Consider the following 572,186-nt stretch of genomic DNA (forward strand, 5'->3'; position numbering starts at 1 on the left):
TGTGCAGGGAAATGCTGGGGAGAGCAGATCTCCTGGGCTTTACACTCTGTGGCAAGCAAAGCACATTGCTTGCCTGCAGCAAGGCTTTGTTTCATTCTCACAACAATATTGTTACTGTGAGTACTAGGGAGCATGGCAATGCCAGCATATTCACTTTGCCTCTTCCTTAACTCATCTTGATTCGTGCCCATGGACGCAGGCCAGAGCCAGGCACTCACCGGGAGCCAGGCTCAAGCCTTCCTTGGCGTGCCCACCCCTGCTGTTTCAGAGAGGGTACAGGCTGTACAATACATCATCTGATATGCAGTGATACCCAGTGCCTGATTCCTGTTTGCATCGCAGTGGCAGGAATGTATGACACCTCCTTCCCTTCCCTTCCCTTCACCCCATTCATCCCCACCACTCTGTTTACTACCAAATCCCTGTACAGTCAAGAGTGCCTTGGTACATAGCAAACAGATCATAAGCATTACAGTATTTTGGCAAGGGGAGCTGGCATGCTGGGCAGCCTGTTCTTAAGAGAGGAGGTTTTATTTGGTCTTCTTTCAGTTCTGCCACCAGTCTCATGGAAATAATTGCACTTACATCAGGTTTGAAAGTGCCTAGCCATTCTCTTTATCAACTTTGGTTAATTTACATTTAAAATAAAATAAAAAGTGTGAGAAATATCACCGAAAGAGTTTATCATCCCATGAGAAACAAAAAATTCTTTACCAGCTAAGTAGCAAAGGAAGACCAAGATAAAATCCCTGGATTAGCATCTCCTGAAGCGCCAAAGAAATCTGTACCTAGTTCTGACCTTAGAGGTGATACCCATCTCCAAACACAGAAGGGAAAGTGCCTCAGCTGCTTTATTAGAAGTGAACAGCAAGTCAAGAGTATTCAGCTAGGAAGCAAATAATTCGCTGTCCCATCAAAGCAACAGGTAGAAATTCCAGCAAATCCTGTCTGTTGCATTCCAAAGAGATTTCCTAGTATCTATGCTTGGAGACAATGAAACCTAGATAGAATATTAGCTGTCATTAGAAAGTAAACAAAGGCAGTGGGAATTAATTCTCCCACTCCCAGTTCAGATAGATTTTGGCATTCAGCATTATCAGTAAATCCCAGCAGCAATCAGCAGGTAATCTGTTCAGTGTAACCAGATAGTCCCATCACATATAAGGATTTAACAAGTGTATCACCCCAGAGAGATACCAATTACAAGATAATCAACTTCCTCCTTCCTTTACTCGGGGGAAAACTTTAATAAAATTGCAATCCAATCCTTGCCATACCACGCCTTAGAGAATGGCTTTCCTTACCGCTTGAACTTAACAGAAAGATGTGAATTAGGTGTTGGTGAGAAAACAACTGTTTTACAAAATAAACAAACAAAAGAAAAAGCATAAATATTTGACTATGGAAGATCTGGTCATTTCACTATTTTTGTAAGGAAAAAAATACTGTCTCATAGATAACAGCCAAGTGACTATCATGCTCCTTTGAATAGCTCAAAGAACAAGGCTTAAGATTCCATGAGTTTAGAGGAATACTGACTTAAACCAGCATCTCAGCTGAAAGCTATTGGCAACTCAAGAAAAAATACTTCTATTCTCGCAGAAGAAGCTGTCCTGGACCACAGAAACCTACCACAAAAATTCATCAAAGTTGTCAAGATTTTCCCATCACGAGAATATTTTTTGGTACAAACCTAAGTCCTCCCAGCACATACTTCACTGTAACTGCAGGAGCACAGAGACTGATTAGCTGTTTGGGCAAGTACTTTGAGGTTACAGGCTTGGCTGAAGGTGCCTGCACCTGCCCTTCAGCATGGTTAATTAATCCATGCTATCAAAAAAGAACTCTGAGATACCCAGGAGCCAGAAGAAGTCAAATATCCATCACAAATGTACTAAAAAAAAAAAAAAAACTGAACACACCCCACACACACAAACACACCCCAAACCTAGTGGTTTAGAAGAAGAACTAATAGTGACTTTAATAGAACTGTACATGATTGTAATACATCCGTGCCTGCAGCACCCCTCTCTGATGTTGCTGGGCCCTGGGTGAAAAGCTCCTGCATTCCCTCTCTTCCTTCCCAGCCACTTGCTTCCTTCTAACAAGCTGCCAGGTACTTGTCAAGGTCCCTCTTGGCCCCAAGATCTGTACATCCAGCATCCATTAACAAGGAGAGGGACCAAAAATACATTTCCCCTCTCTTCTCCCTCTCTCCGTTTGCCTCCTTGCTATATTTAAGCAGGGAAGTTGAAGGCATAGCAGCTGATACACTGAATGACAGCCACACAGGCATGGTCCTAGAACAATATAGTGAGTACAGGAGTTGTGTTCATCCCTCGCATCCTGCAACTTCTCTGTCAGCTGCTCTTGGTGCTTTACAATTTCCTGCTCTCACTCCCCCTTTTTCTCTTCCTTCTTTTTTCCCTTTTCCTCTCTTCCTTGACTTTGATCTTCATGGTTGAGGGAGCGTATTCTTTCTTCTTCCCCAAATGCACTCTACTCCTTTATCAAATCTCTTACACACACTCAACATTAGAATCAACTCTCCTCATTCTTATTACACAAGCTGCTCTGCTTCTTTATGTCTCGCTCACACTGCATCTCTCTATTTTACAGAGCATTTATGACACTGTGCACATAATCCATAAGCAAGCATTTCAGCATGGAAGCAATTGCTTCTTACACTGAAGTAAAACTGGAATTGACAGTTCTAAAATGCTTATAACTGCAGGACCGTCTTTCATAGACTCACAGATTTTAAGGCCAGATGGGACCATTAGATCATCTAGTCTGAGCTCATCTGAAAACCTGCTCTGGTTCTTCCCTAATAATGGGTGTCCATGCGATGCCATCAGGACCTACCAGCACAGCATCCCAGGATCCGTATTTCAGTTGTCACTATGCACAGTGCAGCCAGCGTATCAGCTGCATGAAGCATCCTTCCAAGCGCCGAGGCACACAGCAACCTTTCTCCAACAATCCTACTTGCACAAATGAAGCAGGTGGGTAAGAAAGGAAATAGAAGGGAAGTCAGCTTTTTTTAGGAAAGAGTCCCCAAGGCAGTCCTCAGAAAAATCATATGTACTTATTGCAACACAGCCTAAATTTAAAGTACAAACATAAATCAAAATCACAAACAGATCCTGCACAAAGCTGCTAACTGAAATACAAAAAAAGTGCATGTGCTATATCGCCTGTGTTGCGCTCCATAATCCCCACTAATATCTTGCCATATTTTTATATTTCCTTACAATCCTTCTCCTACTTTTATTTTTCACCTTTTAATACTTATTAGTGTTATGTTTTTCCATTATCATGTAACTCTGAAAACCTAAATAATTATATTTACATGAAGATCTCTATTTATATTTAAAAAGCTGGCAAAAATTCTTGCATTTGGATAACTCAGGTATATAAATAGGGTTTTGTCTTCAATAAATCCTTGTGCCTTGCATGTATAAAACAAAGCATATAGGAGAAGTCAAATATCAACCAAAAAAGCAGAATCTACATTGAATTAGAAATTATGAAAGAAATTACCAGAAATAATGGGAACTTACGAGTCATTTATCTGTATGTCCCCATAATTTCAGAATCCCAAGAAGATGTAGCAATTTTCTTGTTTGCTTCCAATCCACAGGTTTCTGTGTGTAGGTGTGTTTTAATACCTTTTCCCCATTTCTGGTGTGCGTATCTGCATGAGAATATGTGTAATTATCACCTTTAAAAGGCTAACTTAAGCAACTGAGTTTTAAATGGAGTTCTCAAAGGGATAGCTAATTTATACTTCATTCTTTGGCTGTTAACTGGATTGGGAAAGTAGAAGTAAAACCAAATTATTTTTGCCAACTGATTGCTTTCAGAAAATCTTACACTAGCCAATATGCAAATTTCTTAATGAAAACCATCCCGGGAATTTATTAAACTGTTCATACTGAAGAAAATTACTTTCATTTACATTGGAAAGTGAAATACTCTATCCTGACCTATATATGTGCTTGCCAAGATTCTATCTCCATGATACTCGGCATCTTTACCATGCTATCACCATGAAGAAGAGCAGTTTCTCCTTTTTTTTTTTCTTTTTTTTTTTTTTTTTTTTTAATATAAAGGCAAATAATAGGCACTGCCAATAGCCATTGTTGACCTAAGTCAAAAGTGTTTGAAATTAATTTATCTGCTTTGGATGGTGTATAAATTTCTCATTACGAGTGTCAGTGATGGACAAGAAACCATTCCAAAAAATGTATTGGGTATCATGCCAAACTCTGTAATCAAGGTCTCTTGCAGAGACTCTGGAGTATACAAAGGGTTTCACACAGTCAGGAGCGTTAGCTATGCATGCTTTCCCGTTGCCCGGGCTCAGCCAAATACTCTGTGAGAACAACACGTATATACACTTTGTTTTATTATGCCTTGCAGATGCTTTTTGTTTTATATTTCAGGCTTTGTCAGGTCTAATGTTTGTTCCTTCTTCAGTCTTCAGCCCTCACTCTTCCCCCATGTACCACACCATCAGCCCCCAAATTTCAGAACAACTTCCTAGACAGACCTTGTATCGATTACATAAACTGACTTTCTTGGAAAGTGAAAGGAAAGTGTGGGGGGGTGGAATTGGAATTTCTTCTACTTACAACCGAAAATGGCAGCCATTGAACAGATCTGGTCAATGACAGTAAGAGAATAAGCCCAGCAGAAAGTGGTAATATATTGTGTTACACTTATGCCAACTTGCCAAGTCAAGTTCTTTTTCTCAAGCACATGTACAGTTTGTTCTTGCTATCCTCAGTTAACTCTGCTTTCTGAATAGAGGAGATGGGAACCGCTCAAAGGCCACAATAGCATGTTCTACTTAAGGTTTCCTCTCCACACTGACCATTGTGGACAGCACTCTTTACAGTCAAGCGCTCTTGAATAAGAATGCTCTCATTAAGGATATGAAGCTACGTTTTCATTACCTTGCAAGAATTCTGTAAAATGAGATTTTCCTCATTACAGGCAAAGTACCTGATGCTAAAAAGCAGAACAAAGTTGGCTCGATTTCCTCAAACAAATTTGAGGCTGCCTTCAAAACTAGCAGCAAAAGAGCATCAAAAAGACAATATTGTACGAGAAATGCATCAGGAATGGCTGATTAATCTAAGTTTCTATGGGAACGTAAGAAATGACATATATGTTCAGATGAGTGGCCTGTTTAGTTCAAGATATTCTGACAGCTAATATCATATACTGAGGCAAGAAAAGGCTTAGTGCCCCATAATTAACAACTCTCAACAAAAACCTAGAAAACATAGGTAGGGCAGTTCAGCTTCAGAGCAAAGATCAGTTGATGCTCTGAAGCAGGTGGGCTGAGATGTGTTTTGTAGCTGTGATATGAGTGGGTAAAAAAATTGCAGACAACGTTGCTAGTGCAAATTCCATTTTATTATTATTTTTTCCATCACTCAACCTTGATAGCACTCCCTTTCTCAAGCTGAGTTTTCCAGGCAGGGGAATCTGCCAAAGGGTGGGTGGCTTAATCTCAAAATTTCATACAAATTTTTATAGGGTTTTTGAGGGCGTTTTAATAAGGAATATAAAAAGCACACACATTCTTCAATATTATCTATTAGAGTTATCATGATGAAGCCTTATGTAGCAGGTATTTTTTTTTCTCTACAAAAGACTGCTTCAAATACAGATGTGCATAAAATTATTATTATAACCCAAGGAAGGACAAGGATAGATCTTTGATTCAAAGTGGAGAGCAACAAATTCTGTCAGTGCAGTATATTTATTGCACAGCTATTTCCAAATTGAATCAAATCGAAAGCCAGCAACAAAATACAGGTAATAAACCATCATGTAACACAGTTAAATAATAGAGTAAGCTAAAATTATAGTAATAATAATATTGTCCACAGATAAATGTGACTGAGTTGCTGCTAGTGTCATCCACTGTGATAGCATGAGAAAAAACAATCACAATTAGCACATTTTCCTACCAAATTTTAGCTTTTTCCTCCTGTGAGTCTTCTTCTCAAATGAATTTATTCCTAAAAACTGCACACCACAAGAGTCCATTCCCATGTGTTTCTGTGCCAGGAAGAAGAGAAATTATTTGCTGCCATGTCAATCACCAGGTTTGAGTGTTTACTCTTGAGTTCAGTCTTTCAATACAATTTTTTTGTTGTTTGTAAAAGTGATAGAAATTAAACACAGTATTGCAAAATGCATGAAAAAAATGAACAAGAAAAATCTTTTCCTAATGAAAAATATATAACATTTTTACTTCAAGATGTCTGTGGTCAATTCTTACTGCTACGTATGTCTTCAGCAGCCCTTCTGTTTTTGTTCATCTACAGAAGTGAAAAAATAAGCCAGAAAATTCTATTAAAAATGCTTTTAAGTTTTTTATTGAAACTCCACAGATAAAGACTGAGACTGGAAGTTATTTTCAGCAGCAACCTTAACCTCTGCAGAGACAATCTTTTAATTACACCACCATATACCATAAGAAGGCATATTAAACAGCACTAAGCATTAGGAATAACATAGAATAATGATAATGAAGTGGCTGGCACAGTTTGCCCATCCACATTTGCAATTAAATTAACTTTCTAGTTAAGCTAATTGTTTCTGGCATGACAATATGGAGCAGTCAGTTAAGACACAATTTCTTTAATCACACTCTTGAACAAGAAACTGGTAGAATTTAAGGCTGTATTCCGTGCAATGTGGCATTTTGTGTTGGCACCAGCACAGCAGTGCTTGCTGTGGTTCTCCATCGCGTCCAAAAGCTCTGACTACCCTGGTTTAAGCCCCTCTGCTCTCCACCCAGAAACACAGGAAAATAGGATGATTTCCTGGGGTGCCCTTGGTAAGTAAGATTCCTTTTTATTATAACAAGCCTGAAAGCTGGGGAAGGCAGGAAGGAGATGGACAAGACACAGGAAAGCAAGAATTTATAATCCAACACTTTTTTCCCTCAAACTTGAACTTTCAGAACTCTCGCTGCTGGCACACAGTCACAGCCATTATTCTCTACTGTGTTCCTGGAGCTTCTGAAAAAGCTCAAATCAGCATCCTCATCTCATCCCACGTGTCTGGTCCTCCCCGGCACACCTAGCATCCATACCAATTACATACCTCACTTTTATTATTATTATAGTACCAACACAGTAACTCAGTAGATTAGTCATTTCTAACCCTAAGGTAATCCTTGTCCATAAGGTGAATTTGATTAGGTATTAAAACACAGGTTAACGACTAGATTTACTCAGCTAAACATAACGATGATAACATTAAACCTTTCACTTTAGTCAAGAAGAAAGTGGCACCTATGCAAAACTGCATTGACCACCCACCATGCAGCATCTCCAAATCTGTTCTACAGATAGTGAGACCCCATCTCCAGTTACCTGTGTGAGGGGCTGGTGCAGTTACACAATGGTCAGATCCCATACAGAAACAGCAACACTGAACAGTGCCTCGTGTCACATTCATCTATTTCTATAAGCATCTTCGAGAGTTCAGATTTCAGCAATTTTGGTAGAACTAAAATACTCACATTTATTTGCTGAGGAGTTTGACTTCAGGGTTGTCCTAAGACATGGGAACAATGGCCTGATTTGAAACAAAGATTTTCTCCAAAATTTTTTGGCATAAATTATGTATTAAATCCATTTCATCCACACCTGTTCAATGTCAAAGAAAATGGAAGAAAGAATCTTAAAGTTTTCCTAAACCAATGCTTTTTAATAAGAGTGTCAGAAAACTAAATCTCTTCTCCAGTCTATGAATTATTTACAGGGAAAAAAAAGGAATAGAAACCAAACACAACAAACAAAAACAAAAAAACACACAAAAAAACCCCACCAAACCAAACTAACAAACAATCTAACAAAACCCACACACCACCAAAAAAAACAAAAACAAAAAACAACACCACAAACCACGCTCTAAGTTTTGCATTTAGGAAATAATGTTCGCCAACCAAATATCGCTATGAGACTACAAGTCCTTTGGATAACCAGCAACTAGAGGACCACTTGAGTTCAGACACATTGATCCAAGACTTCATCATAAACACTGTTCGGCCACCCACCTCTCCCTGCACTGTGTGTATGCACCTCAGTAGCCTTCATCCATAGTGCAGTAAGAAAGCATCATAGTGGGATTGATGAGAACTTGCTGAAATCATTGAGCGGAAGAACTGTTTTTTTCATTTGTACAAATAAACATCAAGCTCATTTATGAAGCAAAATAACCAAAACAATTGGACAACAATGAAAGCATAAATACATGGGACATCTGGAACGAAAATAAGCCCTGGAGCCTAAATGGTTAGGACCTTGATTGGTAACACAACAATTGTTTTGGATGTTTGTGGGAGAATCTCCAATCAAAAGCCAAAGGGAAGCATCAAAAAGAGCCACAAAAGCATCAACAACAGGACCTTGAGATAAACCTTAAGAAAGCTCTTGAGGCAAGTGCTCACTTAAAGAGATTGGGCATTGCAAGCAAGGGAATTATCTTGTTTGATTCTACCTGCAGATACAGAAATCAGGACTTTGTAAATAAACAGGATTGCATCAAAGATAAGTGACTCAATCATCAATTGCTTTTCTTAACATGAACTCTTGGGCTTCCTATATCAGTGTTAAGGAAAGAAAACCCACATGTTCTAGTTTCCAAGAACAAAACCTGTGAGCTGGTATTTGTCCTGTATCAGGGTAGATCAAAAGGCAGTACACAGTTCAAACATGTAGAGCACAAGAGGAATTAAAACAGCACCTGAAAACTTACTGGTAAAGATGAACTCTTATTAGAAAACCAATGGCAAAATGCCCAAAGAGACTAGGAGATGCAGCTGCAACAGTTGTGGTTTGATATAACATTGGAAAGGGCCACAAAAGCTTTGACCAACCTGGAAGTTGCTATCTGATAAACTGCAGAAAGGGCTCAGGGAATTGTATCCTAGAGAGACAAAATGAACCAGTATCAACAAATGTGACATTCTGAAAAGGAAGGGACAGGAGAAGGAGACACAGGAGAAAAAAAGGGAAAAAAAGGGGAAAAAAAAAAAAAAAAAAAAAAAAAAGAAAAATAGTACACCACCACTACATTTGAGTTGGGCAGAAGCAAACCCTTTTCCTAGTATTCTCAAATATCAGTGAGGACCTCAAGGGCAATCAGTTTGCAGACACTCAGGTAAGAGTCAGAAATAAAGGTCAGCAAAAGACAAAAAGGTATTGTACTGACTGCAGAATTTACTATGGATCCTGAACTTTTTTCACAGCTGCATATGATGAAAGGAAACAGCTGCTGCAAACAGAAGAAGAAGCCAGCAATTTGCCAAGATCTCTAAAGAGCAGTTCTCTTTCTCAAATTCATCTCAGCAATTCTAATATGGTTCATGCCATCATTATGCTTTGTGGAAGAAGTGAGGACAAATCTAAGTTTATGAAGCAAGAGAAATTGTCAACAATGGCAAAAGCAAAGGAATGCAGTTAAGCTCCTTATTGATCCTGGAGGAAAAGGTGCTTTTAAAGGAGAATGGTTATAAATACAGAGCTAGTGAGAAAAGGGTGTGCATGTTCCAAACCAGAGCCCCGACACCAAAATGCAGGAGAAGAGCACCAAGCTGAACAAAATCAGGAGGCTCGCACACTAGTTTGTATTTTCTGTAGGGACCTTAACAGTTAATTGAGAAAAAAAAACAAAACAAAACAAAACAGTGCTCTTTAGCGTGTAATAATAAGAAATTACATGAAGTGCACAAGAATCATGATCTCTGAGTCAGACTTTGGTTACAACACCAGAAAGGAAGGGGAATAGGTGATTCAACATGCAGATCTCTTTTGCAGTGCTGAAATCCCACCTTTAGGGGCAGAAACAACACTAGAAGTTACAGACAGTGACAGTTTTCCAGCAAATAAAGGATGAGGAGTGTTTGAAACTTGCTTTGGGAACCCTGATCTCTGGGGACCTTTAGGTGCTGAAGTTCTGGATCTGAAACAACAGTAAATGTCTGTCCATTTTCTCAATGCTTCTGACAACAGTCTGAAGGAGATGGGGAAAGAGTGACTGTGGTGGCAAAATGTGGGTCTGGTAAATTAACATAAACCATAGGAAGACTGGGGAGAATGTATTGGGTTTTTATCTGGCACCCTACCAAGCATTCAAAGAGAAACAAGAAAATGGTTTTGAGACTAGAAAAATTATTCTCTGACAAACACATAAGTTGTACTTTATTACTTCAACACAAGAATAATCCTACCTACACAAGAATAATCCTTCTCAGTAGCAGTAAAGAAACCTTATAAGTCATTGAAGAAACATGTCAGGAAGACAGAACAAACCCTTCAGACAGATCTCAGAATGAGTCCAGTTAAGGAAAAAAAAAGGTGACAGCATCAGATTATAGAAAACAACACAAAGTCATTTAGCATGTGCTTCTCTATTGCCGTAAACAGTATTCTAGATGCTGGTGGAAGCTTGGTGTGGTTTACTACCCTGAATCTCAAAAGTGGCTATTGGCAAGTGGAAGTGGATCCAGGGGGATAGGCGGAAGAAAAAAAAAAACATGCTTTCACAGTAGGACAAGGACTGTGGCAATTTAAAATGATGGCTTTTGGCTAGTGCAATGCATCAGCTACATTTAAAAGTCTAAGGAAGTGGGTATTACATGGCATGCCTCTCTCAGCCTGTTTGTTGTACCTAGATGATATCCTGGTGCATGTTAAAATGTTGGAACAAGAACTGATACATTTACAAATGGCCTGTAATGAGCTTAAGGCTGTTGGTCTGAAACTGTCTCAAAAGAAATGCTAGGAGTTCATTTCAAAAAGAGGTAATTTACCTTGGGCAAAGCCAACAAGAAAGGGAGTGAGATTTCCTTGGACGATGAGAAGCTGCCCAGAGCTTGCCAGCTGCCCCCATGCAGAAAGAGGCACCAGCTGTGGGAGGACCCTGCTGCTTTTTTCCAGGACTGTCAGCATATTTTTCAGCACTGTAAAACCACTGAGTTGGTTAGGGAAACCATCCCAGTAGTCAGCCAGTATAAAGTTAACATTTCCAGACTTGAAGAGGGTTTTTGCGATTTCTCCTGTCTTGGCTACCTGCACTCTGAGGCATCTTCATACTGTCCACTCATTTTTAGTTCTTGGAGGCAAGTACAACTGCATACAAAACTTGGAAAGAAAGTGGATTACTGAATAAAAGTGCAAATTTCTTGAATGCACCTATTCCCCCCTCCAAAAGAAGATCTCTCAATAAATATTTTCCCTATTCTGGGTCTGTGAGGAAGTTTATGGTTAGCATAGAATATGTTTTTCAAAATGGCTCACATTGTGGGAATCCTGGGATGACTGAAAATCAGCAATGTCTGGTTTCATGACCACACTGGTTATGAAACTGATCTTCTGGTGCCTGGTCCAGTGCATCATTAAGGTTAATAACCAATGGGGAAACACTGTCATCTCCCCTTTTCCCACAATTTGCAGAAGCATAAACACTCCTCCTTCATCCACTGAAAGATAACTTGTCAGCTTCCCAAGAAGATTTGAGTACTTACAGCATAACACATGACATAAACCTAATTTGGTAAGTGTAGCCCTCAGGAGAGAAATCCCTCGAAATACACCTCTGAGCCAGAAGATGAACTATAGTACAGACAATGGAAAAGCAAGTAGGATAAAATGGCCAGCACAAAATCAACAAATCTGGTGTGCTTTTTTCTGCAGTGGTGGCCATAATTGGATGCTGAAGGCAAGGAAGAATGTAACAGTCCTCTTCATGCTATTTGCCACTCAAATCCACTCAGCTTCCAACTATATTCAGCTCCAAAAGTTCCTGACCCATCCATGGTTTACATGCCATTTGTAATACTCAATAATTTTGTCTTTCATGAATTTAGATGTGTAAACATGTCACATGCACAAGGCTATTTGCCAGTGAGCTCCACTGGTCTACCACCCACTTTGTGAAGTCATTCAGTACTTCAGAACATCCTTCCTTGTCCTCCTTCAAATTTTTTTTCCTGTCCTACAAAAGCATTCAGAAGTGAAAGGTCCAAAACACGAGTGCATTCAAGGTGAACCTTGATATTCTTTCTGTTGTCCTCAATGCTTTCCGTGGTAACTATTAACATTTTTTTCTAATCATTGTGAAGCACTGAAGATTTCACAGAGCCATCACATTATCTGCACTTTGCTCCTTCCGATGTCAAAGGTGCTGAATACTGTGCAGATGTATGACAATGTTCTAAGAGAAAACATTGATCTCATATCCTTAAACAAAGATAAAGCTGCTAACCAATATTTCCAGCTGGTTATCAGCCGCCTTCTTTTTTGCTGGTTTTGTTCGTTTTGCTTGGTTGTTTTTGTTTGGGTTTTTTTGGGTTTTGTTGTTGTTGTGGTTTTTTGGTCTTGTGTTTTGGTTGGGTTGTTGTTTTTTTTTGGGGGGGGGGGGGAGGCAGGGGATCGGGGTATCTTTGTGCTGCTGTTTGGTTTTTTCCTTCTTCAAATCAATCTCAGTGTACTCACCTCTCTCCCAGCTATTTATTTGTTTTGGAGCTCTCCCTATATCACTTGTTTCTTATTTGCTGCCTTCCAGCTGCCCAGTTTAATTTCCAGACCAAGTTTTTCCCCAGTCCTACTCCATTTCTAGCTCCCTCATACTCTTTCACTCTGATTTACTCCACACTTCTGTTTGCCAAGCATCTGCATTGGGTGGCTTCTCTTTCAGCAGGACACTGAAGGAAAAGCCAAATTGTCCTCTCCTCTCCGGCATTTGGTACCAACCTGTCTCAGACCATCTGTGATCAGTGTGGGTTGGTATGACTTTGCTTTTGCAACTTTGATCTCAAGAGTCTCACAGTGAGACCACAGGAGATAACCACTCAAAAGCTTACAAAAAAGGACAGACATTCATCAGGATAAAAATAAGGCCTGAAACAGGGGAGATCCTTCCTCTTTGGGGAATAAATAACTACTGGCCCAAATTCAGCTCCAAGCTAAACACACATTGGTAACACAGACTTAGTCAGGAAAAGTTGTGTTTTTCTATGCAAAAGCACACCTGCTTTTCTCAAGCTTAAAACAACCTCACTTTCTGTGTTGTGATACTTGGGACATATTTAACAGCTTCAGTGCTCTTTAGGTTGGCAGTTATTTATTGGGGGGGAAAACCCAAACAAAACGACAACTGTATATTACAAACTGCAGAACTGAGCCAGAGCTTAGAAGAGAGACTTAACCAATGCCACAGCAGACATTGATAACAAAGATGAGAACAGAATCTGAATTTTCCAAGCATCAATCAAAATGCACCATATATCCCAGGAACAGTGCCATTGCTGACACATAAACAACGCTGAACAGTGAGCAATGCTGGATACTCAGTGCACCTGCCAGTGTATGTGAGTCTTGAAACACAGAATGAGCAAATCAGTATACTCAGAGTTTAAAATGTAGCAAGAGAATAATACGAATTAAGGGAAGTGAATTCTAATTAACTCATGATAAACTGGAATGCAATAATACAGTGTGCACATAAGAACACTTTCACAAGCTCTGCTGAAAAGACCACATACTGTAATATTAATAAACTAATGCTCTGCTTTCTCACAGCAGGAAAAAATGTTAGGGAAAAAAAAGCATCCTCCTAAAATCTAATTACTTGGGTTTTCTCCCTCAAGTGTGATCATGCTCCTTTTGATAAACTCTGGCCATAAGTAGCACTACACACAGCAAACAAGAAAGCTTTTCAAAATCCAGACCCTGCCTGAATGTTGTGCTTCAGTCAGAGGTGTAAAAACACCCAAGGACATAATTTAACTAATGCAAGCACTTCAGGACTCCCAGTGAAACTGCTTGGAGTGGTGTATTCAGTTGTTTAAGGCTTGCTTTCTCTCTTTTTTTTTTTTTTTTTTTTTTTTTTTTGTCACAGGCAAGATATATGTTTACATGGCAGACTTAATTGCTGTTTTCAGAGGACTAATGCTGTGTAAAATCATAGTCATCAATACAGCCATTTATTTTGACTATAATTAACAAATCAAGTCACAGCACGTTTTACTTATTTGCCAATCTGTTGAATATTCACACTGGCCCCAAGTCGCCTATTCATTTAGCAGTAAACATGTAGCCTAGCAACTGACTGTCAATATCAACAGTAGTTGATGAAGTTGTTAATCTCTGGAAGACTGACAGGTTAAGCCAAATTCTCCTATGCAAAACTCTTATTGTCCAAGCTTTACACTAGCCCACAAGGATATCTACGTTCAAAAGATACCACATCTCCTTCTACTATTAAAATTAAATGAAGTGTGCTAGAGGCAGGAAAAGGCTATGTGCCCTGCCTGCCACGCATGTTTTGCATGCACCACGGCTTCCAGCATTGTGTTCGCAGGATGTATTGACCATTGCTAATTTCCAGAGACAATTGAAGACACTTTTGCATCTGTTCATCATCCCGGAATAAACTATCATATAAGTGCATGCTGTGCACCAGAATATTGATGAGGTCAGGAGAAACACAAATATCTCCTTTGCTATGCAAATCTGCACTGGAACTGCAAAACAGAAAGCACATAGGTGTGGATAAAGAGCTTTAATCTGGGGGTATTGAGAACCAAAATCAGAGTGAAGGAATTTGAAAGGAGTACGAGCAGCTTGATTAGGATAGCAAGTAAAAATGTGATTTAGCCCCCAGTAAAACTTGCTACATCAGGATTCAACCCAACAGTTTTCTAATCATTTAGTTGTACAGCTCAGAAGTTCCACTGACACAGTAGCTGAAATACACAGACAGGCAGACTGATTATCTGCAAATATACAGTGAGGAGTTTCAGAGCAGCAGGAAAAACTTATTGCTTTTTGCCATCTGTTACAGGCCTTAGCTGGATCAAGCTGCCCATGGAAAGTTCTTTCTATCTCATTTTGATATTGACAGCCATGTCAGTCATTAGCAGAAATTCTTGAGTGTAAAGTCATAGAATAGCAATGCCACAATTATTTCAACCCTCCTTAAGTATTTACAGAAGATGGATGGTTATTGTTAGCAGAGGAACTGTGGAACTGTAGAAAGTAGGATGAAAAAGGACAGGGCGGACCATCTGCAGGATGTCTTGCTCCAAGCAGAGTCAGCTATTGGCTGTGTCATTCCTGTTCTTAAAGATCTCCAGCTACAGAGGTGACAGGCTATTCCAGGACTTCACTGCATTAATTATCAGAAAACTGTTTTTTCTCTCCTAATGTCTAATTCTTTAGAACAGATCAGTCCCATTTCCATTTACATAAAATAAAACCTTTTTTCTTCATCTCTATGCCGTCCTTTTGCATATTTGAAGACTACTAGTAGGACCCCACAACAGTCTTCACAAGCTAGACTAAATAGCATCCATCCATGTAATCTCTCCGTGACAAACATAGCATCTTGATGGCACGTATATGGTGACCATGTCCATCGTTCTTCTCTAGTTTGTCTCCAAGTGGCCAACATCTTTCTAGAAGCTCAAGGATACCCTCAAAGTGGACACTGTTTTGGAAAGATACTCGCAGTTCTAGGTATAGTGAAGGAGTTACTTCACACATCCTTCAGATTATATCATCTTTTATGGACTCCATGATCACGCAACAGCACGATCTTGCACCATGCTCTGTTTGTAACCCAATGTAATCCCTGGAGATTTTTCTGAAGAACTACTGCTTGAACAGTTGTTATCCATCTTGTATTCCTGCAGTTTGTTATTTCTGCTGAACTATGATCCCTCCGTATTTTATTTTTTTTACAGAGTTTCTGACTGTTCTTCCAGATGCTTTTCCCCATTTCTGAAGGCCATTCTGAACTCAGAAAACTTTGCAGTTGCTTTCACTTTAAGTCTTCTGTAAATTTTACATGTACAATCCATATTGCATCACTCAGGTCATGGTCTAGTGAGAGCCCAGCACCACTCTGCAGAACTACTCAATACATCCTCCCATTTTAAGACTGTTTCATCCTCCTGAAGATTGTCCTCCAACCCTGTTTCTCCCACCTAGTTTTGCCCCTACCTACCAGCATTTTCATCTGGACCAGGTTTCCCTTGATTCAGAGAATGTCGTGTAAGACAGCTTTAAAGACCTCACTATACTCAAGAGAAATGACGTCAACTGTTTCCTCCCTTTTCATGAAGTCTGTTACCCTGCTGCACAAGGAAATTCAAGTGGTTTGACAATTCGTTCTTGACAAATCTGTGCTGGCAGCTATTCATTTTCTTGTTATCCTTCAGCTGCTTTCAAATGTTTGGTTTGATTTTTTTTTTTGTTCCAGAATCTTTCTGTGGACTGAAGTTAACACTGATTGGTCTGTAATTCAGTGGCTTCTCTTTTTAACCCCTTTTTTCAAAACATAAAATGCAATGTTTTCTCTTTTTCCAGCCTCTGGTACCCCATCTGTCTCACATGAGCTCCCAAAGACAACACTAATGGCTCTGAGACGGCTTTAGGCAAACCCTTAAATATCCTAGCATGAAGTCCATCACAACCAGTCAATTTGGAAACATTCATCCATAACTCCCTAACTTGGTCTTTTCTATTTTTGGCTAGGATTTTATCCCTTTTCTGTTGGTTTTATTACTACTACTAATATGAAAACAATCAACATATTTAATGAAGGCTCAAAAAGAAAAAAAGGAAAGGAAAAGAAAGAACTCTTCAGTATCTTCTATCAGCAGCTTGCTTTCTCCTGCAAGTAAAGCAGCAATCCCCATCTAGATTGTCCTCTAGTTAATATATATTGAGAATGATTCCTCTTCGCTTTGACATCTCTGACTAGTTGCATCCCAACTGGTGCCTGGACCTCCCTGATTTTATTCCTACACTCTTCTGCCATTTTTGTGTACTCATTACTCTGATGTTTCCTTCTTGTCACCCATGCAGAGCCAATTCTTTAGCCAAGTTAATCTTTGAATTGGGTTTGTCTGTGTTTGTACCATAATATCACATCTTTGGGGATCTGACAGCTAATTCACCTTTACTTTCAACTATTAAATTTGCCTCTGGACACATCTTAGCTATCGTTCCCTAAAGTCCATTTTTGTCACATTGTTGTTCCTCCTATGTCTCTTCATAAAGATTGTGAAATCTCATTTCATGCTCAATTTCACCCAACTTGCCTATTGCCTTTGTACTCTCAGCTGTTTCCCCTTCATTGTCTAAAATCTAAAAGATAAAAAAGCCTTTCCTCTGTGTTCATTTCTTCATTCTGCAAAACAAATGTACAAGGAAGTCAAGACTAAAACTCAATACCCTACCAGAACTTGTTGAATTATCCTTTTCACATTATGTTTTTTCCACCGAGTGATATCTGCAAGTGGTTAAGGTTTCAGATTAACATGAAGTTATCATTAATTTCAGAAAAATCCTAACCAACCTGACCTTCCTGGCTTGGTGGTTTGCAATCGATCAGTGTTTCTTTCTCACCCTCCACAGTCTGGGTCTCAGGCTATGTCCTCACCTTTCCTTTATATTCTCTATTAAATGATTTTTGTCAATCATGTTTCTTCATAACCCCTCATTAGGCTACAACATATTTAAGACACTTGGTCAACTCCTGCAAGCTTTAAACTTTCATTCACTCTCATGTAGCAGGACTTTCTCACCTGCCCTCCCTGGCCCCAGTGACCAGAGAGGTTAAGAAGCAGGTCACCCTCCGTATCACTGCCTGCAAAACTGCCCCAATCTGGAATCCAGCAAGTCTCCAGCTTGTACACAGGGGACAAACTACGATCCTTGTCAGGGCAGACTCAAAGATTTGTCATCACCTTGGTCCAAGCCTAAAATCCAACTCATTTAGCTGGGTCAGGCTCCTGCCAGCATTTTCAGATTTATGCTCCAAACATCCTCTGAGACATAACTGGAGCATCTGAACTAGGTAGTGGAGGAAATATAAAGGTTGGTGTCATTTTTGCACCTAGCGCATCCCACACCGTGTTCCTCAGTAATCCCCTGCCAACATAATGTGTGTCAGTGGAGCAGCTTGGAGCCTCACAGGACCCCATGTGAGTGAACCTCTAGGAATGAAAGCAGTTGCCTAAGGTTACCCTGGATATTTCCTTAAAGACATTTTAACTGAAACCACCAAAGTATATTCCATTCCCCAGCCAGATGAGGGGCAGTCCACCCCACAGCTCTTCCACGGCATTACTGCATGCTCTGCCTGGAGCTCAGTGTACAACAGGGCAGTGTTTACATCTTCCTTTTATTGCATCCCTATATCAGCCACAAAAAAATGTCCAAGCTACAGAAACCTGCCCAAGTTTTTATTTTCCTTTTTATTTCAACTTAAAAGCATGCATAGCCTCCCTGTTTTGAAAGTTTTCCAGACAGTAGCCAACGAAACAGTTCTATCAGATTTTTATTCATATAAGGATTTAGCATTTTATTAAGTATTCATTTACTCATTTAAAAGCTGTTCCATTTAAAAATTATATCTTACCAATATCATCACTACCTGCATTTATTCCTTTTATATAGGTTATTCTTCTATGAAACGTTCATTCAAGTGGGTGCTGCTATATTTAGAATGTAGAGAAGTATTATATGCACGTAGTTCCTTTTGTATTCTTGCTATACCGGCAATATAAAAAATTTCAGCAAACTGCACTCCCATTGTGCTTCAGTACTAAACCACATATTTTGTGTGAGGTTCAGACAAGATTAGATGTTTTGTTTCTGACTAAATGGCTTCTACAGAAGCTGCCTTTAAAGTTCAGATTCCCAGCTATCAGTATGTTTTTAATTATATGGACAGGTGTTTTCCAATTTCTTTTTGGATTTTAAATTTGATGTTAAAATTGTTTTAACTACTTATCTAAGAAAAAAAGGCCTGCCATTTTTTCCTTATAAATCTCATCCTCTTCAGTTGAGTCTTTGGTAACCTTACCCAATTTTACTCTTCCTGTAGTTCTTTCTATGGTGCACAAATTATACCACCTTCAAGCACCTGGTATCTTTCTAGCAGAGTCACTTCGAGCTGCTAATAAATTCTTAACATAACTTTTTAGCCATGTGAAGAGGTCACAGCTGAACCACTACTTGACTCACTTCGTAGATGATTAAAAAAACTTTGTAGGAGAAGTATGGGCAGTAAAAAGCTTAAGTAAACACAAGATCAATATTTTATTTAATAAACAAATTATTTGAGGATGACTGAATGTCCTGAGGTTGTAAAGTGTTTCTGTACTCATGTGCACTTCAGAGAATGATAAGTATAAGCTTTGTAAAGTCTTTTATTACTTTGAATTGTGTTACTCTCTTGAACGACAGGTAAGAAAAAGCTATCTTCAAAAAAAAAGAAACATGCCGCATCCCCATATATGTAACTGGAAGGGAAATAAACCAACATTTTCATAAAATGGTAACATTTTTCTTCACAGACTACCAAGTACTCCCAAATACCATGAAGTTAAAGATGGTGATAATGAAGCAACAGATGAGAAGTAGAAATCATAATAGCTACATGAAGACAACACAGAAACTAGAGATGAAGGACACCTTGTTTACCACCTTCGTCTCATGGTAACTTGGAATTTGTCTTCTGAACTCTTATTCTGCATTTTCACCAAAAATCTCAGTGCATTGGAACAGCCCCTGGAGCTTTCTGCTTCCAAAAGGTGTAACTATTTGGAAAATAGACTTCAGAATTAAAAAAAATGCTAACTCTATTTGACTGTAGGATTACAAAAAGGAAATTCACTTAAGGTACAAATTTATGGTATAAAAAAGCCTACAAAAGCCTGATTTTTATCCTAAAATTACAAAAATTTAAGACAAACAGGCGAGGTAGGAATAAAGGCAGAAGAGCATTCAACAGCATGACAGAAGGAACAACTCCAACACTTCTGGGAAATTAGTTCATTTTAAAAGTCAGAAAGAACAGGAATTAAAAAGATCTTATTTACTGGTTTCCCAAACTGGGATTTCTGGGCCAGAAAGAAAAGCAACAAGAAAAAGAAATGTTTACAAACTGCTACACTCATGGTGCTTTCTTTATCTTTCCATGGCTTAGACACCAAAACTGCAAAGCCCAAATTCCTGTCATTCTCTGTGGCCTTTTCTTCTAGAGTTGATTCTAAATACATGCACAATCAAAATCTCTCAGGAACTGAAAATAAGAATGGCATTTGACACAGGTAATGCATTCCCCCACTTCACTGAGAAAGACCTAGGATGCCCCTGGCACACAGAGCTTTAAAGGTGCTGAACTTTGCACTGGCTGCCTAAATACTGCTATTCATAAAGCACATTTTATTGAGAATATTATGCATCTTACAACAGAGCAATAATTAAACTGACATCAGTAATATCAGGGCTTTTCCACTGGTTTAAGAAAACAAATACAAATCTTACATGGAGAGCTAGTTAAAAAGGGAGAAATTGGATTATACAGTATGAACTATAAACAGAGGTATGGATCTGTCTGTAATATCTGCTATTCAGTACTCACTGGCTGAGCACCCAAGTCCGGCTCATGAAAGCTAATACCTGCTCTCCCAGTCTCCCACCACATATCTTGGGGAGAATCATTCGAAGTTTTTAGATCCCCACTCCTCCACCGCTTTAAGACTGTCATTTTCACTTAACTTCTCAGTTCATCTGGGGATTGACTTGATAATCCCTAGACTTTGAAAAAGCAGCTGCATTGGATTAGAAAACCTGATATGGAGTCCAATGAAGTAAGCTGAGCTTTCCTGCAGATAGTGAGAAATCATAGTTATGGTAAACAGCAGTAACCCCACCTGGAATACTGCACCCAGCTCTGTACAGGAAAGCCATGGACCTGTTGGAGAGGGGCCAGATGAGGCCACCAAAATGATCAGAGGGATGGAACAGCTCTGCTGTGAGGACAGACTGAGAGAGTTGGGGTTGTTCAGCCTGGAGAAGAGAAAGCTCCAGGGAGATGTTATTGCAGCCTTTCAGTACTTTAAAGGGGCCTGTATGAAAGATGGGGAGAGACCTTTTAGCAGGGCTTGTTATGACAGGACAAAGAGTAATGGTTTTAAACTAGAAGAAGGGAGATTCAGGTAAGACATAAGGAAGACATTTTTTACAACAAGAGTAGTAAAATACTGGCACCGGTTGCCCAGAGAGGTGGTGAATGCCCCATCCCTGGTAACATTCAAGTCCAGGCTGGATGGGGCTCTGAGCAACCTGATCTAGTTAAAGAAGTCTCTGCTTATTGCAGGAGGGTTGGACTAGATGAGCTTTGAAGGTCCCTTCCAACCCAAACTATTCTATGATTGTATGACTCTAAGGTATATGGTGGCCTTATAAGCAGAAGTCTGTATAAGTATCACAGAATACCTCATGGTTAGGGTTTTCTTTTAATATATAGACATATACCGTATCTATTTGGTTAATGTTACCCATAACTCCTGAAATTAGGGGCTAGATATTGTGTTATCTCTACAGTTTTGTACTATGTGATAATAGCAAGTTTTACAAGAGATCTTGAAAGACGTTAATAAGAGGTCAGCTCAAAATGAAATCAGTGTCTCATCCAGCAAAACCAAAGCAATTCAAGATTAATTGCATTACAACATGAACTCAGACAGGTCTTTCCAATGAGACTTATGCATGAACAAAGTCTTAGCCATCAAAAGTTCAAGGTCAATCTTTATCAAAGTCCAGTGGATATGTTCTCAAAAAAAAAAAAAAAAAAAATTAACATGTCAAAACTGTACTGTCTTTTATTCCAGAGAATCCAGCTTAATCACATATTAAACCACACCAGCCAATGCAACAGGATTTAACAAACAGGTGAAGAGCATCAAAGAGCTTGGAGAGAAGAAATCTGCTGTGCTGGAAAGGAAATTAAATACTTCTAGTGCATTTTCAAGTGTATATCCCATCTGTTTTAACATTCAAAGTGACAGGACTCTACAACATCTGTTGTAAGACAAATTGCAGCCTAATGGCCTCACTGCCATAATGGTTTGGTCTTCTGGAATTCAAACCCAAGTTCACCTTTTTTTTCTAGAAGGAAAAGCTGTTATTTATCATAAAGAGCATCTCTTTCTGAAGGCAGGAGAACCTATTCATTTGAACAAGGAATAAATATCGAGCAAAGACAATCTTGTACATTTGTTTCATGGGCTCTCTTTGCAAACTGTTGAATCAGACTCTGAATATGTGGGATTTTCCCCAAGTTTAGACTGTGTTTGGATATGAGCCCTCCAACAAAACAAAACAAACAAACCAAAAAAGCATCAGATTGTTGCAAAGGTAATTTGGTCAGAGTGAATTTTTCTTACTGCATGAACATCGAGCCATTATCCAGGAAGGTGTCGGGTTGAACATTATCTCATTACATGCTGCCTCTCAGGCAATGGTCATTTAGGGAAATAATGGTCATTTAAGGTAAGCGGTATCACCAGAAAAATCTATAACTGTAACACAAACTGCATAAGTTGGTCCCAGCGTGAACCAAGAGGTTTGGCCAAACTCTGCTTCCGGCAATTACTGTATCAGTCTAATAACTCTTCTGCTCCTCCTGCCCAGCCCCTGCAGCTTCAAAGAAACAGAATTTTCCTCTTCATGTCAGTGGCATCGAACTGATCTTTACTACAGGTTTGCTGCCTGAAACTGCAAAGGGATCCTGCAGGACTGCAGCCCTGGTCCCTGCAGCTGTGGCCCCTCCAGGTGACATGCAGACCTGCATTCTCCACCCCAACATGCTAACAAGGGAGGAAACACCCCCCCCTTTAGCACCCAAGTGAACCCATATCTGCATACTGAGCGAGCAAGGAGTTGTGACATAAATTAGAATAACCAATAGTCCTTGTGTTCTGCAGTACTTTCCAAGAAATCATTTACATTACCAGCTTGCGCAAATGATTTTTTTTGCCTTTAAATGATGCAAAGACAGCTGTACTCATCAGATAAGGTAAGGCACATGCTTCATGTCTAAGGTGCAAAAGAGGTCAAAGCCTTGCTCACCACCCCATGAATAAGAACACAAAAGGGCATTGTAAATTCCAAGGCAGAGAACAAAACAAGGAAGGGAGTCAGGTGAAACCCTAGAAATATTACAGGTATTAAGTTTAATACCCAGATGAGAATTAGGTTACTACACTGCCTTTCAGAAACTGCTAGTTTTTTATGTTGCAAATACTTCTCCATGATAGATGCAAATAAATTAATGCTGTCATTAATCTTTCCATTTATATCTTTCTCACTCCTTATGTCTGCTTTCATCGTTGCACTTACCGTACTTAAGTATATGTTAAAGAGACTGTCATTTTCCCTCCTGTATCTACTATTTCTTCAAAGAGGCACTACTGGATTCTAAAGCAGAAACATTGATTTCTGAAGATTATTTTTTGCTCCTCATATAAATTGGAGAATATTTTGTGTGAAGCTATCCCATTGAAATCCTTTGATAAGTTAAGAATATTAAATAAACACGTAATCGGGTCCTCTTTAAAAATGCTTTTGGTTTTACATTATTAAGCAAGAGAACAGAAGCAGTCTGTGTAAAAACTATTCCAATAGAAATTTTATTCGTTAAATCTCTAACACTGAAATCTCTCAAATCCAATCAGTCACACTGGCAAATTTTAGAGTACTTGTATGACTAAGGACGACTCAGATGAGCAAAGGTTACAGGGCTGGGATCTTATTCTATTGAGAAAGCCTGCACTGAAGAGATAAGCAGACTTATTTCAAGGAATAACTCATTCACCCAAAATCTAAAAAGCACAAAAACACAAGGTAGGAGATATTTCAGATATTCTTCAGCCCTTCAGCACAGTACAGACTGCTCAAGAAAAGGAATTCCTGCGCCATCCTCCACACCTTCCTGCGTGTAATCACAGTGCACAGACACTGCAGCCCCATACTGCCAGCAAGTCAGCAACACACAAACAGGCTACAGCTGTGCATGGCATCAAAAAAGCATCACAGAACACCAAGGAAAAAAAAGTACAGAGTTGAATCCTAAATGCAAAGTTTTTCTTCAAGTTTGGAATGGTCCAGTTTCCTATTTCACATTTCTTACATAATTATGCATGTTTTACGAACAGTCTAAGTAGCTCAATGAACAAAATTAGGATTGTTTCCAGATTTGTCATTTAGTCACTCTTCAGGCTCAATCTGACTGCTTTAACTGAAGTTTTCCGAAAGGGATTCTGCTACTGGAGGGGTAGACGTGCTTCTAACGAAAGCTGGTGACATCACTGATGGTTGTCATCTAAAATTCCCACAGTCTTGTTAGATGCCAAAGGAAGTTAAATACCTCAGATTCACACAATATCAGCAAGCATCTCCTTTTTGTTTTCCTTTCAAAGTCACCAGTCCCTAGAGAATGATGAGTGCCCAATATTTCTCGTAGGATGAGGGAAATATAACTGCAATGAAGGATGATACTGGGGTCTTCACCCCTCTGTGCCTTTCACTTCCAGCACCTACAACTCCTGTGCAGCACTTCAGCATGGAAGATGAAAAGCAGCACAAACTTCATCATCTATATTGAAACATTTGTGATTTATGACTGCATTTCCAAGGTAAAATCTACACTGTTACCTAAACCCCATCCCCAAACACACAGCCTATGCCACATGAAAAATTAAAAAGAAATTTATGTAAAATAATATCTCAGAAGAACTTTTACATGCAGAGTGCTTTGGGATCCTCTTGACACACTCCATTCTCTTCCCAGGGTTACACTACCTTTCGGATTATCCATTTAAAGAACATATTTCAGAACCCTTTGAGTGAGTTTTAGTATCCACAAACTAATGCACTGTACAATACATTCATACCCAATAGATTACAACTGTTCTTGATTTCTAACAAGTTTATAACCCCTTGAAGTTCAGAAATGACAGCAAGTTTATTCAACAACTTTTTACCAGAGTCTGACATAACTGGGTTCTCATGTAACCCCCTCTTAGACATTAAAGAAAGAGGCATTACAGCAAATGGGGGATGCAGAAGGTGACTGCTCAAAGCAAACCTCTAAGATACAGCATCAGGAAGAGGTTCTGACAAGACCCTTCTGATTAAGAGTAGTGGAGAACCTACAGCACTGCTGCCACTTCACCCTCGTGGTAGTGCACTGAGTGGAGTTACATACATCATGATGCGTACATCAGATACTCAAATAGTTCTGCAAAACTGATTTACTGTTTGCTTCTCTGAATAGTATTTTTTTACACTCAAATTTGGCCCTGCTTACAGAGGTAGAAATGTACTTTTCTTTCCAGTGTTCAGTGCACTGATTTCTTGCCATGCCACCCCAAAGAACAAAATAAATTTCAGGTCTTGTTAAAACAAGCTTTTGGGTAGACAAAGTAAACGAAGGTGGCACAAACATAGGAAGGAAGGAAGGATTAGTTGCATAAAAAGCAAGACAAAAAGTTAATTGCCCTTTCACGTCATTACCCATATTGGCAAAACAAAGTCTCATTTTTCATTCAAATATCACGTGCAAGCAAGTCTTCAGAAATATACATTAACTAGCTCCCTAAAACAACGGATAAAGATAAGGTTTATGCAGACACGTTTGCCAGATCTGGGGAAAGGAACTAAAACTTTCAGTGTACGGTCAGTAAAATTTTTGAAATCTGGGTCCATATTTTCAGCTGCAGCCTGTGGTTGTATGCTGACAGAGGGGAAAAAAAACAACACATTCATATGCACAAATGCAAATTCGGCACGAACACAGCTGGGCCCATGAATAAAATTTGCATGCACAAATTTAGAAGCGAGTTTGAGTCCAGATGAATGATTTGATCATAAGAGCTTTAAATAAGCATTTATGTAAGCAAAGATTGGAGCGGGCAATATTAGAGAAGTGTATTAGCTGAAAGAAATTAGCAGAGAAAACAGAGCTCTCTTGGATAGCACAGGCAACCCTTCTGCTTTCCCAGCCAGTTTTTGCAAACATGTTTGAAGTGTTGATGGGGGTTTGCAAGGATCTCTCGCACAAAGCCAGAGCCCGAGCACTGCAGCGGTCCTGAGGGAGGGAGGAAGCAGCATCTCGGAGTCCCAGCACCGCTCGGGATACAAAAACTTTCCGACATCTCAGTCCGGACAGAAGGACGGGTGCTCACTCCTGCTCTATACTGTGCCAAAATGAACAGATCAACTTATGTGCTGACATTTTTTCACAAGAACAAATTTGCATCACAGCAGCGTGCGATGGGGTGAGAAGCATGCCCGCTCTGCACCCATAGGTACGTGCCTCATGACGTGAAGTCACAGCAAAGTGCCTCACTGACATCACACAGGAAACACAAGTGTGTGCGGCATTTGCATTCAAGCATATTTCAGCCATCAGCCTGGAAGGATGGGGGCAACTGAAACCTGTAGGACCTTTAGGACCAACAAATCCAAAGCTGATTCCCTTGCCAGCTCTTTAGAAGTATATTAGCTATTCCTAGGTATAACTTAAATATGCAGTTTCTTTAAAAACATGTCACGAGGAAAGCACAGAGTTTGTGGACTTTGTGAAGGGACACTGACTTTGGTCAGTTGCATCTCAAGTGACAGGATAAAATGCTTTTCTGTTACTGAATTTTCTTTTTTCTTCTGAGTAATACAGTCATACATCACTAAATTCCCCTACATACCCCAAAACTAATCTAAGAGATATTTGGCTACAACAGCAGTATTAAGTGTTGCAGTGGGGGCATCAAGATCGACCAAGGAGGCTGTCAAAGCCCTGGAAAACCTGGAGAAAGGTCCTACTACAAGGAGCAGTCTGGAGCACCCTAGATAAGGGAGGTTTTCCAGCACAAACCCTGCTCAGCCCTGCAGCCCCAGGCAGGTCAGGCCTGCTACCCGCAGCAGGTTGCAGAGCTTTAAGGCAGCTTCCTATGGTGCCTTTCCCCATGGGCAACCTGGTCAGGGCAAGAGTAAGTGGGAAACCCAGCAGACATGCTCTGCTCGGGAAGTAATAGTTTTGGCTGTGGACACTGTGACTGCAAAAGTTGACCATGGCATCCTTGCCAAAGCTGTGTATCAACTACGAAAGTATTAATAGCTTCAAGAAGAAATGGGTCCTGGTAGCCACAACGAGACTGCACATCCCATTCAGTAGGTCGGATTCTCGTACGCTCTGCACCAGCCACTGCCTCCCCTCCTAGCACCTCCGCTCAGAGTTATACCCAGACACACATCCCGCTCCACCGCGAATATTTCTCTTCTCCCCTAGGAGCAAAGCTCCTTCAACATGTGCCGTCTGCTGTGCCAGCGAGACCTGGCATAGCAGCAGGATACAAAAGAACATCCCTGACATTCTATGAATATTCATGATTTATGAATATTCATTAAATTAGCATCTTTATGACTGGGCCACCAGATTCACAACTGGCGTCTCTGGAAAGGGGTTATTGTATTTTAATTAAATACCAGACAATTACTAAACAGTTATATTCGCTGGGATTTAACTGATATGAAAGGGATAGGTACAGAGCTACAAATGTTAAGAGCGACTCCCTCCAACACACATTTAATGCTAATGAAAGTCATGTGTAAGCATTGAAAAGGAAAAAAAAACTCTATATGAGAAACCAAAATAGCTTCAGATTATCTTTTTAATAGATTCATACTGTGTGGGAACCTTCAGCATTTCCCTGGTGCCTAAGCAGACCGGAATAGCAAAGTAGTTATTATATCTGTCTTCAGTGAAGAGGCCACATGTTCACAGATATTTGTACAGCACCTAGTGCAACAGGGGTCTGATCCGTGCATCTGGCACTGCTGTAGTATTTAAATAGCAATAACAACAATATAAAGCAATCTTTGTCGATATCATGAGAGAACAATCTAATCTAGTTATCAGATTATAGCTCATTAAATGTCACACAGAAAAGGCTATCAACACCTCTACACATTTACTGGCCTAAGAAGAATTTTAAGCCATTAATTGCTTCCATAACGTGGGGTGAATTTTCAGCATGGTGCCTGGAAAATTAGGCACGCAGGCGGTGTAATTGTTAATGGGGAATTGTGACCCAATTTTCACGCCTGGCACTGAAAGTTTGCCCCTTGCAAAATATTTACATAATTTGCTAGTAGATTTGCCATATCTTTTGCATGTTAATTTTACTATAGTGACAATTCCTTTGAAAAGTACCACCACCAGTGTATTAAGAGTAACTTTGACATTTATATAGTACTTCCTCTGAGTTATCTCAGGCTACAACTTGCAAATCATACCACACTGAATCTTCAAGGATATGCTGTTAACTAGTATATTCACTACAGGGCACAGCCCTTGCCTGTCAGGGAAGGGAATTGATGACCACTCAGTCAGCTCTTTTCCATTTGGGCTCTAATTCTGCAGCACAGTAGGATGCTTTGTAGCTCTTACGTCTGACCCTAGTGCTTTTAACATCAACCGATTCGCTGCCAGTTGCCACATTTGATGTTTCTTCAGAGCAGAATATGCTAACTTTTCTTCCCTATAATGCACACAAGAGTCTGAATTTTACACTTCCAGACCCTCAGCATCTCTCCAAGCTGCCACAAAGTGTCTGTGGCAGGGAGGTGGGATCATGCTAAAGGTTCACAATTTCACACAGCTGCGTCTTTGCCTGGGAGCATGGTGATATTTCGCAGGCAGCTCAAGCTTTCAAGTACCAGCATCTGTCTCCTTAGCAGCTCTTGCCAGTTGTTTGGGTGGCCAGGAGACTATCCATGCTGCAGGGAAAGATAGGGACATTTTGTCTTGTCCTCCCCTTCCAGACAAACATCCTTTCTTTTGCTCCAGAGGAAAAGTAGCAGCATGCAGAAGCACATCAAGCCATTCTCAGCTGCTCTGTAGCACTGACACCAGCACGGCTATGAAACAGCAATGAGCTGGAAAAGCATTCTGGGTATAGAGATGCAAATGAGCACACTAAGCCCTTTCCCAAAGGACACTACACAGGGACCTTTCATAACATAAGGTTTCACTTGAACACTTAGGGCCCCATTTCAAAGGTCTTGTTCAGGTAAAGCTCCCATATGCATGAGTGCAAGAGACACACATGGTCTCAAATCACACCTGCAGAGCATGTGGTTCCTGCTCTCGACACAGACAACAAGGCACCCTGTGCGGTTTTTTTTGTTTGTTTTTGGGTTTTGTTTTTCCACAATTTGAATATAGTAAATCCATGCTTTAAATCAGCAGATTTAAGAGTGAAGTTGCAAGCAGCCATTATTCCTCATTCGGAACAGCAAAGGCAGGCACAAAGGCAGAGCCAGGACAGGACCTAACCTTCGGCCAAAACTGACAGCGGTGCTCATGCAACATGGCTGAGGGGTCTTCCCAATACAGACCCCCTTCTGCTGTGGCTCTTCCACCTCCTGCAATACTGCACTTTGCCCCAGCAAAGAGTAAACGCCACAGGTGCCTACAGTAACATGAAGCAGTGCAGAGCCACCTGGAGCATGAATCATTTACATGATTTTTCTACTCAAACAAGTAGAAGTTTTCTCCAAACAACTTGGCCTGCTTACTGTTTGCAGCTCCTATAAGTACTTATCCATCTAGTGTGTTCATGTACACATCGGACATACTGGTGAACACTACGTGATTCAGAGCATTATCTTGAAAAAGCTAAAAATGTATACTTATTTGATATTACCAGGACTCTACCTGAATGAAATAAGAGCGTGGATCATGCAACAGAAATGCAGTTCATGCACAGGCTTGGGTGTGCACATGTCTAAGTTGGAAAGTAATATGTATCCTTGGGAAAAGATTCAGTTTCCCTAAACAGACCATCTACAGCTAACGATCATATTTTCCTAGTGTTACCCACACAAGAGGAAGATGCTGCCAACTAGGAACCTGGTTTCCAAACTGGTGGGTAGGGGAGAAAAAAGGAAGTGCTACTGTCTGCTAAGCCAAGCCTGGGTAACGTGGCTCCTAAGACAAAGCAGTAAAGCAGGACACTTGCTGGAAGCAGTTGCCAAGCTGGGAATTGACTGGAAGTTTTTGCAGCTAATAGTACCAAAACAGATCTGCTTGACTCAAGCAGAGCACAATTCAGTCGAGCTATAGACATTTTTCTATCATGTATATTATTTCCTATCAGGCATTCTTTGCAGATAGTCTTTTCACATGTCTTAGGAGTCTAAAGTTCCTTCTTAAACTTGATCTAAACTTTTAGGAGCATGCATTGCATTGCTTTCCAATGACATTTAAACTCCTAAGGGTGCCTAAATGACTCAAAAATTAGGTTATAGCACCTCTGAAAATACTGTTCTCTGTTCAGAGATGAATTAGTGGTTCAGCCTGGGCCTGAGAAAGAGAGGGTTTTTTTAATTATGATGTTCCTTCTGTGGCCTTGGGAAAATCATTAGTCTCCCTGCCTCGGTTTCTTCATCAGTGAAACAATTATGCATGAATTCCACAAGCTGTTCTCAGGATTTGACAGTATTCATTAGACTGAATAAAAATGAATGCCCTGAAGTGTCAACCTGTTTTATTTAGTCAACAGATAAAATCAAGAGACTGCACTAGGGTCTTTATTACACTGCATCCCAGCTCCTAAGAGACCCTCCAGTCCTTCAGCCATTGCCTTGTCCTCCCATCGCAAGGTCCCTCTGCCACCCTTGGGCTCAACCTCTTGCTGCCCTTAATCTGCAACATGGAAAATCCTTGTTTTTCCTCCCCCATCAAAATTCCCTTCAAGAAAGGTGCCTTTTTTTTTTCCCTTCCAGATCTTTTCTCTGCTCAAGACTCCTCCTCATACATGGTTGTCCTGGGTCTTGTCTTATTTCACTCGCAAGCTGCTCAGGGCAGGAAATGGGCCTTACCTACAGTCTGTATCACACACGATATTCCCTTTGGACTCAGTGTAAAGTTAAACATACGCGCTATAAGCCTTTGTTGGATCAGGGCCTATGCTTGTAAAGTGCTGCGTAAGCCTGTGTTGCCACAGCACAGAACTGTTGAGCAAATAAAATATTATAATTTTTTTTTTTTTTTAAAATGGACCTGCCGCTCCATTCACGCTGCTCCTCCGAGTTTCATGCAACAGCAATATTAGATACAAAGCTTCCCGATAGAAGGACTGCAATGGGAAAAATGCTAGCAATTATTCAAAGCAAATGTAATTTTCACACTGCCGCTATTTAAAACACTTAGAGGAGAAAACAGTTCATCACACTTGGAAAAAAAAAAAAAAAAAAAAGAAAAAAGCGCAATATCTTTTTTCCGCCTCCTCCCCCGCACCTCACACCCCCCCTTTTAACTTTTACTTGAAGTGTTTGAGGATCAAGAGATCTTCTCTGCTCATCGCGAAATAAATCTGACATCACACCCAAAGCTTTTCAGCACTTATCCTGATTAGCCAGATAGTAAGATGTTCTGCAATGGGATCTGGCTGGGATTAGCCATTTTCCTGTTCTCCCGGTGTGCTACATGCTGTCCCATGGCGCCTTTTGTTGCTCAGAGATACCAAGAACAGTGCTACTACATCCCCAATATTGAGGGTTTGCCACATTAAGTTATCAAGGTTGTTTTCCCTGGCAGAGAGTGTAGGGACTCATTCATTATATATTAAACCTTTAATTTCCACGACAAGATTAAATACTAAACAGACTAAAGTTGGATGCAAAATATGTTTTAGTAGTAACCAGTGAATTCCTAGGGGCCTTAGTGAACTGCTACATGATAAACCTGTCTAGTAGGTGGGGACATATACAGTGTGAAAAACATTCAGATTGTTTAAATCAGATTCAGCCAGATTGCTCAGTGGGAACCAGCTCTGCCATGTAGGGTGCTGACCCTAACTGAGGATGTGGCCCACAGACCTACAGTATACCTTGACTATAAACATCCCTGCAGCCCAGTGACATACATCCAACACATGGATGCAAGTCAAAGAGGTCTGAGAGAAAAAATAAATAAAGATAAGGGGGAAAAAAATACACAACTAATTCCACTCATTCCTGGGGCATAAGAACACATACATTTAGCCTTATATGAAAGTTTTCAGGGCCTTATGTATTTGTTCAAGCCAGACCTCAAAGGAAGTGTAAACAGAAGAAAAGCACTATTCCAAGGCTCAGTCCATACATAATGCTTCTTTCAAATCCATCCCAAAACCTGGAATTTACCTTCCCTGCCACACACACCTGCCTCTTCCCAAACTCAGGAAAACTGTTTCAAGTCACACTGCTTTTTATGTCAAGCACAAGTCATTCCCATTTCATCTTCCTTCAGACAACAAATAAGCACAGCACCCATAAACAGATTAAATATACATTTTAGGAAGTTGTGTTGTTTTCTTTCTAGAGAAAGAGGAAGGAAAGTTGCATAAAACATAGCAGCCACACTTCCCGGTGAGTGTCTGGAAGTATTCTGGATGCTGCGCTGACAAAGGGAAATGAGGATTGAACCTAGAGACAAAGAGGAGCAAAGGGACTGAAACATCTGAAACTATTTTCAAACATACATTCATAACAAATGCCAAGAGGTTGAAAAGAGTTTGCACATACAGGAAAACACACATTCTCTTGTCAGCGTATCATCTTCCCACACCAGCTCTGCCAGGGGCAAGGAATCTTTCCGCTGGTCAGCCTGTGCGATTCGCAGCAATGCCGAGCTTGGTCCTACCATCCTGCCTTGTTCCTTCCCCGTCTTCAAGCAAAGGACTTCAAGTAGCACAGAGATCGTCTCAAGACACTAGTTTAAAACACCAGGAATTAGGACAAGCCAACTAGCAAGGCAGCTTCTCACTCTCAATACTGAGATCAAGTTTAAGCATGTTTCCGAAACATATGTTCTTGTTCATCTATTGAACGAGATGCAATCCCATGGTCTTCATGTACAAGAAGCCAGAATACACTGTGAGTCACCTTTTATAATCTCAAAATCGCTGAACTTTAAAACATAGGCTGTCCCCTGCTAGAGATGCACAACCACCTTTGATCCATGAAGACTGGGAAAAGAATTTGAGAAGGATAGTGGGAAGACAGGGAAAATAGCTGTGCTTCTCTTCCAAAAAAAACACCCAAATCCGTTTAGCCTTCATCTCTTTTTGAACATATCGCTTGAAGAAGTGGTTCAAGATATCTCAGTTGGGACACTTAGTAACTAGCTCCCTTTGAAGAATCCTGACTTGTATTAACACATTTCTAATTCAGCAGTTTCTAGAATAAGTAACTGCAGTTACTGTGCTTACATACAGTAAGGTTTTCTACATACATTTGAAAATAGATACCTAGCACCATATTCATGCATGTGATCAAATGATTAGTTAGTTGATTGATTTATTCATGCTCAGTTGCTACTCCTACAGGCCTCAGAAATGGGTCTGAATGGATTTTTTTTTCTTCCTGCTAAAAGAGGTGCCAGGGAATCTGGGATAGAGTAAGTAAGACAATGAGATACAAAGTCAAAGGATGAAAGATCTGGATTTTTGGAAGATTTAGAAGCTCTAACAAGTTGAGGACTGCAGATAATACCTTTTATGAGGGCACAAAATTATTAAAATCAGCCACAAACTGCTAAAAAAAATCTGAAAGTTTAAAATACATCAGAAATAGAAGAAAACCTGAGGAACAATGTAGTTGTGCCACTGTTGCAGCTCTTTAGAGACAGCATTTTTTAAAGAAGTTTATTTAGTCTCTCCACTGACTTGTCTCCAGGGTTTAGGAGTTTGCTTAGTGCTAGGTCGATGTTTGGTCAGGCTATAACGCTTCATGGTTCTTGACACAGCTCTGAAATAGAAGCTTTTACTCTGGAGACAGCAAACAGCATGGAAGAGAGAAGTGGCAAGAATTTGTATTTCTGTACTGCAGGTATTCATTTCTCTATAATGCTCTGTTTCGCAAATAGTTCAAGATATCGAAGCTTCAAGAGCTGAGTGCCTGAGGGTGAGGAAAGAGATGCACATATGCAGATTTTCATTCTGAAGCTAATTTGATCTCTAATATTTTAATCTCCTCATATTTGCACCAACCCGAAGTTCTGTTTGCAGAGTGTGTATTAAAATACAAGTTTAACTTGAAAGCAAAATGCGTCACTTCCCAGAAACATTCATCTGCTTGCTTATACCCTACAGCTGAATATCCCACGGAAGTTTCAGAACAATATTGTTGGGCATTTTTGAGTCATATAAGATGCCAAAACACTCTTTTTCATGCTTTACTCTTTTAGGTATTTTGTCATTCAGCTTTGTAAAATTTGGGCGGTGCAACCCATCATTACAGGAAGAAGGGACTGAGCCTCCCATGCATTGGTGGGCATTGTTGCCAGCATCAAAGGGACACAGAAGGACTGCTGGCATCCACGAAAGCAGGAAAAAGGGAAGAAAATGTAGGTTATGGTTCAGAAATTATTCCAATTCTTTGAGCAAGAGACATCAAAAAATAACACTGAACCATTACCTCTGCCAGTGGATCAAGGAGAGGTTTGGGAAACATGAGAGAGAGATGGGCCTGATTGCCAAATGCTACAGAAGGTTCCTGCAGCCTCCATCTCCATCACCTGAGCGACAGACTAGCAGAGATAGCCAGGACTATTTTTAGCTAACAAGAAAGAGTGAAGCTGATAATGTGTTAATCACAGCACAAATCACAGATGCATATACCAGTTCCAAGGTGTCACATATATGACGAATGCAAGCACAGGGGGAAGTGGAAGGAATCCGTAGACTGCTGTGAGGAGCCTCAATAATAAATGAGAGGAATCGGAAATGCCTGTGAATGCCAGTTTTGAAATATCAGTGTAAAAATGCTATGTAGCCACCTTGCTTAATTACAGTAGTACTTGTCGCTTGTCCTTCCTGGGTGCTGAGGGCCTTCTCTTCCACTTACACTGCAGCTCATCGTACACCAGCGAATGACTTCACTCTTAGGGCAACCAGAAGTATTTTATTACACACGTAACTATTGATGCCTTCATAGGCTACCATCAGGCATTCTGTGTATGGCAGCTGGTGAGCCACTAATTTAATTGCTATCAGGTGTATATATATCACAGATTAAACACATGACCTCTTCCATTTAAATGTGCTTTTAACAGTCTTACCCAGAAATGGGGGGGTGGTGAAGCTCCAGATGTGTTATTCTGTGCAACAGATAAAAGACTGAGCCTTAAGAGACAGGGTTATTAAAAACTGCACCCTTCACCTAGGAATCCAATAGGATTGATTGTACAATCAGAATGCCTGTCCAGTTACAGTGGGACTACCCATATATAATATCTGAGGGAAAAACATATCTTTCACGCTTCCTGTCTCCAGTGTCCCAGCTTTAATATAGCATTAAAATCTGTCAAGATTCTCCTTCAGCATATTGCATCCCCTGTGAGGGAGTGCTCGCTTTGGGTTTCCTTAAGGTCTTTGTTCTCCAGAAGGCAAGATACATTTAAGATGATCATTTTATTAAATACGTATTAAATAAGATTTTTTTTTTTTTTTTTTTTTTTTTAAGTGGTCATCAATTTCAAAAGACATATCCAGCCAAAAGTGATCTTTTTCCTGACTTGTAGAAGAACGCTCACCTTATCCGCACTGGGATGGAGTAGCTAAAAGAGAATTTCCTCTCTGGACACAGAAATGTTGCCTCTTTCCAAGTTCCATTTTCTCAGTTGTTGAGTGATTATCAATTATGTAACAGTGACATTTTGTAAAGTGTCATCTGTGGGTGGTAGTGAATTGGAAGTAAGAGAATATCTTCCACAGAAATGAACTTGTTAAGGCTGGTCATTAGCTGGGTTTTGGGGCCATGGGAAATGCAGCAGTAACGATAACAATACTTTTCACTTTTTTTTTTTTTTTTTGCCCCCTCTAGAAAATGGACCAGAGGAGATTACGTAAAAGCCTCCGAACCCATTATTAAGATATTCTAAAACACACTACAAAACAAAATTGTCTTTGCTAATATACCATCAAGTCACTCAGCAAATGATTCTATATGTTTTTCTGAAATACACAGTGAACAGTTCAATTCTGTACCAGAATGCTCCAAGTAACCCATAGCCTGAAGCTTAGGGTGTCAGTGAAAATATAGAGTTTCAAATTCCCGTACTGACTCTTACCCATAAGGGAATTTATCAAAGTACCTTAAATCTGGAGTCCATGCCCTAGTCACTGGGCTGTTTGGTCTTCACAGGCACTGGGAGCAAGAAGGAAAGATGTGATTCTACCCTGGTTTTATTCCTTCCCCAACCTCTTACCCTCCATAAATTCCTGAATATTAGTATTTTCAACTTTTCATTGACATGCAAAGCCACTTCAAAAACTTCCACATCTCTTGCCCTGTAAGTGCCAGAACATTCTCAGAAAGCAGTGCCGGATTTAAACCACTAGAACGGCTTAGAATTGCAATAGCTCATATTTCTCTGAAAGATGTCCTCCAATATTACCACAACTCCTTCACTGGTACCAGTAGCATACTAGTCAAACGACGAATATAATTATTACAGTGACACCTGACAGCTTGCATCATGTCGAAATTCAAATTAACTGATCACCCTTTCCTGAGAAGGACTTTGCAGATGTGATATTCATGACTAAATGAACAGAATTATTTCCTGTTGTATGAAGCAATTACATGGATTTAGCAGAATGTTTGACTATATGATCCTGATAGACACAAAGCATCTATTAATACTGCATGAACCTGTTGCTAGAACAAATTAAGCTTTCAAGGAGGTAAAGCACCTTCAGATAACACTCTCATAACACAGCAAACAAAGTATGTCTTAAAATAAGCTCTTATGTTTCAGTTCTGCATCTATTCAAATGACTTGATCATAAGCTCTAGCATGTAATTCTTCTTCAGTTAAAACTCTCTTTATCTTTGCAAGACATGGAGCATTCAATAAGAAAAAAATTATAAAAAAGAGTTACACTGTGATGTCAAATTGAGTCCTGGATTCACCAAAAAAAAAAAAAAAGAAATCCAGTCTGTTTGTCTTTAAGTAACAAGCAGCTGTTTCTCCATTGTCACCAAGGTGGACACTTGACCATTTCCTACAAGAGTGTCCCCATTCCCATTATTTTATCTCTTGTAATTGCTCATCCGTTTCTGCTTTGTATGCTCCTGGTTCGATACAATATCCCAGCTACCTACAATTCCTTATACTCAAGTAATCTTTCCCTGTGAAGATTTTGCATAAGAAATCCCTACACAGCATTTTATGTACCTTGAAAAGTTCTATTCACATTTCCAACACCAGAGATTGCTCTTCAGTTAAAATCTATTATTGTCACTTTATAAGCCTCTAACATTCGAGAGCTCAGAACACTCTAAAATGAATTCCCCTGCTACATAAGGAAGTATTAAGGTTTTTCCCTCCATCTGTGCGAAGAGGGTATCTTCACCATCGCCCTGCTCATCCAATGAGCTCCATTTGAATAGGAGCCTCTGTTAGAGTTGGAACAGCACAGAAGCAGTGTTTGTTCAGAGGATTACCCATAAAGCACCTATTTCAGGATCAAGGCCAGTGTCTTTTTCAAAAACTTTCCCATGGTGATATATCAAATCAGAGGCAGGATACGAAACAGAACTAGCATCTCCTGACCCCTGCTGCTGAGCTCTAAATGCAGGAGACTACCTTTCCTCTTTTGCAGCAATCCATCACTTCTGCAATGTGATTCCAGTGTAAGGCTGGTGTTACATAGCAAACTCAAATAATAAAGGTAAATTGTCATTGTGTAACTCTTATAGAAGATTTTCATTTTGGGTTCATGTTTTAAAATAATGTAAATTATCTTGCCCCAAGCTTTCTCCATTTTCTAATAAATAAGTTTGGCAACAATGGTAGAACTGCTGAACAAAAATAAAGAATGCATTCCTTAAGCTGATTACATTTCTGGGAAAGTATTTGTGCCAGGCAATTAAAGAACTTGAGTGTTCAGTTTATACAACATTGGCTCATCTCTACCATCTTTGTCAAAGACATCTATGATTTATAGCTTACCACAGGTTACCCAGCTGGTTCAATTTGTTTTGTCTTTTATTAAAAAAAAAAGGCCACCTCTGAACTTTAACACTCCTGTGTGTTTTAGCTGTGAGTCCTAAATGGAGTCTCCCATGAATAATTCAAGTTCCTTAGTTTCTTATTTTAGCAGTAAAATTCTAGAGCTATGTGAATAAAGGAAGTCTAGCCAAGACCTTATGGAGCTCTAAGTCAATCTGAAAATGAGATTACAGATAGGTATTTCTATGACAGCAATTAATGAAAATATTGTTATACAGATTGTTCCAGCAATCTTAAAATCTATTGCTTTACCTAAAAACAGAAGGGAAAAGAAAAAAGGAAAAAAAAGCCAGTGTTAACCTATAATTAAGTAGGTAAAACTATGAGGAGGGCTTTAGCCAATTTTGGAATGCTACTTATTTGGAAGAGCTCCAATATCAGCAATGGTGAAAGGATATAAAAGGTGATGACTATATTTGTATTACGTAGCAATGATTTTTTTCAAGAACAGTATCAAGACACAGACAACAGGTTTTTTCCTTATTACATCATTCTCCAGATTGTACCCGTTTAGCAAGTTTAGTCTGAGGAGGAAATGATTCAGATTTCATCACTGCAGCCTAATTCAGCTTTTGTTACTTGTTTCAAAGAAAAAGAAAAGCATTCATACAATTTCTAACCACATCAATTGAGTTAAAAGGTGACTAATAAAAGGTCTTGAACCTGTTGCTCTTTATGACTGAAGGAAATTTTGCCTCAGCTTTACTGGTGGAAGAATAAATCCCTGTACAATTTGGATTACATATGTATTTTTAATTTACTTAGGAACTCCTGGTCCAGTAGAATACAAAAATATTTTAAGTGATATTTCTAGCTAAAGAAAATAAACAGGATTCTAAGCAACAAATATAGCGCACACACAAAAACAAAACACAAAAACAACAACACAAACAAACAAAACACAAAACAAAAAAACACCACCAACAACAACATGATACAAGCCTTCCACAAGCAAGTATTGTGTTTCACCTCAGTAGGTATTAGGAGAAAACTCAGTTTTGTTCTGCAGAATCTCCTTTAAGATTTGGGTGCAAAGCAGAAAAATTGCAGAGAACTCTATGTGTAAACATTGCTGCTCACCTTCCCCACCTCAGCACTTGACTTAAGAATGTACTCACCACATTTGCATCAGCTAGGAAATGCTTCTACCTCCCCCCTTACCCAACACACATTGCAGACCACTAGCGTGTTAAGTAACACAGGAACTAAATCAAACTTGAGAAACCTTTCTTCTACTGCTTAGCCATGATGAAATAAGGTCTCAAACACAATTCTTTGCTTTCTCTCTCCTAGCTGACCTTGAAGCCAAGAAAATAATATACGTGTTGTCTGAAACATGTTTTAAAGTATTTTTCACAGTACCTAAAAAGGATTTTATTCACTTTTAAGGCAGAGTTTTGGCTTAACTACTCCAGTTAATTGGTAAAGTTTTCAACTATTCTTGCATCACTATGACATTCTCCCTATTTTGCCTTTATATACTGAAGGTAATTCAAAAGAGTTCTGTTCTTGTTCAGTTATTGTCACTTTGACTAAACTTCTGTGTTTCCCATAAAACTGAGTGAACAGATATGTAGGTTCAGTGAGATGTGCTGCTTTAAAAACCACACATATATAATGTCAAGAAGCTGCTTCCATAAACTAAATCCTCATGCAGTTTTACATACTCTGTACAGCAGCAGATAAAATATCCTACTGTTCAACTATACTGGACCAACTGTGTTGGATTTTGTAGCCTTACTTTATCTAGTAGGTGCCCAGCAAATAAGAAAGCAAGCCTATATGCAAAGGTCTCAGTTACAATTTTGTTCATATACAATCCATAGAGTTTTCTGTCAAAAGCTTGCCTCTTATTAAACTTTGTGGAGGACCATCAAGAGCAACTTTGCTTCCCAACCTCTCTAGCCATGACTGGTTTTTACTTACTTTAACTTAACCTCACATGCCATTGACTTTACATAACGTATTGCCACATCCCTTTTCCCCCTTAATTCAATTACAATTTGTATCCCACCCTCTATTGTACTTCTTTGCTTTACCAGCATCTTCAGCAGATGTCTTCGATTTGTGAGTTCCTTATTTTCCATCAGTTTCTCAAGATTAATTATTACTCTGAAAGACTTTTTTCTGTATGCCATGAAGTATGGTTCCGTTTTGATTGATGTATCACCCATCACTCCTGCAATGTTCTCCCTTCCTCAAGATGTCTAAATATGCCTAACTAAGCTTAACCTTCTCTGTTCTAACACGAAAATTTAGCTACACTTTGGAGAACCTCAGGTTACCTTGGCCTCCCTGCACCACGTAACATTGGAGAACATCCAGAGAAAACTACCAGAGAGGCCTTCTGTTGAAGCATTCAGAACTCCCTGAAAAACTCTCCCTCCACTAGTTGACAACATATACAATGTCCAAAGGTTTCTTCTCAGCTCTTATCAATTACTTTTTACCCAACTAAGAATTACCAAGAGGTTTTGAATTCATCCCATGCCCAACCATAACTATACAGCTGATGATCAAATCTCCCATTTCCTTGTAATTACAATCTCTGCAATGACCTTCATACCACATAATATTTCTTCTAACCAGATGACTCCCTTCACTCATCCTTTTACAGCCATCCAGGATAAAGGAGATAAGCAGAGAAGAGGGCCTATGCAATTGTGTTTCCTTTTACTCTCTCTCAATCTCTGATTACGGAAAAGCTTTAAAAAGCAACTGCACAAATGGCTGAGGAGTGAAGCCTTGGCTGCACAGGACACCAAAATAGGATGGTGTGGTGAACCTATCACAACAATTGCTGAAAGGGTTACGATTGCTCTTTATAGATGGATCACAGGGGAAAAGCATCACAGAGGAAGAAGTGTTAATTAGTCAAATGACAAAGCTGGCAAATGACAACTGGGTGTGAACTTGTCCTAAATTAATGTAAACTCAGAGTTGAAGCAAGGTCTCTATCCACCAGGTGTGATGGTCCATCAGTACAAAGCATGAGGAAAAGGAAGGGCTTTTCACTTTAAGTATGATAATTAGAGATATGGGTACCAATAAAATAGGAAACTGAATTCAGAGATGAAATCAATATCTCTTCCAGTCCTTCAAAGACTTATTCTTTTAAAGATAAATGAAGAAACCGTTAGTATATTACAAAACACACCTTAGTGAACACACATCACCTTAATGATCACCTAGTCTATACACTGAGTATGTTTTATCCCCATCAGTCTTTCTAGAGTGCTTACACCATCTAGCATAGCTACTGCTCCTTTCTTTGCACCTGAGTGCATTAAATGGCTAAGAGTTTAAATTCAGTCACATTGAGGTTTATTATATTTGAGCCCCTCTAGAAAGTGTAGTTCAGAGGGCTTGTTCAAGTAACTGATCCTCCAAAGTTAATCAGAGAATTCCAATGCAAGGAACAAGTTCGAGAGTAATGTTTTCCAACAGACAAGAAATAAATATCTAGGCTGTGAAGTCACTGAGACAATTGAAGCACTTCAGTAAAACACACTTTTAAATGCTTTTCTTTTTTGAACCTGCAACTACTGGATGCCACATAGAGATATCTGTATTTTGTTTGATTCTGTTTTTTAAAAAAGAAACAAAGCTTTTTTTCCTTTAAAAGGTTAGGCTAAGATCAAGCTTAACAGACCACAGACCATATATCAAAGATTTCAGTATACTTTTGAAGTGGAATCAAATCATATTTCTCAAGTTAAGTGTAGCTCATCATAAGAGTTGAAGTCATCTCAGACACCAGAGATCTGCAGACTACTGAACTCCTGTTATTAAATATTTTTTTCCATTTCAGCTGACTAGTGCCTAAAGGCTGATTGCACAGAATAGTTATAACTTGTTGGGGGAAGAAGGGGTGAACCTGGTCTTCTCTTGAGCTGGATTAATGAACCCATTGTATTTTACATATTTATGGGCATCATCTAAGGGTTGGATCATAGAAAACATACCCATCTAAAAGTGACCAGTATGAAACTCTCGAAAATTTGAAGATATGTGAGTCAAGAAAAAAAAGTTTGAATTTGTTCCCATATTTTTAATATTTTACTTATATTTTTACATAAAACATTAACAGCTTTTCCGTTACACAAATCTGTCCTGAATAGGTACAGCCCCCAAAAAACATAGTAAGGCAGAATAGCACATGACAAAAAAAAAAAAATCCAAGCTTTCATCCAATAAAAAATAATTACAGTTTTCATATTTGGCTTTCTAATGTAATTAACAGTCAAGTTTAAAGCTGGATACTCTGATTTCCTTTTGTTGTGTTTTTACATTGCAATCTGAATCTCACGTAATTAATTTTAAAGGAACAATTAGGGTCTAACCAGCTTGCAATAATTCTTCTTTTATATACTACAAGTGCAAATCTAACAGTTAAACTGATATTTGGGGATAGCAACTGATCACTTGTCCTAGGCAGTATCTAGCAAGTTCAATTTTATACACCTAATAGTCAAACACAAAAGGTGGTAGGAAACAAGAAACTGTGTAAAAAAGGACTATATAGTTACTGCTGTCAGATTGGTAAGGAACGCAGTGAAACAAAGTGAATATGTTTTCATTCAAACAGTCTTTAAATGATGCCCCGCTAGAAGCATTACATAACCAGTCACAAAGTTCTTGCCTTTAGATCACACTTAAAGTGTCTCATCAAAATTGCATCTTGAAGGAAAGAAAATCACGACTTATTAAATATAAATATATGATGTTAAAACCTGCTTTTAGTGTGGTTATGTAATATTTATTGTTCTGTGGCTAAGGTCATATAAAGATCATATGTGACAGGTGATGTATTTTTATTACTCTTTTTATGTTAAATGCCTTTCTACTAAGCTAGTTTAAGTGTTCTTGTCTCCTTGTTCTGGAATTTATTTAGATCATGAAGTTCATAGGAACTGTTATACTCCAAATAATTCAAGAGCCAAAACAGAAGTATTTCAGAAGTTACCTTTTAGAGATACCAGGGTTTGGGTTCAGGTGGCAGAATTACATTCTCATTTCATGTGCCAGACCATTGCAAAACTACTACATTTACCCAGCTCTAGCAGGTCCCAGCACGATTTCGACACTTAGTCTGAGACCACCAAAACTACTATTTCCAAGGCTCTATTTACCCACTACAGAAAGTCAGTGCCCAGTCTGGTACAACTCCCAGAACATTACTTAAGATAGAGCAGGGCTGCACAGTAGGTCGGGACATGGTACAGCTCCACTTTACCTGCTCGTGGCTCTACCTGGCCATGTGTGACCCTCTCATTTGAAGCCTTGGCATTTGTCACTGGGCTTAATTACTCAACACCCAAGTAGAGTGCTGTTCATTCACAGAGCAGGTAGGACAGAAACACGCTGTGAAAGTACAGGAAACCTCATACCCTGGCACAACTGATGACCTCCAACCTTGACCTAAAAGCAGCAGCTAGGTCTGTACAGCTGAGGTCTCTCTTGGACAGCCATAGCAAACTACCATTTGTAACCTAAATGTGGTCCAGAGTACTTTTATGAATTCTTCTGTGAATTGGAGAGATATGGATTTAATGGGTGGACTGTTGAGTAGATGAGGAACCGGCTGGATGGTTGCATCCAAAGGGTAGTGGTCAATAGCTTGATGTCTGGATGGACACCAGCGGTAAGTGGTGTTCCTCAGGGATCTGTACTGAGACCAGTACTATTTAATATCTACATTGACATAGACAATGTGATCGAGTGCATCCTCTACAAGTCTGCAGATAACAACAAGGTGAATGCTGCAGTTGACACACCTGAGGGATGGGATGCCATCCAGAGGGACCTGGAGAAGCTTGACACTTGGGCCTGTGTGAACCTCATTGCAGCCTTTCAGTGCTTAAAAGGGGCCTATAACAAAGATGAGGACAGACTTTTTAGTAGAGCCTATTGTGATGCAACAGGTGGTAATAGGTTTAAACTAGAAGAGAAGACAACTCAGACTAGACACAAGGAAGAAATTTTTTTACAGTGAGGGTGGTAAAACACCGAAACAGATTGCCCAGAGAGGTGGGAGATGCCCCTTCCCTGGAGACATTCATGGCCAGACTGGATGGGGCTCTGAGCAACCTGAGCTGGTTGAAAATATCCCTGCTCATTGCAGGGGGGTTGGACTACATGACCTTTGAAGGTCTCAACCAACCCAAACTACTCTATGATTCTATGATCTTCCTTTCTTTGAAGTTGTGGTTAACTTCCAAGTTACTTCAAAAGGGGAGAAGTTTGGGTACTTGCTCAGAGTTAACAAAGGTGTAACAGTGGAATTTGGCTTAAGGTATAGGAAAACATTCCCATTAATTAGCAAGATATGAATAAGCCATGCTCAACTCAAAACCACCCGCTACTTTTGAAAGAAAACAAAGTTAGCCTAACCCCATTGATGTATTTGCTAGCAGTAGAAGAGTTCCACAGCCCTACATCAAAGTTGAAGGCTGTAATTCTACAAGGTCAAAGCTTTTTCTACTGAGATAGACTAATGTGGCTTTTCGTACTCTTTCATAAGTGCTCAAGGTACCATTTATTTATATGCATCAATAATTATTGCATTGTACAGTATCACACACTGAAAGTGCAGTCAAAAAATGTAAATGGACTGTAAGTGTCAATGCAAATTCTCCCATTCTGAGAATGTGCAATATGCAAGCATGGGTTATTTATTAATTTTTGTCATCACTGATTGATATCTTGATTAATTGCCAGAAGGCATTGGACCAGGTGTTAACTATGTGCAGATTGGATGCAGTGTTCTGTGAACTTCACGCTGTATTAAAGGCACAGACATGCCCAGTTGGAGCAATAAGCCTTTGTTTGCTTTGGCAGGGCTTGCAGCTCCCCGGGGCCAACGCCATAAAGAGGTTTCTGTTAGAAGCCGCAGTGCTCATTGTAGAAAAATTGCCCCTCAAAAAATTAGCATGGTACAATGAAGGATGCATAATGTTACGCAAATGACAGCTGCTTAGCTGAAACAATAGCTAGGAGATGGCATTTGCCAGGGTGCACATCTCATGTAAATTAACTTACTAACTGTTTCAGGAAAAATAAAAGAAGTGAAGCCTGAACCTGTACAGCCACTTCACGGATCCATCCTGGGGGCACAGAAGAACGGCAAACTCCCACTGAAACCAAAGAAAGTTGGACTGGGCCCCCAGCTTCTGCCCCTCAGATGATGCCAGGAGCCAAGCAGGCACGGGCTGCCAAAGTTCACCTTGTCAGGGCAGAACAAAGCCCTGGAATCTGATTTACAGGTGGAAATCCAAAGTTATTTCCCCCAAAGAAGCAAATCCGCAGCTGCTGAGCCAGCACCAAAGGGAGACCACCAGAGCCCCCATCCACAGCAAAGAGCAGAGCCCATGGTGGAGGTGTACACGTCTTCGTCCTGCACCACCTTGGGGAGCTCAAGCTCCCCTATGGCTGCAGCTCTAAATCTCTAACCATTCTCACTCAAATGGGAGGAATTTTCCCTGATTTACAGCCACAGCAGAAAGGGCCCAGCAGAGCCAAAATGCTGTGTGGGTGATCAGAATCAGTGCCTGGGCCTTTGTGTCCTCTGCGCAGCAGAAGGGACATTGTCCTTGTTCAACCGATTAGAAATACTAATCATTGACATCAAAATCTAACCTTGGAGTGCAGGCTGAACCAGAAAAGGCTATGCAGCACAAAAAAAAAAACAAAACAAAACACACAACACACAACAACAAAAACAACACACAAAAAATCCCATTCTGCTCTGGCTTGAGTTGCATTTTTTTGCATCTTCTAATCTAGAAATGCCTTGGTTTATTCTGAGCATCTTGGTGGAAAATAAATTCAAAATATGTATGGTACAGTATGAGGGAATAGAAACTAAATTTTCACATTAATGCATAATTTAATTTATTTTTAATATATTGTGGGGTGAATATCAAACAAACATGTCAACAAAGATTCAACCCCAGAATCCATGGCTGTAAAAGAAAATATATGGAAAGCTGAGAGTAAAGCAACCCATCATTTGTCATTTCTAAGGGAAGAAAACAATCACTTAATATAGAGGAGCTGGAGAGGGGAAAGAGGAGAGCATGGGCCACTGGTTTGATTTACATAGGAGTTTCCCTTCACAGTACAAGGATTAACACAGCCCCTACTGAAAAGCCGGGTGAGCTCTAAAAGGCAAACAAGGTGGTGGTAGAAGGTTTTTTGGTTTTGTTTTTTTCTTCTCCTTCAGAGAAGGCCCCGTGATATTGCAACTGTTGCTCATCGCATTAGCAGTGTGGGAACAGGAAAAAACCCATTGCCATGAAGCGGGGGAGAGGGGTGGAGGGCTGGGGACGTGGGGGAGGGGGCCATCACTTGACAGCAAAGAGAAGCAATTAAAACCTAAAATAAGAGGTGGTTGTGAAACGGTCTTTGCATCAGGACACAGCCAACAAAAATGTTTACTTTGTAACAGAACTACCATGGTCTGAATAATAAATCAAGACCAAGTAATTACTCATCACCTATTTGGGGATGGAAAAACGCCGTGACGCCAGGGAGGGAGGGCTCAGCCCGGCCCAGCCCCAACGGCCGCGCTGGGAATTATCGCGGCTGCTGCTGCTGGAATTGGGGAATCGCCTTTGTATAATGCAGATCCGCTGGTCTTGCCCAAAACCTCCAAATCATGGCCAGTTGGGAGTAACGGGAAGCTCTATTGGTGTCATAAAACTTATTTCATGGGCCACATCTGGGATTCTGGGCTCCAAATTATCAGGTGAGTCTTGTAAATAACACTGATGTTGGAGGACAGCGGATTTGCTGTGGAGCTGCTCTAGAACAGCCCGTAGACCACACTGGTACAAAATAAAAGTCTAATTCAACTTGTTAAACCATCACAGAAGCTATGATTAAGCACAAAGCAGATGTTTTATGTTCTTTGAAAATAAGATCATCCAGTAAAAATGTTGCACCTTGGGGACCAAAACATTTTGAAACAAACAAACAACCACAAACCTCTTGAATTTGTTGGCACAGTGAAATTTAGCAGCAAGTGTCAATAGATATGGAAACAAAGATCTAAGAACACCCCTTTTGGACAATTTCAGCCATAGGTTGCCATACCAATCAGCTTAGAACAACAGAACTGATGTAACTCCATTGTGGATTTCAGCCTGCTAGTATGTACCAGCCTACAACATGAGCTTGTGGGGTTTTGTTGTTTGGTTGGTTGTTTTCTTAAGAAGAAGTTTTTCAAATCTTAATTTAAATTCACCTACATCTTAGCCTGTATTTACAGATCTGTGCCTTATTTAATGCACTTCCAAACCAAGACAATTTTTGGTTTTGTGTTTTAGACAATTAGTTTTATGCAACTTCGGCTATTATTCTAGTCAATGGACATTCAGCTGTACTTTATAGTAATAAAACATTGGTAAAGGATATGTTTCTACAGTCATAACTGCAACAAGCAATTCTTTTAGAGTATGCTGGGGCTACACCTGAAAGGAGGCTGTGGACTAGTTTCATGGTAGAAGCATAACAGCGGCTTTGAGCATAGGAATGGCAGGAACATCCAATGTAAGCCTTCACAACTGGACAATTGTGACATGAAATCTTGCTCACAGACTTGTCTTACTGCATCTTGAAAACTGGCTGTCTTTGTTGTACTTTCAGAAAAGTTTTCCAGAACTTCACAGTTTTGTTGATGATTAAGAAATCTTTGATTTCCATCTCAACTGTATTCACGACCAACTTCATGTTTTGCTTTGCTACCAACAACTGTTCTTTGGATTAATGTTCTTCCCCACATGTTTTGTTTATAGACAGCAATTATGCCCCTTCTCTACCTTCATTTTACTGAAAGAGCCAAGCTTTTTTCAGCTCCACTCATAAAACAGACTCTCCATTTTCCCAGTCCTCTATGCTAACCTTTCTTTGAAGCTGCTCCAGTAAACCATTCTCTGTTCAATATGGGTGACTAAAAGTTACATCTTATTTTGTGTATACAAAGCCTTATTTACAAGCATTAAGAGCTCACACATCTACTGTAAACAATTGCCTGCACTCTGTTTGCCTTTTTCGTGGTCAGATCACAAGGTAGCTCACAATGATCCTCTGTTCAACTGCTATGCCCTGCAGTTGTTGTTGTATACCCTGACAGCACAACTATTACTACTTCTCTTACTCAGTTTCTGGTTGATAAGCTCACAGTTTACAACAAGAACTGATGCTCATGTTCCCAGAGTCATGACCTCACCCTTTGTAACACACAATATTAAATTCCTGGCCATTCAAAACCTAGGCTGTCCCAGGTATTACAATGCTTCATGCATCTCTGCCTCCAACATTGTTGACAGCAACCTATCTCATTGGCACACTGACTTTGTTTTTCCCCTGTGATGCTTGAAATTGTCTGCTATTCATCTCCCTGGAACCAACAATGATGTTTTCTTCCCTTCATTAGTTTCCTGCCTGCTTTACAATGCTAAACCCTACCTTCTCAGCTAATACTTTCCTACATAGTGCTGCACTAAATGCTTCCCTGAAAAACAAATATATGTTAGATCTAGCAGAATTGGCTTGCCTAAAAGATCAGTTATCACATCAAGGAACACTGCAGGATTAGCCTTGCATTTTCATCTTTGGTTAGAACTACACTACATTTTTATCACATTCTCCACTTACTGTCTTGTCTAATAATAGTTTCCCTCATAATTTGTTCCAAAGAGTTACATACTTCTTCGGCTAGACTAACAAGTTTGTAGTTGCCTGGATAATTTTTCCACGTTTCCTTATGTCTGTGGATAATACATTTGCTATTCCACAGTCACAACATCAGCTTGACAAATGCATTAAACATCCTGCTGGTGGAATTCCACTGTACACTGCCAGATTTTTCAACTTTTTTTGGAATGCAGACTATCTGCTACCTGCATCTTGAGTTCATTAAATTCTTCAGTCGTGCTTCCACCTCAGGTGTGCCAGTTTTCACTCTATACATTCACTCTCGTTAGACATCTTGGTTTCAACTTCACACTTCAAATTATCTTTAACTAAAAACTAGAGGCAGAGTATCAACTTAATTATTAGGAGACTACAAAGTTTGATTGCATCACTGCTGATCAACCTCTCTTCCTCGTTCCTTGTTCCCTTTTATTTGTATGACTAAAGAAAGTTTTACTATTTAACTTCCTTTGTGAAGACATGGTCAGTTTGACCTCTGACAATTCTGAAAGTAGTACAGAAGATCAAGAAAGTTTTCAGCAATCTGTTTTATTCATTTATATGTTGACTGAGCTGCAGGCCTTTCAGATTTGGCAGGACATGAGGAAGAAAAACAGATTCATAATACACTGCAAAATCAAAATAACTGCCAGCTCTCAAAATTGTTCATTTAGTCTGTAGAATAAAGATGACAAATTAGTCATCTAAAAGGGCATTAAAAAAATATGAGAATCAGGTATAAAAAACTATTCACTACTGAAATAATCTGAGTGCAGCCAAAACCCAAATTATCATTAGAACCTTATTTTCTCTCTTGAAATCATGCTTTGACAGCATGCACATATGCTCACAAGCACTGTGAGCTTCCAGAAAGCAAAGTCATCTGTGAGGGAGGTAGCTTAAGGTCGGCTCCCTTAATGTACAACAATATTATAGCATTGCCCAGGGAAATACGAGGTAAATCTATACCCCTGAATGCAGAGGGAGACTTCCGAGGGTAAGGGTGATAGGTTTTACTCCATCCCATCCACCCCTTTTCCACCTCCAGTGACTGTCATTTGAAACAACCAAACCTCAGTTTTGTTGTGTCACTGAACAAATTCCCTGAATTATAGGGGAAATTATTTTGTAGAATTTGTAGTAATACTATTTGATTACTAAAACAAGCCATACCAATTTCTTGTCTTATTTTAGAGCACACTATCAAGTTTTAAAATATACAGCAGCATCCTACATCTTCTGGGAAAGTGCTGAATGGATAATTTGTCTTGCTTTAGCCCAACCAGGGTAAAGTCTTGGAGCAAAGATCCTTCATAAGGGTTGAACCTGAGATTTAGCCTGAGATTTCTGAAAGAAGTTTTATCTGTGTGCTTCTTATTAGCATCTTTGTTCTGTGCTACCTGAGCAGGGTACAAGCAAACATAGGACTATAAAGTAATGCTACAGTCTGGCAGGAGATATCAACACAAGGTTCAATTTTATCAGATTCATTGTGAGATGACATAAGAGACAAGTTCTCCTATTTTAGGGAAACAGGAAAGTTTGATCCCAGTATCATTAATAACAGCAAGCCTGCAGGTTGCATGTCTTTCTGAAACCACCCAGAATTGTTGAGAGTGTGTAGCATTTGGAACAGGAGCAGGGAAGAAGAAAGCAGCTGTTCCCACTACCTTCCCACTCCCAAAGCAGAAAAGTGAATTGCTGTACTCCAGCCTCAAGAATCATAATTATGAATCAAGATCTTTGATGGTGATATCCCATTTTCAGACTCAACATTTAATCAGCAACTTGGACACAGTCCAGTTCTTCTAATTGAAGAAGGCAACATCTGCAGTCACCACATCCAGGTCATTCCTTGCAGGGTCATTGACACAGGTGCACTAACAAACATGTGGGACTGCCCCTCACATATTTACTCTCAGCTCCTCTCTCACCTTAGGTGAAGTCTTCAGGTTGAGAGCCCCAACTGAGACAACCCAGCTTCCTGCAGACTTGGGACTGTGCCACACCACTGCAGAAACTACTAAATGCTGAGTAGGGGGAGCCTTGCGAGAACTCCATTTTGATTGAACAACAGCATGGTCATTTCAGTGAACATCCAACTTCTGTAGACTTTCCTTCCCCTCCAGCATCCTGGCTGTGCATCTTGGCCTGGTATGCCAAATATGAGCATGTTCGTCTGAACATGTTAAGGAATATGTGACAGCCTCAATTGGATCACAACATTACTGGAGAATGAGGAACCTCAACATGAAAATACGATGAGGGTGAGATCACCTCCTCAGTCAGTTCAGCATGGGTCATGCCAAGTTGTGCCAGGCAGCTGTGAAAACCCCAGGAGTTTTATGTAAAAAGTGGCTACTGAATGTGCCCACATGCTGACAATATTTAGGTCTTACCTACCCACAAATTAGAACAGATAATGCTAATTATAGGAGGGTTGTGCCCAGGCACCCAGCTACAACATCAACGTCCTGGTTCATCTGTGCTGAGTTGCTCATACAGACATCTCAAATTTGATATAACAACTGTTACAAATCAAGTGAAAGTTGTGAGAATAAAACATATTAATTGCTTTTGCTGTAATGTGATCTCAGGCACAGTTAAATTTGCACCATACTGGAAAAGTTAAACCAAGATACCAGGTAAGCTTGCAAGTGACTCGCTGTGACCAAGTGCCTCTGCACAGCTGCAGCTACGCTTTAGACAGCACCTTACATGGTGACTCAAAGCATCAGACTGGACATATTGTACTGTATCTAAAAATACTGTCTTACTTTTAATTCAGAAAACCCTTCAGAATGGCCTTTATATCAGCACACCAGGATTTCCATCTTACGTGATGGTTGTGAAGTATGGTCAGACTTCCCTTTAAATACTACTTTCCCACTCCAAAATGTAAATTTATCCAGAAAGCCTGTGGAAGAACTGTTCAGCTGTTTTGAGAGTTATGCGAGAGCAATGAAAATGTTTTCCTCTTCCCCCCGCCCCGCTTTTTCTCTCTCTCTCTAAAGGTTAAAGCTTATTTTCTCACCAATAATGAAAAAGATCAGAATAGAGAGAAAAACCCTCCAAACTCACCGTGTATCTCCATTGCCAAAAGAAAACTCTCAGGCTTGGGAGGAAAAAAAAAAAAAAAACAAAAACACACCAACAAACACCAAAAACAAACACCACGTACACAACACAAAAACAACCCAGCACAATACACGCACAAAACACAGAGTGTGTAAGAAGTTGCAGGGGAAAAGTCACTTGAATAACCTGAGCAAATCATATCCTGAGCACAACAGGTATCAGGAGTGCTGCCTTTCCAGCCCTGGAGAAGCAGCTGAGAATATGCATGAAAGAGATTGCAATACCATTGAAATCTGCACAGTCCCAACCTGCAAATGCCAGAAGCAGGTTTTTTCCTCACATCAACAACACAGAAGTACTGTTGAAGTTCTCAAGAAAAGGGGGATTCCACAATTTGAGATTCTGTGCATTTGTTATGCCTCTGTACACTGCAATTGTCCAATAGCTTACAATAAATGAACAGTGCAAGTACAGTTACTACTACCATATGGGTGAGAGTTGCAAAATCAAGAGTTAATAGAAGAAAATACATTAATGGTCTTAGGGAAAGAAAAAAATTACACATGCTATGCTAAAAGGGCTGATAACTAAGCGTTAGACAGACGTTTCATTCCCTATCAAAGAATTTGAAATACAGAAAAACAATGTATGTGAAATGGAGAATATTTTTCAGGGAAGGGACTTATCCGCACATCATTTTAGACATGAGTAGAATCTTAGGTGTCAAATGTCTGAGCTTAGGGTTGATGAACAGGGGTCATTAGCTGGCTTTAAGTTAAGCCCATTTCTCCCTTCAAAGTGTGAAAAATAAAACAAGATATATTGCAAATAACCAGGACTTTGCAATAATTACTGCGGCACTACTGCATCTGGAGATATCTGATTAATATATCTCTTCATTACCAAAAGGTAACTGCTTCTTCATTTTGACTAATATAATTTTAAAAACCATCATACCAGGTGCCTTATATTTGGAAAATCTTGAAAGCTTTTAGATGTACAAACAACCTTCCCACCGCTCTTGGCTTATCTTTTATTTACCCTACTGGGTATACAACAATTGATGCTTCTTCAAAGCACGGACTTCCCAGCTGATTAGCTGTGCTGAGCTGGCTAAGCTTATTAAAGGTGATTAATGCATTCAAGTATTTCCCCCCCCCCCAGCTCGTTAGTTCAATTTCTTTCTCATTATGCTACTGGTCTTTTTATATTAAAACAGACCACCTGGATAGCAGAGAACTTCATAATCTTGGTCCAACAAGATCAACACCTGTTGTACATGTAATTAATCATAAGGCACTGCATGGCTGTATTCAGTTAGAAAGCTAAGATTATCTAAGAACAGAAGCAATACACCGTGTTAGCAATCAGCTTTTGAATACTTAAAATGCAGTTAAAAAAAAAAAAATCAGAAGTGAGTCAGTACAAAGGGGCTCATAATTATTCTCTCTCCATATTTAGGAGTCCATATGGCATTCATGACGTATAAAAGTCAGCATACAATTTTCTGATGAAAATTTCAGTTCTAAAAAAATTCACGTTCTCATCGAGGCTGAGAAAAATCTAATGGTCTTTCTGTCAATAACATTTTCACTCTACATGAAGAAATCAAAGAGAGTTTTTGGATATTACATTACAAAAAGAACCCAGAGGTTCAATCTACTTCACTAGTCTGAACATGGATTGGGAACCACAAAGTCCAATCATGTCTCTGTCTTTAACTCACTGTGTGGTTTGGCAAGTAGCTTAACTGCTTTGACTGTGTTTCTTCATCTGTACGATGTGGGAAAAAATACTAACTTGATTGGAATTTTGCGGGATTAAATAGATATAAAATGCTTCCAAATACTAAAGCCTCATATGAGTATTATCAGCTTACTTATGGTGCATTAAAGTGGAAAAGACCTGTTAATTTTAACAGTGAAAGGAAAAAAGATCTCTCTGATCCACAAGGAAGAGATTTGCTGTAAAAGATAAGACCAGAAAAAATGATAATTGTTTGTATGTTTTAAAGAACTACAACAGTACAATACATAAAGGAAAAACAGAAGCCCTATAAATACCAGCAAATGAATAGAGCACCTTGTGCAATTACACACACACACAAAGAGGCATCACTAATCCTAAAGCTCAGGCCACCAGCATAATACATTTATAAATGTATCTGCCTGAATTTTCATGCTGGGAGCTTCAACACAGTCTTAAGGCAAAATGAAGGAAGAACAACAAAAGGCAAATTAGAAACCTAGATCTTATTAGCACTGTAAAGGTGTTTAAGACTGGCCAAAACCATATTGACTCTGTAAAATCTATAGTTAGATGTGGGTGCTAGATGGTCAATTAAGCTAACTGTAAAGATAATGCATGCCTTATATGGTAGTAGTAATGTATGTTTCCTAGAGAGCTACAGTCCCTTCAGGGATCAGTAGTATTGCGGTTTTTATCACATCATGACTTCAACTGAGCAGGTGCAGAGGGATTCGTACCAAGGTTACTGGCTCCTTTCTAGCTAACAGCACACAGGTCTAACCACCTGCATGATTTAAGTTCATAAATCTGTCCTGTTGAACATGCAGCCCACACTGCCAAGTTTAACAACCCTAACTGAAAATTCATTCAAACTTACTCAGACCATATGAAATTTAGTGCAGGGTAGAAAAGTCCCAAGGCAAAGATACTCTGCCTGTCCTTGTTTGGTTGTTCCATCCCCATCCTGCCCATTTTCTGATCTCCAAAGTTCTTTACTCTTTTTTAGTCACTTTTCAGCCACAGTAGGTTTTGATCAAGATTTTGTTTTGCCACCATGAGATGAGAAGAAATGGACACAAATTATCTTCTAAACACCACATAATACCTGTATGGATCTGCTGTGAACTTCTTTGCTTCCTTTCTCTTTCATGTTATGTCTGTATTTTCTGTTCAGGGAAGCTAAAGATTCACAACCTCATGCTTGTCTAAAAGCAAGTAGCTGACTACATAGCTGATTTCAAATGGCTCGATTCCTCTCCTCCAGACTGGGAGAAAGCCTTTAGGTCATATAATAGTATAGGACATATATCATACAAGCTGAGGCAGGCAGAAGGTCCCACCCATTCTTCCTGAACAATCCTCATTGTTATCACCTGCTCAGAACTGAGCTGCAACAGCTCATTACCACCTCTGCCAAGAGCTAGGGAAGCAAAGGAACCACTGAACACAGGTCCAATGAGAAGACGATTAGAGATACAAGTATCAACCAAGCTTCAGCAATACTGCAACCCACATCATTTTCATAACCTTCCACCTTGAATGCAGGGAAGGGACTGAGGAACTTGCAGTCAGTCTTCAGAATTTACACATGGCAAGACTAAACTCCATCCTTACCATATCCTCCTGTTAAAATTAGGTGGGGGGGAGAGGGAGACGGGGAAAACACACACAAAAAAAACGCACTCAAACCACACATTTAATTAATGACATCAGCAAAGACCCTAGAGCAGATGGAGTGAAGACGGCTTCTGAGGATCATGCTGTGCCAGACACTCACAGCAAAGATCTCATGTGCAGACACACTCCCAAACGTCCACTGATGCAAAAAGTGTCTGGGAATCTAGACAATTCGCATCAGTTTCTGCAGATGTCTCACTTGTTATCTTAAACAAAACCATATCAAAAACCTTGGTGTGCTTAATTTGCAGTTACCAGTTTCAGCTTTGTCATTCTCAGCAAGTTATGGCTACACTTCCAGTGCTGTCTCCTTAATTCAGTCTACTACCAGTTCAGCATAAACTCACCCTTCTGCGGTTGTAAGAAATATCAACCATACATAACATGAAAATGCTCATATTTCCATACTCCTCTGGCCTGCCTAGAGTTTTTACAGCCCTGAAGAATTAACAATAATATTAACATCCAACTCCCCCATTCCAATTTTTTTTTTTTTTTTTTTTTAATGTACAGTGTCAGTCCATGGCTACTTTTCTATTCCTCCTGGATATCGTCTCTCTTACCTACACAGTATTTCCATCTCAAATGGACTTCAGCCCTCCGGTCACCTTTGATGGTGAGCACTGGCAAGCATGCCAGAAAGTGTGGGTGGACCATACACAGATAACACTCAGTTCTGGAAAGGGACACATAAGCAATTCACACACAGTGACGAATAAATTGCTCAAAATCCTTCTGGTGAAGCCAAAAATTTCGTTTGTGATACACACTATATTTTCAAAATATTATTGTAACATTACATATATATATATATATATAAAATAAGCATGATGATGCAGGAGAGGGATATACCATTTGAAGTGCTTGAGAGAGACACTGTTTCCTTCTACAGATGGAACAAAAATTGTTTAGTATTTCTCTGCATCTTTTCCCAGAAGACTTTCTCTGTTACTGGTAATCAAGGTGGCAAACAAGGGGAAAAGACGGAAGATTTTACATCTTCTGCAGAAGTTCTATTTAGAAAGTTTCCAGCAGAGAGTTTATAGCATTATGCTAGATCTAATTCAAAGAAAAAGAGAAAGAAAAAAAACAAAACCACACACACCACAAAACTCTTTGCTTTAAGAGAGGACTTTTTGGAAGAATAACTACTTGATCATACTGCCCAAACCACACTGTTGTATTTACTCTCTACCTCTGGATGGCTCATTCCCACCCTTTGCTTTCAAATTTGATATGGTATTTGCCTTCATTTCCTAAACTGCACTAAAACAGAAAATAAAATCCACAGAAATTTTCCTGCCTCTGTTAACTAACCTGAAGACTGTCACCCTATTACCATCTCATCTAACCTTCCCACTGAACAGCTCCCACCTGCCACTCACAAAATACGCAAGCACCTACTTTCACACACCTGAAGCTACGAGAATCTTCTCCCAAGCTGCAGATTGAATGCCAGACAAAATGATGTGGTTGTAATGATGCAATTGCCATCACCAATGGGTGTCAGAGGGGAATGGTGAAGAGGTAAATCACCTGACACCTGGGGAGCATGGCTCCAAAACAGACTCGCCTTGCAGCACCTACAATTCCACTATGCATGAGATGATTGCTCGGCGTGGGTCAGAGGTGAGTGCAGTGCTGCCAGCCCAGCTGACTTGGTCATTGCTGTGCGAGCCACCAGTCACCAGAGTTGCCATTACAGCCTGGAGATTCAGCAAAAACATCAAGGACTGAGCTACTCCTTCGATTTACAGATGGTTCATTAACTGGGTGGAAGCACATGAGAGCACTTGGAGAGCAATAGGAAGAGGCAAGGGGCAGGAGAATTAGACTAAAGTTGTTTGGCAGCAGCTTCCAGATGAACTAAAAATCACACACAGCAAAAATAGCAAGGGTGTATTTGCCAGCTGAGAGTGGCCACATGCCAAGTTTGAGGTCTTAAAAATTAACTGCTTTTGAACTATACAAGAAAAACAAAGATCTCTTATTTAAGCTTGGATTTTTCATGCCTATCTAAGCTACTAATGATAATAAAAGAAGGAAAGAAAGACAATATCTTCAGGCTGAGAATCAGAAGAGTCAACCCCTAAGCAATATGTTTGATTATATATTAATATTAGGGGCTTAATTACACTAAACAAGAATGAAGCATCCATCTCAACTTCCCTGATAAATAATTCACATACATATACACATAAATACAGCAACCTAAGGAGTTCTCACAATTCGAACAATTGCTCAAAAGCAGTTTTTAGGCAGATCCCTTCAAGTTCAAAAATACCAAGTATCAATGAGAATGTTCCTCCAACAACGATATCGAGCAACCCTCTTGGAAATGAGCCCTCACAAAACTTCACATTTGCCAATTTTTGTGTACTGCTTATTACACATTTTTATTTAAAGCCAAGAAAGTACCCATACAATATTCAGTGCCTTGCTTCTGAAGACTAAAGGGCTTAAAAGCTGAGACTTCTTTTCAGTGTAAGAACTTGTAAAGAGTCACACAGGAATTCCAAAACAGCATAAGAACCAAGAGCTGGGGTTTTTGCCCCATGCCACTCTTTTTCCTTTTTTTTTTAAAAAAAAAAAAAAGAAAAAGCTCTACACATTACTTCTCTGTGTCTTTATATTTATATCATAGAATCACTACATTATGTATATGTATGCGCCCTTCAAAAGCCTGAACTTCAGATAATGGATAATATAAATGCTCAATTTAAGGCAGCAGTATGGCTTGAAATATGGAAAACTACTGAAAGTTTTCATCATGAGATTTTTTTTTTCCCTATACCCACACATACATATGCATGCATCTATTATATATAAATACAAGAATTCAACATCTTGAATTCCTGACCCAATACGAGAATTACTAGCAGCTTCTGTTATAAAGGACATTACAGAGCCCTTTACATTTCTACTTTCAGTAAATTTTTCAAGCATTCAAGACAACATTTTGGATGCTCAGCTGTGATTACTTTGCTAAAATGTAATGCTACATACATTAACGAGTTTAATTCTTGGAATGCGAAAATGATTTCTCTTTCTTTTTAGCCATAATTTGACAGTGAGAATTGTGAATTTACCTCCGTGCCAAAATAAGTTTACCTCCTAACCAAACAGGGTATTTCTTCCACAGAAAACCATGAACGACTAAACTATGAAAATGAAAGTTGGCAGGTAGCCTTTCTGAACTTATGTGCTTCCCAAACCTGCCGGAGAGAGTTAAGCTGCGTCAATATGCAAGTGGGAGAGGAAGGAAAGGATGGGGTGCTTCCAGAAGTGCAGTCTCCTTTCCCCACAACCAGCAGCAAAGCAGTGCTCCTGCAACACGTTTTTGAAGATCAGTGTTGGAGCTGTTTGCAATAGTCAAATATTTCATTTTTCACTTTCATGAGCCCAGAGATGCAAGCACGGATGCCCAAGCCAGCTTCCACTCTGCCTGGATTTCTCTAGCACGTAGTCAATATTCTGCTCAAAAATGACGTGCATTCTGCAACTGCACGACCTACCCCAGCACTGGCTGCATTTCAAAACTAAGTAACAGGAGCTATCTCAAAAACCCAGTAATGTGAAGCTTCAGTAGTCCTTGACAACTTTCAAATGCAAGGCTCCTGGTCATGATCTGGAGAAGAGAGTGGATGAACTCTGGAAGTAAAACTTTTCCTTTCCTCTAACCTCCTCCCCTTGTTACAGCATGCTCAGGACATCTTCTCCCTTAGTATTTAAATTGAGATTTCTATCCCTTGAATATCTACTTAACAAACATGCATGGCTTTTCAGCACATCCTTGCCTCCCCCAGCTCTGACACCCACTTCATCACAAGCATGACACAGAAGTTTAAGGCAAGAGTACATGGGCGTGGTGGGGATGAGAGGCACACCCTGAATCTGGCAAGCAGGATGGAGACCTGCTCCTGTCATCTGTTTTCCCCTCAACTGTGAAGGACTTAATCCCAGGGAGATTTCAGAGCCTTTCAGAAATGGAATAGGGCTGCCCAGCACCTGGAAGTCAAAGGAACATTTTGATTTCCCAGATAATTGACTTGACTCATGCTGCCCACAATCAGACTTTGTCACTTGATTTGGTTGTCTTTTTTAAATTATGTATTTGCTGTGGAAAAGGAAAACAAATCTTTGTTCTCACATATCTCTGGTCCTATCACACCAGAGCACTTATCTCTTACCCTGTGCTTACCTAAGCTGCAAGCTATACATTCAGAAGACTGTTTTGTTCAGGATTGTACCTCAAGAGCTCAGTGTCTTCTGACCATATAAACATCTACTGAAATTAATGAGACGGGGTTTGGAAGTCACCTGTGAGAAAGCTAAAGTCTCACCAATTAAAACTTGCTGAACTGGGACTGTGGTGAGTTATGACCAATGCAGAAACTGCCACTACTTGCAATGCAACCTTCTTTCATTAATGTAAATGCATACATTTGAACCGTAGGTTTTATTACCAGGAACAATTGCGTAAGCAGAATATTTCACTCTTCCTCAGTGCCTCAACTGAAACTGCCTAAAGAAGCGAGAAATCTTTTCCAGCAGGTCAGCACCTAAGGAAGCACCATACCCTTGTCATATAATAAAATACAAGCTAGGGGAGAAGAATTAAGTAACATGTAAAGCTGGGTCTCTTTAGTTTGGAGAAGAGGAGACTGAGGGGTGACCTTATTAATGTTTATAAATATACAAAGGGTGAGTGCCATGAGGATGGAGCCAGGCTCTTCTCGGTGGCAAACAATGATAGGACAAGGGGTAATGGGATCAAGCTGGAACACAAGAGGTTCCACTTAAATTTGAGAAAAAGCTTCTTCTCAGTGAGGGTGACAGACACTGGAACAGGCTGCCCAGGGAGGTTGTGGAGTCTCCTTCCCTGGAGACATTCAAAACCCACCTGGACATGTTCCTGTGTGACCTCACCTAGGCATTCCTGCTCCAGCAGGGGGATTGGACTAGATGATCTTTTGAGGTCCCTTCCAATCCCAAACATACTGTGATACTGTGATCATTTATAGAATAGGATTATAAACTGCTCTCTACTAGTCTCTCAAAAAGTGTTTCTGTATATCTACTAGCCATGGACCTCAAAATACTGTAGTAACTCAAAGGTCAACATCCCCAAGGCGTGACCACCTCAAACAGAAATTTAACCTTCTGAAAAGCACTTCTTTTGTTTTAACCAAGTCCCTGGAAAGCCATCCTTGTTATAACAACTACCTAGAACAACCCTGGCTAAACAATGTTGTGAACGAAACTTGAGACAAGTTTCCCCGATATCTCACCCCCAAGTCCGTTCCTGAGTAGCATGAAAGACATACACATTTATCAACTTAAACTTCATTGTGCAAACACAGTGACTCTTTCCACTGTGGCTCCCTGAGTTGTTTTGTGTGATAAGAAGTTTGGAGGGTTTCCCCTTCTTCACAAACACTTCTCACACAAATATTCTGAGGAGATCTACCACTGAGACAGAGGATTAGCCACCCAAAAGGGACATATAGCAAGTAACATTGCCTGGATGAGAGGACAACAAGAAGGGTCACACCACAACACTTACATACAACTTTGTGGACACCCTGGATGGCAGCAGGGGAATCTCACAAGGCTGCCACTATTCTAAGTGGTAGCAATCTCTGAAAACATCCCAGCAACCACCTGATGAAGAAATGTTCATGTCTCTAGTATGTAGCTGGCCCTCTGTCACTGCCTAAATGCACTTGTCCAAGCATCAAGCCAATGACCACTTCACTTTCTGCTTTAAGAGAAGGAAACTAATTAATATGCTTCCCAGGTATCATAGGAGTTTTCTGGTATATCCTCAAGTTTTTCAATTGTCTTTTTCAATACTTCTTTCTCTTAACCAAATAACATCCATTTGTTGGAAACTGTTTCATTGTTAGATACAACAACTCAGAGCGAGTTTCAGTCCGTTGTGAATTGTCCATAGTCACATTTGTGGTTTTCTTCAAAGTCACTCAGAAAATTCTTTACATGAAAAAGAATCATGCCTGTAGGCAGCATGTGCACAGATTGTTCAGGAACTGATACTGAAGTCTTGTTGGTCAGTTTGAGCAGACCCACTTTTGCCTTTTTTTTAAGGAAATGTTTCTCAAAAAACAGATTAAAGGGGAATCATGCATATTCACAAGTTCACAGTTTGTTCATAATGAATATTTTATTTTAAAAAATGCACTCCAACCATTCATCTAAACTTCATGATAAAACAAGCCTTTCTTTGAAAGAATAGACAAGAGCATTTTCCAAGAGCAGGTGAGAATTAAAACATCAGGTCAATTATATGGCAAAGGTAGATTTATTCTGAAAACCAGAAGAAGCCTAACTTCCAGAGGAACTTCAGTTTCTTCTGGACAACCTCATTTTATTTATCAACTTGCAGCTACAAGGTTAGACCAAAGAGATGCAGTCAGATTTTGAGATCAATTTGAAAGCTTGTTTTACTTTCCCAACTCCACTTTTCATTCCAGTTCCCACCTCAAATATGTAAGTGTTCTCCTATATGTTCCCCTTATGCTCCGCATTCCAATTCTATAAAGAAGGTATTTCAGTTGTGGATGAAGTGATAATACTACATGATCATTCATGTAGAGTATGCACATACAAAAAATATTATGTTGCTCATTTATCAGCAGTTACTTTAGTCTGTAAAATATGAGGCAATCCCTTAAGGCTCCAGGAAAGTTCTGCTGCACTCTGGTATGGCAACATAATGTTTTTGTTCTATGCTGGTAGACAGGGAAGATGTTTCATTGACAGCAAAAGGCTCATAGTGGTTACACCTTTCAGCCAAAGGCTGATCAGAATGGAGTATCTGCTCTTATCTGGAAACATCAGTTGTAAAGATTTCAAGTATACATGTAATTTTTATGCAAGTTGAGCCTTAGCTTGTAGCTGGTTTAGCATTGAAAAAAACGTCCTCTTAAGTGGATTATTTTCAAAGTGGCAGCTGACAAGAAAGCTAGGTGCATCCTACAAAAACAAACAACAAAAAATAGGGGCAAGTAGTTCCCACCAAAGGTCAGCTTTCTGACCACATGAATTAGATACCCCATTGCAGTGCAATTCCTATTGCATAAGTCAGTTTTAAGAAGATCGCTTCACTGTTGTCAGGGGATGTGCGACAGATTCACAATTTTCTGCGCTTGACAGCCAGAGTACTTGTCACTTAGTTCCATCTGGTAGAGAGATAACATTTCATTAATGTTCATGCTTAACCTTAAAGCTCAGAGCTTTGACTCTGCAAAGTCCTGAGCATCTCTGAAAAGGTGCTGAACACTCAGCACCAGACTAATTCGGCACATTTCAGCTGCCTGCAGGATTGAACCCTGACTTGCCTTGAGAAAGATACAGTATTTCCTCCCCCTGGCTCACTGCTGGATTTTTTTCTATTTTAAAACTCTCTCACAGAATAAACTTAAAAATCCACTGTAATTGTCCAGGTTGCCATTTTCAATACAGATGGTGCAAAATAACTTTATGAAAATATGACTTGCTGAGCCAACTGGACAGGAGATGTCAGTGGATATGAAACAAATGCTTACAGGTCTCTTGGGCATCAGGTTATATAATTCTGTGGCTTCAGCAAATCAAACCCTTCAGTCCTGTCACCGCATTCAGTATGGATTATCCTAGGCCTGGACATTTGGAAATAAATTAAGAAAACAGAGCCAGGATTCCCCAGTTCCTTCCCTGCTCTGCCACAGGCTTTGGCTCTGCCTCCATGCACAGACTCCAGGTTGTCACAGAGACCTGACACAGGACCAGCTGATCCACCCATGTACAAATCATCCCCCAAACAGGCTTCCCTCACAGGAATAAGGTCTGATCCTGACCTTGGTCAAGTCACTTAACCTCTGCTAATCCACCTGTGAAATGGAACTAATGAAATACAGGGGTATTGTCAGGCTTAATTATTTAATACTCTTTCAGGTACCTAGAGATCCTTGTGGGAGAGACAGTGTACAGCTGCACAGCATTATTATTTTATTAAATGAAGTACCTATCAGTATTTCACCCTCGGTAGAATGACTGCTGAGACTGAATTGCCTCTTCACATTAGTTGTACGCATTGATGAACAAAAATGCATTAAGAAGTGGTGCTGAGGGAAATGAACTTATGCTTCACCCAGCACTTCTGCAAAATGATGTCACTGAATATTTGAAATGAAGCTTATTTGAGTTCCTGGGGAAGGTGCTGCAGTTAACCACCAATTTGGGGGGTACAGCCTGGGTAGGAGAGGATCACTGTTTCCTGTAAGAGAACAGCAGATGAGCAGGGAAGAGTTTCTGGTAGCGCTTTGGCTGTGTTTAAGTTTGCCAGTCTGATAGTCATCTAAATATACTCCTGGTCCATTAAAAAAAAAGAGGATATACACAGTCTAAAACTCAAATATCATTAATGCACAGCATTCAAGAAAACAAAGACTTCTTGGACAATAAGTTACCCAAATTATAGCCACACATGCTGCAAGGGGAAGGACAGATGGTACAAGAACTGGAGATACAAGAAACAGATTTGTGACCACAAGGAAGAAGAATCAGAAGATGCTTCTACCCAGCTAGAAGTATTCAATATTTAGCAAACCAAATACCAAGAAATCCTTCTCAGGGGGAACAGTAGAGAAAAAAAAAAGACTGAGGGGTCAGAGAAAATAGATCTCTTTATGATAGAAATTAAGCAGCTATGATATAAGGCCTTTTCAACTTTCCTAAAAGGGCAAGTAATCCTCAAGAGATCCACAGAAGGAAACATGGAAAGAAAATTCAGCAACGTGCACAAGGACAACAGGCTGGTATGCTCCCTCCCCAAAACACAACCGTGAGACAGAGGCAAAACTGAGTGGGAGGATGAAGTCACCTGGCAAGTCTCCACTGGTGATGATACCTTTGGAATAAGTGACACAGCATCTTGTTGTACTACAAGGCTTATATAAGACTTCAGGGAAATGTAAAAGCCCAGGTGGGGGAATATTAGTCTATGTTTGGTTTAGACCACCAAATCACATCAGGGAGAAGGATGATTTAATCCTTGAATGCTTGTTTAACATACAGAAATAAAAACTGCATTACACATTACTTCAGTTTGTTGGAAGACCCCACAGTCTTAATGAGACATTTTTGAAGATTAGATAGCTTTTAACACAATGCTTGTACATAAAACCTCTAGATGAGGAATGTCTATATTGTACTCAATGTGTTTTTGAGGGTTCAGAGTGAACTAGTTACTGAATTGCATTTCAGCAGGCACCAAAGGGATTCTCTTGCCCCAAACCCGCTCAGCATCCGTGCAGGCAGCTCTGCAGCCAATAGTACTAGTAAAGTTTTACTTCAAAAGACAAGGATAATGCTGAGCAGGAAGAAAGAGCTACATGCAAAGGGTATAAGGAAAGTTTGAGATTCTTTGTGAGGAGCTGATTAGGAGGCCATAAAGCTAATGTTTCTTCCTAAAAACAAGTCAGAACCACTTCTGCTGTTTCTACACGTTACTGACAATTTTACCATCTCCCTGTAGCAACCAAGCTATAATATTCCTACAGTTTGTTCTTAGGTACCTGAACGACACAGGCAAACTGCTTGCCATTAGTAATTAAGATTTTCAGTTTGTTCTATTAGAAGAAAATATTTTTCATTAAAAACTGTTAAACAATGTTTGTTAGTAAACAGGTTCAGATAACTTGTAACTAAAAATACTAAAGATAGCTACCTGAAAAATATGCATCTTAATGTTCTTTTGTTATTACCTTGTAAAGATTGGAACATCAGACTGGTTCCAGAAGATCCCAAAGATAAGTACATAAAGAAATAAATATTGCAGTAGGGTAGCCAATGAACCTGTTAAGTATTCAAAGTAACATAGGCTGAGTGAAATAAAAAGCCCAGTAAACCTGATAGAGGTTCAGCTAATAAAAAAAAAAAATCAGATTATTATTTAAATCAGCAGCTGTCAATATGTTTTGATTGACAACAATTATGTGTAAACATATATGAATACAAACTTTTCTGTATACATACACCTATATGCAAAGTATACAAATTATTTACAAGGGTGACAATATCAATATAGCTACTTGCAGAAAAGTAGTTTTTGCAGTATTTGGTCTGCTGTGACATTTTGACACTAGAAAGTTGTAACAGTATAGCTATCAGTAGCACACACTTCTCAACTAGTGTATAATTAGCTGTGGTACAGAAAATCACAGAAAGGAGTTCTGAGCAGTTCCCTGCATCTCAATACATATCCAGCATTGAAACTTTCATGGACATAAGATTATGATGTACAAGATAAACCACCATGAAATGTGTGAGAGACTCCTGACAGGAATGACAGACAGTAAATAACAGCAAATACAAGTTGGTTTTACAAAATAATTTGCATCAGTTGCTAACCTGGACTCATTCAAATGGTACATTTAAGCACAAATATGTAAAACTATACGAACAAGGAACTCCTACAGAAAAGAGAAACCGGAGTTTCCACACCTCTAAAAGTTGATGTTAGAGAAGTCATCCACAAGCAAAAAAATTATGCTGTTCTTGGGGTTTTGGAGCAGTTTTGCATCTGTAATATTATGGTGTGTCAAGTTAAAATATGTAGACAAAGGGAATTGAGATAGGATAAGATTTTTGGATGGTGTCAGCATAACACTGCTACATCAGCTGAAGACACAGTCCTTAAAGTCTATGAAGGCCTTTGAGCCACTTGAACAGGCAATGGCATACAAATGCAAAGTGAGGTATTCCTGCATATTGGTGATGAATCACTGCCTTGTTTCTCTTAAGAAGATAAACAAAGCGAAGGACGTGAGTCAATACCGATGCAAGACAAAATACATGCAGATATAGTTATGTCCCAATAAAATATATTCAAATGGTTCATTTTTCTGCTTCCCTTTCTCTTACTTGCAAGCAAAGTTTCTCTCTTGTCCCAGAAGTCCGCAATACTGATGTTCATCTTGCTTGCAGCGGAAGGGAAGCCTGCTGAAATCACGCACTTAGACACTGTTGCACAAGGCGGCAAAATCAGTCAGCAGTTATTTGCTTGGTTGTTCCTTTCAGCAAATCAAGAGTGCCATAAATGCAGAAACATTTTCAAGCTTTATCGAGTATAATCTGACAACCCCCTCCGGTAAAACCACAGATATAAATAAGCATATTCTTCACACGCGTTAGTCTGCTACTGATGACACAGGGGTGACCTACAGGCCACGAGATCCACATATTCTTTCTCCTTGAGCCATCTCAAGGCTTTCATTACCCCAGAAGTTACACTTTCCTTCTCTTTTATCCATATCCAACTTCTTTGGGGAAAACACTGTAACATTGCGTACCCTGAAGACTTCCCTTAGTCCATATATGGTGTTTTCTGGCTTACTTAATTGGTTTTGCCCATGCAAAAGAGTCTGTTATTAAACAACTCCCAAATAATGATATTCCACCCCCCAGTAATACTTCTCCAAGATAGGAAAGAATCCATTCCTTCACTGTATATCAAGGGTAAGTCACATAGGTTATACCTATGTGTTAAAGGAAGCCAGGGACCAAGCTGAAGCACAAGCATCCCACTTGTCCACCGTACGCAATTGCTAGTTCAATCTGTTCCAGGCCACCTTTACTGCTTCCAAGTCAATCCTAGAAAGATGGGACAAGCTTTACAGCCAAAGGGAATCAGGCAGTGTTAGTTCAGTGGTACAGACAGAAAGACAGCAACCAACCCAAATCCATGCAGGAGCCCAACAGAAAGGTCTGCCATCACACTCAGAGACCTTGCACCCCACTAAGAACAAGAACCACAAGCTCAAATACTTCATTTTTTCCATCAAGTTAAGTAATACAAAGGACCAGGGAAGAGGGGAAAGGGAAAGTCAATGAAATCTCTATTCTGCTACCAGCCCAGTCATACTATTCACTTTTTGGATTGCCTGAATGAAAGCACTCCCAAACCCAAAGATTCCATGACTTTAATACAAATTATCAAATGAGGCAGTTTAAGTGTGTGTTGCACCATTTTTCCTCTGTGCTCAAAAAGTTTAAGCCACTCACTCAAAAAGAGTACAGACTGACTGCAGCAGCCAGTCAAGCACAGCATGAACAAATACCAGCTAGTTACAGAGCAGAGGCCTCATGAGCAACTCATCGGCTGAAAATTGTTCAGAAGCAATTTGGCAAACACTAACAAGTTGCAAATAGAAGGGCCAGATTATGAAGGATTAACAGTGAGGGGGGGAAACCTAGATTTTGACATAAATTATTTGATCACCTCTAGCAATATGTGAAAGGATTTATCCATTTTGATGGGTGTTTACTCTTCTATTGTTCCAGAAAAGACATCTACATGTTGCTACATGGTATTCAGTAACAGCATTACTGCTGTCTTAACGCATGTTTTTCAGCAAAACTGTACCTTAATTAAGTTATGTTATCTAATCGCAACAGCTGATGAGTTACCTGACATATTTTATACCCTCTGGTACTGAATCTGACAGGATAGGATCTATTATCCTACAAACTCTGAAACTAAAATTTAAACTTTCCATTGTCCTGAAAAAAATTTCCCTGCATTTATTGCTTGGAACTCCATGGAAAATGGTAACTTGAAGCAGTGCTCATTTTGGGACAGGAACCACCAGGAACAGATAAACAGCCGAGCACGCACTAACCCATACACATCCCAGCAGCACTAAAGCAGTCAGTAGGACAAAAAAACAGCTTTCTTTTGTGGATGCAAGTGTTTGAAATTATTTTCCCTCTATGGCTACATGGGCAACAGAACATATATTCCTGTTCTACTGGTATTTGAGTTTTCACCTACAAAAGTCCAGGGCTGAAGGTGCATAAGCTACTGTATGTGAGGCTCTCTTCCATCCAGTAGTAAATTTGCATTACTTGGAAAACTCCCCTTCTGCAGAGCAAATAGTTATCTGCAATATCTGAAGTGCTCAGGTACTATGATGAGAGGAGAGCTGGGGGGAAGGGGACACAATCTACATGGCTGCCACTACGAATAGATCTTGAAGTATACAGATAACATATCTTTCCTTCTCCCAAAAGGCTGAAAGACACTCCACTGCTTGTGATAACACATTTTCACAGGCTACTTTAACCCCTCAAGGAGGTACTTCGTTAAGTAGAATAATACAATAACTGGTCTTCTGCTGGAATCTCAGTCTCCAGATGCTAATAGAAAGCCTGGTTTCTCATAGCCCCTTGACTTTGGCAGGATTTCTCAATGCACTGAAAAGAAAGAACAGCAGAAACCCAAATGTATGCCCAGACCCAGGCTTAGTTGTGTTTACTCTGAACATCTCTGTTATCAACTGTGAGTTACCACAGGAGCCGAGTATATTGCATTACCAGCCCCACTTTACAACAGTAAAGCTTAAGCACAGAGCAGTTAATGGATTTGCCCACAGTCCCGCATGTGACCCGACCCACCCCCCTCAGTGAGTCCTGCAGCACTGACCTTGCATTCCCCTTCATTCCCTCATCACAGAGGCATTTCTGCACCATCTCCCACACCTTCTCTCATGCTTAGAACAGCTTTCCAAGCTCTAGTCAGCACACATCAGCCCCTCACCTCATTCAAACTGCTCCTGAGAAATCCCTTTGCCTACAAACATCAAAGAGCAGGCCCTGAGCTGAGCTCGTCGTTCACACGGTATGAGAATCTGTCCTCCTGTGTTGGTATAAACAGAGAACTCAATAAAATATAGGCGCATCTAAACTCGGAAACCACGAATCCACAAGCTGTAATATCCTGCTCCATCCTTTTCTGATGTCTGTTATATCCTCATTTATCATGTCCATCATTTAAACCAGTAAGCAATTCATGAAAAGGACCCCATCCTGTGGCTGTTTCCCAAGGTGTACCTAGAGCAAACACAGGAATTATACAGTAAGAGAGTCCCAAGTTTCCTGCTGTAACAGCACAGTTAGTTTCAGACAGACTGACTAAAATGTTGTGAATGCATGAAAGCAAATGGAAACATTCTGTTTTGAAAATGTGATGTCTGGGCACTTTCCCGTGGTTGAACTTATTTTTCTAAAGAGTGTTTGTCTCAAGAGATGCTAAGCCTGCTGAACTTTTTCCAAGACTAAAGAAAGCATATCAGTCCTGACGCCAGTTGTCCCAGTGAACATTTTTCCTCCCTCTGTCCCCAGGCTGTCTGACCTCTCCCCTCAACCCGCAGAGCCATCCTGGGCTGAATATGTTCCAGCACTCTGGTCTGTAGAGGTCAGAGGTACCACACGATCAAAGCTGCTATCATAAACACCTCTATGGGATTACAGCATACCAAGAAACTGGGGGCAAGCTTCCAGGTACTTTCAGATTTGCTACATATGCAAGGAATAACACAAAGTCTTTCTCTTTCATTGCCCTTGTAACATGCCACATAGCACAACAATCCTTCACTCCTGCTTACCTTGCACAAAGATAAGTGAAGCTAACAGCACAGGTTAATCTCAGGTGTCATTCACTAAAATAACTAACAGCTTGGGGGATTTGTCTCTTTATTGAGGGGAGAGAAAGGAAGCAGCACCTCCTCATTTGCAGATGTGACCCCAAGCTCTCCCAAACCAAGATGTGCCTTAACTTATCTCCAGCTGTGTCCCACCTTCTCTCCAGCTCAGCCAGCACCCATCCATTGACACTGCTCAAGCAAATGCTTTTGGCTAGCATATCTCACCTGGACTGAAGTAGGTCTGGGAGCAACTACTCTGAGTGGTCACTCTGACACAGAGCTGGGACTTGAGGCTGACCTCCTGGGTCACAGATCTGCTTTAATCACAAGGTGGCTCTTCCTTGTCCCAGGGAGAACAGGGCAGGTTTCCAGGGCTCCTGCCACCTGAGGAGCTGCATTCAGCTCACCAACAGAGCTGACAGAATCCATGCTGCTTCTGGTATGATTTCAGTGCAAAGGTCACTACTTGCAGACACAAATCACCTGATTTGTATCTCTAAAACATAGCTGTAAGAATACTTTTGACAATTATCACAGGGTGAAAGGAATCATTTTGGCAGGGCTGATGAAAAATGTGATCTCTTTTTCCACGGGCACCTTTGCTGCCAGGCCATCTCTGCCCAGCCCTAACCTGGAGGGCTGAATTTCTTGCAGCAGATGAGAGCAGAAGTTCAGTGCCTGCAGCTCCAAGCTCTGCCAAGTCCCACAGCGGTGAGTTTGGTTTGCATCATGGTGCCACAGTGGACGTTCCTGCAGAAAAAGCAGCCACCAGGCTCCTGTTGACTTAACTCACTTTTCTACAGCTACTACCTAGCCTGGGTTAGATTCACACTGACAAAAAGATCTGAAGTTTAATCTGCCATCCCATGAGGATTCCAGTCCAATAACCATCAGAGTTTGGGGAGAAACCTCTGGAAGGACACAAACATCAAGCAAGCTCCAACATTTTGGAGCTCACCTAAGCACAGTTCACAATGTTGTACTTGCTGCATCAGCCAGCATCTCCACCTCTCTCCACTTTCAGAGGTGGATTTAATTAACTGTAGTAATTAATCAGGCATCTCAACTCCACCCAACCTCAAATGTCACCTCACAGCACCTGCTTCACTCTAAAATTATCTCCATAATAGTGATTATTCTAGGACCTCACAGGACTTTTGGCAAACATGCCCCCAAGTGGACCATCCCGTGGGAAATGCAAAATCATCACATCCACAGAATAAGCCTCTCCCACTGCAGCTCAGGAAAGGCACTTGCTCTCCAGGTGTATCGACCAACACTGGCAGACTGCAGAAATACAGTTATTTGGAAACTAATGCACTACTATTGAGTGTCAGGTATCCCTCTGCTAGCTTCTCCTTGGATCTCAGCAGGCAGGACTGTGTCGTCTAAGGAGGACAGCCAGGCACGATAAAGCTATATTACTGTTACCTTCAGGTATCACACGTAGAGGTTCTTCCAAAATCAGGAAGCACAGACCATAGTAGGTTAAAACTAAAGGTTTCTTCTTACTGACAAGAAGGAAGCACCACTGTAAACCTTGTCTTGTAGGGTTAAGTTATTATAAGGACTTATCTTCCTGAAAATAATATGGAAAAGCAACTGAAATGTAGGTTTACCATAAAAGCTGTTTGGGTGCCCAGATCCAGCCCTGGCTGGTGCTCTCTTCCCAAGTCCTTGTTTGCTACACTTAGATGCAAAAGAATTAGTCTGAAAAGTCTTAAAGTGCACAGAAAGGTTATGAACAGTCAGTAAGGGAGCAGAGATTAGATCCCAGGGGCTGTTAGGAGCTAGTAGAGTGCATTTGCCCAAGGCTATTCTGTGTAGGAAAGGCTGTGTTGTGCATGACATTTTACTAGTTGGGCAGGAACACATAACAGAATATTTGACAGGCGTATGACAGCAGGGTCTTTATATGGCTCAACAATCTTCACATGGATCAATGAAGCAGCACCAGTTTTGTGGCACTTTCAATCTGAGTTAAAGAAACAATTACAAGGGTGGGGTATTTTAACCTCCCCCCCCTTTTTTTTGTTAAGAGTTTTTAAATCAACAAGCAGCTACATGCTCTACCTATTTTCAAACTCCACCATGGCCCTTGAGACTGATATTTCAAATGCAAAGTATCACACCTAGAGTCTTACCTGTACTTATCCAGTAGGAAGGATAAGCACAACCTGATCCCTCCTGAACCCAGGGACCAACAGCTCATGGATTGTTGGAGAAGTGTGATCTGGTGGGTGAAGGAGAAAGAGAGACAGATGCCTCTAAGCTGGCTGCCCCACAGATCAGCCCTGCTAGTCAGTCATGAGCAGCTTTCTTCACAGCAAGCAGCAGAGAGTGCTGATGTACCTAGATTGTATCACCAGCTCCCCTCTGAAATTTTTGCAGCAAAAGGGACTGCACTAGCAAAATATTCATTATTCTGCAGGTGACTACAGGCACCACTGGGGTTTTCAAATTCAGTTTCCAAAGACAATTGCACTTGCTCAGCCAAGACCAGAGCTCAATAAACCATTTGCTCTACAATTTGGCAAATACCATTTTTTTTTGTTGTTTGAACTAGCTAAGCACTTGGCCATTGGGCTTTCCTTTTGCACTGTTTAACTTCACATCTGAAACCACAAGGCATAGTCTACATGGCCTAATAGAGAAATAGAACCACTTATGCCACAGTGCAAGTCTTGAAGATAAAACAGTACAGAGATACAAGAGGTCCTGCCACTCACTCAGATATTTCTTCAAATATAGGCAGTAGGACTCAAAGACACCAAAACTGAGCACATCTGCTGGGTCTTTGCTCTGGCTGCATGTTGTAAAAATACACAAGAGCACTCCTCCCACCTGGTCTCCCTGGGAAGGGCTATGGGTGTGCTTGTGGCATCACCACAAGAGTCCCTGGTCTAGAGGATCAGATCATCCACCCACTATTGTCTCCAAACACAATACAAGGTCCAGGGAGTAAGGTGAGCTGCAGGAGCACAGAAGCAAATACTGCCAATTAAATGAAATTCTGTTGGCCCACTTTACCCTCTCATTGGGGAAAGAAAAGTAAGCATCCTTGAAAATTTGTTTTCTTAAGTTAGTTAAAAGTAATGGCAGCATTTTTATTATTCAAACACAAGAAAACATAGTGTTACACAATCCAGTGATCTTGCAACTCTTTTCTTTTGGCCTAGGCTTCCAGAGCTGATGATGTTGGTCTTCAAGATGTCAGCCCTCATTTTTAAGGCTTAAACCTGTTACAATATGGAGAAATCCTAAAAATAAGAACGGAATGCAGCTGGCACTCAGAAGTCTACATGAGGAAGGCTTGGCAACATTCCTGACAACTATTTTATTTATCAATTTATTTCAGATCAACAGGGTTTGATATTGCATGTCAAACTTGGATCTGTATATTGAAAGAATTGAGAACAAAAACTTCTACAAGTCAAACTGCTTCCCTCAGGCTTCTAAAAAACTTCCAGGCTCAGGTGGGGGATGGAGTTAAATTAAAAAATGGCTTTTAATTTGAATGTTCCTTTTCTACTTCAATAAAAATGAAAGGCTCAGATAACAAGAACTGAAAGACACAAGACTGGCCATAAACAACAACCGCTTGTGACAATTTTTTATTAAAAAAAAGAATTAAGTCCATTTCAATTGACCCAAAGCAATCTTACTGGGAAACACTGAATGGAGAAGTCACAAGGTCTGTGGCTGCTGCATTTAAATTGTCAGCATTGCTACCTATTTTGTTTCCTATCTGAATAAAAATAGAAAAAATAAAATAATAAAATTAGAATAGAGAAGTGACTGAGCAAAGCCAGACAGTCACTGAGAACACCAGCAGAGGCTGGCTGGACACAGCCTGGGGCCAAGCTTCACTGCAGCAAGCAGAGAGCCACAAACCCCACCAGCAACCAAAGCCTGTCCCAGTTCTCTCTTCTGCACCACTTTAGTCACATCTCCCAGACACCCATAGCCATACTCCTGCAAGACACAACTGCTGGAAGAGTTTGGAGCCCACCACCAGCAGTGCCTTTCCAGGGACCATTGGGCACACCGGTGTCACGAAACTGGCCAACTCTGAGAGCCCGGGGAGCAAGCACAACCACGTCTCACAATCTCTCCTCAGGAAGGTGTGAAATCTGGTAGCAGAGCCCTATACTTAAAGACCATACACTTTGCGCAACAGAAACCATCTTACTCCATCACTACTCTCCAGCAGAGGCCAGCTTCTGCTATCTATGGTTACACCCCTCATCTTGCCCAAGAGCAGCTGCTCCATTTCTCTGCTACAGAGAGCAGTGGTTTATTTTGGCACGTTATTCTTATTTTGTAAGAAGTATTTTGTATTTGTATAACCATATAATTTTGTAGCTGGAACTTTCCCTTCCTTACTTAACAGGTGATGTTGTATGAGGGTAAGTGGTAGTCATTGGTTTGACATGTTTGGGCTCATCATTTCTTTGCTGTGGAACAGTCTTCATTTCAAGGTCTAGACCAGAGAAAGACCCTTGCGGCAACATTAACTCAAGCCTCAATAAACAAGGCAGGGAAAAAACCCCCCCGATTTTCTGTGAGTTACAATTGTATCTCAGGTACCTGCTTAGCCTCTGGGTTCTTTCAGGGTCAGGGGCATGAGGCTAACTCTTTCTGCTTCCCTCTGCTCTAAATAAAAAAAGCTGTATTCACAGGTACCTTGCAGCACACAGTAACACTGAGACTACTTCAGCTGATAAAAAGTCTTTGAATGCCTGGACACAGGGGTGGGCAAGAAAGTGGCAGATATCTGCGGGGAAGGCATGAAGGTGAGGAAATAGTTATGAGATCTAGAGCCACATGCAAAGAAGAAAAAAAAAAAATCAACCCATAAACAAACCCTAAAATATCCTGCAATCCCAATGGGGACAACCACCAGCAAGAGATGTCTGTTCAGATAAATCAGGAGAAAATGTTCTGTTCTTTACAGGTCTCTGGCTCTACTCACCCAAGACATGGTTCAGTCTCTTCTTGGGAGAGGCCATAGACACAGATCTCTGATTTTGCAAGCAACAGAAAGGCATATGAACTTGGCGCTGTGACTCAGCCCATGCCAGCAAGAGTCCTGAGTTACGCCACCCTCACCCTCACCTGACCTTGCCCAGGAGTCAGCAGCACCGGAGCCAGTTAAGGCACAGCAGATTCACTCTGCTTCCAGTTTCTCCAAGTAAGAGGACAGTTTCGATAAAATCAAATAAGCCCGTGCCTGATGCTAGTTTCTTTCATCACAGCTTTCAAACAATGCACAGTTCAAATCAGTCTCATTTGTACTTGTTGCATAAAGCCACACATTTTACCTACATGTCATTGGGCTGTGGTGAAGATATGGCGCACCCAAGACACATCCAAGAATCTCAGTTTCTGTCCAGCACACAGATGTTGGAGACTAAGCAGACATTATCACTGCAAAAACACATTAGATCAGTTGACAAAGGAATGACTTAAATCACTCAAAGACCAAGGGGGAGAGTGACAGTCTCTCTTGAATTTACATTTTTTACTCTTTAGCAAGAAACGAAACAAAATCTACATTAAGGATGCGATTGAGATTTACAAAGTGTAAGCACTTGGAGTTACAAACTGCCAGAATTTCAGATGTCAGTGTAATCTCAGTTCAACACTCTTGTGAATGCGCACTAAGAGACAGGTTTAACTTATTCGTATCACCCACCAATGAATGCAGGCACCTCAGGAGTGGAAAGCAGAGCTGCATTACCATAACACATCGACAGAAGTTTAGGAAGGGGAGAGGGTAGAAGAAGGGCGGGGGGGTGGAGGGGGGAAAACACACACCACACATACTGAAAATAAACTGGGTAACATAATACTGGATAGAAACAAACTGAAAATGCCTAAGGAGTTACTAGCACAATAGCCCACACCAGATAGATACAGTTAAAAGCTACAGCTCTGTGTCCTACAAAGTGATATTTTAGTAGTCAAAAGCAGAGTGGACCTTTGACACTTTCAGCGGGATTTTCGGTGGGATTTTTTTAAACAAGCAAAAAAAAACCCACAAGATTTTCAGCATGGTTTCCCCATTAACCTCAAGGAACATTATTTCTGAGCATGTACTTCAAAGGAAATTACCGTACAGATAAAGAACAGTATGCAAAACTGAGCAAAAATGTAAGTAGCCCACAAGTATCTCCTATACAACCACTTATCTTCATTTCTATCTTCAACATTGATGCAGATTTGTTGGGAAGTAAAAAAAAGGTCATGCTGTGTATTTCTGAAGCACCAGACAAGACAAAACCACATTCAATTATTTAAAATACCATCCAGCTAGTGTGGCATTACTTCTTACCTCTAGTATTGAGAAACAGAACTTTTTCCCTAATTAAAAGTACAGCTTGGTTTAAATTTGAAAGCCACTCGTAGTCAACCTTCTGAAACAGTCAAGAAAATGGTTGGTCTCAGGTTTGAATTGCTATAGCCATAGCTGAAGGAAAAATCCTGAACAGCATAAAAAAAATAAAGTACAGTTCAAGGGAATAAGGAACACGTAAATTAAACACAAATGCAGAAACACCATTTCAAGATTTTTTTATTACATATTTTCTCTGTATCTGAAAAGAAAAACCCTACAAGATGCAGAAGTAAAATAGATTCTGTGGAGTTGCCCAGAAATACACTCTCATTAAATGTCATTTTAAGTAGTGCTAGCATTGCCAGCTCAAAGCGTTTAAGCACCATCATGACTTTTCAAGCCCCAAGAATCTTGTTATTTGCCTTATGGCTTTTTCACACATTAAATTCACTCAGATCACAATTTAAGCTTGACTCCATAACCATCTCAGTAATATTGATACTTCATATCATTTCAGTACAATCTCAAAAGTCAAAATAGACAAAAGCAAAGGATTTTAATGTCACTATGATTTGATGGACTACAGGGTGTGAGCACAAAATATTGCTATATAATAATTAAAATCACAGGAGCTGGAAGTCCTTTGGCAACCTCAAGAAACATATTTTCTAGCACATATTCAATGATACTCACATGCCTCCAAGGGCAGGGGTATCACAATTTTCATCAAGGGGTGTTGCTGCTGTCAACTTTATCATCAAGATTTTATTTTAGGTCTATTTCTTTCCCACAATTTGAGCTCAGACATCTTTTTGTTTACTTCCCTCCTCCTGCATTGCAGTATTCAGATATTCAAAGAGGGGGCTTCCTAACTTGCACTCCCTCTGCTGACTCTCCAGTACTGCAGTGGATTTTATTTTCTTTTAATTTTATTTTTAATGGGCTATACAAAACACTCTTCATTCTAAAAGCATTCTAGCACTCTTACACATCATCTTCAAACTGAAAAAGAGAATCCAACCCACTGATCTTTAAAAGGTTCAAGTCCGGTGGGTTTGTGGAATTTTTTTTTTTTTGGTGTCTTGATGCAACTGGACTGTGTCACTGATTTGCCTGTGTGTTTAATTATGTGTTCTGAGCAAAACAGAGACCATTCACCGTTCCTGTAGTATCAGCACAATGTACAAAAGCAGACAGCTGCTTGTTCTTCCCAGAGACCTTGATATCATCAGTAGCTCTGGATTGCACACACCATAGCCTTGTTATATATACATAATGTTGCATAGTGCTTGACCTAATATTATACTGATGAGCTCACTCTGTACCTAAAAGATGCTGCAGAGAAGAGGATGAGATGAGTTTAGTTTCTGTGCCTAAAACACTTGCAGAGTTGTGAGGTTTGCAGACCCCAAGTTTAAGTAAGGAAGATGACCATGAGGTCATCTACTCTATCTTCCTTTGCATGGTATGTGTGCATACATATATACACCAAAACCAAAGTGCACGCACATGTTTAGCCTTCAGCAAGATCCTTTGTTTTTACCAGTTTACCACTGCACATCACACCATCTTAGGTGGCTGTACCAGGGTCTTAAATGAATTGCAGCATCTGGAGCTTTTCTTTTTTGCTTTTCACTCCAAACCATGATTCTATGGTCTGACACCTCTTCTATGCCACACTGATCCCAGCCTTTGCACTTGGTAACCAGCCTTGTGCCCCTCTCACCAACTTGTGGCCACAGTTTTAGCCTCTCCTGAAATCTTCCATCCATTCTTCATTTAACCTTTCCAAATTACTGTATTCTTGTTTCCAACCTTCCTCCCACACCTTAGTCCATTTACATTTGACATTGCACCATAAATTCAGCAATTTGGTGAACAAAGGAATCACCCAGTACTTTACAAATGCACACAGGCCCACTCCTTAGTGCTACACAATTCTGATTCAGTACGTGCTGTCAAGAGGATTTTACAAGAAGCTGAGCCAATATCAGGGAAAGAAAATAGTTTGGGTTGTTGATTTTTTTTTTTCTTAGTAACATACCATGAACATTTGTTAGAATTGAAAGGCAAATTTCTGATTAACCAGATTTATGACCTCTTTAACGTTCAAACATTTGCAAAAAGTGAGTGCAAAGTTCTGCGCTCATGAATATTCTCCTACCCCACATGAGCAAACTGTCGCCCAAGGTAAATTCCAAATTGTTTGTGTTTGTAAAATGGGGAATGCTAATTAGTTATATAAGTCACAATGTATTGTTTCTGTTCCTTAACTTGATGACAAAACTACTTAACACATCTTAAATTGCTAAGTGTGAAAATTACCGATATACAATTTATCACTCATTTTGGATTGGTTAATTACACAAGTTCCCACACAGATTGCCTATGGCATATTTGTCTAATGATCTAATTATTCCCTGAAGAAATTAGTGAATAACTTTACATGACAAACCTGACAATTTCACAATCTGCTCCTGGACAATTTGTAAATAGATAAGTTTGATGATATTTTGATTTTTATCTATTGGTGAACTAGTCAATCAGAATTGCGAGTCTTCATCACCTCCAGAAAAAAAAAATAAATTGGTTTTTTAAATTAAAAAAACTATTTCTCCCACAGGCAAACTGGGTCTGCCCCAAGCATTACACATTTGTCTGTTTGCTAAATGGTTTGAGAATATGATTAAAGTAAATGGAAAAATAGCCTAAATCAAGTGCACTTTATTCAGCCAGTGCCTATGGTTTCTCTTCATATAAAACTGAGCAGCATGTGCAAAAGTAACATATATAGAGGCTCATGAGGACTGTACAGAGGTCACCTGGAGTGTTTCTGCCTGGAAACTCAGTTCACTACAACTTCACCTAATTTTTAGGTCCCAGACCAGCAAAGAATTAAGTATCAGTGTAACTTGCAAACTGTGAAATACCTGAATCCTTACACTGCCAGAACCCAGCCACACCAAGGATGATGGTGTCTTGGGCCATATTCAGCACCTGTGCTCACAAAATGATGCAGATGGAACACTACGATGCTCACTGTGGCTTCAGAACACCAGACTCTGAACAAAGGGGTCCTGTAAAACCCTCCAAAAACCAATGCCTCCCCTTTAGATAGACTGGGCAGTGATGGCCAATGTTACTCCCACCAGGTCTGCCTGGACCTACCGGCACAAAACAGCCTTGCTCCCACATTCAGCTTACTAAACCCTTCTTGATACTAGATAAGGGTTTAAAGACACTTTTCTTACAGTGCTACAGATCAATATTTTAAGAGGGACTTACAAAACCAGTGACAATTCAAAAGTCTTCAGGAAGGGCAAGAGCTATTTTATACCGGCCACAAACAAAACAAAACAAGAAATTAAAACCCAGTAAGAGAACCACAGAGGCATTCTTTGTAGGACAAAAAAAACAAAACCAAAAACACACCAGACCACATCAACTACAAAAGGACATGAAAATCATCTGGCCTTTTGGAGCAAAGCAAGCCTGTTTTTTTTTTTTGCTACAGCTAGAAAGTGGTTTTCCCTGAGCTAGCCTCGTTTTGAGATACTGAGGCATTGACTTTGCATCTAAAACCTATTTTTACCCAATATTGTACCCTTCACATAATAAAGTCTGACAACAGGCTATTTCAGTGGCTAGGGGCATAAACAGCTTGCAATAGAGCACACATCTAGACATGTAATCACTAGTCTACATTATCTTCCCTCTGCCAGATATACAAAAAGTGATGAAAAAAGGTGTCAAAATACTAAAGGTCACCCTGAAACAAATCAGGGAAGGCATATTCTGATCCATACATAGCCCTGCTCAGTCACAAAACAGATCCTGGCACCCACCACCACTGTGCGGAAGTTGTGCATCTCGAGAGTGGACAGCAAGGACCACACCTGTGTCCCAAGAGGCTGCGCTCCCTTACCTACTGCTTCATGGGACCTTGTGAGAAGGTGGCCTTTAAATTACAAGGAAGAGAAATAGCTGATAATCTTACTAGTGAAAGATCACAGAAAAGCTATGGTGACAGCAGGGTAACCTCATGGAGCTCTTGGTTGTAAAGAGAAAAGGAGTGAAGTAGTTATGCCACTGTCTGATCACTGTAGTGCTGCTAACCACGAAATAGCAGAAAGCAACTCAAAGGCTAACTCCAGCCTGGCAGTGAGGTTAAATATTTTGCTGGGTGTAAGTGCTTGTCAATTTTTTAACTAAATTTTGGCTTGGAAAGAAAAACATGCTATCAGAACCTGCATCTTTAAGGACTGAAACCCCGGGGGAGGAGAAGGCTGGAAAGCCTTGTTGTTATGCACTGCCAGTTGGAACCAGACCCAGATTAAAGCAGATTTCTCACAAGAATGTGAAGCATTGAGTGATGGCTGAATACCACATGTATCGCACCTTCACCACCAGATCCCTGCTTCTGTCAGTACCTCCATGGGCTACCACGCTGCAGTCCCCACTGCAACCAGCACCATTAGAAACCGAAAGGGAAAAAAAAAAAAAAAGAAAGAAATCACTCAAACACACCAGACAAGCCACTCAGCTGTGCTTACCACTTGCTTATGCAAAGTCCCTCTCTCCCTTCAAATTTCAACCACACTTCATATTTCAAACCGAAAACACAGTCCAAGCCCGAACGTTTCTGTACGTACAACACCTACTACTTTTTCCGCGCTATCAAACCCGCTTGACAGATCAATCACAAAAGACATATTCTATTCTTCATCTCAGCACTCCCCTCTGATCACACTAACAGGTAGCACTCAGGCAGCAGCAGATTTCTCAAAGTGCATCCAGCTGTGCATCATGTAGCTCTGTTTTTATAAGGAGGATCAGATAAAACAGGAGAAAAAAAAAAGATGACATTATAAGGCACAAGCAAGCTAACAAAAGGATGTGCTCACTTATATCAACAGAAGATGAGGATAAGGTGCTAACAGGGCCTGACAAGAAACACCCTGGGTGGCAGGAAGGCCATTTCCGATGTACATGAGGACACCGCTGTCTCTGCTTCCAGCCCTTCATCTGACACAGTCATCCAGAGTGATGAACCAGGAGGTTAAATGGGACAATTCCTTTGAAGACCAGATTTTTAATGTTTGCATCTGTAGCCTTGCTGTAATGAAAGCCTTCATGGCTATGGCAGGCAGAGCAGGTTGCTTGCACAGTGCACAGGTGTACTGTGAAAGATGGAGTCACCTTCACCTGAGAAACAGCTTACCCCAGGAGACCAGGTAGACAACTGCTTCCAATATTTATAGTCCAAGAGAAAATAGAAAATTATATGAAACTAGGACACATACCCATCCTAAGTGAGTTTGACTTAATTTGTCTAAAGGGTTATAATAAAGACAGGATTTGGGAATTATAGATTTATTACTGGTATTAAAAATCATGCATAATACAAATAGCCATAATTTTCCCAGACTAAAAAAAAATAATCTACAACTTTACTTTCTCATATAATAGCGCTGGAAGCATATCCGCAGGCCAGAAAACATGAACAGAGTTAAAAGAAAGCATTAATGTAGCACACAGTTAACCAGTGGAACATTCTGCCACAAAGCATTATCTTCCAATTGTTGGCTATGATTGAAAGAAAGGTTTTAAAATGGAAGCTAATTGCTGGGGCTACAAAGACCCAACTGGTTTGTGTATTATCAGTTTTCTTCCACTTTCCTCAGAGGCATTTTTGAATTGGGTGTGTCCTCAAATGGGATGTTGCAACAAGTGGACCTCTAGTTTCAGCCAATGCAGCAGCCTGCAGATTGCAGAGTTTGCACTACTCTGCATTGAAATAGTATCTTCAGGAAAAAAAAAAAGTGCATTAAAAAAAGTGGGGGAGAAATCTTGGAATAAGATCTCAAGGCAAATGTCTTCGTCTCTTTCTAGCTAATTCAAGAGTTACCTATAGCATATACAAGTAGTTCTAACCACACAGTTATTTTCATAATTGCAAAGGTTGGAAGTTTAATTAGACAATCAGAAGGAAGCCCTCAAGCCAGCCCATTTTCTTAAACAGCTTTACCTAGGCAATGGGAGCAGCATTGTGTAACGCAGTTATTTACTCTGAATAGCATAATGTTCCCTTATCTTTTTTCCTGATTAATTTCCTGACTGAAGTAGCACATAAAACCAAGCTGGTTAGACAACATGTGTCAGGAGCCACGTGTCCTGTTCAAATTTGAAACTGAGAGGCAGAACTGAAAGAGATTGGATCTCTCCCCTTTTCCTTGCACATCTGTCCCAGGTGCATTGTGTTTCTGCCATGACACCACCAAGACCATCTTCAGACAACAGTTCCTGCAACCACTAACTATGTGGGATGGATTTTTTTTTTTTTTTTTTTTTTTTTAAGGTTTACAGTGCTCATGGATACAGGGGAAGGCCTGAAAACAGAAATGCAGTGGAATCAGGGTTTGTGATACAATTCCACAAAGCCTTGACGGCCTCACGAGAGCCACTGGTGCAAGCAGGAGACCATCCCCTGGGGTGCCTTCCTTCACCACCACTTCTCAGTTTCAGTTGCCTCCCTCCCCAAACACACCTGCATGCACGTGCATGCTCACCTCCTTTTCAGGAACTTTACTATTGTTTTTGAGACAGAAAAGAGGGGAAAAAAAAAAATAAAAATATAAAGTGAATCTGAACTCTGCCAGGGCCTCCAGAGCACAGCAAGGAGGGATGAGGGCTGAACTGCTGAGGATGAGGGTGAGCAGCCAGTTGCAAGTGAAATGAAGCCCATGGTCAAGCAGCGTGGTCTGACCATGGACAAGGGAGAACAAACAGACTTGGTGGGAAGGCTCTGGACTGCCTCCGGTCCCTGCCAGCTTCCCTGCGGACACCAGCCCCCAGCTGACTTTCGGCAAGACACAGTCACTCGGTACGTCTGCTTCCCTCCCGCAGAGCATAAACAGAAGCAGCTGGGCCCAGCTCTGCTCCGTCCCACATCTCGCCTTGCCATTTGCACCCACGCGCAGTGAGCGGTACCCAGCTACGACAGCGGCAATGTTTTCCACACACGTGACCGAGGTGCAAACGACAACCCGAGGCGCTGGCACATCCACCGCCTGCCAGGCTGGGCCCCGCTCACTCCACCTCCTCCTCCTCCAGCCCCTCTCCTCCACAGGCTTCTGCTCCTCTCCCCACCTGGTCCCTGTGGAGGAAAATAAAATGCCTTTCAGGGGCCTTGTTTTCTCCTAAGCAGCAAGCAATCGTGTGTGTCCATCCCCACCCCCCCCAACCATCTTGGGAGCAGAGCTTGCTTTCTGCCCTCATTACCCATTTTGCTCTTTCTGGAGTCCCCCATTTCCCAGGGAGTTTTCAGCAGCAACATTTAACCTCAACATTTAAAATTCCCGGTGGCAAAATGTGACATTCAATGCACAACCAGAACTTTGCTTGACCTCAGCCCTATGCATCAGGCTCCCCAGCAGCACAGTGTGTCTAATTAGTCATACCCATTGGGGTCCCTGCCCTGGGCAGTTCCCATGGGAGATTCAGGACTGAATTCAGTGGGATTTCACATCTTTGTCTTTTGCAGAGGTGATACTACTTTGCCAGCTACACTTTTATACCATATGCAACACCAACACGCTGGCAGTTAACGAGCTACAACAGAGAACCACTTGGCAACACAGAGAAAATGGGCAGAAAATCCCTAAGCAAGAAAAAAAAAATGTAATGAATTGACAGTATTAAGCATGCAAGAGAGGCTGTCAGAGAGCAGAGGCACTCTCCCAGGCCTGAGCACAACACCAAGGAGAGGGTCCCCACCAAGGAACAGAGCCACTGCTTAACTATCAGATAGATGAGGCACCTGAATAGTTTCCAGAGGACAATAGAGGGAACACACAGGACTGACTTTCATGCCACTTCTCCTATTGAATTCAACTGATGCAGCTGCCACCCATAGCTAGGGATTTGGGAGCCCACAAGGGGCCACCCTGTCCTGTGGGAACTTTTTGTTTGACTGTGCCAGATGTTAGCTGTGGCACAGACAATATCCATTCATAGAAATCGTGGTGTAACTATCAAAAATGGCTGCTGTGGGCAGCAATGCACTGGCAGGCAGGAGCTCAGGCAGCCTGGCTCTGCCCCAGGGCACTGGTACGAGTGGCTGATGGAGAAGAGCTCAGGCAGTGGTGGATTTGAGGTGGCGGAAACAGAGTTTTGTTCCTGCTGCAGGAACAAAGTTTGGAGCTGTCTTCACTTGTAACACCACATAATTCTAGGTGGCTGCAGATTTATTACTGTATTTTCCCAAGTTTGGAATGCTTCCACTCTTGACCACATAAAAGAAAGATTTTCCTTTTCTCAGTATGACCTCCATTTTCTATTCTGAGATAAAATCCATTATAGCAGTGCCTGGAAAAGCAAAATATCTAATCATTTTCCCTGAGTATTCCTTTGAATTCTGCAATGGATTTAGCTTGGCCAGAGTATTCCTCCCTCTCACCTCTAGCAAGAGAAACTCTTACAATATTCTTGATTTTTGAAAGCTAATGAAGGCTCAGTGTTCACTGTAGTGATTTCTCATGTTATCACTTTGATTTGCAATCACAGCTGAAGGCCTATACCATGAATTACTTAGCAATTAATCAGTGCTTGCATGGAGGCTGTGTATTTTACACCTTGACAGCTATTACAGTCAGAAGCTAACTGGAGCTTTGACTTAAATGGGAATTATCAAACACCAAACAGTCTGAAGCAGCGACACATGCTGACTTGGACGGAAGACATAACAGAGATAAATTTGCTGCTAACATTTTACCTTTGGTGGGAGTAACAGCGGGAAAGACAAAGTCAAAATAACTGTATCTTCCTTGCTCTTTAACGGTTGACTTTTTAATCCTCCCTGAAGACACCCATAAAAAAATTATTTATGTCGTGGAACAAGTACTCAGCAAGATAGCTGCCCTCTGCTACGACTAATATGATTAATATCCTTGCATCATCATTTTTTTTTCTTGGGGAGGGAGTGATCTCATTACTGCAACCACATTGCATTATTAGATACCTTTGTAATAGAAAAATATGTATAAAAATACGAAAAATGAGATTTTATTATTTATTCCAGATTTTGCCTCAAATACTTTGCAGCTCAGAATCCCTAGAGCATCCCATGGGTCCTGTCCACAGCCACATTCAGGACCCAAGAAGTTCTTCACCCCAGCAGAGACAGAGCAGTTGGACTATTTGTTTTGCTGCAGTTCAACCCTTTAACAAGCATATTGTTGCACTCAGCCAAGCACTGAGAAGTGTTTCGTTTTTCACTTGTTTCAAAAGTATAGTAGAATAAGTCTTTAAAACATTTACTAGAGATTCCCTTTGCCTGCTCCATTTATTTCAGACATAACATATGCAAATTTAGTTACTTTATCAGCAACATAATGCCTATTATCTATTCAATTTCAAGTCTGAGGTAACTCCCAGCAACCCAACACATGATTTAATAATAATTCTGTCATCAAGTGAAATCTTTCCCCAAGATAGATAATGAAAACAGCCTGCCCACATAGCAAGAAATAGCAAGATACCTATTCTTTCTTGGAGGCTTTTGAACAGAGTCAGACCTGTGAAAGTGGCTACCACAGTCCTTTTATTTCACCTGAAGTTTTGAGCAAAATTGATCATAGCAGAGGACTATGTCCGGCTTCCTATTTTGGTCGTGGTCTTGCTCTACAATGTTTCACAATCCCACAGTCTCTCTGTAATCGCTATCTACACAACAACATGAAAATATCAGCTTTTTCTGAAATGCATACCAGGAGCTGTTGACCAGATGATAAAGATTTTAATATTCATAAAACCAGAATGTCAATGAAGAACATCTTGTATGAGAATTAATGCTTCCAAGTTGTAACCATCATTCCAAAAATGCATTAAAAACTACCACTAGGAAAAGTCTTGCTTTCCCCTCCCTCCAACATGTGGAAGTTTAATTAAGCACCCAAAGACTGGGAATTATCTGCTGGAATTGTTCAGCTGTTCTATTTTTTTATTATTCTTGTCTGTGCTGGCCAGCAAGACAAACTAGTTTTGATTTCCATATCTTTTATTTTTACATTGTTCAGTCAGGCACAGGCCCATTCCACATTAAAAATAAATACACTATGTCACCATAAACTGCATTGGCCAAAACCATAACGTGTTGCTGATTAAGGCTGTGCAAATAGAGGATCCCCTAAAGCAAGAAGAATGGGCACCTGCACTCATGAGAACTGAGAGAGCAGCCATAGTCTGGCACCTCAACAGCTCTGATGACCCCGCAGAGAATTATCAGCCCTGAAGTTTACAGTGGAAAGATCTGAGCCTCCATGGCCCACAGCAAAAGGAAGGGAGGAGAGGAAAGGAAAAAATGACAATGAAACTCACTTGTTTATAGACCAGCGATCTGTAAGGTATTGGAAGCTCAGTTCTCCGAAGTATTACAATATGAATACTTTACCACTAACCTTCTGCACTCTAATGGCTAGAAAGAATCTCTTCTTGGCTCCCCATCCCCACAGTTCTTACAGTAGGATATTCTGTGACAAAGATAAAAATTAATACCAACCTATGCTACTGTGCTCTGCATCTGCCACCATTTCACTGACTTTCTATTCTGTAAGCAGTGGGCTCATGCTATGTGCACTCTATTGGAGGTCCATAAATCTCAGTTCAGATTCCATTTTAACATACATCTTTTGTTTATAGCTAAAAGCTGCATTAATTTAACTTAAAAGTAATTTTTAAACTCTGGCAAGAATCTTTGTACAGATGCATATTTCTACTTAGGCTAAGCTTTTTCAGGTGCAGTTCAAACTTGAACTTTAAATAAACCTGATTTACACTGCAGTAGATTGCATTTGCAGATTTAACATCTGAATCCATTTGATTCATATTGAATCTATTTAATCTACATTTTTAGTCTCCAGTCTCTGCTTTCTGTGACCATTTAAGTGTTAAGCTCTGTCCTATTCATGTGAAGAAATGCACATATACATGCTAAAATGAGAAAGGCAGGTTGAGCTTTTACAGTCAAATTCCACCGTGAAATAAATAGTTAAAAATGAGACATGTTGAACTGTTTCCTTTACTACTGAAATTACTACTGTTTCTCAACAACGTCTTCCAATATACTTTGTAATCCCTACAAAAATTCTGTGTAAAATCCAGGAGAAGAAAAGAAAACACCAAATATTTATTTTAGTCAAAAGTTGTTTTCTGCTTTAGCTCAATCTCTTCCTCCTTTCCTTACATGCTGGCCACCTCCACCACATGTTTTTCCAAAGGCAGACTGTCCACATCTCTGTGACTAGGATTTTAGTTTTCATCTCCATACTTGCTCTCTTGCTTTGTCATTTCCTCTAGGCCAAGCTTTGCTCCTCCAGGGTAAATGAACTTCCCAGAATTTCAGACCTTTTCTGGAAGTTTCTGACACTCCTTCAACCTCCCCCTCCACACATTTCTTTCCATACAGCAGCAGCAATTGTTTTCCCCAAAAAACAGAACAAGATGCAGTGTGGTTTCATAATTTTGCAACCCCCTCCCCTTCCCCTCTGTTGGCCTGAAAGGTAGAAGTCTGAGTCTTGGAACACCTTTTCTATGGAAACATGAAATTCAGTTTTACCATCCTTAGTCTTGAGCAGTCATCAGCAACTGAATAAAAAGATCCACATTTCTCTTCTTGAAGTCTTGTTCTCCCATCAGTCCCCATGACACTGGTCCTCTTCATCCACTTTCACTGCCTCTTCTTGCTGCAGGGGCTAGCAGGGTAACTTCCCAAGCAGCCCATTTGCTGCATCAAGCAAAAGTCTCAGCCTGTGGCTGACTTGTGTTTCTGGCTAAGGAAGCTCAGCATGGGTAGAAACCACCCTTTCAGCCTTCTCTGAAACTGTCCTTGCCATCGCTCTTACCAGTCATTTTGGGCCATCCTTCCCTATGATCCATGGGCCTTTAACCAGACCTTAACTTCATCGTTCTAAGTCCTCCTATTCACACTAGGTGGTAGTACTTGCAGATTCTTCCCAAAAAAACCTAAGATACATCTCTCCCTGAAACTCTATGCAAGTGTAACATGACCCTCCTATAATGTCAGTAGTATACGTATGTATCATTATTGTATGTGTCATTATTTTATATATGCAGCTTTGGTCCACTGGTCCCCTACAGAATTCTGCTTCAAAGATCATTAACCACATTTTGTTCATCAACTCTTTAGGAAACAACCATATTTTGTTGTCTGCCTGTGTAGTGCCTAGAGCAATAAGGTCCCTTCACACCATAGCAGTGTCGATAATATATACTTCCAACTGTACTAGGTGCTATACATACATACAGTGACACACAGTAGACTGGCATTACCACTTCTTTCTTTGTTGTGTGCTAGCCTAGGTAACAGATGATTACAAGACAGAAGAAAAAATGACCCTGCATTATATGATTTCATGTCCAAAACAGTTAAAACCAACACATATTCGTAGGCAATTTGATTGGAGAAAACATGAGACACTATCAACGGAGCTAAACTGAATGACAATAGAAAGCAATATCAAATGAATATCTAGAGTAATTTGTAATGTTTTCCAATAAAACACTTTTTTGTTAACTTGTATACTGTAGGCACCAAGATGTGGTACAACACCCAAGATACAGACAAAAAAGAAATGCTTTTCACTAGGGCTGGTAACCGCAACAGTAGCAGTCAGGCAACACAAAATATTTGGACCTCCAGTTTGTCATCGGCTGGGGTATCTGCTCATACCTAGTCTCTCTCCATGGGCCTTTCCACAATGAGCTGTGGAAAAAGCAGAAATATTCCTCTCTCCTGTATTAGGTAACAATTAGGCTGCTTTAGTTTTGCTGTGAAATAAACATTAGTAAATTCTATAATCAGAAGTGCCATCCCAGCAGCATAGTTGTGTACCCACAAGTTAGTGCCACCTTCTCAGTGACAGCATCCCATCCAGGGGTCAGAGACAACCAAACCCCAGCCCTCTTCCAGTTTCTTCTAACACAGTGCTTACAGAGCACATATCAGTCTGCAGAGAGGCTCAGAGCTGTGCTTACCACAGTACCCAGAGCCTATAAGAGACTGGAATCACTCCTGCCATGCCAGTATCACCTGCTGGAGTGACTGGCCAGAACTGCCTGGAGTACAGCTGAGTAGCACGTACTCACTCTTAAACTCCTCCCAAGCATGAGATCAACCTATTCTTACCCAATGCCTAGATGTTTGCCAGAGATTAAAATAAACATTGCTGTGGTTTCTGTTAGCATCAGACCAAGAGGACTGTCAGGTGCTAACACTTAACATGGAAGCCCCATCTGCAGGCTACCTCTCCTCCCAGTCAGTCTTCATATCAGCATATTCTTTTTAGGGTTCTTCATATTTTTGTGCTGCTGTTCTTTCCAAAAGCATTACATTGAAGTCAAAGAAGCAGCACCAATAAAACCCTCTATTCAGTAGTTCCTGTGCTGCAGGGCAGAGGTTAAAAGCAAACCCTCCTGGTACCCAACCCTTCTTAACTGGCTATGTGAGACCTCTTGAGCTATGCAGCAAAAGCAGATCTGGGGTTGTCACCAGGGTTACCACAGTTTTATTACATTTCCCCCTTCCATTCCTGGAGGCAGGAGCATGAAGGTCTCACACACTAGCAAGTCTCGCTCCCCATCTCCAGCAGCCCGCAGCAGAGGGTGTGACAGCACATCTCTGCTATCATCAGTTCTTGAGGAACAGACCCCTGGGAAAGGCACCTGAGGAAATGGAATTCTGTATTTAATGGCCTAACCACGGAAAGAAAGCTTTTTCCCGTCTTCACAGCACACTGGCTTTCCACTATATGAGAAAATGCCAATTCCAGGCTGCTGCTTTCCTCAAAATAGTCTCATGTACACCTTTTTTAGGCAGAGATGTTTCACAAACATACACAGACCTGTTCATGAACCCATCATATCAATGTTAAAGAGGAATCACCCCAGCAGAGGCAAAACCAGCATAAACCAAGCACAAGTGGGATAAGAAACACAGCATTTTAGTCTCTGTGTAGCCCTTTTTCCTCCCTTACATAAGCCTCAACACTTCAAGTGAAGGCAAATGCTTGCAATATTTCTATGTTATCCTCAGTAATGTGACAAGAGTAATTACAGAGTCCAGGGAAGCTAAGTCACACTGCTAAAAACAGTGGGTGGTCTAATGGCTTGAATAGCTCCTGTGCACTAATGCTGTAGTGGGTGTCCCCAGACCCCCACTTTGTACCCTAGGTAATTCAACCATGCTCTGCAACACTGGCCTTTTTGTCCAGGACATCCTGGCACCAGCATTGCTTAACTGACTTGAGAAATATCCAAGTTCTTTCAGGTGGTCTGCAAAGTTAACTCACCCTTAAAAAGTTTGTCATTGGTACCAACCAGATCTCCTTCACTCTCTGTTTCAGTCAAAAGCTCTAGGTGGAAGCATACTGAACATTTTGGAAGGAAAATCTGCTCAGAGGCAGCTATTCCAGGTGCACAGGCTTTTGCTGAGTACAGCATTATTTGGGGTATTCTCTGGAAAAAAAAAAAAAAAAAAGAATTGTACCTTCACAGTAAAATAGCCATTTGCCATATGCAATGTGCTGGAATACTTTGCCACAGCAAAGTCTGGTCTAAACATGTTGTTGGCCAATAAAAGGGGGGAAACACGCTGCCAGTAAACATTTGCGTGGTATGTCTTTGAAGGCTTCAAGGCAGACTAAATGGAATAATTGTGAAGACATATTATTTATAATACAACAAATCTTCCCCACAAGATATAGGTCTCCATTAATCTAGTACCCAACTGCTTTTAAGTTCATTTTTTAATGTGTTTACCCTGCTAAAGGAGTTATGTTTTATTATCTTCATTTTGCATTTGGGGAATTGAGGTACTGGGAGATTAATAGATTTGCTTGAGGTTACATAGCAAATCTCCAGCAAAGCACAAATGCAGACCAAGTGTCCCAGATTGTTCTTCTGCACTGGATGTATCCATCGATATGCCAGGACACATTAAGGCATCAAAGGTCTCTTGTGATGTGACTTTTTCCTCTATTAAAAAAAAAAAAAAATCCATTTCATGCAAGCAAGAAACATTGTGTTGGAGTCAACAGAAATTTATCTATTTACATGAAAGTTGAAGCAAGGTTTGTAGCTAGAAAAATGAAGATATTCCAGCAGCAATTACCTAGTGCATTCAACCCAAATTCACAAATACATTTTCACTGACAAAACCTGCTGCATCTGGAAAACAAACTCTTCACTGACAAGGATTCACTGATACAGTCTTACCATTCACATACTACCATCTGAGGTCAGATATTGCTTCATGTCTCCCTCAAGCTTAGTAGAACCGAAGAGGGTTTCAGCTTTTGAAACCCTGCCCACATGCTGAAGCTGCTAAATGTGGATTTGGGATCCTTTCTATGGCACAGTGGTTTTCTGGATTGGTTGGTCTTATGTGTAAAAGTGGTGTGAAATAACACTTGAATATTTCACAGTACCCTACAGCAGCAAGGCTTTTGGGTGAATGGTTTTATGGGATTCATCAGGGAAAAACTTCTCTCCCTATATCCCCTTCACCAGCTCTCCCCTAAGTCAGCCTCCCTGGAGATGGGACCTGTACTGCTCTGTAGTCCATGGTAGAGTTTGGGGAACTGGAAACACTCCCCTAGTTCCCACATGCCAGCTCAGTCCCCTCACCCAGTCCTCCTTGGGAGGAAAAGAGCCCAGTCAGAGTAACTAGAACACTGAAGCTTTCAAGAGGATGATGTTTCCATTAATTTCAAAGCCCCAGTTTAAACCCAAATACAAATGGAATTTGAGCAAGTAATAGGGCAGATAGCAAAATTAGCAGGATACCTTGTGCCTGCAAATACCCACGCATGGCCTTGTCAGCATGTGAAAGAGGATACCATAAAACCTCCACAAAAATAAAATGTCCTACCACAAAAATAAAATTTAAAAAATAACTAAAGGCTTTGCCTAAAGCATCTTGCCTGTGGAGGGTAGTCACGGGAGCTCAGATTGCTCATTTCTAAGACTAGAAACTCCCTTTGGTGCAGCAAAGCAAGTTGTACCAATGGAGTTCTATGGAGAACATGCGAGACTCATTACCTGTTTCTCATCAGCATCAGACCGTGGGCCCACTATAGCTCACAAGAAAAAAAAAATCATCAGGGGCAGAGCTCAGTAAGTTTGCTCTGCGAGTCATCACATCTAAGTCAGTCTCATGACTACAGCAAGTAAGGTTTAGTCCTCACTACAAAGCTGCCATCAAAGCAGGTTTCATTTAGAGAGCAGGCAGCACTTTCTCACAGCAAGAGTAGATTTTGTTTTCCATTTAAGACCAGGGATATGCACAGGAAAACAGCAGCAATGCACCTTCAGGCTGCTTACTTTGAATAAACCTACCCCAGAGAGGGGAGGTGGTTTTGAGGTGAAATACAAGACTGAGGAACTCAGATATTCTTATCCTGCTTCACCAAGGTAAGCCCCACATGCAGAACACGATACTCTGCCTCCAGCACAGAGTCTGGGCTGCTCAAGACATGTTCAACATTCCCCCCCGACACTTGAAGATTATCCAGTATCAAATGTTCACCAGTGTTTAGCTGCTCAAAACAATGAATTTTCCCGCTGCCTCTCCTGCTAATGACGAGCGGAATAGAGAATCCCCTAGGGAATTTCCCTTCATCTGCTCACGAGTGCCACTTTGCTAGTCGCATTTATCTGACAAATCTTACAGATGGCTTGGCTCAAGCTTGCAACAAGCACACCATCTTTGGAGCTGGGATAGGCCACCCAAGCCATGCAATGCTTTCTGTGGCAAACTGGGCAAGCCTGTGGGAGAGCCCCAGACCAGCAATCACTACTGGAGAAATACCCCAAGCAAACTGAAAGCTTCATCCAGCATTGCTTTAGCAGAAGACACCAGTGAAGGTGATGGCATTTCCAACACTGCAGCCGCTCCATGAGGAACAGAGTCTCTTGGCACAGAGGAACTTGTGCTTTGACCCAGACAGAAAGATATCCTGGAAAACAACTTCCCTTGAGTCATTTTCCTGCTGTTATTGTGCTTAATGCCTTTCTGTTAAAGATGAATTTTCCCCATTGAAATAATGGGGAAAAGAATATAAAGACCCATCTGCAGACCACATTTTCAGAGGGGTTTTTGTTTGTTTTCCAACGTTGTCTGTGAAATGCTGGTTGAGTCTTTCGAGCTCTTTCCAGATGTCTACTCTCCTCATGTTATGTACCCAGCTCTAATTCCACTTTGAAAGCTGTTTGACTCAGGCAAATGAACAGCAGGATTTTAAAACAGAGACAAATAGTAAAACTAGGGTTTTGTACAATCCCATAGGTACTATAGATGGGACTGTCCAAACACAGACCCTTCTAATCCACCAAGAAAACACCCTTAAGACCTGTTCAGAGCCAGGCTTAAACCTATAAAATCCAGGAAATTCAGAGATAAGCCTGGATATCTGGACTGATATTCTGTCCTCAGTTCACCTTACTGGGTAAATGTTAATGAATGCATTTGTTTATTCCCTATAGTTCTATACAGGGAATATCAACAATCTGATATTATGAGAGTAGGTGAAATTCTTCTTCTGTACGTGTGTGTGTAGGAGTTGCTCAATATAATTTATTCTCTTTCACAATAAGACTTTACAGCTCCTTGATCCTTTCAGGGCTCTGAAGCTATGCACAGTCTGTCTTGTAAAGCTTCGGAGAAGAGGCCTCAAAGGAAAATCAGTTATTACAGGAAACAGGGCTGATTTTCAGTACACAGCCTCTCCCCTCCATTTATTTTAAGCTGGTATTCCAGCACAAAACATCATCCGCATGCATTTCACTGTGGATCTGAAGCCAGACCTTCACAAGCAACATAAGACCAAGTTCCCCAGTTGATACCAGAGGAGAACTGGACCACAAAACACCTCTGGAGCAGTGGCTCGTGTCCATCTGCTGCAAGAGCCTGCATAGCAGAGTTGCTACATCAAGTACAAGCAGAAAAATGGCCATACTAGTATATCTAGACCAGCATTGAGTGTCCTGTAGCAGTCAGACAGAAAACACTAGAAACAAGACAATCAGTTATGCTATTAATGTTTCCCTCACATTTCTGCTAGCCTCCAGCTATCTTCAGATAAAGGTATTTCCTAAGCCAGATGCAGCTTCTAGCTTCTAAATAATCCTCCATGCATTTCTTTACACAAACTTGTCCAGTCATCCTTTCAATCGTAACAAGCTTTTAGCCTTCATATCCACCTCCGGCAGCAAATTCTTTCTGTCCACTACCAGTTGCACAGAGAACATCTCCTTTTGTTTGCTTCGAGCCTGGGTTCTTCTAGTTCATTTAATGACCTTAACTGATATATTGCCACAGAACAAGCAACCCCTGCCTGCCTTCCGACTGATATTGCTGCCTTGCAGAATTCATGCCTACCCCACCATCATCTCTTCCCCAGGCCAAGAAGTTTCAGCCTAATTCATTGTTCCTCACATAGAAGCCATTCAGCTCAGCATTTTTTAGCTTTCAACTGTTCCAAGTTCCACTATGCTTGAGACGAACGGTTCAGAATGGCTTATGCTATAAAATGTAGTGACAAAGGCATAAACCATTTCTTTTCCTTTCCTTCTGAGCTCCTAGTATGGCCATTTCTGTTCAAACTCAGGAAATACTGTATTTCTTAAGTTAGAGGCAGTACAAAGTAGCTAAAAGGCTCATCCTTCATTCTATAGGAAATCTGCAGAGCAGCAGAGAAGTAGACAAAAATCTCCATGGCCTATTCCAATGCTGGGAAGTCCAGGGATGCTTTCCAATGTTGAGCCTTAGCCCTGGTGACATGGCAAACTCCAGTTCAGACTGAGCTCACTTATGATTTTTAATTTTATGAAGCAGTTTTAAATCCAGTTATAAAATTATGTGCAGTGCTACTCTTTCACCCCAATGATGGATACCACGACTAATACATAATTCAGGTCCTGCTACATTCAGGAACATGTGTCTGACCTTCCAGATGTGCCCTGAGCAACACAAGTCCCAGGGTCCCAACACTTTCAGTCTCAATGCTACAACTGTAAAATCAGCTTCCCACAGAAAGGTTAAACAAAACCCATAGCTACAGCCATCTTCACTCACCTAAAGAACATCATACATCTTTGCTACCATCAGCTGTTCTTCTCTCCCTGTCCCCAAAATACACAGTGCAAATAAGTTTAGCCTGAGCAAAGATTTCTGCAGCATGAGAAGGCAGATGTGAAGTCCGTGAAGCCTGCTAAACATTTCACTATTGCCAGCTAACTTCATGTGAAAGATATGCAGATACCATCGTGATGGACAACCTACAAGCCCATAGCATAGATAAAACTTTCATTTGTCACAAAATTAATCTCTGTTAAAAATGGCACTATTCCATTGAAATCAATAAGGTTGCACCTGTGACTGCCAGCTGTGAATTGAGTCTATGGTTCCCAAATGATGTGAAGTGCTTCAGGAGGAAAGATGCTATATTTAGGTGCCATATTATTGCTATGTAGACATTTTCATAACCCCTAATTATGGGGCTTTTTTTGCAAGCTCTGTAGTATTAACTGGATTGGATAAATATATAATTAGAGAGTGTTTCAACATGCACACTCTTGATGCTGGAAGCTTTATCAGCTCTTTCTTTCCTTCATGATCTGTTTTGCTTTTCTTTTAGAGTTGTTTCTATCAATTATGGCAAGATTTACTCAGAGCCCCAATAAAAGGTCACTGCAGACGTCCCAACAGAGCAGAGCTACATCTAAGTTCCAGAACTCTTCTGTTTTCCAGAAAGACATCTCTGGGTTGTCATTGTATAAAAACATTGCCAGAAGCCAAGTGGATTGGGGCGGGGGGGGGGGGGGGGGGCGGTATGGGGAAGGCGGAAGTAATTAAAATATATATATAAAATAAAAAACACACCCCACCCAACAGCAACAAAGAGCTCTGCAGATGCTCCCTGACCCCAAATTGTTGATAGGCTAAGGGTTTTTACTCCAACAGCTTCAACAGAAGATCTGCTGCCCAACTATGTGCTGCATCCTGCTCCTCTCTTCTGCTATTGGACAGAAAGTAAGATCCAAAGAAGTTCTTTATTTTCTGCATGGTTCCAGAGATGCACAAATGGCTTCAAAGATCTCTAGTTAGAAGGTAGATAAAGTCCTGCTTAAAAGAACAACCACCGTAACAATTTACTAAAATGGTTGACAGGAAAAACGTAAGTTACCTTTTTTTTCAGCATCCTGCTTTATCAAATTGAAAGATACCATTAACATTTAAAACCAGCTAGTCCTACAGGAGTGAAAAATAAAAGTAGCACCACCATTTTCCTTTCTAGCTGTTAATGGAACCTGTATTATTGTTTATTGGTGATAATAATAATTTTTTTTAAAGCCTTAAAACAAATACACTTCTCACTTTTCTGATCAGGCATGGTCAATACATTATTTGTTAGATTCTTTCAGATATGTTCACAAGCCTCTTATTCTTACTCCAGCTTCCACCCAGTGAGAACCTGAAAAGCTAAAATACAAGTATAAACACTTCAAAACAGAAATTAATAATAGAAAGAATTAAGAACATTGCTAGAGTGACACAATACGGATGCTGTATTATTAAACAAATGGCTCACAATGGTATTATGACATGAGTCATAATGCCTGATGCCATGAACATATTGCAGAAAAGAACAATAGCTGAAGAAAAAAAAATATCACTGGCTACGGAGATACATAGAGCACAACACTAGGAGCCCAAGCGCTGACTGATTTAAAGGAAAGGTTTTTTTTTCTACAAGCCAATAGGATAAATTCACACCTGGTACAAACAGGTGCAACAGAACAGAAGCTCATGGAGTTGAAGCATCTTCAGCTAGGCTCTGATATTGCACCAAAAGTACAATGGGCTTTGCTCTGTGCAGTCTTGCAGCTTGTTTATGACTGCAATTCACTGGGGAATTTTGATCTGGTAGATTTTGAATCTGCTTTGCACAGGTGTGAATAACTGAATCTGGCCCTACATTAACACTGACAGATTTGTAAGGCCAGCAAGTCACAGAGCACATCTGAATTGTTGTAACATTCAACATCATCACAAGAAAGTCTACCAGAGACAGAAAACTGGAAGCCATCAACACATGAACTGGTTTGCCATTCCTTTTGTTGTTATATCGGGTAACTGTGGGCTGTAACTGGTGATACTGAAGAAAAAAAAATCACTGTAAGAGCTGTTCCATTCATAAGCTTGACCAACAAAGTATGGAATCATATCTTAGGGTGCACTTACAGCATGTGCTTCCTGTAATTAAAACTCTACTCTGGCACACAGAGTAGAAAAAGCTTTCATTTGGGGTAAAAGTTAAACATAAATTCACTTTCCCTGCTCGATGCAATAACTCAGTTCAAGGGAATATGGTCTGGAAGCAATGTTCTTTGAGATTCATATGTCTACAATTGTCAGGGTGGTGGGGAAGAAAATAAGAACAAAGTAAGGGGAACCCACCCACAAAATGAAATATAGTGCTTGATTCACTGTCATGCACTGTTAACATGGCGATTTGGTCACTGTGGTGTGCAGCTAACACAAATAGAGCCAGCTTAAATCCTAAAGTCTCTGTGCCTATCGTGTAGTTAATAAGAAACACTCAGCACAGAGACTTAGGTAGGCTCCACTCTGCCCAAGTGCTGCCCAGCAGCTCCCAGTATATGAAGTGTGGCCCAACAGAGGATGAATGACCAGGGTAGTAAGATATTCTGGCTCTTTTTCAGGTTTTACGGCAGCACTGGGGACCCCTGGCAGCTGTCCTAAAGGCAGCCTCAGTGTTGCTCTGAACTATGTTAAAGATGAAACCAGCTTCTGAACAATTTCAAAACATGAGCTGAGCAAAAGTGGTTTGCTGTGCTCTCTTGGATGTGGAGCTGACTGGAGCACAGCCACATCTGAGCACAGGCTGCCTTCTCTTCAGCCATCACAAGGGCACCTGCATACCTCATGCTTAATGCAAGACAACATATTTAGGCTGAGGTACCCCAAAGCCAAGAAATCTACTCAAAACAGGGAGTAGCTACACTGCATTCCCTCCAATCTATCATCAAGATCCCTCAAAATGTATTCTATTACAGAGGCATTAGCATAGAAGAAATCGATCTGCTTAGAGAAAGCCTTGTGTTTCTTGTCTGTGTGTGTTTACACATAAAACACATGCTCACCCATACAAACATGCTACTCTGATCAAGTCAAACATACACAATGCTTACAAGACATAAATAAATATTTATGAGTCACCGATAACCACCTATAAATTATATGGTCTTACAAAGTATCACTGCTAAAGATAATTCATACAATTAGATACAAAATACACATATATGACTCTCATTAAGACAGATAAGAGTTGTTTGTTTCCTTTCACAAGAGCCCAAGGCCTTAATTTGCAAAGTCCCAAGTTATTTTCTTAAGGTTGGAGCCCCACAGTTGTGGGTCAGCTCCAAAACTTGACCCAAAAACAAGCTATAAGATAGTAAAACCGATTACACAAAACGTAGTGAATAGCAGACAGGACAGGGGAGTCCAAAAGTCCAGAAACACAGTTTGCTCCAGATCACAGGAGCCACATTTGGTAGCATTTATAACCCTTAATTCTCAAAGGGATGTCACTTCAGCATCGACCTCTCCTACCTCACTCCTGCTGTGCTGCCCAGGACCAGCTCTCCCATCACCCAAGCGAGGAGCTGAGCTCTGGCCACAGGAAAGCACGACCACTGCAGCTCTTCCACAGCTTATGACAAGTCCTTCCGCAGGATCACATAGAAGCCACTCCATCCAACAAAGCAAAGACGGACAAGATCAGCCCCACAGCCTCCACTTGGGCAAAACATAAATGCCACTTTGGTGCCACTTGACTGACACAGCCCAAACACGGCGTGTTTGTTTTGCTGACACATCGGTTTAAGTTTGTTCCCCAGCCGCATCTTCTTTCCCCTCAGATACAATAGTCATCTTCGTAGCACTTATTATAACATATTGCAGCAATAACGTACAATTATCCTCAAAAACAAAGCAAAAAGCTCAAGATAAAAATAACAGGCACTGAGCACACTTACCAGCTGGAGGAAGGCAGTGAAGCAGCACTAGATGCAGCCTGCTACAGTACAGCCATTTTAGGGCTGCAGCTGCCTCTCCCGGCCTGATTTTGAAGGCTGGCCTGCTGCAGGACATACCAGGAGGCAAACCCTCTCCAGAAGCAGGTCCAAAGCGAGAAAGAACAAACAGCAGCCAGGCTCTGCTTTATCTGCTATGCCTTGGCTGTGTGAAGCTGTTGTTAGGTAGAGATGTGCCACACCTGGGGGTCTCTGTACTTCACAGCTGGGTTCAATGATTGTGTACTGGCCAGGCCGGAGCTTGAAACGCTCAGCACCTGGTAGGGTTGATCTTTTCATTAGGAGAGATCCATCAGGTGCTCAGCAGTCACAGCTCTCAACCTGGGTCACCCTTGAAGATGATGTCTCACCTGGGAAATCAACATACCTCTAGGATATGCTTCTTGCTTTTTTTTTTTCTGGATATGCTTGTTTTGACCTTTCCAACGACAAATTCCTACACTGACCCCTCTATTTCCAAGGTTTCACAACAGTGTACCCGGAAGTAAATTATAGTGAGGGGAAAATAAGGTTTCAAGGCCCAAAAAGAGGGAGCCTATGAATTTAATAAAAGTATCATCTTAAAATTCTGAGCAGCAGATCACAAAGATGGTTAATCTGATCAAATATAAGGAAGCTGTTTGCATACCTCAGGTCTGTGATGGCTTCAGAGATCTCTCAAATTAAATGATGTGTGTGTAAAAACTTGACATCTCTGCTTTGTACAAGGAAGACTGGTTAGAGCTGCACACATTCAAGGAGAGCCTCTGTTGAACAGAATTGGCCAAATCAGATTAAAAACCCAGTATCTATGATGAAGGTTGCAAGCTGCCTGCTCATAGAGGTTCCACTGATGTGAACCAGAAGTTCCTTGCATGTGGTCAGGCCCTAAATTTGATACTGGAATTTAAAAACAAATTAAGATTCCCATGTAATATTGACTTCATTTTTAAGTTCCAGAGTAAAAGATTTTACAGCATGGAATGCTATACGCAGTGGTTACATGAGTCCAAGTAATTGTACCAATTATATAATTTGATATAATTGCACTAATTACATAAACACATAATAATGAAGTATAAGTTATTCCAAGAGCTAAACTGGAAGAACATTAAAGAACCTAAATCTGCTCCCACTTATTCTAGTACAAATCAGAAACAATTCTCCTGAAATCAATGAAGTTACCCAAATAAAACTGGCCCCTACCATTACAAGCAGCCAGGTAAATGCAGCTTTTGGTTCAAGGGTACTGACTGGGAGAGCAAATGAAAACTACTGAGGTATTTTGTACCAATGGAGACTGCTAATTTCTGGCCAAATTCCAGTGTATGCAAGGAGATTCTCCAAGTGTTGAAGACCTGGTTAGGTGTCTTCTCCTTTTGTTCTGATCTATCATGCAACATCTGTGGACTTTGCTAAATCTTTTAGCTGCTGTTCCTAAAGGGGAAAAGAAGTATCTTTAGAAATACTGAGAATGAGCTGGACCAAATCAGAATTTCAAGAAAACCAGATTCAGTTTTTTCTAGTTATATTGGTGCTAGCCTGAATTACATCTGCAGACTTCAGGTGAGGTACTGCAGGCTGACACCAGTATTAGCAGAAACAGAGTCTCTTCTTAGACAAAAACTTGTATATCTGATCCATTTTGCAAAGTGTTCTTCAATTCTTCACAGCAGAAACCACACCAAACAAAAATTATTCTTAAGAAGGATTTATTCAGTGAGGGGTTCCCCTCTTCTCCCATGGCAGGTCGAGTGCAGCAATTAATTTCAGCTGCTGACTTCATCTCTCACAAGTAACAAAGCAAAGAAGGTGAGAGTTGGCAATTTTGGAGCAGGTGTCTATTATGTGTGGAAATAGGTGATGTATGCAGAGTTAATTCACCAAGTGCTCTGTTGCACCACATCGTGACATTCACCCTGTTCACACCACCCTCATTAACACCCGTGGGAGGTCCAGGACCAGGGATGGGGGTTTTGCTTCTGTGACAAAGATTTTCCAGCTGCAGAGATTGATTCTACTACATGATAGACTACAATGATTTATCACCTACAGGACCAAATTCAAAGACTATCTGACAAAAGAGAGAGACACCTAGTCACTTCAGGGGATATCGACCTGATCCAGATGGCTTTGTAGGTACAGTACTAACTTAGCATAAGGCAATGAAACTGGACGCTGAGTTTTATGAGGATGGGCATGACAGATGGGAAAATAAAAATCAATGTTTTCAAAATCAGCCATCTCACTTTTCTTTTTGCCCAATTCCAAGAACACAGGAGGTGAAAGCTGCAGAAAGTGATGTTCTTGCAGCTGCCTGCAAAAAGCTGGCATGAGGAGTAGCCTTGCCACACCTCTGAAAAATCAAGCCCAAACTATATCAGATTGGTACCTCAAAATTAAGGGCTTTTTAAATTTTATTTCATTTTAACCTTAGAAATCTGTGTGACATGATGTTGTCAGCACCAGCTCTCAGGAACACCTCGGTTTCTGCAGCATGCCTGGAGCAGTGAGTGATGCCACACCACAAAAAAAATTAAAGCATGTTCTGTTCAGATCCATTTCCAGAGACTGTTTCATACAAAATAAAATTACTTGTGAACTGGACTGTGATCCAGCTCTTCCCACTCCCAGATGATGCTCACACAGCACTGATTTGCACTCTTCTTTGTGTTTTTCTTTTTGCCCCATGGATGTCAAGGCCACAGCTGCAGATGGGGGAGAAGGAAAGGCAGAAGAAGAAAGCTGTGAAAGCTTTTTACCAAGAAAAGGGCTGTTCTTTGCTGGCCTCTGGGAAAGAGTTCAGGATCCTGGCCTCCCAGTGGGTTTGCAGTGGGACGCAAAGCACAGCCCACTCCTCACTCCTGGCCAGCCCAAGCTCATGGCATCCTGGCTACCAGCAGCTCCCTGCTCCTCAGGGATGTGGGTCCAAATCCCACACTGGTACACCCTGCTCCCCTCCTGGGAGAACACAGGAGTTCCAGTGTCTGATGCAGGGCTTGGCTTCAGCCCCAGAAATCAACCACTTTCAATTAAAACTAAACCTAACTAGACCCAGCCTCCAGGGCCTTGCATTTCAATGGGCAAGATTTCTTAATATATCTAATTTTTAAAAGTGCAGCCCAGTCTTACTAATGAAGACTGTGTCATATCAGGTCAAATGTGCCCTCAGAGTGAAGTGACACGTATTTGCCACTGATTTCAAGAGGAATTTATTGAACTCACCAGTAACAGGGCTGACCCAATGAACAAAGACAGAGAAGAAGGCTGCTAAGAGATGGGGCAGGAGCAGCGAGTGATGGCTTTGACAACAAAGGTGCAGTTCAAAGTGGTGAGAAAGCTATGGAATATTCAAAATATTTGGTCTGGGGGACAAAGTTCTGTGCAGTAGGTTGTTGACACAGCTACAGCAAATTGCTCCTAGGGGTGTCCCAAAACAAAGCTGTTTAACCCCAGTGCCTAGCTTTGGGGAGGGGTGGGCAGAGCTAAGCTTGAATACGAATTGCGACTAGAACCCATTATTAGTTGCATGAACTTGCATCTTCAACAGTTTCCAAATCTCAGGGTCAGATCTAACGTTTGCTAAGTCAACAGAGGTTTTTCTGTCAGCCTTGGCTGGCATTTGCTCAGGTCTCCAGGAGGAAGAATTTCTCTGTGAAGATCAATGAAATCAATATCTGGATATAAGCATAGCTGACAAGAATTTCTATGAATATTTGTTGACATTTGGGGTTTTTTATTAGCAAAGGGGATGTATTTTACTCAAAAAAACCCCAAACACCTCTCCTTGGTTCCAGCTATTTTGTTTTTTAAAGTTAATCAAACTTAGTATTGATCTTTTTCCTGGAAGTGCTTTCCGTACTATTTTTTTACTTCATGTAAACGATCAGGGAGTGACCTAAACAAGAAGTTACATTCTTACACAGCAGGTGAACCAGGAACTTGCTGTAAATGACCTGCAGGTATGCGGAACAGCGCCGTTCCTGCGCCCAGAGACCCTGCACTGATGCAGATAGAAAGAAGCAGATGCTTACATGTATAGATGGCAATAAAACTAGAATGTAACATTTTTAGGATCGCAGCTGAGCTCTCATACAAGGCTTTCTGCAATGACTAATACGACTACGGTCTAATGCGACAGTTCACTGGCTGCAGCCACATTCAGCCCAGAAAATAAGCAAGTTTATTCAGATGTTACACACTGGAAAAAGAAAAAATAAATAAATAAAATGAAAAAACCAACAACACATTCAGTTTTCAATCTTCTTTTATTTATTTAAACTGTACACAAATGTAAAATACTTCAACAGCAAATCTAAGTGAAAATTGTTTGGTTTAAATTATTATGGAACAGAACCTAAAAGGAACTTTATTAAATAGACATAAAAATTGGATTTAAAGGATGCACATATTGTAATGTATTCTACAATAGTCATTTTTTTCACTCTACATTCCATGTGCGTATGGTATAGAAAAGACACTGAATAGAACAAACAGAATCCATTTTGTACCCTGAAACAATTCGTAGGCCTCGTGAGGGATTGCTCAGTATGACTACATGATATATGATGGCTTTGCCATCTCATAAAAATTATAACTAATATGTTGGCCTCTTTGGTTCCAAAATTTACGTATAATACATTTAACTGTATTCATTTTTTGCTGCTATAAAAATAACATTTTTTTCAAATGGCAGTTTTTTGACTAATCATGCAACTAAATCAGTGCAAACATTAAAAGCAATCATTCGCTTTAAAAAAGAAGCAAAAGATTTAATTTCAAGTATAAAAAAATATAAAAAAGTCATATCATAAGTCCAGTTTTGTCTAGTATGGGTCAACACTTTAAATTGCATAGCTCATGCGGCACCTGTTTACCTAGATAGTGAGCAAAGATAAGTGCACTATCAAGTACCACTTTTCAAGGCATTGAAATTTGCAAGTGCTATTATACGTGCATTCAAGCAGTTTGCAAGTGCTATGCTGTATCATTATTTTCTGATCTTTATGGCCATCCTCAACACCTCCTGGTAAGGAAATTGAAAGCATTCTCCTCTATCCTGCTTTCCAAGACTTGTCAAAATGTTCCTCGCCTTCTTATTAAATGCATTGCATTTTTCAGAATGTCCCCACTCTGTTACTGTCACTCCTCTTTAGGGTTCATTGGTTTAGCCGTGGTAGCAGTTGCTTGTTTGCTTGCCCCCCACGTAACATGTCCTTGCTGAGTCCCCCGTTGAAGAACACAGACTGCAACTTTGACTTGTTGTTCTCTGAACAGTGAGAGATGCCAACAGTCAACACAGCCCAGATATGGTATCAGATCCTCTTTTCCAAAACACGGTGGGTGTAGCCATCCATGGGTTGCTACTGGGCAGTTAAAGCATCGGATCACACCAACCCAGCTTGTGACTTTGCAACGGTCAGATGTTAGAAATACAGCAGTTGCCTACACATCTGCCCCTTTTCTCTCTCCCCGATGGTGCCATTCAATTCCTTACTGGAAGTGCTGTAGGAAGATGCAGGTATCTGTGATGTTTACATTTAGATCATTTTAAATTAAGAGGAAGTGATCACCTCCCAAGGCAGGTGTCCTGCAGCTTCCCATTAGACCTCAGAGGTGACAATCGACTTTTTCTTCTTTTTTTTATTTTCTAAGTTTGGTCATTTTGACACCTGCATGCAAGAATACGTCATGTTCTCGCAGTCTGTGCTTTTGCCTGAGCAAAGGGAGCTCATTTCTGTGTGACTCCACCAGCAGGCGGGGAAACAGCTGCTCAGCCGTTCACTTGTACTGGCAGGCATTTGGGTCCGTCGTCACTGGTCACTGACTTTCTGTGCTCATGTCCCTTTTCTGAGCTGCCTTGTGTGTGTGTCTGTGTCTGTGTGTGTGTATGAGCGCGTGTTTGTGTGCGTGCCCACGTTTCGTGTGTGTGTGTTTCTTTAAGATATTTCATAGCATTAACTTATAAGTGGTAGAATACATAAGTGTCCAAGATCCACAAACTGCCACTGTCCTGACACCAAAGTGAAATGATTTTTTTTTCTTTTTTTTTTCTTTTCTTTTTTTTTTTTTCTTTTTTGTCAAACTTTTCCACAGTGACTTGCCAACACTGATGCCTGGATACACAGTGAAACTTCCTCCAACACCATCTTGTACAGGAATGTTTCTCTCTTTCTCTCTCGTCCTCTCTCTCTCTCTCTCTCCCCCCCAAAAAACACACCTTAAATCAAGCACAACCACATTCTTCCACAATCATATTGGGAACGTCCCTTTTCACAATGTTGTATTCATCATCAAAGTACAGCATTGACATTGTGCTAAGTTTGGTTGGAATGCAACAGGAGTTCACGGTGCCCGGGTTCAGCCCCCGCATTCGGTACTGATTCACGACAGCGGTGTGAAAGGAGGAAGCCGACCCCGGGACGCCGGCCAAGTAGGCCGGGCAGCTCCCTTCACAGTAATTCCCATAGTAACCTGATGGTGCTATGATCCAGTCATTCCACCCAATGAGTCTAAAGTCAATGTAAAACTGTTGCCTGCAACATAGATTGGTCCTGCCATCGCACTCCAGGCCTCTTTTCCGGATCCTGTGTTTGTTATCGGCGAGGCGGGCTTGCACCACTAAAAAAGGCCGGTGGGATTCCTCCCCAGGGTCCACATAAATTGGCAGCACTGAATACTCTTCACAGCCCTCGCATTGAACATCCAAGTTCAGTCTCCTTTCTCCTCTCTCAAACAGAGCCTGGATCGCCTCTGTCATGGGAAAAGTGTGCCAACCACTTCTTTTGAGATCGACTTTCTTTTCAACCACATTCCACTTGTTGCTAGTGTCCGGGTCTTGGAAATAGACTTTGACTCTTACTTTTCGCCTGCTGCCTTTCTCTAAGACATATGGAAGCAGCTTCAAGTAAAGCCACAGGCTGGCTTGAACGACAAACAAGTTCTGGTTCCCTTCATTCGAGATGAAGAAATAGAGTCGGACTCTAGATGAGGCCAGATCGTCTGCAAGATAAGGAGAGATCAGCAAGATTAAGTAAAAAAAAAAAAAGAAAAAGTTATCTTGTGTGCCATTCTGGATTCAGGGACAACGCTAAAACACAGCGGACCAAGAGTGACAGTGGGGCTGTGCTGGCCAGAAGGCATGCACTGAATCAGATATCCCCAATTTGCAATCAAAACGCTTTGAAAAGGGACTTTCCACAGCAGCCTTCATCATCGGCCTGTAGTCGGATGTGTCAGATCCGCAGACACCAGGAACAGCTCTCCAGAATATGGGTTTTTTCCTGCCAGCCAGCTTTAAAGACGGTACAGCAAGGCGTTGAAAACATCGGCACTCGGACTCTGCTGTCTTGTTGGTTTACAAATAGTTTTAATTTTCAGCTACCTGCCAGTTCTCACAGGGAGAGCCCTTTCAGTAACCGCTGAAATGCCAATGCCAAACCAGGGATTTTGTTTCGATTTTCACATATTCTCATCACGGTTTAACAGAGAGGATTCACAAGATGGAGAGGAAAATATTTGATTAATGTGCCTGCGTGTTCAACAGATCAAGCTAACCCCTACTTTGGTAGAATATCTGCTATTATTAATCATTTCAATCTCTGCCTTTTTCCCCCCGAAATGATAAACTCCCATACGAGGCAAGGCAATGAAGTGGTTGCCCTTGCTGTAACACCATTACTGACTGTTCTCAATACGCTTTTCTATAACACCAGAATTAAAGGAGCAAAATTGTCATGGAGAACTAAGTGTCACCAAATGTCTGACATAACCCCTTATTTGTAAATAAAAGAGCCTAATGCATGAAATGTTTCAAAAATACTGGCTACAATTTTGTACTCTAAGTCCTAACCAAATTTGACATAGGTGATAAATGTGCAGGCTGGCCTTTGCGGCGGAGACTGTAATTCTGGTCCTTGAATCAAAGCCCCTCAATCACTCCTTAAAATTATTGCTGGAAAGGCATTTTCTCCTCTGCCTTTATCTGTTTCACTTCGTTCTATGCAGAGCCAAATGTACATTTTTTTCTTCCATTCCTTTTCCTAAGGATCTTTATTATTTTTGTCAATCTCTGAATGAGATTTTTTGCGTAGTCGGTGTCTCCATTTGTCACCCCAGATGCCTTTCAAATGTGCCTCCAGGGCCCATTCAGTACCTTGTAATGTTTCAGAGACAAAAATTTTCACTGTGTTTGTCTACGTTCTACATAAAGACAATTTTGGAAGTGTTACAAAAGCCAGCAAATGATTGATTACTAAATGGAAGTACAAGCCCACCCCAGATCTCCCAGCAACAGCCTATTAAAAAAAATAATAGACCCAAAAATGTACAGTAAAAAAATCTTTCACATGTTAGTAAATACACAACTTCTTTATAAACTGTGGTGACAGTGACAGAAAAAGAACAGTACGGTGTTGCTGCACCGATCCACATCACTTGTGTTGTGTGAGATTGTGTGTGCCCATAAATCTTGTATGTGAATATAACAAGCATATGTATAATGCAACAGATCCCATAGATACTGTTAATGTATATATGCCTTTGGTAAGTGGGAGGGTAGATAAAGAAGATGAGTGGGATGTATACAGGATAGAAAGCAATTTATTTTGTGGACAAATGATATATAGATGCCACAGGAAGATATATAGAGGGAAAAAAATGAACGGAGCGATAGAGCGATGAAGGAACAAGAGATGAGCAGACAGAAAGGAGAGAGATAATTTGCAGAGTGATGGTGTTAGGACCAGATGTGCAAAGTTCACAGGCACAGTGGTTGCCTGGATAAACTACTGGAAAGCTATGCTGGAGCGATTCAGTTACACATAACTGCAATGGCTGGACAGGACCGAGATGGCTGGTACCATAGGGATGGATAGCATAGTTACTAAACAGACTGAGGGGCAGAGTGAACGTGGACACACTTGCTAGGTGCCTGCACACAGTGGACAAACAGACTAGGCCAACACTACAAATGAAAGCTAAATAAATGGGAAATGAACGGAAAGGGAAGATGGGTGAATTCAAACCTCAATGGACAGATACATGCAGTGAAACAGATGAATGTGCAGGGCAGACAGATGAGGCAAGAGATGCAAGAGATGAAGTGGGCAGAGAAGGGACAGTGGGACACAGAGGGACAGAGGCAAGCCATGGTGCAGTTGGAAGGACCGCTGGAGGGAAGCTGGGAGCAGAGAGGCTGCAGAGGAGTGGAGTGACAGAGCGACGGGAGTTGCAGGTCACAACGCAAGGAGAAGGTTGGGCACAGGGGCACACGCAGGGTGGATGGGAAGGAGCAGACTGGGCCAGGACGAGATGGAGCGGGGCAGACGGGACAGCAGATGAGGCAGAGGGCATAACGGTGAGCCTGGCAGCCAGGTGCCTGCAGCAGGCAGGAGGACAGGCAGGGCAAACGGGAGGACAGGCAGCAAGGCCGAGCAAGGGCGGTCAGCGGACCTGACAGAGGTCAAGCAGGGGCACTGAGAGGGTGAGCAGGAGGACAGGCAGGGCGAGCGGGAGAACTGACAGGGGTCGAGCCGGGAGACTGGCAGGGGAAAGGCAGGACAGGCAGGGACAGCGGCAGGGCAGGGGACCGAGACAGTCCGAGCAGGGAAAAGCGAGAGGCGGGGGCGCGGGGCCGGGCGGCGCCCACCTGTCTCGGCGAAGCTGATGATCTCGGAGACGGGGTCGTGGGCCGGTGGCCCGGCGCTCGCCTGCCCGTCCAGGCTGGGGATCTCCACTCGGCCGTCCTCCCGCACCTTGCCGGCGTGCAGCTTGCGCAGCGCCGTGACCATGGCCGCCTTGGGCACGGCGTGCGTGATGTTGGGCCGGTCCCGCATCTGCAGCCGGCTCAAGATGTGCCTCTTCACCGCCTCCAGGAAATCCCCGTCCACCTTTCCCGGCTCCTCAGGCCGCCGGAAGCCGCAGGAGGTGCATGTGTCCTGCGGGGAGCCGCCGGCGGGGGCCGGCGGGGTCGGGGTGGCCGCGGCGCCCAGCAGGAGCAGCCCGCAGGCGAGTAGTGCGGCCAGTACCCCCCGGCGAGCCGCCCCGTCCATGGCGGAGGAGCGGGGGGCCGAGCTGGGGGCCGCCCCGAAGCGCCGCAGGGAGCCCGTCTGCAGGCAGCGCCTCTCCGTGCGCTCCGCGGAGCGGAGGGGGCGGTGGCAGCCAAGCTGGGGGGGACGCAACCGCTCCGCGCAGGGAGGGAGCCGCGGCGGAGGGAGGGGGCGCCCGGGGAAGCGGCGTGTGCCGCCGGGGAGGCGGAGGGGGGAGGCTGCACACGCAGGCACCGAGGGCGAAGTTGGAGGTGGGGGGGTGGGGGGGGGGGCAGCAGGCTTGGCGTGCACGGAGAGCCCGGCTCCACGGGGGAGGGGGACGGCAGCAGGTGAGGGGGTGGCTGCGGAGCCCAGGGAGGGGGAGCGGGGAGAGAGCCGGAGGTGTGAGGGGAGCCGGGGAGCGAGTCGGAGGTGTGAGGGGAGCCGTGGGGAGGCGGCGCTGCGCTGCCCCGGTGGCCCGCGCCGCTTCAGAGGGGCGTCCGCGGGCGCAGCCGCTCCTGGTCCATCGCTCGCTTCGGCAAGTCCGGGCGGGCCGTGGAGAGGAGCTCTTTAGTCCAGCGTCATTGAGGGGGGTCAGGGAGATAGACGAAGCAGATTTATATACAATCCAATTTATAGCCTGGGGGGGAGGGGGGGGGGAGAAATGCCACTTGTACCCCCCCCGCCCACTCCGCCCCCGCAAGACAACAATCCACAGGCCGTGGGTGAAGGTCTCTCAGCAGGTCGGCTCCGCGCTGTGCCGCTCGGTTGTCCCCCTTCAGTGCCTGCTGCTTCTCAACGTGCCATCAAAGTTGACCCGGAGCATAGCTGGGGAGGGGGCCGGGGCGGCGGGGAGGGGGTACGCGGCTGGCAGCTCCACAGTTGCGAGTCTTCTCCCCTCACCGCCCCGCTTATTATTTGCGAGATGCTTTATTTTCAAAGCAGCGTGGAGGGTCCGGAGTCCGGCGAAGATGCTGTGGTGGCGCCCGGCGCGGCCCCCGCCGCGGGCAGTGGAAGCGCACGCTGCGCGGCCGCGGAGCGGGGAATCGGCTCGATCCCGGCGATCCCAGGAGAAGCTGCACGGATCCAGTCGGTCAGAACAGCTCTTCAGCTCGCTCCCTCGCTCGCTCTTTTTAAACAATATCTCCCTTGTTGGTGGTTTGGGTTTTATTATTATTATTGTTATTATTTTAAATGTGATTTTTGTTGTTGTTGCTCCTGCTGCTGCTCCAGTTAATCTGTCTCACTCTCTCTCCGCGTCTTTTTGATCTTTCGCTTGCCTTGTGCTGGCTTGAACGCTGTGTTTTGTTGATTTTTTTTTTTTTTTTTTTAACGCGTCTGATGTTCCCTCTCGGATCCGCAGTGAAAGGTCTCGGGGAAGCGGCTCGCTCCTCGCTTATCTTCCTCTGATCTCCTCCTGCTAATTTCCCCCCCCTGCAAAATCACGACATTGTAGCACTTTCTACTGAAACTTTTATACAGGAGTTAAAACCACGTGGGAACTCCAACCTATAACAGAGACGCCATGGGTTCCTCACTATTTAGGAGATTAAGTTAAGTCTTTTGCCCCCTGGGCTATTACAGTAACTTCCTGATGTGGAAATATTAACTATGCTGTTTCTTTAACTCCCCCCTCCCTCCCTCCCGGTTCCTGCAAACACACCCACCACACAACAACTCGCGTCCCCGTCCTGTCCCACGACAGGACGGACGGACGGACGGACCCCGAGCGACAGTAGACCCGGCCCTCCCTCTTCCCCGGCCGGGAGATGGATGCCCCCGCCGTCCCTCCCCCCCCCCTGCAGTGTTCCTTGCCTTTTAAGCACTTGAAAGAAGAAGAAGTCATTAGAAAGTTTACCGTCGGGTTGGCTTTGTGACGGGGCGGGTTTTTGTTTGTTTGTTTGAATGGGCCGGGTAATCGGGGCGGGTGCCGGGGATTGTGTGTGTTTTCCGTGGGGCAGGAGGGACGCGGGCGCGGAGCCTCGCGGACACAGAGCCGGGGTGGGGAGTGGGCTCGGGGCGGCGGCCGAGGGGAGCCGGGAGGGGAGATAACGGGCACACGGCGCTCCCTCAGCCGTGGCGGGGAGCCGGCAGGAGAGCTGGCGCTGATCGTGCCCTGAGAACGGATTTTCTTCCGCGGGGCAGCCCAGAAGGTCCCCAAAGCGAAGAGGGGGGGGTCTGTGACCGGGGGATCAGGAAACGTTCGCACCTGGCTCCCCCCAACAGTCTAGCCCGGGGGCGGGGGGCGCCCGCCGCGCCTCCGCGGCACCGCGGGCTGATAGCGAGCCACGCTGCGCCCCTCGCTCCGCGGCGCTCCGCAGCACGCAGCCCCACGCACCCCTCCTCCCGCCGCGCGGGCACGCCCGGGGCCGGGCACCCGCGGTGGGACAGCGGCAGCGGCGCAGCTCACCTGCGCGGTCCCCAGCCCGGGGCGGCCCCGTGCGGACGCTGAGCCCGGCAGCCGCTGCGCGCTGCCCCGCGGCCCTGCGCGCCGCCGCCGCGGGGAAGCCTGGGCAGAGGGCGCCCCCTCTGGGCCGCGCGAGGAAGTGGGCGGCGGTGCCGAGGGGGGGGGGGGGGGGGTCACCGGGGCGGCGGAGGGGGCAGAGCGGCCCGCTGGGCCCCCGCTGGAGCTCCTCTCTGAATTAACGGGCGCGGACCGGGCCGAAGGTGCCCCGGGCGGTGGGTGGCGCCGCCGCTCCTTTGCCCCTCGGGCGCACGGGGGAACCGGCGGTCGCAGGCAGGGGCGGAGGTTTCTGCTAGTTGGGTCACAGTGCCCGGTCCCGCAGAGGTGGAGGTTTGAGGCTAGGAAACGGGAGATGCGCACCGAAGCCTGTGCCCTGAACAGGGTGAAGGAACACCTGGGGCTGAGCCTCCTGCAGCTTCGGAGTGGGCCCAGGCAGCAGAGCTGCGGGCTATTTTAATTAATCTTTTATTTTCTTTCTTTCTTTCTATTTTTTTTTTTTTTTTAAGCAAAGAAAAATTTAACTTCAAGAATGAAAGCAAATCTCAAGACCTTCATCTTTTTCACTGAGCCAAATGCTGGTTTTCAAGGGCAGCAGAAGCAGGACACACGAATTCCAAGCACAACAGCAAATAAGTCCCTTCTGTGCATTTCACTTTTTAAAAGAAGAATAAAACTTGTTATGTATGCCTGGACTGCACACACATGAGCTGTTAGCTGTCAGTAATACAAGCAACACAGGAGCATAAAGAAGGTCAGCTGGAGGATCAGCTCGTTACTGTGATTTAAGAATGGAAGGCACAAATGCTATTCTCATCATAAATATTTTCTTTTTTGTTCAGTACTGCAAAAGGAAAGACACTTAAAGCTGTGCTTTAAAAATCACATTGCAATCCCAATCTAATTGCTCATGTTGGTTTTAATATAAACACTGTCTAATTGCATACCCAGCATTGTAAATCAAATCCTCAGTATCACTGGACCTACCCTGATGGGAGATCAGAATTAGATACAGTATTTCCTCCCTGCCAGTAACAGGTTTTGAATGGAAAGCCTGGAATGTAAAAAAAGAAATAATGCTAAAAATCCAATCACTCTGACATCCTGTGAGCTAATAAGAGCACGTGAATGCAACAAGCTTAGTACTTCACAGTAATTAATTTGACAGCAAAGAGCTAACAAGAAAACAACAGGCAGAGCAGTGATGACTGGTTCATAGAGGTCACTGTCAAACAAGAAATAGGTGCAAACACAGTCCCTCTCCCTTTGAAAACAACTATTTCATTGCCCCAGTGAGAAAGAAATGCCAAAGAGGGAAAATATCGTATCTTTGGTGGGATAACGAATCTGGGAAGGTATTTGTAGTAGGAAAACCAGGTAGAGGTTTTCTTTTTTACCTACAGTGATTTTTAATCATCCCAGTTACTCACTGCAGTGGTGTGTTCTGGCTTTTTTTTTCCCTCTTTTTTTTTTTTTTGCTTATCCAAAGCCATTTTGCATATTCAAATATTGGGAAGACCTATCTTTAGCAATTGCTAACAAAACTAATACACTAATAACCTTTCTCTTATTATTTAAAGTGTGTCCAACAGCATTCTGGAGACAGCTCTCAGACAATGGACTTTCTCTGCCTTCTTCCTGGAGAAGGACCTAATCAAACCTTAGATGTTTTCAGGCAGAAGAGCCTACAGGGAGAGCAAACAGGGTTAACAGAAAGAAATGTGACATTTGATTTCTAATCTTACTCAGGGAGCGCAGCCTATTGATTGAGCCATAAAGCTCTGTTAATTTTAAGATCTCCTCAGCTTTCAGTTCTTTCCCTTGGGCATAAACTTGTTGCTTACCACTTACTGGCTGAACTATCAGGGAAAGGGTGGCTTCACACTCCCCCCACTCCGCTCTCCTCCCCTCTATTTTGTTTGTTCTGAGCTCATCTGCGTGAGGATACATTTTCACACACACCTTCTCAAACCGGCTGCTATTCCTCTGATTCAGGGTCATGCTTTTCCATACATTAAATGCAGGAGAAAACTGGAAGGGAAATGGCTGGGATTTGTGCTTAGTGGGTGAGCACACGGTTAGGCAGGAAGACCTGCTGTGAGAAGGTACAACATTGAAGGGTATTTTCTGTAGAAACATCGAATCTCATGACTGGAATCTGATGCTTATTAAAGCTACTAATACAATGAAATCCATATAAACTGAGGTCCTCAGCCAGTGTAAATCAGCACGTTTCCAAGGCATCAAATTGCCACAACGGTTCCTCTGTAACCTAGATATTTGCTTATGCACATTTTTCTCAGGGGCTGGCAGATGCAGAGTCATGTTTTTGGAGAGGCCAGTCTGTGCAGCTCTGCACCTTCCAGAGTCGGTGGGAAGCTCTAGAAACTGAACAGACAACGATGGCACAAGGCGGCTTCCTCATGGCTCTGTTTCCATGACGCCCTCAGTGGGACCATAGCAATTCACGCTAGCAAAGGATCTGACCCCACACGTATTGCTAAAGCACCTTTTATGCTCTTAAACCAGTAATAATATCTATTAGGTAACCTTACTAATCCCTTTGAGGAAGGATTTTCTTTACTGTACTGATGGCTGAACTGAATAATGCTTCATATATAAGAGGCCTGGTTTGCACTAGAATTGCTTGTCCTTTGATAACCAGCAAATACAAGTTTTACTAGCACATCTTTTTCTGCAAGCATTTCCCAAATAAAATAGGCTATACCAGCAAAGGGGTTTTTGTGGGTGTTTTTTTTTTTTTGCTCATATAGCTGCATCTATATGGGCGATTTTTGCACGTAGTGGAATGCAATCTGTTTTAAATGGCACTTCAGAAGAGCATTGCTATCCCACGAAAGTTTCAAGGCTAGACCTTGAAGTAACATACTTCTTCATTGTATCTTGAAAGAGCTTTTTACAAGGTGGCCATTGTCTTCTTGCTGGAAATACAGAGAATCTAAGATACACAGTTACAGGGGCAGGCTGGGAGCACTGTGCTCTATCTGGAATTGGTATTCTTGCCATTCTTTTGCTTCAGATGAAATTATGTATCCATAATCAGACTGATTCCTCGCTATGCACAATTACTTTTTAAGCAACTGCAACGACAACAGTGGATGCTTCAAAAGCACCGTAATTCTTTAGAAGGGAAAGTCCTATTGAAATCAAGTGAGTAAATGCCATTCTGAATGTCCCAGACATTTTCTGAACTGGTAAATGCTGACCTAACTCATAAAAAAAAAAAAAAAAAAAAAAAAAAAAAAAAACACCACTAAGAGGTTAATCTGGCTTCTTTGCTCCTGACCATGCTCCTTTAACTGAAAACTGCCCATTAACAGAGATTTGCTCTCTCTAAAAAAAATAATCTTATTCTGAATATCATTGGAAAAATGGGATATAGCAGGCAGAAGCCAAGGACCTGACCACAGTGGGAACTCCTCATCTAAAGCAGGTACAACAAGAATCTGGAAGATGAGTCACAGAGAAATGAAGCAGAGCCCTCAACAGGTTTTGGAGAGCACCTACGGAACACTAGCTCCTCACACAAGTATCAGGCAAGACGGGGATGTGGGGGAGGCAGCAGTACAGGGTTGCAGCGGTATAATCACAGCTTCAGCCTCCCACTGCCACTGTACCTGCTTTAACATGGCTGTATTCCCTCTCCCTTCAGCCCAGATACCTGGCAATGCCTCACGGGCAACATGTTGGCCAATCGGTCCTCTTCAACCACCTCTTTGCACTCTGGACAGGTTTGCATCCGAGCTCCTGGGTCCACTGTGAGGAATGAAGTGCAGGTGGATCTCTCACACCGTGAGCAACGCAGTCAGGTACCTCGCCTCAGGCAAGTCTCTGCACAAAGCAGCGTGCCCTTCAGAAGCGGGACAGAGTTCAGTGATCTGCTTCAATTTCTGGAGTAAAAAGAACAAATACCATCAGGTGGATACCCTGTGTGATATTCAAAACCCATCCGCTGCTTGTTGGTGGCCCAAAAGCACTCTTGTTTTCCTCGCACAGTCTGTCCTCTGCAGTCCAAAGCCGTAGCCTTATAACCAGGCAGTGACTTCCTCTGAAGTTGCTTGTATTGACCTAAATAGTTTGGGGCGGGTGAGGACACACAGGCAACATGAAAAAGCTGTGCTGGTTGCCCAACAAAGAAGTGTCTACTTTGTGGTGAGTACTTTTAACATACTGTTAAAGAACATGATTTTCATGTTTGTTTAAGTTCACACCAGCAGCCTTGCAAAGTAGCAAAGAGAATAAAAATAAAATCTGCATTTAAGTGGTAAACAAAATAGTTAAAACTTGACTTCTTGTAATTTGAACTCTACTTACCAAGGCAATGCATTTAGAAATCAACTGGTACGTTTCTTATATACATCCAGTTGTGACTGATACATTTAGTAGATCAGGAAAATGAACAGTAGGATGGAGCAACGTTAAAATCAGCTATCCTTAGAAAAATCAGTGATTATCAGGGAGTGGTGATAGAGAGGTTTCCTTCCAATTTCAGATTGAGCTCAGTAGCAAAAAATAGCTGGTATAATACCTTTGTAATACCATGGGAGAAATAGAGTACAGAAGCTTGAGTCATCTCACAACAAATAAACAGTAGCACTTGAAGAGTATCTGAATATCAGCCATCTTCTCTTTTCCACAAGCAAGCAGCAAAATATAAAGAAATAATCTATACCTACTGTCTGTGGGACAGGCTGGAGCCCAAAGACCTGTGCTCAGGCCTGAATTTTTTCCTCTTTACCCCATTTTGATTAGCTGTGAGTTGAAGAGGACAGAATTCAACCCTCTGTAAGTTGTCTTGAAATTAAGCAGAGAAAAGCAGCATACAGGAATTAATCTTCTTCATGGAGCCTGACACTAACAGTATGACCTTGGTGGTATATGTAAAAAGTAATTTTCGGTCTCTTCATACATAAATTGCCCAGTTTTGTTTCCATGAGTCTTCTGTTATATCAAACCAAATCTATTGTGCAGTTTGGCTGTTTGCACAAGAGCATCAGAGTGGGTTTCTAAAGGTGATTGTGACATGGCTAACTGAAGCACCCACTGCTGGGCCCAGGAGTAAGGGTCTCCTGTAACAGCACCAAAGTGCCCCATTTCAAGCAAGGAGAATCTTACACTGGGGCAGAGCAGCAGCACTGTCCCGGTTAGGGGAGCTCTATCAATTTGTCTCAGCTGAGAGTTGGCCTATATGATTTGCAGTCATTTGCCCCATGCTAGATACCTATTGCATGTCTCTAGTAGGTATGTTCAGGCTGCCTTACTCTCCACCTTTGCTACACTGACATTAGATACAAGTAAGGTTCTCTGCTACCACCCATCACTGGTGTTCCAGTACTACTAAATCACATGAGAGGGTTATTTACAAAAATTTCTGAATCACCTCTGCCCTGCTCAGTGTTGATAATTTCTAAGCCAGCTCTGGCTGTCTCCTTATGAAGGAATAGCTTTAATATACTATGAGATTAGAACAAAATGGATTGCAATCTCTATGTGATTTGGGTGCTAACACCTGCCATTTCTTCCAAAACACCTGGAAAAGCACATACAATGTGACAGCTCAGGCTGTCCCCTTGACTGAGATGTCCTCCCAAAGGGATTTTAAGATTGGAGGAGTTTTTCACTGCCCAGGTTACAAGCAGGTCTTCTTTTGTCATTTCCCTGCCATGATCTCCTCAGAAGTGGGGCAGCTTGTTAACAAAGAATAACCCTAAAATTTCTCCACACTCCTTTGCCGTTTCTGAGTGATAGCTTCACCCCCTGCCATTTGTTGCTGTGGTTTAGATCCTTACTGAGAGCATTTTTAAGAATGAATCTTAGTATGTGGAAATACTACTATGAAATACACTGATACTATTATACAATGATAAGAAAACAAACCACCACTCTGGATAGAGCAAGAACAGGAGCACATGGATCACATTAAGCAGACACGGGGTCTATCAAACCTACACAGGTACTGAAGCGTTAGGAGGGTGCAGAGCTACAACAGGAAAGTGTGTTATTCTACGTTTTTTGCTTAAAAGATGAGAGGGGCTGGGGAGGGAACGCATGAAAAAGGATAAACTTTTTTTTTTTTTGGCTACTCCAGATGGGGTTTTCCTCTGTTTAAATGCTGAAGGACAAAAAGATTTTAAATTAAAATCTTAATAAATATAGCCCTGAGGCTAGTAACATTATTACATCCAAGATGATTACAGCAACCAAGCCACAAAAGAAATATATATATATATATTTATTTGAAGCATAATAAGCCTCAGTATTTAGTTAGATGAAGGCTAGGCAGCTAACTGACTTCTAAACTACTGAATTTTACATTCCACTCTGCTGAAAGGATAAACCAACATAGCACAGTTTGCAGGGCTGGGTTTCATTTCTGTACAAGATAGTACTATTATTGCTTATACTTTACATATATATGTATATGAATTACTAAAAAAATACAACTGTTTAGATCATGTGCATGAGAGTTAGCAGGAAATAACCCCAAGTTTGCAATATGCAATAGGACATATGGATAATCAGTGAGCTTCATTGTGAAAAAGAAATCTAGGTCCCCCAGCCTGCTTGGGTAAGGCACGTTCTCCTTGAGACATCTGCCTTTTCCAGTTGATCCTAGTCTGAAGACAAGGTACTGCACTTTATTTCTTTGTGTAGAGTTTTGGTGTTTGTTTTAATTATGGGAATATTTTAATAAAGGATACAAGGAAAATACAGGGATACAAAGAATAGGATACAAGCTGATAAAGATGATTAAATCATTGAGCGACTGCAGAGTGGGTCATGAAGTGTTATAATCCCCAACTCCCCTCTGCTTTCTGCCTCAATGTGTTAATGCATCACACTTTAGTACAGTGACACTTTCAGCCCTAGGTGGAAATTCACACATGATGAAGAGGTGGAGGAGGATTTCCAGATGGTCAGACCTCAGGGAGTGCGAAAAGGTGGGGGGAGGAAGGGAGAAACTGCTGAAGGGAATCGGACTTTGGTCACATCAGTAATTTCCAGCTGAAAATGGAATATTAAAAAAAAAAAAAAAAAAAAAAAAAATCACCAATGATCCCATACCAGAGCCAGGTGCATTCAGGTTTGGACCTTATGTGTGACAAATCCATCTCTAATGCTGGTTGTGAAAGATCCCTTGGAAATATTGGTTTATTTGTGTGCAACAGTGAAAGGTGTGAGCTTCCTTTCCTTGGCCAAATTTCAGCATGGGTACTAAAGCATCCTGATGCAGATGTATTCTCCACAGCTCTTCTTTACTAGAGGTTATTGTAAAGTGGTACTTGCTCTGAATCATGCATGGGTTCTCCCTCCAGCAGAGACTGTTTTTGGCTGCTGCACATCCTTTGGGACTCTCTTCTGCAGGGCCACCTCTGCAAGAGCAGCAAAGGGCACTGAAATAGAGAAAAAGCAAGGTTTGCAGCTAGTTGGTCCCATCGCACCCCAAAACAGGCCCTACTTCCCCTTTAGGGGAGCATAAGGCAGCAGCTGCCATCACACAGCTGGACTTCTCTAAGAAGACCTCATTTACTGTGGCCTTTTGGGGGGAAGGGGAAGGTAACCATGGGAAGGTAATCTGGTCCTTCAGGGTGAGGTTCTAGGGCTGTATAAAAAATTGGTGAGAGATAGTATTTTTTACAGCCACAGCTCTTTCCAGATGTCAGGGTTAGGGGAAATTTAAGATAGTTGATTATTTAGGCACTGCTGGGTTGGGGGGCAAGACAGACTCCTTCTTATGACATAAAAAGCAAGCATTAGGTATCATGGCTCACACAGAATTTCTATGGACTCGCTCTTCATTTCCTTAAGTGTTCCTTGGGTCAGAGCATTTCCCCTACCACAAAATGGACAGTAGAGATGCCACTGGTGTGCAGTCACAATGGAAAGGAATATTTTCTTTAATATCACCAGTATGATTGCATACTACTTACCTGTATTTCCTGGATGGCAACAAATTGACAACAGCAGGATGAAATACTTGGACAAATCCCAGAAGAAATGAGGCAGTTGCACAAAGTTTCCACTTTGAGAAAACGTGTGTTGTACGTCCACTCCCTGTCACTCCCAGTACAAAACCTGTTGTGCACACAGGTCAGGAAAAAGCTCAAGGAGACAGAATACACTGCTTTGACTTATTCAACTTCTGCTAGTGCAACTTTGATGTTGTAAAATCCATGGTTTTAACTGATGTCGAATTTCTCCTCCCATTAATTGACTTTATATGTTAAAATTATTTATGTCATATAGCAAAATGTGACAAAAACTTGGGCACCTGATGGCTTAGTGACTTCCACAATGGTATGTTCAAGATACCCAGGTGCCTGTCACTGGCTTTAATGGCAAATCAAAAGCCTCTGAGCCTTGTAAATCCTGTAGCACCCATCCTGGACTTCAGTCCTTTAAAATGACTAGCTGAACATCTCTGACTTTCTTTCCTAAGGACTCAGTGCAGCAGGTGTTTTCAGTCTGCCCACCTTCCAGATCAGGTGTCCAAAAATGCAGCAATAAATATGTTTTTTTTTTCTTTCCTTTTTCTAGAAGAGCACAAGGTGGGTGGAAGGGATGGGTGTAGGCTATTTTTACTCATACCTTAATTTAGTCAGTAGTCCAATGGTTCATGGAAGAAGAGTTGGGCTCAGTCCGCTTCCCTGCCTGACAGGAGTCCTGGGGAGCATGAAAGGCAGGTCAGGTCATTTCAGAAAAAGCCGGGTATGGGGTGGTGCTGGGACAGGGGCACTTTCCAAGCCTCCAGTTGAGTCAGTGCGTGACTGAAGAGAACGTGATCCCACAGCGTTCTAGGTAGATAGTTCAGAGAGCCACAAGACCAGGCCTCTCTGCTTCCCATCCTGCAAGCCAAAACATCTTAAACTACCCAATTCCCATGAGCCCAGCTTTAAAAGGACAGAGGCAGCCCCTCCCTGGCACAGAGCATGCCCTTGTGAGCACACTCAGCTGGAGAGGACTCATACACACTCCTGGGGCAGGACAGAATTGAGCTATGTGAAATTCCCCATGTTCAGCACCAGCCTTTTAAGCACTCAGTGTGGTGTACACAAAACACCACCACACTGCCAACCACCCTGCCTTTCCCTTGCAAGAACGGACCCATGCTCTGCTCCTGGAAGAGTGTCAAGAGACAGCCTAAAGTGTGAAGCCCCAGAGACCAGCAGCCCCCAGGCAAGGTAGATTTAAGAGACTGTGTTTGTTCCCCATCATTTTCTCAGGCAGCGAAGCGGACACTTGATTTCGGTGGCTGCCAATTTGGGGTGATGCACAGCACAGGAAGCTTTGCTCCAAAGGCAAATAGCTGGAGTTCGTGGTGGCTGCCAAGAACAGGCACTGCAACACTCCAGTGTTCGGGGTATCGTGATGCTCAGGACCTTTTGTGAGTTTGCTTTCCCCAAACCGAAACATCGCTGCCGTTGTCATGCTAGCAGTCCATAAAGCAACAGCAGATGGAGCTTCTGCAGAGTCCAAACCCCTGTGCAACAAACACCATACAGATCCAGGTCTGCCCACAGAGTGGGCAGTACAGGAGAGCAGAGAGATCACGAGTTAAAGTTGCCAAGTGACTCTTCCCCCTCTGTAAGTGGTGAGGCACAAACAGATTTACAGGATTGAGCCTGTTGCAAAATTGGTCCTGCTGGGACTTACATTCTCTCCAGGTAACAGGGCTGAATTTGTCTAGCAGTAGCTGTTAAAGAACAAATACAGGTGTAAGTAAGAATAGATTTAGAGAAGGCAAACACTTAACTACTTGTATTGAGACTTGAAAGTAAACAAGTGATTGACAGCAGTCAATGGATACTGTTCCTCTAGTAGAAATGGAAGGGCTGAATGAATAGAAAAGCAAATGGATAAAGGCAGAGTACTTGCCCTTAACCTGGCTGCTGCTGTGAACTATTGCAGGCATGCAACAAGGAAGGAGTAAACAGGCCCCCATCCCCATGGCTGGGACATTTTGTTATTCAACAGAGAAAACTCCATCAACTCACTGTGGACTTCCAGGCTTTAGAAGTTATACTCTGGTTTGGGGCTTCTGACAGAAAAATATATGCAAAAGTCAGGAAATGCCTAGCACCTTTAACCGGGAATCCAAATTACCAGTCTTGCTAAGACACCTTTCCTACACTCACCCCTTGTATTAGCTCCCAAAACAAGAGGAACCACGAAGGAGTGGGTGATGACTGAAATGGAGACTCTGTCACAGCAGAGGGACACAGGGGTTGCTCCATCCCTGCATCACCCGCTGCAGCAGGAAAGGGTTACCGGAGAGGTGGGGCTGCTTGGAAACGGGCCTGGATGCTGCAGAGCTTTTCACCTTTCATTTCCTTAACTTCTCGGCAGCTGAGAGCAGGCTGCAAGCCCATTCCAATTTCTACATTCAGGATCAGTCTTCACTGACTTGTGTAATTCTAAGTCCTGGAGGTTTTTTTTTTTTAGGAAGAAAGAGAACAAAGTAAAGCATGCATCCTTTTGTCATACTCACATTTCAAATACCTCAAACATATTTCATGCCTTAGACTTTATGCAATTTTTGTTTCATGGGGAAGACTGTTCCCCTGGAACCTATATCCCCATTTCTTTCCAAAAAAAAAAAGAACAAAAGATAAGTTTTAACTTGGTGTTGATGCAATATTCACCCCACCCAGAACAGCATAACCAACTTTGAAAGCTCATGTAAAAAACATGAAGAGTAATTTTTACTTAGCTCTTGTTATGAACAATTCAGAGATAAGAAACAAGGCAAGACACGTCTCAGCTACAAGTGTGAACATGATCTCAACACTGCAACATTTTCGTTGCCTGGCTAGAGATGGGTTGGCAGCATGAGGTATATGAAGGTAGGTTACAGGTGACAAGAATGTAAAAGGCCTATTATTAAACTAGGTGTAAGCAGCCTTGAAACTTCATTAGGGCCAAGGAATTCATCCACGGACATTGCACCTGCTTGATTATTCACTAGAAATTAACATTAAACAAATGCTGTAAACTTGGAAAGGATTCAGATGTAGCTCTTCCTGCCCTCTGACTGGGCAGCAGACAGTCCGTATTATTGACAAAGTCCAGTGCATTCCTCTTTCAGAAGAGAAGGGAAGTCTTCATCACAAGTTTTCACCCGGTGCAGAGTACATGTAATTTGCTGTCCTCCAACTGCAACAAGAGGAGCGAACTGCAGAACTGCAGTGTGTTAAAGGTGCATTTGAGCACTGACCTATTTTTGTTCATCTGCCATGGGAGAGACATGTGGAAACATTGTGGTTTGATGGATTTGATTAAAAATATGCTAATGAATAAAGAAAATTAAGTGTATCCCTTGGGCTCCTGGCAAGCTGCCAAGACAGACACTGGGACCACCAACAGGGGGTCCTTATGCTTCAGGTTTTACAATCCTTCAGATTCCTACTGCAGACGATGGTGACCCAGTGGAAACAGGGCTTAAAGTTGAGTGCTTTGTGTGTCCTGCCTCCGCTCTTCTCCAAATGCCACAATATTTGAAAATTTATGCCCCAGGGGCTGGAATCGGCAAACATAAGAACATATTCATTTCCATTGAAAAAAAAGTACTTCTCCCATCATTGTTGAAGAAAGAAAGTTTGCAAACGTGAAGCCAGTGCACTCGGAAGGCCTGGAAACAAAAAGACTGTGAAAGAGAACTTCATTTTCTAAAGCATCTCATTATCTCTAATCAAAATGTTGTTTTGGAGGCCTGACTTACAGTTTTCAAGCTCCTGAGGCAAAGCTGCAAACGTGGACCTTATTCCCACACAGGAGAAGCTCTGCCTGCCCTCCTCCCTCCACAGTGCTCAGGGAGGGGAAGAGGTGGGGAGTTGAGGGGGGAAGGCAAATCAAAACAACTCAGAACAGGCACGGTATTACCCTCTGCTCCAAAAGTGTTTGCTACGCTACCATCATCGCTCAAATAGATTTACTCAAGGTACCACATGAAAAAGTTCTAACCCAGCTGCAGGAAAGGGTGAGTCACCTACTCTGCTGCTGCTTCTCAGGTAGGACGCAGTTCTCAGGAGCAAATTCTGAAGTGTCCAGCTCTCCTAATGCTTATAATCCTTCTGTGGATGATTGTTCTTCCCATAGTCTGATTGACTCTGTTGTCCTTCAGAGCTGGAACAGGGCAGCTGACTGTAGCTGGGTACATGAGTGCCTGTCATGAAGGGAGGGAAGGGAAGAAAAGGACGGAAGGGAGGGAAGGGCTCACGGTTAGTTAAGCTGTCTGAACCTAAGGAGAACTAGTAAGATTTGAAATCCTAGGGGTAAAGATGGACACACCCAAGGACAAAGAACAAAGCAGGCCCAGGAAGAAGTGAAAACAGAGACCCCAGAGGGAAAGAGGTTCTTCCACACTTGTGACAATAGCACTAACTAGAAGAATAGCTATATTTCTAACTAAATATTTAGTCCACCCTGCAGCCATTTGTTCAGCAGCCTGGCAGGTTTTGGCTTTCATAGCTCTTCCTCCCAAGCAGGAAACCAACTTTTAACTTCTGATTTCTGAATCCTGTCATTCTGGGCAAGGATCCTTCTATTAGGGAAGTCTGTATCTGACCAGGACCATCTCTCTCAGGTTCTCATTAGCCTTCCTAAAACTGGAGAGTCAGACAAACCTTTGGAAGCAAAACTGCATGCTATCTTGGGCAACGTTGCCATGATGGTTTTCATTCAGAAGCAAAAAAATAATTTGGCTGTTTTTCAGATAATTACTCCTTCCTCCAGTCCACAGTTGTTTTTCTTGTTTACACATATAGAAGTGTAATGCCATCAATTTGTGGGCAAGGCAATCATATTACAGAGCACTTTTACAGACCACAGGTTGAGAAACACTCATCCGAACAGCAAGTTCAGTTTGTTGTCTGAGTTTTCCTTTTAAAACAAAAACAGAGCACTATTAAACAGTAGGCAGTAAAATTTCCTTGTCTCTCAATGCTACATGTACACACAAGTTTGTCCTTGAATTCTGGTATTTGGCCTATGAAGCCAACACGCATAAAGCCTCCGATACCCCGAACACTAGACTTTAAAAACAAACTCTATAAACTCTGATTATATCAAAAACATGATTCTGCCTCAAAGCCAAATAACAGAGCTCATTGAAAGGAACTTACTGTAAACTCTGGAGATTAATCAACTTTATCAGGAAGGCAACTGCAGAGCATATGGTCCCAGGCTCACCTCAGCATTTTGCCTCCAACCCCTTTGGAGTTACAAGGCTTAAGGGGCCATTTGTTGGTATTTCTCTTGCATTCCTACAACAGACACTAAGTAGTTTTGGGGGAGGAGAGACTGAGGGGTGTGGAAAAAAGATTTTTTTAAATAGGATATTCCCCCACCCCTATTAAGGCTTTAAATTGCAAAGAAAAACCAGCATCTTTAGTCGCCCTTAGAAACAAAGTGTTTCGTGAAGCACTGCACAGTGCTGTGAAACAATAAGTATTCTTTCTGGCATGCAAATCAGTGCTCAGTGAGCAGAACAAACTTACACTTGCAATGCAAACCGGTTTAGTGCCATAGAAATCATAAAGCCACCATCCTCATGAGAAATTGGGTGTTCTGCTGCACACCAGAATGTTTAGGCAAGAATTAACATTAGCATTTGCATGCAAAAGGAAAATTTTAATTTAGAACAAGGTCTCCTACTACATGAGAGAACCGTAAGGCGGAGCACTGAGAAAAGAATCTAGTTAGCATGGATTTCTGTGTGTAGAAGATTAATAGCAGCAACTTGTGTGCTGGTCTGAGCACGCTGAACAGCCCCTCTCCATGGTGGAGCTTCTGACTCCTGAAGCCACAAGATGGAGCCAAGAGTTCTCAGGAAGAGGCGCCTGTACCAGCCCCAGAACCCGCAGAGCTTTTAGCACCCACAACCACATTAGTGAGGTGTTCTGGTTGGGGCAGAGCACAGGCAAAGGCAGAAGTCAAGTTCTATATGTGCAATCATTCTCCAGTTCCATCCTGCTGCAATTTAAGGTCTGTTCCTCACAAACATCCACAGAGTATCTGAAGAAAAATGTGCCATTCTGGGCTTTGGGTACCTCAGAACCCTCTCCTGCCTCCTACACAATACTTTTCATACTACCATTTGCTACAAAAATATTTAAAAAATTACTTCACTAGGAAGCAGAACTATATAAACCACTGTGACAATCTGGAACTCAGAGCAAACACCATGTAAACAAGCTGATGTAAATTGCTGTAATCCTTGGCCAGGAGTCATCAGCAAGAGGATGTTCTGCTTCCAGCTTGTATGACAGCGGCAGCAGAAACTGCACCCAAAGTTCACTGTGAACCCCATTCCATTCCTCTGCCACTCTGAATTCAGTGGCATAACAGCGCAGTGAGTCTGTCCCAAACCATCTCTCCTCAGAGACCCCTCAGCTTCTCTGCTGCACTTTGTTCAACCCAGAGAATCAACTCTGGCACACTCAGACAACTTAAGGATCAATATTTCCACATAATGTTGCTTATTCTGTTATTTATGCCACAAGACTGACTGAAGAAAGAGGAAAGTAACTCCCTTATTTACATAGTTGATGCATGCTGTCTGAATAAATTAGTTTATGGAAAAGTAACTATGAACGAATCAAACTACAGTATCACTTCAGTCCTGAAACCTGCAGACCATTTCAGGCAAACCAATGATTGGGTCCTCAGTCACCTCCTGCCCCCCTCCCTTCCCACAGTCTGCAATACAATCATGCTACAGATTCGACACAAAGGTTACTCCCAGACACTGAAAGTCAGCAATTGCCTGGTTCAAGAAGTTGGGGCATTGGAAGTGCTTTTAGAATGCTGTAAAAATCAATAACAAACAAATATTATGCCTGTTTTTCTTTTTATTATCAATAGTAATAAAAATCAGTTGTATTAGAGCATGATAATGAAAAGTGACCAGTTTTATAGACATTAAAAATGTTTGTGCATGTTAGGAGACAAAGCTCTGAAGCTATGCAAGAAAAGATTACATTGTATAGTATAACATACATAGTTTAGAGGCAGTTTTAATAAATCTTTCAATCACAATCATTTCCTCTATGCTAAACCTCTTCTGTGGTGTTTGAGATAACACCTTCCCTCCCAAGAGGAACACCTGCCATTCCCATGAAGTGTGGAGATTACAGTGAAAAATCAGAGCTGCTTTGCTCCTCTTCCCTCCTTCTCCCAACAGTCAACAGGAGGCGAGTATTGCAACATATGCTTATAGCAATTAAAGAAAGCTTCTGTCTATATAAGCTCTGATTTGAACTGATAAACAGTATCCTCTTTTTGAGCAAGAACTGATAAACCTGTCAGCCCCAAGTACTGGGTTAATCCTTTGGAAAGCTTTAAAAATATATATATTTCTGAGAATTTAGTGAGATGTATTTCCCCGCCACCTCTTAATATATTCCAGATTGTAGCTTTGTACCTTAGATGTAAAGTATTCTTAAGCATTATATTAGAAAGGATTCAACTGGAACTTGAGATGGCTATCAACATTTTACTCGAGTTTAATGCCCAGTAAATGCATGCATAAATCTTTCTTTTCATCATGCCAACTGTTGGCCTAGAAGCTACAGTAAAGGCTTATTAGTCTATATAGAACACACACAGTACATGTCACTGAAGATGTACTTATGTACTTCATGCTGCATCTCTACTCTCATCTGGAAAGTGCTTCTCTGAAAGAGTCAAGCCTGCCTTCACATTCCCAGAGTTTAACCTGTTTTTCTGAAGTGTAATTTCATATGACGACTCAGCCCCTCTTAGAATGGGTCTTGTCTCATATGTTAGCTCAAACCAGAAGGCAGACTGGAGCACTGGATACCCACAGCTAAGCCACACATGGAACATGGCACACTACAGTAAACAGCTCCCAGAATACATTAAGTCATTACACAAGAATAATATTTGAATGCTTAAGTGCAAGTGCATAGTCAAGTCTTGCATGACCTCCAGCTTCAAATATCCAGTTACTTGCTTACAGCCATACTCCAGAAATAATTAAGAGCACATTATACTGATGAAGTCTTGATCTTACAATGGCCTAACATGTCAACGCTGCTAAAATATCTCAGCTTCAGTACAGCCTGCAGTTGCCTCAGCTACACAGCACAGCTAGCAAGCAGCCACACACACCCGCTCTTGTCAGTCCTCCTTGTTTGATGTACCTGGTCTGCAAATACTCACTTAGATAAGTAGCCAAAGCTCCCTTTACTCCACTCACAGGAAACCCTCCAAGTCCAAAAGAAGCTCTTATCTGTGCCATTTTTTATTCACTCAACCCACCTGATGCAGATGTCCACTGAAGCACACTTGGAAGTTATTGAAGGACCCTCAGATTGTACTGTCTCTATTCACTGGGACATGCATTCAGGCACCTCCACCATGAGATGGAGGCAATGATTCCGGTCCGGAGGAGCAGTTTTACTGCCTTCCTGGTTCAGGTCAGAACACTTGCTGCCCACTGTTCTGAAGTAACCAAGGTAGCTGCCTCATGGTGTTTTCAGCTGTAGAAAGTTAAACTGAAGTTTGTCAAAAGTACAGAAGAGGAATACTGAAAAGCTGCTGTACTTAGTCCCCAGGCCTAGTCTTTCTGAAAAAGGTGAACAAGCACAGAACACTGAAGAGATGCCATATCAAGCACCTTCTTTCAAGCAAGTCCACCTCAGCAGCAGAGTTTCACCAGTTAAAAAAAGTAACCTGAGTGAGAACAGCACATGGACTGTTAGAACACCAGTGGCAGACTCAGTGTTCTGAGTAGAAATTCATCTGTCCTATCAAATACTGTCAGGTATTTTAAGATTAAAGAGATCAAAGGTCAATGCATGCAAGTCTCTTGAGCCAATATAGCTGAGCTGCTAATTGTGAGCTTTGTCGAGTTCATTATTCATATAGCAAGGAAAGCTTATTCAGTTTTGTTAGACACATTTTACAATCCGCCTCAGAGGGGCTTGACCTAGATAAGCTTGTAATGTGAACTTCACTGTTGTTGATCCTATAGGTTAATTAAGGACTTAACCTTTAGGACTCAACTAAAACCAAACCTAAGCGAGTTGCATTCCTCCAGAAGCAGACATTCATTTGCTGTATGCACAATGTGCACTCAAAAATTGACTTCATCCATGGATGTTCAAGAGGAATCTTTGTTAGCAAAGTATTACAGCTCCAAGTGCCCCATTAGGTGCTTAGGCTTTTGATATAGGTGATACAGCTCCAATGACAAGTTCCATAAGCCAAGAGGCTCCCAGTCTCTGCTTCAAAACCATCCTGTCAAGTTGGCTTTGTAATACCAATTACACTGTACAAAGAGGAATATTTCCAGAATTGGTTACCCATTCTGACTGCCCATACAAGGTAACAATGAAGGAATTTAACTTGACAAGAATGAAGATTACAGCACCTTTTATTTAGTACAGTTTCCCCAATCCAATGAGTTGCCTGACAAGTTGAACTAGTTATGGAAGACAATGAGTTTGCAATAAGTCCCTGTGAAACCTCAGACCAACAGAGGTTCTGATATCTAACACATCTTTTTTCAAAGTTCAGAAGTGGAATGCACAAGAGCAATCTAGTACATGTTAAAAAGTGGTTTTTTCAACCTCAAATTACAATACTAAGTACTGAACAGTATTCACTACTACTTCACCTCAAAAAGAAACAGCATTTGTTAATTTAGTGCTGTAACATGCTTCATTGAACAATCGCATCAAGTATTCCTTTCACCAAGTAGCTGTGTTTCAAGCATCCAGTTAACAAGCAAGATATAGTCACTACTTTGAGCCTCGCTACTCTTCCAGATAACCATAATTCATTGAGAGACTCCACAACTGGAAGAGACGGTTACTTTCCACAGTGCCAGAAGTGTTGTGTTTTGGGTTTTTTTCTGTATCTGCACCAGAAAGCTCCATTCAGTCAGCTGACAACAGGATCTGCTCAGTACTGGCTTTTGTTCCATTCCTAGGCTGGTTTTGTTGATCAGTACATGACCACCATTGCATAAACGACAACAAAACCCAACATGCATCTCCATGTGCTAGGTTGCTGTGCATCAGAAACAGTGCATATAAAATTGACAGTGAGTAACAGACATGGTAACTGCTTAACTTAATTTGCTTTTTGACACCATACAACTCACTAGCCAGCTAATCATTGAGAGGTAGCATGTATGCCTCACCTATTACTAGTCATGATTGTGTGACGTGACCCATTCTTACTCAAAGTTTTCATTTTCAGCAAGACGAAGAGACAGTTGCAGATGCTCCCACTTTACCAATGTGGTCACAATTGTTCCAACAGAAACAAAACCAATTAAATCAACACTTTGATGTTCACTACTCCAGTACCAGGGAGGGGAAGGATCATGTATGTAGAGTGAGTAGAACTGAGTCTAGCCACAATACATGGAAGAATCCCAGGACAGAATTTCAAGGACATGGTGAAGATATTATTCCTTTCGAATAAAGGCATACAGTCATTTTCTCACCCCATACCACTAATTTAAGGATGAGAAGACAGACCAGTGGGGAACACATCTAACCAGTAATTAAATATCAATTTTCGCATTGCCAAAATAAGCCTGAAGTGAGTCCATAGGATTGATTCATGAATGCTGTATTGACTAAATTGAATATGGAAGAAAGTTTGGTTTGAGTTGACTCTCAAGTGTCAGTTGCTATTTCTTACATAGTGTGGGGAGGAAGCCAGCAGATTTCAGTGTAAGAAATATCAGTGACAACTAATAGAAGATGGAGACCCAAACCCTCAACCAGATGTCATCTAGTTTTCTGCAGTTTGCAACATTAAGGAGGGCAGCAACAGTGGAAAAAACAAAAACCATCAAAAAACAAAACAAAAACCACCACCACCACAACCCAACTGTCTGAACCTGAACAGCTGTGCTTGTTAAGGCCAGTAGAGGTTCAAGAGAAACATATATTCAGAGAAACATTAGCATAAACTAGGAAGTTAATATGAAAGTACTTTGTATAACCAAGCAGAAGGATTGTAGTTCTGAAACTGTTTCTAGTTTTGAAAGACACTGGGAATACTGAGCCCATTTCAGTTTGAGCAGGCATAGGTTTTGTTGGATACCAGAACTGGTTTCAGAGTTCTGTTTTCACATTTTGAAGGTGTGATATGCAAAACAAAATGTAAGGGAGCCAATACAGTGTTCCTTTAATGAGTTCAGCCCTATATCCTTAGTGGTGTCTCATCCATGCCACCTGCAGATATTTACAGTTCCCAAGCATCACAGTAAGCAACATCTTTCTTTAAAGCTTTTCTTGTTTTTGCCACTTTTCTTGCCATTCTTGTCTTTGTTTTCTGACATTTTCTTTGCTCTGATTTCTCTCATTAAATCAAAGAATACCTAGGAGGGAAAAATAAAGAAAGATTAAACAAGAACTGCCACCAGGAAGCAGGTACAAACTACCGTGTTCAGCAGCAAATAAAGATGTAGAACCACACTGTACCTACCACAGCAGAAATAAGTCTAGACACAGATCGCAGTGACAAAAATCAATATTAGAATTAGGTAGCATGTCGAGCAGGAGCAAGAAGTAGCACAAACTCACCTGCTACCAAATCATTCAACAGCCCCATTTTAAGAGCTTTTTATTGAATATCAGTCTTGCACAAAAGCAGCATTCAGAGTTCAGAACATTTGTCTGTGCCTAGCAAACATTTCCAGGCAAATCACCCTTGTTAACCATGCAAAGTATTTAGTATAGTCCTTTCCAGGTAGTTACAAGCACTCTCTGCTGGGTGATATTCTGCCTGTTTTATAATTTAAAAGCTGCAGTATTCAAGTGACAATGTTGATGGTGTCAGGCACAGAAAATTCTCAGACTATGTTGTAAAAGAGACTCCGATAAAGTCATTACTCTCTTTTCTCCAAAATTCGAGCTGATTTCACTCCATACACCTGATATCTAGCTACATACCACTTCAGATGCAACAGCTGTTTTACTGTAGAGAGTTATTGGGAAAAATTATTTTTAGTATTACAGAACAAGAACTTAATGTCACTCTATAGAGCTAGGCTTTTTTTATGGGGATCTACATAGGCCTTTGATATTTGGAAACAATATCATGCTACTGATCAGAAATAGTTTATCATTCAAAATTCTTATTCTTTTGCAGGGATGTCAAACTCATTTTCATCTGGGGCCACATCAGCCTTGCAGTTGCCTTCAAAGGGCCAAATGTAAAATTAGGACTGTATAAATGTAACTACAGCCCTGTGCTAGTGTCAATGCACAATCATCACAATGGCTGATAACTTGTCTTGATATACAAAAACCAGTTCTTATATAGCAGATAACCAGCATGTCACACAAGCTAGCTAGAGAAGATCTATAAGAGCAAGTCCAGAACAACAGGCTAGCACACTCCAGACACACAGTTACATTGCTGCTAATCTCAGCTGATCAGAAAGATAGTCTGAGTATACAGCAGGCTACACATTTTCTAGTCACACAAGACAGCTCATAGGCAAAAGCAAGTCTAGGTATTCGTGTTTTACTATATCATCCAGTTTATATATTTGATAGTCTGACTTTCTAGTAAAATTCCACAAGTCAGAATAGTTCTTCACCTAATCTAAATTATGCTATGTAATTTATAACCAAAAGGTCTCCATTCAAGAGTTTCATATGCATTGCTTTAACCAAGAATGAGAGTAATAGAGTTCTGACAAGGTAACTTATGCACCAACAGCATTTCCATTAGTAAACTAATACAGACCAGAAGAACAGAAATCTGTCTACAAGAACCTGGAGTACAGCTAGCTGCAAATATCCTGTGGTCAAAGAGAAAACTGCTTATAATTTGTAATCTTTAAACAAATGCAGATTTCTAAGCCACACCTTTTGAGTCCTTAGGGAGACCAACAGTAATTTCAGACAGTCTTCTGTAGATTGGTGAAATAAAAAGGCACCTTCTTCTTCAAGTAAACCCCTACTACACACAGAATGAATTGGGGGCTCGAAACTCATTTTTCCCTATGAGAAAACACTCCATAGTCATAACTCATCTCTCTTCCACAATAACCCACCACCTTCACTGTTAACGCAAGAAGCCAGCAGCAGAAACATGCTGACAATGGACTGTCTAGACCAGCATGGACTAGTCAGAACAGGACAGGGACATAGCAAGAGGAGTTCTTTTCACAACTCAAAGCAGTCTTGGAAGAAAACAAGAATGAAATCTTTAACACTAGCCACACCACATGCAGCTTTGTAGGGAAGGAGGGGAAAAAGAACTGTCTATCACTTGCTGTTTATTGCTGTTATATTAATAGAGCACAACCTATAAACAAAATAACGTGCTCCAGGGAATCCGTAAACCCATTTACCTAAAGTACTATTGGAAAGCTATTGGTTCAGGTACAAACAGTTAAGACAAAAGCATTAACTTGTACCAGGTCTCTTGCTCCTCTAAGCTAGGTATTTGCTTAAGAGTACACTTTCCAGTAAGTTAATTATTTTTTGACACTCTAGGCTTTCATAAGCCCAATGGCAGATTTACTTTTGTCCCAGTAAGAGTCAAGAATTAGTCATTCAGGTACTGAACACATAGTAACTATCTAATTGTGCAGATGCCATTTGTCTTACCTTATCTACATTTGCTCTGGTTTTGGCAGAGGTTTCTACGTACTGCACACCCCACTCCTCTGCCTTACTTCTCGCCTCTTCTACAGGCACTTGTCTGCGCTCTTCCAAGTCAGATTTGTTTCCCACTACTAGTAAAGGGATTTTATCCTCTTCAGCCTTCACACGCAGGATCTGTTCCCTAATGCATCAGGTATTCAAAATAAAGATATCTGTGTTAGTAGTAGCAACAAAAACCTGCAGCCTTATCAGGAGTGGATCCAGTGGTCTACAGATTAGTGTTTACAACAGTACTTAACAGTACATTTCCCAACAGTTGAGCACACACTTAAAAGCCATCCCAAGTTTAACATACTAATGCTATGGGCTTTACACTAAAAAAAGCCTCACACTTCCAGGAATGCAGTTTTATCATTTTGTTAGCAAATTCACTACCCAGGCTCTAATAAAGAAGAACGGTATGGCAGAAGAGCAACTCACAACTAGCATTCACATCTGAATGATGAAAATAGCACAGTACCAGGTTTGCAAAGTTTCACCTCAGCATTCAGTCACCACCTTCCATTTCCAGTCTACATCCCACCTTGATATAGGTCTGGGCAATACTGAGGCTTTGCCAAGGCAGTAGGTTGGAAACAGCTTAAGTAGCTGGCAGAGATCATTCTTAGTGGCTACCTACATGAAGAAAGTTAGTATACTAAACAGTGCTGAACTAAAATGCTAGCAACCTTCCTCCTTCAAAGACTCCACGAACCACCAGCGTTAACCTAACTATCCTTTGTCATTCTAAAAGCACCTAACAGCATCTGGGAAATGAGACAGTGATGCTGCATGCCAGTCTCAAAGTCTGTGCTATTACTGTAGTAAAACAGGGGTTGAAATCAGACTGACACATGCTGCTGTCCATCTAGGACTCTGGAATAAATATACCAGTCTACAAGTATTTTTAGATTGCTTCATTTTGTTAGGAACGAGAGCCCAACTAGGCATGAGCATGATGCTACATCCCCTCACCCCACTCAGCTGCCACACTACTTCAGACACCTGCCCTTTCCATCCACGAAATAACTAAATGTACGTAGAGTACATGAGAAGCTAAAATAGCGTTAACACTGAAGCAGACAAGCTGCTGTTACATTGAACTATACCTTCACAGATTTTCAGATTACAGAGGCACTGAAAGCAAACAAATGCATAGCATCTGCAGAAGAGCTATTATAGTATTTTGAGACAAGCCCATAGTTCATTTAGTATTCAACTCTTTTGTAGTTTAAGAATTCTGGAAATCAGAGGATCAATAATACCAATCTGCAGTTTAGCCTGTGACGCTGGCAACTCATACTGACCATTCCCCCTTCCTTCCTGGGGAAGTGTTTTCCAAGGAACAGGTTCTTGCATGTCAGCCTAAACATTTCCTTTAATTTTGTAATTTGTTTACTTCTGAACCATTGAAAAGTAGGAGATTCTGCATCTCAAAGCTTTTAGGTCCTCTTGCTCATCTTTAAGGGCTAGCATTGCTTTTTCACTGTTTTGTTGTGCTGGAGTCTTGAACCAACACATTGTTAACCCAGTTACACCAGTCTGACAAAAAACACAAACTGCCAAGATAAATACTCCTACTCCTTTTAATCCAAAACCTTGGGTTTAACCTTATATTTCACTTAGGCACACAAGTCAAAACGCAAGCTGGGTGCTTCCAAGTGTTTTAATTTCTTCCTTTTTTTTTTTTTTTTGAACGGTATCCAGCTTTTTCCTCCATCTCATACTAGGAACAGTCCAAGCACCCCGCTTTGCAATCCTACAACAGTTCAACTGTTTTAGCTCCTTTAAATGCTATGGTTAGAGCAAACTGAGTAGAACAGCTCTGTTTGTGGGCACCATGACCATCAGCCTTCTGAAGCTTAGCAAAGTCACAGAAATATTTGACACAAGAACAATATTTTATACCTCTTAAAAAAATGATGCAGTCTCTTACTACAGTTGGAACACTGTAATACATCAAGAACCTGGACCAAAGTCTTAGAGTGCAAGAGGAGTTTGCCACAGGTTTAAGAAAACCCTAGAAATAGGTCTCTACCTTACTTGGCATCAGCACTTGCACTTCCAATTAATCTCTGTTACAATTGTACCACTGAAGCAAAGTAAACATAAGCCAGACTGATAAAAGAGCTTTTATTCTGGCAAAAAAAAGGAATCCCTAACACTTTCCCTATGGTTTGGCAAGTTTTACTACAAGTTGTACAGCTGTCCTAGGGATTCTCTGGATTACTTTCTACAAAGGAGAGACAGCTATTATCAAATAGAAGTTAGAACACTTGCCCTGAAGAACCTGGCTACACGAGTTCCGAGACCAGAACAATGGATTAAACCCCTTGTTTTTCTTTTACACTACATAAGCAGTTTCTGTGCTCCATCTGGTGCTGATTTTTACATTAGAACTGATAATCCCAAAAACAAAATAACCTGAAGCATTTACTACTACTGTGTGTGTCTTTCTAGGAATATATCTGCCTATAATAGTACTGCTTAGCTGCCAACCCTTGTTTGGCACCAATCCATACCTGAGAGTGGAGGCTAATCCTCTCTTTCCTTAGAGCACCTGCTTCTAGCAGTAAGCAATACAGTGTCTGAAACCTGGCCAAAAGGCAGACCTCATTCCAGAAGTACTGCTCTAAGATAATTAAACTTCACATCCACGAAGACTGAAAACTGGCTTGAATATGTTTGTTTTCGGAGTCCAAGTATCTGCTACTTGCCTCAAGTCGCTCCTGGCATAATGTACTCATAAGTTGAAGGCATGAAGACAACTAGAGCGAGAGGCTGGATATCATGGTTTAAGTTACCAATTGCTGAGAGCAAAATGGCTGGGTTACCATTTTGTCAATGAAAGTGGCAGTGGACACAAAAGCTACAGCTCTTTCCCTTAAGAAGAGTTGTCAAGGCAACACAGGAAGCAGATATTTCCCCCTGCCTGGGAGAGAAACTACTTACCGAAACTCTGCTGTTGCTGTAAAGGATTCATGCTCTGTTATTGAGAAGACTAGAAGAAAACCTTCCCCGCTGCGGAAATAGTTATCTCTGATAGCTGCATAATCCTCCTGTCCTGCTGTGTCCAGGATGTCGATCTGAACTTCTTCACCATCCAGAACTACTTTCTTTCTGTAGCTGTCAGCCTTGGTAGGTTCATAGTCTTCTACAAACTGAAGACAGGGATTAGTGTTTCGACTTATTGTCAAATGGTCTCAGTATTTGAACAAATCCATTCTCTTTCACTTATATTTAAATTCCTGAAAACCTTCTCATAATTCAGTGAGCTAAAAAGTTCCACCACTTTTTTTTTTTAGTTTTACTATTAAAAGGAAGTTATTTAAGCACTTAATACATCAAAGAGTCAGTCTGCCTAGCGAAAAGAAACAGCCTTGCTACATGAAACACTGTTCTGCAATTTCAGCACAATTTAAGGGACAGAGTATAATGCCACCAGGTGCTGGTAGTTTATCTAGATTTCCCACTTCAAGAAAAAACATTTGAGTGTACTTCAGGTACAGCTATCTGAAGCTTCAACAGGTATAGATGACAGCATCGAGCTGCTGAATATGAAAACCTGCTCCATAATTGCACAGGCACATACTTTAGACCATTCAATATTGATCAGACCCGCAAAGCCACTGTCAGTTCAACTCCTAGTTCTGTGCTGACAGCACATGTCCAACACAGGCTCCTTAACTTTCCACCTCCTTTCTCTCAGCCTCATAGTAGAACAAAAGGCTGGACCATGAGCCTGGTTAACCTGACTGGCCTATGCCACCTGCTCAGACATTCACATCATTACAGTATCTGTGGATAGTCTATAGATAAATACTAACTTCTGAACTACATGATCATGTATTGCTTCACCTACTCGTCTGGATTGTCTGATCTAGCTTCCTGTACACCAGTGAGGAAGAATTCATGCTACGAACATGCCCCCATCATCCAGCTCAGAATGAAGCAGAATGCTTACTTCCATCTTCAACCTGAACTGGCCTAAAATGAAACCGCAACAAAAGTAAAGTTAAATGCCAACCAGTAACAGCCTCTCAACACCCAGATAAGCACATTCACATCCTACATATCTTTTGAAGACTGTTCTTTTACTAATAAGCTTTAATGTTGTCACCCTTAGGGTACACTTCACAGATTCCCACATTCCTCTCCTCCCAGTCACGTCATCAGGTCTTTTGCTACTTACAATTAGTTTCCCTGTCCCACTAAAAAAGGTTTAGTAACCTGCACCTGTTGGTGCTTTAGAGAAGCTGAACCAAAAGCTACTTACCTCATCATACATAAATTGAAGAGTGAGTGCAGATTTGCCCACACCTCCACTGCCAACCATTATTACTTTATGGAGGGCCAAGGAACTCAGGTTCTTGCTCTTGCTGGCAGCCATTGTCCTGCTTGCCACAGATGAAGTGCCAGGCAACCAATGAGATCTGCAGAAAAAAGAAACAGTCACCATCCATGACACTGGTGACACCATGACAGGCATGCAGGCAAAGCCTCTCACCAGTGCTGAAAGATCAGATTAAAGCCCTGCCCCACAAGGCTGAAGAATGGGCCATTTCAATGCACTGGCAAGCAAACCGTGTCACTGATGTCTAAAGCACGAGTAGGAATGAGGCATTAGAACCAATGCCTTCTATTTGTGACAACAGTACCATTAATAAACATGCTAAAGTTTTCTCAAAGCAGCTACAGTTGAACAAGCTGTTCTTATTTGTAAATCCATCCTACATGACTTATCTAGAGCAGTTTCTAAAGAAAAAAAGACACACTCTCAAACAACATGAAATTAACTAGTTTTTATTGTTCTTGTGATAAGCCTTTAAACCTTTCTAAAATATCTCTCTAATGTTGATGCAGCTTAGTTTCAACCTGGAAACAGAGCTATACCTTAGATCTGCTTATATGCAGAAAGACAACTTTTGATCTCCTCTCTACGTAGGCTAAGAAAAAAGCTGAGATACATAGTAAATTCTGGCAAGAACAAGCTGCAAAAGCTTCCAGCAGAAAGTCTTATGACATGGCATTAGCATTTATTTTATGTTCTTCCTGCCTTTTGATACTGCAAATCTAATTTGCTTTGGGAAAAAAAAATCCTGCTTTACTGCAAGAAATTATCAGTTCCTATTCTTCCCCTAATGTTGCGAAGTCATAAAAGAGTAAGTGTCAATAAACAACTACTAGTTAGCAAGCCTTTGTTTGTGTGTCATGTAAATCAAGTAATTATATGCTAGAGGCCTCTTAAAAAATACTGCTTTTTTAAGAGTAGCTGGACACAGTAGTTGTGACAGAAACACCAACATCAGCTGCCACACTCCGATTACCACAGATCAGCAGCTCTAAGAACAGCGCACCGGGGACTAAAGCAGAAGTAACCGATACAATAAGATGTGTCAACACCCAGCATTCCTACACTGCTGAGAAAACAACAACAAAACAAAAACACCACAAAAAAAACCAAAACACCACCACCACAAACAAAACACAAAACAAACAACACACACAAAAAACCCCAAAACACCAAAATAGATATGTACTCAAAGACACATGATAGCTAAAGGGAGATGCTAGGATAACACCACTTGTGTCCTCACAAGGGCCAGAGCTGTTAATGGACAGGCAGAGTTCTGCAAGAACAGCAGAGGGCTCAGGAAACACCACTGTGAAAGGTGGCTCTACCAGCCTTGATTTATAGCAGCACTCATTATTCCAGAAGCACAGAAGCAACAGGCCTACCAGGAATCTCAAATTTGCATGGACATGATTACTCCAGAAAGATATGGAACTGCCACACCTCAAGTTCTACTGGACAGAAATACAAGGCCTACAGTAGAAGTTATAGAGCACTGTATTGGGAAAAACTTCAGGATAACTAGCTGCCCTCACAAAATTAACTAGGGACTAAGGGACTGTCAATCTAAAAACACACCATAGCATTATTTAGCCTGGAAAAGATATTCAGACGTTGTCCAGTCCAAACCTCTCCCTTAAAGCAGTTTGCTCCAAGCAATCCAGTTTATGTGCCCCGCATTTTGAGGTTGACATTTCCATATCCATGCCCAGTCTGGGCAGCCTGCCCTGGGGTACACAGACTGAAATTTTTCCCCATTGTCACAACCTGATGTTTTGAAAAGCAAACAACCAAACTAAGTTGACACTGACAACTGCATACAAGAACAAACATGCCAACAATTAAGAAGCGCCCTCAGGACAGCCTTTTCAAACATCTGAGCAGTAGTATTTTTCCATTAAAATTATTTCACTCACACCTGCTTGCTACAAACACTTGGTACAGTAATGCAAATTAATCACCTTTAAGCATTCTTTCTGGGATAAACACTGGTAACTGATGACAGATATTTTCCTCCGTTAACCTTCTATATTATAAATCAGCTCCCTCATCCAGGACACTCCTTAGTACAGGAACGGGATGTGGTAACTCCTACTTCTCAGAGATTCTCCCTGTACACCACACACATTTGTGTTGGGGACACTGAATTCAGCCATTACCCCAGAGATTCTACACCAGGAGAGGACTGCAAGATTGATTTTTAGTTCTTTAGTCAGAGAGGCAAGAGGGGAAGAGAACAGAGCTCCTTGCCAGGGGAGTGTGAAAAGACACTAACAGCCTCTGAACTCCAAAAGTTGTTGCTGAAAGGCTTTCTTTGCTGATTGTTCACAAGCTCTACAAATGATAAACTAGAATTCAGCTTGCTGGGGAATAGAAACCCAAAGCATAAGAGCTACAGACTGACTACACAATGAGACAGCTTAGGGACCTTAAGTGTTCCAATAACAACACAGCTTGCTCTTAAGTTGTAGAGAAGTTTATTTTGTCCTAGTTCAAGAGCACTTTGGCTTTGATAACAGTAGATAAGCTGCTTTCTGAGGAAGCCAAGTGACCCTCAGCAACTTTTGAGTATAATTATGATTGGTTTTAACCTCTGAATATTCTTTTAACAAGCATCATAAGGCTGTTCTGCTTTGTGTTACCTAACGCAAAACTTTCAAGGTAAACATTTTGCTGGCAACACAAACTTAGTGCTACTGCCTACAAGATTGCGCTAAGTTCACTGTGCTATGCAACTGCAATAAAAAGATTTACTAACAGCCAAGAGAGACAATAGCAACTTTCTCCCTCCTGTCAATACAGATACCACATCTTTACCTGGTCATATTACAGGAATAGCTGCCTTTCAGGTAGAACACTGACCACCTTGACTCAGTATGAGCTCATCGCAGAGGTAAGTGGAGAGAATATTTAGATCCGTCTTTCTTGCTCCAACCTCAACACCAGCCACTAAAAACTACAAGGTCAGCCTTCATACACAGTATTACATGACTCATAACCAAAACACAACATTAAACAAAAACCATCCAACAGCACACAAACTTACAAACTGATTGCATCTGAAGCAGGCCCAGCTCTTAATGGCCAAGGTACTTGACTTTCCCTGTAGAGCTGTTACAAGTACCACTTGAATCTTCTACCACAGGGGTGTCAAACTCATTTTGACCAGGGGACACATCAGCCTCACGGTTGCTTTCAAAGGTCCAAATGTAATTTTAGGACTGTAGAAATATAACTATATATAAATATGTGACTACTCCTACACTTATACAGTCCTAAAATTACATTCTAGAGTATTCACACTATATGAACCCTCTGAAGGCAGCAGGCACCTCACAACACAACCCCTATGCTGTATGCCCTCAGTGAAATCCCAGAAGCTTCGCACAAGGCACCTCTTCTTTAGTGGCAACAGAGGGAGCACAGCCCACTCCAGCCCCAGCATGCAAGGCTGAGGCAGCACGGCACAGGATTGACACAGGCAGTATCAGTGCAGAAGAACCAATGTTTACAAAACATGCTCATAGCATATCACTGGTTCAGAAAAGGGCACAGTTATATTTTAATAGGAACACTCTAATAAAAACAAGAGAAATTATTGGGGCTAAGTGTTTACTTGCATTTCCACCTCCGCAGCCCAAGAAACCGTTTACACACTGTGATTCAAAGCTCACATTTCATAGTTCCTTGAGGTTAAAAAGAAAATAAAAAAAAAAAAAATCATAGAACACAAGTGGAAGCTCTGTCCTCAGTCATTTCTGAGTAGGCAAGGAGTTTTCACCCCATTCTGTAGATTAAGTATCCTTGAGGCAGTCAAGACACTGACATTAACTCATCTGTTCCTTACAGAAAAGGAAGTCTTGGGAAATCAACCATCTCATTAAAAAAAAGTAGTGGTGTCTAGAAGAACCTGTGACGACTGCAGTTGCTTTTAAAACACTATTAAATTCTCTTCAGTTTAAGGGAATGGAAACTTAAACAGATGTATTAAGATTCTTGGCCTTAAGAGCCTGCTCTGAATAAGTGCCCAGATAAGTCACTTGATTCTGTGATAAGTATATCTGCCTCTCCCATATTGTTCTTTACTTACTGGAAAGTAAACTGTACCAAAACAACAAGATTTACCATCCTCTGTATGGAAATGATCCAGTCAATGGCAATCAGTCAATCCATTTAATTTGTCATTCTACCCTCAGGTTTAATGACACCATGTTGAACATTGTGTGGTGTCAAACTGCCAAAAAAAAAAAATCTTTCAGAAGGGTTTTTTGAAGTTTCTTCCAGATACCGTTCATTCAGTTTTAAAATAAAGTGCTAGAGAAAGCCCAGGTCAGAGCACAAACCTTTCTAAGCAGCCTTTCATCTTTCAGAAATTAGAAAATTATTAGCTTCATCTGCTTTAAAAGATATGGATTGAACTATTGACTACTCTTTTTTTTAATAACAGGTTATACAAAACCATACACACAACAGGAGCTTTGACTAGTGAAAGATCACAATCATTTAGGTCAGAAAAGAACTTTAAGATCATCAAGTTCAGTAGTTAATGCTCTTCAAACCAAGAAACAAAGGTTACACCGGAGAGAAGATGGCCACACGAAGCACAAAGATCTACAAATCAAACCGCGGTGGTTACTGAAAAGCCGTTTTGATTTAGACTCCTGAAGATCTGCACTCAGCCACAGAACTAATCCAATCATGCCACCCTCAATATAAGAAATATGACCCCTAAACTCACCAGCTATTTGACTTCCCTTGTTTTACCTGTCTAGATTATAACTTCTCCAGGTTAACCACGGCCTCCTGCCGTAGAGAAATCTGCACAGTGTTGTGTCATTCTTAGCTGGGTCCTTGAAACAGAGCACTTCAAGCCATTTGTTTATAAACAGCTCCATAAACTCTAAATTTAAGCATCAATTTTCTAGTTTCTCCACCTGCTCCTCAGCCTAAACAGTTAAACTGTTCAGAATATTATTAACAGGATTAGTTTACTTAATGCCACAATTCAGATACTATTACTGAATAACTACACATTTCAAACTAGATTGCACTCTTACATCCCTTTTTACCTCACCTGCATTAAGAGTCCACAGTTGTACAATCTCTTAAAGGAAAGAGCACTTGTCACTTTACAAGGAACACATTTTGCTACAGCTCATGCAAATACACAGAAAAAAACACTTTAGAAACTTCATTAAGTCTTCCCATTTTCCAATAAATACTCTGTTACTATAATTTTTTTTTTAAAGAGACTCCTCCAAAGGCTTTAATTGGAATTGCTTATAGTTCTTCCAAATCAGTTTGAGATTTAAAACTGAAATAAAGCTGTAAGCTCAAAAATAGCTGAGATCAGCCCTTGTTCTTTCACTGTGCAGCTGATATCTTTGGACATTTCTTTTCATTGCTATCCTGCCACTGAAAGCAGCCATTCTTTGGATGTTAAAATGGGATTCTAGAAACCTTTAGCCAAACAGCTTGACAGAGAAGCTTTGTTAAACCTTCCAGATACCTACTTCTAAAGGAAAATCTGTGTATTCAACTTAAAGATTAAAATATGATGTCATGAACAGCAAGCACAGAAAGGATAAGGTTTTGCAACAGTATTTCAGTGATCCCCACTTATCAGAATACAAATTAGAGGCTTTGAGGTGTTTGGTTCTATGATATGCCCACAAGAATGCAGTCACAAATTCCCTGGATCACAAAACTAATTAACAATCTCACTGAGCTATGAACAGTAAGAGCTCCTCTGCTGTTCTGAGGTTATCCAGAAAATATTTAAGTACTGAAATTCCATTAGCTTTCAATGGACTGTAAATGCTCCAACTGGTATTTCAAATATATTTAAAAAAAAGAGTTCATTTGAGATTAAGTAGCATATTTAATGCTACTGAATTTTAGGATGTGCAGGCTAAAAATAAAAATGACAGTATCTTCTTTTGCTGTTCTAATACCTTACCTCTTGGCATGTCTCCAGTTACTTTTTTTTCCTTCCAGCTAAACAGAGATTATTATGTGTTTAGCAGAAAATTCCTGCTTGGGATATCCTTGTATCCTTCCCCAGGTACAATTTCTCAGTTGTGACTAAAGATTTTTCTGGACCATGCTGGATCAGATCAGGCAATGATCAATAAGAAGTAGTTATCAATCCCACCCAAAAACCAGAATTATATCTACACTTAGAGATGCTGCCTGTCAGAGCTACACGCACACTAGAAGTAAGGCATTGACAAGTAAATTCAAAATGTTGCAGCATCTTAAGGTTAAACCAGAATCTAAAGCTAGACCACGATTATTTCCTACCTCTTATAAAGCTGGGGAAAGGACAAGCACAGGTTGAAGAACAGTTTTAGTTCAGGAATTGTATTTTATCAAATTAATGTGTTAGCTTCCAAAAGAAGAAATACTACAGCCTGTATGATGAACTTATAATGCAGGAGAGTCTTTAAGACTTGCTCATCTGGAGCAGACCATATGCAGTATAAAAGCAGTATTTTTAATTTACTTGTGATCAGGAGTCTTCCCTACATGCATGAGGAAGCAAGCATTCCACACTAGGACCCAGAAATCACACTAAAATATTCTAATACTATCAACAGCATCAGACATCCAGCCACTGGACGTCAAGCAGTTAAAATTAAGAATTCCTACTAGATCCTAAGATTTAATACTATACCTTACTTTTCACTATTCCACACATTGCATGCAAAGCCATCTTCAGCTCTCCTCTTGGGTTAAAACTGTCTCATAAGATCAAGTGATCTTTAGAAGTGTGGACTTACTATACAAAGACCTCCAGTACTTTTCTGACACATGCAGTTATATAGAATAAGACCATGAAGAACAGGAGACTCCCAGATGCATTGCTACTGACTCAAGCAACCTACAAAGTCTGGCACTGTTCTTTGCAAGAGGTTATAGCTAGACTTGGACAACCTCAACTTTTAAGCCGATCTTCAGATTTGGGTCACCAGAGCAGTGATCTATTTTAACTATGAAATACCTGTATATATGCAGCACATTGTCCCTCTACCATCCTTGCCAAGCACAGCCCAACTTTGCTTATGAGTTTGAAGAGATACATCATTATAGCTTCAAAAGCAAATCTGACAGCTGCAGACTTCTTAAATAAATGCCCTCTCATGATTCAGTAGAGGACAATTCTAGATTATTCATTACAAATGAATATATAAAATCTTACATGTCAGCAGTAATTTCAAGGTAATATCCTTGCTTTGAATAATCTTGATGTCCAAGGAAAACTGGAACTAAATCCTATCCAAGCCTGCAGCAAGGCTGCATATTTGAACACAGCCTTCAAAGATTTAATCACAGGAAGGACTCAGTCTGGTCAGTTTGAACATCAGAAGAGTAGCAGTCTAATGCAATCCCTCACACTGAAGTCACATCTTATACTGAACTGAAATACAGACAAATGGAAACACACCCCTGTTCCTGAGGAACTTATATATTTGGAGGTTTTTTTTAGAATTCCCTCAAAGTGCAAGAAAAATAGCTGAGTAACTTGTCTCTGATCAGTACCTAAGCAAAGAGAAAGGACTGCCCTTAAATAGTACTTCTATCTATGTTTGACTAAATAAGGTTGCAAAGGTCATCATATAAAGCTAACAGTCTTAACAGCCAGGTAATGACGGTATCAAGAGATTACACAAACATCCCACCACAGTGCTGTTCTGCAATACTGCACTCACATGCAGTCCATAAAACTTAACAAGACATCTTAACTAGAGCTTGAATACAGACAGGAGAATCTAAGCTTTATTTCTGCTGCTTCATTTTAGTCTTGGGTCATCTTTACACAGATCTGTATAAAATGCCTACTTCATTACAATTGTTCTACTCTTTGTCACAGACACAGAGTGTTTACGTAGGCATCTCTCTTTCCCAGCTTGATAAAGCAGTGCCTGTTCTCCCCCTTAGTTTTTATAAATACAAAGACCATTCAACCAAAGGGAGGAATCATGGAAGGCAGCATTAAAGAGACTGTTAGAATAAGAGGACAGAGTTACACAAAGGCCTTTCCAATTTACTACCAAGCTAAGACTATGCTATGACACCAAGTCAATTCCTGCTTAAAGAAAACATACAAACAGCTCATCTCAAAGCTGAACCCAATAAGTGGAAATGCAGCTACTTGGTTGTGCATTTGTACAACTGCAATCTGCTCATCACCTGCATAAGTGGTTCTAAGTGGACAGATGACACTACTTCAAGTATGTTTGTCCTAAATTCATGTATACGGAATACATACAAAGCATTGCAAATACCTGCAAGAACAAAAGCTAATGGTTGTCTCCACTGCTGTTCCACTTTATCTGCTGAACCATACTATTCACAAGGTGAATTCCCCTAGGATATGATGCATTTAAATAGTCTACAGAGTACTGTACCCCTACAGTCATTAGGTGAGTCATCACTACCCAGACTTCCTCATGGAGGAAGGAGATAAACTGGCAGTTTCCCCTACAGGATTCCTTATAGATCCAAATGGGGAACAGAAAAAGCAGAGTCAATGTAATGGTGGGAAAACTGCCAATACTCCAGCATGCATCTACTTCCCAGGAAGAGTACCATAAAAATCTGTGTTAACAAGTCAACTGTGATATTGCTCAGTTTGCATTCAGGCTGCTACAACGTCAGAAAATGCAACTCATTATTCTACCAAGGCACACAGACCTAATATGATACTGTGCCCCTGTGTCTTCAGGAGATAATCACTATTTGGAAGCTTGAATTTCTGTCCTGGATGCAGCATCAGCTCCAGTGAGACTAACCAACACATGAGGAAGAGATGACAGCAACAAGGCAGAGAGATCTAGAAATACCTCTCCTGTTAAGTACCTGAGCAGTTCGGTCCCTGCAACACTGCTGATGAGAACAGTCATCCTTTAAGAGCAGTAAGGGACTTGCACAACAGGCATCTTGGATGATTGGCTGCCACACTTCAGAAGCTATGCAGCAAATGAGGTCATGTTCAGTAGGTTTCTTACCTGTTCTGGTCTTCAAAGGCTTCTGACATGATTTTCTACAGATGTTGTGCACCTTTGATATTAACAGCATGGTAGAATTGCAGGTTTAAGGTCATACCTGTCCTCTTAGATTCTAATAGCAGCCTTGCATCTGATTGCTCCATTTGGCGCAACCCACCAGCTCTGCCATGTTACTGTAGCATTCTGTCACACAGGTGTCTGTCCCATGTCAGTGATGAACTAGTTAAGTGCAAAAGACACTGTCTCCCTTCCCTAACTTAGCAGCATCACTTTTCTTCACCAGAAGAGGCAGTGGGTGCATCAGGCTCACATGCATTACACACCCCCATGATGGGGGCATGCAGCACCACCTTAAAGTGAAGTATCTCCTGAGAGGTGAGGTCCCAGTCCACCACAGTTACCCTAAACTCTTACACAAAAGGTTTAGTATTTAGATAAGGGTAGTTACAGGTCAATGCAATACTGTTATTAATACTTAAATTGTCTTGCTGTTTCACAGATGGCACACAGAAGCATCATAGCTATGGCAGGGCAGGAGAGAATAAGAAACCACCATCCCACAGACACTATGATCTTGAGGGTCTTTTCCAACCAAAATGATTCTATGACTCCATGACTTTACACATTACTCAGTGCTGAGCAACTAGCAGATTGAAATGTAGAGTATATTCTCCTTGGTGCTACATGCAACAAGATAGTGTTACCTGAAGTCATAAGAAACCAGTGCCATTAGAGTTGAAAACACTTATTTAGGAAGACACCCCACCAGACCTCCCCAAATACTTTAAAGAAGCCTCTGGTTCTGGTGTTAATGCCCAGAAGATGCACTGCAGACAGACTATAGAAGAAAACGATCTACCGCACTGCTCTTATCCGAGCAAGAACTTACTAGGAAACCTGACAGAAATCTTCTACAAGCACAAAGACTGAGTTAATACCATTAATCAGTATTACTCTGCTAAGAGAGTGTCACTGCAGTGGTAACCATCTAGTTGCCTAATTACTCAGAGTGAATTATGACACTGTTTCTCACACTTGTCATTCAGGCTCATACCAAAAAATCACACTCAGGCAGAGCTGTACAACACCCTCAATTCCATTAAGTTGTAAAGTGTGTTTCAACTATGCTTTCTTTGAAAGCTCTTCCTTGCAGGAAGATGCTCATCTTCAATACACAGCATATACCAAGTCCACCAGACCACCACTAAGAGATAATGACATGCTTCAAATGGTTAAACTAATACAAATTTTTAAATCAGATCTCTGGGAGCATAACACATACAACAGACAAGTCAAGTATATCATCTTACACAGTGTCTTAAGTGGCAAGCTAGACTTCAATATAACCCAAGATTCAAATCCTACATCAGTACGACATGGTTTCAGTTCTTACTTCAGTGGACAACCTGCAGCTGTATAATCCACAGGGAAGTTGCCACTAAAATTGATCCAGCATATCTCAGATACCAGTTCAGCCATAAACATGATACAGAGTTGCAGGATTTAATTCTTCAGTTGTCACAAAAATCTTACCCAGCCAAGTTTCCTCCCCTCATCCTCCCAACCTGATCCTTGAGCTATCAGAGATAGTCCATCAGTATTGCAAAGATGGCACATCACACTGCAAAGACAGGCACAAGCCACCACCACTGCTGCTTCAGCAGGTGGATCATGCTGTCTTCAGTTTCCCCAGTGAAGCAGATGCCTGGAATAAATGAGAAGCCAAATCACTACTTCATTTGGATTAGTTACTACCAGCAGAAGCAACTGTCTCTGCCCATACAATTTCACTCCTCGCTCCTAAACTAAAGTTACTGTTTTATGTTCACATCCCCATTTGGGGAAATGTTGGCCACTGTTTTGCTCACATTCGATGGAGGCGAGTAATATACCCTTACTCTGAGCTTACTCTTAATCATGAAGTCACACCTCCCCAGAGATACTGTGGAATCATCTGTAGCCTCTGAAAGTATTATACTTCAACTATTTTAAGCACTTAAGGGTTCACAGATGCACATCATGAGTCACTGAGCTCCCTCAATCAGGCACACCACACAAGTGCCAAGCACTGAACCTTTTCCCCATCTTTCAATCAATGCATTTGCATCACACAAAACAACAATAGCAATTATCTGAAGTGCTAAATGTCACTAGTTATCCATAATGCAGCCGCTATGTTAAGTTGCTTTTAAACAGATTTCTTCACTCCAGTTTCCCAGACCAGAAAGAGTGAATACCACACCAAGGTATTCAGTACACATGAGCAGCTACCTCTCTACTGGACTAAGAACAGATGTTTTAAAAAACAAAAAGGCATGTAGTGTCCCAGTCTACTGTATTCACATACTTTATCCCAAAGCCAAAAGCAGAACTTATTCCAGTTTCTATTTAAAGGCAGATTACACCAGTAAAGGGGTCACATGCAATTTCAATACATCTACTCTAAGTGTAAAGTTAATAAAACTAAAAAGCTGTAGAGAATTTCTACATGGGAGAAGTGTTATCCTTGGTCTCCCTCACAGAGAATGCTCTCTGCCTACCACTGTAAAACTGTTTACAGCCAAAATGGTGCTCTACAACCACGGAGCCTCCAGAGTGCTGTAGAGCTTGTTGATTCTATGACAACTCTGGTTTCGGGTGGCAGACTTAACTCAGAACCACTTGACTTCAACACAGAAATTAGGACACATTTACTTCAGGACACTTCCCTTTATGACCATGCAAGTGACGAGTCACATGAAGATGCAGAATATAAACTACACATTTATCCTTGTGCTCTCTTTCAAGAGATTTCCTCTCTCCACAGAGCACATTACCAGAATAATTAAAAAACTACTATTCTGATACACAGCCATTTCATCTCCTAGTTTCCATGCTTTTCTTGGGAAATCAGCACAACAGGATGCTTCTGAACCCTAATGTGTGCAGCACAGGGAACAAAAAGCAGATATTAGGGCTCTCTGTGTAGCTGCAGGGACCATATCCCAGCTCATCCCTGATCCCAGCGAGGTTAGCTCTCACGGTTAGAATGCTGCTGTGGATGGCTACAGGCCCCTTAGGACAGACAGACCCAAAGGCAAAGCAGGAGAGTTGCCTTTCCCATGAAAAAAAGCAGGAGCGCACAAAGTTCTGCACAGGGATGGATGATGAGCCAGTTTATGGGTCAGGATTGGTGCAGTCAGGAGGAGGGCTGGATGGGACAGTCTCCAGATGCATCTTCCAGCCTCAGCAACTCTACTATTCCAACCTATGCCCCAGCTGTGGAATTGCTACAAATCTTATTTATGGTGAGTCTTTGGAAGTGGAAGGCCTATTTGACAACAAGTATTACAACAGAGCTTAAAAAACTTACAGCAAGTCCTTCATTACTAACACTGAATTAGAAACCTTAACTAATATTTACTTACAAAAGTATAATAGGAGGCAGGGTCACCACATGATAGCTACTATAAGACAACAGTTGTGAATACTTAAGGAAAGTGAGTAGGACAAGATCACTGCTTGATCTCTGTTTTACAAACTAAATTAAGATAAACATGTACAGTATCACCAGTCAGCCTACTTATGTCTAGGAATTTTTTGAATTGGTTTCCTTCCATTATAGTTTCAGAATACATTAACCCCTAAAGCCTACTTTGATTTTAGTTTACCTTGTAAGACAAACTTAAAGGTAAATTCTCAATGAGCTTGCAGAATTCTTTAAAAATTAAATTGCTTCCTAAAATGTTTTGAAAATGAGAGAGAGTAGAATGAGAAATACCACTAGTTTCAAGCACACATTCCTGTCTCTGAAAGACCATTTCCTTAAGTGGCTTAGCTAGTCTATTTTATGATACAGCAGATAAAACCAGAAGGCTGCCATAAAAGTCAGTCAATAAGACTTCTTGGTGACTACATTAATGAGAATTCCTTACCTACCCAAAATGGGATCTCAACATAAGCCAAGAACACTAAATAGCAGAAGAGTATCATCCCAGGGAGGAATTTCTTACTGCAGCAGCAACTTAGCAGAAAGGCTGTATCAGACATCACTACATAGTTTAGAATTAGCTCCTTCCAATCAGGGAGCAGCTTTCCCAATTAGCAAAACCACCTCTTTTCTGGAAAGCTCAGGCAACTGGCATGTAGCTTGATCTAAAATACTTAACTCGTTAAATACCTGCTTTAGAGTGGTGCCCAAGACAGTGCCCCACTGAGCAGGGTAGCACTAACCAACTACCCGACTAACTAAACCAACTCTTTAAAAAGAAAAACACACCATCACACACACCAAAAAACAAACATACAACACACACTTCAGTGTTCCGCAACATGGAGCCCAGAGTTTAGGTAGCTCCCACAATTAAACATTTAATGTGCTTTGTCATGTTTTAATTATCAGCCTGTAAATACAATACTCTATAATAATCTTATCTGTTAGGTAGGATTTTTGTTTTAACCTGTGACTTAAGCCACCAATATGCAAAAAAAAACTGTCATCAATATTAAATCTAAATGGGAAACATTATCTAACATAGCCATCTACAGGAACAAAACCATGGCCAAAACTGGGGCTAAATCTAGGTCTCCAGTACTCTTCCAAAGAATGATATTTTTCACTACAGGTAAAGATACAAACAGAAAGAACTAGAAACCAGAGAAATCACAACACCTGCTTAACTGAGCATGTTCTCAGCTTTCCAGTTCTATGCTTTGATTTCAGATTAGTTCTGCCACATGCCAAGTTTAAGAAGAACATTAAAAACTCCAGTTTCATTGCACTTTTAGTTGTCCAAAATATTTCATACTAATCACATCAACTGACAGCAACACTAATTCACAAAGTAACAGTTGACAGGATTAAGGCTTTAACAAATGCTTATAATGCCAGGACTGATTTTTCAGTCTTTTGACTTGTGATCCTGCAAAAATTCCTAGTAAGGCCTGCACTTCCATTAAGTCTCATATTCCTGTAATCAACCACTATTTGCTCCTTTTTCAAGCGCTTTGGCAAACATTAGGACAGCTGTGGGATCAAGATCCCATATCACGCAGTTGAAAGTGACTGCTCTAAGCAAGCGCTTGGTCACCGTGAAGTTCCAAGTAACTACTTGCACAGTGGTATAAATAACATTTTCACATTACATGACTTCATGATTCTCATTTTGACAGGTTTTGAAAAACACATTTGCACACCTCAAGCACAAGAGACAAAACAGATCCTCTAATATTACTATTAAAGCATTTGGAAGAACACTAAGAGACAAAGCATGAGTTTCATAGACTTATCTTACTTAAATGACAGGGTGACTTGATATTCCTGAGGCAGACATGGATAAAAGTTGCTTAGTCCTGTTTAATGGGCTAAGAGGCACTATCAACAACATGATTGCTCTTTGGCAGCTATTAACAAGTACTTCTAAAATATTGGCTCCATAACCTCTTATCAAGAGGCAGGTATCAATTTGTCATAGGACACAAGCCACAAAATTGATTATTACTAGTAGGAGACTGAAACAGCTAAGATTGCTGACCTTGCCGCTTCGCACGATAGCAGGTAACAAGCAATGGAACCTTACCACCTCCGCTTGAGAGTGGTGCAGAATAGTTTCCAGAGAGTGGGAGGTAGATGGTGGATAACAAGAACGCCTAAAGAACTGAAGGTTTTTATCAGCAGGATAGTACTTCCAAATCAAGACAGAGTTTGAGAATACAGTTGCTATCTAACCCAGCTGATAATTAGGATCAGCACCTTTCACACGTCAATCACATAAAGTTGCTTTGAAATTAGGCTCACAGGGTGCAAAAAGCAGCAAGGGCACAACCCCCCTATTCATCTACTTCTGTTGCCTCCCCAGCCACCGTCTTTCACTCAAAACCCTAGAGGCCACTACTCCCATCCCAAGCTGGTTGCTCCATGCACAAGACACCTACTGACCTTATGCACTGTTTGTATTGATACCACTATGCACTTGCATTCCCACAAGTGCTTACTGCCTGCACAGCTGTCATGAGAAACAGGCTCCTTCAGTATCTCTGATAAGAGAGGCCATTAATTCAGATGATTCATCATGTAATAGAAAGCAGTTCATTTAATCAGTCACATGGAGCCTGAATCTAGTTAATAAGAAATTATCAAGTTAAAGTACCCACTCCATGAAGAGCAAACAGTTTATAAAGCAATAGACAAATTCCCAAATGATATCAGGGTTTGTTCTCCTATTTCACTCAGCCACTTCTCTGTTCACAGGACAGTTCTGTTGCTCGTGAAGCCTGGTGACCAATACTTCCCAGAGAAGCAAGCCATTTTATCCAGCATTTGGTCAAAAACCAACGGGTTAACGGGTTAAGTTGCAGCTGAAAAAATGTAAAGCTTGAAAAAGGCATTAGATCACAGAATCTACACATCATCCAGGATTTCAGTGTACTCATACAAATTGTCGAGGCAGCGTCCCATCAGTACTGCCTTGATCAAAATGTCTTAACTACTCTTCTATCCAGATATCCAGTACCACTGTACTGACAATTAGAGACAAGTTTGAGAGTTTTAAAGGGTGACCGAGAAAGAGTATTGTCTGGTCAAATTAAGATTGCAGTTAAGAGTTTTTGTAAAGCATTCCAGCTAAGTCTCTAAACTACACATTCCTCTGCAGTATATACATAACACCAGCGAAAATAGGTCAGCTTCACTTTTCTTCAGCCTTCAGAATCAAGTTGGCCTATTCCAAAAGATGTGTACAACAAACAATTCACTACTATAAACTGAATATAGCAAACTTATCTACAGGATTAATCCAAAAGCTTCTCTAGCCCTTAAAAATAACATTTAATACAGAAAGTAAATGCAAAAACTTTTACCATGGTTGATCTAAACTAATCATAAGCAAAAACCTAAGTTCAGTATACGGGTGCCAGAAGTTATTAAAGCAGCAGATAAAACTTTTAATAAGTCTGCTATAAGTGAATGAGCTATAAAAATGCTATTGCCAAATAAGATTGAGCTGTTGCTATCAAATTCTCTACAATAAGGTTATTTTCAGCCTTCAAGCAAATCACTGGCAAGAACCACAAGTCTGGTTCCAGTTGTTAATTCCTTCTCTCAGCTCTGATAACCTCAGTTGGGGTAGTGGGGTGAAAAGGGGGGAGTTTAAGGCATCTAAAAAACCACTGCTTTTCCTGAAAAGCATGGTAGTGAGGATGCCCTTGAACAGGCTGGCACTCCCATCCCCCTCACAAAAGAAACAAGAATCTCAGAACTATAGAAGTAATGTTTGAACAGTTCAACAAACAAAAAAGCTATCCAGATTGCAAGGCTTAAGCTTTGAAGAAGGCTGGTCCTAGTGCTGATATGGTCTCCCTGCTCCTTTTCTCTTATAAAAATACCCTGAGGTAGTCAAGACGAAGTCTCCTGTTCAAGGATCAGAACTGATTCAACAGGACTCCAGCAGAAAAATCGAGTCTGGCCTCCACTCGCTGTTTGGGAAGCATGACTGGACTGCTTTGGCTCACCTCTCACCCTGCCCTTCTCCAGGTAAGGTCATGCTCAGGCACCACCTTTCTCCTCCTACAAGATCTACACCAGTAAGGCTGCAGGGAGAAGAAAGAGCAGCACAGAGAGAACCTGCCCAGAAAAAAACAAGATCCCTGAGAAACTTCTGGTTCAGCTGAGACCAACAGCATTTCAAACCTTCTGTTTATCCGGCACAGATAAAGCATTTTCACTGATTCCAGAGCAGCCCGCACAGAAGTCGCCAGAGAAACTAACACTCAAGGCCACCTTCTCCTCGCCCTTTCCCTCCCCCGAGTTTCACTTGTATTTAGAAGTCACAACAACCACCCAGCCCCGATGCCTCCCACTCAGCCCCAACGCCGCGGGGACACCACACAAGTGCCCAAACCCACGAGAGAGCGGCTGCAGAGCAGCCGAACCTCTCCCCCGGCTCCCTCGCAGGCCCCAGGGGCACAGGCTCCACACGAGGCACTGTCCACCCTCCTCAACCACCTCCCCGAAACCTCCCGACAGCCCAAGAGTCACGTCCCGGGGCAGGAGAAGCCGCGGGGCTGCCCCCGCCCCACACACCCGGGAGGAAAGGGGCTGCCAAGCGCCCCCGGGCGACACCTCCCCTTCCTCCCCACAGAAAGAGGCGGGGATGGGAACAAGGGGGCTCAGCCACATCCCCCAGTGCCAGCCGGCACAGCCCCACTGAGGCCGCGGCCGGGACCTGGCGGCTCCCGACTCCCCTTGCTAAAGGAGCAGGGCCGGGACAGCCGAGCTCCCCGCAACCCGGAAGAGGGTCCGGGGGGTCGCTCCGAGGTACCCACCCGCTCCTCCCTCTCACCTGGGGGCTAAGACCCGGCTCGGCACTGAGGCTCCAGCCCGGCACCCGGCTCCGCTTTAACCGCCGGCCCCCACGCTCTCATTGGGGTGCCGCCGCCCGCGCGCCCCCGCCGCGCACTTCCGCCCTCGTCGGCGCCGCTCCCGCCGGCCCCGGCTCCCCGCGAGCGCGCGCCCGACCGTCCTGCCGGCGGTCACGTGGTGCTGACTGGCCAATGGGCTCGGGAGGCGGGGCGGTGGGGGCTGAGGTGGAGGGGCTCTGCGCTGCTGGGCGGCTGCGGTCCTGCAAGGGGAGCGGCAGCAGAGGGGTGCTCGCTCCACGGCTGTGGGGGGACGAGGCTGGTTGTTGGCTGTTCCCCTCAGAGTCCTGTAAAAAAGCCGCTGGAAAAGCGAGCCCGTAAACGCTACGGGCTCTGCTTTCACTCAAAAGAAGTTGGGAAGGGCTTTCTTAAATACCTCACATGTTTTAGTGCAAGTCCTACTGGTGGCTGCATAAATTAATAATTGTGAGATCAGAAAGCAAAGGAATGGAAGCATCCCTGCCTCTCAACAGTGCTGAGCGTTTTAGTAAGTCCTTGTCCTGCGATACTGTCATGTATGTGTGCAGCACAGAGCGGTTTTAACTGCTCAGGAAAAAAAAAATAAATAATGGCAATTGCTGTATTTACTGCAATTCTTTCTTCAAATCTTTATCAGTCCCCAAATCAAAATTTCCTCTGGCCAATTCTAATGTTACCAATCACATAATCACATGTAACTGCCTTGTCAGTTACAAAGGATAACATACCTGTGCTCTCTGCTTTAATTAATTTGGTTAATTTTTCTAGCTTTAAATGTTTGCCTATTTAAATGCCACACACTGGAGTTAGAGTGAATATGTTTGGTAAAATTCTTCCTTCTAGAAAAAACAGCCATATGCTCGATAACACCAACTTTGGGAAATGGTGGAAATCATTATTACCACTGATCTCTGGGGGCTCATATCCTCTGGGACAGAAGTAATATTAATAGGTTAAGTAGTGGTGCTAACTCCTGCTTTCACATCGAGCCTCTTTGCAGCCTTTTACTGAAGAGAAAGAATTAATGGCCTTCTATCCATTGATGGTAGGTGAAATTGTATTTGGCTGTTGAAGAGCATAAAAAAGGCCTGCCACTTAATATACATGGAAAAAAAAAGAAGCAATCCAGCTTTATAAAAGTGATAGGCCTATTGCCAAAACAAAATAAAATGGTAGAGATGGGAGAACTGGAAAGAGATTTACTATAATCTGTAATTTCAGGGTGGGCAAAAATGCCAGGAATTGGAAAAAATAAATTACAGAGGCAGCAAAAAGTAGGTGTGTGGCTCTGAGAACAGCTGAGTACTTCAGGACTGTATAAAAAGGAAATATCATTTGAATTTCTCCCCTCTTGAAGGAAACCAAGTTTTCTCCGTTGTTTGTAAGTAAACAGGATTGACATCATCCTTGCATCATCATCAGTTTCTCCTCCTAACTCAAACAACTGCCAAACACCAGATTTTAGTTAACAACTTAAGTGGAAAAGTGACTTTCTCTTTTCAGGTTTGTTTGTTGGAAAAGGTCCTGATTCTAGTAATTCTTCCCCTCCGCATTATATACTGTGTCAGATTAAGAATCACATCAATATTCATCCTGCATCAGAAGCTGGCAGACTGAGAGCTATTTACTATTGATGCCATCCATGCAGAGAAGGAATAAGCAGAGAAAGCGATATTGCCAAATGTGAAGGAATGTTCTTGTATCACTAACACTTAAATTACCCAAATTTTGGTACTTCTGGGGTTACGCCCGAATTGTTTTTAAGATAGATTTTGTGCATCTGTATGTAGTCCTGAAAACAAACAAAAGCAACTACAACAAAAAACCCCACAACGGCAAGTAAAAATTAATTAGAACTGTTTCCTATTTATTCTGTAACTATATGTCTCCATGGCTATCATGTTGTGCAGGCAATGTGGAATGACTAGTTGCTCTGATGTGACGATTCACCAAAGATAAATATTTTCAGCAAATCATATCTATAAGTTGAAACTACCAAGAACCTGGGAAGCTGGGTCTTTTCAAACTGAACACAGTATCAGTCTGCTGCCTGTACCACAGCACTGGCTGTTCCCCTTTCCCCTTGCATAAAGCACAGTTGGGTAATTAACCACATCTATCCTGCTTCTGCAAATTGTTTAGGGGAAACCTACTTCTTTGTAGTAATCCAGTCATGACAAAGAACATTTGTCTGATGCCACATTCTGCATCATTACGCATGTTGCCTGGTGTAATCTCCATGGTTACCATAGGTGTTACAGATATATTTTTGCTTCAGTACTTTAGGAAGAAAAATTATTTAGAACAATTGAGGAGAGAAATCTTTTAATCATCATTTATATTGCATTTACTTTATTCTGAGCACTTTGCAGACAATAAATATTCACTTTATAAACAAGATTTCAGTAGAAATGGAAAAAATTTATCTCCAGCTGTTGCTTTATCACATCCTAATATGTTTTAAACTGCAAATTCTTAGAGATAAGGACGGTATTTTTGATGTATACATTTAGTTTCTAGCCCACTAAGAAGGTAACAGGGCACTCTGTATCACTGCTAGAGTCCTGAACAACAGTAAGTGTGGGGGGATGACTGAGCACCACAGATATTTTTCTTTGCAGAGAGCAGGACTTCCTTTCTGAGCAGTTCTACTTTATAAGTAGAAATATATTCTAGAAAGATGGTTAACTGAAACAAGAATTAGCTGAAATTAGTTCTAGAAACTAGTGATTTTTCAATCTTTTTTTTTTTTTTTTTTTTCTTTTTACCATGGCAGTAATTGTCAAAATCAAGGAGATGTATATAAGGAATTAAATAGAAAAGATGGTGATAGACCCATTCCTCATAAGATGGGTAGTAGACCACGAAACCTAGCTCGGATGCTGCAGGGAAGAGGTGAGCTGTGTGAACTTTGTGATCTCTTGATCAGAACCCAAGGATTACCATATCCACCACTGCTGGGGGTAGAGAGGCGAACATTTATCTTGCTGATAAATTCATGCTAGATGGGACTGGCAGTTGCCACGGCCTCCATGTTGGTCATTATGTCTGTACAGTGTTTGTGTAAAACCACCACCTGCATACCCAGTGCTCCTTTGACAGTGTTTTGTAGCATTTCTGGCCTGTTTTTTTTGCACCAGTGACTACAGGAGGAAAAAGGTAAGGAGCCAGTTTAGGAAAAAAAGTACTTTAGGAACTATGAGGCCTAGGAGGCTGCAAATGATGGACAGAAAGAATTCCCCGTTCCTGCAGGGAGCAGGTAATACTAGTCTCAAGGGTAAAAGAAAAGGTATATAAACTGATGAGGAACCTGAAGGGAGAATCTTGAATTGCGAATCTTGAATTGTGAGTGAATTACTGCTACCTAGGAAGTCAGTCTTTGCAGATTTAGTGATGTCATTTGCAATCTTTGTCAATAACAGAACAAAGAGGCAATTTACATCTGAACGCTGAAGAGGGACAGCAGGATGGACTAGACGAACTTTGAAGGTCTCTTCCTACCCAAACAGTTCTATGATTCTATGAAAGGCATTTGATTCACAACTTAAAACCCCGCCTCAGTTACGGGAGACTGAGACAGGAACTGTTGCTCATAATCACCACAAAGAAGTCAGGGATCAGCAGAGAAAGAAGTGGTCCTGCCACATCTCCAGTGCTGAGGCTGAGCCAGTAACATAAGAACAAGTTAAAGCAGCAGGCAGGTTTTGTCCCTCTCTGAGGTAATTTTTAGTTACACACGGCCAGTCTCTTGTAGCACCTGTGCAGCACAAAGCAATGGTTCAGTGAAGGTAAACACACCCGCAAGTTTTTATTGATTTATTAAATCCAAAGCCACTGTATTATTTTTTATCCTACTTTTAAAAACATTTTTCAAGTTAAATGAATGTTAGCATAAAACTGGGGAGAACAGAAGAAAGCTAACTGGGGAAAACAGAAGAAAAACTATTGGATTATCTAGAATGCTGTGATGTCCTTTTTGTTCTCAAAGTACAACACTTTTTGTATGTGCAGAGTTCCACTGCCCGTGTTAATCTGGGCACAGATAACTTGTCAGAAGAGGTACCTGTACCTAGTGTGCCCTCAAACAGAGTTTGTTCTAAAATAAAAATAACTTAGTCAAAGGTGATTTTCTCTTTGGGCATAGATAGTCTCACAAAAACTGCATTATACAGATTATTTGTATACTTAAGAGAATGAAGCTGACCTTGCTATGATTTATGAATTTCACCATTCAAAAACCATAAAGCAGTAAATTAAAATAGATCAGAATCAAACAACAGTAAATGAAATATGACTGGTTTTAGCCTTGTAGGAGTTTACGGTAGTTCGCTGTATCATGCACTTTATTTTTGTTACAGACAGCAGGAACTCACCACACTAAAATAAAGTTCACTATCAAATCCCCTTTCCATTTCAGCTACAGCTGAGATTTGCCAGGATCAAATCACAAGGTCATTTTTAAGGAGATTCTCACTGACATTTTGTGAGGTAAGGGATTTCACATTCCAATTTTATAAGTGTTACACTTCTGATCATTTTGATTATCAACAGCATGGCAGATTTAGGGCCTGATTTTGCAGCCTTTACACAATGAGTTAAGTTTATGGTAAATATCTCGAGAGCCAAGAATCAAAAGAAAATAAAAGCTGTAGGGAGAGTCATAAGAGATCAGGTAGTCCTATTGAACGATCCAAAGGCAAGATCAGTTATACATACATAAATTTTAGCACATAATTTTTTTAATACAATTAAGACTGTGGTATCATCGTAACAGTTTATTTAAAATGTTGGATTATTTTATCATAAGAAAAAAATAAACATTTACCTTAAATGCCACTTACTGCAGTTTAAGCATGTTAATGAGTCGCATACTGGACGTAGCAGTTGGATTATTTTTCTTTTTGCATCAATCTGCTAACTATTCCAAAATCATTATTTTTTCACTCCTCAGAATTATTTTCTTCCTTCAAATAACACTTGTTTTTTCAGTTGTTTTTTATAGGTCTTGTCTCCTAATTGCCAGTCACTCTCCTTCTTCTTTGGACTCCCTCCAGCTGGCCCATGTGTCCTGAAGTGCACTGCTGCAGCAGATACATTAACACTAACGCTTTACCACTTATATAGAGAGTAGGAAGCATACTTTAGTGTCTTACAGATCAAGTTGAATGTGATTACCATTATGACACCAAAGCCAGGTGTGTAAAAACTGGAATTATTCCAGAAATAGATAAGGAAAGGGATTTTTCCAGAATAATAAGGCAGCTAACATCATTGAGAATTTAGCTCAACTGAGTTGAACAGTGATACCTCTTTGAATAGCTACTGTTGGAGAAGGATTTGAGCATCCTTGAAAAAATTTCATGTTAGCAGAACTTGTGTCCCTTTTAATCAAATTTTCCAGATGAAATTATTGACAAAGGTATTAAATTAGTAATGAAAATTACTGACTTTGATAGCAACCAGCATTCTAGCAGGATGAGATCAATACTCCAGAAAGATCTGTCAATTATATAATCTCTAAGTACCTACTTCTCTCTGCAGTCTCTAATTAAGTTGAGGAAACTCAGAATAATGTTAAAATGTCCTTCGGCAAATTTAAACAGAGCATTTTTATGCAAACATATTCTTACACCATAAAAGCCCTTCATAGTCTGCTATCTTCTTTGTTAACAATGCTATTTTCTCTCTTCAATGTTTAATTGCAACATCTGTTGCAAACATTTGGGAGCTGTGATGCCACTTTACCAGTTAAGTTGCAATAGAATTTTTTTTTCCCAAGCATCTCACAATTCATAAGAGGGAACTTGGGACCTGAATTTTGTAATATAGTTAGTCATTGTTATGATAGTACTTTACCTCTTCATCAGTGGAACACCTTGAATTAACTCTGCTATGTCTCAGTGGCTAAAAAAATTTGACTTTCCTTGCACATACAGCATAACTTTATGCTGTCAGGCTGGCAAATGTGAAATTAAAGAATGTCTGAACATGCACTTGAATGGAAAATCTTTTCTGGAAATCCAAGTTCTGTATGAAGTGGTTTAGATGGTGAAACACATGGCTATGAATTTTGTCTACCAAAATTCCTCTTCAGTTGCACTTTGCTACAGATCCTTTACTCCCTAAACTTACACAATATAACACTTCATTGTTTTTCAGTTGCTGTATTTTGACCCAGAGGTGAAACCTCAAAAAGTCAGTAAAGTGGATATTGTAGGAAACCTGTAGGAACTTGTTCCACCAGGGAAGTTTAAGAGGAAGTTTGTGTGTCTATGAATACACTAATGTAAGTATCCCATTGTTATGACATTACTTTCAGTTACAGAGCTTGCTAAGAACACCATAGTCATATGATAATATTGCTGCATTTGAGAACATTGTGACTATTGAGCTGAAGGTTCATGTTAGTTTATACAACCTTCTTTTCTAGAAAAGGCATGTTACTTGTGGTTGATAACCTAATACAGTCTACAAACAGCCTCTCCTTTTTCTTTTCCTGTTAAATCGATAAGAGTACAATATGCTTTACATTAGAAGATTAAGAAAAGTAGTTTCAAAATAAGCAGACGTATCCTATGTCATTCTGGCTTCTGTATTGTATTTAATCTTTTCAGTGAACAGTAGCACATACTTAGGATCTGTCAAGAGTCAGAGATTAACTTTTTGGAAAAGACTATTTGCTAGAAGCTACTTATGTCAGTAGTTGCAATTTATTATTCAACATATTAATAGCTTAATTAATATTCATCCTGCTAACTCATTAGTAAATAAATTCCAACTCAAAAAAAAACATATTTTGTCTTCTGATGTAATTTACATTAAGACTCCTATTCCTTTGAAAAAGCTTGGGAGGAGCTGGACTGGTTTGTGGGGCCTCAGTCTGCAAAAGTGATGTGCCTTGGCCAAAGTGTATATGTGGGACTCCATCAGACACTGCCAAGCTTCTCTTCAATCCTCAAGTTTTGTGATTTCATTATGATTTACTTACGGAAAAACATAAAAATAAAATAGAAGCGCTGCATTAAAATAACAACTGAAATAATTACCAAGAGCCAGGAAGTTTTGAGTTGAGTTGGCACTTCTGATACTGGGGGTAATGTAAGCAAGCAAAGGTGCAATATCAGGAGAAAAGAACCTTTGAGTGGATATATACATGCATATATATGTGTGTGCATATATATTTTTAGTTTAAAAGTTGAAGCCACTGTGATTAGACACAACTGAAGTCATGCTTAAGAGTCAAAAAAGCTGTTTTTTCCCAAATTTCATTTGACCTACACTGATTGACAGCACAAGAAGAGTGCATTATGTACTTATAAGCAAATTCACCCAACCTTCTACCTAAAGTGATCTCCTCCCCAAAATATATAACTGAAATTTGGAATTGATCTGATAGTTACAGCCTAAAATAAATTGTTTTCTGGACAGCAGTCAACATTTGCTTTAATTTGGTCTTGTCTTTTCCGTTTCATTGCAGGGGCATGTTTTAAGATCTTACAAGCTGTGTTACAGGTTTTCTGGCCTACAGCAGAGTGGCCAAAGAGTGGCTTTTTTTGGACATTTTTTATCAACTATATCTATTGAATACTGTTATATCTTGGCTTTCTCAAATCTTATTTATTTGGTTTGACATTGTCATAGATGAGAGCAGAATATGTGTATATAATATACTGCAAATGTGCACCTGTACTACTGCTGGATCACGTGTGTCTGTAATGCAAAAGAACAAATTAAGAAGTTCTACCTATTCTTCTAAGAATCCTTCAGAACTATGATTGCCCTTAATCACACAAATCACCTTTGTGTAACTTTGATATATTTAGTAAGCAGCTTTACACAACCTTTCAGAGAACAATAAATCAAACTTTGACTTTTCAAAATTGCTTTTCTGCATTCAGGCATGAATTTCATCCTCAAGCTGGATTTCTTGAAGGGCAACAACAGACCTTTGGCTTCATTTTTTTCTGATCAGACTTTCAGTAGCAGAAAATGAATTGGTTCGATCTGGCTCACATAGCTATATTTATTCCATTTATAACCCTTGTCCTTTGTTATGGATTTATTTTTCTAGGCAATAGTTATATAACATTTTAAATGGAATTACAACCAGGTCAGAAGACACACAAAGGCTGCTTTTTCCCTACCTTTTTCTTCCATATGGAATCCTGCCTGTGAATACATCTGCAAAATACTAAATAGCAACTGATACATATTTCAATCACTACAGAAATTATTGGATAAGGGAGAAGGTGGCCCCTAATATTATCTTTCCGTTCTTTGGAAGCAGTGCACAACATATCAAAATTAATGTGGATTCTTTGAAAACAGAAAATATAGAATTAGCCGAGAAACTAGTGGTCATATTGTATGCAGCACCATCTGAGACATTCCTATGTTTGAGCACTGGATTTTATAGTGATTTTCTTCATGCTGTTTTCCGTGTCACTTGATTATTTGCCCTTTGCTCTTAGCTTTGACAGTAACAACTATGTTAGTGGAATTAGAGAAGGGATGAAAACTGATTAGTTAGGGAGACTATTCGGAAAACATTTAGTGCCAGTTGAGAAATCTGACTTGCCTTAAGTGAGGTGTTTGGTGGTGCCAAATTAATTGTCTCAAGACAGTTCGTATATTGTAAAAATCAACTTAATATTGAAGCATTGTTATCAACATTATTTCAGTTGAACAGAAAAAGGAATTAAAGTCTCTTCAAGAACTGTTTTCTGCAGATAACAAGTGGTATCTGCATATACACATAAAAAAAAAAAAAATAAAAATCAGGTTTTCCCTTCTGCAGATCAATAGAAGACTTCAATCTGCAAACCTCAAGCTTAAACTCTTATGTGGGTCACTGTAAAATAATTGAAAAGGTTAAAAACTAGCATTGGTCATTTATATTGTCCATAAGCATGCCTGATTCATAGCGATAGATGGATGATGCCAAGCAGATAATGTAAGCCTGTCCCTGGAATCTAGGACTGTCAAGGCACAGACGTAGTCAACATAAGTTGTGACACCTTTATGACAGCGGGGACTGTTCAGTGTGTGCTGAAACCGCTAGATAAGGTAGATCCCTCTTGCTTGTACTGTCTCTGGTTTAGAGAATAGTATTCCATGCAAAATGGATCAGCTTCAACAAGGACTAAATACACCCCTTGCCTAGCAGAGGATAGTTTTCAGCTTGCTATTTGGGGCATATTCCTCCTAGATATAGGCTCAAATCACCTCAGAAGAGGAGGAAGTTGATGTCTGTTTTAAAGAGATGCTGTATCCCCTAAGATCTTGCACAGAAAGGATGCATGCATCTTCTTCCTGTGATTTGAAGAAAAGGCTGCTACTCCTTCCTTCCCTCTTCCAGTTTATGCAGAAGGGCAGGATTTACAAGATACCCTCTTCCTAAGTCATTTTCTATCAGCTGCCCACTGGACTTCTTGGCTTGCATGGACTACATTCAGAGAAGGGTCTGAGAGAGTTTCTGAATCTCACTGTAATGGCTTAGGATGCTACTTTCCCCAAAGTCTGACCAGCCCTTTTGTCAAAAGTCTTAAGAGAGTGGTAGATTTTAATATCTGTGATCTTAGTTCTTCCATTTAACGGTAATAATTAATTCAGGATGCAAGACACTTAGGACAGTTTAGAGGCAGGTAGACAGCTGGGAACAGGCAAAGTAAATGGAAGATCGAAAATGTTTAATGATTTATCTTTTCTTGACAAATGTTTTAATCAAACAACTTACTTCCTTGTAAATTTAGAAAAGATCTTTATATAGAGAAAGCCTGAGATATTATTATATTCTTGTGGCAGCTGCCACTTCCATCCAAGAAAGAGTAGTCTTTCATGCTCTTTGAAAGGCAAAAATGCAAACCTACTGTGGATTTGGCTATTGTGGCTGAAGATATCCATCATGTCAACTGCAAAATGCAATAGTCACATCACATCCCTGTCAGCATCAGCTTGATGTAGTTCTGCATTCTCAGTTTCTTTTTACAGACCTTAAGCAATGTGGACACCCGCTGAATCTCTCTTTTGATTAGCGTGTAAAGAATCCTTTGTTTGGATCAGCTGGGCTGGTTTGAGTTCTCAGTGCTGAAGGCTCAGTAACAGTTTCCTTGTGGATTTTCTTGAACCTCTCAAGGGTTTTGTGGGGATAATTTGGGAAACTTCCAATTCAGGAAAAGATGGTAAAACTCAGTTCCTTTTCCACTTGGCTGATTTGTACTTTCTTACTTTGTTGTATGATATTAAGGGAGATAGGTCGGTCTAAGCTGCCATTGCTAAATACAGTCTGAATCATGGCAGAAAGCGTTGCAGTGCTACTTGGCCTGTAGAGTTCAAATTTCCTTAAACTTTGGGGCTCATCTTTAATAATTGTCTAAAAATGAGCTCATCTTTACCATCATTTCTGCAATTCCTGGCCCAGAGAGAGCTGTGATTATTACAAAAATTTTCATTACACTAAGCCATAACTAGCTTTTTTGTCATTAAGGTTCTATGTATGTCCATGGAAGTTTTGTTTCTCAGTTGTTATGCAAACAATGCACTTTAAAAGTAGAAGCAGGTGAAGATTGCAGTGTGAAAGAAATTCAGAACCTCTGATGGGGCACAGTTTTGCAAATACAAGTAAAAGGTTCACCTAGGACTCTTATCAGTGTTAGAACGTATTATCTGCATTAAAAGAGAGGAATCACTGTAATATGATTCCAGAGGGCCTTAAGAGACCTCAGATACATTAGTTTGTTCTAGTTAAAAGAAAATGAGATTTATTCAATGGCTGTGGGAAACTCACTGGCCCATCCCCAGAACTTTCCAGCTTGTCCTTATGGGATGACTCCACACACAATTTCATTCTGCCTTGTAGTTTAATTGTTGGATTTTGACATAGCTTTTGTATGACACAGGTGAGCTACCTGATAATTATCAGGTCTTGCTTTTCAGAAATAGTTATAAATCAATAGTCATCTTTCCTGTCAGTTCCCAAAAGCTGCAAGTGTAAAAATAAGCAGGTGTGATTGTCATAAGTTGTCCTCAGTTGCTGCAACTACAGCATCAATTTCACCAGCAACTTTCATGTTCTCCCTTTTAAAAGCTTATAACAAAAGGGCTGGTCCCTTGCCATGTTAGTTGTAATAAATCTGTAGCTGCCATAAAGGAGGATCCTGCATGATTTTATAGATCTCAGGGTCACAAATCAGAAATGAAAAAGGCTGTGGAATTTATTTTTCAAAAAGTATGGTTTCCATGTCCATCAGGCTAAATACATGTTCTTTTTGACTATGGAATAAATAGGGCTTTTAGGCTGTTCTGGCCAGCTAATGGAGGACCATGCTCAGCTCTCCCTGTTAGAGACTTCATTCAGTACAAAGCCATAATTAACAGAAAGACCAGCCTGTAAAGCTGACGAAAAGAATGTCTGTCAGCTTTTTTCAATGCACATTCCTACTTTATCCAGCAAATTTCCAACAACCAGACTTGCTCTGTCACAGGTTTGGATCATGATGAGACTCCTGAGTAGCTGCTAGAAGAGATATGAAAACATTATAGTCTGAATGAGGAATTGCTGACCAGCTCACAGAGCTACAATATATTAGATGGAACCACACTTGTGGTTTCTCCTGGTCTTATTTTAGATCCATACCACGCAGCTACTTACTATTTGTATTTTAGTACATGTGCACTGTTAGCTCCCTGAGAAGTGTACCTTGTGTTCCAGCATGAGACTCTGAGTCAATTTTTATTCTTATTGACCAACATTAATTCCAGCTCCATTTTTGTTAGATTCCAAATTTTCAACTATTAATTTGTCAGTAGGGTGTCAACAACTTGTTGCTCGAGGACATAACTCATTAGTACTCTCAGTTACCACAGCAGCCTTTTTCACCTTGCCAGAGACACAGCTCCAGTCAGTTAGGCAGCTGGAGCTTTCATTCAGATTCTAGTTCTTGAGCTTAAGCTTTATCTCCTTACTGCCTGATGATTTCCAAACCTACCACACTAGTTTTCTGGCAGCCTTACTTTAGTCATATAAAAAATGTTTTATTTCCAGTCCTTATTCTGTTCCACGTACAAACATTTCATTCTAATTCTGCCAAAACTTTGCCATTCTTGTTCTAGCTCCTGTTAATAAAATGCGTAGCTTCCTGTTCTGCATCCTGGTAGTGCTGACACAGGCTCCTAATATCCAGTGGAGATTCATCCCCCCAAGGACAGGAAATGTTCTGTTCACTGATTCAAATCTGACCAGAAATAATGTGGACTAAGGAAGTTTTAAGAGGGAAAGTTTAGCTAAGAACATGAGAGTTAAGGATGTAACAGCCAGAGGTAAACACAAAGGGAAGAAATACCAGAACTGGCTTGCAAGTCCTTGATAAATGGTAACAGCAATAGTAACGAAGAATAGCCTGAGAATGTAGCCTAACATCAGCATTCTTCGTTGTATGTTTTTCCTTTCTAAGGCTGGTTGGTGGTGGTGTTTTGGTTTGGTTTGGTTTTTAATGTATTCTTCTCTGTATGACTTGTTATTTGCATTGGTTTGAGTATATACAAATTTCAATTTAAATTACTTAACAAGGATTTTACAGGTGTTTTTGCAATTCAATGTTGCCGATCATAACTTGTATGTGGAGTGACCTCATGAGGATGACAGCTCTAAATCTGTCGTTTGAGCTGCCATTTTTGTCAGTTTGAATGCTGTCAGACATCCAAATCCACTAAAAAGCAGTTTAAACAATAGATTATGTGGTTAACAGTGGTTGGTTCTTGAAAATATTAATATTACAAAAACTGCCTGTGGAACTGGCAATTTCTAGACAAGAAGCAAAGGACTACTAGGGCACAAGAGACTGAACTCTGGTGTCCCTTTCCAGGTCAGAATTGAATTGCCTTGGTTTAGGGGATATGGCAGTTCTGTGTATGAAGACAGAACATTGCTTTACAAACTCTGCTACTTAGTCACACTAAATATATTTGAAGTTCACAAAGTAACAAATGGTATGGAGTGCTTGTGCAGCTGAAAGAATGGAAGTTCTCAGCTGAAGATTTTAATGGGACATAGCATATATATTTAAGTCAAGGCATAGCATAAAAAGGTAAGAACTGACCAAATGTGCTTGACAAAGGGAAACAAAACAAAGACAGGTAAGTCCTCAGGTTCTTAATTTTACAGCTCCTTTGAGCAAATTAGGAAGTCACAGTATAGGAGAGTGAAGTTCAAAGGGTGCTCTGCACACTCACGTACGAAATCGTGGCTTCTCTTTCCTAGCCAAATCTGAATATCCTTCTTCTTAAACAAGGGTGGGTAAGGGCTTTGCTGTGCTAATAATGACTCTTTAGCTGATTTAGCATGACTAGGCAGGATGTTTTCCTTCCTCTGAGCTTGCCAATGAGTATCAGGAAGTATTCCCTTCCTTCCCAGCTCCCAGCTTGCTGCCTCTACAACATCCTATTCCTTTACTGGCAGGGCTTCCTTGCTGGATCACAACACAAATATGCAGACACTGCTTTAAAAAAATAAAAAAAGAAGGTTCAGCTGTTTCTGATGGATATAATAATGTTGTTTGTTTCTTCTCATCTGTTGTATATCATGCAAATAACTGCCACATTTTACTTAGTGGTCAGTGTAATTTGGTAGTGAAGGACTGATCTGTAATTAGCTTTGTTATGATAATTATTATAGTAACACAATATTTTGGACATATAGATTAATTACAGTTTTGGAAAGCAATGTTGTTAACACCTTTGGACTTGAAATATGCTATATCATCAGATTCTAATGTGTCCCCAGTTGTAGGGGTTTTGTCAGTTCTAGATGTCATGTTCACATGTTTCACCTCTGTAATAATGGACTTTGGCCACTGAAAACTTAAGAGAGAGTAGTATCTCCACCCAGTCTTCCACAGAGTAAAACACAGCAGTTCCCCAAATTTTTCACTGCAAAAATTGCTATTGTAGAGCAAGAGTTTAATGCAAACCCAAATGCTAGCATAAATTTGTGATAAAATTTAATTTCTTGTAGCTTGTGACCTTGTTTGAAACTGTTATGACCTCACTAGTTACAATAGTGCCTGGTTAGGCAACCACTACTTTATACACTGTTAAATAGCAGATGTGCGCTTCTGAATTGTAGTAGCAGCCTATAGCACGAGGCAGCATAGAGTCAGCATGCCCTGAAGAGACAATTAGAGTTATTTAACATTCACATAGTCTAAGATAATGGGAATTAATCTATTAGATGCAGCATTACTGGCCTTCTCTCCCCTTCAGTCCTTGTGTATTGAGAGCTGTGACCATGTTCCATTATAGTGACTTCAGCACCAAATCTGGATTTACACTGGGATGACAGAGTAAAATTTGACTGCTATTCAAGGCAGAGCTAATTTGTATTGTAAAATTACTTCTTGTTTCCTTCTTGATCTTCACTAATTTGCATAAAGTTACAGATATGTATGATGCCTTAAAGGTGCATAAAGACAAACACTCCTTCCCTGCAGAGATTACAATCAACAATAAGAAATAAAAACACAATATAAAGTACTACTGCCAGGAGGCAATAGATTTCTTCTGTGGACTAAGCTTTTCTATGGGACATAGATGCCCTTAGTAATTCTTATTCTACAATCAGTCCAGGTTAAGTACTTTGTTCCTTTTCAGGATGTAAATAGCAACGCCTAGTGGATTAGCATAGAAACACTTTATGGAAGAAATGCATCCTAGGAAGGATTTGAATGAAGATAGCATTGTGATTTCTTCCGAAAGACTTATCAGAAAAGAATTTACAGCAGAGAAGAATAGCTCCTGCCTTTTCATCTGAAAAACAAGTATTGAAGAGAGATAAGGAAACTTTCTTGTAGACCATTCCTATTATCAAATAGCAACTTCACTCCACCCTTCCCTTGTATTTGGCTTCTTACAGAGTGCCTGGAGCTGCAGTTTTATTCCAAAATTACCCTCAGAAAAATCCCCTGCCATTATCAGACATGCTAACAAAAGAAAGAAATGTATACTTCTTCCAGAGAGGAAAAATGTAATTAACTGCCATCTATCAAAATCAGGAGAGATACCCTTTTAGCTTTACTGAAAGTTAATGTGTCTTTCCCCTGTACTGAAACTGGCTGCATGTGCTGAAACCAAGCCATGGACACATCCAGTAGCACTTTTCTTCAAGCAGAAGTGTCAGCTCAGATTTACATCCATTTCAATTACTTAGAGAGTCTCCCGGAAGATAAAGTAATTGTTTCAACTTGTATTTAAGTGAGAGCTCTCAGGTTTGGTAATTTTTACTTGGATTATGTTAAAATTAAGATGATATTGTAATTCTTTCCCTTGGCTTCTAAGCTTGATATAAGCTCAAAATGATGCCTGTTCCCACTAGCAAAAGAGCTTTGCTATCAACTCCAAGGACAGCAACTTCTTTTCAGTCCCCATCAGTCCCCTGTACTGGAGGAAGACAGGACCCAGAACCTGCTGAATGTGTTCACTTGAATAAAAAGCCCGCAAGATTAACCCATAGGTCCTGTGTCCTTGTATGGATATAGAATTCATGCTTACTGAAATTATTTCCATGATTACAAGAAACTCATAATTCCTGCAGTTGTGCAGAGAAATTGAATCATGCATCGCATGCAGATGGCCAAAGAAAGGAGAGGCACAAATGCATTTCAAAGAATATAAATGCAAAGAAACATAATGTCATAGATTCCTTCTAGGTGAGTGATATCTACAGCAACAGTAAGTGGATTAGTGGGATAGCCAAGCCCCAGAGGCTGCATGAGTCAGTTCCCAGTTTAAGGACAGGCCATGAAGATGACAATCAATAGCAGCTTGGGAGTGTGTTTTCATCCCTCCTACCATTCACACACATAACTCGACAGAGAAGCAGGTGCTGGGGGGAGGCTGGGTGGAGCAATGGGCTGCAGGGGAACACCATTGTCCCCTGCTCCCTACCACCCCCACCTGCAAAACAAGCAGCAAATGAGAATGGCAGTGGTGGAGGAGTACTGCTGTTCTTACCTGCCCAACAAAGAGATAAGGCACCAGGCTATGCAGGAGTCTTTTCTTTCACACATCTAAGCACTGTGCTGTATGTTCAGCCAATTGTAAGAGCTTTTGGAAATCACCATCTATATCTGGACATAAAGACTTCTTACTCTATCCTTAGTCTTTCTGCAAACCTTCCCTTTGCGTTAGGACACATTCTGCTCTTAGCAGGGCTACACAATCCTATCTTATAATTGTGACACTGGGCAACATTATAAAGGAAATTGTCATCACCCAAGAACTTAACGCACAACCTATGGCTTTTGGAGCTATCAGTCCTTGCTAGAAAAAAAGAGACCTGTATGAACAAGCTGAAGAATTATATTGAACTCATAATCCTGACAACTGTAGCCAGTTTTATTTTTCCTTGGTTACCTCATTTGCTGTCACATCTCTCCATTCTGGAGCAGAAACCCAATGGATAAAGCATGGGATTAAGAATTTAGTAATTCACCTGCAGCCTCAGCGCTAGTTCCTATGTACTGTGGCAATGTGGTGATAGTTGCACCATGAAGGGAAGAGTTCTGCATCACAGTGCTGAAGTGGGAAAAGTATCATTCATGATTGCATTTGATACTAAGTTGCTACAGCGTAGTTTTAGTAAGAAAAATGCCTTAACCTAAATGTTTCTGTCGGTTGGGAATACACCTTATTATAAGTATTGTACTCTTGTAAGACTAAAAGAGTAGAAGAAATGTCCATCAGTCAAGTTTAAAAAGTGCATTTTGAGTAAAAACAGGGTCTTGGCTGACTGAGACTGGGGAAACTAGGACTGAAGGAGGTGGTATTTAAATCACAGTAGTATCAAAACTAGATGACAAAGCAGAGCTTTAAAAAGTCTTTCCGATGGAAAAGTTTGGGCCGGAAAGGGAGAGGAACAGAGGGTGCTGCTTACTGAGGGGAGGAGAGAGGAAACAATGATGCTATTGTGGCAGTGGAGCTGATGAAGGTCAGAAAAGATAAGCTCTAATTTGCATGCTTTCGAAACACTCATGCAAAGTTTGTGATTTTTTTAGTGAAAGATTAGGGCCAAGGGACACTGTGGCCAGGGAGTTTCCTATATTTGTATGAATTGTAATCTAAAGTGCTTTAGTTTTTTTTAAGTGAAAAACAATGCCTTCAGCAACTTTATGCAAAGGATATCTGCTTTGCATTAGACTTGCCATATGCCTCCTGAAGAATTAGCTATAAACGATCTGCACTTTACAGGAAGCTCTGGGATGGGTCTGTCTAAGCTGTGGTACCTGGAGAAGTCCGTGCTGGACACGGAACAGGCAGCAAGGCTGTCCAGTCTGACTTTATCTAAGAGATACTAAGCAGAATATTTCCACCTTGAATACAAGCTTTGGTCACTCCCAGTCGAAGAACTGTGCCCAGTCTTTAACCAGACAGGAGAGACAAGAGTCCCAAGGACATGGGACCATAGCTGGGTCTTGTGAAACAGATGGGGGGAGCCCTACAAGGGAACTGTGTTCAGTTTCTTCTACAAACCTGTCTCCTAGGAAACAGTATTTGTCTGCATTAACATTCTTTACCTAGTACTAGATGTATAGAATGTGCCTAGGTTCACTGCTGTTTAGATTTGCCTCCTTTAGCATTCCTACAGCTTGCCAGAATGTCTGCTTCTGCAGAAACAAAGGTTAATTAAACACATCCGCCCATTAGAGCAAGGAGTGAACATTACAATCTGGCCCAGAGCTACCTTCTTCAGCTGTCAGCACTGAAAGACACTTGGAACCACAAATTAGTCCTCAAGCAAAACTAGTTTCAGCAGAAACTGCTTGTTTTATTGAACAGAGAAGTCTTTCCCCGTATTTACAGTTTCAGCTTGTACTTGCCTTGCTGTGCCTAGTTCCAGCAAGAAACATTCTAGTGGTATTTTGCAAGTTGCATGATCCAAGTTTTTTTGGATCTTTACAGTGCCATGATTAACACATAACAAGGAATGCTGGAAAAAATGTAACTTGCCTGCATTGTTGACTCCACCTTTTATAATTAATATAATTTAAGGTAACTGATACTGGATTTTTTTTGTTACTTGTGGCATTCTTTACCTTTTTACTTTTCACTGTGCTTGCATAATGGAACTGAACTGGCCAACTCCCTCATTATGCATTTCTTTTCACTTTTCCATTTCATTTTCTGGCTCTAATGTATAAGCACCATATTACCACAAATGCTTTCTCAATTCTGTGAATCAAATCTACATAATAATATAGTCATTATATTAACTCTTCAAACTAGCACTATGGCTGTATCTCAGTTTGCTTCTCACTGTTGTATGGGGAATGAAGGCAGACAGCGTATACCTTTCACAAACAGTACTTGTTACCATGCCTATAATCCCAACTGCTTGAAGAATTGACATTCCTAAAATGTTTTCTTTCCGTGCTGAATCAACACGACCAGGCTGCAATAGAGCTACTAAAGAGCAGCGATTAGTAATGAGATTACTAAGGTAGGCAGGACACAATGAGGTTTCTGCTCTAAGTAGGATCTGAAATAAAATTATGTAAAATGGCATGATGTCTATTTAATCATAAAGAAAGGCTGGCTTGTTTTCTCTTCAGTAATAGAAGAAGCAAGTATAACTCTCTCTACATCCAAAATTCAAGGCCCATATTTTGTCAGAGCCCTTCTCAAACGTGATACTGTACTATGCGTTCTCCATTCTCATTCAGGTTATCCACAAACAATTTCTGATTTTCTCAAGCTGGCTCATTCTTCAAACCTATTAGCTGAATTGTTGCTGAAAAGGATTCTCTGCCCATGAACTGTATTTCTACTGGTTTGGTTAGTTTTGATCAGATACGCAGTTCACAAAGTCTTCTTTCTATTCCCAACAAACCCCTCTGAAAGGGAGCATCTCTAAGCCCCGATAGATGGGCACAGACACAACGCTGTCCTGCAAACTGCTCAGCACTTGGCATCAGGCCATTTTCTAAAGTCTGTGAGAAAAACACCTTACTTCCTAACAGCAACTGAAAGTGACGCTGGAGCAGTACTCGGAACAATATTGGACAGCTGATCACTGATGACAGAGCCCTGTCACTAGTGACAAACTGTAAAACATGCTCATAATTAACTTTTTAAAGAGAAGATTAACCCGAAAAGGAAAGCAACATGGTAACTTAGAAGTATTGACCATGGAGAGTAAACAGAGTGGCCTTCTTGGAACATCCCTGGTTGGCTTGTTATTTGGAACCTTCTGTCCAGCTCCCAGTTCAGCTGGCAAGATGTGACTCTTCTTTACAAGTACAACATATTAAATTACTTTTGAGTTTTTTCCATAAATATGGCATGCCAACGCTTACTGACTGATTTTACCACCTAGGAGTTTTATTTGTATTCAGTAATGAAGCAGGTGAATTTTTAAGGTATTTTGTTGTTAAATTGCAATTAAGTTGGAAGGCTGCTTCCACAGCAATGCCCTGTTCATTACATATGGCAAAAGTCTTATAAAAATCTTAGATCTGACCACAGCCCTGTGCTGTTTGTCTCACACACACCACAAGTACTGTACGATATAAAGCATTGTATAACCCTGCATAACAAACAGCGGTGTCTACACCCAGCTTTAACAGGGAGCAAGCCATGGTAATATCATTTCTTCATTCCCTCTCCTGAGCCTCTTTCTATCTTATGTCTACGTACATATTTTCTGGGCCATTTATTCTTTCCTATACTGAAGAACACTATCAAACAGGTAAGATAGTGAGGATTAGAAAAATTTATATATGTCCTATAGCATGAGCAAATATGTGGACGATACTCCAAAAAGCTATAAAGCTGCTGGAGCATACTATTAGCCTGAGCACGCGTACTATTCATTTAAACATGTTTTCAAGGATCACACCTCTTTATATATCAGTTTATTCAGAGATGACACAGCATGTAGTTCAGAACTGCACTTCTAAGCAGATATTTCTTAAGATGCAATTGCTGTTTTGTGCTTCAGGCTACATTTTCATTTAGTCATGACAGCGTAACCAGCAGTCTATCTTTTGCTTTCTATGGGGCAATAACTTTGCTATGCTCCATTAATTAAAGCTATGGCTATTATTAAGTGGAACTGGTGTTGAGAGTATGAAAAAGAGTATTGCTACGTTGACAGCAAGGAAACAGCTGTGAGTTTTAAGCGTGTTCCTTATTTTTTGTGGATATCTGTTTGAGTGTATGTTTTAAAGTTCAGGTTTACTGTAAGCAAAACATATTCAGCTGATATCTGAAGCAATAGTTGAACAAGAAAGACAAAAAAAGTCCTAAGCAAGGAAAACTTTTGCAAGTACTTCAGCTGCTTAGGTGATTAAAATATAATACTCCAACATCAAATTGAAAACAATTATTTTAATCAGTTAAGGAGTTCCTTCAACTTTAGACTTAAGTCTGGTTTGATGATTAAAATACAGGGCAAGGAACCAGAAGGCATAAACTCTATTTTCAGTGTTAGCAGTGACTCACTGTGCGATATTAAACAAGTAATTTAATTTAACTGTCTCACCTGTAAAATAAGGGAACACACCTCACAAGTTCTTTGCGAGATTAATTAATGAAACATTAGCTGCACACCTAACATTTCTTGGATGTAAGATGGTGGAAAATTTATTATTAAACACATATAAACAGGATACAACAACAGAGATGGGTGGTTTCTATAAAGGAAACTCACATTTCTTTCATTTTTGAGTATTTAGTCATGACAACAAAATAATTAACTATAGGAAAAACTGTGAGTGAAGCCCTTGAAAGGAGTGTATAAATTGAAAAAAGCACAGCCACAAACTAGACAGATCCAACTATAACTAAGAATAAAAATACATTATCCAGCAACTTTTAACTGAAGACGAGTTTTTCCCCCACTCTGCAGTTCAGCAGATAATAAAAAGCAATGATTTTTACTAACATTGTGCTGTGACCCTATGAATGACCTGATCAAAACCACAGTGAGCAAAGAAAAAATGGGTAGTGTGATCAAGAACATATTCAAGAGTTATGTTTCCTATACAGTTGCTTGCCTCACCAAAGACTGTTTGGGGAAAGGACACAACTTACTTGCACTTTTCTGAAGTCAGTTATTGTTATCTTAAGTCTTCACAAAAATATCACTACTTCTTTCTCTTGGTGCCATTCAAAACAGAGTGAGGCCCTCACATAAAGCATAATCATCAGTCTTTTACAGCTTTGGAATTAAGTCGTTTCAGGGCAACATGGATAGGAAAACTCAGATTTTTCTATCCGTTTACGAGCAACTTTCTAGGTTAATAAATAACTTCTACAGTATCATCTGGTAGATCTAAATGCAAGCTGATTATTTACTTTCATTGTAACATTTTTTACGCTCTGAGTTCCAGATCATGCTAAGTTATTTGTATACTATAAATGTAACCATAGACATATTTAAACTTATAGTTAGCAAGTTTCTAAATTGACACTGCAGAGACATCTAGACAAAACCTCAGGCACTTCACCAAGAACAGCAGAACTTTAGCTTGGCACTACAGAGGTAAAGGACCGAGATGGAGAAGTGCAGAAATAACACCACCACCACCACCGTCTATGTAACCATACTAAAAAGAATCACTGACTCACTGTTACTTGGCCTGTATGCTTCAGGGATGAGTGGAGATTAGTACAGAAACTAGTTCTTTTATTCCCCTTTTCTTTTGCTTATTACTAGCTAGTATTACTGCATTCATTAATTCAAGCAAGATTCAGAATCAACAAGAGGTACTTGTCATCCAACATTAGTACAATGCCATGTGCTCACTCACAGCTGCTTGTGTAAATACATTTTAGCAGCTGGTTTTCCCTGTCTGTCCACAGCACACGGGTATGTTGCCTCACACAGCACATGTACCTTGGCCCTTTCCCACACCTTTAATCCAGCCCCTGCACCTTGAGATCCTCCCATGTTACTGCTGTCCCTTACCGCACCCTGGCTGGGCCAGGAGTTGCCTTTCTCTTCTCACTTCAGTGACGGAAAATAACAGCGAGTTCTTTTTTCATTTCTATTTGTGTCCCTAACTGCAGGCACATGTAAACACATAGAGAAGTCATCCTTCTCTGATGCAACTTCACAAGTTGGATGAATTGTTCGCTTTCTTAGCTGATACTCACTGTGCTTAAAGGGTCGTTAGTCCTAGAGCAGCAATTTCTGAAGGGGTATAAATAAGGCAGCAGGAAGACGATGGCAACAGCAGCTCCACTACAGTTTTACAGACCAGTTCACACAGTGACTGTAGCTGGACTCCTCCTAGTGCCTCGGAGAGCTGCAAGAAAAGGGAAGGGCTCAGGATATGATATCATGCGCTCATTCTAAAAACAAGGAAACTGTTGCAGATGATTGAAAAGTAAGTTTCAAAATTCCTGAATGGCCAATAACAAAGAACTAATTCTCTGCTTCACCTTCCCTACCTTCTCCAGTGAAAAGTTTCAATAAATACAAATGGCAAACTTAGAAAACAATATTTACATCACTACTAGGACTAGCCTGGGAGATGTATTACAGCCAAGCCACCTCATGGTTTCGTGGTGTCTGTACTTCTGTCAGATCTTAAGCGTTGAGCCTGTTGCCAGGTCTGTCCAGGCACACACACCAGTCCCCAGCAGAGCTGGCTCTGCGGCCACAGTTGCCTGCACGTAAGCCCCGAGGACCCACATGTATCCACTCCTTGGCACTACCCTGACTTGTTTATTGCCTTTTTCACCAGAAGTAAAATCTTCTAAAATTCCTCAGTGAATTAGGAATCCAATTAGTATTTTCTAAAGTAATGTAAGCAAACAGGCTTGTGAATCTCATGGAAAGTCAATGTGATTCTGTGCAGATTTGCTGGGCTAAGTTTTACTCCTCAGATCCCTTTCTAATTGCAAGCCTGCTTTAGAAAAAACCAATCCATTTACAGGGCTGTGTTAGTATGAATTTATTTCCCAGGTCATCATTTAGAACCTTTAAAAAAGAAAATAATAAACATTTGAAGCAAAGCGGGTGTCCTTACTTGCCACAATTGTTCTCAACTTGGATGTAGCTTTGAAGTTTCCTGTTTCTATTTCAGATCCAAAGAAGCACCTGCATGCTTGGCAGTTTGTCTGTTCTTTCCAGCTTTATCAATTGGTCTGATAAGTCACTCATTTTTCTCTGAAGCTGTCAGGATATTTTTGTTTCTCTTATAATCCTATAAACCACTCTCAGAAGAAAATTTAGCACAGCCTTCAAGCACACAACATTTTAATGTGGTGTTTGGAACTGCTAAATGTTATGGCAGTCATTGTACTTGCCTTTCAGATTTCTTTTTCATGTTAAAAATTTCCTGTGATTTTTTTTCATGTAATTCATCCCAGATTCAGCATTAAGACCACCCATGAGTGAGATATTATAGTTTACCATCATTTTCAAGCTCCTGTATGTTTTTTTGGTTTAGTGGCTTGGATTTGGGGGAACTTTATCATATTGAAGTAGTTTAGTGATTGTGCATTTTATGTTTCTGTATTTGTCAGTACTCTTCTACTGAGCAGTACAACAGGGTGTTGCTCTTTCAGCTCTATTGTTTAAGCAGAAATATTTTGCTGCCAGATTTCTTGTTCTATTTGTGCCCTTTGTCAGAGGAATTTCAGTTTCAGGAACTGGCTCTATTTAAGAGGATAGCAGAAGAACAATACTTTATAATATAATATTTATTAAACAGATGCTGGTATTATTAATGTTTGTTTATCCAGTGGTGATGTGTCTCCTAACTAAACCAGCAGTAATAGTAAAATAAACAGGAACACAGAACGATTTTCTTCATAAAGATTTTAGGTATTTTAATAATTACTTGTATTTCTGAAGCAAGGATAAATCATCTTTAGTTGTTCTGTGCAGTAAAGGGTAGTGACACCTCAAATCAGGCAAACATCAACTGTGATGCTGAGGAATGTGAATTAAGATCACTAATACATTCACTTTTGTAGAATTTTGGAAGTCCCTTCTCAAAACTGGGATGCAGTTTATATTTCTGTTTCTCTGCTTTCAGCCTGATTTTTAGTAGTACCATAAAACCTATATAGGTTGAATTTGAGATGTCCAACAAGAGCAAAGAATTGTCACAGCTCTGGGATTGATTTGGACATTTCTTGTATTCACACACTGGAACACAAACTGTACTCATAAACGTTCCAAGGGTGAGGCAGCTGGAACTGCTGCTTGCAATGAAGGCAGCCGGGTACCCCGATCTGTTCCTGCTTCTCTCCAGCCACCCAACAAGGTTACTCTACAGCGCACATCTGGCTGCAGCGCCAGCATCGTTGCTCAGAGGAGGTGGGTACTGCTTGTGTCGTGCTCCTCATCTCAGTCTGCAGGAAATAAAACAGATGGTACCTTGGACTATTCCGTCTGAGGAAATTCTGAAAACAACACACGCGTTAGTAACCAAGCCTTGGGTCCAGACAGATGAAACAAGCCCAGACTAACCACAGGCATGTTGGTGTTGATTCTCTTCTTGGTTCTCTACCCATTTTAACATCCATTTGACTTCATCCTGAATTACTGCAGTGCAAGCAAGATGAAAAGCAGATGAATTGTGCACAGCTTTGGTTTGTTTTGTTGTATTCCTTTTTCTTCTTACCATCTTTATCCTAGATGCTTTGCTTCCTTCAAGATTTAGTTAGAACTATGGAATAATGAAATAATTTTTATTAGAAGGATTGACCGGAGATCATCTGGTCCTTTACCCAGTCAAAACAGGGTTATCTTCAAAATTAGGTCAGGTTACTTAGTGCCTTGCCTTGTCCAGGTGTGAATGGCTCCAAAAGTGGACATTCTAGTCTCACTGGGCACCCTGTTTAAGGGTTTGAACACCTTCACTGTGAAGGTCCCTATGAAGTGTAACTCACATTCCTCTGTGCACATATAGGGCTGGGATGTTTCCCCACATTAAAATACAGCATCTGCTAGTAAACCTGGATGCGGAAGTGGTTTGGAGCTTGGGAAAGAGGTGGGAGGGAACTACAATACAGGGAAATGAGGAAAATCCCAGATTTGAGTTTTATAGAAGGCAGTAGGAGAAACGGTGGTGAGTGGGAGTAAAAGGGATCATGGCAGGGATGGAGAAAAAAAAGGGCTGTTTCACAGGCCAGGCAAGGTTGTGTGTGAGATGATGAGAAGGCAGCAGGACCATAACTAAAATGGTCACCACTTCCAGATTTGGGTACCTCTCATGTCCCTAAATAAATCTTCAACAGTGTGCCATAGCTAAAAATACCTTGCCAGTTCTGGCATGAAGTTCATTACAGGAGCTTGCAGACCATTTGGCTTTCTTAGGTTCCCTGTGCAATTTCAGTTGGATGATAACTTTACGTTTAAGACAGTGCAGGTCTTGTGGTCTGCTACTGTTCTATTTCAGAGAAAGCTGGCTTTTTGTAGAAAGAGGTACAGATCCTGCAGCATACAAACATAGACAACACATGATATTATACTGGAGTTTGTTTATAGATAACTCCAGTTTTGATCACAATTAATTCCTCAGAGATCTGTGGACTAAGAAATGCTTTATAAATATATGGAAAGATTGTTCCTTATGACAATACCAAGGAGTTGGAACAATGAGAAATTTTAGTTGTGAGCACTATAGGCTATAAAACATTTTCCAACATTAACAGAAAGGAAAAGTAGAAATTGGGGAAGAATACTTTTCCTTCACTGATTATTTAATTGCTCAGGAAAATTCAGTGTGACTGTTAAAATTGCTCTCAGGTGTCCAAGACCAACGTCAGCAGCAATTGCATTTTGCAGTAGCAGAAAGCAAAGAGGAATCTGTATGTATGAAAAGAGAGAAAATATCTTCAAGAAGGGTGAGATGTTTCTGTTCCTAAGAACTAAACTTCAGGTGATTTAGAATAAGAAATCATATTTAGTGATGTAAACATATTAATGGATGAGTCCTCACAATACTGTTGTGAAGTAGGGAAAAATTACACCTTGTTTTGACTGATGGAAAAACGCAGACAGAAAAGGCTAAGTTCTTACCAGGATCCTTGCCAGCTTCTTTCAAAGTAATTTCCAAGGAAGATCTTTCCCTGCAGAAAGCTTGTAGCTACAGACACGTCTCCAGGTTTCCCTCTGTTACTGTGGGAGAACAGAGGTGGTCACAGTTGTTGAAGCTACTGGCCTGGCCTTTTTTGGAGCTCTGATTGGATTATAATCTGAACAGAGAACAAGCAGAAACAACCTTTTCTATATGATGACTCACCTTGTCAGAGAAAGATTAATCAATGGAAATTTATATCTGCCTGTACTAGTTAGTAAATATGTACCCATCTCTGCGTAAGGCCAGGGGCAAAGCACTGGGGCAGCAGGAGTGGAAGCCTGAGTTGAGTAGTCATGGATTTCTTGCTGCTGGCACTCCACCATCAACGGAAGCAAGAGCAGAGGAGTCCTAGGCTGATTTCCAGCATTGTAACACACTTTACGCTTGAAAAATGCCAGGTGCTGAGTCTCGGCTCTCCCATTTACCCTTTCTGTTCACAGTCTTTGCAAGGAATACTCCAGTCTTTCTCCACCACAGACACTTTTCACCTAATCTTGAGTCAGTACAGGCCTGCTAATTTTTCCCAGATCTTTCTACAAGGGAAATTATTCAGTCCAAACCTCACGTAAGTTTAGATTAATTTTGTACTGCCCTGTTAATCAGTAAAGTGGTAATGCGGTAATCAGAACCTTGTAGTGGCAGAGGTAACTAGAGATTTAAGAAGTCATTAACTTCTCATTCAATAAACATTTGTTAAAATGCCTGCCCGCTTCTTTCTCTTCATTCTCTAGTTTACCACACTTGCATCAGAGAACTTCATATGTCAGGTGCACCTTGGCTTTACCATTCTTTCCCAGAAATGTTTGAAATAGACTTGATTATTCGGCACCTAAAAGAAATTCAGCTCATTTTTCCCTAATACTGGTGAATGCAGTTTGAATGTTGTCAGCAATAGGGTTTTGGTATACCTGTGTTCACATCCTACATATAGCCTTTGCAACAAGTCCAAACAGAAAAATCCTTTGGAACCTCTCTTCATTGGAACTTCTCTCTACAATGAACTATTGTTGAAACAAACTTGGAGATAAATGAGAGCTCCAACGTAACTTTGAGCCTGCTAGTGCACGTAAAACTTCAGGAGCTAAAAAACCTGAAAACTCTATCACATAAATAAAGGCTGCTAACACTTCTCTCTAAAGAAATCCTTTCATTAATCTTAATGATCCAGGGACTATCATATACTCAGTGTGTTCGCTTCTCATTAATCACAGGACACTTATAAAGTCCCTGCTTCCAGTGTACCTTGATGAATCAAGAAACCCTGTAAATTCAAGCCTCCAACAACACCAGCCTGAACCACCAGACCCAATCCCTGTGTCCCAAGCTCCTAATGCAATCTGAGCAATGTTTAAATATCTGTTCCTATATCATTTTAATGGCACATACACAGGTTGAGAATTTCTCTCTGAACCTTAGCATAGGATATGGACTTGGAACCCGTGTGTCAGAATAGGACAACTCTTCGCTTCCTTATTCATTATTTTCTTAATTTCACCAAGGCCTACAAGCTTCCAGTTTGGCCTGTTCAGAGGAGAAAAGGAAAATAAAATCCACTTGTTTAGCAAAGGATTTTCTTTATCCACTTTTTACCCTTAAAGAAATCTCCTGAGATAAACATCTTTGCAAAATAACAAGTGGTTTGTCTTTTCTCAGTTTGATCTCACTTCTTTGGCTTCCAGGTTTTATCAGCTCTCAGGTAAGAGATGAGCAGTTGCTCTCTCCAGATTATTTGTCTTAATATTTGGCAATGATTTGCTCTCCTTTGCAGAGAAGCCACCCTCTTGATATGTAGGCTGCCTGCCTTAGTTACATGCTCCAGACAAAATACTCCAGCTCCATCTGCGTAAATTCAATTAGTTGTTCCGTGGGGTTAGGATAGGAGTGAGACAGTCAGACATGACAGCCCTTGACTGCACGACATTGGTTTCTCAATTTTAGTTATTCCAGGAGGGGTCAAGCGCTGTCCCTGATCTAAGCAGCGTAACAGACTGACATACTCCATCTGGACTTTCTGTATGGACTAGAAAAAGACAGAATGGCAGACCTAATACAAACACAGGCTCACAATACAAAGCCAGTTTACAATTCGATGCTTGTACAACGTGCATCTTGTCTTTTGTAATAAAAGCTACCGGGATGCCATGTAGTTATTGGTTAGGATAAGAACAAAGGAGAGTGGAAAACATGACTCAGAGTGGGTTACTTGTTAAAGAAACTCATTATTTTAGTATTAAAATAGGAAACACATTGCAGAGAAATGAAAGATCTCCATTTAACTGCTCTTCACAGTTATTCTTAGTCATTTTAAGTTATCAAGTGTCACCTGGTCTAATTAATCAAATCTTGAATTACTATGCATAAAATAAATGTGCTTATTTGGGGGAAGAAAAAATATATAGGGTTGTGTTGTGTGATTTGTCCCTGTTTCTTATCCATCTATCCTGTACACCAACTTCTAATGAAAGAGTATGTTATATTGTCCTGAAAATAGATAACAAATACATTTTAACCTGCGTAAGTTTCAAAGTCAACTCATTTCTTCACAAAAAGATAAAAACACAAAAATACTATTAATCACAGATTATTTGACTCAGGTAAAGTAATTTCATATATTCAAATTACATTTCAATGATTGAGGTCTTTAATTTAGCCTAGTGTTCACTGAATTGTCTACTTTGCGCAACAAAGTACTTTTTTTAAGCAGAACACCTTCATTTGCTTGATTCCATTGAGCCACTAGATGTCCCTCATTCCTACAGAAAGCTCCAGATATGAGACAATCCATCATTAAGCAGCAGGTCTAAGCCGGAACTCCAGCAGTGCCGAAACATGTTTGTGTTCATAGCATGCATGGCTTTCCTGTAATATATGCAGGTCCTTTGAATCATGCCATTGGATGTGATTCTATAAATCGTTGCAATTTCAAATGCTGATGTGCCAAACACACAACAAACCAAATTGTGTTTGGACAAAGTGTATATATGGCAGATAAAGAAAGTCAGGAGAGGCTGAAGACATGAAGATGACATTGAGCAAAATAGGCTGCAAATCAATGTATCACAGAGTAAACTGGCTCATTCCATTCACAACTATCCACAGAATCACAGAATGTAAGTGACCTCAAAAGATCATCTAGTCCAATCCCCCTGCCGGAGCAGGAACACCCAGATGAGGTTCATTGACAACAGCATTTTCCACATACATGTGTTATTACAGAATTTTTTTGCTATCATGAAGTAAAATGGCACAGCCTTTCTTGGCAGTCAGACTAGATCTTATTTATTTAAAGTATAGATTTGACTGTAGTGTAGTTGGGGCAGGGGTGGACCATGCTACTGTGTGGATTTAGATAATTACAGACTAGCTGGGGAACAGCCACTTCAGTATCAGAGTGTGAATGCTGCGCCATGTAAAACAGACACAATACCAATAAAGGCATTTGACTTCCACTGGTGATGGGGAAAGCAAAGTCAAACATGCTCTATGGGAAACAAAACGTTTCACGAAGTAAATAGTGTCAGGAAGCTGCTTGCAACTGCCTACAAGCTGTACAACTCCCTTTTCCCTTCCTGCACCCTATCTGCCTTCAGCAAGTTTCCTCTGTGCACACAGACCTGACCCCCATTAGTTAATTTGTACCATCAGCACTTCGCAAGACCCTGCCACAGAAGTGCTGCATCTCTAGTTCTGTTTTGGAAGCTTCCTCAGATTAGGACTCACTTCCTTGGTATTTTAAATTCATGGACTGGAAAGGGAAAGGTCACATCTAAAGAAAAACTCAAGAAACCCTTCCTCTAGATTAGTTTTGCTTTTAAGTCACGTGAGTGGTGGCAAATTACATCTGTATAAGAAACAGCACCACAATGGCCTTTTGGCCTTTTTGCCTCACCAATATGTTTAAGGCAGAAGGTCACAGCATTTTTTTTCCCAGTTGTATTTGAGATTGGTCCTGAAAAATAAGGGTGCTGTCATTTTTCAGTAAGGATACATACAGAGGGTTCTGCCACTTCGGTGTTACTTGTCTCCTAATCTTAATGGCACTGACTGAATGATATGGATTTTCATCGGTGGTTAAATATCAGATCATGGTGCATGCTCTCAATGTTATTTATGCCTTTAATGCCTGATGATTTCAGAGGGACCATATGCATCTAAATGTCTTTATGAGTCTTGGTCGTAGCTTAAAAGATGAATGGAAATTATAATAATACAGTTCTCAAGAACGTATTTGTTTGTCCAAGGCATTGTCAAAGCACAGAGAACTGCGAATGTAAGAACTAAAACCACCACATGCTTATGGTCTTCTCTACTCGAGGCTTTTGAACTCTTCTTCTGGTTCTCCCTCCCAGGCGTCCTCAGATTGACTCTGCTGGAGTGAGCGATGGTTGAAGAGATGGTGTGTACAGCACCAACCGTTTCTGACCCTTCAATTACTGCATTGTCTAGAGCTGCTCAGATGATGGTTAACGACAATCTTGCAATTAACATACTGTGCACTGGTGGCCAGCTTCCACTAGGCCATTTACCAGCGATACCAGAGAGGGTCTAATCCAAAGCCCAGTGACCATCAATGTGAGATTTGCTTTGTTTTGAGTGGGAATTGTATCAGACCGTTATTTCCACTGATGAAAGATAAACCATCTTGGGGCTAATAAATCTTACAGTTCCATATAATCCCTGGTGTTCTTCCCAATACTTAACAGAGCTCTGCTCTCACCAGTTATTTAAATTAGTCTGAAGCTAAATGGATTTTTTCATAGGCTAATATGTACATTACACAGAATCTCCTTTCCCCTCCTGCTTACTCTCATTGTTGGCCATCTTTTTAATAGGAAACTGAGAACTAAAAAATGGAGAGAACAGAATGACCTATTGAACCAATTTCACTCCACAGCATAGCTGACAGGAAAACGGCTGCCTCAGCTCAGGGTTCCAGGAATGGAAAACCAGATGTTTCTTAGCTACATTTAACAGATGTTATTCCAGTTTGAAACAACATTTTAAAATGCAGATCCCAAGAGTTCATGTATTTCCAAAGTATTTGAAGAATGGGAAAGTGGAAACTTCTTGCAAGTCTTCAAGTAGTGCCAAGCATGCCTTTTCTTTCTTTTCCCCCACCCCCTCTTTTATTTTCCCAAATGAATTTCTCCACTTCAGCATTCCTGTGGCTGATACATACACCAGAACATGTATGGGTGCCTACATGCTTCAGACAATCAGATTGGGTAGATTAACATTGCCACAAACTTAGCATGTGACCTTGGGCAAATCACTTGATTTCCCTGGATCTCAGTTCTCCACTTGGGCTACCTAGAACTTGTAAGTTCTCCACTACAGTGTCTTTCTCAGCTACCAGTATCTACAATGGCTAGCGCAAAGAAACCATAAATAAGAACATAGGTCCGAACTATTACCATAAAGTAGATTTTTTTAATTAACTACCAGCTGTTTGGTAAATGGCAATGGAACATAAAAGAAAGCAGGGGAAGACACAGGTTCTTTACAGGATAATTGCAGACCATCCTTGTCAACTGCAAATGCTGTAAGTTCCAGCATAAAGTCAAGGGATGGAAGGGCAAAAGTGTGAGAAGACATTTACCATGAGTCTGCCAGGTTTGCCTTTGAGAACATTTAGCATGCATACTAGAACTCTTCTGTCAACAATCATGGAATTAGTGTGATATTATTCTCATGATACAAATAGAGAAAATGACAGTATGCAAGTGATAAATGAAAATACAAGTTAAAAAACCAAAGTCTGTGGTATTGCATCCCGAAGAATAAGCTTTAGCCCATATTTACACAATTTCCTTCTTCCAGTTATGCCAAATAAATCACAAGAGCTGGCTGTGATAAAACACTCTAAGCACTTCCTTCCCTGGCTGAAACCAGAGATACGCTACCAGCCCCAAAGCAGAAAATGCCTCAGAATAAACTGATTACTATGACTAGCTCTCTTGTTGGCTTTGGTGGAAGTGAAGTTGGAGAAGATGACTTTGCTGAACGAGTTCTTGAACTTATCCGACTTCCCTGATATTCAGAGCACTGTACAGCTTTGGAGTTGGGGGAACTGAAGCTCTTCATGAGGCAGAGGGTTATCACCATTTGTACCAACAAAAAAGGAGCAGAAGCACCAATTTCATGAAGATTTTTCCCTGATGTTGAAATATATTTGCAGAAGTTTCCTGGTATTCTTCCATACCCTGCACTCATACATAACACAGGTACATTAATAAAGATAACATGTTTGGCTTAATGTCAAGAGTTACTGTGGATACGATTCTGTTTCACTAGAGAGCTGACAATCACAACTTTTTACAAAGTAAATGTAGTCTAAAATTGACTTCTTTTCAGAAAACTAAATACTTTATGAAAAAAAAAAATCTCAACTTTCACGCAATGATTGATCTATGTGAAAATAAGTGAGACATTTTTCAAATATTACAAAATAAAAGCATAATACTTAGGATTAGAAATTATTGAAACATTCTCCAAACATTTGAAATACCTAGACTGGAAACTTTAAGACAAAGAATTCAGATGTTGACTTGTGGAATGAAGATAGCTTCTTGTTTTACAGCCAGCCATGAAAGGTTTTTCTTGTATCTTCATAGAATAGTCTGTATAATACAGCAGCCTTAAGGATAAAAACACTGGCACGTAAAGGCATTAAGGTCAATTAGAATTTGGTCTAGCCTGTAACAACACAGAAGAACTGGAGCTGAGTGCTCTTTTTCTTTCACAGCCACAGTCATTATGCCTGTTCTTTGTATTTAAGTTTCATAAATAGTTCAAAACTTTTATCAATAGAATTAATAGCCAAAATATTGCTTCTCAACATCTGGTTTGTATTCTTCTCGCAGTTATGCTGGTGCAACTCTAAATGAAGCTGAATGCCTTATGTGAAGCCACTCCAGATTTATGACGGTATAAAGAAGGAGTGAACTTGGTTCTTTTTCCGTAAAAGACGTCTGTATTTGCAACCAAATCAAACCGGGCACAGTCACATCCTCTGTGGCACAGGAGTGCCATCCAGCGGTCACTCCCAAGCCTGTATCTGCCGGAGCCAGCCCCGCAGAGGTGACTGCAGCCGTACACCTTGTGCCCGCCGGCCTGAGAGCTGCGAATCCAGACTCCCCAGGAGCTATTGCTAGGCTGAGAGAACATTGCCATTAAAGATTAATACCTTTTTTTAAAAACAAAACAGTTTTTCATATTGAAGTAGTTGAGTTAATGACTGTAGGTCGTCACTTGCCTGAAAGCAGGAGTGTGCTGAAGTGGGAGGCTCCTGGGCTGCCAGCCTGGGAAGCTGTACATACCACCGTCCTAACCTGCATTGCATCTCAGCTAATCAGCTCTCCTACTTTGCAGCATTACCCAGTTCTGATAGGAACACGGCAATGCTAATTTGAGCATCCCTGCACAGAGCTTCACCAACCGCTCTACATGTGTCCCGTGCAGGGTCGCAAATGGGAGTGATCGAGTTTTGAAGCTGGTTTCAGGTGAATACTCATGCACCCAGACATCAGTCTGACTATTGATACCTCTGATGTGCAAAGCACAAGCCCTGAACTCAGACCTTCTACTTCCTAGATAAATGCTTTTCCTGCTCTAGTGTATCACAAAAATGTATTTTAGAGGAAATGGGTACGGTTGCAGTTCTGAAGACCCAGTCCCACTGGCATCCATTAGAGGAGTTTGAAGATCACCTCTTGAACGGAGCTGCTCGGGGGACATGTATGAAGTAACACATAGTTTTCAGTTCCTGATTGAGTTGAGATATGAATGAGTGCCAGGCTGCTTAGCCCTGATGAACTGGTGTAGATCTGGGCACTTACAGAGAGGCTCTACACAGCGGAGTAGCTTGCATAAAAACACAGAAGGTGGTTTGGGAATTTAGGCCTGATGCAAGGTCAGTCACAGCTCACTGCAGTTTTTCACAGTCTACGTTTTAGTTTAGGAGCTCAAATTCTACCCTAAACCCTTATTTCTTAGATTTGTCCTGTAGACAATGAAACAAATTCTGGTTAAAACCCCATGTATTAAATGCAGATTTTACTAACCTACCTTATTCCCAATCACACCCTCCCCCCATCTGTAATGTTTTCTTTTGTAGTTAACTGTATCTCTTGAAATGCAGATGTGTATGAATGATTATGAATGATTTGTGGATTTGTTTGGCCTGATTGCCCACAGATTAAATCACTTTGTACAATGTTTCTGTTAACTTTCTACACTCATCTTACTTCTAAACAGAAATTAAATTATCTGGTGTTGTGGGGTCACCATTGCAGATAATACTTGCAAAGCACACACTGGCACGGCAGAGAACTCATCCCAAAGAGCAGCCATTGCTGCAATGGTCTCTTCAGGAGATGTAGAAACAGGAGAAAGGGTACTTTTATTTCTAGGTAAAATTCCAATTTGATGCATTTCTTGACATGTATGATGACATGTATGACATGTAAGATGAGATACCAAAGATCCAGCTTGCTCCTACGAGCAATGCAGCAGTGGAGTTTCTGCTTCTCTGTAAGAGACCACTGAAGAAACTGACAATTTTCCATTATTTATATGGTCTTCCAGTTCTTCTGCTTCACATTTCACTCTGTTCAGGAATTATCGGGTATACACTAAAATGGTACCAATAAACTGCGTTACCTAGAACTGGCCTAGCCTAAGCAGTCATATCTGTTATCTGAAACACTAAGGAACATGGCAAAGAAATTCTACACAAACATTCTCCACTGACAAATATTTGGATGCTGAAACTGATACTTATATTTCAGGAGTAAAATTAATATAATTTGACCTATTAATTCAGTGTGGCACAATTGCTTTCAAAGTAAGAGACCAGTAAATTAGGTCTTCGTATGTTCTGTAGCAATCCTCATATTATAGACATGCAGTACCATGAAGCAAAGGGTCATTTATGTTTCTTAGTTCCATAGTAGATAAGCCAGAAAAATATATCCTCAGACATTTTCAAACAAGACTGATTCCTTTCCTGCTAATGAAACCCACACTGCAATCCGTAATTCATTAAAACTTCAAGAAAAACACTTCAAGCTCCTCACATCAAAACAAAGCAAAACCCAAAAAGCTTATTACCAGTCATATAGATATCATTTGGTATCATTGGGATTTATACCGTTTTCTTGCATTTTTTCCTGTAAAACAGGACAAATCTTTTGCCAGTCTTTTCTCAAGTGAATTGCCTTCTCCTTACAGAGGATTTTTATTGCAGGCTCCTGTGCAGTTAGTGGTACCTTATCTGCTTGGAACGTGAGTGCTCAGTCATTGCAAAAGGCTGCAATGGGCACTTGTTTTTCAAGCGAAGCTTTGGAGCAAAGGTAGGATACAGAGAAAAATCACAATTTACATTTTCTGAAACCTTTTTCCAGGCTTGCCATTTAGGAAATAAAAAATATTGAGGGGCGGTGTGTCTAAATTTAGTGAAGCCTTGATACTTTTCACATTGATTGGACTAGAAATGAAAGGACAATTGGCACAATCGCATCCATCCAGGGTGCAGACCTCAAAGGATGAGCCAAAACAAAGTGCTCCCTGCAGATACATGAGGATCTGCCACCTCCTGTTTCTGGTGTGGACAACATAACAACGGAAATAATTCATCTTTTGTTTAAATAAAGCATTTGGGGAAAAGGCTAAAAATAAACACTGATTCATTCCTTGTCAGGGAAGTTTCTCCTGTCAATTATCACATTGTTACTGCTGTTTTTAATCTAGTCAGATGGCGAGATTGGCAATCCCTTCTGCAGGGGCTTCTGGGTGTTATTTTGTAGAGAATCTTGCTTGAAGGACTGATCACTGCTTTTATGGGAGCCAGTGGGAGTTTGGCCACAGTCCTTCATGCATGTTAATTTGAGGGACTTCCAAATGTTAGCTAATGATCTCAGAGTTCTTTTTATGAAAAACGTGTGGGTTTGTTTTGGGGTTTGAGTTTGTTTTTTTGATGGTTTTGGGTTTTGTGTGTGGGGGGGTTTTTTGGTTTGTTTGTTGTTTTTTTTTTTTCTTTATTCCTAGCAGGAGGCAATTATGAGGGTCTGGGGAAAGTTCTGCACTGTAGTTCTGGACTGGCCTAAAGTCCTATCAAGAAGACTTCAGAAGCATGTATTGATACCATATTCAGCTATATTATATAATATACATTATAACTGAAGGTATTAATATTATTCACATTTATTATTGCATTACTATGGGCTGGGTGTATTTATTGGCCTCTGCAATGATAACTTGAAAAAACAATTACACCCTTTCTTTTTTAGGAGCAATACTAAGGAAAAAGTAGTAGCCTCCACCCCAAAGCAGGAAAACACGTCAACATGTAAAATAGAGGCATGTGTGGGTGGGGGAGTTTAATTCCTGACTGTTTTGTGAAGCCTTATGTAGCTGTAAAGGAGAAACACAGAGAAAAAAAGCAAACCCCGTGGAAGCTGAAGCAGGTGAGCAGAAAGCCAAGGACACAAGCCCAAGCAAGCACTGGGGCTGTGGCTCTGAGAGCACACAGAGAGGCATCCTTGGGCTAAACGCTGACTTTAAAAGGCTTGGAACTGAGCGCAGAAACAAACAACCACTCTCTGTGCTCCCCCTTCCCACCGCCAACAACAACAACAACAAAAAAAAAAAAAGAAAAAAAGAGGAAAAAAACAAGAAAAAAGTTAGTTTGTGTTTCCCCGTGACTACCAGGCACTGCCGCAGCGGCAAACGCGCCGCCCGGCGCTGCGCACACTCGCAGGACCCGCACCGCCCAGCGTGGCCTCGGGCACCACCCGCTTCCCCCGGGGGACCCGCCGGCGGGCGCGTCCGGTCCTGCCCCCGCTCCCGGCGGGCACCCCCGGCTTCTCCCGGAACCGGTCCCCGGCCGACGGACGAGCCGCGGCGGTGCGGGCAGCGCTGCCTGCGCAGGCTCGGGGCGGGGGCCGCGCCTCCCACCCTGGGGCCCAGCGAGGTGAGAGGGAGCCCGGGGAGAGGGCGGCGGCGCCCGGCTGCTGGCCCAGGGAGAGGGGCTCGGTTCCGGTGGCCGGGCGGGACAGGCATGCATGCCCCTGGGCTCGCCTGCCGCAGCGCCCGGCGGCCTCCGGGCGGAGGGGTCCCGCTCCCGGCTGAGCGCTGGCGGCCCGGGCATCCCTCCCTCCCTCCTCCTGCAGGGTTGGGGTGGGTGCGTGAGCCCGTTTGGTGACAGGGGTGCGCAGGGCACGGTGTCCCCCTGCGAGGGCAAACCTGAGGGGAGGCAGCGGGCACAGCTCCTGGCCAAATGCCGGCTCATGCGACTCTCGTTTTCCTCTCTTTTTTCATGCTCTGTCAGGACCAAACCCCAGCTGAGGTGGTGAGCAGCAGCACCTGGAGAGGAGAGGGAGATGCGGAGGTGAGAGCTGCCCAGGGCAGGGGGGCCCCATAAGGTGGTGAGGGCACTGACCAGCTGTAACACACACACACAGCATCACGGGGAACACTGAGCCAGCCTCTCGGCACACACAGTTGTACACTCACACAGCTGTGTGCAGTTGTCCACAAATATGTTTTCATCCAAATGTACAAAAGGAAACAAAGCGCAGGAAAGGACGGAAGCGGCGTCAGCGCTTTGCAGCCAGGAGAGCGCTGGGGAAAGGGGACCTGTGACTTCCGTGGTGCTGTGCAGGAGGTCTGTGCTAGGGCCAGCCAGAGCTCTTGGTTTCTTGCCTCTGATTTAGGAGATTCACCACCCTCCTTCTGCTTGTTCCTTTTTCACAATCAAAGAGCGTAAAGCAACAAAATGCCTTCTACCGAGCAAAAGACAAACAAAGAAATGCAACCATCCAAAACCCAAGCCAAAGTGCATCTGGCTTGGGATGAATACTGGACCACGTTAGCTGGGAGTGACGATTTTTCAGAAAGCCAGTCTCCAGTCAAAAATGGACCCTGTCATTCGCAGTCTGAATATGAGAACAGCTTGCAAAACATTTTTTCAGGCTTCTAACAAAAGAGTTGGTCCTTCTTTTGCTCTGGTATCTAGGCTACATTGTGCAGGCTCATGCGTATCACTGGTTTTATTCACATGAGTAATTCCATTTGAATTTGGAGCGACAACGTGTATGTGTAAAGTTACTCTTATGCTTTCTGTCTCCTTTATATATTGAAATTATGTGGGTTTGGTTTTTCTCCATTTTTTGGTGCAGCCCAGTAACTGTTGGCATCAAGGTTATTGTGAACCATCATGGTTATTATTACTGTTTGCCTGCCTGACACCTTTGTTTTCCTTGCCAGACTAAAATCCAGCTATTCCTCTCTATGCAATCTATTCCAGCTCTGCAATTGTATCATCTCGTTTTGTGCAACTGTTTTTCACCTGACTTTGTAAATTCATCTTCCCTATAAAAGATCCTTTTTGTAGTCAGTTTTAACTTCAGTCTTTCCAGTTGTGCCATCTGATTCTTTCTCGTGCAGAGTCTCTCATGATTTCTCCCATAATGTATAGTTAAATTCATACTGATTCTAACATGATATCTGGGTGTTTTAGTATTTGCCAGCTGGAACATTTTATTATTCTCATTGCCAAATGCCCTCCCTTTCCTCCCTCATATTTCTTCAAGCTACAGCTTCTGCTATTCTCATAACCTTATATGTCTCCTCTATCCCATTGCTCCATGTTCATCTAAGGGCAAAATGTCTTGGAGACAAGAAAAACACATTGTTTATCTTCCATAAGTGTGGCATTAAGCTGTAAGTGTGGCTGAGTGTTTTATTAGATGTTCCTTTTCCTCAGTCAGGGAATATAAAAAACAAAGAGGTAAAATTCAGTGCGCACTTGTTTCCTATGGAAGATAATGGCTTTTCTCTGGTATACTCTCAAGTATATACTATAGTACTCTCACTCGAACCTGAGGAGAGAAAGCAGACTGGGCAGCCACTGACTCCTTTGTCAACCAGAGTCTTTCTTCCTAACCTAGAAAATTTTGTGAATTAGCACAAGAGGAGTGTCCCTTAGGAAATAAAGTATTTTGAAGTTGTTTCAACAGCAGGTCATGAGCTGTCAAGAAGATGCATTCAGTCACATCTAAGTACAGATTTATGACATTGACTCTCCAGGGCATCTGCCTACTCTATCTTGAAAGAGTCCAACTAGTAAGTTTTTCTGAAATCCCCAAATGATGCCTTTTAGGAACACTGAAAACTGCTATTTCCAGGGGGAAGGAGTGATGTCTTATGTATTGGAGTGACCTGTTTCCAGTGGTGACAGTACAAATTGCTTCCAAGGAAAGGGTAAAAGGCCAAATACATCTTAGACTGCCCTGTGAAGATGGTGGGAGTTTCTCATTTCTTTTATCTTGAAGTGTGAAGACCAGGAACTGTATTTCCTCCCTCTGCCATATCTAGAATTTGAAAAATTACCCGTTTAGCTGACATCCAAAGGGCCATCTTGCCGCAGTGACACTTCAGAGTCAGGGTGAATGTCCCAGTTATTGCACATGGTGAGGCCACAACAGAGAATGAGCTCTTGACACGCCTGTGGATGGAGTCAGCAACATAAGGTTTGAAAATCAGATTAGATTTATGTAGTATTAAGGACCAAAAAAACCTGCCCAAACCAAGCAAAAAAACCCCACGCACACTCACACTGATTATCAGCATAAACTTTTGATCAGGCATGGCTGGTACACTGGATTTATATGTCCATAATGTGCTGTCCTTGTGCCACCTACATATGTGTATTTCAGGAAGCTCTTTTTCAGAAACTGCATTCAAAATTGGGTTGCAGTCAATGATTAAGTGCAGTCCTGGAAGTCATAATTAACAGATTACCTTGGGAGATCTACTCCTCAAAACAATATATTATTATTTTAATAAAAAGTCCCTGGTCTTCTTAAAAAAAACCAAACAACTCAAAACTGAAATTTTCATTTACCAAGGAAAATAAGCCATGGAAGCTAATATAGATGTATTTATTTTTTGTCTGTATTGTAAGACGTCTTTCAATGTAGTGGCAAAGGAGATTTCCTGATTCATATATTAGAGCTGTATATAAAGATGTAACAATCTCAGATATATTTTAAGCACTGCATTATTTTCTTCCAAAAATCAGCAGCAGCACCATTTATGGGAAACAGATTAAATATTTACTGTGTTATCCCAAACCAAGTTGTATTTGTTTACTTAAAAATGAGAAATACACCAAGCACCTAGAAAATACAACTGGATATATTAATACTTCTTTATTTAATAAATTCTTCTATTTATTGCTATTTAGGAACTTACTTTTTAATAGAGATCAAGTAGTGCTACGCAGTAATGAACAGAAGGATTTATCTTCTGAGTGAAAGATTCTAGAAAAAAACCCACAAAGAATAATATATTAGTAATGTCAATTTGAAAAATTTAATTTTGCAATTATATGCAAGCATTTTAATTTATTATGAAATTGCAAAATTAGAGGTTTAATATTAATGCGATTGGAATTAAAAAAGCACGGTAGCTCACCTGCAGAGCTCCAGGGCCGGGCAGAGCTGCTCACAAGGAGAGACTCGTGATGCTCTCATCTGCTGTGCCATCAGGGTGCCAGTGTCCTCCAGAAGTAGTACTTACATATATAAGTTTACAGTATATAGAAACTATAATTATGCAAGACTGTTTCAGAAGACTTACATCCTTTGAAACACCTGTTCGGAAAGCATTCTGAAGCACTGAAATGAAACAATGGTAAATTTTAAGAATACTACCCTTAACTTGTTAAAATTAAATTAAGTTATTTAATATAAAAGGCTTTCATATTTTCTGTAAATGTTTAGTATGTCCACTCTAAGCTTTATGGAGAGGACAGAGGTGTTATTGTTTTACTTGAAAGTACCTGTCATTTCTCTGAACCCTACAGTCAGAAGCTGTGTCCCTTGTGTTAATCTGTCACTTTACAAATCCTCTTTCTGTCCTTCAGCTCCCCCTGCAAGAACAAACACCGTTTTCCATCTCCTTCCCTTCGTCTTGATTCCTTCAGTTGTGCCCTCAGTCACACAGTAACTGCATGTTTTACAACACATAGCAAAATGACGCCCTTATTTCAATTCAGAATTATAATAATGCAGAAATATTACACGTATTTTATATTCCCAAAGCCATTCTGGACTTTAAGGTTGAAATTCTGAAGCTGAGCATCTCTGAAAATCAATTACTGTGTTTTGAAAACAAACAACTACTCTAGAAACAGTAATACTCTAGAAACATAATAACTTGAATTTAGGAAATAATAAAATAGCAAACCTGAGGGTACTAAAAATCTATCACAAATATTATAGTAAAGCATTGAAAGTAAATGTGATGCACTGAAAAAAAGCTCTGCCCTCTAAACTATTCTAAACAAAGTGGTTTTGTTTTTTAAATCTAGTAATTCGTAAGTGTCTTGCAAGTCTATGGTCAACGTTTTCTCCGTATCCATGCAGGCAGTCCTGTGGGAACACACACGACGATAAAACCACCACAAAAAGCAGGGTTTGTAAGAGAAGAAGAATTGGGAATATCTGTTGTTATTTTTGAAGAGCAATAAAATATCAAGTTGCCTAGTAAGAAAATACAGTGTTCTGCACATACAGGTTCAAGAGTTGAGCTCAGAAGACTGGGTCGCTAATAGAACAAACAAAGATTTCCTACCTTTTTCCCCCAACATGAGTGGCTTCATATCTCATTATATTTCAAAAGGCTCAGTCCTCTTAAATCTGGAACTTTTCTGAGTATATTGAAAACAGATGGAAATGAAATTGGGGGACCAAGGTAGAAAAAAAGCTTTAATATGATATATTTAAGTAATAAATAAATAAATCATTTGTCTGGGAAACCACATCTAATAGAAATATAAAGAATTATATAACGAACACATAAACTACATTTCCTGAAGTAATTCTTGTCTTTCTACATTTCCTGAATTACGAAACACTAGTGTGGCACCATTAATTGATAAGCGCTCTGCTGTAGTTACCAGGCTAATTGCAGCTCTTTAGGTCCTTGTCTCACAGCTCCGCCGGCCCTTTCACAATTGGGATTGATTGCACAGGAGCCATTTTTAGAATTAAATGGCAGAAGAGTTTGGAGCGCAGCAGCCATTTTTTGTGTGTGCTACAGCTGCTTTGGAAAAAGAAAAAAAGTTGGTTAAAAATGTTCTGAGTTGCCTTTTTGGGTATTTTTTTTTGAAATTCTGCTGAAGTTAGAGCTTCCTCTTGGATAATTGGTCTTGCTTGTACCAAGCTGAATGTGAGGTCAGTGTTGCACGATGCAGAGGGTGACATCGTTCTCAGAAGAGCAGCGGTTTTTCTTTGGACTCTTCAGGTAGATGGTAGCTGATCTTTGTCGAGTCTGGTTCTGTAGAAAGGCAACCCAAGACTCAAGTCTGGAATTTAAAATACCAGTGATGAAAGGCAAGATGCAAGATTAACTTTGAAGGTGTTTGGTGTTGTTTCTTTGTTGTTGTTTTCCTCAACTCTGAAATTAATCAGTTTGTTAACTAATCTGTTTCAGTGATTGTAGGTGCGCCTCAAAGAATGCTTTACACTGGGCGAGTGAATGGCTGTGATTGGCAAGGGCCAGTTGATGCCCAGAAGGTGTAACTGGGAGGAGATACCCATTCAGTTAATCCCAGACTGGGTGTTTGTTATCCCATCCTGCTCGCCGGCCCTACACAGAGTTCAGCTGGGGCAGATAAACAAGCGGACAGGGTTTTGTTGCTAATCTGCTGTAGGAAATCAGGTCTGCCCTCTTCTCTGAATGTTTGCATAACAGGAGGCAAAGTTTGTAGGGAGAATAACAAACACAAATATGTAGGAAAAGGAGTGTCCAGTTTTATAGCTAGAAAAAAAAACAAAACTCAAGGGGACAATCCTACTTTACCTTTGCAAAGCACTAATAGGAGAGACCTATAACCTTTTTCACATTAAATTATAACAACAGTAGTAATATCTTGGACCTCTCACACAGCACCGCATCAGCAAATTTAAAGTGTTTTACTAAGGAGGTGTCTTTGTCCCCATTTACCTGTGGAAGTAAACAGATAAATTGGCTTCGGTTACACAGGGGCTGGGCAGAGTTAGGGAAAGAATCTGTGTTTCGTGACTTCAGCTGCTCAACCCTTTTCAGTGAGGTGCCATAAAGTATTAGGGATTTACTTACAGACCTGTAATGTATCACTGCTTCATAGCTGCCAATTCCCCTAGAAAAAAAGAGATTCACACCTTTTTAAGTGCCGCCAATCTTGTATTCTTCGCTTTTCAGAAAATGGCAACTTTTCATTGAGATCTAGATACTTTGTACTCTCTATACCTACCCCTTGTCCTGTAACCAGATAAACACAGGGTGAACTGGGCTTATTTTGACATTCACTAACCTATATATGACTAAATAGAGTTTTCCATAATGAACTTCAAGGCACAGTTCATATGTCGTTAAGTTCTACTGTGGCAATGCGTATACTAGGAAAAATATTAGGATATTAGGAAAAAATTCTTCAAGAGTTGTCAGGCATTGGAACAGGCTGCCCAGGGAAGTGGTAGAGTCACCATCCCTGGAGGGGCTTAAAAGGCACGTACACAAGGATTTTAGTGACACGGTTTAATGCCAGGGTTAGGTTAGGTTATGGTTGGACTCGATGATCCTGAGGGATCTTTTCCAACTAAAATGATTCTGTGATTCTACAGTAAAAATACTTGAGTGAAGATCTAAGCAAGAGGCCTTCACTCCATCTGAACTGGCCATTGCTGTATTTATAAGCAACTGCTCTGGCCCAAAGAAAGTTTAAATTACCATTTGTGGGAAACAATTTACATTTCAAACTTTACCTGGAAGAGGTTTCTGGTCTGACAGCAGCATCGCTGATTTTATGCAGCATCCTTGTGAATTAACCTGGGAAATGGAAACTTTTAATATAAGACTTCTCTTGAATTTGGCCTAATGCTGATTTTGTGTGTGCGCTTCATAAAATAATCACTGGCCATTATATATTTTAAAGAGGATTAATAGAAGAATGTTGTCCCTGGTACTTGTCTTCACAGAACACAGTGACATCTTGTGGCAAGTGAAGGGATAGTGTCATTTTTTTCCAGATGCATCCTAATTTCAGCTGGTTTACAGATTAAAATCTAACGAAATTCTGGACAACTGTTATTGCATTACTTTAATCTGTAATATTCACTCTTTTTGAATTTTGGTTTAAGTATAGTTTGGTTTAAGTACTTTTTCATCCTGAAAAAAGACCGAGCTTTGGTTTCTACCACGCTGCAGATGTAGGGTATTGCAGTTCATCACTCCAGCTTGCCGATGCTCTTTGGAAACTCTCAGCCCCAGGGATGTTCCTGTCCCAGCCTCACTGATTCGAGACCCTGTGAGCCAGCACTGCAAATGCCTTACTTCATTTAGTGTATTATCGCCAATGGCCAAAATTGTTCAGGTTGCTTTTGACAGGAATGAAAACATAGTCAACTTTTAATCGTAAAGCGGAGACTTTTCTGTATTTTCATCTTTTTTTTTTTTTTTCTTTTTGTAACCTGAAACTATTCTTTTGTCTTTGTACAGATGAGACAGGGTTTAAGCCCTGTCCCTGGTGTTTGGGGACCCTGCCCTGACATGGCTGTCCTTTGCAAGTTGATACTTGGGTAAGGACCTAGTTGACAGCATGAAAGGGAGCACTGCACACTGTGATGGGAAGTCTGCACCCCAAAAGCAGCCCTGTCCCTGCGATCGATATAAACACGCTTGCATTATTTGCAGAGGATTTCTTTATCTCTATGGAGGGCGCAACACCACCAGCCTTAGGGATTTTTGGCGATACAACATAGGTAAGTTTGCCCCTTCACACGTATGTCAGGATTAATGAGATTCTGCATCCAGCCATCATGAAATCAGGGATATTCAGTATAAACAGATTATGCCCATTTAAAGAGCCTCCATCAAAATAATGGATAAACTGCATTTTGTTCATTAGGCACAAAGTGTGTGTTTGTTCCTGTTGCAGGTGTCCCAGAAAGTTTAGATTTCAGTTCAGTTCATCCCATCCTTTTTTTGTCCATAAATACTGAGTAATTTAAAATATCCTCGTTCTAGCAAGGGATATCAAAAACAGCTTTATTGACTCTTTAACATAAGAAATGTTTATGCATGTGAAAGTGCACAATATCTTGTAAGACTGTATTAATAACGTACTATGAAATATTACATTTTCTATTTTTTTTTTTACTTAGTGTATGCTGTTCCCTGTTCAATTGTTGTTACTGGAATAAGGCACAGAATTGTGCTGCGGTTCATGCGCATGGAATAGTTGGGGTTTGATGTAGCTTAACAGCATTAGCATTAAAATAAAAGCAGTAACAAGATCAATTTCTATTACGTTTAAGTTTGCTAAATAGAAAAATGCATATATGTAATTTTGGGGAAAGCGCATCAGTCTTCTGAACTAACGGAGAGGAAAGATGACAAAATGCTTCAATGTTCCCCCAGTGACTGGCAGTGCAGCCAAATTCAAAGCCGATTTTTCACCTTTCCCCTGATGTTTATGTGCTGAGTTATCGCTGTCTTAACTTCAGCTTTGGTTTATAGTGAAAAATGAATGGGAAATGCTGGACTGCTCAAGAGATGGCCCAGAAGAACTGGAAGAACATTCAATGGTGGCTTATAAGGTAGCAGACCAAGATTTATATTGTCCATATACTAACTTTTTTTTCATATTCTACAATGAAATAAAATATCATAGATCATTACACACTGATATAACTGTACCCAGGGAATGCTTTTATGTCAGTGCAATTCTAGATGTAGCTGTACCAATGTTCTGGAATGTTTTTGAATAAAGCGTCAGTATTTTAGCTTTGCAGCAGTGTGCAGTTCCCCCATTTCCTCAGTCACATAATCGTAATACAAAATAAAGACCTTGGCAGCACATTCTTTGACTTAGTTGTGTAGTTGTAACAGTTGCTCTGAATTAATTTGCATGATAAGCTACAGCATAAAAACATTCCCTTAAGAACTTGCATAGAAGAGGGACGGGGGAGTGAAGGCAAGGAAAAATTACAGCTTTGCGTGTGAGGGGCAAACAGAGTTTAGGGTATCAGGAACTGCAGTGCAATGAGATATTTCTATAAACATGCATAATGTGATATTACCTGAGCAAAGCCTGAGAGCTCCAGATCCGCATCCCCCGCACTGTCCCAGGCTGACGAGGCAGCGAGTGGTTCTGGGACCTTAAAACTGCAGAACGTTCAGCGGGGTTTCCTACGGGGAGAAGGTAAAGACATGATTAAAGACATGATTCTTATGATTGCCTCTTGAGTTGTTAATAGATCATCATGTGCATTATTCTCAATGATATTTCGGTGAACAAGGCTTTTACATTTTAGAATTGTTTTAAAAATTATTTTTATGCTATAATATATGCCTACCCGTGAGTGACAAATATTTTTACATCTCTCAGGGCATCCTGTGTATTTTTGGTGGGATGGTGGATTCTGCTTTCACGCAAGCTAAAATTCCTCTCTGGATATATGACACTGGTATGATACACAATATCCAGTCTCTTCCATGGGACATTCCAAGTCCATAGGTACTAGTAAATAATAAGAACCAAACTGTTTTCTGATGCTTGTAACATCACCTTCCTGAGGCTTTACAAGAAGTAATGTACATAAAACTGTGTGCATATTTCCCCCTTAAAATTAGACTGCTAAGCTATCAAAAAGTCAGCTCTTCAATTAGAAAGAATTTTATGGGAAAGCTTTATGTATTTTATAGTCTCAGAATTTCTATTCCTCCTTTACTATTTGATCATAATTGTTACACATAATATTCAAAATGTTATAATTATACTATGTAATTTTTAAAAAACAAGCTCTTTGTTTTATTATTGAAGGAAATAGATCAGTAAAGTATATCTCATTCTGTGTTTTTACTGAAGAAAGATGTTAGCTGGCAACAGCAATGATGGAACAGGAAAAAAACGTGTAATTAAGTGAGAAGGTGGGAAATTAATATCAGTTTTTCATAACACAGGCGTTTTTTATCTGAAGAACAAACATTTGTGATCTCTTCTAATAAAAGCAGTACAACAATTGAATGTAATAGCGATGTCGTACACTATATATTCTCGCTTTGGAAAACTGTGTATAGTAATGGCTGCTTATTTTAATGTCAGATGAAGGAGAGAGGCAGAGATTGATTTCTTTCTGAGCTGTTAGATCTTGTGGCAAGACCAAAATTCAAGTTTCCTGGCCTTTTCTGCTGCTTGACTGTGACCTTAAGTCACTGGCCATTTTTTTTATTCCTTCCTTTGTTTTCCACCATTTGTCTGAAATACCTGCTGAAAGAACAGACATCCTCAGACAGAATATATCTCATAGGAGAAAGCATCTTATTACTCACAGCACTTACCAGTGGAAGCTGGGAATGAGTGATTCAAACTTTGTTGTGGCCTGTTTTTTCATGGTCATTATTTAAAATCTTTCCTGGCAAGTGAAGCTTTTACTAATGTAAACTTGTGCTGCTTTCTCATTCCACTTCTGATGGTGGGTATCTCAGATTTGCACTCCTTCGTGGTGATCTCAGATCAGGGGGTTTTGCCTGTTACTTGAGGACTACTTTTAATGGATTTGTGAAAGGGAACAAGAACAAGGCTGAAGGCATAAGGTTTACATAATAAGCAGAAGCCATACATCCGTCGGTAAATCCGAGCGTTATGCAAGTTCAGAAAATGCTGAAAACCACACATGATTTTTGCATCGTGAAATTTAGCCTTACGAAACAGGAAATACAGCGGGGTGTCTCCATGATTTGATATCCGAGAAGGATACAGCAAAACCACTTAAATAATGTCTCCTGTAAGTCCCTTGGCACTGCTCTCTCAGTGGGAAGGGGGTTTCTTCATGCTTGTCAGTGGAAAACACCAGGATGAGACTGAGTTGAAAATTAAATCTGTAATTTGAAAAATTAATATTGGAGGAGTGTCCTCTTGTGGTCTGCGATATAAACTGCGCTTTATTAAAACAATCCCCTAGATTCTGCGAGATGGACAGAGTGCCGTACCGTACCAGCAGAGACTGAGGTAAGGAGCCAGGAACTGGTGAATGTGTGAATCAAATGCCTGTTGCTTTGTTGATTAAACAGATTGCTTTGAAATATGTTCCCCCAACCAGTTCCAATCTCACCTCTTCAGAGATGTGGCTGTGCTTTATTTCTTTGCACTTTCAATAACTAAGGCTTTTTCCTTCTTTAAAACAGCATTTTAAAATATTGCTTTTAAATTTTAAGTGTTATTAAGAAGTCATTTTCTCTGCTCCCACTTCTGTTTTTCTGAAATCCTTATCAAGAAAACATTGTAAATGGTGAATTGCACCCACACATGTAGTCTGTGCTTTTAAAAGTAGGGTAGTGAAAACAGATTGACAGTCACACTAATACATTTTGAAATGTGAAATGCGGCAGCATTTTTCATTTCTTTGGTCTGAACACGTGAACTCACCAAGATACGGCCACTTCTAAATGAAACCTCAGTGGAAGCATTTACGTCTTGGCCTTATGAGCCTGGTTTTGTATCACTGCATGTAAAGAACGACTCACTTTTTGCTATTGAAACTTCCTCCTCACAATGTTTCTACACTATGAAATTGCACCCAAAAATTGTTAAGATTTGGCACAGTTACTACTGTGGTTGCCTGTGTTTGGTGGAGGAGACAAGAGAAGGCTTGGGACTGCAGGGTCATTTGGGGGTGGAGGCAGGTATTATACCATTGATGAGGATTGTTTTATGTACAACAGATACAATGGAATTATGTATCAACTCCTTACGTATAGAAGTAAATGGTTTCTTGTAATTATCCTAAACTGAATATAGAGAACATGGCTCCCCCCATAAACGGGCTTGATGACTTGACCTGTTAACAGTTTTTTGTTTCATTATCAAACTGTTTTAGAGCTCGGCACCAGCCAACAGGAAAGGTCACAGTGCAGTCGTGTACCAGTCCAGCATGTACATCTACGGGGGATACTTTGGCATCAGGGGCATTTCACAGGAGTTTTGGACTTTCCATTTTGGTGAGTTAAAAGCACGGGAAGGTTTTGATGCGCAGCTGCGGCAGGGAAGCATGGCTTGCTCTGTTGAGAAAATTCTTATCAGTAAAACTGTTCTAAGTTAGTTTTGGCTTCTCTTTGGCAGCATTTAATGCTGAATTCTGTCAATTACATTAATTCCCAACTGAAATTAATTAGATGGTATTATACTGGAAGAAGTTTTGCAGTATTTGCCAGTTTCAGAACTAAAAAATGTTTTATTCACTATTGGCTAAACTCTTCAAGGATTACTGAAAACTTCCAAATGCAGAGGAGACCCTGACTTGAGCCTCTTCATGTCATTTTCTGAATCTCAAATCTTGAACTGACTATGGAGAGCCAAACCTGACAGGAGATGGTTTCATTAGCATATTCATTGCTAATCTGGTGTTTGCAAACCAGATGATTCCCAGAGACTCCCTAAATGGACGGCTTTTGTTATCTGGTGGCCATTCAGTCGCGATTTTGAAATGAATGATGGATTTATCTCATCCCTCGCTCCCTCACAGGGAGAATAAGCACAGACATTAATGAAGGATTGTTTTTGTTGACTGATTTTTCTCTCTCATGGCCAGGAAATCATCTTTCCGTGTCAGAGTTAATGAATTAACAAAGCCGTAGGAAAAGCTGCTCTGTAAATAAAATTTCCATGGCATCTGTCATACAGCATCTGACATTTTCATTAAAACTTTATTTCAAAACACTTTTTCAGTGTCAGAATTTAAGCTGTTTTATAATAAGCTTAGAGCAGAAACCCTTCTTCTACAACCGAATAGTTACTTGATGCTTGAAATAAATTCTTTCTCAAATACTAGGGTAAATCTAGTGCATCTATAAATTAATATTTTGCTTTTAGACACAAGAAGATGGGAGTGTGTTTCCAGCCCATCTCGCAGTCCTGGCCCAGGACCTCGGCACGGCCACTCGGCGGTGGTTTATCGCACGGGCATGTACCTCTTCGGAGGGCTGATGGGGCTGAGCGAACAGAAGGACTTTTGGAGGTGGGACTTTGTGAGCAGCAGCTGGTCCAGCCTCAGAACAAGGTAAACGATACTATTTGTTACACTCGACACAGAAAGAGAGAATTAGCCTCACCGTTTGATGCAGCGTGCGGGCAGACAGGGAGATGTCGCCCTTCCGGCGATGGTGGAATTGTTCGGATCACGACGTGGTGCTGCTGCCGTCCCTGGCTCTGTGTGGAAGAGCTGTTGGCAGCACGTTGACGCAGCTGTCAGCAGTGCAGCTGTGACGTCCCAGCGCAGCTGTTCGGCCGTCATTTCTATTGAGGCGAAGCAAAAAGAGAGGCTAAAATCAGTGTTAGTTTCTTGTTGGTCTCCCCTTAACTGCTGCTTTCTCTTACATTTAGCCAAGGACCTCCTCCAGTGGTAGGTCATGCTTCGATAGTCTTCAAAGACTCTCTGCTGATTTTTGGTGGAGGCATTTCAAATTCCAGTCCTCTGGGTGACCTCTGGAAGTATCATTTCCCTACGCAGACATGGAAGAAGCTTAGTAGTACTCTGAAGGCAAACTTACCTCCTAAAATGTATCACTGCATCTTAGGAATTGGTGCTGATTTCCAAACTACCTCAGATTTCACCGATCCGTTCCCCAGCCATTGGAGAAGGCAGCAGCAGGGCCATCAGCAGCCGGTGGCCATCCCGACACACACGCGCTTGTGCAGCCTCTTCCGCCAGCAGCCCGCGCACCGAGCGTCCCGCGGCGAGGAAAGCGACGCCATGGAGATGAAAACCTTCAGCTCGCCGCTGGAGCCGGGGGGTTTCTGTGCGTTTCAAACCACTTCAGAGGCAGAACTAGGCCCAAACAGAGCAACAGGCCTTTTGTCAAAGGACAAGTCTCTCCGTCTGTTCGTCTCTTCAGAAAAAGAGACTTCTGATGCTGCTCAGACTGTGGGAGGAGAGGAGGGAACCGACTGTCAGCATGCAGCTGCAGTGGATGAAGTTTGTAGTGGTACCAACGTGCTGCTGCTCCTCGGGGGTAAACCTTTATCCAGCTTCTCCGAGATCTCTTTCTGGCAAACAGCGTTTGAGAGCTTGTGACCACTTTGATTGCAAAGTGAAAGAATAAATTTCCACCAAGGTGCCAGTAGGTGGTAAACCAGCCAACTGCTTGCAGCTCTCCGCAGTTTCCTATCAGCACACCGGGGAAAAAAAATTAAACCTTCTCATACTTGCTGTAAAAAGATTTTTTACAATGTGAACAAAACCTGACGTATTTTTAAGTCACAACTCGCTCATAGGTTACAATTTCTGAGAGGAGCTTGTTGGAATACTGCTCTGTTACTTTTTTCTTCTGGTCAGTTAATATCCTTTCAGACTGCAGTGGCTGATGCAGCCTTGAAAATCAGAACTACAAGTATCCCTACAAGTATCCCTACAAATACTACAAGTATTCTGGCTCCGTAACTGCCATTTCAGGTGCAAATCTTGCTCATTTTGCACTCACGTAAGAAATAAATATGTACCCATAAAACTATATTTAAATCAAGTCTGTGTGGGTTATGGTCACGTTTGAAGGGTTTGATAAATCTTAATGGTAACATTTTCTAAGAGTCTTCAGATTGTTTTCTTGAAAGAGGGTTCTTTGCACAATATATTTGCAACATGAGATGGCCTACAACAAAGAAGAAACTTCACAGACAAATTGGCCAAGGATTGCACCCAACCCCGAGGAACCAAACCTGCAAAGTCTCTCTGGAAAAATCACATGCAGCATCAGAGCGGAGGAAGAGCATCACACCGGGAAGAACAAAATAGTTGTGCAGTGCACGTGAGGTGTCGTGGCTGAGAGCAGGATACAAAGGGTTTGATTTCCTGTTGGGGGGAAGATAGAAAAAAAAGAGGCAGGCTGGACAGGAGTGGCACAAACCAGAACCTGTTCTGCTGGTAACTCAGATTTTAGCCACAAAGGGGTTTCTGCTTCCCCAGCTCCATCTCTCTCTGTTTGGTCAACATACGCAGTATTTGTTACAAATTTCCCCTCTATACCAGTAAATCCTGAGTTCACATGCTGTTTTGTTTGTTGAAAGGAAAAAGTGCTTTTCTATGAAAGGAAATATTGCCCAGTGTTCCGAGCATTTATTTCCACAGAAGTTATGAAGATACTGGCCTTCTGGCTGAACTTCAGCTTCTCTAAGAAGAGATGCTGATGTTTGAAATTAGTGGAAAGTGTAATTGAATACTTCTGAATATTTGAAAAATATCACTTTTCAAAAGTTTCATAGGAATAATGAATTTTAAGTGAGAGTATTTCCAGATACTTCATCATCTCTTCACAAGTACCTGTCACATGGATCCAATAGGAAAATGATAGATGAGTTTGCAAAAAGCTACTTAAGAGTTATTTGGACCTTCTGTGACCTCTGTAAACAGGATTGTGTGCTGCCATGTAAATAAAGCCTGCTGCATTTCATATCAGCGTGCGCTCGTTTTCTCAGCTTTCATGACTTTAAAATATTTACATTTTCAAAATGAACAAAGAACTTACGTTTCTGCAGAAGGAACACACTCCCGCAAGCCCCAGTTATCTCATGGCACTTCAGCCAGACGGAGGGCTGCCCCGGCTTTTAATTTCTCCTCCAAGAACAGGGAATTGCCCACTTAGAGGCAGAATGTTCGAAATGGACTCCAATACGGTGATTGGGCTGAAAACTGAAAACTTAAATCAGCAGCGGGTTTTTCTTTTGCTGGCTGACACGTCTGTTTTGGCGTTATCCAGAGAGTGCTGCTGTAACGTATGGACTTTTACCTGGGATTGACGAGGGAAGGAAACTGAACTGGGAAGGGCAATGATAAACCAGTGGTGTTCCAAGTGGCCTCCTGGCAGGTACAGGTATCCCAGGGCTGTGAACAGCCCCAGGAAAATATCACCCAGGCTCTCCCACTCCTTTCTTCCTCACTCCAACTCTCTTCCCTTTGGCAGCCCTTCAAGGGGTTTAACATTTACCTGGAGCCAGCGCAGGCAGGACAGGAGCCAGCCCAAAGGCCACGGCTTGGCACGGGGAGGAACAAGCAGCTTGCGGCAGGCGCCCATCTCCCTCGCTCCTGCCCTGGCCTCTGGCACAGCGCCAGCTCCTGCGCCCTGGACATCCTGAGCCTCCCACAAGGACACGATGCTGCGGGGGCCCCGCCGGTCCCCAGCCCCTGTGCAGGGGCTCCAGGAGGGGCTGTGGCTGAAGGGAGGGGGCTCAGGGCTCGCCCGCAGGAGGCCGAGCTGCAGAGAAGCCCCCATAATGCTACAGAAGAGAAAGGAGCCCCAACCTGACAGCAGGACTCTGCTCCAGCAGACTCACTGGAGCCACTGGAGGCTGTTTCTCCCTTTGATGGCTGGTTCCCAGGTCTTTAAAAAAACAGGAGTGAGCTCAGGCTGGAAGGGATGGAGTTTGAGATGCAAAGGAACTGTGTCCCACAGCCACCCAGCAGCAGGAGTGCTCCTCTGCCTGGCACCTCGGTCCCTTCCAGGCACACATGGTTCATACTTCAGATTCTGTCCTAAAGACGGTACCCAAGACCTCCGCACACAGCCCTTGCTTGCTCCACTGTATCACATCTCCTGGGTCATCTTCCCTTTCAGAGCTCAACCGGTGCTGTCAACTACACTTCACAGGGTTCTCGGAAAACCTCGAGTGGTTTCAGTCCTGTTTTCCTGGTTCATTTTTATCCAGCGCAGTCACCTTTTCACAGAGGAAGCTTCTTTGTGGATGCGGTTGTGATATTTCTCCATAACTGTAGCAGTTACTGAGAATTCATCCTGGGCTCCAGTGAGTGACTAAAAGCTGCTGCCATCTGAAAGCTCGGTGGTGGCCTGCATGAAATAATGAATGGAATTACTCCAGCTAATGGCAGCTATTTAGGAAGAAAACAAACCACCTCATTTTTGGCTGGGCACAGACATTTTTGGCTGGTGCTGCCACTGAAGCGAGCTGCTTTAAAATGTCTCCGAAAACAAGGGAAGCTTGCAGGTGTTTGATATGCCCACAGTCCAATGCAATCCATAGAATAAAGGCAAAAGGATGCAGCATTCTTTGGTGATCTCATCTCAGACATGAGATGCACTGTTGTATCATAAATGCACAAGAGAATGAATCAATCAAGCCTTAACTATCTCAACAAACCCATTGTCTTTAATCACCATTTGGTTTCTGAACATTAAAATGCACAAATGGCAGAGGGATCTTCTTTAAAATGAAAACATTTAAAGAAGGGTTTTTAAAGTAATAATAAAATGTAAACTAAACCTGTTGCATTGTTTTGAGTTATAAATGGACTTGAAGAACACTTCAGTGACTTAGCACAGGAATCATAGTTTGACCTACACAACAAAAAATGCCACAAGAGGAACTACTTTCTGTGAGCTTAGTCAATGGGATGGAATTATTTCCCTTCCTTTTGATACTTTCCCAAGTTTATTAGTGGTTGAGAAATGAAGATGATCAAATTGTTTGGCTGCCCTTTGCTGCCGCCTTAAGCATTTCACCAAAATTGAGGGTTGGAAATAACCAGTTTCTTTTAAACAATCACCAGCACCACTGTACCTCAAAACAGAAGGATCCTGTGAGCACTGGAGATAACAAGCAGGATTGCTCAGCTGACCGGCACTCACTTCTGGCTGCGTGTTGTGGAACCACACTTGGAAGTTCAAACTTCCTTTTGGCCACACACCTCCATAGTATGATTTTCAAAACCACTGAACACCTGCCTGTCTTCCTGGAAAACCTCAGCTCTTTCAGAAATAAGGCATTTAATTCTCTAGCATCTATCTGCAAGCTTTGATGCCACCTGATGTTACACTTTAATCAAAAATACATTAAGTTTACAACGTGGCCTGCAGTTTTGACAGCCCAAATAAGTTCACAAACGTCTCTCCAACTCAGGTACCTTCTTAGCATAGACAGAAAATCACAGTCCCACAGAGCGTTAACGCGCTGCCAGAGACCCCATCACTCACCTCCCCAGGCCCAACCAACCCGCCCTGTTGCTGCCCCACCAGCCTGACACAGCCGCGCTTAAAGATGACTCTGCAAGACTTTTGCACTGATGTGGTGTATTTAAGACAAAACTACAGTACAAACATTTCAAGATTGTATTCGGTGGACACAAATCACAGTTTCTTGTTCCCATACACAGTTTCAGTTTCAATACAGACCTCAGTGCAGTGCCTACAACAGTTCATATATCGCTATTGCTGTGAAACAGAAGCAAGAGGGTGCACTTTGTTTTATAAAAAAAACAACAAATAAATTATACATTGAGAGCTATTGCCAAGCTTTACATATAAAAGGTAAAAATACAGTAGTTAGTGTGGCTTTAACAAACAAACAAACAAAAAAACTATCTAAAAAAATATTCTTACATACTTTAAAAATCAGTTTGTCCAGTTATAGGTGTGGGGGTGTGTGTGTTCATGAAGCAGAGTGCTCAAGCCAAGCAGTACAAAGGAGGGGAATTTTGTCAGGAAACCTCACACACACGTGCAGGGCCACAAAACAGACCCTGGTGCTCCCCAGGCTCTGCGCATCGCTGAGATCCGCCCCGAACACTGTGACAGGTCCGTGCAGCACTGAGTGTCGTGGCACCAGCGCAGCGCTGAGGGACACGGCACCAATGCTGCCGCCACCCCCGCGGCTGGGAAGGGCCCTGGGCTCCTGTCTGCGGTGCTGCCGCTTGAACCAAACACACCCAGGTTACACCTGCATCACTGAAAGGCCACCAGCATGAATTATTTTTATTTTTGGTATAAAAGTTACGATTGTCCAGCTGCATTTGAAAGCTGTGACGTTACCGTATCTAACAGCTACATAATTTACTACAACTTTTTAGAGTAACAAACACTCTACGTGCCCAGAAAGAGCTTTAAACGCTCGCTGGCCATGACACAGAGCTGCTGTTAACACTTCATCTGCAGATTCGGGTTGTACCAGAAAATGTTCACAACGTGAACAACACATCCAGTGCTGTCTGTGCAGGGGATGCTGATCCCAACAGTGCAGCTTTGCTTCACGAAACAAGAAGGGGCAAGGGGCAGAAAAAGGGGCCACGGTGAGGGGCTGAATATAGTTTGTGGAAAGGGACCCGAACGTATCTCTTCACCTGAGCTCCTTTTCTGGTGCTGTAAATGTTCTTGCCAAAGTTGTGTCCAAACAATTGTCCAAAACCTGGCTTTTACACCACTGTATTCAACAAAGTATACATGGAATTTAAGTTTAAAATCAAATACATTCAAGCTAGTTCATTAACCACGACTGATTACCAGGTTAAGTAGTTATGTCATATGACTTCCCAGTATTAGATCCCATTACCACTGAAGTAGGGATTCCCTTAATTCAAGCACATGAGGCCCTGAACTCTCACATTCTCATGCCGATTTAAAAATCTTCTAAGACCATCACCACGTGCTCAGCACACGCGTTCTCTGGTCTCATCCTGTTACAGCCCATAGGTGAAACTGAAACGCTGTTCTAAGATTCATCAGTTTGAGATACAGGGTGGGGCTTTTTGTTATTATAAATGTTAAGATTTCCATAAAATCTTTTACTCCAGTCACTTATGGAATGTGACTGGAGAAAAATCACTTTTATTTTTAGAACCACCCACTTTCGGTTTTAGTTCAGCATTTTTTAATTACAGAGTTTAAAAGCCTCCATCTCTGATCTGCACTGCTTGTGCACACAGCAGACAGCTATGAGGCCGTTACTGAAGACGGGCTGGGACAGGCGTTAGTAAGTCAAGGGGGGATAACTCTGTTAGGAACAAAAATTGAACTACTTTTTGTTCTTAAACCAGGGAGCTGACTTTTTCCAAATGACTGCAAGAGAACAGGCATTTATTCATTCCTGTCAACTCTTAAAGTGTTCAAGTGGTTGGCAGATCTGCCAACATCCCAGCACCAGATTCACATAGAAATTTTTAAATCTCTTTAAATAAATACCAAAAAATAAACTCTGAGAGGATAATTGGACCTTACAGCCAATCAATCAATGGTCTAGCAATGGTAAGAGAATCCCTTTTTCTCAGTGGCACACAGGCATTAATACATTATAACACCAGCTGTAGGAACTATTATACCTATTTGCGTTTGATAAAATGCAGGTGATGAATAAGGCTACACTACCTGTTAGCCAGTCATGACACAAAGTGACACCTGTAGTTTTAAAGTAAAACGGTGATGCCAAACTCCAGGATGTTCGGATACCCACTGTTGGGATCACATAACTGAGGCACCTGAGTCTCACCAGGCTCCATATCTGAACACTGATTTGGAATAGCTAAATAAGCTACACTAAGTTAAATGGAGTGGGTATTTGCTTGAACTATCAAATATCACTGGAAAGAGTTGGGTTTGCAGTCCCAAATCTAACAGAAAACATAAGTCCCCAATTTAGCAGTTGAAAATGTGAAATTTCAAAGTTTCAAGTCCTCTGAAAATGGAGGAAAACCGTGCCCCTTTGAAATTTTTGTGTGTGGCACATGTGTGTAAATATAACATACCCCTCCAATCGCCACCACCCCAGCTGTGCTAAATTAACAGCTGGCTACCTGGAACTGTTTAGATTTTAAGAGGACCCACTCGCCACACGTTATTTACTTGTTATTTGATGCACATGAGTGCTCAGGGGGAATCGAAGGATGGTATTCAACACGCAATACTGAAAAACTTCTGTGATTCTACTTTTGCGAGGGATTCAAGCTAACAGATCACAGACCTCCTGAACTTAATGGGAAGAGTCAAATATCAAACATGCCTCACAGAAAATGCTCCTGCATTCTGTCTATTTACAAACCCAACACATGGAGCTGGCGAACGCCAGCTTGGCTGCTGAGCAAACACATCAGCAACACGTGCCAAGTTTCCCCGCGCAGCCCCAGCTTTGTACTAGCGGGAAGCCAGAGCTTCCCTTTTGCTGCAGGAACTTTGCTGGCAACTGTGTTAGTAATCCAAACTAAGACATTTGGTATTTGAATCGGGAACCTTCTATGTTTTAATATGCAATAAGGCTCAGACTTAAAAGTATTAAAAAAAAAAAAGCCAATACTCAACTGGAATTGCCAACAACAGAGCTGTACGGCTGGTGAGCAAACACCTTGCCTGGTCACAGACAGCAGCCCCCAGGGCTGGCAGCGGGAGGAGCGGGAACGTGCCCGCCCGGGGCTTCAGGCGCCAGCCAGAGCAGGGGAAGTGCCCGACACCAATTCTGACTCCTGATTCTTGAGGCAATGGCTGCAACTCACTGACTGCAGAGTCGCTCTGGTATGTCTGCCCAAAGAGTTTCCCATGGTTTTTGTGTTTCTCTATTAAGGCCTCGGGGGATTTGAGGAGCGGTAGTTGGCCATCTAAATGCCACGTGGCTTCTTCCTCAACACTGTCATTCAGCGTCCTGCAAACAAGAGCACAGGAGCAGCACAGAGAACGCCCCAGTCTGACAGACACACCCTGGTCTGAAAGAAGAGCCCAGTCAGGCACCAACTCACTTGCACAACCCACAGTGGTTTGGTCCAAATCTCTGTCAACACCGACAGACATGCACACAGCCAGTGTGCAACAAAGAAGTTGTGCATACAGGTTTCAGAATGGACTTTCACATTTAAAATTGTTTCTAAGAACCAGGTGTATAGAAATATTTACAAACAGAAGCACTATCCAGAAAACATCCTCCAACCCCAGTCGTATGTACAAACCTCTTCCTAAGAAAGACTGATCCAAATTGTTTCATCTGTGCTTCCCTGCTTGGACATGCAGGGTCATCGTTGGGCTTCTATGTTTCTTGTCCCTCTGATTCTGCACTGACCTTATTCTCAGGCTGCATACCCACATGCTCACCTCTGCATGTCTACATGAGGATCCTGCTGCCCAGGACCCAAATGATCTCTTATAACAGAAATTGTATCCTGTACTTCACCTGAGCACCAGCTGGCCTTCACAGGCTCCATGGAGCATGCTCTTGCAAGAGCTCCTACCTTCCTTCTGCAAAGAAGTGAACTGCTTACAGGAACTTTTCATACTCTTTTCCCTGTTTTCACATTATTCTATTCTTTGTTCTACGTATGACTATTAGATGACAATTAGAACAGGATCTGAGGTGGTGTTAAGAAGTGAGCTAGTTGTACCCTCATGCTGCTAACATACCCAATAAGTATTCCCAAAGCACGGCATCTGGAAACGACAACCAGAAACAGTACAAACAGAAACAAGAACATTATTTTCCTTCCTAGCCCTGTATGACAACAAAACTAACAAATAAGCAGCTCCTGAAGTAAGCTGTACTCACACCTTCACTACTTCAGCATTTAAAACGTACATATATCTAACCTAAAATGCATGTACTTCAGTTGTACAGGAAATGAAATAATCAGTTGCAAAATGTGGGACCTCTGCCGTAGTGAGCTAATGCTGTGAGCTGTTTGGCAGGTTAATTTTCCTTTTCCTAGTTACAATGAGCAGCTCAAATCCAGTCCCCGTAGTTGGTCACGGATTAACTAGATTTTCATTTTTTCCAGGTACTCTAACAGGAGGTGCAAGGATTATTAAGGGGTTTAAGGCCAAAAAGGAGAGTATGTGTTGGTAAAACAAAGGAAAGAGAGGGAACAATCACATAGAAGCAAATGTGCTTGGCCGTATGAAACAGTCACCACTGTGAGCCCCCATCCACAGTGTGGCCACGAGGTGGCCCTACGAGTCCTCCTCATGGTTCCAGTGTTCACCTACACAGGTCAGGGACAGGATGCTCAGACTCTGAACAGCCAATGTCACAGTGAACACTTCTCGTTACCACTCGAGAGGCAGCACAGGGTACGTAAAACTAAACCCAGTGTGAGTGGAACACAACTAGATTATTTTCTTCATGTTCAGAACCAGCTCCAGTGTGGGATTTCCCTCCTCTTGAGGGAGAAGATCAAACCTGCATGTGGTTTTATATCCCAGTTTAGGCTGTAATTCCAGTTAGATTGCAATAAACGTAGAAGTCTCTTAACAAACCAGCTGGCTGTTTGATTCCCATTCAGCACGAGTTTGATCCCAAGCAAGTCTTTTGGAAGGATCCCTTGAAGATATGTTAGAAGATTTGAGTTTTTACAAGGTGGGAAGGTGCAGAAACTCCTCCTTCTAGAGTTCAGTGGTGAGTAAACATTTTGTTCTTCCTGTAGCATCCTCAGTAACTGGGCTAAAAGGGAAAAAAAAAATGAGGCCCTGTAAATACACTCCACCAAGAAGAAGATCTGTCATGAGGGTTTAAGAGAGATGAGTATTGTTGCACAAAGCATTAACAGCTGTTCCCCTTGTAATTTAATAAGACCAATGGACTAGAGCAGAAGAGCAAACTGAATCCATTTCAGAGGGTGCAGCAGCAGCATCATTGCCATGTGCATCTGCATTGTACAAGGTTCCCTGGAAGGCCTGATCATCGCAGTCATTGTTCTGCCTCACTGGCACAGCAGAACAGAATAGCAAGATGGAAAGTTTCTACAGATGCTGTTCACTGACTTCCTTACAGCTTGGAAACAACTGGGGGACATCCCCAACACCCCTGCCAATCCCTTTGCAGGTACTAGAACACTGTAAAAAGATTTCTCAGAAAATTCATCTGTACCATAATTTTACTCCAGTACTAAAACATGTTACCATATACAGAAAGAAACTGAAGTGAAATGATAATTAAAATCCATTAATTGATTTTATAGCACTTATAATAACATCAGGTTTGCCTCCAACTCCAGCCAAATTTGTATGCTTTGTTCCTTTACTTACTTGAATTAAAAAATGTTTTCTTACCCTTCAAACAACGTTATGTAAAAATGTACACACATCAGCTGCTGTGTCTATTTATAAGACTTCAAACGCTACAAAGTGAGACAGAACGATAGTTTATAAGCCCAGCAAAACAAGGCACTGTGTCTAAATAACAACTCTTAGCAATTTAAGTGGAAGTAGTTAAGAGCACATACTGCCCTTGCACTCCACGGACACTTTTCAAGTGAGTGCTGAGGAGCCCTTACCTCGCAGGGACATCAGCCGTCTGCTGGGATGGTGGCAAACCCGCTGCCGCCAACAGAACCTCCGTGCTGCCTCTCTCTGCCTTCAGGGCCAAGGCAACGTCATTTCCCAAAGGCCCATTGGAAATCAGTCCAGTCTGAATTGCAGAGAACATAAAAGGAAACTGAAATAAAAAACTGTCATGGCAAGACAAGCTAATTTTTCAATGTGATTTACTTATAACAGTAAAAACTAAGATTCATCAAGTTCCAGGGTGGGTTTTGGTAAGCACAAGGTTCTTGAACTTTACGGCATTTAGTCAGAATGTAACACAGCAAAAAAAAAGTTTAAGTATTAACAGGATATTTATGTTGCTTGATTTACTCCAGCTGAATTAATTTGCCTTATTTTTGGTCTTGTACATTATTTTCTGGGCCTTCAAATTATTACAAATTATTATATTTTACTCGAGCTCCTGTTTCTTAACCATGACAAGAGCTTTCTTTTTTATTTTCTTTCATTGTTAAGGAACAGTCAGATAACTCACTGGCACTAACCACCTCGGTGTAATCATGGGCTGGGAAGACACCTACAAAAAGCAAACAAACGCTCATTAGAAAAGGTTAGAAGTAGCTGAGAACATTCTTGAAACAATATTGCCTCCCAAACTGATCCTGGGTATTTGTCCATTGCCAGTGTTCGAACCACTGCAGACGATGTGATCTCACACCAAAAGGCAAATGGCCCCGCACAGCCCGCAGCTCCCACCCGCTCCCTCACCGACACGCACTGTTGCAGGTTCAGCACGGTGCTCCCTTCCAAAAGGCAAGTGAACCCACTTTTTTTTTCTGCTTTGTGGATGAAGTTAACCAAGGGTGCACTTCTGTGAACAGGTTAAAGGTCCTACTCCTCCCCCCGTTTTTTGATGCATGCAACTTAACTCCTTTTTTGCTGGCACAGATTACAAGAGATTTTTTTTATCTATATAAAAGGGTTGATTTGTATTAGAAATTTATTTTCAAGTATTTATTATATATATATATAAATATATATGTCTGTGTGTGTATATACACATTTACATATAATTTCCGAAGTAGTATATATACCCAAAAGCCTGAGAAGCAGGCTGACACTTGCGGGTATACTAAAATAAGACCACAGGCCCTTGCGGCACAGATACAAGTCAACTCTTCAGGTTCCTTCACTTCCATGACAAAACAGCAGGATCTACAGCCCTACGCCAGCCACCCTTCATGGAGGGGACATCTACGCAGGGATCCACGACAATCACCACGTCACTTTACTGCGGGAGATCCAAGCCTGGTGGACAAATACTAAAGCCAGAGGAGAGTTTGTGTAAAAACCACTGTACGTGTGTGAAGGAAGAAGTTTGGTTTTTAAATACATTTACCCGAGGTGTGGCTTCTGTAAAGTCAATTAGATTCTCTGTCAATGATGTAAAGGAAACGTCCTGGTCATCTGGAGTGCTCTATGGAATAAATCAGTTTTGAATTGAATTGCCAGTAGTAACCAGATAGGTCTCCTGAATACTCTAGAGGCTTCCCAAATTACAGAGCAGTATCCTTAATGAACACCACTGTTTATCAGGTCTGTTTTCACAAACCTTCCCATGAGACCTTTTTTAATAGCCTTTTCATTTCACTTATTCTCATTAGCGTACTGGAAACAAAGTCACTGCAACGTGAGCTGTGAAACTGTCCCACTCCCCTGTGTGAAGACGGGGCACCGCGCCATCCAACAAGGTGGTCGGCACGGTCTGGGAGCTGAGTATTTCAACTCAGAAGATGAGACTGATAATTATTCAGTGGGATCAACTACATAATGCTGGTTTAGAGGGACAAAAGCTAAAGGCCATGGTGCTTTAGTGATCCAGAATAACCCCTGAGTCTGCTGCAGCAACAGCAGAGTCCAGTGTTAGACTCCTCTTTTATTTTGGAGGGGGCAAAGGAGAGCTGACCCCGAATTACTATGTGCATTTCATGAAGTCCAGTTAAAAATTATCTGATCCTTAAGGCAACCAGAATACAACCAATAAACATTTCACTTTAAACTTTCCCCTCTGGAGTTCTTTTGATAGGAATTGCCTATGTCAGAATTTCACGCCTGTCACCTCTTTCCTCATTGGGATGGCAGGAGATCCCCACTGGTGTGAGAACTATCAATTTTGAAAAATAAGTGTCCGGCAAAGAACCTGGAAGGACACCCAGAAACGGCCTCTGGAGAGATCTGCACAGTGTCCCAGCCTGCTCCAGAAAGCGCTCTCTGGCATTCAGCAATGACGGGTATTCACTGAGTTATGGGAGGCACGTAGCAAGGTGTGCTCTGCTTGCCTGGAGGCACCAGTAGCTCAGAACGTGACACACAGAAACCTTCCAAGCTGGCAGGTGGCGATACCTTTGAAACAGCAGCTTCCTCAGCTGGAGCCAGATTAGCTGGAATCAGCAGGTCCTCATGGTTAGAGGCAGCCTTGTCCTCATTTAATGCATTCCTGAAAGGAGAAAACATTCTCATCAACACACTGCCTGAAACACAGTGCTGCTTCCCTGAAAGCTCAACCCAAAAACTCGACACCAGTTCCATGTGAGGCAGACAGAAGACAAATGTTTGTGTGTTTGTCGAAGTAAATGCCTTCCAACCTCTGCAGATTACTGCTCCCTTTCCTAGTTTCAGCTACAGCTATGTAGAGACCTGACCGTATCAGTATCTTCTGTCTCAAAGGATCTTCAGCCCTTGTTTCTAATTCGCCTGAAGCCTTCCCTGCCATCCTCTTATCTTCCTCTTCAGAGACAGCGGCAGCAAGACATCAGATATTTCAGCTGTTTCAGAAGATGAGAGAGATTTGCTTGCTGCTTGCTAGGATCCTCACCCTGAGGCCCGGCCTATGCTGATTACCTCCTGCAACAGTAATTAAAGATGCATCGGTAAACCTGCTCAGTTAGATGTAGCCTAACTGCTCAGCAACTGTTCCTCAACTTTTCAGACATGCTCATGATAATCTCCACATGGTTCCCTTACCCCAGAAACACGTTTTTCCTGAATCACTTACAGAACAAAGGTGTTTGAGGCAGGGATTGCTTTCAGCAGCTCTCTCGGGTCTTGAAATACTGGACTGGTTGCTGGGGAACTACTCTGTGTTTTCCCTAATGGGAGAATGTTCCTGGCACAAAACAACAAAAATAACACAAAATAATAAACAGGTACAATATTCCACAGAAAGCTCTCAGTGAGTCAGTTGTTACAGCGTATTTTGGAGATTGCTAGATGTACATTTTATTCAATATCCCCATGTGCTCTTTGAGGTCTGATACATGCTCATATTCACGAATGGTCGAGAGATTACATGCCGTAACCCATTAACTTTTCCAATGCCTGAAATCCCACTGGTATTAGCACTCATTTGAAATTCAGTAGTTCTTAAGAAATCAACTGTCAGTGTCAGGTTTTTGTATACAAATTTTTTTCTCCACTAGAAAACAGCTTCTGTAAGCAGACCCAACCCCTCTCCCCACAATGAAGTTGTTTGTGGGTCAGAAATAACTGCAGTGATTGAAGCTGCTGTTAGAACAATGTCTATCAAATTAAAGTATGGGAGAATACAGAGTATCTGGATTACCTTGTATATAACAAAACTTAGCAACTGTGCTGCTTGCTGGTTTTCATTTTAAAGACACTTCACACTCACCAGGTCAAGCTACGCTATCACAAGGTAAAATGCAATGATCACCAAGCCACTGAAAGGCCACACTGAACTGTACAGCACTCAGTGCTGTACTTGGGTAACAAGATCACATGTTTCTTCCAAAACTGTTCAGTACCTGGCAGCAGCATCCTGAATATTGGAATTCTTGACACCTGTCAGGCTGTCTTCTCTTATGACCTGAGAGGAAAAAATGAATGAAGATATACATTTCTGACACCTGTTTCCATCTTGTGTCAGTTCTGAGATCCACAGAAGAGCTGAGTGGCTCCCTCCCAGCATGAAAGTGTGTTGTTCATCTACTGCTCAGGGACTCGAAAAATCAATCCTATGTGAAAACTTCAGTGCAAAAATAATTCACAAACATAGCCAAATAAAAACCATTATTTGCTATAAAATTTAGTAGAACATTCTAGAAGCATAGCCTTAGTCACAGAATAATTTCTTGGTTAGAAGGCAACCCCTGGAGGTTATCTGGCTCAGTCACCACTCAAACCAGGCCTTATTAAGGGCCTTGTTCAGCTCCATGTTCAGTATCATCAAGGATGGAGATTCCTCCTAGGACAACCATTCCAGTACTGGATGACTATTATCATGAAGGAAGGCTGAAAGGCTCTTTCATTCTACTCTGGACTTTGGCTCTTGGAGAACCTGTACCTGCAAGGCACCTTCTCCAACACCAGGCAACTGAAGGGAAATAAAAACATTCAAGAAATGTCACAACCACTCTCAGCTGAGCATTCACCTTGTGCCCTGCTTCTGCCTGGGCCTTCAGGATATTGCTTTTCATATCTGCTGGAAGCCACGTTGCTGCTGCGACTGGGCTCTCAATTGCATTCTTAAGACATTTATCTGTCAACTTTACCACTTCATCCTAGACATGGAAAAAATCTTCATTAGCAGCAGTTCCCACATGGAAAAGTCTGGGCTGAAGTTTATTAACATCTCTAAATAACAACAAGGCTCTGAAAGTCAGCAGATTTACAGTGAAATGAAAAGGCTATTTCTTCCTTTGTTTTGAAATGCAGTTGTAAAGTCACAACAAAACATAAAGTAAAAAAAAGCACGATGCTTACAAGTGGAGATGCAAAGCACCGCGCTGAAAATCCAGCATGCAACAAGTAAAACAGACCCTAAATTTGCAGCCTGGTTTACTGATAGATCAATATAGCAACCAGCGTATTATATCAGTATAGCATAACTATAAGTTGATAATTTACTCTCAAATGCAAAGTTGAGATTATTTTGATCTTAGAATGCACTTATAAATTAGAACAACAGTTTAATGTGCTGTTAGCTACCTCCCCCATAGCTGACTCTATCAGAGCAAACTGGCAACCAGATACGTAAAACAATTAAAAATACGAAACCTTTCACTACAGTATATTGCATTATGTGAGCTGCATTTCTTAATGATAAAAAATGTTAATTAAGCATTCAATCTAATAATTGCTATTTGACTAGTGACAGAATTTAATTAACTGAGTGGAAACTAAACCTGGTGACCTTTCTTCTCAGGGTAGAGCTCAGCAGAGGGAGACAGAGCCTCGCAGTCCTTGCCATCCGCCACCCGGGCTGCCCCCTCAGGCTCTGCCTTCCGCAGCAGGGACAACCCCACTGCACCCTGAGTGCAGGGACTGCGGCAGGGCCAGAGGAGCGATGCCCAGTGCATGGACAGACAGAGGGGGGCAGAAGTTCAAAACAAGGTGCACACCTATGCCCGCACCAGCTCTCCTTTAGCTTTTTCTTTATTCACAGAATTTATTAACTGGAAATATTAGTGAAAACTTTCAGGTTATTAGGTCTTCAGGGAGGTAAAAAACATTTTCTTGTCTCCCTCTGAATCATGTTTTGAGGCATCTGCATGGGAACTTAGAAGACTACCTAAAGAACCCATTTTAAAATCTTGACCCCAGTCAGCACTGAATACAGAATTTTGCAAAATCTTCAGGGGTCACTGTCAACACAAAAAGGTATGAGGAACAACCACCAGTGTTACTAATGACTACTGCTACCAGACACTAGGAGATGCAAATTAACATAATTCATGAAGACTAACAAAACAATAAAGTATTAAACATTTAAGTGGTTGTATTTTCAAGAAGCTCCTGGAATTGCCAAAAGTCTGGAGTTAAAACTGAAATAATAATAATCATCATCATCACAGTACCCAACTGTGACAATCTCTAAATCCTCACGCTGGACCTCACTGAACAGGATGCTGTACATTTGGCTATTTTAACTGAGCACGTGAGTACACTGGTGCTTTAAGCACCATTTTGTGGCTTAACTTCCCTCTCATCTTCCTTCACTCGAACAACCAGTTAGACTAGGTCACTCTAGTCTATTAGCAATTATATTCCAAACTTTTCAAAAGATTAGTACTATTAAGAAATATTTTAATGCAAGCAAGTGTAAGTTCTACACCACCAAGAAAATATTTCCATCAATATTAAAGACATTTTTTCTCAATACTTTCTATTTTGTGATTGAAAAAAACAGTGGTGTTTTTATTTTATGGAAAAAGCATATAGCTAGAGGGGAAAGCATCTGGCACCTGATAACGCCTCAAGATGTCTAACTTATAAGACACTTCAGTTGTTCACATAAAACAGTAAAGCTGCTGGGATTTGTCCGTATTTTAGCTCATTATGAATGTTTATTGTTTCCATGTACTAGACAACCTGTATTTGTACTTTACTCTTCAATGAAAACACGGAGCTAGGCAGCGATGCGGGATGGGAAGGAAAGATGAACGGCAGCAGCGGGGCGTGCGATCCCCAAGCTTTGTGCTTCTGAGCAGCGTTCCTGGCGCCACTGGAAATCACTTTGTGCAGGGAGATGGAGTCTAACACAGGCACATTTTGGAGCAACTTCTATTTGTTCACAGATCACAACGAATTCAGAAAAAGAAAACCCTCACATCCTTGCATTTCTGACTCTGGAGCAGATTTGGACATGGCAAAGGGTGAACTTTTTATCGTTCATTTCACTTCAAAAGCTGATGAAAGGCAAGCACCGGTGTATTTAAGAGCTATTTGTTCTCTTTGTCAGATCTGGTCACTGCACTAGTGAAAGCTGGGAAAGGACAAAGTCGCATTCTTCCATCCCAGCAGATTTTGGCAGGGAGCAGTGGTGAAGAATGAAGCCATTCATTCCCCCTTCCCAGTTCTCATTCTGTAAAGATTTCTCCTTTTCTCTAAAAGAACAGAGATGGCAAGATAAATATTTCCCTAGCAAAGAAATCAATCAAGACTGATTGATTGGAAGTACAGAATTATGTAATGATGATGCTAGCTGGCAATCTCTGACCCTCACAGAAAACAGTTGAAAATATTTAATTAACAAAGCTGAAGTGAGCAGTCCATTGGCATTTGACAGCGTCACTTACAAACCTCAGGATGCAGATCTGCCTTCATAAGCAGCAAACTAATGCTTTTCCCCCAGGCTTTTTACCAAACCTTTTGTGTGCTATAACTGCTTCTACATAGGTAGGTATCTCATGCACTGGTAAAACTTCAGGGAGATGAGACATGCTGAAATTTGCTATCACACAGTTTCAGATAGGTCACTGGAACTCTGTGTTCATCTCAAGTATTGTAAAGGCAAGCTCCAGGATCCAAGCTCATTGCAAGGTTTTAGTGTATACACTGCAGTTCCATTTGGTTCAGTCAGAACCAGATGCCACAAATGCCTCTTTTACAAGTAGATTAAGAGCAGAACTAAGTGCAGGAGGAGAGCCAATAGGTACTTTTTATAACAAAGTGCTTCAAAAGCAGGAAATAAAGTGTTTTTTTCTTAGGTCACTCTTTTCAGGACTCATTTCCAAACCATTAATCTTCATCTTTTACCACAACTGGGGGTACTCATTTCATGCTACTGTTATCTACATGTCTTTGCAATTTGAGGCATACAGAATTCATAATATACAGTCCCTAATCTTTGTCCAGCTTTTTAAACAAACACTCTCAAGTAATTTCTTGGTAAGCTACATCATAGACTGAAAAGCTTTATTCCGTCTTTTCTATCTGAGGAAAACCACTGACGATCTACTCTTACATTTTTGCAATACAGTTTGCACATCCTTCTTGGAAGCTGAAGTCTGTTTTACTCAAAGAATCACATTGACACACGATCCACACATCATGTATTTCTCAGTTATGTAGATGTTCTTTCTCTCTAATCAAGTTATTATCACCCCAGTATCTGTAACCTCTAATATCCAAAGTTACTCAGCACCTCACAAGACAGCAGCTGGACAGCTGACTGTACTGCATTGGCAGCTGCTGTTAGATTAGCTCATTACAGAAATCTTATCTCGCTTACTATGCATCAGACACAACTCAAAAACCACTAAGACACTTTCGCTCCATTCTCTCCATCGAACCAATTCAATGTTTTGGTTTTTTTCCCCTCTCTTCTGAACTAAAGCAGAGCTCAACAGGCAAAAATATTCTGAAATAAGCTGTGTTCATTTGCTTTAGTTTATACAGAGGCAGCGTTTCAGCACAGCAGGACCTACAGGCTACTGACTAATCTTCTTAGAGACTTGGTAATCTTGGTAACGCACTCACCAAGCAGAGGTACTGCACAAGGCATCCCTGACAACAGACCTTAAAGGGGACAGGAGCAGAACAGCATGCAGCACCCAGGGTACCCAAGCAGCAGCCCTCCCTCACACAGAGCAGGGGAACACACGCTCAGCAATGGGCTTAGCCCAAACATATACTGCTAAACACCTCTCTTGGCACCTGGTTCATTTTACTATTGAGGGAGAAAGAAAAATCACAGCTGCTTCACTGGAATTCGGATAAATCCTCAGGCCTCTCTGCAAAGGATGGTTGTAGAGAGAGAACACTGCCAGGTGTTTCTCTGCTTCTTCAAAATGCAATCAAGCACCCAAATTCCTAACACAAAGGAAGCAGAGTAAGTTGTCTTTTTGTCTTTTTTTTCATTTATAAACATATGATTTATTTACAGGCAAACTTGGAGGCAAACCTAAATTCCAATTTTTTTGAAGCTCATTAAAAAAAGGATATCCTGCATGGGTGCAGTTGTCTGATAACCAGTGAATCTCTGAAAGTTCATTGCTGTTGTATGGGAAGATCCTGTCCTTTCCACCCCTGCTAGCAACACTACTTATTTCACTACAGCTCTGGCGTTTATTTGACCCCCTCCATGAGCTTATTCAACAACTTCAAAAAAAAGTTCAAAGTAATTTTTTTTGTTTGTTTGTAATTTTGTAGATTACAATGGTTCACCGAAACATGCAATGATTCCTGGAGGTGACAGGAGAGAGGGAAGGAAGAGCAAAGAGGAGTGAGAGGCAAGAGAGCCCTGGCCCTGCTCAAGGCACTGAAGCTTACTCTCTGGCTCAGCTGCCCATGGAAATGCAGCCTGATTTGCTCAAAAGGGTTTCTGAGAGCACTAAATCAAATCACATCACACCTCTTCGTGTAAACACACGCAGCACTAACACCTGCTTTAGAGAGTCGGTAAAAACTGGTGACTTAATGGGAGGGATGGATCACAAGCAAACTTTTCTCAAAACAAAACATCAAAACAACATTCTGTGAGGGTTACTGAAGGCAACTCAACCCCTCAAAAAAGAGGGAGAACTATAAACCACTGTAACCTACAGATAAAGACCACAGAGGCACATTTCAAGCATTTATGCCTTTTGCTCCCATTGACCCCAGAAAATGTCACCAGGCTGCAGTCTGCATACACGCACATGGACCTCTGCCCCTCAACCTTACCTCGCTGCCCCATCACACACAAGTTTCTACATTACAAAGCATTTGTATTTTCTTTACTGTCCCCTTTACTCACTCATATTCTTAAAAAATCCTGCAAACAGACCAAGGCAAGCAGAAGACTCTTCAGACTGATCTGAAGAGCACTCAGTGGCTCTGCCAGGAGGGATGAAGCCCAAGTACCTGCATGTTTATGTTTATGTTGGGACGCTCAGCTGGCACCGGGCTGTTGCGCTCTGTCTCCAGCTGCTGTCTCAGCTTTAGGAATGTGTCTTCGAATGCTGAAAAAGACAGAAAATATATCATCTTGCTAATGTCACGGTGGAATTATTTGACTTGTAACTTGCATTCTTCCTGAACGTGAATTATATGATTTTAAAGTTGTGGGGAAAGGCACTAGGATGGAGGGAAGCCTCTTGCTCCGCTCTATGTACTGAATCACAACACTCTGCACTCCTGCAAGTTCATTTACCAGCCACCCTCGCAGTGAGAGAAGCAGGAAGAGGTAATCGCTCAGATGGTTGCACTTCAGTCTTTGTGGCTGAAGTCAGATCCCATAAAAACCTGTGACTTTTCCCTTGTACCTTTGTCCTTGGTAATAAACTGCCTCCAGCTGAAATGGGGAGAGCTGACTTACATTGTTGTCTCAAACTGCATGACTCAAAGTCATGACGACATCTTATAGAGTTCTTGAAAAACTGGTGGCAAATTACGGTAATACAGTAAAATAAAATAAAAAGGCAGCTCTTGGAAGCAGTTAAGGACAGTTCAGTAGATACACTGACAGCAATATTAGAAATTTCACAGATGGAAGACTGATTGTGAAACAGACTCTCCTTGAAAACGATTTGTTAACATTTTGGTGGAAACCTTACACTGAATTCCTAAATGCACTAATTCATAATACTGCAGTGGTGGGGGTAAAACTACCATTCTGCATGTAATCTAAGGGAGCTCTCTAAAATACATCTGGGTTTTTGTAAGAAAACAACCTCATAACAATGTAATCAGTCAACTTTGACCTCACATGTCATGATTATAGGGAAAAATCTCTAAGTTTGCTTACGATCAGAGTCTGCTTTTTCAGCAGCAGCTTCCTTTGTGCCAGGATGAGGGCAACTAACAGCCTCTTCCGAATCTCCCGTTGCCAAGCCAACGACTGGACGGCCCGCGGCATCATCAACACAAGTTTCTGGCAGCTCTGTGCTGTCTAGCAGATCAACAAGGGGTACACTGCCGGGGCAGAAAGATGGGCAGAGATACGCAGAAGCATGTTACCATTCTTTCTGTAACACAAAAAAAGCTTTAACACATGCAATGTCCTTCTTCAAGCTATCTTCTGGTGATCAGACACATTCTGTTAAAATTGCTTCAGGTAACGAATACACATTGGCTTTTTGTGAGTTTAAAAAAAAAATTAAAAAAGAATATTTCATGTCTGTAGAAGAACTGATTACATCACAGAGCAGGTCCACATTGTATGCTGCTTTATCACATAGCATTGGAAAAAGTGAAGGGAGAAGGAGGGAAGATTTTACTCATTAAATTTGCTTTTTGGAATGAACATCTGAAATTTTTCTAACAAACTTAAGGTACGTGTTATGATTTTTACAGGTGGGAAAGAAGAGTAGAAAGAGTGAAGTTGATACTGTTCACAAAAGGCTATTTGTACAGCACTTCATCCAACACTTGTGAGCAGGAGGGTGCACCACACTGACACTATGTTATGGTTACGCATACATATCACTACTTTCAGTTTTATTAACTTGGGCAGAGATATGAATGAAACCTGAGCAGTCACATTTTAAGTGAACCACAGCATATATTCTGTACACTGCTAGGATCGCTTGTTTCACCTCCTTTGCTTTCTAATGTTTCCATTAAACATCTCCTCTTTATTGTGTCCTACTGTTTGTATTTACAATGAAAATAGAAAAAAAAAATTACAAAACCAGAAGTTATATTATGGTGCTTATATTGTGCAAAGTCAGGAATCTCACCCGTCTCTTCAAAGTTCAGGAGCAATTAAAGCTATCCCAGCAGCAAACGAACGAACAGGGAAAGAACTGCTGCTGCAGAGCACGACAGTGAACCAGACACCCCGTGCACAAAACTGTACTTGGATTGTCACCCGTTTCAATCAACAATCACACATTGTTTGGTTGCAATATTTGTTTAAGAAGAAGAAACTATCACTTTTGAATGTCCTCTCCCAAAAGCGAGAACAAGGATACCAAGCAAGTTATTCATCACAATAGACTTCACCCTTTCACACACATAGACAATTCCTACTTGACAGTTCAGACCAGCTTCTCCCTTATCACTGCTGGGTTTGTGCCCCTTAACTCCCCCCCCAGCCCCTGGAATTTGGAAGCAGCCCTGTGTCACCACTACAGGCTCCAGGAAAAAACTCCTCCTTCTCACTCAAGCACCCAAAAGAATCTTTCCAATGTTAAATATATACCTCTGAAACAGATTACAGGATATCATCGTTTTAGTGCTAATAATGTACAAATCATCTTAAGACAATTAATTGTTGTGAGGCAAACTGAGGTCACTTGCTTGATTCTCTTAAGCGCTGGAAAAAGAAGGTGCTAGCAAATGAAATAACAGGAAATTTTCAACCTATTGCACAGCCTCTGTGTGGACCACTAATTGGAAATGGCAAGCAGCAGACTGCTCTGCAAAGGGGGATTGATGGATACAGAGAACTTCAATTATTAGAAATAATAGGCAAGAATAGATGCTCTTCCACTTAAGAGCAACAAAGAAAAGAGGCTGAATCCCATACCTTATCATCAGAGGATGCCTATGCACATCAGAGAAAATGTTTTACAATCTTCACATGAAGCTTCACTTCACTTCTTTCTATTTTCTGACAGTTTTCTGTAAATAGCCTCCCAAATGTTTAACATGACAACCAGCACAGGAAGTTCAGACTTTGCCTGCAGTACAGAGATGCTGATGGAACCAGATATAAGCTCCTATGAACTCCACATAAGGCAGGTGATCTAAAGCACTTGTAGCACTTCTTTGCACAGTAATCTTCTAATGCTTTTCTTAGCATTGCAGCACAGCGAAGAGAAAATCGGTGAAAAATGAAATTTATCTTCATTAGAAAATTGCTAGGGTAATTACCCTAGCTGTCCCCCCGCCATGACAACTGCAGCAACATTTACTAGACAGACACGAGAGCTGATTCAAAAACCTGCCCACTAGAGTTAAGGGCAGTCCTGAAATCTGGTGGCATATTCAAATGGCATACTCAATGTCTAGTGTTGCTCCAAAAGCAGCGTACTACTTACATTAAGGTGAGGAAAGTTTATAGAAAATCTTATTGCCATCTGTGCCATGGGATGGAGGACTGGCTGAGGCAGCAAGTTCAACGGGAGGCAGCCCCCGCAGCTTCAGCCCTGCATCACAGCAGGGCCTCAGGGAGACCAAAGGAATTTTAGGCAAACTCTAGAGAAGCCTCCTAAGCCAAGATTCACATAGGAATTGACCCCATTTTGCCTTTAGACCCACTGAAACACCTACTCGGCCTCCCTGAGATAGGCAGTCACAAGAAGAAAGTCATACTAGGGAGACTGGACTTTGCAGGCACAAAAGACGAGCTCCTCAAAGAACAGAAAATTGTTTGAGGCCACCCAGATTCTTCACCCTCTTCAAAGCATCAGTGGGAAGTCTCCCACGCGAGCTTCATAAACAGCCAGACTATGGAAAGTAGAAAGCACAAGATATTATTTTCATCACTGCACAGAATTTCTGACTTCTCTTATAATAAAACACTGATGAAGTGTCATGCCAATCACAACAGAAATAATCAAAGGCTTCCCAGGAAAAGGAAGGCTTCTAGGACAGTCCGTGTGCGGTGCTCAAGAATGAAACAGGCATTAGCTTTCCACATTTCTGTACTCAGTCACATACAAAGGGATACTTGAACTTTTCATAATAGGAAGTACCAGGCTTTATGTCTTCAGAATCAACTTCTACGAGCACATTTTAAGAAATATTCTGATGGAAAAGCTGATGAATGATACCAGGAGTTCAAGCCGTACAAATAATTAAGAATAAAGGAACAATCAAGGGTTTTTACTGCATGGAAAGATTTGTCATCCCACTAATAAATCACACAAAGGTTGTTACATGCTCAGGGAACTCCCACAGTTAAGGGAGTTAGCTACTGTCTTATTTCTTCTTTTTGCCTGACAAATATATTGATATTAGTAGGTACCATACAGCATATGCATAAAGTGACTGACAAAGCTGTCACTTACAAAGGGTAGGATTTTTTTTTTTTAAATTTCCTAGTTGAAAAGCAAAACAAGACTTCATTCTAGTTTGTGGAATACAATCTGCAAAATACAGTAACTATCCAAGCCTGCTGCAACTTTTGCAAGTAATCTAACTTTAAACAGCATGGAGCACTCACTTATTGTTTTCAAACTGGCAGTGACACAGAACAGTTTCTCACACTGACTCCACAAGGAAGTAAAATAGTATTAAATTCTTTGTTAATTTCCTTTATTTTGGGGCATTCAATGCTGTATCTCAAGGTAAGAAAAGTAACAAATTTAAGCCTGTCAGCTTTTCAGATTTTTTTCCTAAACCAAAAAGGCAAAATATTCAGAAACAAACAAACAAACAACGTCCTTCTCCTTTTAAAGTGAGGACTTCTTCTGTCCCCCATTTGTTCAAAGGTAATTCCGAATACGGACATGGCCTAATGTAGGCAAGTCAACAACTACAGGAAAAGAAAAAAAACACCCTTAGGAAAAGGTTCTGGCTGCAGAACCTGGGTGGATGTTAAGCAAAGATATATCACCACCACACTGTTTGGAAACACATCCATGTGTTTCCTCGGCGCCATTCCTAGAGCTCATGCCCTGTCCCTGTAAAAGTGCAGCTGGGTGTTGTTGGCATGAGTGTGGTAGAATTTCTCCATCTGCTATTGAGAGCTGTTGTTTGCCCTAGTGGAATTCAGGATAATAATTCTCAGCAAAGGGCCATAAAGACAATAAAGGGTCTGGAGCATCTGACATAGGAGGGGAGGCTGGGAGAGCTGGGACTGCTCAGCCTGGAGAAGAGAAAGCTCAGGAGGATCTCACCAATATGTATAAAAACCTGCCTGGGGGAGAAAAGGCAACACCCAGACTCTTCTCAAGCGAGCCCAGAGACAGGACAAGCAGCAATGGGCACAAACTGAAATACAGGAGATTCCACTTAAACACAATAAAAAAACCCCACCTTTTTGGCTGTGAGGATGGTCAAACACCAGAACAGGTTGCTCAGAGAGGGTGTGAAGTCTCCGTCCTTGGAGATACTCAAAACCTGGCTGGCATTGTCCTGAGCAACCTGCTCTACTAAACCTTGCCTTGAGCATGGGGATGGACACAGTGATCTCCAGACATGTCTTCCAAACTCAATTATTCATGAATTCTATGACAGCTACACAAAACTTCTGATACCCAAGGAGCAGCCACTACCTACATGAGCACATCTGAAGTTAAAACTCTGCAATAAAAGACTGACTTGTTATTGCAACAATGTTCTTGCATTTTAAATACAAGACTATTCCAAATTCCTCCACTCAAATTAGTGGCTTCTTCTCCCTCACCTACACAGAAATTACATGAAATTTTGAAGTTAAAACACCTGTTTTTCCTTTGCATATTTCTACACAACTTTACAAATAATAAAGAAACAAAGAGGTTTTCTTTGCTCCAGAGGTTTAACATCCACCTTGTACATTCTAAAAATAAAAAAAAAGGACAACAGATTGCTCTAATCACGGCTGTAGATCCCACAGATCTTCAATACGTAGCTTTCAAATCTTTCCTTTCTTTTACACAGACTTGTAAAATAGAGGCTCATACCACATCAGCAATCTCTTTCCCCCTGTCAGAGGCAAAGGTGAGAACAAAACAACTCAGGCAATACCAAGTTATGTCCGGACTGAAACTGACTTTCTTGGTTCTTCAGGGCTGGATATCTGAAAACAATGCTTTTGAATTTCTGGGTTCTGTGGCAATTTGAAAATTATTCAAACAATTTGAAAATCATTCAAACACTTTATCTTAAAATCCAAATACAAGTTAATTTTATCCCTCCTCCCCCCACCTTTTTTTTTTAATAGGAAACAAATATTGCAACTTAAAAGCAGCTAACTTCAGAAAACACGTGAAAACACAGTGCGTTCCAGGGTAAAGGTAGTTCTTCATGTTGTTAAAGGGCGCCAAGAACACCAGTGAGCCAAGAAGCTGGAGTCTTAACCTCTGACTTAACAATTAACCTCATGAATCATATGGTAGGTCTGGTGCTTGTGATGAAATATTTCTGTTTCATTTCAACTGGAGCACAGCAGCAAAAAAAAGAAGGAAAATTATCTAGAAAGTGAAAAAAAAAATACCCTTTGCCTTTTCAGGAATTCTGATAATTTTATTCTTAAAAAATTAAAATAATTCTATTCCATTTCCAAACAATATTTTTCAGAAGATGACTTGTTAAAAAAAAAAAGATAGTTTTCAAATCAACCATCTATTTTAGATATTTTTAAATAATCATGGTTCAAAAAGGGGGGAAGATACACCCTCTGTTTCCCTAAGATATTTGAAAGCACATTATAACCCACTGGTTGCATGTGCAGCTTTATTACAAATTGGACTTCATGCATGGCTCTCTCAAAGTCAAACCCAGATTAAAAACCAACCAAACAAAAAAACCCCACAAACTTTCAGTCATTAAGAAAAAACCTTAAAACAATTAAAAAGATATATATATATACTCTTTTTAATGTAAGAGTGACAGATGGCTTCTGGCCTGTATGTTATATTTTCTTTAAAGACTAAATACCAACAGTATGATATGCAGAGCCTTCGTAATAAAAGCTTTTTTCCCCTTCTATAGTCAGCTTTGGGTCCATTGTTCTTGTCTCAGGGACAGCTCAAAACGTAATTTTCCAGCCTGTGCTAGAAAGCAGCCTGGAGCTCCAGACCAGCCCAGGTCTCAGAGACTGGTCATGGTGGTTTGCACAGCGTAGGTACCAGCACCGCTATGCATTCCCGCGTTCTTCACATTGCGCTCATGGACAAACGCGGCGTTCTGTCTGTCCGCAGCGCGGGTCCTCGGCGGGGCCCACGCATCCCACGGGTTTCCACCTCGGTGACAGCGGTCCGCAGCATCAAAGGGCCTGGATCATCGGGGAGCGGGAGGGGGCACAATTAGTACACAGGTGTGGATGAGGAAGAGGGTGGAAAAGTAGAGCAAAGGTGAATATGAGAAGGTTGGTGCAAAAAGGCAAGGGAAAAGGGCATTGCTGGAAGGTACATGCTGAAGGAAAGAAGCATGCAAGTATCCGTGCACATGGCAACACTGTCAAATAAACCCCTTTTCTGCTCAGTATAATGCACATTTTTGCAGAAGTCTGAAACGACAGGTTAAGCTGTCCCATGTATGCATTGCTTACGCTTGCAAAAGGAAAAGCACTTCATATTTCAAAGCGCTTCACAAAACTGAGCAGGAACCACATGTGTTTTACAGATAGGAAAAAGTAACGTGATGGAGGCACGGAGCTCCCAAGGACACCGCGCATTTTATTTGCGGGAAGCTGAAGGGGTTTAAGTGGCAGCTCTGAATGCACACCCGAAACAAGCATCTATAAGCAACACTGGTTTTCAAACTCACTGGAAAATGCAGATTGTAATGCAAGATATAAAATGGGAGAAGGAAACAGAAGCTCAGAAAAATGAGCATCACTTAGCAGGAGCAAACAAAGTACACACAAGTCATTCGCAATTTAGTTGACTAAGGGGCTAAACACTACTGAAGAAGGTGATTGTAGTTACACTTGATTAACATAAACTTAGTTGGAAAAAGAACCGTTTTAAAACGTGTCACAACACAAACTAAGAACCTGCTTTATAATTTTGCATAAGAAGGCATAATGGTTCATAAATTTTAGATTTTGAATTCTTAATATCAAAAGCACAGAAATGCTGGGCACCAAGAGGAGCAGGGGAGAACACTCACCACTTTAAACAGCGTTTTGAAAAATATTTTTATGCAGGAGTCCTTAAGCTAGAAAACTGTAAGGCTTTAGGCACAAGCATTTTCAAAGCAGCAGGGGTAAGTAAGTAATTAAAACAGTTGAATTTTAAAAGACTTTTAAAAATGGACAATGGTCTGTTAATTGCTGTCTGTCTTGTACTAGGATCCTTCACTGAGGTGTTTTGGGAGAGGCTGATGCAAGGTCCAGTCAGGTATCAAAAATGTGCTTGGAAAAAAAGCACTCTCTCATAAAAGTACTCAAGCAAGGAAATTCCTATAACAAATGGATTCTACCTTCTCACGTGCCAGAAAGGCCGGTTTCAGAACAGCCAAGCAGCCAGTGCATGCGCGGGAAGGTGACAGGAATTAAGGCAGGGAAGCAGAAAAGCATGCAGGAGTCATGACAGCGGCAAATGATTAACACTCGGGAATAGTCCTCCTTTAGAAGAGAGAGGAGATTTATAGAAAGGTCACCCATGGGTAAATTTGGAGCTTTGGTGTTTTTTCATGAAACATGCTGAGGAAGTGACCCACAAATACTGAAGTATCCAATCCTCAACAGTTGGTTACATTATTTTCCCATTTCTCTAATTTAAATGGTTAAGTGAAAGCTACATTCACCGGCAAGAAAAAAAATGCCCCATTTATTCCACAAAGGAAAAGAAATTATTAAACCTTTGTTTCTTGTTCTGTTTTAGCATAGAACCAGCTTCTCGAGGAAAGACTACATTTAGAAAAGCACGGACTGTGTTTTAGGCTTCCCAGCCTTGCAGCTGACACTCCAGACTGTTTTCAGACCATGCAGACCAGCACAATTTTCCTGTACTGACAATTTTACAGGAATAGAGCAAAGAAAAAAAAATAAAAATACTAAAATCCCTCCTATCTGGCAAAGCACTTTGTAGAATCTGGCACAATTGCTGTTGGCAGCTGCAGCATTAACATTTTAAATTAAAGGAAACATCGATGTTAGGAAGGGATCTAAGCTGCGAGGCAGCCAATACAGGCATCTGCCAAGCGGAGTACAAAAACTCATGAGGTCAGGACCTGACTTCTAAACCCCTCCAATCTAACCATCTACAAAATCCCCAGTGCAAAAGATTTTGGTGTTCTCAACAATCCTTGGCAATCTCTCTTTAAAAGAAGACTATTTTTCTGACAGAAAGTAAAGATAATTCATGCAGAAACAGGCCAATTAAAGACAGTAGCAGTTGGACAGAGATCTTGTTAGCAGCATTGAGACACCAAGACCTGAAGGCGCAACAGCCAAATCACAGCCCCCACAATAAATACATATGTTCTGGCAATTATATTAACCTAACCCCACTACCCATCTAGGAAATCAAAATGTAGCTCAGTCACTGACTCCGCTCCAAACTGTCGTCTTCTTCCTACAGCTGGATTTGCCCTTTATAACAGGCAGTATTACAATACTTCCAGTGACCACATTATAATCTCTTGGACAGGATATAAGTGCCTTCAATAATAATGATACATCTCTACGAAACGTAACATATAAACTGTATCAATTGCCAAGAAGCTTATTTTCTTTATGGCATATTGTTTTGGGTTACATGGAGGTATTTTTTATATCCACTCACACTCTTCTATAGAAAGGCTCCATACTGTGGCAGCTGGGATATAAGCTTAGATTCCTTGACAGTGTTAAAACAGACAGGCTGAAAGGTCTTAATCCTAAAACAGGTGTACCAAGACCAAAACTGAAAGACTGGCTAAAGAGCCTTCTCTGCTTCTGAACAAAAGCAGTGGAATTTCAATATGCAGCAGAAACATTGCAAATACCAGCAAGAACGCTAGCACGAATCAGATACCCAAGAAGAGCTGTTTGGAGCAAGAATCAAACACTTCCACCAAAGGAAATACCGGTTTCTAGCACGCACCTTGCAATGAGACCAAAATAATACAAATAAAACCACATTGAGAATGCTGAAGAATAAAGAAACCACCACCTTTCACCCACCACCATGGGAAGGAATCGAGCGATCAACAGGATCTCACCATAGACAAGCACAGATTTCAGATACTAGACAAATCAAGGGCAAAAGAAAGAAAAACAGCATTGATCACGTGTTCTGATTGAAACTTCAACAAAATGCAACACATAAAGCAGAATTACCATCCCCATTATAATCCAAAATCCATAGTATTAAAAGTCTTTAATCAATAAGATTTATGAAATTAGAGTTCATTTGTCATTACAATGTTAGAAACAGTTATCGTCTACTTTTAAGAGATACTGAAGTAAAGTAGGTTCATAAGCCCAACAATTGGAAAAGGACCTTCCCTCTTGAGGGCTGAAATTGCTTTGGATAAGAGCTTTTGTGTCATGCTGTTCCATCACTTCTGCTCCTGGAGAGCCTCAGAGAAACCAGAATTACCTTTCTAGGATAAGCCACGCTGCCTCTGAATGCACAAGAAGCTGAAAAAATTAAGACCACGTGTGCACAAGTACTGCATTGATATATGTCAGTATTGGTTTTGAAATAGCTTTGCAATATAGAATTAAGAAAAGATAAATGATACGTACATTTATCTTCAAATAATCCTTGCTTTGAAATACATCCAATCCATAAACCAAATACTCTGATTACACGAAACCAAAGCTCTTATCTTCAGCTTCTGTTATTTTCCTCAAGTTCCCATTCTACCCAAGATAATAAAAAAAAAAAAATCACTTTGCCCATTTCAGAAGGTTCAAAAGATGATTCACAAGGATACTGGTTTACAAGGTTCTGCGTTTTGTTAAGGATCAAGGTAAGTCCTTGGACCCCATGATACCAAGCAAAGGGTTACAAGTATTATGGCAAATGAGAAGGACTTGGCTCTCTCTAAGACTTGCAAATGCTGTTCCTGATTTAATAATTTCTTCAGCTCCTTTGGTTGGTAGTGACTAAGGCTGCTGTCCTCACCTCCTTACACTACATTAACAGCAACAAATCAGCTGCATCATCACTAACTTGACTGTCAACTTACTCTAAAGATACAAAGACAGGAGCCTATTTAAGTGAAGATAAAGAAACAGCCACCTGAATCATGCATAAGCAAGCAAAATTCATTTCCCAGCAAAGCAGAACATACCACTTCTTGTCTTGCTGGCTGGTTCCTGGGCTCCTTGGGAGGTTTTCTATTTCTACTAAGACCGGGGCAGTAGGAACCGCTGTTAGAACAGGTAGGTTTGGCTTTGCATTCCAGACCTTTGGAGACAGAATATAAACCAAGTTACTATACACACATTCATGAAGCAATGACACATTACACATAGCAAAACATATCAACATTCTCCTTAAGCACAAAGCTAAAGCAGGGCTGTTTTCTTCCATTACTTCCACAGCACTGGATACCTGTGCCCAGTCTTTTCTAGTACTGGGATCATAATGAACACAAGGCTGCCCAAAGATTTCAGTAAAAAGCTATGGCCTGCTGTGTCCTTTTCAAATTCACACAATTATGCTTTCCTTCTGTAGGTAACTTTGCAGTAACGAGTGGCACCTTTGGGTTGCAGCCCTTTGGACTGCCATTTGAAACATAACTGCTCCCCCAAAAAACCTCGTTTTGCACAGAAGGCAAAAGGCTGATCAGAGCAGCAATCTATCCGTCTATCAGCAGAGACTGAGCACTTTAATGTTAAAACAAACCATAATCCTGTTTCCACCAATTTGTGACCCCTCCTGTTGCACTCAGCACCTGAAATGCTCCAGAAAGTGCGACAGGGTCTTTCCAAACTCCAAATCCTGTTTTTTTGATACTCAGGAGAGTTACTTCACACTAAGGTTCCTTTTCAGTGACACAGGGTATTCTGGGTACAAGTATTGAAGGGACAAGTCTCTGATTCCCTTCCTGAACTCAGAAAACACTGTGGGTTTTTTTGCTAACAATGTATTCTTTAATTTGCAGATGCATTCCCATCTTTCAGAGAAAATAATACTGTAACCAGGAGTCAACATAGGTGCTGATGAGTTGCACCCTTTTTTTCTTTAATGTTACTTAGCATATAGAATTAATTCACTTTGGATGACAAAAACTCTCATACAAAGGTACTTTTGTGTACCTATGAAAATCTGTATCTATAAACAGTACCGTTTATATAGCACTGAGGCATGAGGTATCTTCCTTACTCCAGTTAAATTAACCAATTATCCTGCTTGTGAATTAGTAACCATTTTTGGCATGCTATTCAGTAGTTAACTGTTTGCAACTTTCAATAACTGGATTTTAATAATGAATAATGAAATCTTCTAATCTGTTGAAATACACAAAAACTGCCTTTAGAAAGAATGAGAGTCCTCACCTGTGAGCCATTAGTTTGGCTGACAACAGCATTGTTCGCAGTACTAAAAGACAAAAAGAATGTAAATCAGAATCAGATCAGCAAAGTACTTTTGCAGGCTGGCAGAACCACAAGGATTTTCAGAAAGAAACACAAAGTCTAACAAAATCTTTCCAAAGTACTTAATTGTTCTTAAAAGAAAGTTTAAAAACTTATGGTTTAGGTCAGCGGCCTCGTTCTAGGTAACTAAGAGTATCACTTTTTGTTATTATTTGTTCAAGCTGCAATTTATCTGTAATTCACCTGATTTTTCCTAAAACAGTTCAGTTTAGAAAGTCTTCCTGATTCAGCAGTAAGGAGGGGCATTTTAAAAGCAAAAATTACATAGTTTTAGTTATACACCCAGCAAAATGTGACATTGTAGAAGCCTCACCTACATGCTATAGATATTATGTTTGTTCCATAACTAGGACTACTCTGATTTGAAGTTTCACATTACAAAAGTTCACCAGAAAACCTCATGAGTTTCTTCTGCATACACCCCCTAATGGACTGCATTACTGCTTCAGAGTCTTAAAAGCAGCCATTCAAAATTACATGCACAGCATCTTAGCACAGGATTAATAACAATTTTATATTATTAAATATTTAATATAGTTAATAAATTAAATAAGTCCCATATCCCTGTTCCTGATGATTTCTGAATCTACAAGAGACATTTCACATTTTCACATTTTTGAGAGACTTAAAAGCATTAACACCCTTCACAATAATGATGCATTATGATGCATTATAAATCTCAAGCCAACTTTTTTTCCAGACTTCTGATTCTTAAAAGAAAAAGGTTCCAGTCTATGTCCCTTTAGGCTTGTGATTTATGGTCTGGACAATAACCATCCAACCTGGCAAGCTGACAATTCAAACAGATTTCCATATCTACTTCAGCAATTCTTTAGAATTGTTTTACTTCCATACTGTCAAGACCAAACAAGCTGCTCCTTGCCTGTTCCCCAACTTTGTACCTTCTCTACTGAGCAAATACAGAGGTTACCACAAAACAGCGCACATTTAAGAGAAATATTACGGGATGCGTTCTGGGCAGCAGATTCACCTGTGCCGAGTTAACACAAAAGAATGGAACAACATACATCTTTCATGATGCATTTCAATTAGCAACGCTTGAGTGTAAAGTTTCAGGAAAGGTGACTAACAGAGCAGTGCCACACCTCGGTGCAGGGCAGCAAACCGTCCTTTTATCAGGAGAAACTGCAAACGAAGTTTCTCTTCCCACTCTCAGAATGACCTAAGCAGCGTGAAACTGAGAGAAGGGCATGACAACACAGCATGACAAGAGTACTAATTAATCAGATGGTCAAATTTTGCATGCAGAGGATCTTTAAGCAGTTAAATAACTCCCAGTTTTGAAGAGTGCTTTCCCGCTTTATAAAGAGAAAAGACAATACAGGTCACAAAGAGACCTTCACCACAGTAACTGCAGCCTTGTCCCCACACCACCTGGATTTCTCCGCCTCTCATGCATGAATCAACCCTGCTGCTACAAACTGAAAATGTATGGCTGTATTAAGCCTGTTGTTTTGAAATCTTATTTTGACATTCCTTACCTAGCTTCTGAGTGTCATGATGCTTAACAGCTACATGTATCTGCTTTTTAAAAATAATTTTGTTGCAAGTCATCATTGCAATGTCCACAAGTTGTTAGGGCAAAGGACAGAAACCAGAACTGAGTGACTTATTTCCTTCGCTACCGGGTAATTATTTTTATCCTCGTTTCCTCTCTTCCCTTAAGGAAGGTTATGAAAACTGTATGATTCAGATTCATGAGCATTTTACATTGTAACAGCAAGTATGAACCTACACAAACAGAAAGAATCTAGGTATAGAAATAAAGAACCAAAAGGCCTCCCTCTCTATATTGATTATGAATAATTCAGTACAAATATATAAAAATAAACACAAGTACAAATATAAAATCAACATATTTAAAATATTTATTTTACTTTAATATTTATTATGGATTTCAGTCACATAGCCAGGGTAGGCAGGTCTCGGAAAGAAGACACCCTCACACACTTTGAGCTGATCTCCTTACGCAGCAGCACACAGAACCGCAGCTCAGAGCCGGCAAGAACCAGGGCTGGTCATAAACAAACCTCTTGGCCTCCCAGTGAGCAAGTCTGGCAAAATCTACTACGTGACACCAACGCAGGAGCTTTGCTTTGAACAGCAGGTTTTATGTAAGGCAAACAAACACAAAACCCACAGCAAAACCCCAGTTAAGAGGTTAACACACTCTACATTTAACTAATCTTATATCCTCCCTTCCGCAGACACGTGCTCAAGTACAGGTGGCAGATATCAAAGAGAAATTTCAGTATTGCAATGCATCTTACCTTGTTTCTTCAAGTTTAGCAGAATGTGCTGCAAAAACAGAAAATGTTAACCTAATTACAAATTAAATTTTAATTATCAGTTAAATATTAAACATTTATTAACAAAAAGTAGGTAACCAAGAGAGCAGAAGTTGCAGGTATCCCATGCATAATTTGTGAAAAATAAAATTCTAAATGGGAAAAATAAACTAAAAAATCTGAAGAGCAAACCAAAGAGTTGGATTTAAGCAAGTGTGTGAAAGCATGTGTGGAGGTCATGCTTGACCCACGCAAGAAGGGGAATAAGAAACAAGGTGAAAAATCACTTGTTGTTGGGTTGTAACAACAGAGTGCAACTCCTAAGAACAATGAAAAATCTCAGGGACAAAAATTCCAAGCTTGATTAATAAATTTCAAATATTATCATTAATATACCACTGTTCCCTGGATCCAAGTTCTCTGTCTTCATACAGAGACCTATTGTGCAATAATCATGGGTGTTTTACCTGCTAGGCCAGCTGGAATGACATACTTCGGACACAACCTCTTTCTGATAAATATATGTAGCCTCCTAAATAAGTCAAAGAACATCTAACTTTGAAAATTCAAGAGGAGAGCAAACAGCTACAGAAGAATTCCTACACAGTACCTTTAAAGGATATGATTCTCATAACTGATTATACATCTCAAAATGAAAGGCCAATAGTTCACCTTTCATTTGTAGTGCTCGTCTTGAGTACCGCTTGCTGGGCCTCCTTTCAAAGGATGCTGATCTCCTGGCTTTGTTGGTCTTGGTGGTTTGATACTCTGTTTTCCCACTAACAACGCCATGTAAAAGTACAAAATAATAAAATAAATTACTTTAGGGACAAAACACAACACTGCTCATCAAAACATCACATGTGTGTTTCAAACTCATAGCTTAATTATCTGATCTCAGTTCTATTTAAAAAATCTGAAACTTAACACCTCAAAAGGCCTTGCACGAAAAAGTGATGGAATTTTACGAACTTTCTAATCTTCCCCCCATTTTCCCAAGACAAAAAGCTGAAGCAACAACTCCTTAAACATTAAGTTGCTGAAAAAGCATATTTACCCTTTGCATATTTCTGTGGTCACACCGTTTGGGAGAGGCTGAAAATTCTAGAAGAACGTAAAGCTTAAGGTATGTTGTCAAAGGTCATAGAGAAAGACCGTAATAGGCCTACAAAACAGCATCTAGATGCTCTTTTTCCCAGGCAAGTCTTTTTTCCTCAAGTTTGGCCAGACTCTGCCTCTAAAGCTGGAGCCAGCCTCATGTTGACTCCTTGATATCACTGATCCCTTCTGAAGCAGACTAGATGGTATTGCTGGAGTTACTGGAAATGGAAGCATTATATGCACATATACTGCTTGGTGTCACTGCCTACCTCCTTCCATATGTCCTCACCAGCTCTGGGGGGTGACTGACAGCATCACACAGACTAGTCTGGGACCACAAGCCACCTGGAAATCTGTCACATGCACAGGTAGTGCCTGACATGGTGACAGGCACTATCTCAGGTGTCTGAAGTTCTGCCATCACTCAGTCAGTCAGGAACTCAGGAGCCAGAAGTCGTGCAATGTCTCCAACTGTGCAAGTCAATCATCTGTCCTCTATAATTCTATTCTATGATTTTACGGTTCATTTTAAAAAGGTTGGGCTTTCAAGATGAAGTGATCTATAAACCACAAAGTACTATATATGCTATGTAAGGAACATAAACCTTGAGAAACAGACCAAAATTACCTGAAGATAAGTTGGAAAATGCAGGGGAAAAATCCATGATTTAATAAAACCAACAAGCAACACACTCAGCTTGCAAGTGTCACTGCTCTGGATGTCCTAGGTGAATGAATACCAAGTTCTCTCCTGTTGCCACCCATAATCCAAGAAAAGACAAGAAGATACATGCTGAATGGCACTGACCTGTATCGGAACCGGGATCCCAACCGAATGAAGCCTGATCGACTTGAGCTTTTTTGGACAGGCCCTCGGAGCCGGAAGAAGGCGTGATGTTCCACTGCACATTTCCATAAGTGTTTGCAGGCTTTGGGATGATCCAGTCTAAAGACAAAAGTGTGTTCCTGCTCCTTTCCCTTAAAGCACACAAAGCACACTGACGATTTATAAGGGGCTTGAAAAGTCAAAGCTACAACTCAATTCAAGCCAAAGAAAATTTTCTTTTTTTTAAAGAATATTGAAATGTTAAAAAAAATATTTTAGGCAGAAAAAACAACCTTTTCATAAGCTTTAATGATGAACTGCTTGACTGTCTGAAGCCCATGCATTTAACAAGTCAAGCCTCTGAATAACTACAAATTAAAGACATCATTATAATAGGAAGGTACTTCTCAATAAGGCTAATGTGGTCTCACTTCCAAATCTGATTTCCTCAAATTACCAATGCTCACATTTTTTACGATCTCAGCTCTGAGATTTCTTCCCATGGGAACAATTATGGCATCTGTTTAAGGAATGAATTCCACTAAGTGTGCTACCTGGCCTTTTTTAAACTTCCTTGCAAAACAAGCAAACTGTTGCCACATTATCTGGCCTACACCAGTTTCACAAGGTATTCCCCGCCTAAAAACAGGGCGATAAAAAAAAAAGTACTTGAGCCTATTTATCTCATACTTAATTCCCTTCATTTCCCCCCCTCACCTCAAGTCACAATCAAAAAATCTTGCAAGACGCCCACATTAATTCTCAAAACTTAAATATAAAGAAAGAGATGAGGAATATGTAAACTAGTACTGTATAATCAAGACAGATAGTTATCTACCTGTTCATCATCTTCAACAACAACCAGAGTGAGTTTGTTTTTCTTGAAGTCGAGCCTTGTTATCTTTGGCCTGCAAGATAAACAGAAAAAAACAGGTTATGTCTAACTCTCTTATTAAGTCACTGAGAGGTATGTTCAACACTCAGATCCAAGACTCTCCACCATTTTTTTAAGTTCGTGCAGTAGGACTTGGTTATACTGTGGATACCAATGTATACAAAATGAAACACTTTATTAGAAACCTTAAAGCTAAGAAATCAGCAATTTCTAAAGGGATAATTATATTGGAACTTAAATTAATAATTACTTGAACTGAAATAAAAGTCCATCCAAATATTCCTGCCTGCCTACTCTTCTGCAAGCCCACGAGACTGAACTCAGACACAAAGGCAGCTCAAAATAATTCTGCTTTGTTAAATACGTGTAAATCACCGTACAATATACCACAGGTCAATTCCTATGATGACTCTGTTTTAGAAAATCCCAGCCAAAGAGAACAACATGAACATGACATGTTGCAAAAATGCAACAACTTCCTCCCCCACCCACCCAAAAAAAATACCCAGAATTGTTGGTGGAGACAAGACACACAGGTAACACTGCTGCTACAAAGTGAGTGTTTTTCTGAGAAGTTTAAAAAACTGCACTGGGTGTTATAACCAAACCAACTACTCAGATGATGAAATTTCACCTCATATCTGCCTACTCATTCTTTGTATACAAGTTTTGAAAGATTGGATAGGAATTAAGGAATAAAGCACTTAAAAAAACCAAAAAAACATAAATGCCTGTTTATCCAGGCCCAAACACTCTAGCTAGAAGGTTCCCCATTTTATGTTTTATGTGATATAAAGCCTTGCAAAATTTCATCAGAACGCTTCTACGAAACCGTGGGGTGTTGTTCAGGCATTTGACAGATTAAAAAGCACATGTTCATAAAAAACAAAGGAAGCTCTACGTCTCCTCACTCTGTAGAGATCTGGGGGCGGGGGGTGGAGGAAGGTGTGTTTGAGGTTTTTAGTTTCTTTGGTTTTAATTAGTCCTTATCAATTGGCAGGAAGGGACATTTCTGCCCTTTACTGAGCCCAAAGAGACATTTTCTTAATCAAAAACCTTCCCAGATGACATTATATGTAGAAGCTGCACTAGTACTATTGTTTCTGCCTCTTTTTCAACAGCAACGCACAACACTCAGCTAGAACACCTGAAGAAGCTTCACGTCACTGACTGGGTGCACCCTCTACTTCCAAAACAATCTAGTACAAAATACAACATCAAACACACAATGAAAAAAATAATAACATCCCAAAGTTATTCCATCTTTTACTTGCCTCTAGCGTGTTACACATATACAGCCTATTAATATATCAATCAGGAATGTTAAAAAAAGAACATTTTTGGACACCATGAAAACATTCACAGGCTACAGAATACTTCTGCAGGTACCCAGTATTCATGGTGCCCTCATATGTCAAACAAATAGTTTTTCTGGCTAGCACAAAAGAAACAAAAGAGTAAAAACCTAAAGTGTATCTTAACATACAGAGAGCTTACCAGAAAAACAATCCAATCTTTGTGTCTCCTTCAAAGACAAGAACTCCTGTAGGTGTTAGTCCCAGGCTGTAATCATTGCCATCTCTTGCCTAATTGCCACAAAACAAAGATTATGTTCATTTTGGCATCTGACCCTTTATTCAATTACTCCAGTATAGCTTATGTAGCTTATTTGCCCAGTGTTACAATTAAACACGTATCTGCTTATTTTATACAACAAAACTCTCATCTTTCAATGATCTTATGCAATGGATTTTTCTAGTTTGCAGCCCTTCAATAGGGCTGACTAAAGTGGAAAATTAAAGTTTCTTGATTTGTCTGCGTAATAAGGACCTCCTTTGTTCAGTTCTCTGCACTTCCTTCTCCACAGGAGACGTATTTTCACTTGTAGTTCTTCAGCTGGTAACTGACTGGGCCCCAGCCAACTTTAATTACTATGATTTTCACATAGCTCTTAGTCTAATAGAAACTGTAGTACATACTGCCACACCAATCACATATTTAACATAGAGCAGATATGCTTGGACTGAAATAATGCCTTCTAGAAATGTATACTATAAAGCAGAATGTTGATGCAAAGCCAGATCACTTGCTACCCAGTTCAGATGAGTACAATATTACTTTTTTTCCCCCCTTGAAGCAAACCCAGTGTTGAAATGCAGGACAAAGCTGACATTATCATTTCCAAAGGTCACCAAGCTGTGGTTAAACATACCTTGACTATGTGCATGTCTACACCATACATTTCCAGCCACTTCGCTTTGTTTAAGTAGTTAGTTTCAGCCTGTGCTGGTGTTTGCCCCCTGAAACAAATTTTTTTGCTGTTAGGTAGATGCCTGAAAAAGCACAGAAATGAAAAACTGGTATATGAGGTAAGAGGAAAAGAAATTCCTGAGAATTTGTGAAAAACCTAAACACTGCTGACACTTGCTCACCTTCATGAACATCAAGGTCACTTTTGTAAATTTTTATCTGAAACTGCTGTAAAAATTACTCCTTTAAAGATTCTGCAGCCTCATCGTTTTACTCAGACCTTTGGAAATCTTCATTTTTCACGTTATAGCCTCTTATAAAATATGACAGAATCATACTAGAATTATGTTTCTGAACAAGATGATGGAAGAAGCACCAGCAGCATCTTTTTAATACGTTTTCTCCACAGAAACATCACTGAAAATTGCTGGGTAGCACACACTGGAATATCTCTTACCTGCATTCCTTCCACTTCTCAAAAATGGCCAGCTCCATCTCTTCAGTCTGAGTGGGAACAAACCTGAACTCAGACACCAGTTCAGGGACATGCTCAGCAGGATCGTAGTCTCCAAGCTCAGCTACAAAAGAACGTCAAGCAATGCTCCCAATAAAGACAGTGGATATTAACAGGAACTTCTGCATACTTTTCTAGTTAATCTAAAATAACTCTTTCTGTGTTCCTCCTTCTCCTCCAGTCCTCCCAATATTTGAAGTGTCAAAGTTATGGACACTGAACAAAAGGTCGTGTTGTCTGCACAAAAGCTTTGCATTGATTTTTACAAAGTTCTATTAATATATTCATTAACAAGCTACCTATAAATGGAAGTTATCTATATCCTTGAAACTCACCTTCTTTTCTTTCTTGCAGAAATTTTTATCACTGAAATCTCTACTGAGATGACGGCAGGCTAAAGTTACAATCTAATTTTGCATTACATTTTTAAAATAAAAACTTGAGATATGTCAAAAATAAAACCAGTTTTGACACTTTTCATAAAACTATTTGTCCATTCCAAAAATCAATTTCTGTTTTTATGACAGCAAATCCCCCTGTCCTGCTAACATTACTCTGTGTCAGGGCACAATCATGCAGCTGTTATTTGTTGCTCTCCTTTTCATCTAAGAACATAATAAATGCCCTACTGGGTCAGTCAAGTGGCTCATCCAGTCCACTGCTGCATGTTCAACAGGGGCAATAAGAGATGCTATTTAGAGAGCATACTGGAGCATACACGTCAATGGGTGTGCCACATCAAAAGCACCACCTCTTTTTTCCACAGATGCTCACAAGTCCAGCTTTTAAAGCCTGATATACGCCTAAAATGCTGAACCTCACAGTTAGAAACCTTTATAAAAATATCTGGATTTTCTGAGTCACTAAGCTTTTGCTCCTCCCACTAATTTCAATTGTCTTCTTAATGTTCAGCTCATGTCCAAAAAAATTAGGAATAATTCTGTAACTTCAACCTTAGGTGTCTGATACAGGCCAGTAATTGTACTGTTTGAAAAAAGAAACTACAGATGTTTGTGTAGGAAAAAAACAGTGACATCTTTGGGAAGACCTGGAAAAGTCAAATACACACACAGAGTATTCTATAGGTACAAAAGCAAAATACAGTCTAAAAATCTGATCCTTGGATTTCTGAACACTGCAAGCATAAGAGTCTTTCATCCTCTCCTCTTTTATTTTTTATAATGCTGACTGAGGAAGTCTGTAGTTCTGTAATAATTTACTCCCACTAGAACGCCTGCCTCTGTTGAAAGGAATGCTGTCAAAGCCAGCTTAGGTTCCAGCTGATTTAAATAAAAGCACACAGCTGTCAGACTTAAGATTAAAGCTCTGCTACAGGCCTCATTGTGGAGAGAAAAAAAGACTAGCACAAAAAGCAATGGATATATGGCCTAATTAGATCACTTTGTTTTTCCAAAAACTTATCCACTGAAGCCATATCTTAAGGCTCTAACAATGCTAATGTTTTTAACTATGGGTGTATTCTAACTGTTTTCCTTCCACACAAAAGAGCAGATAAAAAGGCAGATATCTTTACAGTTTAATTCCAGCTCTCTATACCCACACATGATCAGGGCCATGAGTAGCTCCTGCCTGAAGAACAAAACGTGTTTTGGAAAATATCTGTATGCGAAAGAATTTCAGTGCCTTAGTCCTGTTACCTAACACCTGCGAAGTACAACAGTGCATTGCTTTACAAGATGAATGTTGCGTAGACAATTTGCACAGCACAAACGTGCCGTATCTCCACATTCCCTCTTCATCAAAGATGATTTTACAACAGCTTTATAGCAAAGGTCAGGGATTTTTGGCAGACTCAAACAGGGTTGAATAAGGCTATACAGCTATGTCCTCCAACAAGGACCCAAAAGCCTGCTCTAGCAGATATTCCTAAATCTTCAAGCTTCCTCTCCTCCTTGTGTGAGTTTCCCTGCTTGAAACCACAGCAAACTTCGCATTTGTTAAGAACACACCCTCATCCAAACAACAGAAGACACTGGCCATGAAGACCAGTGACACACAACCTCTAACAAGCAACTGAATGCCTGACTGCAGCTCTCAGAGGAGCCACGGAGGATGGAGTCTCAGCTGGAATCAAAAGTCAAGGAAAACTCATTAATAAGAGTCTCATATCATTCAAGCATCATGTGGTATAGCTGAGAAAAAATACAGTACGTCACCTCTTTTGGATGAAGAAGGATCTGAAATACCAACATGTGCAGCTCAGACATAAATGCTCATGTACAAGCAGGAGACATGGGGCACTCACATCTTTCCACAAATAAGCTGAAATCAAAAGCTGGTGGTTTTTGCATACAAGACTTTTCAATTGAGTGCAAAACCAAAATAATTTTGTACTTGACTTGTACAGAGAAAACACGTGGCAGAAACTACATGATGAAAAGAAGTGTGTTACTACATCAAAACATTTCAGGAGGACTGCAGACCTTGGATCTTGTGTGAAAGTGGACAGGTTTCCACACAAACACTGAGAAAACAAGTTCAGGGCAAAGCTGTTTATGTTTAGAACCTCCTTGTTCTGTTTCCTGAGGAATCAAATTATTTCCCACATACAATCTCAGCGAAATTACAATCAGAAAGAGCTGTGTTTCACACTGGATCACTAACACCTGGGCAGAGCCTGTTTTCTGGATATAACAAGGACAGACTGAAAGAGGTAATAAGAGTTTACACAAAGCTGTTCATGGAATTTCATCCTTCCCCACTCCTACCTACTCACCTTGCATGTTATAAGCTGCCAACTGGACGGCTGTGTCAAAAGGACATTCCAATCTGCCGTAAGAGACATGCATTGTTAAAGACTCAGCTGACACTATTTAGCAGAACACTCATATATCTGACAATGAGAAACTGCAAATGTTTGGGATAAAAAAGCGAAAAAGGATTAGTAGATTTTCAGCAAATTAACAAGAGATAAGCACTACATTATTTAATAATTTCTCTGCTGCTACTCATGCATAGAAAAATAATATTATAGAGGAAAAAATAACATAACTTAGCAAAAATTATTAATTATCCAAATACAAGTTTAATAAATCCCATGCTAAACACCCTATAATTGTTTAAAAGACTGTTTATTGGCAATACTTACTTTCCACTAAGAATATCCAGTTTCAGCTGCAGTACAAATAAATACCTGTAGGATTAAATAAGAAAAAAACGTCATTGATTAATAGTTCTAATGTGTCACTATGTCAACAGGAAGACATTAGAGCCTGACAAATAAAAACATTTTCTACTCTTTAAATGGGTTTTCAAGTCTGAAGAAACCGCATTGTGATCTTTAAAGGCTTTATCAGTTCGGTTTGTATGCTTTGCACGTATTTCAAATGAAGTAAACCCAAAAATAGAAGTTGTCATAGTGTTGCATGGAAAAAGAAACAGGATACCTAAGTAAGTCTCATTTTTTCTCTTGGGCAGAGAGCAACATGCATCTCCCATGATGTTTTCATTATTCATACACATATTAATCTCGCAAGAGAATGAATCTTTTAGCCCCCCAAAAAGAAAAGTTCCTAATATGGATTGCTTAGTTAAAATCTAGCCCAGAAAGCTGAATGCAAAGTGACAGTACAAAACCAAAATAACACAGGAGGCTGCAGCCTTTTCAACTTGTTTACTCTTCAGAGCCAGCTTTCCTTCACTGCCTTGCTTATTCAGTACTCTTCTTGCCTAGAAATTGGGCAAATATTGAATACATTCCCTTCGTTTTGTAACACCAATCCTTCCGAACCAATACTCACAGAGAGCAGCCCTCTTGCTCCATTACAGTACACAGCTTTCCTTTAACAAGGGAAGAAGTAGTCTCATAAAATAAAACCCTGACATTCGTGACGGTATCCAGTTTGAATTCTACTACATATAAGCAGAAGCCTTATGCACAAAGCCAAAGATGATGCTTCTGTTTCTATGTGTGGCTACCTCTCCTGATAACTCACATGCACAGACACCAAACAGACGCAGGCGTTTCTTCCTACATGTCCCTTGGAAATCCACAAATACTTTGCCAAACCATTTCTTATCCAAAGCCTTTTGAACATTGGCTCCTATACAGGGAATAAATTTGTTTGGTACTGACCCTAGATAGCAAAAGAATGAGCACAGGCCTCCAGTGTATAGCAGGTGTGACCAGTCCCTGCTTATCAGCCACATAACACTTGCAAACACCTTGAGCACACTTCCCGAGCTTAGGCTGTGGTACATGACCTCTGACTGGTGACATCTGATGGGAAGCTGGCAGAAAAATGGAGTGAGCTGCACCTGTGGAAGCCGAAAAGCAGCTCCAGCTGCGTGTTCTGCCACACAAAGAAACAGTGGAACCCTCGGCAAGCCCTGGCTGGTGACACCCATAACCCAGAGCAGAGCTCCCCTTCCACTGCTTCTTTAAGCTGTGAAACTATCTTGAGACAGAAGAAAGATTTTCTGCTTTCCTGTTCTAGGGGATTAGCTAAGCAGACAGACAGGGTTTAAAAGCCCTCAGGTCTGCCCTGCTAAAACCTGCATAGCAAGGTCTGACTAGCAGAACTCAGTCAGGATGGATGAAAATGTTTCATAGTGGTAGATACAAATCTAGGTCTGAATTTTGCTTATGGTTACTATATTTAAAGACAGCTAAATGTTTATTCTGGAACATGAATGGGGAAGTAAAACATTCTTCCCAGATCAGCAGGAAAGCCTTAAAGAAGAGCAGTTATAACATTATGTTACCACATGTAAGTATGAAGCTGTGGAGGGTACATATGGCCGTAAGGGGTAATGCTACTATAATCTTCCTGGCAGCACTCCTGGGGATTTGGCTGAAGTGCAGATCGAAGATCCACACAGACGTTTAACCTGAACAACAAACAAATACACTTCACGCTCTTACAAATGGCTGAGGGTACAAAGCATCTACAGCTATCAAGGAAACATTAAAACTTTGTTTTCTCCCTGAAATGTATCTTCAGCAGTGGTGACAATGCAAAGAAACGTTGCCTTTTACAACAGATTTATACTACTGACAGATGGTACGTTGTGTTCTCTTTCAAAGCACCCCAAGTATGTCTCAGCCCAACATGAAATGCAGCATTATGAACGGATTTGTGAAATGCTTTAATCAAGAGAAACTGTTTTTCACCTGATACTACAACCCTACACATACAGTCAACTCGCATCTCAACATGGTAGCAAAATACTATTTTCCCTTTGTATAAGCTCTACAAAGACCACAGAAGTAATGAAACATGAACTGAAGTGATTTTTGCCAAAGAAAAGTTCTAACTTGCAATTCAACACTTTTCTGCCTAGAGAGGACAACTGCATATAGTTTAAACTAGACAGAGGTGAAGAATAAGGAAAAAAAGAGGACTGATGTCTGTTCTTTTCAGTTAATACCTCTGTCCATTTTGTATAAGCTACTCAGCTCAGCTACCAGAATTTTCTAATGAAAAATGGTGCATTGAGTAATATAAGAAATACATAGACCTCTTCATATCAGAGCTCATTTATTTCATTAGAGCTACATTAGAAACTTTTACAAAAAGCCAAGTAAGCAAGCAGCTCTCAGGAATTCTCCAAAACTTCATGCAACTGTTTCAATAAATACCACAAAAACATTTTTCTGGCCTTATCCAGGTACCTCTCTCTCAAATTCCCTCTTACCTTGTTAGCTCTTCACGTAGATTGTTGGGCTCTGATGAGTAAAACTTTACGCGAAAATGAAGACAATATGGTGGGCCAACTGCAAAGCAGAATTCATTCAAGACAGTGGTAAGGGTTACTGGTTATGGCATGTTATTTTCTTACTACACAGAACCACACCACAAAGCTTGACTGAAATTGGCTCTGTCCAACCACAAGGTCTTAAGACAGGAATTCCTTTGTGACAAGGAAATGCATAAAAAATATCAGGGTGAAATGACAATTAAGTATACACATAAAATATTTTTATATCTTCCAAATCAATCCAACAGCCATATCACATTAAGTTGATTTGTCTTGCCAAGAGCACATGAATGTAGGTTAATCCCTATATTTAAGGACTCTATCCATCACCGAGAAAGCTGAGCATCTCGGCTCTGCAGTTTACCAAACCCCCAAGCACTCTGTTGGCCTCTGTAACACCTTTCCAGGGCTCTGGGAAATACTTGTGCTGCTGACAACTCAGGCCCCTTTATTTCACAGAAGTTTAGACATAGTTTAGGGAGATTTAACAGACCCTTCTGTGGAAGAATCATCTTTTCTGGAAACCAAGGAGTTAATTCGGCAAAAGGATGGATTAACAGTTCTTTGAAAATGTGCAGCGCTCTGCTGATTCTTGAATCTGACAGGTGGAATTTTGTCTCTCTTGGTGCTTCCAAAACCTCTGTTGTACTAACGAATCCCTGAAGACTTCCCACAGCGCACAGCAAGGAAGTTGCTAAACAAAAATCAGCTGATGTCACAGCTTACCCAGGCACACACCAATAACACACACTAAACCCTTGTGCTGCAGGTAAGGACCTGGTGGACCAAACACTGATTTGGGCATTCAGGACTGTGCCAAGAGATGGAGGCTCTGAGACAAGTGTTCCTATAGTCAGGATAACAATCTATAACACTAAAGCATCTTCAGCTGCCTTGCCTCCATTTAAACTATAATTAATGAGCCTCTAACATATTTAATTAAGGACATTAAACTCAAGTAATGTGAGCTGCAGAGGGAAGAGGTCATTAAACACTGAGCAGCACCATGCTGGGTTTTTGTCATCCCTCACAGAACACTTCCCCCCCCCGTTTCAACTCTCTGTGTCTCCTGTATGTTCAATATGAGATCCAAAGAGAAAATGGAAAGAACACTTACTTTTAACTTGCTTTTTAATGCTTTTTGTGTTGTCCAACCAATGCTGAAAAATAAAGTACTTTCATTTAATTATCAATAAAGAAATATCACAGAAAGAACAAAAAAGGAAAAAAAAATACCACTGTTCATTAGCTAAGATCATCTTGGAATAACAAGTAGTTAAAACAATCCAATGCAAATATTTTACAATTCACAGCTTGCTCAGTGCTCAAAGACACTTTCACTCAAAGTTTATAATGAAAAATGTCAGTTTTGAACAAAAGCATCACATAGTATCTTATTTACAAGCCAATCTTCAAGAAAACTTTATCTATAAAAAAAAAAAAGTACCGACAAGCCACTTCAATTACTAAAATCTTCTTCCTGTCCAAACAAACAAACAAACACTTAATTCACACTTTAGTAGGTCAGTCAGTGTGCCAGAAAAGCACAAATCATAGCTGGAGACTGTGGCACTCAGCTGTTTGTGACGTTCACTTGGGGTGGAGGGGAGAGACAAAGTAAATACTGTTGGCTTTCATGCATTTTCTTTAGGTGACATAAGTGTAGTAACAGCAAAGCTGCCTATGTCCAGACATAAGGGTCAGCTATACCTAATTCTCCAAAATCTGTTCACAGGTGACATTTTAGCAATTGTCACATGGGAGGACAGAAGTTACAGCCTCACCTACTAATGCTAATTATAAGGTATACAGTAGACATGAAGCCAAAATAATGGCTTCACTTACACTGCGTACGACAGCATATAAAAAATAAGCTATAGATGGCAGGCTGAGAGAAACATCTACATGTATATGCTACGCTCCCTAAAATAATTGCATATACTCCCACTGCTGATGAGTTTATACCAGCAATTAAAGATAAAGCTGGCAAACAAACATCCAACTAGCGGTAGAGACCTACTTGCAAGGGCTGTGCAGAGTGAAGAGCTCCCTCCTCCAAAGGAGGTGACTCAGTTCCACAGTAAACACAGCACCCAGTGCAATGTAATTCCATCGTCCCAACAGTCAGAGCAAACTGCCTAGCACACCATGTCCTGCACAGATCACACTGCCCAGGTAACACCACTTCATTTGATCAGTCCCAAATGTCATCTTGCAACTAATACAGATGACTTATATTCTTAGCAACGCTCCTTTTGATAACCCATGCGCCAGAAAGTTCACATCTGGCCCCACAGAGGACAGAAAAGCAACAGGGATATGAGAAAGAACCGGTATTTTCAGGTTGCAATGCCAAGTGCAAACACATTCCTGACTTCAGAGCAGCCCTGCCTTCTGCAGAGAGCGGGTAAAGTTGGCCTGTAGATCAGCCAGGACAGGCAACGATTGATATATTAGCTGCAGATCAGAACAACCAAACCATCTACTGCTGATGTGCACATAGTTGAAAATGCTCTCATCACCCATTAAAACAAAGTGACTGCAGAAGGCTGTTTTGAAATGTATCTAATATATTTTTTAAATAAAGTGGGAAGCTTAAGGAAGAACTAAGTAAATATTTATGTCAAGTTTGCTTATGCAACCGGTGAAAAGGAGTAATACTTTTTTTGTTTCTTTAGGAAAATGGTATAATCTCTCTTCCTATTCCACAAACTCACGTGCTGGAGGAGACAATATAGTTATTCCCTCCTCCACCATAAGAATACACAAACTACATACTGGGAGGCTTGCAGGTGAATTAGATACAGAAATGGCAAAAAAAGACATTTCTAGGCTGCAGGACTGGCTGTGCACGCCTGTTTCATCTCCCTCCTGTTTTCCCTCATCTCCTCCACATTCCATGGGAAGGTAACTGAGAGGCCCGCGACAGGCACTGACAGCGTTCGACTGCGCAGCTCCCACCGCCGCTGCCTGCGGGAGCTCTGGCTGAACGGGAGGGTGTGCGTGGACGAAGGGAAACAGAACTACTATTAAATGGAAGGAAAAAGAAGAAACAACAAACCACCACACACCACAAAACCATGCATGGACACAGGCAGGCATCAGGAAACGTATGATTTATTCCAAGTGATTAAAACGGAATTCAAGTGGACCTGGCAGAAGTTTACATTTTGATGAGAGTTTGCTCGGCACAGTGTACTGCTGAAATCCAGAGATAAAAGTTTGCTAAACAAAAACCAATATGAACAGACTGCATTGAGTACTGGAAGTTCTCACTAAACAGTCTGCCTGTTCAGGAAAAAATAAAGGCAACATTTCAAAAAGGTATGGTAAACAGGGTTTTTTAGTAAGATGGTGAGGCTAAAACTGGTCCCACATTTTATGGAATTAATGGGTGCATACTTTGTGCAGTGCTATATAAATAATTTCCAGCATTAAGCACTACATTAGACAGATCTGCCAGAGCAACAAACCGATGTGTTGTACAATTCCACTAGGAATAGCAAGTATTTGTTGCTTGCAACTTGTACATTAGAATTATAAATTTGCCACTTGTTAAATGTTCAGTCCCTCCTTACTAGAAACATCTTTTCAGCATTGCTAGAGAGAAAGCCAAATAGCCCAACAAGTTAACAGCAATCTTCACCTTTTGTGTCATTGTCAGCCTCAATCAAAGCTACTCAAATTAACAGCCTGGTACCTCAGCTGCCAGATCAAAAAGTTACTCTTCAGTTGTTCAAAATTAATCTATTGAAAACTCATTTGTAGTTAACACAAGCATGGAAATTCTTGATTTTTTAATTTAACTACATGTTGCTAGTTTTCCAGAGTTTTTATATCATCAGGTCCAACTAGCCAGTAAGGCAATATACTTAGATTTAAATTGGGGAGCAGAAAGATTATCTCCCTCTGAGCCAGCAGACAATGCTGTCCACAGTAAGGGACTGGATTCTACCCTGTTTATTTAACAGGTCTCCTGAATAATCTTTGACCAGTCACTTGATTAGTCTCTGCCTTTGTTTCCAGCTGCAGATTGGGTTTCTGCTAGAATATGCCAGCTCCTCTTTGCAAGAACAGCTGCCATCACAACAACTCTTCATTTCTTAAAGCAGTTATCTCTGGCTGTTGTGTTCAGCTCCTCTGGCAAAATGCAGTCTTTCTGCTTCTTTATACAGAGTGTATCATTAAAGTCCAGTTTAAACAGATCGTTATCTCTACTCTGCCTCTTCTCAGTCACACATACTTAAGGAAAGGAAGCAAACTAAGTTCGAAACTGCTTGTACCTGGTAGATTGTGCAATATCAAACACTGGATCAGGTGCTGTCTGGACTAGAAGTAACAATTTGTTGGACAAAAGCAAGCCAGGAGCCATGGCGGAAGCAGAAAAGATTAACCCTTATCTCCCCATTTCAGGGTGAAATGACATTATGTGATAACAGAACAGTAAGAGAAAAAAAAGGGTTACCATACGGATAGTTTCACCAGTTCTAATTAACCCACTGTGAACGCCTATTAGATCCTAGAGGCACATGGAAATACTTCAAAAGCCATAAAGCAGAAATTGAGTTGGCATACTTTAAATGTAGAGGTTTCTTTTCCTGAAGCAAAAAGATAAATGCAGTGGAGTCATTCACTATCAACACTCAACATCCTAGACTGCACATGCTTAACACAATTAACATGATTTTTATAAATATAAAATGGAATACAGTGGGCTGTTTTCTCATTTCTGTTGGTAGGAGGTATGCATGGCTCTGAATGATATTCCTTCATTAGTGTAACGCTCTTTTCCTCATTAGTGTTAAATATCTCTGTTCTGCAAGAGGTTTAAGATCACTTTCACTACTTGGAACTGCAGCCCAGTAGCAGCTAATCCTGCCAGTCATGACATTTGCTTCAGATGCTGAACACAAATTATTTTCTCAGAAGTTAATGTTCTCTACAACTAGAAGCTAAGCATAAAACTCGATTGCAATAATTTTGAAAAGAAGGTGTCAGGTTCTAAGTGTGTTTTCTGGTGGATAACATGGTGTTCAAAGTTGTCAGCTTCTTTCAAAGACTCAAGCTGTAACAATTAAGATGTCACCTTCAAATCATTCTGGACATAGGCCCTTGCAGAAATAAAGGAATATATACACGTCACTGCCTCCATTTAATATGCTGATCTCAAACAATTCAGGTATTTAGCTCAGCAGCAACTGTCTGCGCTTCTACTCTGTCATCCTAATCATGAAATAGTTCTGAAGTGGACTTGAAACAAAGAAACTATTAGGTCATACCTCTAATAAATAAGACTGACATACAAAGTATTAAAACTCCGATCTCTTTCTACCTGGCGTGTTAGAATAAGTGAATACAGGTTTAAGTTACAGGGATGCAGGACAGAGAAAAACATCCACTCCTTGTCTAACAACCTCACTTAACCTGAAGGATTAACTATCAGCCATAAGAAGTATCTAACTAAAACTGCCCAGCCTACAAGTGAAAGAACTGTGGTTGCTTCTGACAAATGATGCCCTGCTTCTGTTTTCAAAAGCAGTCACTTTTTTAGAACCACACAACAAACTTCACAAACTCAGGCTTGCAAGAACCCTCTATGCAAACTGTGCGGTACATAGACACGCACCTACATCCTCCTAAAATGTTTCAGTTGCAGGACTGAATCACAACTGGTTTGAGCAAATCAAAGGTATAACCCTCTTGCCAAGATGATTTCTCAAGAAGACACTAACAAGCTGACTTCTGGTGATGAGAAAGTTCACGGCACTGGCAAAGGAAAACTTTCTGCACTCTAGAGCAACAGAGCCAGGCACACAACCCTGTTCTGCCCCTTCCTCTCTGCACCAGCAGCATCAAGAACTACATGACATGCCAGGCTCTGGGCTCCTGTTGGACCAGCCTAACTAATGATAACAAAAGGTGTAACATGAACAAGTGAAAGCCAAGAAAGGGAAGAGACAACAGCTCTGTAAGATGTTAAGAGTGCTCAAGGTGGAATTAAACCTGGTGTTACTTAAACTAACATACCACAGAGCTTCTACACAAAACAGGTTTCTTATTGCACTTTTGTAGATACCAAGACTTTTAGAATGTTACTTAGGAAAGAGAAAAAAAAAAGAGCACTGCTACTCACCGCCACTTGTGCAGAATCCATGAACCTTAATCCAAAGTAGTCACTTTCTATAAGGTCCAGATGATACATGATCTGTTCAAACAGGAGCTGGCCTTTGGCTTTTTTCTGAAAATATGAAAGGATTTAGTACTTGGCAGGTAGATTCACTGTAGCATCTGTTTTCTTCTAGGCATACTTTATGTTTTAATTCCAGAAGTAAGAGAATCCCAAAGATAAGCTTCTGAAAACATAACGTGGAAATTATTTTTCCCTCATATTTTTTGATGGCTGTTTTTCTGAAAGGTAAACGTACACCCCACAAGAAGCACATATAATCCTCAAAGGACTTGCATAATCTCCTTTTTTGGAAAATGTCAACACTGACTTGCACAAGACTGAGAGTGTTAAAGTGTCATTTTATCCTTGTCCCTTTTAAGCTTTCCTGACTCACCAGAGTTCAACAAAACTGGAAATATAGCTCCTACAATTGCTATGACTAATGCACCAGAAAATTTTCAGAGCTAAGTACAGCAAGGTGCTTAAGAATTTACTCCTATTTGATATCTAGGCAATTCACCAGTTTCGAAGCAGTTAGCAAAGTGTATTGAATTAGGATACAGCAGTCCATTAGCAAGTGCTTTTAACAACTGACAGGAAACAGTTTGGGGCAAACAACTTTAACAAACATTACTTAGATAACGCATTTGCAGAAGTAAGTTCACTTGGTAGGTGCAAAAAGCCACTGCATATTCTCATACATGATTTATGAAAAACCTTAGCTCTGTCCCCAAGCAAACATTTTTGCAGCAATGACCTAAAAAATTAAACACCTGTTTTTAAAGAGAAGACACAAATAGCACTGGGTAGTTTCTACACAACATATATTTTTCATGCTATGAACTCCTTCACAGTAACAGATTGACAGAAAAAAAACATTAATACATTAGTAGATCTGAGTAGAAGTACTGGTGTTGAAAAGAAGTATTTTTAAATGCAAAGAAATGCAGAAAGGTTTTATACTAACTCTGCAAGCAACTTAAGAATTTCTCTATTTCCATAATGCTATCATCTTGCAATATTTTTTCTTAATATTTATATATTTGCAACTTGAAAAATGGGCTACCTTGCTAAGCATATTTTATAGTAAGGTACTAATCAGCAGATGTAGTCCACCCCTCAAAATTCCTGGCCAGCCAGAATTCTTATTCTCAGAAATAATCTGGTTTCATCACCAAGTCACATCCATGTAATAAACAGCAGCATGCATAATTTTTGCCACCTTTATCTACCCTGATCTTCAAATATTTTAAATTCAACTTTGCAGTCATAATCATTGGTTTACTCTTTGCTTTAGTTAAATCCAACATGATACTTCAGAGCCCACAGTGAAATCTCAGAAAAGTCTGTAAATTGAATCTGTCTAAGCAAGTTCCCCCACAGTTCTTTATTTTCCAGTATTGGAGGAGGCAGAGGGAACAAAAGGCAACTTCACATGCACACAGCATCTGCAAAGCGTTGAATAATGAAAGTGCTGAGATATAGACCTCATTAAATTTGTTCAGGGCAAGTTTTTCCTGTTGACTTCAGGAATAAGTACTTCTCAACCAGTAACAGATTTATTAAACACCAGCAAGACTCGCATAAGAGAAGCCTTGAGGGAAATCACCTACATATAAAACCACACATTTTTTCCACTATTTGAGTCTGTAGCCTCCTTCTTGAAAGAGCAAGGCATTGAACTGTTGATATGTTCCCTCAGCACAGGGTATCTCCTGCTCAAAGAGTAAAATAAACAAAAGAAATCAATGTAGTATTTGCAACAGTAAGACTAGAAAAATGTTTTGTTTTGCATGAAGGTTTCTGCACCATGTCTAAAACAAGAGTAAAATCTCCCCTTATTGGGAAGAACGCTTTCCATCCTTTCCAATTCCTCATTAAGTCATCTCTTAAAACTGTAATTAACGAGTTATCTCAGGCAAATTCCCTCTCAAGGACAGGAAATGGAGCCCTTTAACTCGAGCCTGGAATTACTACACGTACTATCTCACACTACCAACAATCAAAACGTACTACTGTTTCAAATTCTGCAGTGCTGAATGAGTTTCTGAGCATGTTCACCTTTCTGGTAATCTCAGAAAACAATTGAAAGATAAAGCGGACCCAGAATGACTAATGTGGAAGGAAAGTCCCTGAAGAAGAGCACGGAAATGCTGTGGAAAGACTTGCAGGGGTACTGGGTGTTTTCTGACTGAAGTCAACAAGGCTGTCAACATAGAATTAATTACGCAGTACTTTGCATATGAATTAAAGCATCAGTGGCTGTATTTGGTGCAAGTCAGCATAAGTTTCACACCTACTTTAACGTTAAATTCAAATCTTTTTAAAGCCTTAAGTCCTTCCTCATATTTAAACACATGGCTGCAAAAAAAATGCGTTGCTTTGTAACTGGCCAATTTTTATTATTCCAAATTAAATCCTTTGTATTCAGTAAAACTGTGATCTCAATTGTTTTCAAAAGACATAGCAAAGACACTTCAACTGCCTTTGCTGGTAGAGAAGTTAACCCATACTCTGTAGTGGCAACACGCAATTTGAATGACATTTTTATCCTACTGCTACCCTCCGCTTTTTCCCCCTCCCCTTTCTCTTATTTTCTTTTGTTCCTTGCAGCAGAGCTCAGGTTACTCTCAAAGGACAAATATTTTCAAGCTGCTTAATGGTTACCAATGAACTCTTAACGACTCCACTCACAAGCAGCCCAGTCAGTGGCTGGCCCTCCCTTCAGGGCACAAATTAAACTCCACACGAGTTTGTAATTCTGTAAAACCCGACTACTTGATTTATACAGTTCGCTACGCTCTGTAGAAAGCAACATCAAATATCTCTCACAGCAGGAGAATCAACAACTGAACGGGGAAACTTAAATAAAATATATCATTTACATAGGGCTGGGCATCTAGAGGCTTTGCCACACTTCAGAATGAGATTAAAGCATCTTTTGATCGCTTTGGTATGAATCGTACGCCACTCTGCCCCTGAATGGAAGGGATGCTCCCAACAATGTCCTAATGACATCTCACGCTGCTCTTAGTAACTGCAATGGCTGGCTGAATAGGTGTTACAGAGGCTGGACTTAATCCCGGTGTTACAGAGGCTGGACTTAAACCCGGCAGCTCCACAGCAAGGCGGGGTGAAGCCAGCTCTGGTGTTCACCTCGGCTGGGTGGTTTGTCCCTTCGGCACTGGGATAAGGTTAAACAGAGACATTCACCTTGGCTCAGGCACTGGCTGAAACTAGAGAGGCAGCTTCTATACCCTCTTCTCGTGATCCCAGAAGTAAAGGTGATTTCATGGACATGCACTCTAGAAAGAGCATAAGGCAGCAGCTCGGTGCCCCAGAAGTGGCCTGATGGAAAAGCCACTGTCAGTATCAGCAGCAGCCAGGAAGGACCAGCACTGCTGGAGCCACACAGGCTCCCAACAGCTGGGGATGTGAGCCCTGTGCTGGGCAGGCACCGGCTGAATGGCTCACTTTGTAAGGTCTTCTTATCATAGCAAGAACTTCAAACTTCCTAAACCTGGGGAAAAACAAACAAACCACAAACAAAACAAGCAAAACCCCCAAACAAATAACAAAAAACTGCCATCAAAAATACTAACTAAAATGCTCAACAGAAAATTATTTTTCTCCTATTTTTGTTTGTGAAATGTAGGTCCCTATATAAGATGAACTCTGAAAAAAAGAGATTAATGGGCTTGACCTTCATGGGACTTACTATTCTTTGTGGTTTTGCAGCTGTAGTTTTCTGTCAGAACATTTCTTCAAATTATGATGCTAATGTTGCTTATTAACAATAATTTACAGTAGCTATTAACTTCAGTAGCTACCGAAGCTCAAAAACTTCCCTTCCTTGTTTTTGTCAACTCATTAGCAGCCACCATTCATATTCACACCGGTTTCCTCAGAAACATCCCATGTAGCCCCAGAGAAGCTGGGAAAACCCTGTGCGGGATTTACAGCCACCCAGTTGCTAGGATGTCACCCGAGCATGTTTGCAGACCATTGCAGTGTGGGAGCAGCAGATGAGCCTGTGCGTTTTTTATTAAGTTAATACCCCTTCTCCCACACAACATGTTTCAAAAAAATAAACCCTGAGAAAGCTCCAATGATGAGTTTTAAAGGCAAGAGTTTTCATCTCAACATCATGAAAGCAGTATCTATAGTTAACACCATCAAGGTCTGCTGGAGAGTTGGAGAGTTAAAACACCTTATCTTTACAAAGGCAGTGTTAGAAGTACACATTATTTGTATCACCCTGGTCTTCTCGTGGCTTTAAGTACTGACCTACAAATGGAGTTGCCCCTCTCCTCAAATTCCAAGCATCAACCTTTCAAATATCTTTTCCAAACCCCCCTGTCGATTTTCTCCTTCAGCTGAAGATGCCACTGGCAGCAAAACACCAGTTCTGGTTCTCTCTCTGGTGTATCCCCAGCCTTTGACAACATGCAATTCCTGTACCGTGTGAAAAGCCCTTCAAGCTGGAAGGCTGTGGAGAATAATTTCTAGCTCCAGAGAAAGAGCTTAGAAGTTCCGCTATTTACTCAATCTCTCCCAAATAGAGGAAGATAAACATTTGTGATTAAACATTTTGTTTTGTCTCTCTGGAAAACTGAAAAGGCATATCCCAGAATTCTTTATAAAGAATTTAATTCAATATCCATCATAACTGTACAATTATTAGAATACTATATAGAAGGATTTTTATGTACTATGCTCAGGCTTACTGACCCTATACATTAAAAAAAATATCCAACACATTGATACTTGTCAGTTTGTTTTGCCAGAAGTCTCTTATTTTTCCTTTCCCAGAAAGTTTGTCTCTAGTGGTGACACATTTGATTCAATTTGTTTCTGAATCTATTTCCCAATGTTCTTTCTGATACAGAATATATCCAGACTGCTTGTCCAGCATGAAGATGTAGAGATTAAATACCTCCCCCAGTATATTCTCAAACATTTCAGTTTTATTTGGTGTTCCAGCTGCAGGTCTCTCAGGAGCAGCCTGGTTAGGAGCATACGAGAATCCCAGTCTTTGGCTGAGCTCTCTCCAGGAGCAGTGCAGGGGAAGGCAGGGCTTCAGACAAAACTCACTGTTATTGTGTGAACTGGGAATGCTAAACCTTCGGACAACTAAACCAGCCTGCAGCACCATCCCCTGAAACACCACAGGCCAAACAAATCATTCTGATGATCACTCACTTCCAGGTGCTGCCTTCGTCCCTTTCCAGTCTGACCAGGGCATCGTGAATGGCAGCAAGCCCAAAATGCTCACCTGCCATCTGCCCAAACCAACCGGCCCCAGAGCACAACTCTGTACAGGCAGTCAGTGATTCTGCTGCTGCTCACAAGTGCTGAAACGAGTCTGCATGTACTATATATATATATATATATATATATATCTTACATTCAGTCTCAATACGCACTGAAATCTGGCACCTCAGGAAGCACTACGGCTTGGGCCTCCTCCCATGACAGAGAGCAGCTCTGCTTTGTAACACTCCACTCAGGATTGATTTTCCCAGTTTCACGCACCTGAGAGATCTTTCAGTAGTTTAAGCAAATAGTCAAAATCATTGCAATAGTTTAAGACCAAAACCATATGGGAAAAAAGTTTTAATGTATCATCTTGATACATAAACACACAAGCAAATGTTTATTTACTCATTCATTTTGTCAGCTGAGATTTAAAAATTTAAACCCTAGCCTTGAACACCAAGATTACACATTTTATTCAAAGACTTATCTTCCAATACTTCTAGCATGACTAGATCTTCTTTTTAATCAGCACCTGCATCACAGACAGTGTTCTGTATTCCATATATACAGATACAGATATTCAGTAAGTAGCCACAAATACTCTACGGGCTTTTAAAAAAACAGGGCAGATTACTGAGTAGAAACAACTACCACAGTACATCTCTGATCTTGTAGTCGGATCAACACAGATCATCTCCCTTCACACAAAAAGCCATCAGAACTCGTTAACGGTTTGCTGGCAATGTTTTTGGCAGTCCAGATAGATTTCTTAATTTTATTTAAAATAATCACTACAAATACAGTCCTTTTATCTTATTTTGTAAGTTTTACTCCAAAAACTGTAAACAGGTTAGCTAATTCCTGCTATTCCACAGAGCCTTTGGACTGCTTCATACAAGACCTTGTTTTAATTATACTTCATTATAATAAGAACAAACCCATCTCATTTTGAAATCTCCATATTAAATTTCATGCATGCATGCATGAAATTTAGGAATTTAGGAGGAGTATTCTAAGACGAAAAACTACTCAGAGAGCATCCATTCTCATCATTTGTGTCCTTCACCTTACACCACTAGGAAGCTTTTGCCCAAAATTTAGGTTGCACATACAGAAACTGGAATACAATTAACACTCTATTATCCATGAGAAGATTACGTAAATTGTGGTTTAAGCAGGGTCAGACTTTTTTACCAAAACACCCCTGGCTTCCACAAAGCACAGAGCTGCTTCTATATGACCCCATATTTACTATCTGTTGCTATTATAAAGTTCAGCTTATTCCTACACAGAAAGCTATCCACAAATTTTTAAAAAGGTGCATATTCCAAGTGTATCCCTGTAATTTAATTCACACTATTTATCTTGCCATTCTTTCCCCTTTATCCAAATTACCTTTCCCTTTCCCAGTTATTACTATGAATAGCATAGAATTGACTATATCTACAACAAACACTCCATTTTCAGATCTTTTGATTTAAAATCTCTGATGCCATCCAGTACTCAAAACAGCACTTTATTTGAAATTCTTGACAAATGTTTTTGTTTGCAAGTATTTCATAAGCTGCTGGTGACTCCAATTAAAAACAGACTTCAAGGACAAACACTGCTATGCTGTCTTCCCCCACCCCAACCTGCCTTTCCCCACCAACTATCACCACCAGAGGAGTCTGTGTTGCAGCTGCTAGGGCTCCCTTGGAAGCCCAGGCTGGTGTGACTGAGCTGATGGAGTCTCCAGGTACTAAACCAGGGCTGTTCATAGCTTTTGAGAATTCCAGAGGCACCGTGGGGGAAGATGCGAGTTTAGTTTCACATGAGAACAAGATTAAAAGTAAGATAGGAGATGTCAGCAAAACCAAGTTCTTGTCCTCTCACTGCTCATACCACTTCAGCAACATTCCACCCACGGATCTTCAACAATTAGAAGAAAAAGCACAACCTGACTTTTGTCCAAATTGAACTCAAGGTGAGTTAGTTAAAACAGTGTGAGCAACAAACATCAGCAACAGCAAAGTTAACAGACATCATATATTTTATAAAAACTTTTTATAGATAAAAAAAAGATAATAAGCTTCTTAGTGTTTCACTAATCACATAAGTCTGCCAAACCCACTGAATGCATTTGGACAAAATAAAACTTCGAAAAAGTGGTAACAGTTGAGGAAAACTACCAGGTCAAACTACAACTTTAGAATCTGAGATCAAGTTGGGGAAAAAGCCCCCACACATTTCGATCTGCCCTAAAAGAACACTGATAACTTGCATGAAGTTCATGCCTGCCATTTCAAACATACCAAAGTGACAGTATATAACACTGATACTCTTCAGTCATTGACATGGCTATGAAACAAGTAGGTTCTTAAAAAACATCCAGTCTATGTACTGTGTAGGACTGTAGCTTTGATGACCACTTCAAGTCAGGCAATTTTGTAATTAAAAACAACAGAAGAAATAGAAAAGCAGACAGATTAAGCAGCTTGACAGACACCATAGATAAGATCAGTAGACAAAAAGCAGAGTTACTGCTCAAATCCTAGCTCTGTATTTAATAAATTAAATCTCAACTGCATCATTCACAACATGTGATTTTGTCTCCTTGTCAATATTCATAAAAATATCAGTCTTTGCTGCTTAAAAAGATGCTGAAACAGGTTCGGCTTACATTATAATGTTCCCTGTGGTGAGTTTTTTTGTTTATTTTCATTATTTATTGATTTATTTAAACATAAATTCAGCAATCTCAGATTCAATGATATGAATGTTCGGAACTCCAGACTACTCTTCTTTCAGTAGCAAATTCACTAAATGCTTCCTCACCACATTTGGGGAGGCACATGGGGAACCAGATTGAAGAATCTCTCCAGCTGGAAACTAACATAACTAAACCACACTGATTATTTTCAGCCACAGCATTTTCTTGACTCAGCTTACTGCCAGGCTGCCAAAAAACTGTTTCTTCTGCCAAGGGGTATGTGAAAACAAGGATAAATGCAACAATGAAAGCAACATCTTTTCTTCCTGTGGCAGCACCAACTTATGCCACTATAAAGTATTTATGTAGCCATAGATTAAAACAGGTAAAGCATTCATTCCTGCCAAGACAGCTCTTTCTCTGGCTGTGGACTAACCTGTTTGCTAAGTGATCTGGTTGTACAAAACACTTTTTGTTTTGTTTTTTTAATAAAACAATTTTACAGAACTTAGATAATAAGACTGTGCACAACTGAACTGGCACCTCTTTGAGATAAGAAAAGTTCATTCTAAACCAAATCTGCTGCCAAACTAACAGCATCAGTCTTGGAAAATGCCCTAGTTCAAAGAGGACAATGATTCTCAATGGAAGTTTTTGTAAAAGAAAAAAGGTCTCTGTGTATATACATACACTTTCAATTTACCTTCAAGTTTTAGAAAGTGATGTTGTTTTGCCAAGATTTTGTACTCTCCACTTCATCCCGTCTCCCCCCACTTTTTCAAGCTCAAAATGTGAACGATGCAAGTGGAGATGCAAGAATAAACACACTAAGGAGTTTGAAATTAAACATATAATCTACTTTTAATTTATTGTATTTTAATCACCAAAGGAACTGGTACATGTCAGCCACTGATGATGTACTGTAATTATTGCATCTAGCTATGTAGGTTTAGCATATTTGTTTACTGTTACTCATAACTTATATGTCCACATACAAGGCTCTATGTTGACTTATAAAGAAAAAAAGCAAGAGGGAAAAAAGTTTCACATAAAAATAAATAGTTACTGCCCTTTTACAGCCCAGATGGCAGGTCATGACACCTCTTCGGGTTCAATTTATGCTCCTCAAAGCCTTAGAAATGTCGTTAGAGGCGCCAGGAATTTGCCTACAGAGCCAACCCCAACCTTAAAAGATTACTGCTCTAGTTACGTGGAGACACTAATTTAAACTTGAGTACTCTTTAAGTGTAACTCTTGCTATAAAGTGTTTGTGGGCATTCCTGGCCTCAAATCAAGCATCCTAGGCACTACACAGCACTGAAGACATTCACTACATTGTTTCAGAGATGTACAAATTAGTTTTACTGCCCTCTATAAACACCTATCAGTGTAGCCATTTCACAAATAAAGATGCCAAACTATTTCTTTAACTCTAGATTACTTCGGGTTCTGGATATTTCGAGAGTTATTTCCGCTTGCTACGTCAACACCACCACTCAACACTCAAGTTGAGAGCCTTCCTTAAACTACCTAACATTACAAACACTCTAGAAACGAGCTTAAAATAAGAAGGGGAGGAAAGAGAGGCCATTTGAAGCATGGCTGCTCTGCAAGCTCTTTCTAGCCAGCAGCTGCAACATCAGCGCAACTGTTACTGCAGCCAAATCCTACAGAACTAGTCAGAAGATCTCACAGACCCACAGCTTCCTAACTCAGCTGTGTGAGATCAAAACAAGTCACTAACAACTCTAACACGTGGTAATGGAAAAACAGAGCACATTGCTTCTATTGCTACTGTTCATCCTGTTGGCCAAAAACATGTATGCAATTAAGCAGAGTAGAACAGACACGTGCATGTTAAGGGAGCTTTAGAAATGTAAAACAGTGGCTAACACCTCACTCCCAGTAAAGCACTATGCTATGAGACAGTCCCTGCTATATAATCTGCCCTGAGGAGGGGAAGGAAGTAGAATCCTTCTCTTCCCCTCCCTCTCAAGTGAGCGCTAAAACCTGCATCCAACCCTGACACAAACTCAAAACAAACAAAACCCACACGGAAATTCCTGCTCATACTTTGGCTCAGCCCTCCCCTTCAACAGTTACACCAAGAGATTTACCCTCCTTTTTAAGATGCATACATAGCTCACTTAAAAAAAAATCCAGTTCATGCGAGATGTTACCCTCCCTAAATTAAGCTTTGGCACAACAACTATATCAACGTGCTAGAAAGCGTTCAATCTATAACGCACAACGACATCTAACGAAACGCTTTCTCGTTTTGGCACACAAGAAAACTAACTATACTTTCAGTACCTTTTTATGACAAGTAACTTAGTGGACATCAAGTCACGGGGTCAGTTGCTACAACAAACAGATTTGCCTTTACCTTAAGGCAGCAAAGAGCACAATCAGATGGACACAAGCGAGCAGTATTTAGAAAACAAACTTGCATCGCTCATACCGGCAAGTCCACGCTGACATCTGTTCCATCCAGCAGCGCTACCCGGCAAGTAATGATGGACTTTGCGTCCCCAGCTGCAGGAATGTGGGTTGCAGCTCTCTGGGCCTCTCTGAGCCGTTCCTTCTCCGCATGCTTACGCATCGACCGCCGTCCAAGGGTTCGACGGAAAAAGCTCAGCATCTTTGCTACAAAATCCAACACAGAAAAAGTTAGTTTTTCACAAAAGGAAAAAAAAAAAGTTATTAGAAAACACCAGAATTTGATAAGGAACTCTTGCTTAGAACAGAAAGAACAGAACTCATTTATGAAAAACTGTAAAACTTAGATGAGTGTACAGTTTGTTGTTTTGTTTTGAGGTTTTTTGGTTGTTTTTATTTTTTGTTGTTGTTTTGTTTGTTGTTTGTTTTTTTTTTTTTTTTTTTTTTTTTTTTTTTACAAGCCAACATAAAAGACCCAAACAGCCGATTCACTTCTTTGGATTTAAATACCCATGCTCTTTGACTACTTTAAAAAAAAAAAAAAGCAGCTCAAACCCTTGACAATAGTTAGGGTGGTTTTGGGAACAACCTGAAAGTATATTAGAAAAAAAAAAAAAGCGCGATTGTGTAGATCTCAGACGATTATTCTTTCATTAATACAAGCACTACTGCACTCTTCAATGAGACGGTCTCTCAGACCAGGAAAGCAACTAAGAACCAGCTGTTTTCCTGGCTGACATACTCCATCTCTCTCATACAAAAAAACCCCACTATAAGCGGCCCTTCCTGCCCCAGAACTTCGCTCACAGACCGGGAAAGGCTCTGCACAGACCCGCGGATCCCAGGGACAGCGGCCTCCCAGCCGCGCACCCGCACCGGGTGTCGCCTCCCGGGTCCCGAACACCCGGAGCCGGCGATGAGTCACCCCCGAGCCCCAACAACCGGCCGGGCTGCCCCGAAAGCAACCCAGTCCGCGAGCACGGAGCCGAAACCCGCCGCCGCCCCCTCGCCTCACCCGGGGAGCCCCGGCAGGGAAAGGCCGCCCCGGGGCGCCTGCCCGCTCCAACCCCCCTTCCCAGACCACGCCGGCCGGGCGCCCCCGACCCACCCTGCCCTTACATAACGCCCCGAGACCGGCGCCGCTCCCCGCCCCCCGCCCGCGGCCCCGCTCCCGCCCGGCGGCCTCGCCTCAGGGGTCGCGCCGCGGCCGCTCGGGCACCGGCGCGGTGGCGCCGCCGACCCTCCGTGCCGGTCGCAACAGCCTCCCCGCGCCGCTCACCTGGCGGGCGGCCCCTCGGCCCGGGCGGCGGCTGCGGCAGAGCCGGGGGCGGCGGGAGCGCGTCCCCGCGGCGGCTCCTCAGGACCCTGTGGGCGGGAGGGGGCGGCGGTGAGGGAGCCCCCGGGAGGGGCGGGCCTCCGGACATGGCGGAGAGATGTGGGAGGCCCTTAAACGGGCAACCACTCGCTCTCCACGTCCTCCTGTCCACGCTCACTCACCTGGCGGCTTCTGCTGCTGCTCGCTCCCGCTGGGCGCAGGAGCGGAGACCGGGGAGAAGGGCGGCGGGACGGAACGCGGAAGGTGGACGGTGAAGAGATCTTTTTCGCGCCGTGCAGTAGGGCCAACATCCCTTTTAAAGGGGTGGAGCCCGGAGAATGGGCGCCCCCGCCCCGAGCCAGGTGGTTTCGCCCGGCTCAGGGGGCGCCGTGGGGGGCGGCGGGGCCGCGGCCCGGCCCACGTTCATACCCGGGGAGGGAACCGGGAGGCAGGGCGAGCGGCCGGGCCAGCAGCTGCACCTCGGTCACCGCGATGTGGGGCCTGGCGGCAGCGACGCTGCGCGACCGGGCTGAGGGCAGCGGCAGCGCGACCAAGAACGGCCGTGAGGTAAAACGGGGCCGACCAGCAACACGGCTTTCCAAGTATTTCGCAGAATTTCGGGATTTTTCTAACGCGCGGTGAATTTCCCTCCGCGGACCAGCAAGAAGTACAGCAAGGAGCCCTAGGCAAACGCGCTCTCAAACCACTAAAGCTCGGAAGGAAATAGTCTCTTTAAACACTGCCTGAAAGGATAGGTGCAGCAATGCGTTAAATAAAGCAGAGCCATCTATAAACTAACACTGTTAGTATTTATACCCTGAAATAATTTTTGACAACAAAATACTGATTGTATTCTAGTGCCCTTTGCTAATACAAGTTGTTGCAGTGATTTATAGTTATTTTTTTGTTACTCCAGCCTAAGGGGAAGAGCCCCGCTCACTGCGTTTTTTTTGAATACGTAAATATTTGTGCTCAAGCTAGTATTTGAGATTTCCAAATAGAAAACCTCAGGAAAAGCAATAAAAGTGAGAGGCAATACAAACTCCGTTTGTAAAATTGTAGTGGCAGCTGACAGTGACCCTGCTCTGAGTAAACGAGCTCCAGACTCCTTTGAAACCCCGGGTAACTGGGAATCCAGCCTCTGGAACACTATGAGTTGGGTGTATCGCGACTGCTTGTTCTAACAATAACATAACATTTTCTACGCTCAGCTGTGAAACCTGGGCTGAGATCACCAGTCACTCACCGGCCACGCAGAGGAACTGGCACAATGAAACACATGGTGATGAATGAAGCATCTGATGAATTCTTGATGCAGATCAACTATCATTTGCACAACAAGGATGCTCAGTTTTTAGCAGAGATGTCCATCACATAAATGGTAGTCTCCTTGCCATTAAGCCTACACCAATCCATGCTTTCCTATCAGAGCATTCAGGAGAATAAATTACCTGATTTTTAGAAGTGGTCCCTGCATTTTCTGCCCATCTTCAATTATTTCCTCAAATTGAGCTTCTTTACACTTGGTCACTCACAAGCTCCCTTGTTGCCACCACGAACTCCATTATTCCCAGCTTCCTTTCTGTAGCTACAGTGACACAAATATTTCTGCTCATTTTTGATCTTATTTCCCACCAGCCTCTTGCTACTCTTCATGTAATTACAGTCTATTCCTTCCTCACTATTTACTACTCAGATGCAGTTCAAGTATTTGCACGTGCAACTGTGGTATCTGTGACTCATCTTCTATCCAGTCTTCCTATTCCAGTTTTAAACAAATCTCTGCTGACTTAATAAGTCTTCGTTCTTCTGTTTCACTCCTTGAATGCTTTCCCAGTAGTTTATCTTTTTGTACTACAAATCCAAGCACCTTGTCTTCACTTTAAAGTCCTAAATGAATCAGTCAAGTCCTAAATTAATCGGTCTCTCTTAGGCTCTTACCCCTCCTGAGATTTCTGTCTTGCCTCTTAAGTCCTTCCATCATCTTTTCCTACTTTTGCTTTGAACATCCCCTCAAGCTGCCATCTGGAATTTTTGTTCTTCACATCGCTACTCCTCATACCCTCAGGTTTGTGATCAGACTATAATATCTACTGAACACTCTCATCCAAAACACTCACTGTGTAAAAGATAACTAGTTATTCTTCCACTAGACCAAAAACTGTAGTATATATTTTTGGGTCAAAAAATCTGGCTGATACTCAAGCTGCTTCTGTAGCCAAGAAATTTCATTCCTGGTAATTTAGCATCCTCTTCTGGTGCTCAGTCCATAGGGCTGTATTTATGGCACGCTATGTCAGAAAGTAAAACACAAGACAAACATTACCTGGCATCACAAGTGTATGAAAGCAGCACAGCAAAACCATGTGTATAATAGCAAGAAAATGGAAAAAAAACTTTAAATTACTAAAGCACATCTTTATTTTGCAATTAAACAATTAAGATCCACAAGTAAACTATATATATATTTTCAAGTCTGTACCTAGACAGCTATTTGTCAACTGAAATTAAATATATCCACAAAATATGCATAACAGCATTTTTTTTCCACATAATAGAATGAAATTTTACTTAAGACTAAAACAAGACTTGTTAAATGTTAATTAGCATATTTATCCTGGGAACTGCTGGTTTTCGGTAGAAGTTAGTGTATAATTTTAATGGCAAGAAATTTCATTTTATCAAAATGAGGACAAATACATAAGGCCCTTTAAAGCATACAGTAGCTGCAGTGACAAAAGCTGAATTTATTTTCACATCATCCAGTGTTGACCAATTTCAAGTTTCCATCATTTTTAATCAACCACCCCCAGCTGTTTAGCCAAGATGTTGCCTTTATGTTTTCTTTATTTTTTATTTTATTTTTTATTTTTCCTACCCATCATGTGCTTTTTAACAAATTTGTAGGCAAAAGTCTACTTACAGGAAGAACCTTCCCATCCTCCAACATTAATAAAGGTACACAAGAGTTATTCTAAACAACAAAAGAGCTATTTGACTCTGAGATGATTTACTTCACACTTGCAATCCATCATTCAGCAGTATGAAACTGAGATGAAATGTGACAACTGAAAGCCACAGCTGGAAATGCAAATTAATTATCAGAAGTAACTAGCAAAAAATATTGCCACCATCTGATTGTTAATAATGATCTAAATAATATTCTTCCCTTTGTATTTACACATAGTATAGCACCTGTTGCAGAAAAAACCAAAACAAACAAGAACCTTACACAAACAGCCCTGCCAATTTGACTAGTTAAAATAGGATTGCTGGTAAACAAACCAAATCAAATGCAAGATAAATCTGGATACAGCAAATAAAACCTTTGTTTTCTTACCTTATTTTTCCTGTAAGATTATTGTGTATTGTTACTGTGGTGCCCCAATGTACTGAGATAATTGCACTGGATCTTTTATAGTCTAGTCTTTGTGGATATATTCTAGTTAAAGAAAACAACAGCTTAATGTAAACTGTTTAACCCTTTCACTCATGTCTTAGGCCCCTGGCCTAGGAATAAAAGGGTGACAACTTCTTTAAACTTTGTTGTGCATTATCTTATCAAAATTCAAATAAGTTAAGTAAAAAAAAAAAATACTGATTTCCAGGTAATTGATCTAATGTTAAAAATAATGCTTAGCAGAAACATTTACAGTAAACATAGCTAATTTGCAGCTAGCTGAGAGAGATCACAGAGATAAATTTACGAGTACCCTGTAGTTTCTATTTGCACCTTTTTTTTTCCTATATTTTTTTAATGCAAGCTATATTATTCTTTTTAAGACAGGAAAAATGAGATGATAGAATTATTATCTTCTTAATATCTATTTTCTCAAAGTCGCTCAGAAACTTACGAACAGTAAACCAGAACAGTTGTAACAGAAATCATTAGAACAGAAGGTTGTAATAGAAATCATTAGAAATCACTAGAAAGCATTCGTACCAGGGTGTAATAATCTCTGTACAGAAACCCATTAAGCATCTCTCTCCAAACCCAATTTATTTTGTCCAATAGTTCAGTCAGTAGTAAGTATGAGATAAAGTGCTACTATTCAAACATCAAAACACTTTGAAAAAAATCACCCTTTAAAATGTGTAAGCTTGCTAAATACGAAATAACATAACCAACAAACTGTCAGCCAGTCTGCGAAACGATAGCTCATGCTATTGCAAGGACAGATATTTTAGTGGCTTCTTTTTCCTTTTTATGAGGCTGCCGGTTCAAAGAAAACATGCCAAAGCCAACAGCCCAAGCTTGCAGCTTGTACACCAGTTAAAAACTGGTAGCTGGAGAAGCCCTGCATACTGAAAAGATGCACATCCACGGTAGCAACCAGCACAGAGGTAAAATCAGTGATAACAAACTGGCCTCCTTTGCAGACTGCTAAACCAGGGAAAAAAAAATCATTTTCAGTTTATAACTGCTGTGTGGTAATACAAACAGGACAAACTATCTTCCCCATCACCACTAATCCCCGCACTTGCATGCAAGATCTATGTCTAATTAATGAAATGGTTTTTCCAGGCTTTGATATTGGATCCTAGCACTAAAAGTAGCAATGGAAAAGATTCTTTCCAGTCTCAAGACAAAAGGTGCGTACTTAGATTAGCAAATACACCCAACCAGTGGTGGACCTAAGATGTGAGCTACGAGACTACAAGTGACATTAGAGGGCACCATTCCTGTACTTTGTGAAAGTCCAAATGTGCTATTATAAATTGTAATTTGGACCATTACCCAATCCTACCCTTCATCCTGAGGGTCTTGAAGATTACTTGCATAGTGACTCTACAGCCTGAACCCAGCACACATACTGGAGAACCTGCTTTCACATGGACATTGGTGGATGGCGGATCTGTAGTTTTTCATGCCAATCCCCTGATCCATCAAACATCACCCACGTACCTGCACACACACTGCAGAAGCATAAAAATATCACGTAATTCAGGTCCACAGGATACCTGGAGCTCCAGCATCTCTATGCCAGACCTTCTCTAATTCCCATCTCCCTGGGCAGTGCAACTGCAGCAGCTCCGCTGCATTTTGGCCCTTCCACAGGTACCACAAAGCCTTTTGGAAGGTCTCCATGGAAAGTTGCCAGCTACACGGATTCCATAACAAATTCCTCGTGTTCCTTAATCACCCAACTGCTTTCTTACTCATTCTCTAATAGATGGTGTGCCAGACTATAATCAGGTAGTCTAAGAAGCAGCATTATTGCTTTATATGAGATATAAGCTTTCAAGATTTAACAGAGCAATGTGGAAGAAACATCAGCTAGCATTAAACGTAGTGAGAAAAAAAAACCCAAAACAATGGGCTTTTTCTTTTTCATAACTGGGAGAGAATAGCTAAAAATAAAATGCATAAAAGCAGTATTTTACTGCTTAAGACTTTAAGTTATTTAAAATACCAAATGCTTCCAAGTTTGGAATGAATTAATTATTTAGCCCCATTATCTGGTATACCTAAGGCAGCACTTCCCAAAGCAGATTGGCTGACAATGTGTAGGTGATTTATTAAACAATACCTGCACCTTATTTCATATTTAGCAAAAATAAAAAATGCCCCCCCAAACACTCAAAGCCCCTGCTAGAGCCCCATGTCTTTCTACTAAACAAAAACCTTCAAAATCCACTTTAAACAAGAGATGGTAGTGGTAGTTTTCACTCTGAACCTGAAAAGAAAACAGAAGTCTTAAAATCATACATTGGCACAAAATTGTCATAATATTGCTCTTATTTACAATGAAAACTTTTTTTAAACTGGATTTGTATCATGGAAGTGTTACAAACACACTCTTTCCCACACTCGCCCAACATTTTTCCTAATCAAATGGTATGAAAATAATTAATCATAAAATCCAACAGTCATAACACCAATCACTTACAGGTCTATAGGTCATTATGTCTGAAAGATACATTCATGTTTTGTACAGCATGAAACATACAAAAACTTCTTTAAAAAACTCTTTAGGATGATACAGATCTTCATAACCCAAAGTAAAATATTTAGCAATTTCATTTTTTTTTGGCCATATAAAAATAGTTTAAAGGCCATTTATACCACAAAAGGTAGAAACATTTGAACAAATGATTTATGGTGCAGAAAGGCTTCAATGCCAACCTCTATCCCAATCGCTTTTTGGTTTCCACCATCCTGGCTTTGGAGAAGCCAGAAAGTCAGAGAGTTGCTGATGGCCAATTACCTAAGGATAGCTAACTTGTTCCAATTTTTGCCTAGTGCAGCTAATTAATACACTACAAAGCATCTTAAGTCAGTACAGAGGACGATTTTGAAGAGACCTATTATTCTTGCCTGTGTTTGTAATCAAAACAGTAATCACAGATGATCAATAAATATCTCACACTTAATTGTGGTATAAATGGGTCTTTTTGAACTGCTTTGGCAACTTTACATAAGAATATTTAAATATGTGACATACCAACACTATATAATGTTGCTATAAAATCCATTTCTGATTTCCCTCAGAAAAAAGGGTAAATGCTATTTTCAGTTATGACTTGACTATGAAGAAAATTTATTTCAACATAATGGATTATTTTATTTTTTAGACATTAAATGCCAAGTTTAAAATAAACTTCCATCTAGCCTGCATTTCAGCCAATAATCTTGTCACACTGAAGTTAAAGCTTATACTTTCCTAAAGAAGAATTTTCTTTTGTTGCAAATGGCTTAAAATATAACTGAGATTAAAGCTACCTTATTACTCTTTTTCACTTAATCAGATCCAGAAATTCTTGTAAGATTAATTATTCACTGAGGGATAATATTGATTTAAGCATGAAATCTAGAAATATAAGTAAGAGGGCCACAGGCCACCTAATATTTTGTTTTCTAAAAATATTTTAAACTCTATTGTAAACTTCCTTAACACTATCTTCCATTTGGCATTGTGGTTCCTGTTTATGATTAAGCCATACGCCAGGATTTCAGTTTGCCTGAATCCCTTTTCACTTAGAACTTCATAGCTGATTTCTTTCTAATGTCCTTAGAATACAGCATATAATTCTTCAATAGTTAAAAATTATTTAGTGTAGAACTTTCAATTTTAATTTATGCTCTGTATAGCCTACAACAAAATTTACTCGACAAACATTTTCAGAAAACCAATACAATAAATTAAAACTTTTAAATAGAGGGCACAAAGTTATGTTGTCACAGGACAGTCAAATAAGTGACTGATTTTTTTCTTACAGTATATTACACTGGACACCTTGCTTCTGAATTGGTTTCTCCTATACTGGAAAAATACTTTAAAACTGGGACATTTATGTATCTTTAGAATGAGCTCAGATACTGTATCAGACAGACAAGTCTTACAAATCTTCTACCTACTTAAATAAGAAGCAACCCATACCAACTGGAACAATTTTGCACAAGCATAACAGAAGGTGACTGGGGTCAATATGGAATTTAAATAAAGTTCTCAAACAACTTCATAGTGTTCTCCTCCCTTCCCCCCACCCAAACAATTAAAAAAAATTAAAAGGCAGACCTGTACGAACATGGCTTGAAATCAGCGATGAGGATTTAAATAGTAATTGGTTAGCAGATAATGGAATTAAATCACATCTGATTGCAAGTTCAACTTAATTATCAGTGCTATTAAAGAGTTACGTTCTAATCAAGTAAGACAGCTATTTCTCAATAAAAGGATAAAACAAAGTATCAGCTTCTAATGACCTACCAGCATTTCATAGTAAGCTGCTTGTAAGTTACTAGTTGGAAGGAATGAAGGAATGTGTCAGATTTCTCGCATAATTCAACACAGCAGCATACAATGCTCATTCATGAAGTTGGCAGAGGTGCTTCTGCTCCCGAGAGCAGCACGCAGGTACTTGTATAAGGAAAGAGGGAGTGGTATTTCTCTGACCCTTTGTGGTAACACGTTCCAAGCACCAAGGGCCATTTTAAAAATCTGAACCCATTAAGATAAATATGACAGGACAATACCGCCCCCACAGACTGATGAGTGCCTTTCACTGGATGTATGCTGTAAGTCTCAAGGCACTTAAGGGGTTAAGACATAATGCATGCACTAGTTCCCATCACGTAATCTTAAGTCACATGAATCAGAATACACCAGTGTACGACACACAAACTGTGTCAAAGAAATGCTGTTTATTATTATTATTATTATTTTTTATTGTTAGTTTGTACAAGATGCTGGTAAGTGGGCAATTATGCAGCTACTGCTGGGTTAACACAGACACCAGCGTTCCTCTAACAACCAGCTGGTTTCTTGTCAGGGTGTAGGACAAAGTGTGTGCTGCATCAGTAGGCAGTGTGTATCTATTGAGTATTGGCAATATTGCTAATGTTGTAAAAAACAAAACAGTGAGAGTCTGTACATAGTAAATAAACCTAGCACTGGAAAAAGACCATGGCTTAGTGTATTTTTTCATTTGTTTTTCATTTTAAGAGACATGGGTGTAAAACAGAGTGAAGTAATTCCAAGCCTTGTTTGTAGCAATTCAACCAGAAGCGCAGTATGACACTACAATGAAATATCGTAGATTACCCTGAACACAATTAGTTCTTTCAGTTTATGGTTTGTTCGAAGCAAAGCACGAAAATAAAGTCTTCAAAGAGATGAAGGTTAGGAGAGTTTCGGAGACTGATTTTGTTTCAACGTAAAGTGCAACAGTGCTGAAGTTTTCAAAGTCCTTTGTCAATTCTTTGCTGTACTTCACTATCATTTCCTGCAAGCAGTATTATGGCACAAAGAACGCTGCCAGTTCATTAGAGAGGACAAGATTCCTCAATTGATATCCTAGTTTTTTTTTTGCTCTTTACTTATGCAGTGGTGCTTGTAAAGGTTTGATAAATCCTTCTTCGTACACCTTCAAAATAGCTTCACATACAAATCTGTATTGACTCTGAAAAGGAAAGCAGATTCAGTAAATTGAAAATAAATGTAACAACCACATAACATCGAAGCAGGAAAGGCCTCTAAGGTTTCCCCATACCATTCTCTCGACAGGCCAAGAACTGTGCTTCGAAATTAGTTTAGGAAACACAAAACAACGGGAACTTCATATTAGAACATCTTGTTTCTCAACAGAACAGGATGAGCAGCACTTTGAAATATATACCAAAAGTAATACCCACAACATATTATTACAATGTCACATTAGTAATTTCCTGCTCTTCATTTCATTGTTGGTTTCACTGACCTGAGGTTTCCAGGCACTTTGATTTAGAAGTTATAGTTTCAACGTACTTTCATTCTGTCATGTTACTCTCAGAATTTGATAAATAAGAAAATTGTTTCATGTTGTAAAAAGCCCAAACTCCAGTTTATTAACATTATATAATGTCTAAGTCTGCAATGTATTCAAATACAGCACCTGCATATAAAGAGGCCACTAATATTTTGTTTTGAACAAATAACAGTTAAAAAACCCACAAGTAATCAAATTAGAATATAATGAAAATAAAATTAAATAAAATCACTGTTTTGTAAAACACCACAACTAACACTGAATACCACATAATGGTGCATCTGCTGGTCAGAAAGCCAGCATGCCTCCAGTTCAGTGTGGTGGAATATCCCTCTCTGTGCAGTAATTAGCGATGTCAGACCTTAAACGGGTACTGTAACAGATTCAGCGATACAATAATTATTTACTATATCGTTGCAGGTATATTAAGCCAGTTAATTAATACATATTTGTGTAAAATACATATTTTGCCTGCAATGCTGCCTGAAGGAGCCCCAGCTCTCCTCAGGCAGCAAACTGAGCAAAGACCTGAGTGCTGGGCCATCTCCTGGACACCGGGTGAATCTGTCAGGATTTACGAAACAGGAGAGCGAGTGCTAAAGGAGAACAGCTACAGTTCATGGCATCTTAAAAACAAACTTCAAATCCTTTACCACCCCTTCTCCCCTTGATGCAGTGAACACCTGCATTTCAAAGCTTGAAAATTCTGGCCTCTGATCAAAAATGGGAAGACCACAAGATATTTAGCACAAGCTGGGAAAAAATATAGTTAAAAGCCTTACCCCTGCACCTCCTCCCCTTAGTCATAGAACTCTCTTCCTCTCTATGTATGCTAGAGAGATATGCTATTCATACGGTGTAGTCATCACAAACAGCAAGAGCCATCCTTATCTTTTTTTTATGTATCATCTTCCTCACCCTTCCCACCCTAGCTGAATAAGGCAACTTTTTTTTAGTGGAACATGAATACTGGACAGCAGCACTGAATGACCACCTAGAAGTGGAGACCCATATATACTTTATGTCAGCCTGAATACTCTCTGAGGAACAGAGAAGGTTTATTCAAATTGGATTAGAGGAACTGCAGCAAGGACATTAAAGTTACCACCTTCAAGTAATTGTGGAAGAGATTTGATACATTTTTCCATCAAAGTTTTTTTGTTTGGTTGGTTTTGGTTTTTGTTTTCGAAAGACAACTCAATCTTTTGATCCGTTTAAGGTATTTTCTAAAAATGTAAACGGAAACTGCTCTCAGAGACACATAACACCTAACTGATACAAATACAACATTTCTAAATTTGTTCTAAAACGTCTACAACTCTGAAATGTAATACATTAAAGCAACATAGCAATTATCTCAAACACCCAAAGATTACAGATCCAGGAAAAACTCCAGCATCTTGAGACACATCAAATGTGAAGACAGCACCAAAAGAATCCTGGTGTCAAATTGCCTTTTTTTTAGAATACATACAATTAAAATTATTTTGATACATCTCACATCAGATTTAATGGCTTTGATTAAAAAAGAAAATACTATTTATGTGATTAGTTTCCTTTAACTGAGTCACTACAGGGCAGAGTTAAGTCTTGCAACTAGGGCAACATAAGATCACTGAATTGCATCACTGAAGGTTTTCCTTACATGTTTTTGATCTGTCTGTATTTGCCTTTTATACTATTCCCATTATTGACACCTGGAATTGGGCTCCTGCTTTCTCCACTGAATAATTTGTACCCTACGGAAAACAGGCCTTTTTGACATTAATTGCCAGGTATCCCTGAAACAGTTGCTGCTCTTTCAAGTTTTCTTTGTAGAAATTTAAATAATTGCTCCTTTCCAATAGCCTTAGCAATTTATTCCTGCCTGAAGCCAAGGCTACAGCTACACTGGGTTCAGGTGACCTCTTTGCAATATGATCAACAGCAAGTATATTAAAAATCCATCTAATGATATGACTAGATAATAGGAAATTATTCTTCTGCAATGTAGAACAGCAAATATGTTACTCACAGGTGTTTGGATCATCATGGCTCTTTGATCTCTCATAGTTCTTACAATATCTAATGGATAAACAGGCTGATTGCACTCAATTAGACACATTGCTGTCTCCATAGTGATAAGAACTCCTGTCCGTCCAATCCCAGCACTGGAAAAAAAACAAAAAAAAAAAACCCCACATGGAAAATGAAACAAAATTCCTGGAATACGGTTCATACTTGAAGACCTAAAGGGTGTTAAAAAACACCCAACTCAAGACCTTCCTTCTCAAGGATTCTCACAACTGATGGTTATGATTCCCATGCTGTTGGGGCAGGGGTTAGAGATTGTGTCCCTGGGAAAAGTCCATCCTGCCTGAACACAGCAACAATCATCAGCGCAAACGGTCAGCCCTTTGAAGAGGGACTGTCTTAACCCAGCCGTTCACTGGAGCAGAATTTACAGATTTTTCTTCAGTTGATACTACAAACCGTACTAATATCTAGATGACAACAAAAGACGGAGATACCAAGCATACACTGTGCACTTTGTGTCAATTTGATGTTGCTGGAACATTGGGCTGATTTGATAAAACCACGTGCATGTTCTTGAAGTGATCCATTCCTTTGTATTTCAGAATAAGGCATAGAAAAATTACCAGAAGCCTCTGGAGGATGACAATAATGATAATTTTCTTATTATTAAAAACGTACAAGAGAGATCTAACCTGCGTAGACTGAAAAGGAACACATAATAGTAATCCCTTTCAAGACAAGGAAGAACTGTAACATACACACCTTAGAGTGGCAAAATTTTTAAGAGAGCTTATATGAATCATCCTTAGTTAAAAAATAAAATGAATCTAAGGATTTATCTGCATTGTTTCACATATACATACACGTTTCCACAAGTAGCAATCCTCAAAGACTGAATATTTAACCTTAACCTTGACAATAAGTTTCAAATCAAAATTTTTCACATTCAAGAAAATTATGTTGCACTTTTAAAAGAGAAAACCAATGTTCTCCATATTTGAATACAGGACCAAATCCGTATTTTCAAATGCCAGTATTACTTCAACTTATACAACTAGTATTTCAGTCAAAAGATGAAAGTGTTTCCTTCTAAACTAGTTAATATAAACATTCTAAACTTCGAAACTTAATTGTTCTGATTTGGAAGTATAACTTCAAATTAAGTCTGACCAAACTACAACTTCAAATCTTTGCCCAGAAGGTGGCATCAAAGCCACTATATATTTCAGTGATGTAATGAGAATTTTATGACAAGATGTAAATGTGCTGGTTATATAAAATTATTCAATGGTATGCTATATTTATAGAATTTATAAATATAGAATTTATATGCAGAACGTTTTATCAAATCCAAACAGGAACGGTATCTGTCAAAGCACTCAATGATTCATTTTACAACTTGAAAAGATTTGGAGAGGAGCAACAACAACGATGGGAAGCATGATACAGTTTCCGTATCATAAATATCAGGTAGGCTAGGACTCTTCAGCGGGGAAAAATAAATCACTGAATGATAGAGGGGAACATTGAGACATGACATGAAAATCATGAAGGGCACAGACAGGATGGGTGGCTCACCATCTCTCCTAGAAGAGGAATTAGAAACTGTTCAACTAAACTAATAGGAGCCTTGTAAAAATAAAACCACACATGAACACAAGCTTGGAAACTAGTGTTTTAAGTAGTTCAATGTCACAAAAACCTTTCTAATTTCTTAAGGTTTCTGGTGCTTTACAATCTGTTTGTTTGGCTTTGTTTTTAAACTGCTATTGTACAAACGAAAAGTTTGCTTTCTTAGCTACTTGGATTCTCCATACTAAAGCTGTTGGCTCAGTTCTGAAAACAAGTTTCACCATTGTGTTGCACTAACATCTTCTGCCATTATACTGAACAAACGTTAAAAAAGGTGTGTGCACATGTGGAGGAACCCCTGGGCTCCTTCAGCTTGACTCACTAGAGGAATTTGATTATAACTCCCAACAGACTAGTTAGGCCAGTTAAGTAAATTCTGTTGAACTGTGATATACCCTTTCTTTTCTTCTCTGAAACATAAAACTATTATGAATGTTGGTATTGAAATTACCAGTGTGGAGATGAACTGACGTCTCATTGAGACAAATGAAATTGTTCACACTCTCGAAGTTGTTGTTCCAGTGTCTCTGCAGACTTGCACAAGTTGTATTTGCCAGATATTTTTGCTATTTGTTAATAACCATACTAATGAAAAAGTATATCAATAATGGAAGTTGAGGGAAAATATAATTTAAGGCAGTGGCATTCTGGTATTGGTTTCTCTAGTAAATAAAATTCACCCTGAACAGCACAAAGCAGGACAGAGAACAAAAACCATTTAAATACCATTTCTGATAAACAAAGTGTTAAAAAGAAAAAATCTTGTTCTTTCATCTTCTTCAATAAATGTCTAATTTACTTGTAGATTAGATAGCCTTTACATTGATTTTATCCCTTAAACCTCTCAGCTTCCACCTGAAACAGAAAGGATGCAAACCTGGCTTGGGAACACCCACTGATTGGGGACTATTTGGCCAGTTAGAGGTCAACTTTTATTCACAGAACTGCTCACCGGGAATTGGCATAACACATGTTCATTTGAAGATATTTGGCATTACACGTTATAATTTACTAATTAGGTAAAGGATTAAGATTTTGAAATTTACTACAGAATGCTATTAAAAACTACTGCACAAGAAAAACAAAAAACTACATTTCATGTGTACATAAAAATTAGAATAAGAGTTATTTTAATTCATGACAAAAGTACGTTGTGGAGAAGAATGTAATTGAAAATCTTTATGTATGTATCAAAATATCATGTAGCCGAAGATTGCCAACTTCAGAGGAAAATATCTTTCATTTGATCACTGCATAGACCATCCACATTTTCTGCTATGGATTATTTATACAGCTATTCCGGAGTCTTGTAGAAAAGTCACCATGAGGAAAAGGCTCCTAACTATCTTTTGACATTTCCCTGAATTATTATATAGACTGTTAGCATAAGCATTTAATCCGTAAACAAAACAAACATTAAAAAAATCCCTGCACAGATCAACGCATGTATATACTCAAATTTTGCCTTATTGAAACATGAATACAATTTTAAGTAATTGTTTCATTTAAATGTCGAGCTCTCCTGTCATTTCCAAAGCAGATACAATTACATTTATTTCAACAACAAAGCACAGAGACGCTATCGGATGATATATAAGTTCAGTTTGATGATTTAATAAAGTTGGAAAAAAATGGATACCTGCAATGAACAACAACAGGTTCTTCTCTGCCAGCCCTCTTCTTTCGCACGAGACACACAAAATCCAGGAAATCGCTGGAATCATCAGGAACCCCATGATCAGGCCATGCTATGTACTGGATCTGAGTTAGTTGGCGACTTTCCTCTTTCTAATCAGAAACAAAAGTTTATCCAAAGACAATTCATGACCCATTAAAACAAAAACAAAACATACAAACAAACCACCCCCAAAACAAACACCAAAAATAATAATAATTAATTAAAAAAAAAAAAAATCAATGGTACATTTACAGCAACTTGAACCTCTAATAAAAGTGGCTTCAGGCAACTAGCAGCACTTTTATTCATGTTAATCATCACTCATCCCGGATTTTATAACTACATTTTTCCTTAAAAACAAAAAATGCAATCTACAAACGTTTACATCTTCAACAGGTTAAAAAAAAATACATGCCATGTAATAAGAAAGCAGTTCAAGGATACCAGCGCTCTATCTGAACACTAGATATACAAGGCGGTGGCCACATTTAACAGAAAGAGCTTTTATCTCACTAGATCAAATGATAGAACTGGGAAGGGAGGAGCAGGACTTTGAGGCATAAGAGTTTTCCTTCAGATCCCATGTGAACAGCAGTATTGTCTTGGTTTTATCTGCACCTCTTAATTTCACCCAATGTACTAACACATAAGATGCAGAATCACTGTTTTCCACTCCCCTCCAGCTCCATGCTCCAATATCACAAACAATCTGCCTCTGGTTAGTGAAGGAGACCAGCTGTACGATCAGTGTAAAAGCTACATTTCAAAGAATAGGAGTTACCGCACTTGAAGTAACCTCCAGGCACAGAATCATTTACGGAGGTTCCACTGCTGGTAACAAATCACCAGTTGTCTCAACACGACACAGGAATATTAACTGCAAACTGACTGAAAGGCAGGTCTATAAAACTGGCATCTCATCTGGTAACCCAAGCAGTGAGAAACCAGTACACAAACTAAATTCCGGATACTTATTTCCAAACATTTCTGAGATTGAAATGCCAGCTGGGGAGGCTCTGAAAACCACACGTGCCCTGAAAAATCACGCAATGCATGTTCAAGAAGGTCCTTGTTTACATGCGGTCACCAATCCCAATTCATCCTTCTCTCAGTAGTATTTATCTTCCATCTACTTGCACATATTCTCCAAGACAAAATCAAGAACTGTTTGCCTCTACAGAGACAGATTTTCAGCTGCGATAATGAAATACCTCTAGAAAACATCAGGGGAATAAGAAGTTTATAAACTTCTTAATTACTCTTTCCTAAGCCAGGGCATGAAAGACACCACCAAAGACTTTTAACAGAAATAATACATATTTTTAGTGATTTAAAACCAATTAATATGATTAGGGAAACTCAATCTTCGTGATATTTTGCTAGTGAAAGGTTTGTTACCATTTTAAGAGCAGAATTTTTATTGGGCAAGTAGACGGCAATATGAGTAGTTTTCTAAAGGCTTCTAGAAATAAACAGTTCTATTTACATGGATATGCCAAAAATTGAAAAGAAAATCTGATTAAGTTTTAGCTAGTCTCTGAGGATTTCAGATATTCACACTTCAAAATGTATATTATGATTTTACCTCCAGATTAGTCAATGTCATTTCTCGAAAGACATAAGCAGGATTTCCTTCTTCTGAATGGCAGGTAATCTGGAAATTCCCATATGATGAGCTTCCTGATGGCTCTGGCCAGTACTGATGGCACTTAACCTAAGGTCAACACATTTTTAAAGATGCTTGTGTTTAAATTCACATAGTAATATTTTGGTTCTCTCTAGTACCTTATGCCTTTGTTCATGAAAGACTATTTTGATAATTTTGTAATCACTATGAATTTACTTACCAAATAGACTGTGTTACCTAATTATTGTTTATAAAATAAGGTATTGCAGAGATTTCCTGGTTCTCTTCTCAAGAGGACACATGCACTGGCTCTTAAGGTTAGTTTAACTGAAGATGGATGCCTTTAACTTTAATCTGAATTATTTCTAGATATACTTTTTTAACACTTGAGTGACAAAGATGCTGCTTCATAAACATTTTGATCACCAAAATCCTAATCTAATCTTCTCAAAGCACATTTATATGGGAAAAGAACAAATTAAAAAAAAAAAAAAAAAAAAGCTATTAGCAACAAAAAGTTGCTAAAATAATACAGAAATTATGGGGATAAAGATGGTGGGTTTTGAAGACTCTTGATCAAGTCTTCAAATGTGAATGAAAACTTCAAACACTAAGATTTTCAGATACATGGCTTAAATGCCTAATTACAGGGGTCATTTCAGCTCAAGTGTACTTTTGTTTTTCCAACCCACCTGGCGATTCTTTAAGAGCAGCCAGATGTGCAGACTTCCTGCTCCACTGAGACATCCCGGCAAGCAGTAGGACAGTGATGTCTGTAGCCTCGGGATCAGCTTTAGAGCAGGGAGTCTGCCTATGGGTATAAGACAGGTAAGTGCTTTCATTTCATCATTAAGCAGCTCTCCAAAGAACTCCACAAATATCATCATTGAAGGGGTGGGGGAACCTCAGAGAACTGCTGTTTCAAGTCTGTTCTCAGCAGATCTGCAAAGAGAACTCAAACTAAAAGGGCACTTGTACTGAAATTCCCTCTGATCATGTTTATTTGGGAGCAGGCAGCATCATATCTACATTGAGTCACTGAAAAACAGTTTTAAAACACCGCAACTCGCCTTCAATTACTATTATTCCAGGTTGTCATTTCTATCCACATACTCAACTGGCCAGTGCTACTGTGAATGCTCCAGACTATAAACCAAGTAACTCTGTAATTACACTGTGTAAAGGGCAAAGCTGCATAATAAACAAAACTATTAAGGAGAAAACTAGAGCTTAAAAAAAAAAAAAATATCTCAAAACCCAAAACCCCACAACCCCAAAACAAACCAACCACAGGACACACCTGAGGCCATTTATAGCACTATTAAACAATTATTTATAGTAACTTATAACTCTAATTACTTTCTTACTAGTACTCTATTTTTACTCTCTTTTTATGGAAATGACTTAAAGGACAATGATTCTTTCTTATGATTAAACAAATGTTTATAGCCACAGAACATTTTACGAAAAATTTGAGATTTCAGGATTATCATGGATTCTCTTAAAGACAGCCGTCCAGGCATGGGCTCTTAAAAATACAAAGCTGTGTTAGGCTGCCTTAAAAAAATCCATCTCTCTACATATTGAAGAACTAATCTACAAAAACTGATGAAACTTCTTGGAGATCCTTTATTTTAAATTTAGAGAAAAAAAATCCTATAAATGTAAATGCTACTTGCTTTTTGCAATAAAAGTCAAACAAGGAAGTCTAAAAATACTTTAAGAAATAAACGCAGACTTTGAGTTTAAAGTATTAGCTACGCTAACAATATCAGAAGGTTTAAAATGTAAGTCATCATTGCAACACTACTAAGAATGCGCTGTCCTTATGAAAAATGTCATAACCATAGACTCACAAAACAGTTTGGGTTGGAAGGGACCTTTCCAAAGCTCATCATTTCAACGCCCCTGCCAGAAGCAGACACATCTTCAACCAGGTCAGGTTGCTCAGAGCCCCATCCCGCCTGGCCTTGGATGTTCTCAGGGATGGGGCATCGACCACCTCTCTGGGCAACCTGGGCCAGTGTTTCACCACCTTCATTGTAAAATTCTTCCTTATATCTAGTTTAAATCTACCCCACTACCCCTTGTCATATTATATGTCATAATAGTACATTTCTCTCATCTTTTAAAGGCTAGTCACCAACAGATTTTTAGAAGATTATGCCAGTGGTATTTAAGGAAATCTTTTACTTACTCTGCCCCGTTCAACTTGAGTTGTTAACATTACAACCATAGATGAGCCTTGTTCCCAAGTCATCTGCCAAAAATCAGGACAAGTGTTCGGTAATGGACCTTGACAAGCAATGTACTGGTTTATTATTGTGGAAGAAGGGATTTCCATCTAAGAGAAGACAAAGTCATTTTTTAATTCTTACCGCCAATGCAAGTCAGGCATCAGACATTTAGTGTTTAGTAACTAAGACATTAAAAAAAGCATTAACTATATTCATTCTATTTAAGTTAGTAAGCATGGATTGGCACAGATAAAAATTCTTCAAAGTGTTTCACACACAAAATTATTACAAAGATCCAAGTACAATTCACATATTAACTGACAGCATGTAGTTGCCATAATCAACATTAGTGGTAAAAAAAAGAAAATCATTCTCATGCAAACATTTAATGCTTGGTGGGTTTCTGACACTAGCTTTAAAAATACTGATCTTGGAATTTAATTTCATTTTGGTTTTTGTTTGTGAAATGGAAAGTAAGTAACTGTAATTTTGTTGTGACTGACAATGAAAAAATAAAAGTAAAAGAAAGTGACGAAAGTGCTGAACACTACTGCCATATTAGTAATGGGAAAAGAAGAATTCCTCTGGTAGAGGGCTGGTTTCCCATAGTGTTGTTTTCTTTTTTCTTGATTTCATTTATAAAAACACCTGCCACAAAGCATCAGCAAATAGGATAACTGCAGTACATTTCAAACCATCTTACTACAGGTTTATCAGCCATTCCAGTCTGACTTAAATTTATGAAAATGTTGGGTTTTTTTTAAATCGACTTCTCCATTGAAAAACTGCCAAATTACTTAATGTCAGAAGCTCTTTTAAAAATACGACTCACATTTATATAATTTGCATTGATGTAATCTTCGTTACTTTTTAAAATAACCCGTGTAGCATCATCTGAAAAAAATTTTAGAAAGATGTTACTTATTTACTAACCACAGCAAATACTTTTAGAACACATATACAAACACACATACTTACAAGGCGAAATGTCTCTGTATCTATTTTTGGAAATGTTTTGAGGTAATCTGGCACAAGACATTGTCATTCCAGGCTTTTTCCTATACAATTGCTAAAAAAGACAAAAATGATGGTGAGACTATAATAGATGCAAAAGATCTGTGAGTTTGTTTGCCTAGCGGTATTTTTTAGAACATGAACTACTGAGCAACAGTAACTTCAACACACGTGAAAATACTTTTCAAAAGAAAGTACTATGAATTTAGTTATGCTGTGGGACCACTGAAAATAATTATGACATGATCATAATTTGTTGAAAGACAAACTGAATTTTAAATTTCAAGCTTCCAGAAGAACACTGATCCAGAGACAAGTCAATTTTGTATACTGGCAAGGGAATGGACTGACACCGACACTCCACACGGTGATTTGGGGCAAGCAGATTGTGTTGTATATAAAGCATCTACCTACACTGCAGTTTCCTTTTTTTTCAGATGTCCTTCTGTATTTCAATAACTGGTCTACCTCGTCCTTTTTCACCACAAAGTGTCCTTTGAGAGGCTCCCACCCTCTCACGCCTCAGCCATGCACTGCCACGACCCTTGTGCTGTGAACAGTGTCAGTGAAAGGACCCAGGTTCTACAAAAAGCACTTTAAAAACTTTTAAACACTGAACCTGTTTGGGAGATTGAAAAAGGATGGTAAAAGAAGGATTTTAAATCACTTTGAAAAAATCTTTTATTTCTACATATGAAAGTAGAATTTTACCCAAGTTCTCAAAGAATAGTACATAAACATGTTTTATAAATACATGTTATAATACATAACACTAGGTCTCCATTTGGTGAGGAATTCACAGAATTCACACTGCTGTGTTTTACAAACCTACTGCTTCCTGCTTTAAGCCACTCCATCTCATGCATTAAAGATGGAATAGTATCAAGGCACAAGTTAGTGTTAAAGAAACACTATAGCTATCAGCAGCTTAGGACCCCACAGGAAGCGCTTCTGAAATATGTCATTAAAAAATCAACTATTTATAAAAGACATTGTTACATTAACCCTTAAGATTAGGGTTGTAAACCTTAAGATTGGGGTTGTATTTTCCATTGGTAATTTTACCTTCCCTCATTGAGGTGGTCCATAAAACGCCAACAGCTAAGCTGTCATTCAGTTTCTACAGTAACTTGGATAGGGAACAACACTAAAAACTAGTATTAGGATTATTCTATGCCATGAGTTTGCACATACAATACAGGACTGGATTATTTTTGTTATTTTTCTTTTGAGAGTGTAAGACAGTTGTTTTGCTAAAAGATGCTGACTCTACTGAAATTTAACTGAAGTCTGCTCTGTTTAAAATAACTACTAACCCAAAAGACTTGGAACCTGCACAACAGCTACAGGCGACACCGTACTCACATCAAACTGAGCCAAAACAGTTCCAGTGATGAGCCCCTCTGCCAGCTGGATCATGGACTCCCGCAGAGCGTTATCATCCTGATGGACACCATCAAGTGGAGATTTCTCAGGGATGTATTGGAAGTCAGGCTCACTCTCCAGCTTCTCTTCCACAACGTCATAGACAGCTATAACAAATAAAGGTATGAACACTCTGGCTGAACATGATGTTTGGCAAGTTAAATTAATTCTAAGTCATTCATTTAAAACAGCAAAAATGTGTTTCTTCTGTAGAAAAACCTACATTTATTAACACGCTGATTTTAGTCCCCAACAACAAGGGCAAGTAGCCTTTCCTGATCATTATAATCCATGACAAAACCATTTTTTTGTTTAATAGTAATTTTAAGTGAAAGTACATCAGTGACTGCTAAAATTTTCATCAAAACACATTATGCCCTACCTTGTCTGACATAACTCCCTAATCTCAGATTCTCACATCGTGCCTCTGAAGTGATTATAGTTGCATTTATTTTTACTTTTAATTCACTTTGAACTGATACAGGCTTCAGTAATTAGGGCAAGATGTGCAGATCACCTGAGAAAATGGCATTAATATATGCCATTATAATGCTATTAATGCTGTATGCATGCTCTGCTTATAAATAAACTGAAAAACAACATGTATTTTCTACTATAGGTAACAGAGACATTTTCTGTTAGAGAGCCTGTTTTTAAATAATATCCCATGACCGCAAGGGAGGAAACAGGCGACTCCTCACTTCTACAACTCAAATGTTTTTATCCAGAATACAAAGATAATCAATATACAAGGGGAAACTATTTTAGTAATTTGTAAACAGAGCTAACAATTTTACCCAAAAAAAAGTGACAACACAAAAGCTGCAAGAGAACTTAGCGAATGAGAGGACAAGTGGAGAGGGCAAATAAGTGAATAAAGGAAAGGCTGATGTACTCTCCTGTACTAATTTCAATTATTCCAATCAAAAATAATTATTTTTTATCTTGCATTTTCCTCTGCAACTTCTTAGCACACCCCAATTATAACTGGGATGTGCAAAGACTTAAATCCAGTGACCATCTGCTGGCAATGCTCCAACAGTGCATTTCATGAATATATTGCACAAGCTGTTATTTAGACTGCATTTTTAGCACTTCCTTCCATTAAGCCTCTTCAAGTAGAAATGTTACCAGCTGTTCTAGATTGTTTTAAAAACACATGGAAGGATTTTGCATATACGGACCTCTCAAGGCATCGAAACACTGGGTGTTTGGTGAGAGAAATTTTGTTTATTTGTGTTTGTGTTCCTCAAGGGAATAACAACAACCTCAGAAACTCCATTCAATATCAATATAGCTTTCTGGAAATTTTTATCAACAAGACTGAGAACACAATTTAAATTAGCTCTTTATTAGAAATATTTCATCTCTGCGTTTTGTAATAATTTCCAACACTTAGTTATGCACAGCTCCTTAGAGTATGGGGTTGATCACAATTTGTACAAGACACAGTGTTGTTGCAATTCCTTTTCAAGGAAAGGAGTTCTTTCTTACAAGGAAGCTGAGCATTCCATCTCAGGACACAAAACTGAGGTTAGAAAATGACAGCAAGGTGTGGATTTTTTAAAAATTATTATTATGTACAAATTACTCACCATTGGGTCGAACTAGGAGCACAAGTTCCCCTGAATGTCTCTCACAGCTAGCTTTAATAAACATAACAACTTGATCGTGAGTATGTTCTGCTATATCCCTGCCGTTAATCAGTACAACCTGGTCCCCTTCATTCAAACGAGGGACACAGAGATCAGCCTGCAAGGTGAAAAATAATTTTTACCAAAGGCTGTAAAACAAGACATTTCCAATTTCTCACCTTAAAATAGCAACTTAAAGTAACTATACTTGAGGGCTTGAATCCTAACAGCCTAGTTGCTATGGTTGCTGCACTGTATTCAAATGATAAATTTAAGTCTTACACAATACATAAAACAGTGCCATTCACATCAACAAATCAATCTGCCACTGGGAGGTGACTGTCATTGTAACGTCTTTCGGCAGCTGTTACTCCACTTCTCTGGTTGAAGCAGAAAGCTCCTCTGTTTGCATCACAATTTGTATAGGAAATTGAAAAGCAGGATATTCTTATCTTTGCAGGGAAGGGAATAACATGTCAAAGCCTTGTCCAAATCAATTTCACAGGCTTAAATGTTTCAGGTGTGAAATATCACAACTGTAACGAAAAGAGTAAGACAAGGACCGAAGACAATGCACTAATCCCAGTAATCCTAGAGAGAGGAATCAGGTAATAAAAATTATTATTATAATCGGTATAAACATGGTTGCAGAAGAGCACATGCCATCACCAAATATCCTCTCCTTAGAGCATGAATGTTTGAAGCATTCAGCCAAAATTGTTACTAAATATTTTAGAGATAGCAATTAACAAGGACAAGAACAATGTTCTTGGTAAACATTTTAATGGTTTCAAAGAGTCAAAAAAACAAACAAAAAACCCCTCAAAAAACTGTACATCTCAAGAGTTAGCAAATGAACGGTTCACTCTAAAAGGTATAAACAGAGCTGACTCCAGTCAGCTGAATACCAGGTCAGTATTTCTGGCAATCAACTGACAAAATATTGTGCCTAGTTTGAAGACACTATTGATAGTCACTAAACACCAGTAATAACAGACAATCAGACCTGATGAATGATTCATGATGCCTGTTTTTAATCTAAATCATGGCTTTATTCAGCAACATCTGTCACTAAAATAAGAGAGATTTGCTATTTTAGTTATTCTTATCATCATATGAATGCCTATATTTTTTAAAAGTTACAAAGTAAATGTATTTTTAGGATGATACAGCTCAAGAAACAGTGGGTAATGAACATTTGTAACTCCCTGTCATTTTCAGGAATTCAATTTTGTTTTAGTAAAAAAAATATTTTTGAGGACTGAAGAACTCTTAAAAATATGTTATATAGCCCCATCAAATTCTCAGTGCACATAATTTGCTTTGTTAGGATAATGTTCTAGCACAAACTAAACTGGATAGGCAACTATGAAATAATTTACAGTTCTGAATACATACTCAAGATACAAAGATATTGCTACCAAGTTTGTTTTTTTGATAACTTACAGGTGTTCCTGGAGCTACCCTGGACACTATTACTGGCATCTTCTGATCATATCCACCCTTAAAAAGAATTAAATTAGTAATAAATTACAAATGTCAGAAAATAATATTAACAGACATGAAGGACATAAGATGTACTCTTACCTTTACATTGAAGCCAAACCTTCCATTTTCATCTGGTTTCATTCTGATCATAACAAGATTGTCATGGGGGACACCACCATTGGGCTGGTAAACAGAAATTATATGAAAATATAATATGAAAATATCCTTACCAAGTAATTGCTGCGGGACACTTGAAAAAACCATCATGTAATAGTGTGAATGTCTTGAGTTCCGCACAGAAAGGAACAGATACACATTTAAAAGTCACGGACATAACTAAGTTAAAATTGTGTTCTGCCAAAACAAGCTCATAGTAAGAAACTATCAGAAAAGGCTAATTGGCTCAAAGCAGTCTTAAGAAAAAACGTTTACTAAATGGAAATTCCTTAAATTCATCTTAATTAAGACCACCATGAAAAGCCTGCAGTAAGAATGCAATATGATGAAAAATAAGGTCATTGAAGGTATATTGTTTTCAACAGCAATATGATGAAAGCACGCAAGGACAAATCTGGCAACAAAATATTGGTTCCATAACCCTTATTCCATTTCCAGTGCTGTGGAGCGTGAGGTGTGACACGTGCTTGGCACTGATCAAGCTCTGACAGTTTTAGCTGCTTTCTTTCTGGTTTCATCCTGATCACAACACCACCGTTAAAGGAACTACCAAGAAACCGAGGAACAACAGATGCTTTGTTAATCTTGAAAAATCTATTTAGTGCCATTGAAGTGCTTTCTAGTTCATTTCCATCAATATTTATTTCACAAACTGAACATTAGCTACTATTCCTATAGTTTCTATGTTGAGGACGTGAAGTATTGATAAAGAAATTTGTTTCAAGGATGTTTTCAGTGTTACCAACTACAGCCAAAGCATAAGACTCACATTCAGATAAGAAGAAAACATAAAAACTTATTAAAGCAAACATTTCTATATGTAAGAAAGTTCAAACCTGCAGGTTCGACAGGTAAAGGAAGGCTGCTCAACTTGGCTCATAAAAAGTTAACTCAATTCCAGGCGTTTCAGCTCTCGGTTAAAACAAAACGTTCCAACCACAGCCCCACCAACACATAGTAATGAAAAGATGAAAAATTTGGGGAAAAAGAGGAAAGTAACAGCATAAGAGATGTTAATGAGAAGGAAAGGTGCTTAGGAAGCCTGAACATATGCAAATCATTTTAGCCTATGTTCACTGGCACAGGAGACCAGACTCGGGTTCCTGGGCAGAATGAACAACCACCAAGTGCTCACCTGCAGCATTTAGCAACTTTTATGCTATTACATTCCCTAGACAAAAAAGGGAATAATCATTTCCTGCTTTAAAAGGCTCTTTTGAGCAGCTGCTTGTAACAAGGAACCCGAAGAGAACACTGCATATCTTCATTAATGTGTTCAACTGAAGGGGTTCCTGCCCACACCTGTTCTCAAATACTGCTGGACATTCTCAGACTGGATATGTAGGGATGGCACATAGAGCAAAATATTGTCATTCCCATACCTTTCTAAAGGGATTCTCCGTACATACAACAGATGAAAGAAATTCGATAACTAAATTAAATCCAACTGGTGTGGGCTTTTCCTTAAAATATTTGAGATGGAGAAGCACAAGAGACCTTAGTGGTGCAGGAACCTGAAGTGCATTCTGGGCAGAAAAACAACTTTGAAAAAAAAACCAACCCTCATTCCAAATCCTAAATGTCCAGTTTCATAAAATTTCAGTTATGCTGCATTCCTTCTTCTCTAATGCCCAAAATAAAAAGCCATCAGCAGACCAAATTAGAACTACAATTACAACAGCAGACTGCCTTAAGGGAGGCTGCATAGATATGGGCCACTGGACCACAGCAAACAATTACACTGACAATGCACAGAGCAAAAAGAATCTCACTCTCACTCAGCTGTGTTGGTTTTTGCAGAACTAAAAGGAGTTAAGAAAACAACTGAAAGTTATTTTTGTCAATTTGGTAAAGATAACTGAATACAGAGCAGAAAAACTTGATGAGTAAAGTCGAGTTTATCTTTCAAAACAGAACAGTACATTAATATGACTCAGGTAAGCACTGAGAAAATACAGAGGCGTTGACAGTTCATGTTTTGTGCAACAATCCCAAATTTCTCACAAATTTACAAGTTTCACTTTCAGAAGTTTTATTAAAACCCCACCTATGAAATTAAATATGTTTTTTATGGGAATCTTAACTTTGTAACGTGGGCTGAGATAACACCTTATGCTTAAGAGTTCAAAATGTAAATGAAACTGAACCAAAGGCATTTCTAAAATATCAGTTTTGGGAGCTGACTCAATTTTGAATGTCTGAGGTTGGCAAACTGTTTATACAGTATTTGCTACATTTGGATGTTAAAACAGTTTACCCATCCTGCAAAACATTTATTATCCCACATGAGTATAAAACCAAGAACCACTTGAAAACTTCTGGAAAGACAAAAGAAAATAAAAAGTGGTGAGGTCTCATCTCAGTCAGACAATAATCAACTGACTAGCTTAGTCATCTAGCTTAAGTGTGGAAAAAGAACTTTTGCTGAGATTTTTACATTCAGTGTCACAGGTCTCTTCATAGAGTCTCTTTCTTGGAAATTCTGATGAAAAATGCAACCACAGATTCAAGAAGCCTCTCCTGACAAAACCGTTCTAGGAGCTGGTAGGCACTTCTAGTTTCAGCTTTTTGATAAAAGCTGAACGCCAGTGGTAGTGTCTGCAATGTTGTCTTTAAAACTGAGGGTTAGTGATTTCTCAGGGAAGAGGTTAGTTAGAAATTTCTGCATGTGCTGAAAAGCTGATGTCCAAAATGTTTGCATATCCATCCCAATGTAGTCACATCTGATGACAACTGACAAAGGACTAACTCCAGCAGATGGAAACAATAGCACGAGCTTGCAAAGAGACAGCCTGTATAATGGAAATGCTGCAGTGTAAAGCATAAACACAACAACTCTCTGAAATGCATCAGAACCAAAGTCATGAAAAGCAGGATGATCATCAAATAAAAAGCAGAATGATTAAACTGGATCCAAAAACTTACTGTGGATTTTTCAGGAGATGCAGGAACATCAAATGTTTCATTAATATGGTTATCCAGTTCTTGCTGTGAGTGCGAATGATGAATTTGGTTCCAACTGTTCTTTTTAAACTGTTTGGGCGGTAATGCAGGAGGCTGCCCATCTAGAGGAGTCTCTTGAGATCTAAATCCAAAATAGAAGTATGAAGTAGAATGATCATGAGGTATTGACATTTTTTTTCAGGCTTCTGAATAAACTGAAAATGCTTGAAGAAACTCAAGTATTCGAGAGCTGTCTAATGTATTTTTAGAATCTCAAAAATGTACTGTGGTACAATACATTGGAAGTGTATGTTTGGACATGTTTCTGCATTTTTCTTGACAAGCAACTGTACACAGAATGATTAAGTCCATCTTTTATACATGATATTTTTAAAATTATTTCAGCACTCTTAACCCACTTTATGTTGGAATACTGTAAAATTCACTGTATTTATAATCTGCACTTTTGCTAAAAGCCATATTTTTATCATGGATATGACAATATGTCTTCCTCAGTAAGGAAATCAATTAGTTTGCCTCTTAAATTAATGCCTGCAATTTAAATCTTAAAATCAGAAACAAGCAGCATAATAATGTGCACCCACACTAGTCTTTGGCTTTTGTTCTAAAAATAGGAGTGCAAGTTGAAGACAACTCAACTGTCCCCCTGCACTTACTTGAAAAGCCTATTAGAGATCATAGTGTTAAGTCTCAATTTTTCAATGTAATAATATACAGTTCAATACAGTTCAAGAGAACTTTGGTTTTTTTCCCCTCTTGAACATATTCCCCTTTGAAACATGTGCAGCTTTGAATGCTTTTTTTACCAGCATTTCATCAGATGCATTTTTTAGCTCAGTTATAACACCATTACTGAAAACAAAATAGCAGAAAGTTCTCTGTTTGAGATCTGCAAGCACTCTACTGTAGATTAATAAAAATGCTCTCTGTGTTTATATGTAATGTAGATAATTTCCCCCTTATTAGTCCTTTTGAAATAAAAGCTTAACTGCATAATTTGTATTACATAAGTATATGATTCATCTTTCGTTATATGGCTTTACATTTAAGAATTAAGAACATTTTGAGAGGCCTAAAAGGGCAGTTCGCACATAGTTCCCATTAACTTGGCTTGAATGCCAGTTTCTAAATACCAGCAAGGATACATGCCTTCCTCCCCATGAACCACATTAAAAGCTATTATTAAGTCATTTAATGACTTATGACAACAGCCTACTGAGACTAGTGGCAAATCCAAAAAAACCCATCAAGAATGAAGTTACAGGTTATAGCTAAATCTAAACAGAATGCTCTAACCAGAAATGGGTGTCTCTGTTCTTTCTTCCACCCACAGCCTCGGCCTGTTCCCCAAAGCCCTTCGGTGCTCATCGCTTGGCTCAGGCAGCTCACCCTGCAAGCAAAAATCTACCCGCTCTTTGGCCAAGCCTGGGTAGCTACACCAAGGTGAAGTGGTTGGTGACAGGGGAGCGAAGGGCGCTCCCCAAAGCCAAAAACAGGACGCGGTCCCTTGGGTTCTCAGCAAGCTGTAGAGGCGCCTCAGAGCTCAGCAAACACCCCTCAATGAAGAGGGGCGAGCAGGGAGCAGGGCTGGGGGACGGCTCTGGCCACACGGGACTGGCAGGACACAGCACAACAGCTCAAGTTGCTGCACCTTAAGAAAACCCAAGGCACACATCAAGTTCCATACCCTATAATCTTGTTTCTATGCAGTTAAAGAAAGGCAGATCCCAGACACATGTTTTCCAATAAAAACAATGACAATAAAAATCAGACCACAATTGTCTGCAGCGATTTCAAATAAAGGATGAACCTCTTTTAAAAAGCACAAAAACGTAAAGAGAAACGAAACACTTCACTTTGAAAAACCACATTTTCCATTCCAGTTTTTAAAAATTTAGTCAAATGTCTTAGAAAACAAAACATTGATAAAGTTTTCAGTCAATTCATGCAAATAGTACATTTGAAAAAATGTTAACAGTATTTTTTTCTGTATGTTTTTGCTTAATTTCAACTTTTAGAATATATTTTTTTTCATGCAGTGTTAAAAGAAAAAAGAAAAGAAGTACTAATTGTTCAGCATCTGATATTGGAAGAATCTCATGTTCAAAACACTATTGAATAAAAATAATATTTCTTAACACTTTTAAATGCAAGTGACAGCAAAATAGAGCATATCATCCTTACATTTTTCAGGACAAGCAGCTTTTCTAAATTGATTTTTGTGGAGAATGAGAAAAATATCACGATTGCTGACATTTACCAAATGAATTTTCAAGGCAGCTATAAATTATTTAGACGCTGACTTACAAAGGTCACCCAGAGCTTTTTAACTGCCTATGTATTTATTCATTGAAGTCTGGCCAGCACAGATTATTCAGCCTTTTAAGTGAAGGGCAACACAGTTATGTATTTTCCTGAAAACAATTACTCCTGAGAGTTTTAAATGGAATAAAAAAGGAACAGAAAACATGAGACACAAAGAAGTCATTCTGATGAAAGTAAAGGATGGGATCTTGTGTTTGACTAGATGCCTGTACACACATGTCAAAAAACACCAAAAAATTCCTTTTGAACATACAAACTTACAGAAAAGATTGGAAAAGTCACTTAAATTAACATTTTAGAAGCAGTAATACAAGTACTGTAATATATTAGCATAACGAATTGTGAGAACTAACAATCAAGCCTTGGGCAAAAACTTCACTGCTTTGTATTTGCCCAGTCAGCTTTGAATTTCCTTCTGAATGCTCAGACAATGGCAGTGAAAGCAGCTGATTCTGCGGGCAAAGCAGCTCCCTGGTACTGCACTCAGCCATTTACATAATAATAAAATAACACGCAAACCCGGGCACTGACAAGCTTTGGGTATTCTTGTTGAAGATATCCGGTCTGACCTTTTAATATGTTAAGCAAAAGTCTCCTACGCACCCCCATAAATTTATTCAACTAAACACATATCGCGTGCTTTTGTAATTTAAGGATATCATTACCCCAGAGAACTACAAGCAGAAATCTCTCAATTTAATTTTGAATAGCACATGCAGATGAAGAAAAATATGAATCAAAGGTTGTATTAGCTATGTTAATAATACGCTCCTAAACTTCATCAAAACCAATTTATTTTGCTATGTTGACTCCAAACAGAGATTAGTAAATCTATCAGGTTAGCCCCTCTTTTTTACATATGTAAATTTGATCAATAAATAAAAATTCCCAACAAATTAGCAGATGGGTTACTCAAATCTTTTCACTCAGACAGGCCAAACTGGTTAAGAAACAGCTTTTTGACTGTAAAGTAATATAATTTAAATTTAGATACCTGATAAGACCTTCATGACTACTACTATCTTTCATAACTCTCAAATCTCGAATCAATAACCCACCTGAAACTTTCAGAAGGTCCTAATGGGATTCAAGTATTTTGACAGTCAACACCCTCATTCTTAAAAACACCCTCATTCTTAAAAATACCTTATGCTTGAAGATTAAATTCCACTTTTAAGCTTCCAACAAGGGAAAACAAAAAAGCAAAACTTAGTGATGAAAGAGCAATGGTTTTTCTTCTTGGGCATAAAAAGAGCAAAATCATGAAAAAGAACAGCCATGGTTGCATAACTGATTTACAAAACCACTTCCTCTCCTTTTAAGGCTCCTTTCTATGGTGACTTACACAAGAAATCAGGTATTAAAGTAACAATTCCCAAGGACCCTCAGAAATATTTTTTACAACTTAACTTAGAATCAAGGCATAGGAATAAAAGAATATTTAAGAATTGTGCTTGCTTCACTGTATCACCCCACCATTCAGTGTTTCTCGTAACTGACTTCTCTTTGAAGTCTTGGAACAGAAGGAACCTGACCCTGTATGGCCTTAGGACAGCAAAACTCTAATATAAGGAAATATTCACAAGTGTTCCAGTTTTGAGACTCCCCTGCCATGCGAATAGGTTTAAAAAGCCCACCAGAAAAAGCAGATTTTATATTATTAGGCCAAATTACTGTTTTATAAGTGTGACAGCTAAATGACTAGCTGGCAGCCAAATTTTAACTATTGTACCCTGTCATAAAAAGCACCTTTTGTTATTTCACAAAAATTTTACAATTTTGTATTCATTTCCCTCTCCAAAGTTATGCAGTAGTTAAAACTGAAGGTAGAGTCCAAGCAAGGCTCTAGAACTGTGTTCTAATGGTTTCCTTGGGTAATTTTTCCTGAGACATACAATTTGTTTATAAACATGTAATTATCTATGTGCTGTTTTATAATTCTCCAATTGTTTTGAAATCATTTGCACAATTTCCTTGATAACAGAGATTACACAAGGGCAAGTTTAGCATTACATGTAGATCTATGTATAAAAAGCTACAGTGGCAGTGTTAATAAGGTGTATATCGTGCACCTTTTTTCCCCAGTTCATCTGTACTACGGCCACAAGTTATTGAGTATTTCAAATCTTTGAATAACTCAACCTTTTTTCATTTGTCATCCTTCTGGACTTAATAAACAATAGTAGTTTTTATTTTGGCCACCAAAGCATAATATCAGGATAGTTCACCATAACAGAAAAAAAGCCTGATAGTGCTATCTTAAAAAAATAAAGATATACTCTACAACAACATACAAAACATACTAAGAACCTCAGAATGCTGGGGTGCTAAAAAGGCATTTTGGCCAAGTAAAGCTCACTCATACTTCTGTACGTTGACAAAAACCAAATTTCCAAACTCACAGGAATTAAAAACTATCACAAGCCAACATACTTCAGTTCTGTCAAAAAAATAACTTTTGCTTCCTCATCCAGACACTGATGGTCACATCACAGCAAACCCACATTTTCAGTGGATTGGAAGATATTGTAATCCTGCACCAGGAACATATCAGATACAGGGCTTTACTTCTGTAGCATTTCATTTTCAGTAATACTTATAATAATACTCCCTAAATAACAACGACCTTTTTATTAGATCTTTTGGGTCTCCCCAACCCAAAATTTAACACTTAATTCTTAACGGTGAAGATTTCTGACTTATCTTCAGAAACTCTGCAAGCTACTGTACAGTAACGACCAGCAGAACTTACGGTGATGATTCCAGTATGATGCTGTTGGCTTGAGTGGAAGATGGAGATCGGTGATTCACAAATACTTCACTTGGGGAAGTGTGAACTACATGGTCCACTAAATGTCCAACTGATGAGGGTCGTAACCGGGCTCCTTCTTGAGTGAAGGCAGAGTTGCGACTAAGAGGGAAAGCAGAGCGGTGTAATGTGAAAAGAATGTTACTGTTAATCTACATTTCTTACACCACTACAAAAGAATGCTAAAATAATTACTTCCTCTAGGTGCAAGCTTATGCTCATATGCGTATCTTTATTAAATAATTTAAGGTTTCAAAAATCACTGAAACCATTATGTTGTCAGATCAACACGCTATATTTCACAATTTTCTTTTCAAAAGTGTTCCACAAAAGTATCTTCATAAACATTAAATAGCTGTTTTTTTTGCCCTTTTTTTTTTTTTTTTTAATAAAGCCCAATGAAAAGGTTACTGGAATAATAGCTGACTTAATGAGAAAAAAAAAAAAAGAATCCCCAAGAAGAAAAATCCTGGCTCTGCTATGGCAGAACTTCAACCCAATTCATTAAAATGAACATTTTATCTCCTGCATCTTCTCCTAGAAGAATCATAAGCTTTGCACTGAGAGTCTTCTAATTTCTGTGGCCCAAAATTTTCCCGTTTGAAAACCGGCACAGTGACAGGCATCTTTCTTAAAATACTTTGAAAGATGCATCATTAATTATGTTATGCCATAAGCATCATTCATTTAAAAAAAAATACAAAAGTTTTCCAATGCTGTAGATACTTACAACAGCCTTTTGAGTAATATGTTGCAATGCCAAAGAATCCTAAAACCTTCTGGTTTATGCAATACAAAATTGGAAAATATTGATTCTTTAGCCAGTTTTAGCACAGTGAGAAAATAGGTTATTTTCCAAAAGCATTCAGGAATGATTTTTCATTAACTATAAACATAAAACAGAAAGCTGTGAAAAGAGTGAGTTTGGAAAGGAAATGCAGAAAAATTGAGGTGAATAAGCCTACAAGGATTTACAATGAAGTAATTTTTCCCAATGTTTTAAGAAGTGGTATTAACCAGAGTCAATTATTTCTAAAATATCACACAGCTACTATTATCAGGTTTTTTTGTTAGTCAAATGAATAATTTAGTTTTTAACTGTCCTTGAGAAAACTCAAGCTCTCAAATTTAGGGTAGTGTGCTACATCTCATGTTCTTTATAGGCTGAGGGAGAAGCACCTAAAATGCACCCAGAAATAGTTTCTTTTACCTGGAGCTAAATGTTCCAGGGAACCACTCAGCACATAATTTGTGAAGTTATTTGTCTCCACATAATGCATGAATCCCTTTATCACACAAACTGTTCACTCACATGAGAGGCAGACAGTCACTTCTAGGGAGAGCAGATCCGATGCTACTTACTGATTTGGGGTTCCAGGTGGAGACCGTGACGGCAGGCTCTGCGTTTCCAACCTGTCGTCAGACAGTGAGTTCCTACTCACTACTTCCCAGTCCATTCCACTCATTAATTTTCGTGCCAAAGGTTTACTGGGGGATCTAGAAGAGGAAGTAAAATGACTAACCAAAAATTATAGGGGCTAATAGGAAAAAAAATACATAAAATTCACCACAATGAAACTGTGGACGTTCTATCATAGGAAACCAAATTATATGGATGAAAGGAGACTTAATAATGCAAAACTGTATTTACACGGGCAGTTCTGTATTTTTCTCAATATACTGCACTTCATTTTCTGTACTTCGTACAATAACATCGATGACATCCAGTCATCTGGGAAGGAAACAGGCAAGGTGGAATGGGAAACCACTAAAGTTCACGAGGCATTTCTAATGCCTCAAAGAGAATCTGACTCCAACAAAACAGTCAGAGAGGTCTGAACCTCTAAGTAATTCAACTATTCAGCCACCTCAGAAAGAATAAAGCAGTAGAAACACCAGCCAAAAAAACCTCCTAAAGACTCTGAAGAACTGAAAGCGGAGTAGCCATTAACACGGCAACAGAGCTGCTGGGTTTGTTTGCTCATCAGGGATTTCCATCGAGGTGACATGTTCTTTCTTCCAGAACATGTTTTGTCACCTGTAAGGCAGATACAATCATCCTATTCAAAGTTCTTTGCAGGTAATCAAACTTCGTTTGGTTTGTGCAAGAAATGTCCTTCAGGTTAAAGGTCGTTATCGCCAGTGTTTTAATACAGAAGGAATTGTATTTTCTACTCATTGCCCTTTCTCAATATTGAGGAAAGTGTTTCTTCTCATTCTCTAGGCACCCCAGGATACATACAATCTCCTTCTGCTGTTTTTTTTCACCTGCTTCTTAAGCACACGAGACCATACTTGCAATCTCTCATGAAACAGTATATTTTCTTTTTGTACTGGAAATTATAAAATGAATCATCCAAGAATTGCGGTTGCTTTTTTCTTAGCATCGCACAGGATGGCTCAGTCATCCTGCGACTAAACAGACCCAGACTTTGCTGTTTGTTTTCAACTGAAAATCCCTTAGTCAACAACAAAATTTATTTCTGTCCTTTATCTTCTGATTTATCTTTTGATTTACTGAAAGTGCAAGTCCAGAAGAAGGAACTTTGAGAAATTAAGGAACTACCTGCAAAGAACTTACACCCTTCCGAAAACAAGAACCAGAGTTACAAACACATTTTTGCTTCTCATGGCACATAAAACTCAATGCAAGCCACCACCTCAAGCAGGCTGTCCTCAATATAATCAAAAAAGTCTCCAACAATAACCAACCAAGCATCGTATCGAATAATCTATCTTCACATGCATAAATCCTATTCATGACAATAGTGTTTGTTTAATACCAAAGAAGTGGTGATCTGTGTGCGGCGGGTTTGTCTTTGTTTTTACACCCGAAGCAGTTCTGAACATGCCTTGCCTGCTGCTTTGCTGCTCTCTAAAGACTTACTGAACAAGAGCTGACAAATTTCAGCCAGTTAAGCAAGACGGGCTGCTCTAAATACTACTGTTTCGGTCTTATTCCACTAATGTAATCCACTAATCCATCTAATAGCATATTGATACTTAAAAAAAAGTGAAAAATATCAATTATTTAATTCCTGAGGAAAACACATCCAGTTTCTGAGCATGTATTCTAAACAGTATTTATTTAAATCAAAAGTAATTAGCTTGATAGCATATCAATTAAACCAACATTTCAATTTCTGTAATTTGCTTCAAATGGGAGCAATTCAAACCACTTACGTATTTTTCTTCATCAACATAGCAAATTTGAGCAGTTCTGAACAGGTAAAATAACAAGAAACCAGCAGAACTGAAATGCATGTCTGAAGTCGTCCACCCATCATTCTGTTGTTAATCAAAGCGCTCATTAGCCAGACTGGGCTGACCAGCAGATTTGCAACCAGCAGATTAGCACCAAGGGCCAGCTCTGCCAAGAGCTGAATTCTACTGACCAAAGAATGGGCTGAGGGAAAAACACAGAGGAACATAATATATATATATAGTGCTAAATTAGGTAAATACAGGACTGCAGATACCATACTTTTTGACAGACACGTAAAGACAGCCACTGAACCTTATTTTCCCTCAGTGAAAAAGCAACAGCTATAACGACTATAGGAAAACTGTTTGGTTTTGTGTTTGTGGGGTTTTTTTTGTTGTTTTTAAATTTTCAACAACAGTGAAAGAGCACTATCTTTGCCTGTATAAACAAATTAAATTGCAAAGAGAGATACAAAAGTACATAGAAAGGGGAAAAAAAACACAAGTTTTTCCAAAAATTAAACCGATTGTTTAAAAAAAGCCACCACATTGTATCTTAAGTCATAGATCGTAACTACATTTTTAAAGACTTCCTCAATCCATGCAACAAATGAACAGAACTCTAAAATGAGAAGCATTACTTTCTTCCCTATCAAAAAACCCCTGATGTTAAGAAAACTCACCTTTTATTGTGGATAGGGTCTGATGTCTCAGAAAGAATACCTTACCAACGTGATAAACAGCTGCAGTGTTTATCAGCAAAGGCTCGTTTTAATAATTTTATTAACAGTTCTAACCTCAGAGTCCCACCCACTCATGTTTGTTGCCTCTATTTCCTGTCTCTGCAGAAATTTCAAAGAAAAAATTACCACACTGCAGCACCGAACTTCTCAGTGCTGTGCCTTTTTGATACTAGTTTTCCTGCCAACGCTTCTAAATATAACAATAAGCTATTTTATTAACTTTCAAGACATGTTGTGAAATACTCCTGCAAATTTCTCCTATATCACCAATTTCTTACAATATTCAAATAACTTTCTAAGGGCAGAATGCAGCTGAAGAGATGGGAGGGGGGAGTAAGCTGGAAAAAACTTTTGAAATGCTTTGATAAACTCAAATTCTAAATTCCACACCTGTCTGCTCAGTCTGGATGCTTCCATTGCACTGTAGCAAAGGGCACTGATGATTAAAACAGTAATCTATTTTCAGATTCAATTTTTGGTGCATCTGCAAAGACGTTCCTAAACAAGTTGGAAGAAGCCCTGTCTGAGGGCTTCTGTCTGAGTAGGGGCAGAGACCCAAAACTTTACCTGCCCCCAAGATCAAGAACAGTCTTACAGGCTGTGATACTATGTCAAACAAGAACAAAATACAAGTAACGTGGATGATATTACAAAATGCAACTTAAAAAAAAGCACAAACAAATTATATTAGCTCAGCTACAGTACACAAAAGCTTTTTTTGCATCCCACAGGTGAAGTGCTAAATTCTCACAGGAGCTGGAAAAGAAATTATTGTTTGAGAATACAGGTGGGAATCTTTTAAATAATTTCTGTCCCAAAAAGAATATAACCTGGAGCTACAGCCTTGCTTTGTATTTTGACAAGGAGTGCAGGGAATGCATTTCTCAGACGTAAGTGGCAACTCCTGCTCCAGGCTGAGACACTGAAACTATACACGAACCTGTAGATACACCACAAATAACATACAGGGTTTAAAGCATGTGAGGAATTATTTAATTAACCTGCACAAATGCATGGTGGAAGCAAGACTGGGTTTTTAGAAACGTAACGTTGAGCAGTTTGTAGATAGAAATGACTGAGATATCCACGCATTATCATACAATGCACACAAACGATCTTCTCTCAGCTCAGTACAGACCATCATAACCGAACAGAATCAGAATATTTTGCAAGGACTCTAAAAGAGAACATTGCTCTTTAAAAAGTTTCTCAATTCATGACTTGATCAAACTTTTTTTCACTTTTATTATCTGGTTTCACTCTTATCAGGGTCCTGGGATGTTTTTACAGGTTTGCTTGGGTTGTGAAAATCCTGCAACAAATGAGGCCAAGAGAAGGACTGTACTGAAGATGAAATACATAAAAAAAGCTAAACTGCAGCAACAGTCTCCTAAACGCTGACGTTAGTGCTGCAGGAAGATTAAGAAAACAGCATCTACAAACTGTATCAATTCATTACTCCTTCACAGTAAGTTTTTTTGGGGGGTGTGTGTGTGTTGGTGGTTGGGGGGGAAGAAAGTTGGTTGGTTGGTTTTGGTTTTTGTTGGTTTTGTTTGTCTGTTTTGTGTGTGTGTGTGTTTTGGGTTTTTTTTTGACAGTATGGTTTAACTGTTTTTCTGATTTGGGAAAATATAATCCATGAATATTACTTCAGCTATTTTTAAAGCAAAATCCTAAGGAGAAACAGCTAAGCCTGCTAATTGTAGGCTGCTTGTTTCACTGAAATGGCTGTTAAGAATTTTCATTTCATGTCTTGTGCTCTGTATCGATGTTCCACTCAGTATGCAAAAGCTACATGATCATTACTTAAGGCAAGTACCATTTCCCAACTTAGAACAAATATGTCACTCAAATAAAATGTTAGTGTAACAACCAGTGTTATTTTCTTACAATGAAACTATTCAAAACTTTGCTTAGGCAGTAGTAACTCAAATAAGGCAGTTTCTAGTTAGATATTGATGAGAAAATCTGGATAGCTCTAGAAAAAAAAAAAAACAACACACTGAAAAAATATATATATTTTTTTTTTTAACTGATCATGAATAAATCTTCTGATGTGGTAATAACAAAAGCAATAGCAATTACTTAATTTTTAATTCATGTCCACTCAATTCTCAAGAAAGACCTGACTGTAATGCTAGCACACTCTTGGTTTCATAATAAAAGGCAACCAATATCTGGCAGAACTGTTAAAAGCAACCGAAACAAGCCCGCTGCTCGACAGCTTAAAAATGGTTCAACAATGTGACTTTGTGTGAGAAAGACACACTGAAAAGGGCAGGTTCCAGGAACAAAAATCTCATTATACCTGTAAAACCTTATAAAAGCAAAATGTATCCTCTGTATTTCAACCTGAAATGTAGATGTAGAATACAAAGAATTGAAGATAATGTTCTTAGACTGAGCTTCCTGAACCATATGGTGCTCTAGAAATGTCTTCTCTTTCAAGTTTTTTCACCCTTGAAATTACTAAAAGTCTTTAAGATCGAAAATGCATTAATTTCACACTGTCATGGGGAGGACAGAGGAAGAAATGGATGATCTATTAAAAGCCTTTTGAGGTATGTTTGTTACAATACACATATTTGCCTCAGACTTTTATCAGTCATCAACATCACTAAACAACTCAAATGGCGAGGATGAATGCTGTGTTCCTTAATCTAAAAGCAACAGTACGAGATGGAATTACTGAGGACAGAAGAGTTTATTAACTACAAAAAAAAAAGTTAAAAATACTTGGGAAAACATCAGAGCAATCCTAGCCATTGCTTTCAATTTTATCCAACAACACAAAAGTGACTCCAGCACCACTTGTTCAGTTCTGACTCAAAGTGAAGAGTGCCATCTACAGAATAGGCTTCTAAAACGACAGATATACTCCCCTCAAAACCAATATTGACTCTCCTCCACCCTGCTTACTTATGGAGAACCGCTAAGCTCCGAGTGCAACAAGAAAAAATAGTTTAATTGATTCGTAACTGTAATTTAGATAATTAAAACTCTGCTGTCACAGTTTTGAGTCTTCTGAGTACTAAACAATTTTGCCCCACCTAAAAAAGTCTAACCAGACTTCCCAAGTAAATTAGAGTAAAAAAATAATTCTACAGCACACAGAACAAACAGATCTTATAAAAATCTGCCTTTTGAACAAACACGTCACAGCACTTCTACCCTCAAATCTTTCTAATATGGTACTGAGTATCTACAGTTTGCCCAGCTAAAAACTCAAATTATAATACATCGTACAGGGGGAAAGAGAGGGGGGACAGGTAGAAAACCAACACAGAATTCACCAGTGCTCTGGAAAAGTGTTTACAGGTACTCAAGAAAGGTTGCTGAGCTTGTTACGAAAAAGCCTGTGAGCATAAATTTGAACTTTGAAGTTCCTTAAGGGGTAATTATACCAAAAGACATTCCCAATTTCAGTAAAACTAGAAAAAAGGCATGGAACATGCTCCCTGCACATATGGATTCTTTCTATTAATGATGGGAGCAGACTGCCAAACAGATACAGCAGCAGTTTTACTGTATTCGTGATTTCTGAACGAAGAACTAAATCTACGTCTTGATTGTTTTCTCGTAATCACTAAAACCCTCAGCAGTCTGAAACAAAACTAAGTAATGCTTTTTATTCTAAAGGAACTATGTGTGTACAGTTGCAGGTTGTTATTGGCAATAAAACACATCATATAATCCAAAGTTTTAATGGAATATTTGAAGACACCGTTCTTTGCAATAAAGACAGCACAAGGCTAGTACATCTAACAACAGCAGATGGAAGGCAATTAATTTTGGCAATATGTAAAGGGGTAAATGTTAAAGAATACCTTATTAACTTTTCCATCATAAGATTCTCCCCACTTCTGGCTGCCCCAAAGAAACACCTTCCCATATCAAAATTAAACTCCTTAATATGGTTAAGTCAAGCCAACAGCAACAGTTGACTACAGTTGCTCTGTATTTTAAATATTTGCAAACAGAAAACAATAATCCCATAGCATATTAAAAAGCACAAACAGAAGACTTACTGATCCTGTATGAATGTAAATTACTTACCTTGCGAACACCCTGTCTTTGTTTGCTCTTTCTTTACCATACTGCACAGACTGGACCTCTGTTCTCCCACTGAAAAACAAAACCAAAACAAACAACTAAATGCAACAAACTTAGGATGACAATTCCTTGCTTAAAATTGAACCACCTCAACAAAAAGCATCTAACTTCTATTTTCAGTCATGCTTAAGCAATCGCACTAGCTTCAGTACAGTGTAACTTTGGACAGTGTTTGCTAAGTGTAGGTCTTCTTTCCCATTAGAGTCTAACTGTAACAAAGACCAGTTTAATTTAAGCATAGCATAAAGCTTTCTCTTCCTTCTTCTCCTTATCCAAAGCAATAAGAAAGTTCTGGTTGGGTATTTGGATGACACTTAACACTGTAATCTTTCCTGCCACAGCCATAATTGAAAGTTACAGCATCTCCTCTGTACTCCTCCTAAACTGCTCCATGAACTGCTAATAACTTAGTTGCTACTTAGTTCAGCAAAACATCATAAAGAAATTAGATGACAAGCACATCAGGATTCTATTCTTCTACACAGCTTGTCAAAACCAAGATTAGAATCTGGAACTTGTTGATTTTTCATATAAGACCAGATGTCTTGTGTCAAAGATCGTTTATAATATTTCATAATTTCTGTTTTTTTTTAGTATCTACCAGATAGGCTGGAGAAAAAGGCCAACTGGAATCTTATTCAGTGAAGGGAAACGCAAAGGCCCACACCTGGGGGGAATAACCCCACACACAAGCTGAGGGGTAAGGGACTGGGAAGCAGGTTTGCTCCACACTGAGACCACATCTGCAGTGCCGTGTGGAGTTCCAGGGTCCCCCAAGTCTAGCAAAGTGGCCACAAAGACAATTAAGGGTCTGCAGCATCTGACATATAAGGAGGGGCTGAGAGAGGTGGGACTGCTCAGCCTCAGGAAGAGAAGGCTCAGGAGATCAGAGGAGTGTGTATAAATGCTGAAGGGCAGAGTGAAAAAGGGCCAGTCTCCTCAAGAGAGCCCAGAAACAGGACAAGAGGCACTGGGCACAAAATGAAATATGAGACAGCCTATTTAAACAGAGGAGAGAAAAACAATAACTACAAAAAACCCCCACAAAAAAAACGAACAAACTTTTTTATTGTGAAGGTGGTCAAACACTGGATCAGGTTGTTCAGAGACGGTGTGGAGTTTCTGTGCTTGGAGACAGTCAAAACCTGGCTGGGCACAGTCCTAGGCCACCTCCTATAGTGCACCCTGCTTGAACAGGGCAATAGTCTTCTTGATACCTCCTGCAAGCTGCTTTCTCCTCAACCTCCCCCCTTTAAAATGTGCTGCACTGGAATGTTTTAGACCAATGGAAATAATAGATTATGTAACACATTTAATAGTCCAACAATTTCATGTGTCTCATTTCTTTCAGAACTGGAGATAATTCTGTCTAGCCCTAGCAGTTTAGTATTTTATTAGTTTGTTTTAATCATAAATATATTGGCTAGAAGTCTCTGTAGTCCAGTCTCCTGCTAGCACTAGGTCATCTCTGGCCATGGCTTTGTCCAGCCAAATTTTGAAAGCCTGCAAAAACAGAGATCCCACAACCTCTCCGGGTAACTCATTCCAGTAACGCGCTACCTTCCTGGAAAAGCAAACAAAAAAAACACCCAAAAACTTTTCCTAATGCCCAGCTACAATCTCCAAGGTGAAATCTGTGTCCCTTGCCCCTTGCTGTATCATGTGTCATCACCAGCACGTTTGGCTCCATCATTTCCGAAAGTGCCCTTGACGTAGCTTTAGGCTCACTCCTAAATTCCCTCTTAGCTTCCTATTCACCAGATTAAACGAGCTCAGCACCCCAACCTCACTTTGTGTGCCATGTTACTACTATTATGCTGCCTCTAAACAATTTCTCAAACTACTTGCAGAAGTTCTAGCCTTTTGGCTGCTTCATTAACTTTAATGACCTTCTTCATTTTTATGCAGTTTCCCTTTTCATCTTACATTAACATAAGTTGAATGTCATCATCAAAGAGCTATTCTGTAATAGTAACCACAATGACTCAAATTCAGAATCTTTACAAAAATGAAAAAGCTCCCTCAAATTCACGACGACAAAATTGAACCAAATCTCAAACACTGTTCAGGATTACAGAATGCTGTTCCTCAAATGGGTGCTGTGAATGCTGGTCAAAAAAACAGATGGTATACAAATTTAGCCACTGTATTACTTTAGTCTTTATACATTTATGCAATTCATCAGTGTAACAGAAATAGTCTGTTACTATGTTTTCTAGCTTTTCATCATCTCCCTTTGTACCTCAGACACTGTTGCCATTCTAGATGGACGATCAGTAGTAGCTCCATTAAACTCTGCTTCAGGCACAATTTAAACCATCAGCATTCTGCATTACTTGCAGAGTCAGTTAATTAATTCAGTTACTTAACTGAGAATCTTTACTTTATGAAAAGCATAAACCACTTTAAAAACCAACAACACCCACTCCATATCTTTAGAACAGAAATTATACTTTGGGACTATAGTTATTCCACAGTCATTCTTTGCATCTCTAAGCCTTTTTTCTATTATGTCAAGTTCATACTTAAAAGTTACGGACTTAATTTCATCCTTATTTTCTAAATTTCTGGTTTTGGTGCAGAACATGTATGTCTTTTGTCTTCACCCAGTTGCCTATTCGTATGCTTTTGGCTTAAGTAGGCTTTACTTGTAAAAGCGTCTTTTGATTGATTTCTATTTGACCTTTATTTAGGTCTGGTTTGCTGTTGCTGCACAGGAAATCTGAAATCCATCAGTTTACAAAAACACCAGGCCAAATACTTTGAAGTTCTGAGACAACATTTTAAAGATAAACATAACCCAGCAGGTAAGCAGGCAAAGAAATGCAGCCTGTGAGGCAATATCAGAATACTAGCTCAGTAACAACTGCTAATAATACAGTAATTATATTGCCAAGATATCCTAGAAAATTACTGACAACATTCAAAACTTAGGTCAACAGGGGAGGGGAACAGCTGCAGAATTCAAAAGCTCTTGAATTATGGCATCTTTTAACATAGTTTCTAAGTAATTCCCTATGTTTATTGATGAGTTGTCCGTTCTCTTATGTTCCTTCCTATATATTTCAAATCAGCACTTACCAGTAGCGGAACTTGGAACCCAAAGTGAAATAATGTGCAAAAAAGTTCTTCTGAGGGGGGAGCGGTCTGTCCAAACGGAAGAAAGTGTGATGTTCAACACAAGCTTTCCACAAATTCTTACATGCTCTGTAATTCACCATATTGAATCCCAGTAACGTTTCTCTAGATTCATGCTAAAAATGAGAAAAATTTATTTCAGATAAAAATTAAGATACTGTTAGCGTTGTGGGCTTTTGTTTTTTAAATTATGCTCCTTGAAGTGGTTCTCTAATTTTACATTATTATAAAACCTTTAAAAATACCTCTTAAGTTTTCTTTAAAGGTATTATTTTTTCTTTTTTTTTTTTTAAATGAGCTTGCTCAAAGGTTACCAATCTGTTTTGTGACATTGAGTGGAGATGTGAAGAAACACCCCCAAAAGCTAGGACCCAAACTACATTAAAACATGTCTGTGATTCCAGAACTCTTCAAAGATTAGTACAGTTAAGATGAGGAACTGTCACGCACACGTGCCAATCAGAAACTGGGAACAGGTATTGATATTAAGAGCAACTGCTGTGCCTACTTCTAAATGATTAATTAGGTTCCTAATAAGGGAAAGAAGCAAAATTGCAAAGCAAACTAAGCTATTCCGCCTGTTGAGGGAGCTTGACTACAACCTTTGTAGGTCAGAAAACATCATCAGCACTCTGCTTTCTCTAAACAGAACTAAGTCCTCCACAACATTTAGCACACCCTAACTGTCTTCACTTGGAAGTAAGTTAAGCTTTTGCTGGCCTGCTCATCTTTAGATCTGCTGAGGTACCGGAGCAGAGACCTGCAGCTCTTCTCCCAGTGTTGTATTTGGGAAGGTGCTGCAAGTAATGGCTAAGAACAATGCTGTATTTTCAGCCACATGATGAGTTTAGGGCAAAGAATCAAATGGATTTAAAAAGCAAACACCAAATTCCAAGTATCTATTGATGAAATTCAAGAAATTATATGCAAGAAACTGAAACCTGATATTTTACTTCAATTTACAAAAATTAACTTTCTAAGCATTGCCAGCTCTCCCCTGTATTTTCTAGGCATGTCAACAGAAGTACTTAAGAATTAAAAGCCATAGATGATGTAAGAGAAATTAACTCTGTTACCTATTTGGTCAAAAAGGCTTTATCAACAACGTAAATGGACAATAATATAAACAAGATACAGCACTATTCTGCAAGAGAGTAACCATGTAAAATTATGAACTGCCTCATCTAGATGCAGTAAAGGATGAACCAACTGAGATTTTAAATTCCAACAAAGTTCTTATGATGCAGCAAATTCTATTGCTCTGCCTGCTTTTTCTACTGTTGGAAAAAGAGAATTTGACAAGTTATATGAGCTGAAAACCATTTATTTTTATGTCACCCAAGGCATTATACTTATGGATTGGGGAAAAAAAAAAAATCCTGCTGCTTCCCCTAGTTTGTATTCCAGAGAATGAGCTCATCTGATTCTCATGTCACCATCTGATCACTAGATCAGGCATGAAGCATGAAGGAGCTGGAATCACATGATGAGAAGGAGCTGCAGCTAGATCAGCTTAATTGTAATGCGAAACAGCACTTTCAGAGGAACTTGGTGTGTTAGAGCTTTAAAGGTACCTTAACAATAGTTCTATTCATAGCTTTTAAGGCTTTCATTGCAGTGCAGAGAGAACTGATTCTAAATCCCTACCCTTCATCTCAATTACAGTTAGGAATCAACCTTTAAAGGAGAGTATAATATATTGGCTCCTAAGTACATCCACCCTTTTTCTATCCACCCTGGCAGGTTCTGTAATATCCCAACATAAGTTTGGCACTTGTACTTCATCTTTGCTGATGATTCTGGGGTGTAAGCCCTGGTTCTGCTGCTGTCTGGAAGCTCGATTCAGAATAAGATTGCCTCTCTTTTCCCTGCAAAAAGTAGGCTTGAGTCTATGTGGGCTCAGCATAAGACCCCAAAGCAACTTTTGTAATGTCCACAGTACTTCAGCCAAAAGCACATAAAGTAACAGGACAGTTATAGTGCAGCCTATGAGAATGTTCTTATAGCAAAAGGCTCCAGGAAGATCCTGAATGCTCTATGGTACGACAATGATACCCAGGGATTTCAAGGTTTCTGGTCTGTTGAGACAATGTTAGGAGACTACTTCAGGGAGTCAGAGTCGGATTCTGCTCTGAAATAACTATTTTCTAATTGTGTCCATGGTTCCTATTAGAGAGAAGAAAACAGTGTGCTTGCTAGACAGAGGGAGAAGAGTGAAGCGGCTGGGATGCAATACCCGTCATGAGGCTCAGAGCCCAGTCTGAAACTGCAGGTAAGCCAAACACCACCATGAAAGTTAATTTAAATCATAGCCTTACAAATGTACACCATGTGGCAGGCTACCTATAGAATCCAGGAAGAAGCACTGGAGGGATAGGTCAGGTCAACGTGAAGTCTAAGTCAGGTTTGTGGTTCCTTTTCCTAAAAGGACAAAAAAAACCCAAAAAAAGCAAACTGCATACTAGTGCTCCCTCTGACATACAACAACTCAGCCCTTGAGGATTTACCTTGGATGGGGACATTCATTCAAAACCACCTTTGCCTGATCTGAAACAGGGACTGCAGAGCAGATCTCTCACTGCTCAGGAGAAACTGGGTTGGAAAAATGTATTCTCTACTGGGTCTCTTTCTCTTTGCCTAAACAAAGAAAAAAATCCCAGAACAAAGCAAAAACTCCCTACCCCCATCTCTGAGGGAGACAAAGACTTGTGCTTTATAAGCAGCAGATGCTCCATAGACTCAAGATATTCCACAGAAGTCTGTGGAAGCAACACAGATTGTGCCAACAGTATTTGCTCTTCATGCTAAAACCCAATGGCAGAAGCTTTGATAGGATTAGGCAACAATCAACTAGGCATCTAATGAATGCCAGTGTTACTTGAGATCAAGTATGTGCTTGGGCAGATAAGCCCATATATTGCCTCATGATTCTAGCCCAAGTTCTTTCTAAAAGTCAGTAAAAAGAAAAAATTCAAAGCACAAACTTCAGACATATCATATACCATATAATCATATAATATATATTCTGGCCACTCTCTGAAACCAGGTCTTAGTCAGGGACAACACTACACTATTTTTTTACATACTCAAGTAATTTTTCAGTGGACATCTGAGCTTTAAAGGAGCAAAAGAACATGTGAACAGCTTATTTGGCTGTCAAAGAATCAAAAGCACTAAGTATGCACAACAGCATTAACAGTTTGATGCCAAACACTGACATTACAACAGCCAAGGGTGCAACTAAGTAAAATCAGAGAAGCTTAGAGAAACATCTGGAAAAATGAAATTACTGAATTATTCTCAAACAGCTTCAAGCATGTAAGGGAAACAACATATGGAACAGGCAGAATAAACAAAAACAAGGTGAAAAGAACTGCCAGTGAAGTTATGGCTCAGGGGGCTTCTAATGCCAAATGAAGTCATACACATAATTTTTTTTTCCCCCACAAAATCATGAAGAAACAATGGAAAGAAAATCTACTCTGGTGGATGTCTGCTCCAGCTATGTAATTGCCAGAACACACAACCAGCCTCCATTCAAGATTATATTATGCTACCAGTAGAAAATGACTTTGACATTAAACTGCTTCATCTGACTTCCTTTCAATGGTTTATTCAAACACAGATATAATCGATTAAAAGTAGGCAAATAATTCTTTACTTATGTTGATGCCTCTAAGCAATGCCAAGTCAGGGAATAAATTTAATAGGTGATTAGAAGATAAGGCACTTGCACTTTTGAGGATGGTTGCAATTAAAAGCTCTCAACGTTCTTTAGCAGTATTTGAATCTTATCTGTTTAGGACTACTTAAAAGCAGATGTAGCCTATTTTGGAAAAAATAAACATACTGGAAAATTCCTTTCCCAAGTCCACCAACTTAATATCATACAGCATCTCAGCTTTGCATCTGAATAAATATGGTTACTCAGCTGTAAAATTCATTATATATTTACAAACAACTTTGAAACACATCATCAGCATACCACAAATGTGTTTTCACTGCCATATCGTAAATCAGTGCTTTTAAATAGACACTCAAAGCACTGGACTAGAGGTATTTTACATACCAAATGTGCAATCACTGAGTTACTTCACCTAGTTCCTGCTGCCTAAAAAGGGCCATTTAGGCTCCCTTCATTGTTAATGGGAGTGAAAGCAAACGGAAGGATATACCACCAGAGAGCAACTTAATCCATCCTAAAATGTACTTCCAACTCGTGCAAGACGTTTCTCTGTTTGCTTGTGTCTGGTTACTATAGCGGAAGTCTAATAATTAGCTTTGGTTAGCTAATTATCATGAAACAGAAAATATGTTCTTTTAACCTAGCTGAGGCTGAATACAGGTGAGATTAATCTTATTCTACTAGTCTATGAGGAAAAGTAACTCTGGAAAGAACAATTTTAATATTAGGTTTGATTTTAAAATTAGTTTAAGTACGCCTTCTTTGGAAGCCAAATTTTAGCTTTGATCTTAAGATATTCATGACTTGGAATGAATGAAAATTAAGTTCTTGCCACCAGTTTTAATCTGATAAATAGAGTTTAAAGGAAAACACTACAAGGTTTTTTAATTTGTTAGCTTGGATAAGATGTCTGAGCAGAGAAATTGCATTAGTTACACATTCTGGTGCAACTAACAATATGCAGAGTATTCAAAAGGCAACAGAAACAAACAAAATGAGAAAGGTGTCTTTATATTACCTTCAATTATATGCAGTTTTTTTTCTGCAGAAAATGGGGAAAACACTCAAGTACAGTAATCAAACCGATTTTATATTTGGGCATCTCAATCTGCAACGTCCTGAACTCTGCTACTACAACCTTTTCCTCAAGTTCTGATTTAGAAAACAACTGTGGTTCCTAATTTCTGAATTCCAAATAAAAACCCAAATTCTCATCTCAGACCTAAACACACCATTCCTGCAACTGTAATGGAAGGTACACAAACTGGTATCAAGACAAAATTTGACCTCTGGGCTGTCAGAGGTCAGTTTGTCTTTCAGAAGTAGCCTATAGCTCCTGTAGCATATTATGAAATACCTGTGCCACTACGATGAAATATTCCCCCCACCTTCTTTTGTATCATTATAATTTTTCAGCTCACATTGCATGATGCCTGCTCACATCGACAGATACCCCCATTTACTTCATATAATCACTGAAGTTTTTTTTTCTACACATCATTACTCCAAAATCCTCTAACTCCTGTTTATCCTGCTTCAGAACTGACAGCTACTCACACTGCTCCAAGCACACAGGTGAAACTTCTCTTGTCAACTAATACACAACGCAGAGTCTGCAGGAGGTCAAAACTCCAAACTCCTGGGTTTCATTTTAAAGGACCTGCTTTCAAGATGTACAGCTTGACTAGAGCCAGTCACCAGCCACTGGTGTGATCTGATGTAACAGATGTTTGCTCTTTATATTTTTCTTGTTTAACCACATTGTCTCTAAATCTGGAATAGTCCTGTAGCACTCAGGATGCATTTCTGCCTGGAATTGATCTTTTTTTATCTAGTCAGTAACTCTGCATTCAGGTCTCCAAATCCTTTCAGCTATAGGAACTGCACAAAACCTTTTAACAGATCTGATGAGTTAATCACATAGTCATATTTTTAATTAATTTCTCCGTCTTTCCCCAGTGATATGTCTGTGACGGGCTTAGACTAATCTCTTGGAGGCTTGGAACAGTCCATTTCTTGCTGAATTAAACACACAGAGGTCCTGTGGTGCTTCACAGGGTAGCAAACACCCACCACAAGCAGTGAAATACACTTTCTCCACAGAAAGCTTCACCTTTTCCTCAACAAATTTAGAAGTATGCATATAAAATTATTGTATGTAATTTAAAACTGCAAAGACATTCTTATCTCTTCTGTTTAAACATAAGTAATAGAGCAAACTTGTATTACAAAATCTGAATACAAATCAGCATGTTTTAATCAAATGTTTACTTACAAGCACATATATGACTGAAGCAGCATTAGGCATTACCTTTAATTTGGCATCTTCTGAAACTTAAATTTTATATTGATTTACTTTCAACCTTTTCAACATTCTTCTTATATAAGCAACTTGCATTTCCTGCATACAAATGTAAATCTAAAAGTATCTAAAATAAGGCAAATCAGTCAAAAAAAGGCTTCTAAAGCATTGTAATGGCCCATTTGAGAACTAAAATAGATCACTGGTGAAACTGGGCTTTTAATTGCAGATATAGGCAAGAATCAACATAACAGTCAGTATAATGCAGAAGTGCAGTATAGAGAAATTTCATTGCTTTCATTTTTGGAGATGAAATTTAAGACAGTACTCACCAATTCTTTCCTAAGCTGAATAAAAAACTGTTTGCACTTAAAAGAAATTTTTACGATCTTCAACCTAAATGGAAAACAAAAATCACAATATTTAAACACTTAGTATACTGAACCATGGTTAAAGGCTTCAATACACCTACTGAAAATACACTTTCTCGAGAGAACAGATTTCACTTCATTTCCATGAAATTTCCATCAACAGAAAATAAGATATCAAAGATTACATAAAATACCTTGTATAATTCAAAATTTATGAGCCATGTATTTAAGTTATCTATCAAATCCACTTGTTCCCATCTTAACCCAAGACAGTTGCTAATTTTAATCTTTTCCCAGTTCCGAAGTCCAAAGAGCTATTCTATCCTCAGGTCATCCCAATCTGATGTTCTCTTTTCTGAGACTGCTTTCATTATCCCTTAGAATATGAAAAAATACTTTAAATGCCCCCTGATTCCTGAAAGACATTCTTTCTCTGTGCTGCTACATGTCTTTGAATATAACCAGAACTTGTTTTAGTAAAATAGCTAAGACAAGATATAAGCACAGAGATAAGGACTTGCAATCTGGGTATTGATAAAATTAAAAACCAACAAACCAACAAACACAACAAGAAAAACATCAAACAAAACAAACACCAAAACAAAACAAAAAAATAATCACGCTACAAGGATAAAAACACATTTAAAATATCACAGGACAGGGAAAAATCAGCCTACAGATCTTTTCATCTTGCACAATATCTAGAAACATACAAGATGTTGACAGTAATTCCAGACCATTTTGGATGGTCACTGCAATGCTGGTTACACTGAACAGGAAAAGACAGACTATATTTCCATCAGAATAATTATATACTTTTTCAAAGAAATGCAATATTACAGTAGTGCACATCCTTTATTGAATATACAGGAGCATTAATTTAGTCAAGAATAAAAGCAAGGTTACAATTGTAACAAGAAAAAATATAGTAAGTTCTGAGACTTTGAAACAGAACAACAGGTATGACACTGCGAACTGCAGAACACTAAATTCAGATGCTCTCTCACTCAAAGGAGATTTCACTGACAATTGTCATAAAATGCAAAGCAAAAGACAATCTCAAATATTATAAAAAGAACCACAGTTAATTGAAGGAAATTATACAGTAAACTTCAGGGTTTACAATCAGCCTTTTATACAGCACGTCCATGCAGAGCACTCTTACTAATCTGAACTGTCATCTCTCACGGTCCCTGTACTCCCAGTTACTATATTGGCTTGGTAAAGCTACAAAAGCAAGCAAGCAAACAAACCCTCCCAAAACAGAAACCTACTGAAACAACAAAAAAAAACCCCAACACAACAACCAACAAAGCCCCCACCACATCAGTGAAGATGTGAAGATAGTGCTACAATTTTTGAGACAAGCATATTCATGAAGAACATCTAGAGACCTCAATAGTGACTGGAATTACTTGCCTTATTAAACACCTTGATGAATAAAAAACTCTCTAGACTAGGAAGAATGAGAAGCAAGACAATAACAGACACCCAAGCTGGATCTCTCTATATAGGAATTATCTTCTTAACTAAATCAAATGGAAACATTTTTCTCCAGGGAATTATTCAAAGCAGGAACTTAACTTGGATGTCCTAATTTGTTGGGAGAGTTTCTATCTCCAATAACAGAGAGATTAGCCTTTCAATTATGCTTATTTAAATATTTCCCTATATATTTTTCTTTCTTTCCTAGCTTTGTTGTTAAAAATTAAAAAAAAGCAGCAGCTAGAATTTCATCCCATTTTTTTGTTCCATGTTGGTTTTTGTTGTTGTTTTGGTTTTGTTTTCCAGTTCTTAACAAATTGTTGCTATTGAAATTAGCTTCTCGAGGATTAAAAAGCTATAAAAGGGGTACAACTTATCTACTGAAATCAAGTTATTCCATTGGCAATGCAGCAATTTCCTTAGCACCTCCTGTGACAAACAATTGATTAAGAATAATTAGGGATGGGCCCTAAATTTACTGGATGGGCTAGACACTAGTGATTATAGCAGTCTGTGGAAAAAGCAGAGAAAAAGCTCTATTGGACTATTGGGGCTGCAGTTTACCATGACTACTTTATAATTAATTTTCTAAAATTCTGGGATACGGGGCAATTAAAAAAACATTTTAATATATACCTTTTCTAAAAACTTAACTGCACATACTCTACAGCATATCAGATTTGCTTAAGCATGCCAGTAGAAAACCTGAAAATATATCAAAATTATTACACTTATAAAAACACTCTACTACCTTTTACTCTTTTTTTCTGCTAAAGAAATCACCACCTTTGGCGATTTACAGACTCGAGGAGAATGATAAGCATGAAACCTATATACGCTGTTTTTTAATCTCATCCCATAAGTCAGGCAGAGTGAGGTCAGCTGCCTCTTAAGCCTGAAACCATTTGGAACAGACTCAAAACTATGACATTAGTCAATCAGGTCTAACTCAACCCAAAAGAGTCACCGTTCAAATACAAAGAAATGATTCAGCAAAACTGAATCTCAGCTATTTTTGAAAAATACAGCAGATAAGAGAGAGTTCATATGCACTGCTAGCACCCTGCTAGTCATTAAATAAGAATATCTATACTCGGCTAAAGCAAAAGGCTTATTTGTCTGCCTGTTTCCTTTCTCTGTCTGTCAACAACGGTCCAAGTCTAAGTAAAAGTGTAAGAACAGGCAGGTATCAATAATATTTTCTGAGTACGATTTTCCAGTCTCCAGTCACCTCAGGCATCTTAAATCATTAGATATATCTTTTAAAGTGAAGAAGTATTTAAAAGTCCTGTACTCAAACACGTGGAAGGAGCCTCATGATATCAAGCCTGTGTTCTCATTAAGGACTTTACCACCCTAACCCTTGCTGGAAGAGTGATAAAGCAGGACACAAGCAATCCAGCAGATTTCTCAATCAAGATTTCTTTGACACAGGCTCTGGACTAGTCATCTAGCAAAGATGCTCTTGGCAGCACAGCTCACAGGCGAAGAAAGACTGTCCAGATTCCGTAGTCAAAGACAAACTTGGCTCCAGCAGCTGTGAGATGGTGAAGCTGAGATCCTAAGGGAAATGAGGAGGGATGTAGCAGACTAAACAACCCTGGAGTTCAGGAGAAGAAACTTCAGCTTGCTCAGAGCTCTGGTGGGTAAAAATCCCTTAGAAGCTGCTGCTTGCGGCACAGGAGCTGAGGAGAGGTGGCCAGTCTTAAAGGACAGTCTTCTAAATCCAGAGCAATCCTGATGTGCTAGAAAACATGCAATCATGGATGAACTCAGAACTGCTGACTGAGTCCAAACACGAAAAGAAGCGTACAGGATGTAGAAGCGGGATCAGATGACCAAGGAAGAACAGAGAAGCACTACCTAGGCATTCGAGGATAAAACTAGGAAATCCAAAGTGCAACTGCAGTTGCCACTGGCAATGGATGCGCAAGGCAAAGCACCTCCCCAGGGGTACACTGACTGCAAAAGAGAGCCAAAGGAAAGCATATCTCCACTGCTGAACAGGTGATACAGTAACAAAGAAAAGGCCTTTGGTCTTCAAGGGCAAGATCTACTCCCTCGATTTCTGGGTCTCTGTGCCTGGTAGCACATTTTGGGGAAAAGAGGAATTACCCACAATATACGAAGATCAAGTTAGGACACACTGGATAAAAGGCTGTCTCCTTTGTTCTGCTTTATTCCTGCCTTGTCTCCCTCTTGTTTCATTTCTCTCCATGATCAAAAGGTTTGCAACATGCAATTTAGATATAATATCAAATTAAGAGGGAGAGGGCGAAGACGTTTTACTTGATTCTTCTTGAGCACTACAGTTAAACCATTATTTCTTCCCACATACATGCCTGTCTATCCTCTCACCTCAAAACTCAGCTCAGGAGTACTGAAAAAGGGATATCTAAACATTCACTGTAGCCATGAAGCACTGGGAAGACATTACATGGCTCCAGTCGCACAACAGCAAGAGTAAGCAGAAGCAAGAAGAAAAAGCATCAGTAATGGTGTCACTGGAGCAGCTGCATGACTACAGCTGACAAGGAAAGGTAATAGGTCTACTACTGAGCTATATTGTGAGAACTCACAGTTCAGATCCTTACTCATAGGAAAAGAAAGTCTATAATAGAACAACACGGGGAGGTGGTGTGTTGTTGGTTTTTATTTGTTTTGGTTTTCAAAGACCAATTATGTTGATATTATTGTCTTCACATAAAGAAATTAATATTCCTGATGTCAGCTGATATGGCTGAATACAAAGAAGAACAGTTTAGGTAATTACGTACACACAAAAAACACACCAAAAATTTAGATCACCATCCCTGGCTTGCAAACAATACAAAGCAGAGCTTACAGAAACCTCTAGCTTCCTGTAGGGACATGTAGCTATTAATTATGACTTACATTGTACATACTCAGTAATTTACAGGCGTGTTTATAGAACCTATTTCTACTACTACTGTTTTCCCAAAAATAACAGCAGTAAAAACAGCCTGAATTAAAACCTTCCTAACTATTACAGCATTGCATTTATAAAACAGCCTTAACACAGAAATGGCTCTAATGCTTCAAAACTCTCACTAGCTGAAGGATCGCTTTCTTACAACATGTCGCTATTACAAAGGCAGGTCTGACTGACTAGTATAGCAGTTCCAGACTTATCGTTGCAAGATCCAGTTTTAATTTACCCAACTAACCATGAAGATTAAAAAATCTACATGCTCTGTAATTGCTTCAGACTTACTTTCCTTATCTGTGGATAACACTTATGTCACAGCTTTTTTTTTTTTCTTTCTCTCTGAGAAATCTACTACGATTTAACCATTCACACTGTCTCTCAAAATGGTAAACCACCTAACATCCTCCAGCAAAATGTGAGACTAAGCTTAGCACAGAAAACCAGAATGTCACAGAAATTCATTGGTTTGCAGGAAAGATCAAGACTGTAATTAACACCTTGAATCTCTGCAAGGGAACTTACTAAGTGAAAACAGGTCACTGATTATAGGCAATGGATCTTACCCTGTGCTAACAGAAAACAACAAAACCCCAAGGATTTCAACTGCTTATATCAGTTTGAATTTAGAGAAAAGTCTTTCCAGTTTCAATTGTGGTAACCAATTTAATCTATTTATCTGAAGATGACAGACCAGCCAAGAACTTTAGAAAAGTCCAGTGCTGCATTGCCCAAAACCAGATCAGGAACAAATGATAATGCAAAACCTTTCATCATTTTCCTAGAGCAAACAGCTTTTGTGCCTGGGAAACTATTGTCTCTTATGATAATTTTATATGGCTGACTTCACCCACCCAGAATGCTGTTCTAGCATACTCAGCGACATATGTAGTAAGTAAGGCTGTCAAAGTGGATTCCAAGCAGGCAAAGGAAACCAAGGGAAGGTTCCTTCTGAGGGAACTAAAAAAAGCATCGAGGAAGGTGACATAACTTCTACACAGTGCAGAACAGGATTTCTCTTAGATCTATCCTCCTCTTATATGAATAAATAAGAACAGGATTGCAACTTCAGAGGACTGAAAACTATAGTAACACTTAATCAGGATAACTCCATGTTTACAGAACAGCTTTAAAAACTATTTTAGTTGAGAGAGCATTTTCTGCAACAGATGTACTTTTTTGATCCTTAGGAAAATGGTTATCTGTGGATGAAGAGATGACATCCATCTGCTGATTGATGACATTATTGCTCCACCTTGGTTATCCTCAACTGTCATACTACATCAAATTTAACACACGCAGCGCAATTGACTTACATGTAACAAAACAGACAAGTGCAATCACTCTCCAAGTTAATATTTTTAAGTTCAGTTGTCACTTTAAAGATTGTCAGCTAGACCATAACACTGGCCCTGGCTATACAGTTAATTAAACATCAAGTATGCTTACAAACTTGTGGAGAAAAAAATGTATTCAAATTCATTATAGTTTGCACCACAACCGTTTAACAGCACAGCAGGCAGAGCAGGACAAAACCTCAGCATAAAATTACCCACAGCACAGCGTGAGGTAAATCATTGCATCTTGATAGGCTACAACTAAGTTTCAGTCTCTTTTGAAGTGTGTGACACTGGTAGTGATAAAAACATGTTTTGAAATACTTAAAAAAACATGAGGTTAAACAGCTGTCCTTACCACTGAAAGGTGTTAATTCGTACTCTGTTCTTAAAAATTAGTATTCCGCCTGACATGACTCCAATCATTATTTCATTGTTACTCTGATCCTTTAGAAAAAAAAAAAAAAAAAAAAAAGAGAAAGTTATTTGAAGAACAATATAAATATCTTTGAAGCCTCATATATATTCATTCTCATCTCTCTCTGAATACGCAGATACCATAGTAAAACAGATCTCAACTGACAGGGAAGGAAAAGTGTTTTAACAAGACACATAAGAATTAAATTATTTAGCACACCCCTGAATGTTTGTTCCAAGTTCTTTATAAGTTACCACAGAATTTTAATTTCCTAGGTTAGATGTTCTATCTTCCACCAACCTCGAAGAAACACATAATATAGACTATTCTAGCAGTTTACTATGAATAACAGCACTAACAGACTGGCTTGATGTTTGCTACACTACAAGCAACCAGCAGCTTAAATTCCTACCTGAAAGGAAATTGCAATCTCAGAACACAGAGAGGAGAGATTCTAAAACAAACAATATTGTAAGCATTTTTAAATAGTACAGTTTTCCCAAAATATCTCTGCACTCTAATCAACCACCTATTCATCTTTCAGTACATGTGCAAAAACAGCAGGACACAGAGAGCAGTGAAGTAGGGTCCATTTTAAATTCTATTGCAAGTTTCTCTAACCTTTGGGAGTAGGACAGGGATACTTAAAAAACAGAGATGTCTTGGTTACAAAAAGTAATTATATTCAGAGGCTTTGCAGAAATGGTGGCACTAGTACTGGCAGGTCAATATTGTTCAAGTCAAGACCTTGAGCTCCTTGCCTTACCAGATAAAACTGATATCAAATTATATTACGCTTACCTTACATTAGCAGTTTGTATTATATAATGATAGTGATTTATAATTTGATTCTAATCTGAACCAAATTAAATATTTTTGAAAGTTGACAAACCCTTAAATATCAAAAGCACATTCAACAAGTACATTTTTCTTATTCACCAGTACCCAACTGCACAGGCATTCAGGCCAACAAGGCTCAACCTGAATTATACAGGTATAATTAAGCTCATATTTAAGCAAAGAAACACCCTCACTAGAGTGAAATAGGGATTATTGAAATTGGTAAATGGCAGGCACCTAATAAGATAATATTTACATTTTTTCCTCTTGTAGGCAGCAGGCAGGAAGGCTCACTAAAAAGAAATTTCTCTTTTTCCATAAATCTCAGAGGAATCTGTTTTTACTTTACAACACTAGTTCATCCAAACTTACCCTTGCATAGTGCAATTCAACTCCATAAAGTTCTAAGGTACGTGCAGTATTGAGATAATTAAACTCTGCTTCTGCAGGAGACAACCCTCTGAAAGAAAGAAGCTCAATCAGAAACTTGCCAACATAACCCCCCACATCAGGCTCCCTCGTGAGCTCAAAGAGACAATCTACGTTCGTTTTACTACTTCTGCTCCCCTCTGAAATCTGAATTTCCTTTCTCACCATAAACAGACTGTAACCCAAATTTTTAACAGAAAAACACTTGTGCTTCCGTAACGACAAAGTCTTGACATGAGTCCACAACACAGCTTGCAAACACACACAACGTTTTATTTCTAATGCACTGTATCATTTAAATGTCTGTGGAGCTCTAGAACCTGGAAATTACTCTGTAATTTCCTGTATTTTGTAATGATAACGAGAATTTCTCTCCAAGGCTCATACTTATAAGTTACCATCAACTCACTTTAATTTCTTTACCTTACCTAGCAGAATTTGCTAAGCCTGAGATGATTTGCTAAGACTGAGATGTAACATAACATTCATAGTTTCTAAAGTCAACAACATGCGCCAATTAAGCAAAGGTTTTGGAAATATACCGTACATTTTCTTAACTGTAACGAGAAGTGCTTCAGTTCTAAAATACCAAGGAACCATCACTGAAAAAGCACGACAATGTTAACACACTGAAAAAAAATATTTTCCATTGCTTCATTGCCTTTTCCTCTTTAGTAAAAGGTCACAGACTTGCACACAGGAAAGAGCAGATACTGAAGAAAAGGACTTTGTTACTTCTAAAGTAACTCGCTTACTGGTGAGAGCACCATGAAAACAAAGCCTTTAAGCACAGAGCATTCTCAAAGACTGAAAAAAACTCTTAAGGAAGTTATAACCTGTTACCCAATCTAATACACACAAATACTGTTTTCAGTGTACCTTTAACATGTCTTTTCCACTTATTTTCGTTGTCATTCTGTCAGATATTCTATCTGTGCAGAGTATCAATGGTACTTACTATACAGACAATCTACCAAAAAAATCACATCAAACATACTCTTGAAAAAAAAAAAAAAGCCAAAAAACTTTTAAGACAAAATACTCATTTTTTATACAATAGCACAGCACCAGCAGTCAGGATTTAACAAAGTCAGTAAATATCTTCTGCTGTAAATCCTTACATGTGCTGCTGATGTAATTTTGCTATTTCTTTTTCAAAGTCTTGAGGCTGGCTAGGGATGAAAGAATAGTCTGAGAGGTAGCCTGGCAAGTTTTCTGAATGGTTGTAGTCTCCCAGCTCGGCTAAAATATTAAAAAGAGAGGTTATTGTTTATCACTGATGTACTTGGCACTGTGCAATGCCCCCAAATCCACAAAAGTCTGCTCCCACATAATTTATGATCTACAGCAAACAAAAATAGAGAAGACATTTGAACTCCCCTTTTCCCTTTTGAATAAACAGTCACATTCTCAGTGAATACCATGGAGATCACTTAAAGAGAGCTTTGAGTAGGTACTTATGAAGAAAGTATATAAAGTGGTTTATTTTTAATACACAAATTAATTCATAAATGCTGTCATAATGGCTGACACTAATATACTTAAAAGTTACTTGATTTTTTCTGATTTTATTTTACCCTTGTTTGCTTTCATGTAATTATACAATAAATATATTTTAACACTAAAACTTATTTCTTCATTAAGCTCTGCAAAACCCACCAACTCACTACGTACCAAGATACACTCAGAAGCATGAGAAAAATATTTTTTTGCACATTCAGTTGTATGTATGGGAAGAAAGCAGGCATACATACACGCACATTGAGAGACTCTATTTGAAACCACTAAAAAGTGTGTTTACATAGTCGCTCAGAGTTTCTTAAAGTAAGAAATAAAATCACATTTACTATCAGAATAAAAAAAAACCCCATACAAACAACAATATTTGCTAAAAAATACAGGCTTTGAGGCTTTCTAACTATAATAAAAAAATAAAGCTTTAAATGTCTGCAATCCACGTGACAGATCTACAGTGATAGGTGAGTACCATAATGTGAAACCTGGGAAGCTGACGGCAACACAGCAGCACAGGGGTTCCTGGGCAGGTGCCCTGACACCTGGATCAGGCAAGGAAGGAGGGAAAAGGGAAAAGGGAAAAGGGAAAAGGGAAAAGGGAAAAGGGAAAAGGGAAAAGGGAAAAGGGAAAAGGGAAAAGGGAAAAGGGAAAAGGGAAAAGGGAAAAGGGAAAAGGGAAAAGGGAAAAGGGAAAAGGGAAAAGGGAAAAGGGAAAAGGGAAAAGGGAAAAGGGAAAAGGGAAAAGGGAAAAGGGAAAAGGGAAAAGGGAAAAGGGAAAAGGGAAAGGAAAAGGAGTCTGGGGCACTGGCATTGCCAGAAACATATCCTATTTTAAATAATTTAAAAACTGGAAATTGGGACCAGGTTTCATAACAGCGTGCGTGCCTTGCTATAACCCACTACAGAGAATACAAGATCGTCCCAGATCTACATCTGCTCTTTACCTGTGTTTATAAAGAATCCCAAGAGCTAAACCCAGAGAGAGTTTAGCAATACGCAGGCGTAGAAAATCATTAGACACAGGTTTGCACATTGAGGAACTTAAGGGCAGCAGGATCTCATATATAAATGCAACTATAGTGCATTGTGCATACCTGCCACTTCTACAGTATTCAAAAAATAAACATATTATACTCTTAAAGGCTTAAACTGTTATAAACTTTTCACGGTGCCTGCTTCACTATCAAATATTTCACCTCTTCTAAGGCAAATCCCTACGGCATGACAGCACTTGTGGTTCCTATCTATTTGCAAGTAGCAGGAGTTCAGGAGTTTTGTTTAAGAGAAATTGTTCTATTGACTGATCTGGAAAAAGGTGACCAAAGCTAACAAAACTATACATAAAACATTGCATTACTGTACTTTTTTCCACTGAAAAGATTAACCTGGACACTATTTCTCTGATATGTTCGAAGTATACATAGTACTAAAAGTAGATATATGTATCTTTAATAGCAGAAAAACACATGAACCTAGATGGACATATCAGGATTGCTTATAAAACCGAATTTCTGACAATCACAGATTTCAAGAACTAAGTGCTGAACAGTCTTTTAGTTAATTAGTTGTTGAGGGTTTTTTTTTTCCACTGAACAACTTAATTATGAAAGAAAATGGGGAGACAGGAAGAAGACTAAATCTCAGCCTTTGAGACTTGTCTACTCACTGGATGGCTTAAAATTGACAACAATTTTGCCCAGATATGAACAGAATTCCTTTTTCACATTTATTTGTAGATTCACTGTATGGTATGTTAAAACTATTTCAGTGTCTAAAAAACATTTTATTATCATTCTCAAGAAAAAAAACAAACCTAACTCCACATTTCAGAATACAGAGAAATACAAAAGGCTTGTTTTGGGACTTTTAACCGCATAGGTTTAAAGAAGGTGAGCAGAGACTGTTACCAGTATCTTTTCCACTTTAGCTCAGCAAAACATATTGGGGATGGAGTGGGTAGAAAACCCAACCACCCCTATTTCCTTCGCCACGATAAAAGCAGCATCATGCCCACAAACACAGTAAAAACTATATTCTTTAGAAACTAATCAATACTACTTTTTATATATTTCAGTAGTAACATGTACATAAATACTACTTTTACTTACATTGAACAGCATAGGAAGCCAGAAGAGCAGCAGTATTATAAGGACAGGGCAATCTGTTTGGGTTTTAAAATGGGAAATAAATAAAATTACATGTTTCACGTGAGACTTGATTATTTTGAAAAGCCTTATCTTTCATAGCCTATGAACAAATTGGAGAGAACTATTATATACACTCCTACTTGCATAAACAGTAATTTATTTTTAAAGTATTTTAATTTTTGCAGGTAAAATCCCTCACCATTAACTTTTTCTCAACCAAAGCTGCATTTCATGGTCAACACAACAAAAATGTCTTACCTTCCAGTAAGAATGTCCTGTTTAATTTGCAAAAAATACTGGTACCTTATTTAAAGAAAGAAACAAAACCACTATAAGTAAAAGTAAAATTATGTAATTATTTTTCATCAATTTAATGCATTTTGCTTTCAGTTAGTGCAAAACTAAAACTTCACATTTTGCTTGCTATTTCTTAAACTCCTATGGGAAAGAAATTAAACTATGATTAGTAAAATAATAATACAACTGTGTAAATTAAACTAGTTACAGGTTATGAAGAAAAACATTCTATTTCACTAAAAGGCTGCAAATTTGACATTCTACCTGATTTATTTTCCAATATTTATGTTGAATTTAAAGTTTAAAAAGAGGAAAAAAGAAATGCCTTCATGGTGAATGAGTGTGAACAATAGAACTAATTAATATGGCAATGAAAGTTTGAATTTTGCCTCTGTGTATAGAAGTACCCCAATAAGACTGATTTGTACTCCATGTAGATGAAATTACTTTATTCTTATTTAATATTTGATATTACTCTGTTTTCATTTAAATTAAAATAATTACTCTTAGTATTTTGGAGTTACATTCTTAACTAAAAGTTGTGGATTCTATTATGGCAAATGTCTTCCAATTGACTTCCCTTGAACTTCTGAAGTTTTCTTTAATTATGATGTGAGAAAAGCTTGTTTTAGAAATTCATCTAGTCTTCCCAGGCCCACTCTTTCAAGTCAAGGAGATAGAGAGAGCCAAAGGAACAGATAAACACTTTAAAACAAGAACTATTTCGCATGGAACAGTGGCAGCAGAAACACTGACACAGAAACTCCAACAAACCTGGAAGTGCAAACAGATTTCTCTCTAAATTACTTCCTTTGTTTGTCCTATAAAACCCAAATATTTTGTTAACGTCTCAGAATGAATCTTTTGTTCATACAATTTAGTTCCTTCATAGTTCACTCAAAGGTTTCAGACAATTTCAAAGAAGTACAAATGTTTATATCAAGTGGCAAATCACACTTACTATAAACCTGCACTCACACAGAGACTGAAGTGGGGTAACAAGACCTCCTGAGATGGCAGGATGTTATTAGCACAAGCTTAAACCTTCAGCAAAACCCCCTTATAATAGAGCATAAAAGCAGCTGTAGAATTCAGGCTCTGATGCCCTTTTATTTAAAAAAAACTTTCACTGAGTGGAAAACTTAAACATCATTCCTGCTTTCTTATATATTTATTCTGTTTTGGGACCTCCTACGTTATTATTGTTACAAAACTAATCTGGTTTCCTTCTTGTAGTTCTGATTCAAAAGTAGCGAGTCAGACATTCTCATTCATCATAAACACTCATCAGAATTCCTTATCAAAAATCACCTTTTTCAAGTTTGACTGAAACCAAACATTTCCCAACATGAGCTTGCAATAAGAAATTAAAACCAAAATATATCACTTGATTACACAGGACTTATTACTGTATAGTCTTCGGGAAGTGGATTAGCTACCACTGTGAAGACTTCAATAAACATTTACACAAACATGCACTGAAATGCAGTCATTTACAAGCTAAATATAGTAGAGAGTTAAAACATTCAATGTTTGAAAGAAAATGAGGCAAAACACTCACAAACGGACCAAAGACGTAAAGCCCATGCACTCAACTCCTACAAAACCGTCTAGAAGTTCTTGAACTGACCAGAATAGCAAGGAGCCTAGTTTAAGGTTTAAGTTAAAATTGAGGCATTAGCCAGGCTTCAAAGACTTCAAAATACTTTTCATATGCTACCTTACAATGCATATTGAAACAAACAAAAAAAGACAGATAAAGCACAATTTCTTTACCTGTTAAAAAAGCGCAATAATTGACAAGCTCTATTCATGCTTAGTTTGAGCATCTCCTTCATAAAACATCCAGAAAAAAATAATCTGTTTTTCCTATTTTTTCTGTTAACATTTCTGGCTTCAAAAATGTAGGACAAAAAGATTCTGTATGTGCAGCTGCACTTTTTTTTTTGTGTAATGCTTTTTTAGAAATATTCCATCGTAGTTAAGGGATTTCACGATTAGGGAACACCAAGCAGAGTTCATTTTCTGTCCGCTGTTTTCAGCTAACAGTGAAGTTAATTGCTTGTTAGCTAATGACCCCAGCTTGAACACAGAAGCCTCACAAACTATTGAGCAGAATGGGAAATCAATGGAAGCTTTAGCAATGGAGATCCAAAAGAGCCTGAACAACAAATTCAGTTAGAACAACGAAGGTGGCATTGCATTACAATATTTTCATCTTCCTGATATATATATATATATATATATATATACACACACACATACACATATATAGAAAAGGGTAAGACAGAACTATTGCTAACTGGAGTCAGCATTAATAAACATGTTTTTTTGCCATGAGCAGAACTAATGAAGTTTCATTGCCAAGACAAGTTCCTAAAGCTAAACTCTCCAACATAAGGTGAGCTCCTGTTGACCCTCCCAGACCTGGGGCATTCAGAACCTGCCACCCGCACACATATTTGCACAGGTCTAGTAAGACACAAGCTTGCACTGAACTGTTCCCAGACGTCCATTAATATGGCGACTCATTCCTCCGTTTTCATGATATTTGTAAGAACTGGGCATCTTTGAAAAGGTTCAGCTGGAGACAGAATTGTCAGAAGTTTGCATTTTGTTTCCTTCCGTTTTTAAGGGGGAAATACTGGTGACATGAAAGGAGCCCAGATTTGTGACATGGCATCCAAACTTCACTTCAAAAAAAAAAAACCCTCGCAGATAATAACCCTCTCTTTATAATAATTCCAAATACAAAACAGTTTTCTCAGGGGCAATTAGGCATATTAGCAAGAAAGGCAGAGCTGACCTAGATACAGCAATCATACATAATTTCTCATGTAAAAGGATGCTGTATTTATAGCTTTGTATTTACAGCGTAACATTTAAAGTAAACAGTTGTCTCTTTACTGTTTACTTCATGTTGATCAACATTTACTGTTTTTTCCATCTCTTTAGAAATATTACATCTTTTCCTTTAATCTAAATAACATATTTTTCATTATTCTGATATAGTAAGTTGCCAAATTTTCCTAGAGTAAATATTTCAATACAACAAAGCCTGATTCAGGATCTCTGGGACTCATTTTAACAAAATTCTGTCTGCATAAATATGTGTAAGATTTTGTCCAAAACATGATGAATCAAAATAAATTATAAACAAATGTGGACTCAAATTTTCACAGTTTTGGTAATTACATTTCTAAAGCTATCCTTAGTAATTTAGATATTGTTTTTGAATGGGGCTGACCTGTTTTCAGAATGGCTGACATCCAAAAATTCCAATCTGTCAAATCCTGCCACTTAGGTGGAGGACCAGCACTAATTAAGAATACTGAAAATTTGAGGCATTTCTTCAGGGAATAATTGCAACTCACAAGCCTCCTATCTTGATTCATACTGAGCATTTTCTTCAACGGACTTCAACAAATTGCTAACGAAATAAGCTTACATGCTTCAAGCTAGGACTAAAACCACACAAAGAGGTAAGTTTTATTAGTGCAAGCAGAAAACTGAGGAAAAAATATCAAGAAATAAAATGCAGAAAGCTTGGTATTTTTTTAATCACAAGAGAGAACACAAGGAAGGATAAAATTAAATTTGTACTCATTGGTGAATAGTGAGATTAAATTTTTCCTCTCTTCTCTATTTTCCATTTCTATTTCTACTTGGTAGTATTTTCATCATGTAGTTACTTCACTTTGCATATAAGTTCATAAATTTATTCACAGAGGCTTTTTGTTATATTGATTTGGTGCAACTGCATTGCTCACATCTGTAATTATTAGGCAAAAATTAGAAGCTTGCACATAAGACGCAAAAACGATTTAAAAGAAAATCTCCATGTTGCACCTTAAAAAGAAATTACTGATCATTTTCCCCTTAAACATAGGCCTTCTAGAAAACTGTTTCATGAATAAATTAACTAGACCTACCTTGTATATTCTTCCTGGAGCTTGTTTGGGTCACTTACAAAAAACTTAACTCTGAAATTCAAACTGTGAGGAGATCCTCCTACGGTCAAGAAAAGTTATTTCTAATTAATCAGGGTACCCTGGGAAATCAGCATAACAATGATATATGAATTGACCAAATACATACATGTACTCACTTTTTAATTGTTTCCTGATGGGTTTGTTTGGATCCAACCACCTCTGGAAAGAGACAAATCATAACACAAATTTTAGAGAAACAAAAAAGTACCAATTATAGCCTTATACTGCAAAAAACCGTTACTTTTCATTTCCTTTTTACCAGAATGTCCTACTGGCATACAAAGCCTTGTTACTGACAGAGAGCCGCATGATCAGCAACAGTTGCTCTTGTTCTTCTTTCCATGAGATTACCTGTTGTCCAGGTATCTGTCTCTTACAGTGCCTGCTCGATTACGACCTGGTTCCTCGATTGTCACATGAGTCTGAGAAAGGTTAGAACTTGATTATGGTGTGTTTCACAATTTTCAGCTACTCTCTAATCTGATTATCTAAGGTGGACTAACTGTGGCAGTAAAGAGGTATAAGCAGGCTAATTTACCCAACTCAGAAGTTAATCTGCTCAAACTAGTTCCAGCAGTTTTGACTCTGCATTTTGCAGGTCTGACACATCCAGGGAGTGATTCCACTGGCTCAGACTCTCTTCATGTTATCAGCTTGAGTGTCATCTCTTGTAAGTCGCTAATTGGCATCTTGGAAACCAGAGGCTCAGCACTCAGCCTCCTGGATGAAGGACCAGAGAGCAACTTTACCAAACAGTGCCCAATCTTGATTGTCTCTACAGCAGAACGCTGCTGTCAGGAAGTACAGACAAATCTTTATAAAAATCAACGCTGCAAATTTCAGAGAGAAGTATGGTTGTCTGCAAAGCCCTACAAGTTGCTTAAACTACTCCTCAGCATAAATCCAGAAGACTCTGCACATACGAACATAGTTCAGTTAACTCTTAAATCTACCTTTGTTATAATTAGTGGTCAATTTCTCAGTCTGCCTTGCGATGCAAGCCCAAAAGCCTCAGGAAACAGCTACATGGCCTCAGTTCTTACAAAGTGATAAGAGACCTAACTATGTAGGGTATGTAACTACCACACATTTATCACAAGGCTTTTTATAATATTTTTTCACGTGAGGGAGGCAAAAGCAAACACACAGAGGTACCTGAGCTGTCTGACACACACTATGGATCTGAAGTTAGCTCCGAGTCATTTCATTCACTGGGAATGATAAACAGTTACGACCAAATCCAACGCTGTATCTCTCTATTAGAAAACTTCAGAGGAACTAAAGATACAGTTTGATGCAGCTTAGAGAGAGGGCGATTACTTCAAAATGACCTCAGACCATCAATTATATTTAGGACTAAATGTAATGTCTTAAGAAAGGACTCTCCAGGCAGGGATACAGATTAATTTTATATAAGAATCTTTCAAAACACAGTCAAAGATACTACAGTATCTTTAAGCTAGAGTATATGTATCCAATGTATCTGCTAAAAGCACAGATCTGACTGATAATCCTTAGATTTTGTTTCTGTGTGAAATACTGTTTGAGATTACAGTTAATCCAGAAAAGATGGAATTGAAATGTCTAGCAGAAATCTTGTATTTACATTTTCTTCTGGCTGTAAAGACCAATTTGACATGTACCAGCATAGCTCAAACCACAGAGAAGTAACTGTTTTTTGAACCATATTTAACAGGCGACATCACTGGATCCAAATGCAAAAGGTGTTTTTTCTCTCTGGTAAACTGCAGAGGGTTAAACCACTTACTATCATAAAGAAGGTGAAGTTGACAGGATTTAGGCAAAAGTGCTGGAACTCCATGAATTGAGGTGCAGCTAGCAAGGTGTGTTAGCCCATTCACATCCCAGTAAGTCTGAGACGCAGTTAAGTTTGGGGATCCATGAAGTTTGTACCCCAGTTCCTTGGAGAGTCATGCCTGTGCTCTTTCCTCCCCCAGTGCCCAGGACCCCAAGTCAATATACCCCTCCAGCTGTGCACAGCACCAGGGCTTTCCTGAACTGCCTTCTACTGGGACATTAGTACTATAAAAAACAAAAAAAAAAACCCAACCAAACAAACAAAGCCTGTGCAGTTAATGAAATCCACATTCACACACAATGATAGAGGTTTCCACATTCAATCAGCAGATTGGCTTTCACCCATCATCTTTATCTCCTGCAGTATTGACTATATCTTAAGTAATATTCTGCTGTGTTATTTCACAAGTAAGTAGAATATTTGTCAATCCAATCTTGTTTCTTTGTCCAAATGAAGCAAGTGTAAAAGTAAACTGATAGAAAAAAATGAAATTAGTCACACACATAATTTTTTCAAGCTTACATGACTAATATTGGTAACATTTCTATTTAGCTCTGACACATTGTTTTCATGGCAACTAGAGATGTGCTGAAAAGCCAAAATATTTAGAAGTCAAAGAATACTAAACCTTTAAATCATGTGCTTATATCAAATAGCTGTGAAGTCATTCTTCTTTCAGACTAACTCTTAACCAGATCCTTCTATTACAGTGTTGTGTTCAGCTGCTTCTAGATAGATAAACTAAAAAAAAAGAGCTTAGAGGCCTAAGCTTTGGAAAGCCAGACAAGTGATAATGAGAAACACCACAGATTTCTGAATGTTGAGTAAAATATTGAGTGATACTCAATTAAATACTTCTTAAACAAAGCTGGAAAATAACTCAGCCCTTTCTACAGCATGGCTATGTCTTTTCAGTCCGGAAACAAAGTTTAGAATAAAAAGATTAAATGAGGCCAGCTTGCCAATGTCTTAACAGAACTACCCACGAGTTACAAAAGAAAGCTTTGTTAAATATCTACAACTGTGCTATACAGCTTACTCATATTAATAATCTTAACATTACCAGAATTTAGAAAAAGACTATAATTAAGAATAACTTGCTTTAGAGAAGAAAGAAATGTGGAAGTAGTTCACTATTCAGGTAGAAGAAAAGTTACAGCTGTACTGTGACTTCTTTCCTCTTCTTCTTCTTCTAAAGTTGACATTAAAAGTAAGTAAAAAGAAAATCCCAACCTTTTAGTAAGATGAAAAAGTATTCCTTCTTTTTAGAATAGTTACTCTTGATGGTAAAACAACAGTAGACCAAATCTGCACTTACCAAAGAAAGTTGCATTATCTTCCGAAATTCACCTTAGTTACTGAATGATTAACACTTTACAGTGTCACTTATCTCTACAGATCATATTCTGCACATTTTGTGAACAAAAATTACTTTTGACACACAAGCTCAGAGATAAATTTAGACACCATCACTCTGACACGCATATAATGGGAATTAGATAAAGAATTGTATTATAAAGAATAATATTTAGTTAAATTGCACTTTAAAACAAGTATTGAGCATTTGATACCTACAAAAGAAAGTATTCAAGAAGTATTCTTCAAGTAATCATGATCCCAGCAGTACAGCTGTAGCTATTACAGCCACAGAACATTATAGGTGGATCTACTGGTGAATTATAAAGTGATTTACAAAGTTTCAGTCCAATGGAATTTCCTTTCAATTAAAGGAACAAACACTCATTTTCAAAGTACTCCCTTCCCTTTTCTACCAAGGTGATGAGCTGACAGCCCTTGTCAGCTAGTGAAGCACTACTAAAAGACCTACCAGGTATCTGGATCAGAAACAAAAACATCATACAGGACAATCTAGAAGCTCTCATTTCTCTCATTTTTATGTAAGTCCTAGTGAACTAAAAAAAAAAAGTTACTATTTTTGATCCTAACTGACAATGACCATGAAGTCTAGTACATAGATACAATAAAACAAGCAATATTCTTTTAAGATTTTGTTTCATAAGCACAGATCTCAACATTTTACTCAACTTGTTAAATACTAACATTTAGTTCTATTGTAACTACAAGGTGATACAAACCCACTCAAACGACACAGCTGCAGAAGAAGGCACAATATTGCAACGGCTTCTATTTACTTCTCTTTACAATGACATAGAGTACAGTGATGAATATAAAACAGTCAACTTACAGGGTTATCAGTAGATTCATCAGCCAACTGTAAACCGAAGTAATCTCTCTCTGTCAAATCGAGATGCTTGAAGACTACATCCAACAGAACTTGTCCCTGATCATGTTTCTGCAGAAAACAAATACATACACTGTTTAATGAACAAATAATAACTGGACACACATAGTTCAGGCAGGCAGAGCACATACACATTTAGATGTGCTTCGGCCTGAAATTTAAATATCAAACATTTTAAATATCAAAAATTGTATCCTATTTTTAAACAAGCTTCATCTCTCTTCTTGAAACATATGTAAGGAATTATTATTTTTCCTCCCTGCCATCTTCTAAGAGTAAGAATTTCTCACTTGTCAGTTAGCTACAGGATTATACCTGAAAGCCATTCACTAGCCAAATTTGATATTTAAAAGAAGTACCGAAAAAGAAAGGCTAGGATGTGACAAGGAAATCTGTAGCCTTGTTTGGGTCACTGAATTTAAAAGAACAGGTCTGTACAAGTTATTCTTACTTATTTTATCTGAAAATCTATTTTGAGAATCTAAATGAACCAGCATATTGAAAATGTTTCCTAAGTTAGATAACATACATAGCTGAAGCAGCCAAATATCTGGGAAGTGCTATTTAAAAGTCTTCTCTCAAAGATATTTCACTCCAAACGAACTAATTCAAATGAACAGAATAACAGTAATATTGCTTTTCAGAGACAAGCAAACAAACTTGATTTCTACTACAGGGACAAACCCCACACAGAAAATGCTATAAAAAGAAACTGTAGTTGTTGGTACCTCGTAATTTTTTGCCTAACCTGAAAATAGTGCCAACACAGCAACTGAAACGCTGAGTGTACCATTATGACAGGACTTATTAGACATTTGGTGAAACCTGAAGGGAGTTTCCCAAAGAAGTGTCTGAGATTCCTGAAGTAGAAAGATGAGGAAAAATTCTGCAAGAACAAATGTCGACCGAAAAATTTAAAAAAATAAAAAAGGTCCCAAGTAATATTGATGCTACAGTGGATTTGATACATCTCACCTTGTTTAGTATAGGCAGTAAGATATTTCTGAAGCTTGAAAACAAAAAACTGCTGTTCTGCTCCCAAAGTTTACTTTTTCAGCTGTTAAAACAGAAGTATGTAACTAAAAGGCCAAAAGGAGGTTTCAACAATTTCATTAATGTCCACGTACAAGAAAAATCTACAAATCGCATTCAGACATCTCTTGGCATCTAAGTGTATCCCATCAAAACTCTCTTTTTTTTTATTCAGCTGAAATTACATTTAAGTAAACTGTCAAAAACATTTATTGGGAGCTAAAAACTCCAAGAAGCTTGAACATTTATTTCATAATAAAACTATCCCAGAAAATAGTTATCAACAAATCATGCTTGAAGTGATGCCAGCAGGGCAATCATAACCATAGCTCTGCATATTTAATTTGAAATTACATAAGGCGTATATTTCAGATCCCATATAAATTTGGCTAAGTTAAAGTGATCTAAGAATTGCTATATTTACTTTGAAAGACTATTAAAAAAAATAGAAAACTTCCTGCTGTTTCATGAACAGGCAGTAGAAGCACCAGTTAAGAAGTTCACTACTGAAAAATTTACTTTCCAATAACTAGAAAAAGCAAAGAAAAAAACCAACAGGTGTTAGCATAAGAAATACACTACAGTATTAATGTATAAGGCAATTTTTATGTACAGTCCAAAAATAGTCACTTTCATTTTTAATCAGGAGTTTCTGATGCATTTTGAAATAAACCAGTAATCGGTACAATTTTTTCAGCAAATAAAACTAACTTTAAAATTATATAGCAAGACTAATTGCTTCTTGGCACTTTTCCCCACGCAAATTTAAAATGGAATTCAAACTAAGAACTTTTAAAAGTAACTATCAGAAAATTGGAGACATTTGGAAGCCAAGTTGATGCTTGCATTTACCACGGCTGACATGTTACTTCTTTGAATAACACTCAGGTATCAATTCTGTAGCTTTTTTCCAGTTTAAACCTGAGAATTTATACTATTTCTTAAATATATGAACAGACACCTCCTAACGAAAAAGCTTAGAACTTGCTGATCTGTTTGAATTTAGCGATACAAAATGTCATTTCACGACCACAGGGAAGTTATTTCTCCTGCAAGAGAGCAGCAAATGTGGTAAGAGAAGACTAGTTTCAACATGAAGCATTTGTTTTGATCACAGTGTTTTACTCTCAATGCAAAATAAAGATAAGCATCTAGTAAAACCAGACCTCCAGTTAACCCAGCTCTGATATTTATATAATGATGTTGCAGCTTGCCAGAGCAGGTGAAGGTCACAATCCTGCTTGTTGTGAAAGGTCCAAAATATTTATAACACTACCATAACCATTGCATAGCTATTCTAAACTATAAAAAGTATAACAAGTTCCTACTTTAGCCCTTTTTTTTAAATAAAAAAGCAAAACCAACAAATACGGATTAGCTTAAAAAGAAACGCGCTTTATTCCTACAGACAAAGTTAAACATCAATATTTCCTCTTAAAACAGGGAAATAATGTAAAAATATATGAAAAATGGGAACTATCTAACATAAAACTGCAGTAGTTAGGTACAAAACATATCAATTTTTTTTTTCAATTGGAATATTAGAATATTATGGGTACTTCTTACAGTCATTGCCTGAGGCGAAATGTTTAACAAATTTTGGCCTTTCAGCACAAACTTGTCATCAGCACTGGACATCAATATATTAACTGCACTTTATGAAGTATCTATCATCTAGTGGCTGGCATCCAGTACCACCAGATAGATACAAATTAATTTCTAATCACAAAATGATTGTTAGCTGTTTACAGACACACGTTTGAAAATTTAGGAAAAGATCCTCACTTCCATAGGTTTAATGCCTGCTTACCAACTACCACTACAATCTTCCCAATTTATGTTACTGACATTCTGGTTTTGTTGCTGGCCTACAGAACCGGCCAGAGGTACAGCAAACACCGGTAGATACGGTGCTGCTGTGCCACCCCAAACGGGTCTGGATTTCTGATGAGGGAGGGAGGGATGGGATGAGAAGCCCAGGGGGTTCCTGAAGGGTCGAGCAGCTCTGCTGCCCACAGGTGTGGGGAGGCCGCGCTGCTCCTCTGCTCACGGCAACACTGGAACCCCCGCTGCAGCTCATCGCAGTACACGGGTGGGAACTGCAGCAAGTGCATCCCCAGTGTGCACCACTGCCTCCTCTCATTCTACAGCTTATGTCAATTTCGCAAGAATTAGCCTGTTTTAAAAAAAAACTTTCCAAGGCTATTATTTTTTTGGTCAAAGAAAAAAGGGAAGCAACTAAGTAATGCTGAAGATTGAATTATTGAAAAATTTCGCTTCTAAAATTACAGAAGGGGTGGTGTGGGGTTTCTTAGGTTTGAGGGGGATTATTTTATATATTTTTTATTTTACTTCCATTAGAATGTAAATTCATTAAGGCAGAGGATAATTCTGAGATAATAAAGGCTCCAAACTGAAACAGTTGTCCATGACCACTGGCCCAGCAGCCTTGCTCACAGAACATCTACCTTGAATTAGTTTTTCCTGAAGTTTAGTGCCAACTCGATATCTATGTACTGGCTTTCAGGGAACACAATTAAGTCAGCCTGCACAGAAAAAACACAATTTGAGGTATTTAGACAGTTAATTAAAGCCAACTAAATCAATTTGATCTTGAAGAAGCAAGTTTACAGTAACACAAATCATCCTGATCATGTTATTATCTCAAGTCCGCCTCAGTTCTTCCACACTTCTTGTGGAGGCTATTTTTCAGAGTCTAAGCAGAAATCCTTCATCTGGTAAGCAGCATGTTCTATAAAAAGGATTTCTACTCTTCAAACATACACATAGGTTACTTCCAACTGATTCTTCTGCCTGCAACAAAAATAACCTTTGTCTGGCTACAATCCACAGGGATTATTTGATTTGATTTGTTACGCTCTATACAAGGTAAGGTTCAGCACAAAGAACGACTATTTTGCAGATCAATGGAAAAGGCTGGTTGAAATGTGAACTTAGAACATGTCACATAAATTATCAAGAGACATTGTCTGTGATCAGTATTTTGCTGTTGGAGAAGAAACAGCATTTGAACACATTTTTATTAATACAGCACTGCATACTCCAGATGATTAAGCTTTACAATCATTAGCATGCAGAATACCTATAGCAATCACCAGGAGGCAAAAGCCTTGCTATAATTTTTGGTTTTTTAACATATCTTTGTTCTTCCTATTTTGTAAACAATTTTATAAATATTTATTGCCAAGTGTTGTGTCAACCACAATGAAGTAAAACACAGCTATAAAGCCTGAAAATCTGTATACTATGTAGGTTAGTGTACATTTGCTATGATTGAATACCTTATTGTGCACTATTTTTAAAAAAACAGATTGAAGCTGAGACCTGAGATCAATATGTTGAGCACCAAAGAACTTTTTATTCCAGAAACTCATCTTTAACAGAGAAAAACTGCAGGCTGATCTATGTAAGCATTAAAGTGTGATCCATGCAACTAAAATATTTAGTACATTAGGGAGGCAGGGAGAACATATTACATAAGTTTTTCTTAAGAGAGACAGAGTAGACATTTGAGGATTTATAACTGGTGATTCTACTCTAGACAAGCACTAAGATTCTCTAACAACATACAGCTCTTGAACACCCACATCAAAAATAAGCATAATCCCCCATACCTATTGTACAACAATTACTCAGAATTATTTTAGCCAAGTCTTATAAACAAACAGAAAACTGCAAGACAGGTGGAAAATGGAAAATTCATGCATTTGACAGCAAAGAACACAACATTTACAATTTCTTGGTACTTCTAATGTTTTGTCTCCAACAACATTTTGCACATACTGCTTTTTGGCACGCAGCATAGACGGGAAACTGTTAACAAGGATTAGAAGAGGTACAGAAGAGCAATGGAATATTGTAAAGGGAAAAGGGATATAGGAAAAGTTAACCCAGAAAGAAGATAAGGTTTGATGTCTTTAGTCATCTCTCCCCCAGCTCCTTCATCCAAAATACCCACCCTTAAACACTCAGAAATCCCAAAAAGTTAAATAGCTCCTGAATGAACTATAAAAATGCCTTAAGGGAACATCCTAAAACCTTCTATCTTGATTGAACAATCTAACACAAATAACCACCAAGTTTACCTCTAAATCTTAAACCAATCATCACTGGATCCTTGGAAGTCTTTGCTAGATAATAGATTTCACTGCTCTGACAGGTTGCTGCAGGCTGCATGGGCTCTAAGCACCTGATCACAGAACAGAGGAACGCACTCATTCTCATGTATCTTCCCTAAAACCTCTGAATGTATCAATGTCACTAAACACTGGATATCAGAATTCCATATAATTACTGAGCATTAAAACTTTGTCAAATAGTCCAAATTAAACTTGTTCACAGATTTGAGAATTGCTTCAGCTTCTCTCTTATTTCCCAGCTGAAGTCCCACAGCCTTTTTATTCGATCCTGAGCTGCTCCTTTACTCCATTTGCTAAGTTCTGTTTTCTCTTCAAAAACTCTAATCATGATACCACCTCTAACTTTTACCATCACATTATTCAACCTTTCTCCACCTAAGTTATCCAATCTATAGCTTATAAAGTAAAAGCTGAGTTCTGTCCCACGATACTCCAAAACTTCTTTCCTATTGAGTTCTGGTTCTTCGCACTCAAAGATTTCTTTAAATGCTTTAATGCTTTCTTGTGAGGTCCCTGACCATTGTTTGTGGGTTTTTTCCCTCAAGAAGTAGAAAGAAACGGTTGCATTTGTGTGAACACATGCACAAAACCATGAACATTTTCATTTTAAGTCCTTATCAAGCACTACAGGTTAGAAAATCTGATGAATAACCAATTTTAAATTCCAGGCTCATATGTAAAAGCTATTCAATTTTTCCAGTAACAGTCCTTAGCATTCAGCAAGCAGCTTCCTATTTTCTTTTATGCCATCCTCATTAGTGCATTAGAAGGTGCTAAGTTTAACCAAGAGAAATCATGGAACAAGATTATAATCTGAGAAAAGCAAAAAAATACTTCAAGATGATACCTGTAACCAAATATAACCATATAGATGACTGAACATAGTTAGCTGCACAGTCATGAGAAGAGTTACCATTATACCTTACTCATGCTTAAAACGCAAAAATCAAAACGGAGTAAAACAAAAGCTTGCTTCTCTTTCAACTCAGTGGCAAAACTGTGCTCCATTTCCACAATACAACTTTCGTCCATGAAAAGAATTACTGGAAATAAACTATGCTTTGTGTATTCAAGTTTGAAATGAAGATGTGTTAGTACTATAGAGGATGCCAGAATGACTAAGTTCACAGTGACTTATTCTGTACATGCACAGACATGCCTGCCTGAACATAACTTCCCTTTCTATTCTGTACTTAACACTACATTGAAAGCCAAAGTCCAGCCGTACAAGTCCAGCAAAGGAAAACAAGCGCGGTGATAATTGATTTGCAATAAGTAAATTACTCACATTAACTCTGAAAGCTTGTACAGTGTTATCCAGGAGAAGAACGTTGCAGACCACCTCCGTATGCTGCCTGTCTCGTGCCAGCTCAGATGCTCGTACATTGTAGGTTCTGCCAGCAGGCAATCGGAAACGTGCGGTCATTACTGTCCACACAGGGTCTGCAAGCAAAACAAAAAATAAAATTTAAAAATATTTAAAAATGCAAATGTCAGAATGTCATACTTCAAAGACAGGTCAACACACAGCAAATCCATTGCTAAAAAACTTCATTACAGACAAAAGAAAAATGAGTACTAAATTCATAGTATCCAATAACAAAACCTTATTCCAAAACAGTCAGTCCTTTACTTTCTGCTCATGGTCCACGCCTTCCCTATTTTTCTTTCTTTTCTTCTTCCCTTTTTTGTTTTTGAAAGAAGATTGAGAACTGCATCTTCACTTCAAAAAGCACTGTAATTGCTGGGCATCACGGCTACTACACTCCCAATATTAGAGGCAATTAAGTAATTCATTTCAGAGCAAAACAAGAAAAAAAATGCTTACTCCAAAAAGCTTTCTAGAGAAAAAGCATAGAGAAAACAGCAAGCACACAAAGATTTTGATGCATTATTCTGCAAAGCCTGTGCATTCACTGTATAATCATTAGATGCGAGAATACACAGTGATAACAAAAACATAAGCATTGGTTTGGTTTTTTTTAATTACAACACGGACGGATAAAGGTTTGTCAAACTACTCAATCTTCTGTCTAGGTCAATTTGATTGGATTTATGTATTTAGTTTTGAAGCACAAGCAAATCCTATTCTTCAAATACAGAAGAGTGGCCAACACAAGTATAAACCCTGTGCTAAGTGCTCATAAATAAAACGCAATTAAAAAGCAACTTTCACTATTTGAAACTAAGATTCTAATGATTATCATGCAACCCCAGTCCAGCAAAGTACTTCTGTGCACACATGCTATTAGCCCTATCCAGCGACACCAGCTACTTTCTTAAGTATTTCACAGGATCAAGGCCTGTGATTCACTTAATTACACGCTCAGCAAGCTATTTCTACATCCTTTGACAAGGGCGTAAGCAAACAAAGTTTCATAACTTAAGTACAGAATAAACTGGGATAGAAAATTAAAATACTTTAGAAAGTAGTAAAAGAAAACAGGTATTCTCAAAACTGAATATATGATGATTGATGTTCCTTATTCTGTGACATATTATGAAGACTTCAAAAACATTTACACATTTGCTTCCTATTTGGGGGCAGCTGTGTATAGCGATTAAAAAAAAAAATAAAAAGGCTAGTTTAGCAGAGAACAGCAAACATCCGAGCAGTAACGAGAGAACTTGCCTGGATCATAACAGATACTTGTGCTCCAATATATACGAACGAAACAGGGGTAACAAGCAGATCAATCCCCTCCTAAACAGCTGACAGCTTAGATACTGAGGCCCTCCTGGGAAAGCTGGAGACCAAAATTCAAGCCGCTCGTACCAGGATGGGCCCGGACTTTGCAGTTTAACTTTCTTCCCACCGCCTGCAACCAACCTCCCGAGTAACTGCCCTACAAATCCCTGAGGTGTTTTGCTTTTCTGGAGCACATCTTCAGCTCTTTCAGCATGACCACACATCTCAGACATAAAACAATATCTTTTATGATAATCCATCATTGCAAAATGTTACACTTTTGACTCAACCAGCATTTTCAGATTAAAAAGTATTTGTTTCCTTACAAGGCAGGTTTTTTTATTTGGTTGATTTGTTTTTTTTGGCTACTCAGACACTCTGGCTTCAGAACTGCAATGCTGTATTCATGAAGAATTACAGCAAGTTTATTTTTGTTTTGCTAAACCAACACGACAAACTGAGAAAGGATAAAGATCCCAGATAAATCCACAAGCTGTAAGCTAAACTCACTACGTTCTCTTAATGATAAAATAATGAAAAATTGAGTCACAAACATTGAAACTCCAAAGTAAAGCCTAACAAGAAACTACATGTCTGACAACTCCTCATGAAGATGCTTCTGCTACGTCCTCTACAAGTCTCAAAAATAACAAGCAGAAGAAAACACTTAGCACAGAAGAACAGGTAACTGAACCCTCCACACCAGTGATCTGCACCAACATAACATTTCACAAACAATATTTCATGTCATGTAGACACAATCTAAAAGCCAATCACCTTACTAGCCATAATGGTGTAAAGATCAGCATCTTTATCAGTGCAGCTCCATAACCAATAACTACAGTCAAGTCTTTCTGACTGTGAGCTGAATCAAATAAGGTTTCAAAAAAGCATGTAATTTGATTAAAAACAGTTTATCCATAGCACAGAAACAACCCTTTAACAGGCATGTTTTACAAGGATTTGCACAAGTGACAAATCAACCACGACACAGTGAGGGTTATCTCAGAGTCCCTTCCCATGGATACAAACACCAATGCACAAAGCAGGACAGTTTAGCTTCCAAGTAAGTATTGCAGTCTGCACAAAACCATGTGGTAGTGAGCTAGGAGGGTCTAACTCAACAACCTGCCAAAAAAAAATAAAAAATCTTGTTAAAGGCCAAAAACCTTCACGCTTTAATGGAACAAAAAGCAAATCTCACTTTTGCCTCCTGTTCTCTCCCCTATTCTCTTATTTGCTGATCAAGACCAACCATATTTCTTCCTTTCTCATCACTGCCTCAAACTAGACAGAAAGCTTCTGGGTTTCAAACAGAGTAACAAATTCATAAGAGTGAACAAGGACAAAATCTGCCCTCAGTCATCCTCAAAATCTTTTCATACCAAGCAACCATTCACCATGCCCCTGGACAGACCCAGCAAGGTTCTTGCTGTAACACAGATGATCTTCACTCCAACCAAAAACATTGAATAGTCACAGACAGTGATTCAGGCCTTTCTCATTGTACATAAATGAAAAGGTTGAATTCAAGAAAGAAGGCACTGTATTTTGGGTTCACTAAGAAAACGGGACAGGTGAGACCAACAGTTCACCCAGCTCACAGACCGAAAGGGCAATGCCTTCTTGCTCTGTTTAAGGAAAGAGGAAATTAATAGGAGACGCACAAAGATATTTCTCGCATACTGTTCCACAGTTTGGAGCAACTTTCTGGTGCGGAGCTCATATTGACACCATGATAGACATCAGTCATTCATGAATATTTTCTTCATGGGCTTAGGAAACCATGTTTTGAACTTTCGGGTTAGGCAATAAAGCATTATATTCTATGTCCCAGAACACATGACCATCTTGTTGTATTAGACAAGTTTCATCCATGAAACTAAGAGGTTTTTTCAACTACAGAATACAGTTTTACAACTAAGTGTAATAACTGAAATCCTGAAATACTTCTATCAAATGGAAACATAACAGCTATGAAAGTAATAAAGAGGAAGGTGAGAAAAGACAGACTATTTTCTGCAAATCACATTCAAAGTTATTCTTTCCTCTTATGTCAACAAAGAAACTATGGGAAGTATGTAGGGATTATGTTAAAACACCTTCACCATCACACGCTCTCTCAAAAATACTCTTCCTCCTAAGGTCTGCCAGGGCTATTACCAGTAACTGCTTTGTAGCCAGTCACGTGTACACAACCCATATTTACACCTCTATCAGCATACGGACATAAAAAAGACGCAGTTGTTAAGCACAGACAGACTCCGCAACTACTGGTTTTACTGTGACGCACTTGTTTTACAATATAACTGGCCCCAAACTGCACCCATGTTATCATTATTACTCCTTTCTTCCAGAAATACATCCACCCAGAACACAGACGATATTCTTTCTCCTTACCAAGTATTGCCATCCTTACTACACGTTTTGAATACTAGCTAAATAGTGAGATGGCTATCTATTGCTTATGAGCTTATGTCACGGAGGCAGCCCCAGGTTAGTTTAAGGGACAACAGGGTCCAAAACAACTTTTATTAAACCAGTGAGAAACAGGGTTTTAGCACTCCAAAAGTGACTTAAATACAGGTTCAGATATCGGTTGAGGAAAATTATTAAGGGGCAGTAACTAATACAACAGGAGGTCCACAGCGTGCATGCACGTGGCTTCACCCAAAACAATGCCGGAGCCGTCCCTGAATCCCGGACAAGCACACACTTGCCTGAACACAGTGTGGGATTATTTTAAAGAGATACACGTACTCATAGTGAGTACGGAAAGTGTACACTCACGACTGTGCAAGGAAATAATTTATACACATGCTTGTATTGAGCATGGAAAATACACGTGCAAATGTGCACAGAAAGTATACGTACTCGCAATCCTGCAAGAGTTAATTTACTTACACACGTGGCAGCAAGGCAAGCGGAGTCTCAGTCCTGGGGAGCGGGGGGCCGTGCCTCCTGGCGGCAGTGGCAGAGCTCGTGCTCCGAGAGACCCGCGACAATGGGCTGAGTCTCGACGAGAGTCCTGTTTTTTTTATTGGCTGATCAGATCTGACTGTAGGCATTCCAGAAGCTTCTCTGCACCCCCACCTGTGGGGTACCCCTGAAGCCTCCAAACATCCCCCACACTGGCCACAGGCACCCAGCAGCTCACTGGCGCCTTGGCAGTCCCTTCTCCTAATGGCCCTGTCCAGGGTGCTCTGGGGCCAAAAGACGCTGTTAGCCTCAAGTAGCAGAGAGAGAGGGAGATGTGCCTACTCCTTCCATACTGAAGGAGGGAGGGGGAGAGAAGGGGGTTTGCATCCTGCCATGGCTTATAAATCTTAACTATCTGATTTCCCACCAAATATTGACATACACAATGACAAAACTCATGAAAATTCAGCTACACTTATTGCAAACTTCTGAAACAAAAATGTGTTAAAGTTAGTATGGAACAAACGAAAGTCTGACTTCAAGCTCGAAAGTAAGATCTGTAGATCCAAAATAAATAGGAGTAAAGACAAAACGTGAGATTCAACCCAAAAAATTTTGAGAACAACTGGTTTAAACAGCAAAGTAACTTAAGCAAGATACTTCTGTGTGTACATATGTGTGTCACGGACAGCACCACGGCCATTTCCACTAAAAAAAAAATCTTTCTATACATGCAAGGGCATTATTTAAATTGGATTTAAATCAGAGTAATCTTTGCATATGAAGAAGGTTTCTGCTTATAATTTTTCAGTGTCTTCTGCTAAGCATGTGATATTTAGACACTTGAATTAATAATCCAAAGCATGTGCTGCTACAGCAACTAGAAAAGGACAGAACTTGTGCAATGAAACTCCACTTACCTCTCAGGTCTGTGGAGGGAGTAAGTTGTACTTTTCCTGCCTGAGCTCAGGTTTCAAGCGATGAAGCAATTCTGAGGAGTGTTCCCTATCAACAGGCAGAACATTCCTGCGATACTGGCTTGGTTAGGGCACTAAGAAGCATGCAGAAGCTTCAGAAGTGAATTTTCGGCATCCTCTGTTCTTTTATGTAAAAGTATACAGTAAAACGATAATTTTCTTCTGCTCACAATAAACTAACCAATTTTAAGCAGCTTAACAAATAGGCAGTTCATTAGGAAGGTAATCCACTGAAATTTAATTTATCCAAGAGTGCAACTGATTTGCTGACTCTAAATAAAGAGTTCTTTTAAAGCAAGTCTGCATCGTGTACTGTACACAAAGACAACCGCAACTACAGTGTGCACATGTGCATGAAAGGACATGAGAAATTTCATTGTTCATGCCTAATCTAAAGCAGTGAAGAAGCCAATGCACTGTCAGGTTTCCATTTGTTTAGAAGCTGCTGTTTTAGCAACCTGTAGGGCATGTGTTTCCACTGCATCCCACCTGCTGATTTGGGTCCAACATAACACATGAATTTGCTACAAGAAGTGCAAAAGCAGGCCAGACTCACAGAAAACCCACATTCTTATAACATGGTATAGTGTGAATACATTAAATAGATTGCAGGCCCCATGGTTACTAAAATGATCCAGACAATCCAATCAGGAGGAAAGAAAACAACTATTAAAAGTACAAAGAAAATTTTGGAGGTTTACCAGGAGTAATACAACCTACTGCATTTCAAACAAACACTGAGTTATACCTAGAATCCATCTTCATATACTTTTACTGAAAACATGTTGGTAAAACTATATTACATATTTTAATCAAAACCAGTTTAAAAATACTTAACATTAGTTGATTGTGCACTATTTTTAGGGATGCACATATTAGCCCAACAAAAAAAAGTTCAAATTATTTATCTTTCAAAAATCTGTTTTGAAAGCTTTCAGTAATTCTGATGTAGCACAAAGCCTCAGGACATTCCTTATAAATAAAAATCAAAGTAGAAATGCATTTTCATTTACGTTAATCGACTCATGCACTACAATCCTGAACTCATTCCAACAATTCATACTTCATTCATTTCTTCCTGCTGACCAAACAATGGAAAGTATCCATAATTCTTGAAAGTTGATATGTAAACTTTGGTTGATTCACTTTGTTGTCACCAGATTCAAAGGTTCTATCTAGACTTCTAGCCAAGCAACAGCACCATTACTGATTCTGGGCTCCATCAAAGTGTTCTCTTTATTTATTATCTGTAATATAAAAATTAACCACATTCATTTTGTTTAATGAAAATCATATACTACTATAAAGCTATCATATGGCCAATTACTAAACTCTTTATAAAACTCTGAACAGGAATAATGCATTTTTCCTGTTGACAAACTGGGACAGTTACAGTGACCGCACAATGTAACTCCAGGAATGATTCTTTCAGTGCTCCTGCATTCCCAAAGAGTTGTCAAAAGAGAGCAGAGGGAACACAGAGGCACTGAAGTTTGGAAGGGCTCAGCACCATCCCTTCACCGGTCAGTAACCAGGCTGTGTTCTGTTAGTCCAGGTATCTGCACAGGTCTGGCAGCTCTGGGACTCCAAGCTCACCTCCCCTCCGTTCCCACACATCTTTCAACAGCCTCCACACTTCATATGCAAAACTGGTACATGAACCTTATCTAATCTCCAGCTGCTTTTATGCATTCCCTCAAGACTTCTATTATCTGCGGGCACTCTGAGCTGCTTGATTAAATCCCTCACAGACGCAAGAAGTATAGAACAGCAAAAGAAATTCCTATCTGCAAGTACTTCACTCTCGAGAGCAATGAAGAGCAACATATTCATGTGCCCCCAAAAATGTCTATAATCTCACCTGCATTTCAATGAACAAGCTACTCTTACATCCTCCTTTTTCACATCCTCGATCCTCAACCACATAAAGAGCCAAATCTAACACAAGAAGCATTAATTCTTAAAGTATATCTGACAGTTTCTGAAAGCTTTGGGCCTGAAGTTCAACGGCTGAGAGAAAAGAAGTTGAATTTAGGCTTTCTCCTCCACCATCAGTTTCCCCTATACATGAGCCAATAACAGAGAGTTAATATTCTATCCACTTAATCAGGTAAGTTTCTATGATTGTTAATTCATCTGCTTTTATAAACATGAAGATTTCATGGGGTTGGCTGGAGATTTCAATACAGGCTTGACACCTAAATAAATAATTATTCTCAGTTTAAAAATTACTTGAGGACTTATTTTTAAATTAAGACCTCCTTGGATAATGCTTTTTATCTGCTTCTGTAGATAGGGGTTTCAATCTTTAACAAGTGCTGCATGACATCAAGCAAGATTTTCACCATTATAATCACATCATTACTAACAGACGAAAAGGTTAAAGGCAAAACACCTTGCTCTGTCACTCCCAGAATTTAATTATTTCCAACATAAAAATACTAATTAATCAGTGTTCAGTCACTCATTACAGGATAGCAGCCAACCTGTTACAAAAAGCTGGAGGATGTATACCAGGACACAGCAAATTAGTTTGGTAGTACTGTAGCAATCTACTATTTCATGTGAAAAACAAACTATTTCGACAATTTGACAATACCATCCCTTGCTTCTCTCATTCCCCAAGAAAGAGAGCATAGCTAACAGAAAAGCCTATTAAAAGTGACACTTCAATCTAATGAAGTGTCAATACTCATTATGCTTGAACTGTGCGCACAATGCTCCAAAGAAAAGCCTCTTAAGTTCAGCTGCTTCCTTCCTCTGCTCTGGGGCTGAGGTAGGACAGTGCAGCAAGTCTGCTACCTACTTTGCTTCACTCCTGAACGTAACATTTCAAGAACCACAAAAACAGCAAGATAAAATCCATTAGTCTGAGATGACACCATTTATTTTCACAGTTTAGAAGGAATACTAATTTTGAAAGTAGTTCTTAGAACCATGTCATCAACACGGACAATTATTTTGAACCTATAACGTTTATGTCCTCCCTTTCCATGCCCTGTCATTTTTTACATGAAGTAACTCTTCCATCTTCACTATCCAGGACTGCAGATAACGTACAACGCAAGAAGATATTACATTTTTTTGAGAGAAAGAAAAAAAGACAATGGACTTACAGATTCCAAACAGCTCAATATGATCCATTTTAAATCCATTTTTAAGTTTCAAATTTATTCGTAGTGAACACCTGTCCACACCACATTACAACTAGTAGCCCAACAAATGCACTGGATTTCCACAGCACATCCCTTCACAGTAAATGAGATCTCTTTTTTTCAGTTTTTTACCAGTTTTCTAGATGGAGAACTGAGCTTCAGAGAGACTGAAGAAATACACCCAATGCACTAAAGTCTGTGACTAAGGAAGACCTAGAATTAAAATGGTCCATTTTTTTTTTTTTTCACTCTGTCCTACTTCAGCAGGTTCAACCCATTTCCCTTTTCACTGTAACAGGTCAGAGTGCAAATGAATTAAAGACAACAGAAAGCCTCCTTCCAACCACCTCCCGCCAGCTCAAGGCTGAGCACTCACTGACCTGATGAAAGTAGGACTTCAGAAGAGACAGGACTTTTGCATCACTTCCAAATGATGCAAGAAAAATGTGCAGAGACCATATGCCTTAAGGAAAGAGCTTCATATTGAGTACCTACAGTTATTCACAACAAGAACAAACCCATCTGTCCATGGGAGACACCCTGAAGCCACAATCAGACTTGAAACATCATATGAACTTGTGCAGTCATATTGTTTCTGACACTGAGACCTTTTATTTGCAGGTGATACTGGGGGTAAGGGAAGTCTGATGAAATGGGCACACACACATTTGAACAAGACGTGTGAAGTTAACGTGAGATTTCAGAGATTATTTTGAGCAGAAGTCTAGAAAGTTTCTGTATGATAGCAATATACCCATATGCACCTCAATGAACCAGAAAAACACACCTATCCCTCTATTAAGCAATAAACTATCATTGATCTTCAAGAGTCACCTGGATCACAATGCAACCACATTCCAGTAAAGCTATACTACGGTGTTAAGAAACAGAGAGCAGGCAGGTGGCTTGTATCAGGAATAGTGTGGCCAGCAGGACTAAAGAAGTGATTGTGCCACTGGTGAGGCCGCACCTTGAATCCTGTGTTCAGTTTTGGGCCCCTCATCATAATAAGACCATTGAGGTACTAGAGAGAGTGCAGAGGAGGTGACAAAGTTGGTGATGGGTCTGGAGCACAAGTCTGATGAGGAGCAGCTGAGGGAACTGGGGAACCTGGAGGAAAGGAGGCTCAGAGGAGACCTTATCACTGTCTACAACTACCTGAGAGGAGGTTGTAGCATGGAGGGTATTGGTCTCTTCTCCCAAGTAGCAAGTGATAGGACAAGGGGAAATGGCCTCAAGTTGTGCCAGGGAAGGTTTAGATTGGATGTTAGGAAAAAATTCTTCACGAAAGGGGTTGTCAGGCATTGGAACAGGCTGCCCAGGGAAATGGTGGAGTCATCATCCCTGGAGGGGTTTAAAAGGCACATAGACAAGGTTCTTAGGGGCATGGTTTAGTGCCAGAATTAGGTTAGGTTATGGCTGGACTCGATCCTGAGGGTCTCTTCCAACTGAAATGATTCTATGAAGCTAGAAATCTCTTTAAGTAAAGCTATCGGTATAGGTTAAGGCCTGTAATATGAAAACAGAAGTTGATGGCAACCACCAGCTCCAGCAGTGGCCAGCTTGTGAGGCGGTGGGGGCAGAGAGAAGAAAGAGCCCCTGTGGTCCCTGCACCGCTATACAGCCCTTCAGTCAGTGCGATGGACACCAAAGAGGTGCAGGCACCAAGTTTGCAGCAGCCCACAAAAGCAATTTAGAATAGAAAATGGCAAAGCTACCACAGGAAAAAATTAAATCTATTAAAAAAAAAATAAAAAAAAATGCAGACCAAAACCTGTGGAAGGGCAGACAGCTGAAGCAGTCAGAAAAGGATAAAGCCGCCAGGAAAAAAAAACTAGGAATAGGAATAATGTTTAAATATCACAAAATGGTAAATATGATTATCCTTCTATATTTAATATTATAAATTAAACAAATACTCAAATGCATTGATAAGACAAAATTACCTTGTTTCCTAGTACACAGCTGTCAGCTCATGATATTTGGAGGTGTTTATAATGTGTAAGGATTACCAGGAATAAATAGCAAACTTTTCCAAGTGAGTTCCACCCTGAATATTTTAAACTTCATTATATCTATAACCTGCCCTTGTTTGAAAATAGCCTCACAAATGGCAATCCATGACCCTCACACAGATGAATACTACATCTAACTGTTCCCATTCCTGGAGCTGGATCCCTTATTCTTGGTTTCATTACTCAATGCTATAATAAGATGTAATAAATTGAGACTATAATGAAACATTACTAAAATATCTTCTTGATACAACTTCCCAAAATAAATTTGCAGTATTTTTTAAAATGTATTCTTAAAGCAGGTTAAATAGATTTTTCATTAAAAGGAAATTCTGGATCCCATACAACTCTAAGTTTAGGAAGCCTAAATATTTACTCACCAGGAAAAAAAAAAAAAGGGTTCAAATCAGTGCAAGTTCAGACAAACTAAAACCAGAAGCACCAGGTGATAACAAGGTAGTACTTAGTATCTTACTCAAGAAGTTGGGGGAAACACAATCAAAAAAACCACACAAAACAATTCTTCCTACCATTTTTCTAAAAAGTATCAAGGGGTAACTAAATTTGATTCCTCTTTGCTATAAGACCCTTAAAAAGGAGATTACAGCCCTCTACAGGGCTAGTAGGAATCAAAAGCTCTTTAGTATCTACACCGAGCCTGGTAATCTTCAAGCCTTTAGTAACAACTTACAACTGCCTATAGCTAGAATAACCTAATACAGTTCTTTCAGGACACTAAGTATTAACAGCTCTAAACTTAAGCAACAGCCAAACTACACATGCTGAATCAAGGCAATGTAGCAAGTGAGAATTATGTTTTAATTTCCAGCTCTTCCACCTAGAAAAATGAAGGGTTTTTAACACAAGTTAAGAAGTCAAAAAGTGAAAGAAATTACATGTAAATAACAACTGCTGACCTCTGTCAGTTGTATTAAACTAAGCAGATAAAACAGGGGTAAAACACCAAATGCTGCAGAGTTACATGTTCTAACTTGGTGTGACTGTAAATGAAGAAAAGTCCCACATCCTGTGAACCGTCCAAGCCTCAGCCACAATTACCCGAAGATAACATCAACAGAAAACATCCTAATGGAGAAAAGCTGTGGATGAGCTGCTAGCCACTTGAGCACCCACCGATCAACCCTGCTGCACAGACAGTTGAACTGGCAGCTCTAATTCCAGCCACGGCACCTGTGTCGTGAAGCCTTTGAAGCTGGAGGCAGTATGAATTGAAAACAAACTGGCAAAGTTCACAAAAAGCTTTTATTCTACTCATAGCCAACTTCAGGTTGAATTTTGGCTGGCACTGGAACTAAAGTATTAGACAGAGGGAGGAAAGTTGTCTGTGTGTATTCTGTTCAGAGTTGCTAAACTTAAGCCAAATTATCTTCAATAGACCTAAACACAGCAGATGCTAATTCTAAGGCTGAATATAACCAATTGGATACTTTCCATCAAAATTAGTTTTTAATCAGAAGTGCCATTTCCACAAAATAGAAATTTTCACATGGAAAATTTCCATTTTGCCAAAAAACACCGATTTTACGCTGAAAACATGAAAATAATGCCTGCCTGGCTACCTGCCTGGAAAACGCTTGTCAACTCCGCTTCCTCCTCCAACGGCAAACAAACCGAGGGAATTCTGCCAGCAGCGCTGCCCAGAGAGAGAAGTGACCTCACTCCATGCGTGCCCCGGGTCTCAGCCGCTGCGCCTGGCGCTCCTACCCCCGCACCCCCACACTCAGCCTCGCCCCAGCTCTTTGGCTCTGGGGAAGCAGAGTGGAGCAGGCTGCCTCTTCAGGTGCTCTTGGGGTGCACATGAGAGACAGACCCCAAAGCATGTCTGGGCACTAGAGCAAAAAGCTCTCTGCACAGGGCAGGAGCAGCTTTGCTGACAGATCTGACCAGTAGCAAAAGAATCATCCTATTCATATCATCCCAAATTCAAAGTTCTTTTATTTATTTATTATTAAGAGCTCGCTCACATTTTCACAATTGCAGTGCAGCTGAGGTAAGTATTTTTCTGACTCAACTCCGCCTTCTCTCAACAATTTTGTTTAGAGGAAACAGCTTCAATTTTCAAGACAGTTAAAAATTATTTGAGTGAATCTGGCAATGAAAATATCACTCACAGTCAAGTGATTAAACAGTTAAATCTGATAACCATTCACCTGCAGTGAAATTAAAAAAATACATAAATCAGTTTCAGGAGTTTAGTTTCTTAGGCAAAGTATCCTAAAGAGGTCTAAGATCCCCAGCTTTATAAATCGTACAAACCTACTTTCTAAAAGGATCATTTTCAGAGATCTTGACCATAAAATGAAAGGACAATTCTATCTGTACTTCTTACAAAGTGAAACTCAAAGCCAAACCAAAAGTTTTCCAAAACTGAGGCATACTGACCTGAGCAGTTGCACCCTGACAGGGGTTGTGACTTGATTAAATGTTAAGGCCAGACTGCAGCCTCCTGACACGTCTTCATAAATTCTGAGTTTCGTAAATCATCAAACTACAATCAATTTTGTACATACACAAGTAAGAGGAAGAAATACACATGAAGGTAATTTTAACTGAGTTACCTAAAAACGCTTCTCCTTTTGGGATGCATTTCCTTCTTTTGAAACTAAATTGACAAACTTAGAGAAGCCTATAAAGCTTCTGTAAAAAGATATTGGAAGAAAACGTAATGCAAGAGGAAAGACAAGATCTAAACTTACAGAAAAAGTTTATAATTCTTACCATGGTTCAAAGTAGACTTTTGAAAAAACTTGGAAGTTTTACTTTTAGTTTTTAAATATGACTGTTTTCTTCCTTAGAGTTTTGTTCTTTCTACAATTACACAGTAATATTTGGAAGTTTCCACAAAATTAACTTAATAAAAATAGCAGATGTTGTTGATAGTGCAAAAAGCAAAATCACACTGTCAAGGCTAATGATGAATATGCTAAAACAAACAAACACACACACACACACAAAACAAACAAAAAACCCCACCACACAGCAAACCACACAAATTAAAAAAAAAAAAGCTACCTATATTCCCGCAACCAAAAAGTAAAGCACAAAGTTGCAGGTATAGAACTGCAACAGGCACAAAACCTAGAAAGAAGGACTTTTTTAACGAGCTACACTTCAAAATAAAGTCACACCATGTTACCCAAGCAAAACTAAAATTCAGTGACAAACTCTGTATTTATATACTATTCATATTAGCCCACTCAAATCTCAGACCTTTAATTAGGAGTTAGATTCCTTTTACTAACCTAATAGTGAATTTTTTTCCAGGTACAGGGTATACTTTTTCTAAATAAAAACATTTAGTGTCACTGCATTTATTAAAACATCTGACTGAGAAAAATTAACGGGCCATTTTGCTTGGAGCTGAAAAATTTTAAAACCAGATGCCATTTACAATCAGCAAGAAACTTTCAACACTGCTGGTTTGAGATGAATTAATTCAATTACTCTATAATTTAATGAATTTCTTTTTAGCAGGAAAACAACTTCTGCTGTCTCCTCTAAAGCATTCATGTTCAGGAAGACAATAGAGGCTTTAGCACTTCTTTATCATGTTGGCTCCGTTCAGTATGAAGTTTCATGTCCACTGAAAAAGCATGCACATAACCATATTACAAGCCAACTAATCAACTAAAAACAAAGCAATAAAAGAAACATTGCAGCTCCAGTTGGAATAAAGCATTGCCAAAAAAGGCAAAAGAAAACACACACACACAGAGTTAGGGTGTGCTGAAGTTAAAGAGCAGCAGGCTATTAAAAGGAGAAACTACTACAAAATTAAAAAAGGCTATTCATAAGCTTAATGTCACATGACTATTTATCACACTGCTATTTATGGCTTCTCTCATGTATTTACTGCTTTTAAGTAAGAACAAAAACACTGAAAGCAGTTTAATCACCTGCATATCATGGGGTCTTCAAATTCATTTACTTACTACTTCCCCGCTCCTGAGAACTTTCATCCGGTGAAATGGATTTCCTGATGGGAAGATGGCACGGACCTCCTACCACAAACCAACATGGAAAGAGCCCACTGCCCCTGATGTTACATTGACTATAATAAAATTAACTCTTATTCTTATTTGTAAAACAAACAGAGGCCTGGAATTATCCTGCTAAAATATTTTCTCTGCCACTAAAACCGTACGATGGTTCAAATCCCCAGCCCGAGGCTCTTCACTGTGTTGCAGGTTGCAAGCACAGTTACCCAGCTGAGAGGCTGCGGGCGAGTCCAGGTTTTGGTTTTTTCCCCTACCAGAACCATAAATATCAACCTGATTGTAGCCACAGCCCAATACAGAAGTCCACACATCCAAGAAAACCATGCTGACAGAGGTGGTTATGTATCTAGACACTAAACTTGGAGTAAGAGAAATACATACCAACTTTTCCACTGCATTGCCTCTAACTGACAACTACTTATTCATAATAAAATAACCATAAAAGTTACTCTGAAAAGAAATATTAATCGAGTTATCAATTTAGCTTTATATGCCACTGTGAAGTTCACATTAGTTGTGCAAAAAAAGTTACTGTTAAAAACGAACATTTTTAACTGTTTTAAATGTTCAACTGTTCAAATATTCAACTGTTTAAATGTTCAACTGTATACTGGAGAGACTGCTACACCCTAACCTGTAAAAATCTTCTCCCCTTTTTTTTTTTTTTTTTAAAAAAAAAAAAAAGGATACAGCATTATTTTTCTCTTTGAAGTCAAATGACTGAAGCAGCAGATTGATTTAAGAACCTTCAATGCAAACTAATTCACCTTCCAACATACAGCAGCTTTACAAAGGTCTTAGAAAAAAAGCATTTGGATAGTCTCTTCCACTATATAGCAGTTAACAAATACTATTTTAACTGAACGAACCCAGTTATAATCCCCAGACTGTCAGAAACCAGGAGTTTGCAAGGCTGTTCCACCTTTACCACCATCACTTCTCGCTCCCAAGCCCCATCCCTGCTGAGCCAGCCACTGTGCGAGGCAGCACATCCAAATGACAGATTTTGACCAATTCCCTCAGTGCTCTCATTTCTCCTTTGATTCTGCTGAAAAAATACTTTCAAGCAATAATAAATGATTATGATAAATGTCTGTTTCAAATTCATAACAAGCATTTGAAGCATGTGGTAGTCTACCAAAACCTGACAGCAGAGACCTAACGCAAGGCTTAGTGAGCATGTTTCCAGCAAAGTTGGTAGGCTACAATGCCAGAAAGGGATTTCATAGTCAAAATAAAAAGGTAATATAAATCTGCAAGAAAAAACAAACTTATCCACAATACCACAATTTCCAAAAGCATGTAAAGAGCACACAGAATAGCTGATTTGCAATGACGACCTAAACAACAGTCACAGTATAAAACTCACCCTGCTACCATATTTTGCTTTTTTATACCAGGGGTGAAATTCTGTCTCCAAAGCTATCTGACAGGTGTCTCAATATGACAACTCAATGTACTTTTATGATAGTAGGCCTTTAACATTTGGAAATTCAGTACAAGCTATTATGTACACAGCTGACATTTACCCAAAACCCCTACCAAAGACAGTGCAATAACTCCTCACAGCCAAAGGAAAGCATGAAAACAATGCTGCAGTTCTTAAATCTAGGAAGTAACTTCCTCAGGTGTAACTGGGGTCCATGCCAAACACAGTAAAGGACTCAATAAGCAGGCACATTTCTGCACAGCATTTCAGTTCTCTAAGATCTGTATGCACTAAGCAACCCACACTTCTGTGTGCACAGTATATGGAGATGCGAATTTCTGACAAAGAAACTGAAATTCCTCCAAACCTGTAGAGCCAAAAAGATTCAAATCTTTTGACAAAAGTGATAAATTTAAGTATCCCCACCAAGAAAAATACTTGGAGAATGTACCCAAGTTTCCCAGCTTCTTATCCTTTCGGTAAAGGTGAGAACCAATATTTTTGCTGTTTGATATGAAAGTGGAAGGGAAGCTGCCAGCAAATAAAATCATCGCTTCCTTAAATACCTTTCTTTTGAGGCCATCATTGAAAACTTTCTTCTGCTCAACTGCCAAGCAGTCAACATTCTGGGACAGATTCACTTCCCTTTTCTAAAAGGGAACAGAAGCTACTGTGGAAAAAACAACAAACCTCTCAAAATACAGAGCACATACGTGAATCTGTGCAGTGTCTCCATCTGAACAACGCCAAGAGACTGATGATGGGAGAAGGACGGAACATCTAGAATTCAACCTGGTGTCAGTCATCCTGAAGTTACATACAGTCCTTAGAGAAAAAGTTCATCACTAGTGCTCTAAAAGAGCGTTTATCTTTTATTTAAAGGAAAGTGCAGTTCTAAAATTTCCCACTACAATTCTTGCTTATATTAGGAGTTAATGAAGTTGCAATAAAAGGCTACAGCTCTTATAGTTAAAGGTATCAGCACCGACTTGCAAAGAAATAAAAACAAGTTACAATAATGAGTATTTAAGTTACTTTTATGAATACCACGACAAACAAAAATTACTATCAAGTTGATAACATAAAGAAGAAAATTTTCTCAGTATATTTTCTCATTCTGTAAAGACAGATATGGTCTCTCTTGGCAGAACCATTCTTCTATGAATATTTCACATCAAATGCAAGACTTTTTGTCTTAGCAAGTACACATTATCATTTCTGAAAGAAAGAATAGGTAACAGTTGACAGTGGAGATAGCATATTGTTAAGTTTATGTTTTCAGACACATAAATGTAGCTACTAATAGTCCTGTAAAAGTCATTAGGCATCATTAGGTAATTTAAATAACATACTAATTAAGTAATCTTAAAATAGCCTGGCTCTTGTTCCTGTTGTTTTCTCTGGAAAAGCAGGTATAAACATGGGCCACATTCGCAAGCTGATGGTTACAGATTCACAGGTTGATGCAGTAGCCTTGCTGAAACTATAAAGATAATTATTTGTTACTGAAACCATCAGTTCTGTACCATTCCCCTCCTTCATTTATTTCAGACCTCCTCCACCTCCCTTCTTCACTTTTCAAGGCTCTAACAGTCCTCCTTGTAACTCTTCAATTCCCTTTACGACTCCCTTCTCTACATTATGCCCATTTCTCTAATCACTTTTCAATTTCTCTCTCGCCTATCCCATTCTTGTCTTCCCTACTTCAGGCCCCTACTCCTTTGGGGTGGGTACAGAAGATGGAACTGCAATAGAAATTACCAAAACATCCCCAAAAACCATAAAAAAAACCAGACGCGTAACACCTGGAGTCAAGAAGAAAAACTGTAGCCAAGTGCCAAGAATCATGCCCAAGTTTGGTCCAAAGCTTAAAAGAGAGATATCAGGTACCATCTATAGTCAGCACCACAGCTGCAAGGTGCCTGATGCACTCTGCTGAGATACTTTCCACATGGTTATGAATGGAAAGGATGGAGGGCAGCATAACTATCTGTACAGCATTACCAACAACCATTAAAGGGCTTTTAGATTTCACAGATTTTAGCATGAGGTGCAGAAAGATTCCCAAACCAATCAGAAAAATCTGTAAAGAATCTGCATATTCAAGCGACTTTCCCTAACAGTCTCCTAGATGCACAAATTTTGATTTAATTTAGTGTTTCAGAACTTTGCTCTGCCTCAATTTTCTATCATCTTCACCAACAGAATTAATTCAATGCCTGTAATGCTTATGGGCGACCTCCTTCAAAAAAGAGACTTTCAGGAGAAGATAAATTCCTGCAGGAAAACTGATTAAGTACAAGTCTATTCTCAACATGCACCAACATGTTGACAGTGACACGATAGAGCTTCCCAGTAGCTCAGTTTTCTGATACATTAAACGAGAAGAAAATTTACAGTTTCTATCAAGTGTGAAGAGCTACTCAGAGGATAAAAAGATCACATTCAGTTTTTATTTAAAGTGAAAATATTACACAAAGTGCATTGAGAAGGAAGACTGAATCTGCAAAGATGGCACTAAAAAGTGATGAGCCCTCTGAGCCAGCACACCTGCACTGCTCCTCTTGGGCATTTTGTTTAAAAACTCTTTTCATTCATGTGCCTCTGCAGTCAGGCTTAATCACTTTCTTACACCCTTTTCTTTAGGCCCTTTTTTATAACTAATCTGAGCTTCTCCAAACTATTTGCTGCCTTCTGCATTATGTGACAGAAAGTGAAACTTCTATCTCATACAGCGAATCACTATTCTTTACCTTGGAGGTTAAAAACCCCAATATAATAAAAATTATGCTAATGTGTGGCTCCTTTTGTTATAAGGCAGCATCAGTAATAATGCCTTGGACTGTTTACTCCAATGCTTTTTCATTATCTAGAATTCATATCCTTAAAAAAAAAAAAAATAGGTTAAGCTAAAAACCTATTAAGCTAATAGCTAAAGTATATTATCTTAGAAGCACATTTTATTTATATTGCCTATGTAAAATATTATTCCTCCCAACTGCTGTGAAGATAGGTTCTCAGGGTTTAGATAAGAAATTCCTGAGCCTCATTTAATACCACTATAAAGGATAAACCCAAATGGTCTTCTTTTGTTGTTGTTGATTTCAGTTAATTTTTCCACACTGTATTAACACTAACATTACCATAACAGAAATTTAAAAAAAAAAAAAGGTTTGTTAATTTGTTCTAACTGTGTTTTACAGCAGGCATGCAGTCCAACACTACTGGAGCACTTCTGAAGGCATCACCTATAACATCCCAGAATTAAAAGGCTTAAGAAGAGGGACATATGGCAGGATATGGAATGTGCACATTAACAAAGAAACCAAGTACCCGGGGTGTTCTATTTTCCAATGTCTATTCACGTGCACTTTCCCCTGACAGCTGCTCTGCAGCTCAGCCCAGTTTCCCTGGAAGCAGCTGCAGGAGTCACAGGAGAAAGCAACAGGAGCACTTTTCTGCAGAGTAGCATCCTGCACGGTGGTACCACACTCAGCTGAGGGCACAAAGCTCTGGTTCGTGCTCCCACAGATGTTCAAAAGAGATATTTTCCCAAATAGGGAAACACTCATCCAAAAATGCAGTGGCAAACTGAGATAGCAATAAGCTTCATTCATGTTGAAAATTATGCAGGAGACAGCTCATGAAGACTGAATGCCAAGCCAAAACCAAACCACCAGCCACTTACTTTGGTTTTCCAGTTAATTCCTTCCTGATATAATAAGAGAACCTGTGACAGAGATGACCAAGCTTGCCACATTATGAAGAGGCAAAAAAAAAATCAACTCATGAAATTGAGAGGATCCTTTTCTCATTACAGCATAATAAATCTGTAGCAGATATAGAAACTGCATTCTTTCATAGCGTACAAAGGAGGTCTGAATACATTCCATTTACACTATGAACAGGGAGAGCACTCTAGCCTACAAAATCCAGATTATGCCTTCTGAACTCAAACCGCCATACCAGCATCAGCAATACTGAGTTCAGAACAAATACACTTCAGCAACCATCTGTCACTGTGGGCTGGTCAATACTGACTAGTCATCTAGATCTGAACATGTAGTTGTTGAAATGGGCTGCCAGTATCAGAGTTCAACAGTATCAGAACTGTTGTGAAACCAAGTAACATCAATAACATCCTGGCCTACCATGAAATTGTTGAAATCTTCTGTGGAAAGGTACAATGACAGAATACAATTTATTCCCTAGATCCCAGGAAGGAGACCCCAGTGATGCACGACAGGGAAGGTTTCTGCGGCTCCAGGAAGCTGCAGAGCAGAAACACAGATCAACGGGTCCCTTTATTGTAAAGGTTTGGGAAGTCCCAGCTTTGTCCAGTGCTGGAAAAGTCCTCTCTTCTGAAATCAGTGCTAGCAGGTCCAAAGCTGAAGTCTGTGAAGCCAGGGAACAAGACAGAGCTGGCCCCAGCAGGATCGCTCAATTATTGAGGCTGCCTGGAATATTACCCACTGCTCACGAAACAGCAAGTGGCTTGGGTCCTGCACTATACCACTCCTTCAGTGTTAGGTGATGGTGGGGTGGCCCAGAAAGCAAGCTGAGGAATATCTGAGTGTGCTTCAGTTCTGACTATTCAGAGGAAATAAATGAAACAAAGCCTGTCCTTTCCAGATTCAGGAGCTGGTGTTGGGATGCTCTAGCAATTTCTTAAAGAATGAGCATGATGTTATGTGCATCAGAGAAAGAAGCAATTATAAAGAGTTTATTAACACTACCACCTTTTCCTTTTGAAAAGTATCTCCCGTTCTCTGAGAACAAGCACAGCGTGTTTATTTACCAGAGGTCACCCAAAAGTCTCTCTCAAAAAAAAGACAACTTCTCAGCAGCCAGGAGTATGAGGAATCTACAATGCCCATCCAACAATGTGCTGGTCTTAAACTCTAAAAGCTGAAGCCTAGAGAGCAGAAATCCTTGTTATTTAACACAAAACCAGCAAGAAGCTTGTGTCTGCTACTGACAAGCAGGCAGACTGCTAGGAGCTATTCTGATTCTTTATGAAGAACATGAGCATTATTAAATAACAGACGTGTCCATCTGTCCTCTGTAAGTATATAAAGAGAAACGCAAATTAGAATTTCTTCACAGTGTTAGATCATCCGCCTTTCTCTAAGAAAATCTGCTGGAAAAAAAAATGAGAGAAAGGAAGAGGTGCCAACTACACTGAACAAGTGCTGACAGAGCTCATGGAAGTGCAGAAAAATCTCATCAAAATAAGTAACTGAAGAGCACAGATACCTAAACCCACAGCTTATGCATACTTTGTGGTAGGCTTTGTTTTTTAACAGATACATAGGCTACACTGCATGCACATCTCTCTGGCACATGGTGGTCACTACAGCAAAATAACTTACATCAATGAACAACCACTAGTATTTTTGCCACTATATATTCTATTAAGCCACTTTGTAAACTTGCTGTTACACTTCTCTGAAATATGATACAGGAAGATCCCGACAGCTGAAGTAGGAGTAGCCACACCACCATTACATGGCAAGTTTTAATAATAAGGCAAACCTGGCTCTTACATCTCATCTTGCAATTCCATGGACTGTTGAATTTTTAGTCTAAATCACAAGGGATAGGAAAGATCTTAAAGTTATGGTTGTTTGAATATTTATCTGAAATTCACTTTTGTAGATAGCGTGTTTTCCTTTTTTTATTAGCTTCACCAGGTTCCTTTCAGTTTTCTATTGAATGTGATAGAGAATAAAAGAGAATACAAAATGGTTTTCCAGAATAACTTTATCAGAGTTATGGGAGACCAGAGAGCCTTTACTTAAATGCCTGTTTTCAGAACACTTACAAATAAAAATACGACATCTATGGAAGTACATAAAATCTAGGCAAGGCAGCAGGGGAGAAATAGAAAACTATTTGACAGCAACATTTAGCTAAAGAGAACACAACTGCTATCTCCGCTGGCAGCAATTCAAGAAAAATATTACCTCAGGAATCTGGAGCAACTCCTGAATGAAGATCATGTCTTCCCTTCAGCAGGGTAAAGAGAACAGTGTTCAAGGGCTCAGGGAAAAGAGTGTGTGTGGTAGGACCCATCTTAGCAGCAGCAGCAAAGAATGGACGCAGGCTAAAAAAACATTACATGACTACTGAAAATAGTAGAAAGGCGACAGTTAGAGCTCTCAGGCAGGGGAACACTGCCAGCCTTATGACACAGGCATCAGCTCCCCGAGTGCACACGTAGTAGGGCCTTTGGATATTTTGGGGGGAGGTGTAGAGATCATGGGACATAAACCCACAAAAAGGCATATTTATTTACATTTTACATGCCACAGAACAGTCTGCTTTCCATTTCTGATTTGGGATTATACTTCAAGAGACTAGAATTCAACAGTTCACCTTCATCAGGGCAGTGCATCTAATTCTGGTATCAAAGTTTGCAAAGTGACCTGTTTACTGAAAAAGCCTAATACTGACTGATCATCTGTAGCCAAAGCAAACTCATGTTTGTTTCTGTGCATTAAGCTCCAATTTTTGTCTTTGTGGTTTGATTTTTGAAAGAATCAGAGACTGATCATTTTGTCCTACAAATAAATGGAAATTTTAAAAGCCAATAATCAGGATTGTGATAGCCAGAAAAAAAACACTGACAACACGATGAACTATATAGCTCATATGATTGACCATGGCAATTAATACCATTCCTTTCTGAACGGACGTCCACAACTGAGTATCAAAGCCAGGCTGCAGAAGCTGTCTCAATGGTGTGATCATGCTGCTAAACAATGCTGCTTTTTCCGTTACATTTTTTCCAAGCAAATAAAAGAACAGCAGGAACATAATTTACCTGACTTTTTTAAAAACAACAAAAAGATATTGTTAAGTTAGATGAAACATTTTGAGACTTAAACACATGCAGATGCACCATTACATACAGTTTCAGATAGAGCCAGAATGTTTATTTACCTGGCACTTGGGGGGGAAATGCAGAATTTGACTTAAATGTGAATTCATATTCTTTGTGGGCCTTAAACTAAGCTCAGATCTAAAAATGCCCAGCTTTGCAGGTAATAGATTCAGATGTATATTTCACTATTTCAGAAGTGGTTTAATAGCTATAGAGTAAAATGTGCCATACCCTCCTCCACCAAAACCAAACAAACAAAACACCCCACACTTTTATGCTGCTATTAATAACGTGATTGCAGATAAGTGAAAGGGCATCTCCACAGCCTAATGAAAAGGATGGAATTATTTAGTGCATTTGTTTACAGACAAAGAGTGCCTTCTGATTCCAGGGAAATGAAACACAAAATTATGTGTTTTGAAGGTATCCAGTCCCTGCTGGAAAGACACTGTGGAAGCAGACAAGGTTGTATCACACCTTTTTTGTCATCAATGATTCTAACAAAATGGCTTAAGTCTTTAAAATTTCACAGTAGACTGGTATCAGACTGTGCTGCCTTGGAAAACTACTGATTTAAATAATTCTTTTGAAACTTATACATATTCAACTCCAACAGCTTATCAGTCTAAACCTTATCTTAATTATATAACAGGCATCTCCAAATGATGGCACAGGTTTGACTAATGATGCCTACCCAAATAGTTTAAATAAGAGGTTTTCAACATACCCTGAGGATGACAGGTTCCACCTCCTGTACACACTGAGAAATAGAGGTGTCTACTGATGTTGATATTGATCACTTATTATAAGAAAGAGAGAAATAAGCAACTTTGGAAAATACAGTTATACAATATGACTGAGAATTAGAGAGATTAAGGAAAAACACACCAGAAACCAGGATTTCCAGAAGTAGGAGACATGATCACGTCGGAGACAATTAGACTTTACTCTGATGAACTCTTTATTTTGACATAGCCTGGCATCGCTAGCTAAAGCGGCATTCCTAACCCACTCCTGAGTCTGGCCACCCTCTTCCAGCTTTGCATCATCCTCTCCCTACTGCTGACTTAGCCATTTGTACAGCCATATGGTAAACCAGAGCGGGGAATTAAGAAACAACACAATTCTGGCAAAATTCTGATTCAGTCAGACCAGTTCCCCAATATGGTTCACTGTGCAGCGGCATAAGAGCTACAGCAGCACAAGGAAGACGGCAGGTGGCCATGAAGGGAGGAAACTGCTTCTTTTGTGGTCAAAACAAGGAAAAACAAGGCAAGTAAATGTATTAGCATCCAGCCAAGTGAAGACCATTCATTTTGGTAAAAGCAATTTCAAGAGAAGAATAAAAGAATAGAAAATGGTGAAAAGGTGGAGGAAAATGTAAAGAGAAATTCAAAACTGAGGTTTTAGACTGTGTATTTACTGAATTTGGGGCAGAACACAACTGGATAAAATAGGTTGATAGCTACAGTAGTTAATGGATGAAATATCATCTTTTGTGTATACCTAAAACTGTTGCATCATTTGTCTACTTATCTGCTACTGACCATCCTTAAAATCGCCTTCATTATTTAGGTCTCTTTCACCACAGAATACACAAGGACTTGCATAGAATACAACAAACAATGACAATGAAGAATAGTTGGGAAGAAACAAGTGGCATGTGATTTGTTTTGTGGTGTCTGAATCACTAATTTGAATTTTGTTTCAGGAGGTGCCAGGGGAAACATTAAGACTATAGTGTTAACACACACCATTCTGAAAAGGTCAAGTTTCCCAAAACATTATGAAGACTCAGTGATAAATCATAGTCAAAGACTTAATGTGAAAGAGGTGATGGAATTTGACAGAAAACTGCCCTAAAAGGCTTACTGCGCTATTTCATCTGAAGGTAGTACAGTATCCGATGTATCAAAGAAAATGGTATGGTGGTTATCAATACACACGTCAGAAGCTTCACTGGAGCTCTAGTTAACTATAAAAAGGCTTGAACAGAACACAAACTCAAGTGCCAAGTCTGACCTAACCCCTTCGTTTTGCTTGTACTTTACAGAGGTGTTCTCGAGTACAAGGTGCTTTAATACAATCCATATTGAGCATCAAGACTCATCTTACTGTGTCTGTACTGGTAAAAGGCTTACATAGAGCCTGGTATTTGCTGCACTTTCTCACTTCCAATTTATATACTCAGTAGGCGTACAAAGAAATAATCTCCTTTTATCCAAGGATCTCAAAGAGTTTTACCGAGAAACAATATTTCTGATTTATAAAGGAGTAGAATGAGATGCACAAAACTGAGTAATTTGCCTGTCATTACACAGTGAGTCAGTGGCAGCAGCCCACACTGGTCATACATCTCTTGCTGTTCTTATCAGGTACTGGCATTAGATTAAGGTCTTTTATAATCACTACATGCCATATGTATTAACAACATGAATCTCACTATTTCAAATTTATGCTTGTTCTTTCTTTTGCTATGAACACTAAAGCTTATACAATGCACTCTATTTAAAAGACAACACACTAGTGGCTTGCTCTTTTTTTTTTTTTTTAGTCTAGTACTTCATTGCCTGAAAAACACCAGAAACGCCTTTGGGTTTACCATGAACATTTAAAAATAGTTACATCTTGTACAGAATAAAAGTTATAACCTTCAGCACATACATATTAAAACTAAACAAACCCAGGAAACTGATTTATAACAGCTCCTATGTGGCTACACCAAGGAAGGTTCACTGTATACATGACCTATGTCTTATACTTCTCCCTGTTATTCTTCACTGTCAGAATTACTGGGTTCTGGATCTTTAATTTGACCCAACACAGCACTCAGGGTCTTATCTGCAGTGCTGTGCCAGTCGTTTTGATGCAGAATTTTTCTCCCCATGGTATGAAAAGTTACTATGGCACAAGGGGCGGGGAAAGAATGATGATGACAGTACAAATGAACAAGGAACAATAATACATAAACAAAAGATAAATTGTTACAAGAAAGGTTAATTTATGCAATCCAAAGGAAAAATTTATTCTAGTTAACAAGCAATCCTTAAACCCCATAAAAGTCTATATGAACCCTTTAGTATATCATCTTTGGCACACAATCACACAAAGCAGCTGAGGAAAGACTGGATTTTATCTCCATCAATGACTCTGGCAGACCTTTCAGAAAGACAGACTTTCCTGCTATAATTGGCGCTGATACACTTTTCTACAATTAGTCTCTCTGGCAGAAACTTTCACTTAAGTTTCTATTGTTCAATTTTACCACTTGCCAGAATACTGCTGGAATCTAGACTTTTAATGCACAGTCATTTTTTCTTATCCTGCAGATCTCCAAGTCCAAATAGATAAACACATAATGAAAATAACCATTGACAGTTTTGCCAATAAAAGACAAAGCATGATATTCTGATATATGAAAGTAAAAGAGAGATTAAAGATATTCTGCTATGAAGAATTTCATTCCAGTGCATTTAATATAATTGGTATAAGACTTTCAACTCAGGCTGTAGGGAGTGGAGTAGGCAAGGCCAAGTTGATTATGTAGCTGCTTGACAATACACCTCCTCCTACCTCAAAATACCATGTCACTGTACAGGGATGGACTCCCAAGTCCTGTACGAATGCCCAGCTGTGGGTAAAGCAGAAAAGAAACAGCAGAAGGAAGAGATAAAGCAGGATCTCCTCCTTCCCTTCAAACTTCTGTCATTATCAGCTGTTTGTAACTGTTATTTGAATGCAGCATCCTAGATATTAACCTGCGCCTACAATTGCTTCTGCTGTGCCATGCTAGTCAAAAACCCACTAGCCGACATCAGCAATGAGAACCCGGATCTATCACACCCTGGCTACACCAGGACATTACAAGTACTGAGATAGTGGCACTGGAACTAGGAGGGCAAAGGCAATGAAAATGGATGAAACAATCAGCCTCCAGGAACCACGCCAGGCTCCCTACAGGTTCGGGGAGCTGCATCACCTATACATATGCTCTTAAGTTTCTCTTCTCAACAGTAAGGGCCAAAACCTTTGTAAGTGAAAATCTAATATGATAATATTACTGTTCAGAAAGGTTCTGATGTATGAACACAACCCTTAACACATCAGCGAATATATACGCTTCTCTGAAAAGGCAAAGCATTAATAACATTTAGAATAACTTCATTAAAAAACACATTTAGGAATCCGCATAGACATAGAGAACTTTGCTTCAAAGGGATATACAGTGCTCAAGGGATGTATTACTGCTATACTAAATGAGAAGAGGGGACACAGGCTTAACTACGCGTGGTTGCGTCAATGTCTTCTGGGAATTTATTACACCAGGCATCATTCTAGGTCTTGAAACAGTAATTGCTACAGAAGAAAAATATTTACACACAGTAGCGAATGTTTAATTGTGGGAAGGTGAAGCATTAAGATCCCTACATATTTTTAGCTGCACCTATCTACTAGACAGCTTAGTTTTAGGTTACAACTTGTAAGATGCCTTTCAGATGGCAAATTAACTCCTCAAAACTATTTACCTGATTTAGAAACCTATGTTTTCTTTCTAAAACAAACGCAGAGATTGACACTGAAATAATACTTTAAATTTATTTTCCACAACTGCTGTAAGTGCTTAGGAACCCAAGTCATGTAAAATTTCTGAATTATCACATGAAATATATTCACTTCTTACCTGTTCTATACACATTGATATTCTGTGTTCCCATGTATTTTGATAGTAGTTAAGATGTTTAAACACATAAAGGACTCCGAAAGAAAGAAAAAACTAAAGGATGCCTCCCCCAAAAGCTCAAGGCAAATCAGTTCAGATGTTTGGGTTTCAATCCAGTTTACTAAAACTCTAAACCATCTTTTTCTTTCTCTCTTCTTTCTCTAACATAATGCAAAACAGCAATCCTAAAGGAAAGGCAACTCAGAATTTAACTATAATGCACAATACTTTATGAGAAATCCTGTTGGTATACACAACTTACATTGACACCAAAAGCCTTTCAAACATCCGTAAGGTTTAAAACACATATGGTCAGCTCAGCTTGACACACTGTGGGCCCTGAAAATGTGTTTTAGACAGCCAGACCAGTGACTGGACTAGATGTATCAAAGACTAGAAAGAACATTATTTACTCCTCACAATTACTAAAATTACATCAATTGCTCAGAAACAAATAGGTTTTTTTCCCTTCCTATTTTTTCCAAACATTAAAAAAAAAAAAAGCATAACAATAATCTTATTATAAATGCTGTAAATCTGAACTAAGACACAAATTTTAAGAGAGAGCTGCAATTAGTTTTACTGCCACACTATACCATCTGACAGTCAAATCCAGCTGTTTGCGTTGATCAGCCTTTTATCTGCCCTAACAGGGCACTGAGTAACAGCATTCTTTTTCACAGAAATGGGGATAGAACTAGAATTTCTCTTACGACCTCAGCTGATTTCAGCACAGATCTCCTGAAGAGGCCATTATTTCAGTTTGTTGCCATAAACTTAGTAAACCAGGATATCCACCTATAACATAGATTACTGTTAGAACTAAGTTTCTAATACATATATTAAAATCGTAAACATGTCTTATGAATTGGAATCAAATTTATGTAATTCCATTTAAAAAAACTAAGACATTTCAAAACTCTAGTTTCCAGGTGTATTCTCATACAGAAAGGAAGTCTCAAACAACTGCACACCAGAAACATTCTAAACTTTTAAAAGATTTATGTACTACTTATAAAATAGTTTCCTACATACATATTACAACACACTTATGTTCTACAGACACTAATGAATTTGACCTTATTTTACCTTGACAAGTTTACCAAACATATCCACAATCAGCCCCCGCTGGTGCTGTGCGTGAAATTTAGGACACACTATCCCCAGTTCTTGTTATCCAAGCCAGTAATAAGCATCATTAGCCAATGCAATTCAGGTGCAGCAACTATCAGGTACTCCTGCTCTGACAGTGGACCTCTTTGGTGGGTTAGCCCAGCTGTTATTTACATTACTAGCAGTGTTCCCCCATTACTCTCCTACTTAGAAATTAATGATTCCTAAAACAAAAGAAATGGTTTTATGCTTTCAATACTTGATTTGGCATTATTAAATTGTACTGATTCTTTTAGTACTCAAATCTATGAGTTTTTCTTATTTTCCCTACAGAATAATCCAGACCTCTGAAATACCAAAAAAATGTTCTGAACTCTGCATTATCTACAGTTTTTAATAAGAAGAGACATAATTCTTTCACCAAGGTTATTAATGAATGCAATGAGACACGATTAATTTCAAGACTAATTTTTGAAAAGCATGACTAATAATCTTTCTCCATCCTATTAGTTGCTCTTACAGTGTAACTGTTTGCAGTCTTCTCTTTGGTCAGCTTCTGATCCTAAGTATGCTCTCTCTACTAATCCCAGTCATTTTCACAACCCCTCATAGGCACTGTATCAGTCATTTACTGAAATTTAGATAAGATCTCCTTCATTCCCAGTAACACAAGTGTAAATTTACGGAGCGGGACCACAAACCACATTGTGTCATTTGTATCTTCAGCACATAAGAATAACATTTATTCTTAAAAATGTAGTTGGAAAACTATTTCCTGAAAACATACCTTTCTTTTATAAGTTTGGACAATACCTATACTCTATCAAGCAGGCATAATCCCCTGCAAAAACACAGGAATTGCATACAAAGTGGCATAAACCAATTATGCAGAGGAGGATCTTAGAAGATAAGTGGGAAGGAAAGAGTATTTTTAGTAGGTCATAAGATACAAACATAAACCAACTATGTCATGCTGTTGTAGAGAGGGAATTCCACTTATGAGGATGCTCAGTCAGGCGCACAGTCCGCAGGACAGATGAAGGCCCTTCTCTCATGCTGCTCAGTATTGCAAAAGCTCAAATGGATTCATTTTTAAGCTTCCAGAAAAGAGCCAAGCCAATTAAGAACAGTCAAGAGACTGTTCCAGTTCCAAGCAGAACCAAAATCAAATATTTGAAAATGCACAACAATGATAAAACAGAAATAATTCAGGTTGCTTCACCCAAGACTGCAAAAATTGTATGTATTATAGTTTTCAAGCACTTGAAACACAATTTTCTCTCCATATATAGCTGATGGAGTATTCATTAAGAAGCCTAAGTTTAATACCAAGTAGATATTAGATATTTTTTTTTTTAATGATATGGAAGAGAGCAACACCCACAGACAGAAGCAGGCAGAAGAAAGCACTTATAGAAATGGAATGACAAGTACAAAATACAGTAAATCAGACCGTCAGAGAAGAATCTGCTCCAAATTTAGGACCATATTTTTTCCTCTGAGGTAAATTTCTAGCCACTTGTTCTACAAACCAGGTATAAGGAACCTCAACCAGTTCCAAACAGTCATAGGGTAGAGCTACAAAACATAGTATGCAGGATCAAGCAATGAAGTCTTTGTTCCTCTGTACCAATAATAAATTTTAATACCTCCATGCTTCAGGTTTTCCGACAACTACTTGCAAGAGCTGGGAACTGTTTCTTTCCCTGTCTTCCCCATCTCTTTTACTTATTTCTTTCCTCTTCTGTTTCTCCTTCCTGCATCCAAAACAAACTACAGATGTTTTTCTCTTTTCCACTGATACATTTGGGATTGGCTACATAAAAGCAGCTGTGCAAGAGGGGATGGATAATACCCACAATGGTTTCAAGAAAAACATGAGGTATGTGGTTTGTCTTGCTCACTGTCATAAGCTAGGTTTCATAAAGAAGCAGAAGACCCACAAACCTAAAAATACATAGGAATGCTTGCTTTCAGACATCTAAAAAGCCTTTTTTGCCCCTTTACAGAACCCATTTTCTCTTACAAAACCATCATTTTTAGATGTCCATTATTATTTCTTCCACTCTGGCTTATGTAGCAGTCAAATACTAATCATATATGAGAACACAGGAAGGACTAGAGTGTGTTTCAAGAAGAAAACCATGTTGAATAAACTTCAGACATTAGGCTCACAAATTATGTCAGCAGCATTCCATTATCTTGTTCTATAAAGGCTGAACAGCCAGGGAAATTAAAATAAGCTTCAGGTTGCAGTGACAAAAGTAAGATAGGTTTTGGTGTACCTATCAGTCAGTTGAAATGCAGACAATAGCATAGCAACTTTCTGGATGCTTGAATGACATTAAGTGTCTCTACAACTACCTGAAAGGAGGTTGCAGCATGGAGGCTGTTGGTCTCTCTTCCCAAGTAGCAAGTGATAGGACAAGGGGAAACGGCCTCAAGCTGCGCCAGAGAAGGTTCAGATCGGATATTAGGAAAAATTTTTTTCATGGAAAGGGTTGTCAGGCATTGGAACAGGCTGCCCAGGGAAGTGGTGGAGTCACCATCCCTGGAGGGGTTTAAAAGACATATGAGGCTCTTAGTGCTAGAGTTATGTTATGGTTGGACTCAATGATCCTGATGGTCTTTTCCAACCTAAATGACTATATGATTCGAAGTGAAAGCAGCTGACTCAAATGCAATCTGAATTAGACAGAAGTGGAAAAAGGAAATGGGGAAGAACTTTGAGGAACCAACAGAAGGTCTGACTTCACTTCCTCTATTTTTTTTTTTTCAAGATAACACCATGACAGCACTCAAATCCTAATTCTAAGTGACAACACTAAACACTAATGGAACCGCAGTTATGGCATTGTGTTACTAGTCTTGCTCCTCACCATGCTCTATCATGCCTCTCTTCCCCCTCAAAGCCATTAAAACCTTCCTCAAGGTGCAGTAGAAGTTTAACCTGCATAGTCTTTCCACTCCAAATGTTAGGAGAGGGAAGGACTAGAGGCAGACACTACTTCCCTCTCTCTCCACTTCACTGAAATGTTTCTCAGTTGCCAAAACAAACATACACCACCAGCACCTCCTCACACGACAAGGTAGATGAGGATGGGACTGCTGATCTGCGCCTCAAGGTAACGGGAGGGGTAGGTGGCAAGTCTCAGCACCAGTGGGTTCACAACATGAAATTCCATGAAGCAGTTCCTAACACCACCTCATCCTCCTCAAACAGAACCAGACCTGCTGGTGAGCAGGAATTAGGAGATTAGGAGGGTGGAGGAAGGCTAAAGCCCCTGCTAGTAACTTGACTTTGTTTTTCAAACTATCAGCAATAGCAAAAAATAAAACATTAATGATGAAAAATACATTAATCAATGAGTACCCTCCTGACAACCAAAACAAAACTCAGTTTCTTTCTGGATGAGCTTTCCACTTGAGGTGATAACACTGAACTACCTGACAGAACCTGTGCGCAAGAGCTGCCCAAAAGGCACAGCACTCAAAAGGCCCATTTACAGGGCATTGAGCACTCCTAAACACAGTGCTGTATTACATGTCATATCATCTCGTTATCCATTTCGGGCTATTTCAAAAGAAAAGAAGCATCAATTTACTAAAGCTTCCAGGGTGATGAAAAAACTTCCTTTGAGACCATCTCACTTTCTAAAAATCACTCAAAAACTTCAGGATCAAAAGGATTGCTACAGCTGACATAGCCTTAGGTGTAATGCAAATACTAAAGGCTGGAAGTACTTCCAAGAGAACCCTGTCCTGTCGCAGGTTGGTTAATTCTGTGGTTGTTATAATCATGAAATTGAGCATTTCAGAGGAGAGGATATGCTTGACATCATATGAATTGAACAGACAAAAATTAATCTAACTGTATTCTTTAAAGTTATTTAAAGATTTTTTTTTAACTATTTTAATTGCAATACAGGAATAGGAGACTATGCTTAACATTTGGTTGACCTTTGAGGACAAATCCACCAGCAAATATTTCACTGACAATGTCTGCACAGAGCTGAATACGCAAATTAAAATGAATAGAGCTTCATGGAAAAGATAAAAATTACACTGTTTTGGAACGCCAAATGTAAATACATCATTTTCAAATGAAACTGTCAAACATCTTGTTGTAGAGGCAAAAACCAAATCACTATGCAAAATGATAATACAAGAAAAGTCAATTGTATGTTACTAATAATAAATGCTCTTGTGGCTTTTGAAGTCACAAAAACTCTTGGCTGAATTGAAGCATTGATTTCTGTAGTTATTTATGTGCAGTTCCTATTAGAATTCTATTGAATTCCTTGAATGGTGAATGGAAGTGCTTTTGAAAACACACACAAAAACTGTTAAACAAGGGACAAAATAAATGGAAAGCGTAGTGTTGCCAAAAAAAGTTTCAAAAAGTCAACAGAACATTTCAACATTTTTTTGAAGTGCAAGCATGTACAACGCTGTTAGGCAGGAACTATTAAGTCCAATACAAAAACAATATACAAAATACATTTCCCTACCCCTCTTGAAGAGGAAGCATGAACACTAGTATTTGCTTGTCAAATATCATTTAAAATATCTTGGGATACTCTTCAAGTATGTTCTATCGTAAAACATAGATTTATTGTTTTAGAATTTCAAAATGTTATCACTCCATCCTTTTGGCCACTGTATAGCAATATGAAGATACTTTATTTAGCATGTTTATAGAAATATCTGAGTATACAATATATGTTAATTATATTATGGACACTAAACACACAAACTTCTGAAAAGCTAATTCCCTACTCATTTTAGGCCACATGAGTTAACAGTTATTAGGAATATATATATATTATAAAACATTCTCTGCAAATGCTGGAAGTGCGTTGAAAGCTTGAGATCTGGGTTCCTAATGCCCTCATTCATTCATTTTTATGCCATCCTTAATACAGAGAAGCATTTACAAGGTAACTGGATGGAGATGAGTCTGTTGTCTAACAAGGAACCCCACCTCAACTTCAGAAATGTTAGGCCTTTAAAGCACAATTTGCTTTCTATTAATTGTACATAACAAATTGAGCTTCAGGCACAATTCCATACTTCAGAAGCTACAACAAAAGTAACACTAATTTGTCAACTTCTTTTTAATTTTTATGTAGGCACAAATTTTATTATAAATGCAGTAAATGGCCACTAGGAAGGGCACCTCTTCCTTTTTAGAGTTTTGCTTTGAAATCTGACAACGTATTATGGTTTAACATTAAATGTTATGAAAATATATTTATACATTGCCAAAAGGTTTCACTGTGGCTTTTTCTGAGTACTAATTATAGTCATTTAAATCTGAAAAGCAGATTTTTAGAATGTGCCTTTCCATTTACAGCAGAGAAATAATAGCGTTAACAAGTTTACCTTCAGAACTTCTGTATCAGTCTATCTTTATTTTCACTGAAGACCACATCTGTCTTCTCATAGACCTAAGAGTGGAAAGTAATGAACACTTCTGAAAAAAAATCTCGTCATAGAGTGTGCTTCTTTTTAATGACTTAAGCAGTCAGTAACTTATCTTGAAGCAGCTTAAAATTATTATAATAGCACTACTTGGTAAATGTAAGGATTCATTTCTCCTATTTTTCCCCATTTACCCGTGGCACAATAATTCTGCTGAACTCCAACAACTATTTCTATTTTGGGGAATCCAGTGATAATTTGCAGTTATACATTTTTCTCCCTAGCATGATGACACGATTTGCTATTACATGCTGCCCTCAGATGAGGGATGGATCTCTGGAGATATAACACAACTCAGGTCTATGGCTTATTTTACACAACTGCTAGAGCACGCACAATTGTCACGGCACAGAAGAATGCAAAACATATTCAGAATCAACACGGGAAAATTAAGTGGAAAACACCTTTTGCAGATACCAGAGTAACTAAAATAATTTCCCAGAACAGTTAGAATTAATCTGTTTGGAAGACACAGGAAAAGAAATTCTGTAGAAGTAGACTGAAATATGCTTACATCAAGATAACTTAGAAATAGAAACCCGAGATTTTACGAAGTACCTTTATTGGCAACATAAGTTCTATTCAAAGGTGGCTAAATGTTACCTGAAGTTTCAGATGTTAATCATGTTTCTCTTTCAAGTTCCTCCCTCATATACATTTCATTAGTATAATTCCTACAAAGCACTTTTATTTGTTTTCTCAGGACTGTTATGTGTTTTCAATGCCGAACAAGTTATTATCTACATCACCCTTATTCAGAGAGGGATGCTTTTTATGAAAATCCTTCTGCAGAAAACATCTAGCATGAAAGAGCAGCATATAGGGCTTTCCTGTAAAAGGACAGAGAACATGTGTAATGGGGGGGAAGGCAGCACCAGGATCATAAAAATGAGGCAATACCTCTCCTGGTAACTACAACTGAGTCTTTTAATTCCCTACTTCAGTCTTATTAAATAGCTTACAGCTATCTAGAGAATTTCTAATCTTTCATTTAATTAATCTCAAGAATGAAGTTCTCCTGTAGGAATTTCCTCTTAGAGGACTTTTTGTCAAATGTTAACTTTCAGTCTATTTTCTAATCTTCTACAGAGAAATTATGTTCCAAGTGTAACTATATACATCCTTAATAGTTACCCTTGCCTCATTTTCTTATTCTATCTCAGCCTTTTAAGCAGCATGTTTTGAAAGAGATATTTGAATTGATATGTCTATTATTCAATTCAATAAAACTTACTTAACTATAGCAAAATCTGAAAATAATCCCGTTTCCACAAGTGCAAGGACTGCGAAAAGTCAAAACTGGCTTTACAAAAAGAACCCAGGGAGCAACAAATGCATTCTGCCCCTCCCCAGACACACACTCACACTAAGTCACTTCCCCCAGGAGACCTCAAAGCTGTAGAACAAAGGACTCAAACCTGTACCAGGAGCTAAGGGAAAAGACAGTATCACCAATGCCTGAAGTCTCTAAAGCAATAACAAACCTATTAAGTGCACATGCCAAAAAAAAAAAAAAGGTGAGCAGATCACACCATACAGGAAAGCAAAGCAAAAAAATAGTAAATTTTCCTGACAAATTTCTCCAAAATTAAATTACTTCCTCAGTCCCAAACATAAAGATCTGAAGGTTTAAAAATGGCAGGCCACTTCCAAATGGAGTGGTTTATGAATTTGACTTATATGGTAGATTTTAATTTAACATAAAATGAAAATTTAAGCAAAATATTTATTAGTAAAGGGTTAGAAAAAAAAGTAAAAAACCTCTCACATCATTAATGTTCTGTCCCTCCTTACCTAGCTGCATACATACTGAACTTGAGAAGAGATGCTAGAAGCATGACTAGAAGCAACTGTATTAGCCCATACTGAAACATCTAAATCAGCAGTATAATTCAAGCTCACAGACAACAAGGGAGCTGAAAAATATTCAAATGAGGTCAGGAGATTTGCTGATATCAAAAAAAACACACACACAAAACAAGAAAACAAATAAACAAACAAAACCCACAACACCCAGCACTGCCATATTCACCTTTCCTTTTTTAATTGTGGTTTCCAAAACCTTATGCATTTTTAATCACGGCAGGGCAGCTGTTCTTTTCCTCTTTCCTCTCTTCTCCATCCAGACTTAGACTAAGGTGATACATCCCTTCAGTTTTACAGAGACAGTCACATTTCAGTCTTTCAGACACTACATTTGGAAAGGGCCTTCCAAACTGGATTTAAAGAGATCAGCTCTATGGAAAGCAGGTGCATTCCAATGAACTAACAGGATGCAGGATCTTCTTACACAGTCAACACACAAGCCTAAAACATACTAAGTGAGGAATTACTTGCAGATGAGGACTCCCAAGACTCACCCATGGCCTCATTTGCACTCAAATACTAAAAACAGACTGTGGCATCAATCGTAAAAGCAGCCTCCTTCCCAAAAAAGCCAAGAAGCTCTTCCAAGCAAAGCCTTAATAGCAGTTTGGAGGTTACAGGCCCCAGTGATTTAAAACTCAAATGCCATGTTCTATAAAATTTTATTTTTAAGAAGTCAAACTAATTGATACGTGTCCCTTCTCCTGAAGTACACCTTTTCTAAATAGAGGCACCATATAAACTCAGTAAAACATTTTAAGAACAGTACTGAGGCTATATACAGTTTAGAAATACAATACAAAGCTGGGACATGCAGAGCACATACACAATCTGTATGGGGAAAATACAACTTACAATGCAGCATATCACTGGTCATCAGCACTGGTCATCTTCAATGCTATCCACACATCAAAAACCAACAATATCTCTCGCTACTTTTTCAGATTACCATAAAATCTTGTTGCAATTATCAAGACAGAAAAGTGACATGTTAATTTTAACTCTCTCCAAAGCCAATTTTTCATGGAAAAACTACAAGGTTTTTTTCCAAAACACTTAGAAATTCACTGACAAGATGGGGTGGGGGAAACACAACACTACAACAAAAAACACCACAGTTTCATTGTGTGATTTTCCTCCTTTTGCCTTTTCTTTTAAAGAAAGGCATCAAATCACAATGGTAAGATCCAGGAACCATCTTTTCCTGTCCTGAGAGAAATATGTCCCATAAGACATTATCTGTTCATCCAGACAAAACTGTGCTAACCTGGGAGTCCAGAGAGCAGTATTAGTGACAATTGTTCTTCCAATGACTGGTATATTTCTATGTGTTCTTACTGAAAAGGTGGTAATTTCTCTGCCTAAGGGGCAGAGGAATTTAACAACATTTCTGTTTCTATTAAAAGCTGAACCATGAAGTTTGTTCAGCTTTGCGCATCTATCTCCACAGACAAGAGGGAGCACAAGTTTCTGGTATGTCACACTTCAATCTCTTAAATTAAAAACACAGGTTTTCAGTGCATCAAATCCATTTGCTTGACTCTTTTGCAAATACCAGCTTCCACTGTGAAAACACAAGAATCTGGCTTGTTAACCTTCTTACAAGACCAAGTATGTTAGTGCATCTCTCTGAGACAAAGGAGCCACCGCAGGCTCTTATGTTTTACCAGCTACTGCTTTGGTTTACATGAAGAGCTATCTGCTGCATATATAGTTTCAATTTCTGGTTTGAAACCTGACTGATGCTACAAAAACCAAACTGGAAAAATACAATCTAAGAATAATTTTCTCATTTGAGAAAACATCTTTTATGTAACTTCAGTTGCACTCAATAGACACAGTTTCAGTGCAGTACTGATACAGTTTATTTCTCACTTCTGTCTTTTGCAACAGACGCAGAACATCATTTGGGTTGTTTGGTCACTGTTTTTTTTTTCTGGCAGAGAGATGTTGGTACACAAACACAATAAACTGGCCAAAGAACTTGGGAAAAGCTAAAGTAAAAGTAACTGTCTTAAAAGTTAATAAACGTTAATATAAATAAGTGAGGAGTTTGTTCAACCCAAACACAGGTAATGGGCATAAACCAAATCAATTTATGTTTTTAGTCCTAAAACAAACAAAAAACTCCTTACATTTAAATGAAGCTTTTTATTTAGTTTGTGAAAACTAACAAAGTAGCAAAATCACATGCAACTAAAGCCTGCAGACTGGTACATCATCCCCAAACATGCATCAGTTAGAACAAGGCTTTCAGCATTTAATACCAGATATTTACCTATTTTTAATATAAAGTCTAAACTCCAGGTTGACGGGAGAACTAAATACATCCACTTTCAATCTAATCTACACCATTCCAATTTTAAAAAATCCAAGTATGAAAATGTTAATTTCTAGCAGCACTACATTTGATTTCCATTTGAAGATTTGGGCTTTGGTCATGCAGAATAATTCAGTCATTATTCTCTCAGCTAGTCACCCTGCAGAAAATAAGGAATGGCCAGGAAGGTGACATAAGAGCACACATGCCATAGAAGTGGATTATCAATTTTTCCCTCTTAAATATTACGGATGGCCTGAAAACTCTTAAGTGGCAACTGCACTTCATTCTCCACTCAGGGAAAACATTTCCCAGAGCATTCTTCATTACAGGTCATAAGTACTCATAATTAAAAGACTATTTATTTTTAAATGGATATTAGCCATTTCCCCCTTTCTCATGTAACTGTAGAAGTGGCAGTAACTCACAAACCATGCAAATGGAATTGCATTTAGCATCCAACATGCGCCTTACAGCTTGTCCAAGAAGTGTGTCAGGAGAGGCCTAATTGTATCACCCTTCCAAATCTTTTTTGAAGGTGCATAAGCTGAGAACGGACAAGCTGGTTCAATTCTCACATTTCAAACAAAAATCCCCCTAGTTATGTCTGTCCAATCTACAGGAGCAATTATGCACCTATCAGCTGTAATATTCTGTAACAGGTACTGGGACACTGTGTACAATCAGCACAGACTTTAGTACACTGTGACACATCACCATAAAAAGACCATATTCTTCTAACCTACATCTGGACATTCTATTATGTCAACAAGTCGATAAAACTTCCGTGAAGACATTAACTACTGTAAACATGAAGTAATTTATTTTGTAAGTGATAAATAGCAACAGTTCTCCAGTAATTCTAAAATCCTCCAAAATAAGAATGGAGATTTTGAACATATACCTGCAGATATGTAATTCTATGGCATTTCAGAGTGAAATCCCAGAAAACTGCAAAATTTTAGAAATTATAGGCTCTCAAAAGCCTACATAAAACTGCTTTTGTACTAATTTGACGGATTGCAAGTCCTCAAGGAAAAACAGCCTCTGCTCCCAAACAAGCATATATGAACAGCTGGCCTAGATGGCAAAGACCTGCTGTTGTATTACCAGGCCACTGTTCAGCTCTTTTGGTTTTGTCTCCTGCTCAGGCCATTCTCCTCTCCCCTTTTTCTTCCACCTTCACAGTTCCTTCTTTCGACTACAAACAATTCCATATTATATGCACTCACAAACTATTTTTACAGTTGTTTAGGCTGGAACACAATAAAAACCATAAGAATTTTGTCTGGCCATTTTATGAAAAGTGACAGCACCAGAGAGAAAGTGCAGTATTTAAAAAAAAAAAAAAAAAAAAGGCAGCACAGTCAGCCATCTGGCAAAAGATTCTCTTGTTTGACCATTTTTATAATTGGTGAGAATGGAGGCGAGGTGACACAAATGCAGGATGTGAAGGCACAGGGTTCATGTGATCTTGTACCAAATTTAAACCCAAACCAGGGGGGGCAGGGAGGGACAAGACAGAATCATGATCTATCAGAGGACCTACCTAATGATAGTAGAATACAGACCACAGAAATGTGCTGTTTATCAATTTAAGAGGAAATAATCTAACATAGACTTCAACAACCAAAAAGCATGTATATGCCTACTATCTAAGTTTTGATCAGCTGAAAGTTAGAGAATAATTTTTAATCCACCATAATTTTTAGAAGGCACTTAACCAAACTCATTTACCTTGTCCAAAGGTCTAAACTGCCACGAGCAAGCCATTTGATCTTTGTTTCCCATCTATAGATTAGTTTATGTGACAAAGGGAACCATCCTGAGTATCTTCCCCTCCAGCGTATTCAAAGTTGTAACTTCCACTCAGTTCTCCATAATATGCTTGCAAAGTACACAGAGTATATGTGAACATAAATCAACGCACAAAACTTTTACGTATATTCAACAAAATGTTCATAACCCACCAAGGATAACAAGACCCTAGTGATATGGAACCTCCAAAACGCTCATCAGGACCTGTCAGTATTGCTGAGCTACAGTATGAAAGCAATTTTTAAAATAACCCCTCTTTTTCACAAAATAATCAAGTCACAGACTACTGTATTAGGCTGTTACTCTGAGCACCAACTCTGCAGCTCTTTACATATGCAAAAGCCTATATGACATGCCACATAAACACAAATGTTAACAACAAAACACACACTGCAAATGCTCATGATAACCATCGGCCTGATGTCTACAGAATTAATGTTTGAGCTCAAGTTCCTGCAGCAAGTTCTGCGTAGGTGGATCCCACTGCCCTAACAGCAGTCACTGCAGGATCAGAGCCAAAATGATGTACCCTGTGTATTAACTTACCCTATATTCCAAATATGCTAATGGAAATGACATGTAAATAGTACTACATGAACTCTGCTCATCAATAGAGGGGGTCATCCACTCTACAGAACAATTAGCATTACTGCTAAAACTACAGGATTTTGCTTTTATTCATCTTCTGCAAACATAACAGCTAATAATAAAGTAGTACTGGTCACAGAAAAACAGTGTAGCCTTAACTTTCCTGCTGCTACAGTGTAAGTACAACCAACCCTGAAAGTATTTTTAGCAAGGGTGTTCAATCAATACTGCTAAGTACAACCAAAGTTGGGCATTAGCAGGACAACAGAACTGTAAAGCACAACAGCAAACAATACATTTCATGGAAAATTTTACTGAACAAGAAACAAACATAAAACTAAACCCTAGGTAGGTAAACTTGATGCCAAGCTTAACTGCAAACATAAGGAAAATGTACCAAAAGGTAAAATACTAATACATTTCTGCTTTTGAGGAAAATGCATTTGCATTTCAACATTTAAGCTAACTTAAAAATGCAAATAAAAACATGAACATAACCTGAAAATAAACAGAAACTGTAATCACAACAATATTATCTCAAAAAAACAATCCAACAGTTGTATTTCTGAGTTTATAAAGCATAAATATGGCTGGGAAACTTGCAGACACATACGTATATATTTGTAAGCTTATCACCCGGAATCATATTTTATCAACATGGTGCAAGCCAGAGTCCTGCCAATATATAAAAACAACTTTTTAGGTCAGCAAAGCAATAAACCCATTGTGAATAAAATGGCATCCATAAGATTACAACACTGAATAATTTATGTTTAGGAAATGAACTGGAAAACTTCGCTACAACATACATATCTAAGGAGAAAATGGTTTTACCATTTCTGATCTAACTCATTCTTATATTCCTCTAATACATATCTATGATGTCACGAGCTCATAAACGTCTGCATGTGTGTGAACAGACCAGTGGCTCCCACCATTATAGGGCAGTTATTTGCCAATAACAAGCAGACAAACATACACTCACACCCCCCCCCCCCCCACCATACAAGAGAGTTTAGCTCAGGGCAAGAGAAATGCCCTGTGGGTGAGAAAATATATGTGCATACTGTAGCCTAACAATTATTCTTCAGCCGAGATCCATTAGCACTTCTGTAATACACAAATCACATAAATATTTCCTATCTCACAGTTAAAAATATTATAACAGCTTGGCCACACTGAAGTCCTGGAAGAGTATAAGTAGCAACAGAAAGTTCGTACACGTATATATTACATCTGAACAACGTATTATTATTTGTATAAGCAAGTAGTGGGAACATTTCACCTACACTGGCAGCTACCTAGTTTTAGCAACTAGCTCTTGGAGGTTTTTGAAAGGAAAAAGACGTTCTCCTTCCAGCTGGTGCTGCAACAGCACACACGAGTTAACCCATCACCAGGTACACCGAAAGCCTCTGTCGCATATAGCCACGCGATTATACAAGCCTTCTGCTGGAGGGAGATACTAAAAATGTACCAGAGGAATGCAACGACAGCACTCAAACCCATTTTCCCTGCCCATAACCAGGGCAACGTGCACATGTGCCTAGAAAGCACAGGAACGCAAAGTTTCATATTAAACATACTAAAATAAATTTAAAAAGAAATAAATATCCGTTTTGAGCGTTCAGCTGAGTTTACCACCTCTTACAGACCCCAACATGCCCCCGCCGCTCTCCTCGAGCGCTCCCACGGGCCGACGGTCCCTTGCACCCCCCTTTCCCCCCGCCCGAACCCCTCGGCCGGAGCGGGGCTGGCTCTCCTCGCTTTTCGGAGGAGGGGGAACAGAAGGGGCACCCCCACACACGCCTCCCACTCCACCAAAAGGGCTCTCGGCGGAGCCGCTCTCCGCCAGCGGCGACCTGTGCGCGAAGTTGCGGGGCGAGGGGGAGCGAGCGGGGCTGAGGGGGAGCGGGGCTGGGGGTGCGGCGGAGCCTGGGCCCCCACAGCCGGCGGGAAGGGGCGGGGGGGGTCACAGCAAAGGAATGCGGCGCACAGCGTCCCTCCGCCGCCCCTCTCCCCCCAGAACAGAGAGCCGGGCGCCCCGGCGGCCGCCTTACCTTCATATAAGAGCCACGTCCTTGCAGATGGAACGGGGACGGCGGAGGGAAGAGGCGCGGGGGCTCCGCTCGCCGCTGCCGCCCCGCGACCCCCCGCGCGCGCACACGGGCACGCGCCGCAGACGCTCGGGCACCCGCCGGGGCGCGCGCGCGCAGCGCCGCACCGCAGCCCCGCGTGCGGGAGCGGGCGCGCCGCTCGCTGCCTTCAGTTCCCCCGCAGCGACCGCCCGAGGCGCAGCCTCGGCAGCAGCGGCAGCAGCCGCCCCGCGCCCAGCCGCAGCGGCGAGGACCACATCGTACTGCGGCGGCTGGGCCGAGGGACCGGGACGGGGAGCAAGGGGAAAAAGGCGCGGGGAAGCTCGGAGTGAAAGGCGGCAGATCCCCCCTCCGGCCTCTCCTCCCCTCTGCTCACAGCGACCGGCCAGAGGGGGCGGCGAGGCGGGAGCCGGGGCGCGGGCAGGGCAGGGCAGTGCCCAGCGGCGGGTCGGGGCGCTCCCTCACGGGGCACGGCGCTGCCTCACAGACACCGGTAGTCGCCCCGGCCGAGAGGCGAAAAGGACCGGGGAGGGGAGAGGCAGCGGAGCTCTGCAGAGGCGCCCTCTCTGCCGGTGAGCGAGCGAGTGAGCGTCTGTGGGGGAGAAGGGGGGAGGAACAGCAGCCTCCTCCCCTCATAGCCGCCCTCCCGCCTCATGCAGGCAGCACTGGCAGCATAGCAACCAACATGGCGGCTGCGCAGTCACCCGGCGGCGGGTGGGGAGGATAGGAGCCAGCCCGGTAAACTCGCGAGAGCCTAAGGGAAAAGGGGCGGTGACCTTTCCTTTTCATTGGCTCAGCTCCCTGTCCGTAAAAGAGAGAAGGCAGGCCTGAGAGTTCATCCTACTGCCTGATTGGTTTGGTCCACCATCAATCACTGGGGGCGGTGCTGCACGTCCGTCTGTGTCATCGAAGCCGTCAGTCCAGGCGCCGTTTAGTGCGGGGAGCTACTGAGCCGTTGAGGGAGGCCGTTTCGGACCGCTGCTGCCCGGTTGTTCGGGGTCAGTGGTCGTTCCTGAGGGAGGTTTTAGCCGTGGGAGACCCAGTGTGGTCTTCTGGCCCCCGCTTTGGCTACGGGACGTTAACCCGAAGCACCACCCTCAGTGCGAGCAGCGCCTCGGGGCGCCGGAGTTCCCGCGGGCAGCGAGGCCCGGGGAGAGCGGGGATTCCCGTTCCAGAGAGGGGGCTGTGGAAAGGCAGCTGTAGCCGCAGCCGCTCCGGTCGTCTATGCGAGTGCCCCTGGCCGGGGGGAGGGAGAGGGCAAGCCCCTCGGCATCTTCAGGTGCAGCCTGGGGATTACCCTGGGGTGGGAGGGTCGGACCCTCCCGAGGGACAGGCAGCCGGGGGCTGGAGGGACACGGGTGGAATGAGAAAGCAGGGCTGAGGGTGGCATTTAACAACGGCCGTGAGATGATACTGCTCAGCTGAAGAGCAGCAATAACGTGCTTCAGCGACATGCCGCTAACTGTTGTGGTGCCATGTCACTCAAGTGGCAGCAGGTCTGCATTGACATCAGGGCTGCCAGGTAGTCAAAATCTGGACCGAGGGAGGACATGAGACAGAGAGGGCGAATTGGGCTGTCTTAATGGGCTAACTTTCTGTCACGACCACATTGTGCACCCAGCCTCACCCTGCAAATGTCCTAGAAAGTAATTTCTGACTGTGAGTCCTTGCCAGAGTTCTCCAAGGTATGAGGCGTATTCCGCCATTTGGATACATAAGGATTTTCCCATGGTGCCCATTGGAAGGTTTGCTTTGCAAGACCTAGTTTAACACAATTCGGTGCAAGGCTTTTATGAGAAATGTCATGTCCATTTATTAACATACAACCTATCACAATGAGCTCTAGACATACACATATATTCTGTGGTTGGGAATGAGTTGTTGAATTCCACCATTAAATTCCAAACCATAGCAAGATACAGAATAATACTAAAGGATGTTGCATGTACTGTTTTAATTAGGAAGGTATCTAAAATCTCATTCTTTTGATGTTTGGAAGTCATCTCTACATTTCCAGCCTAAATTGTTCTTGTGCAAATTTTGTATTTTTGTTTAAATAGCCCTTCTGTCTTAGCAGAGTTTACCCCCAATTATTATTTAGAAAGCAGTCATACCCACTTCATTTTACTAGGCTAACTAATCCAAACTCTTTCAGCCTCCTCTCCCTTTTTCTGAGTGAGTACTAGGACACTCAGCTGTTGCATCTTCTTTCAGGACTAAGGTGAATCAAGGGTTGGAAGACTGAATTTGGGAAAGTCTGTCATGCAGGAATTTTAGATATCTCTCAATCTCTGGGGCACTTTAAAATAATAGACTTTTTAATGATCATGACTAGAAAACACTCATTAATTGCTGTTATTTAAACTTTATTAATGGAAGTCTGTAAAAAACATGACAAAGTTTGAAATGCGAACATTTCTCCTGGATTGAGGAATTCCTAGGCTGATGGTTTTATAAAGCTCCAAAATAACACACAGAGCATCAGTAATGCTATTTCTTACTCTGTCCATGTTGCTCCAGCTCTTGTCAAACATTTCCATAGTTAAATTGACAAACTGATTGTGGTGCATCTAGAGACATCCAATAACTGCATTCTGCATTTCTGAACTACTGCCAGCCTCTGAAGCACCAGACAAGATATATTCTTCTGTGCATTAAAGGGATCCTTAGCTGCAAAGTTGTCTTGGTTTCCTGATAATTCTCTTTCTGATCATGGAAAATGTATTCACAAATTGCATGGATACATTTTAATCCATTGCTACATAAGCTTCAAAGTCTGCCTCTCACATTTTCGTATCTTTTTCTTTACTTGTGCCTGGTTTATGTCAAACATACAGTTATGTCCAATTTGAGAATAACAATAATTAACACATTACTTTATACAAAGTGTGTAATGGAGAAGCAATCCAAACCACTCAATGTGACTGTAGAACTACACAATGTTTGTTTGGCAAATGTAACCTGGAGCTGTTACGAAAGGATATGTTTTGCTAATCTTAACACAAAATTGGTGGCACATACAGATATTAAAGGCTGGATGTTCCAAACTTATTTACTCACGATATACTATTATTCCTGTAATTTTTTATTTACAGAAGACTTGATTCAAAGCCCTAAATAAAGGCAGTGGAAGATTCCTACCATGTGCAAAGTACTGCAGGTCAGGCCTACATTGCAAGAGCACTAAATGCTTTAAAAACAGATGTTGAGATAAAGTTCTTCAGCTCGTGCTGTTACATCAATGGAACAAAACTGCATTGCAGAGTATTTGTGTACAGACATTGCTTAGACCTTATAACATGGAGTTCAGCAGAAGACTTACTTTGCAGAATTCTGATTTCTCAGATGTGTTATATACCCTGAGCAATCACTTCCCAAAATTATGAATGGAGAGAAAGCAAACCAAAATGTGAGTTTGTCATTATTTACTGGAAAGAGAGCATGTTCCTTTCATATGTAAAAAGTGCATTCAGCTCACTTCTCCTTCAGTAGCCTGCCTCTTTTATATAAGAGCAAGTTTTCAGCTACAGTCTGCCTGCGCATACAAGCCATGAAAGCTGCCTTTTGCATAGATGCTTCACATAGCAAGACATTAATTTTCAAACTGGCACATGGGGATTTATCTATACTGTTGCTGATGCGTTTTGGGGAGGATATGTTATTTCATGACCGGTAATGTCCTCCTAGTAAAACATCAGTATCTTAAACCATTTTGTACAAGTGAAACCTCACAGCTTTCTTATAAACATAGGAACAAACAAAACTTCTCCTTTACTTTAGATCTGTGGTACATGTTTGTGCCAACAACCTTATTACTCATGCAAGACCTGCCAACTAAGCTGTGATAATTTATGTGAGAGAAATGTGTATTAAAAATGTGAATGGGATTTTAAACCTCTCACTGAAATAGTATGCAAACTGCTTTGTTGCCAAGATGACATACTTAAGCACTACATTAAAGCAATTCAAGATGAATGACTCTCACCACAGGTGGAGTTTAGCTGAGAAAGGACAGGAGACAAGGCACTTAATCTTAACACTAAGATCAAGTGTAATGTCTATTTAATAGCAGGCACATTTTCTATGAAGTAAGGCATACACTCCTTGCTCATGGAAACTTCAGGGTCACAACCACAGTGAGATTGGCCCAATCCTGCATGGACCGTGCCACCGATCAGTATGAACAGCGGGCAAGTTTGTGCTTGAACTTGGCTTTGGGATCACTGTTAGAACACAGTATTGACATAACTACTGAGCAGGCTTGTTCAGCAGGGTCCTGGGTAAGCTACAGTAATTTCACATACAGTTTGGGGCAGGGACTCACTTTCTATTTACATTTGTGAATACGTGGTGCAATAGGGCTCCACAATACTTGTCATTAGAATACCGTGGAAATAATAATTTATGTAAATAAGCTTCCTGCAGCTACTATCCAGTTTGGAGACTGTCTGTATTTCTCTGAAAAATATATTTAAAAGATAACCCTCTAGGAATACAAAGAGACTGTAAGCCGATGGAAGCATTAGTACCTACAGACACTGGAGCACATTTTGCTAAGTCCTTTTTCCTCCAGCCAGCCTTTGACAAGCTCCTTTGCCTTTAACATACACCAGTGTACCACAAGGTTGTATTTTTAGATACCCATTCCAAATACCTTAGCTTTTTGTGCATGCCACCTGTGCATTCACTTGTGGAATACTGTTATTTTCTGCTTCTGTCAAAAAGAGGAATAGCATAAACTCTGGCAAGTTGAATATAAAACCATAATAAAGCAGGCAAAAAAATATTTTTAAGCATAAAACCTTTTCCATATACATGAAGAACAGGAGATCTGCCAGAGAGCATGAGGAAGTAGCAGGCAACAGAGGTATAAGAGAAGCATTCAAGGAAACCACAGGAGAGAAGCTAAGTACTTTTTTCCTACCACTGTTCATTACGGCAAAGTTTGAAGTGATTGCCACAACAAAACCTTTTTTAGGGGCATGGTCAGAAAAAACAAAACATCCACAAAACTTAGTATGTATGGGTTTGGAGCCAGTCAGTAAATGTACGGTACCTGTCTGCCAGGACAACGTGTTTCTCACCCCAGGGTTCTAAAAAACTTGGATCTGAAATCACCAAACTATTAACTGTGCTTTGTAATTTATGGTTTGCAGTGAAGTCCATTCTGGAAAAATGGAAAGTGGCATATGACATTCTAATTTTTAGAAAATACTTCAAGGAAAACCTGGAAACAACAGACCAGTCAGTCTAACACATGGCTCATCACCTATAAAGGAAAGAGATGGAAACTGCAAATCTGGTCATGCTTTTAAAACGTCAGCAATGTCAGCAAATACTGATAAAGAGGAGCTGGTTTATATAGACTTCATATAAACACTGGGACACTGGAGTCCTCAGCAATACTTCAACCCCTTGTTGGAAGAAGACCAAGCATGTACCATCTTGTGCTATCTCCTGCCCCCTCTCTTTCTCTTCCCAGCTTGCCTTTACCCTCAGTCTGATTTCCACAGAACATAAATTCAAATGTAGGGACAGAGGGAGACAGAGCATGTTCCTGGTATCTTCTCAGTCTGAACAATAAGGGGACTCTAGGCATGACATGAAGAACATGTAACATGCAGCCTAGATTAAGCAATAGCATATACAGATTTCCCAAAACAATTTTGCAAAGCAGAAGAAGGGAGCTCCTCCTGTGATTAGTAACTGCTTCAAAGGGAAGACGGATAGGTAAATGATCACAAAGAAGGGAGTATTCTCACCCCAGTGAGATTCCAAAGGGACCTATGCTTTAAATTGTGTTCCCAAGTAATAAGTGAAATAGGATTGAACAGTGACATGACAGTACTTTCCAGTGATTCAGTTATTCAGGAAAAACAACACCAAGGCTGCTTATGCAAAGTAGCAAAAGAAAAAAAATCACAATAAAGACTTAGTAGGTGATAAAATAGCAGTTAACATGTAATGATCAGAGATGTCCATGAGAGGAAAATAAAAAAACCTCTCTACCTGTGCAACATAGTAGGCTCTAAATCAGTTCATATCAATCAGCACAGATAGTTTTCTGAAATTGTTATCTCAAGTGCTCAGAGAGGCAGTTAGGACTGCTAAGGAAAGAAGAGAATGAAAAAGCAAACATAAAACATAATGCTACTGCATAAATCTTCAGCAAGCATGTTCTTCCCTTTAATACAACACCAAATTCTGCTTCTAGCACCTCGACATCTGGTAGCATCTTAAGCATCAGATTAAGATATCAGAAAAAAGAGAGACCAAATTTACCAGAAATACGGAGTGCGTTCTAGGTAAGACAGATAAAGTTCTTTGGGACTACCTGGAAAATAGATGACAAATGGGAGACATAACACAGGTACCAAAAACCACATCTGACATGGGGAAGGTGAACAGGGAACCATTACTCATTTCTTATGAGAACTAGGCTGAATCTAATAATATTATTTCAGGTGGAGGTGTAAAACAAACAAAAGAAAGTACTATTTAAACAGCATCTGCTTAATTTGGGTAATTCATTGTCCTGAGATATTTCAGATGCCGACAATACTAAGGGCTGCAAGAAGCAGATAAATTAATGGAAGAAAGACTGCTTTGCAGAAAGATGGGCAGAGCCTCCACTTCTGTCCTTAGATTGCCAGAAATTGAGATGGTAAATAGGAGGATAAATGAAGCTATAACTGCTCTGGCCTTGTACTTGTACTATAGGCAACTGCAGGGTGCCAGGTTACTTGGACCTTTGGTGTGACTCAGTTAAGTCTTTCTTATATTACGGCTGGAGCAAAAAGACATCTGTCTTGGCCTTTTTGTTTCCTAGCGTATCCTGGAACTGTGAGTATTGAACATGAGAAATGTTGCTAAAACATTTTAGTGAATGAAACATCTAATGGACATTTTTAGAACCTTCAAAGGGATTTGATCAAAGTTTTGAAATGAGATCCATAGTGATCTTATTTTAGGCAAACTACTTGCATAGATATAAAGCCAAAAAATGACCATTTACTTAGACCTCCACTTTGACTTAGCCCAGAGAACCTCACCCAGTAATTTCTGCAGCAAGCCTATAACTTTGGTTTGAGCTATGTTGCATGTTTTAAAATAGGTTTTGCCTTTTCTAAGTCCATCATTAGCAACCCAGCACTTAGAACTGCTACCACAGCCTCCTGGCTTCGCAACTTGTCAGAAAATTTCTGGAGTATTTGAGAGGAGAGAAAGAAATATGCAAAAATTAAGAGAATCATGGTCAGCTCATTTTGTAAGGAATTAGCTCAATTCTGCTATTAATTTCTTTCTATAGTAACAAAAAGATTTTCCAGTTAATATTGTGAAATGGGCAGCTCAGGCATGCAGATTCCATCTTTATAAGCCCTTTTTCCCCCCTCCCTAACTTTACATTGACTTGTATTTGGCTGAATTGTAGGTAACTTTCAGGCAGGTAGACAGTTTTCTTTCAAAAAGTCAGCAGAGATTCTAATGACGTGTATGTGCACAGGTTGCTGCATTTTGTACTTAATGCTATTTGCATTTCTGTTGCCAAGATCTCCACTTCTGAGGGAAGGCCATGGCATTATATTAAGTTGATGCAGCCTGTATAGATAAGCCACACACATTCCACCTCTGTAAATAAGTTGGTTTTGTTGGATTTATTTCCTTGATCTGCAGGGCAAACACTGGAATGAGCTCAGACTTTCAGATGGGGAGTTTTCATGTTTCAGGTTTGTTTCAAATAAAACATCAGGAAACCTTTTGAGAAACACAAATACATATAAAAGAAGGGAGGAGAAAAAGACTGCTCTGTCATCCCTTCCCGTTTTGTTGCTGGGAATTTAAAAAAACACCCTAGTGTTTGGTTACTTTGGCCTTTCACAGGCTTCTTTACAAAGAGAAAGAGTGTTTATTGGCTGTTGTGGTTTGCTTTTCCCTTGCATTAACCATCTACTTGAGTGTGCAGTACAGAGAACTGCCAAATTTGACCTTTCCTAAGAAAAAGACAAAAGACAGCACAGCAGCAACTTGGCTAAAAAAAGGTATGTGCAAACTACTTCCTGGTACACCCACACTCCAGCCTCCCTAACAAAGTAGTTAAAGTTGTCAAGAGAGATTTTTGACCAGTTATGTTATTCCAGGAACTGTACAACTTGTTCTGAATTCTTGATTCATAGAACATTGACTTTGTCTTCCTGAAGTAGTTCCAAAGTTCATGTTATAAATAGCAAAAATTATTAGAAGGCTTGGGATGATTGTATAGAAATTAGGTACATTAATTCAAAAAAATCAACATTTACACAAAATTCAGCTCACTTCATTTTCTAATAGGGTAAAAAAAAACATTTTCAGATCAAGAATACAAAAAGATTGTATATGTTATAGTTTAGGGTTTTTTTTTATTTATTTAAAAATATATGTACCCTAAAAATAGTCTGGACGGAGTGTACTAGGTAGTAAGTTCTGAAATAACCAGTGAAGACAAGAGGACCAGAGAGCTGATAGAAGTTTCCAAACTATTCCACTTCTGTTACTTGGATAGAACCCTGAAAAGATGCTTTCACAGACGAAATATTGGCTTCTGGGTTAGGAGGGACACAGAAGAACAGAGAAGCCAATAATAGGTGAGTTGTCAGGCCTGTGAGCTGTAGTCTGCATTGAAAATTTAAGGCGTTGTATTGTGTTTACGCTGCTGTGCTACCTGCACCTGTCTTACCCAACTGCAAAGGGACCACACACTGAGGATGGGATGGCTCAGAGCTTCATCTCTCTGGTGACACCACCACCAAAGCTACCAATTGCAGATTTAATGTGGCTTTCATCTGATCTATATCAGGTCTGTAATGTTGCCCACAGCTCAAGAAATTTGCTTATTATCTAAGAATCTTAGCTTTCATGTACTACTGTTATAAGCAGCCATAGTTGTGATGGTAAGAATGACATTAACAATGTTTCTAGTCATGATAGTTGTGGGAACATGGAAATATGAAAGTAGAAAAATCCAGGAAAAAAAAAAAAGGCAAATTAAAATGCAACTATGTTTTGTAAACAAACTCTCTTTTGAATGCTTGCCTTTCACAACCAATAGTGTTGCTACTGAGACTCCCAAGTCACCTTTAGAGCAGCAGCAAGCATGTATAAAGTAACTCCTCTCCGCTTATAAAGGTAAAATTCTCGAGCTGGCTCTCTCCAGCTCCAGGCTCTGTCACTTACTGGACTACTGTGAGATAGTTTTTCAGTGATGTCTGCTGCGCCTTCTTAAGTTCTCAAAAAACATGGTAGTTATCCTGATTCCAGTGGGCTTTTGTTCTGGGATCACGGGATGGGACCCCCAGCATTTCGGAGGAACAGGAAAACATCAAGTAAGGAGAGGCTGGACTGAGATGAGGACAGAGCTGACAGGCACTTGAGGAGATGAGCCAGCAGCTCCCTTGCTCACAGGCAGCGCTGTCAGCCAGGCTCTTTGCACCAAGACAGGAGAATGAGAATCCCCCCACTTCACACTTTTCTGCTTGCTAATGGGGATGAAGGAGCAAACAGATCTGAACACACCTCAGCCTTACTTAAAAGATTTAGCAAGGACAAATACAGAATGGGTAACCCTTGAGTCTCCTGCTACATGTTGGTTAGTCCTACCAGGCTAATGCAGATGCTTCCCTAATTGCTTGTTACATGTATGGGGCAATATACAGTGTTCTCATGAATTGCAAATGAATTGTATCTCAGATAATTTTTGATTAATCACAGTGTTCTCTAGAGGTGCTCCTAATGAGGGACATACTTACCTTCTACTTTCTATTCCCGCTCAAGGCAGCACATTTCCATGCCATATCATGAGGAACTGGCTCTGCAGTCCTATCATTAATTCCATAGCTGTCTCCCTCCTCTAACAGTGCTGCTTCTGGAGGACTCTCCACTATCAGCTGTGCCTACAGGCAGATTCTGGTGTACAGATTTGTGCTTCTTTGTTCACCACCCTGTAAAATACCAAACACATTATGCACATGAAAAAGTTGCAATAAAGTATGAAGAAAATTATTATAAAACAAGTCTTCTTTTCTTTGTAAAACTCATGGTTATTGAAAATGAAACTTTTTTCTTCTTTTGCCACAGATACTCCACTCTACTTTGTTTATAAACAGGATACAATAATAACATTCAGGAAAAAAAAAAAAGTTAAAAATGTAACTCTCCAGTTTTTTGGTGTTGGTAAATAATTACACAGACGACCCCATTTTTCAACTGCTGAGATTTGATAGGTCTCAAAAGCTAAGCCTTCAAATTCCTGCAGAAGGGAGCAGGAACAGTTCCCATCTTGCTTGTGCATTCAGAACTTCCCCAAGCCCCGCGATGTTTGGCTGTGCTGCAGGTCCAGGACTAGTCCTGAGCCAAGTCCCCTCTGAGCCAGACCTGGCTGTGATGTTTCCAGTCCAACCATCTGCTGCAGTAACACCCACACCATTTGGGTTGTGCAGGGGCTCCGCCAGGACAGAATCTGGGGAACAGTAGCTCTGGCTCTGTAGTTACACTGGACACAGCATTAGCATGAAGGGAAGAAACACAAAACTGACTGTAAACCAGGACAGAAACTACTGCTGGAGCAAGAGCAAATTTAAACCAAGTAGGGAAGTTTCTAAAGGACAATTTGCCTTCCCATCAATTGCGTACCTCAGAGAGACCTTCCTGAGCTGAATTTGAGCCAGTGATACCATCCTGCTCTGCCAGGATTACAAGCCCTGCATTGTACCCAGTTAACTGTGGCTGCTTCGCAGTAATGCTTGAAGGATTTTGTTGAATGATGTGGGGAAGGAAGTGTTCCTGCTCCCCGACACTTCACATTTCCATCCCTGCCATGCACAAGGGTTAATGGCACATTCCTGCTTCGCGTTTTTTCTGTTATTTACACTTTCTCCACTAGATGCTACACTGAGACCATCAAACATTTATTGAGTCAAATAACATAAATTTAAAGACTCAGCTTGGAATAAAGTGTTTAAAACAAAACTGCGACAGCATCACTCTATGTATCTGTGTGGTGTGAAGATGAGACTGATATATCTCACATTGGAGTAACTGCACCGACTTCATCAGAGCTTGGGAGCAACCATTGCATGGAGGAGGGATAAAGCAAATCTGTGCATCTGTGCATTACTCACGTGCAATTGCATCAGGTAATTACCCGAATGTGTGAAATGGTTTACCAAGAGAGTGCCACAAGATCTAAAATTAACCAAACAATATGTCAATACAATAAGGTAGTCTTTTTATACCTTTTATATCTTAGAAATCCAAAATCACATACTTAACTGGAAAAAATTACAGTAGATCATACTTCTAATGAAGTTTACACTTCAAATAATATCACAGATAGACATTATTTTTCCCAGTGTTATGCAAGCCTTTGACCCAGGCAGCTGGGAAGAGCTATCCAGTATGGCTCCCACAGAGCCTGCCAGCCTGGTTGTTAACTGGTGTAGCCAATTATGCAACACTTTCTAGTAAACAACCCGAGATCCTCTTACCTCTCAGCAAAGGCGGGCCCGACCGAGCACTTCAGCACAGCCTGTCTTGTGTGACAAGTTTACTGGATAAATGCGTTGCAGCCTGTCTTGGAGGCTCTACTTGGGCAAAGTGAAGGTCGGAGACTGTTTTAGTGAAATGAGGTCTTCAGGGACATTTCTCTATCAGGTCTTTGCTTACCCCTCATTCCTACAGGTCTGCGTATTATATATACCTTGCCATTGTCAGAAATGCATTGCGTGTTATTAGCACCACTTTTATTGCTTTAGGAAGGGGGCAAATATAATTTGGGGAAATTTCAATATGACCTGGTTAAGGAACAGCCTCTTTGACATGCTTCCTTTCCAGAAAAAAAACAAAACATGGCTTCAAAACACTGTTGTGTTGCCCCGTCTTCATGTAACATGCTTTAGTTTGCTTATCTGGACTTAATCTGGGACAAGAGCTGGAATAGAAAGGATGTTTTGTTAAAGGGCCTTATATAAGTAAATATTTACTGTTCCAGAACCCAATCTGCTGCTGGTGTGATGAGCTTCGAAACATACATGATTTACATTAGCTGAGGATCTCAGCCAGATACTCAGCAAACTGCCATTGAGCCCTGCCCCCCTTACTGACCATTCACAAGCTCATCTTCAGATTAGTATGGAGAAAGGTGGATTAAGGGCCAGGGAATATCTCCTTCCATTGTTTTTTCTTTCTTCTATCAGGTATGATAATGCTTAGACGAGTTTAGGCAATGTTATTCTAGACTACAGACTCTTTACTGCGTTTCAGGCCAGAGAATTCATTTTGGCAGAATTTCACATACTACTTTCCAGTGAGGTACAGGAGGCTTCATCAAGATGAGGAGAAAAAGCAGCACATTCAGAACAAGTAGCTGTTAGATTTACAAGGAAGAACCCTAAATACTTTATGGTTGGTTACACTGAGAAGCTAGTATTAAAAATAAATGCTTATCCTCTGGTACTTAACTGATTATTAGTTTCTCCATCCAAAGAGCTAAAAACAAGCCACTCATGAGGTCATAATTCTCTGAAAAATCAAACAGAAGGTCATGACCTAAATGAAATGGAGTTTGCTTCATAATGATCCTGGGAAAGAAGGGATCTGCTGTTGGTAGGGATTCAGCATGCCAAAAGGAATTGTAAACCTGAGCGCTGCAGAGCTTCTTGTCTCTTGTAGACGGGTTCATCTTCATCTCAGGTCAGTATTGATTGAAAGCTGTTATTCTGCACAGGCTGTTCAGTGCCCAGCAACTCTGTCTGGGGTTCAAATTGTGTTCCTGCAGACGAGCAGCTGCATCACATAAAACCACCACTAGACCCGAAATTAATTTCTCATTTTGCTGGCAGACCTCCAACAGAGAGGTCAGGCTGGGAAGTAGCCGTAAGGACGAGAGTATCTCCCAGCTAAGCTGGAGGTGTACCGGAGGCACAGACCCTGGGGAAAGGTGAATGTGGTGGGGCAGCAGGTGGTCTGCACATCTGCTTTGCAAAATACACATCTTTGGTGGTCAGGCAGAGAATTTCAGTCTTCTGATGGAGCAGCACCATTTGCAAGTACAAAAACAGCTCCGAGGTCTCCCCTGTCGCACACAATTCAGTGCAAGCGAACAGCCCAGAGAGTGACTGCAGCAAACAGTGCTGAGCTGGGCTGCCCCTGCCCACCAGTGCCCCCGCACCGCTGCGGGTACCTCCAGCAGGACCGGACCGGTGGCTCAGGCTGAGCGAGGCAGGTGATGGTCCCTGGCCACAGCAGGAGCGGGATTCTGGTGACAGGGTGACTTAAAGAATTAATTCTGTGGCATGTTATTGCCAAGGGAGGAGGATGGATGATTACAAGTTCGATAGAGTAGTGTAAAAGCTAAAATGAATTTGAGGGTGCAAAGAAATATTACTCTTTATCTACATGTAGTAGGTAACAAAGCAAAAATATTCCTGTGTTCTTTTTACTCTACTGAAGGGTTCTTTGTTTGGACAGTGTCAGAGTATTTGTGGGCGGAGAAATGTTGCTTGCTAAGGAAAAGCAAGGAGCAAGCATTTACATTTTCCCCGCTCCCTGGGCTTGAGCTTGTTCTCACTATTCGTAAGGACAAACCCCAAATGTTATGTGGACCTTTTTGCACCGGTTAACTATGCAAGATACAGCAACAAAACCAGAGAACCTGACCCCATGATATAAAATCTCAACAGGCTTTCACTGTCTTTTCTATATAACACATTAGAGAAACACTGCACTGCTTTTGTGACAACTTCTCTCATTATCCACTCTTGCTCCGCCAATTCTCCCACTTTCTCTCCCAGTTCCACTCTATCTTTTGCTTACTATCTTATTGCCTGTAACCTCTTGAACTCGGATCAGTTTTTCCAGACTGAGCAGATGTAGGGCTGGTAGAAAATCATTATTTCTGGATTCATCCCAACACTGCATCTGTCCCGATGCATCCCCCCTCCTCCACTTACCACCCTTCCAACCACAGCATTTGACAGCACTTCCCTGACTCTTGTTATGCTTTTTTCCCTCCCTAAATTTCCACTTTTTGAAAGGTGGCCATTCCTATTTGCCATTTTTGACTCCTTCTGCTGTCCCTTCTTGTGACCGCGAGGGTTCTGGTAAGGCACATCACACACATTTCAGGGAAAGAATCTCTGAAGGTGGGGCAGCGAGGGAAGTACGGCTTTGTGCAGGATGGCTACGCCACACGGAGCAACCATTTTACCAACTGCATTTGAAAACCACATTTGCCAGCAGGAGAAGTGGGTAATGCAGCAGTTATAACTTGGGGATTTGGAATTTGTCCTTACATAGAACTGGGAACTGAAAGACTCTTTTTCATATCTGCCTTGGATCAGTGGCTTAATAAGAGGACAAGTGTGTTTCACCCAGCCCTGAGTGAAGGAGGTCATTCCCTGGGTTCTGGCTCTCACCACAGCACCAGGGTGCATTAGCACACATATTCTGGTAGCTCCTGTTCTTGGGGGATAAATTACTCATTTAGTTTCTGCCCACTTCACAAAACCCTGACTCCCTTCCCTGCATCATTCCGGGTGCTGTGGCAGGTGCAATCTCGCAGATAGGATGCGCTGCCGTCTCCCCTCTCTCTATTTCCCAGGTGTCAAGAGCGATCATTTCTCATGCTGCTGAAATACCCAGCAGGGACCCGGGGCAGGTTTGGGGCTGTTAGAGGGCAGGCACTGAGGCTGCTGTAGCAAATGACACATTTTCATACACACCCGCTGAAGCGCTGTTAACGCTTCACACATGGAGTCTGATACAGTAATGGAAAAATCAATTCCAGGATCACACTTTCACCACACGTGCAATAGTTTGTAGCGCATCAGTAATTACACGTCTTGGCTTCTAACCAAAGGCTCACAATTTTTTTTCTGCAGCTTTTTGTCATTGTGTATTAGTGATTTGCAAAAGCTAAGCCTCAAAAAGGGAATTTAACTTTTTTCTTTTTTGGTAATACAGTGCTCAATTGATTGCAGTACACATGCAGCAGTCTCAACTGTACAAGAGAAATTTACCAGCTAGAGTGGTGGGTGAAATTCTCTAGACAGGCGGCCAGATTGGCTGGTCCCTGTGGCCTCTGGCACAAAATCCACTAATCCTGGAAGAAGCTCAATGCAGAGAGACCCTCAGAGCATTGTTTGTGATCTCTAACTCCACATCGCTCGTCGGGAGCGGGAGGCACCAGCCCAGCTCTGGGCTGTCAGCTCCGACACACCAGCAGCGCTGCCAAGGGGCTGCACATCTCGGAGAGGCCCAGGGGTCTGTCCTGCCAAATTAAGTATAGAGGTTTGGCCAAATGTGCCTCAGAGCTATTCATTTAATTTGACAACCAAAGGTCAGTTTTGATAATCCTTATAATGCACCATGCTATATCTGGTAAAAGTAATGAGGTCTTGGCTAATGCATCATTTAAATGCCGTTAAATTTTTGCTGAAACTGCCAAGCTGGTGGTGTTTTTGTTGTTTGTTTTTAACAGCCTGAACAGCTTGGGTTTGCTTCAGTGAAATAAAGAATCAGATCCTGCTAGAATAATGTTTAAACATATTTTCTGAAGCTGAAAAATGGCATTAAGTTAGATCTTTTCAGTACAAACCAACACAGGTAATTATTGCATGAATATCCTCTCAAGAGAAAATATAAATGGAAAATATATTTTTAAAATACAACCACTCAGACATTCAGCAAAATAAATGCATTCGTGCTTTTACATCATGCAACCTACCACTGTTACATCTGAAGTGACTAACTTAAAGCACCACTGAAGCGTTAGTAGTGAAACGGCACAGAGAACCATGACTTGGCCTATGTAACCTGGCATCGGTGGGTTAGACCCGCTCAGATCCACAGCGTGAGGCACCCCAGAGCTTAGTCTGAAGGCCCTCAGTCCTTCTGTCTCAGCGTGGAGGCTGCAGCTATTTATTCCTGAGATGCCAATAGCAACTCATTTTCTCCTGAAGTGCGGAAAAAAGCAAAGCACTCCTGCTCCTCTGAAGAAATCACGTACTTACAAGTAAAGGTTTCCAGAATGTAGCGTGCTGAGGGAAGGGAGGCAGCACAGGGAGCCAGAATACATCAGCCGGAGGCCACCTACTAAGGATATCAAGAAAACAAGAAAGTCAAGAGTATTCTGCCCATTTGAAACTCTTGATCCTTAAGGGAGATGGTAAGATTTGCTACAGTGGAGATCAACGACTTCCTAAAACCAGAGTGCTTGTGTAGACAGTGTCAGGTATAATGCAGGAAGAGAACTGCCTGAGAAGGCATCTCTCAGCGAGTGTTTGAGGGTAATTCTCTCACCTTTAGCACTGTAGCTCTGAAAAATGGGAAAAAAAAAAAAGGAAAAGAAAAGCAGGTCAAATCTGGAAAAGTGATAAGAAGGTTTCAAAATGAAAGAGCAATGCCTCTAGCAATGAGGTGTGAATATGAGCAGAAGAATGACGTTCTGCTGTTCCTGCAGGTTGAAACTTTCTTCCTAGAGGAGGAGGAAAGCGGATTTGCCTTAACCATTAGAGTCCCGTGTGATCCCAAGGGAGGGGACCCTGTAGGGTCCCAAGGGAGGCTGGCTGCTCTTGACCCCCCAGCTGATGTACACTGTCAACACATGGTGGATGAGAATCCCCCTCATTTTCCTAGTCAAGTCCTTTATTCTCCTTGTCAGGAAAAGGAGGTCGGGGAGCTGTTACACCAGCCCCCTACCAAATGTCTGCACTAAAGAATCTTTTCACAGATACTGTTTTTTAGAGCTGCCTGCAGACCAAAAACTGTGAGTTCAAAATCTAGTCTTACAGGATATCCACTAAGTAAATTCATGGCTGATCATTCACATTGACCATTGTATTCTGGAGGGATGCTGTTTAACAAGCTTACTGGATGGTATGGCTAATTCCTAAGTCAGTATTCCAACTTTGTCACTTACAGCATGCAGCATCTTTTTATGCACCGGGAACATCTTTTCTTTCATTTACATACTTGACATCACACATTCAGGTGTGACCATGTTATAAAACCTACATGATTCTAGTAAAACTTTATGTAAACACTATTTATTTATTTCCTCTATCAGCCTACTTCAGCACAAAATAACAGCAGGTAGACAAGGCTAATCAGTTTTCTTTAGCTTAAAGATCAGTCACAAGATCAAAATCTCGTTCCTGTGAAGAGAGTATGGGCTCTAAGCCCGTATTTTCTGTCTAAACATATCTGCTTCTTGAAGTCTTTTCCAGAGATTTAGAACACCAGATTATGCTAGAATTGGACATCTGGAATGGCATCATCTAGGATGACGAAGGTCTGCAAGCCTTGTATAAAACAAAGGTGTTTTAAGAAACTCAGCAGTTAGTGTTGGTGTTTCTTTCCCAGGAAAACCAAAATGTATAGCTTTTCTGCATGTTGCATCCAAATCACAACCAATGCCTCAAACCAAACACGAGCAGTACCACCCTAGAGCAAATATGATGATGAAAGGATATTTACATAGGTATCAATATGGGATACCAGATTCATCAAGTCGCATACCCAATAAGAAATAAGATTCCTGTGCAACTAGTCAGATTCATTGCAATCTCGTGCACCATCTAAAGAAGTCTCCACCTGTGCTGCCAGCCAGCTGCAATAGGATGTTACACAACCCACTGCATGGCCCAGTTAGGGCCTAAAACTGGTTCTACCCAGCTCTCAAAATTGCATTTCTCTTGCAATTGGTGATTTACTACTTGTGGTTTATGCCTAAGGCTTCTGGTAATATCCTGTTCCTGTACCTTGCGGGCCTGGCTATCATCGTGTTCTTGTGCTGTTGGTGGCCTGTGCTGTAATCCCCTGCTTTACTTCAGCAGACTTCCAAGACATGGCTTGCTGGTAAAATAATGTTTTATTAGCACAGCCTAGTCATGTGTATATCCCTGTTCTAGGGTCACTGCCTCATTTGCTGTACAGAAATAATGGCCCATTAGGATGCACAGAGAGAGCGCACGATATAACTAGAGACAATGCTTTGTTAATGACCTGTTATTAAAATCTGTTGGTTATGGCAATATTAGTGCTGTGTTATCAACATATGTGAACTTCTAACCAGACATATGGGTTGATACAGTCTAGAGAGTTCTTTGAAGTCAAAGGGTGAATAATTCAACCAGCTTAACTTTAAATCCTCTCAGAAACCACATATTTTATGCTACCAAACAACTCCAGTTTGTTTTAGAATGACAAGATTTTTGGATCTGTGCAAAAAGCTAAATCTAATGTTATTACTGTTTCATATTTTATGTTTATCTTTACACTCATACATGCCTCATATACATTTCTGTGGCCTGGAGCATGTTTTTTTTTTTCAATGCCTGTCCAGAGCTTCACACCAGGATGCCAGATTCACAGCTATTTACACTGCTTGACTCCCACTGCCTGCCTAAATGTCAATTATAAAGAAACAGAAGCAGAAACATGGAGAGAGATCTTTTTGCAGTTGAGCTTTCTAGATTATTGTGTCTTGTTTTTCAGAAGGGTTTTTCATCTTCCATCGCAGTGTCCAGTTATCAGTTTTATCAATCTTTTGGTATTTCGATCAGCAATCTGTTCAGTTTCTAATCAGCTTTTAACCACTTTATTGTATCCATTCTAAATATGTCTTTTGTACTGAGGAGAAAAAAATACTTAGGGTGCAATGAATAGATGGGTCCACAGAGCCCCAGAGAACATGCTGGAGTTGAGGCTGCTGTGTTATTCTGCCGTGCCAGCCCCAAACGGCCTCCCTGGGACTAACGCTGCCACAGCCTGATTTACACACACACTTAGTATCTGCGGCTCATTATCATATTTAAACTTCTGGGCGGCTCAGCTCCTTTGAAAAATTGGACCTAATAGCATTCTACACAGAAAAGGATATAAGTACCTATTAACCTGTAGCAATTTACCACAGCAGTTATAAAGATATGAATAATGTGCACGGTCACGCACACATTACTAATGCAGACTGAATTATTCATTGCAAATCTGAGCAATATTTTTATCAAATGCTTATTATGGATGAATGTTTTCCTTATTCAGTACCTCAATATATGTTTGAATAATACTCTGCAAATAATATTTCATGCAAATATTTCACTGAAATATTGGCACTTTCCTCCATTGAATCACGATATCCAGATCAGTTTCCTTAGGATAAACTATTGTTATTTGTTGATCGAACTGGTTTCTGCCTAGGCTAATAAACAGACAGTGTTAGCCACAAAGCACTTGCAGTCTTAGCTTCAGACATGCAAGCTCTTGCACACAAGTGGATTTCTACACTACTGCAATATTTCTGGTATCAAAATAGAGATGAAATAAACATAGGAAACCAAGGAAGAAAAATTAGTCAAAAGTTAGAAATAAGAACTCACTGGTTTTATATATTGGTTACGATGTCCTTCTTCCATTGACTGTCATTCTTTAGGTTGGTTTTCATCTTTCTCTGCCCTTTTCTTCTTTTAAGCCCGGAAAACAGTCAGTCTCTCATTATTTTCTTGTCTATTTGTCAAAGATTGACTAATTTATATTTCCTTGTGATTAGTCCCCAATCTCTGATCAAATGCTGTGCTTGCAGGACTGGAGACGCACAAACTCTACAAATAATTCTCAAGCCAGGCCAATGTTCTCCAACAACCAGGTGCTGTTTTGTCTTCTCTCCTTAAATTTTCAAATATAGAAACATAGAATCCTATCAACGCAGTCACCCTGAACAAAATTCACCTTTATCACCAGTAGCCAAAACCAGACCGCCCTGGCATTTGGTGGCACAAAACCTTACAGATAGCCTATACTTTATACATTTCAAGCTGGAGCTCTACAGTGAGGCTTTTCCAGGAGGGTGATGCTGGCCTGGTGTGTGGTGTGCAGCATGAGACGGTGGCAGAGGTAGGAGAGACATTTCAAAAGCATGTTCCTAAGCCAAACTAACAGTGCTGGTGCAGATTATGCAGAGGTGTTACCCTCCTGAAGCAGATCAAGCTTCCTTCTGCTAGAATGAAATGCTATTTAAAACAGAGCTGAAAATTGGCATTACTGCTTCCTCGCAGTGATGAGGCTTTGGCAAACCATGTGTTAGCATTACAATAAACCTGCCTCTAGACAACTGCGCTTAGTGTTTGCTGATCACTGAAGCTGAAGCAAAAGAAACACAACGAACACAGGCACACGTTGCTTAAAAAATAACAGAGCATTACCTGTTAAATGTCTCCCTTGTCCTCAAAATAAGGAACAGAAAGCAAAGTCATAAAATAGGGGCTCTGTCTACACTGCCAGCTACTTACAGTCTCTGATCAGAAACTAAGTCAGATTGTGATGGTTGGTTTTGTACATAAAAAAATATCTAATTTGTAACCACTTCAAAAGAAAATTTTGGTGCATTGAAAAGGAAAAGATAATGGCAGCCCAGGTCCTAGCCCAATCTGATTCCCAGGTGATGTTGTTACAGAGATAGTAGATGAGATACTGCAGCCCAGTGACAGTGAAGGTAAATGGTGGTTCTCCACTTGTAGTTTGGGCAATTTTGAATCCACCTTCTTCATACCTTTTAGAATATCAACCATAGAAATTTTGCCACATTTTTATTTAGTGCCTTACTCATGAAGGCTGCAGCAGTTACTGTCATGCAGTAGGACCATATGGCTTCAAGATCAGAAACAAATTTGCTAAACTCTGGCTTTATTATTTTCATTCTTATCTTAATAAATGAAACACCAAATGAGAAGAGATTTCAGCCTAAGAGGTGAGATGTCAGAATAATTTTATATCTTGTCACTAGGTAATGATTCTAATGGTATCTCTTACTTAGCTGCCTTCATTAATGACTTGACGGTGAGAGCCATTTTTCAGCCATTTTGAACGTGTAGAATACTCTGTGTTCTGGGGCAAAAGATTAGCTTAATGAGGAGAAAGCCCATTTCCTGAACAAGTGCCTTACATAGTTTCTGCTTTTAAAAAAAAGGACTGTAACATGGACAATTTGTCATTACAAGGTATAAAAACACTTAACTTCACAGTTTGGTGCATTTATAGCACTCCTGCAGAGGGAAGAGAGAGATTAATAGATTTTTTTCACCTAGTAAAATAGGTGGAAATCTGTCCCTCCAAGTCCTTTTGCTCATCAGAAATGTTCATTACCAAGAGATTGTGTTCAAGGAGCAGACTATCACTGTCTCAGGCATTTCACAGGTTTCAATATATGTTTGTTACACCCTTTGGTACCTTTGAAAATATGGCCTACAGCCCCTGTAATAGAGCTTTGATAAATGCTCATATCTTTCAAATATAACATATTTTATTTTGTTATGGGCAAGTATATTTAACTTCAGTAGACAAGAAGTAATAGCAATGACAGAATTTCAGCAAGTCGAAACTGTGGTGCAGCAACCTTTACTAGAAGTAGAGAATCACACAGAATCACAGAATGTTAGGGACTGGAAAGGACCTCGAAAGATCATCTAGTCCAATCCCCCTGCCGGAGCAGGAACGACTAGAGAAGCTGCAGAAAGGAAAAACTACGAGGCTTAGGTCATATAGTCCACCTGCCAACAAAGGATGTTTCTCTACAGCCTTGGCAAGCCAACCTGGTAATCAGGCTTGCCAAAATAAAAACTGGCAAGAGCCTTGATACCTGATGTGCAAAGAAAAAGAAATGAGCACAAAGCTAATATTTACTTTGTCTGCATCTTTTTCAGAATTTAAGCAGGAAGGCTAGAATGTCCTTGAGTGTTCATCCCCAGGAAAAGCTGCACTATATTAGCTGTGTCTTGGCACTTGACAGCTTATGCCATCTTGGATTTTTCCAGTAAGCTTAAGTACTCTAGTGGAAAAAATTCTACAGGAAAGGTTTAATTTTTTTCCCCTATTTACTAAATATAAAATGCACTATTTACCAGCCTCCATCTACAGGTTATGACAAGCTTACCATAATATAAAAAGACTGAGTTTAAGTAACAGAGATTTAGCACATTAAAAGATTATAGGTTTAGACAGTCTCAAACTCCTCTCTCGCTGTTCTGCAGCAAAATCCTTCTGTCACCCAGCTCTCAAACTAACAACTCTTTTCCAGTGCAACCATTCTACTTCTTGTTAAGGCAACTCAGAATACACACATAAAGAAAGTAGATTCTGTCTATGAAACTAAACCATGTTAATAGCGATTGACAAAGATGAAAGAAGCTCGACAGCTGTCAGAGAAGCATACCCAAATAGAAGATATCCTCATCCTCACATAGGAATGAAGTTACACTCTGAAATTTGCACGGCAGCAACCAGCTTGGTGATGAATACTTAACTGGGCAAAACGCTTAGACTATAAAATTTATTTTTGTTAATGCCAGTCACCAAACTAGACCAAATACGACATCTTTAGGCTGATGGTGAACAAAAACCATTATGCTTTGAGGTCAGGGGGTTGTACTGGTGATTGCCCCACTCTGAAAACCCCCAGGTAGCAGCCAGGGCCAGGACGTGGTCACCTCTCCCCTGGTGTGACAGCCACTGCTCTGCTGCTTCAAAAAGAAAGAAACCACTTCTGGAAGTCTTCTTGTATTGAATATAAACATGCCAGCCACCTTATGTGATTAGACAAATCCAAGAAACAGGAAGAGATGTATAAAATATTCATTATTAGTTCCTTATTGGCTAGTAGACCGTTCTGTTTAGATTAGCTTAGCTTTCAGGACAGTCAAACTATCACTTTGGGATCTATTTAAAATATACTGGTCCAAAACTTATGGTGGGATAAATTAATATAAATTGACTGATTTCAGAGGAGCTGTTGCAATTTATGTCAACTGAGTTCTAGCCCATGGTTAAAATTCATGAGTTGCTTCTAACATACACAAGTATAAACATTGTTGCAATTTCTGGCTTTTAGTGTAAAATAAATCTTACCAGTGATCTGTGTCCTACAGATGCACAATAAACATGCAAAACATAAAGAAAAGGCCGGATATTGCATTCTTTTCAAATAAATCATTCTTCTCATGCCCCAGTTTACATGAGTTGTGGCATCACACGCTGTGACTTCTCCTGGTTCCTACCCTATCGCGTTTAATTGGGAAATCTCAAAGTTCTCAAATAATGAAAAATTAATTGGTTGTGGGAACCTGAGAACAGATAATTTTATTTTTCAAATGCAAAGTTGCTGTTCTCAGAGCATCAGTAAGAAACAGAACATGTTAAAACCAGGTCCGCAGGAGAAAATGTGAGAAAAAGTGCATATATCTTTTCTTAATATGCGCCAGATCCACTGTCCTTTCTGATACTCCCATCTCGCCTCTTAGGTAACTCCCACCCCTTTATGATAATTGCCCATAAAACCAGATTTTCGCTGGACACAATTCAGCATTATTCCACCACAAGTAGTGCAGTCATGCAAGTTTTCATCACCTAAAGATCTGAAAAAGGTGGAGCTTATGGCTGGGGTTACACAACACAGCTTTTCTACAGCAAGTGCTGTTTTTCTAGTCTTCCGATTTCTTGAGTTACTAAACAAAACAGTCATAAGAAATTATCACCAGTTTAATGGAAATTTATGTTGTCCTGGCAAAAAGCTGCTGTTGAAGAGAGGGGGTTCGGGGTTGCTGATCAATGAGGAGCTGGCTCAGAGACAGGAAGCAAAGAATAGAAATGTTTGGTCATTTTTCTGTGTCACATAAAGTTCACTGTTAAATACCCCTATGTACCATACTAAGACTAATCCGATTTGCTAAATTTACTAATGAATGAGTAATGAGAGGTTGGAGAAGTCAGTGGACCAGGAAAAAAACCTCAGCAGAGCTTGACAGAACTAGAGATTGGGTCTGCATATGAAAATCACCATAAAGAATTACATGAAAATACACTGCAGAACTGAAATGGAGTATTCACACACGATATAGGTTTACAAAACCTTACAGGATTGCTTTTATGTGATCCAATTTTTGTTACAAATGTACTAACAATATTACGTGGCAATTAGTCTTAGCCTGACATAACTGTCCTAAATGGGACCCAACCTCGGATCCTGCAGCTTTCCTTTGGCCACCAGTCACACCTCACCCCTGAGCCTTTTCTTCTCCTGAATACACAAGCCCAGCTCCCTCCACATCTCATCATAGGTCTTCTGCTCTATGTCTCTGATAGCCCTGGCAGCTCCTGCTGGACATTGCCAGCTTCTCATCATCCTTTTTGAACTGAGAGGTCCCACACTGGGTAATCTCTGTTGGTGGACAACCCCCAAAATACACAGGCAGCTGCTCTGTAACTAACCCCATCAGTGTGTCTCCCTTCCCATCCCACCTCCATCCAAAAACCAAAAGAAAATGAAATGTTGCAGAACTTTAGGTCAATAAATACCAACAGAATTAAAACTTCAGCCTCTGAATTTTAGGATGTGCTGAGGGAGAAAATATCCAACAAAGACAGTGCAGGTGGAAGAAATGTCATTCTAAATATATTCTTTAGAATCCTCTGGTAAAAGAACCCCACTAAACACATGGCTCAAAAGGAGCTCTGGCAAAATATTCGGCATCTCTTGTGTAACTTCAGTGAAAGTTACACCTGACAAAACCACTCAGCCTGGGTCCCATCTTTTGATAACCTCTCCATTATTCAGGCAGTGACTATGACAGGGACCTACTAAGGACAGAAATCACTTTGTTATCATTAAAACATAGACACCTCTATGGCAACACCAGGTGATTCTTAATAGCCACTCCACAACATTTGAGCCCAGGAAGACAAATAACATCTCCAGCTGACAATGCCAGAAGACACAATGTCTATTTAGATTACAAATAGTAGAGTCCAGATGAGAATCACCCAAAGTGATGCTGAAAGGGCAGAGAAGCTACAAACACCCTAAACTACTGCAGAAAATACCTTCAGCAATGACACAACAAATCTGTTTCAACAGTAGTTTTCAAACTTTTCAGATTATGGCCTCTTTGTTTTCTCTAATGGTTTAAGCCTCTTCCTGGCACTTGTACACGTGGTCAACAGGAATGAAAAAAGCTGGCACGTAGCTCTCATTAAACACTGAAAACTGAGGCATGCTGTGCCCACTAGATCCCCTGGGCTGCATCCATGGAAGTCATAATCATGACATTTCTGCTGTGTCTATATGTAGAGGGTAGAGAAGGAGTCATTACTACTTAAGGTGAAGTAGATTCTTTAGCCAGAGGGTTTTAATTTTATACTGTAAAATTATTTGAGTCAGGGGTTGGATCTTGCAGGTCCAGGAGTGCCTTAATGTCAATGCCAATAATCCTCAACTGGCTGCTGCTGCTGATCATTGCAAATGTGTAGTGATTCTTCTGAACCCACCAAAACCCTAAACCAAACAACCGCACAACCAAAGCAGCAGGGGATTCAAAGTTCAAAAGATAGGGATTTTTGGCTGAGTCCACGAAGCCAAGACAGTTGCTTTACATGAGGACTTTCAGTCTCGTTTTCAAACTCTGATCTTGCAGATGCATATTCTCCTCTGGTCGTACCCTTTGCACATCTGCCCCTGCCTTTCCTCAGTGCAGGGACAGGAGTTTTCTGCCAGCCCATCCAGAGCTCAGCCAGGCCCTGCTCCGGGGAAGCCCATGGGCTCAACTCTCCTGAGGCTGCAGATGCACCCACCCACCGTGTGTGTGAAGGGATTGGGTTAACCTAAGAACAACCTTGTTGGCCAAGATGTCATGTTGCTCAGATGTTCTCTTCCTTACATCATTCTCACCAAAAAACATAAGGCATTGAGATCTCCTGTGTTACATGAAGGTCATTCCTATGACAAGTTATTAAAATATTTTTCCAAAATTATGCAGAGAAAGCACAAATGGATTGCTACCTGAAAACAATATATTCATCAAGCCTATAGTACCATCGTTTGGCCAATAGATATAACAGAGCAACAGCAATGCTGGGCTCATCAGGTTTTTTGCTTAGTGACCAAATACAAATTTTAGTCTTGGTTTGAATAACTTTTCATCCCAGCCTATCCTTGATACACTCCCCCTGCTATACCAGCAGGATCCCAGTGCTATTCCTCCACTGGTGCAGAGCTGTTCTAGCTGGCTCCCCATCCACTGGTCACCCTTAGCTTCTGGCTGGAGTTCTGCAGGAGGATAGAGGAAATGCTGTGAAGGAGCTATACTTAGCTCAAGGAGGATTCTCTAGGAATGGAACCCACTTGGCACAAATCAAGAGCACCTTTCAGGGGCTTTTCCCCTCAGTCAGGAACAGAACATGGTAGAAAACTTGGATCTACAGTCAGCTGTCTGTTTGCCTCTATTCCCTTGAGTGGAAAAATCAGCACAAATAAAAATAGCTCTTCTCAGCAGAGGGTGGTTCAATTCTTTCTTTTAGCATGCTGCTAAAGGGCCAAAGCTCACTGAGCAAAAGAAAATGCCTCAGTTGGTGAGACACCTGCTGCATATGCCTTATACCAGGCTTTAAGCAAAGCCAGATCTCTGATGGGAGGTTCTGGCCAAATCCCGTTGACCCAAAGGGCATGCTGTCCATCTGTGCTAACTAAATAATTCAGAGTTGCCACAGCATGGAGACTCTATTGTGGTCTTATTAACACATGACAGCAATCTTGGGCCATTTCCCCTTCTCCTTGGTTAGCCTCCTATTAATCAAGCCCTCCGGCTAGTCACTAGTTTTCCTACCAGCACATCCTTGGCACTTAAAAATCTAGTATTATAAATGACAGATGTAACATTAGCTGAACCAAAGAATCTCAGCCTGCAACTCAACTCAGCCTGTTAATTCCAGGGAAAGCAGACATGTCCTCAAAGTCTATGTGCTTTACTGAATTCCAGAAAAAAGTTCTCCTTCAGAGAGAGTATCGAGCATTATCCCCACTGGGCAGGAGTCACTCAGGCACATTTGCTCACTGACTCGCTGCCAGTGCTCGTGTGAGTGATGGCCGGCCAAGAGGTACTCAAAGTTCACACCAGACATGCAGCAGCATACCTAGGATGTTCTCTGCCTGACAGGTCAATGCTCTTTGGCCCACAACATTATTTATTATAACCAGAAAAGGCGCAGGAAGAAACCTCTGAATTTGCGATTTTCCTTAAATTACTTATAGGGGCACTAAACAGAACAGACTTATTTTTAATTAGGGAATCACTTTCTACAGCCGACAGCCTGCAAAACCATCTACCACCTGCAGGATGGAAGTACTTTTAATAGCCAAGTTACAAAACACTAGATGAGTTTAGGAGGGCATGATGGACGCACACATTAAATGGCAGCAAATGAAACGGCTACAACATGATCTGTATTTTACACAGTGCTTTTCAGGGAACCTATTTTTGCAATAGAAAATTGATATTCTTTGCTCTTTGGCAGCCCGGTTAGTGACTAACTTAAAGGAAGTTACAAAGTGCTAACAAATACCGTTGCAAAGACGAAAAAATGTAAAAGGCACACAAGGTGATAATACATCTACGCAATAGTCTATGGAGAGATTTTTTTGGATCATATTGAAAAAAAATATACTTTTTGCTCTCCTTAACCTCTTTTAGTAGCAATAAAGTGTTTCAGTGGTGGTGGTGGGGGGGTTGTTTTGGTTTGTTGTTGTTGTTTGCTTGGTTTGTTTGTGTTTTTGGTTTTTTTTTCCTCCCCTCTCCTCAGACACCAACATTAAAAGAAAACCAGAAGCAAAATAAGACTTGAGAAGTAGGAAGGGGGGACACTGTCCCACACTGCTGAAAATAATCTGCCCAAGGAGAGCCCGATTAGTGCTTCGTGGTCGGGTCATCCACCCTGAGGGATTACTTGGTTTCAGCCTCTTGCTTCCCAAAGAGTTACACACTTTCCACATTACTTGTAATGAGTATATGATGTAAATGTTCCTTGGATGGCACGATACAAGCAGCTCACGCTGCCTCCTGTTCAGTAATCTCCCAGAATACTCCTTTTGTGTCTTTCCCTTCCAGGCTCGCAATTCCTCTATTTCCTCCCACACCACAATTCAACAAGCGCAAGGATTCCCCTCATCCATCCTCGCCTACAACACTCTCCTTCAAATAATCTCCAGAAGATTAAGGTTTAAAACTACAAATCATAAGCCTGAAGAGACGATTTAGCACAGGTGTACTTCCTTAACATGCATGCTAGCACGTTACACAATGCAGTGCGCACAATGTCACCTCCTCCAGCCGTGTGTGAGAAGGACATCTGGGCTGTGCTTTGCGATGGGTTTGATCCCAGCAGCGCAGCTCGGAGCAGCTCAGAGCTCAGACAGACCGATCCCCTCCAAAGACCCGGCGGCAGCAAACGCAGGGCTGAGCAGGTTCATCGCTGCTCAGCACCCAGCAGAGCGACTGCGTCACTGAATTCTGACCAAGTAACCAGAGGTGCTCGGGCTTGGATGATGCATGTTGTGCAATTACTAATATGTATCACTACATCAGCCATGCCTTCTGCTGGTTTTAATCAAGCACTTCCATTGGATTTGGCCATCCATATTGGTTCTATTTGCACCACTCAACAAAAAACTCAGTAGAAACTCTGTAAGATTAAAAGCAGAGCAACACCGTGAAACAAAAATAGAGTGCTGTAGGTCTGCATTTTTTCCAGATGCTTTCATACCCCCAGTTTCAGCTGAAGCCAGCATGCAGCTGATGGCCATAAAATACCAGGTAAGGAACAATTCTTTCATCCCAAATATCAGATTTAAAAGTCTAAATTAATACATTACTTTTATTCTGTTCTTAGGCTGAAAGTTTTGCATTGGCTTTACATATCCAGTTCAGCTGCTGGAAGGTTAGAAAAAGAATTGAAAGAAATTTCTTTATAGTTAAATCTGCAATTGCTAAAGCATAACTTTAATTTCCAACACAAATGATGTTCTGATCAGGAAAGTAAAAAAAAAAAACTTTTGCCTCTTCACTTGCTTCATAGGTGTAAAGCCAACATACATATAGCAAGCTGTCATCAAGCCACCTGCAACTATGCCATGGCCATCTTCACATATGATACAAGTGAACACTATTAGGATGTGTAAATCATGATTGCAAAAAGCTACCTGCATTTATAACCTCCCTAAAATGATGGATTCAGCATTTCCTTTTATAAGGTACTGCCATGCCTAATGAAAGCTTCATCAATAAAAAGTTCGTCTTGTTCCTGATTTGACTTTTTCAATATTCACTATTATATCTTTAGATGAAGTGGATGAACATGGAAGCAGAAAGGAAAGAAGTGTTAGGGGATGTATAGAGTTTTCCAAATCACTTAAAAGAATATAAAAAATATAACCTTTGAGATCACTGGCTTTTATTTTCCTATGGCAACTTCTAACCATCACAGGCATATGATGAATGTCTGAACATTAAGAATTTATGTGTGCTGCCTTAGATGAGCATAATTCTCAACTATTATTAATGAAGAACTATAAAACACACTTCAAGTTTTATGCCTAAATTACATGAAGTTTCCAAAAACCATAAATACATCTGTCTATGGTAATCTACAGAGAATTATATAACGTGCTTTCATAACACAGTCACTGAGGCAGTAGAACTCATCCTATATGAGAAAAGATCTGACAAGGAAAACTCTCTATACAGTATCCCTTCCCCTCCTCTGTTTTCTGAAATATTTATAGATGCCTCCAGTCTAGTCAGGAAATCAACCAAAAGAAAAAAAACAACAACTATTTTTTTCAAAACCAGCATAGTTATTTATAACGTGGCTTGATCTTAATTTTCAGCCTCTCCTGAGAAACAGATCCAGTGTTTCATTCTAGAGTAACTTATTTGCTGTTTAAGAATGCATAGAGCTTTACAATAGTAAACTGGATTATAGTTTTATCTTTACTTCTACATTTGTTAAACCTGTTTATAATTACAATGGAGTAATTAATTAGTTTTCACTTCTAGAAACTGCACTTCTAGTTTTTATATCACAAATTATGGCTTCAGTCTCAAATGATTCAAGTTGATACTGACACATATATTGGTGGTAACAGAACTCTGCAAAATTCCATTTTCTCTGGCTGGAAATAAGTAGTAGCATGGGCTTTCTGGACCATCATACCTGGTATAGCCAGTATAGTATTTACCTGTCACACATGGCTTAGTGGAAGTTCGAAAGGGAACCATCACCCCTTGTTCTCAACGCCTTTAAATCAGGGGCTTCTCCACTGAAATCTCTGGTGGCTGAGCAGTAACTGCCTCCCGCCCAAAGGAGTATGGAAGAGGAATTGGTGCGGGTCAGGGAACCGAAGCAGAAGCTTTTGTCAGGGGTGTGTGTGTTACCTGGAATGTGGCTGCACACAGGGAGCTGGGATGCGATGGCCAGGTTGGGCCAGTTGAGGATGTGCTGAGCAGATGGAGTTCTACTGTAGTTGACACGGTCACAAAGACACTAGTCGGGAGCAGCAAGTATCTGTGCTTACCGTCAGGACTGCAAAGCTGTTAAAGGAATAACCCAGAAATCAGAAGCAACTGGTTACAGAAGCCTATCGCAATTCCTGTGCAGTATACAGCTTTGTAACAACATCAAGATTCAGAAAATATAAAGAACATGAGATCATTTTCCTTGGTTTTGCCTAGGTTTTTCTTCTGTATTTCAAACCCCTCGCCCTTCCAAGATTCAAAATACTTATTTTCTCTAAAGCAAGCTTTATTTTTCATCAGACAAAAAGCAACAGACCCCTATGCTTCTGCTCAGTGGCAGGTGATTAAAATACATCTATAAACTCCTCAGTGGAACTGTCAATACGAGCAACTCGAGAAGGCTCAGTTCCTAAAGCCAGCGTGCAATCTCTGTACAGAGCAGCACTCAAGTGTAACATGAACGTGCCTGAGCTATGTCAACGTCGGTACAAGCAGCTAAAGGTACAACATTAGCTGTTATTTCTCCAGTCACAATATGTCACCGAACCACAGAAGTCTTTGAAATTCCCTGCAGTTTTCAGGAAACAAAATTTCTAAGGCCTCAGAGATAGCATCTTAAAATTGTCAGAGGCAAATGATAACAAGATCAAAAGTGAACTGTGTGCCACAGTAAGTAAGAAATACATTTTTCTAAAAGTAATGCCAAGTGGAAAATTCAAAAGCAATATTACTTTCTTTTGTGGCAAAACAAGAAGGTTTTAACAACAATGCCTATTTTAAATTTAGTCAAAGGCATTTTTCATTGCAAAAACACATAGTCTAAAGCTAATAAAACAAAAAAGAAGTTCATGCTGCTGTGGTCTTTGGCTCACAAGTACTGTAGGAGCAAGTAGGTAGCACAAATGAAAGTGCAAGCAGCAAGCGAGAGCTTAAAAAGTGCACAAATCTGGTCTGAGGGAGTCGAAGCAGCTGGCAAGATAGGGCAGCAGAGACAGAGTAGCAGAGCAATGGGAAATTAAAAGGCACAGAGAATAAAGAAACAACAACACTCTCACTGGAAAATTATTTCAGCAAATGATAGAAACAAAGCTACGAGAGGTCAGCAGGTCTGCACTAACCCACCAGTTACCAGAGACAAGTTGTTAGGATATAGAATATCCTTTTGTAATGCTCCCTCTGCAGGAACTGCTGAACCTGTGAACCTGGGATCGGGCTCAGTGTCTTCTGTTTTCTGAATACTCTTAGTCATGAGATCTGTTGTTTTCCAACACACTACAGCAGAATTAGCTTGGCCACACACAAAGGAGGACACAGCTTCATCTGTTATTCATCTATATTGAAAGAAGCCCTTAACGCCTTCACTACATCGACACGGTCATGCTCTGGCAGACCACAGATCGGGACTGAAAAAGGGCCCAACAAAAGGGCCCAACTTCCAGACAATGAAAATTCAGCCATTAAAAAATAAAAAGCTCTTTAGGAAGCAGGGTTTGGAGGACAATTGTTTTTTCAAAACCTAGGCCCAAAATGCATAATTACTGCTATCTATAGGAAGCTCCTTGTTTTACTATTAGGCAGAGGTCATGTTATAGTAAGTCCTGCACAGGCACATAGTACCACAAACCATTCCTGCAGTAAGAAGCACAGAAAGACTAAGGTGAGGAGAGAATAGCATACACCTGGGCTGGCTGCGGTTTTGGGCCAAACTGAGCTTTTAAGATCACTCTTTCTCTCAAGACTGGAGACCAGGATACGTCATGGCAAACTTGGTCCAACTGAGGAGAGTGAGAGCTCCCTGCCACAGAGACGTTTCAGTGCTCATTTCTGGCTACAGGGCTTAAGAGCTTGGCTTGTCCAAAAAATCCCTTTCTTTCCAGATGGGAAAGACAGACTGCTTTCTATCCAAATTTTAGTCATTTTCTCCACTTTACAGGTTTGGCAGATTGAACAGCTTGAATATACTCACTTCAGCTAAACAAACAGATATATTCTCAGCAAAAAAGAAGCCCAGCAAAACATCCATAATGCATTTTTCAGCTCCTTCAGATTTAATTTGTCTAACACACCAGTTCCCAGAGAATAATTACATTGTTTTCCTGTTCTTAAGTCTAGTTTTGATAACAAGCAAACTCAGCTTCTCTCTCTTCTTGACAGTGCTCTCCTTATTCTAATATCTTAATTATGTGTTCATCAGCATTCCTCTACCTACCAGTGCATTCTGCTTTCAGTTATATACACTTCCAGCTGAGATGAATGAAATTGAGGGGGAACTGGTGCATACATGGATGGCAGGTTGTCTGCAGCTTAATCATTTTTATATTAATGTAATCACATCTGCTACATGAAGCTTTTAATGAACGTGAGCAGCTAACAGTTGCAGGATATGGCCAATATACTTGTCTCAGTGCCTGCAGCTTGCTGGGAATTGCATTTCCACATAGTGGAGATGCCTGCAGGTGTTCCAGTGATGCCCACAGCAGCTGCAGGCAGCAGCACTCACTCTGAGATGGATTCTCTGCATTGGCTCCTTCCATGAAAGCTGCCTGTGACTCAGTCATGATGACTTGATTCATACATTTTAATTCACTGCCACCCAAGCCACACTTTGTCACAGTGGTTGTTTCACAACTGCCATGGCCCAGGGCAAAATGACAGCTCGGTTTCTCCCAACACCACCAGCTTACTCCGCAGGGCAACAGGCTCCACAGCTCCACGGTCGGCTCTCTCACCATCTTATCTGTCAGGTTCTGGAAACCACTTTAATGTGAAAAGGGGTGATAACAGTGCTCTACTGTAATAAAAGGTGCTGTTTTCTAAAGGACTGCTACACTTTTAACTGAAGCCCCTGTGGCAATACCATGGGGGACATTCTTTACTCACATGCCACTTGGCTGGAGATTTCTCTCTTGGAAGCCACCTCTGAAGCTCTTTCCTCCTGTAAACTGTGAGAGGAGCCGGATACACATAGCAGCCAATTCAGAAATTGCTTTAAATCAGATGATTTGTACAGTTTGTTTGTCTTCAAGAAAACTGACTAGCTCTCACTCTTGTGCTGTCTCTGAAATTTTTATGGTTTTGACCATTAAACAAGCTGAAGGTATCTCCATGACAAGAAACTACCATTTTTGGGATAGGGAAAGAAACATGTGAGCCAGACCCTGCACTTCTTGCACACCAGCAGGAATTCTGAGCAAAGCACCTAGGTGGCCCTTGTCTCTTAGACCATTATCCACTAAAGCTTTATGTAGCAGCAAGCTTTACATTTATATAAAAATTTAGTTATAAAGATGATTTTATTGTCAGTTATCTAGAAAATTCAGGATAATAACCCAAATAAACCAGTCTAGGAAGTCTCTCTTTAAACTAGATTGTATATAAATTTAAACTACCCACTCATTGTGGTCCTTTTCTATTCATACTTTGCCCTTTAATCCCCTTACTAGACAGAAAGAGAGCTTCATTTTTGTAGACAATATCCATTTTTATGAGAGTTCATTACTTCATTCACACCTTTCCTTTTACAGTTTCTTGGTGTAGACTTCCTATATCTACATCTCCTAGCAATTCCCTTTGCTTAACATTTTCTATATAAAAGATTGTACAAAGGCTGCCTCATCTGAGAAGCCGGTTACTACTAGTAAAAGTTTTCTGAACTTAAGAGTTTTTGCTTCAGAGCTGGAGGAGACCATAAGGCTGTTCACTGATGCTGTTCACAAACTGATTCAACTGGGCTCTTCTGGGCCAGTGAATAAATCTGCTTTTCCACATCTGACTGTTCTTAGCACAGAAGAGCATGATCAACCAACATTTTCACCTTTAATTCTGGTGTGATTGCTTCTATCATACTCTCAAAACTAGACCCATTTCAGTCACCAGTATGTGGAACTTCTATTTGATTTCCTCTGACGTTCCACCTAAAGAAAAACATTTAAAATACTGTAAGACTTTTCATGAGTATTTTCATGGCCATGAATTACAGTTGTGCTACTCGCCAAATAGTATGGGTGATCTTGCAAGCAACACACCTGGCAACACACACACGTTAACAAACCTTTTCCACAACAACCCACACATTCCCAAAGTTCAGGGAAATCTTCATTAGCAGTTGTAATTTCAAATCCCATTTCCCTTAGAGTGACAGTATTACGCTTCCAGATTACACTGACAGCAACAGGAGCTTGACTAAGCCCTTGGCGAGAACATCTCTTTGGAAGGCAAGGATAAATGTCTTAAAAACTAGCCAACCCCCCTCACCGACAGCAATCTGCCACAGCAAGTTCAAAGAAGGGTAAATCAGATGCAGCATTTACAGATACATGGAGCTTGTTGGCAAATCCCGCTGTAAGAGTAAAGCAAAGTGCACAACTGCAAAACCCATTACCATCACTGGGGCTTTACAACCTGAGAATGTTAAATAACAGTAACATCTTGCAGGCAGCTCTATGAAAAGGAGCAGTAAGGAGTGGTAAGAAGCAAGCAGGATTCTTTGATTCAATTTTGTTTCAACTGCTATTTGTCATAAATCTCAAAGAAGGCCTCTGTTTCTTCTCTGCATTCTTTATGTAGTGGCAGCTCCTTAAACCACATAAAACAAGTGGACCAGGCTCTCTCTGGGAACATTTCATGGAGAGTTTAGTCTTGTCTGAAGGAGTACCACGATGATGAATTGAGCTCTTAGGCTATGTAAAACAGGAGTTATATTCCAGTCTTGAGCCACTACATCACTCAACCAAAAAACCTTTATCTTGATCTGATGTACTGGATTTACCTGGAAGAGAAGTCACATAAAATTTAGTCTGAAGCTTTGAAAGCTCCCTGCCTAAAGATAAAGTCTCCTTTTATTCCACAGACCAGAAGATTTTGTCCAACTCTTTCACAAAGGTCACAAAAACAATAACCTTATGACCTACAGCCAGAATGCACCAAAGAGACATCCATGACTTGATACTTCAAGGACAAATGCAAGTCAGGGGACATGGTCTAGAAAAACATCCATGACACAGATTACTCCAGCTGAAACCCAAACAACTTCTCTATATGGCTTCAGCAATGTAAAGCACCACCAGTGCCTCAGCAGCCAGTATATCGACTTTATATCACCATATAAATCAAAGGGAAAACAGTAATGCTTTGAGCAAACACAGGCATGACAGCTACTATAGTGGCAGATAACAGGAGAACTGCTGGGCTATCACTAGGGAGGGCTACCAGAACAGCTGCAACAGAAACACAGAAAAGAGGGAATTAAAATACAAAGTTTGAGAACTGTCACCTTGGAGATCACATAAAAGTTCCAAGGTGAGACTACAGTGGAAAGTTTACTGTCTGTGCACTAAAGACTCTTCTTCTAGAAAACTAGTAATCCTGGACAAAGCTTGGTTCTGCCACACAAAACCTTCTTAGACTGGTCTGAAACAGCAGAATGATTTCCTTCAGCAACTCCTGATCACAGATTTCACCAGCTTCTGCACCAAATACCAGACTGATTTCTTATATCCTGCGTTCTTCGACATAAAAGGTGACATTCATAAGCATGTATTTTTAAATGAAACAAAAACCATACCAAAGCAAACAGAAAACCCTCCCCTGAACATGCTTATCCTACTTGTGATAAAACAACCAACCCATGACCGTCATGTTACGGACTGCTACTGCTGGGAAATATTCAAGATATACCTGCTGCAGTCACAATGTCACGTAGAAAGCAGAACTAGACTGAAGCTAAATGACTCAGGTGCTGGTAGTAATCTAGCTGTACTAGTATGAACCGCAGCATGATTAGTGTGCCCTACTGCAGAACGGCGATTGTAGCGTAAGAATTTACACGGTAAAAACTTAAAACAGAAATACTATCTTGGTGTTTCTCTAACTGCACCATACAGGCTGACCAGTCTTTTAAACATCTTTGGGTTGTTCCATAGGAGGAACAGCAAAGATACAAATACCTCAGTTTAAATTATAATGCTCCCCAAACTCTTAGTTGGACTTCACCGTTTCCATTTTCCAGACTGCACTGGCAGGAAGTCAAAGCTGAGCAGCAAAACTTCCAGATCAGCATCTGAGAAGTTCCCTTCCTCAGCGGTCTTGTGATTTGAGATGCACGCAGAACAGAGCACTTTTGAAGTGAGTCTTTAATATTTTAAGAGAGAATTCTCTATTCACAGAAAATGCAATAACTCTTTCCAAACTATATGCAAAAATAAACCCCAAAATTCTGAAGAAGATACAGAGGAAAAAAAAAAAAAAAGCAGCACAGCAGTGTTTCAAGAGAATACATAATTCACAAGTTTAAAATTCAAGCACTCCCTTCCTGTGCCTGGAGCTCTCTTAAAATATTAACTAACAAATCTCTTCGGTAAGTGTATGGGGTATACTTTATTCTGAACCAGTGCCTAGGGAAAAGGTTACCACTTGGGGCATACATTTTCATCCCTTGTTTGCCCATCAGACCACGAAGTATCCTGTTGCGGGACAAGATTTTATCATAAAATTCAACCCCACCTCTGGCATAGCTTTTGGAAACAGTAGCTGCCTTTCTGTCAGCCTTGCAGTCCAGGTGATAGATCATAGCGTCATAAGAAACGTAATAGTACATTAATCCAGCAGCAGCAGCTGTGAGGTTACAGATGCTGCGAAGTATCATGGGGCCAGGAGATAAACCCAGAAATAGCTTTAAACCTTTCCCACAAAGAAACGTACCAGCTAAACAAGCTGGAGCCACAATTGCACTTGCTACAGGGCTGCTGTTCTGCAAATACACAACCTCTCTGGCAATTGCAAACTTCTGAGCTTCAAGTGAAAATGTCAGAGCTTCTGTTAAAGCAATCCCTTCATTGCTCTTCCAGTCCACTTCCTTGCCATTGATCACAACAACGTGGTTGACTATTCCTTTCTTATCCTCAGCTGTGCTCTCGAAGTTCAGTGGGATGCCCACCCAAGAGCCTGCGGGCAGCCAGGGCATTCCAGCGCTCACGGGGTGGAAGCCAGAAGCTGCAAAGGCTCGAAAGGAGTCAGTAGACTTGACACCAGTATCTTGAAGGACATCCTGAAAGACACCACAGAGCCTCTGTGACAGGTCAGCTGGCTGCCCCTCTGACCAACACTCATGCAGCAGCTTGAACGTCTGCTCAGGGAACACATGGTAGGAAAGGTTCGCGCCAAACAGTCCCACGCAAGAAACGGCCAACAGAGGGATCTTGTGCTTCTTTAACCACACAGATGCCTTCCACAGGAACTGCACTGCCATAGCCAAATCCTAACCTGTTTGTAACACAAAATCAGGGATTAAAGTGGGCATAAATGGGCCTCATCTCTGTAGCATTAAAAAAACCCAACCCAACCCAACAACAATACCAAAAACACCAAAGCAAACTAACAAAAAACCCATACAAACAAAACCAAAAACACACACCACAAAAAAACCCAAATAAACAAAGCAAGAAAACATGAGAAGAAGCACAGCACAATAATCAAGTAACATCCTCTCTTGTACATCAACAACACAAAAGCCACCTTTACAGAGAAGGTGATACTAATTAATTTTGGGGCCTCAGAACATAGGATGATTGATGCGAAGAATTAACTTCTCCCCCTCCTCCAGTAAATCAATTTACCACAATAAAGACAATAAAAAAGCCACTATACTTCCTTCTTCCCCCAGCAATCAATACACGTTCTGTATTCACCCAACATACTTGTCTAGTCCTTGCCAGCACAATCCTAACTGTTGCAATCCACTACAGACACAGATATTAAGGCCAGAAAGAAACACTACTTAATCTACACTAACCTTCTCTACAGCACAGCTCCAAAAATTTTTATCAGTAACCTCAGTATTAAATTCAGTAACTTGAGTTTGACTACAGTTTCTAAAATAGGATCGCATTTTGATATGAAAATTTCAGGAGACAGAATTTTCCTTTAGAGTTTGTTCTAATGGATAGCCAACCTCACTATTTAAAAAGAACAGTATGTGTGTTTTCCAGCCAACAGTTCTAGCTTACTCAGCAAAAAGCTATGCTTTTACTGGCTACTTTTAAAAATTTGTCTCTGAAGTAATTTCTCTGACAAATAATACACGCAATTCAGAGCAGAAACTGGAACAGAAATTGTTTCAGGGCAGACAACTATGTTGTGACTCTTTAAATAAGCAGATAAACTTAAAAACTTTCAAACCTGCCAACTCCTTCAGTTCAAGAGTCCTGCTTCCCTTGGGGAGCATCAGTTCCTTTTATGGCCCAAGCCATATGATGTGCTTTGCCCAGGAAAGATTCAGTCTCTTAAAAAAACAAGCAAATACATTAAAAACCCCACACCAACATTGATTACAGAATTCAAACCTAAAATTATGCTCCTATAAAGATATGGAAGTGAATTAGGCACCGAAATCCAACAGACAGTGACAATTGGATGCACATTTGCAATTGTTCCATTAGCATCTTGCAATGTCTCTTCCCTCAGGGCTTTCACAGATGAACTTCAGAGAATCTTGCTGCAGCTGTTGAAGACACTGGTGTTCCCAGCTGTCTTTACAGGAAGCCGAGGTGGCAGAAGGAACCTGTGCTTGGATACAACCACCATGGTCTTAGCGCAGAGCCCCATCGGTGGTGGGTTTCAGCTACGCGGGGCTTTGTACTGCAGCTGCTGAAACACGAACACATGGGCTCTGCTTCCTCTCCCGTCGAACAAGACCCTCCTGTGGAGGGGTGGAGTGGACAACTGGGGGCTGTAATATCATCAACCAGCACTGCGTGACATCTCAGGATACACCAGTCATGATCAACTGCAAATGAGTATTAACCACAGGGAAACAAAAAGGGATTAAATTAAAGGTGGCGTTTTAATGATATGTTATTACTACTCCTTCCTGTGAAGCTCTTTCAGACTCTAAATTCACCACGGGAAGAATAATCTTGTTTAATGTTTATATTGCACTGAACACATACTGAGTGCTTAATAAAAACAATGATGCATGTAAGTATACAATAATTTGTGTTTCCTAGTGTAATAAGTGGTGGTATTCTTACATTCTGCTGAAGACTGGAGGTGGTGATTTGTTTGACAAAATTATTTAAGAAAAACATGCTAAAAAGCCAAGAGCTTGGATGAAAACCAATTCTGGGAGAAAACCTCCTTGATAATAGAGCTAAAAACCAGAAAATGGTTATACTAAACCCAAATGACCTCTTCGGAGTTAATGACCCATTGGCAGATCTGGTAGTCTAGATCTAATTGAAAAGGCCAGGCTGGTTACAGTAGGAGGATGGCACTTCGAAGGGGATGATTGTGTGAAGACTATTGCTTGATCCACACGTGAAGCTGAGCCAAGAACTTCCCAAGTTCCTCCCGCTCACGTTGGAGACTGAGCGCTCTCATTCGGGCTGCCTAACAGATCCTTTAAGATTAGCAACACTGCAAGGAGAAAATTCCACCCTCAGTTTATGTCCACACCAGTGTGGTGAAGGACAGACCATGCTGAAAACCAGTCCTCTCTCTTTTTTTATGTGATCAAATGGTGCTTGCCAAGCACACGGGATGTGGAACACTCCACCTGGACAGGTGGGCAGCTGGCAGTCCATGGGGGAACCGCAGGAATTGCTGCACTACACCTCCCCGAGACCACACACTTTTAAGATTCAGCTGGACAGAGTCCTGGGCCATATTGTATAGACTGTGCTTTGACCAAGAAGGGATGGACCAGACAATCCTCGAGTCCTTTCCAACCTGGTATTCTATGATTCTCCCCATCAGCCACAATGGCAGGATGCACCTCAATACATTAACACTAACTTTTTTCCTGCTTCAGTCATAAAAACTGTAACAGTTGCTAAGTTTTGGTGTTGTTTTTTTTTTAGACTAAATTATGCTTTGTGCAAGCACGGTTTCAAACCTTTGTAGACAGATCCCTCACAGCCCAGGCTGCTTTCTTGCCTGGATTATGCCCAACAGTCCCGCCACACACCTAATGAAAAATAAGCAAGAAATGCCTCAGAGTATTCATTTTCTCATCATAGTCAATACTCACTAAAATAAAAGGAAAATTACCCTCGATATCTGTTAGCACTTTGTGCTTTCAAATCTTCCCCAAGGGTTAGTGCAGACTCTCAGCTCCTGTGGAAAATCCCACTGCAGCCCTAACTGCATATGCAATCTATCTTTATTGATAAACCTTGTGCAATTTATGGCAACCAGAAACTACAAGGCAATTTATATAGACCACATCCTGCAAACTTGATCATTTAGTTAGTTCCCATAAAGCCACAAGAGCGTTTATAAGGTCATCTCTCCCAAATGCTGAAATACTACGGTGTTATGGGCTCTCATTCTCACTTAAGTCTGAGAATTTTAATAGCTAAAGTTCAAAACAGGGGAAATCTAGGCAGGTTTTATCCTAACACTTGAATAAATTTATTTTTTCCTAATTGCATATAGCTGAGGGGAAAGCCCAACTTAAAACATGTCAGTGAGGAAATGGAGCGAGGGCTGGACCCGCCTCAGGGCTCAGGATTTCCAGGCTCGCTTTTTGAAAAATACAAACAGGCGGGTGCGGCTACAAAGGGCTTCCCGCCAGTGGCGGGGGAGGCCCCGACCGGCCCCAGGACCAGGCCATGGGGGCAGCGCTCCCCGCCCCTCCCCGCCGTGCTGTGGGCGCTGAGCGCCGCGTCCAGCGGGTCCCTCGGAGGCACCGGGCCGGGCGGCCCCCCGCCTCAGCATGGCCCCTCACTCCTCTCCTCTCCTCCACGCCCCGCGCCCGCACCTACCGAGGCTCCCGCGGCGCGGCCCGGGCGGAGCTCCGGCGGGCGGAAGGGGCAGGGGAAGGGGCGGGCGCGGTACCGCTGCCGCCATAGAGCGGAGACGATCGCTATGGGGCGTGGGCTGGTGGCACTGTTAGGGCTTTGTAGCCCCCTGGGTAAGCCGTGACCACGTGTGAATCAGCGGCAGAGCCTCCCCTGTGGGGGCAGATCCACCCTCGGGGCAGAGGCGAGGCCGCCCCTCGCTGAGCGGCACCCGGGCAGGGACGGGCTCTCCGGGGTGAGGCATGCACCCCCTGTCCCTGTGTTTCGTGCTGCATCTCCCAGTGTTACTCCTGCGAAATACATATGTATTATTGCTATAGCTTTTCCACTGCAGTGCGGGAACGCTTACTGAGTAGGCAGTAAGTGGCATAACTATTATCTGTCACACGGAATTTGTTGTCTCTTATAGGAAAACAGCACATGCAGGGAGTTTGTTTGGCTTTTTTTTTTAAGCTACGATTTAGCCAAAGCAGAAGGTGCCCAGTGCAGTGTCTCAGTAATCCTATATAGATTTGTTCCACAACGTGGGCACTCCAAGAAGGCCCTGGCCATGCTGCTTTGCTGGGGGGCAGAGGGTGGTGGGTGATGGAGCAGCACTCTAGGGCCTGCACCGGCCCCCAGGGCACAGCTCCACCAAGTTCAGCCTTGTCCTTGAGTTGTGCAGTCCTTGCAAAACAAGGACACAAAATAGCTTTTCTCCAGCTTAGGTTTTTATTTCGGTAGTGGATACCCGAAGATTGGGTTTGCCTCATCTATAGTAAAGGCATACACTGGTGCTCGATGGTTGTTTTAAAATGTCCCTTCACACCAGGCAGTCATTAGATAACCATTTTTCACAATCCAGATGGAAACAATGCTTTGTAGTGGGTTGAGAGACAGCAGAATAGAAACAAAAGCAAGGCGTGGGTATTATCTACTTAGATTAATTTTGACAGATATATCTTTGTAGCAGCCTCCGATTGAGGCGTATCTTAGCAGTAAAGGTTTAGTTCCTAGACATTTTTGGCCTGAGATTTGCTTTCACATAAAAGGATTAAGACTGTAAACTGGCTACTTAGGAATTCTCATTCAAATTCAGGCCTTCCTCTGTGACTTACATGAAAATATCCTACTGAAGATATTTATATTGTTTTTTTCCTACTAGGTGATTTCCTGCTTCTCCCCTGCATTTTAGAAATGCTAAACAGGGCTGGTTAGGCATAGCCAGCATCCCCCTCTGTTGTGAACAGAGGCTGTTAATGATAGCTTTGGTTTTAACTTCCAATAAACAAGTTGCTAATTACTAAGAAAACACTCTCCTTCACAAGAGGGCACAATTTTAGCCTTAGATTATGGTTTTATGCAATATGGCAAGGCAGATGAAACGTTTCCTGCCAACCAAAGGGATAAATCAGAGGAAAGATCCCACTTTCCTCACCTCTGTATCCCTCTGAACCACTTTTTTTTTTTTTTGCCAGGTCTGGCATCCATCAGACACTCCTGTACGCTGCTTTTAACTCACTATCAGCAGAAAGCATAGTAATGGGGAAAAAAGGGGTCATTTTCTACTGGGTTAGCAAACCAAATGAGATAATTGAAAAGTCTGAAATGTACTAGGGCTGTAACAAGGTGGGAGGCAGCCAGGGGAGGGGAAAAAAAAGCCAACAGAGCAGGGATTTGTTACACTCATGGGTCTGCAACCTCAGCATGTAGCTTTATCATCTGCCAAAACTTACCATTTGTAAGTCAGCAATGACATTCATACTTCATGTAGAGGCATTGAGAAAAAGTGCATGCAGGTGATGGTGGACAACTGGAGACCAGGCTCCTCACTCACTGAAACACACGATGTTGATGGGTTTTGAAAGCCTGAGAGTCACCGAGACTTACTTATCTTGCTGGTGAATATGGAGGGAAGGTTGAATAGGTTTGTGCAGCCTGACTTTTTGAAAGGTGCTACTACCTTCTGTACCAGCTTGAGATGTCTAGAAACCAAGGGTTTATTGTGCAAACACTCAAGAGGCTATGACAACATTGCATTTGCGCTATGACTTCTCTTAGAGCTTTATCATAAATATGGTTGTGAAAACTATAGACTCTGCTAATCACCATGTTGGTATGATTCTGGGTTCAAGAAGCAGCTGTTACACGAAGGAAGGTGAGAGAAGACCGAAGTGCACCCTATTTCTCTTGCATAAGCACATGGTTACAGTCAGGGATGAAGGGATATAGACCACTTTTAAATTAGCCTGCTAGGTGGTGCTGTAGGACATGCTCTAAGTTACTAATTCAAAAATGTGTTACAGTTGTCAGAGGTTTTACCAGAAGACATACAGGTGTCTACCATCACCTGCCTCTCTAACTTAAAATTTTATATATAAAGTCTTGTTGCTACATTAGCAAAAAGGTTGATTTTTAAGTGGAGAACTGAAAGTCACTGAATTGTCTTAATGAGTTGACTGCTCTCATAGTCTATTTTTCTTATGTGATCCCCAAAGTAAATGTGGTCAGTCAGTGAATATCCACCAATCTGAGATATACACATTTCTTCCCCCAACCTCTTCTTCCTCTATGGAGTCAATGTATCTGCCCCTTTTATGCAATTTTGCAGTAATTCAGCCTCTAGACATAAGCTTTAATAAAGGGTAGCATGAAAAGCCTTGCGGTTCTGTCCCAAGTTTATGTAATGTGCATCCCAAACACTTCTTCATGTAGTTCAGTTCTTGCAGGTGTCAGGTGGAAGAGACACTGCAGGATTCTGGGACTAGATAAATGTGCTGTGTGAGTCTGCGACCATGCAGTAACATCTATAGCAGGAAGAGAGACATTATTAAGTCTGCAGGACAGGGATCATCCGCTAATTATCTACAGAAGCAATCATGATAAACAAGAGACTGGACAGTGTAGACATTAGGGGTTTCTACAAGAGCGTTTGTCAAATTAAAGACATGAAGACAGATAAGTTGTCTGATGAATAACAGAGGAAGTGTTAGAGTGCAAAAAGCCCCTGAAGTGAGATGTGTTGGCTGAGCTGGGGAAGATCTTGTCTTGAAGGAAGGACATGACATGTCAGCCTGTTTTTTGGTGTAGCTCCCTGGACCACATCCAATGTTGCTGAGCACAGTGCTTCAGTAGTGAGTGGCAAGTGCATGGAGGAGCAGTTCAAGGCCCTTAAGCAAACATATATTTAGAAATTATCTGTTTTCAGGTGACTTACAATGGCCCATGCTGGAAGTACTTCCAACTCAGCAGAAGGCAGCAGACAGTGCACCAAAAACTGATGTATTAAGTGACCATTAAGGCTCTTGACAGGCGTCAAGAGGTCAAGCCTGTTCATACTGAAATAGTGAACTGCACTGAAGGGGAAGAAAAGCTTGTGGTAAAACGGCTTTCCAACCTGTCACTCTGAACAAGCTGCATGTCTCCATATTGCAGCTAATAGCAAAGTGTCAGTGGGATTGAAGTGTACACAGCAGTGAGCAAAAGCACAATGGTGCAGCTGTTGGGATCTCAACTATTTCAATTGCTGAAAAGGGAATATATCAGCCAATATTGATAATGTTTCCTTGCATGTCCCATTCTCACTGCTTCTCTGATGGTTCCACCCCAGATGGAACATTGACATTGTCCAGCTGATGTGGGATACAACTGCAATTTTTGCCTGTACTCTAGAATTTGGCTATTAGCTCAGGTAGGACAGGTTAGAATCCACATTTTCCCTTGCATTAACGTTCGGCTGGAATGTCAAAAGCTCTGCCAGTCTTATGTTGATAATCAAAGCCATGTGTAAAGAGTAGTAGGATAAGAAGTTTCCTGTCTTCTTGTTAAGGTTTTTCTGTAGAAAAAAAGATTATCTATTCCCAACCATTTTTCTTATTCCTGGGGCATGCATATGTTCTTAAATACATACCTTGTGCTGCTCTCTGTGAAGAGGGTAGTATCTAGACAAGTATAGTAAAGGATGAGCATTCAGAAACACAGCTGTGGGAATAGAACAGGAAATTCTATTTCTGCTCTCAAATCAAACCTCCAAAGCCCAGTATTCAAGAAGGAGTGAAAAGATGGCTAATTGTATTGTTGGGATTGGTAGGTAGCAAAGTAATCAAAGCAAAACAGTCTTCAGAGGAGATGGGGAGATGTTTTCTTCTGAATGTACCACAGCTCAGAATTGGTCAGGGCTCAAAAGCTAGTGTTTTAGAAGGTAGAAGAGAAGCTGTGAGGCATTTGGCTGGCTACATGACTTTGTGGGGCTGACTTCTGTTTCCACTCAAACACCCTTGGCATTACATTTTGAAATATTCCTCTGCTGATCCAGATCTGCCTGGATGCTGGTGGAAAATCTGGATACTGACAGCAGAGAGCTGAGAAAACCACTCACAGGTTCCAGGCAAATCTATTCATGCTTAACTCTGTGGTCCTGCAAATAGTCTACTGCTATTTAAAACTGCTTTGGGTCTATCCACATTGTGCAGACAGACCCTATACCATATTGCATTTTAAGCTGCATTAGGGTCTAGTCATATTACAGACACCACAGTGATACCATTTGGCAAAATGAGAACAAAACTCAAACATAGGTTCATTTTCTGACCTGGGATTTCTTGCCAGCCAAATTTGTAACCAGACAATTGTGCATTGTCTACAACTAATATAGTCTTTATTTTGAAGAGCTCTGGTCCTGCAATTAGCTAGCTGTAGTGAAAGGAAGGTAGCTATAGTGAATTAAGATGTCATATGTCTTCATAATACAGCTAATTAGCACCATTTCCCTTCAGAATTGGAAGCGTGTCGTCTTAGGAAGGGGAGGATGGCAATTCTCACAGGCAAAACTATAACATTTAACAGATTTAATCATACTATCTAACCTTGATACTACTTACAATTCCTGATATGCTTACTGCAAAGGATGGTATTTGACAGCGCATAGAAATAGGGGCAGTTTCACCAAGTCAGAAAGTGCGGTAACTCTGGACGTCCACTCCTTCCTTCTTCTTCCCCCAGCTTTACATGCTGAGTGTGACACCATATGGTGTGGAACAGCCCTTTGGCCAGCTGGGATCAGCTGTCCCGGCTGTGTCCCCTCCCAGCTTCTTGTGCACCCCCAGCCCACTTGCTGGTGGGTGGTGTGAGAAGCAGAAAAGGCCTTGACTGTGTGTAAGCACCGCTCAGCAGTGACTAAAACACCCCTGTATTATCAACGCTATTTTCAGCACAAATCCAAAATGTAGACCCCTTTTAGCTGCTATGAAGAAAATTAACTCTATCCCAGCCAAAACCAGCACATGCACTCAGACTCATTTCTCAATAATCCTGACAGATCACAGCAAAAACTCCAAGAAGGTGGGCACTGTTACCTGTTCAGGCTACATTTCTTAAAAAAACTCCATGATTATTAAATTTAGAGTTTGTTGGCACCTACAGAGTTATTCAGAAACTGAAGTGCATGATTGATGTCTCCATAACCTCAGTAAAACATATGTACAAGTCTGGAGTCTGATAGTGGTGCAGATCATGTAAGGATGTGTCTCCCATCTCTAGTAGTTTAAGCTGTAAAGATCAGACTATGACAGGAGGGGCTGAGGGAAGGAAGTGAAATCAGGGACACCATAATATCTTCAGTGAAATTTCCTTATTTCATGCATTTGAAGCCTATGAAAACAGCACGTAGTTCTGGCACAAGCACAGACAACAGATCCCACCCTGAGTCAAGTCAGCTGAAAAGACACCCCGGAGTTATCAATAGAAATAACAGGATTAAAAGAAAAGGAAATACAAGTTGAATGTTAAAGTGAGATCTATTTGGAACATATTGAATTAATGGAAACCAAATTGGTTCAAGTCTTGCCTTATTTAGTGTTATAACCAGAGCTCAGATCCACATCTGGACTGTCTAGGGAAAGAGGACTCATGCTGATAATACTAGTGAAAGATACATTCTGTTAATGCAGAAATCATTTTCTATCACCACTGGAAAGCCAGAATTTTCTTCATGTTTCCCTGCTGCCAGTTTGCTCAGTGCTTTGCTGGAGACTCCCAGGCGCAACCCGTGGAGTTTCTAATTTAAAAATAAATTCTACCTAACTAGATTTTTTTCCACACTCAAGCCGGCATCTAATTTTTTCTCAGTCAGAAAGTCATAGTTAAAATACTTAAGAAAAGGTCATAATGAGAAGATGGGATCATGTATAGCTGTAACCAACAGTATTTTTTCTTGAACAGTATATTTAACTAGAGAAAAATAACAGCTTCTCTGTGGGAGCTGATCAAGTCTTACAAGGAGTGTGTAAAGCAGAGAGCAGCCACAGTAAACCAGAGCTGTTTTCTATAAACCAGTTGCTCAGCTGAACCAGATGAAATGTCTGCTTTGGCACTGTGGTACCTGTGTAGGAGAGGAGGGGTCTGATCCCACACTCTCCTCATGAGGAAAAGCAGATGTTCAGCCACTGAACAGTTTCTGTTGCAACAGTCACTCAAAGATCTGACAGTACTTTAAGAAACAATATTGAGCTGTTCTTCAGACTGCACAGGTCTCCAAGACTGGACATCTTGCAGTTTTAAATGTGACTGGATCAACTTGTGTGTGCTGCATCTTCGCAAATGAATTAAGTTTTTAAGAAATCCCCTCTCAGCAAGAAGCTTAAAGAAAACTGTGCAATCCAAAGGGACTCATTCCTGTTTAAGCAATAGGTTTGATCAGGAACAGACAGATTTGTTTACATGCTTTACTATTAATATAATCTCTTTATTTAAGTACCACCTTTCCAGGCCAATAGCTTTTCAGGGTGGTTACTAAAATTAAATCTGGATACCACAATATCATCTTCATTTATCCATCTGTTGCTGCTTCAATTATATGTTGCTGGTGACGTCTGATGAAGTTTACAGTATATACAGTTTTCTATAACTGGCTTGAAGCATAAGCATTCCATCTGCAAAGGTAAGCTCTAAAGAAAGAGGCTGTGGGTACCTTTCAAAATAATCACTGAAGACTGGCACAGCCAGCTGATGCAGCATCCAAAGATCCAGTTGCCACCTACAGTCACTCCCACACAAATTGATGTGCCATCCTCTAAGTGCCGCCTAAAACTACAGTAATATTCCAGATCTGAATACCGAAAAAGTTAATTACTACAGGTTCAGTATTATTGGAAACATAACCATAGGATAACAGTAACATTCCTAGATTCTTTCATGTACACCAAAGAAGTCTACCTGAGAGGAAACTTCTGTGAAATCCCCAAGACAAACTTCAAGCCAACCAGCATCCTATGAAGGGGAATGCATGTTGGTTTACAGAAAACAGTTTTGTTTTAGAGAGGCTGTTTTTTGTATCGGAGTCTCCTCAAGAGGGTGTTACATGTTCTTCAAATCTCCTGAGACATTAATTGAATCCAAAATACAAACGTGTTATTTTTTTTCCCCCAACTAAAAGTACTCTCCAAGGAAAAAGTAGAAACAAGGGGCTGAGAAGGTGTGTGGAATATGATGGCAACATACTACGTGCAGATGAACAAGTGGGAAATTTGATGACAAAGAACACGCAAGGCAGGAACCTCATGATTGTTAGACCTCGCCTGTGATTTGTGTATCACAAATCACAAGGGAAGACACAGGGATAACACTTCAAAAGACTCTGAAACTGATTATCCATGGTCTGAAACAGAAATTGTTAAGTGCCAAGAATGGTTTGCACTCATCAGAAGTAATCTTCCTGCTAATCTGGAGTTGATAACAGTGACTGATCTCACATGTTACATTTGAAGAATGACACAGGAGCCAACAAACTGGAAAGTCAATCAAAAAGCTGGAAGCTGCGTTTGGAGTAGCAGTCCATGTTATCCATAAAGACAAAGGGATACTTATCATAGATTATGATAACTATTGGTTAGCTTGCCATATAGAATTTATGGCTAAAACTAAAGTTGAGAGCAGCCATATCAAATGCAACAGATATCCAAGTGGTTTTCAGAGAGCAACTTCACAGGTGAGTGATGACATACGAGAACCAGGTGAGAATGAGTCAGCTTGAAAACATAATAAAATTTTAATAAATATGTCTATTTCTTCATCCAAAGTTAACAGAAGAATGACTTAAGTTTATCAGCCAGAACATAGAACTGAAACTCCTGCATTCAAGATAATTTGTGTAGTCACATGTAGACATCACAGTATTGTGTATCTTGATGAATAACTAAAATTATTTATAAAGCCCTTTCACTCCAAAAATAGGTATTGGGCTGAGAATAAGGTGATGTGCCCTCAGAAAACATTCACTCTCATGCATGTGATTCTTCAGGTTGGAATAGCATTGACAGGATGGAGGAAATGATGAGTAGAGCAGGAACGACAATCGCATAGTGAGCTGCAATTGCTGTTCAGTCTCCACAGGTCTACAACTGAGCAGCCCTCAGGTAAGGTTAAAAAGGCAGTGTGCTTTGATGGGATCATGACAGGAGAACATTGCTTGTTCTGTGTACGTTCATGAGGTGCAACAGCCTGTGAAAGTTTGCAGGGAAAGGGAACCCCAGAGCCCAAAGCAACGTGCAAAGCAGCAAGGTTATCAACATACCTTTTTCAAGCTCACATGGACATAGTTTTCACCACCTCTGTTGCTAAATTGGGTGACATTATATATATATATATATATATATATATATATATATATATACACACACTCTTAGGAGAACAGCATTGTAACCAACAAGAACTAACATTTGTTTACAAACCACTTTCATATTCTGATTTGCTGCACACAGTTGTCAATATTTCATCAACTGAAGAGTTACAGAACAGGAAGACTTACTGAATATACTTGCAGAACTTTCTGTTACTTATTTTTGCTTCAGCAACTAGACTGAACAGTTTGCATGGGATCATGCATGCAGACAGACAGACAGACAGGCAGACAGAAGCTGTAGCCCACAAGGAAAAAAAAAAAACAACAAAAAACCAATAGACCTGTTTGTGCTCCAAGTGAGAAAAGCTTCATTTGCACAAAGATCAGCAAAATAATTAAAAACTAGATATACAGTTCCTTCTCAGTGCTTTCCTTTCTTCCAACAGAGACACTTAACTTGCCAGCAAGTTCTCTCTCTCCCTCAAATCTCCATCAAATAATTAAGTGATTCCTCTCATGATCCAAGTCACCTGAGTCTGGTTTCCTTGCTAACCTGCATATTTGATAAGCATTAAGAACGGTTTTTAAGGATGTGATCAGTGACTAGTTAGTAATTTGAAACAAAAATCAAGACCTCCATTGTATGTTTTAGTTAGTTTAGGGGAAAGAATCTAATAAAAACTCTGAACCTAACCCCCTAGTTCTGTTAATAACAGTCACAAGGACAGTGTAGTCCCTGCCTACCCAAAAAAACTCAGTGTCTGAAAGGTTCAACCTTTTCCTGTCACCTTTTCTTTGTCTCTACTCTTGACCGCTATATTTCTTTCTCTATTTTGTATAGCTGTTGTGTTGCAAAATGTAGGTAATGTGCAATCTGAAATAAAGCTGCTTATTATACAGAGGATGCCAAAATAGCTCTGAATTTTAATGAGATGCTTGATTTCTGTTCCACCGGGCTTGCAGAGAGTAAGTTAATACACCTGAAAATAGGGGGCAAAGATAAAGCAACCAACTTTGTGTAGTAGTTCATCCATTTAAATGTCTGTAACAAAACCTGGCTAAATTGGACAAAAAGCTGTTTTTCAGATACTACATGCCTCAGCTTTAACAGCCTGCATTCCCACGTTACTGTAGGTCCAGCCAAGGAGTATCAAAATGGGTATGTTAGGGGAAAATTTGCTGCTTTCAGGTCATTTTAGAACCGATCTGTCTGGGCAAATTGTGCCAGACAAATGCCACCAGCTGAGCACTCATGCCACTGTCTTCACCCTGCCAAAGTACCTCAGGAATGACCTGGGGAGTCTCTTTCTCCAGCTTGAAAGTCTGTCCTGAGTCCCTGCTGTCCACAAACACTGTTTAGTATCTAGTTGCAAGGCTTGTTTTGATTACATACACTTGCAGTCAGGCTGTGACTAAATGGCTATTGGCAAAGGTATTGAACTGAAGCCTAAAAGAAATGGAAACTTTCTTTTGGACTCCAGTGAGCTCTGGATCAAGCATAAAAAGAATAAAAGCTCTAACACAAATAAGGCAAATCTTCAAGTTTCCCACCCTGTCTAGTCTCTTGTAATCAGAGGTGACGATCAGGATTGTTCAGCTGTTAGATGCTATCAAATGCTATCTCAAACCGTGGTAATTAAAAGATCTTTTGGAAAGCTGAAGGGAAAAGAAAATGCACTGATGTTGACACAATCAGTTCTGGATAAACAACACATAGACCAGTTTAAATTAAAAATCTTTCCCAAGAGGTCACAAGAACTGCATGTGCTCTTCAGTTACTTAAACTGGGTTTTACTCTCTCTCTAAGGAGATGAGTGGTCTGCGTGGACTTGTCCAAGTAAGGAGACATTTTTTCTTTTGAAAAACAGAGTGACCTAGGTTCTTTCTCATTCTGGTCTTGAATGAATACTAGTTTAAAGTAGCTAGGGACTTATGCAACAGCCAGATGTGTTCAGAGCCCTGAACACCTTTCAGCCAACGTTAATCCCAGGGCTCTGAACAGTAGATGGGCCAGGTAAGCTCACCATGGGGGAAGCATGACAAGCAATAGAATTACCTGTTTATTGCTGCATTGTTATGAACAAGAATGGTTTCAAAATACATCCTGAATTCCAGTTCTACCTCCTCTGCCCAGTGAAGATCTTCTGTTCAGGTGGCAATGCCTTACAATAATTTAAAATATTCTCCCACTTTGGTTACCCTTTAATGCACACGTGCCATCTTGCTCTTCCAATCAACCCGTTGGCATTTTACTTCTCTTCTGCACAAGTGACACTATCCCCGCAGCACCAGCTGCTGGACTCTGTGTGAGGACCTCCTCTGCAGTGCACAATGAACAGTGTATCCCATACCTCTTTCGTCCTTTAACATCTGCGCAATAGCAATATCTGGAAAGCAGAAATACTGAAGCAGTTTTGTCACTTGTTTCTCTAAGAGCAGCCTACGGTGTCACATGTATAATGTAAAAAGTGACCCCGTTCTTGAATGCACAGATCATATAACATACCTCATTTGATTTGCAGGCTCAATGCTTCATAAACGATACTTTCCACCAGGGACTGTTGTGGGAAGACATAAGGGTAGAGAGCTGTGTTTCTCTCTTCTGTTTTCTAAAGCTTTGCACTAACCCAGAAAGTCTTTTGTCCTCCATCTCCAAGCAGGAACTCCAGTTCACTATAAATCAATTCTTTACAGTTCTATACCCCTCCAGATTTTATGGAAAATACCTCTATTTGACAGGATGGCAAATGGTTTGGAGGGGATTCTTCTGATTTTGCACAGTACTCTAGGAGCCATTATGAGATAGTTCATTCAAGCATTGGTAAAGTACTGGACTAGAGCCTTAGCAGATTCTAAAAATGCCCTCTGGGTTTAGGAGAGGAAGACATCAACACATTCTCTCTAAACACAATCATATAGATGACCAAAATTAGCTGTATGGGTCACTTACAAGTCAAAAATGAAAAAAACTCCTCCTCCATACCGTCCTACTTCTCTACATTACAGTACCTTACTTGCACAGTGAACATGCACAGCTGAGAGCAAGTAAGAATACTCACTTCAAAGGACTTTTGGTAACTATAAGTAGGACTAGCCACTTGGTCACACCACCTCCCACATACAAAAAGCCCAACTCACAGCCCTGACAGAGGAGGAGAAGCATGCCCAGCCTGTCTTCTATCCCAAATTAATCCTGTCTGGACATTCTGCTGACTAATTGGGTGTACTGGCTCAGCTTTAACAAAACCTCAGGTAGATGAGGAGATGAGTATCCACTTCATTAATCTTCTGCCAGATCTCCCAGCGTACAGTCCTTATAGGCCAGAAAGGGCAGGCATGCTTTAAAGACATTAATCTCCATGCTGTGTGCAAACAAATTTTCTCTCATCCTCCAAACAGACAAGTGCTCACTGCTGCTCAGCATCCAAATTCAGGATAATTATAGTGACCTCCCAGCTGTCACTGACAGAAGTGCGGGAAGGCAGATTATGCGCATGAAGTTCTCTACAGCTAAAGCTACCATATGTCCAGGTTTCACTGGACACATTTCACAAAGCCAGCTTTCTCTAGGCTGAAAAAAATACTTTGGCCATTTGTCCTGAGCTTGTGTGTGTCTGGACCTCTTCCCAGGCTGGCTGACACTTGGATCAGAGCCATGAAACATGCTCAGTTCCCCTGCACAGTGGCTTCAGATACTCTGGAATAACCATGTTTGTGCTGCCCATCTGCTGGGGCACAACCTGAGATGCCTTAAAAATCCAGAAAGAGAGGAAGGCTCAACCTTGGTGCTGGCAGCTTTCATAAAGAGAGGGACCTGAGAGCTCTTTCCTGCGTGCAGCTCCCAGCATGGGCAGGAGGGCATTGGGACAGGCGCTGAGAGCCTGAGCTCTTTGGCAGCAGGCTTGCTGGGGCCTGGCAGCTACAAAGATCGTGTGAACCACAGGTTATTGCAGCATTAGCTAAGTTTTGGTTAGAAAATGTTTTCTGCAACACATAGAATCATAGAATAGTTTGGGTTGGAACGGACCTTCAAAGCTCATCTAGTCCAACGCTCCTGCAATGAGCAGGGACATTTTCAACCGGATCAGGCTGCTCAGAGCCCTGTCCAGCCTGGCCTCGGATGTTTCCAGGGATGGGGCATCTACTACCTCCCTGGGCAACTGGTGCCAGTGTTTTACCATGCTTATTGTAAAAAAACTTTTTCCTCATGTCTAGCCCGAATCTCCACTCCTTTAGTTTGAGAACAGTACCCCTTGTCATACTGTAACAAGCCCTGCTAAAAGGTCTGTCCCCATTTTTCTTACAGGCCCCTTTTAAGTACTGAAAGGCCGCAATAAGGTCTTCCTGGAGCTTTCTCTTCTCCAGGCAGAACAACCCCAACTCTCTCAGCCTGTCCTCATAGGAGAGGTGTTCCAGCCCTCTGATCATTTTTCTGGCCCTAACACATTGCTTATAGCTCAGCTACAGGTTCAGGAAGGTTTTTGACTGTAACTCTTGGGATTTAAAAGGCAAACTGCATTCTTCCAGTTCCAGAGATTGACAGGGGATGTCCTACAGTTGTTACTGTAAAATGAGATCACCTCCCCTCATCATGTCTCCATTGCTCCGTTGCTGAACCTCAATACTTTAATTCACCAGGAACTTTTTGATTGCTGAGTCTGGAGAAATGTTGGCTTAAGCTTTAAAAAAAAAAAAAAAAAAAGGAAAAAAGCACTGAACCCTTTGCCAAGGAGACTGAGAAGAAAACAAACAATTAGAACATGCAGGGCTTCACTTTTATTCCTCCAGTGAACCAACACAGACATTTTAATAATTAAGCAGTTTCATAATGTTTGTAGAGGGAAATGGAAGTTTGTTGCTTCTGCTGTTTCTACAAAGGCACAGGACAAAGTGTGGGCCTTGCAGAGTAGAAGACTTAGGGGACGGAAGGAAAAAAGGTGGTGGGGCTATAGGAGTGAAAGAACAAATCTCAAGCTCCCTAGGTAATATTTACAGTCTTGCAGTGAGAGCTTGGTTAAGGAAAGAATGAGTCAGGGCTTGGGGCATCGTCTGGTAAACCAATATTTTTGCATGCAAGGAACTTGGGTGAGTATGTATCAGACTGTGGTTATAAGAGAGACCCTTCAAGCCTGACCCATGGAAGCTGGGTTGTGCAATTCTGACTCATATTTTAGGATCACTCATGCTCTAATTTAAACCAATGGAAACTTTTTTACTGGTGTGAATGAGAACAAGAGTAATGTGCAAAAATAGGGCAAAGTTAGCTGGCACTCATTAGAAGTATCAAAATTTGGCCTCCGAAAGCAAGTGGTCACATCTTCCCCCTTCCTCAGAAAAAAACTATGTGAATTGGGAGCAACACATTTATGTAATTTCTTTAGACAGATGCACACTTGATTTAAACTCCCTCAAAGTTAGGAGGATTGTTCTGCCTTTGCATCTCTGCAAGAGAAAGGCAAAGTTGATTCGAGACATACAGAGCTTAGAGATTTAAACTCTGCCGGTTCCTACAAAGTTTTGAAATTGATACAATATGTCTGGAATTGATTTTTCCTTGGATGCTGCAGACAGATCTCGGAGATGTGTTGGTGCCTGCTCTGTAAATGAAGGAGTGACTGTAAGATTACTGATAGCTGGTTTGTACTTGCAGCATTTGGGAATAAAGAGGGGAAAAGAAATCCAAAGCACTAGCAGCAGATAATACGAAAAGCAAGAAAACCAGAGCCAGCACTGACAGCTAGACAGCAAATGTAGGAGCCTGGTTCTGCCCCTCAGTGGGAGAACCACACTGCTCAACATCTAATGGACTGAAATAAGACATGGCATGGGTGGGGAAGATGAAGTAATCAAAATCAGCCAGATACCAAGATAGTCTGGTAATGGATGAAATTTAAAGTTTATCTAGCTTTGTTTTTCTGATATAATTCCAAGGGTTTTTTTTGTTTGTTTGCTTGTTTGTTTTTCATAAAGTGTGACAGAGCAGCTATTGCCTAAATAACTATTTCATTTTCAACAGAAGTGATGGCAGATCCCAACAAATCACCTGTCAGATCTAGAACTGTTTTATACATTGCCTTGTTCCCCCACTGACTTTCTCGTATTACTATGAAGGATTTGCCTGTCTGGGGGCACTGACCAGCAGAGCTGGGACAGAGTTAGATGTGGTTGTGCTGGTGGACAACTGCATCTCATGACTTAGCGCCACTTAAAAACCCATCTACAAACAGGCATGGTGGGAAGGGTTGAACTTAGTCCTTGTTAAATCCTTTCCCATCCCTTTCTACTTCATAAATCTGTGCTGGGCAGAGTAAGTTCCTGTGTGCACATTCTGGTCTGGAAATAAATATACATTTTTACAGAGTAGGAAGTGTAGGAATAAACCCTAATTTAGCAGAAGCTGGATCAGCCCCTCTTCCATCCAAAAAATACGAAATTACACATGACATTTCTTTTTTTTTTTGTAATTGTTTTTAAAGTCCAGACTTCACTGCTCTTAGTTAGTTAGTACTTTATAGCACAGAGAAAGAGGTACTCTTACATGTTTGGCAAAACTAGTTAAGAGTAGTTGAATCTGTGTGATATGCTACATTACAATTTCCCCAGCAGCAAATCCACTTCAAAGATGTTTGAGGACATAACCACAGAAAAATTAAGTTAGCACACCTGAAAGGGGTGAAGTGTCTGTAGGTGGGGGCTTGAACTCAGACAAACCTCTTACATTGACTTTGCTTCTGGAGCAATCCTGATGTGGAACCATCGCCTTGGTAGCAGAAGAGCCTTGTCATGGGGGTAGCTATGAACTTTCTGCTGTAAAACAGGATGAGGTGACAAAGCTGTAAGGAAATACAGATTTGCTTGCCTTGCAGCCTTGGTAAGTGCGATTCTGCTTTGATTGTACTGCCAGATGTCAAAGCAATGGTGAATTACCAACCCGAGCTAATGCAGGGGCGGCGAGGGAGGAAGTGTGAAGTGCTGACATGTACAAGCATCATATAAAATGCACTTGCTCTGTAAAGTGTAGGTCTCAAAAGGCCCATAGCATATGCATGTACCTGCTTGGACAACATGATCTGTGCAGGGATGTACATGCTAGTTCAGGCACTGTTAGATACTTTACCTTGTAAGAGAGGACCTATAGTGTAAGAATATTTGGGTGTTTCTACTGTAAGCATAGATATATAATTGGCATTGGAGGCAAGAGAGGTGGTAGATAAGGGTTGCTCAGAATGTTCACTGTGTCTATGTTCCTCACAGCCATGGGGTAAGAAAGGCAGGAATGGGTTTTTACTGCTTCTCTGACAGGGAACACAATTGAGGGAACAGAGACCCAGAGGAACAGACTCATTTGCCTATGGTCCCATCAGAGACCTGTGGAAATAGTAAAGATTATAGCCCCCGGTAGGAGGATGCCTTTTCAACTAATAAGGTAAGCAGGATGGGAAAAAAAAACACATGCACAGAGATGAAAAAGCTTGAGCAGTGAAACCACAGGCGTGTTGTTCCATGGGTTCGTGTACAGGCAGAGCTACAGTGTGGGCTATCCCAGGCTTGGGAAGTGTCATCTCCATCCCACCCTTCCCTCCACGCTGTGCAGCAACCTGAGGTCCTTACTAGCATTTATCTTCTCTGAAATCTGTGGACACTTTATATGTTTCAGGTCTCTATTTCCATCTCCCTGTCAATTAGTTTAAATTTGGGTGATGTGGCTGACAGTGATGGGACTGGGAGGAGAAGGACAAGGATGACAGACAGTGCTGTTACAAAAACCTGCTTTCAGAAGGAAACATAGCTAAAAAGTGAACAGTCCGGTGTTTTGTACCGCTAGTTATCAGAAGACACCATCAAACCTCTGCGGATGAGGAGCACGATAAAAAACATGTTGAAACAGACCACGTTACTATCAGCACAGGTATCAGCATGTAACAAAGTAGTGAATCTAAGAGTGACTTTGCTTATTTAATTTGGGTAACAACATAGCTTTTACACAGGGGAGGGATCTTGGGTTTAGTTAATTATTAAATATTGGAGAGGCATTTTTAAGCCTCATGACCATACTGCTTTTCATGCCCTAATTACCTGGCCAAAATCCTACCCTCCACTTTGTTGAGATTAGTGGAAATGCTTTTGATTTACAGTGAGATATGAATTAGCCAGAACATACCCTGAGGAGAGAGAGAGGATGCTATTTAATATCATTAAAAATGAGAAAGACAAACTAAAATAGCTTTTGTCTGTGACATAATACTGTTCCCAAAGAGTTGTGACATCTCTGTATCTCCCAGGGCTAGAAAGGCATGATGTTTTGATATTTGCTGTTTCAAAAAAACCACCTCTGCTAGCAACCTTTTTTTTTCTGAGCTGTAATAGCTCCATATCCACTTCAAATTGGTTGGGAGATACTGGAAGGGAAAGCACTCAGTAAGTACATGGAGTCTTTAAAGCACCTTCTTTATCAGTGTTCTAGAGATCCTGGCAGTGCAGGGGTTAACCTGAAGCCAGGGAAGTGCTGGCATGGCCAGCACCCGGGGGCCTTGAGGACAGGGAGGAATTTACTGTGAGCTTTGGAATACTGTCAGTATAAGTATGCTCTGGAAAGGAAGAGAAATTAAGAAATACACTGAAAAGCAAGAGGAGATGATGAAAGCAAGCAGCGATGTGGGCACAGTAAGAATGGTCACCATGAAGCAGCAATACCAACCCTAATTAAAAACAACAATACCATTACTCTGAGCAGCAACACTATTACTCCTACAGCAGAGCCGGCAGCTCTGACAGATGCTCCCTGCACTCCCACCTCCCAGCAGCCGGGTCAGCTGCTGAGCACCCACCAGCCCCTGTGAGCAAGGGTCTGGCATCATGTTCCCATCCAGCCCCAGCCTGCCCTGATAGCCCAGACTGGGACCATCACATGCAGGTTGCCAGCAGGCAGGATGGCAGCTGGGCTGGAGGATTTCAAAGCCCCAAACCTGACCCTCCATCCCAGCACACACCCTTCACCCCTCACATAGCCCTTTGTGCACAGTTTCTACAGCTGTGAGCAAGTAGCAACTGCTGCAGTTGCATTGCCAGGATGGAATGAGCATCATGTCAAACACTGAGCTGCACCTATTTGCTTGCACAAAAATAGGAGGCAGTGAAAAACTGGGGCCTCTTTCTCTTAAGAGCTTGCAATCTGGCACCTTAATTAAAGACAGTATTGGTTCCAGCAAGAGCTGATCTCTGGATGCTTGACATGGATGTGCGTGTTGCACACATGACTCCTCAGCTGAACTGCCCCATATTCTCTATAAAAACATGGTCAGCAAAGGGTGTATTCCTCGAGGAATCCATGCTGTAGTGTGGTGTTGTGCATGGAGGATGTTACAAAAAAACACGCAAACTCAGATGTCAGAGTTTTGAACTAATGGTGTGAGGGTGAGCTGGGGAACAAAGGAGGATAGGCATGTGGAAAAAGAGCTCGTTTGAGTAGGAATTTGGGTCCCAGTTTCTTGATGAAGCCTCATACTCTACTCTGACCTTCCTCCCTCTGTCCCTCCAGTGAATATGGGGTGATTTACGTACAGTATGATGGATGTGGAAGGGAGGAGACTCCACAGCCTCTCTGGACAGCCTGCTCCAGTGCTCTGTTACCCTCAAAGTAAAGAAGTTTCCCCTCATATTCAGATGGAACCTCCTATGTTTCAGACTGTGCCCATCGCCTCATCCTGTCGTTGGGCACCACTGAAAAGTCTGGTCCCATCCTCTTGACACCCACATTCGCTTGAGTCTGTTCCCTTTGTAAAATGAGCAACAGTAGAGCAATTGGAGAAGAGAAAGGAAACTTAGATTACACAAAAAGTTGCAATGAGGACTCTGATTTGAGACCTCAGTGTCTATTTTAAACTATCCCTTCCCTTTGCTTCATTTGTTTCCACTGGTTCCTTCAAGTATGTTGCCTTACTGATGCAGCCGTAACAAGGGACTTGCAGTGGGTTGGGAAGCTCTTGTTTTTTCCCTCTTTTTGGAAATACTTCAGAGCAACCATCTGCCAGTTCCCATCAGCCCATGGAGCTGCTCTGACAGCATCTCCTTGCTCAGCACCGGTACAGAGAAAAGGGGGGACAAGGGAAGAGCTGTGCAGGGCTTGGGAGCAGAGCTGAGGGTTGCATCTGGTGTAAATGCTTTTGCTGAAGTGAAAAACAACACCAAATGGCTTATTTTTCTCATGCACATGAAATTGCTTGGTTGCTACAGTCTGTAAAAAGAGATTTTGTTTACTGCTTTCAGTGAAGAAGGGGAGGGCAGTCTATCTGTGTCACAAGTGCCTCTCCCAGTAAGGTGAGATCTCCAGGGGCAAGCAGAAGCATGCTTTTCATGTGGCAATATGGCTGCATGTGGTCAGAGACTCTATGGAAATGCAATTTTTAATTCACATTCTTTTTAATGAAACTTTAATACTGTAGAAACCCATGGAGGAAATAGAGGAAAAAGATCTTACTAGATACAAGAAAAGCTCACTTGTATTTGATCTGTCTCTTGTACCCTTTGGAAGCAGATACATTTATTTACAGCGCTATCTTAGCTCCACTGAAGTCAGTGGGGGGTCTGCCACCAGCTTCCCAGGCACAGGCTGGTGGCTCCGAGCAGTGTTGTGCTGGGCATGTTCCTCTTCTGCTGCAGAAGGAGCCACTAATGCGTGCCCTTCGGCTGCTAGCTGTGCTAAACCCATTTATCTGAACCGTGACAGCGTAAGAAGCAGTTTTAGCGATTAACCCACTTTTGCTGCCATAAAACTAATCAAGCTGCTTCTTTTTATTTACTAGGGGAGTCGGTTTTAAGTTCCCAGATGCTCAGTTGTAGGGGGGATGGCAAGTTTTGCATGTTTAAAATGGAGTATTGTATTCACTGAAGGAGCAGGAGGGGAAGAAAACAGTGAGCCATCCTTTCCCCGCTTGAACATTGACAGCCTGGCAGCCTCCGAAACAGAAAGGTCTTTGTTGTTCCGTCAGGGCCACAGTGCCCACAGCTGTCAGGTCTGGCGCTCCCATACTGGCCAGCCCATTATAGCTGGAAGGACCACTGTATCCAAGTCATCAGGGACAAGCTGAACAAATCCATCGAACCGGGGTATGGGAGCCAAGCAAACAGGTCAGGCCACATTTCACGCAGCTGATAGCTGAAGGTTGGGAGATCCTGGAAATCCAGGAGGTTTAAGATGCTCAACACATCTATAAGGCTGTGGAATGAATCTTCAGGGAAAATAACAGTACAAGAAAGCTATCATATGGGGAAGGGTGGCTGGAAGGTCTCACTTCTCTTTGAACTGGGTTAGCAGCATGAAATGTGCACTTTGAAGATCAATTATAATCTGAAACTGTAACATATCCCACCTTCGACCTGCCTTTCCTGGCTGGGGGGGAAGAGCAGTGACTCCTGCCAGAAATCTCTGTGCAGATGGATGGAGAGGTCAGTGGGTGATGAAGTCCTAAACCATGGGCTTAGCCTTTACATGGAGAAGTGCTGAGAGGTGCCAACCTGAATTATCCCCAGCACACTGGGACAGCAGTGGTGGGCAGGGACGCAAGGGCAACAAGGATGAGTGGGAAATGTGATTCTTCAAGTTCTAATAGTAAGAGGCCCTGAAAACACAACACATATTGTCCTCTGATTTCTAGCAAGAACAATTCAGATGAGCACCCATGGGAAGTAACAGCCCTCTCAGGACCACAGAGCCCACCTTTTCCCTGCTCTAACGTACTGAAGAGCACAGGTGACGCCTGTTGGCTGCAGGTACTGGGCCACTGGAAGGGTTAAAGCTGCCCAGATTCCCCAGCCAGCTCTTTCCTCAGCTCTGGTCCAGGCAGACCTTGAGCCAGCATCTAAACAAAAGGGCTTTGCCCACAGCTTCCCTCAGCCAGCTTCAAACTGCAGCTTCAACAGAGTCCCCAGCCACGACTCAGAGCAGCGCAACTCATGGGCACGCAACCAGGACTGCCCTGCGCCCCTGCCAGCTGCTGTTCCACCTAGCTGCAAACTCTCCCCCTTCTTGCTCCTGACCTTTCGTAATTCACAGGACATGTCTCCTTCAGCTGCTAGGAACCATGACAAGCACCTACTAGAAATATTAACACTTTGCTCAAAGAGCCATACCACTGCACTTGCTGCCCCTTTCATGATAGCTTTTGCACCAGCCCTGCTGCACTTATGTTGGATTCCTGCTGTGGGACTGTGGGCAAAACTCGTCTATGAAATGTTGTCTTGAAAGCCTTAAGGTTATTACTGAGATTGGGACCTTTCGGAAGTGCTGCAGCAAGCAAGCTGAGGCTGGTTGTTGCATTGGGCAAAGGTTTGTATTGCAGGGGACCCATCGGCAAGAGCTCCATCACTAAGACAAGATTTGGCCCCTACTGCTGGCCCTGAGCGAGCCATTTGTGGTACTTGCTAATAAAATAAAAGGAGATAATCATGTAAGTGGAAGAGTTTATAGCCCTCCTAGATCTGAAACTCTGGAAATGTGAAAGACAAGTGGCTTAGACTCTCTGTTGTTCTGTCCTTGTTAGCTGCAAGTGCCTGCAAAACTAATGAAGATTTCAGTGAGAAAACAGCTTCATTTGTAGCAGTAACTGGTTCTGAATTGTTTGGCAATTCTAATAGTTTTCAGCTGACTCTCACAAAGGGGTGGGATATGGACACTATGGAAACATTGAAGTGAGATACAGCAGTGTGAAAAGGAGACACACATATTATAAACCTTCTGAAAAAAAAAATAATAATCTTTTTTTCAAGTCTTTTCAGGTGCCAACTGTGTACCCACAGCAGGGACGGGGAGACTGAGAAGCACAAACGCTCAGAAATACCTGAGAGGAGCCACAGCCAGGGTCTCAGAAACAATTAGCCTGAAAGCAGCTGGGGTGTTGCTAGTTCTGGGCTTTGATCACAGGTACAGAGGCTAATGAGGCAGTGGAAAGAGCGGTGCACTGCCACTGAAATAAGTCTTTCATGAGGAACAAACCTGCTGGGGATTCATGTTTCATGCCCCCTGCCCTGTCCCATTGCAATAATCCATCTCCTTGTTGCTATTCCCTGGAATATTCCAAAGAGCACACCCAGCTCCTCACACCTCTCTGTGATTTATTTCCCATGTGTTTATCTCACCTTTCTCATGTGTTTGGGCCCTTCGGTCCCTGATGTGGCCTCTAAGCAAATTTCCCATCTTCCTCCTTTCCCTCCATCATCTTTTTTGCTGCTTGGCTTGTCAAAAGCCAGCATGGGATGTGGCTAATCTGAAGCTACACAGGGCTAACTGGTAGCCAGCTGCTACCAGAAGAGACAGCTCTTACTTTTCCCTCAGTAGAGGCTTATGAAAACTTTTTCTCTTGGAGGCCTCCTTCTGTCTGTCTGATATGTTTATATGGCCAGGAAATTCAGATTACCATGGGCAGACAGAGAAACAGGCAGAGGAACTGCACAGATGCAGTCATTTTTGGGAGCTATGTTAAAAAACTGGAATGCTATATTTAAGTATACCTAGAAAAAAATAAAGAAATCTGTAATAAAAGAAAGGGTAGCAAACAGAAAAGATAGCAAACGGCTTTATGTGCATCACTGGATGTCTGGCAGGTGCCCCTAGAGAAACAAAGTCTGTATTTCTATATGCTTTCTTCACCCTTTCAGAGACACTTCTTCCTCAGATTGACATTTTGGTTACATTCGTTCCCTGAGGCCTTTTACAGGAAAACACAGCAACATATTTGATTGTTCAGGAGGTACTGAACTTTACATAGATGACATTTAGAAATACAGAGAGCTCACGCCTGGGACTTCCCACTGCTTTGAAAGAAGCAAAGCTGCTGGACTCAATTACACAGAAATGTAAATTTGGTGTGGCAGGAATACTCTAACAGGGAGTAAGTTGTGCTAACATCAGCTGTAAAGTGTACTGGAAGTTCACAGTGAAGTTGCTAAAAATGAAGGATAGAGAAGAATTTTTGCAGTGAAAGCCTGTATGGGGAGAACCACCTTCCTCCAGCTGTCCAAAGCTCAAGTCTGAGAGTGCCGTTGGGACAACATCCTAATGAACGTGAAAAGTAAATGTTTTAAGAAACCCAGGGTGCTTCCAAGGTTGCAGTCCCATCAGTGAACAGAAAATTAAATAATATGTTATGGATTTTGGATATTGCCTCAGTTTATCAGGCTGAGACTTAAGCGGTGTGTGTGTGAGGGAAGCACAAGTGCAGATGTTGCTCCTCATTAGCCTCCACAGAGGAGTTGGTGTGAAGGAGAGCATGTCTAAATAAGACTATGCCACATATCTGAAAATGTGCCGAGTCAGCCTCTACCCCGTTTAGCTCTGTTAAACCACAGAAGAACACCAGGGAAATAGTCTGTCTCACACTGACAACAGAAGAGACAAACACATGCACTGCCAAATGCAGTCATGGGAGAGCTGCAGCAGCCAAAATCCCCAACCTGCCTTTGTGAGAACTGGAAGATACTTCATGTTGTGAATGAGACGGTGAGTGGCCTTGAGTGGGTCACAAGGGTTACAAACACAAGGCACCTCCGTGGTTGGAGGAAGGTGAGCCTGTCTCAGGGGAGACGCACCCTCTGACACTCAGAGGAGAAGGAGAAGATGGTCAAGCTGGCCAGCTTGGTCCAGACCTTATCGCTCTCTACAATTACCTGAAGGGAAGTTGTAGGAAGGTGGGTGTCAGTCTCTTTTCCCCAGTAACAAGTGACAGGATGAGAGGAAATGGCTTCAAGTTGTGCCAGAGGAGGTTTAGGTTGGATTTCAGGAAAAATTTATTCATTGAAAGTGTTATCAAGCATCAGAACAGCTGCCCAGGGAAGTGGTTGAGTCACCATCTCTGGAGGTATTTAAAGACATGTATATGTGGTGTTTAGGGACAGGGTTTAGCGGGTGACTTGGCAGTGTCGACAGTTGGATTCAATTTTAAAGGTATTTTCCAACCTAAATGATTCTATGATTTAAGCTCAGTGTGCTCCAACAACCAGCCAGAGCTGGGCATTGGGCCCCATCAGCTGCATTTACCCCATCAGACCAGGGAGCAAAAGGGAAGGCATATGCAGTGCCATGGATTTACAGAAACTTGGGGCAGAGGAGAGAGTCTCAAGTATGAAGTTAAGATACAATAAGTCTGTGTAAAGCATCAGTTTCTCACTCACACACATGGTGTCTCTCATTTCTGAGTACTTCTTGAAATATATTCTCCTCCCTGGAAAAATCTTGCCTCCCTTTTTCTCAGCTGGAGAGTGCAAATGGGTTTCTGAACCTTAGAACATCATTTACGGCTGCCATAACTCTGGAACAAGGTACACTATCAGATGTGCAGGTCTCATTTATAAAGAAGGATTTATGATTTTACCCCTTAGATCTGCAGATGGGTTTTATTGTGATTTATGTCTGTGTCATGAAGGACCATATATAAGAATTACCTGATGTTATCGAGGGACCTATTCTTTTTGGCCCTTATCTTTCCTCTGAAAGCAGAGACTACTTAATCACTGTTAGCTATATACTGAGTGCAGTGTCTGCTGTGATTTATCCATATCACTGTTTTCAGTATTATTAGCTTGTGATGTTAGGACTAACCCAATGAAATACTCACAGCACATGCTGAATTGCAACTATATATACAATTTATAAATGGCTCTTTGGTGACTGTGTTGGTAAATATAATTACAGTATTTTAAAAGGAGACATTACATCAACATTAACTGAATACCAGCATCAATCTGATGTATGAAAAAGGCTCTTTGGGTCCTATGAGTAAAATCTTCAGGTTTCCACTATTATTGGTAGAGGCTGCACCTCAATAGCATAAATGGTAGAGAAAACCTCCCATTTCTGAGAAAAGCGAAGGCCAAATTTCTGAAAGAATTAATCTGTCTAACCATCACTGATTTTAAAAAGGCATTGAAACACTCCAGAGGATCTTGTCTTGAAAAGCAGAGGGACACCTAGCAGCGTTTCACAATACCCCAAGTATTAGGCTTCTGTGTTTTATGCTAGACCTGGGTACCTAAAAGCTTGCCAGAAAGCCACTTAGGTTTCCCCATGTCTCTTCCAGTGCTGATGTGCCCTCAGAAGTCAGGCTAGTACCCTGATCTTCCTTGATAGCCAGTATGTCGTAGGATCCTGGAGAGGTTTCGGTATCTTGCAGTCATTGGAATTGTGTTTGACGGGTTAGATCTAACTGCATTTAAAAAAGGATAACCTTAGGTGGGATTGAAACCTCTGCAGCAATTGCTAGGAGGTGCTGCAGTGTTTCAATAGATCTGTTCACTCTCGTATACTAACAGCCAAGTGGAGGCCCAAAATATGAAGCTCCAGCATTGCATCTTATTCTGCAAGTGCTCCTTGGCCATGTAAGTCCTTTCTCTGCTTCTGGTCCAGAGACAGACAATTTCTTCACTCAAAAACTCATACAAGCCTGCGGTGAGACACTGTCTTGATGACAGAGGTCCTAGAATCTCCTTCAGCCAAGGAGCAAATTAGCCCCTGGCTTCCTGCTTCTTGCTGATCCCAGCACTAGGGAACTATACAAAATGTGGCATTGCCACTGCCCTTCCAGCAGCTGCATGTTAGAAGAAAAGGGCTCACCTGTGTTTGTGGCTTTACCTTGTACAAACAGATCTTGTAGTGCTTGGTCTCAAGCACCACAGACCTACCATAAGGACAAACCTCATGTCTAATCACAGATTAATTTCCACAAGAGGGTGCCTGCAGCAACAGCCCTCTTCCCCGTTCCATTTCTACCTCGGCAGTAAGAAGCAGTAGCTGCTAAGTGGCTGGGGCCATCGGAGTGCCAAGGCCACAGAAAGCATCGGGCATGAGGTACTGCTGAACCTGGTCCCATGTGTCCTTTCCTTCTACAGCAGCTATCTGCAGTGCTGGACTGTTTCAGTTTAAGTGTTTTCCAGTAGTATTTTCCTTCCTGTGTCCCCCAGAACATTTGTGAGAGCAATGAGATGGAGACTGCAGGGAGCACTTTTTCACCCCAGGCTCCCTAAATATTTCTTTGCCTTGTGGTATACGAACTTACCAGGCATGCATCTCTGCACTTGCTTTACTTGCTGTGATGGTAGCTTCTTCCTCTCTCATGGAGAAAAAACCCCAGCAGATATCTGGAAAAAAATATAGAAATTTGGGTCATCTAAACGATTGCACAGAAGGTGTCAGGGCTGGGTAGAATGGTTCACTTAAATGAATTTGCCTTCAGGAAGTGACTTATGATCCGAGTCCTAGTAATTTTTTTACATCCACACAGAATTTTGTGATATGCCAGGACTTTGATCTCAATTAATGGCACAGAAGGTGCAGAGGGCAAGACATCAGGCAACAGGCTTAACTTGCTGCGACCCATGCGAGGATTCAAGCTGCTGCAGAGTCCTTTTAGGAGCTTGAGGGTGGCCTAAGCTGCCGCTTTGTCTGTGGTATTCTTAGTGCATGCCTACCATGCTGAGCTGCTACACGGATTTATGGAAAGGAATGCTAAATTTCTGGATCCCAAAGAGCCATAGATGCATGTGACATGCTGAGCAGCTCAGCCCAGGCAGGATGGGAGAACTTCTGAGGCCCAGAGGTCACAACAACTGTAAACATCTGAGGAGTTTTAAACAGGGAGGTGCCTTTGGAGTTTTCGCATTGTGAAAGTCTGTCAATAGCTGACTAGGGGTTTTTCAGCATGACAGTACTAGATTTAGACACCTCCATCTCACTTTAGGTTTAAATCCTTGAGCAGATCTTGTTTATACCACTCAAACTGGCTTCAATAATTTTCTTATTCTATGTGCAACTTCTCCACAACTATTCCATTACCTTTCAAGCCTAAAGCATCCCAGTTTAGATTCTTAACTGCTAAATAATACACATTTTTCATCAAAGCAAGTAGTAATGTTAAATGAGGTATAAATTCTTACTAAAATTTCAGCTTTCAGCAGTTCTTGTTACATCCATTAAAAAAAAAAATGAAAGCAGAAGAATTTTTTCTAAATGTAGAAATTAATTTCTTCTTCAGACTCCTATAATTCAAACTGCAATTTAAGGACTACAAGAGCTGATCCACTTCTATTGCTTTGTCTTACATCTCCATGTTTTTTATCACACATGGAAATTTAAGAACAAAAATCTCAGCCCCAGAGGATCATCTCAGATGGCACGAGTGCATGAAAATAAAAGGCTGTGATGCTCAATGTTTTGTAGCTTTCTAAGTGGGCCTAGAAACATTTACAGCCCTAGCTAATCACATTACATTTGCTTAATTAATGGGAAGAGCCTATGCTCTCAAGCTGACAAGCTTTGATAGATGAGTACAGCTGCCCTGGCTTTCAGCAGCATGTGTGAATGCTTAATAGGAATAGGGTGGGGGCCAGCAGGGGTGCAAAGCAATGAAATAAATGTACTGTATGTGAACAGAGCTCCCATTCATGCTTGTTCTGCACCTGAGGTGGAGAGGCAGGTCCATGTCACCTCTGCGTTTGCTGTACCTGAGGCTGTGCAGGGGTCTGACCCATTATCTTTGCATGCAGGGGGCAGCCCAGATCATCCCTGTGTGCTGGGTCACCAGTCCAGGAGGTGCTCCCACCCACTTCACATCACTTTAGGAGGATTGAGAGAACCTTACTGTAACAAAGCGTTGGCTATAAATGATGGCTAAAGGACTTGGAGAGCAGCAGTGGTCTCCTAGGCAGAGAAACAGCTTGCTGTGAATGGCACAGAAAATCACCTGCATTTTTTAAAGCTTCTCCTGTACTTAAATCAGAAAAACAGCCTATCTCTTGAGTTATCAGCTCTGTTCCCATCCAAAGGACTGTGTGCTTGCGTTACAGTACACGAGCCTGAAACACATGATACAAGCAGCTGCCAGGCCAACTGCTCTGATGATAATCAAGCCAGTTGTACATACTTTTTGTACATCGTACCCCATCACATCCGACTCTTACTCACCCTGTTACCAACTGCTTCTTGTCTATTTTCTCCAGGAAATGGACTTTATCAGCGTGATTTGCAAGAAACCCTCCTGATCCTACCTGTAGAAGTAATACTCTCCCCCACCTCCCTTCCACGACTTTATTCAGGGCTTTAAGTTGCACAGCAGGGCCAATTAGGAATTCAAACCAGGTAGAAAGTGAATATACAGTAGCAATAAGAGCCAGTGGCATGATTGATGATGGTTACATAAATGCTTCTGGCTTGAGAAGCAATGTCTGGGTTGATTCCAGAAGCTGTATCTAATTTCAAAAGGATCTTCTGAAAAAAAAGAAAAAAAGAAAAAAAGAAAAAAAAAAGAAAAAGAGGGTTAGCAGGCATGCTCCAGAAAGCAACTTCCACAGATTATTCCATCCCTAAAATATCAGCCAGTTACCAAGAGTAAAGCGTCAGAGAACTAACAAGAGCTTTTACTCATACTGATCCTCCTGCACATTTACTGAAATAGGAATGAGATTATTTTTTTTTTTATGTGGGCTTCCCAACAGTCAGAGTTGCATTGGACTAAGTATGGTTTTAAACTTAGGTTATTACATATACTAGTAATAATGTCTTAAAATTATGAAAACCTGAGTAGCTATTAGCCACAGTAATAAAGCAAACACTGAATTTCCCACTGATTCAAATGTTATCTGTGAAATTTTTGGAGAAAACAAGATATTTTCTTACATCAGCCTCTGATTTTTACTGACATTTGCCAGCAATGCCCATCTATTTGCCTGTGCATTTGTACACAGATTTGACATAGTTAAACCAAACCCTCTCATTCCTTGCCTGTCCTTCCACACCAATCAATGGCCCCTCAGTACTGTCCTGGCACATCCCTCCTGCCAGCCACAGCAGAAGGGAACACAAGTCCTGTGGAAAGACGTTGACCCAGATTTACCCTGGAAGCCACCAAGCCCAAGAGCAACAGAACATGAACCCGCGGGGCAGGTGTCGAGGAAGCATGTGGACTTGCCACCTCCACAGTGACGTGGGTGATGACCTAGTGGATACCAGTTATCTGCCACCTGGGCTGCTGGGCATCCAGAAACCCTGGGCAGACGCAGAGGGACACTGTATCCCATGTGCTGCAAGTCCAATGCATTGGGATGCATTAGCCTTCTTCCACATGTGCAGTGGCTATTCTGAGCAATCCAATTTGGGATACTTTAAAACACACTTTTGGACCTGAAGGAGCTGTTAGGGTTGTGTGTACAGGACTGGGAGAGCCCTGGAGGGTGCAGGGTGAGTGCATGGGCATGGAAGAGTGGTTAAGATGGGACAGGAGAGCTGGAGGTTTCCACAAATTCCTGGCACCAAGGTGATTATTTGCACAAACCAACCTGAGGAATTTAAATGCGGTATCTAATTTAGGACTGTGGTTTCCAGAGGCCCTTGTATATTCACTGGAGAGAGGCAGGCTTTCCTGCTGGGTGATCCACAGCAGTGCCTGTATTACACGGGAGAAGAGCCCATCTCATCCAACAACTGCAGAGGGAGCCATCAGAGGGAGCCATGGTAGTCTGGACTGTTCACTTGCACACCTAAGCAGAGAGTTAAATGCTGTGACCAGCAAGCCTGGCCAATAAGGAAAAGCCACAGTGCTTATGTGTTTAAAAAGGTGCATGGATGGAAAATGATAACCCTGGCCCTAGGCACAAGACTGCCAACCGTCACAGGACCATATCTTCATGGTACAACAAGAACCACTTCCCTCTGGGTCATACTGTCAGGACTGCTGCACCTGGTCTCATCCTAGCTCTTGCCAGCAGCTTAAAACATTATTTCCCTTTCTCCAGGTGTCTGAAGAATGAATAAAACTGGCACCTGACTGGCACCTACTGCCACCAGTCTGTTTCCTGGACTGCGTGTGGTGCAACTGGTCCATGGCTCAGAGGAGGGTGTATTGTCACTCCAATTAATGTTAACTGTAGTAAGACATGGGGCAGCCTCCCAAGTCCCATCTCTTTGAAAGCTTTTGCTCCTTAAGTGACTACTACTTAATTGCCTATACAGTGGGGTATACCTTAGCCTCAGTATAGCTCTTCAAGTAGGTTTAGGGTTTTCAGGGTGTTGGCTGTTCTTTTACTTTGTAAATACCAAGTGAGCTGCAGTCAGATGGGTAATCACTGATGCTTCCTTTAAGGCATTGTTGCATGTGGCAATTCATTAAAAAGCCCCAGGGAACTAGAATGAGGTTTTTATTTTAAAAGCTGTAACCTCTAGGACACACACAACGTTGTCTCAAAACCCAGATTTGTCACAGCCGGCTGCTATAAACTGCCATTCTCTGCTGTAAGCCATCTTCAATATATTGTCATTATAATTGACAACAGATCTTTTATTTTTTTTTTTTTCAAGTGATACTCAAGGAGGATTGGAGGATGACAGTACATGACTGAGTAAAATTATAGTTAGGGAAACATAGGAAGAGCCGACTCTTCCCAGAGAGCTTGAGGCTGTCAGGCAGGGGTTTCTTTTTGTGTGCCTGAAAAGGGATTAAGCCAGAAGGCTCGTGGATTTACTGCCATTTGTGCTCCAGTCCTCTATAAAAACAAGTAAAGCAGTGTCTATTTTGAATACACTGGATTAAGATCTGACCTCACATTTTGCAGGGTTTGGGCATCAGAGTGAGTCCCTGGCAGGGGAAATGCCAGTAAGTCTTAAGCAGATGGAGAGTCTGCGGCAAAAACTACAACAGAGAATGCTCCAGAAAGGTGATACAATGAAGAAAGGCTCTTCTAGCAGCTCTGGTGGATAGTATGGAGAGAAAATGGAAAGGTAGTCATGAAAGAGTAAAGTCAACAGCTAAGAGAATGAAAGACAGATAAGGAGAAGGAAAATATGAAAGGAAAAATGTGAGTGCTCATTTGTGGAGAGCCAGTTTACGCTTGTAAACTGCAAAGTACAAATGCTCTACTTGAAGTACCTTTCAGGTGCAAGGCAAAGCATTTTCTCTATAATGCATGCATTTGGTGAGCATACTGTAAGTCTCTTAAGCATAACTGAGTGAACATTTAGCTGCAATGGTTTTATGAGGGTAGTGGGTCAGATGTAGTCCAGCCCCTCTGCAAACCAAGCCACTTACTGTAGTGGCTCAGTAGATATTATTTGTACTAATTTCTAGAGATTAAATACATCTCTGTTCAGTTTTGTGTCACAAAAATGCAAGAAATAATTATTAATAGGTTACCTCTGCATGTCACTGGCATTTTTATGTGGTCTTGTGTTGCTAGCCCCAGTGAAGACTGGCTCCTTGACTGAGCAGGGCACTTCAAAGCAAACAGAAAGGTGATTCTCAAAGCACAAGAACTAGCAAATCTCAGAGTGCAGGTAAATAAACTTCTGTTTAAAATATCTCACACCTATAAATTGACAAGTGATCAATTCACCTGCATAAGCATCCTTCTGTCTTTTAAAAATATGTTACCATATGAAGACATGTATAAATTATGTAGCAGAATTGAATGTTTTAGGGAAAGGTCATTTCTTAATTGAAATTGTCCAGTAAGAAGGATGGCTGTGAATTAAGGCGTAGTTACAGAGCCGCATGCCTTTTGTATGAATAAAGAAGCTGGTCACAGCTTTTCTGTCAAAAAGATCACTGAATTGAAAATTATTGGTGTAGCTGGCATTTTTTTGTGGAGCGTGTCAGCTTTCACAGAAGCACTCTCCATTTCTGTTTCTGCAAGCCTTACCACTGCAATGTCTCAGCCATTTCTTCCCCTCGTGGTGTCTAAATGAATAACATCTGATTTATATTTTGGCTTTCTTGATGAAAAGTCAACATTTTTTCTGCATTTCTCTCCATTGCCCTCCCCTGTCCTCTGCCTAAGAAGAGAAAAGCAGAGAAATAAAGCAGTTATAGAATACAGCCTCCTAGTACCTCTGAATGGACAATGTGCTTTAGCAGTGACTGAGGGCTCATTTGAAACCAACAATAAAAGCATCTTTTCTGTTGAGGAGCACAAGGCTTATGGGGGCAAGAGACTTTAATGACACCATTATCTTTCAAGCAATTAGGACTCGCTGGCACAATCCAGCATTGGTACAGGCACTGTTTTGATTGCACTGCAATGGCTTAGTGAAACGTAGAGACTTAGGAACATCATAAATCACTTTTAATCTCAAACCACCATGGAAAAAATGTACTAACACAGGCATAATCAGAATTCACATGCATATTTTCTCTTTTGAAAACACATGCCCAGGACACAGAGCTTTCCCCTCCTCCCATCCTCTCCCTGCATACACGAGCTATGTAACACTCTCCTGCTTCACTCCTAAAGCGCTTGCAAAAATGGGTTTGAGCCTGCCAGCTGTGTATGTGTTTGTTGTGCATTGTGGATTATATTTTAATGACATACCCCAAGCCTCTTACACTCAAACGAATGCGCATTTAACTGTCTGTACATTCATGCTAGTTTATGAGGCAGAGAGTCAGCCAGCTTATCCCCTGGCTTCTCTGCGAGGGCACTGTCCAAGAATTTTAATGGAGCTTTCAAAAGCCTCCCATTACACAAGGTGCCCTTAATGGAGAGTCCTCCTGTCTCTGGAAGTTCCCTCTTGTTGCTCTACACAATGAAACGTGAGCCATAGTCTCTGCAGAGGGTGCCCAGATTTTTTCATGTCACAGGGTGTAGCTGGGATGCGGAGCGTGGCTCCCTCTGCTCTCCTGCCACAACAAGGGGGATTCATTTCATTAGTTCAGAAAGCTATTTCAGAGGGAGAGGAGGTTATGCAGGTCACCGATTCATCCCTGCTGCCTTGCAAAAAGAATTCATTATGACATTACACTTTAATTAATGCAATGCACTGGCTCTTAATAGTATTTCATCAGGACATCTGGTAAAAGCACATTAGCTACAGTTTAATGTTAAGACATAATTGAACAGGACTCCTGTTGGAGTTTGGCTTTTGCAATATGTTTTGCTTCTGCTTCTCCTGCAAGCTGCTGATTAAAGGAATTGTGGGACTTCATCATCACAAGCTGATGGAGCCTGATCCAAAGCCCCTTCAACTTAGAAGCAAGGCCCTGGTTAACATTCATGGGCTTTGAAGTGGGTCTCTGAGGACCGAACCTGACATTCATCCTGTATTTACATACCAGGTACTACTGGTACTGCCATGGATCTGTAATCCTGAATATAAAGTAACAACTCTGGTGTTTTGTTCCATTTGTTTGAAAGGCCATTGTCAAATGATCTTTATAAACCATTTTCTTTTGGCTTAACTTAGAGCTTTTTCTGTTCTAATTTTATCTCTGCATAATTGTGTGTTTTAATACTTATTTTATTATCTGCCCAAATTAATATCTGTGCAGCAGCTTTCCAAACAGCCGTATTAAATATTCACATCCAAATGGGATTTTTTTCAGCCCTTTGTTTTACAGTGATCTCCTGGAGTATAATGTGAACTCTCAAAAGATTTTAGTTACTCAGTAAATACTAGGTCATGATTATTTAATCTAACTAACAGGCTAAAGAGCCTTTGGAAGATTAACATATTTAGAAAAAAGTTTGTGAACTCTGAAATATTCTGTTTGATTTGAGGCTGCTGCCTCCAATTCTCCTTTTCTTTTTTTTGGGTGTTTGAATAGCCAACAACAGCAATAATAAAAAACATCAGCCACTAATGCAAGTGCAGTTTTTTTAGTTTCTCTTCTGCACTCTCCTCCTTCAGCAATTTTTTCACCATTGTTTTTGAAGCAGTTTTACTCCCAACATTCACTGAGAAGGGACACAAAAGACTAAGGTGTTAGAGAAGCTTTTTTTGCCATTTAGTTATACCTTGGGTTATTTTCTGCACCAGTAGGAAAGAGAATGGGACGGGAGGGGTCTGAAAAAGCGTAGTGTGCTCTCACCAAAAACCCGGGTAGTGAGCAGCGCCTGGCAGTCCTGCTGGCAGCACCCAGCCTGCACTCACGTCCAGGGGTTCCCAAGAGACCTCCCTGGTCACGCCAGATGCCATATGGCTCATCACAGTCAGAGGGAACCCAACAGAGACCATTGCTAGGGCTGAATAAATCTGTGGTTTGCAATTACTTGGCAATAAAATGTAAGAAACATATATGCAGCCTTCCTCCCTGTAGTGCTGGTCAGGCTGGTGCTAACTCTGGCCCAAGAAGCAGCAGTAGTTTTTCAGCACAGGTATCAGTAAAATTATTTATATGTCCAGTTCTGAAAGTCCTCTGGATGCTAACAGAAACAGCTAGGCTGGCATTAGATAACACATCCTTTCTTTGTTGTTGTCAGAGGACAACATTGCCAAAGGACCTGTCATTTTAAAAACAAGGGCTATCCTCTGCCCCTTGGAAACCTGAAACAGGAACTCAGCTGCAGGTTCACACAACTCACGCTTGGTGCTCATGTATTTGTTCTCATAGGGCAGCTCATTGCTGAATTAGTTGCTGGGGGCTCCTTGGGATTCGAGCTTTTGTTCTGTAAAAAAAAAAATAGCAGTCATATAAATAAGTTCAAAGGCATTTTAGAAAGAGTAAACTTTCTTTTTTTCACTAAATTAAATAGAATTTGTAACATTTTTATTTTTTGTCTCCATGATGTGATAAGCTCAATCCCAAATAAGGAATGAGATGAGTTGTTTAGGTTAAAAAAACATCAACAACAGCAACAAACAACAACTGGGAAATATGCCACTTCGGGAAGCAGCCTCTATCTAGTAGGTATTTACAGTTTGTGTCAGGGACTGAACCTCTCAAGATAGCTGGCCTTAGACCTCTTTGTTTAGCATTTGGTATTTGTCTTTATTTAGGTCTATGTTAATTGTAGTTTCTCGGCTTGAAGCAAATTGCGCACAAGACCCAACAGTGCTAGGTGTTTTGGCATCTCATCAACTTCTGCTCTTTCTCCATGCATCAGATCTCTGCGCATTTGTTTCTGGAGCTTTCAGAACAAGATCTGCTACCTCTGAGTGTTCTGACTGCCACTTCTCTATTATGGTAGAAGGTACCACGTGAATTTTCCCTAAAATAATTGATATATGTTAGAGTAAACCCACCAAAAAAGTAGCACAGTATTTCACGCTCGTGGTGACTTACTCTTCCCCATGAAACACCTTCTGCCAAAGGCTGCCCAAACACTCCCCTATCAGCCAGCTAGCCCTTCTGGCCAAAGGGTGCTGAAGGAAACAAAGAGACTTCACCAAGTTGAGCAAAAAAACGTGGGAATGAAACTCTGTGACCAGCTCTGTGGGAAACTCAATGCCAGAAACCAGCTTAAACTCTTGTGAAGGTTTGGAGATGGGGATGAGGGCAAGACAAGGCAGGAAGCTCCCGCGGGAGGGCGAGCAGAACCCTGTCTCCAGCTCACACCATTGTGCTTTGTTCAGCCTCCACAATTGTGTGAGCAGAGCCCGGCGCATCAGCCTTCACTTCGAATTTCCTGCTTTTTGTCGGCTTGCATCCCAGGAACTGTTTGAAACACTGCCCTTATTATGGAGCTTGCAGAAAAGAAACCCCTGCTCCATAAGCATGTGTTCAGGCTGTTCTGTGGGTTCCCAGTGCCAGGGCTCCCACTTTAAGGAGACGTGGGCTATTGAGATGCAAAGAAGCTTGCCCTGAACCTGACTGGGTCTTCAGCTGGTTAGGCAGGACTACAGCAGTGGAGAGGAGCTGCTGTCACAGAAACTCCAAAATAACCACCTCTGTGTGGTACATTTCAAGGTGCTCGTGACTTGTTCAGCTGGGCTGACTTCTCAGCAGAGATTGTCCTAATCACAGACCATGCCATGTCTCTTACCTAGATTTGCAGAGGATTTGGCTTTATAAAACAGGCTCCCAATTCACAAAGCTCCTTCCTCCTCATCTTGCTCTTGCTCTCTTATTGAGCAAATCCAGGATTTTGTCTAAGTTGTTCCTCTTTGGCTCCTGGACCTGACCACATGCCCAGCCTGAGCTCTTAGGCTATGTTGTACACACTCTGCAGAAGATACCTGGGAGGAGGGATGAAAACCAGACAGGTAAAAATGCTTGCTACAGCAAGTCAGACTGCTGTGTTGGGCTTGGAATGATATTGCTGGTCCCCCAGTATTTGGGAAATGGAGCCCTCAATTCAAGAGATATTAAAAATCTGTCTCAAAACTGCCAGAAGGATTAAGTGATTTTGCCTCTCTCCACACTCAGCACTGCTGGACATCCTCTTCACCATTGGGATCACTAACTCCTGCACTCACTGACCTGTCAGGTCTAATATGCTGAGCTGAGCCTTCCTCCCCCAGCTCCCTCCCTTTGGCACCGCACGCAGCAGTGACGCAGCACCCGCACGCTTCTTCTGCCTTGGGAAGTCTTGGCCTGCCTGACCTGCCACTTACATGTGACTTCTTGGAGCTGGAGGGATTTACCACAGTGGTGGGGAAAAAAAAACACCACCAAAACCAAACCAGAACATACCTTCGTGCTGCTGCTCCTCATCTCTCCCCATTGTAGGATCCAGTACACGCAGAGTCATCTCCCTGCTCTGTTCTGCTGCAAGCAAGTTCCATGTCATCCCAGAAACTGTGCCTGTGAGATCATCTATGAACTATTTATGCCCCTCACATTCAGGAGAAAAAAAAGCAAAAAGCCTGCAGAATAGCGATGGAATCCTTGATAGCCAAATATTGAATTATTTGCAGACCAATTGTGCAAGTATGAGAATGCTTAGGCTTCAAGATGCAATTAATACATTTTGCAAAATCAGTGGCTTCTCTTTCAGACTTTGTTTTGATGCATTTGTGAGACCCTAAAAACCAGGTGAGATCCCTTTGCAGAAGAAGAGATAGAATATTCTCAGACACTTGAAATGTGTTTCTCTTTCTTTGAGCATTGCTGTGAACAGGAAAGGGCTCTCAAACTGCCATGGGCTCAGCTAACTGCCTGACGATCCACACCTGGAGCCATTTCAGGTGCTCAGGTGAATCTTAGCTGGCTGCAAGCTGTTGCTCCAGAAAGGCACAGATCTCCCATAGGTCCCTTGTTACATCTGAAACTTCCAGGGAAATGCCCTGGATAACCCAAAGCATCTCAAATGGCATTAATTACATACATGCAAGACACAGAAATGAGCCTAGATGATGCCTGGCCACAGCATCTTTTGTCTCCTTTTTGCTGTAGTGCTGGGTGTGTGGCTGAAATGCAGTACTTCTCACATACACTAAAGATCCTCCTTTCTGCCCAACCAGCAGCAGATAGAGTAGGCTGGCTATTGAACCCCAACTCATAGAACGTGGATTTCCAATCACAGTGTTTTTTTGTCCAGTCCCAGGTACATGGGTTGAGGTAGCAGTTATCACAGGGTCTTGACTATATCTCTAATACCAAACTTCTTTCAAGCCCCCTCTCTCCTTAGCAAACCCCGACATCTGGAGTAGTCCACAAGCTGTGTCTCTTTATACACTCTTATATTCTGTATTCATCATTAATTCTACTCTTAGCAGAGCCTGGGGGGAATTGCATCATTCCCAAGCACTACAGCAGCATTTAGCTCCGATCCCTTGAAATCACAAGGCTCTGGGCAGTCCTTTTCGGTCTTAGGATGGTAACAAGCAAAAAAAAAAAAAAAAAGAAGGAAAAGTCTGAGCCAATATTACAATACTGTCCTCTCCCTGTGTAATAATGCTCATTTCCTCTTGAGATGAGACACATCATGTATGTCTAAAAACCTCAGCCTATCCCAATTTACAAATTCTGGTACAGCTGTAAGTTTAAAGAGCCAGCCAAAATTAATTATGACAGATTAAGGAACAAAACAACATACTACAATGGTCTTTTGTTAAACTGAAACATCTGATGCAAACCCAGCAATCTCAGCCCCTTGAACTCCTGCTTGTCTTGTTCACTATCTCTAGCATTTTTCTGCGGAGCAGCATCATCTAAACATGATTTACTCACATGTGCCCATACTGTCATTCAGCAGCTTGCCAGCAATAGCACTGGCCTTGGCTGAGACTGCCAAGAAAGCAGGTTTATAGGTAGCCCATCACTGGTAGGGTTGCACAGGTGTTTGGTTTTTTTGTTATCAGGCTTTTGTTCCATTTAGAGTTGGTAGGCAGACAGGAACAACTAAATCATCTGCTCATGCCAGAGGACAATGTATTTGTTTTAGCTAGGTACTTCTCATTCTCTTGCTTCCCAACTCTTCTTTTCCTTAAATGAGAGCCATCATCTGTAATAGAGCTGATCGTCTTCCTAGGAGCTGGTATAGTGCTGCATTTTGGATTCGGTTTGAGAATCATGTTGATAACACACTGGTGTTTTAGTTGTTGCTCTTTATTTCAACCCATGAGTTGTCTCACTTTTACCCTTCTGATTCTCTCCCCCATCCTACTGGGGTGGAGTGAGAGAGCGACTGCATGTTGCTTAGTTGCTGGCTGAGGTTAAACCACAACACAAAGGTAGACAGATAGATGACTTTGCTTGTACAATAAATGCCATATATCTCAAAGGCTGGTAAGAAAACAAGCCAGTGCCATTATTACTCCTTAATAGGCAGAAGGAGCTGAGGGAGAAAACAGCAACATGATTTACATGAAGGCAGTGGTACAGCTGGGATGAGATGCAAAGCTGGGGAGGTGAATTACACCTTTACAAAGCCAAAACTTACATAGCTTAAGGTTTTTTTGTTTTTTTTTTGTTTGTTTTACAAACATTATTCAGTGTCTAAAATGGAAAAAGGAGACCATTTGGTTATCAAATACAAGTAAATTTGCAAGGTTTTACCCCTCTTCTCTCGTAATTTTGTTTGAAAGTGTCTATTGAAAGCAAGGTAAGGCTATGGTCAGCTCTTCATTCTAAATTTTTGTTTAGCAGAGGAAGAACCAGATTGCTGTCAGACAAGTGAATGCAGATTTACCCAGGGGGTGAAGCTGATGTTAGGTTATTTGGACCATCAGCTCTTTGGAAAATGAGCTCCAAGCACATCCTTAGAGGATCCTTCTCCAGACTGTCTCTGACCACAGCAGAAGTCCCTTTCCATTGGATGCTCCATAGGAAAAAATGAGCCACTCACCAGCATGGCTGGTGCTTTCGGCAGCGTAAGTACCATGAACCTGTGTCTTACAGCCCAGGTCTCTAGGTGCTGCATGTGGCAGGGAAGGTGCTCTTGCTTTGCTAACAGCCCTAAATATGAAAGGTGAGTTAGATGGCAATTGGCTTTGCATCCCTTCACTATTCTGAGAACCCTAGACTCATTAGAGATGTGGTCCCTGTTAGAAAACACTCCTTGCTGTAAACAAGTTGATAATCATAGAAGAAAACGGGGACAATTTGCCCATTTGCCACTACCCATATTCAGTTGTTAACCTGTTCCTTTCCTCTTCTCCCCCCATTATTCTGCAGTATCTGTTAGTTGCTAAAGAAGCCGAAGAAACAATTAGGATGCTTCAGAAAAAGCAGACAATTCCTCACATGCAGTGCTGAGTACCCAGCAGATGTGACTCAAGATACACACATGCTGTTTTCAGGCAAGTATTCCCAAGGGTTTAGATAAAAATAATGAGAATGAGGGGTTTCAGCAGAAATCAGGTTATTTTTAAGTGGAAGAGCTCTAGAGGGTATTAGCAGGGCTCCCTGAAAACACCATTATCTTCTTGTGTAGGGGATCCCATAGCTTTAGTTGAGTATAATTAAGAGAAAAAAAAGGCGAGTATCCAGGCTAGACAGGGATTCTGGCAGGAAAGCGGTAAGGGGTGTTACAGCAAATTGAGTTGGCTGAACATATCAGACACCTTCTGATTTACTCAGGGTTTTAAAGGCAGAACAAATGAGGTGCCTCCAGGGAGCTCTTCCCCCACCAGAAGACAGTGGCAAGTCTCAAGAGCCAGGATTTCACTCACGTGGTCTCGGTCACCACAGTTCAGCCAACAAGGAAACGATACAGTGGGAGAAAATGCTGCGATGGTCTGGAGCCAGATTTCAGTTGACATGGGGCGTTGCAACTTTACTGAAGCGTGTGGCCCACATCCAACACAAGAGGCCATGAAAAATATTTCTTCCCAATATCGACCTCCTTAATCCAGCCCCAGCATCTGCCATCAGACAAAAGGGGATGGAGGCCATGGAGCCAGCATTACGGTGAGGAGCTTGCTGAGCCTGCCAGACATTTGCCATCTTCTGGCTGTGATAAAGACTGGACAAATTAGGAAAATGTTTTCATTAGCCGCACTCACCTGAAAAATAATCATCAGCCAACTCCTGTTTCACAAGGTGGCCTGGCAATGAGTCAAGAAACGAAATCCGGTGGCAAACAGATTGTAAAGACAAACATAAACAACTGAGTCTGTGATGACCCACCATCTTGAAGGGATCTTCAATAGCCAATAGCAGGATTTTCTGTGCTCAGACACACAAATCTCAGGCATTCATACTCTGCCAATATTTTAAGTCATGCCCATAAAGCATATTTGAATAGGATTCAAGCTGATGAAAAGTAAGTTGTTACTTTTAAAGGAGTTTGGTGACCCTGTGAATGGAACGAATGGCTTCAGTCCAGCAGATGACAATCCATTAAATTAAAGAAAAAAATTGCCACTGCAGTTCTTAGTGCCAGCAAAGGTGTGAGAGAAAATGTGTCCCCTCCAGGATCTGCACAACCGTATTTCTGGTGCCACAGATGGCAGCTTGAATGGCTGCAGGTTTTTTGCCTTGTGTTTTCATAAGGCATAAAGATACTTAGTCTCCACTGTTTTCAGGGAGACATTTTAGATATACTAAGCTTACGAAGAGACACATCCCACTTGAGTCATTTTCTAAACACCTCTTCCTTTCAAGTCACCAACTCTCAGCAAAGAGGGGAGAAGCAGAAATGAAGAAACACTTAGCCAAAGCCCATAAACAGATCTTTTGTGTGTGTGTGAGTTGAGCCTAGGAAAAGCAAAACAACTCATCTACCCAAAAACGGCTTTGCAGGGAAAGGTTAAGGAATAATAAAGCAGGATTTAGATCACATCACTTTACACACATTTATGAAGGAGAAATTCAACACCCAGATAACAAATTCAGTTCAGGTTTTACTTCCTCTGCCCCTCCCCCCTGCCCTTAAAGATGACATACCCTTCCATTTGTAAATTACTTTAATTTAAATAATTCCAGGTTAACAAAACATCTTAACTTTGACGTGCCCCAAATTACAAAACAGAAACAAAACCTCTTGACAAAGGGTAAGAAAAGAAAATAATCCAAGCCCAAACCTCCTTTCCTAAACCAGAGTTTATGGTCTGTGAGCTGGCTGCCCTCCAGAGTCTGACACAATGTCTGGAGCACCCAGAGCAGCTGGAATTCATTTTCTTCCTCCAAATCTATGCACTTTCATATGAAGTCGTGTTTTGGCACTGCTGCCTAAGAGAGAGTTCAGTGCAAAAAATCTAACCCCGGCCGTGTTTCTTTGCAACCCAGCGTTTGCTGAGCAAACAACGAAAAAGGAGAAGAGGACAAAAAAAATGTAGAGCGAGAAAATAAAAGCCCTTTCCCTTCCCCCACACATACACAGACGACTGTACCAAACAGGGGGGCTATTCATAGCTGTTCAGAAATGGGTCACAAGGAGAAATGTTTGCAGATAAAACCAACACTTTTTTTTTCTTTTTTTTTTTTTTTTTTTTTTTAAATAAACATCATGGAGGCCCCTGGAAGGCGCTGGGGATGTTTGAGAGTCAAGGTCCTGCTGATCCCTTTCACCTCCCATTCATGTGGCTCCCACGCTGCCCCCGACGTGCAGCTCCCGTCTGGGGGGGTCTGGACCCCGTTAAGCTGCCCCCTCCGAGCCCGAGATGCCCTGGGGAGCCCAGGGGGGCGGCGGGATCGTGCTGCTGTTTGTCGCCTGGGCTAGTGGTGGGTCAAGGGGGAAGGAGAGAGGCGTCCAAGGCACTCCCAGGTGGTCCTGTCACAAAATCACGCACTGGAGTTTGTGGGAGCCTGTGGCTCTGTCCCCTCGCCATTTGGTCTTCTTCTTCTTCTTCTGGCTTTTCTCTGGGATCTGTTGCCTGTTTTGGGAGACAGAGAGGAAAACAAGCAGGTGAGACACAAGGCTGGGTCGGATATCAGCATCCAGAGCCCTGGGCAGCCAGCAGAACAGCATCTTGGTGTGCATATATGTATTTGCATATGTAGCTCCATATACCCCTCCACCACCATGTGGCTTTTCATGCCACACAGTTAACAAGACAACTGCCTGTATTTTTAAGGAAGGAGGAAATAAGCGATGAGCAAACATTAAGGCTAAGGGCAGGGATGTACGTATGTCCTGCCAGAGCACTATGCCTCTGGTTGCCCTGGGTGAACTGCTGCCTCCTCCCGTGCCAGGGGCCGCTCTGGGGAACAGGGATGCTCTAAGCAACGAAACGTCATCCATCACACTGCTGCTAACGCTCATGAGGGAAGAGGATGAAAGAGATACAGAGTGCACAGAGAAATAAGCCCTCCTGCAAAGATTTGCTTTCAGTCGGCATTGCCCTGAGCCAGCTGCACTGCTGTGGACTTAGTTATGGAGGGAGGCTAAGAAATAATAAGAAAACCAGAATCTGCTGCTGACAGGGCTCTGAACTCCCTTGGAAGTTGGGAAGAGCACCAGAGCACAGAGAGTGAGGTGACCTCAGAAAGATGTCCCTGGCTGTGTGAAGTCACAGCCACCATAAACAGGCAGCTGAGAGCCCTCCCGCAGCCCCTGGTGGGTTGTGAGCAACCTCCAAAATGTTATGTTGAGGGCTTCTCCCTTTTCACTAAGACAAGGCATTCTACATGCTTGTTTGCAACTGTACCTGTTTGCAGCAGCCACTCAGCCCAGCAGTGCAAATTCAACACAAGGTGGTTTTGTAGTTCAAACACCCAACAGGCAGCCCATAGACTTAGATTTTATTGCAAGATAAGCCATACAAACACCGGCAGCTTCTGTAGATTCAAACAAGTGTCTAAACAACCAAACTGAGAGTTTGAATAGCTCAAACCCAGCCTCTTTGCCATATAATACGCCAGGCACTAAACTGAGCGTTTACACCACGTTTTCCGGACAAGGATGAGACATAGCTAGGGGACAAATCATTATGGCTTTAGTTGGTGTTTTTCTTACAGCCTCAGCTCCCAAATGCTTGCAACCACCTGAAAAACTCAGCTTTGACTAATAAGATTTTTTTCTGTAAGTATGAAGGCTGGAGGCAATGGAAAACATAAAACTTTAAAGCTCAAAACTAGAAAGCTGTTACTTTAAAGTTAATTTGAATGAACACTAAGTGGCTGCAAGCTGTTCACAGTGTTCTGGAACTTTCAGAAATGCAGAAAACCACGTCCTATGCGTGCTCAGATTTCTACTGTGACAGTTCTTGTATATGCACTGCTGCAGCATAAAAGGGGTATCAGAAAATTTAAAAGATCGGGCAGACTCAATCGCCCGACTCATTTCTGGATTACTTCCAGACAACAGTTTCTTGCATAATGTTAAATAAACTGGGAATCGGCCAAGTTCAAGGAGCACAAATAGTGCCAACCCTGAATGAGTGTCCTCACCCTGCAAACTCACAAGGGCTCCAAGGAGCCTCTACATTTGTAAAGCACTCCAGGAATGGCACAGCTATCAGCTGTGAATTTACAATTTATTTGGAAAAGCTCACGTAAGAAAAGAAAAGCAATACTTGGTGGGTGATGCCATCCTATGGCTGTGGACAGTTTGCAATGTCCAAAGACCAAACGAAGCTGCTTTGTGGCAAATAACCAGCTGGATCACAGCATCTCTCTGCTCTCTGACTTAACCTGAGTTCCAGCTTTTGTGAACATCTCTGGTGCTCTTGACTTTCACAGTGAGTACTCAGGGAAGTAAGGTGCGTCACTTATTTTTGAGGTTATGAAGTGCACTTTCAGGGCTTGAATTTAGTGATGTCTCCTTACAACACTCCTTACAGCCTGTCTAGAGTCGTATTATGTAAAGAAAGCAAACAGAGCCTCACCATCTTACTTTGGCTATGTTTCCCCCCCCCCCCAGAGTAGAATAGATGATGGCAAGAGCTCACTGTAACACAGAATATCTAGCTGGCTAATGCCAAGTTACAAAACAGTTGGAAAACAGCTTGGGACATTTCCAAGTAGCTCTGTAGTTCTCCAAAGACTTTCTGCCCCTTGCTTTTGAGACATGTGGGAAGAGTGGGCAGTACCATCTGCTTTTGATGAAGGCTGACTCGAGGCTGCACTAAGATATTCACAAGTACAGATACACAGTGAATAAATGCCTCATGGTTTAATTGCCAAGCAAGATACTTTGACTGCACAGTGAGGAGGAGCGTGATTTCAGCTCAGTACCCTCCCAAAACATGAAAAATGAGGGCTCAGAAAAATCTGGCAGACAACTGGTGCCAGAAAAACAAATCTTCTCAGAGAGATTTGAGGTTATCAGCTGAGATGCTGAGAAGTACGTGCAGCTCTTTTCCTGCAGGGCAGCTGGGATTTTGGAAGGCAGTCCCTCCCCGCCGGCAGCCAGAGCAGGGGTTTGCCCAGCATTTGTCAAAGCAAGGAAAAGCAGCTCATGCAAAACTGGGAACGAACCTCTGCAGTTTGAGGAGGAAACCTGTGGCTTAGCCATTAGGTCATGCTGTTTCTCATACAAAGGAGCTTAATTTTTTTCCATTTAGTGAGCAGAAAATGTTAGAAGTCGCCTACAACACTAAAATTTTGTAGAATTTTTTGCCAGTCCTTTTTAATCTTTGGCAATGCGAGACCCTGAGAGAAAAAAAACACTATGAAAACCCATATTACTGGTCCAGAGCTTTTAACACCAGCCTTTCAAAGCTGATAATTATAGTAGGCTTTGCACTGTTAATTGAATAATAGCTTTTCATCACGGCCACAGCTAGTTCTCAACCTGCGTAGCAATGACATCCTAGAAGTGTAACTAAGTCTTAGTAACATCCCTATGCAGATACAGGACAAGAAAGTTTAATAAACCCCAGAAATCTCCCACTGCCAAACCACCTGGCCCCTCCTGACTCCTACATGTCCTGTCCACAGGCAGTGAGCAAGTGAAGGGTTTGCAGCTTACCTTATAACCCTCACGAGGTCATGGAAGGCCTTGTCAACGTTGAGAGGTGGGTCCTTGGCACTAGTTTCTATATATGGAATCTGGAGGACAGAAGTGTATCATGAAAGAGACTAGTTACAGCCCACATGTTGGTAGCAAACCAGTTTCAAAATAAAAAACCCTAAAGGCTGGAGAAATTGGGTGCCTAAGAGACCAGGGAAATACAGGGAAACAAAGTGCTGTTATAACACTGCTTATCAACACCTTCATGCTCACAGCAAGGTCAGCAAGCTCTTACAAAAGGTCTGGAAGAAGCACCAGACAAACCAGCTGTGATCAGAACTCCGGTTTTGGGGAAGAATAATCACAGACTTCATGTTGTCAGATGTTCTCTCCCTCTAAGCTGTGCTAGCAGACATGAAAACAGCCGAAGGTTGTTGAAAGATGAGCACTTGCCAAAAATTCTTGCTTGCCACATTTTATTAGGACTACTGCATGAATATTTCATGATTACAATTCCCCTTCAGTGTAAAATGATCTTCTCCTTCAAAGTCTGACAGCCAGATGGGGCCTCCTAGATTGCTTGTCCAGCACATTGGCAGATTTATAAAACTGCCTCTGATAATGTATTTTTGTACAGGGCCTTTTCCAAAGCATGTGTGTACAGATGGGTGCAGCGTGTTGCAGTTTAGGTGTCCTGGTTCCTACAGAAACCAGCTTCCTTGGGGAGGGAGGGAACCTGCCCTGCCAAACTCCCATCATGGCTTATTTAGAAACACCACAGTTTGCTGTTCAGGCACAGCAAGCTGCCAAGAGGTCTCAGGCTTGTTTGCCTTTACCTTTCCATTCGGTTCCTCCTACGGGAGTTGTTGCCTCCCTCTGGGTATTCACGGCTGCTGGCATTTAGAGGTGATTAGAGGAGTATCATGTCATCTACACACATCCAAGACCCATTTCTCAGGCTAAACTATGGCCTGAATAATGCAGAGCTAAGATGATAGGCTAGATTTATATAAGCTTAACAACCCCGTAACTTTATTATTGTTAACAAACTCACTTCCTACAGACACCTGGGTATACTTCCTAATGCTCAACTCTGTCTTTTCGCTTCTCTCATTTTGAACATTTTGCTTCTCACCTCTTGCAGACACCTTGTACAAGTGGCTTCATAACGGCCACAGCTTTGCTACAGCGTGGTGTAGCGCAGAGGCTCTAGTTTCAACAATGAATTGGCCGTAGTGAAAGGAAACTGTATAGCTACTGCTCTGTAGTAGTCGAAAATGTAACTGCAAATGTTTGATTGTAAGAGAAATGCTTTAATACAGCTCCAAATGAGGAGGGAATTCAATTCTGAATGCCTGTAATGGGACTTGCAACAACCAATTAGACAATACTGCAGACTTACATTATGTTTTGTTGCCATTTCTCTTCCCTGTTCTCTTGTAATTTTCCGTAAATGCATTAGATCAACTTTGTTCGCCACCAAAATCATTGGAAAGGACTCTCTGGAAAACATAAAAGCCACCATCCAGTTATTAGCAAACTACAATAAAAAATGCTGAGCATAACTTTCACTTTTTGATACTGACATAATCTAACATTTTCGGCTACAGACATACCACATTTGAGTAAAGAAATATAAAGAAAGACCAAATGAACACACATCAAGCCCCAGACTCTGCTACACACGTTGATATTGTAAAAATTTACTTGACAAGTTGCATGCATGCACACGTTCATTCTTATTTGCAGACACTTCAGGGACTTGGTGCCACTGTTTGTGCAATGACTGGTAATAGCTAAGACTGAAGATCCAGCTAGATGAAGAACTACAAAATTAGCCAGAAAATTAACTGAGATACAGAGACAGATCTTGAACAGGAGAATGGGCCTCTTTTCTAACAGTTAGGGCATCACAGCAACCACATATCTTGGCAGCTGCTAATCATTGCAAGGTAATGAGCTATGTTGGAGGAACTGGTTTCAGTTCATGTCCTGGTAAAGAGTCATCCACTGAGAGCAACCATGGGGTAAGAAAAGATGGACTCTGGGAGAGCTGGCACTTCAGAGAGCATCTCACAGGGAAGAAAATGACTGGGGGAAAGATCCGCATCAGTTGTCACCTCAAGACAAATTGAAAGATTGGCAGTGGTAGCTGGAAGGCTGCTGAAGGGAACCGGGGAACCAAAGAGTCTTCCTAAATTTCCAGATGCTATTACCTGCTTCCAATCCGGAGCAAAAACCTGGTGCAAAAATGTCCCTTTGTACCAAAACCATCTACCTCTGTAACAATACTCAGTATTTCTTTAACTTTACGGGGCATGTAAGTGACAGTCTTTGGATACCACCTGAGAAGCAACCCATCTATCCACAGCACATCCCATGCAAGGTTCTCCTGACAAGGTGTGTGGGTAAGGCTCTTCCCTATCAGAAATCCCCATAGCTCTGGTAACTAAACTGAACTGAGCTGGCTTGCACCACTGGCAGTCCTGGCAGTGCAGCTGCTGCCCACCCACCCCAGCTGCCACAGCAGAGCCGCTCCTCCAGCTGCAGGACACACAGAGCAAAGTTGTGTTGCAGGGCCTTCACCACTGCTAGCGTGGAGGAGGTCCCTTGTGATAACTGACAGTTATTGCAGGATTATTTTCTTATATTCAACTTTAAATCCTCCTAAAATTATTCCAGTGTTCTCTGCTGTAAGAGCTGATTTTATTGGGGTAGGGAGCAGTTGGCTGTATTAATTTCTGCATAAAACACTTCCCTGAGTAACTCTGGAGTTCCAAACAGTGTTTCTGTGTCATTTTTCATCGAGACAATAAGTGCTCCATCTTCTCTCTGGCACATTGCCCCATTACTCTGGCTGGAAAAATACCATACTGCACTCTGCATTTTAAATGAGTCTTACAGTTACTTGTTCTGATAATGTGGCTTTGATTTAATTTTAATACCTGAGCACTGATGTATCTTGACTCTGACCATTCTGGAGCAAAACACTTCCTTGCTGGGATTATTTGATTCCTTTTTGGCTTGCAGCACATTGATAAGAAAGGGATTACATTTGGACGGTATCTCATTTGCCTTGTTTACATCAGGCATAAACCGCTATGGGGACTTTGTTCCTTGTTTTAAGCCATATGATTGCTAGTTGGACAAAGCTACTATAGTTCTAAGTTTTACTGTTAATGAAGGTTATGGAAAGAAACAGGAGGAAGGCTTTGAACAGCTCTGCTAGTGCGGCAGCCTGCAACTCCTTTGGATTTTAAGTTGCCAGAACAGACTGCTAGCTTGCAAATAGAGGCGATGCTGCTCCCAGCCATGTGCCGGTCCAGCGGGACAGTTTCTTTACTCATGCTTGCTCCTACTGCTGCCGTTTGCTGAACAAGCTCAGGTTTTGGATGAAGCATTAATCTGCCCGTGCTCTGCGCTTGGGTGGCGTTGAACAGGGAAACACAAACAGCCTCAGCTGCCTGTTTCACTTCCTGCTTCTCACACGCCAGCCGCCTCGTTTGCGCAGCCCGTGGAGGACTGAAAGTTTCAGTCCAGAGCAAAACAATGAACACTGCACTGTATTTTCACAAAGTTGAATTAGATAAAAAACTGACATCGGTTTGGGGCAGGTTACAGGAAACACTGTCCTGTCTTCTTCAGCTTTCAGAAACACATTGAATTTGCCCTGAGCTGAGCTGGCAGTGAAGGAAAGACTGTCATGACTGGGGAGGCAGACTGAGTGACTGACATTTTTCTTCATTTAGATGCAATCAAAGGGTGGTTTTTCCTTTACTTTTCACTCTTGTGGGCTCTGGTTTGGCTGCTTTACGGGAAGAGCTATCAGCTGTGAACCTCACATGATACGAGTCCACCCTTCCTGTGGGGAAGTTATTCAGAGCTGTGAAAGGAAGCCAGCAACGAGGCCCAAACCCTCTGGTGGCTTTTCTTGATGACTTCCATAATTAAAAGCCATTATGAATGGAAAAACTAAGTGTTTCAAAGCTGCAGACGTATAAGGGCTTAATTCACACCCCACCCAGTGAGGATGGATTCATTGCCTCTTGAACTGGGATGGGAAGGGAGAGTTATCTCGGAGATAAATCCCTGGCAGCTTCCCCTCGCCCTGTCAGGACGCATTTGCTTACCACAATTAAACTCTCGGCGCTGCCTTCTCCCATGCACGCACAAGGAGGGCAGCGGGTGACCTCTCTTGCTTTCTCCCCAGTCACACACAGGTATTTTATTCATTGATAATGGTTGCTGCAGAACACAATGCATCAACTGCATTACACCCCTTGTAAGAAATACAGTGAGATGCTTCCCCCTTCAAGACGCTTGTTCACAGCTCCTAATCATGCAGGACCTTCTAAGGTTTGTTTGGCACAACTGAAGCCATTGAAGGAGGATGCTGCCAGGACACACAAAATTATTAGGGCCGAATGCTTGCTGACTCCCTGCTGGCATTCCCAAAGTGCCTGCACTGTGCACAGAGCATCCTTCCCCCCTCTTCAAAGCCAAACGGATTACCTTCAAAGGTGTCTGATCTGCCTTTCTTACAGTCCTCTGCAAGACCATTCCAGCAGGAGTTTCTCCCTTCCAGACCTACTTTCACTCCATCATAACGCTACTAAACTTTTCCACATTGAAAGCACTCCATGTTTATCAGAAGAGGTAAAACATTTCTTGTTCCTCACATGTATGTCTGCAAGGCCCCACACAAGGATTTGCCCTGGACACCCAGGGGCTGAAGAGCAGGGTGAGATGTGCAACCCTACGGCACAGGAGTGGGGTCAGGCAGCACTTGGCTCCACAGCACCCACCTGTCCTTGACTCTGAGGATCAGCTGGTGGAACCGGTCCACATGCTCGAAGCTAGCCTTGTCCGTCACTGAGTAGACTATAAGAAAACCATCTCCAGTCCTCATGTACTGCTCCCGCATTGCGCTGAACTCTTCTTGGCCTGCAGTATCCAGAACTAGGACAGAAGAAACAAAGGGGTTTAGTTACAGTGAGGACCTGCAGATGCTGTGACTGCTATGTGTCCTACATGGCCTTTATGCCTCCACTGGGCTTGGTCCTCTCAAAAGCTGCAAAATTTGATGAAAGCAAGTTGGATGGACAAGGTGGTTTCTCATTACAAACCAAAAAACACTCCCAGACCCCACTCATCACTGTGTGCCTACACTGGGAGTGGATGGGGGGAAGAAGACTACGTAGCTTTTACTTTCCTTTTCCAGTACCAAATAGTGACCACTGCACTTGGGGAGCTGCTCCTCTTAGAAGATACAGCTCAAAGTATTTCATAGCCCTCCATCCTTCCCTCTCCAGGTCTCTGTTCCCTACATGGAAAAAAACAAGACCAGAAGAGTCAGTAAATGCCAGTTTAAATGTCAGGGACAATCTACAAACTGCATGGTAAAGCAGAGCTGGTAGACAACCCAGAGTAATAGCTACAAACATTTTCATTTTCTCAGTACCTGGATATTATTTCTACACATTTATGTGCTTTCAGAGCAAGATGGTACAGCCTTGAGGAACTCCCCTTAAATATTTAGTCCCAAGTTATGTGCTGATATTGAGAAGCTAATTAAAACAGGTGGAAAAGCTTTAAGTGACTTGCATCCCCTACACAGTGATTGTGTTTTTGTGATTCTGTTAAAATGCCCAAAACCATGTTCAAATCCCCTAAACCACCCCAGTTATGGCAGCAACCCAGATGCTGTTCCCCACTAGATTAACCTCCTCTCTAATGTGACCATAATGCCCTGGTTCTGCATCACTCTGCCTCACAGGGGGTCCCATCAGCTACATCATGGACCACATGTGGAACAAGTTACACCAGCCTTCTGGGAAAACACCACATACTGATTCACATACACAATAATGCCAATTCTTGGGCCTCAGTTTGTACACTGACAGAGGAGGGTACAACATCAGTTTAGGCTATGCCATTGCAAATGTGGTGTGAGCTCAAAGAGCATCAGCCACTCAGAAGTAATAGTCTTAATACATTGTTGTGTCCTAGAGGCAAACGTGGGACCTTCCTTCATGATGACTGGGAACGTTTTCACATCCCAGTCAACTGGGCTGGGTGGGGAAACAGTTTCCGCCTCCGCTGTACAGCCACAGTGTAAGCAGCTGCTGCCCACAAGTGATGGGGAAAGCCCAGGGCACTGGTGGATGGAGACTGTGGCAGGAGCATTCTGCTGACAGAGCAGCAGGGCTTGATATGGGTTTTACTAGTCTGAGTAGGCCCACAGTCCCATCAAAATGTTCTCTATAGTGGTAAGCAGCCAGGCTGCCCCAGTTTCCAGATGGGGTCAGGATAAAGTCCATTTTGCTGCCAGTGTTACTGGCTCAATCAGCCAGAGTGGCCACAGGCAGACATGGTACATGTCGCAGTGCCAGCCCATGCACCTTCACTATATGTCTGGAAGAAAGGCAGCTATGCTGGAGGAGCTGGAGACCTTACTTGGTGATGACAGGCCCTTTAAAGCCTTCAGCCTCGTTTGTTCACCTGCCTTAGCTGGTCTTGAGTGTCTGTTTCCATGAGCCCTTACAGTGAAAAGAGCTTCTAGCCTCCTGCAGAGACCCTGAGACTTAGGCTTGTTTGCCAAATAGTTTGCTGGAAAGTCAAAGGTGTCTCTTTGTAGCCTTTTATCCTGCTTCTTCCCTCTAAAATCTAGGAAACAAGAGTCTCAGCTCAAAGGCATCCAGGCCTTAAGGTCTGTACAAAAAAGAAAAAGAGAAAAACAAAAACAGAAAAAAAACCCAAAGACACTGCATGTACTGAAGAATTTCTATGTGCTGGGCAGAATTGCTACCATGGAATAAGGCCAGGACCACGTGGCTAGGACGGAAAAGGAAATTAATCCTTCCTACCCACCCAACCTGTAAGGAGAGGCTGGGCTGCCCTCATCTAACTCCTGCACCAGCTGAATGCGATGGCAGGGCGGGGCCGAGCACTGACAACCAATACACACCCATAAATGCTCCCTTTCCCTCTCCCACACACTTTCCCAGCTTGTGGTGGCATGAGATGGCTTCTCACAAGGGTCTGGGCTCTCCTGCCCTCCCTCCACCCTGAGACAGGGCAGGTGCCTAAGCACAAGCCATGACCAGGAAGGTGGAGATGGATGTGCTGTTTCCTTCATGGTAATTTGCTTAGAGACTTCCCTCTGCTCTGGCACATTTGCAAACCTCCCATGAAACACGTGAGGAACATCCAGCTCTGCTCTTGTACCCACCAACCCATCTCCAGCTGCTGCCTCTCCAAACCTTTCCATCCCCCGCAAGAGGATAGGGGACGAGCGTAGGGGGGCTGTGAGGACACCCGAGGGACAGCACAGGCTGTGGTCCTGCCACTACTGCCTCACCCAGATCTTGGCCATGGCATCACACTAAACACAGGCTGAGCTGCTGTGTCAGCAGTTGCTATTTAAAGGGAGTGCACTTGCAGCGTTTGTAGAAAGGCGAGCAAGTCCAGCCAGCATGTAAAATGGCACTTTGGAAATAAAAGTGAAAGACAGAGAGCAGTGAAGGTTAATCTCAGATGGGTTATTCACACAAAGTAAAGCATCATGTAGATGGTCAGAGAAAGCCCTTGTTTTAACTTTAAATGTGCTCTTCAGAAAGACAACCCCCCCATCCTAACACTTCTGTTCTACATGAATGGTAAATAGTCAGAGAAGAGAGTGCAATCTGGATCCCTCGTAGGCAGGACAGGACCATGTACTGGAAAGCATCAGCACTGAAAAAGGGCCAGATGCAAGCAGCTGTGATCCCGCTGTAATCTTGTGCCATAAAGGCTTCAAGACGAGTCTTATCTACAGAAATGGGAAAGTAGCAAGGAGAAACCTTGGAAAGGGGAAACTGGAAGGGTGATTTGACTGGCTTCCTAAAGGGGTGAGGAGATTAAGGATGTTAGCCAGCATTCATCTTCTTTTAAAATCCCCATTTCTGTAGACAGGATGCCAGCAGACATAGAAATAATCACAAGCAGAGAACTGTGAGATCTCTCCTCCTCTAGTACACTTGTACACCCACAGTTGCCTCTTACTGGCAGTTGCCTCACTGGCAGCACATTAAAGTCAATGTGGAAACAAGGCTGGACCAAAGCACAGTGGGTTTCCCCTACCTCATTCTTCCAAGAACTGAAATCAAATTCATAGGCTGCAGAGCACATGGTCAGGGACTTGCAACAGCAAACTTGGTGAAGTTCCCACAAACCTTGACTGAAGAGGCAGCAAGAAAGAGCACTAACAAAAGCATTTGGTGAAGAGAGAGAGAAGCCAAGGAATACGTCTAATGTGGGAATAGACTTCCAAAGAGGGCAAAGCCATTTTAGAGAGCTATCACACAATCAGCTGGAGACTAAACTAAGAGCAATTAGGCTGTGAGAACTCAGCAGGGAGGTGTCTTGCTTCACAGGTAAGAGGTTGCTCAGCAAAGAGATGCCCTTTTCCACTTTCCAGTAGATGTGACCCCAACTGTTGTGATGAACTCCTTGCTAACTGAATCCCATCCCCCCTTAGAGCTCTACACACCATTTTCCTGTGAATCCTGATGGGTTAGACAAAAGTGCAGCTGCTTAGAGAGCACTTCTGAACAGACACAGGAGCCCAGGAATACACATGAAATTGTGGCCCAAAATAGAAGCACTTGGTACTTCCAGGTATTTTATGTGGCAATGTCTCTGCAACTGACAGCACTCCAAGTGCCCACCCAGAGACACAGACATGTAAATCTAAGCCAAAGGCAGAGATATGCCATGAAATCTAAGTCATGGCATTGTTTCTTCTAGAACTTAGGCTGGTTTGAGTTCACACTCAAACAGTCTTCCCAGCCTTTGGGGAGCTCAGATCTGGTTGTGCAGGTGATTTTTTCTTTTCATACCCAGGCAAAATTCCCTCCTACAGCTTTATCTTTATACTGCTGGGCAGCTATGTGTGTAGATCAACTCAAGAGAGTTTCTCCACTGTCCATGGCACCTAAGGGGACAAAGATGATCAGATGGACAGGTTAAACCCATTTTCTATCCTTCAGCCCTTCGATTTCACTGCCCAAATCAGACACCAGTGGCCTGTACCAAGCAGCAACTGCATGTTGCTGCAGCCAGCCCTGAACAGAGCTCAACACAGCTCTTGCCTTCCAGCATCCAGAGGAGTGGCTGCACGTCATGAAGCTCAGGGACAGGACACAGTTGTTTGTGCCTACCTCAATCTTGTGCTTAGAAAAGTCAGCACAATGTGTATGACCTGATTTTTGCAAGCAGTCTCCAGTGAAATCTCCTTGCCTACATACATCCATCACATATGCAAGCCTTTAAGGGGCTGGATGGGTCAGCAGGCAGATAGGAACTTGGGTTCACAGCGTCAAGGAGGGGAGAAGCACAAAGCAGCCTGACCACAAGCATTTTCTTCTTCTTCAACAACTTCTTAATCTGAAATACAGAAAAAATCCCTGGAGCAAAGAGCAGAACTGGAAATGTAGCACTGCCAGGGGAGCACCGCTATTACAGGTTACAGTGCCAGACTCCTCTTGGTGCTTCTCCCTCTGAGTCTTGCTTTTTTCTTGGCACTGCAGCTCTTCTTCAACAGTTGATGCCAGAAATCCCATACCCAGCTACCCTGACGATTGCTAAGCTCAAGGGAAAACTTGAATTGACAAGTCAAACCAAAGAATCTCAAGCTGAGAAAAGCAATCCCCACTGTCTTCATCTTCCTTCCATCAGCAGCACGGTGGGCGAGGGCAGCCCCCATCAGCAATGGTCTCAGCTGAAGAACTGGTATTCTGGGTGCTGAGCAGATGGAACACAGAGGCCACAGCTTATGTTCTGTGTTCCCACACCCCAAGTCACTCTGAAGAGGTATAAGGTGCCCATACTGTGAACAAGGCAAGGTAGAAGCATCGCTTGGTCACCCTGATGCTTCTGCTCCTTCCCAGATACAGCCACACTGCCCCTGGCATGAGAGTTTTCCTCAGGCAAAAACAAGCAACAGGGAAACACTGGGGCTTTTATGAGCCCTTCTCTGTGCCCTAACTAAATACACAGATGTTATAACATGGAAAACCCGAGTACTCGAATTCTTGCCCTTTCTTTAAGGAAAAAGAAAAGAGGGGCCTTCAGAAGAAAGGCTTCCACATCAATAAACAGAATAAAGATGTGAGCCCTTAAAGAGGCTTTTTCTCTAACAAAGAGCAAGTATTCAAAGCCTTGTGTTTTCCATGTTGCAACATCAAAATTTTCCTGGCAAGAAAAAAATCCCCACAACCCAAAGAAAAATCCTCTTTCAAGGCTACAATATCCAAGCAATTAAGGGAGGGAAAATAGGGCACACACAAATAAAAGAATGAAAGTACAAACTTAATTTTAATTTTAATTCTTTCAGTGACACTACCTGAATTTTAAATTAAAAAGAAAAAAGTGAGCCACAAACCAACCCTTCTGCCTGCAAGTCTGAAGTGACCTTTGATCTCCCTCTGGCCTCCTGGCTGAATTGTTCTCAAGCTTCCTGAGAATAAAAGCAGAAAGGCAGAAAGCCTGTCCTGGGTTGACTAGGAGCAAAAATCCTTGGCAAAAAGGGATGTATAGGAGACACGGGTGGAAAGGGCAGAGAGGGAGCCTGGGGGAAGGAATGGGGCTTGGGTGTTATTCCATGGGGGTGCACACCAGGGCCGTGCAGGTCTAGCCCAACGCAAGGGCACCCAGGGATTGAGAAAAGGACTTGGGAAGAAGAGAAATAACACGACAGGAGTAGGAAGACAGCTTCTAGGCAGCGAGAGTTTCACTTAAATCATACCAGGGGAAGGAAAGGAAAGAGGAGGGAGATCACAGCCTCCTATCACAGGCACAATTCCTTGCTTTGCTGGTACCAACTGGCACAGCCCTACTGACAGCTAAGAAATTAGTACAATTCATCAACATGCCCAAGCCACGTGGTTGTGACCATCCCTTCCTCTCCTCTCCTCTTCCTCTCCACCTTTTAATCTCTGTGTGGCTTATGAGCCATAAGGAATTTTGAACCACTGGGAACCTTCTCACATATTAAGGTATTCCACCTTTGGCTTCATGCCCAGATTAATACTTCCAGTCTGGCATTTTGCAGCCACACCAAAATAAATCTTCTGCTATTATAATTGCTCAGTTAGCCTGCACACAGAAAAGAGTGTACAAGATTAAAGATAGCAACTCAATTGGAGCAACAGTTAATCAAAGCAGATTAACCCCAGCCCCCACTTAATTCTGACCTGACGTGTCTACACAGCACCTGCGTGTGAATGCATTTAACCAAACACATCACCATGGTGATTTCAGCATGAACAGCAGGGAATAAATGAAGGTAACATATGCAGAGAAAACTGGAGGCTGATCTTAAAGCCTCGTTGGGGTGACGGCAAGCGAAAAAATTCACTAGCCACAAGTTGCCTGTCATCCCTTATTCAGGTTAAGTACCCTGTTCCACTCTACAACACTTATCCAAACACTGCATCGAAGGTCTTATAAAGCTGGTGTAAAGCCAACAATGAAGTATTTTTGTGTAGCATTGGACTTGAACACACCAAGCACAGGTTCCACAGGTTCTGGGAGACAAGGAACTATCATAGACTGTTCTTTGGTGAGAAAATAGACACAGAGACATTCCCAAGCCAGAGAGCAAATATGTAAAAAAAGAGTTCGAACACAGGTTAGCTCCGAGGTGTAAAAGCTGAAATAAAAGCCCATTCCATTTAAGTCTACTTTCAGTGAGAGATTTCAGCAAAGCAAAAAATGCAAGTCAAACATTTCATCATGCTGCCAGTTAGTACTACTGAATAAATGTGGGTGGAGGTCTTCATGGAGGGAAGCCAAATGCTTTATGCAAGCTGGCTAGCACAAGAGGTTTTTTTACAACATAATGCTGGTGCAGATACCAAATGCTAGAGATGCTTTGTACAAAACTGCTCAGGCAACAGCCAGGAACAGGGTGGGCTGTGTTCTGTTTTGTTTTTTAATTAAGTTGTTGGATGCCAATGTGTTCTTTTTTTAATAACTATTTCTGCAAACTTAGAAACTTATGGAGCCCCTCACACTATATCCTCACTTGGTAGTCTGATCTTCTATAACTAACCCCTATTTTGGGCGTCGGCAGCTTCCTCCTCCCACAGGAAACATTAGCCTTTAAAGGATTTCATGATAAAGGACAACTGAAAACCCTAGAATTTATCATGAGGTATCTTTACCCTTCCTATCATGCTTGTCCCTAATTTTATACCATAAGTGATTCATGCAACCATGTGTAACCATAACAAGAGCAGCTGTCCAAGTATATGGTGACCTCCAAGAATGGCCTAGGTCCAAAGCCTATGACAGAAAGCTGTGGCAGAAGACACACGTGACAGTCAGTCTTTATGCCCTGTTTCTACCAGGCAGATGGTAAAGGCTCACATGCTTTTCCAAGCGAGTATATTGCCTTTCTTCCAAAATTCTCATTGTTCAAAATCTCAAATGGTAGGAAAGAGAAGCAGCAGCTACAGTTTCAGTTCTGTGGCTGCAAGGCATCTGTGGGCACATGAAATCTGAAAGTCAGGGATTCCCAACATGCCATTCAAGGCCACAGCTGAATTCAGTTCAGCCTGAGTGCAGCCACTAAACTCCATCTGAGCAAAAGAAAAGGCTTTTTCATTACAGCAAAGGGTTAAGTTTCTGCTTGTTGGAAAATCATCTCTTTCCCTGCTCCCACCCAGGTCAGGGTTATTTCTTGTTCTTTTGGCTGAACAAAAATTTCAAATATTCAGTGAAAGATGTCTTCTCTACTTCCAAATAATTTATAAAAAAACAGGTTGTTTCAGCCAAAGCCAATGTGTATAGCAACTGGTACTGTTATATCAGAACATGGGACATACCAGTGAAGGTAAAGGTTGAGGGCTGTCTTCTGGATTAAAAAGAAAGAATGGATTTCATTTACAGCAGGACTGGATTTTTCTTTTATACAACACTGGAATTTAAAAAATAAAGGTGCACAGATACATTATGTTCTGGTTAATTGAGAGCAGGTATCTCTGAGGCAGGTGACAAGAGACGTATTTGGGCACTGATTTTACAAATATTCCCTCATATCAGTGATCAACTACCAATATATTTAAATGAATAAATGTTGGCAAAATTAAGTTGATTAAACACTGAAGACAGGCTGTTCTTTAAGGACACTGGGGCCATCGGAACTCACTAAATTGTATCTGATAAATCTTTAAGAGCACATCTAAGATCTCAAGTTTCCAGACCAAGCTTACGGTCTTTGCAGCAAAACCCCACCACCCTCCACATTCCAACACTCATGCCAGTCACCCAGTTTTCTGTCCCCATACATCAATGACACATACGCAGAAACACAAAAGATCTTGAGTGCCTTCATGACATGAGGATGGAGGTAGGAACATGTCTCAAGTGACGTTAAGTGTAGTTCAGTTGTGTTAGTGGCCACATGCATTCACTTGGGTAATTAAGGCACAAAATATTTGCTTGCTTTTACATACTACCTAATTACTGTGTAAAGCCAAAGAAAACTACTAGCATTTAACAGCAAGATTCCCTTTATGGCTGTGGTCAGTCAGTTTCTTGCAGCACAAACTAATAAGCTGCAGCTTTAGGTAAGACAGGGCTTTTTCCTCACCCGCAAAATCAAAATTTTTTGGTTTTGTTTTTTTGGGGCTTGGCTGGTTTGGGTTTTGTTTGTTTTTGTGTGTGTGTGTGTTTTTTCTTTCTAAGTGATTTCTCTTCAAATAACTAAAAGATCTTGGTTACAGTAGCTCTCCAGGCTGGTACCCTACCCATATTTAAATGAAACAGGTAACTAGATATGAAAACATCATGCCTGACTGATGGGAGTTAAAAGGTGTTACAGTTCTTCACTGTCACTGGATGACAGTTTTGATTAAATGTTCTTTCTGGTTATAACCCTCATTCAGTTACCCACTCACTGTTATTTCCCAGGGGAGGAGCCTAATCACAATGAAGTATCATTAGCAATGGCCACCTCACAGTGTTATAATTCACCCTTCACAGAAGTCTAGCCCGATTGTCTATGGTGATCTATAGGTTTTTACACTCCTGCAAGAAACATTTCTGTGCAGAACTGGAACCCGTGCAACTGGAAGCAGAAGTTTTGCTGGAACTCAGCTGCAGCTCATGGGCCAGTTTGCACTCAAATTCCTGGCAGCCCACAGCAGAGTCAGAGGGACACAAGGGCACAACATGCCGTGGGAGGCATTGAGGTCTGTTTGCACTTATGCTCAGCTAGAAGGGAATGGGGATGCCACAAAAGTAGCTTGCTTACCATCAAGAATTGCCCATTGCCCATCTATTTCTGTGTGCTTCAGGTAGGAGTCTTCAATAGTTGGGTCATAGTCCGGCACAAAAATCTTCTGGAAAAACTGAATGGTGAGAGCACTCTTCCCCACGCCACCATCTCCAACCACCACTAGCTTGTATGTGGGGAGGTTTTCGCTGGGAACGGCACTTGTAGCCATGCTTCCAGTGTGCTAAACCTGCTGGAGAAAGAGATTGTCTCTGATCACATGTTAGCAATGAAAAGTGGGCAACGTGCACAAGGCAGCTTTTACCTGCTGCCTAAGAAGTGAGGATGAAGGCAGTACTGACATCCAAATTCCTTTTGAACAGGAGCAACAGCACCTACCCTCCCCAGCAGCTCTACTACAACCCAGACCCATCACTTACATGTGCAGACAACGCCACTGCTGTGGCTTGTTTACTCCTGCCTCTTCTACAAGGATCACTAACTGCCATCAGATGCATCTTCACTCACACCAAACGTGAGAATACTTTTCCTACAGGGGCTGGGGCCCTGCCAAAAATAACTCTGGTTCAGCACAGCTCTCAAGTTCCAGATAATTACCAGTTGCCAGTGACCGAATTGAGAAGCCAGAGTCTTACTGCTCTTCGCTGCTTAACCTGGGGTGCAGCAAACATTAAATGGCATGTTACGTGCAGGGGCCAGATCTGCTAGCAGAACCAGTGGCAATGGAGGAAACTGGAGTTAAAGCACCAATCCTGGATCTGCTGGCAGACTAAAATGCCCGTAGCTGCTTTCTTCTCCCTTGTTTGCAACTTTGCGAAATAAAACCAAGAAGGCAGCAGGCCAGCAATGACAGGTGGTTTTTGGTTGTTTTTTTTTTTTTTTTAGAAAAACCCCAACCCTGCCATGGCAGGAAGGCTGGTTTCTGTGGCTGTGATGCAGCCTGCAGAGCCCAGACAGCAGCTTCCCCTGCAGTGCAGTCACATCGCTGCCCTCATCTCGGGTGAGCTGTGGAGGAACTGACTCTTCAGGGAAAGAGTTAAAAATTCACTGATTGCAACTGAGCAAGGGCACATGTGTGTGGAGAAAGAAGAGAGAGCCAATGCTGAACAGCCCATCTCAACACTGAACAGCAGTGATGGCTTATTTCAGAGAAGCCAGACGAGCAGTTTGGTACACATGCTGCAGAAGGGAGTGCCCTCCACCCACCTGCTGCACATGGGCTACCGCGATGCTCACTCCAATCACATGAACAATGAGTGGCCACCTCTCAAATTTGAAGGGCCACTGCATTTTCAGGGAGGTTTTCAGAGAGTAAAGAAATAAAATTAAAAAAAAATCCATCCTAATGATGAGGCTTAAGAGAGGGCAGTTGATTTCCTTGGCATCAGTTTTCTTGACACAAGCCATGCAGTGTGGGAGCAGCTGTGGCGACACTTTCTGCAGGCACCTGCTCCCATCCATTTTGGTTTTGCTTGGGCCCTTCAGGCTGCAGGTGCTGGCTGGGGTCAGAGCTGAGGAGGGACCAGCACTGTCCTGGACCACCTGCTCTGGGGAAGACTCCATAAACTGTCCGCATCCTGCTCTGTATCCCCACACTTCCCCACATGAGATTTTGGAGGCCTTCCCAATAACTGTAGGGATTTTTCTTCATTAAGAAGACAACTTTTAATTCTCTTGTTCTCAGAGACCATGAGCAAGGCTGTATGCTGCAGCTGGCCAGGGTGGTGCTTAGGAGCTGAGACTGCAGAGCTGCTGTGTGCATAGTACAAGTTGAGCCACCAACTAATATTTTATTTCAGCCTATAGTATAGTATATTTTTTTGCCCCAGAAATTCTTTCATTTTAATATTTTCAAAACAAAACATTTTGACTCTTCATTTCCAAAGAGGTCCAAAAGCCAAGTCGGACCATTTTTCAAACAGACAAAAGCATAACCCTCTGATGGTTTGATTTCATTTTGAAGAAGAAACACCAGACTTCCAAGTTAATTTTCTAGTTTCTCTAGTACCTTTCTCCTAAATCACTATTTTGGTTTAATCCAAATTATTGAACTATAAAAGCGCTTTCTTGGAGGTCCCATGTTCCTTACTGTATACTGGAGACCTCATCCTTTGAGAAAGGGCTTTTCACAGTCACTTCCCAGCTCTGCTAAACAGCTTTTCCCCACACTACACACTCACCTTCCCATGCATGCAGGCAAGTGCATGAAAGGAGACAAAAGAAAACCCATTGTGAACATTCGCATTTGAGTTTAACTTTTACTTATGGAAAAAAAATCCTCAGATCAAAGCAGCCTGCGGAATTTGAGCCATAATCTAAAATATAACCCCCTAAAACACTCAGTGTCAGCAGGTCACCTGAGGCATGCAGTAAGCACACCATTCAAACCATAGCAATGCCCAAAGACAATATCAAGATGATGAAACCTGAGTGATTCACTGTGTGCTTTTTCTGTTCACAAGGTGGTATAGGTAATGAGAACAAGGCTTCCTGGCTACTTCTTGCCTCTGATCACCATATCATAACCCAACTAGTGCCAGGAGAACACAACTCTTGGAGTTACATTCCTACTTACAGTCATAGCTCAATGTCAAAAGAGAAAAACCTTTGATTTTCTAAATGAGAGAATGTCCTTTCCTCCATCCTCCCCAGCACCACATTGTGCACGATAAAATACAGCTCGCATTTGAAGAACTTCTGTAAACACAGGAATAACTTCCCACGTGCATCATCTACATGTTGTGCTGCTTAAATGCCTTGACCTCTAATTAAGGTCACACACTGGCTATTTTTCCGTGAATCAAATTTGTTGGAATGGTCTTAGTTTCTCTAAAAAAAACCAACCAAACAAACAACAAAACCTGTACAAGGGAGAGAGAGGGTGATCACAGAGGAGGGATCACTGAGGCTTCTAATAACTGCCAAGGCCTCTTGTCCAGGTTGAGACGAGACAAAATTTTCAGACCAAGAAGAAACATGATCAAATATACTTGTTTCTAAACAATCTTTGGAGACATTCTTGAGAACAGCAAGAATTTCTACTTCAAGAAACAGCTGCTGGACGGGGAGAAGGAGACCAAACACCAGCTGAGCTCTCAACCAGTCTTATTGCAGGTCCTCATCATAATCTCAAGCAAAAGTTTCTTACCCCCATGTTTGAGAGAGTAAGCAATTTTCTCATATTTACAAGATCACAAATCAACAAGCAGAATCCTTGGCTGCGTAGAAACCTATGAATTTCAAGTAATGGCTAAAACTTTGTCCCCTCAAACACATTTGATGACAATTTTTTGCTTCGCTTGTGGCCAAGATTTCACCCCATCCTTCTTTACACAGCAGAGCTGCTCTGGCCGAGCAGTATGAAAGGCCAATTGTCACTGACATGATGGGGGACAGGCCACGGATGTGAAAACTGTACTCCGTTTGTGCACGATTTTTGACCTCATCACAAAACCACAAGCTACTGCTCAGCAGACAAGTGTTACATTTTCATTGACATTTAGTACCAGCCCCACTAACTCACTTCTAAGAAGCTTCAAGCTTATCTTGCATGAAATGCTCCCCAAAGTGCTAGGATAATATTTAGCCCATTATACAAACTGTGACTCTGCCCAACACACTTATGGGTTGAATCAGGACATTTGCTTCCCTTCATTTCCAGAAGTTTGGTCATACTGTATGTCTGTGCTACCAGACTGAGTATGATGTAGCCTGGGTAAAAACAGCAAGAATTGGAAAAAACAAAAAACAACCAAACAAGTCAGGCACTGTAGGCTGGTTGTTGAGTACAAGACCTCATATTTTAAGTAATGCTAGCATGAACAGATGCAAACTTCTACTGAATGTTAAAAGGGAGAGAGTTTAGACATTTCTGCAGGGCTGTTTCTACTCCACCAGCAGCTGCTGGCATGGCACTGTCCCAGGACACACTGCCCGGCTGGGCAAATGCCTGCTCTGTACTGTCCTCAGCACACTGCTAAAGGTCCCCTGCGGTGACAACTGCCACCAAACTGCCGTAATTCCACAAGCATTTGCTACACAGCGTCCTTGTGCACTGTGAAACTGAAAGACACACATGTCCTAAACCAGACAGCTACACATTTCCTCCAGAGAGCAGTAATGCTCACAGAAAAACTCCTCCCAACATGCAAGTACATGATGCAAACCCTCCAAAAGCCAAGTACATCAATCCCTCTACACCTTCACCTGCCCTGATAAGCAAAACAAGAAGACAGCTCATGCCTTGATGAGATTATAATCTAAACCAGCCAATAAATCAAACCTTAAAAACAACATATGTCACCTCATGGAAAACATTAAACTCTCCCAAAGGCGTGCAGAGCATCTGCGCTGGCTGGGTACATCACCATGGGCAAGTGCACAAGACTTGGGCTTACTTTCATGTGTTTTTTGGGAAGAGTACTGGCACAGTCCTCCTCAGATGGGAGCAAGAATAAGCGTGTTTTCTGGAGATCCAACTGAGAAAAACGAAGCACAGACGTTTTTATCTATTGTCTGAATACAAAGCAGTATGTGGTAATATGCTAATAAGCTCTGATGATAACCATCTTACAATTTATATAGTTGTTTATTTTGAAGAAGCCAAGAGAAGGATCCATACACTATGCTGACGAATGCCGCCAGGGTTCTGGTTAACTCACAGGAAGGAGGCTGATTTACACCCACATCTTCATCCACACCAATAAGATCTGTGTCCTGACAGCATAAGACAGTAATGCTGAGACAGTCAGAAATGTGGCTACTTCTGGGTAGACGGCAAGGAAAAAAGAGAAATGCTGACCCAAGAGTATCATTGAGGCTGAGCCTCCCCTGGAAAAAGGATTTCTTAGGGAGGCAGAATATACTATCCAAAACCATATTTACTTGTCTGGACATGGGGATAGAGTGGAAGAGCTGAGCCATCCCCTTGGAGTAGCCAAGTAATATAAAAACACCAAAGACAGGGAAATTCAGCTTAGTTTGTGTGACTGGACCACCAAACCCCAATGTGTCACCACAACTTATAGGCAGTATACCTAATCTCCACCCTCGTTGCAAAACTTGCCCTGAATGCAAGTGGGACAGATCTTGGCTTGTGTAAATCACTATAATTTCTGTTCACCTGAGAAGAGCTGTGGTCACATACCATAATAATAAAATCGACCCCAGCTATTTGATATTTGGTGTGCAAGTGCTCCTATCCCTGGTTCCAGCCCTGCTTTTCTGGCTGCACAGTTCCCATGGCAAAGCCATTACAGCAGGTAAACGAGCTCAGAATCAAGCCCTGGATTTGCAGGGGAAGTTGGTGCAATTAAAAGGAACTGTCTCCCTGACAGAGAAGTCCAGTATGACAGTGATTTATGGTTTCCATGGCAACACATGACACAAATTGCTTAATTCTGTTATGAAGCCTCAAGAAAAAGCTGCAGCAGGGTCTGTGTGGGAACCACCAGCTAGCTCCGTCCTCTTCTGCTGCTGCTCTCCAAAACTGACAACTTCAGGGAGCCTGCGGCTGCTACAACAGTAGGCTGAGATTTAGCATATACGTAGGAATATGAATGTATGCTGACCAATTCCATCAGCCCATGGCCAAAGGAATTTGTCTATCATCAGCTTGCTTTGGTCCGTAGATAGCTCTTCCCGTAAGTCCTGCCAGAGCTCTATGTAGCTGAAGACACCAACCTCACCTAAGGCCAAAGAAGACTATGAGCCACTAAGGCTGCCAACTACTCCTACGGTTGCAATTAATAATTTTTCCTCTAGCCACAGCTCACTCAATTACACCCTTTTACTGGGCCACTTTGCAAGCATTAGCAGCTCCATGCAATGCCTCTAGGGCTGAAACTCTGCAAGATCTGAACACTTCCCTCTCTCTTCCTCTTGCAGACTGCTGGCTGCAGCCACACAACTGCCAAGACACACCCAGAGACGCTCACCAGGTACCAAAATAGTTCAACCTTATGTGATCCAGGCAGTTCCTTAGACTGGGACCTACTGAGAACCCCTGAAACGTGGAACATGCCCTTTTAGGAGGCATGTTCCTCCCTTGAGTCATGCTGAACAGGACCAAATGAACTTCAGGAATTTCTCCCTCAAACAGGCAAAACCATGTCCCAAACCTTTAAAAGCCAAAGGACCTGTAAGTGTACGAACAACCACAGCCAACTGTGTATTTAATAAAGTTGATTAACTCTTAGCAGGTTTTCTCCAGTCTGTCAGATTTCCTGGCTGGTCAATGCCTGAAGAAGGATACAATGAGCAAAAGCAGGGCCACATGGAAGTCTTCAGTGGAAAGCCAGCATAGAAGAGATCTGTCATGTTAGAAGCCAAAGCGAAATTTCAACTCTCTGAGGTTTTCTAATAAGGAGGATCCTGCCAGGTGAGAATGCTTGCAATTCCCATCAGCTTCCAGAAGATCTGATGGAACCCAGCACCTGGCAAGACCTGCCCCGGAGATTACAGGCATTTCCTTCTGAAGCAGTGATCAAGGCACCATCAGATCGGTACTAAAGAAGAGAAAAAAATAAGTCATAAAACAACTGTTGTTTAAAAATAAAATCCTCAGCTCAGCAATAAAGAGTTGCAACTGGTTAGATTTTGAATTTGGGGGATGTAGCTGCAGGTCCTGGAAGTGGCCTCATGGATTCTCCTCCAGTGCAGAAAGATGCTTGTACCCCTCAGGCTGCACTCCCTGAACTCCTCACTGGCTTCCTGTGCCAGCCAGACCTTTTCTCCTTTTTAAGCCAAGATCATATCGCCTCCCCCATCGCACAGATGCTGCTCAGATTTACTGTAAGAGAAAGAAAATGCACCGGGGGAGTAATAAAACACTTGAGATTCACACAAAAGGCAGCTAAAGGCAGTAGCTGCTTGATGAATACTTGGTAGTTATTTCTGGAAACATGGAATTATAGCGTGAACAAATAATAATAATAAAAAACCACGTCACTGGAAATTGCTTGGATGGTAGGCAGCCTCCTGTCTCTCCCCCTTGCGAATCCTTAAGCGGTAAGAAGGAGACCTTGCTGTAGCACTGAGCAGCAGCTTTCCCATGGCCAGGCTGGGCTTGGGGGCTCATTCATATTTACTTGGAAGCATGTGCTTTTCGTGTGTCCTGATCTGTGTGTAAATGTAGCACAGCATGAGTCAATCATATTGACAAATATCATTCAAAACGAACTCTGCTTCCCTCTCCCAACTCCTCCTCCACCTCCCACAACTCCATTAATCTTCAGCCTGTTCCTCTTGCTGATGTAGTGCCCTTTTCAAAATACGTAAGAAGATTTCTCTCACTCTGACAAGCCAACACTCAGATGCAAAAGCCAGATTATTATTTTTTTTTTAATTAAAAACAATACATAAGTCAGATATAGGTCATCTGCAGAGCTACAGCACTGCTGCTACCAGTTTTGTAGGAGAATACAGATATGCAACCAGAAAGCAGCTACATGAGAGCCATACCTATATTTCTCAGGTCTCGATTCAACCTGTATGGTTTCCAGTTTAGGGGTGTACACTGGGGGTTGATCCAAGCCTTTTGCCAAGGTGTTAAATGAGAGCATCTCTGCACATTAGACTGGAGGCTGAGGAAGAGGATGGCTCAACTATTTTTTCTTCCATCACTTCTTGCGTGTTTAAATCCACCATCCCTTTCCTTACTCATTTATTTTCAAAGCTCTCGGGAGACATCGCAGCAAGACAGATTCCTGTATCACTCTTGAAAATTCTTTGCTAGTGAGTGCAGGAATGCCTCTCCTATGTTATCATGGAACTGATGAAGCTGACCTAAACATACTCCAGCAAACAATCAGATAGCCAAGATGTTCCCCTGCCCTGCCCAGCCAGAGATAACACGAGAACAAATTTACAGTGGAGGAAACAGCTTTGAATTCCAATAGCTGCCCTTCCTGCTTGTACAATCCCTGGAAATGGGCAGCTTCCCTCTTCCACAGCCCAGCCGGCTGACACACCAATGAAAAGACCCCAAATCCACTGCCCTGGGTGGTTTTGCTGCTCTTACACTGCTTAGTGAGCTTTCCAAAGCAACAGCCCAGAGCTGCAGCAGGCCTGTTCACAGCCAGATGTTCTGCTGCCTGCACGTGGCCTTACTGCTGGCAATGCAGCCAGATGTACATGGCACAGCCAGGTGTTCATGGCACAGCCAGGTGTTCATGGCACAGCCCTCCTGGACTTCGCTAGCATCACCCTGGGCAAGCAGAGAGGTCCAGGTGCCAAATTCGTGCATCACAGCGTGGAGCTGGGGGGGTGTATCCTAAGCAGCACCAAGAACGGCCCAGCATGGACTATCCTCACGGCTCCACCCTGCCTTCCACAGCAGGACCCCACATCCCCCTGCCAAAACAAAGGGTGCTCAATAGTACCCTGACCACATTGTGCACCTATGTGCCACCCGGCTCCTTGATGGCTCATTGCGCTATGGTCTTATGGACATCGTGCCATGCACAGGGCAAGCATGGCTGAGCCAGCTCACAGACTTCATGGCACCTATGGATGCTTTGGAGATGGTTTATGGATAGAAAGGGTACAGGGCCATCTCATTCCAGTCACCCTCCCGCAAATCAATCAATACATTTCGCTCCAAGTTTGTCTTCCACTCAGGCTCAATTTGGTATTTAATGCTTTTTACATATCCAGTGTTGCTACTGGATGTCTTTCAGGATGTAAATGGCTTTTTAAAGACTCCCTTCCCTCCTGGCAAACACACTTTGCATCTCCAGGTAGCTGTAAAGAGCTGAAGCCTGTGAAAGTCCCTGGTAACAGCATTTCCATGCAGAGATAGGTGAATCCCATCAAGTCTCAGGCTGATGCTCCCTCTCTTGAGGCAGATGGAGGAGGGTGAGAAGAGTGGGGATCTCCAGGCTATTTCCAAAACGTGTGCTCTACTGCAAATCTTCTCCAAAACTTGCCTCATGACTATGTCCTTCCTAGGCAAAAAGACTATTGCTGTCCATATGCTATGGAAAAACAGAAAGATTGCACATTCCCTCTCTGCATCACCACTCCTTGGAATTACCTGTGAGCTATGAAGCAGCACAGATGTTTCTACAACACTTCTACATCCCAGGTCACCGGGCAGGCTTGTAGGACTCTGCCAATTTTCCCAGGCTGATGGGTTGAGGAGAGTCCTCCTGGTGCCCCACAGCTCATGTAGTACTCACCTACAAGCAAAGAACAGTGCAGAGAGTTCTAGTCTGTGATGCTGGAGCTCTAGTAGAGCTTTGCGAGCATGGACTTCAGAAGATGAAGGAACAGCCATCTTCCAGGCTTACCATCTTCCAGGTTTACTCAGACAGGCACCTGGCAAATTTTAGGTAGACTCTACATCCCAGAATGATGCAGGAGGCTATTTTCCAGGCATTTCCCAGGTCTGTGTCATTACTCTGCAACTTGGAAGACTCCAAGATCTCATCACTGGCCCAGGACACCTAACAGTCATTTTTTCCAGGCTTGTTAGAAAGTCTGCCAAGACCACGTGCTTCTTATTTATGTACAACATGCTGGGGAGGTGACTCCGTACTTGGCAAATCCAATGGGCTTGTCTGAAAGAGGAGTGTGGGGAGAGCTCGGGGCCAGGTACTGGGGTGAGGAGAAGGAAGGGGGCTGCGTGGCCCCTGCTCTGCCCCAGTCACGGCAGCCCACATCTGCATGAGACCACAGCATCCCCATGATCCCATCTGAGGACAGGGTACACATACACCACCAGTACCCCAGCCACGTGCCAGGGCAGCCCCGACACCTCTTCTCAGCCCTTCTCTTTGGTAAGCTGTGTGGCTGTCTGCTCCTTCCCTGCTGCCCTCCTTCTGCTCCCTGCCAGCCTGCGCAAGCCTTCCCAGTAGTAAACACACACCTTGACACTCAGAGCAGTGGGACACTGGCCAAACCACCCTTCAGGAACAGAGTTTACCCAAGCATGACTCAAGTCCTCCCTCTATGGAGTGCATTCACCCTGTCAGGACTGGAGAGAGGCATCCCATGAGGACACTCCTTCAGAAAAGATTTACTGGGGTCCCAGCTGGTGCTGCTTAGCACCTGCGGCTTTGCTTTTGGATGCTCAAGTTTCTTCTCAGATGTCATGAGTGGATGATTCCATATATCAGAGAGCAGCAGCCGAAAATCAACACATCTTTGAAAACACCCTATGGGTTAGTTGACCCAACTCCAGATGCCTGTGGTCACCCCTCACACCCCAGTTTCGGCACAGACCTGCATCAGGATATTCTAGGTCTCTTCCTTCTATGCTCAGTCTACACCCTATGCCTCAACTTCTAAGTCATTCAACTTGCAGCAGCGTGGGAGGGTATATATGTACATTCATTAACACTTCCATTATGCCCCGTGGTTTGGCAGGTGGTGCTGCATTATGGATTTAAACAGTGCCAGCAAGTGAGTCTACAGCACTTCGCTGCATTAGCATGCTATGGCAAATCATACCTCAAAAGCGTTTTGTACTCTTGTGAAGCACCTCCAATGAACGAGGCAACAGCAAGGCTCCAACCACCACCACCTCTGTGCATCACATCAGAAACTCACAACCTCAGGAAAAGACAAACCCCCTCAAAAATCAACTACCATTTGAGAAAAAAGAAGAAATAAAAGAAAAAGCAACATCAGAGTCTCTCCCCAGTTAAAGGAAAAAGGAAAGGCACACCCTCCGCTGCCATTGCCACAAAGCATTTTTCACACACAACAAACAATAACAACTTATGCTTTTGCCCTATAAACTGGCACTAGCATTCACATGGAAGAAACACACCACACACGGTTATAATAATTTCAGAAGTTCAGCCTTGAAGGTACTCAGCCTCCCAGTGACCCACGCCAAACATGATGCCTTCTGTTTAATCACTGGGCTGGCACTAACAGATTTCTAGAAACCATGCAGTCATATTCCCTGAGGGGATGCTGTTCCACAGGGATGAGGAGATGTGCTGGGCTACACCCAACCCACCCAGGAGCTCCATCCCTGCAATGATGTGGACAACAAACACACCATGTGGTATTGGCAGAGGGGAGGATAAGGACCTCTGATGGGTGCTTATGTTTATCTAGAGGATAAAACATTGGTTAAACACAAAGATTACTGCATTTCTCAACATTTATTGAGGTTTTTCCTTAAGTGTGAGTGGTTCTACATGCATTAGTACCGAGCACTGGCTCCCACAGAGATTCTGGACCTCTGCTTCACCCAGGCAATGGGAAGGGTTGTTTTACAGGTAAGAACACACACAAACTGAACTGAACAAAGCAAAGTAACCGGACAAAGTTTCTGAGTCTAGACTCCAGAGGTTAAGTCAAGAGATACTTTCAAAGAAGAAACCCTGGTCCTCGATTAGTTCTTCCAGAGCATCGTTTTGGTTCAACTACTCTGATGTCCTGTCTGAACAGGTTTCCTTGCTCAGATTCTCCCGAGTTTCAATCCCCTACAGACCTTGGATGAGTAGGTTCAAAAAGATAGTTATACTCTACCATCAGAGTCCAGGAAGATCTGTTTTATTTTCTTCCATCCACCACATGGCCATGAAGTACAGCTATCCTACTGTGAAGTCACAACAGAGTCAAGACATCAAGGTCTTTTCTCAAAAATAGTGGAATGCAGCATTGTCTTCCTCTGACCTCATGGTACATCTCATATGCCATTCCTATGCCTGTATAGTGCCATCATTTTTAAACACCAAGAAGAGAGATGCTAGCCTTAGTCTTGGCAACTCAGGTACATTTCTCATATTTTAAATATCAGTCTCACAGAAAGACAAGAAATTTAAATTTGGCCGTTCTTTGAACTGCTGAGTTTTCCTTAAGCGACATTGACTCCACATAGGGGTCTTTTTCATATGCTTCAGTATATTCAAAAACACCGCAAAAATAAAATTTGAACCTGAAGACAACCATAGATATCCTCATGTTTTATCTTAACCTTGTGAGCTATAACACAACATCAGATGGTTTACCCTGGTGGTGTCCTGACATGTTTCTGCATATAAAATTCTCTCTATTAAAAGCACAGATAGAGATGGAATGGATTGCAGCACTTGGAAAAAAAAAAAAAAAAAGCCCCAAAGCATTAAAGGTTGGTAAGGGACAAGATTACTTTCATCCTGCCACAGCATGTTTCAATTTAACCACTGCATCTCTCAGCACTTTTGGTTCATATTCTTTTACCACACAGAGACACAAGTTTGGTATACGCCCGGCCTTACGAAGGGGAAATGATATTTTGGGTCATCAGCTCCACCCACCATGTCCACCCACCCCATGGCTTGATAAGACTTTTGAAGTGAACCGGTCTCAAACAGGAGCGAGAGCACACTGCCTGGGCTCAGGAGGGCTTGGGGAGCTGGAGAATGAGGTTGGGAGGCATTTCGGGAGCTTGTCAGGGCCAAGAGGCTTCGTCAGCAAGTCCCTCACCTCCCGTTGCCTGCGAGGACCTTCTGCCCCACCACAGAGGCTACCAGGCACCTCCTCACCTCCTGACCCAGCTCCTTGTTCACCACCTCCAAGGTGCCAGACTCCCACCCGCTGCCTGAGTTCAGCAACTCTTCACCATTTTAGCTAGATGACTCCTCTTTGTCCCTTCCACCTCTCAGGCAGACCCATCCACCTCTTTGTAAGCCTTCCCAGGCCCAGGCAAATCACAACTACTTTTATTTTTCTACATTTTTTTCTTCCCCCAAAGAGATGAGGCAAATTGACTTCCAAACCAGAGAATTGCTCCCAGTGTTTCGTGCAGCAAAAGGATTTATTCTTATGCTGCACAAAAACCAAACAGATGCTTTAATGGAGGATAGCCTGAAAACAGGATTTCTCTGCTTTGCTTCAACAACCTAACATTCATTCCTATATTCTTGTGAGGCTGGTATGTAAACAACAGGGAGTAACTTGCTGTGCTCAGGAGACCTTAGAAAAAGAGTTGTATTTCTCTGCCCTCCCAGATCCAGTAAGTCATCCTCCTGAGGTTCAGAGACTTTCTGAAACTCATAATTTAAAAATCCAAGGATTAAAAATAGGTTGCTGGAGATCTTTACCAACAGAAAAGTATATTGAAATTGTTCCATTATTTAATAATTCAAATCCCAGATGCTTAATTAAACAGACTTGCTACACGGTAAAGAGAATAAGAAACCATATATTCCCTTAGTTAACTTTGGTGATTATCACGAAAGACTTTTCACACTCCATGGGTGTTCACTCCAAGTCAAACTTTTGAAGACAGACTTGACACTCCACAGGTAAATCTCATGTAACAAAACACTCGCTGCTCACAGGACAGGGGTGATGCAGCATCTTATCAGCATCTCTGTGCCACATGGGGCCATTCTGCAGAATCCGCAAAGGAAATTATGCTCAGCAGAGCATTTTAACACAGAATCCCGTATCTTTTCAGACCAGACCAAACCTCAAGAAAAGCAAATGGTCTGCTCAGCTCCTCATGCTATTTTGCCTGTTTGGAGATTTAATTTGAAAGCATCCACAGCATGTGGAGGAAACAGAGAAGTCTTTTCTTCCAGTGCTCCACCCTTGAGCTACAAAATGTTTTCTGAGGGAAGAGCTGCAAGTACTCATTCAAGTCCATTTCCTTGGTATGGCTCATTGTAACCTTCAGACTTTTAATCCAGTGCTACAATCCCACACCAGCTATTACCAAGGCCTCTTCAGGTGGAAGTGAAGAAGGGCATGCACAGGATGGGCTCAGGCAATACCTGCCTCGTTCTCCAAGGATGGTTATGTCAGATGTAGACCTGGGTACCTTGCTAGGCAGGTACCTAACAGCAAGATCATGCGCTGCTCTGAGAGCTACAGACGCAATACTTCATGCTGCACTGTTGTTTCACAAAAACAACTCACAACAGCTCGGGGTTTTGCCAGAACACTGGGGCATGTCTTCTCCTCCTCCTTCTCCAAGGTTAGCTGGGGACTTTTGTCCCCACAAACACCAGCAGCCATCATACCAACCCCCAGCCTGCAGCTTGTCAGTGAACACTCCTGAGCTGAAGGGATTCCTTCAGTGATCTTCCTCTTCCCAGTTCAACACCCCACAAAACAAGCTCTGTGAATGCCCTTGATGACTGTTTCTGGGATTGAGGGCTGGGTACCGAATAACTTCTTCCCTATGACTCCTACTTCATAGATAGATATCCCCCTACCCAGCAAGTCTTGTACTTAACAGTGGTGGCACTAATACTTCCATACCAAGTATTACACAAGACATCAGCTACATACTATTTTCTGAAGATCACAATCTCTACTAAATTGCCAGCTGCCTATGCAGACCACTCAAGAGCTATTTGGGTATGTTAAGTACGATGACAGAGATGATAACAGTGTCTAGATGTGCCTGAAAGATTAAATTCCATCTGCATCTTGTTACTTTTTGTCATTTCATACCTTTTTGGAGTCTTTCTATGTCACAACAACCAACTCGTAAAGAGCTTCTACACAGGCTCACAAACTTAGAGAACAAAATCCTCTAAATGCTTTTTGGATGATCAGGTGCCTGGAGACATGCTACAGTGGATGTTTTACTAGCCCTTTAAGTGGGAAGACCAGTTCAAGAAAAAAATGGATGGGCTTCCCACTGCACCAGTGTCCATTAACATCCTTTTAAATTGGGTTGGGTGGGTCTTTGTTGCAGCTATTGTATCTCAGACTCACCATTAGGCTTTGTGCTTCCAGCAATGCAAATAAGAGATCTGTATTCAAAAGCTTTTCAGTCCCTCTTAGATTTTCAAGATGAGCATGTATTTGTTTTCGAAAACCAGAACCAACCTTATCCAATCACAGCCTTTTCTGTTTTCCAGTGCACTCCTCAAAAATATATTGAAGGAAGTTAAACATACTCATTTTCATACCGATATGACCAATTCTTAAAAACAAACAAACAAGCCAACCCAAAACCACAACAAAACAGAACAAAAAGCCCACTAAACCCGAAGACTTCACTTTAATAATTATTTTCTGCTCACTTTGAAAACTCTTCCTCTCAACTAAGTGGTCAAAAGAGAGGAGCTGCAGAGCACCTTGTTGTTACCCAATTTGCATTTCTGGGCACACCACACTGTCTGGGTTTGTTCACTGTGAGTTGTCTCCATCCTCTGTTGTTGACCCACCCAGCAGTGAAATCGCAGTCCCTGTCCTTTGTCTGCCTGTGACTGGAGCTGAGCCACGGTGGCAAGCAGACACTTGGAAAGCTGAATTCACTGGCACTCTTAAACAGAATGCTCTCAGTAAGAAACTTTAAATTAAAAAAAATTCTAACAAAAACTGACACTTGCTCTTCATAATTAAGTGCAAGCCAACTGAATTACTGTGAAGACAGGCCACAGACGAAAGCATCCAAACCCTGGCATCCCTGTGTCCCTAGCAGGCTCTGAAAGAAGAGCTCTAGCAGCTTGTAGTGCAGCAGACCCTGACTTACTGCTCTTTCACTGAATCATAATAGAATCATTTTGGTTGGAAGAGACACTCAGGATCAAGCTTTGGGAATCCAGCTCTTGTAGAGGTGCAGGCAGAGGTTGAGAGGTGCCCAGGCTCCATCTGCTCCCACTCAGGGTGCAGGTACCAGCTCACGTGAAGCTGCAGGCACAGCTTGGAAGGCACAGGGACATTCCTCCCAGCTACCACCCAGGTGTGACTCTCCAGCAGTGGAGCAGTGACTATGGGTAGGGTGAGATCTCTGTTGCAGCTCCGCACCAAGCCCAGGGAAAGCTGACAGCATTGAGCACTTCCAGGTTTTTCATGAAGAGTATTTCACTGTATCCAGCACAAGGTATACCACGCAGGCCGTGAACGAGGCACAGCATGACTTATAGCTGACTTCAGTGGGCTTTAGTTTGATCCGTAAATCCTCCAGACACTTCACAAGAGTGTTGCTCAGCTCCTGCTGCCTACAGCCTCACAAGAGGTAGACATAAATACTTCACATTAGCATAGCTCCCCATGACTCATTTTTTTCTCCCTTTTAAATATAGCATCCTATAAATGTGGATACATTCTGAGCAATAAAACTCATATTGTTACTGTTTACTATGCAACCAAGCAAAAAAAAATTCCCCCTGCCAACTCTGCAACAGCTTTGTCCCCCAGACCCAAAAGACTGGTGCCCCTCATGAGGCTGGCATGGAGCGAAGGCAGCTCCACTCTGCTAGGGAGCACAGAGACACAGTGTAGTGGCAGCAGATGTGGAGCCAGCAGCTGGGCAGAAGGGTTCATCATCAACCCAGCCACTTACATCAACTTTATTAAAAAGAGCAGAGCTGGCTCTGGGCACAGGAAAAGCAGGGATTTGCCCAGAAGAGCGGATTTTCAATAGCTGTGAAGCAGCCTTTGTCAGCATTGGAGAAGACAGGCTTGCTGAAGAAGTGGTGTTGGCATCTCTAGCTGGGGGATGCTTCCTATTCTCCATCTTCCCTCTGACATACATCATCTTCCTCTCTCCATCAACACACTTTACTTTCTTCATTAGAAAGGCCAAATCCCACCTTGTCCAGCCAAAGAAATACCCTAAGCTGCCTCAGAAGCACTGAGAAGGAACCTGATGGGAAGAACATGGACCAGAGCTTGATGGTTTTCGCAGGAATTGAGACCTGGTTTCAGCACCCTCCTGCCTGTCCTGCTCCAGATTTCCCTGCATGATCCTGTGTGCTCTGTTTAGCTTTAGTGAATATTCCAGTTCCCCAGCTGTACAAGTGAGATAAATAGTAGGTCCCTATCTTGCAGGTATGTTACAAAATAAACAGATTTTGCATTACAAGTGTTACAGGAATGCTTTAAAAATTGTACAAGTACCAAGAATTATCCAGCACTGCTCAAAAAGAAACCTAAGATTGATAGCAAATTAGTCTTACCTATACAAACATAAGTACTAAGGTATGCAAGACTCCTTTCTTAGTTTATCTGTTTCTTCTGATAACCATGTTTGCCTTGGTGACTCAAAATATTCCAGTCACAAGTTGTTTGAATTCAGTGCACCAGATGGTGTCTGGAGAAATGTATGTTTTGCTCTGTCTACAGTGATGGCCGAGACATCAGTCATCCTCCTCTCTGTCCTAAAGACATAGCTGAAAATACATGTTCACATACATCCTGCTGTCAGGTTACTGAAGAATAGACATTTTCACATCTTGGACCTCTCCAGTAAGATTATCGACGAGAATCTATTTTCCACAGTATTTTTCTAATACTTTTCTCAACCTCCTTATTAAATATCTGAAACGAGTGGCAGAGCTGCCACTCTCATCCCAGAAACTGTCATTTTAAAGACGTGATAACAGAAGCCTTTTCTTAAAACTTCCAGGAGTATGTGTGGCTTAAAAAGCTGATTCCTGTTTAAAATAATGACTAAGACTCTTAGGAATCCAACTCCCAAAGTCACACAGGTAGTTTTGAATATGTTACCCTTTTAGAGTAATTATGCCATCAAAGTTCCAGTCAAAAGCTGATGAGCATTACTAATATATGCCGATGAGTGAGCCTGTAAGTGAAAGACCTTCTTACTTTATTTACACTCGAGTAAAACAGAAAGCACACCAAGACTTATTTTTCACAAAGAAGAGTAACAGACCTGACCCCAGGAGACACTCACTGAGGTCAACCCACAGCCCAGGGAGCAGGTTTATTGCAAACTGACTGTGAGCTGATGCAGTTGTACTCACTTCCACTGGAGAGGATGGAAACTTGGAGTAGCTGTTTGGTCTTCTGTGAACTAACACCAGTCACTACATAAACCAGTAGTGTGGTCTGGCCTACCATGTTTGATCATTACAAGTCACCATTCAGAAATAAAATAGTGCCCAGGAAGTCCTCAGTGACACTTATCTCTAGACTGAGAACTAGGCAGATGCAGCTGGGAGTTGTCTGGGAGACCGAGCAGAGCAGAGATCAGCAAACCATTTTGGGGCATTTCCTCCGCACTTGAGAAAATACATAGATTTTCCCCTCCATGAAATGAAGTGTTTGCTGCAGGTAGGTTTAGCAAGTTAACCTGGCAATGAGAACTGTTACACCTTCAAAAGAGAGACTTGGTGTGAAACTATGTAGAATCTGCAGCAGTTAAGAAGGCTTAGACAGTGGAGGGGGCTGAGAGGGATAAAGAAAGAATAACTCATTTTACCACACTGCATAAAGTTACATATTTGGTGCAATATTCTTTCCAGAAGCAGACCTTTAGAAAGAGAAGAGCTGGCAGGCAAGCAGGTGTTATGTTACCTGGGAGAAGGAAGAGGGGAGTTGGCACACTTGTTTAACTTCCTTTCTAGTAGTAGTAGAAGAAAGTACAAGAAAGTAGTTCAAGTTTTTAATTTCAAGTCCACCAACAGCAAATTCTCAGAGGCAAACAGGATTTAGTAAAAAATTAATAAAAAAACCTCTTTTGTAGAATCATTGACCAATTCTGCTGGTCAGTTGTGGTCAGAAGAGAAGCAACAAGAAGGGGAATCTAATCCCACAGCATCTCGAATACTTAGATGCCTTCTGAAGTATCTCGGCATTTGCTGTATACCCATTTGCTGTATACCCTTGTTGAGTGTGTGTACCCAACACACTCAACAAAGAAGAAACTTCTACTATGCCATTTTAGAAAGAAGAAAAGTGGGCTCAATGAGAGGCAGATTCAGTTGTGGGTTAAGAGTTGATGACGTTAGTCTGCCCTCCCAAAGGCAGCCTGTGATAGAGAAGGTACCTGGAGCCAGGTTTCCCATCTCTTCAGCCACTGGACTGCTCTCTGATTAAACCGGTATTTCTGTGCAGCACTAACCTCCACTTACTGAAAAAGTATTGTCTGAGGCAGTAAAATTAGCAGGACAGTGAGTAATAAGTACCATAAGCACCTGAAGTACTGCACAGTACTTAAAACTATTGTTAACCTCCCCAATCCTGCCCCCACCTCTTCCCTCAAGCATTATTTCAGGAGACACATTTTTCTATAATTATTTCATTATCTAAGAACAGGTGGCCAGTTTGCCATATCTCTATGCAAGATTTCCATACATATTACTCCTCTGCTGACATTTTCTCACATATCCATGCATGCATGCATCAGCAATTGCTCCTCTACATTCTCAAACAGAGAACAAGAGTCATAAATCTCAAAAAAATAAGTATGCCAAGAAATTCAGCATCTGAAGTCACAGCTGTTCATTTCTCCTCTCTGTTCAGAAACAGGCAGTCATGGCTTATTGCAGATGTTATTGAAGTTGATAGGCTTGCTCTAGATTTACATTGGATACAAACATTCAGGATGTGACCCACTGGAGCACTGGACCTTCATTTCCCCCCATGAGGAAAAATAGAGCCAGTGACACTCCAGCAGAACAGGAAGGCTGCACTCCCCACCCCACTGCCTATCTTCTGGCAAGTCCCTCTGTAGGCAACAACAGAGAAAGAAGCAGTAACTCCACCAAGGAGTGGGCTAACGTTCCTCCCATCTGCCAGTCCCACGCTCATTCTGTTTTCACTTGAACCAACCCCTCTCAACCCCTTCTGCTTTATGCTTCATTAAACTTGGGTGCTTCAGACACCAAGAAAAATATCATTAATCTTTGAAAGGTCACTTTCAAGGCACAGTTCCACATCTTTTAACACCACTCCTCTTCCTCAGCCCTGTCTATAGTACTGTCTTGGAAGCCTGAAAATAAATTCCATATTTTCCATATTGAATCTTTCCCCTCAACCCTGATCTACTGATTCATGACAGTGAAAACTTATGCAAACACCAGTCACTTCTGCCTCTTCATTCTTGTGGTTTCATGTCAATATTCTCCATCTCGAGAACCTGGAGTGTCCTCTGTGTCAAAGGCTTGCACCATGCTGAAGTGTAATCCCTCCCACCCCCGCAGGTAAGAGAGGTAAAGGGATGCACAGACAAGGAGAAGTTGCAATGAGGCAAGGGCAGGTCCTGTGTACAGGGACATCACGCCGCACCACAGCCCCTGCACAGGCTTCGGAGGCTGAGCAACGTTGGAGCGAGGAGCGACCAGGAGTGACAGCGTCACAGAAGCAGTACAAAGCAAACAAACCAGGAAAAAACAACTACAGACTGGTCCAGTTGAAGTCTAAAACCAACTACAGACTGGTCCAGTGGAAGCCTAAAACTTCCATAGGGCAGACTAAGTCATCCTAGTGAACTGACTCGCCTGTAGCCAGCAGGTGAGCAGGGATGCCCAGTTCAGCAACCAGGGCCAGGTAGGTAGAAACTCTTGGCTTGAATCCAGCCACAAAAAATTTCACACTCAAAGCGGGAAGATTAAATGGAAAGGGCAGAAATGAGTGAAGCCAAACAGCTTTCCTCAAGGAGCTCTCTAGAATTAAGAGCAGAAAGGAGAAGAGTTTCTGCCCTGATGGGCTCAACAATGTAACAACATGCGTTGGAAGCTAAAGGGTCATGCGGGTCTTGGGCACAGGACACTGGTTCTGCCAGCAGTTAAAGAGGAGCACTAAGGAACCACAGCACGATGTCAACAATAATGATTCATCACATTCATTTGTCCTATATTCACTTGTCCTTACGTTGCCCTCATGTACTATTTTGCCAATGACAACACCAGCCCATTTACAGGGCTTGTCTTCCTCCTTCCAGTCCCCAAATGCCAGCAGGTCTCCCCAAGCACCAAAAAGTGTATGGGGAGAGGAAAGAAATACTTTCTAATTGCCAGATGATACAGTTTCATTCCTCCTTTTTGTTAGCCTCAGTCTCAGTTTAAGAAAAAAAACAGCCAACCTAAAACATACGAAAAAATCCCCATGAAGAAGGCAAGCTTTGTTTCTGTAATTCTTAGTTCCCCTGCAAAAACTCTTGAGCTTGTGAAAACACCCACCAAAAACTTCAATAAATTGAAACTGCCTTTCAAATCATATCTGAAAACAGAAGCTGGGCCAGCTCTGACCCTGGTGCAACTGCTCTGATTCAGGAGTCACGCAAGTGGGCTGCTTGGCCCCCTGCAATCTGGGCTATGCACTCTTATCATGTGGGTTATCTCCTGAAATGGAGAAGTAATATCAAAGAAAGTAAAAAAAGAACTGATGCAGAACTATAACACATAGAATACCTATTTTTCTATATGCTCTATTATTTTTGAAGAGATGCTGTCAGTATTGTATTTTCAGGCTCAAGTACACAGAAAGAAATCTTATCTCTATTAGGCAGTCTAAAGCTATACTATCAAAGTTTTTCTTTTTCAAGCTATTGCTTCATAATTTCCCTGCCACACCCTTGTTCTCTATCTTATATTCTATTTTTTTCTAACTTAATACACCAAATTTTTGAAATGACCCTAAGAGATTCAGAGCAACAGACAAGCACCTTTCATAAAGAAAAATAATGAGAGCTGACCTGTGCAGCCTTAGGCCTTTGAAATGCACCTTTCTTTGCAGAAATGGCCTGAGCTAACTAGGTAATTTCATAGTGAAAATTCAGAAAGCACATCTATATCCAAGTATGACTATAAAGTTGGTGCGCTTTTTCTTAGTACCAACTATCGTACAAACAACAGCTTCCAGGTAAGACATAAATAGAACATTTCCAATCAATACCATCCCTCTAAGCCTGTCACAAAAATCTCAACTTATATAACTTAGGGAATTGGTGGCTTAGATTTTCACACTTCTGTAACATCAGGCAACTAATGTAGAAAAGTGCCAGCTGATGCATGCATAAGCGCTGCAATTACCTGTGCTGAGGGAAAGCCTCACATGGATGTCAGGACTCCGCTGTGCACTTTGCTCTTCTAATAAAACACCAGCCTCTACCCCAGACCGCCACAGTGTAAAGTCCCGATTTGTTGGATACAGTCATCAGCTCGACAGGGAAAGTTACTAGAGCAGTCAAGTATAGGGTGCTGAGACTGGTCCACCCGAAGTCTAACTCATAACTTGCTCCTCAACTTGCAGCCAGCATGGCTTTATCTTGCTTTCTCTGCCTGGGAAGCAGGGTTTTCTAAACACTGTTTCTAAGGCTCTTGAACTGTTTAGAAAAAAAAGAAAAAAGTTCCAAGTTTTCTTTCTAATCCTCAGCAATCCCAAGCACAAGAGCTGAAAATTCCTTGCCCTTGAGCTGTCGTTCAGTTCATTTTCTTAAGCAGAGAAAAATGTAAGAGCAGAAAAAAAGTACCTCTCCTTGTTTCTTTGGAATTAAAGATAGCATCTATATCTTTCTTGTAGAAATCTAGCAAATAACTCAAACACATGAATTTGAAAGCTTTCACAAAGCATTTAGTAGTCCAAGGGCAGCTTTAAATGCACGATAACAAAACTTGTGACACGCAGAATAGAACCCGAAAGGGGTAGGAGAGTGAAAGACAAGCACGGCTTTGAATCTGCTGGGGCGGTGGGGGGGAACCCCCCAATACAACAAAAATCCAACAAACCCTCCACTTCTAAATATCTTTCATTACACAATGTAACTCAGAGTGACCCCCTCTTCTCCCCCACACCCCCAGATGAAGACCTGAGACCCACAGCGGTCCAACCATTGCTTTACACGGTCCGTTTTCAAGTGTTCGGCAGGCAAGGACAGAATCCCCTCCCGGACACCGACAGCCCACCGAGACCCGCGCCACAAAGCCACCGTACCGTCCTGTCCCAAGCCCGGCGTCTGGCGTTGCTGAGAGCTGCGGCTCGGCGGCGACAGCCCTTTTTTCTTCCCGACACGGAGCTGCGGGCAGGGAAAGCGGCGGTGCCCGGGGAGCGCTCCTGCTGGCGGGGTGCGCTCATGCCCGAGCGGGGCACGGCATTTCAGCAGAATTACTGGGGGAAGACAGAAGGAGAGAGGGCAAAGCCCCGCCACTGTTACTGCGGGGTGTCACGGTGATCCCACCCCTCCCCCGGGCTTTTCACGCGTGGAGCGCCGTAACTCCTCGCGGAGCCATCCCGCACCCCCTCTCTTCCTGGGGGGAGAAGCGAAAGAAACTGCGATTTTTATTGCTTGTGTTTTGTTTTTTCCCCTGGTGGAAGCACCACCCAGCCTCGAGCCCTCCAACCCCTCTCCCCGCAGCCCCGCTCACCCCGGCGGCCGAAGCCGCGCCCTCAGCGCCAGCCCATGCCCGCCGAGAGGCGCCCGGGGCCGGGTAGCGCCGTCGGCCCCAACCCCGCCCGCTCCCGCCCCGGCGGCCACGGCAGGGGAGCCCGCACCCGGCCATCCCTTATATCGCCGCGGCGGCTGCTATAAATAGCCCGGCCCCGCCACCGGGGGCCGGGTCGGATGCCGCCGGCGGGGGTTTCTCGGCTGCAGCCGAGACCCGCCATCACCCGCGGCTCGGTGACGGCGACGTATTTCTCACTTTTAACTCATCTTTGTGCCGCTCTCCGGCGGGCGCGGAACGGCGAAGCGGCGCCCGGGGAACCCGGGGCCCGCCGACCCCCGGCGCGGCAATGGGCCCGTCCGCCGCCGCAGCCGCCGCAGCCGCCGCCGCGTTAAGGTGGACCGCGGCGGCGGCACCTTAAGCCGCCCAAGCGGCGGGGTGGCCGGTCCCGCGCCTCTCCCCGCCCGGCACCCCGGGAGAGTGGTGGCTGAGCGGGAGCGGACCGAGCCTGCGGGCCGCGGGGCTCCGTGCGAGCGGCTGCGAAGGAGGAGGAGAGCAAACAACCGCGTCTCTGCGGGCTCTGCTTGATGGGCAGGGCAGCAACCGGAGGGCACGGGATTATACTCTACAAACGGGGTTCATGCCACGTTAATACGGCACACACTGTGCCATCAAGAACCAGCTACTATATGCACACTTACACACATACATATGCTCATACTAAATACAAGGTAGCCTGATCAACTCTTACCACAGTAACACATGCCAGGGAACACAGAGACAGTGGTTACTTTTCCTACCTCTCCTTTGTGGCCTTGGCAATGGGAGACAGTACCAAAACAGTGCTTCACATCTCACCTGCAAACACCTTGTGCCTTCCCTTTGCAGCTGACATGAGCAGAAGTCAGGCTTCTCCACATATATTCATTTAATTACACCCCCTGCCCTCACACAGGCCGCAGGCAATGGCTACGAGAGGATAATCCATGTCAGTAAAGACTGGTCAGCATGGTGTTGCCTGGTGTCCTACCATGGGAGCATCTTGGGCACAATTCTGCAGGGTGCTCAGGCATGTGCCAAGCAACCAGAGCATTTCAGGGGACTACATTTAGGCACCTGCTAGCTTACCTTGCTGGGTCAGGGCCCAGCTTCATGCCAATGTGACTTGAACTGGTTCTCACAGACAAGTGAACAGCCCCAGGTCCACCCCTGTGCCAAATTAGCATTATGTACATGCCAGTACTTCCTGAAAACATCTACCTGAGGCAGTCTGGCACTGTGCTGTGGCCTGTGTGAAAAAGAGAGCGAGCCGCCATGCCATCTTTCCCATGTAAGTTAGAGGCAGAGAGGAACACACTGCCTTTTTACAAAAAACATAAACGAGTCTCTGCCTCAAAATCTGCTCATCACTGAACTAATGTCCAGTGGCATGGAGGAGGTGAGAAGGAGCAAACCCACAGCACACCTTGCCATAGCACCTATGCCAGCTCACCCTGAAAATTCTTCACTAATCTCACCCCACCTCAAGACACAGGAGGCATGTCCAGGAGAACCCCTCAGGCTTCCAGGCTTTCCCGATCAAACAGCGGGACAGAGGCATTTTGTTCATATCAATCAACATCTGGGTTTGTAAGACACACTTTTGTCAACTGGAGTCAGAGGCTTGTACATTAACGTGTTACAAAGCTTGTCTCCTCTGTTGGCTGCAAATGTTTCGGGACAAAACAATTTCCTCAGTTTGCCGAGGGCACTTTGTCAGCAGCTACATGCGCAGTGCAGCGATGGAGGTGGCTGCCTATGAGGAATGTCTTTTTTGCTACCAGCACTTCCTGCCACAAGCGAGAGCAACACTGGCAAAGCTGCTGATGAGTGGTACCCATTAGTGAGTCTCAAAACACAGCAGGTGTTTTACACCATCAAAGGTATGGAAGTGTTGTCACTAAATTCTGGGGACACAGCAGTCCTGGGACCAGTAGACCAAAATGTTCAGGCTTAGATCTTAAAATTTGAGCATCCAGCTTTGTACTTAGGCATCTTAAACAGATAACCCATCAGAGCTGGCACGTTTCTGCTTCTGTGGAGGTAGTTGCAGTTCCAAACCAAGGCCAGTATTGAGACATGCAAGCCTGAAAATCTTTGATGCCTTTAATACCAAAGTCAGTAACATTTGAGAGGAAAAGCCTGTGGCCTGCTCCTGCACATTGGGTCTCTGGGGTGTTCCACTGTTCTCAGTAGCCTTCCTGACCATAAGAAATACTAAAATTATGTAAGGAGGAAAGCCAGAATCTCCTCTTTCAATTCCAGCCAGTATCTGGAGCAGCATTAAATTTCTTGTAGTGCGTATTAGTTAACAACATTGCTAAAGGGAAATTGCTACTGTGGTTGAGTGCTTACACAATACAACTCCAATTGAAGTGCATTTTTGTATCCTGCTGAGTCACCCCGAGGAACCCTTAAACAAAACTTCACGTTCAGTTTGACAGCAGAGGCAATGGCATGAAGAGCCCCCCCATTTTAGCAGCCCTCCCCAGGGGGATGTGAGTGCAGGATGGGCAATGCTTCAAACTGTGTGTGGAACTTAATACAAAGCTGAAAGAAAAAAGTGCCTTAAGATTTCAGCCCGCGCTTCCCACTCTACAGCTTTAAGCACACGACATTTCCAGTGTGTTTCATCTTCACTTATTAGATTAAAGTGACCATACGGTCTCTTAACCGCTCAAGTCAGTCTATACTTCAGGTGAACTGTATCTAAATAAGAGGACGCATTATTTGTATAGCATAATATTTCACTATTAGGGCTAGATGAATGTGGCTGTTTATTGTCCTCTATTAAAGCTGAGCAGGTTAACGCAGAGTGAGCCTCTGGGCTTGTTTTGCTGTCAGCTGCCTTTTGGGCTGGCTGGGAATGCATCCCTTGCATGTCCCTGGCACACTGCACGCAACCTGACATCTGCAGCAGGTGACTGCAAGCGCAGGGCCTTTGCACAGCATGGCAGCAAGGCAGGGATGCTTTGCACACAAAAAAAGTAATGTTTTCTTTGCAGGAGATGTCTGCAGAGGTTCCTGCTGGTGACACACAGTCAGGGATAAGAGGTCACAGTGGAGAAGGCAGAGGTGGATACGGGGTCTGAGGGCACATGGTGGCCCTCTCATGAGCTAACCCAAGGTGCTGCTGGCATCACTGCCTAGAGGCCAGCTGGGTTGTGCTGGAGCAAGGAGCTATACCTGGCTGCACCCTGCAGAGATGCATGCGTCATCCTGCACCGGATCAGATCTCACTAGAGTGGAGCCCCACAGGCTTGAACTTTGGTGTTGAATTTATAAAAGAATTTGGACAAGGAGACCAAAGCCTGAGCCCTGCCTGTCAGCTCAGCTTAAATGAGCGGCAAAGGAAAAAGTTGAGGTGCTCCTATGATGTGCCAGATGTCTCCAAATCCGCATGTCACCAATACAGTAGCTTTGCTGTCACTGTAAGTCAGGTCAGTCAGAGGTAGTGATTGCTCCTACATGCTATGGATGAGGAATATTGCTGTACATCTATGGACTAGGAACAATTAAGCTATAAAAAAAGACAGTTTAAACAGCTGAGATTCATTTAACTGAATGTCTTCGTGGTGCTTGGCACAGGCTACGATAAAGCTACTTAGCAGTAGAGGACATCTAGTGATATTCACATGGAACTACATAAACCAAATAAAAATTCATGTGTGACTACATAAGAGCCAGCATGTCCAAAGGCGGGATTTGATGTGGCTGTAAAAGCTGCAAGAGGACTAGAACAGGCTGACCATGCAGCATCCTCTGTAAACAGGTCACAAAGAAAAAAAACTCCTAAGAGGCTTATACATCGAAAACATACAGCAAGGACATAGACAGAAAGCTCAGGGGAGTTGGTGGTGCTGCACCTTTTAACAAGGAAACATTACAGAGAAGGGCAGCACTTTTATTTCTACAGCAAAGACCCTGAAAGCAGAGATAAAGAGATTAAAATCTCCAGTTTTCTTTCAGGAGTCTTTGCTCTTATCTCAATTTGCCTTTCATGTGACTCACCCTGAGCAGACACTTCGAACATCAGCCTCAAGATCAAGATGTTTTTCTTCCCCACTGCCAGTGCAAGAGACCAGGCCTTTTTCCATACACTGTTGCAGCCTGCCAATCTTTGTTTTATGAAGGATACATTGAATACTTCTCCCCTCCAGGTTATTTATAACGGGTTTCTCTAGAAATATTTTCCCGGACATATTCCAGGCCTAGAATGAAGAATTTGGCTGTGAAACAAAGAGACCGCCAATTTGATTTCTACAAGGACAAGGATCAGTAGAGCTTTATATAAGAACACACTTCCCTAAGGAAATAGACTCATTTTATCGGACACTTCCTTTGGATGGAATTATTCCCATTATTAATTTAGGAGTAAGGGCTTCCCTTTTGAGGCCTCACCACCTTGCACTTATTTCCATGTCAGATGCACTCAGCTTACATGTGTTGAGGAAAAATGGGACTTTATTACTATTAATAAAATGCAAGAAAAGTGAGTTTCTGCTGGCCAGATCCTTGGGAATAGCTGTGCAAACAAACCTACAGTAGGCAAAAGCCTGTGGCTCAGCTGCCTGAGTTGGCTTCAGCTCAGCGAACAAGTCTGATACAGTATCAGAGTGGTACCTGGCTATTAAATGATAGCAACAGACCAGGACAGGGGATAAACTCTGACCAGGGCAAGCAGAGAGCAACCACAGCATCACTAAATAGCCAGACAAGACTTTATCTCTTACAGAATCATTCATCCAGCCTGAATTGCACATTGAAGGCCAAATCCTGGACTATCTTGCAATGAGAACTGAGTATGAATCTGGTGCACGGAGATATTTACTCAAAATGCAAAGGATGGTGTTTGAAAGGCCACAGGGACACGGGCAAAAGGACAGAGGCAAAGACTGTATTAGCAAAGATGACTCTGCAACAACTGTTGGCTCTTGCACCCTTCATGCATTTGTGTTATGTATCAATGGAGTCTATATTTAGCAATCATAAGACCAGAGCGTGGAGCAGCCCCAGCTCCTTGCTGGCTGAGGGGCTCTCGGGTGGGGAGCTGCTGGCTCGCAGAGGCTGGCACAGCTCTCAGAGCTCTGCAGTAGCTGCTCGTGTACAAAGCAGGAGTCGTTCCTCCAGCACACTGAGTCATTGTAGGAAGGAGACCGAATCTTACCCAATTTCCGAAAGCAGAACAGCTCCAAGCTCTCTTGTGATGAAACAAAAGCTGGCAGAGCACATGCTGTTATGTAGCAGGCAGGGAGGCCACTCGAGACACATTCGGGAGGTCTTCATATGAGCAGTAGTAAAGGACACTTCAGAGGCTGAAAGCTGCTGGTATTGAGCAGGGAAGGCACAATGCAGCTGCCTCAGTACTGGAGAGCCACAAATTAATGTATGATGTGAGTTTTAAGGCAGAAGAGATGAGGAAATCAATGACCCAGACAGAAGGGGAGATAGCGCCAGATGAAGCCAAATGACGACATTTCCAGGCAATTTGTTCACACTGCTGGGTGAGCTGCTTGTGGAGAGATGAAACAGATTAGAGATGACTGCATATACTTTGCCCAAGAGCAAGACTGTGAGATTCACAGTTGCAGAGGCCTCAGTGGCTGTGCTGCCTCCATGCAGAAATATTAATAACTGATTCTCTTAACTATCAAAGCATTAGCTCTGGCTGATTTTGCCATTTCTGCATGTAAAAAGGCAATTACTTTCCCTCTTAGGGATTTCATCTGAGTGATGCACAATGTTACAGTCAGTTACATGTTCACTCACAAATACAGTCTGGTGAAAAAGGCAGGCTCTTAGGGGAATTTGAACCCGAAAGGACACGTGTCAGTCAGAATACTAACAAAATCTAGCTATGAAAAGCTTATTCTAAGAAATATTGTAATTGTCATTTCACTGGAAAGAGAATGACAAGGGCTTCTTCATTGTATTGATGGTCCGAAAGTAGTTGCGGGGCACTAACCTTCGAAGAACTGACATCCAACAGGACGAAAAAACAGCTGATCTACCTAGCTAATTTATCTAGTTAATGCTCAGGTTTCTGGTTGGGCACTCACCACACATCAAGAGCTAAGGAAACAGAATCAAGCGCTGGAGAAAGACAAGTGACCTGGACACTGGCTGCATGTTGCAAGATGGAAAACAGAACATGGCAAGTGCGAAGCAAGGTAACTTTTAGCATTGCTTCAGTTTTAATGATCTTAGTCCCACACAAAGAAGAGGGCTTATCTTCTTGGAGTGCTTGAGCTTTGGGCAGGTCAGTTCAAGCACCACATCTGAGATGCAGCACCATGGCACTCCGGAGCATGCTGTGTCTTCGCCTGCAACTCCAAACACAAAGCAGGGAACACACATTGAGAGATATTACACTGCAAGAGCTGTAACAGCTGCAGTTGGTGGTGGCTCTTTCCTGCTTTTTTCCAGCACATCCCTATGAGATATTTAGACCCAGGATTTCCCAATTCTCTGTCTTTGCACTTGGAACTTATGTCTGCTTCTGCTGCAAACAGGCCACAGATGTAAGCGCAGCAAGTCCCATGCACAGGTAACTCTCTGGAATTGTCGGGGTTAGTCTGCCCTGTCATTTACTGAGGGCAATACCTTAACAAAGCAGTTGAGCTTGTAGTGGCTGTCAGACCTACACTGGGACAGGGACCCTGCTCTTTGCTTGGCTTTCTTGGCTTGTATTCAGAGCAGAATACTGTAAACAGAGCTATAAATACTCCTGTGCCCACTGCATGCTCGAGGTCAGAGCAGATGAGCATAGCCATTCCTTCTGGCTTTAAAAATAAGCTATGAATCAATGCATTCATTACAGGCTGAGTATCCCTGGAATGAGGCTGATGGTGCTGCTCCAAAACATTGGCATTCTGGGCAAGAGCACTGGAGAGAACAAGGTATATGGCAGTGAACAACACGAAGCAGCTTGGTCCCTAAAACCCACCTCTGGCAAAAAGTGGTTCAGCAGGACACCTGAATGCCAAACCTGGAAATACCTGTTGGCTCCAGGAAATATTTATATTCCTCTGAATGGCACTGACCTGTCAGGTTACATCTCAGATTTGTTGCATCTCAGCATCCACGATCTCCATGTGAAATTCACTTCATCAGCTTGTAGCCAGGGAAGCAGGACAGGTGAGAGGAATAGGAGCTGATCTGGAGCTGGGAAGCCAAACCTCAACCCTGGGCAGGGCAGCACAGCTTCCCTGCAAGCACATCAGTAACACCCTGCAAGCCCAGAGAATGCAGTTAGGAATGCAGGGTGCATCCTACTCAACATTGCCAAAAGCAAAAGTTCTTTAAATTCCTTCAAACCCAAACCTCCCTACACAGAGAAAAGACTTTGAATCCAGAATCTGGTTTTAGATTAAACCAGCCTTAGCCAAGCATATGAATGAAGATCCATCTTCCCTACATTCTTTATGGGAAAGTCCTGTAGTTACACCTACAAGTAATATGCACCCTCTGAACCCAGCTTGGATGTCCCCTGCAGGGAGACAATTCTCTGATTTCTGAGAGACAGTTTTATGTAGAAAGAACAACCATCTCCAGTAAATTCGTGATGCTACTGGTCCAAAGACTACAGTAGCCAACACAGCTGGTGAAGGGTCTACAGCACAAGACTTATGAGATGCAGCTGAGGGAAATGGGGCTCTTTAGCTATGAAAAAGAGGAGGTTGAGGTGAGACCTTATTGGTCTTTACAAGAACCGGAAAGGAGGTTCCAGTGAGGTGGGGGTCAGTCCTTTCTCCCAAGAAACAAGTGATAGGACAAGACGAAATGGCCTCAAGTTGTGCCAGGGGAGGTTTATTTTGGATATTAGGAAAAATTTCTTCACCGAAAGGGTTGTCAGGCACTGGAACAGGCTGCCCAGGGAGATGGTTGAGTCACCATTTAAAAGATGCATAGAAGAGGTTCTTAGGGACATGGTTTAGTGATGGACTTGGCAGTGTTAGGTTAACGGTTTGACTCAATGATCTTAAAAGCCTTTTCCAACCTAACTGATTCTATGGTTTTTGTAGAAAAGCATTTCAGAGAGACTCTCCCCTGGATTCACTTTCTGATTCATATTGCTCTTCTCCTCCTCCTTACTAACTTTACAAACATTTTTGTGGCTGAATGACATTTTTGGTCCACTGCCTGTTGCAATCAAGGAAAATCTTTCTATTGACTTCTGAGACAGTCAGGCCCATCTATTAGTGAAGCATAAAAGCATTCGAACCCCACACTACTGGGACTGTGTGTGTAAATGGCATTACTTCCCTCCTCCTGTGGTTGCTCATGAGATCAGGACACAAAGGCAGCCTGTCTTTTGGGAGCTTTCTTTCCTTTAGAAGCCTGTTTGCCTTTCTTTCTCATAATGACAGTGAGAAATCCTTAAGGGTTCTCTAGCTCCAATTCCCCAGCAGAGAGGCCCAGCAGGCAAAGGCTTTGTCAGGCAGCATATTAATGAAACAGAAAACATGACCTGAATTTTTATAGCTTGTATTTAGCAGGTCATCTGCTTGTCATGAAAAGGGACATTTTGCATTGGTTGCCAATAATAGCTTCAGAGAAGCAAGCACTTAGCTCTCATGTTTAATTCCTGTGAGGAGGAAGGGTGAGAGGAGACCCAGAGCTACTCTCTTTCCCCTGCCCCACACTACGATATTCAAACTATGCAGAGCAGTCTCCTAAAATTTGGTTTGCGGGAACAAGCACGCGATCAGCCCACTTTGCATCTGAATCGGCATTCTCTCCGCCCATCGCCTTCCCTCCCAAAGCCTGAAGTGATGTGTGTATTGGGCATGAGTTCTTGTGCTGTCTTTTTGTGTGCATGTTTTCTTTTTCTTTCTCTTGTGCTGCGTTGTCTGGAAAGGGGAAGCTGAGCACCGGGGTGCCACGGTTCCACGGGGGTCCTCTCCACGGGGAGGGCACTCAGGCTGGGAAGGACCCTGAGCCTGCCGTGGGTGGACACACCCAATCACACATTGAGCCCTGAGCTTCCGCCAAAGCGGCACCCTGCTCACCAGGTCACCGAGCCTGCAACCGCACCTTATCTCTGGTTTTAAACATCCCCCTGGCAAAAGGGGATGCGCCGGTCCCGGAGAGACCACAATGCCGGGAACGGGCACTGCAGCAGAGACTCAGCTCCAGAACACAAACCTTAAGCCCACCTGCCCTAAGAGTTACATGCCTCTCACAAGCTTCGCTAGCGCAGCCATAAGGGCAAGGGGAAAACGTAACTAAACACTCCTCACCGCACTGGTCCATCCCATTCTCCCTGATTCGACATCATGGTCACAGTCACCCTCACCACGCCCGCACTGACCTGCTGCCTATTTCACCGCTCCGTCCCCCTCGCTCTCTCCCACCATCCGGCCAGGCTCCGCGGGCACCGACACCCGCCGCGCCCTGGAGACCTCCACAGCGAACCTCCCAATGGGAGGTTCCCAGCTCTCGCCTCCTTCCCCTCTGCCCTTCTGCCGGCTCCGGGGACATCACAAAGAGCTGCCCTGAGTCGGCTGCCTCCAGCCCCTCGCCCCAACCCCCGCCCCGTTAATTCCCGGTACCCCCAGAGACACCACGGACACTCTTGCCAAGGATGTAGCTATTAAAAGTAGATTGATTCGACGCGCTCTGATTGGCTGCTTTCCACCGCACCGCGCTGTCCTCCTATTGGGTACTCCTTCCCGCGCTCCGCCCCCACGAGCCCACCTCGGGGGCGGACCGGACTGAGGACTGCGCAATTTGGGCATGCACATTAGGAAGCCCTCGAGCCCACGCGGCCTGCCCCTTCTGTTCCCTCTCGGCAACTTGATTGGCTGGCTACGCCCCTCAAGCTTTCTCGCGCGATCTGATTGGCCCGCTCTGCATCATCATTCGCGTTCTTGCCGCCCTGCCGGGACCCCGAGGCGATCGGGGCCTGCAGCTTCAAGGAGTGAACTTAAAAAGAACAAACCGCGGTCACTCACTTTATAGTAAAAAGGTGTGCGTATGGTTACCTACAGCAGAAAAAACCCTCATCTTCAGTTTAGCTAGGGCAGGCTTCAATATCTCTATTAATTCTAATTACAATACGTGACAAAAATTAAGGGGGGAAAGCTTTATTTTTACAATGGTAAATACAGTCTAAAACATAATTTGGGAAACAGGTAAAGGGTGTAGCGAATGAAGCACAAACTGTCTTTAAGACGTGAAGAGACATTTATTACAAACTCAGGTTTGCATTATACTCGCTATGATGCTTGCTCAAGCATTTACTTATTAGCTAAGTTAGTAATTACATAAGCAACGCATTTTGTGTTCCCACCAAAGTTACTGCCATAAACACATTTTTGTCTATCATAAGCTGTCCCTCTGTCCTTGATGTATCAATCTTGTATCAATCCCTCTGTCCTTGATGTATCACATAGCATACAGTCCTTGCTTCTTGTATTATTCCACCAGTGCTTGTTCTCAGGCTGTCCACAGGCCTGATGTCACAATACTGCCACATCTCCCCTGTCTTTGTTTAATAATTGCATAGCCATAGCAGCATGTAATTGCACAGCCATTACACCATTAAAGCTTTTTTCAATCATTCGTTGTACACAAGATAAGACACATGGTATACAAATCAATAAGTACATGAGTCTACATATAAACGTTCTAAGCACCGGGTTAAAGAAAGGCTGTGTTTCACAATTCCTGTGGCACCTGTAACTGTTACAGAATCATTACTTAATTTTCCCTGCATAGTGTTTAACACAGAATAATGATCTCCTGGTCAACTAAGAATTTTATTTCTCTGTCCTCCAAGTCAGGATCTATATTGATATTTTTTTGAGCTGTCTGTTTAAGACAGTTGAAAAACTTGGTGGGAGATTCCTTACATCCTGTTTAATCTCAAAAAGTTTTGGCATATTTATAGCTTTAGGCATAGCGTGTCTAATTCTGTATAAAATGCACTGTCAATACCAATTCAGCCTGTCCCTTGATATAAGGATATTAGGATCCCACCCTGGATTGACCAAGGGACAATTTTGATCTAATGTTCCCTGTGTATTCTTCATCAATATCTCTTCTTCAACAAACCTTTTACCAGTTTTCACAACCGTCCCTCTCAGTACTGTCGAACAACATCTCTAACATCATGTCAATATCTTTCCAGTCTGCATCCTGAGTCTTCACCATCATCTCAAATGCCTTTTTCCTGCCACTGGACTAAAACCTCCTGCTCTCTGTCTGAATATGTTCCTTTTCGTTTCAGTTCTGCCACCTGCACCCATTCTGCCACCTGATCAAAGCCACCATTAGGGTTGTTTACTCCGCCTTCCCTCCTTTCAGCAAGGGCTAATCATTAGATCTAAATCACTTTTATTCTCAGGCTAATGTTTAGAACATGTCTGCCCCATACAGCAGCATATTGATTTCTTTCCCTGATTATCCTTTTCAAGGGTAAAAACAAATGAATTTGAAGGGTATAAATATAATGCATATGTGATATTATGTATTGTGTAATATACATTATGTAATAGGCAATATATTATTTAAAATTACATGTTATATATTACATGTAGTGCATTACTATACCACACATCTCAAAGTATACCCACCTAGATCTGTGGAATGTATTTACAGTGGCCACCATTAATTACAATATTCAATCAGATTCTCCCTGGTTGCTGTTCCCCAGGAAGTCAAACAATCCTCTTCCAATGTCACAAAATACAACTGAGGTGGGGATTTCTTCTGAATCCCTCCTGGATAAAGGATGTTGCTTGCACAGGGCTTAATATCTGAGGACATAATCTTCTGAATTCTGTGACAGTCTGGGTTTCAAGGAATAATCCAAAGGGTGTCCTGAATGAGCACATGGATCTTGTTTGTACTGACAAGAAGTTAATTTTATCTGAAGAGATGCTTCAGCATGCTCCAGTAATTCAGACTGCATGCTAATTCAATTCCTGACCATTTTCTGTTGAGAGCGTGTCACCAAAATTTCCAGTATCCGATACCAGCCATGAAAATAGAAGCTGCCAGCTCATTTAAAAAACAGACGTCAAGTAATGTCAGTTTTTACCCAGATCTCAGCTAAGATCAAGATGAACAAGACTACAAATAAAAGGCTGTGAAATGGGCTACTAGCTGGGACCTATCCGTTCCTCCTCAGCTGTGCAAAGACCATAAGTGGTTATATGACTTGAGAGCCGGAGCAGCATTCCTCAGCAGAAAAGCCACAGAACCACAGAAAAGAGAAGTCCCAGTGCCATGACTCAAGACATTTAAGGACATATTTGATTGCTTGCGGAAAGAAAATAAATCTTGGGTCACATGGATGTGGGTCCTAGTTCACCCATGAGTTGCAGAAAGTGGTCTGGACCATTCCTGAGAGTTTTTCTTTTCTTCTGCCACTGGAGAATGGCATGAGCAACTGAACACACTGCATCATTGCCTAGAAGTAGGCACTAACAGGAATGGCAAATCTAAGACTTCAGATGGTCTTGATGTGTGATGGTATGTAGGTGTCAAGTTTTAAAATGTTGCAATTAAAATAACCTCTAAGGAAGGAGAAAGTGACACAGCAGACTGAAAACAAAATACGTAGAACAGTACAGACTCAGATGCAGAATAAAAGTATTTAAGGAGCTGACATTATCACTTGCACTTCAGTGATCAGAAAAAAGTGACATATGAAGGTAAGCATTCCTTTGTAACTTGTACTTTGGAGTGAAGAAAGAAAAAGGCCTGACTCTCAGTTGTATTGAGGGAAAAAAAGCCATCTGATTGTGTTCCTCTCAAGAAATTAAGCTAACAAGGGATTTAGACTTGAAAGGAAGAAAGATGATTCTCTTTGCTTTCAGATTAAATACCTAACAATGGCACTTCTGCCTGAAGTGCTCACATGTACACTAAATCCGCAGGAATTATACCTTGGAGGCTGAGGCTCCACAGGCTGCGTGAACACCAGCAGTTGGGTTCCCCCTCCTCCCCAAAATCTTCTCTCCTCTCCTCTCCTCTCCTCCCACTGCTTTTTCAGCTTTCATGTGATAATCCCATTTCCAAGATGTGTTGTTGGAAACTCTCAATCTGATTTTGGGGGAAATCCTCCATCTGTGATAAGCTTTTTCCATGGGGATTAAATATTTCAGTTTCATTTTTGTGCAGGGAGATTCTATAGAAGATTTACTTGACAGTTTTCATGCCACTAAAAAGATAAGGAAAATATCATCACGACAGAGGTCAATTTATATTCCACCCATGTAGGAAAATACAGTGTAGGGTGAAGTAGGGCATATCAAAGCTGCTTGATTCTGTATGACAAATCTAAACAATTTTTTTTTATTATTATGGAATAATCTCAGTAAGGAAATTAATGAGAAATATCAAGAGGTCATTTTGAATAGGTTCCAGTCCCTAGAAGAGACAACAGGAAAACCAACCCCTGAAACCCAATTTGTCTGGAGAGTAAGCTGAGAAAACAGGTAGTCATGACATATCGGAACAGGGATTTCTCATTTACTGCTTTTTGTATTAATAAGAACTGTCCCCAGCTTGAATTCTGAAAGCAGGCAAGACTCCCAGTGAAGCCAAGAGTTTACTGGGGCAAGAAAGGGAGAAACATCTCAGTTGCACCTTTGGTATCTGGAGTCACTCCACTTATGCCTGAAAAGGATAAAGCATCTTGGCCATATCATGTTATACTTGATGGAAACGCTCCTAAGTTGTACAGAACTTAGCAGTTTCATTTCACTGTTAAAAAAATACATATTTGTTGCAGCTTTTGCTCTCCTTACTAGATTAAAACAAGCAGAACCACACAAAAAACTCTTATAAAAGCAAAGCATCCCATTTCAGTATAGACTACTTATTCACATCTCCTGATTGCAAAACAGATTTTTCCATGGCATGGCAGGATTTTAGCCCTGCTCCATGCCTGCCTATTTGCACTAGTCTGAATTGAGACTAGATTCTCACAGTTTGGGCATCTCATTCACATATTCCGAAACCTGGTCACTGAAAACAGTTGCAAGGTCTGTGGGGTAAACTCCCTTTGTTCTTGTCTCCTCAGATGGGCCATCTGAGAAGTCTGACTAGCATCCTGCTCTCAGAGCATTGTCCCCATCAGAAAGCATGTATCCAAACTGGTCAACAGCAGAGGCGGCACAGTAAGAGCAGGCAGCTGAGCTGTATAAGAACCCGAAGCCAAACACTCACTTGGCACTGGTGATGCCCAAGTGGGTCCTTCAAGGCAACTCTGCAATGCAAATGCTGTTGCTTGCGTGGTTCATATCTGGATGGACTCTGCTTAAAAATTATGATGGGAGACACCACCAGACTATAATCAGAATCTGAAGGATTTCTCATAGTCCTGGAGCTGATTGGTGGTAAGAAAGGTACAGTTTCTTTCCTCCAGAAGCACCAGTTTGAGTTGAAAAGTGTGTGTATCTGCTTTTTTTGGGGGGGAACCCTCAAAACTGGTTTAATCAGGAATTCTCATGCTTTCACTAGGTTGCCTCTTAACACTTTAAACCCCAACATTTTCCAGGGGAAAAAACTCACAGAAGTTGACAACAACATATAAAGAGATCCTCATGTCTGTCTTTTTCCCCTCTTTCACATTAATATTGGGAAAATAATGGAATGTGCTTTCCAGATAGCTGTGACAGTGAGTAACCTGCAGGGGATACGGGACTCTGAGAACACAGGAAAGACTTGTTATCTTATCTCCTCCCTACATCTACCTGCCTGGGAAGCCAGCTGCAGTGTCTGTCCACCTTTGTGTCGTCAAATAACACCAGCCTTTAAGGTACTCAGTGAGATGCTGGGTTTGGGCACTGAAGAGTAAGCAAGCGCTACATGAGCTGATTTGAGCAGTGAGTAGAATGGATGGAGAGATCCTTGCTTCCTGCTGTTTTATTGTGTGCTGGCTCATTCACTTAGTGATTTATAATTTGTTGCTGCTGAAGCAAACCAGAGCTCCTGCCCATTGCTGCCACATGGAGCGATGGGGAAAAGCTGCCTCTGTAGGCTGCCTATGACACAGACCTTCCCATTGCTGCTTCTAGGATTGGAGCACACTTGCAACACATTGCTTAAAGGCTGGGTTTGACACCATCTTTCATTTTAAAGAAGCTTTTAAACCACTTGTTCCTATTTAGCAAGTATCATTACTTTGAAGAAATTTGCTTCTCAAATTCAGGTCGTAAAATTAACCTCACCATTTCTCCCTGCCGTTGTTGCCAGCTGCAGTAAAATATCCACACTGTTTTCTTGATTAAAAGATTGTTGCAATCAGCAATGAATGAACAACTGTTCATGAGGGTAAAATGGAAATGATCCCTGATGTGAACATATGAGCTGTCACAAATTTTACCATGCTGAGCTTTGAAAATAATTATAGTAACCCTGAATAATTCAACTTAGGCTTTATTGTATTCCACATCAAATCAAACTCAGTAACTGCTATTTCTAAAATAGCAATATTCCTTCAGTACAACTCACCCTAATAGAATCAAATCTCTCAGTGGATTTTTCTCTTCTATGAAGAAATAAAGTGTGATTTACGGTTACACAGAAAATTGGCCCGTTGATGCAATCCTATTGGTGGTACAGTAACAGGCTCTGCTGTCACAGATTCACCTAGGTAAAAATAGCAGGTATTTCACACCTAAGACACTAGTGACAGCCCAAGCCTTCCAGCTGCTCTCAGACTACACCCTGGAGAAACAAATGCTTCTGATTTTTCAGCTCCAGTACTGATCTTGCACACAAAAGCAGCTCTGCCAACTGGCTCTCAATAGCCACAAACTGGATCCTAACAATCCATAAGAAAAAGGGTCAGGTTAGAGGCCTGTGTCCAAAGATTTGGCTGGACAAAGAAAAAGGAATCAAGAATTATATAGCAGAGGAGAAAGATCAGATTAATCTGGATTTAAATAGACTTAAAATGTTGTCAGATACAATTGTACAAATTAATGCACAATTGAACAAAGGTTGGAAGCCCTAGAAAATTAGAAGACTTTGGACTGATGAGTATTGAGCTTGGGGAACGGGAATGGGAACTGAAGAAGGTAATCTCTTATTACACTACTAAATAGTTAGTGGAATTACTGGGTGAAAGTCCATTTCATGAATTGGTGTGTTCAAATACTCCCCATTAACAGGAAATTTTATCCCTCTGGAGTTTACCTTAGCAGAGAATGACAGTACTTAAACAACTAGCTGAAAACTGAAGCTTGAAACATTTCACAAAAGAAATAATGCAAAGTATTCAAAACCAAAGTCAGTGTTTATCATTGGAACAAATCCCTGGTGGGAGGGCTGGATTTTCTCCTATTTGTGCTTTTGTGTGGAGACAAGATGCCTTTGTATAAGATCTGAGAAAAAAACCCACAGTTTTTGAGCTTAAAATAGGGAACTTGGTAAAATTAGGATCATCTGAAATACAATGTTGTTCCTTCATGAAAGATTTTGGTTTCGAAATAGGATTTTCTCTTCCACCAGCTACAGAAGAAAAGCTTTCAGGACTCCACAGTTCCAAGGACAGAAAAGAAAGATTCCTAATGACAATTAGTATGTGAAAGCCCAGGGCTGATCCACAATATGGAGCTCTGGTCCATTCCCTTCTCTGTCCGAGCTGGTAAAAACTTTTGTATCATCTCCTTTTTTTTCTTTTTTTGCAAATTATAAAAGCTATGAAGTTGTTTCTTTAAGGTGAGCAATATTTATCAAATTAGTAAAAAATAAATTGATTACATTTATTAAAATAATTTCCATTGCAAAGAAACCCATTTCAGTTTTGAGGAACTGGGCAAGGGGGATACATGAAGAGATTCCTCTGCAATTCCAGATGGCATTAAATGGCATGTGATGTGCAAGCAATTGTAATTCAGGAGCTGGTGGGCACAGCCCTTATTCTTTCCAGCTTTAGACATCTAGGCAGTAAGATTTTATTAATGGGCTAAGTGAAGTTTAAAGATAGATAAGCTATTGTTATCTTAAAAGGGGAAGCTGAAAAAAACCAGACAGGTGGCTCTTCTTCAGTCTGAAGTAAAAACAGAGCTAGCTGAGGTTTCACAATTGACCATTTAGTTATCAATAAACATGCAAAGGGGTGGGATTGCCTTCAGTGTGAAGTACACACTGGTGTTTTTACAGCATGAAGACCCAAAGTGAGACTAATACAGTCTGTCCAGTAAATCAGTAGCGGAGATGGTGTGAAAGCATTTGCACTTATCCACGATGGGACAGCTGTGCTCTTTGGATCATGGGGGATTCCCAGGGATTTTCAGCTCCGTATCAGGCCCCACACATTAGAGTTTATCATGCTCCACAGGAGCTAAGCCAAGCCCCTGAACATGGATTACAATGTCTACAAAGTCTGTGCCTCATCCTGAAGCCATTCAAAGCCAACAGGCATCAGGAGAGATGCTGCCAACCCTTAGGTCAGAGCCTAGAGAGGACTTAATTTTGCAGATTAATTCTGTATGTCAAAAATGCGGATATTCAAGTTTTCTTGCTTTTTAGCCCCTGTCCTTCCTGGAACAGGAGCCCTCCCTTTTTCCAGTTGATCCAGAAAGCAAGCGAGGACACCAAGTGGAAAGTCACATAATGACACCTTCCTGCCCGAGGCAGCTTGCAGGTGGCTCTGGGTGGGACTCCTCTTCAGCAGGAGGCCGGGAAGCGGTACCTCCATTGTACCCGTCACTGGAGCTGCTCGGGGCCAGAACAAATAGCAAAATGGTCACACAAGTAGCAGGAGCACTGGCAACCTCCAGACGAGCACACTAAGATCTGTAATGGCATGGTTAGCAGAGCCAGCAAAAATAACAGGCATGGAAAACAGAATAAATGACAAAACTTGATCCCCTTTACTGGCGGTGTAGACATCATAACCCTCACCCTTCCACGCTTCAAGCCTCATTTCTTCATGCTACCTCACTGCTCTGGCCAGCTTAATATTTCATTTTGTACAGTGTGACATTATAAGACACAGCATTCACTTTTACATGTCATTTAAGTTGTGAGGATCACTATCCTGTTATCAGGGAGAAGATTTTTCAGCACTTTCTAGTGGTGGGACTATGAAAAGACCTTGCCCTCTGAATCACTTGAAGGAAAGGGTGCCTTATTGTTCACTGGTAACTGGAACAGACAAAGTTATTTTCTGGGAGAAGAATGTGGAGTAATAGTCACTCTGTCAAAAAATATGACATCTGTATTAGATGTCAGGAAGCTGAAACAATACCCTGATGCCTGACATTTTTTAAATACCTGGCTGAAGTATCCTACAGAGATAGATATCACCTATTTTCTTATCCCTGTTTTTTCACTCCTTTGCCACACTGGCTCTTCTCTCTGCAAGCTGTGACAAGAACTTTTCTCCAACCAGCCTTGCCACCATAGATCTGAGATAGGATAAGAGGTAGAATAATTGCAGTCTTAGACTACACCAAAGGTTTTTCTCCTACACAGTTTTTCCAAGGTTACTATGTTTGCAAACTCTGTTAACCATGTTAAAATTAGGTTGTAAATGACATTTTTTTTTCAGAGAGAGATCTCTCTAGCACATAGGTAACACATAGGGCATTTGTAACAATGCTACTGAAAATAAAAATGTGATCTGACAGGGTATTCAATTATTCATATGTCCACAAGTAAAGGACAGGCATGCTCACAGCCTTCAGAGCTGCCACCAAACATGTCACCAATGCCCTCTGGCTCCAATGTCTGTCAGTGAAGCATCTGCTGGATGCACTGCACCCTTTATGCACTGCCAAACCTTCATTTGACAAAAATCTATGGAAGTCCAAAGGGGGAAAACCTTAGGTTCTGAGAAAGCCACCTCAGCTACCAGAGGTCTCGTAGCCTGTGCCTGCAGACGCTCAGGCTGTCACCACCATGTCAAGTCCTTCCTCCCAGGAAGATGCCTCTTAGGGCGCCAGCTCATGGAACATTTACTCTGCATCAGTGTCACGTACTGTGCACTTTCCTCTCCTGTGCTATAAAAAAAAATGCAGCGTGCCTCCCTGTCTTTGGTTAAAATGAATGGTTTTACAGTTTGCTAGTTAACCTTTTCTTCTCCACCCTCCCCCTGAAGATGACTTCAGGAACTGGACTCAATGATCCTTGTGGGTCCCTTCCAACTCAGGACATTCTATGATTCTATGACTCCCTGCTGCTTTACCTTAACCCAAGTGTTTAAGGCAACTTAGAGTACCCAGAGCACTTCTTTTGGACAAAATTTCTTCAGAAATGACTGGGCCGGTAGGTATTTCTGTGAGCAATGAAGCAGTGACAGGGACACGAAAAGTCTTCAACTGAGACTTGAGGCATACCTGCATCCTTTGTAGTGCATTTGGGACAGGCTGAGGGAAGGTAGAGGTGTCTTCCCTTGGGCCTCTCTGAAACACTGTCTATCCTGGATCCATCTTACCATTAGTTAGATGAGGCACCAAGGTTTTAATTCTGCATTTCCCCTCTAAAAGGGAGATTAGTTGAAGGACTCAAATCTTGTACATGGAATTTCCAGGTGGGATAAGGCCACATCTCCTGGGTCCCGCTAGATTAGCAACACAAACCAGTGCAGAAAAAGGCAAGCCCTGGTGGGCTGAGAGGCTGCCATTTGCCAGTGGAAGGCTTAATAATCATGCAATGCGACACAAGAAAAGGTTAGACCATCTAATGTTCGCAAGGTAATTTTTATGGGTAAGGAAGCTTACCTAAATTCTCTTTGTTTATTTTCTAGTCCAGCTGGAACTTGCTATCCTAGTATCTCAGGTCTCATCTTTGAATGGGGTAAAATACAAATTAGTGACTGTATTAAGCAGCCTACATGGAAAGCAAACTGCTAGGTGCTGCAAACATGCAAATCACAGAAGCCATCCTTGTCTTGGCTGATCTGGGTGAGAGCTGCCTTGATCAGGAGCAGTCTTGTGTTACATGACTCTACACTAATAAAGACCACCCATAGCTCTGGTGAGGCCTCTAACTTATGACAGCAAAAGACGAAAAGCACTGTCCACTATAAGACTAAAATGTAATTGCCTCTAGATAATTGTACACTTTGTTAGTGCTGTGCCACTGAACAGTTCTGAAATTGCTGAAGAGAAACTGTACATCTGTAAAGCAGAAGCCAAGGAATGAGCAGTCATCCACTCCCTGCCAGAATCAAAGCAATACTGTCCTCTAGGTATGAGCTAGAAAGACAAAAGAAATCCAGCTTCATCCTGTTATATAGTTTAAAGCTAAAAGTCAGATTGATATGGTTCCTAGCACTCGGGCTTGTTCATATTTAGAAATAAGTATTTTTTTTTTTCCTCCAAACCAATCATTCATTAACTGTTTGGGGCTGTCAAGTTCTAATTTTCATGCAACTTAAAACTTATTTTACCACTAATGATTGCAGCTATTACAGCTCTCTTGACCCTTGGACACAAACTTAAAGCAAAACCTAAAAGCTAAAAAGTTTAGGACTGCTTATAAAACTCCCTGCTCCACTCCCCTCAAATGACATATAAAGCCTTTAAAATGGCCATAGCAAAATTTCATGAGAGCTGGGATAGTGAAACAATAGATTCAGCTCCTGTTTTGAAAAGCAATATCTGCAGCACAGACGACAGCAAGCGGAACTCAGTGGAGTCATGCTCAGGAGGGTCAGGCAGTGGGGTGGGATGGGAGCTCAAACACCTCAGTCTGATTTGCTGAGGTGGAATTGAACCAGTCATGTTTTGTGCTAAGGAATCTGCAATTCAAACAGGAAGGAAAATTCTCTTTCATCACAAACTTCAAAGTGGTTTCCAGTGGTCTCATTGACTGACTTATTGATTCTTCTTTTTGTTTTCACAGGGGAAAAAAAAACAGAAGTCCAAGAGAGGTAGCTTGCCTTTAGAAACAAAAGGCTGTACTATGGGTCTCATTTAAATTCTCTGTGATTATTCATTATTTGGCAGCTTGTTTCAAAGCATCTCTTCAGCTATTTTATGGGCCTTCATTTCTAATGCTGTCCACGATTATCCTGTAAGGTCCTGATCTCCTAACTCAAAGCTTCACCTATGCAGTAGAACTCAAAGGAGCCTTTCTGTGGTTCTTAAATGTTTCAACAGCAAACTCTGATGGGTGGCTGCAAGTACAGTGTGCTCCGTGCCAGCCCTTGCTGCGTCCCGCTGCCTTTCAGGCAGCCTGGAGACAGCTTGTTCAGGTGTGCTCAGGGCATGAAAAAAGTGTGCTCAGCAGTATGCAAGGGAGACCATGGATATCTTCCCCTCCTTGTGCTCTGCAGTATGGTCTCCAGCTCTACTGGGTACCCAGCTGCAGGTTCACCATTATCTTGCCTCTCAAATGCAACAGAGATGTAGCTGTGAGAGTTCAAACAGGTAGTCCTCAGGTATGCACAACAGCACCTCCTACCTCTTCCAATATCTTCCTTATCTGGCCCAGACCCTAGAATAAATCCTCTATGATTATCCCACTTGACCCAAAAGAGGAATGTCACTGGTGGATTTTTTTCTTGCTACTTTCAGAGCCAGGGGGAATTTCCACTTTGCTTATGCAAGAAGACAAGTATAAGGGTAAGTTTTGTACCCATCTGTTGCACATAGAATGGTGATTTATTCAGCAAGTGTCTGGGAGAAGCAAGAAGAGATGGGGTTTTGGTTCAAAGAGGGACCTGACAGTGTTATCTTCAGATCCCATTCAGTGCTTATGAAAGCAGCAGCAGAGAAGTGTCTTGAAGTGCAAGGCACCTCCTGGGAGGCATCTGTTCCCAGTATAACCATAGATCAACTCTGATAGCTAAATAAATTTATTAAAACTGTCAACACAGAGTAGCTTTGTGAATGACCGTTGTAAATTTTGTTCAGTGACAGCTTTCACTACGATCCCCTAGAACAACAACTCAAGTATCTTCATATTAATTAAATAAGGTTTCAGCCTCCCACCAGTTCCAAGCTTTAAATTAGGAACTGAATCTACATTTTCAGTCTTGTAGTGACTAAAGTAGGTGCATGAAGTCCCTAATTGTATACTCCTTTGGAAATTACAGGAGCCATATGTAAGACTGACCACTCAACCCTGTACCTGGGCTGGGAAAGTATTGTCTGACCAGGGCTTGAGTACAAGGTCGAGTCTAGTTGCAGCTGGTGACATTTAGTAAGTGAAGTAGCCAGAAGGACCATCTTCTCTAGGAAGCAGGGGGTGAGGGAGGGTTGTTAGGCTCTGACAGATTGGACAAACATCCCCTACCTCATTTAACTTTTCCCTGGGAGCAGCCCTGAGAGTAGACAAGTCCCAAAACATTAAATTCAGGTTTGTATCTTTGGTAACACTGGCTGTAATTTTAGGAAAAAAAAAAAAAAAAAAAAGTAGTCGAGAAACTTTTTTATCTAGAATTACTCGATGGCAAGATTAACCATGAACTGGCAAGCCTCTGAACTGGCTACCAGTGCTGCAGGGCAGTGGTCACAGCATGAAGGAGTGCGGAGCCTTGCCAAGCACCTGCAAGTAGGATGAGTAACAGCTCCAGCGATGTCTTCGCCTGCATTTATTAGAGTTTAGCACCACCTAATGTGTAAGTGCTTCAAATTCAAGCACTTCCCGGTGTAGGCATGCTGGAAAGGAGCTAGAGAAAGCCGGTGTCACCAGTAAGCACTAAAATTTAATGCTTTGTCTACTTGTCTCCTTACTCTTCCCTAACTAGGGGAGAAGAATCTAGGGAGAGGAGCAGGCAGCTCTGCTGTGAGCACACCTGCAACAGTTAAGAGGTAGAAGAGCCAGGAGAGCAGGGAGCCCAGACACACTGATGGTGACTGTCCTCAGCTCGGACATACAGGCAAAGGTCATTTTCATTCAGTGGACAGATTAAGCTGGGAGGAGTTATCACCCTTCTCCTCATTGTTTTCATCCTGGATGTAGGCTGGCAAGGGAGCCTGGAAAGGATTTCAAGGCTGTTCTGAGTCTGGGATCAATTCAGACTGTCCAAAAGGTGCAGAAATTGCTCAGAAACAAGTTTGTGGGGCTTAACAGTTGAAAAAAGTTCTTGCACATCTAAATTATAGCTGCAAATGTAATGATTCGCAGCACACTGCAGGAGAGCAGGGCTAATTTCCAGAGTCTGCTCTGGAAAGGACTGTTTTAGCACAAGTAATTCAGCTGAGCCACAGAAGAGCTATGCTTGGGAAAATATCACCTTCAGTAATACTTTGGAGAAATACAATCTAATAAGCCAGTACATAAATTGTCTCCCCTTTCCTCTATTTTTAAAAATTGCTATTACAATTAGGATACATGGACTATGAGAATAACTAATAACTTCAGTAAAACAAAATAAGAAGATTGGAAAGGTTTTGAGTATCTGACACATTTGGATATAAATACATAGACGAAGAGATGGGCTGAAGTGCTGTCCAGGTTTGCCAAGGCTCATTGTAGAGTACCAGGGAGAGGTAAACACCCAAGACACACCCCACAGCAGCCACCTTGCCAACTCCTCCACTTACACACAGCTCCTACCTGCACCTGAGCATCTCACCACACATTTCTGATAGAGTACAGACAACAAACTCTTTCTATACTTGTACTTTGAGCTGTTGGCCATTCTTAAAGAGTAGCACTTGGGTCACATATGGTGTAAACAAACATTTTGGCCTCTGGTCTGGCTAGAAGCCACCCTTGGCTACAGAAGCCATTATTTTCTTAACATACTATATCTAAAAAGCAAAGCAGTCCAAAGCTTCCATCTGCTTCTCCTGTGTGACTGGGAGAGGACACAAACTAGGCCAAGGTGACAGCTGCTTCTCAAAAGACCCTGTGAGGAATGATGCTGGGATCCAGAAATAAGGCTTTAAGGTAAAAAACCACCATCAGGGTGTCAGGAAAATGGTGAGACCACATCTTGTTCAGCCTATGCTGATTTTTCAGAACAACCCATTCAGAAGGCAAGCCAAGCAATATCCAGGCATGCTCTCAGTTTTACCCCGAGTAAGCATCCCTCAGGACACCAGAATGCCATTTTTGGTAGCAAAAGCCATGTTATGAAAGTGCACAAAGCTCAGCATCCCCCTGCACAGTCATTTGTTTTCCCTTACTGCTATTTCACACAATCAGGAGCCTGGGCAGCTCAGCACAGCCCAGCACGTCTCTGGAAATGATGTCCTAACAAGAGCCTCTTCCAGGTAACAGGGTTTCCCCAGCTCCCGTTCAACAAATAGTGTCCTTTGGGCTCCCCAAAATGATACAGGTCAGCCTTGTTATGATCATGAAGTAGGCTGTGGATTTAGCTGGGAGTCAAGCCAGGAGAAGAAATGGGGTTTAAAATAAATGTGGAAAGTCTCAGCCATACTGGAGTCATTCTAAGTCAGCTTAACCAATGGACCCTGAATGTCCCCTGAGAGCACCATCCTCCCTTGGCCAAGTGCACTTGCCAGCAGGGTGGCTCAGACATAAAAAGGTATGCTTCAAAAGAATCACAAACTAAGGCCTTACAGTGCTGTGACTTGTAGCATCTGTATTACTTGGAAAGATTCAGTGACCCAAAAGTAATATATTTTTTTCCTCCCCCAGAATCATTACATTTGGAATCATCAGAAGCTTAAAAATTAGGTGACCTCCTGGAGTGTATGCTGAAAAAAACCAAGATATCTATCATATTAGTGCTAACGCTGCAGAATATATGGTATTGTAACAAATGAAAGGGAAGTTTCGTCTTTGTTTACTCCAAAGTCAAGTGATTTTTAGCAGGCAGAAATTAATTAACATCTCTAGAGATAATTATCTCTGTGTGCAGTTATGGTTCGCTGTATTCCTACATGTTAAAAAAAATTGTTCCAACCTAGTAGTAGCATAATTCAGGGGTCCCTTGATTTTCAGCTAGATTCTTAGAAACGTTTTGGTGTTAAAAGGGGCTAATCAGATTCACAGCAAGAATTTAAGCAACTTTGCAAGCCACTTTCAGGGACAAAGCTCTTCTGAGGTTCAGTGCTCTGGACCTTTAAAGTCATTGACTCTGATCACCCTACCGAAGTATCTGGTAAAAATCTCTGTGTCCATATAGATCTTCTTCTAACTGTAAATAATGTTAAGGGACTAGTTGTAACATGCAGGAGAAGGCTTCAGCATTTCTTGCTTATACCACAGAGGAAGCATCATGAAGTTTCAACCTGGCCTGACTTTTTTTCCCATTATAAAACTAAAGAAGAAACTACAAGTGGTTCTACTTCATGAAAAAACCTTCTTAGCCTAAATCCTTTAAAAAGTTTGGCTGCCCATAAACAAACCACCGCAATTTTGTTAGCCTTTTGAATCAACTCTTTAACTACTACCCTTAAAAACCAGGGCTGAGGGACACCACTTACCAAGTTAATATTATGGCCAGAACCAAATAAATTAATGGATTTCTAATATGCTATTAGAAAAGCAGTTAACAAAGCTACCAGACAAAACTAACACTGGGAAAATTCAAGCAGCACAGGACCACTTAGAAACACACTGGACCAGTTCAGAGCACATTCTGCTCACCAGCCTAAGACAGTAGGCAAGTCTTTCCATTCTTACAGAAGTTTCACCTTATCACAGCTTTTTAGTGAAATATTAAACAAGCTCTGAAGAAGTACATTAAAGCTAAGGTGCTACAGGGCACATCAATAGTCTGGCACAAGGTTTGCATACTAACTCTGCCTGCATTTCCCAGCTAGCAGGCTCCAAACCAGCCCAGGTTCAAAGTTCTGTAAAAGAACTCCACGCATTGCTCTGTGCATCATTCCCTAATAGTACAGTGTGCAACTTTTATTTATCTTACTGTAAAAAGGGGCACCCATCATTATATGCAAGAGTATGCACACTTCCTGCAGATCCCATTATGAGCCTCCTTGTCTTTTCCCTCAACCATTACAACCCTAAAAGCACCACCACAGCAATCAATACCTCTTGCTCCAATAGCATTCTCTGCAGCCCATAGCCTGCCAACATATTCTGCCAATGAACCTAAAAGCAAAAAGGGAAAACCAATGAAAATAAGACAGGCAAAATCTATGTACTAAGGATTGTGATCACACATCACACACCCCCAAGGCCTCGAACACTCTGTCTCTTACAGGTGCCTCCTTTGCCTCCTCAACCTGTTTTCACCCATTGAGTGGTTCCTGTTAAGTCCTCCCTGAGTGTGACACACACTCCAAGAGTAACACAAGGTGAATCTAATGGAGATGTGATGGTCTATTAAGCTCTCTTTAATTAGTGTGGGATTACACAACTCATGAAAATAATTTAATAAAATGGCACAGAGCAGAATGTTACAGAGAAACATATGACCTTACTATATTGCTGCTTTGAAAAGAGAAAGAGGGAGAGTGATGGCATAAGAACTGGATTAATATCTCCTTCCTCCACAATGCATTGTCAGTTCTTTCTTCAGAATGAGGCAGAAAGTACTGCAAAGCCCTAGTGTGAAGGGGAAGCTCCTGCCATATGCGCAACACCCATACAAGAGCAGGACTATCACCGACTATCTTCTCTTGCAATTTAAATGTACTCCAGACCAACCCCCCAAAAGTTTAAAACTCAGTCTTCTTCTGACACACAGAAATCCAAGTATTCTCCTTAAAGAAAAGAACTCGTGTGATCTTTTGTGTAAGGCTTCTACTCTCATCTTGCATCAAAAGAGAGCCTGGAATAGAGACTAATCGAGACACTGCGTGCTTATGCTATGGCTGTAGATGCAATTAGAGATGAAATTATGCAGGCACAAAATTGTGCTCATCTTAGTCTCTGTACAAAAAAAATGAGATGTACAATTAGCATAACAACCTTTAAGAACAGCCACTGTGAATGCAGTTCAGCCCAACTGATCTTTGAATTGTCTGTAGTGGCTGAAGATCTCATTAGTTCTCTGGATGACCACAGCCTGGCTTGTAGGGAGAGAAACCTGCCCATTGCTGCCTCTTCATTCTGATCAGGTGCAAAGTGACTGCTGATGGCTTTGGCACTTATTTCCTTGCCATTATGGCTAGCGCTACCAGTAGCAGTTATAATTAGTATATTCAGTGCATGGAAAATGGTACAAGAATAAAAAGACCCTAAAACTGCCTTCAGCCTAGCATTGCTTAGATTTGGGGGGCTGGAAGACTTAACTGAAGGCAGAACTTAGCTTTACCTCTGTATAAGTTAAATAGTTCAAGGGTGTAGTTTTGCCTTTCCTCTTCCCACTGCCCCATGTTATTGCTTGTACTACCTTTAAAGGCACCCATTTTTTACTGTTAATTCAATATTGAAAACTCCTCATTCCAGTAGAATAAAAACTTCCCCAGCTCAGAAAGATCACAAATTGAAATCCTATATAAACACAAGAAGTCATTGATATCTGCAGGTTTTTTTAGGTCTTTTTATTTTTTTCAATGCACTTCTCACGTAACACACCTTCATTATTCTGATTTAGTAACTACTCTTCCAGTAGCAAGGCGGAACTGCACCGTGCCAGGTGCTGTATAAAGAGAAAATAATTCCTAGCCTAAATAGTATGAAATGCGGTTTAGGTAAAATACTGCAACTCCCCTTCCTTGACTGTTGTAAGATGCCGGGAGGAAGCAGCAGAGCCTGGAGCAGCCCCAGAGCCCCCGCTCGTCCTCTGCCAACTGCTGCAGCAAATGGTCCTTTCGCTTGAAAGTGCTCTCGTCTTTCAGGGCTCAGCAGTGCTGATGATCGTGCATTTTACAGTGTAAACCAGAGGATTGTTCTGTGCTGAATATTAACGTACGGCTTTTGACATCTGGTTGTGTAAGAACGATAAACTGCCAATCAGGAGGCATATTGGGTACAAGCATATTTTTATCACTACCCTTACTAATCACCAAGATTAGTCCCTGTTTGGCAATTGGGACTAACGAACACGCTGAAACTATTCAAGTATCTTCATCCATATTCATTTCCATTTAAACAAATTAAATTCTCATGTAAAATAATCCTCAAATTCTCAAAAAAGCTGTTTGTTTTTCTACTTATGTGGCACAAGTTCAAAGACATCCTGTTAAATATGCAAAATTTCTTAAGAGCAAAAATTACAGCTTTTAGTGGTGGTTGCCTTCCACTTCATGAAAATCTCTTTTAAAGTCACTAGAGATCTTTGAACCCTGGACAGAAGTTTCTTTTTCTTGCCCAGGGGTTAGAAATGTCACCATTTTCAGAGCACAACTGCTCTGTCAAGACACATTGGCATGCAAAATTTGAATAACAAACATTGAACTCCAGCAAGCATTTCTAAATCTCCATTGATTAAAAAAAAAACAAACCCAAAACAAACCCAAAACCTCAAACCTAAACCAACAAGCTATAAACGAGAAGGACCGGATAATCCATCCATCCTGAATCTTTTGATTATTGGGGAAAGAAATGGATTTTTCAGAATGTAATCTTCAGCAGCAAGTACATACACATCAGAGGAGGCCTTTTATTTTATTTTTTTTCAGTGATTGTCTCTCAGAGTTGAGAGAGAAGGACATGAATTTTAAGCAGAGATTAATCTAATGAGCCGTTGTATTAGTAATAAGAAAAAAAATCTTCAAGCTAAACTGGATTGTTTCAGGGAGTCAAAGGCAGATGAAATTGAGAAGATGAAATAGAACCAAAAGTGAAAAAAAGATGGATTTGAATGAATTGCTAATTGGCATGGAAATCTTAGCCCCTCAGCACTAGAAAAAAATGAATTGCCAGAGAACAGAAATGCTAGGAAAAACTTCATGAAGAAAATGAGTGTGGGAAGGAAGAGTTGAAATGAACCAAGAAGAATGGGTATGGCTACAGAGGAATAACTTATTTTGGCTTGCACACCGTATGGGCATGTTCTGCCTGTTATATCTTGACTCACAAACCTATGGTTCAAAAGATTTGAATGTTAATAAAAACTAATCAAAACTATGCAGAATGATTTGATACAGTTGGCTTCTTTTCTGGTCTTTCAGGTACGTGGTTTTGTTCAAGCTCTTTGTTTGGATACTTTTTTTTTATTTCCCCCACCTGAATTGATTTCAAGATTTCCCTACTAATGTATGCAATAGGTAATCTGTTTCTAAAATTCTTTTGCTGGCTTGACTGTGGCGAGTCACTCAGAAGATTATTCTTCATTAGGAAAACAAAGATCTGTATTGAGCTTACATGAAATAGTTTTCTGGAACAAATTAATTGTCTGGAAGAGTTATTTCTTTGTATGTTCATAACAATATAAATATTCCCGAGGAACAAATATTGGATCACAGATTTTCAGGGTCTTTACTTTCTTGCTACAATAAACTGTAAAACAGAAATGATAACAGAATCCTCTAGATCAAAAAGGCAGCCCAGATGCCATTCTAACAATTTCAGAGTATTGCCATGACCTTATAAAAATGACTCATGTTAGGAAATTGCACCAGTGTGAGCAGCACCTCTGATGTTCACTTCTGTTGCTTTGTCTTTGTGTGCACAGGGAAGAATAACATGTCATTTTGCAAGTAGCACATCAAAAGGAGAGGGTGATTCTGTGGACTTACGTCTAACAGCTGCCCTCCCAAGTGTACACTTTGATGTCTAATCACAGGTCAGTTTATGCTCCGCTCTTTATTCTAGGTAAAAGCACTAATAGAGTCTCTCTGATCTTCTCTTATTTTTGCAAAATGTATGGGAATTTTGTGTCTTTGAAACTTCTACTGTGTCAAGCAAATTCAAACAGAAGAATGGTAGAGATATTTACATTCCTGCAAACTTTGCTTCTACAGAAAACCAGGATAAACTGTGCAGGTTCAACTGTATGAGACAGACTATCTGCTGGTGGAGCCTCCTGAAAAATATAATGCACTTTAGAAAATACATTAGAATGCCATGAGGCACATATTCCCTACAGACTTTAACCTCTCTAATGTTGCCTCTTACAAGGTAAGAGTTGCTAGATAAAGCTTTCCAGAACTTAGCATGAACCAGGAGCCAGAGCTCAGAAGTCAAATGTGCAGAATATTGCCCTACATGCCTGAAACTGTCAGTGGACCAAAGACTCCTCACTGACAGCTGTAATGGATGCTTAAAAAACAATAGTTTCCTTCCGTCTCTCAGATCCAAATGAAAACAGCTCTGCAGAACAAAAATGAATCTCTCCATTTAGGGTTCCTGCTGCCTCTGAGAGTCAGGACAGGCACAAGCCCTCCTGTGAGCAGATCCCATTCCGTTCTTTCTTGGCCACTTGCTAATTCCTCTGCACAAGTGTTTAATGCGCTGGGGTACGGGAGGCTGTGCAGGCTGCAGCAGCTCACAGGGAGGGACGCAGGCTTGAAGGCTGTGCTTATAGGTTATTAGCCATGTGGCAGAACTGGGCTCAGTGCAGGTCCCAGGGATGCAGAGGAGGTGGCAGTGCAGCAGCTGCACCGCACGATGGCACAACACACACGCAAGTGCTGCTGCAGCCTCCTGCAGAGCAGCAAAGGCAGAGAAAAAACCTCCTGCTTCTTTCCCCTGCTTCAGCTGCGGTTTATTAGGCTACTGAGGGGATAAAGCTAATGAAAAACAGAAAGAAATTCAATCTTCCTAACTGAGAAAGGAAGAATACCACTAAGCCTGTCAGAGATGGGGAACATCAGCTGCTACACAGTGCACATCACAAGTGACCAACAAGGATGTTCTGGATTTAAAAGTAAGGCTGAAATCAGAAGTATCAATTTTGTCCACTCTTTTATAAGGACAAATCTTGGGAGGCTGAATTGATTCCACTTTCTATCAGACCTCCCACCTAGAAGAGAATTTGCTACCCAAATCACTGTTGTTTGGTGGTTAAGGCAAGGTGGTTTGATTGACAACTGACACAATACTAATCCTATCATTCTCTTGATAGGTAGATAGACAAAAAGACACAGGAAGAAGGGAGGGAAGAAGGAAAATTATGGAGAGTTAAAGCCTTATGCTTTTCAAGCTAATGATTGGGAAATAACTAACAAGAGATGTAGAACATTCAACCAGAAAGTCTTGAAATGCTCTGGCTTTTAATCATGGATTATTATTATTTTTTTTTAATCCTGCAAAGGCCAAAGGTAGAGGGCATCTGTCACTAATCAGATTTACTGCTGGGCATAAGGCAACAACACAAGAAGAGTGATGTCATCTTCCTCCCCATTAGCTCTGAGATGACTGAATCATGTTCAGTTTTCCTGATGTCTTATAGACAAGACCTGCACAAAGACAACCTTGCTGGCTAATTGTTGGCAAGCTGGCGATTGTTCAAGATGACTAAGGTGAAATATTTAATACTAAGCAAAATGCAGGCTTGTTCGTTCTGCCTAGTATAACAACTCATTTCCGAAGCTCCTAAAGATTTAATGAATTGTCTCTTCTCCTTCATACTTTAATTTTTGTGAAGGACTCAGCTTCCAGCAGGAAGTGGAACTGGGAGAGTCAAAATCATTTGTTTCTCAATAATTTCAATCTATTTCAGCAGGTACAAGAGGTTTCAGGCAAGTTCTGAAGAAAACTGGAACTCTGATGACCCTGCCTGCATGATGCCTTTATAATTCAGATGGTCTCCTAGCCTCTGAGAGAAGCTAATGCTATTTTTGATCCTGATGCATGATCAAAACACCACGAAGCCCAGTGTCATACTCCCACATTCCTGTTTGAAGGGTGCATCGTGTTTCAAAGAGTGTAGTCTTCCTTTCACATTCCTACAGATTTACTGAGAGATCAGATAGGAGCAGCATGCAATTTCTGCAAATGGCACCGTGATGGCAGGGAAGTCAACTCTGTTGTTGGTGCTAATCTCAGAGCCTGTGTGCGCACCCAACTCACTGCTCCACTACCACTTTCCATATGTGAAGACCCATGGTGCTGCATGCTCTCTCCCTGGGAAATGAGACTTGTTACTGGCAGTAACCTTTATCTCTGTGTGACATTTGAGCTGCCAGGAGAGGATGGCAAACCTTTCATTCCTGTGCTTCTGCCTTCCCTTGGCAAAGTGTCAATCAAATCTGGCACGCACTTCTTCTGCTGTGGTTCTGGCATACTTCACAGGAGGCACAGAATTACAAGGTTTACAGGATGCTTTATCACTGCAGACAGTATTTCCCTACACTACCTCCTGTATTCCTCTCCAGTCAGTATGAAAGAGAGCAGAAGCTCCTGTGTGCTTCTGCTGGCCATGCGACTGATCCTCTCACCTTGCTCTCCTTAAATTCTCCAGGGACCTTGATTTCACACAGAAGATCACTAAGGCTGTTACGTTTCCTGTTTCAAGGCTTGTTTCCCTATCTGTGCCAGAACTGAAAACCTTTTTTTTTTTTTAAAAAAAAATAACCAAAAGTCTCTTTAAAGTAAATAATTTCTTTTTAAAAATAAACCCAAACAAACCAGGGATTATATAACGCAGATATTACCAGGGGACTAGACTGTGTCATCCAGGAAGTTTCTTTTACTTTTTTGTGCATATGACAAAGAGTTGTCAAGCTTTATTGTAAACTTGCAGTACAGTAAGTTGATAGCATGCTTCTTTCACATTGCCACTAATGTCTGCATATATACTTGGTACGAAAGGCAGAGTCCAGCTGTGTGACAGATAAACACTTCAGGTGTTGCACTTCCCTGTTGCAGAAAGTCTTGTGTGGGCTGTCAGATATGACTTTCAGGATTATGATGATCTTGCAAAAAATAATCAGAGCCTCTGTGAAAGATGTAATCCGTGTATTGCCTCCTTCCGCCGCCCCCACCCCACAAAACCTGAGAACCTGGTAAAAATATACACATTCTGGTTTGTCCTTTCTTGCACATGCCACAATGGGGACCTGTCCTTAGAAATTGTTTCATTAAGAGATTCAAACTTTCTTGAAGCTAAAACTGAGATGCAAGTAGCTGATACAATGAATGTTCTTAACCAAGTCCATAATGAGAGAAAAAGAGCATTAGAGATCCAGCTCAGTTGGTACTGCTCACGTTCTGGATTTTATGTCTTGAAATATTTTGTTATTTTAAAACCCTCACTCTTGAGGCAAACAAGCTTCCACTTTCACTTGTTTTTAAAGTGCACTTTTCACAGCTGTAAAAAGAAGCTGTAAGAATGTGACCAAACACAACCTGAAAGTCACAAGACAAAGCAAAAGATAAATGGAAGACAGAAAGGATTTGCTTTCAGAAATTGCTTGTGTGATTTTTGTATGTCTGGAATTTGCAAAGCAGCTTCAAATATGGAAATGCCAGTGAAGGCACTAAGAAGATGTGCTCTTCCAATACTTATGTCTTGGAGTAGAGACCCCTCAGAGACAGGCATGGGACTCTCTGTTTGGAAGGGAATTATTTGATCTCTTTCCTCAGACTACACCGACCATCACTTCTAGAAAGCTTTGGTGGCATAGAAACAGCAAAAAAAGAACAAAAAAAAATGCTGCATGTCACAGAGAGAACTCAAGAAGAGAGAATAATTTGATGCTATCTTCAGGAGAAAAGGGTATATTTCCCATACCAGATGACTCTGTTGATGGGTTAGAACGGGCCATCTCCTTTTTCGGCTCTTCAGGCTTATTTTCTGTGTCAGCTCAACAGGAGGCCTGTCAGGAGAACTGTTAGGATGGACAGTAAATAAAAATACCCAATGTTATTTTAAAATCTTGTGGGTTTTACAACCTGATTTTGTATTTGCCTGCGGTTGGTCATGCTTTATTCTGACACATCTCGCATCTCCTTCCCCCGTTCACTTTGAAAGGTGCATTTTTGCTTTCTGCCTGCAGACTGGGCTCAGATGCCCTTAGTCCCTATTTTTATGCTTCCTTTCCCTGCCATAAAGTTGTCCAGCCTAGTTGTGGAGACTGTGAGATGCGGCAAAGGCTTGCAATATCAGACATTAAATAAGCAGATGTCACCATCGCAGCACATGACAATTTAGCACCTACGCAGGGCAGGACCAAGACATACAAGTAGGGGTGAAAATAGCCCCCATCACTGGTGCACATTGAATCACTGAGTCATTGTACATGGAAATCTTTCAGGCCATTGCTGTAATAATCAGCCTCCATCCCACCTGTTACAGCGTGAAGTATCTCAGCAGGGTTTTACCGGCAATGAGCATTGCCACTTGCTTTGAGCCTCAGGCCTGCTCTGTAAAGGTCAATGCAAATAGCTTCTTAGTTATCCCTCAAAGACTTCAATAAAGCGCTGTAATAATGAAGTTGCTTTCATTTGTAGCTTCTTCCCTTAGAAATTCAAGCCAATGCACCAGCCTGCCACAGGACATAAATGTCACTGAAACCTGGCAAAACCGATGACCTCTTCCTGATTCTAAAACAATTCCAGGTCACCCCATGGCGACCTGCACTGGTAGCCCTTGGTAGCCCTTTGGCCGTGACTCTCCTTGCTTTTGAAAAAAAAAAAAAAAAAAAACAAAGAAAAATTTGACTTAAGAGTTTATAACATCTGGAATTCGTGAGAAAAAAAAAAATTCCTTCCATCCAGCATAAGGGAAATGCAGCAAGATCAGAAACAAGATCAGAAAAGGCCACCTCTGCGAGGGAAAGCAGGAGATACATGCTGTGTTGCATTGCTATGCTGAGTTCTAGCTGCTTTTTGAAGAGCCTTTTTTTGTTTTTCTTTTTTTTTTTTTTTAAGCTTCAGTGATAGGATTTCTGTATTTATGATCCAATCAGTGAATGACCTGTTAAACTAATGTCCAGCATTAGTTGCTGCAAGAAATGTGGAAAGTTAGCCACAGAGCTGCTTAAAGGGAACTGATGCAAAAGCTCAGACGAGTCACTACTCGGAGCTCTAAAATGTCTTTTTCTGTGCTCTGTTTTCCTTAATCTTTCCACCAGCTAAATGTATAAGAACAAAAATGTCTTATTTTGCAAAGCACAAGGAGTGGGAAAAGGCTTTAAGGCTGCCTGACTGAGGGAATGACACATTGGAGATGCTTCAGGTTATTGTTCTTAAAAGAAAATTCAAACTGATTGACAAGTCCAATGCAGATGTTTAACACTTAACATATTATACCTTGGGACTGAAATACAGGAACTATGTTTATCTAGAGTCAGTTCTTTTGCAATGAGCAACTAATCTGTTTTGGTTATGTAGGAATAGGAAAAACTCTAAGGAAAGGCTGTTGCACTTGGGGAAGATTTTGGTACCTCATAGGGAAGTCTGGTATGTATTAATGTGAATAGATATTTATCAAGTCTAGCTGCAAAACTGGCTCTTTTATGTAGCTGGTTATTCCTGCCTTTAGCTGCAAAGATTTATTGGAAGACATATCTTTTTCAGGGTATTTTAGATACTGCCAATTCAAATCCATTCCAGAAAACAGAATGGCAGATATCTGGAAAATAAAAATAATAGCATCAAAAGCAGAAAATTGTATTAGTGTAACATTAAAGGTGTTGCTTTAAATTTTAAAATGCTCAGGAAATGTGATATATGTACAAATAGGACAATTAGACATGTTACACAGTTAAGAAAAAAAATGATTTTGTGAACATTTGAACAAAATTTTTATGAAAAATAAACTCTTCATCTTTCTGTAGCTCCATATAGAATTAACACTATCATGTCAGGCCTGCACAATACATTATCTATGAAATATACCTGTCTCAGTACAGTCTACAAGTAGGCTAATATATTAGTCTGATAACTCTCTCCTACAACCCCTCAGACGTGGAAACCTGAGTCCATAAATGTATCCAAGACAATCTGTAAGGAAACAGTAAGGCCATGTCATAGTCAACCACTAAATCTACATGTTAGAAAGGTCTTTAAACCCCTAAGTCAACATCCTTAGGTCAGACTTGACTCGCCAGTGATGAAACTGTGTTTGAAATTTGGGCCACCACTTACAAGGTGACACCTTCATCATGTGGAGGCTGGAGTGCAGCAACTGAAGCAAAAAAGTAGATCTCTAATTTGGTGTAGTTTCAATTTCCAGCCCTCATCACTTTCTGATTCTTGTGTTCTTTTGCAATCAAACTCAAAACCTTTCCAGATGCTTCCAAAATTTTTTTTTTTGCTAAATTTAAATTGCAATCATTCATGAGAAAATGTTGACATCACATCAAATTTGATAGCACTTGGGGATAATTTTGAAGAGGACTGCAATTCCACAAAAGTTAATAATGAGAAGAATTAGTCCTAAATCTCTGACAGTCATGCTACAGTATGCTTCATTAACATTATTGACAATGATTAATGGAGTTAACAAAGCTAATGAGGTTTATTTACTTCAATGCATACAATACTATTTGTAGGCTTCCCAAACAACAGCATGATGGTAATATCTAACAGTATTTGAAATATGCACAGTGATTTAAAAAACATTTGAAATATCTTTTAAGGAAGAAAGAGAAGATGAATGATCTATTTTAAGTAAAAGGAAGTAAATGAAAGCAAGTAAGTGGAGCTGAGTAAATAATTCAGAATGAATAATTTATTTCATGGATTTAGCTCTATTTTTTTCTTCTTCCTCATGGTATCCATGGAAGTGAAGAGATTTCCTCAAATATATTTATCATATGAACTTGATAGCTTAAAGAAAGCCTAACACAGGAGCAGGACCAGGAGCATGGGAAACTCAGGCTTCATTGTGAAGGTGTGAATGGCTGGGGAAAGCAGATTGTGCTCCTCCTGTTCTCTCATTAGCTAAAGATTCCAGCACCAATAATTCTCGACTTGGCAGATAAATGCCAAGTATTATCAGTAATTATTGTCAAGCTAAAACTTCTGGCTGTGGCTGAAGCCTACTGCTCCAGGATGTTCACAAATACATAACAGAAATACCATATTTGTCCTCAAGGCTGTCTACATTGGTGGGGCCAGTCTTAGGATACCATCAAATCCTATATCCTGGTCTGCTGAAATATATCCAGTAAATCCCTTTTCTCTCTAGGTCAATTGCTCTTTTGAATTTGCAGTTCTGCTCAGTTGCTGTCTGATGTACTTTGCAGCATATCTGGAACTTTCACCCATTCTTCAAGTCTTCAGCTCAAGTAGGCGACTGCCAGCAATGCCAGCAGTCCCTGTTCTCATTTCCATTTTACACTTCTTTTTCCAAATCTGTTACAACTAGCTTTAATGACAACTAGAAGCAAAAGCAAATAAATATGCAGATTGATCCTTTGAACAGCTCTGCAAGCCAACCCAATATACACTTATGCAGTGCTTAAGGAGGAGTAAAAAAAGAAATCCCTAAAACCTCACAGAGAACAACCTCTAAATCAACCTTAAATACCAATACAAACTCTGAAAGTCTACAGGCAAACCCAGTAACACTCTCTTTCAAGGTGACCCTAGTGATAGTCCTTGTGGTTATGGCAATTTTCTTGGATAAAATGAACTATATAAGCAAAACTTTGGAAAAAAAACGACCAAGACCTACACAAAGCTGAGCATTTTTATTTGCCGGTGATGTTAGTGAATGTTGATGTTCTCATCGTCTCTTGGGCACCAGGCTCAATAGATGTACAAACAGTGAGGGTAAACAAGGAAGATCCTGTAAATACTTATACACACAAACCTTAGAAATTCACTTGCTAAAAGTGCATGTGGACATAACACTGGGCACATATGGCACGAGGATGTAAATGTACACGGGGGAGAGTGGAAGTCAGAAATGGAAAAGGCATACTGTGTTTGCTCTATGGACTACATTTATAGTTGCAAATCATGATTACCAACAAATAATGAAGTGGTCTATTTGTGGAAAAAAGGAACAAGAACAAATGCAAACCAAAAATGACATCAACAAAAATCAAGGCTTAATTACATCAAATTTTTTTGTGTTCCAGCTCCCTCCATTCTAAGCTATTACCTTCTAAACAAATATTAAAACAGGTGGATGTTTTACTTTGGTTTGAGTGGAGGAACTGCATTCAGCTACCTGAGGTGGGTGCTTTCCTCTTAACATAAACTGGAACACATTGAAGTAAATGTGAGAATTTCCTTGGCTTCAAAAAAGGGAACAGGCTGATTGCCTGTTATTAAAGAAACTGCTTCATTTTCTTTGCACATCTAAGCCTACCCCATCGCTGCTCTGTGGGAACATTGCCCAATTGACCTCAGATGTCAGACTGCTTCTGTTCTTGTACATGGCATATCTTCGAAAAGACAGTGCAAATCAGTTGCTTCTCCAGCTCATGTCACAGACTTCTGAATTGCCCTGGTAGCTCTCGGTTCTCCCTGATCCTACTAGTTCTTGCCTAGGGCACAATCAGCCAGAATAACAAAGGTGGTGTGAAAAATCTGTTCTGAATTTCCTACCTCTATGGAAAACTGAGTTTTGAATCACATTAAGTGTTGGCTAAAAGTGTTTCTTTTTTGTGTGAAAACAAAAAAAATTTTCCCATGAAGAAACTTTTCAATTTGTGTTTTAAGTTAGCTTTCATAGTAAAGTAAAACACAACTAAAAATTTCAAAATGAAGGAAGTTTTCTTCCCAAGACTCAATGAGATTTTCTTTTTTCCTGCTTGATCACTTTCATAGATTACCTAGGAATATTATTGGTGTCAAGGAGCTCAGTAACTACAAGGAGATCTGCAAGGTACCTGCAAGAGTGCAGGTGGGACTAATGGGCTGTACTGCTGAGGAGGAGCTTGCGTGGGGATGAATGGCTCAGCCTCCCAGATTGAGGCACCTACATTCGGTGTGACACACAAGTGTCTAGATGTGCACTAGATGTCCGAGCTCTCACTGCAGCCAATGGGAAAAGGATTCAAGCGCAAAACATGTCTAAAGTGTCACTGGAAATGCCCTAGTTTATCCCACTTGTCTCCACACACCACTTCTGAAGGGCTTGGGTAGCCCCGTGTCCTGGGACATATCTGCCAGCCCACATGGATATCTCAAACACTCTGGAGCATTTAAAATAACCCTTGATGTTAGGGATTTTGAACTCAGGCTGCAAGTAACCAAAGTGAAGACGCAAATGAAACAGACATCCTGTATTACGTAGATTTTTTCACCTATGTTACGTACATTATTTCAGTTTGTAAGAATTGGTAAAATAGATTAACATTACCAAATACAAACTGCATCTCCAACCTCAGCCTGTGACTCTCAGACCTACATGGATTGACGGAAAGGAGGTTTTTGGCAAGTTTGCACAAACAACCAGCATTTCTAGAGGTTCGCGATGAGGTTTCTGCAGTGATTTGGGTCTGTGATAAAGCAGTTCCAATGCGGTTGTATAAAAAGAAAAGAAAGACAAAGAAATGAAGCACAGGGAAGCAAGACTGTGTTTCTCCTCCCTTTTTTGTCCCTTTGGGATGCATTCACTCTTGATCCACCCCAAGCACTATTAGATCTCCACCAGCAGGTATTTCTGAAGCAGACCTGGGCCACTATGATGACTCTTGCCCTGTCCGGAGGCCCTGCCATGCTCTGCAGCCTGTTTACTTGCAAGGCATTTTTTTGTGGGTCCCTGGCCCTGTGTCCATTTCTTCTTTGTAGCTTCTCCAGCAAAAACATGTTGGAGGTCATTTTGAAAGGAACTGGTCAGAACACTGCATGTTTAATAACAGACTTCATGAAAACAGGCTGAAGATTTTAAAAAGCAGTTCAAGATCTGATTGATTTATCAGGGTCTGTCAGTGAGCTTCTGCCTTCCATGAATGTTTGCTGAGACAGGCCTTGCACGACTTAAGGCACAGGCTGCAGGCGGCTCCTGAGATTAGTAATGAGGTAAATTCCTTGGTCAGTATGTGCATATATATGTTTTTTGTTTTTTTTTTTGTTTTAGGAGGCTGAAGTAGAATGAGTTCCCTGGTCTCCACTGATGGCAAAGACCTACAGCACAATCACTCACAGCTCATTCTTACAGTGCACCCATGCCAGGCACAATAAAGCTTCCCACCATATTTCCCCCGTGGGGAACCAAGTGCTCCCACCCCTGTCATTGTCCTGGGTATTTGAACAAGGTTTAACATTGAAACGCAGCATTTAATCTGGTGAAATGTGCAGCAAGACCTCACTGTGGGTTGTGCAGATGCATTTACATGAACTTAATCTTGCTAAACTCTTACAAGATCCTAAAAACTGCACCATGGGGGACCTCTCTGCTGGCAGCCTTTTATATTAAAAACACATCTTTACAGAAAGCCTTTCATTTGAATCCTTAATCACACGAATGGGCTGGCTTTTCTTTCTTTCTTTTATTCTTTTGGTACTGTCAGACAGTATAATAGCCTTTTGTCTGTTCCTACCCTAGAGGACCGTGCAGCTCAGCAGAGATGCAGTGCAGGAGGACTCTAAAGCTCAATCTGTGCATCTGTGTTGTCCTTGTTGAAGGATGGGTTACATGGCAATGACAGTTTGTTGTTAAGGAGTCAAAGGGTAAGCATGGATTTCAGGAAGCAGGAAAGTGCCAGTGAGAGCCCTTAAAATCCCCAGAAATTTGGATCAAAATCTCATCCATGTTATTCCACTTCTGTCACTTAGCTAAACTTCTCTGTGTTCTATAATTGGACAGAAAGGAAAAAGCTGTCTTGATGTTTGTAGTAAAAAGGATTTTCAAATTGAATAGGAAAAATAGTGCCTTATTATGCTAAATAAAGCCCTTCTGGTTGAGTACACAACCTTTTACTAACTCTGAAAAGGGAGAAGTGAATCCTCCAGGTGCATTTCTAGCACAGTGGAGCCTTAAAAGGTTTGGGACCCACTCCTGCATGAAGATTTTCAGAGAGACTCTGAGATAAGCATGTCCCTTGTGATGCTTTTTAGGTAAATACTTGGAAGAGCACAGTCCACTGGACTGCATCCAAACCTTATTAATTTCGCACTATGTTTGTGGCTGATATATATTGAGCTGTCTCTGATGGTTGATGCTGAGCTCTTGGAAATTTGCCCTTCGGTGACTTGCCCAAGGTCACAGCAGAGGTCAGTGGCAGAGATGAGAAACAGTCTCAGATCTTCAAACAATTTGATCCTGGCTATTAACCAAAAAATACATTCTCCTTCATTAGGCACATAACCTTGAGCCCACAGAAGGCACCTAAGATAAAACCTAAAGCAAGAGATCCCTATTTGGATTGGGTCATCTCTAGTGGGAAATGAAATGGGCACATATATACAGAATCTTCTGTTTCCTCGTAAGGTTTGAGCTGATTAAATGAAGGGAATGTGAGAAAACCTGCCATAGGCCACAACAACTTTTAGGTCTGTGGAAGGAAAAAACCCTTATAGCTTTTAATGAGCTCATGAGATTTTACCCTCTGTAACCACTAAATCCATCACTTTGCAACAATGAAGATAATTTATGATTGCCTCAATTGTTTCTTTTATTTATGGGACATTTTTAGTATGGATTTTAATCAAAGAGATTAAATGTCATACTACCTATTACCTTGCTGTTAAGATATTAATCCTATAGAAAGACATATAAAACTGGATTAATCGTAAAAGGAAAGAAGTATGATTGCAATGCAATTGCTTTAGGATTCATGATTTTTTAACTTATTTAATCGAGGCAGGAGTTGAGATGTCACTGCCTCTTGTAACATACTTCTTATTTTTCAGAATTAGGAATGGGTATGAAAATAAGTAGATTTAGGCCTTGATTTAACCAAGCGCTTAGCACACAGCCTTAATGTGCTTGCTGTGACTTCAGAGAGACTTATGCCTGTGTTTAAGAACTGTATAAGGCAGGATTAATTCACCTGCTTAATTTTAAGCATACACTTCAGTGTTTTTTGGTAGGTAGGGCTTCAGCAAGCTAAGTTACATATTTGACAGGTTTGCCAGCTTAATAGTATGATTTCAAAGCTAAGAAATGGGAATAAATATACTGCTTATATTTATAATCACACTTCCTATACAAAATGGTTTCCCAAAGCCCTTTATGAACCATAAACTGAACTACATTTCAGCAATTGATTTCAAAGCCTTTTGTACTATAAGAGCATATCACTGAGAAGAAACATGATGAGAGAGAGAACAGTAAGTTCAATATACACTCACAGGAACTTATAAATTGAGGGGGAAATCTGAGACCATAGGAACATGGTGTTAATTTGTAGTTTTAATCTATTGATACACTTTTTGAAAGACCTGGGTCAAGTTAGCACACTGTTCCTGCAGAAGCTATTTGCTATCACAGGAAGCAATGATCATTGCTGCATTATTATGAGTAAAAGCTCATTGGTGACCTTATCTGAGAGCACTTGCATTACAAGTACCATGTTCTGTTCACCAAAAAAGTGGGTAAACACTATATTGTCCAAACCAGGCATAGGTAAGCCCAGCTCACAGGCATTTACTGTTTATTGCACCAGTGATGTACTTTCTGGATAGGTCTAGTTTTCGAGTGGTCAGACCAGCCAACTTACTGCAGTTTTCCATGGCTGGCGAGACCTGCTTTTCAGAGGCTGTTGGGTAGGTCAGTATTCACCAGGCCTCCCCTCAACTCTACCTTTTAATTGTCCCCAAATAAGTAAATTTCATCTGTGCTGATCTAGACTTAGGCAAATGCGGTCTCCCAGAGACCATGGAGAAAGAGCTTTCAATAGCACCTTCAGAAAACAAGTCATCTGGCAGCTGCCTGAAGTGTAACCTATGGATGAAAACTTTCCAGAAAGAACAGGTAGCCAAAGCAAGCTTTGTATAAGTTGTGCTAAATAGCTATATATATATATATATATTTTAAAGTCAAGTCTGAAAATGCCAGCCAAGAACTCCACTGCCAAAAATCTCATGAGCCCCTCTCCACTCAACACCACATCAGCAGATTGACTTTGTGCTGAGATCTTGTAGTTAACAAGATTAGGGTATGTTTTTTTTTAAATGAAGTCCAAGAAGAATTATCAGTACCTACCCATGATATATATTAATTAGTGAGTCCCCTGTACTTCCCAGGAGGTAGGCAGGAGGATTTGAAAGGTTTTCAGAAGAAAACAAGACACCATGTGCAAGGGCTCCACCATCAGTATCTGCTGAAGGGCTGTCAACTGAAGATGACCTTTACATGGCGCTAGCCACTCCTGACATCAGCTAGATTGAACTTGACTGGACTGGAGTTCAACAAATTCTCCCTGTTTGAAGTTCCCTCTGTCCCTTCCTGCACAGACTGCAGACAAAAGGTTTTCTAGGGCAGAGCCCCAGCCACTGTCTGATTTTACCTTGGCTTTCCAACCTCACTAGGGCAAGGAGCACAGGGACTATCTTGCCATGTCATCCAGGATATGCACAAAAAGCCTCAATAAAAAACATCATCTGGAAACAATGAAATATTCAAACAGGTTTGCAGATCACAGTGTCTGTCTCTGACAGGAGAATATTGTTTGGGAGAAGTTATTTGCACAAGCCAGTGAATGATTGATGCAAGCCCAATGAAAGATTGACGTGTGAAAATGCAGAGCACATCAGCCCTAATTGGAAGTCCTGGGCTTTCCAGGATTATGGGGAGAAAAAACTCTTGCCTATGAGATTCACCCTGTAATCCTGTCCTTCAGAATTTTTCTAATGGTTCATCCTACCTCTTATCTTCTTGCTCATATCTCCTTGATACCTTCATCAAGATTATAATGGAGTGACAAACTGTGCATATCTTGAGGACTTGGTAAGATATCAGGTTGCAAGTAGAGTAGCAATGGGAAAGAAAAACAGCAAAGTGACAGGAACTGATAGGGAGTCCAGGGCTTCTGGCTGTCCTTTAGCATCCAGCTCACTAGATAGTGTCATAGATGTCATACAGATCCATTCTGGTGTTTTGGTTTATGATCAACAATAGATTACATAGTCAGGAGAAACTCTTACTATACCCTCTTCATGGTCGGTGCTTCCCCTGAACTTAATGCTCTGGAAACTTGAAAAATTCTAAGAAATACCTTGAAAATCATTTGTGAACTGCACAATTCAGACATGCTGAAATGGCATCAGCTAAGTTGTTCCAATGAAATTCTTTGTAAGGCCAGAAAGAATGGTTCAATGATTTATTCAATAAAAAAAAAGGCCAACCTGAGCTTCCTTTAACAAACCAGAAGGCTTCAGGATTTTGGAGGTTTAGCTAAGCAGAGTTTGCAAGCTTCACCTTAGTGACAATACAGCCAAGACATGGCAAATTGAATCCCCCTCTCAATAGATGTGTTGGTTCTTGCACACAGCTAAGTCATGTCCAGTACGTACCTTCTGGTACACACTGACACATAACAGCACATTATACAATGATATATTCTCAATCTCCTTTTCTTGGCACAGTCTGAACCCCTCCCTTTAGTGCTTCCACCTCCACTCACTGACCTCTTCTATCAGACACCAACATCAGAGCCCTTTGCAGTGCATGGATTATGTGGTACCTTCAAGGTCAGAAGCATCATTAGGAAACACTGGTGAACCTGCCCAAAAGCATGAAATAAGCATTAAATCTCAGCCAGATTCACTAGTAGTTCACAGTATTTCTTGTAGCCAGAATCTAATTAAAGGGAATGGAATGTGTTTAAAACATTTTAAATCTCACTGTTTTCTTGCTAACTCTGCTGGTGGCACAGAGCACCAGCAACTTTAGGTACAAACTGAACCACTAGAAAGCTTCAGCCTCACCCTGGAATGGATTTCTTTGCTAATATTATCAATATTGTCCTCTCCTCAGAGCTATGGGATGGTAGATGGCAAGAGATATGGTTCTGAAGCCTGGAAGGGATCCATCCATCCACAAAGTGGAGACTGGTCTTCCCTCAACTTTGTAGACTTTGAGACAAACAACAACCAAAAATAAAGGCAGGAATAATTGCAAACATGATTTTCTGTAAAGTATTCAGTAATCTCAAATATTTAGTTTTTGGAAAGCTAATGAGAGACTTTCCTGATACTATTATTTGATTTCCACTAATACCTGGGAGCTCTGCATATGAAACCCTCCCTCCCCAGAGCAAACACTGCACAAGCACAGAACAAAAAAAACCCTCAAAAAAGCTACAAGCCAACTTTCTGGTCCCAGTGATCTTTCACTGGATATGCTCTGTCAGACTAGATCCAAATTTTAAGGTTTGTTTTTTTTTTTTTTTTCTCCCCCAAAGCAGCCTGTACACAACACCCAGGCTTTCAAAACAAGGTGTTTCTATGATCACTAAATGGCTAAGGCATCTGTTCAGTTTTGTTCTGCTAGCAAAGTAAAAATAAAGGAGGTGCAGGGTCATGAGAAGGCTCAGTCTTCATTGGTGTGTTACATGTACATCTTACTCTGATCTAGGGGAAAAACATTTCCATTCAGGTGGTATTAGAATGACATAGTTGCCATTGAACTGGTTGATTTGGGTACTGAGCAAGCACTGTACCGCTATGTTCTTGCAGTTCAGTAGATGTACCATTTGTCAGCATGGTCAAATAATAAAAAGTGAGTTTATCCCTTCTGCTTGCCCTGCATTGAGCAGGGCATTGGACCAGAATCCTCCAGGGTCTGCGTGTGAGCTCTGTGACCACATTCCATCCGTGGCAAATGCCCTGTCTACAGTCTCTAAAATAGGCTGTCCCTTCCCAGCATCTTCTGGAGACCCCACAGTTTGGCCTCTGTCACAAGAGAGCTCAGTCTTTGATTTTTCTGTGCTTCTGGTCTCTAATTTCAGGGGTTTAAATCAGAAGATTTGTTTTCAATGCCACTGTTTTTGAAGGGGTTTGCAGATACTTGAGGTGTTGCTGTTGCAAAGGCTATGCCTGTAAAAATACTTTTGGGAAACACGAGCTATCCCAGCTCTCCCATCAAGAAAACAGCAGTTCTGTTTTAGAACTATATTATGTGATGTTTTTACACAGCAACAAAAAAAAGGAGGACTGTCATTGCAACATCTGCTTCTGATATTGTACTGTGCTGAAGTAAATCCAAACTGAGCAGACTATAAATCGTATAGTCTCCACTGCTCCTCCTGACCCTATAGTGAGACAAGTTTTCAATTACAGAGACCTTACATTCAGAAGTTTATATCCTGGCTATAAAAGTTTAGTCTAAGCTGAAAGTTGGCATAAAATATCATAACTCCACAGTGGATCTTTTTTGTAAACTTGATAATAGCTTATAATACCCTTCAACAGCATTTTTCATAGAAAGATGAAGTGTTTAAAAAAATCACTTCAGCCCCCATGAAAGCAGTTACCAGTAGAATCGCCTTCTTAATAGACACAGAGTGAAATATTGCTTCCTAGAGTTTAATCTGCAAAGTAAAGGCTGAGTTTTGGTGCCTGGCGTAGTAAACTGGGAGGAAAGAATCAGGTTGATTCCTTTTTCTTCTTTTTTTTTTTTTTTTTTTTTTTTTTCTTTTTGTAAAAGACTATCATAGTCATTATAAGCTACTTTTAAAGATTTTAAAGTTCTGAGCTAGTTCTAACTTTAGTTACCAATAATATAGAAAACAGAAGCTCTAAATTAAGAAAAAACCTTTTATTTTTAAAACACAGTAGGTAAGAAATAGAGAAATGTTTTCATTGGTTTTTCTCCCCCTCCTTCTTTCCTACTTGCAAGTTTTCAGCCTTTAAGTTTTATCTCAATTAAAATATTTAAGACAAATCTGTTTCCTCACCCCCTTGATTTTTAGTTCAGTTGATTTTCTAAATCCCATATTATTGTCCCTTTTCTTTGCAGAGATTAACATCACCTGAAGCACCAGCAGATGAATACAAGAATTCCACTGTAAACCCATAAAGACCAGGCAGCACCCAATCTCTTCTCAACAAAAGTGGTTCTCAGGAAAGTTTTCCATAAAAAAGAGACATCAGAATCTGATCAATACATGACTGATGGTCAACCACAGCCTGTTGCTCTGAACACTAACGCCCAGACTCTAGCATTTTCACAGTAACTCCGGGCACAAAATGGGCTCAGATTGGAGTAAATCCAGGCCAGTCTCAGGGGCTTTGCATCAGAGTGAGACATTATTTCAGTAATCACCTCAGTTTTGATTACTTCATTTTGAAATTCTCACCCCAAAGCTCCTGTGATGGAAATCCTCCTTAAAGGAAGCAGACCAGGACATAAAGCTGTGATCACTCAAGTAAGAGGGGTGCTTAGGGACACCAGTTTTCCCTGTTATAGATGTACCTCTTGTAGAACAAAGCAAGACCTCCGTGTACAGCTGACAAGAAAATTCCCCCTTAAAACCCTTCTAATTTAATAGATATCCTCCTCTCCCAGGAGAATGCATTGTTTCTTTGCTGTTTTGGACAAATGAGTGTCGATTGTGATACAGATCTTAACATGACCTAGTCACCAGCCAGGTGAACTTCTTGCCATTTTTTTTTCACATCCACATGGAAGAGGCAGAAATAAAACCTTTCCAAGACCTAATGATCCATGAGGTAAGTGGGAGGAAAAGGGAGGAGGAGTGATTAATCTCCCACTGTTTAACATCACCTCATTCTTTACAGAGAAACACCTCTTAGCATGAGAGTTTTATAGATTATGTTGTCATCCAGCACCTCAATATGCTCATCCCTGGTCCCTATGGGGAAATCTAAGGTTTCCTGCTCAGTAAAAAATCTCCTAAGGTTCTACTCCCCACAGCATGTGGAGCTGTTTCACAGAGTAGTTTCACCTGGGCTGACACAGCTCTGTGCAGGCTCCAGGCTGGCAGCACAGCAAGACAAGCCTGAGAAACCACCACAAGGGATCTGAACTCCCTCCTTCGAGCTTTGTTAGTAAGATGTGAGTTTGGCTTCCACAAACCTGCTATTCGTGCTTGGGGATATAAATGGCTCAGCAGCACTGAAGAAAGGCACTGCCTTATGGGGCAGCCCAGCTGGCTGTCCTTATGTCTGAAGCATACAGCCTGCTACAGTCTCTGATACTCTGCAAGGCTGACAAGGACTGGTAGCCATTTGACATATAAAGTATGCAGAGGGAAATGAAATTACTGTTTCCTGACTCTCCAGTGCCTGTAGTGACTTCTTTTACTGAACATTTCTATCTTTAGATCCTTCCCAAGATAAAAAAATAAAAGGAAAAAAGTTTGCAGTAAATGGCATAATCTCTCTGCAGCATAAACTTTAGAACACACAGGGAACAAACTGCCTCCAAAGATTAAAGTCCTTTGTTATTTACTTAAAAAGAACCCTTTGCTCTGGTGTTTTTCCTCCTCCTTTAATCAGAGTTATTTCTGAAAGTCATCACACAATTAAGGGCATACCTGCACTGCTAAAGAGAATATGGTACAGCCTTATACAAGGTGGGAATGACTACATGGAAACCAGGAACATGTGCCTGCCCTCTCAGGCCAGGTGAAATGAGAGGTCAACCCAGCTAAGCTGCTGTTAGCACTCTAACAACTCCAAGGGTGGCTCTGGATACAACCAGAGATGGACCCCTGGGTCAAGTGTTTTAGAGCTCTTGCTTGGGACTCCACTATGAAAGAGGTTGTAGCCATCTTGTCAGATCAAGCCCAGGAGTGGCCAGATGTAATACAGTGGAAGATCATTAGACAAGAATCAAAGATAGATCCACAGCAAGCACAACCCTCTGCTATCTCTGGCTACCTGCCCTGACAGCATCCTAACTGACTGACAGAATAAGAGACAGGTGTGCATACCCTTTCTTCTGCTTGGGTCCTTACCTGAGGTACAAGAAGCCACAAGATAGTCCCACAATTTCCTCCAGAAAGCAAACCCTGCAGCATGGCTGAGATCAGATACTTCCACAGCATAGCTCAAGTAGGGGCTGAGATCCCTGGACTGAGCTTAGAGTCCTTGCACTCAAGGGAAAGTTGTGGGTCCCAGGTGAAGCTGGTCAGCAACATTAAGGCCCGTTAATACTGTCACACCAAACTACATTTTTCACACTTCTGGGAATGCTCCTCCCTCTTCTGTGTGCTGGGGTCCCTGCACTAGCTGGGAGCGGATGGTGTTATTGCAATGCAAATAACAAAGCAGTTAATCGGTGATGTGAATTAAATTCATGTCAGGTGCTACTTGATGGGTGCTCACACAACCTGCCAGGAGGAGTGTAGCTGCTAATTAGCACCCATGTTGGCTGTCAGGGTAAGGACACCAAATGTGTGAATGGAATACAAACAATAAACTACCCATGCTGGGAAACTGCAAGTTGACACAGTCTTTTCCATGCCAGGTGTTTCTGTGGACTAATATCAGATATTATCAAAAGAGATGAGAACTTGCAGGTCTGTAGTGTTCCTGATACAGGGAACTCTGAATCAAGAGTTGGGATAAAAAAAATATTAAACTTTGCCTTAAGAGACAGGTGCAAACTACAGAAACACTTAGAATTATATATATAACCAACCAACCAAAACAACACAAAAGATAATACAAGCAAAAAAAATGGAAACTAAATTATTTTGGTCATTTACATTGGCTCTGTGGCTCTATAACCTGACTCTGCTAGCAATACCGGTAGTTTCTGAGCTGGTAGTTGGATTGATTTTCTTAGCAGAAAAAGCCTAAGGTTATCTAAACAGTTTAGTTTCTTGCTTCTTTGTGCTGAACTCATTATTTTCTTTCTACCTGAATATAATACTCTGCATTGCACATGCAGTGTCGATCCATAACCTGAGCACAAATTGTCCTTGGAATCAGCATGCTCTGGTGATTAACAGATCAACATTCCTATGACTGGCAAAGATTTCCATTACAACTAGTCAGAGGAGCAGTGGGCCAGTTGCTGGTTGTATCAATGGGTGTAGCTCCTGAATTTGGTCAAATCTCTTTATTTCCTGAGCTGCATTCAGCCTTGCAGCACTAGCAAAAGGGACCCTTTGAAGGTATTTCCCACCAGGGCAGCTAGTACTGACTTTGCTGAAATACTTCAGTGCTTTCATCCCCAAAGCAGAACCAAGGAGAAAGAAGAGGAGTTTCCAGGTCAGGAACATAATCATTTGCATACTAGGTCATCCTATCCATGTCGGATTCCTCTCGTACCTGAGATTTCAGAGGGAGGTAAAAACCTCCTCCTGGGGCTGGTACACACAGAAAACCTGGCTGATCGTGTGAATGAGATGTGATTCCCCTGTAGCTCAGACCACCATAAATCATCAGCCAAGCTACTGCCTTGGAGAAGTCATTCAGGGCAGAGTAAATTCATTGCCTGGAAGAGGAGGTATGCCTGAGCAGCAGAGGACAGGCTGCTCCTGCAAGCAGAATGGTTTCAGACTCCTTGAAATCTGCACAGCAGCTCCAGCCCTGCATCCCTCTTTTGTCTGGACTGGAGCCAGAGCTGTAGAGAAAGTGGGTTTTGGAGCTGAAGACCTCATGGCACAGGGCACAGGGGTAATTTGGCTGTCAAGTAAGGCAGGTAACCCTGAGCAGATCTTCTTCTTTGCCCCAGTTTGAGTCTGAGACTTTTTCAAGTCAGCTCCCAATACTCCATCCAGCTTCACTATCCACTGCAATTCCCTCTCCTCCTCCTTCCTGTGACCGGACAGACTGCTGCAAACCTTGTGTCAAACACATACATGGAGGTGATCAGTTACGCTTGGGTGCAGCTTGCCACTTCACATTCTGTGACCCATCCCTGCTTAAACACAAGCAAGCAGCCACCTCATCTCTACATGCCTTGGCCATCTCTCTGCTGGTACTAGCACCTGCTGTAATTGCCATAGAAAAGCCCAGCTTGTGGAGCACCTCTTCTCCCAGCCAAGGCCCTTGGAGGTGTCTTTTTATGGACTAATAAGCAGATTGTACGTTAATGACCAGAATCCTGCAAAGCTAGGAAGAAATCACCACAGGCTGTGCAGGGTGAGATGGGACGGGCTATACTCTGGCTGCTGGAGGGGAAGAGTTATTCTGCTTTGCGTGTGTGTTATATTCAGGGAGATATTAAACTAGCTCTCTTCCAGCATTGTCACGGATGCTGCTCTGATTTGCTGCATTAAGTAATTTGTGCTTCTTCCCCAGAAAAGAATTTATTTCCTCTCTGTGCTGGTGTCAAAGCTAATATTAGTGAGTGTTACTGAACCATTTTACATCTGCTTTAACAGCAGCTGCTTCTGCAGGAGGATGACTTGACAAGAGGACAGGGCAGAGGAGAAAAGTCACATTAGGCACCTAAGAGAAGGGGCAGGAGGGAAGGGCTGGACACTGCTGGGCAGCAGGAGGGGGCTCTCAGAAGCACAAGAATGCAAAGAAAGATATAAATACAATACAAACATCCATCTTTCCACATGCGTGTCTGAGTTGCGTGAAATGGCCCCCATGGGAGGGGTTCTGGTTGTGTAACTGTCACTGGGGAGGCTTGTGGGGATGAGCCAAATTTGGCCTACTCAAAACCTGCCTGGGAAGCAGTCTGGCAAAGAAAAGAACAATTTTTGGATTTTCTTTTCCCTTGTGCTTGGAAAAAAGCAAGCTCAGACCACCATGATTCTGAGACAAATATGTGAAAGTTCGTGTTTGTACTTCAGCAAAATAAAGGGGGCCACTAGCAGCTCTGCAGCCTGGTCATCCTGGTAGGTCCAAAAGGGGAACAAACCAAACTGGGTAGCACCTCTTTGCTGGACATTAGGATGAGATGGAGCCCAGCCCATATGAAGTGGTGCAGCTCTGCACCCTTAGTGGGTTTACAGGTGTTTTTGCTGGGGACAGTCCCCACACTGCTGTTTTCCTGAACAGGATATCTCATGCTGTGTGGCTGAATGTGGGAGCCCTGCTATTAACTTATTTCAGTGAACTTTAAAGGGACACGGTTCTTGTATGATGTTCTTGACACATTTCAGTAGCTCAGCAGGTAGATGCTGAATGAATGGAAAAGAAATGGAAAGCCTTTTGGTCAACAAGCCAAAGATTAAATTGGGAAATTCAAGAGTTTAAGAGTGTAATTATACTTTTTTGGTCTACCCTAAAATGCCAGCAAGGGTTGGAGGCTTGTTGTAGATGAGTAATTTAGGGTGCTAACAGTGTCTCTGGTGCAGGGAGGGGGCAGTCTGGTGGACATTCTGCACCCAACCTTGGGAAGAGTTTCAAGTTTCTCAAATGATCCAGATGCTTTTTTCTTCCTAAACATTAGGGATTTGCAAAACTTCCCGTTCTCTACAGTGTCCTGTCGCCTTCCACACAGGCCACTCATGCTGTGGCTGCCAGTATCAGGAAGCCCCCTGGGGAATGTGGGCTCTGACAGAAATTGCATCTCCCACCCTACAAAGCTTTCCAATTTCAAAAGAGATTTTTATTCTGTGTAGGGATGAAACCAAGAACAGGTAAGAAACTGGTAGTATTAAACCTTGCATATAAGTACATTTTACTGTTTTAAATCCCAGAACTATTCATAACCAGAGCTGAATTTGTGCCCTATGCTTCGCTTCCCAGCCTGTCTTTTGGCACAGAGGCTGCAGAGGGTGCTGGAGATCACGGTTTCCCTCCCACCCAGCAGCCCACAGCCCCACCGCCAACTCCAGCAGCCTGAGCTGGAGACTTGTTTACATCTGAAAAGATTTATTTATGTTGTAAAACTATCTGCTGGTGAATAGATGAAAAGAAATATGTGAGGGGAACCATAATCATTTAGTACTTATTCCGTTTATTTCCTATTCATTTAGCAATGTTGGCATTTTCATCATAATTAAAGGGAGATGGGTGGCTTTCTAATGCTTTTCCACATGTGTTTCTTCCTTAGCTTTGAAGGTGTTTGGCAGATTTAGGTCATATATTTTCTTCCTATCACACAGCAAGGGGAAGAGGAAAAAAAATTCCCAGCACCAATCTTTTCTAATACTTCTACATTAGTTCAATCCAGCAGAGGTTTGCTCTGCCTCAAGCTAAAGAAAATCTATTACACTCTTTAAAGAAGTAAGTCAAAGGGGATGCATCCAGGATAAGGTCAGGCAAAGATGTGCACAGCAGAGAATGATAGTGCTCAATATCATTGCTTCGGCTGTCAGGAAAAGTTCACCCCACGGGATGCCAAACTCCACTTAAACTTGCCTCCTATCCTCAAATGCCTCTGCAAGCTGGAGGTGAGCACTTTGCACTTTTCCCTGGCACTTGCCTGAGGAAGGTGGAATATAAAATTCAGAGTCCAGGACCAGATGCTGTGTTCCAGCAGTGCAAATTGCAAAGTGGTTGATACTGGAGCTGTCCAAAAGTTATGTGGCTGCTGTATTGTAGGCCATTTTAGAGTGTGCTTTATACTATACTCACATTTAGCATCGAATGCTTATTCAAATTATTACAGGTAGCTTTTTACTTGAAAAGCAGCATGTGCAGGTCATCAGGGCATGTATTTAGTTTTAAGCAGAAGATTTATGTTTAAGACCTGTGTCTTTGCTTTCACTGCTGTGGATTTTTTTTTTTTTTTTCAGAATTTAAGATAACAGCAGAGTCACTGGAGGTTTCTGCTACACTCAGAGATGGCTGCATGCAGAGCAGTTTCAGAAATTAGGATCCTTCAGAGTGTGACTCAGCCCACACAAGACAGCACCATCACTGCTCTCTGAAAGGTCCTATCTGTGCCCACTGAGGGTGACAGCTCAGTTTGATGTCTCATGTTACAGGGAATGAATCCAGAAAGTGCTGCCAAACTGCATCCCACCTGCTGTTTTTGGAGTCTGGCAGCTGACACAGTTGGGAGTTTGGTGTCCACCTTGATAAGGCTCTCTGATGTTGTCACAGCCGGGTACCAGTGACTGCTCCTGCCTCAGTTTTGGTGGATGCCCAAGAAGAGGAACAGTCCTTTTGCCTGTCTGGTGAATGAAGACAAGGAAGAAGGGGGAGATGGGGCTGTGTACCTTTCTGCTGTTTCTCCTTGGTGCACTCGGATCCAGCTCCACAGCAGCTTGGGGCAATGCCCCTTTTGAGACACCCCCAGATTTGTCAAGAAATGTCTTTGTTCCTACTCCATTCCTTTGTCTGTCCCTTTCCTCTCCTTATCTTGGAGACCTCACACAGCTGCTTTGTTGGATCTTTAACCTCCTCTGTGCTATCCATTTTCTTCTAAAGCACAGCAAACAGAGAGGAAGGGGAAAAACTTTCCTTCTTTTGAAATCCCAGTCTGTAAAAAACTTTTTCATAGCAGCATGCCAGGAGAGAAAATATAACTCCAAAGAGACAGCACACGTTTCAGAATGGATTTCACTTTCTCCAATTCAGCAGCTCTGCAGGGCTGGAGCGAGGGGATGTTGCAGCGGGGAGGATAACCCTGTCTGGCATGGTGCTGCCTGGAATTTTACAGTCAGCATCAGTTTGGACACAAGCCTGGAGTATACAGTGAACTCTGCATGGCCATTATGGACTGATAAATGAAAGGCAGTGGCCAGAAATACCATAAGCAGTGGTGGCTGAGGGGTCTGGCACTAGTAATTTAAAATATCACAAACTAGGATTTCTAAAACCTGAATCCCTGAAGTGCCCAAGTCACCAGAAGGGATATGCAGTGGCTGTTGGTTGGCCAGCCCTGACAACCACCTTTAAATATCTTGCCAACCTCCTGCCTCCCCAGCCATGGCTGCGGAGACACAGAGAGCCACTCTAAGATGTACGCAGGGTCCGTTTCTCACACAGCCCAACTGCAGCCACGCTGCCACTGCCCTGCTGTCAGTATTTCAGCTGCTGAGCATTGCTAATTGTTCTCCAGAGGAGTCCGATGGCAATGGGGTGTGCTTTGCTAAGATAACGGCAGTTATACGCGCTGGGAGCAAATGACAAGGGCTATCAATCCTTATGCTTCAGGGCACAAACTGAATGCCATTTCAGGCTAGGAATAAGCCTCTGCGAACTATTATTGACTAAAACAAAGGCATGCAAAATTCACTTGTTTCCTTATGAATTAGGTTCAGATTTGGTCTATTAAGATGTTTGTGATTTTGAAGCACAGGAAGGAAGTTAAGCTGAATCCTATTATAGCAAAATCCCTCGGGTTCCCAGTTTCCCTGCATTCCTTGTGCTGTGGCTTCAGAAATGGCTGCAGAGTGGAATGGGTTTTGGTTTGTAAATCTGGCTTTGCCTGGGAGTGAAACTGGGGCATGAGGATGGAACTCTGTGCAGATAGCAGTGGAAGAGTCAAAACATCAACTGGCAGCGCCTCTGTCCATTTCACCTCTCCAGCTTGGCTCACAAAATAAAAAAATTCCATTGAATCATGTCAACAGCAGAGGGTATCCTAATTGCTTTTGCTTCCACCCATCAGTTCTTGTTTCAAGATGACATCTCCCAGCAGCTAATTTCAATGTTGCTTAATCTAATAAACTATAGAGAAATCCCAGTACCTTTTAAAAATCCTTTCTGTGGAGATGGCTGTATCTGATTCTCTAATAAGGATTCTATTAAGGGAAGCCTCTGCTGTGCTTTGTTAAGGAATTGATGCAATTTGATTTTTATTACATGAACAGAGTAACATGGATAGTAGCTGTCTTTGATACAAAGAGTCAGTGCGAAAAGTATTGTGCTGCTTCATGGAAACTGAGATAAAGTAATTAACTTTATATTAAAAAAAAATCTCTGTTGAGATCTGTTCTGCATAATTCAATGCCTTGTGCCAATTAAAGAGAACTTTGGAAAATGGTTTAGGCTGTAATTTTATATGTCTTCAGATTTGTGTGTGAATATACACAATTTTATGAATGTTTTGATGGGTGTAATTTTCTTGTAGAGTTTATACATTTATTTGCTTTATTCATAAAGTGAGACTTTGTAGAAGAATTCCTGGGTCAGGCCTAAATGTCAGACTTGATGTTCCTGGCAGAGACAGAATTATTCCTGCCCAAGAGGAAAAACCACCACCCCAGGATCTACCCCTTGGCCCTCCTCCCATCCCACCCCTCACCACTGACCAGGGTTGGTAGATTTACAGAAGTACTCTGGTGATTCACTGGGATGTTCCTTGATGCCTTTCTTAGTTGCAGGGAAAACATCTGGGGAAATTTGGAAATACCAAAGTGAGCTGAAGACTGATTGGGAACCAGATGAGGACCACTGAGGACATCACAGTCCTTTTCTCCAGTGGCTGCACAACCCCTGTATGTTATTGCATCTGGGCGGACGGTACCTTCAGACCCAGCAGGGTGAGTCCTGCACTGAATGTGCATGTCCAGCCTGCTCTCCACCTCTGTGGGGAACAGAGCCTGGATGGGTGAGAAAAGTCCCTGAGAAAAACAATCAGGGTAGGTGGAAGTTGCCTGTCACCACCGGAACCCCATCCTAAGGCAGCAAACAGCTCATGCTGCTCCCCTGTGAGACAGCCGTTATTGTTAGTGCTCCTCTGACTTTAGTTTGTGGGAGGGCTTAAAATAACTAGAAACTATACAGTTAGAATGAGGCTTGTCTTGTTATCCTGGGATGTGGCAGATTAGGATGGTTACTTGATTGATGTGGCTTCCCCAGAAGATGTTATAAGGATAGCTGTGATTAAATAAAGACAGGCCAGTATTGGCTACAGTAAAAAAAATCCATGTCATGGATGGATCAGGCTAAACTTGAGAGATTAGGTGGTGTGCAATAAGTATTAAATAGGATAAATACCATTAACAGTAGGTCTAAGTTTTTGAAGGAGAATTTGCCAAATAAAGGTCAAAGTGAGAAGCAAATGCAGTTTTTTCTCTCAACAGTCTGTCTACTTACCTGGGTTGATAAGCTGCACATGAGGGTGACTCAATTAAGAGGATAATAATTAACAATCCTCCAAAGTAGACGAACTCAGGCACTGAGCCAGTCAAGAGTCTCATTTCCCCTTTCATATCCTCAGCTGTGCAAGTGCTATAAAGTCACTTATGGCAGTGTTAGAAAGCCAAGGTAGAGCCGCAGCCAATGTGTTTTAGCTGATGTTTCTTGAAGCAGTTTGATTGACTCAATTAACATCTGGAGTCTGCTCTATTGGGCTTCCTGCAGTGGCTCCCTGTGCCACTGATGGGGACTCTAAGCCTCAGGTTTCTATTTGGGCACTTGGGAACATTTGGGCTTTCAACACTATACATTTTTCCCCTCTTCTATCTATCTCTCTATCTCTCTATCTCTCTATCTCTCTATCTCTCTATCTCTCTATCTCTCTATCTAATATCTATCTCTATAGTTATATATTATATCTATATCTATATATCTCTTTGCTCCTGTGTCTGTCTGGATATAGCTAGACTACAGTAAAGGTTTTTCCTAGTATTAATTTTTCCATTATCATAATACTGCTAAGTGGCCCTAATTAAATAAGATCAAAATCATACACTAGTTTCCATTACAGTTATCTACAGTTTGTTTGGCTATTTCTCAGATGTTCTTGTTTCACTTAGTAAATTTTACATTGAGCCTATGACCACTGATTAATCCAGGGTGTATATTTTCAGCTTACTTCCAAATTGCTTTAAAGATGTTAAATGAAGCAGAGGCCAGTACATCCCTTCACCAGCTTTACCTGAGCAGTTATCACTTTACCCAGGATGCCTAGCACAGAGTATATGTATATACACACAGGCTCACTTTAAATAAAACACTCTGACCTAAAGAAATTATATATTTAGACAAGTAAGACATGCAGTGGGTGGAACAAAATTAGAGTCATTTTCACTCTAAGCAGGAGAAAAGAGGGAAGATCTGAAGCACAAGTATTAAATAATATTAGAAGAGTTTTTTATAGCACAAAAATGGAGTTGCTTTCAAAATTCTAGTATAATAAAAATGGCACAGCACCATAAAGGCAGAGTCATGTACATCTGTATTAGAGTACCTGTAGTAATAGATCTTATGTCTCTCCAGAAAGGACAATATACTACACAGCTATGAAGAACTTTTACACTGATACAATTTATAAAATGGTATTGATTTAACTCTTGCAAGTAGAAAATCACATCCCCCACAAGCAAAACAATGAACTGGTGAAAATACTCTGAGCAGATCAAAGAGTGGTCTGTAGGAGAGCTTAGAGAGCTTGAAACTACATTTAGCTCTTCCATAGATGAAAGAAAGTGATAATTTCACACTTCCTTTTTTTTTTTTTTTTAAATTTTATTTATTTATTTATTTATTTTTTAAATTTTAACCTGGATCTTCGTATTTAGGAGGGAATCTGCAGAAAAATTAACCCACCAGTGTGTTCACTTGGGAAACAAGGATTGTTAGAACTAATGTACATTCTTTTAACTCATTTGTATGATCTAAAGACAACCAAAAATCTCACTCACAGAGGCTGCTTGCCAGAACCTCCTTATTTTTTCTTCCAGTTATTAATCAGTTTAGTAAACCCACAAAACCAGCATGTTTCAGGTAGGCCAGGGTCAATAAAGGAAAAGTCATCAACTAGAAAACAGATGCAACTTCCCTATCCCCCACCAGATGGTCTAATTCTTTTTATCTAATATTTTGCTGTTTGTATCAGGTGGATCAGGCCCAAGAGTTTTGTTAAATACATATATATACTTATTTTTTCCTTTCCTTTCCTTTCCTTTCCTTTCCTTTCCTTTCCTTTCCTTTCCTTTCCTTTCCTTTCCTTTCCTTTCCTTTCCTTTCCTTTCCTTTCCTTTCCTTTCCTTTCCTTTCCTTTCCTTTCCTTTCCTTTCCTTTCCTTTCCTTTCCTTTCCTTTCCTTTCCTTTCCTTTCCTTTCCTTTCCTTTCCTTTCCTTTCCTTTCCTTTCCTTTCCTTCCCTTCCCTTCCCTTCCCTTCCCTTCCCTTCCCTTCCCTTCCCTTCCCTTCCCTTCCCTTCCCTTCCCTTCCCTTCCCTTCCCTTCCCTTCCCTTCCCTTCCCTTCCCTTCCCTTCCCTTCCCTTCCCTTCCCTTCCCTTCCCTTCCCTTCCCTTCCCTTCCCTTTCCTTTCCCCTTTCCTTTCCCCTTTCCCCTTTCCCCTTTCCCCTTTCCCCTTTCCCCTTTCCCCTTTCCCCTTTCCCCTTTCCCCTTCCCTTCCCTTTCCCCTTTCCCCTTCCCCTTCCCCTTCCCCTTCCCCTTCCCCTTCCCCTTCCCCTTTCCCTTTCCCGTTCCCTTTCCCTTTCCCGTTCCCTTTCCAGACGAGCCTGTCAGCCCCTATTAAATAAGAGAATAAACTTCTGTTTACAGCTATAGCTTGCAAACCAGTAAAACTAAGTGTTGCCTCTGGCTCTGCAACAGACTATTTGCACCTAGGATTTTTACTACATTTCTTAAACATTTTTTTTTTTTTTTAATATATAGAATAATCATTGTGCTACAGCCTCTAGTGAGAATTAAGAGAAAGGTAAAAACACTTCAGTGTTATTTTACTATTAGTCCTGCATATTTCTCCTTGTCTGTGTTAGAATTTGGATTGCTTTATCAGTCCCAGTACAATAACCTGGTCCATGAGCATCCTGGCTAATGAAGAGACTCTGTTGTGTATTTGTGTCTTATATCCCTAGAGCTCTACCACAGTAATAGATTCAGTGCTGAGACCTAGATATTTTTTTTTTCCATAAAATTCATTGGACCATCTGTGAGGTCTCTTTGCTATGTCAAAATTGCTTAAAATTCTCCATAGATTCAGAGTTGCGGGGTGGGGGAAAGACACAGTACAGGATGTATAGACAGCATGGTCTCCTTTGAGATCTGAGCAAAGGCGGAACAACATCTGCATGCTGATGCATGCAGAAAGGCTGAGTCTTGGGACCATATCCATGGGATTACGAGCTTAGAGATTCACTGGGCACATTCCTTCACTGTTGTGAAGGTCAGACAGTGTGTCCATGGAAGGTTCTTCAGCCCTGACAATTTCAAATAATCTATCAAATCTATCAATAATTTATCAAAACCCCCTTACATGAATATGAATCTGACCACTGAATTGATTGCCTTTGGATGCCAACTTTGCGACCTCTTCTTGCAAGAATGTGGTGTAAAGAGTTCTGTATTGCAGAGGGATGTTTCCAGGGATACATATTGAAGTTATGCTAATTATCCAAAGCACCTGGAGGGAAACTGTGGAACAAATGTAAAGCATAATTTTTGTACGGAGCATTAAGAAACTGCCAAGGTTTTATTCTCAAACAGGAATAGCAAGGTTTTGATTCTGAACTTTCTAAAGTAGCCTTTAATAAGCAAATACTTTAAAATGTGAAGGCTATTGACTTACGAACATTTGTAATCCGCTGTCTGGGGAAAGCCGTAAGCTTCTTCATGCAAACGATGTGAAGAATAGTCAAAAGCCGTAGATGGAATGCACCAGGGTAAGCTTTTTAATACAAGAAGCACCAATGAGCTTTTTTTAGCTTTTTTTTCTCTCTCTTTTTTTTTTTTTTTTATTTTGAAAATGGATTAGTTGTCTTTTGTTACTTTTAAGCCTTTTCTAGAGATCAGCTGGTGGCACTGATAAATTATCCATGGAGCTAGACAATCTCTGCTAATTCCAAGCACCTTTTTCCATCAGGGAAATTGGACTGAATGGAATGTGTTACTTCCTATTGACACGATTTTATGAAAGATTTCCTTATGGTAATGTACTTGCTTCCCCTTACAATGCATTACTTTAACATAGTACGTCATTTTGATGTAAAAGAGCATATCCAGGAATACTAGACCAGGGATGTAACGCAGTGAAAAAAAAATACACATGATCTCCTACCCAAAGTACACCCCACTGTGGTCCCCTCCCCACACTAATTTATATGACATTTATGTATTTTGAATGTTAATATTGAGACAAATCTGGGTCTAACTTATGTCCTTTTACAGAAGTCAGCTGGATTACCTCAGGTATTGCACCTTAGCAAGCAAACTTAGCACAAAGCATGAAGAGATTTATCCACAATTATTTTAAGCGTATTTGAATTAATTTTGATACTCCCAATTAAAACATACTTTTACTGTAAAATTGGTATTGTCAGAGCAGACTGCAATGCCAGATTACTCATAAATTCTGTCTCTGGCATTGGCTGATACAACCAGCCAATATAGTTCAGGAAACTCCACAGTAGTTAGTTATGGAGGAGGTTGCCCACAAAAGTTGCTTTAACCTCTGCTCATTAGAGGTTCTGACAAAGCCTGAGGCATGTGGGTTTATATCCCTTTCAAGACTTCTGTGTTTTACAGAATCCTTCTCAGGGGGTTTTCTGGAGAGCAGAGATTTTATTACACAACAAATGTCCATTCTTTCCCCAATATAGTGACATAATTGACTTCTGGGAA

General features: G+C 40.9%; 7 protein-coding genes and 5 long non-coding RNA genes across 33 annotated transcripts; 3 read left to right on the top strand and 9 right to left on the bottom strand.

Moving 5' to 3' along the window:
• Nucleotides 1-103,411: 103,411 nt before the first annotated feature.
• On the bottom strand, nucleotides 103,412-110,140 carry INHBB (inhibin subunit beta B). The gene is made up of 2 exons (XM_065070618.1): nucleotides 108,812-110,140; nucleotides 103,412-106,164 (listed from the first exon to the last, which is right to left on the bottom strand). The coding sequence occupies exons 1-2, from the start codon at nucleotides 109,212-109,214 to the stop codon at nucleotides 105,389-105,391; spliced, it is 1,179 nt and encodes a 392-aa protein (XP_064926690.1). The 5' UTR covers nucleotides 109,215-110,140; the 3' UTR covers nucleotides 103,412-105,388.
• LOC135580009 (uncharacterized) lies at nucleotides 108,216-111,047 on the top strand. Of its 2 annotated transcripts, none has more exons than XR_010474004.1 (2): nucleotides 108,216-108,520; nucleotides 110,136-111,047. It is a non-coding gene; the product is annotated as an uncharacterized LOC135580009 (long non-coding RNA). The 2 variants fall into 2 exon arrangements; XR_010474003.1 differs by lacking the exon at nucleotides 108,216-108,520 and adding an exon at nucleotides 109,437-109,540.
• An 18,005-nt stretch (nucleotides 111,048-129,052) lies between these two features.
• On the bottom strand, nucleotides 129,053-177,354 carry RALB (RAS like proto-oncogene B). 6 transcript variants are annotated; one of them, XM_065070628.1, is made up of 6 exons: nucleotides 177,204-177,335; nucleotides 148,215-148,386; nucleotides 137,593-137,749; nucleotides 136,269-136,477; nucleotides 133,281-133,458; nucleotides 129,053-131,035 (listed from the first exon to the last, which is right to left on the bottom strand). In XM_065070628.1, exons 2-6 carry the CDS (start codon nucleotides 148,235-148,237, stop codon nucleotides 130,916-130,918), a joined length of 687 nt encoding a protein of 228 aa, XP_064926700.1. In that variant the 5' UTR covers nucleotides 148,238-148,386; nucleotides 177,204-177,335; the 3' UTR covers nucleotides 129,053-130,915. The 6 variants fall into 6 exon arrangements, with proteins under 6 accessions (XP_064926700.1, XP_064926699.1, XP_005512395.1 ...); XM_065070627.1 differs by lacking the exon at nucleotides 177,204-177,335 and adding an exon at nucleotides 155,000-155,155; XM_005512338.3 differs by lacking the exon at nucleotides 148,215-148,386 and having other exon boundaries at nucleotides 177,204-177,354.
• On the top strand, nucleotides 159,469-188,149 carry LOC110366105 (uncharacterized). Of its 2 annotated transcripts, none has more exons than XR_002426174.2 (3): nucleotides 159,469-159,542; nucleotides 161,214-161,340; nucleotides 188,011-188,149. It is a non-coding gene; the product is annotated as an uncharacterized LOC110366105 (long non-coding RNA). The 2 variants fall into 2 exon arrangements; XR_010474005.1 differs by lacking the exon at nucleotides 188,011-188,149 and adding an exon at nucleotides 185,497-185,937.
• Nucleotides 188,150-191,540: 3,391 nt separating this feature from the next.
• On the top strand, nucleotides 191,541-211,960 carry LOC102091461 (leucine-zipper-like transcriptional regulator 1 homolog). The gene is made up of 10 exons (XM_065070616.1): nucleotides 191,541-192,119; nucleotides 192,477-192,536; nucleotides 199,694-199,773; nucleotides 199,889-199,956; nucleotides 200,714-200,793; nucleotides 201,585-201,663; nucleotides 203,161-203,207; nucleotides 204,076-204,196; nucleotides 205,068-205,254; nucleotides 205,578-211,960. The coding sequence occupies exons 3-10, from the start codon at nucleotides 199,694-199,696 to the stop codon at nucleotides 206,266-206,268; spliced, it is 1,353 nt and encodes a 450-aa protein (XP_064926688.1). The 5' UTR covers nucleotides 191,541-192,119; nucleotides 192,477-192,536; the 3' UTR covers nucleotides 206,269-211,960.
• On the bottom strand, nucleotides 193,178-196,337 carry LOC135580010 (uncharacterized). Its single transcript, XR_010474006.1, has 3 exons — nucleotides 195,626-196,337; nucleotides 195,404-195,471; nucleotides 193,178-194,654 (listed from the first exon to the last, which is right to left on the bottom strand). It is a non-coding gene; the product is annotated as an uncharacterized LOC135580010 (long non-coding RNA).
• Nucleotides 210,255-269,930, bottom strand: EPB41L5 (erythrocyte membrane protein band 4.1 like 5). 4 transcript variants are annotated; one of them, XM_065070613.1, is made up of 27 exons: nucleotides 269,794-269,929; nucleotides 269,576-269,661; nucleotides 268,319-268,503; nucleotides 257,871-257,975; nucleotides 252,855-252,897; nucleotides 251,675-251,753; nucleotides 249,126-249,170; nucleotides 248,754-248,806; nucleotides 245,960-246,080; nucleotides 245,465-245,552; nucleotides 244,750-244,838; nucleotides 243,196-243,265; nucleotides 242,340-242,509; nucleotides 241,103-241,209; nucleotides 240,413-240,440; nucleotides 238,023-238,065; nucleotides 236,813-236,928; nucleotides 226,734-226,900; nucleotides 225,851-225,948; nucleotides 220,657-220,785; nucleotides 220,030-220,091; nucleotides 219,261-219,371; nucleotides 218,609-218,702; nucleotides 217,605-217,682; nucleotides 216,741-216,782; nucleotides 216,217-216,350; nucleotides 210,255-215,384 (listed from the first exon to the last, which is right to left on the bottom strand). In XM_065070613.1, the coding sequence occupies exons 3-27, from the start codon at nucleotides 268,496-268,498 to the stop codon at nucleotides 215,327-215,329; spliced, it is 2,310 nt and encodes a 769-aa protein (XP_064926685.1). In that variant the 5' UTR covers nucleotides 268,499-268,503; nucleotides 269,576-269,661; nucleotides 269,794-269,929; the 3' UTR covers nucleotides 210,255-215,326. The 4 variants fall into 4 exon arrangements, with proteins under 4 accessions (XP_064926685.1, XP_005512397.2, XP_064926687.1 ...); XM_005512340.3 differs by lacking the exon at nucleotides 269,576-269,661 and having other exon boundaries at nucleotides 269,794-269,930; XM_065070615.1 differs by lacking the exon at nucleotides 220,657-220,785.
• Nucleotides 269,931-272,008: 2,078 nt separating this feature from the next.
• On the bottom strand, nucleotides 272,009-388,930 carry PTPN4 (protein tyrosine phosphatase non-receptor type 4). Of its 2 annotated transcripts, XM_065070612.1 has the most exons (28): nucleotides 388,182-388,930; nucleotides 379,431-379,495; nucleotides 345,412-345,566; nucleotides 338,875-338,982; nucleotides 334,966-335,008; nucleotides 334,790-334,868; nucleotides 330,819-330,863; nucleotides 330,522-330,574; nucleotides 328,020-328,140; nucleotides 326,842-326,929; nucleotides 325,570-325,658; nucleotides 319,404-319,467; nucleotides 313,028-313,200; nucleotides 309,890-309,958; nucleotides 303,249-303,383; nucleotides 301,830-301,988; nucleotides 296,714-296,873; nucleotides 293,711-293,794; nucleotides 293,570-293,626; nucleotides 292,085-292,241; nucleotides 290,430-290,596; nucleotides 289,029-289,119; nucleotides 288,883-288,944; nucleotides 288,011-288,157; nucleotides 285,772-285,900; nucleotides 284,148-284,296; nucleotides 280,875-281,010; nucleotides 272,009-278,515 (listed from the first exon to the last, which is right to left on the bottom strand). In XM_065070612.1, exons 3-28 carry the CDS (start codon nucleotides 345,547-345,549, stop codon nucleotides 278,429-278,431), a joined length of 2,790 nt encoding a protein of 929 aa, XP_064926684.1. In that variant the 5' UTR covers nucleotides 345,550-345,566; nucleotides 379,431-379,495; nucleotides 388,182-388,930; the 3' UTR covers nucleotides 272,009-278,428. The 2 variants fall into 2 exon arrangements, with proteins under 2 accessions (XP_064926684.1, XP_064926683.1); XM_065070611.1 differs by lacking the exon at nucleotides 379,431-379,495.
• Nucleotides 388,931-424,695: 35,765 nt separating this feature from the next.
• TMEM177 (transmembrane protein 177) lies at nucleotides 424,696-429,487 on the bottom strand. Of its 7 annotated transcripts, none has more exons than XM_065070623.1 (4): nucleotides 429,340-429,374; nucleotides 428,469-428,540; nucleotides 426,755-426,857; nucleotides 424,696-425,839 (listed from the first exon to the last, which is right to left on the bottom strand). In XM_065070623.1, the coding sequence occupies exon 4, from the start codon at nucleotides 425,823-425,825 to the stop codon at nucleotides 424,875-424,877; it is 951 nt and encodes a 316-aa protein (XP_064926695.1). In that variant the 5' UTR covers nucleotides 425,826-425,839; nucleotides 426,755-426,857; nucleotides 428,469-428,540; nucleotides 429,340-429,374; the 3' UTR covers nucleotides 424,696-424,874. The 7 variants fall into 7 exon arrangements, with proteins under 7 accessions (XP_064926695.1, XP_064926692.1, XP_064926693.1 ...); XM_065070620.1 differs by having other exon boundaries at nucleotides 426,755-427,361; XM_065070621.1 differs by lacking the exon at nucleotides 428,469-428,540 and having other exon boundaries at nucleotides 426,755-427,361; nucleotides 429,340-429,487.
• A 33,663-nt stretch (nucleotides 429,488-463,150) lies between these two features.
• LOC110366111 (uncharacterized) lies at nucleotides 463,151-465,507 on the bottom strand. The gene is made up of 3 exons (XR_002426182.2): nucleotides 465,355-465,507; nucleotides 464,705-464,897; nucleotides 463,151-463,387 (listed from the first exon to the last, which is right to left on the bottom strand). It is a non-coding gene; the product is annotated as an uncharacterized LOC110366111 (long non-coding RNA).
• A 4,487-nt stretch (nucleotides 465,508-469,994) lies between these two features.
• Nucleotides 469,995-511,587, bottom strand: MRAS (muscle RAS oncogene homolog). Of its 5 annotated transcripts, none has more exons than XM_065070633.1 (7): nucleotides 511,511-511,587; nucleotides 510,804-510,977; nucleotides 488,241-488,451; nucleotides 478,747-478,900; nucleotides 475,344-475,443; nucleotides 473,960-474,039; nucleotides 469,995-470,921 (listed from the first exon to the last, which is right to left on the bottom strand). In XM_065070633.1, exons 3-7 carry the CDS (start codon nucleotides 488,431-488,433, stop codon nucleotides 470,822-470,824), a joined length of 627 nt encoding a protein of 208 aa, XP_064926705.1. In that variant the 5' UTR covers nucleotides 488,434-488,451; nucleotides 510,804-510,977; nucleotides 511,511-511,587; the 3' UTR covers nucleotides 469,995-470,821. The 5 variants fall into 5 exon arrangements, with proteins under 5 accessions (XP_064926705.1, XP_064926706.1, XP_064926703.1 ...); XM_065070634.1 differs by having other exon boundaries at nucleotides 488,241-488,454; XM_065070631.1 differs by lacking the exon at nucleotides 511,511-511,587 and adding an exon at nucleotides 511,235-511,372.
• Nucleotides 511,588-515,803: 4,216 nt separating this feature from the next.
• On the bottom strand, nucleotides 515,804-520,806 carry LOC110366112 (uncharacterized). Its single transcript, XR_010474007.1, has 3 exons — nucleotides 520,605-520,806; nucleotides 518,335-518,521; nucleotides 515,804-516,800 (listed from the first exon to the last, which is right to left on the bottom strand). It is a non-coding gene; the product is annotated as an uncharacterized LOC110366112 (long non-coding RNA).
• Between the last annotated feature and the right edge of the window lie 51,380 nt (nucleotides 520,807-572,186).

This window comes from Columba livia, chromosome 7 (assembly GCF_036013475.1).
Source record: "Columba livia isolate bColLiv1 breed racing homer chromosome 7, bColLiv1.pat.W.v2, whole genome shotgun sequence".
Taxonomy (NCBI): domain Eukaryota; kingdom Metazoa; phylum Chordata; class Aves; order Columbiformes; family Columbidae; genus Columba; species Columba livia.

Excerpts from the sequence above, each read along its gene's own strand:
- INHBB (XM_065070618.1), bottom strand. The coding sequence starts at position 109,214 with ATGGACGGGGCGGCTCGCCGGGGGGTACTGGCCGCACTACTCGCCTGC. Across the intron at positions 106,165-108,811 it reads CATCAGCTTCGCCGAGACAG|ACGATCTGGCCTCATCTAGA; the intron begins GTGGGCGCCGCC and ends CTTATCTTGCAG.
- RALB (XM_065070626.1), bottom strand. The coding sequence starts at position 154,201 with ATGACCTTACCTGGAGAAGGGCAGGGTGAGAG. Across the intron at positions 133,459-136,268 it reads ACAGCAACAGCAGAGTTTCG|GGAACAGATCCTGCGTGTGA; the intron begins GTAAGTAGTTTC and ends CTGATGCATTAG. Across the intron at positions 131,036-133,280 it reads CCAGAGCAAATGTAGATAAG|GTATTCTTTGATTTAATGAG; the intron begins GTAAGACAAATG and ends TTTCCCTCCTAG.
- LOC102091461 (XM_065070616.1), top strand. The coding sequence starts at position 199,694 with ATGAGACAGGGTTTAAGCCCTGTCCCTGGTGTTTGGGGACCCTGCCCT. Across the intron at positions 204,197-205,067 it reads GTTTTGGACTTTCCATTTTG|ACACAAGAAGATGGGAGTGT; the intron begins GTGAGTTAAAAG and ends TTTTGCTTTTAG. Across the intron at positions 205,255-205,577 it reads TGGTCCAGCCTCAGAACAAG|CCAAGGACCTCCTCCAGTGG; the intron begins GTAAACGATACT and ends TCTTACATTTAG.
- EPB41L5 (XM_005512340.3), bottom strand. The coding sequence starts at position 268,498 with ATGCTGAGCTTTTTCCGTCGAACCCTTGGACGGCGGTCGATGCGTAAG. Across the intron at positions 216,783-217,604 it reads TTACAGAAGCCACACCTCGG|GTGTCTTCCCAGCCCATGAT; the intron begins GTAAATGTATTT and ends TGCTTTTTGTAG. Across the intron at positions 215,385-216,216 it reads ACGGCTGATGTCCCTGCGAG|CCCAGTTACTGAGGATGCTA; the intron begins GTAAGGGCTCCT and ends TTTCCCTTTTAG.
- PTPN4 (XM_065070611.1), bottom strand. The coding sequence starts at position 345,549 with ATGACCGCACGTTTCCGATTGCCTGCTGGCAGAACCTACAATGTACGA. Across the intron at positions 326,930-328,019 it reads AAATTACATCAGCAGCACAT|AGGGTTGTCTCCTGCAGAAG; the intron begins GTAAGGATTTAC and ends TCTTTCTTTCAG. Across the intron at positions 284,297-285,771 it reads TGACATTGACTAATCTGGAG|AAAGAGGAAAGTCGCCAACT; the intron begins GTAAAATCATAA and ends GTTTCTGATTAG.
- TMEM177 (XM_065070621.1), bottom strand. The coding sequence starts at position 425,825 with ATGGCAGTGCAGTTCCTGTGGAAGGCATCTGTGTGGTTAAAGAAGCAC.
- MRAS (XM_065070633.1), bottom strand. The coding sequence starts at position 488,433 with ATGGCTACAAGTGCCGTTCCCAGCGAAAACCTCCCCACATACAAGCTA. Across the intron at positions 478,901-488,240 it reads GCAATGGGCAATTCTTGATG|TTCTGGATACTGCAGGCCAA; the intron begins GTAAGCAAGCTA and ends CTTCTGTCCTAG. Across the intron at positions 475,444-478,746 it reads ATCCTCAGAGTCAAGGACAG|AGAGTCCTTTCCAATGATTT; the intron begins GTGGGTGCTGTG and ends TATGTTTTCCAG.